The sequence below is a fragment of the Anas platyrhynchos genome, chromosome 1 (genome assembly GCF_047663525.1).
Source record: "Anas platyrhynchos isolate ZD024472 breed Pekin duck chromosome 1, IASCAAS_PekinDuck_T2T, whole genome shotgun sequence".
In the NCBI taxonomy this organism is placed as follows: Eukaryota; Metazoa; Chordata; class Aves; order Anseriformes; family Anatidae; genus Anas; species Anas platyrhynchos.
In genome coordinates this window covers 57,155,738-57,695,994 of record NC_092587.1, presented here as the reverse complement: position 1 = coordinate 57,695,994, position 540,257 = coordinate 57,155,738, and the positions used below count along the sequence as shown (strand labels likewise).

The 540,257-nt window shown below is 40.8% G+C and overlaps 9 protein-coding genes and 5 long non-coding RNA genes across 33 annotated transcripts; 7 read left to right on the top strand and 7 right to left on the bottom strand.

The window, feature by feature from the left end:
• Positions 1-8,855: 8,855 nt before the first annotated feature.
• On the bottom strand, positions 8,856-68,425 carry SLC41A2 (solute carrier family 41 member 2). The gene is made up of 11 exons (XM_038180267.2): positions 67,588-68,425; positions 58,373-59,117; positions 55,353-55,460; positions 49,480-49,551; positions 48,438-48,582; positions 46,330-46,476; positions 36,348-36,495; positions 35,687-35,766; positions 23,582-23,713; positions 22,460-22,608; positions 8,856-10,896 (listed from the first exon to the last, which is right to left on the bottom strand). The coding sequence occupies exons 2-11, from the start codon at positions 58,925-58,927 to the stop codon at positions 10,711-10,713; spliced, it is 1,722 nt and encodes a 573-aa protein (XP_038036195.1). The 5' UTR covers positions 58,928-59,117; positions 67,588-68,425; the 3' UTR covers positions 8,856-10,710.
• LOC140002599 (uncharacterized) lies at positions 42,044-64,932 on the top strand. The gene is made up of 3 exons (XR_011809597.1): positions 42,044-42,183; positions 60,947-61,387; positions 63,158-64,932. It is a non-coding gene; the product is annotated as an uncharacterized lncRNA (long non-coding RNA).
• A 1,054-nt stretch (positions 68,426-69,479) lies between the features above and the next one.
• NOPCHAP1 (NOP protein chaperone 1) lies at positions 69,480-73,057 on the top strand. Its single transcript, XM_027449563.3, has 4 exons — positions 69,480-69,637; positions 70,249-70,335; positions 71,245-71,381; positions 72,407-73,057. The coding sequence occupies exons 1-4, from the start codon at positions 69,583-69,585 to the stop codon at positions 72,587-72,589; spliced, it is 462 nt and encodes a 153-aa protein (XP_027305364.1). The 5' UTR covers positions 69,480-69,582; the 3' UTR covers positions 72,590-73,057.
• ALDH1L2 (aldehyde dehydrogenase 1 family member L2) lies at positions 72,578-106,979 on the bottom strand. Of its 3 annotated transcripts, XM_027449553.3 has the most exons (24): positions 106,823-106,979; positions 100,817-100,958; positions 98,437-98,496; positions 98,262-98,359; positions 96,046-96,211; positions 95,046-95,147; positions 93,106-93,195; positions 91,341-91,475; positions 90,855-90,980; positions 89,370-89,461; positions 89,085-89,232; positions 88,244-88,363; positions 86,983-87,110; positions 83,753-83,903; positions 82,954-83,024; positions 82,743-82,848; positions 82,278-82,365; positions 81,428-81,521; positions 81,061-81,157; positions 79,543-79,641; positions 78,663-78,828; positions 77,289-77,394; positions 75,938-76,137; positions 72,578-74,896 (listed from the first exon to the last, which is right to left on the bottom strand). In XM_027449553.3, the coding sequence occupies exons 2-24, from the start codon at positions 100,835-100,837 to the stop codon at positions 74,841-74,843; spliced, it is 2,520 nt and encodes an 839-aa protein (XP_027305354.1). In that variant the 5' UTR covers positions 100,838-100,958; positions 106,823-106,979; the 3' UTR covers positions 72,578-74,840. The 3 variants fall into 3 exon arrangements, with proteins under 3 accessions (XP_027305354.1, XP_027305347.1, XP_071894531.1); XM_027449546.3 differs by having other exon boundaries at positions 98,262-98,496; XM_072038430.1 differs by lacking the exon at positions 98,437-98,496.
• Positions 106,980-113,318: 6,339 nt separating this feature from the next.
• Positions 113,319-156,605, top strand: WASHC4 (WASH complex subunit 4). Of its 2 annotated transcripts, none has more exons than XM_027449578.3 (34): positions 113,319-113,468; positions 116,525-116,664; positions 117,534-117,587; positions 117,723-117,788; positions 117,951-117,996; positions 120,575-120,642; positions 123,569-123,651; positions 124,966-125,008; positions 125,546-125,649; positions 126,232-126,352; positions 127,899-128,022; positions 128,137-128,264; positions 128,999-129,159; positions 130,967-131,093; positions 132,371-132,496; positions 133,056-133,163; positions 135,024-135,170; positions 135,305-135,384; positions 136,385-136,490; positions 137,268-137,384; positions 137,990-138,158; positions 138,298-138,452; positions 141,280-141,354; positions 142,090-142,194; positions 145,370-145,504; positions 146,303-146,411; positions 147,084-147,150; positions 147,805-147,891; positions 148,428-148,575; positions 150,154-150,250; positions 150,715-150,911; positions 151,888-151,987; positions 153,412-153,487; positions 154,210-156,605. In XM_027449578.3, the coding sequence occupies exons 1-33, from the start codon at positions 113,408-113,410 to the stop codon at positions 153,477-153,479; spliced, it is 3,522 nt and encodes a 1,173-aa protein (XP_027305379.1). In that variant the 5' UTR covers positions 113,319-113,407; the 3' UTR covers positions 153,480-153,487; positions 154,210-156,605. The 2 variants fall into 2 exon arrangements, with proteins under 2 accessions (XP_027305379.1, XP_027305387.1); XM_027449586.3 differs by having other exon boundaries at positions 154,153-154,276.
• Positions 156,606-156,685: 80 nt separating this feature from the next.
• APPL2 (adaptor protein, phosphotyrosine interacting with PH domain and leucine zipper 2) lies at positions 156,686-194,298 on the bottom strand. Its single transcript, XM_027449593.3, has 21 exons — positions 194,115-194,298; positions 189,227-189,325; positions 179,612-179,671; positions 179,028-179,099; positions 175,635-175,722; positions 173,420-173,461; positions 173,242-173,300; positions 172,114-172,260; positions 169,640-169,722; positions 165,488-165,646; positions 164,163-164,351; positions 163,785-163,827; positions 163,650-163,706; positions 163,445-163,533; positions 161,634-161,786; positions 161,477-161,529; positions 160,464-160,638; positions 159,775-159,811; positions 159,512-159,652; positions 158,754-158,801; positions 156,686-158,210 (listed from the first exon to the last, which is right to left on the bottom strand). The coding sequence occupies exons 1-21, from the start codon at positions 194,166-194,168 to the stop codon at positions 158,082-158,084; spliced, it is 1,977 nt and encodes a 658-aa protein (XP_027305394.1). The 5' UTR covers positions 194,169-194,298; the 3' UTR covers positions 156,686-158,081.
• Positions 194,299-202,409: 8,111 nt separating this feature from the next.
• LOC113842397 (uncharacterized) lies at positions 202,410-209,858 on the top strand. The gene is made up of 4 exons (XR_003494889.3): positions 202,410-202,959; positions 204,690-204,753; positions 208,944-209,048; positions 209,466-209,858. It is a non-coding gene; the product is annotated as an uncharacterized lncRNA (long non-coding RNA).
• A 750-nt stretch (positions 209,859-210,608) lies between these two features.
• C1H12orf75 (chromosome 1 C12orf75 homolog) lies at positions 210,609-429,827 on the top strand. 10 transcript variants are annotated; one of them, XM_038165902.2, is made up of 8 exons: positions 210,609-210,766; positions 218,057-218,081; positions 224,011-224,046; positions 225,100-225,179; positions 225,985-226,020; positions 287,556-287,658; positions 426,148-426,262; positions 428,971-429,827. In XM_038165902.2, exons 1-8 carry the CDS (start codon positions 210,724-210,726, stop codon positions 429,157-429,159), a joined length of 627 nt encoding a protein of 208 aa, XP_038021830.2. In that variant the 5' UTR covers positions 210,609-210,723; the 3' UTR covers positions 429,160-429,827. The 10 variants fall into 10 exon arrangements, with proteins under 10 accessions (XP_038021830.2, XP_038021837.2, XP_071894504.1 ...); XM_038165909.2 differs by lacking the exons at positions 426,148-426,262; positions 428,971-429,827 and adding an exon at positions 323,128-331,629 and having other exon boundaries at positions 210,611-210,766; XM_072038403.1 differs by lacking the exon at positions 287,556-287,658 and having other exon boundaries at positions 210,612-210,766; positions 428,971-429,109.
• On the bottom strand, positions 240,248-243,857 carry LOC119713296 (uncharacterized). Its single transcript, XR_005260393.2, has 2 exons — positions 241,374-243,857; positions 240,248-240,764 (listed from the first exon to the last, which is right to left on the bottom strand). It is a non-coding gene; the product is annotated as an uncharacterized lncRNA (long non-coding RNA).
• LOC119713295 (uncharacterized) lies at positions 255,838-269,090 on the bottom strand. Of its 2 annotated transcripts, XR_005260389.2 has the most exons (4): positions 268,899-269,090; positions 261,998-262,137; positions 261,166-261,339; positions 255,838-256,375 (listed from the first exon to the last, which is right to left on the bottom strand). It is a non-coding gene; the product is annotated as an uncharacterized lncRNA (long non-coding RNA). The 2 variants fall into 2 exon arrangements; XR_011809539.1 differs by lacking the exon at positions 255,838-256,375 and having other exon boundaries at positions 256,399-261,339; positions 268,899-269,089.
• Positions 429,498-477,867, bottom strand: NUAK1 (NUAK family kinase 1). 2 transcript variants are annotated; one of them, XM_072038382.1, is made up of 8 exons: positions 477,485-477,617; positions 475,436-475,630; positions 454,003-454,123; positions 443,197-443,348; positions 441,881-441,946; positions 435,212-435,331; positions 434,808-434,940; positions 429,498-433,538 (listed from the first exon to the last, which is right to left on the bottom strand). In XM_072038382.1, exons 3-8 carry the CDS (start codon positions 454,073-454,075, stop codon positions 432,385-432,387), a joined length of 1,698 nt encoding a protein of 565 aa, XP_071894483.1. In that variant the 5' UTR covers positions 454,076-454,123; positions 475,436-475,630; positions 477,485-477,617; the 3' UTR covers positions 429,498-432,384. The 2 variants fall into 2 exon arrangements, with proteins under 2 accessions (XP_071894483.1, XP_027305457.3); XM_027449656.3 differs by lacking the exon at positions 475,436-475,630 and having other exon boundaries at positions 477,485-477,867.
• Positions 477,868-497,527: 19,660 nt separating this feature from the next.
• CKAP4 (cytoskeleton associated protein 4) lies at positions 497,528-504,539 on the bottom strand. The gene is made up of 2 exons (XM_027449684.3): positions 504,077-504,539; positions 497,528-500,616 (listed from the first exon to the last, which is right to left on the bottom strand). Exons 1-2 carry the CDS (start codon positions 504,461-504,463, stop codon positions 499,285-499,287), a joined length of 1,719 nt encoding a protein of 572 aa, XP_027305485.2. The 5' UTR covers positions 504,464-504,539; the 3' UTR covers positions 497,528-499,284.
• A 5,032-nt stretch (positions 504,540-509,571) lies between these two features.
• Positions 509,572-525,367, top strand: TCP11L2 (t-complex 11 like 2). Of its 6 annotated transcripts, none has more exons than XM_027449708.3 (12): positions 509,637-509,778; positions 511,119-511,249; positions 511,935-511,974; positions 513,090-513,259; positions 514,593-514,725; positions 515,655-515,775; positions 516,469-516,689; positions 517,245-517,381; positions 518,406-518,593; positions 519,978-520,159; positions 522,067-522,239; positions 522,797-525,367. In XM_027449708.3, exons 4-12 carry the CDS (start codon positions 513,124-513,126, stop codon positions 523,039-523,041), a joined length of 1,536 nt encoding a protein of 511 aa, XP_027305509.1. In that variant the 5' UTR covers positions 509,637-509,778; positions 511,119-511,249; positions 511,935-511,974; positions 513,090-513,123; the 3' UTR covers positions 523,042-525,367. The 6 variants fall into 6 exon arrangements, with proteins under 6 accessions (XP_027305494.1, XP_027305509.1, XP_027305511.1 ...); XM_072038368.1 differs by lacking the exon at positions 509,637-509,778 and adding an exon at positions 510,180-510,379; XM_027449693.3 differs by lacking the exon at positions 511,935-511,974 and having other exon boundaries at positions 509,572-509,778.
• A 1,359-nt stretch (positions 525,368-526,726) lies between these two features.
• On the top strand, positions 526,727-529,903 carry LOC113842417 (uncharacterized). Its single transcript, XR_003494921.3, has 2 exons — positions 526,727-527,626; positions 528,638-529,903. It is a non-coding gene; the product is annotated as an uncharacterized lncRNA (long non-coding RNA).
• Positions 529,904-540,257: the final 10,354 nt, after the last annotated feature.

The following is a 540,257-nucleotide window of genomic DNA, read 5'->3' as shown; positions in this document are numbered from 1 at the left end:
ATGGGGGAGATGAGTGTGGATCCTACCCATGCCCACGCAGGCGAAAAACCTGTGCAGTAAACTCAGGGGAGGTGACATGGGGATTGAGAGAGCCTGCCCCTGTGGTCATATATCATGCTCAGTGTGGGCATGACCTTTCATCCGGATGAAAATACATTTCATGTATTTCTATCATAATTAAAAAAAATAAAATCTGGGAAGCTGGGAAGAAAGGAGTAAAAGAATAATAAAATAAACAAATGCAGCCACCAGCAGAGTAGAAACTAGAGCATATGCTTCCTAAATTGCCGTGCAGGGCTTTTCTCGCCAGCTACGTTACACATAATTACATACAAAACTCCTGATGCCACAGAAAAATAGCTTGCCTTCTCAGTTGCACTTACAGCTCTGCCATAGCTTGAAAATTTTGAAAAACTAGAGACCAGATCTATTCTGCAGTGCTCGAAAGGACAACATATCCTAGAGCAACCTCCCCAAACTGCTTTCAAATCAGTTCTTAAAAATCTGTTTGAAGAGAAGAAACAACTTTATTTTTCCTATTTACGTGCCACACAGCCTCTCCTTTTACCCTATATGCCCCATGCCGGTCTGTGGGAGCACTCAGGCTTCTGAACAGGGCACTGCCCATGGCCACTAACCCGCCTCTGCTGGGTAAGTCCGAGGTGCTTAGGACTGAAAATGGCACCTTATTCACGGAGGATAAGTTTAGAAAATATTCTCATTCAACTATACATCGTTAGAAATATCTTTTTCCCACTGTTTAAAAAATTTTACTGACTTTAATATTGAAATTAGGTTCTCTGTCATTTTTTTTTGAGTGAACACAGACTTGATAACATTTTTTTTAGGTGTTCAGCAGCACACCGCCTATCAATTCGCAACAAATGCCCAGAATATTTGGAAAACAAGGCTTTGCATTTCAGGTAAAATGATGTGTTTTTAAAAACTGTATTTCAGTCAGAGATTTCACTTAAGAAACAAGCAACCAGCAAAGCTGCTTCCCTCAGCAGGGGAAAAATCAAAAGTTTATGACATTGTTTCTATTTTTCGACTAATATATAAAGCTGTCAGGGTAACGCACAGCTGAATAACGACAATTAATCCATTAGGCTTCAGTTTATTCCAAAACATGGAATTATACTGTGGCAATCCATGACTTTTCAGCTAGCGAGAGGTCTCCATGGTGTCAGCAGCTATTTGCAGTGCCACATCCCTCAGAAGCCCATTGCAGCCCCCATCTTCCTGGAAAGGCTTCTACAGAGCCAGCAGTTAGGCATCACCTCGGCCTTTCTTAGGCTTAATTTAGTCAGACCTATCTTAGCAGAAAACCATTGTATCCAGATAAAACTGGTTGTTTTACTTCTAAAATAGGTGTTGTCTGTTTGTTTGTTTTAATAATGGTTCACTCAATTAATGCAATCAATCAATGCATTTTTTTTTTGGCCATTTTGTAAACTCACAAGAGACAGTTGTATTAAAAAAAGTCAAATCAGACCATGCAGCATAGCTATGGAAAGGTGAGAGCTGTTTGCAGAGCCATCCATGTAAAAGCTGACACCCATACACTCAAGAAAAAACAAAATATTTTCCTTCCTCGGATTGTAGGTATATGTGATTTATTGAGAGTTTTTCCTACAGTACTGTGGAAAGAGATAACAATTCAGCTATTGTGTATTAATGTACTTTGCTATTTTATCATAAAAATATTACTGCTGTATATGCAATAAGATTTTATGTGCAATATGTATCGTTCCTACAGCAGATGCTTTTAAGACTCCCTTTTTCACTTAGGAAATTTTCAAAAATTATATCTGCAATTATTTTTTATGAAAAAAAAAAAAAACTTAGAGTCAATGGTGCAAGAATTAGAAGGAGGAACAGCTGAGTGAAATTCAGATGAGGTATTAAGTCTGTGTAATTATGGAAAAGGAATGGGAGGAAAGTTAAGATGCAAAGCCTCTGCAGAACATTTTGGGAGTCTCATTGTGAGATACTTAGAATGAAATCAGAGGACAGTGTTGAAGACCACAACAAAGTGAATTATCTTGCCTTGCTTATGGTGGCATGTTTCACGTTATCTGGCCACTCTTTCTTTGCCAGGGCTACTGGAAGTGTCCATAAACCTATGAATGACTCACGTCTAACATTAATGAGTATTGCCATGCTGGGAAGTGCAGCTGGATGATAGCACACAGGCTCCGTCCCAGTTTCTCAGCAAGGAGTTACACGCTTTGTTTGCAGTGTCTAATTCCAGTCTAATTTTTCATCAGTGTAAAGACGTCAGATGGAAAGCACTCAGGTCAGCACTTCTAAAATAATTACCTGGTGTCAGGTTTAAGACATTCTGTGCTTGGTTTTGAATGGCAGAGGCTCCACCTGAAGCCATTAGGAACAGTGTTTCCTTCATACCTTAATCCAGGCTGAGGCTGCAATCAGCCTCTTGCTTGCAGGTGCTGTCACAGTCCCTGTGATGGGTGTTACTGCTAACTCCTCTTTTATTATCAAATTGTCATGCAAAGTGAGCTTTTCAGGTGAGCAGAGATTTGCATCTGGAGACAGAGATGCTCGTTTTCCCTCTAGCAGAACATTTCAGTAGATGTACTCAGCCAGGTGTGCTTCTGCTTAGAAGTAAAATAGCACACTCACATCTTCCTTTGATCAAATAAAAAGCCTGGGGATAATTAGCTGAAGAGATGCTGGTGATGGCTAATGGTTTCCTTCTGCGCCAGAGATCTGACTGATGTGAGCTCAGGACAGACGTGAACTGCATGCTGCTGCCTGCTGCATTGCCGGGCCCTTCCCTTTTCAGAGGCTATCAGACCGTGGAGAAGCATCCTAAAATGGGGCATCCTAACCCTCTGCCACTCACAGGGGTTCATTTTTAACAAGTGCCCATGAGGGTTTGCTATGCAGAGCCAATGTGGCTAGCAGTTTTCTGACCGTTTTGTATGAAGGCAATTGAGTTTATTGTGGGTTGTTGACTGAGGCTTCCAGGCCATGTCACCTGCTTCAGAAGAACTGAATTGGTGTCAGTGCTACGACAAAGCTGGCTTTTCTCTTTGGCTGCTGGCACCCGATGTAGCACAAGAGAGAAGCAGCCTGACCTCTTCCTAACACTGCAGGGAAACCGGGCAAGTTGCTGAGCACACAGCTGTACACAACACCACAGCCTTCCTCATCCTCATCCTGAGGACTTGCATTCGAAAAGAACCTGGAATACCTAAAGGGCTTTCAGAGGTCCTTGTCTAGCAGGCGACATGACTGAACAGAGGTGAGGGATAAACGTAGCCATGACACAACCTGGAAGCAGGGCATCTGCGGGTGTGCTCTGGCTCCAAATAATCAGGTAACTAACAGCAAGCTTTGTGCTGAATGCCTCAGTTCAGTAATCTGCCACAGAACTGAGTGTGATGTTGGAATTGAGTGGGAATTACCAGTCAGAAAGGTGAACAGTTATTACGTGTGACAAATGAATCCATGTCGTGAGAAGATTCTTACATTTTCTTACAATAGGACATTTTTTTGTTTATGGCAGGGAGTGCTAAAAATGTTCAGGTTTGTTTCTGTTAGCACAATTCTGAAAGCTATACCTATTCCAGAGGTATGTATGCATTAATCAGAGCTTTAAGTGTAGATTCTGTACATATTAAATATTTATGTAATGCAATAATCTCATTCGAAATACTTTAAAATATTTACATGCCTTAATAAATGTTTAAAAAGCTTTTTTTTTTTTTTTTTTTTGGTACCAAACACCGGTATTGGACTTCCTTTGAGCTAATGGACATTTCTGCATCCCCCTGTACCTCTAGTAAGAACATGGTGAACCCCAAGTGTAGCAGTACCTGCGTGCTGCCCTCCCATACAAAGTCAACAAGGTAAAGGAGAGAGAAAGCAGATGGTTGAGACACCTTGCATGGGACAAAGGCCCATTGAGCAGAGGGTGGATCACGCGCTAAACACCTTCAGATGGGTTGGAGGAACTGTTGCATGGACAGGGCTTTTTCCCAATTTTCAGCAACGTCTTACGCTGTAACCAGCACGGACTGTGCCAGCAACATAGCGGCTGTCCTGGTGATTGCTCCTCCAGCAATGGAGCTGCTGGAGGTGAAGAACCTCACGCAGCCAGAACTGTGTGTTGAGTACATTGCCAGTCCTAGACAGTGTCTGTTCGATGTCAAGATGATATGGTCAGTAAGGTCAAGATGATATGGTCAAAGTAAGGGATTTAGTTCTCTCTAAGGGTCTAACATGGTCACAGATATGTCAGTCTAATGCCCAGAGCCCACAACCAGATATGGTATCTCCTGGAGCAGGGTTTCATAGCTTTGTCATGGTGGTCTTACAGTGCTCTATAAAAATCTTAACAAAATGAATCAGCTTTCAGCTGTGGGAATAGAGCAAAGGCCGGCTAGAAATTAAACCTAGGAATGAGGCTGTCTCAGTACCTAAATTCACAGCATTTTAAACCTTTCATTTTGCAGAAATGGCATGCAGGTTTTGTGAGGACTTTAGTTAGTTTACTCATTTTCAAAAGCCTTAATGTCATCTATTATAGAGGGGGGACCATAATTTCCATATATATGTTATAGACTTACACTACCATAGCACTTAGTGGCCGTGATGGATGGGCTCTGTAGAAGCCACAATGGCAATCTCGAAGCATTAACAGGCTGAGCAAGTGAAATCTCAAACGGGAGACAGCCAGAAGAGTGATCAGCCAATCTTCATGTATTAGATAAGTAGTTTATTCACATCTCTGAATTTTGTACATGAATTCAGATGATCTCAGTACCTCAGCTGATCTCAGTTATCTAACATGGTTAAGCTTAAAGAGCTAACTTCTATTTTGGAAAATCTCCAAATTCCAGACACATTCTTCTAGTTTAAGTGAAAGCTACCATCCATCTCCCCAGAACTAGAATTAATCAACCACCACATCTAAAATTGCATTGAGTAAAAATTGATTCAGTATTCAGAACATCTGAGATGAAGCATTTAATGTTTCTCCAGAACCCTGGATACTGTAAGAGGGAAAAAAATAAAAAAAAAAGGATGTGTCAGCAGTGTGAAAAACACCTGCTTCAAAGGGAGTGGAAAAAATGGTTGATCTAAAACTAACAAAATTAAGAGGATTCATAGGAAAGTAACCTGGTGGATGATTGCTTCCAAATATAAGTTGAATTTGTACAAGTATTATTGGTCCTGATTTTTGGAAAATCCTTTAGAATGTCAATGTTATTAGAATGGTGTTCTGCTTTAGCCAGGACATGGCAACAACTTCTTAATCAAAACCAGGAGACAAGAGCAAGTATGAGTAAACAGATAAAATCCTTCTTAGATCTTGTTTGTAGTAGAACTTGTAATGTGAATCTGAGAACTTACAGATATTAAATCTCATGGCACTATTAAGAAGTCAATTATTCCCAAAGATGTCTATGAAATAATGCATTCAGGACCCTATTTCACTTGTAAAAAGCAGATTTCAAATTGTTCGGGGAAGACGCTTCTTTGACTTCTCAAGACTTTCATCAACTCTTGCAGAGAAAACTCCCAAATGAGCAATTTGAAGAATGTTAAATCACGTAAACAAGCTAGTTAAATAAAAGAAACAAATTTCAAGAATAGTTCGAACTGAGAAATAAACACATAAATAGAGCATATGAGGAACTGTCCTGCACATTAAGTAAACAACTAGTAGGACTGAAACCAAACTAGATTTTTAGCTGCAGAGAAAGCAAAGCCCATCCAGCACAGGGAGTTTACAGCTTACTTCCATTTGAGAAGCCCTTTGTTCTCCAAGCCTGACAATGCTGAATGGCTAAGGGCTACATTACTGCTCTTGGGTACCCCCACAAAATATGGCAGTTCCGCATATTTACTAAACATGTCGGTTCATAGCTTAAGTCATGAATTATGCATGTTCTGTTAATATTAGGTTCTCTAGAGTATCCTGCATGACACGATCAAATTTTCATTGAATTTAATACAAAGACTTCATGAATATGAGAAGGAAACTTTCACGACAAACCATGCCTCTACTAGTTCTTTCCTCCCCCAACGTTATGTACTGAAAACCGATTTATAACACGGAGTGTATGTGGAAAAATGATGATCTAAAAGATAACTGAACAGACTGACTCCATTAGGAGTGGATTAGAAATCACAGTTAATAGAGCATATGACAGAACAACCTGGCCAAAAAGAAAAGAAAAATCACACTGGAGACCTCACGTTGCCTCTGGTACCTTCAGTACCGTTATTGAGCATCATCTTGCTCCTTTTTAAGCAGTTGGTAATTTAATTAGCATATTATATTGCTATTTTCTGCTCTTCTAAAGAGACTCTCTTCTTTGCAATAGCAATTTTACCATAATAACAACAATGAATTTCAAACACTTCATTTCACAGGGTGCTTATACTAGCGCTTCCCAATGTGTGCATTATGCCTTATTCTTGGACTTAAGAGAGCTTGCATGGTGCTCAGAACTGAAGTGAAATAGCAAATCCATTAAAAAGAAGATAGTCTTATTTGGAGCCCTGATTCTGCAAACTATTCTGCATTTATAAAGCCTTAATCCTCATGCCATTTTAATCTTTGTATGAGAAAAGTCTAATTTAGTTGGTAAATTGCAAAAATAATTGAAATTAATTTGCTACTCACCATTTTTTTCATCAGCATTCTAAAAGCCCCAAAGAAATTAATGTATTATAAACTGTATTATAAACTGAGTGGTAGAGGATATCACAAATTTAAATATCACAGATCAGTGTAAGATATATAGTGATGCTAAAAACCTCAAAATATTGATCCGAGTAGTTAAAAGAAGCACTCTTCCCTGTGTCAAATAGCATAATAAGGCTGTGGAACTGTCTTAGCTATGTAATTACTCTAAAAATAAGCTGGAATAATTCAGTAACTCACTAGATTGCAAAAATCATTTCAAAGCATTGCACGGAAGAAGAAAAGACCCATGGTATAAAATGCTTCTGACTCCAAATTTAAAGCCGCATTTAGTTGTAGTTTAGCAAATGAAATTGTTCCCTTTCAAGCATGCTGATAGAACAATTGAGAAGGTCACAAAATCCTTCAAAATCCCAAACAATGCGCATTTCAAATAAATCACCCTTACTTCTATTAACCCTCTGGATATTTCTTAAGTAGAGGAAAGAAAAGTAGACAGTAGGAATGGCCAAACAGGACGGCTCTGACTGTTACTTGGCATCAGGTAGCAGATAACACCTCAAAAAGGCAAAGCCACTGGAGTTCCTGGCTGGTCTAGCTTGTCAGAAGAATGCAAATGGTACAAGAAGCTGTAGAAGGAGTTTTAAGGTGAATTGCAGATTAAATAAGTTAAATGAGGTAATATGAACAAGAGTTAAAAAAAGTGCTACATGCTGACACAAAAGCAAATAGATGTCAATCATCCATAGCCCTAATTACTCTAGAAATTATAAAGGGAGGTACAAATGAATCTTCTCCAGTTAGAGGGGAGGAAAATATTTAATTCATTTTAATAAGAATTTGTCATTTTATCTGCAAGCTTATAAAATATATCTGCTTTGTTAACAAGAGACAGTACTATCTCCGGCTGTCCCTTTCGATTGTATGCTCTGAATGGTACAAAAAAAGACTTGATACCTATCTTTAATAGAATTTTTGGTAACATTTCTTACTCATACACACATCAAAATAACTGACTTGTACTAGGATAAGCTTAAAAATCAAGTTGGTGGAATGTTGTAGTAAGGCTGACTTGACCAGAGTTAAAATTGGTCTAGCTAGTAAAGTTTCTGAGCAGATGATAGATTCTCTGGTATCCAGTAACTCTTTTGTGCCTTCTCCCATGTTATCCTCGTGCAACAGAATAATATGCCCTCCAAAACTTGGGCATAAGAGCTTTTTTCCTTCATACTACTGTGCAGAAGAGCTAGCAAACCTGCATGTTTTTTAAATGCCCCTTCCACATATGAATCAAAAACCTTTCCACATCATAGATTATTTACTCCTTCCCCCTCCAGATGTCTAGGTTTTCTCTGCTTCATCAATGTCACGCTTCTTTCCCCACTCAGGCTCCTCTTCAATCATACTTTACTGAGTACGTTCATTTTTTTTCCAGCATCCACCATTCCTCAAAGTACCTCTTTTTCCACTTCTTCTCCAGCTCCTTCCAACACCAGCTACATTTTTTTTCCCTTCCTGAAAAACAAGCTTGGCTGTGTCTTTTTTTTTTTTTCTTTTCTCCAAATAACTACCTTCTGTTTGCTCCTGCCTCTCATAACGAATGCTGTGTGAAAGTTTGCACCTCTTTCTTTCCCACGATACGGATTTTGCTCTCAGTCATGCAATGACTTTCCTCTTCTCCAAGTACCATGTTTCCCATTATGCTTTCCCATCATTTATTGTTACTGTGCCCAGATTGTTCCAGCCTGACCATACATTTCTGCTTGTCAAATTTCACTGGATTTGGCCCATTTGACATTTCCTCCCCAGTTCTGCAATCTAATCACTCACCTTTTTGCAACAGGCTGTACCAACAGTTGTTGCTTATTTACTGTGAAAATATTTAACACAATAAGGATACTGCTATGGCTAGATACCACAGTTCCCTCACGTGTCGTATAAGCAAAGATCACAAGTATCTCAAGAAATTTTAATTATTAAGAATTCTGGAAGTCATTTAAAAAGGACTTTAGAATCCAGGAAGTCTAATGAGAAAAGTGTTTGAAATGGCAATTTAGTTGAAATGGCAATTCAGATGGCAGTTCTATTAGAATAAAAAATCTTGCATCTAAGTCTGTACCAAAAATAAATAGCCATTATTGAAAAAAAATAAAACTAGAGTTACATCTAGTCCATTTTAAACAATTTAATGGGAATATTTCCTGCAATGCTACATACAACTATTTTAAATAACATTAATACAAACTAAGAAAAGTCAGAGAACCTGAAGTTAGAAAGATTTCATCTTTCACATAATAAAAGACATAATACATATGATTCATTCAAACAACTATGCCATATAACCGTAAGAAAAAGCTTAAATAAAAACGTTTATATGAGGGTGCTAAAAGTCAGGCATCTAAATCCATGTGTAGGCACTGGATAGCTGGTTTAATTTTCAGGATTGCAAACACTTTCAATTTCCACAGAGTTTAAGGTGACAAACACCTATAAAAGTCCCATTAACACTTATGCACATAATTAACTTAATTCATCTGAGTAGGTCCATCAAATTAAAAGGGACGATTTATATGTATACTTCGCATGACTAATGTTTACTGGTTTACAACATATGCTGATATATGGATTTAGTTGTCTAATTTAAGTCTCAAAATTTAAAACATCTGATCACAACATTTAAAGTCTGACATGTTTATATAATTATGCATTTAGGATGTACGCTGTAGTCTTTAAAAACATACACCATGAGGAACTTCCACTAGATTTTAAAACAGAGCATTTAGTACATTTTTTTTCCAAAGTGACAACCAGAGTCCTCATGATCAATGCATTATTTGAAATACTGAGATTTAGAAATAAGTTAAATCATTCAGCAGCAGTCATTCCTTACTAACTGTAATACTTCTAGAACTTGAAAACAGAAATCCTGTTAGCAAGAATGGAGATTTTTGCTTTGAAATGGGTGACATGGGTAACTCTGGAATTTCAGAAGTTCACGTAACTTCCTAGGTGCCTGAAATGCAACATAATCTTATATACCCTAAGTTTTAATCAGGGGTAAGTATTTATGTTTGATTCAACACCTCTAAATACTTCATTAAAGTCAGGATACTGGCCATCACAACACCATTAATATCAGTTAGTTAAACATTTTTTTCAGTTGCGAAATGTAAAGACACTTTTCAGCACAAGGAGTTCTAAGAATTCATCCATTATTATGGATCAGGTCAGTCTCACATTCTATGACTGTACTATATTCTCGTTATAATAAATTACAACAGCAAAAATGATTAGGTTGCTCTTTTTGGCAGAAAGAAAAAGGGCTCAGTCCTGCAGACACTTTTCAAGTGTCTGATTTCAGAAATGATGATGGTCATATTAGTATACAATAAAGCTTGAGACAAAACATTTAGACTATCAGGGTTCAAATCGCTGTAACAGTTATTATTGATACCAAGCCTGCAATGGTCAGAGAGTTACAGCACTGAAATTGCAAGTTAAGAACGTATCAACTAATCAGGTAACGTCTATGAAAGAGAACTCATCTGAGGTCTCCTAACCACCTCTGTGGGAATATGAAAACATGTACCCACTTTCCTCTAGGGCTAAAAAGACAAGGCAAGCCACTGATTGTTTTTTACCTTCTTCTTTGTCACCACTGAATGAGCGATTGAAGATTGTTCTGGTTTGTACTACACGTAAGAAATTGTTCATTTAAAAGACCAGATCTTTAAAAAATTTAAAATCTGATAAAGGGTTGTCATGTCCTTGGTTGTGTCTACTCAGATATTTTCAATTAGCAGCCATCCACCTTGTTTTCAGTCTGAAGTTCTCAAATATCCTCCTTGATCAATCCTTTTTCACAAACAAAAACAGAACAACAACAAAAAAATGATTAAGGCTGTTTCATATCTGTGTCAACTTGATTTACTCAGACCAAATGGAACAATCATTTTGAGGACCTTCAAATGGAATGATTGATCTTCTCAATATTCCGGGAAAAGTCATTGCATCCACTGAAATAATTAATCGCCGACATCACCATCTCTGTCACCTATGAGCCACAGAAAATGAAAACCTACGGCTAGTAAGGCAGTTCCAAGTAGATCTCCCAGTGCAGTGAGATAAGGGATAGAAAAACTGTCAGGATCTTTCCCTTTTTTCCAGAAGTGGTGCACCATCCAGTCGGCAATCCATAGCAGAGTAAACACCTACAGAACAGCAAATGACCAAAATCTGTATTAGTATCATTGGAATTCCACTGAAAGGGAGTCAACAGCCAACATTGTTATCACCTTAGTACTTAACAATATTGTATACTACTGCTTTTGAAAAATTTAAATAATGAAGGTGTATTAATTTTGGATTAAAACTCCCCACAACTAGAGACAGGGACACTTAGTCCATTTCTCCCAGGAAATAATGCACACGGGTAGGAAGAACATAACGAATCATTGATAGCATTCTTCAACAGGGCCATTCTTGAGGATTGCTGACAATGGCAAAACAAACAAACAAAAAAACACCAACCAAATGTGTGATTGCATTTTCTACAAAAGACATCACTCTGAGTAGTGAGAGCATAACCGGGGTTTCAAGATCACTCAGAATTGACTGATGTTACCCAGATGAAAGCACTCAACACAGGCATAGCTCTTGTATCCAGACACCTAGATCAGTCCTGAAATCAGACACCATATAAAGAATATGGGGTCAGATTAGGAACATTTTCACCTGGACTGTATGAACCACTGAAAACAGCCTAGCAGCTACTCTGAGGCGTGAAATACCATCTTCAGCCCTTCTGTATAAGGCACACCTGCAATATATATTACGAAATTGTCACTCCAGGCTGAATTCATCCCAAAGTAAAAGATTTCATTCCCAACTGTGAATGCCTGAACATTCAGGAAGTTTGATCTTAATACCAAAGGTATGCATAATTATTAATCCAGTTTTAGAAAAGAATTCTTTTAATGTTGTGCAGCTGTATAATACGAGATTCTGGTTCAGTAGAATCATGTGGTGTGGCACAGCACAAGATGAATGGAGAAAAGACTACTAATTTCCTGTCTCTTCTACAAATCTGCTTAAGCGGAGATAAACTTTTATATTTTATGCATTTTAGTTAATCAGATCTTTAGAAAGCATAAACTTAAGAGTTATTACCATATTGCTTTTCAAGAAGTCTTATTATGTACATTTAGAAGAACAGCAACGAAAGTAGTAAAATGTACAAAATTCATTTTATTTCCTAAGTGAGCAATTATTGAAATAAAAACCATCTTTATACATGTATGCACTCCTTTGCTGAAATACTGATATGATCATTGCAAGACTCTTCCCAGCAATACAAAATACAGTAAAACAAATGTCATATAAAAATTTGTGTTGAAAAAGTTATACCCGATTAATCTTTGCCTTGCAAAAGTACATTTTAAAACACAAACCTGGGGGGTTTGTATTTGCTTCATGAAAAATGCATGGTTTATTTATATAAACATATCTGCTGAAAAAGGAACTCTGTAGTCTAAGCTAATTATGCAAGTCCTAGGTGTGCTTACTGGAATCCAAACAAATATATTTAAAACAGATGTTTTCTTTGGAAGACTATCAGATTCTTTGAGTCGGCTCTTTCTTCTACCACAGACAAAAAGAGGTCTGTTTATAAAAGATACTGTACATTACCATTCCCTACAGGATGTACACAGAAGGCTCTGTAGTGCCCCACAGCAACAATAGTTACGCGTGTTCTATTAGAAGATGAGAGCATTCGCTCCAAGAATAACTTATAATGTATTTATATTTCACAACCAATTAGATATAACATACACCATCCATCTTAAATGACAGTATACATTTTTGTCTTTTAAAAATCATTACATGAAAACTTTAGATTTTTCCATATATTTTCCATCCTACAGCAACTGACTTAGACTTTTGTGAAAATTAGGTAGTTTGGAAATTAAGTTCTGTGAATCTTCACAAATACTTATTTTTGATATATTAACTTATGGGTCCATAACATACAATGCAAAATACAACAAACCTGGCTTCTGTAAGTAATAGGAAAAAAGTTATAATGCATTTTATTAACTGATGGTTATAATAGTGTATGATGGCTATTGGGACATAGTCCTTACAGGATAAATTATAGGACTATAGTTTACCAGTCTTCATTTTGGGGAAGGAATAATGCTATCATCATGCATTTGCATGGCTCACTAGCATTTGAGAATTATACAGATCAGTTTTTAGAAATAGTTACTTAGTTGGTAAGAAAGGTATAGCTACAGTAGTTGGTGTTGCAAGACAGAAGTCAATCAATGTGACTCAAATCTTTGATGAGATTTTTCTTTTTATGAATGTTAAGGGTGGGGAAGGAAGAATCAAGGTCATAAATCAACTGTTATTTTTCACAAAAATAAACAAAAGCTCTACTATGAGTTTGCTGACTTTTCTGAAAGTAAGACAGTTCTTGAATAAGAAAGTGATCAGAAAAGTCACTTGCAAAGATCTGACAGGTGAGAAAAAAAAAAAAAAACAAAACAGGGCAAACAGAGAAGTCTAAAGGTGAGCAAAGATTAATAAAAAGGAAAGGTTACTAAGGCGTAGGTGGAAGACTACACAGGACATTATGAGACAGTTTTGTGGCAGAGTCCTTTTTGCTGGGCTTCATCTGTGACCTCTAATGATTTCAGCAAAATCATGCAGATGGCACAGCAGTACAAATTCAGTTTACTTCTCTGCTCGCGTTCTATGAATAAGAAAGCCTTCATAGCTTAAACTGAAAGCCAACTGTTCTTGAGAGAAAAAATAAAGGTATCAACATCACAGAAAAGTCTAATGAGAAACAAAAAAAAATGAGAAACAAAAAATGGGAAAAAAAAAAAGAGAGAAACAAAAATCACCTGTTTAACATGAAATGCTGTAGGGAAGTGATAAGAGAAGTTTGAAAATGTATGCAGAACTGTTGTACAATATGTGAGCTAATATTTTAAAATGATTTAATATACAGAGGAAGAGGAGAACAATGAAGTGCCTTTTACAAGAACACGAGAGATGAGTAGTAGTAGAATTATGAAACTCAACCATAGGAATTCTTCAAGACTGAAGAAAGAGATAACCCTGAGGGTTAAGGTAAAAAAATAACTAGTAGCTATACACATTAAGATCTGACTAAAAAAAGGGAGAAATTATAGTCACTGATAAGGAAAAGAAAGCCCAGAACAAAGATTGCAAAAATACAGGCAAAATTCCAGATGTTTTAATATTTTTAAAGGAAGGCAACACTAAGTTATTACTCTTTAGGAAAGACAATCAAAATTGAGGAGAATGAAACTAAAGACATCACCAGACTAATGGAATATAACACGAGTATCCCAATAATGACTAATGTTTTCTATTTATAAATGTGCATTTGTAAAAATGTGCATCGGACACATTATCAAAAATAGGTCCTCAGAAGATAGAAGACGAGAGACACTGCTTAATGAATATAGCAATAAGAATGAGAAGGAGGGAGGGAAGAAAAGAGCAGGAGATAAGTCTTTATTAACCCCTAATGATGAAGAATCTGAAAATAAGGTGTGTAAGCATGCATATTATTATGGACAGAAAGGACAGAAATGAAAATTAATTCTAGATATTGAGTTTTATGATATTCATTTCAAATCAGAAATATCATATTGAGACTGAAATTGAACACTGATGCTTAAATAAAAGCGAGTCTCACTACTTAAAGCTCTAATCTAATGGTTACAAAACTAGAAATGGGAACATTATACACTCTAAAACATTTTTTTCCTTTGTTCTTGCCAAAACTTGCTTTCATTCCATGCAGATCTTTAGATACAAATAACAAGTTTAGCTAAACAAAAGTTTATTTTGTTTTGTTTTGTTTTTCTGCATGCAGTAAGCTCCTCTAAAAGTTATCTGCATGTTCTCATGTAATCAGTTCCTCATGACTTCAAAAAATCTATTATTTCAAATAAAAAATATAAACCTGCCTCCAAACATTCATAATGCTGTCTAAACTCTCAGTAGCCTAGCTGATACATTGCAGGATGCCATAATAATTTTCTTTTTTCATATGGGATGACCGTGTTTAATCAGGGAATGTGTGTCAAATTCAGAGTAGGGCAAGTGATAAAAAATATAAAAAGTGTAACAATCAACTGCATAATCTCTGTAAGAAAATGATTTGAATCTTTCATGTTAATAATGGCTTTCACATTGATTGCTCTGATTTGCTTTTTCATATGATTTGCTTTTTCATATGGGCATTATTAAAATTCAGCTACTAGTTTAGTATGCAGAACCAAGACCTTTTAGCAGTTTCTTTTGCATGGCTTAGATGGACAGTATCTCCTGAATCTTATTAGCACCGCTGATTCACCTTAAATTGTTTCCACCTGAAGGTGCATTGCAAAATAGTTTTGTTCCTTTACTTTAGATTGAAAACATAGATGCAAATTAACTGTGGTAACCTCTTTTCAAGTGAATTTTAATTCTGCTTTACTCTCAACCTCACACTGACTTGAAATTCACCTATAATGGAACCATTAAAAGATCTGGTAATTCGTGATAATTCATATACATCCATAAAATTCAACAGTAAGTTTATATATATATATACACACACATACACGTACATTTATATTCTATATAATACATATATATATATATGGATAGAATCATTACTGAAAAGCCCCAAAAAGACAAAGACTACTGTGTCCTGACTCCAACATCATTCTCATCAAATTTATGATTTAGGTCTTTTAGTGGTTTTGACCCTTCATCAAGTAAATTTTGAAATTATACATTACATTTCTCAGATTTTAAATGGCTTTTGATGACTTAATGTGAAACTAAGTAGTAACTCAAAAGCATTCCTAACAGATTTATGCTGAACTTGCTGAATTTCCATTGCCTACAGCCAAAATTCTGTAGTCTGTGCAGGCTCTACACACGTATCATGTCCAGGGGAAAATAGTCACCGTCTATCTTCTCCAAGCATGCATTTGTGGCTGGCAGTAAAAAAAAAATAAATAATGCTGTTCCCTCTTGCTATCATCATCTGTGTTTTAGCTATCTTGTGGTTTGGAACCACTGATTCATTCTCTTTGGTAGTGAACATGGATACCTTGCAAAAGATCCAGCCCACTCATTATACAACAGCTTGCTTCTCAAACAACACTCATCAATAATGAATACACTTCGCTAGTCTTTTGTCCTCCTGGACTCAATCCAAGTACATAAATGGATACAGCAAGCAGTTGCGGCATGTCTATACACAAAAGTCTCACCAGTTTAACTTAAATCAGTTTCCAAGCTAATTTAGGACTTTGGGTAATGAGCTTTGGAAACTCCTGATGCAGCAAATTAAGACATTACAAACCCCATGCATTTCTCCACACTCTTTTAGAAACTACTGCCACTATATCGAGGTCAAGAAAAGGCAACACATATGTCTGTCTGACGCTCCTTTCTTAGCCTAACACAATAAACCGGCGTTACAGTGCCAGTGTCAGTGGAGTTGTGCTTGTAGGCCAGACTGTGGCCAGGCATGGACACTGCTTCTGCTATCAGTCAATCCTGAGACAGAAGAACAGTAAACACAAGTTACAAACCCTGCATAGCAATTGTGTTGGGAGCAAGGACAGGAGCCTATCTGCAGACTGAAGACATTCTTGGTAATGCCAGTTCAATTCTTTATATAAAACCTTTGTGTTGCATGTGTACAGGCAGTATGTATAATTACTTGCTTTCTGTCTGAAGTGCACAGCACTCTGATATCCAACCACCCAGACAACAAAACATAAATTCATCTAAGACTAACACCGCATTTAAGTCAAAAAGATTGTACCATTTTAGCTGAAGGTGTTTCTAAATCAGTTGGATTGTATCCATGTAATTTTGTGTGAATGAACTTTTCTTTATTCCACAGCTTAAATCCAAATTCCTGACTGTCTTCTTGCTTTCTTTGTAGCTTTGCCAGACACCCTGGTCTGACCAAGGCAGTCCTAACTTCAGGCTGTTTGCCAGATGTCTGGATTAGGAGTGCAACACAGACCATTAAGTCTTCAGGTATGTTCAACCTGCACCAGCTGAAGCGCAGCTCAGTGTGTCGTGCTACCTACACAGCCTTCTGGAGGTAAAAATGGTAATTTCCCTGCTAATGACTTTTTGGAGCCAGGCTCCTACCACTGGCTGCAACATGCCTGGAAGTGAAAGAGCTAGTGATGGCCACATTCAGATCCCAATGAATCTGGCAAGTCTGTTTCTCATGCTGCAATGCAAAAGCATTGAACAGGCAGAACTGTTCAGGTTTGGACCTTAATTTCCATATTTCCTTGAATCATGAAGTCTCCCCAATAGTTACATCCTCTACGCTTTGGAAGTAATCCTTCCTATTAGATAAAAAAGCAGCATTTCAAATGCAATGATAGTTCCTGTACAAACACAATATTCCTTATTTCTATATAATGAATAGTAGTTACTTTTTAGTAGTTACTTTTTAGTAGTTTAGTAGTTTAGTAATAGTAGTTACATGAGTTACTCTTCCACACTGAAGTAGACAATACTGTAGCTAAAATCCTCAGATTACTGCAAAGTCCAAGATGTTTTTAATGTGTGCAGTAAGTCATTATGAATATTGCTGAATTCTTGGTTTTCTGTTGCCTCAAACAGCTCTGAGGCACTGCAGAGGTTACTTCTCAGGGGTAGACACCTGATCTTCCTTGCATAAGAACAACCACACTTCAAAATTACTAATTTGGTTGGTAATAGCTCTGGGAACCTCCTATTGTTTGTTTATTCCCTGGGTATTTAATGTAACTGTGTGTTCAGATTTGCTTAGTAGGTGTGAAAATTCCTTAGAGGGCATTTTATTGGCTCAGTGAGAATATTAAGAACAGAGGCTGCCTTTGAGCGCTCGGAGCAGTGTGCCAGGACTGATGGCTTGGCAGTTCCAGTGTTGCGCTCATTCTGCTTCAGGTTGACATGACAGAAGGTGAAACTTTGCTCAGTGCGTAGCTTCATAAACTTAAAAAATACTTGTGCCCTTGCGAGGTAGAGGTGGGGAGCAGTTTGATTAATTAATGTGTTCTTTATTGGCCCAAAGCCAGACTGTGTCTTCTTGCAGAATACTGGTGTGTGTTTGTGTGACTTGTTTTTGTAAAATTTTCAAGAAAATAAAATTCCTCATAAATAGATGCCACTCATCAAATCCAAAACCTCATTTACGATCAATATAGTTGTTTTCACTAGTGCATAATGGTTTGCTCAGCTACTGTATGCTGCATTATGTGAAGTATCCTACGTACTTGCAGGTGCCTTTGTACATAGATGACATTCCTCATAATATTTCTGATTTAGATATTTTCCTCTGACGCCAACATTCATAAACACAGATCAGACCCAAGTCTGAAAATTTCAATCTGAATGCAGAATAATATAAATGTGTACAGTTCTCCCTATCTTTATTAAAACATATTTGTGAAATCCTAGTCTCACTGAAGGGAAGGGGATTTCTGCCTTGGATTTCAGTAGAACTTATTTATAAATGTATTTCAAGAACATTTCAACAGTTTGTATGTCTTTCAAGAACAGGACCAACTGTGCTGTTAAATTAGGAAAATGAAATAAAAGCAAAATAAAATAAAACAGTTTCTGTGGTTTCTTATGTCTAGAAAACCTGAACTGTTTTGTTCATAGAGAATCAGAGAGGAGAAATTGAAGACCACAATACTGTTTACTCATATGACTTAAAATCTCTTAATGTTTTTAGAACAAATGCATGTTCAGAGAAACTACATTTTGTTTTACTACATAGTGTATAATAACTAAATCATATTGTTAATTGCATGCCATTTTAATTTTTTATTTTCCATAAATATTTCAGTTATTTAACATTCAGGAGACAGAATATCTAAGAACAGGTAGGAATAGAGTGAAGAAACTGGTAGGCATTAGTGGTGAAAAAAAAAATAAATCAAGCAATGATAATATCAGAATTGAATGAAAATGAAATTAACTACCTGACAGGAATTTCAGTAATACTGTGTAGAGGTTTCAATGCAAATAAATCATGTTTTATCACTTTGGGAAGTACACTGAAGTTTACAGGCAACCTGAAAAAGTCTTGTTAAAATGCCAAATAGAGGAATTCACATTTATGTTACAAATTTACTGTAGAGATAACGTACAATAGCATAAACTGAGAGCAACAGATAAATAAATATAAGTTGTGATTAGAGCTTTCATGTAAAATCTTCCTTGATTTTTTTTCTAACATTCCAGTTCTAATCTTGTCATTTCCCTAACCCCTTCGTCTCCACTTTAAAGAAACACAGGGCTGGATAATCAAAAAAAATACATAGATTTTTAAGGTAATTAAAAATCTCTTTCAGTCCACTCTAAAACATATCATGAAATAATCATGTAATCTTACAAAAGTCACTTGATTTTTAAAGATATAATTTTCACATTGCTGTTGTTATTTTTTTTTTAATTTGGCAGATGTATTTTTTAATAGTGGAAAAATGTAGATAGATAGTATATTGCCATAATAATTATTCAGCTGCTCATTTACCCTCTCCAGCTAAATATAGGAAATGACTTAGAAAGGGCAAAGTACTGGCATCAAACCTCCTCGAACGCTGGACTAACCGTAATTAACTCTCACCTTTGGGAATCCCTATGCTCTATTAAATGATAATCTCAAACATGGAAGAGAAGATATTAAAGCTTTCTTATATGCAGGATTGTAATTCTTGACATCTATTTTCAGATGCCTCCCATGCAAACTGAAAATAAATGCAAAGTCCAATACATTAGAAAAAAAGAGCTAGAACGCACATCTTTCATTGCTCAAGAGACTGTCATTCGATTTGTTTTGTTGATAGTTGAAATGACAGTAATCAGCTATGTGTTTTTTCAGTTTTACAGCAGAGCTGAAAAGCTGTCATTGGAAGGACAAAAATATAAAAACTTCTGGAACAATGAGATCAGTAGATGTTGGTTTGTAAAAACACAAAATAAATGACAGTTTCAAAACTGTTCTTTAGTATATCCAGGTGTGTAGATGACTTCAGTGAAAAGGGGAAGAGGTATGAGTACTAATATTGAAGTGTTTTCCTTGAGAAATGAAAAATGTACAATCTGCAGCAGGGAAGCTCATCAGAAGGACAGGTAAGTAAAATGCATTCAAGATTTATGGGTTAATGCAAGAATTTTTCTCTGTAAAATTAAAAGCTGCTGTAATTATTGGTATGTAATACCATGATAATCACTACTAGAAAAATGCCAGAATAATGAAAACGAGGAAAAGAATCTCATTAAATATTTTCAGAAGGTGTCAAAAACCACGGGGTTCCAAACTGTAAATCTGTCAAGACCCATGAGAATTTACAGTGTGTGTGCAATACTGTTACTTGGTTTCAAAATAAATACATCTCAAGCTGCCTGGTACAGCTAAAGACAGAAGGTGAAGAGGGAAAAAATCATCTACAAAAAGGAGAGGGAAAAAAAAAAAAAAAAAAAAATGCTCTCTGCTTTTCCAGGTGAAAAATCAAGAAAATCAGATGTGCCTTTATGGATTGTAATGGAGATTTATTCTGTAATGGAGACTGCAAAACTGAATGCTCTGATTTACAAAAATCAGCTGTGTGTGTGTATTTGTGCCAGCACCAGCCCTGAACTACTGTGTGATCTTAAAATCCTGCCCTAGAGCTTCAGACAATTTTTAGCTAACCTCTACATTTCTCACACCTTACCCCGTCCTTTTGCTGCAGAAGAAGATTTGTAGCCCTGAACATATTATGATTGTAGTTCTGTGAACGGGAGAATCATATGGATTTCATATGGATTTATGCCTTGAGCTTGACTCCCATGTGAAATTGTTGAAATATAATAATGGCTGAAACCACACACACTTCATTCTTACCTTCAGTAGAGACATTAACAGGGACTCTTTTTCCCCACCTGTTTTTATTAAGCTAATAGAGACTTCATGTCACTGAGAGACCTGAATCTTAGAAATACTTGACTGAAATGGGCCAAAGGATTCAAAAGTTATTAGAAAGAAGAAACAGATAGAATAGACAGAATGAATGACAAGGACATCGAGGTGCTTGAGCGGGTCCAAAGAAGGGCGACGAAGCTGGTGAGGGGCCTGGAGAGCAAGTCCTATGAGGAGCGGCTGAAGGAGCTGGGCTTGTTCAGCCTAGAGAAGAGGAGGCTCAGGGGTGACCTTATTGCTCTGTATAAGTACATTAAAGGAGGCTGTAGCGAGGTGGGGGTTGGCCTGTTCTCCCATGTGCCTGGTGACAGGACGAGGGGGAATGGGCTAAAGTTACGCCAGGGGAGTTTTAGGTTAGATGTTAGGAAGAATTTCTTTACTGAAAGGGTTGTGAGGCACTGGAACGGGCTGCCCAGGGAGGTGGTGGAGTCACCATCCCTGGAAGTCTTCAAAAGACGTTTAGATGTAGAGCTTAGGGATATGGTTTAGTGGGTACTGTTAGTGTTAGGTTAGAGGTTGGACTCGATGATCTTGAGGTCTCTTCCAACCTAGAGATTCTGTGATTCTGTGATTCTGTGATTCTGTAATTTCCTCAGGAAAACACAGTATAAAACAAGTCTTAAGGCTGGAATCTAGGAATAGCATGAAAGAGGAAAATTAAAAGAAATGGCTTTGTAATTTTTACTACGACGTTCCCACTTGCAAAGGTTGGAACCTTTCCAATTATATTCTACGAAAAGAGTATAGAATTCACATATAAAATTAAAATAGCAGCGGTCTTCAAAACCTATCCTTATTGAAATAGCAGTGTGATAAACACAGACAATTCAGGACATTAAAATTATGATTTTTTAAAGGATTGATTGGTGATGATATTGTTTGCATTTTAAAAATAAGTTGGCTAATTTTAGAAACAATGCATATATACATTTAACATATGGATAATTCAACTGTATTTTTATTGTATAACATTAAATTTCTATTTTCGTTTCGAAAGAACAACGAAGCACTACAGTTAATTCAGCCAAGTTTTAGCTAAAAATTGGCTGTGGATTTAGCAAAAATATTTCATTTTATATTAGTGATTTTTCTTAGAGAAATCAGTTCACATTAAGACATTGGTTTTTCAAAAGGCATCTTTCATGAAATGCCACTGCTGGGTGTGGACAGACCAACTACATAGGAACACACCAAATAATGAACACTGTTTGACAATTAATGCAATTACGATTTCTTGTACAGTGACCACTGATCACTGTTACACTAATTTAAACTTTAATAAATGTTAAAAATGTACCAAGCAATAACATTCTCATCTGCTACATTTTTGACTGTGTTAACTAAAACAGTACCATGAACCATTTTAAGAAACCACTGTGGGAGATTACTTTGAGAATTTTCTTGATGTATTCATTATTCATAAGTGTTACTTTTCCATCTCTCCATCTCCCCTCTAGTTGATTAAAATGATTGGGGTTTTAGATGCAATGGTGCCAAGAAGCATGTGAAAGTGCAAGATGGATGACTGTGAAATAATGTAGTCATGAATCTTCTGAAAATCACTCACAATACTGATACACCTTTGTAAGCAATATGCATGTGGAGATAATTAGTTACTTCATAACTGTGCTGAAAGTCTGTAATAACCATACCCTCTTTTACTTATTCATGAAATTTCAGAAATAAGATAACACATGATTTTCTTCAGGAACTTAACTCTATGAGCATTTTCAAGTTGTACTTTTTCTTACCTGTAGCAGAGCTGCAAACAAATATACTGCTATAAAGATAGGAGTTAAGGAAGTGTGGCCGCTTTTCATTAAATGGATGGTGTACAAGAAAATTAGGTGTCCAGGAATCACCAAAAGAAGCAGAACTTGGGCTGATTTGTTATTTACTCCTATAACAACAACAACAACAACAAAATTCAGTTAGTCTCTTTAATTACTACATCATATTTTTATTTTAATATAAAAAGACATTTTGAAATTTCACAGCATTGGCTATTGTGGAACAGCAGGAATTATTTTTAACCAAAAAAAAAAAAAAAAAATCTTGAGATTTTCCACAGGGGTAAAAAAGTCATCCCTAATGCCTGCCAGTAAAGTTAAGCAAGGCCGTTCCAGAAGACTGTGCAAACTGTGTGCTGTCAATCAGTGCATTTCCTACATCTGTTTTGGTTCTGTACTTATGTAATAGCATCAAGTTTTTTAGAGCTGCACTGACTTCATAGAGCCTTTGTAGGAAAGACACTATACTCAAATAATCCTCAAAAGTATCTTATGTTTCTAAAAGGTAATCCTACATTTACTATTTTCACATCTCAATGCATTTCCTAAATATTAATGTGTAATACATTCTATTGTAACATCAAATTTCAGTACAGATACTATGTTGTTAGGAAGGGGGAACTACAGGGAAGAAATAAACTGTGAGGAAAGAATCTAGAAAGAAATGGCAAATGGGGAATGGAAAACAGGGACTAGGCTTAGCAATAATATTAAAGTTTGGTCCAAACAGGATAGTAGATTGAACTCTGGAGTTAAATGACAAAGATTAAGAGCGGGGAAACAAGGTATGTTAAAGGTTGAAATCCTTCTGAGTTGATATCATCAGTGCCCTGCCTGATCAGTCCCTATGTCTGAGTCTTGCCAAAGTTATGCCTTTCTCCCTCTAACTCTCTATGCACCAGCTCCTGCAGGGAGTTGCTTGTGTTTGTCACATGTGAACAGCTGCAGGCAAAGGAAACTGCCAGACCTCTGCTGCCTCTGAATTGCATACAAATTGAGTCTCTCACTGGGGGCACAGTCATATAGGGGGAAAAAGAGGAGACATGAGACAACATTTTTAACAACTAAGTGACTAATACATACCTGTACCAAAATAGGTTCTGCATGGATAATAGCAACCCTTGGCTTCTTCTGGCAGTTCTCCAGGAATGCTATGTAAATGGAGGTAGGTAGAAATTCTGCTAGCTTGAATAGCTACTAGATTACCACCAATACCTGAAATACAAAAGGGAACAAGTGGGAAATTTTCAACTTTTTTTTTTTTTTTTTTTTTTTTTTTTTTAATCTAGTAAGCAATATTTTTACAAATTTCCCCTAAGTACAGAAGTCAAAAAGAATAACATTCTGCGAGTGTGTTTGTTATAGAAAGGCTACCACCAATCTCTAAGGTAGTCAAACTTGGGCTACAATTTGGCATATCACTGAATATTTAGATATTTGGTATATCCATGCTATATATTGGAAATTTTGGGGTGAGCTTTAATTTGTAATAAGTGCAGAAAATTCCTTCAAAATGTTCAATCTGATACTTTCTCATAGGTGAAGCTGCCTTTTAAGGCTCCTTGTTATTTGGAAATCCTTCCTGGAACAACAGAAGTAATACATATCTGTACCACTGCTGAATTAGCTCCCTTGCTCGGTATAGCTGCTAAGTATAAATAACACAGAGCAAATGCAGTCACTAACACAAATATAAATGCAGATTTCTCACACATAGGGCTGGAAAGGACTTGAAGAAATAATCTATCCAGTCCCTTTCACCACAGAGCTGGATTGAACCATAATCCTTTGCCATTCACAATTCAGGTTGAAAGGACAACCATCTGAATAACTAATTTTTAAAAGAATGGCAGTGATGAAGATTCTACCTTCTCCATGACAGCTGTTGATATGCTTCACATTAAGAAAAAAAATACTTCTGTGAAATAATTTTTATTTCAATGAATTGAAAAGTAAACCAACTTGTTATATCAGAATGGAGTAACTCTCAGAATGGAGTAACATATAACTCTTCTATTGTATTGCTGTTATACCTTAGAGTTGTCTACTTGCACATCAGACACGTGCCCTTTTTTCCCAGATTCCTTACATAGCTCTGAGAAGATATGAGTAGGTGGAAGCAATGTGGATATTTTCCCTACTTAGGTAGCAGAAAGACCTTGGTTACTGTAGTTGAACTAATTTGCTTATCTGATGTTCAGGGCTTTGGTCACAGAACAAGTGTCTGTCATCACCAGAAGAAACTATTTGCCAAATCCCTTTGGGGACTGTGGACTGGTTAGGACAAATGTTTAATACTGAGAACTCTATGAAAATGTTCTGCTGCACTGCAGCTTAAAGACAATTCTTGGCAGACCCTAACAAGGGGGTCCAACTTTTAAACAAAAGGCTTCAAATACATATCAGGAAATAAAGTATTAGAAAAAGTCATGGAATTGGCAGAAAAGACTGATTATCAAACCTACCTGCATCTTCAGGAGATAGAGGGACAAAATGTGAACTATCAAAATGTCGAGTTAGTCTTTGCAAAGAATATTAAAATAACAGAATAACAGTAGTTTTTTTTTTTTTTTTGTTTGTTTGTTTGTTTTAACAAACTAGAGAAAGAGAAGTAAAATAAAGGATTTATATAAACTATAAGAGGGGCTTAAACAACATCAAAAACAATCTAGTGGGGTCCAAAATCTATTTTCTGAATGTGAACAATAATGTTGATACTTCTGACTAATGAGAATAAGGTAAGAAAAGAGAGACAGAAGTAAAATGAAGGATCAATGCACTACATTTGGATGGAGATCAGAAAATTTCTGTGACTGAATTACAAAAAAGCTGTTATGTAAAACTGCATTTTAATAAAGCTACAAAGCTGGGGATGGTGCCATACGACTAGAAAATATGAAACAGTTTCTGCTTTAAAAAAAGAGGATAAAAGCAATCTGGATAATTACAAGCAGGCTAGAAACTGCAATAACTGATCTATTCAAAACAATATTAAAAGATAAAATTAGTTAACTCTTCTCTCACTATCCTATCTTTTATAGCATTAAAAGAAGAAATGAAAGATAAAAGTAAATAGGACTAAATTTCCAGGCATGTTTTGAGGTTTGTGGCAATGCAACCATAAACCACTTTGGCACAAAAAAGCAAGATTTCACATACTTCCTAGGATGTGTGCAATTTCCTCTTGTGGCTGATAATTATCTGTTGCAACAAATTCAGATAAACAGAAATATGAGAGATGATCTGGACATCTTTCCCTCATTAACAACAAGGGAAACCAAGAGAAAAGAATTAAGGAAAATGGAAATTTTCCCTTTTGAAATGGCAATGAAACTGGCTAGACAACAGAGACATAGATTTGATGCAGGTGCGCTGAAATTTACAAAGCTTCTAGAGCCCATACATCCTGCTGAGTCTCAACCAGCTAACGGCGTATGGTGATGGGCAGCAGCAGTCATCCGGTCCCTTAGTTCTGTGCACTCATGTGCCAATTCTTCCTACTAACTATTTTTGAACCTCTGGGCCAATTTCAACCATGTCTGGCACAAGAATTACTTAGTACTAAGGAGTTAATATTAACTACCTCCAAGTACGGTGCCTGACAAAAAGGAAAAAATGGCTAATCCTAGGTAAATAAAGATTCAAACCCACACCTCAGTGAGCCAAAGGCAGTAACAAAAGCTGTATAGTTCTCAACATAAGCACGCCAGGTGCCCAGTCAGCACATGGCTTGGAGCTAGGCGTGATGCCTCTTACTCAGCCCATGGTTAAGTGATGATGAAGAGAAAGGATAGTGGCCAAAGCAGAGGGAGAACAGAGAGAATATTGTAAGCAACAGGTATTGCAGGGACACGAGGACACAAAACGCTGTGGATTGAATGGTGCTCTAAAAAACAAACAAAAACAAACAAACAAACAAACAAAAACAAGATAGAAATCAGCACAGAATCAAATTCCATTTTTTTGCTGGTCTTAGAATGACTTGAGTAAAGCTGTGCTTGCATTAAATGAATCACTATGTACAGAGATATTCAGTTTGTTTTCCTCTAACAGCAGTTACTGTGCTTGTGAAGTTAACTCAGCAATATCAGATTTATCAGATCCCCACAAGAAGCAGAACACAGATAAAACTGTGTAGGTTGACTAGATGTCAATACAGAAAATTGATCATTTCTGAGCATCTTCTGAATGCATAAAATGATCACGTGCTCAGTAGCTGCTCATATGATGAAAATCGCTGCAGACATATATATGGACTGTTTCCATGATTTTAAGTGAGAAAATGTGTTTCCTGAAATTGTATTGTAGTCATTGTAGCACATACTTCATAGCAAAGACTAACTGTTCATTCTCATGAGTACTAGATCACAGAGGAAAATAATTGCTTTCAAAAGTAAAATCCTGCACCTGCTCCTCTCAGGACAGCAGATGTGTTTAGCTTCAATGTGAGTGCTACTTTGTCAAGAAGAAGAAGAGACATTGCTAAAGTGTGAAGGACATCATGCTGACTTACAACATTAAAAGAAAATTGAAAATCTCATCATTTGATTGAGTCAGTCAAGGGATAAGCAAGAATTAATAGCACTTCTGATTTTTTATTTTTATTTATTTATTTATTTTTTATTACGGTTCTTTTGTTTTGTAAAACAAGCACGCAAAACCATATTTAACATAGAGCCAAAAACACATAATGTATTTGTGAGTATGCCTACAGGCATGATTCTACTAAGCATTATTTGGGAAAGGATTTTTTTCTAGTAAGACCATGCTAGTCTGAAAACCACATGAAAAGTACTTTGTATCAATGCATCTTAAAGAATATTTCAAAGGAGACCTGTGTCTCATTACTCTTATTAACATTTTACAGGTTAAAAAAACAAACAAACATAGAAGTTAAAGGAAGCAGGATGGGTGTTGCTGATGCAGACTCATCTCAGATCACCTAATGCTCTGGGTAGTACACCAGGGCGGTGTTGTGTTTTGTTTTGTTTTGTTTTGTTTTGTTTTTTTTTAAATTATTTTTTTGTTGTTTGTTTGTTTGTTTGTTTGTTTGTTTTGTTTTGTTTTGTTTTTGGTTGGTTGGTTGGTTTTGCTGTTGTTTTGCACATATCTTATAGTGCAGACTTTGGGTACCATTTCCAAGGGAAAACTGGAGGAATATCTGACGTACCAGAGGGTTGTGCTGCCATTCAGAGGGACCTGGAGAGTCTGAAGAGCTGAGCTGAAAGGAAGATCAATGAAGGGAAAAGCAAAGTCCTGCATCTGGGGAAGAACAAGCCTGTGCACCTATGCAGGCTGGGAGTTGACTACCTGGAAAGCAGCTCTGCAGAGAAGGCCACCAGGGGTCCTGGAGGACAAGACATTGGCCATGATCCAGCAACGTACTTTCATGGCAAAGGCAGCCAACGGTATCCTCAGCTACATTAGGAAGAGCATCAACAGCAGGTGGAGGGAAATGAGGCTTCCTCTGTACTCAGCACCGGTGAGGTCACATCTAAGTAGTGAGCCCAATTCTGAACTCTCCAGTACGGGATATGGACCTACTGGAGCAAGTTTAGCACAGGATCACAGGAACTGGAGCATCTTTCATATGAGGAGAGGCTGACAGAGCTGGGACTGCTCAGCTTGTAGAACAGAAAAGGCTCAGGGGGATCTTATTGATGTGTTTAAATACCTGAGGGGAGGGATGAAGACAAGGGAGCCAGGCCCTTCTCAGTAGTGCCTGCTGACAGGGCAAGAGGCAATGACAAAAAAATGGAACACAAGACATTCCATCTGAACACGCAAAAAATCAAATATTTACAACAAGGGTGATCAAACATTGGAGCAGGTTTCCCAGAGAGGTTGTGGAGTCTCCATCTGTGGATATGTTCAAAATCCAACTGGACACAATCCTGGACAATGTGCTCTAGGACAGTGCTTGAGCAAGGGGCTTGGCCTAGATCTCAAAATGTCCCTTCCAACCTAACTGGTTCTGTGATTTTATAAAAAAAGTAAATAAAGCCAGCTCTTCCTCTCAACATTATTTCAGCTATGGTTCCAATGAACAGAAGACACACTGCTTACTTACTGCTTTTGAAGAACAGAAGCTTCCATCTAACCTTAGAAAAGGAATCTAACTTTGAATCTTCAGCACACAGGTGTACTTGTTTCCCTGTACTCTTCCAAAGTAGATCACCATCCTCCACACACTACTGGGAACCCCTTGCTCTAGGTTTAGTTTCTCTGCAGGCAGCCAGACACCCAGAATCAAGATGCTCCAAAGCCCAAGTTCATGGTAGATACAGCCCTCTACATCTTACAGAAACCTATCTGTAAATGCTCCATAGGTAAATTGGTATAAGTTATGTTGCAGTAAAATAATACAATTACTAGTCTTCCTCTCAGACTTCTAATTCAATGTCATGATGCATTGCCTGACTAAATATCACTTTGATACTTTAATTTATCCTTAGCATATCATGAATGATTCACAGTCTTATTTAATATCCACTTTTCAAAATCTGGACTGAATACTGACTTACTAGTTTCTCTTCTGCTTTTCATTGGTGCTTGTCACTATAAATCTGAGTGCTTTGCAAACATGAATGCATTTAATTTTAAAATATACCTCTGAAGTGATATTTTTATACTGTCTGCAAAGAACATTTTGCAGTTTTTGGTAATGAATGTGAAATATTTAAGTCATTTTGTTCTGAATAAGTATTTAAACCAGACTTTTCATTGATTTCATTTGCACCAATGAATGTTTTCATTTGTATCAATCAATGTTTAATATTTTTGTAGGTCAGATTCAGAATCTACAATCAGATATTCCAGAAAATAAGAATAATTATGTTACTACTGATTGGTAAAAAATTTGTTTTAAGGTACTTCTTTAACACTGGGGAGATCTGCATGGTAAGCAAGAGGAATTTTGCAAAGCAGTATTCAACTACCTTATATATAAAGTTACATCCTCTCCTGTAGCTTTCCATCTCATTCTTTTTTTTTCTTTTTTTTTTTTTTTTCTTCCCTTAAGTATATATAAATGAAGATGGGTTCCTGCAGAAAACTACCTTCCTGAAAGCACTGAGAGCACAAGATAACAAGATAAAGCCTCAGCTTTAAAAACCAACACCATAACCATTCACAAGACTATTAAGAACGGTTGCATGATGGGGTACACAAGTAACTTTGTAAGAATGGCAAACTGTATGCACATCAATTCACTGAGATTGAAGGTCTTTATAAATTCACTTCTATGGAGAGAGATTATCAGTCACAGAATACTGTGCTGTTCCCAAGCTTCTACACTACAGCTTGTGCAATACGACAAAAATCTATTAATACCTATATAAGGGTAGAATTAGGCCAACAAAATTCCCTAAGAAGAATATTCTTACCTTTGCACCCTCCCAACCACAATGTACAGCAATACAGTCAGTTGTGCCAATTAAGTTTTTTGTTTGTTTGTTTGTTTGTTTGTTTGTTTTTTGAGTTTTTAAGACAACATTACATATGCAACCCATTGCATTTTAAAATTGAGTGGTTTAGGTGTGATTTGGCTCATAAATAATTTTTATCCTATGCCTAATTGACAAGTATTCCTTGACTGTCAAAAAATGAAAATATGCTGGATATACTTGTGATGTGAAAACTAATGATTACTGAAATCTTGTAAAAAAATAAAATACTTGAAAAAACTCACAGCTGAAAGAACAGCACAGACTATGCAGATTTACATGTACAACTAATAACTAAAAAGTAGTAGAACTATAACCCAATAATGAGTCAGAATTAAATATTCAGAATTAAATATTCAGAATGAAAATCCTCCTCCATTTTCATTCCAAAATAAAGACTGAATTATAAATCTCGTGTATAGGTGCTTTCTAATTCTATTATATTCTGTGCAATTCAGGATGCAGAAAAGTTAATTTCCTACCCAGACATATTGCTCCAGTACCACAGAAGTACACTAATGTCTTCCCTTGTAACTTACAGAGGAAAATTTCAGAAACTCAGCCATCTGAGACAATGATTGACTTCTAATCAAAGCACTTCTCTGTTGTATGAAAGCTGAGAGTACAACTATCCTATAGCAGATTAAAATACATAAAATTATTAAAAACACGTTTTATTTTTTGAGGGGGAATGATTTCTAGCATTTTCTTTCCATATTCTCTAAAGGAAACAATTTACAGCAAGACATGTCTGAAAAGCCTGAAAGTCTGTCCTTCAATTTATCCTATTAATAGATTAAAAAAAAAAAGAAAAAAGATATGGTTTGGGGAATATATTACATAAGCTTAACTTTCATCTCCCAGACAACAGAAACTCATTAAGTTTTGTGTTAAATTTTCTCATACAGGTTCTTCATATTCCTTGATCTACGTTTATTTCCTCCACATACCAAGGACTATGTGCAGCCAAAGAGTAGGGAATATTACAACAGATTTATGTTACCCGTAACGACTCTTGTTTCAAATGATCTGTAAATGCAAGTTTCTCTATACGAAGCCTTCAAACCATTTCTGGTTTTCAGTTGTTTTCAGAATTAATTTGCAGAACCTCCATTCTACAAAATGCATAAAAATGGGGTGAAATCTAATCACATGTTATTTACTATGCAGTAACTCTTGAAATAAAAATACTTACAAGACATCTCACAATATTTTTTAAGCATGCAAGGAAAATGGAAAGTGGCTCTGTCTAGTAATCTCAGTTAATTTCAGCTGATTATTCTGAAGCATATAATTGTATAAAGCATTATCTTTTTTTTTTTTCTTCTGCACAAAAGGAACTCAGTTACTTGCAAATTGCAGTTCCTGAGCCAAATTCAACAAACTGTGATGCTGTAAGTGGATTTGCAAATTTTATCCAGCTCTTCCATTAGAAAACATAACAATTGACTTTGAGTATCTAAGCTGAAGCACAGCCATGCTGGGATTTTAGCTAGTTTCTTCAGAACTTCAGTATATCAAACACAAACATCTAAATTTCAACTAGATTTAAAGTACCACAATGGCTAAAACCATGAAATGATTTATGTACTTTTAGAAAGCACAGTTACAATTTAACCCAACCAACCATAGAATTAAAAATAATTCTTCATCTCAAGAAATGTGTTTAACAGGGGAAAATTGGAAAACTGGTTGTAAAATACTGCTGGCCACCAGCAGTAAAGTTGACTATAAATGCCTGCCTGCTTCAGAACTATTTTAATATTCTTGGCAAAAAATTTGTAGTTATTGTTAATAGGGGTAGGAATCTTTGAGGTTGTTCAAATTCCAGACCAGTATTTCTCAAACCAAAAGATGTATGGCTCCAAACTGTAACATATATATGATGAAAGTGACTTGTCCCACATCTAAGAATATGAAAACCACTTAGACAGGACCAGATTGAATGCTACTTATGAGCACACAAAGGAAGCCTAACACCTGATGACTTTGCAGTGTATGATGTCCAGGATTTCACAATATACAACAATTGGCACTGAAAAAAATCAGCAACAATTTGAAATCTTGGACAAACACACACTGTCCTGAGATTTTGGCTGGACACAATCCCAAAAGGTTACAACATTTATTTTAGGTTTCCTTGTTTCACAGGAACAACAAACTTCAAAGTAGGAGAAAGGAAAAGGCATCTGAAAACCATTGTGAGTGGGAAAACCTGCAGCTACTTTCACTGCTTATGTTTACAATAATTCCAAGGACTAGGAGAGAAAGCTTTCTGCAACAGTCATATTTAAAAAGCCTTCTGTGAAGTGGCCTAGCACACCTTTGGTTAGTAAATGAGCGTCAACAGATGTATTTTTTTAACTGAAAGATTTCCTAAGCTCCAGTTTTCTGCACTGTACTGACCAGCAAAATCAAAAGGAGCCAATAGAATTATGAAAACCAGGAAAGCCTAATCTAACTGCAACTGAAAAAATCGCTTATCTACAATTTCCTTTTTCAGGATGTGTACCATAAAGCAGGCACGCTGCATCCTCTACACAGAATGTATTTTCTTCTATATTTTCCAATAGAAATGCCTCTATATTTCAAATTCTGAGGTCTGAGGAGTTTAGCACACACATATGACACACTTACTCCCTTCTGCTCGTTTGTGGATGAGGGAAGACCAGAATTCATTGGTGCTTACGTTGTTGTCCAGTGGCACTGCAAAAGCAGCATTGCTACTGCTGATCATAGCTTGCAGGCCTTGCACTAGCTTCCCCTTACGCTAGCAGCACAAGGCTCTAGTCTTGGCCTATTATTGTGCTTGTTGTCAGCTTGTTAAGAGTTCCAAAATGGAGCTTGGTGTGAAGCTACTCTCATTACAACATGGAGTTTAAGACTGGGATAGTAGCTGAAATGTACAGACAGGAGACTATAAACAACGTGATGATGGTCCATCACAAGTCACTAAAAAGTTTAAACCTTGTGAGCTGGGAAAAGATTGCTTTACGCATAACAAGAAAAGAAGCAGCTAAGCATGAAAAATCCAAATAAGCAATGGGGTAAGGTATCTGGTGTAGCATGGAAAAAAACATTCCCAGGCATTGCACAGTAGTTTGGGGGGCAGATGCCAAAGGCTGAGAACAGCCTAGTAATATAAAACTTCTTAAAATGAAGGCAGCTTTTATAACTGGGGTGGTGCAATTATCACAGCAATCATCATCAGAGAAGCACAGTGGGACTGTCACAGCTACAAGCCGACTTTTAGCCCCAGCTTTTCCTCTCTCAGCCTACCTAGTTCTTCAGGGATCTTTTGACCCGCCAGCTAATCATCCATGGCTATGTATAGCATTTGGCTAGTTCTTTTTCTCTAAAGATAGATCAAAAGAATGTATGCACATTGCCTTAATTCTGTTCATAAACTTATGAAAGAAAATTAGAAACAAAGTGGTACATTTAACTTTTTCTCTAGAGGCATGTTTATAGTAAGCTGTCATTCCTAGCAATTAAAATGATTTACTTAAGTCCAATCATTAACTACAAATTTTTAAAAAAGGTAAAATGTAAACACACATGCAATTCAGCTTTTACAACCAATTTCTGTGAAAGAAACCAACCTTGAACAGGATGCACAGTTCCACTTACAAGGGCAGTTCATAACTACTACAGGGTAGAAGACCATCATCACTGCAACATCTGGTAAGAGTGTGGGGTCTTGAGAAAGGCCTGTATCCATCAGACCTGTATCCCATGTAGGTGGCAAGACTAGAGCACGAGAGTCTATAGAGGAAATCCAGACCTATTCTACTACTGTACTGAAGCAGAGAGAGACGCCTACTGTAGAACAGTATAAAGCAGTCATCAGACAGTTATTTGCTTTTGTAATCAAGGGATGTCGTCTAGGAAAGCAGTACCCCTGGTAAGAGTTTTGGGTGCACCTGCCCCAAAAGAAAATACAATCCTCTTAGGAAGCAATCTACCACGGAGGACTATTACAAGAAAGCTTTCAAATGTAAAGCAGGAAAGGTCAAAGATCAACATGGTTGCCCTGCTCTTTAGGTATCTGGAAGTCGAAATGGGAACGCACAAAAAGTAGATGCAAGTACATGCAATTTTGAATGAATATAAAGGAAAGGCTCAGGCAAGGAAGCATAAAGGCTGAAAAGTAAAAATGAATTTATAGTCAGCAAGGAACATAAGTGGCAACACTGAAATGCCTTATATTTAAAGGAAATAAAAAAGAAATACAGGAGCTTAATGGGAAAGAAGAATAAGCAGCGTGCCGTGTGGAAGACTGAAATACTCAGTTCCTTTTTTATCCTGACTTTGTAAAAAATGGTGATGCCTGATCGTAAACTTGTACATTTAAGTCTGTACAGCCTGAGGATAAATGAAATGTAGAGCATCCTTAGAGAGCTAGATGAACAGTCCATGAGTTATCAGTGATCATTTTTGCAAACCGATTATCTTGGACATTAGTAAATACCAGAGGGCTGTAATAGGGAAATGTATCTCTAAAAAGGACTAAAAAGAATGATTTGGGGAATCTGTATGTTTGTAAAATTTATATTCCTGACAAGTATTAGAACAAATTATTAAATAGACAATTTGTAAGCACCTAGAAGATATGAGAGCAGTAAAACAAAAGCTAACATGAATTTACCAAGAACATCCCTCTGTCAAAGTCACACAATTATCTCCTCTAACAGAACGGCTTGCCTAATGGGCACAGCCATAGATATACCAACTTTTAACTGTTGCAAATTGTTTTGATGCTATCCCATATTGTATTTCCAGTAGCAACCTTAAATCTAATTAACAATTAGATCTGGGGCAAAATGTTTCAAAACCCAGCATCAATAATAACATTTTTATTATCAAAGCAGATGAGCAAACCAAGTGGTTTTAACTTATTTAATTGATAGCTTAGAAAACAAATAGAATATACCCCAATGGCATTTGCAAAGGCCAAGTTAAGATAAGCCAAAGCACTTGATAAGCAAAAATCAGAAGTTGGAATCATCTTGATAGTTAGAGAAATTGATCAAAAATCAATGCATAAAAGTGCAAAATAATGTACAGAATCAAACATAGAAACACAAAAGGGGAAAAGAGCAGCTAATGAGCATTATTGTGGGAACAGATCCAGTGATTATAATTATTGCAAGCTAAACATGTATCAGTCACATGAAACTGTAGCAAAAAAAGAAGCTAAAAATTTGCATTTTGCAAATGACTACATCAGACTAATAAGATATTATCTGTTCATGTAAAATTTGCCTTGTTATTTTTCTTAGATGACAAAACTATTTATGGATGAAATTGTCATGAATAGATTCTTGTGCATCTGGAAAGCACATAACAAACATGGGAACCAATATACATCTTTCTTAAGAAATCAATTTGCCTGTAGCACCCCTGTTGGCTCTTAAACCTAAACGCAAGTAAATATTGAATTGCTGTTTTGAAAATTTGCCCTTGGCCATTCAAAATAAAATCATTTGAAATAAATTATCATCTAAATTTTCCTCAGCCATAACAATTTCAATATATTTGATCACATCATTTTTGAATATACGTCTTCACTTTCACAGTTTCTTAAGGCATGCTTCAGGCTCGTACTTCTCACTTTCTCCAACATGCTTTAATGATTGCAATAAATAGGACCAAAAAACTCTCTTTAGGTGTTAATAGGCTTTTATCAAACCCAAGCTTATCAATCAATACATAGCAGCATATAATCCTGTCTTAGTCTTACCATTAATTACTGGGGTATAAACAACAATTCCAACCAAGTTTGGATCAGATACAGTAGTGTCCAGAATAAGGCCACCAATACTGAAAAACAAAGTACAATATTTAGAATACGGCAAACAGGTACATTAATTAGTATTTCAAAACTTTTTTTTTTTAGTAATTTCAGTCTTGTAATATCTTCAAGCCATGATTTTCTGCTCAGTTCGTCTTTTTTCCCCCATTACTTTGTCCTCTGCTACAGACTAACATTGCTACAGTTGCAGATTTAGATATTAAAATTGACTTCTTGTATAACAAAGACCATAGAATTTCAGACAATCACTTGACTTTTAAGATTCATAGCTTTCATTTGATTAAATCACCTCTTAGATCAGTGTGCAGTTTTGATAGGAAGCTGCAGGAGATGAATACTTCACTGTTTCTTTTATTTGATACAGTACATCTCTGTTCAGTCATTTCCACAGGCTACTGCTGGCTTCCCCACTCATTCCCATCTATGATTTAACTATGTAACTTCATAATTTTTGGAAGGCTGAAGTTTATTCCCACTCCACATTCTAGGGGCTCCTTGAAAGTTTCTTTCAAGCACAGTCAGGTGTTATATAAGATATACAGAGACACAGACGAGAGACATCAAGACAAACAAAGACAAATAGACTTACCTGCTTATAACCATGGCAGTTATAACCGGCTCCCATCCTGAATGGAGAACAGTTCTGGTAGCTGGGTGTTTGGCAGCTATGACAATCCCCATAGGAGTCAGAGCCAAAAAAAAGGCACCAACTAGAGGAGATACGTAGTAATATGACTCTAAAAAAAAACAACCACAGAAAAACAAAATAACTGTTTTGCTTTCCAGACATTCATAAAAGTTATTCGTAATGTAGAAGTCTAAAATAAATTATATTCTACATCATTCAATTGAGGAATTTTAATAGTCTTTAGCAGTACTGTACCTAACTTTTCAACTACTGCACCAAACAATATGGTGTAACATCTGCCACCTGTGATCACTTTCCCCCATCCCATCAAGGACAGAACTATCTGTGTAAAGTATAAAGTTTTTAAAAACGTTTTTATATGATGCTTGATGATAAAAATACAATAGAGATGTGCAATATAAAACATTGTTACGTCTGCTAAAAAAAAAAAAAAAGAAACAACATATTGAAAATGCATTTTGGTTATATATAAATTTGTAGCATATGTAAACCTCCCTCTTTCCAAAGCACAGATAATATGCTAATCTCCCCAGAAACAGCATATCTAAAATGATGCAGGCACAATATGTAATACTGAAACATTTATATCAGTAGTTCAGTTGCTTTATAACCTGTCTGAAAGTCTGGAAATTCACAGCCACAATTCTGCTGCCTGCACCTATCCATCAGACTGGCATCATATTTCATAGGAACACAATTGCAAATATCAGTAAGGGAGTACCATCATAAAACAAAACTAATAATGCAAAGGGCTGCCTCCAGAAAGAATAATATTTTTCAGATTAGTTCAGTCAGAGAGTCACATCCACTCAGAAGCTATCCCAGTGATCCAATTCAACTGTGGCAAATATATGTATAACTTACACAAACACCTCACATTTACATACATTTAATTTTATGAGCAGTGTGGCAGTGTATTTAATATTAAACACTTTTTGTTTAAACTTTCAGAACTTGGACAACTCAATGCAAAATATATTTTAAATAAACAGGTTGAAGTAGTTCACATAGAACACGTAAACACTTGAACAAAGAAGAATATCCAGTATATATAAAAATATCCTACCCAAGCATTATGGCTTATTACAAAGTCTGCAAGTTCCAGCAATTACTACTTTGATGTTATCTTGGTGAAGGGATGGAGAACAGCTAAAATTACTCCTGAAAGAATTGCTGTAGTGTTCTTGGAAGTCACTATCCTTCTGCATTGACTGGTAACAGCCTCTGCAGCAGAGCCAGCAGAAAAGAGACTAAGATTCCTATCACTTTGCAAGCTAAAAGTAGAAAGCTATCAGAATGAGAATGAGACAAAACCCAAAAGAGAAGTAATTTTTCCTTTCCTTTTCTAACTACTCTATAGTATATTATCTGCTTCCTTTGTGGTGCCTTTTTTTTTTTTTTGTCCTTTTTTCCTTCTTCTATGAACTAAGAGGTGTTTAATGTGAAAAGATCTGACTCAAAAGAGTACACATAATACATTACTCCTTTATTTGATAATTACAGTTTTTTTAAAATCAAGCTTATAAGAGAGAAATGTATTGATGTAAAGTTCTTGAACTTTTTGTCATGCGGACCACTATTTACTGCCCAAGTAAATGCATTCTTCCCTCCACTTGCAAAGTAGAAAGATCTCTGTGCGTACTGCAGTGGGTCCTGTGGAATGGATTTCCTGTGGAAATCTGTTTACGTAAAACTTTGAGACTTCCTTCTCTTCCTCTTTTTTTTTTCTTTTGGAGATGTTAATCACATTATGTTCCTGCTGCTTGGTCTCACTCCCTCTATGTCTGTTCTGTCTGAGAACTGGCTGAATGGCAGGTCTCAGAGGGTTGAGATCAGTGGCAGGGGCAGTAGCTAGCAGTGTCCCCTGAGGTCAATACTGGGTGCAGTACTGTTTAACTTACTCATCAGGGACTTGGATGAAGGGATAGACTGCCTTCTCAGCAAGTGTGCTGATAATACAAAACTGGGAGGAGTGGCTGATACACCAGAGTGCTGCAGTGCCACTCAGGAGGATCTCAACAGGCTGGAGAAATGGGCAAAGAGGAAACTCTTGGAATTCAACAAAGGCAAGTGCAGGGTCCTGCACCTGGGGATGAATAACCCCATGCACCAGTACAGGCTGGGAGCTGATCTGCTGGAAAGGAGCTCTGAGGAGAAGGGCTTGGGGGGTCCCAGTGGACGACAAGTTGACCATGAGCATTGTTCTCTTGAACAATGTTCTCTTGTGGTCAGTGGTATCCTGGGCTGCAGCAGGAAGAGCATTGCCAGCAGGTCAAGGGAGGTGATCCTCACCCTCTGGACACAAACTTGGGTTTGTTTTCTACGACCCTGCTTGAGCAGGGACGTTGGACTAGATAATCTCCAGGGGTCCCTTCCAACCTCAACCATTCTATGATTCTGTGATTATGACATTTTCACCAACACAAGAAAGGAAATTAAAGTTCAAAAAGGTATGGCATTTTACAACAATTTCTTTTTTAATCCCAATCACAACTTAAATAACTTCTTAGAACATGTTGAGCAGAAAAGAGAGGATTTAACTATCAGCAGCAGTCTCCAAGCATGGAAAACTTGTCCAAAAATATAGTCCAGGAATTACAAAGAACACTAAGAATAAGCATTCTTCTACTCAAAGTAAAATACATTGTATAATTCCTTTCTTCTGGGAAAAAAAAAAAAAAAGTAAGTACAAAGATATAACAGAAACCAGTCCAGCAAATGAGCAATAAATACTAACCAAGAGATATTTAATAAGCAGCTTACAAATAAATAAGTGAAATATGAAATATATGTATGCATATATCATCCTGCCACATAAATGTTTTCTAAGATGTTTTAAAAAATGAAAAAAGAAAAAAAAAAAAAAAGAAGAGAAGACAGTCTTGCTAGTGTATAATGATTCATGAACTATAACCAAAATAAATACAATTTATATGTGCAGTGCAACAGGACTGTACTATTTCAGAACTCAGCAAGCAGCCAGAAGCAAGGGCAGCTTTACAAGTCTTAGAAAACACAATTAACCCATGAATGATTTTCAGTCCTTTCACTAGTTGAAGTCAACGTATTTTAAGTTAGTGAACAGTAGCTACTGGGAAAAAAAAAAAAAAAAGTGTATCTATGTAATATAACACAAGCTGTCATTTTTACAGCAAACAAAGCAAAAGTTAGATGAACCTTCAAGAAAGTGAATTGATGTTTTATAGCAGGAAAAGAAAAAAAGTGTGTAGTGATATAGAAGACAATATGAAAGAAAAGCAACTGGTGTTTTTTTTGCATACCAAGGCATGACTCAACAATACTCAGCAATGGCTTAAGTTTGTTCCTCTGAGTCAACAACAAGTAAGAGGAGATATTTTTTGGCCTTATTTTTCAATGTTTTAACCTAAAATAACTTTTATACCTGAGGCTTTTAAATGGAGTTGGACATACACCAGATTATAAAAGCTACCCTTTGCTACAAGACTGTGTCACAGCTTTTCCTGAAAAGAACAAAAGTCAGGAGTGGTTCTCAGGAGTGGGGGATCTTCAAGGGCAAGATGAGGCCAGAGCTTAGATTATTCAAAAAGTTGCTAGTACTTTATTGGAATTCCCTGTTTAATTAAAAAAAAAAAAAAAAAAAGAGAGAGAGAGAGAAAAAGAGAGCTAGAGGGAATGACAAACAAATAAATAGGGCATCAGTCATCCCCATGCTGCTAAACAAGGAGGAAATCAGGTATGCTTACTAATAAATTTACAAGTTTTAGCCTACACAACTGAAATTCACCCTACCCAGGTTTGAAGGCAAAGACGATGTAAAATTTAAGCTTAAGGCAGCTGTTCCCTAATAGAACTTTATATTCAACTTCCCATCTATTAAGTTTAATTAAAACCAGAACTGTAGAAGCCATTAATAGTTTCGAAACATATCACAGAAACTGTCACAAGTGAGCTATGATAGATTCCAGTGCCCTGCAGACTCCGTGGAATGGCTCAGCTCCCGTCTGACTCTCGGAAAGGACTTTCCTTTAGCTAGGGGAGACTCTGCTGGCAGAACAAATTACTTGAATCTTAAAAGACTCTAACCTCAAGATGCATCTTTTGAGGAAGGTTGGGCCATCATCCTATTCATAGTTGATCCACAGAAAAAGAAAATTTATTCTATGATAGTTGGAGAAGGGGGCAAAGGGAATAAATGACTCCCCTTTTGGGACTCATTTCATGCCACTTTAGAAAGCTTTGTGCAGTTTAGCTTACATAGCAGGAGGAAACTTGGTCAGCCCGTTCTGGTGGCTCTGCTATAGAGTTTGTAACATCCAAGATGGTAAAATCAACTCCTAAAAACACTCAGTATCTCTTCAGTGAACTCCTGACTGTGACCTGACATCAAAAAGGAAGGAGGGAAGAGACAAGTCCTTGCTGATCTTCAGTTATTTTAACCCCTCATCCCTGTGGTAAAAACACTGACAGCAACCACACAAGCAATCGGGGAACTCAGATGCTTAACATTTTGCTGCTTATGCAGGGTGTATACTGTGGTGTACTGTTCGGTGCGGTGCCTCTGAAAACACAGCCTGTAGGTGTGAACGGGAAATGCTCTATTTCAGAGGCAAAATTAGGAGCCCGACAGTAACGATGGGGGATCCCGCCGTCTGGCTTCTCAAACTAGATCCGAGGATGCTTGAGAGCCGCCGGCATGTATTTAATCCCCGCTCCGTGAGGAGAAGAGGGCAGCTTGAAGCCCTCACAGCGTTACAGGGGGCAAGCAGAGGGGTTTTTCTGTCAGGGAGCCCCGCTGCCGTCGGCGGGCCTGGGGAGCCCTCTAGCGCCCGGCGGGCCGCCGCACTGACAGGGAGCCGGGGAAAAAGGGTTTTCCTCTAAAATAAACTCCTCGTCCCCCTTCACTGGTCAATGAGGTGTTTAACAGAGCACTACAAGGCGTCGTGATGTTATGCGGTGTGTTTAAATGGCTCTAAGTGCAACGCGCAAAAACGTGGAAGTTTTTCTTCCTTTTTTTTTTTTTTTTTTTTATGCACGCTGAAGGTCTGGCTATCAGAGACTCGCTGTGAATTAGCTAACAGACTCAATTGGTTTCAGCGTTTAACGGACAAGTTAGTTTACGATAATTGTCTCAGGAAGGAAAATGATTAGATTATCTCTGAGGATGCGATTCACGGAGTAATTTAGAAGTGCAGATACAGTCCTTTCCAGGGCATTAAGGCAGAGCTGTTAACCTGGTGCCATTCAAATCCCCGGCTCTGATGGGTTTGTCATTATTTTTGAAACAGCCAAATGACTTTTTTAAGAGATTGTATATATGATGGGGGACAAGTGAGATGTTTAATATGCCCCTAACCTGGGTAAGTATGCTACCGTCCTTTTTCCTTGCCTCTTCTAGGCATGCCATGAAGCACCTGCTGTACACCTCTGTTACAAACGAGCAGAAAACTTTTAAATAAATAATTTCACTCTTTCAGGCCTATTATTTGAAAACTTTGCATAGAGCTAGAACCTTCCCTCTTTGCCAGCACACTTGAGTAATCAGGCTAGTAAATTGTAGGGGAAACTCTTTCATTCCGAGGACAGTTTAGAGGTCAACTCAACCCGCGTCACTACTAGATCATAAACCGTGTACTTCCTTATAACATTCCCTCTACGCTTGTTGCTCTACTTCAGAGAAAGCAGAGAAGTGGCAGAAAGAACATAAGGACATCTGTGCTGAGTGAAGCCAAGAGTCTCCTCTAGTCCAGCATCCTGTTTCTGACCATGGCCAACAGTTAAGGCTTGTGGAAAAATGGTAAGAAAATGGCAGGTTTACAGCGATGCTTCTTTCAGTGTGCTCTGCCAGTGCTGCTCTTTGCCTCAGGGGTGGGATTTCAGCACCCTACTTTCTATCTGCATCTTTCTCTTCAATACTCCTCCATAGATTCTTCTCTGATTAATTTATACAACAAGGTGGTTTTTTTTAAATCACTTTGGTCCTCCTAATATATGCTGGCAGTAATTTCCACATCCCAGTCATATACTGTGTGAAAAAGTTCCTGTAACATTTAAAAAATAAAACAAAACATTGTTGCCTGATCATTTTCTGAATGCCTCTTCCCTGCCTTTTACTGCTTTATATACTTCTCCTAAGCTGAAGCTACTACAAACTTATATTCCTTGTTACTATTTCATAGTTCAGCTAAATCTTGGAAACCACGCATTTGCAAGGGCTTTGTGGGTCGTTCTTACTTTAGAAAGTCTCTCTGTTTCCTAAGAGAAGAAAATATAAAGACATTGAACAAATATAAAGAGCAGAAGCAGACATTTTAGTGATAATTAGATAATTACTGATATCACCAAAGGAGAAACATTTCTAGAAGACCATATAGAAAGAAAAGTGGGAGTAACTCTTAGAAGCATACTTGAGAGCACTACTCCTTCCTCCTGCCTGTGTGTGTGATCTGCTTTTCAGCCACAGTGGCTTGATACAATGTGAGTGTCCAGCTGTAAAAATAACAAAGGACCAATTCAAGCTGGCCACACTTCTGTTATTCCTCTAAGAGACATTAGGTCACCTGTAACTAGAAATGTAAATTTCTAAATAGACGTGAAAAGAAGAAAGACGAAAGTCCAAGTTTCTTTCCCTATCTTCTCTTTGAGTTTGAGTTTTTGTTGTTGTTTTTGGTGGTGGTAGTGTGTTTTAAGAAGAAATAATGTTTTAGGAGAAACTGAAATATTAGTAGTAATTATTAAATTTTTTAAAATAAGAAACATACTGTGCTAAATTTATGTAAAGCACAGGATGCAATACTAGAAGTATTCACAAAATGACATACATTGTTTACATGCAAATGACAAATGTAGCTGCTATTAAAATCCAATTGTGTGCCATAAGGGTGCACCCAACTAGGTTTTTCCTGTAACCAGAACTGAAAAAAATTGAAAGGAGTAGAAGAAAAAAAAGAAAGAAGTAGAAGAATTCTTAAAAACAGTAAGAATCACTATTACTTATTCACTGTATTTGAGTCTCTGTGGATTCAACTTAATCAATGTTATAGAGAACATTACAATGCTCCAAAACTAATATTTGGAAGGAAAAGCTCTAGGAAACAAATTAAACATCACTGGTATATTCATTATAAAGTCGTTTGCAGAGTGAAATTTTAAAAGACAAAATAAAGTGTGACCTATGTAGCACAAGTGTCTAAGAAACCTCACTTGGAATACTTACTAGCTGAAATTTAAAGTGTAAGTCCAGCATTAATGACTCTAAATCAGGCACAGACCTGGCAAGAAGAAATTTAACCATAACCCTAGCCCCAATCTAATCTTAGCGTTAACCCAAGTTTGGCATCTTCTGCCAACTCCACAACTCCCCAGATAGGTACTACATGACTCCCAGTAGTCCTGGTCAGCTCTCTGCTGCCTTCCATCCAGCCGCTATAGCAGCTTCCCTGGCACTTCACTGACCAGCACATGTTCTAATTTTGAATTGAAGTCAAATCAACCATATCAACTGCAGGGACCTGAAATCTCTTTTATGTGGAATAACCCTAAGCTACAGTCTACTAGAATTTGGGGCATAGCAATAAGCCTAGATAAAAAAAAATTAAATTAATTATTATCCCAGCCCTAGCATTAGCAACGGACACTACATTTTATACAAATAAGGTGTTTCTCTGCTGTTTTCCTCACCGGAAAAAAAAAAAAAAAAGTTAAAAGTCTTTTACTTTTCACTATAAGTCTATAAACTTCTTTATAAGCAGTATTTAGAGGAAGTATTTGAGAATTAAGTTACTTTATTAGAATATAGATTTTAAAATACATTAAAATATAGTTATTAAATACACAGTGCAATTTAAGTTTTAACAAAAATTAACAAAAATATTAAAAATGGATGTATTGCACACCGATGCATTTAAGATGACATGTCAACACATTTAAAATATGATAAATCAAATACCAAAAATATAGAATTATAGTCTGAAAGTGAAGAAAAATGCTAAGTTACTCCAAGGCAGCTTGAGATTTATTTACGTACCTTTTCTGATTGATGTAATATTTACATAAAACAACTCATTTTTTTAAAAAATGAAAACGACTTTAAAAATGAGCACAGATGTAAAGAATATATGCAGGGATGCCAACATATCTGGTAAAACTATCATGAACAGTACAAAATTTGGCCTGTGCTATATTGTACTATAATTGCCTACAGTTAAATATTTTAAAATACAATATACTTTAAATAGCTTCTCTGGAAGGAGTGAGCTGCAGTAATAATTTAATTTTGAATATGTTTCTGAACAGTCTTTTTCTCCTGCAAGAAGATGTTCTCATACTTTTTGTTTCTTCATGGGGAATAGAGGAGGATATGAAGAAACAGGAAGAAAAAGATTGATTTTCAAGTTCCAATTTCTCATTTTCCAAGCTCATCTCTCTTTCTCTGACAATCAAGAATTTCGCTACATCTGCCAAAATACAAGCATGTTTTTAATGATAATAATTATTGGCATATTCATTTTTAGAATTCATCTTGTGGCAATGAACCTTGTTCAGTAATCTGCTCCTTTATGAGAGTAGGATTTAGACACTTTGGGGCCTAGAAATTAGAAAGCCAGTTTTCTAAGGGACTATAGAAACATGCAAATAGCTAGTAGAAGAGAAGAAAAGCAGACAGTAAAAAAAAAAAAAAAAATAATAATAATTTGGACCTGTTTATGTGTAATTCCCCTGCTCATAGCTATAAGTGGGAAAATAAGCAAATAGTGAAGAACTTCACCAAGAAGCCAGAGAGAATTCATGCATCAGGCAGGATTAAATCATTGTTTTCTGTAGTCGGTAGCCAAGGAAGGCCTTTCCTTTACTGCTCAGCTTTTCACAGCAGTTATTCATTTTTTCACCTTTCATGGAAGAGCTGCTGTTCTGAAGAAAGCTAAAGCTAAATTTTCAGATTTACGTTTGAAATATATTCACCAAGTTTATTAGACAAAACAAAACAAAGAAAACCAAAGACAGTCAGATCATTATTTGGAGAACCTGGAAGTGGTTACTTTATTCACTGAAAAGCAGAAGGAAATGGTGGGAAAGCTTGTAAAATCACGCTTGGGACCAGGGAACAAGAGGGAGACATGGAAGTGTCAATGAAACAGATAGGAAAGAGTGGGGAATATATATAGGAAGCAGGAGTAGGGAAGCTGCGGAAACAAGGAGGTATTGCAATACTTGATAGGAGTCAGAAGGAAACTTGTTTTGCGTAATTCACTTAAAAGTCATAGCAATCACAAAGCACAAATTGATCTAAAATTATGCTTCACTTCTTTGAATACATACTTGTAGTCTTGCTATCATTACTTATGTTACTTAAATTAGTGCCATTTTGATTTCCAAGCACATGTATAGTTGCAGCTCAAGATATTTTTGAATGGTGTCTAAAACCACACCCTACCAAAAAAATAAAAAAATTCTCAAAGCAGAGCTCATCTCCTGTAAAGTAGCTGATTGAGGTAGCCAATTTAACACCTTCCCCTCAGTGCAAAAGGACAATTCAATAGGGCTCTGGGAAGCAAATAATTGATTCAGAGATGGGCATCCAAGAAAATCTGGGTGAAGACAGCTTCCCCTCTCCTCCCACCCCAAAAGAAAGAGGACTAAATTCAGCAGCTACAATTTCTAATTCACGTGGAGATTGGCTGTGATACTGTGAGAGTCTTTTGCCTATAACAAGGTTGTGCCAAGACAGTGGTTAGTGATTAGATAATAATATAGTGATTAGATAAAAAGAAAGAGCATGATATAATGTTGAAACCAAAGATCATTCAATCATTCAACAATATAAAGGTTGTCAAAAAAAATGTCAGTTTAACATATTTTCTAAGCTTCGCCTTCCCTGCCTTCTCCCCACCACCCTCACCCAAAAAAGGCTTCTAGGGAGATATATACTTAGAAATATACTTACCAAGGCAAGTATAAAGACCCTGACTTATCCATGCTAGAATAGCAAGAGTGATAAGATCTCCAAAACTTGCTGCTATCGGAGTGGCAACGTTGTCAGGATTAATACCAGTTTTCTTTGATCCGACAATAACTCCAACCATTATTATTCCTAGAGTCAATGAAGAAGAAAGTACAGTAATCATATCTACTGTTGTAATCCCATAGGAAATTTCAAAATAATGGCAATTTCAAACCTAATAAATAAGAAGTCTGTGCTTTTGTCCCGTGATGATCATTCTTCTCACCTAACTGATTTCTGCATTTTTAAATTTTAGCCATTCTTAAAAACAAAGTTAGATATTTGAAAAAAATCCAATAAGTATGCAAAAAATTGAGCCATCTGTACAATCAACTATTTTGCTTATGGTTAGAATTAGCACAACTGAAATCATAAATCAACCACTTCCTGAAGAAAAAAATATTCAGTGTATTATTTCTACACTCCATTAACTTTAGCTGACTGAAATTTAAATGGCTCCACAGTGAAAACAACATAAAATTAAATACTTGGACGTCAGATATTGTGCAAGGTTTCCAGCTAAGTACTCAACACCAAAAGTCAAGAAGCTACACAATAATTTAAACTGAAACTAGGCAACACATGAAAATGTAACTTGCTACGCACTTAAAGCATTACAAATTGAAGCTGTTGGTTTCTATTTTTTTCCTACATACACCAACACTAACTTTTAAACAGACATTTCCCTACTGAATAGTTACTAAAAATAACTCACATTGCTATTAACATCCTTCTTTGGCATAACTTGAGTTAATTTACCCCTCATCATACAATACACAAAAGCACTTCAACTGTGTATACTATTCCTCATGTTATTTTAAAGAAATTTTGAAGAATTGGTATTACAATTTTCATGTATTTTAGCAAGTAATAGTATGTATTGTAGCGTAAATGAGTTCATTTTCAGAGAAGCTGCCTGAAGAGTTACACTCCAAGAAACTTGCAAAAGAACTGAAATGATCTGGTTTGATCACAATATCTGAAAAGCACCTGTTTCATGCATAGGAGGCAGAAACTTAGAAAGTAATTTCCTGTGCTGGCCTATCACCAGATAACATTAAAAATTTCTCTTCATGTCTAGCTTATACATAAGTGGAAAAAACATGCTCATGTTCCCCTGTTCTCTGGCTGCTCTTCATTTTGTTACATGATCAAATTTAATGGCTTTGGAGTCACTAAAGTGTATGCTCTTAATTTCATGCCAAATATTAACAATTTTGCACTTTTCACTTAATTAAGCATATCAAATTAGTAAAAAGGAAGCTAAACGTTTTACTTGATTTGCTATTACTAAGACTACTGATAGCATATTTTCATTAAGAATATGTCAAAAATAGAGGAACCTTTTTTTCCCCCTTCATGTCCATTAAATACCATATTTGACAGTTAAATATGTCCTGACAATTGGCAAGAGAAGCTTAATTTCATCACGACATGTGGCTCCAGGCAGATACATTGGCACTGTTTGTAGAAGGGGACTTGAACTTAATCCAGAACTTTCAGATAGCAAGCCAATTTGTTAATTTCAGAAACAAAGCAAAACACAAAATAATATATAAGCAGCATGGATAGATAACCAGGGAGTTTGGATTCAGCTAAGTTAACATCTGAATTCACTTGAGCTTATTTACAAATAAGTTCCATGTATTAAGTGTTAAGAACATACTTTGTACGTCAGTTAATATAGAAAGTAGGGGAAAAATTCTCCATCCTATTAGATGAAATCTAAAACCATATTTTATTTTATTTTATTTTATTTTATTTTATTTTATTTTATTTTATTTTATTTTATTTTATTTTATTTTATTTTATTTTATTTTTTTAGACATGCTGAGGACGTCAAGCAAATCAAACCTTTTCGAAAGAATATGACAGATAATGTAATATTCAGGCCTCTATGGAAACTGCAGAAGGGTTTTCTACCCTCAGCTGTGTTTCACATGTATTACAGCTTGCTGGACTTGAATTGTTAACGAACAGAAACATAATACACACTCAGTATCCGCAGAGAACTGAATAACTGTAAAAAGTAACATATACACTTCTTTTACCTTGTAAAAGAGAAGCTATGAATGCAGTTGCTACACTGCTAGAACACAGGAGGATTGAATGATCAAAGCGGTATTTGCCCTCTGGAATCCAGCCCAATATAACTGCTGCCACTGCTGCCAGAAAACCAACTACTGTTGCCTGAACCTGGGAAAGAAAAGAAGGTGAACATTTGTTTTTTAGTGATCAGCGTTTCTTAAAAATAATTGAGACTTAGGAATATTGCAGAATCATTCTCTGTTATTCTTTCCTCCTATCTACATTTTTTTGCAATTTGTAAAGGGAGCATGCTCACACACTCTGTATAGACAATGATAACCCTATATGATCGAGAAGAAAAATCTTATGCTAGCAGAAAAGGCTTTACTGATAATTCAGAGACCCAGGAATAACAGAAGTCAAATTAGGGAAAAGAGCTGAGGAATTACCAGAAGCCAAAAATGAAATGCCCAAAGAGGTTCCTAAGCCACTTAAAACAATGAAGTCACAGCATAAACATTTCAAGTATTTTTGAATATTTTTTTATAACATACGAGTATGAAATAGTTCTAAAAATTAAGAAATAGTTGCTCTGGAGAACAAACACTCCTTTGTTCAAATGACCCAGCTATTTAAAATATTATTTATTATCAAAAAGCTCCATCACATACTTTTTCTTTAAATATCAAGTCCAATGAAAATACAGCATTGAAAGTATTTGAGAGGTTATGTTCAAGAGGTTTTACTAAACCTGAATTTTTTCTCCAATCTTCCTTAGAAATGCTCTCTCAGAAAAATTAAAAGGAAGTACCCTTGGTGCAGTCACGAAGAATACTTTACCTCTTCTTGTGATACATGTAAGCTCATATTGTTTTAGAGAAGAACTACACTGTACCAAAAAGAGAAAGAAAGAAAAAAACAAACATACACAGCCCCTGTATGTTAAGTATGAACCAGTGTAATAGAGGTAGTTTCCTGTTAACATTGTCTGTCTCTATACTTGATTGACTTCTAAAATAACTTCATTCATCTAGAAAAGTGAATCAGACAAGTCAATTTATTTACCTGTTTTAAGGCTAAATTGCCAATTATTAGGTTCCATTTCTCAATGGGAGAATCCATTTTTCCAATATTTACCTGTCAAAATTACAGGAGAAATTTAGATGTTTGGGTTTAATCTTACATTTCTTAGAAAATGCACTAACAAGGCAGAAACCTACAAATTATTCAACTCTCACCGAAAGATAGACATTTTGAAAGCAAGTGAAAACTGTGCTGCACTTTTTCAGGTTAAGCATTGCTGTTGATTTAAAATTGTATTCACACTAGCTATCCAAGAGCAGCTAAGCTTGATGCAGTTTTACACAGTAACTTGTTTAACATTAGCTTATTGTGCAAGACATACTAGCTGCCTTGTGTTCCAGGAATGGCCAGGCAACACCAGTGATTAGATCAGTGGCTGGAAGGGAAAATGCTCAGTGTTCAGTCACTTTAAACTAAGCTTGTTTTTGTGGTCCTTTAATTCTATGAGCCAATAAAAAAATGCACAACTATGCAGTGTATGGACACAAACACTCTCATGCAAGTGTTTTAATTGACTGCAGTGGAACTACTTGCATAGAATAACTGCAAGTGGTTACAGACTTATGATGCTTTAAATGATATAGGTCCAGTCTTAAAGCAGTAGCTGAAAAGACAGCAAATGAATTATTCTAACAAATGAACAAATACAATCTTTTATAATGTATTTCAAACCTGTATTTTTTGAGTTAGAGGACAAAATCTGAAGATGGTACGTACCACTGCAGTATAATGATATTTAAAATAACGACATTCTTGCAAAAATGGAGTAAGTTTTAGCATAAGTTTCAGTGGTGTTTCCCATACAATCCTAACCTACAAGATACTTTATATTTCTCAAAATGTAGAAAGTCTTAATGCATATTTTCCCTCTTTTTATAGTTTCTTTATGATCAGTTTTATACTTCAATTTCTTTTCCACTTTGTTCCACTTTGTGATATTAATGAGTTGTGAGGAACTAAGTATTAAAAGAAATACCAGCTTAAGAATAGGAAATGTAATAAGACACTTTATCCCAATCCACACTATAAATACTTTACAGTGTTTGAAGTACAGTCAAAGTTCCACAAATATATGCATTAATTTTAAGTACTACATCAATATTTAAGGACATTTGGATAAGAATTTCCCTTGCGTCATTCTGAAATATATATACTAAATGAATTAAATGACAGGTTATAGACAGCTTCGCTTTTTTTGTCCTTCAAAAAAGTTTTTGGAAGAAAAGCACCCTATCAAACCAGTAATCTTGCAAAGAACTTAATCCAGGCTTAGAGAGAGCTGCTACCAGAAGGCATAGTTCTTTTTCCCCACTATCATCCACACATTCACCTTGTCTTTCTTGAACCAGGTCCACCAATTGCATGAGTGAGTTCACAGGAACTTACAAGTCAAGCAGACTTGCTTGATGGTTTGATGAAAAACACTCATTCTTGTGGAGTAAAAAGATTTGTTTATTTTTTCTACAAAATGATCTGATCCATCCGTGGTTCCACAAATGGGGTTTGGAAGGAAGAAGGAGAGCAGGAGCACTCCTTTCAGTTGAGACCAGATTTATTGTAAGACTGTGGAATACACACACCTAAACAAAAGGCTTACAAAGTCTATAAATTATAGTCAAATTGCTAATGCCTAACACCAGTAACACGTAGTCAAAACAAGAGAGTCTGCATAAAGTTTACAGGGATGTCTGGATGAGTGGTTCTTGTTTCTTTTTGTTTTCATTTATTTATTTATCTGTTGTTGCTATTGTTTTCACTTCCTCTTAAAAAAAAAGAAAAAGTAGTAGGGAGAAAAGGCAGCAGTGCGAACTGAGACAATGAGAATGACTCAAACAACAAAACTACGCTGAAGAATACAAAACACACAATATAAATAGTATGCTTGAATGAGCAGTTGGCCTAAGCACGTCTCATACACTTCTGCCAGCACAGCAGTGGGATAAGAGAGAATTTCACATCCATACCAACACCGAAGAGAAGTACGAGCTACACCCTGAAGTTGATTGAAACCACAAAGATGATTAGTTTACAGCCCCAAGAGCACAGACATACACAAATTCAGCTGCAATTATAAGCTAGCTGAGCAAGAAGGGTATGAATTAGTTCCAATGCTGACGTCATGCTGGAAATGTCTTCCTCAAAGGCAAAGCTATTCACAGAGGCACAGTCTTGTATTTAGTGTGTACTTGGTCGGAAGCTGGTGTCAGCAAATTTAAATCAGAGGAGAGAAGATTAATCACACAACTCCCTCCAAACTCATACTTCCTCCTACTGCTTAAATATGCCCTGAATTAATATACTCCTCCAGTTTTCACTTAGGATGAGGATGACAGGAGCAAAGGTGAGATGGCTGAAGAGCGTGCAGGTCAATGAAGTTAATGTGAGGAGTGCAAAGGTCAGAATAACCTATTTCATGGAGATCCAGGAGACCTGGCATGTAAAATGCAGGTCCAGTATCAAGGTTTTTGATGGAAGTGTTCAGTAGGAATGATACGAGATGATATTGCACCTGTTTTAAAACCTGGGGGACGCAGAGCAAACAGGGTGACTGTTCTAAATTCTCATGTGGCAACAAAGCCCAAACTAAGTTCAAGTTGTCACCTGTACAAAGTTACAAGTAACACGTAACATGTCCAATAGTATTTTTTGTGTGTTTGTATGTGGTTTTTTTTTTTTTTTGGTGCATTGTTAGTTGGTTGGTGGTTGGTTTAGAAGCATTACAGAGTTCTTTTCTGTTGGTTTGCCTTTGCAGTAGCTCTCAGAGAGGATATGGCAGGCTCACAGAGCTGTGCTCATTGCAACTGATGTTAAGATGTTAAGTACAGGTGAAAACACGTAAAAGAAAGTTGCAAGGTTCTCTGCAAGATGAAATGCTTTTTTTTCCCCTGTTTTCTGACATGTAAAAACTGTCTTTTTTTTTTTTTTTTACATTAACCTGATAATGAATGATCTATATTGTTCTTATTTTGTACAATGTGGTTCTTGTAGCTCTCCACTATGTTGTGCACGTGTGCATGCACAGTCACCACAACATTTTCTGATGAGCTCTTCAGCAGCTAAAACAAATTAGAGCCACCATTGGCAAAAAGGAGAATGGTCACTGAACTGTGGCAAAGCCCCTGCTTCCTTCCCATGAAGGATGTGCAACGAACTTACAATATGACTAAGGTAATCCTGGAAAGTATTTCAGTCATCTGTGTAACTTACTCCAGGAAGCTGGGTCAGACAAGGAAGTTGGAGGCATCAGAAAACAAGCAAACGAGAAAAAGAAACCAACACAAGTCTGTTCATACAAAGCTGAGAAACAGTTTGGTGTTGGTGGTGCTATGACCATGACATCAGGAAACGCCAAAGAAACCAAAGCTCCTACATGCTACAAAACATTGTCTGAAGAAACGTACACTTCACTGACCTCTTCTTAGCCACCTAATTTACCTTCATAATAGCAAGCTGCAAACAGAGGTGGCTAACCTGGTTTTGCCAAGCCAGACATGGCAATTTCTTGTATTGAGGTGAGGGGAAGCTTTTCATGGCATGCTTGAATAAAACCTACTGAATCATCGGCTGACTTATGTCTTGATGAGATTTAATGACAGTGGTAAGTGGCCCTGGCAATACTCCTCAAACTAACCCTTTTCATATTGGGCTGTCATTAGGAGGGTTGGGCTTCAGATGGCCAAACTAGCTATGAAAAATCACATTCAAGACATTTGCAGATCACGTTATCACACAGTTACTGGGATACTTTTAAGAATGCCATTCTGGGCTGAGCAGAAGTGTCCTGAACCTCATGATGTCAACTTCAATCACTCGTAATGTCAACTTAGCCACTGAACATGCAGCCAGTGTTGTGGGAACTCTAGTATCAACTTTCTGTGTGTGAGGGGGATCAACTCCTGCATTTTTGGTAACATTCGATGGATGATACAAACTGGGGCTAATGTTCCCAGTGCAGACAAAGGGTCTATGTGATCCTTTTCCTAATGTCCCCTGAGAGCTATGCGTTTCACAAATGACATTGCATTGGTGATGATGGGGAAACCAACCACTGACGGGCCCAGAGAATATGTGCTGGAGGCATGATCTGACAAAGGTCAAGGATGTAATTTGGACAAAGAATTAAAGATCCCATTAACAGAAACAGAAGAGGTCAAGATGATTCTTAACATCTTTTTAATCTTTCAGTTAGGCACTAGTAGATATTGGGCACAATATCTACTAGTGCCTAACTATATCTACTAGTGCCTAACTAATATCTACTAGTGCCTAACTAATATCTACTATTCCCTGAATGTGCTTTTCGCTGTGCAGTACAATCACTTTCAACCCTCAGACCATGAGCTGTAACAGTAAGGAGCAAATTAAGCAACATGTCAACCCAAAAAAAAGTAAGGTAGAATATAAATTAATGTGTGACAGTTAAAGTAGTAAGGTTAAAACAGAAATTATTTTTAAGAAACGGGCAGAATACACAGAAAAGTAACAGCACTAAAATCAGACAAAACAAAACTGAATAGCTAAGGCTGCTACTGACAAAGATGCAGTACATGTCAATTTTTATGCATGAAAGAAAGGCTATGGGGCAAAACTCACTAGTTTCTGTAACAGGCATGACACCAGCAAACCTTCACAGGGCTGCTAAGGTTATGTCCATCACAGTGTGCATTTGGACAATAACTCAATATAATGTGATAATGAAATGTATTAATGACAGAAACCTGGGAGGCATTGTCAATACGAAGCATTGAAATATACAAAAACTGAGTGACCTTGAGGATTACAGCAATGGAAACAAATGAAATCCAACAGTAGAAGTGCAAGGTTATGCACTTACTGACTAACAATATTTATGCCAAAAGATGGGAGAAACAACTGGAAATAGCACAAAAGGAGAAATACTAGGACACAGTAATTGATTACGAAGTAACTATGAGGTCTAAACCCGACACTGCTCAGAAAATAAATCCATATAAATGAGAAAGTTTCAAGAGCAATTTTCAAGGGAAATAGGGAAGTGCTATTCTACAATGCCATAGCAAGGTCTCATTTGGAGTTATATACACCTGTGACCAAACATTTTATAGTAAGATTCATTCAAGCAACAACAGGCAGAGAAAAGAAGCCTTGCTGGAAAATGGAAAGTTTATCTTAGAAAGGTAGTAGTACCCAGTTCAGGTACCACAAATAGTTTAGTCGCCTAATTAGTTTATAATAGTTATTCACACACATAGAAATATTTACGCTAAAGTAATCCGGATTGCTTGGGCTAGAAAAATGAAGGTACAGAACATCTCTGGAGATGTAGAAAGGAACTATGACAAATACATACAAAAGGAGACCGAAAATAAAACAGTTATGCTATGTTACAGTGCTGACCCACACACAACAACAACAACAAAAAAAAGATCAAAAAAGAAATAAAATTATTTAGCAGGAAAGTAAAAAAAAAAAAAATAATCTTACAGTTTGATCAATAAAGTAGCAATTTGAGAAATGTTTTATTTTGGTGTCAAGAGGTCTTTGGAATAATATATTCAAAATATTCATGTTAGCATATTCAAGCCCCATCAAGGCCAAAGACATCTGCCAACCTGACAGAATACAAATGTAAATCTCAGTAATCTACTTTATCTTTTTTGAATGATGACTCAGAAGACACCAAACAAGTAAAATTTTGATATGTAAAGATTGGAAGACGGTTGTCTTTTTAACTTTGCCAATTTAATAACAGATTTAAAGAGCTCCCGTAAAAGCCAGATTAAGCCATAAACATAAAACACTAGAGTTCCCAAGATTTGTTTTCAAAAATTTACAACACCTATCTGAAGGGGGAAGGAGAAGAGAAAGTTACTTACAGCAGTTGACAGCCGGGATGCCAAGGTCATTTCCAAATTTCCTTTGAGACCAAGAAGTGCAGGAACCAAGATAAAAACTTCAGTAACATTCTTGAACACATCCCAGTGCTATTTAAAGGATACAGTGGGAAAAAAAATCAATTGAAAAATTCTCTAATTCTCTTTAGGCCTTCTTAATGTAATGCCAAAAATTCTGTAACTCATAGTTAAAGTCTCTATAAAAATTGATCTTTGAATACTAGACCTAAAAGTCTTTAAAGCAAGAACTGTTACCTATCTAGATAATATAGAATTATGACTGCCTACTACTGTTTCAAAGACCAGAATACCAAAAGCAAGAGATACAAAACTTCCTAAATTATTGCATCTCCACTACTGTACTTTCTTTGTATCTTTTAAATAAAGACTAAGCAAAGGTCATTGGAAATTTTTACTCTTCCTGTTGTATAAGTATTTATTTCTTACTCTCTCTGAAAAGAGTTCAAGTAGTTTTTCTATTTGATTGATGGGAATCAAATCAAATTTGATGCATGTAATTTCTGTTTGTATAGTGCATGTTAATTTCTGCCACTTAAATTACACTACTACTTCAAAGCCATCATCAGAAAAAATATATGAAATTTAATAACATTTATTTTATAGCAGAAAGCTAGAGCTAAATGACAAAGCTAGTTAAAGAGAGATAATTAATTTGAAGCTTTTTTAATGATTTTAAAATAATGCCACGTGCTATGGCTGCTTTTGAAAACTGCTCTTAATTTACAGTATTTTCATCTTTTCTACTGCAGCTGTTTAGAAACCTCACGTAAAAAAGTGCAAGGAATAAGCTGTCAAATGGACAGAGCTTGTAAGTGAAAAAATGGCTCCTAACTCTTACTTTTAAGTATGAAATTTTGAAGAATACAGATTTCCAAAACCCTGATTTTTTAAAGCAAATGAAGACAAACTCTAATATTTTGTGTGTGTGTTGTACACATTCTTGGTGTAGAAATACTCTACTCCTTCCTATGTCTGTCAATTGATGTATTTAATATGTAATCATGTATCAACTTAAACTGAACTAACAAAACCACAATGTAAATCATCTGTGCATTCAGGAATTTGCAGCAATTTGAAATATGATAGTAAATAGGATCAATTCTCAAACGTAAACAAGATCTCAGAATTTCCTGTATATGAATTCATGTATGTACTTACAACACAGAAAGAATAGCCATGAAAAGGTTTGTAAACAAACAAACAAACACAGAAGCTTAGAATACTTTGTCTTCCTTATGTTTTCATTTTCAGAAGATTTTCTATCACATTTCAATACCCTGCTCTACTGACATCATAGTTTTTTGCTTAGCTTAAGGTGGAAAAAGCTAACATTGGTTATTTATTTTTGTCACATTTCTCAGGGAAGGGAAGGGAAGGGAAGGGAAGGGAAGGGAAGGGAAGGGAAGGGAAGGGAAGGGAAGGGAAGGGAAGGGAAGGGAAGGGAAGGGAAGGGAAGGGAAGGGAAGGGAAGGGAAGGGAAGGGAAGGGAAGGGAAGGGAAGGGAAGGGAAGGGAAGGGAAGGGAAGGGAAGGGAAGGGAAGGGAAGGGAAGGGAAGGGAAGGGAAGGGAAGGGAAGGGAAGGGAAGGGAAGGGAAGGGAAGGGAAGGGAAGGGAAGGGAAGGGAAGGGAAGGGAAGGGAAGGGAAGGGACCCTAAGAGATCATCTAGTGCAACTGCCTTACCAATTATGGACTAACCAAAAGTTAAAAAATGGTCACCTCTTCCTTCAAGTGAACTTTAAGTATAGCTAAAGAAATTTATAGAGACAGAATGAAACAAAGCAAAACCAGATTGATTTCTCTACTGTCTTTTCAGTTTGAATAGTGTGGTTATTTCATCTGTTTGAATGATTTTTTTGTGCATCTACTCATACAGGAAGAGAGATTGTATTAGATTAGTGTTTACGACAAAATTCTGGTTTTGAAAAAAAAAAAAAAGGTAGGAAATAAAAGCAAATATAGCCTTCAAAAAGCAAAGAGTAGGCAAGAAAGTAATTTAGTCCATTAAGCCTTCCTTAGCTATTACTTTCTTCAGAATTTTCTTCAAGTATCACTGCACAAAAAATACTTCTAAGGCAACTTTTATTTTTAACTCTACCGAAATGCTGCAAACACCTACAACTGTGTTAAGCTAGAAAGCACTCTTAAAATGTTCTCTATGATATAATGTTCCTATAAAAATGTTCCTTAACTCCAAAACAGGTTTTAAAAATATTATTAATGTAACTCTTAAAATTCAGAGAAAGTTGTATTTTATTTTAATCCTGAATAACTATCATCAGTTAAATCTGCTAGCACATATCTACCACAACTATATTTCAAGGTGGAAGTGACTTTGTAGCCCTGTTCACACCAATAAGGTTTTTAACTTCAAGTGTTCTGTATACCTCACACTATATAAAAAAGTCACTTCCACTTGAATATTCAAAAAGCTCTAATACACTGCTTATGAATTTCATTCATTATATGAATTTAATGCACACTTTCACATACGCATTATCATAGACCAGATCTGCACATTATATCAAAAATTGCATAGACTTGAAGCACACATGGAAATGGGGTGATAAAATAAATTCTCCTATCTTTTTAAACACCTATGCATTGTGGCGTCACAATTAATTATAATTTCCACTTAAAGCTGAATACATTTATTACTGTCAAACAAATTTTGAGCCAATTCATGTTTGTGATTATATTTCTATCTTCAGTTAAAGCAGATGGTAACAATTTTTTTTTGTGTTGTTTTGTTTTGCCAGCTCACTGTGGCTAACCAACAACTCTTACCAAGTCTTGAATGACTCCAAATGAAATATTTGAACTGTTTAAGACAATTTTTGGGGGAAAGGAGTTCATAAGACCAGAATCTTACACAGACCTAATTACCCCTAAATATGATGAACATTTACATTATCATGCCTTAGAACTATAACACCCACAGATTACCTGTTAAAAAAAAATATCTTCCAAAGCAAATACCAACCTGCACAATATCCAAAACCATGCCGGCAGAAACAGTTCCAAATCCTGCTAGCAAGAAAGGTACAAGTATCTGCAATGCCATAATACTACTAGATTCTTTGGGTTGTTTTCTACTCCCTTCCACAATAATATCTTCATTACTGTCACTAGACAGGTTGTCTTCCTGCAGCATGGCATCTGTTTCTGAAGTGTCCATTCCATCACAGTAATTATAACTGGTAAAATCATCATATTTAGGGCTACAGCTAGTTGGGCTGTGTCCATTACTTCCATGGAAAGTTGGTTCTGCAAAGTGATGGTACTCTGTGTGCTGGTCAGATCTAACATTATAACTGTGTCCTGCTGGCTGTAATCCATCTTGCCAGATACCATTCACTTTTTTGTGTCTTTCATCCTGGTTTATTTGGTAAACCACAGGAACCATACTCAAAAGCAAATTCAAGAATTTATCAGACTGAATTGTACTAAAATTTATGGTCCAGTTTACAAAACCTTCTCTGTCATGAACTTTGCTGTTTGTTTTGGCAATGGTAGACCTGCCTTTACAGTTAGTCATAGTGCTACAGAAGTACAGGTTGGAAAAGCACTTTGTTCTTCAGACGTCAGCGAAGAAATCTTGTAGATGAGTCATCAAGTGCCACACTTGATAATTTTAAAACAGATAAACCAAAATGTTCCATTTTTGCATGCAAAAAGTTTTTTTCAGAGATCTTAGATCTTCAACAATTCCATATGCATGTCTGGATCTGGAAAAAAAAAAAAAAGGACATATAAAAACTTGAAAATATTTTAAATCTCTAGAGAAGGCACAAGATATTAGTTTAAATTTTTAAATCACCCTCTACCTCTTCAAAACAAGTGTTTGTAGACAAGCCATTCTCCTCCAACCCTCAACTACCTAAGTTGAAAGAAATTAGAAGGAAAAAAGAGAAAATTGGTTGGTGAGGAGGTTTCGCAGATCAGTGTGCTTTCCAGTGAGAGAAAGATAAAGCAACGTGGACTGTAAGTGAATTGGTGAGGGCCCAACTTTTGCCTTCTTAAAGTCCAGAAGTCAAGCCATTAGGCAAGTGCTGTGTTTAGTCCTAGACTTCCAGTGGCCTTGAAAGAAGTAAGTCCCCAGAGGAAACTGTTTGTGGAAGGTGCATAGGTGTGGTAAAACAGAGCCTACATGATGCACTGTGGTGCTGCCATTGTTCCTCATACCCTGTGCTACTGACAGGAAGCACAGAAAAAAAGGGAAAAAACACCTTTCAAAAGAGATGTGGTAAGCCTGAAGTGATATTCTGGGTGGCACAATCTTCATGTATTGACAGCCTCTGCTCCTCAGCTCTGTGAAATGATCACAAGCCAATATGGGCAAGTACAATTCAAAAGCATGCTGATTAAAGATCTTACTTACTGAATTTGTTCTGAAGCAAGCATATAAATTGCATTAAATATAAAGAGATACTATATATATAATAAAGCTGGATGTTTTTAAATAAAATAATACAATAACAAGGAAAGAAGGCAGTAGTGAAATTCAGACCAACTCCCTGACTACAACTGCTTATATTTGTGTATAAACTAAGTTTATATTAGTATATGTAGTATACCAGGGATTTAAAAATACACCTGCAGCACTATACTCATAAATATGGTATACTAAATTTTAATTAAGATTAGAAACAAAAATTGTTAGGAATTAGGATAAATAAGAAAAAATATATATATAATTTTGCACTAGGTTGCATGTATTTCCTGAAAGATACTTTATTCTGAAGTCTAGTGACCACTAAAATATTATAACTTGATCAATACTAACACCAGATGTGGTCAGTTTGTTTTGTTTTCTGCAAGTCATCCAAAGACAATGTATCTTTTATGTTTAGTGTGATTTAATGTGCATTTATTTCTGATCTCAACTTGCTGTTAGGGTAGAATATTAAACAATAACATATAGGCAGTCTCAAGTCATTTGACATCAGAAGCCACTTTGCCTTCCTCTTCTTTAGTTTTCATGTTGCAATGATAGTTGCAGTAATTGACTAGAAGTACAACAGTATTCATTTGTCTCCAAGTTTTGTTGACCTGTATTTATTACTAGACTCTGTGAACACAAGTAAATCATTGGTACAAATAAAGAACAAAGGTTGGGCAGACTGAACTAATACAATGTTGGATAACACATTTCTACAAGCTCAAGAGAAAAAAATCTATGGAAAGTTGGAAAAAGTTACATTTTTACGAACTGTGGGACATAGAAATAGTTTAGGGTTGGAGGATTTTTTATCTATTTTCCTATGAAAATAGGGCTCCTAAGATCATGTATATGTTATGATGTCTATACTTCCCATCTCTCCATTTCAATGTTTTTAAATCATCCAATATTTTTGAAGCAATTTCAATTACATTTGACAGAAAATAGAGATGTCAAAGCTTTTAGTTACTAGCAGCCTTATAGGAGAACCCGATTGGTGCCCTTGCTGTAAGGCATCTTCAAATGTGAGTTAGGATAATTCGCCTACATACAGCCACAGCAAATCAGCTTCAAATCTCCTGCTGCTTACAGAATTACTTGTTTGTTTTTTGTCAGTGAGGAGACGACTCAGACTCAACATGAAGACTTTCCCTCTACCGATTGCATTATCCAAGAAAAATTCTGACCAAGAAAATAATATTTTAATAACAACAGTGGAGCTTATTGCTTGATTTAGAAAGAAGTCGAATTTTGCAAGAGAAACAAAACCAAAACCAATATTTTTTTCTACATGTCAAAAAGAGGAACCAAGATTCCTGAAATATCTTTTTTGCCGCTCTGTAGTAGTTTGTGCTATGTTGAACCTTTTGTTATATATAAAAACTCATAGGCCTCAATTCTAGTTTCCACACACATCATTATGAGGAACAAAACAACAAAATGACCTTTGTTGCTATCCCAGAGGAGCTCTAACCACAGTCAAAAATGGTGCTTGGTTATGTGCTACAGAAAGAGAACAAGAAGGAGCCATTTGTTTTCTGCCTGGCCCAAACAAGGGTAAGTAATGAAAGTAAAAGAAAATATAAGGTGTATAAAAAAAAAGACAAGCAGATGTGACATTAAACTAGCAGCTTAACTATTATCAGCATCTGTGACAGCAGAGCTTTGTAGAAGGATTAAGAGGAATTAGAGGGAAGTTCATGGAAATGGTGGAAAATCAAGGTTTCAGGAAGGCTGTAACACAGGGTGCTGAAGGTTCCCAGCTGATTTATGAAGATGCAAAGCAGCACATGAGTTCTGCAGAGGGAAAATTTAAGATTGCTTAAGCCAGTGATTACAGTCAATCACAAGAAGCATCCAGGTTAGAGATGAAAGAATTCAAGAATGGGACATGGAACGAAAATAATGGGAAGTGTCCAAGACAAAAGCCACGTAGCCCCACTCAGCCCCACTCTAAGGTTTTTTAGGGGTGGTGGGTTTATTTTTTTTGTCTGAGGCAGAGCGGAGGAGTAAGAAATTAAAGATTTAATTTCATTCCCAGGGAAATACATTGAGAAAATTTCCCAATAGCTTTCACAAGGCAGAGTCTGGCTGTCATTGTGGTTACTCCAATGTCCTCCGGTCACATCACCAGAGTGCTAGATCGCTGACTCATGGAAATTATTCATTTCTCTGGAACTCCGGCCAAAAATATTTGGGTTAATTGCCCATATCTTTATACCATATGGGGTTTTCTCTTTGTAAGTCTAAAGTCTATACTTTCTATTTTTTTAAGATATAGATCTTTTGGGGGTATTGTGGTTTAATTTAATATGAGAGAGTATTAACAAATAGAAATCACACCTAAAAGAAAAAAGAAGGGGGACAGAAAAATGATCCAGTCAACTGTAAAAGTTATAAACAGGGAAAGAGGCTGGCCTGGGTGGCTAACAGTTGAAATGAGAAAGTACAAAGCAGTCTGGATGACAGTCATTTTTATTTTTCCTACCAAAAAGACCTGAAGTGCCAAAAGGAGGTAATGGTAAATGCTAAAAAATGAGAACTTTAGAAGACAAACTGAAAACTTACAAAATATAAATATACAATGAAGAGTAATTGCATCTTTAGAGCATACACAGAGGAAATAACTTTGAAGCCTTCTGAATGTAAGCATTTGTTTCTAAAAACCTGCTCCAGCAAAGATAATCTTCCAAATGTCATCTGATACAGTAATTTTATTCTGAGTTACAGGATGCTAATATTGCTGCAGTTTTAGTTTTTTGCTTGTACCTACAAAATGCTTGTACCTACTACATCTAAGGAACAACATGAGCTCAGGGATTAGAAGTCCCTAAGAAGCTTTATCATTGACAAGAACAATTGCGATTTTATTGTGTTGTCTAGAAAAGATATAGCCAGGTAAAGGAGCGAGCACTACTAGAATAACTCATGTGAAATAAAGAAGGTAAAAATATCAAAAATTGCATCCAAAAATGTGAGGAGATAAGTGAATCTGGTTTCTTGCCATATAATCAGGAGGTTACAGAGAAAGGTGAAGTAATAAAGAAGAAGAAAAAAAAAAAGAGATAAAGACAAAGATCCTTTGAGAAGTCAGAAAGCAGCCTCAAATTTATTATACTCAGCATGTTATATGTGAAATGAAAGGACACCTTGTCTTTCTGCCTACAAGCAAAATAACGAGCTCTGCCCAGAGGATGAATATAATCATTTCCAACTCGTTATTGTTTCCTAAATAGTTACATTTAATAGTTCCTTCTTTTCCTTCATTCACTTTATACCACATAACAATTACTGTGTGTTATTCACCTCTCTTTCTCATTCTTGCAGACACACACAAATAGGAAACAGAGTCATACCCTGCTGTGTGCTGAGGACGTGTTCCTGAAAATGAGACACTTAGCAATCTGGCACACAACAAGGCAATTTTCTCCACGAGAATTAATACAACTAATGCACACAGCAATTTTTAAAATACACACACAGAGACAGCATGTCTGATGCTGAAACTGGACAGGCAGAAGGAGATGGTGTGGAAAATACAGAGGACCACCAGCTGGAAGAGATGCTGATTTTTGGAAACGGATAGCTGCCTCAGGAAAATCTCTCATACTTCAGCCATGGGACTGAACACCTGACTGTTATCAGATTTTTCCATCCTTCACCTTTGATTGACTTGATTGGTCTTGTCGCATCTGAGGAAGGTGAAGATCACAAGGGAAATGGCACTGTTCAGGAAGAGGCAGCAAGAATGGTCTCCATTATTACCCAAACATTGCTTCAGTCAGGATTAAGTTCTCAGGAGCATATCAAGGAGGCTCTTACACGCCTTCCCAGCACCTAAACCGACTGGGTTCTGCGGCTAAAAATTTGATCGTACAGCAATTAGACTGCTGACGGCTGATTCAAAGCATGAAAACAATCCCCATACTTTTTAAAGTACCTTCAGAAAAAGCGGAAGAGGGAAGAATGTTGAAGCACAGAATACAAAACTTTTCTAAAGTCAACATTGTGTCAGGCTAAAACAAATATTTATTGAAGTCTAAGGCTGGGAAAATTAATTTTCAGATTTCTTTCAGGGTCTGGCTAACAAAATGAAAAGATAACACCAAACTAAATAATACTGAGAGCTTTCACAGGATCCATATCTAATCATACCATAGTACCCATTTTTCCTATAAGCTGCAAACAATTTTTGCAGGTAATTTTTAAAGGCAATAATAATCTCTATGCTGCACTTCTACGTGGCTTACAATAAAACAGCATAGCTTAAATGTGTCTGAGAAACACCTCTCAGTACAAGAACAAGCCTTGGAAAGGGATATTCAGGCATGTTATATGAAACATTAATGAAATACTGAGCTTTAATATGTTGACATAATAAACTGGTAGGTACTACCTTAGAAAGGGCCTTTCTTTGGACAACAGACTATGTATGTGATAATTTCTTCCAGAGAAAATTCAAGACTCTAGCTTTGCTCATTTTCACACTTGTTTGTAATACACTCCTCTTCAAAACAGTCAGCATCCCATGCACATGTACAGCAACGGGAATTTTGCCACTGATTTAACTGAGGTTAGGATTTCATCATTTGAGACATGCCTGCAAACACCATTTATTAATTAAGGAGAGATCCTGGTATTTCTGGATTTTAAATTTAAATCACCATATGTAAGTTACATGGAGGAGATGTTGATAAGTGTTTTTAAATAGTTTTCTATACCAGCTTGTGTAGCTATTGAATATCTAGTGTTTGATTCTTTTCCCTTCATGGTCTGCTTCCACCTATTCAACACTGGGATAATTATAATGGAATGGTCAGTGCCATGTCTATAGACAGATATAATGAAGAAGATTACATGAGATGGCTGTGCTACCATTCAGAGGGACCTTGGCAGGCTGGAGGAACGGGACAAGAGGAATCTCATGAAGGTTAGCAACAGGAAATGCAAAGTCCTGATAGTGAGAAGAAATAAGGTCACACTCCAGCGCAGGCTGGGAACCCAGCAGCTGGAAACCACCTGTACAGAGAAGACCCTGTTGGAGGACAAGCCGACCTTCAGCCAGCAGCATGCCCCTGCTGCAGAAAGGTCAAGAGCATCCCAGGCTGAGCACTGCCAGCAGTTGGAAGGAGACAATATTTCAGTGATCAGCCGTGGTGAGACACATCCAGAGTGCTGTGTCCAGTTCTGGGCTTCCCAGTACAAGTGAGACATGGGCACGGTGAAGCCAGTCCAGCAAAAGGTTATGAAGATGATTTGGGTATTGGGAGCATCTGATAGGCGAGGAGAGGCTGCGAGAGCTAGAACTGTTCAGCACCAAGAAAAAAATGCTCAGAGGGATCTTGCCAAGTGTACAAATAACTGGTGAGAGAGGTTAAAAAGATGAAGCCAGACTCTTCAGTGGTACTGAGTGAAAGGATGAGAGGCAATGTACACAAATTTAAACACTTAAAATTATATTTATACATATACATATACATATAAAAGTGTTTTTTTTTTCTTCCTCTTTTTGTTTTTCCCCACTGTGAGGGTGGCTGAACACTGTTCCAAGCAGGTTACAGTCTCCATCCTCAGTGACACAATACAACCAGACAAGGCCCAGAGCACCCTGCCCTAGTTGACCCTACACTGAGCAGCGGTGGCTGATGGGGCAGTGTCCAGAGTTCCCTTCCAACCCCAACAGTTCTGAGGTTCTGAAGTCTGGAATGTGACATTTTAGGGGATTTTTTGCAGGTTCAGAATAAGATTTACAAAGGTGTTATAGGATCTGCACGGCCTCTTTTCCACTGCTACGTCTTGTGTACGTACAAATTCCTGATATCACCCTGACATCCTTATATCAGCTATGGCTAATCATTTACACTGCCATGTCCTGGTGAACGTATCAGCAGAAAGTGAAAGCTACATCAGTTCACCTCAGCATATAGACAGAGTAAACAGACTGTATTATTATTAACCAGTTTGTAGCATCCAAATCCTAAGATGATGTGTGTGCTAAGATTATTTATACCAGATACTTAGTGTTTGGGATGAAAAAATGGAAAACATGCTGAAAAATAATAAGCGTTGTGTGCACAGCAGATGAATAGGCATCACGTACCATTTTTTAAAATATTATGTGATATACTAGTTAATATGGTGTTTATTTTTTGGCAGCTGTAGGTTAAATCAACTGCAAAAGAGACGAAAAAAAAAATAGATGAAACAACCTCCAAATGCCTTCTTGAAAATAATGAAGACACTGGAAGAGCAGCCAGCCTCAGGCTCAATTTTCAGACAAGTTTCAGACTGCTGCATTTCACTTCCTGAACATGGCAGCTTTCGATTTCTGCCCCGAGGAAGGGAAAAGCAGCTGTCAGAAAAAGATTTGGTTTGCCTCTGCACTTTTAAGGCAACTCAATTAAAAGAGACCAAAACAGAGCCAGAAACGAAGCGGCAGGCTGTGAAATGCGGTCAGGTTGCAAAATCACCCAAACGGAATGCCAGCACGAAAACTGTCTGGCAAATCACATCCAGACCATCAAAAGCAGGTGGGGAAGTTTGAAACAGAAGAGGTAGCGCACTGCTTTAGATAAGTAACCATTAGGTGCTTACCTGGATGAGTCCTAGCTGCACTATTTGGGATCCTGATTACAGGTTTCTACTGTCATCGTGAGGGAGGGATGAATTGCTTATTAACTCAGGCACTAGGATACAGACCTCCCATTGTTTTGGGGAGATAATGTCCTTAAGTATTTGAAAAGAAAATGATACGTGTTATTTTTCCTTCTGAAACGTCTACCAGTCGTACCGTGTCATTATGCTTCCAGGTTAATAATCTCTTTAAGGCAATATAAGTGGGGAATACTGCCAAGACAGGTCTTCCCATCTAATCTCATCTTTTCACCTGCATTACTGAGCTGGTAAAGCGAAGATAACTTAGGATATCTACTAACAGCTGCTGGAACTCTTCATGTGAGAAGACTTTTTTTTCCCCCCCTGTATCTTTATGATTTATTACTGATACTAAGACTAAACAATAATTTAATTTTATATGCTGCACTTATCAGAGCCTGGCTAATAATATTGTGGTCTATAATCTAGGATCAAATGTTAGTGAAGAGTACAGGACTGCATCCTGGGCAGCACAGGAGGCACGAAAATATTTACGGAAATTAGGGAAAGTGCTTGCAGCTCCCACTTGAAGGTAATTGAGAATTAATGATGGAGCGGAGGAAATGACAGAAAGCTCTTATGTTTTGGCAGGAGAGGATGGAAAGAGCGCGAGCGTTGTGTCACCACACGTTAATCACAAAGCTCGTAGACTAATAAAAAATATATATATAGGGAAAGAAGGAAGAAGGTGATGGTGGCAGGCTGGTCGGGCACAAGCTCCTTGCTTTTCCAGCGACCCCAACCAGACCCCGGCGCAGCTGGAGGACGCCAGGTGGGACCAGCACCAAGAGGGCGATGCGGGCAGTGCCTCCACCGACCCGGCACCGTGCCGAGCAGCCTCGGGGCAGGCCACAGCACCGGGGCCGAGCTCGGGGGCAGGCTGCGGGGCCGCTGCACCCCACAGCACCCTGCTGGGGCCCCGCGGCTCCGCCCGGCGGGGAAACTTTCCCGGACATTCCCCCCCCTCTGCCTCTCCCCGGTAGGGCGGCAGCTGGGTGGGTGGGTGGGTGGCCGGCCGCCCCTTACCCCTTTACCCCCGTCCCCGTCCCCATCACCCCCATCACCCCCATCACCCCTGTCCCCTTCCCCTCGCCGCCCCTCACCTGGGCTCCATCGCGGCGCTGACAGCTGCGGGCGAGGTGAGCGGCGCCGCAGCGAGCAGGCGCGGAAGCGGCGGGCGGCCCCCGCGATGATGTGGCCCCGTGATGCGCCGCCGCCGCCGCCACCGGCAGCCCGCAGCCGGCGGAGGGGAAGGGGAAGAGAAGGGAAGAGGCCGGGCGGCCGCCAGCCACCCCCCCGCTGACCCCCGCCGCCGAGAGGGGCGCCCCGCAGCCCCCCGGGGAGCCCTAAGGGGCGGCGGAGGCAGCCCTGGCCTCGGTGGGTGGGTGCGAAAGGTTTTCTGGCAGAGCTTTCCGAGTCAGCAGTTTTGGCTTTACTTCGGGATTTTTATTTATTTATTTATATACATGTATATTTTTTTGTTACTGTTTTCGTTCCGTCCCGCAGCGCGGTTAAAAATAGCTTCCGAAGAAAACGGGGTTTTCTGGGTATTTGGGTCAGCTGAGATGTTCTGGCTCTTGTCAGGCCGCCCACCAAGCGCTTGAGTGCAAGTCCGTGCGTACCACGCCTGCGATCAGCTGCCCCCGCAGTCAACTGCCCGTCCCAAATGAAGCGCCCCTCACTGACTCGTTGCGTGGCCAAGGACTTGCTGGGCCCTGTTAATCAACCCTCAAAACCCTCATCTGGAAACACACTTGTTTTTTTAGCTTAGCACATTAAAATGGTGGAGCCGGCTGAATCTGTGCAGATGTTACCGCTGTTGGTGTTGTTCCCTGACGGCTGCTCCGTGCTTCAAAGCACTGGGGATGCCTGAAGTGGAAAATGAAAGAGAAGAAAGAGGAAGGAAGGGCAACCTGGGTTTAATGATGGTGGCAGCAGCCAAGCCTGCAGCATCTTTTTTCCTTTCTGTCGACAGACCAGAAGAGAGCACGGGCAAGGCACCAAGTATCTGCCATCAGCTGGAGCTAGCTGACTCAAGGTGCATGGAAAAGCAGCAGCTCGAGCACAGGACGATGTATTCGCAGGACAGCAGCCAAAATGCTCTGCACTGCGGCAGCGGCACACAAAGTATCACCATGAGCTCCGAGTTGAGACTGCGTTGAAGGAATGAAGCAGCCCAAATCTTTGGGCTATCAGTTCTTAAGCCATGTGGACTACAGGAGCTGTTGTCCCCCGGCCTCATGACAGCCACATGCACCTGCACCTTGTGCTATGCAGCCTGGGAACCAGCTGGGTGCTAGGCAAACCAAGTAAAGCGTGCTTCTGCTGCTGGTATTGCTGACTGCAGCTTGGAATATATGAGAACAGCACCCGAGGGTGCTGTTCCTGGCTTGTCTCACTGCTTGCTTGGGCGTCTTGCACAACTCACCTCATCACACCCTGCTGGAGGTTCCTTGGCACCACAGTGTCCCTGCCTCCACTTTTTGTGCCCGTGGATGAAATGTGTTATTTTGGGCTCATGTGTGGTTTTTCTGGGCTGGGAGCAAATTTAGAGCCTCGGTGTTTTGTGGCCCACCACTAAATAACTCAGTCCTCAGCATCTGTCAGTCTTCAAGAGCGGGCAGAGGGATCCTTCTTGGAGGCTGGAATTCCAGAGCACGGCTGGGCAGAATGGTGGGAACAAGGCAGCAAATTCATAAAGTTTCACATCTCCTACTAGAGCAATAGTTACCTGAGTACTCCTTGTCCTCACGTTGGGCCTGGACATCCCATCTCCTCCCTTAGGAAGCACTCGGTTCTCTTTTTAGGGCTTTCCAGCTTACAGACAGGGCCGGGAGCTGCGGAACAGCCCCGAGCTGAACCTGGCAGCTGCAGCACTCGCTTTCCCAAACGACACCTACAATCCCCTCGGGCTCCCACATTCAGCTCCCCAGATTCTGATCATGAAAACTGGAAAGTTACAAAAAAAGGCGTTCCAACAAGATTCCAAAGCCCTTTTTTTGAGTTATTTTTCGTTTTGAGGCACCCCCCCCCCCCGGAGCCCGCCAGGGGTCGCTGCGGGGCTTTCCCCGGCCGCCATTTTCCGGCCGGGTGCGCGCATGGCGGCGGCACCGGGCGCCTCCCGGGAGCTGCTGGCCGCGGGGCGCCGCCCAGGTGAGGGGCAGAAACGGGGCCGGGGAGGGGGCAGCGGGACCCCCGTGCTCAGGGAGGGGGCAGCTTCGCCACCCCTCTTCATCTGGGCCTCCGGGCATCGGGGCCTGCAGCCGGGGTGCCCCCCTGCTTCGGCTGGCTTTCTCCCAGCAGCTGCGGCAGCATGTGGTGCGGAGGGCTTCTTGAGCACTGTCTGCCGCCTGTTCTTGTAGCTGCTGTGGCTGTAGTTGTGGGGTAGGGCTGCTGGAGGGCACCTTCCTGCTCAGTCCCATGGGATCTGGTTGTGAGTGCTGCCCTGAGTTCGTCTAACTCCGTTTTGTACCTGTCCGCTGTCACGCTTTTTGTGGTAGCAAGTGCTAGATGCTCACTGCCTGCTGTCTGCAGGGGTACTGGCATGTCCCAACCCAAACAAACGTGAAAAAACAGCAGGAAACGTGAAACTTGCAGGGAAGAAAACTGGGATTTCTGGAGGCAGAGACAGCTGAATTAATCCTCATCTGTTTGGGTTTGGTACAGAGAAAGGGGAGAAGGAGCAGCAAGAGAAAAGCTTCACCCTTAAAATGTGAGATTTGTGGTTGGTGCAAATAAACATTTAAACACCTGTTTGTTTCCAGGGCTAGAAGAGACATTACTGATTAGTTCAAAACATAGCAGCAAGAAGGCCACAACTTTACAGACGGTTAGGATGCCGAGGAGTAATGGTAAGTATTCTGCTTCTGGGGCAGTGGCAACTACTAGCTATTTTATTTAACAGAAGTTAATGTTTAACAGTTCAACACGCTTATTCATCTGTGAATCTGTAAATATTTCCTTGTGTTGGTGAAGGGAGAAACTTTCATGTTCTGTTTTGTTGGTGTTAGATTCTTTGTTGCAGTTACGCCTCCTACAGGTTTACTATGTAACTGCTGTTTCTGCAAAACCAGATTTGTTGTGCTAGGTGTTGCAGTTTTACCTTTTAGAGACATGCTCAGAGAAAAATCCCAGCGTCTGCATACAGTGAATTATCTAGGCTGTACCTTTGGTCTTCATTTAGTCATCTACTTTCAAATTCATGCATGTTATGTGGATAATTTTAATAACTTATTTTTTAATGAATGTTCTGCCAGAATGATTTAGCTGGACCATATAATATTTCATTAATAATAAATTAATTTTAATGCATGTCTTTATGAAAATGACAGCATTTCAGATGTGCGTTATGCCTGTTAGAGTCCTTTGAGTCCTTCAGTCTATACTTTGTAAGGGAACAAAAGAGGACATAATTTTGTTTCCACTGGAGGTAATGCTGATGTGGAAATTTCTCAAGATGACATTCAATGCATGATTTTAAACCATGGCATTTACTAGCCGCATTTTGTTTTAAGAATCCAAATGGAATTGTAGGTGTGATTTCTTCACCTGTACCACATGCTGACCAATCCTGTGTCTTTTAGCAATTTATGTCTTGGGAAATTGAATACTATAAAGAATCCTCCTATTAAAACATAAGTTGACAATTGGAAATTACAATTGAAATGGAATCTGTTTAGAAGCTCAGGTTTCTGAGGTATAAATGTATAAGTGATTATGTCTTTTTATAGATATGCAGGTGGTAATTATTTCTGTTTCAGTTTTGGACAGAGTACAGAGCTTTTTACCACAGATGGCACATGCAAATGATGAGCTAAGAAGAAAAATGGTAACAGCACCAGCTCATCAATTTGATATTGAAAATCTAGACGGCGCCACAGAAAAAGTTATAGAAATGGTAAACACTATATATTTGGTTCTATACAATAAATTTAGATACAAGTAAAATAATCCTCTGATATTAGAAGGAACTAGGCCGAAGAATAGTGAAAAAACAAAGTAGATTATGAGAATTGTTGTAACATGCTGATATGGCATGGGAAACGGGCAGGATTTTAAAAAGATTTTTGATATGGCAACATCTGACAAAAGTCTTGGTTTTATAATAAACGAGCTAGGAAACCTAGTCATTAATAGCATAGTGCTATTTACAGATAATGTAAGAAATGTATTTGCATAATAAATATGTATCCTGTATTTTGTATACTTTGTATTTATACATGTGTTTATATACACATATATATTTATATGTGCATTTAGTATATTTAACATATTTTGTATAAATATGTATTCCTGTATTTTGCCTTGCAGCATACAGGAAGTTTTTGAGGTGAGAATTGTCAGTTTAAGACAGATGCTTTCAGAGAAAAAAATAAATAGACCTCAAATCATAGCTCTGCATATGGAAATATACAATCATTTTTGCTTCAGAAAATATCCTGGTGATTTAAACTGCTTGCTACTTTGTGTTGATGGTTGCAGTACAATCAATAATACTAAATTATATGATTTATATTCATAAATATATAAACCCTTTATATGCATATATCATGACCCCTTTTATGCATTAAGTGGTTTGATTTAAATTCTTTATTGAATATTAGTTTTGATGCTTACTGCTTACCAGTTTAAACTTCTAATTTAGACTGAATTCAGGTATGTATTCAGTTCTCTCTTTTATAATGATACAAAAATACCTTACGTTTGTTATTGGGCAATAGAATTACAACTTTAATATTTAGGAATCTGTTTATGATACCTGTCATAATCATAGAAGAAGCCAAAATTCTAACTGTGGTTGTGGTTTTCTTATGCTAGTAGGGCTGATTGATTTGTTTTCTTTATATTTTACTCAAATTATAAAAGTGATACAGAAATGTATAATATGTTAACTCAGTTTTGTTTTTTTTTTTTTTTTTCCAGAATGTGGCTGTAGTTGAACTGAGTGGTTCCGATACAGATGAAGAGATACTAACTTCAGAAGATGACTCAGAATCTGAAGATGACTGTACAACTGATGAAGTGACAATACACAATATTAAGTTTCCTAAACAAAAGGAAGAAAAGGGCAAAATAGAAATTTTGGACAGCAAAGAGAATGAGTAAATCCATTTTTATTTTTTTTTAAAGAAAAACAAACAAACCAACTATGTTTTCTTTGACAATTTGGCCCTTAAAACTACCTTGTTTCCCAGTGTGACACTTCCCAGGATCACATAAAATGCTTTAGTTTGCACAGAGGAGAATTCAGGATCTACTCATGGCTCTGAGGCAAGCTGCATCTCTGAAGATTAAGTACTGTCTTATTCATCAAACAAAATGGAAATTCCAAGCTTCATCATGAGGTTAGACAAAGTGGCTAGAATCTGGGGCACTTGAACAGGAAGGCATGCTGCAGAGCTAGTTAAGAACTGTTGCTTTGTTGAATAAAGATTCTTGTACTGTACTTAAAATAAATATTTGCTTCCAGGGGAGGAAAGAGGTAACTAGGAGAAAAATATATTTTTTTTATATGGTGTCCTGTGAAATGTTATGTACCATGTCTTCAATATTAAACATTACCTTGAAGTACAACAGAGGTTGTCTACATTGCATTCATGAACACCAAAGCAGTGGTTGGAGCCATTTCAAGATGAGGTAGCATGGTAAAGGACAGATTTGTAACAAGCCATGACTTGAGAGAGTTTGACAAAGGATTACACACACTTCTTGGCTTGTACGGAGTTACGGGTGGGTTGCTGCTAGTACCTAACTAGCTTGTATCTGCAATGTTTGTGGCTATATATCCTTGGTACTTGGTTAAGTCTGCCTCTGTGGTGTTAAAACTGCTCCAAGCCACACTTCTCATCTCTCACTTTCTCTATCATGTTTTTGTCCTCTCCATTTGGTTAACAACTGCCATTGCCAGAAGAATAAGGTTAATTTTCAGTATGTGCGTACTGAGGCTGAACTAGCTTGAAACAGCTGTGGAACTGTAATCGGTGAAGTTATGTCTTATTCGTACTTTCCTCAGATTGATCAAATACAATGATTTGGGCTGTCGAATTTACTTCACAGATGGCTTTGCATTTCAGAAGAATCTATGATGCCTCTGGATATCACAGTTTGTTTCTTAAAGGAATTTTTTACTTTCTACACCATTAAAGTAAAATTTTCTATATTGTATTTACTCAAATATTAAATTTAAAACATCATGACTTGAAACCTGCCATTATTTACACCATTTGTTTTAAATCCAGCACTTAATTCTAGAGCTTTCTTTTATGATCTGTTTGGTAGTGTTTCTGATAAGAAATTACAAGGATTCTGGTCTTTCACAGTGTGGCTCCTTAAAAATGGAAGGGGGGGGGGGGCACGATTCACTGAGATTAGCTGATTAAGTCACTGAGTATTTTAGGGAATGGAAAGGATGGGAATCAACGAATGGGGCTGCTACTTTTAATGGTAGCTCACAGATCATATTAAACTCTAGGTGGAGTTGCAGACTAAGAAAAGCAAGCAGTCCTTGTAGGTTTAGTTTGTTAGATAAGGTCTTGACCTGTTCAGAAGGCTTCAAACTGAAGAAAGTTTGATAGCCAATGTCTTAACTCAGTCATTTTAAAAGCAATTTTCCAGTAGGTTAATATAAAACGGTGATAACAGTCCATCTGCACAGACACAGAGTGATTTTAATCTGTTAATGTAAACACCTTTCAAACTGCAGGCAGATCACATGTTCCATATCAACAAAAAGATAGAAAATATTTTCAGTAACTTTAGCTTGATATGCATAGTTTTAACACTGATGTTGAACTCTGTATGTGTTATACAAAGATCATAGTAAGTGCACTTCCTTGCATTGATTTACTTATGGCACGAAGGTTTTCTGTACTGCTGAAGAATCACCAGAGCAGAATGTTTAATTGCTACTGTAAAACTTGAACTCGTTTATAGCAAAAATGACCTAATAATATGCATATTTTAGTTCAACTTTAAGTCAAGCTTTATGACTAAAGATTAAAAATGATCATGTAGATACTATGTTCACACAAATAAGTAGTAGGCATGTGAGAACTGATCTTTCAGTTGTGGTTTGGCTTATTTTTTTAATACTTTTTTTTTTTTTTTTTTTGCTTGTGCTTACAACTGCTACTGTTGCTGGATAATTTAAATAACTTCAGGATAATTCCCAAATACTTTTGTCTTTCAGTGAGACTAAAATTTGGACCTGATTTACGGAAATTTATCTATGGAATGAGTGTATTCTTTTTTTCTAGTTGTAGCACTGCAGACAGCATATCCTGGGCATGGTATTTAGTGCTTTGTGGAGTCCTTAAGATTAAAACTTTGCCAAAAGTTTACTTTCCAAGTGAGGCTGTTAATATTCCACAGTGATGGCCTTTGTTCTGAGATATTCATGAAGAGCTTCTTCACCTGTACAAGCACAATATTAATCAGTTAGAATGGCAGCTAAATGAGAGAAAGTTGTCAGAGAATCTAACTACATCATTGAAGAAAAAAATCAAAATGCTTTAGCCAACATTTGAGCACTTAACAAATGATGAGAAACTAATCAGTTTACCCTCCCCCTTAGATTTACAGAACTGGTTTAACAAAAAGAGACCACAACCAACAAGTGTGGAAAGAAAACAGCTGGAATTTAACAAGCAGTCACTTGGGTGGGATTGAAGTGGCAGCAATCTCTAGATGGCAACGGGGAAGACTCATAGTTGTATTTAAGAAGTTTGGTTTGCCTTTAAGTTTCCAGATAAAAATTCTGTGTAGAAGTTTTTAATCTCTCTCTCCCTCCCTCCTCCCCCCCTTTTTTTTCTGGTAATATTAATCATTTTGGTTTCTACAAATGTCTGATAGTTGCTAGAAATTCAAAAGGCAAAAATCTGTTGCATTACTGTGATAAAAAATTCTTTACTTTTTCATTGCCATGAGGCTTGATCTGTCCAGACTTGTAAAGATTCTTTGCTAGACTAAAACTGACTTTTTTTTTGAAACATTTTTTTTTTAAAGAGAATATCTTCATGCAATCTTTCCAGTGCTCACTGGCAGATTTTGATAACATTTTGAAACATAATGAAATTTCTAAAGCTCTTACAAGTTTAGAGGAGAGACCTAAATTAACAGTCTTTTGGAGGGAAAGTAAAGAAGATTTTGGCCAATACCTTTGCTGCTTGACAGCATTTTGTAGCCTGCAGGCAGCTCTGGATAAGCTGTCGTTTGACTGCTTGAGAGGAATATTCTGTATGCTGTAGCATTACTTAACATTTGTACAGGAGGGACTGAATTGGAGGTACTGAGGTGGGAATATTGTGAGGATGAGAGAGGAATTAGATCGCTACCTGGAGGAATGTGGGAGATGCAGGAAACACATCCATAGCTCATTTTAGCAGTTCGTGGCTAAAGTTTTTTTTTTCATTGATTTGGACTATCGGATAAGAAATGAGGTAGAGAACAACTTACCTAAATCTTTTCCAAAGCCAGACTGTTTAAATCCACCAAATGGTGCTGCCACATCAGTTTTGTTATATGTATTTATAAAAACTGTCCCAGCTTCTAGCTTTTCACTGATATAGAGCGCTTTGCTTATGTCTTTTGTGAAAATGCCTGAAGCTAACCCGTATTCTGTGCTGTTTGCCCGTCGTAGCACTCCATCGACATCCCTGTGGGAGAAAGAATTGATTTACTTGCTAGGAGGTAAAATAAACAAGTATTAGCAAGCTTTCACCTTCATTTTCATTGAAACACCTTTTCCCATGCACTCTCTTCTCCAGTTAGCTTTGTTAAAGACACCATTTATTAAGAACTACTCTCTGTGTCAATCTGTCAGATTTAAGGAAATTCATACACTTGCTTCAAATTTATAAAGCTTGCGTTTACATTTCTGTGTAAGACTACACTGAGAAATGTCAGAAGAAAAGTTGCGTTGTGCATACTAACTTTGCTCAGCTACAGCACAACTTGGGGATTACAGCAATACAAAAACATTTGTAAAGCAGAGCTTGACAGCAGGTTTATGCATCAGTTTGCAAAAATTTGTAAGTTAAAAGAGAATAAATTTGAATCTCAGCCTTCTATTGTGACATGTCTTTTCAGGACATGTTCAGAGTGCTATTTTTGTATTTCTTCTCCATATACCTTCCAAGTTAAAACTTCAAAATCTTGTCATAGCCCCTTATTGCTATACATAATTTGTAGATATAAAGGGGTATCTATGTGACCAGGTCTTCAACGCACTTTGGTAGTGCAGAAAGATTAAAGCAGGTGGAAATAGTCACACGATGTTTTTATATAAGGTTATCTCATCTGTTTGTAAAATAATTCCTATGATATAAAATGATTTTATGGACTGCCAGTTTTCATAGCTTTTAGTTACAAAAATAGTGTTCCAGTTGTGCACAATGCACAGCAACGCTATGCAGTCCTTTGTGACAAAGAGAAGAATAAGCAATTACACTGGGAAAAAAAAATACACGTTTTGTAATTTGATCAAGCTGTTGCAATTATATAAGCTCCAGTAAAAATATTACATTAAATACCAGGTCTTATTTAAGAAGTGGCACTTGAGGTTGCCTTCTACTCCCTTGCATGCTTCTAATAGCATTAGTTCTATACTGACATGGAGAAGGATACCCCATACTAAAAATTTTCTGAGTTTAGGTGGAAGAAGACCTAGGGATTCAGACAGATTTACAAGATTAAACAAAACCATACTACATATTTTATCATTTCTATACTATGTATTTTATCATTTCTATGCATAGGGTGAAAATGAAGAAGTAAATTTTCAAACAGTCACCAGAGGAGAACGTACCCATTTTTAAATTTGGAAATCACCATCACAGGACCGAAGGACTCTTCCTTGGCAATATACATATGATCTTCAACATCTGTGAATACAGTGGGTTCCATGAAAAAACCTAAACAGAGGATAAAGCATCATTTATTTGAGCATGGACAAAATGCTTTGTGGTTTTATATCATCCAGGCCATCGGTTTTGCATACTTTGACATTGTAGATACACTGAGACTTGAAACAGAAAATAGTAAGAGTGATATGACTGAAGTATGAATAGAAATGCATGTGTGTAAACACCAATAAAACTGCAGCACAAGGGTTAAAAGAATGGCCTCGATCAGAACAAAAATATGCTGCTCAAGCCCAGACCAGAAGGCCTGCATACCACAAGCCCAGGTGACTCCTCAGGGGAAGACCCTGCACTGTGGCATCAGGAAGACAAGGTTACGGCATGTCACAGAGGTCACTGCTTTTCTTGTTACCCAGCAGGAAGACAGACCTAGCCATAAATATCTGTATATTCCAAACAAGGAAAAACATCTGATGGGCAGCAACTTTGTGTAAGATTTATGGAGACTGAAGTAAAGAAAATTTTAAGACAAATGCTCACCTAATAACAACTGTTCATTTCTAAAGGATGTAATAAATAAATAAATAAATAAATAAATTAGTTCATTGTTGCCAATCAATAATTGTCCTGTTCTTCGACATAAATGATCCTGGCCACCTGGATCTTGGTGAATGAGCATATTTCACTGTAGTGGGTAAAATCAACTTCCAAGAACCTGTATAATCACCTCCTCCTTCCCGCTTAATTTTGTTACACTGATTTCTTGTAGCTACAAAGTCTCCACATTCTTTTTCTTTGGGGATGCATTAATTATGTTGTAAAATTCAGACACAAATGTCTATTATTCATTTCTGATTAATGACAGATGTCCATGAGAAAATGCTGCTTTCCCATTAAACTTAATACACATATTCTTTATATAACAAAACAGGCTTTTGATAAAAGTACCTAATGCAGACTCTGCCAGCAGTTTCCTCAGTCAGCTTTAGTGTTTTGTTCGTCTAAATGGATGTAATTATACTTCCAGCTCTTGACAGTTCAGTGATGTTCCAAAAAAGGTTTCAGTGCTCCACAAACAATAGGAGTAAATGATCATAAGATTCTAATACAGACTAGATTCTGACTCAGTTTTGTATGTTACATTTCAGTTGCACAGGATCTCTTAATATGAGACTTGAACACCCTGTTCTCAAGTGCTATCTTGGACTAACCTTGTACTGTTTCTATGATATTGCTGCTTTATATAAAGCAGCAGAGACAAAAACATTGGCTTTTATTTAAAGTGTAAAAATTCCAAACATCTTTGAACAGTATCTTACCTGGTCTACATACTTGCTTTCCTCCATACACTAGGGTGGCTCCTTCTTTTACTCCAGTTTCACAATATTGCAGCAGCTTTTCCAAATGCGCCTTGTGATTTTGTGGACCATGATCTGTAGATCTATCCAGTGGGTCACCGATTTTCATTTTTTTAATTTCTTCCACCTATGGGTAACCCAATTAAAATAAAGTTACATAACGTGAAATGGTTGTTAAAGGGACCAGTGACTGAGCATGCTTTCCTGATAGTGTTTTGAAGCTCGGCTCAAAGAAAGGGCTGCACTCTTAGAAAGTGAATGCTCCTCCCCTTTTAAAATGAGACTGTTTATATAGTCTTGTGTTTGGTAAGCTCTGGTTACTTCTCTAAGTTTTTGATGTTGCTTTCATGTACTCATTCTCTTCTGTTATTAAGAAAGCATCTAAACTGTTAGCTTTTACCAGTGGTAAATAAGTTATCACGATAATTTCCTGGTCTTGAACTATAGAAATGAATTCTCCAACGGTATGGTATGGTAACTATTGGATTTTTAAGAATGACTAGCTACGAATCCAATAGGCCTTTTTCAAAACTTCATAGCAATCTTCAATCACATGGACTGAACCTCAATTGTGGTTTTCGTCTTACTTTCTTAATGAAATATGAAATATCACTGAAGGCACAATATTTATTTCAATGTCACTTTTCTGTGCTTTACTGGTAAAAATATCTCCCTTTAGTGTCTTCCTTTTAACCCTGCAAGAAGGTCACTAGAAGTAGTATTGTCTACCCTAAGCAATAATGAGAAGTTAAAAAAATTAAAATAACATGAAATGCACATTTCTATAAAACTAGTGGATCGTTGTGCCATAGTAACACATCTGCTTTAACTTTATTCTTACCACTTTTCTAACAAATTCATCGTGGATTGACTCTTCCACAAACAGCCTGCCAGCAGCAATGCAGTTTTCTCCTTTGTTGAAATATACTGCTCCCATACCCTGATCAAAGGGAAAAAAAACAAACATTCATCTTTATATACTTATAGGCACCCTCTTGTTCATTCACTGTTTCGTTCTGTTCCCTTTGGATGCATGCTATGCTTGTAACACTCAAAGTGTGATGCTTCATATAAAGGGACATCATCAATGCAACAAGCAGGCTAATCTTATACCTGGCAAACACACTGCTTGGATGAACCCATTAGCACTGCTCTTTTCATTTCCATCAGTGTTCCACAGAAACACCTGCTACAGCATCACAGCTAAGAGAGCTACCAGCATGACCAGAAAACATAAAACTGTGTTAATCCACTGAGCAAAACTGCTTGAGTATATAGTCACTTGTAATGGGGTGAACATTACCTCACTGTAATCTGCAGTATACCTTCTATTTCAAGAGTGTGGATTCAGAATCAATGCAGTATGTTCCCTTTTATTTACCAAAAATTGATGCCTACTATTGTTTTTCCTGGGGGAGTAAGGAGGTGGGGGAAAGAAAGGCAGGAAAAATAAAATTCCCTCAAAGTTGTTTTTTGGCTGCTTCAAAGACCTAGAGTTTTGGCATAGTATGTATGATGAGGATCATGTGCTAATGCCAAGTGTGTGGCAAAAAGTCACTGTTTTGAAAAAAGCTGTCAATGTTATGTATATCTTAGGCCAACCTCTGCATCTCTACATGTGAAAACAGTGGTGTGACCAAGCAGTGCACTGACTACAAAATTTTAACTTTTATTTACACGCATACTTCACGGTACAGGCACTCAGACTCTTGTCCTGCCAACACAAGCTCAACAAATGTGGAAAGTATGTAAGTTTCTTCCTGCCTTCTGAGGCCTTCATTTACTTCTTAATGAGCAAACTGTATCTGTTGTCATTTTGTCGAGTCAAATCACTTGAGCAGGAAATAATCTTAAATCTACCCAATGTATTGTTTGCACTTTTTACTTTGAAACTTTAAATGCGTTACAGCTGGTTGGGAAGGTGAATTATGTGATTGATGGGGAATTAAGAAGCATTGTATGGCAAAAGGAAGCTCACTGTATATTTTAGCTCACTCTCAGACTTTTATATTTGAACCTTTTTTTTTTTCCCTTTTTTTTTAAGCATCAGATTTTGACAGAAATAATTTTTAACATGTTAACTTGGCTGATGAAAATACTTTCTACTTATATTTCATGTACTGTCTAATGTATACTTGTAGTACAAATCTCTGTCTTTTTGGCACAGCATGTACAATTCAATTGTGCTGGCATAAAAAACATCCTACGGAAAGGGAGTCTGTTTTCTAACAGGTTACACAAATCTTCATGCACGGGTTCCCTGCTGCAGTTTTTGACAAAAAAAAAAAATAATAGTATTGATATACTCTGAGGTTGTATCACCAAGGCTTTGGGTATATTTTATTTCAAAGTCCATTACCATTTTTACAGCTCTGTCAAGATCGCAGTCGTTGAATATGATCAGTGGTGATTTACCACCAAGTTCAAGTGAAACTTTCTTCAGATTAGTGGCTGCACTGAAAAAAAAAAGATTATGTAAAAACAAGCAAACAACAACAACAATACCACAAACTTTTAAATAGCTGTTTTCATTATTTCCTTTCAATCATAATTAGTGAAAATATAAAGCTCTACTTTCTAACAATGACTTAGTAAAATTCTACATACATGTAAACAACCATGTGTAGTTGTGCTTGGGTATTACTGCTACATGCAATATATGGCCAATAAAGTATTTAAGAACTAGGTAAAGTAGCATTTATTTATGAATCTTATGCTGCGAGTACCTCTTCATGATCTCTTTACCAGTTGGTGTAGAACCGGTGAATCCAATTTTGCGAACATCTGGATGTTTGGACAGGTGCTGTCCCACTAGGCCACCTGGGATGGGAAAAACAGCTTAGCTAGACAGTACATAAGCAATTTTTACTACTCCAGCAGTAGCACTGTACATAGAAGAGTTAAGAAAGAGTCAAGTAAAATATCACATCCTTATTTATATTTACAGATTTATTCATATGACTATGAAAATATCCTGTTAGTTAACTTAAATCACATTAACATGTCCAAATTCCCTCATTTCTCTGTTCTAAATAATATCTTCTCTAATATTCCATTGTAGGTGGAATGATCAGATTCATAACAAAGCCTGCCCCGTACAGTTACTCTGTCACTTTACTTCTTCAGGGGAAAGACGAAAATGGTGTCACTAGGTAACAGGGTGTGGACCACATTATTTATAGTGACCAATAAGCATCTTACCTGCTTGCTTTTGGTCTCACAGTCATGTTTAAATACCTCCAAGTGATGATAAGATTAGGAGAAAAAATCAAGTCTTATAATCAAGTGCAACATGTTTCTCTCTAATACATTCCTTTTCAGAGTATTCATACTATTTGTGTGAGCTTGGAAAGAGTGTAGGCTGACAGCTCTTACCACTAGTTAGAGCCGGGTGACATACAGAAATTTCCAATTCAGTTCTGGAAAGTCATGAAATCGCTGTATGACACAGGTGCAAGCCTACTACCTACAAAAATAAACGAACTCATGTACCAGGTCTTCAAAGGTACAATGCTAGTTCACCAGCTTTGGCATAACCTACTCTTCCCAGAAAAAAATGGTTAGTTGAAGTTTTACCTGAACCAGGCAGAATATTTATAACACCTTTAGGAAATCCAGCTTTAGCTGAGAGTTCTGCAAACTTCAAGGAAGTCAGAGGTGTGACCTAAGTAGAAACAATTAGATTAGGTCTCCTATTTTAATTAAATTAACATTAATAACTATTACACTCAGTACTTATTAGCTTCAAATTATTTTCTGCAAGAAACAACAACTTTTAATTTGCTGATACCGTGAGAAAGAAGATGGATTCAAATCATTTATCAAATTGTCATATATCATTCTTCAAAATGAGATTACCATCAGAGTAGAATTTAAGACAATCAGTACCTTGTACCATCATGGTTATTTATATTAATATACATGCACTTTAAAACATAGAACAGGTTAGCCTATGGATGAAATCCACTGGGGTGCATAAATCATTTTGCCTGAACAAAAACTAGAGGACCAGAGCCATTTGTACATTTCTTTTAGTTTTACCTGAGCTGGCTTGAGAACCAATGTGTTGCCTGCAGCCAAGCATGCTGCACTCTTCCATGCAAGCATCATCAGTGGGTAATTCCATGGGATAACAATTGCACAGACACTTAAAGTAGGGAAAAATGGAGTTAGATTACAGTTTTGAAGGCAACATTTGGATGATTTTTCTGTATAACAAGGCTGTCACTAAGAAGAAAAAAGTGATACTTACCCTATTGGCTCTTTCTTGGTGAATGTTAGATTGTGGTTTGGCCGGGCCTGGTTAATTGGAATTGTAGCACCCTGAAAAAACAAAAACAAAAAACAAAACAAAACAAAACACCACAGATTAATACTGGTACCATTTAATCATTTTGGTTTCAAATAGAATTTAAGTAGCTATATAAGTATGTTTTGGAAAGCTGGAGAATGGTCTTCAAAACCAGAAGCACTTATGCATCAGAGAAAGGAGTGGGGATGTTTCTACCGTAAAATTTCCTACTAAGACTACTGTAACCAAATCCTGATTTTCAGTTGGGTGACATAAAGGCATAGATAACAAAAATCTGGAAGAACAAAAAGCGGAAATATAATGGAAGAAAGAAAGCTGAATGACATTCCTGGTTGTGGATCTTAAAGGTTGATCTTTGGCTGTTGAACCTATGCTGTTTGCTGTGGTACCAAGCAAATTTAGCAGCGTTGGCCAGGACGTAACAGAGCACGAGGCATGACTGGACCACAACAATATTCTGTTCCATGGATAATAAGAACTGACTAAGCATGCATATCCTCTGACATCTCAAGTAATTTCTTAGATATTTGGAGTCAGACTTTAAATCCATGTTCTCCAATTGGAAGCAGACACTGCTTTTTTATTGTCAGGAACATCCACTGTAGGTAAAATTCTAATTTTGTTTGATTTTTCTATTCTTTGATTACTTTGCTAACACTGCTTTTTGGCACTGTGCCAGCAGAAAAAAAATGCATAGAGAAGTACTGTTATTGGTCATTTCCTTTACACATTCACTTGCCTGAATTTTGTCACACCATCCAGCAAAGTATCTGAATGTTTGCACAGACATTCCAATATGGGTCTTCAAAGCTAAAGTGTAGACTGCTCCTGAATCAATAGACTCTATGGTTGCTAACTCTTCTTGATGTTCTTCCATCAGGTCTGCAAGTCTGTAATCAAAACATTACAAATGCACGTCAAAGAGAAGTGACTTCTAATTATTGAGAGCATAAAATGGTATTTTGTGTGGCAAAGAACTGTAACTAAAATAGCATTACCACTGAATCTGGAAGTGCAGCATTGCAGCCACTGCTCATTAATGTCAGCAAGAGCTTGAGCAATTGTTTGTTCAAGTCTGCAAACGTCTTAACGTGGACTGCAGTATACACTGGATTAAGACTAGATCTGTGAAAACTTCACCTGGTCATTCAATTATGGTTTTGCAATTGACATTAGAAAAATTGCTCTCTCTCTGTTGTACTACAAGGAGCCAATTATAAAAAATCAGACCTGTAAGTCAGAAAACAAATGCACAGTAATGTAAGAAATGTCAAGTAATCAAAAGTACTGAGAAGGGCTAGTTAGTTAAGACTTGGGAAACCTAGCATCATAACACTGCTTCATATTGTCTGAACTTGGACCAATTGCTTAAGTGTTAGATGCTTCAAAGGCACATGGGTGTCCAAAGATACAGATCCTAAGCTGTAACACAAATTGAATTTTATATGCATTGGTACATTTGAAAAATCCGTCTCAGGGTCTCCTTAGACCTCAAGTTCTCCATCTGTTAGATTTGTGAAGCAAGACGGTGGGGTGTAAGTAAGACTGTGAGTAGTCTGTAATCTGTGAGTATCTGTGGTAAATGCTGTTGAATTAACAGTAGCAGCAGAAGTATCTCTTCTGTGGTCCCCTGCTCACGCAGAAAGGTACATTTGCATGAAGGAATTTTTGCATCCAGGTCTTACGTCTCATATAAAAGTAAAATAGGTGTGGCAAGGTTTTTCTTAAGCTTCTGTCTGTTTTGGTACTCAGGTGTATAAACAATGCTCTCACGTGATTTTAAGAGGTTAACTAGGTGCATTTTAGATCCTGTAAAGAGCATTTGAAACTGGGTGTGGAAACTATTTTTTCCATTATGTCATTTCTGCACACTTAAAACATTTTCAGAGATGTAGAAAAATGCCCTTCAATACCTTTTTAAATTGTATTTTCAAGAGTCAGCTACAGGTCAGGGCATAAGCAGCACTGTGCAAAAGAACAGGTATGGCATGTCAGGCACAAAGGAGGAAGTTCCATTTACTGCATGCCTCATATCTTCTATTAATGATTCCCTAGGACAAAGTAGCAGAGCTAGAGGCTTTAAAGGTATAAACCTCTCCAGTCTGGCACTCAAAAGCTCAAGAGGAAGAAAGGGCCTTGTTTGAATTAAGGTGGACTGGAGAGAGACTTCATTCATACTGGGAATGATTTGCAACATAAATATTCTGGTATACCTATCCTGGAGAGCCAGTCACCTAAGCAGAGAACAGTTTAATCCAGGAATAACCAGTGAAGGGGAGTTACCTTTTCAATATGCCTAACCAACATAGCTCTGCTTGCAGGTCTTTCAGGTGTAGAACGCAGAACAGTAGTCCTAAGATATTCGAGGTTTATCTCCAGGGCAGAGTTACCCTGGGTTTTCAAGCACTCTACATTCCTAGCACAATTTAAATCCAAGTTTGTGCATGTTTTGAACTTTGTACACTTTTGAAAGTTTTAATTGTTAGTTGTGGTGTTTAATTTTAATCTGAGTTTTTAATATTAGTTTTGATTTTATTTTTCTGTTGTGATTTTTTTTTTTCAGTTTTGCAGGCCTTTTTTTTTTTTTTTTACTTTATGAGACAAACAGCATTTTCAACATTGCTTTCATTCTGTATTGCTAAGATGCCTGCAATGTATTGTAAAGCATATTAAATACTTTTTTATTTCTCAGTTACACCTATTTGGCACATAACCTCCTGGCACAAGGTAATACAGGCTTAATAAATACAGCAGTGCATATGGGCATACTATGCAATATTACATTTTTTGAAAGGAAAAAAAAATCCCTCTCTTCGCTACAGATGAACATGCAGTTTTTTCAGCCCAGTTGACTTGGCCAGGACATCCAGTACTAATGTTGACAGGCCTGCAGGCTACAGCCTGCAGAAGAAAGATGTTCAATAGATGTTCAACACAGAACCTACTTCTTCATGAGTTCTTTGGTGTAGGAAGTTTCAACTCTGTTCAAGATCCTACCTTCCTTAAAGCCTACTGCTATGTCAAGTACAATAACTAAGCTATCTGCCCCATGAATAAGAACAGAATATGCCAAATACATTTATTTCTCTGTGCTGAGAATTTATTTTTCATCATCACATTAGCTAACTGTGGACCTGTGGCAATCTGCTTGTTCACTCATCTGTACTCTACTTACTCATCCATTCATGTGTACTGAAATTGAAAAAAGGACACCGAAAGCAGTAAAAACACTTCATATAGCTCCACAAAAGAGGCTGTCTTTATAGGGAAGCTCTGAAGCTTCTAGTTAGGTCAAGTTTGCAAGACAGTCCCCTACCAGTGCTTGCTCTCTGGCATCAGAAGTGTCATGCTGCATATGGAGAATCTTCAGTAACTGGGTTTTAATTAGCTGCCTCTAGTGTTGCCCTTGGAGTATCTAGCTAGTATGATTGTCCCGTCCTTCCAAGATCACCTCTTGCCCTTCAAGGATCAGAAACCATCACTAAAATACCATTCATGCAGCATAATCTCTGTCTTCTGAAATAACAACACAGACAAAAGGAGAACCAGACATTCTCTAGGGCTGACACAGTGAAGCAAATTCAAATGAGAACTGAGCTGGAAGCCTCTCAGCTAAAAGTGGGATTCAGCTTACAGTGTTTCTGCACTGTGCAATTCTTCCAAAACAGACCATAAAACATCTGCTAGGGTGGGTCTGTAGCAGGTTAAGAAGTATGCTGGTTTATGTACATGGAAAATCTAACATCAGTTACAGTCAGTTGCAAAATTAGTGGCAGTGTGGCTGTGTGGTTACTGTAGTTGGTGCAAACACAGGTACTGAAGTAAACTAGGCGACAAAAAGATAACTAGTCTGGTAATTACGGGATTAAGAATATCCATCAAGTTCAGAAAATCTGTAACAATTCTTCAGAGGAATAAAACAACATGATTTTAAAAAACGAAACAAACACAAAACTGCTCTTTACATACCTGTACATGAGTCGCCCTCTCTCCCTTGCATTCATTCTTCCCCATTCACCATTTTCAAATGCCTCTTTTGCTGCTGCCACTGCTTTGTCAACATCAGCGAATGAAGCAGAAGATACACTGGCTATTATCTGTCAAAAAGTAGCGATGTGTTAGCTCAGACTGAAAGGCTACTACGCTGTGTGCAAGTTTTTCTTCCTAAACTTCTTGATAGGGTATAAGCAAATAATCAATATTGTCAAGCCTACCATTTGTCATGGGTGAATCATGCTGCAAGAAGTTCAGACACAGCTGACACTGGCTGAATTTCACAGAATTGTCTAGGTTGGAAGAGACCTCAAGATCATCGAGTCAGATGGAGTCAATAAAACAGAATCAATAAGATGGAGTCAAAGTGACCTCAAGATCATCGAGTCAATTTGGAGGACAATGCAGGGACTCTGATTCCTACATCTTTCTTCACATCAAGACACATTGTCTCACTGATATATGCACAGTATTTTATGACAATGGTATCAAGTATACATTGCAAATCCTAACACAGAATTGCTATTATTTTTAGTCCTTTCCATTATGGAATTAAAAGAAAAGTACCAGAATCTGGCTTCTGATGACAGTGACATTTGTGGTATTGATTTCAGCAGAATTCAGTTACTCCAGAATTAAGTGGCATACAAGGGCATCAGCAGCGCTTATTTATAATTCTGAGTCACTCAACCAATATTCAGTGTTTTTGAGAGGACGAAGTGGAACTGTATTTTCCTCTTGAGAAGTCATCTTTCTAACTGGGAATTTAGTGGGATATTTTAAAGTCACATTTGCCCTAAGACATCAGCCTTGTAAATAAAAGTAAAACAAAAACTGCTGATGACTGACAAAAACTATATACAGTATCCTAAATAAAATACTTCTTTAGCAAGTAAACTTCAGCAATTTTTGTTTGCAAAGTTAAACAAGAATGTAAACGAGGTAAACCATAGAGCTGGGCAGGGAGGCTGACATACTAGTTGAAGTGGAATTGGGTTATTTTTAATGTGCAACTTGATTGAAATGCAAAAACTGTAGAATATACAAATTGAGAAGTAAACTGAAATTTAAAATGATTTCTAGAGGTTCTTTAATGTATTTATGGTTTTGAACTTGGCAATGTTTGGTATTTCAGATTTTTTGTAGGCAAAGAAATTGAAATAAACTGGTATTGATGTTATAATTGATATTATTGATATTGATAGTATAATTGATATTATACTTAAAAATTACTTACTGATCCATCTGTTGGATTTATGGTGTCATATGTTTTTCCATCATCAGCATTTATAAATTGACCATTTATAAAACACTGGTATGGCATATTCACAGTCATGTTGTTTACATTTTTTGAAACCTAAGAGCAAAATGAATAAGATATTAATTTGACTTTTTAATAATTAAGATTTTAATGTAGCTTAACAAGCTTTTGGTTTGTACAGCCAACATCCACCCACATTTTAGGATGTATATATGGCTGTTAGGAATGACCAAAAAAGTAAAATAAAATTGAAATCATATTCTCCATTAACACAAACGCCCATACTCAGAGACAGTGAAGCAGATTTCCATAATTTTTATCACTGGATCTCTATGGCTAAACCCTGGTTAAGGCTGGTCCCGGTGGACTTGAAATGAACATGTAATTCCCAAATTCAAGTATTTCTGCCTTGTTTAATGATGTCATGAAACACACTAACCTCTCTTCACACAAAGTTTTCAATCAACACTTAGGAAAAAAACCTAGCACAGTTTGCCTCAGGACTGCAGAAGGTCTAGAACCATTCTGACTGAGGCATACTGGCAGGACAGAGCAGGGGAGGCAGGAATATCTGCACATGTGAGAGCTACTGTAATGTGCGTTCTTGATCTCAGTTTGTATAATATTGTAAATGATGTTACATACATACTTCCACTCCAAAATGTAAATACATAAAACTTGGGGGGGAAAAAAGTTACAAATAATTTGCATGACCAAATACTTGTATTTCCACCAGCAACAAACAGTCTAGGAAAATGCATTGTCTATCTTTCCAAAAAACGAGAGTAAGCAATGACAGCAAAATAAAAGGTCTTACATAATCAATGACCAACTCTTCTTCTTTGTCCTCTCCTCTGAGTTTTCTGACAGCCATCTGAACAAAGTCTGCAAACTTAGTGGCCATATACACGTCTTCATTCTGTAGCTGAAGCCCACTATATTTCTGTTTGATTTCTTCTAGCATTCTGAAGATTTAAAAAAAAAATAATAAGTAGAATTACAAACGGAAGAATTATTGAGATAAACAAACCATTGTAAGTTAACACTGTTTCCATTAACTTTTGCTTCAAAATGTTGTAGTTTTGAGTAGGTTTTTTTTTACCTGACAACATGCATAGAGGATGCTCCAGATTTGAAGAAGTCTGTGGAATCCTCAATTACAGCAATATTGCTCAGAATTCCTTTCCAAATGGCCTAATAATATACAAAAAATGTGGAGATAATGATGAACAATCCTCTGATTGCAAGAAGTATTTATCAAGCAGTATTTTATAAGGTATCCATGCATACAAAGTATATTATTTCATAGGATTATAAAACAGAAAAAACATTTTAAGAGGATTTGGAACTTTCTATAGATCTCATGTTAGCCAATAACATAATTATCACATACAAAAAAATTGTTTCTTCCACAATAATTTCACCTAATCAAGCACACAACCTGAATGGTACAATGTTAATAATTTTCAGGCCAATTTTTAAGGCCTTTATTCTCCAAATATATTCCTGCTGCATTATGGAATGTGCTGTCAACAGAGGTTGGGATAGCCTGGAGAACTTTGTGACTGGATGGTGGCAGCTGAGCAGAGCTGAGAAGTAGTTTAAGCTGAATGCATCAGATAGACATTTCTGCTAATGTGAAAGGTGAAATAACTGGTAGAATGAAATTTCAATAAATTATAATCAGGCTTCAGAGTCAGCAGCTCATGTCATGAACTGAAGAGTTCATCTTTCTTTTAGCTGTTTTCTCAGTCAATAGCTCCAGGCAGCATTTTAGTTGCTGGCAAGCACGTTCAAGGTAATCTTGGAGAAGCAGTTTAAAACATCAGTGCATCAAGCTGCTTGACTTGTGCCAAAAGTTACTGGCTCTGTAGCTGAGCTAGCGGAAGGGGAGACATCTGTGATTCAGTTGCTCTGGCACGAAACCCAAACTAATCACCAACATGGCTTCAATCTAAGCACATGACACTCATTACAGAGGGGAAGACTATGGAAGACGACAGCAAGGTGCCTCTTGCCTTGAGAGATTTCTGTCCCAGCTGCCCCATTGCCACATCCCTCTGCAAGGTAGCCTCTTGTGTGTGGTTGTGGCAGAAGACAACACAAAGGCAGAGATAGAAAACTGCTGCTTTTCTCTCTCAGACTGCTGTTCCAAGACTCTCTGGAGCTTGTCCACAAGAACCATTCAGACTGCATCCAAGTGAGTGCTACCACAGTGAAGAAAGAATCTCAGAACTATGAAGGTCTAGAAAATCTCACTGTTGTGAGACAAATGTCCTTTTGTTTCTCCTCACTCTACACTCACTCCCACCTTCATCATTCACAAACATTTACTATCACTGACCCTGTGATCACTGTCTTTGTACCACTTGTATCTGAAAGAAAATTTGATAGGGTTATGTTTAAATTTTTGTATATTCTAGTGAATTCTCACATCTATCAGAATTAATTTCAATAACTAAAAATTTGACCCCATACTCTTCAAAAAACAATTTTCGTGGTGAAATAAAAGCCATGCCTTCCTTATAATGAGTACACAATGCTTTTGTCTGAAGTAATATACTACTAAAACAGTTTATTGAATTACCCTAATATCTTCTGCCATCTTTTTTTCCTCTTCTGTAAGTTCCAGGGCAGTTGTTTCATCAGCAGAGAAATATTTAGATGCAGGGATCATTTTTCCATCCTCAAACTGTAGATTTCGCACTAGTACCTGAAAAATGAGGGGATATGACTTTAAATTATCTGGGAGGTAATACATCATTGTGTGGAGAGTTTTTAGTTACTGATATGGTCATGGAAATAGTAAAATAAATGGCTTGTATGAAAGCTGCAATGATACAGGTAATTTGACAGGTCATTCCTACTTGTCTTCAGATTCTTCCCTAGCATTAATACATTTTAATCCATTGAAAATGAACATGGATTTAGTTTGAAGCAAAACATGAATGTCTTTTCTATAAAGATGTCTTTTCTATGCAGCTCAATTTGTATAGCACAACAATTCCACACTACCTGCACTTCTTGCTAATTTATTCCATCCATACTCATGTTTGCCAGGGTGAGCACTTACCATCTTCCCATCATTACCAAAAATGACCAGGCCATTCTTGGTTACAAGTCCAGGTCTTGAAGCACCTTTTATTGTCAACTCTTGCCCAGCAGGCACCGAAGCATCAAGTAATGATGATCCATAAAAAGTAACCACCTAAAAAGAAATTGATTTAAAAGTACATAGAAATATTGACATAAAAGAAATTGATATAGAAGATACAGAAAAGAAAATTGATACAGAAAAGAAATTGACATAAAAGTACATACATTTTAAACATGCTTTAAAATCCTAATGAAGAAGTGATACTTTTTGGAAGCTTTAATATAATGTAAAGTAATAAAATATAAGTAACTACACATGGAAAGCATGATATAATATTATTTCTGTTATTCCTGCAGCCCAGGACATGTAAAACTTTGCAAGCTGTCTAAACCTGCAAAGCTACTTAGCTTTAACGTTGTGCAAGACTAAATCAATGCAGAAAGTGAAGCAATTTTTGTCAGCACATGTCCAAAGTGAGAGACCAGCAGAAGCCTGGCTGTGAGTGGTGGAGTCCTGATCTGCCTCCAGGCTGGAAATGCTGAATGCTGCCTCTCATTTAGCCTCTTCTGCTCTTTCTGGGCTCTCAGATCAGTCCCTCAATATTAGGGCAGAGCCAGGCTTTTGGAGCAGACTAGCAGCATCTGGCTAACAAATTTTGGACATCATACACAGGAAATGTGACTTTAAAATATTTTATGCAAGTAAAATGCGGATCAAATGTGTAATGGTTTTAAAATACAGAATAGAATCATAGAATTACATAATGTCTTGGGTTGGAAGGGACCTTAAAGATCATCCATTTCCAACCCCCCTGCCATGGGCAGGGATGCTACCCAATAAATCGAGTTGCCCAGGGCCTCATCCAACCTGGCCTTGAATACCTCCAGGGATGGGGCATCCATAGCTTATCTGGGCAGCCAGTTCCAGTGCCTCACCACCCTCTGAGTGAAGAATTTCCTCATAACCTCTAATCTAAATCTCATCTCTTTTAGCTTAAAACCCTTCCACCCTCTCCTGTCATTATCTAACTGAGCAAAAAGTTGTTCTCCATCTTTTCTATAAGCCCCCTTTAAGTGCTGCAAATCTGCAACATGAAAAAGAAGTAGTTGTTTTGGGATTACAGAATCACAGAATCACAGAATTTCTAGGTTGGAAGAGACCTCAAGATCATCGAGTCCAACCTCTAACCTAACACTAACAGTCCCCACTAAACCATATCCCTAAGCTCTACATCTAAACGTCTTTTGAAGACTTCCAGGGATGGTGATTAAATTAGATAAATTTATTTCTGCAATAATTCTAGTATTCTTAGGACCAAATCTGTTTAAAAAATACTTCTTTTTGTTGTTGTTTTTATTTCAGTTGCTCAGTGTTTCATTCTGCTGTTATACTGTGATGTTGCCTACTGTACAGCATGGGTTTCTTTACACTGTAATGCATACCTACTTCCATGAATGACTGGCACTGTTTGATTCTGCCCTTGCTTTTCACTGCTTTGTACCATTCATACTGTTTTTCAGATACTGCTCTTATCCTTCTTTTAAAAACACCTATCACAAAAATGTTACCTACTGTGATCTGTATATTTGTTTATGTGCTTGTTCTAGATATATACAAAATATACAATCACCAAATGAGAGCTACTCTAACATAACTCAAATTTGTATTCACCTGTATGCAGACACTTTTAGCTTTTGTAATAAATAAGTCACAAATAGAGTACTGAATTTACAGAGCTTACCTGGCCATCTACTGTTGCCCATGCTCCAGGTACTTTATCATGCCCTCGGATCCAGTTGTGCAAAGCTGCTGCAGGTTGATCCCAGGAGATCTAGGAAGTCAAGACATGTCAGTTAATTCTTCTTTGTTTAGTTATAAATCAAGTTACTAAGGCTTTCCAAGCTACAAATGCCCCCCACCCTCACCTCTTTCTTTCAACTGTTAAGAACACAGAAAGGGTGTGGGCTAATACAGGAAGATCAAAGAACTCCACATGGCTTATCATCAAAGACCTATCAAGTAAGATGCTCTTTCTAACACTTCTCTGCTCTGTGCAGCCTTTATCTTTCCACAGATTCTCCTTCTCACGCTAGTGTAATGAAAACATAACTCTTGCTACTAGGTATTCATTCATAAATAATTAAAATTATGATTAACAAATTTACTAAACACAGTATAAATATAAATAGCATATGTCAGGGTAACACCTTTTGCTGAACATGATCTATTTATTGCTTGGTTCTTAAGTTCTTTAAAAACTTTTATTAAAATACTGACTAATCATTTACTGACCCTTTATAAATTGTTTCATAAATGGAATCTCTACTAAAAGTTGCCGTTTGTAAAGAATGTCATATATACTTTAAATGTAACACTAGTGAAAATGTATTGCTTTATCTTTGCAAGTACTATTGGTATATGCATGAAATTAATTAAATAAAGTAATAGAATATCTATTAAATAACAAATCTCAAGTGTCCTTCCTAGTTAAAACACAAGGAGTATTCAGAAGCAAGCTAAAAGCCAATGAGAATAGTTTTCCAAACAGAACGTTAAGCTAGTTCAATCCAGGGGAGTTTCTTATATACTATATTTAAGGGATGAATGCAGCAATTGAATAATAGATACAATTTAAATAGATACATTAAAAAGTACAAGGCACTATAAATCTTTGAATTCACTGAAGTTTTGCATATACTGTTCACATTTGTTAGGTCCTCGTTCTCATTATTTCCTGTAATTTAAATAATGACATGAACGTTCCCCTTGGTCAGCTCCTTTTCATTGACATTTTAGAATAGCTGGGAGTCAAAAGCAGTAACCTCATCAGGTGTTCTGCTAGTTCCTATGTACAGGGTCAGTATGTGTATGGACACCCCAAAATTTTGGTCCATAACTGTTACATAAGGTCAGAACACTTAAAAATATCCATGTGGAAAGCTATTTGTGTCTAAGCTAAGTCAGGAATTGTGATATGATAAAAAAGCATTAAAATTTCAGGTGAAAAGGAGTATATTCACCATGGACAAGACTGAAATTGTTGGTAACATTTTTTTTTCTTTTTTTTTCTTTTAAACTTCTTCAATGGTCTAGAAAAGGAAAAGAGGGTATTACAGGCAGCATTCCCTATCATTTTATGGTGGCCTTCCCAACCACAAAGACTCAGCTAATGCAGTAGGGATAATTATATAGTATATGTTGTTGCCCATGCTCCAGGACATGGGCATTATTATTATTATTATCATTATTATTAGTGTTGTTTGTTTATAAGACCTCCTTGCTTATTTGTTTTTCTGGTAGGTGCCAACACTTATTTTTCCTTACATCAAACCTATTTCTGGCAGAGAATATAGCATGGATTGTTGGTAAACAAACTATCTCCATTCATTGCTGTATTTAGAAGTATGGCAATGTTTTAAGAAGTCACTGAAGGTGCAGCTGCTATCTAGCTATTTGTAGATGATCTGAAGTAGGTCACCAAGTTTCTATATATATGTAACTGCTGGCAGGCAATATGAGCTTAACCTGGGGCTTCATCTCAGAAATATGAGATGAGGAAACAACTGAGTTAAAGCCTATATTAATTTCATGTCACTAGTATTGAAATATAAATTAGAAACAACTTTTCTAGAGATAGGCAGTAGATAGGCAGTAGATAACCACAGCATTATTTAACACTACCTCTGCATTTTCCTTTTTCTGGATCCCTTCATATGTCGCCCCTTCTTCAGGCTGAGGTATACGAGGTGCCTTACCATCAGCAATTAGATCTACAGCTTCCACCTAAGTAAAAAAGTAACAAACTTAAAGTTAGCTTGGTTTCCCGTTTTGAACTCAGTCATACTTGAGACTGACTGCAGAAGACTGTCTTCCACAAGAACAGGTTTCTTTACAAAACTTGGATTTTCCAAAATCCAGGGAACCTATACTGCACTGATTAACATACATACATGTACATACTTCAACTTCTTTGACCAAAAAAAATAGCTTTAGAAATTTGATTGGAGTGCCTAGTTACCATGTGAATTGCAGCTGCCTAAATTCTGCAGGACCAGAACTTAGCTAAGGACAGAATGAGGTTCTGTATGTTTGCATTCATCTCTTTCCTTTTTCTTTCTGCAGAAAGATATTTCACTACATTAAAGTAGAGAGAGAGGAAAACAAAACAAAACAAAACACCTCTAATGATCCATGCTGAGTATTTTTATGCATTTTCTTTTCTTCATTTTAAAGCAAAGCAAAACAAAACAAACCAGAAAAAAGGACAGGTATACAAAGCCCAAAGCAAGTCCACCAAGAATGTGAAGTTTAAACACCATCCTTCTTTTTTCTTCAGCCTCACCCCTAACTTTCTGTTCTCTCTAAGCCTGTAAAAATTTTGACCTTGTAAAAACATTCAAGTCTGTGGGAGAGCTACACTCGAGACAAATCTGACCTATTGCCTTCTGCAGAAACAGGATATGCTCTGCCCACTGCCAGCAACAAATATTCTTAGGCCACCTCCTCAGCTGTTGTGAAGCAGCAGAACTCCTCTGAGCTCTAAAATTCATCTGAACACCACAACCTGTCTTACCAAATTTATGCATTTTGTACTTCCTCTTCCTTTCTTTTTCTTTTCAAACTCCAGCAGATGCTACTCTTTTCATTTTAAAGTGTTGATATTTAATACAGGTAATCATACCATAGCCTTTACGCCCTCTGGGAAGAGAAACCGGTTATACAGATCATCCACAGTATCGTTTTGGCCAACATCACATTCTCGCTGCAGAAGTATTGGTCCAGTGTCCAAACCATCATCAGCCCAGAAAATTGTAAATCCTGCTTTCTTATCTCCTTGAATTAAAGTCCTGGAGGTAAAAGAAACCTTACAGTAAATACAGGTAGTATGAAAGCAGTCAGGGATATCCATCCTTTTGTTACATTTTCACTTGTTTTATGCAGAAAATAAAATTCCAACAGTATTTACCCCCATTGTCATTGCTCATTTCACAGCCAAGTACCCAAAGTTTTGATACTGTTGATGTGTATTTCCCCAAAGTGACATAAGAAAGGCTACAACTGAATCCAGAGCATTTATCACACAGCTCATTGTGCTATTTATTTTAAGTGGATTATCAGTGATAAGACACGTAGAGCAACAGGTATGCAATGGTCGTGACACAGTTTGAAAGATGGAACGATCTAGACAATGTATTTTCTAAATAATTCCTAATTGTTTACAGTAACTAGCTAAGCTTCAAAGCTTATCTGTAGGTCAGCAAGGGAAGCACAGCTGTCCCACAGCTGAAAAAGAGCTAAAGTGAGAGTGGAAAATGATGGATGCTTAAGAAAGCAGGAATGTTTAAGAACTGTTTAAGGAAAAGTCAATGGGGGAATTTATGTCCAGACAGATTCTCAGCTGGTGTGCATGAACATAGCACTGCTCATACCGCAGACCTATGCTGATTTTCATCAGCTCAGGATCTCTCTGAACTTGAAGGGAATTTCAGCTACATAGAATTTTGAGTTTTCTGTTGGAGCTGCAGGTGCCTCAGAATGATGGAATATCGAATCAAAGTGCTTAAGCAAGCAACCAGAAGTGAAGAGCTACAACTTTTCTGCATGCTTTTAATGATATGTATGCATGCAAACACCAATGCCATACTCTGTAAGACATATATAATATAAATATTCCCTTGGCAGTCCATGTTGTGACAGGATCATTCAAGATCTGGCTTATACACATGAAAATTCACAACATAAACACTGAAAACTACGTCATTAAAAGGAAAAAAAACATGCATTTGAGTAAAAGAATAAAAAAACCTCTGAATACAGTTGGAGAACTTAGCAGTTACATCAAAAACGAAAATTTGCAAAAACTTGGGTAGTCTGTGTGAGATCTTTCACACATTTAAGCAGCATCTCATCTGTTTTATATTATCTAAGAACACAGAAAGAGTACCCTGGTGAGAAGTACATGTCCTCAGCATTGCACTGAGGAAGAAGAAAGTACTGTGGGCAAATGCTGCTGGTGCTGAGTAGACAACAGGATGAAAATTACGGTGAGCTCCTTCCTCTGTGCACCATGTCCCTCTGAAAATAGTTGCTCATAACAAAGTGGCAGGAGGTGGAAAAGGCTGTAACTGATGGAGTGAAGAACCCTCAGTGGCTTAGGACCTTTGTTTGTGGCTGGTGTCCCTTAGTCATGCCTAATTCCCACTGTTCCCCAATACATCTTTAAATAATCACCATGCCACCTGCACAGTTATTTTTAATTTGTTTCTTCATACTTAGACAATATCTTATTGAATTTAAACATTATGATAGGGACATTTCTGTTGTCACAGGAGTGCTAGACCTGAATCCACCGTGTTCATTATTGCAGGGTAGTTCTTTCATAATAACGTTTCGAATCCAGCTTTGTGCATTGCTCAGGATGATAGCAGGATAAGCTTTTCTTCTTGTTGATTCTTTTCTCTCTCTCTCTCTTTTTTTTTTTTTTTTTTTGTGTGTGTGTGTGTGTGTGTGCATGTGTGTGTGTGTGAAATCTGAAGCTCTGTATCATGCCCTGTAGACAGTTATCTAGTGTTTGTCTGAAGGGGACAAACTGTAAGGGTACTGTCCTGCCTATGGAAACTACATGCTGATGATTTACCTATGCGAGTAAAATATATGAACGGACAGATCACATCACCGATCTTCCCAGAATAACAGCTGCACTTGCAGTGGAAATCATGCTGAATCTCAGGTATGAAGAGCAATTCATGATCCAAATACTCAGCTGCTTCAGAGAACTTGCTTCAGAGCAGTTGCAAGTCAACAGAAATGTGTCAGCAATTACATGAGTAATGGGTCTGGCCCAACATCCCACCAGGACATACACATAGTTTTGATGAACAGCATGCAAAAACTTACCAGTTGATTGCAGAAGCTCCTCGATGCCGTGGTAGGATGGATGGATGGTAAATAATTGAGCCATGTTTTGGGCAGTCGATAACATCCATAGGGATGAACTGTGTACAGAATGGAAGGACATTTAGCTCTGCTCCAACGGATTTGTAGGCTGCAACTACTTCCTGGATAGGCTTGCCTTTAGCTCTCCATCTGGGAAACTTAAAAACAGGAGTGCCATCCTTCTCTGCTGCCAATGCTGAGGGACAAGAATATTTTTTTGTTAATTCACATTTTTTTGTTAAAAGCTCAAATTCAAATGAGATATGACAAGACAACTCAGATCATGAAATGTAATACGTAGAGCCCTTTGTACTGTTCTGTATGGTGTTTAAAGAAAACTTTGTCCTTGAATGTTAATTATATTATTAGTTCTATTATTAGTTCTATATGTTAGTTCTATTATTAACATTCAAGCATTAATTCAAGTATTAATTCTGTCACTGATTCTCATTCCTACAGCTTGTGTTCTTCTCAACTTTTAAGTTCATTCTTATGGCCTGGCTCATAAGTACCAAGGAAAACAGAAAAGAATGATGAATGCTATTGACTATTAAGCAATGACACTTCATTTCTTGTCCTATAATTACATTTACCAGTAACTGGTTTAGTTTAGCAGAGCTCAAGTTTACATTTAAGCAATTTGTATGTGAATATTACTCCATGCTCATCTCAGTAGCATCTTGCCATGTGACTCAGATATTAACAGATGCTAGTGGCCTTCACTTATTTCTTCAAAATTCTGTTTACCGGTGATTTCTGGATCTGTTTCCATTTATCTGTGTGACACACAGCTACACTCAAAATTTGGCTGAAGGCTGAGAAAAAGCAACTGCATTAATTGCAGAGAGAATTTTTAGGTGTTTTATAAATTCCATTGTGCATTTGCTTCACAACCTATCTACTGGACGACAGTAGAGTCCAACTCTACTGCTGTTGAGTTGGATGTGTAATTGAAAGAAAAGGGAAGACAAGAAGAGGTGTGGACAATTTACCTAATTTAATTTATATTTCTAAACACATTTTTGTACTTCCTTCCTCTTTTTTGTATCTGAAATTGAATCTTGAGTTTGACCTGAAGCATCTTTAGCCAACCAACTTAGGTCTTAAGTAAATACTTAAGTATCATTCCATACTGTGCATTGGAAGTTAGCATGCACTGCAATTACTTTTAGAAATAAAAATCATAGCTGACTGAGGATATAGAATCATTAGCCAATTTCACGTGAGTCTTCAGCTGTTTGGATCATCAGGAAGTAAAAAGCAACAAAACATTAGGAGAGCAATAAACATTCCACAGCTTAGTTAAAATGGCCATGACTGAAATCAGTGGAAGAGTTGCTGTGTTCCATCTGCTAGTTTAACTATATAGTAATAGTTCGTGTAACACAACCAAGTATTACAGTATGCCTCCAGAGCTGGATGGTTAAATTGTCTTTTTCTAAATTAATACCTCCTGTAATTCTTCCAGTGTGTGATTAACTCTTTTAAAGAGGCGGGGTTACAGAATGTAATAAACTTGAGAACTATGTGCTAGTTTGGGAGTGCCATAGCCCAAGTAAGCAAAATTTATGTTTAATTCTTCCCTTATAAGAGTTGTGTAAAAACATGTCAGGACCCGACCAAAATAAAAAAAAAAAAAGCAGAAGAAATGCTTGAGACAGCTCATGGAATGTAATTTTAATTTCTGATTATCCAGAAAGGTAAATTCTTTTCTGGCACTTACATTTGCTAATCCTATTAACTCACCATTTTCATGGCACTGAAAAATAAGAGAAAGTTACAATTCAGATAGTGGCTCCAAAGAAGCTTCTTCATCACACTACGTTCTGTTGCACAAGTATGGTTCTGAATACCTGCCTGGCAACTGTTTGTTTAGGAGGTCCAGAAAATCATTATTCATCTTAGCATTGTAAAAAGGGAGAGCAAAGCCTCTTCTACTCTTTCAGTGGTTTTCCATAGTCCAGGTGGAAGAGAAATAGGCTCTGCAGGTACACTGCCGCACACAAGCTTGTCAGAAAGGGCAGAAAGCCAGGGATAAACAGTCTTGGCTCCATGCCTTGAGTGTCCCAGACAGCACCATGAAACGGGTGACAGACTTTTGTGCTTGAGTACAGGCTCAGCAGCTATTTGCTGCTTCTCCAGAAAAGAGAACAAGCCTGGAGCTAATACAGCCTATCGGACTGTTCCTTGAACCTGCTTTTACATATTTTGCATAGTGTTAAGATACAGATCTAGTTCAAGATGATTACCTTTAAGACACACGGATTAATTTGTTTTCTTAATATCACAACGTATGGCCCTGCATGGCTAGAAAAAAATTTTAAATAGTGATTTAATTAACAAGGTCAAACTGGTTCTGGGACTTGTGTTTTCATTTAAGCATAGTTCTTGTGCTGAATTCAGTGTAATAAAGGCAAAATATGCAAGTAATTCCCATATAGACATGACCTTCTCACGAAAAGGCAGGTTTGTTATGTATGTATGTATGTTAGCATTTAGATTAAGGTTACACTTACCCAAAGGATCAGCTTGTCCATTCTTGTCAGGCACTGTGAATACTCCCACAACTTTATGGCCTTCTTTTCTCAGCTTGTTATAAACTTCTTGTCCAAAAATGCTTTGACCTATAAGGGCTAGCTTTAGCTTATTCTGATAAGCCTGATCAAAAGAATTAAAACAAACCAATTATAGGATGCAAATTATAGATGTTGTTTCTTATATTTCTCTCTTGCTCTTTTTTGATCAACATTCATTTTGATTTAAATGCAACAATCTTTTTACCTCAAATGCCTTTGGAGGAAAAAAAATCAACTTTTTTCCTATTGTTAACCTATCAGAAATAAATAAATGAGAACACACTGAGCATAAAAGTGTCAGTTGATATTGTCACTGATGTTTATATTGGTTTCCCATAATTTTTATTAGACAAACTCACTTCACTCTATAAGAGGCATAACAGGCTCTATGACCTTGTTCCTAGTCATAACTAACATGATATGAAATACAAAAATATTTTTGAAACAGGTACATACAACAGTTTTTCTAGGCATAATTTAGGTGTCTGGAACATGCCCTCTAAATCTATATAATTAGATGGCGGCATATAATTTGTGGTTAATATAAATACACAAAGAAGACAAGCTTGCATTGTTCCTGCCAAGTTAAAAGCAGTGATCATCCATTTGATCCTCCTACACAGAAATACCACTAAATACGAGGTTCCCTTGCTGGACTTCCCCTGACTTCTGTGTTTGCTCATCAGTACGCTGGATACATGCTTTTACACTTCTTTAGACTGAGTAGGTGCCAATAACTGCCCCATGTTCTGATTTTTAGGATAGTTAGAATCACAACGCTACTATAATACCAGATAATCACCTACTGCTATTTTATCTAAGCTCTTCACACTCTGAGAAAAGTGCTAATTCCCTTAGACTCCCCAAAATCTAAAGAATTGTCTTTTGCAGGACTCCAGCTTTGAGGAAACTCTAATTTTAATCCTTCCTTTTCAAGGAAACACCAGATGAAGCACAGCGTACATTTTCTGGGCTCAATGTAGCCCCTGTGTGAACAGGGAAGGTGGGGAGAACCCAGCTTCAGTGAATGCACCTCAACTTTGAAACTGTTCCAAGACCAATTGAGTTTTATTGTGAACACTACAAATACATTGATGCTCTTCAACATACTCCAACATCTCACAGAATCATCTAGGTCGGAAAAGGCCTTCAAGGTCATCAAGTCCTATCATCAACCTGACCTATTAAGTTCCATCACTGAACCATGTCCCTCAGTGCCTTTGTGTTCCTCTTTTGTCCTACCTCTAGCCCCTTGCCCCTAACACCTCTATCCCAGAAGTATTATTCCTGTGGCTTCAAGGTGAACTGTATTAGGGTATGGAGACAGATGGTCAGTGGCCTGACAAACTGTGGCTAATTCATAACTGGATATATTCACAGATCTGGTTCATTGCAACACCACAAGCCCTGATGGATGTCCAGGAGGGGCGCAGGAATGAACATGGTGTGGAACTGCCCTTGCAAGCACTGCCTTTGCATTTTTCATCAGCCATGACTGAAACCTTTGAAAACAAATGTAATGGCAGACCTGGTCATGAAGGAAAGCTCTGCACACAACAAACAAAAAATCTGCCTTCCATCAGCTGCATCAGATGGAAACTATTCCTAGATTTGGACCACTAAAAGGCCTCCTCTCAGGAAGCCTGAATGAAGGACAGAGTATAAATCCACATCCCCACCTTCATCCTTAATTTCGTCTTTCCCAACTGAACTTTATCCTGAATGACCCATTACGTGCCATGAGCACAGAGCGATACATAGGAATCGAGGCGCTGTCTGAGTGTCTTGACCACCGGTATTTGTTCTATGTGTCAGCACTTGCAGGTTTTTCTCCTGCCTCCTCTCTTCCCTTTCTTACAGAGGCTGGGACATAAGGATGGCTTGGGGAAGTGGGTTATTAATCGGACACCAGGTGATCTGCACTGCCCATCAGATCAAATGACAAATTCTGTGACAAACAGAAATGTCCTGAAAAACAGGTTACTCAAAACCACAATCCATTTCAATGCAATTCATTTCACAGTTGAAACATTATGGATGAATTCTGCCATTTTCACGTTACAGTTCAGTTGTGCAGATGGCCTCAGGGAAAGGACATAACAAAATGGTAGGCTCCACAACAGGAATATTGAAGCTTGCTTGTTATTTTATGCATACCATTTTTATATAAACCAGTAGGAAATAACTATTTGTCTCCAGAGGCAGTGTTTTTCCTCAGAATGAAGCTGCATAGTAAAACCATCCCTGTGTTACAGCATTAGTCAGCATGCCTGCAACTGCAGCAGTAATAAATAGTTGCAAAGGTGGACATAACTTGGGCTGTCGGAAAATCAGATTTTTACAGCTGGCTGGTAAACGTCCTCTGTGAGACTGGTAATGACAATATTCCCAACCAACACTGCACTGTTGGCAGTAATGCCTAAAATACATCCAGTAGTTTGTGGACAATAGCAAAGACAAGTCCTGGATCTGAATTACAGTGAGCACAAGTTATCTTTGCAGTGTTTATCTAGTGAGGCCCAGTGGATGCAGATAGACTGTATTCCCAATGCTCTGTGACCAGTATATTTACTTTTACAGCAGAAACTCTGCTGCATTAAAAAAATTAGTCATCAGATTTTCTTAATTGTTTAATTATTTTAAGTATAGCAGGCAAGCTGGGGAAAGATTAACCTGCCAGCTCACTGAACATGTTTGGCACAGTAGGAAATCCTCTGATCTCTGTGCAGTGTTATTTTACAGCAGTAGTCCAACCAATGTACACTGAAGAAACATTAAAGATAGGACAGATATGAGTTACTTATTCTACTTTCATCCTTTTGCTAGCATCTCTCAGTAAGAACACAAGACTGGAAGTGACCTTAGCTAAAACCCACTGCTCTGCCATCATGAGCAATGTTGTATGATTGCTTTTACAGATTTATCCAACCTCCAGTTTAAATTACTTTAGAAGTACTCACTGCTGTACTGTCTTGCTTTTCTGATACTTGGCGATCTTGTAATTTACAGTCCAAATGTATCACCACTTTAAGTGCCACTTTCTCTTCACTTATCCACAAAGTGTTAATGACACATGTAACCTAAACTTAACTCTTAGTTCATGTTTCCCTGTGAATAAGTCTGATCCTCATATTACATGGAACTGCATACCAGTTCCCCTCCCAAATCCTGAGTTGCTGTAAATACTGTTTCGGTAAAGCTACACTTGCTTAATTCACGCTAGTAATGGAGCTGAGTCAACAAATGGTGAGAAGAGAGAACACAATCTCCAAAGGGACAAAAAATAAAACTGGCCAAACTGAAGATTGCAGATGGGCTAACTCAGAAAGTCCCATATCCTAACTGCAGTGCACAAAAAGATTGTTTGGCAAGAAATCAGCTCTGCTGTCTCACCCAGCAGAAAGTTACTCAGTTGGAGACTGCCTTCAATTGCAAGATGGATCTTGTAATTGGGCTACAACCAGCAATTCTCACATTACTTCTCCAATGAATGGTACACGTGCATTGTGTGATTTTTATTAACATCTGGCTTAGACGTGGCGGTTTGCTTGTCTCGCCTTAACACATGCACTGTCATCAGCAGAAAGCAGGTGCCAAACCCACAAGTCAGCCATGCACAGGATATCTGTGGGGTTCAGTGGGAGAAATCCCATATGTGGAAAGGCTTACGTGATCAGACCACAGATTCAGTCCTTTGTCTTTTGTCTTGTTTGAAAACTGACAACTGCCTCACTGCAGAAGATCTAATAGCCACTCTCTATATCATTTTGGAAATTCTCCTCAAATGTTTTTACCCAAGGTGAGTTAGACGTGTGACAGTGAGAAATCCTTTCAGAAGAATTCCATATGGACATGACACCCAATTAAAAGTGAAAGTTCAATAAAATTACAGGGAAATGAAAACTAGATTGGTGTTTTCTGTCTTAATGAAATGGCAAGTTTTGGCAGGATATGGTCACTAGTATTCATCATAAAGTCATAGACAGGAGCTCTTTAGAGAACACCAAAACAATCTAGTTGAATAATGTGCTTTGTGGGTACCGGATCATCACCACTAGCACTTAAAACAGTCAAGCTTGTTACTGTTTCTGTCAGGAGGTTCTGTTAGGAGGTTATGGTAGGTTTCTTATCCAGCTGCTTGGCTGACTGTGAACATATAATACTCATTAATAGATGCCTTTCTGTTCTTGGGAAGGTTAATGGGCATGTATTATTACCGCAGATTTCTTGCTTTATTTTTGTTAGGATGCCCAGTTCCTACTTGTAGGAAACAACAGAGCACAGGTAGTTTAGAGAGGTCTGACCTTTTTTTTTTATTAGTTCACCAATCATAGAATAATGTAGTGAATTTGACAGTGCTACCAGATAAGTTGATGCTCACTTCACTGTAATTCTGTTGGTTTCCTTGTCTGAACTTTTTCTTCTGCTTTAACCTTCTATTTTGCTTACATTGTAACACAGATTGATATGCATTGGGACTAGTTCGAAATAAAATCTCTTTTCCTGACTCAAGTGCTTCCTATTGGGAAGGAGAAAATAAGATAAAGGTAAAGGTCACAAAACCTTAAGACTACTTGTAAAGCAGTCTTGTCTTGAATGCTCAGATTGTCTGAAAGTCCACTTTTATTTCATGGCTTGGGTTGGAAGGGACCTCATAGATCATCTAGTTCAAACCCCACTGCCATAGGCAGGGACACCCCCCACTAGATCAGGTTGCTGTGATATGAAAGCGTAGCTTTTTTTTCATTGCCCTAATATGAACGCATAGCTTTAAGTTAAATTTTCCAATCTGAAAATTCTGGCCGTGCCATCTGTTGATACAGAGCTGGAACTGATTCCACAATAGCTCATTAAAATATACGCATCATTTTGTTTGCTTCCATTCTGGTTCTTTTTATTTTTTTATTTTTTTATTTTTTTATTTTTTTTCCTTCAAAACACCCAGTCCAAAAGAAAATTAATCAGTAGAATTAAGCACTGTATAGAGAAGCAGCCTGACAAATGCTGGCAACTATCTGGTCAAGTTCTACTGCCTAAAATTGGAAGACAAGTCCAAGAGTTGCATTTTCTTCTTTCATAAGAGTCTAATGCAATAGGACATTTGCAGAGAAGAGTATTTATTTCATAGCTAAAACCCATTTTCTGTTACTGTCTCTTTTGTACATGGGTATATATGCATATCTAACAGTTAATGGGGCAATCAGACTTCATGAAGGCTAATGTTTGGCTATTTGACAGGCTATTCTGCTGTCAAATAGACGACATTTTATTTCTTCTCTGTAAGAATTTAGCGAGGATTTTAATATCGCTACATCTTCTCAAGGATGAATTTTAAATCCTGCTGGCTTTGAAAGCTTCCTTTCTGTTGAGCATCCCCCTGCGTGTGCTAAATCCCGCTGCCCCAAGCTGAAGCCTCCCGTAGAGCCTCCTTCCCATCGCTCCCCCAGCAGCCAGCCACTCGGTCATTCATTCCCCCTGCGGGCACCGCTGCCTGCAGTCCCCGAAGCCCCTCGTTAAACCCCTCCGTTCCCAGCCTTCCCGGGGGCTGCTGTCCTTGTGCCAGACAAAGAGCACTCCTCGGGGCAGCGCAGATCCTCTCCCAGCCTCAGCCGGCCGGGGCGGGCAGCCGGACAGCCCGCAGCGGGCGCTGCGCTCTCCGTGCCTTTAGCGGGACGGGGAGCGGGGCTGGGGGCAAACCGGGCACCCCGCAAAACCGCTGCGGGGGGAATTTAGGCCGGCAGCTTGGCAAGGCCCCCTCTGGCAGCCCCGGGCCCGGCGGAGACAGGAGCCAAGGGCAGGGGGCCTGCAGCCCCGGGCAGGGCTCGGGGGGTCCCTCGGCGCCGCACCCCCACCAAACCCCCCGGCCACCCCCGGCCTCCCCCTGCCCCTCGTCCCCCAAACCCTGCATCTCCCCTCTCCCCGCGTCCCCTTCCCCCGGCTTCTCACCGCGCCCGTGGTGCAGATCGTCCTCAGCAGCCGCGGGGCCGCCCGCAGCATCTTGCGGATGCTCCGCCGGGGGGGCTGCCTCCCCCTCGCCGCCCGCCCGCTTCCCTCCTCCCCCCACCCACCCCCCTAACCCCTTCCACGGCCCCGCCGAGCCGAAGGACGAGCCCCGGCACCGGCGGCACCGGCGGCGGCAGCGCCTCGTCTGATGCAACCCGCGCCGATGCCGCTGGCTCCGCGCCAGCCCGGGCGGCCTCGGCCGTGGCGCCGCGCCCCCGCCCGGGGCCCGGGCTCGGTGGGTGCATGGCGGAGGTCCCACACCTGCAGCGAGGCGCCCGTAATCCCCCCCTCTGTACCCCCACGCTGCCCCTGGTATCCCCACGCTGCCCCCGGTACCCTCACAGCCGCCCCCGGTATCCCCGCGCACCCCCTGAGGGGCAGCCCCCTGGCGGGGCCCGAGGGGTGGTGAGGGGAGCCCGGGTCCCCCCGGGGACTGGAGGAGGCTCTGGGTGAGGTTTGTCACCCACTCCCATTCCACGGTGGCCTTGGGACCAGCGGTGACAGGGGAAGGACTAGGCAGGTGATCGGCTGTCACTGCAAAAATGCCAGTGCTGGGCTTTCTGGAGCCCCGTGTTACTGCCAGCATCGCTGGATATGCCAAGCACCTCATTTATTTAATAATTAAAAAAAACCAAAACCTCCCTGACCTCCTCTGAGGTCCTCTCGTAACATAAAGTTTTCGACCTTCACACATTTCTAAAGTTGTGACAAAAGCTTCTTGTTGCAGGTATGGAGAAGATTGGGAAAACACGCATTCAAAGTGCCAAAAATATCCTAAGGCAAATGGAAATGACCCCAGAAGGACCATGAAGAGCAAAACAGCACAAACTGTGGCAGTAGTATAAGCACAACTGTTAACTGGGTCACGTTTAAACCTCAGCAACATTTAATATTTGTAAATAGAGGTGGGTGCAAGGCTGAAACACACCCTGTTTCTGTCAAGAAAACAAGGAGGAAAGAAGCGGAGAAGTTGGTCATCATATGGCTGCCTTGTGAACCACATCAGAGAAGTAAGTGCAATGCTTATGCCAAATTCATAACATGCAGAGATCTTGTCACAGTAGAAAACAGCAGAAAAGGTCTTGCCCAGTACTCGCAGCCATTTCTCACGGTGCTTCTGCAGAAGATCTGTGATAGCAATGCCCAGGGTTTAACTACAAGGCCCCCATCCTCTTCTTCGGGGCACTGCAATTGTCTGGCCAGACCTAAAACAAGAATGTGGCCACAGAGCTGCCGCTGCTTCTCTGTGCTCAGGGATGTGGGAAGCGGGGTCACCGCATTGCACTGGTACCACAAGGAGAGGTGATGCTTTCCCCATGGAGTACAGCGACACGAGGGTTTGTTTTACAACCCACACCATTCCTCGGTTTACTTCTGTGTAGACGAAATATACCCTGCCCCTTACTCAAGGCAGTCCTATAAGAATAGGTGACATGGAATGGAACCTGCAGAAATTATAATTAAAACAAACTTTGTTTTTGCAATGAAGATTCAACACAGAGAACCACTAGTCAGTTCCTGTAATTTCCTCTCTTCCTAGGTTTAAAACCTAGCCAACTGCTTTCTCCAGTTGATTTAAGTTTATTCTCATGATGCCTTCATGTGGGGTATGTGGGGACTTACTAGGCTATGGAACAGTCTACTGAGGGCATCAGAGCAAGTTCCTTTGCTCTGAGACACTGAAAAGTGAATTGGTTAAACTTGTAGAATTCATCAAAAAGTCCCATTAATGAGGAAGAAGAACACGTTTATAGAAGTGGTTCCTTCCCTATTATCCATGGTATTATGAGTTTAAAAAGAAGGGTGTGCAGTAATTCCAGATTTTCAATAAGAAAGCTTCAAAATTTTCCTTCCTGGCTTATTTTTAAAGCCCAATGTGTTCTATTGTTACTGACTACTTCTATTGGATGTGGCCTCATATCTTCTAATTATCTCACATAAAATCTACTAAACTTCACCACTACAAGTGTTTCCTTCAAACAAACCCTTTTAAAATTGCATAATGAAACCATAACTAAATAAAACAGAAAATAAAAGAAAATGGCCTGCCCAAACCCTTAATCTTGTTGGACTAATGCATCATTTAATTACTACAGGCAGCATTCATCTGAAATGCTTGTTGTTATTTATTTATTTATTAAAATTATTATTATTATTTTTAAAGAAAGATTAAAAATTGCACAGTTTGATAGTTCATGTTGTATCTCTCCAGGGACTATACACATGCATGCACATGACAGTCCTTTTGGCAGCTGACTGAAACTATGATGTACACAAATAAAAGGTACAGGCACCTGGTCCCTTACTAAAGGAACTGCTTCACTCCCTCAGACAGCAGGAGGAAGCAGCATAGGGCAGCCTTCATATGATGATCCAGTTGCACAAATTCCATACAACAGAGTGCAAACAACTTCTGCTGTTGGCTGGCATCAGAAATGCTCCTGTACTACAAAGCGTGGAGCTGGATTCAAACATTGCCAAAGTTCACGAAGCTCCAGGTCCTGGTTTGTGATCCCAAATCCTTTCCAACTACAGTACCACATACTTGGCATTTAGCAGTTGACATGCAGGCTTACGGCAAAATACCCGCTGTTCCTAGATAAGCAATTTGTAATGACTCATGGCTCTATTCCTTCTACACCCACAACACAGTACATACAACACTTCACGTGCCAAGCATCAGCTTTTTAATTAGTTGGCATACCTTGGTCTCCAAAACACAACTCCAAACCCACTGAGAAACTAATACATCTCCATTTATCGTGTCTAGATGGCTTTACTTCACAAACTATTAAAATGGTGGGTGACACAAAGGAAAAATCAGTGGAGCAGGTGTCCATTGTCAGCAGAATCCCAGTATAAAGGAGGGGGGTTAGGGTGCAAGCTTTATTTTAGATTTTGTAGTAATGAAGAGGGGTAAGGAAATGAACAGGGATAAGGACATGCTAAATCACATGCCAGCAGGGTATTTGCATGCTATCAGCTTTTTTTTTGTGATCAGTGATGAACTCATCATATGCAAGGGTGTGCAACTCATATGCAACTCATCATAATGCAAACTCATCATAATGCAAAACTCATCATAATGCAAAAAAAAAACAAACAAACAAACATACAAACAAACAAACAAACAAACAAACCAAAAAACACTTAAATTGAGTATGTAGAATTTCAGGGATCAGCGTAAATATTCACAATCGATTCAAATTGGAGGTTTCTTTGTCATGCAGAGAATGACTGCATTGATGTGTCTGAGAATGAGCAGTAGTACCTTGCAAATTATAAACATTTCTCATTCATTTGGGGAGAAATCCTAGCTCTGGTGATTATCAGTGTAGATTTTTGCAATTGATTTGCTGCACATTCTATACATTGTTTTCTCTCTGGATTTCTTTCTGGTCTCTGTTTCTTAAATCCAGAAGTTAACTTGAAGGAAATTGCAATTATCCATAGTAAGCTTTCCAGCACTGCCTTCTCCCTAACCCAGCCAGCTTCTGTTCCCTACATTCTCGGTGATGTATGTCTGCAAGTTGCACAGTTATAGGGTGCTACGTATACGGATGTGAAATGCAAATACCATTCAGCAGTTAAACATGCTTGTAAAACAGCATGCTTGCAAAGCAAAATGTGTTTGTATGTGCAGAAATGTACAGAACAAACGTGAGACCGAACCCAGCTGAACTTTATAAATCGTCACTGGTTTCTGTAAAGCAAAAGTTTTTCAGTGTCTTTAAAGATATCATCAAGAGTTGGCACGACCGCTGCGGAAGGCTGTGTTCCATGGGATGCCGAGTACGTGCACATACTGAAGTACTTGGGAAACTGCTCGATCTTCCAGGATTTGTTTTCTTTTGAAAACCATACCCTGGGATTTAGCAAATGACTGAACTAGATCTGTATAGGCTTTTTGTCGTTGGAAATCAGCCTCGATGGGGATTTTCATGATGAAGAAAGATTTGGTCATAGTTCAGACCTTAATTCCTCAGGAGTACTTTACAGTTCATCCAGTTTTAAAGACTGAGTAATTAAAAAATATAAAGTAAGGCTTTGTACTGGTTATTCCCTAACTATGCTAATTGCATGACAAGTTTCAACTCAGATTTTGTACAAGAGCAACTTTTCTTGTTTTGTCATGTGCTAATGCAAGATTTCATGGGAAACTTTAATTTCTTGTTTTTCTCTGCAATGTTTATATATAAAACTGTGGGGTTTAGTTTGTTTGTTTTTCCTCCATTTGGGTCTTATATCCACTTCAGGCTAGAAACACACACGATAGCAAAGTTTTCACAGCCTACTCATACAGATTTTCTGCCAGCTATACAACCACCTAAAGCTGTATGTTTGGCATTTAATTTTTTCCAGAGTAATCAAAAGGGGGTATATATTTGATGAGGAAAGGGAATTACTTTACTAATTTAAGCAGTAGAAAAAATTATCATGTTCAGGTGCCTTACTCAAATGCATAAATGGACTTTTCTCATATTCCATAAAATAGACAAGAAACTACTTTTGTAAAATTTGATATTATCTTTGTGGATCGGAGTTGCAAAGAGCAAGTCTCAGACAGTAAAACTTTTCTGGGAATCCTGCCATAAAAATTGAGGAAGAACTTTATTTAAAATATTCAGAGAGCTCAGCATTGAATGTTCCACAGACAACGAATGTATAGCAGAGCTGGTTTCCTGCAGATTCAGCAAGCCAAATGCTTTCTCCTATAAGTAACTACAAGTCTGTCAAGCTTGGTGGAACTCTGCCTGTATACACTAAAAGCAATTTTTGCTCTGGATGCTTTCACCATTTTTAAAAAATAAAATGGTTCCTGCTCAGATGCAGTGTTAAAGTTTTCACTGAGCTGTCAACTATCATGAAAATTCTGTTAAAAATACCAGGTAACTGTGTTGTCTGATCTTTAGTGATGGTTCTGACTGGGATAACTTCAAAGGAAAATAAAAGGTTAATACCTCACACAGTCGAGCTCATGTTGATTTACAAAGTCATAGATAACTAGCCACTTCATAAATAAAAGAGTCATAGTACCAAGTTAATTATACTGTATTTTGGACTTTATTCTCTCAACTACCCTTTCTAGTACTCAGGTATAACAAATAATTTCAACCAGTACGTATTTATGTAAGACTCAGTTAATGTGAAAGTTCAATATGAAATCTTACTTTCATGGTCATTTTGGTCTAGTCAAAAGAAACGATTGCTTTATCAAGTGTGCCTCTTCAGTAATATTTAAATTACCAAAAATGACTGTGTTAAATGAAGCCTAAAGATTTTTCTGACTACTGTATTTTCTGAAGACAGTAACAGATATTGGAACAATCTTCTTATAAGCTTGTACCAAATAAAAACATCCTGATACACGTGAAAGCCCTAAGTTGTCACCTGAATTTCAGAAAAGATGCTCATGAAATGTGTCAATAATTTTGCATGTGCAAACAGCATATGGCCGCTCACTGATCAGTCAGCACAGTAAATTTATCAGCCAGAGCCGAGCTAGACTTGCTGTCACTGAAACAACAGGCTTCAGGATGAAGTCCAAGTAAGATTTCCAGAAGAAACAGAAATTCCACCAGTATCTAGAATTGACCTAAATTTCAGTGTCAGCAACAAACACTGCCACCTAGTGTTTCACAATTAGGCTTTGAAATTACTGCATCGTGAATGCCAGGGTAAAATGTCACTGGTGTATTTGAGTCTAATTGCGATGTTATGAGTTATGCAGCCTCCTGCTCCTTTATAAAAAATGCATTATATTAATAAAATGTTTCCGAAAATAATCTCATTTCACTGTATTCAAAATAAGGCTTGCCTCTGATTACGCTACGGTTGTCCTGGTGTATTTAGTGTGGTCCCTGTGTAACCCAGCTATAGCTGGGTTACCTGGCCTGCAGCTGTGCTGGTCCCAGCCCTGCAATAAGCAGCCCCACAGCGTTTTACCCTTTACACTTTCAGCTCAGACCCGGGAGAGTGGTGGAGTCGCCATCCCTGGAGGTCTTTAAAAGACGTTTAGATGTAGAGCTTAGGGATATGGTTTAGTGGGGACTGTTAGTGTTAGGTCAGAGGTTGGACTCGATGATCTTGAGGTCTCTTCCAACCTAGAAATTCTGTGACTCTGCAGGCAGGGCCCTGCTGAGTACCAGCTCTACGCGTTTCAGCCTCGTGCTGAAGCCATCCAGCAGAGCTCAAGGACCCATTTTTCTGAGGCGGATCAACAAGATGTGCTTGGTGACTACTTTTTAAGCTGCCTGGCAGCCCGCGCTTACGGGCGGTTTTCCACAGCCGAAAGAAAAAATATTGTAAAAAAAATAAAAAATAAAAATCCAAAGATTGTTGCAAAAGGCTTTGCTTCAGCTCTGGCTGGCGCCTGTCTCTTCCCTGCCCTCAGCACCCACCCCCATGCCCGCTGAGGGGCCGGGCCGGCGGGGCCCCGCTCTCCGCCTCCATTTCCCAGCGGCAGCGGGGCCGGAAGCGCCGTGCGCCTGACTCGGGCGGCGGGGGGCGGTGGCGGCGGCGGTGGCGATGGCGCTGGAGACGCTGTCCCCGGACTGGGAGTTCGGCCGCCGCGACGACGGCTCGCAGAGTGAGTGGCGGGAACGGCCTGAGGGGACGGGGCGGGGCGGCGGTTGGCGGGCTGAAGGCTGAGGGGAGCCGGCGGCCATCGCCGCCCTCTGCCCCAGCCGCCCCTTGTCCCCTCGTGTCCCCTCACTGCCTGGGTCCTTCCCCATTTCATCTCCTCGCTCATCATTGTTTTTTTTTTTTTTGAAGTGTTTCTCCCTATTTAGCCGGAGAAGGCAGCTCGGGATAAGTTAGCTTCTGCTGATGCAGGGTTTTTGGGGAGGTCGCTTGCTGTTTCCCCTGTAGAAAATCCCTATGTGAGCCCTCGTGATGCTTGGCGCTCTGGCAGCATCTGTCAAAAACCCACATTTCTCCCTGACCTACTTAATCAGGGGGTGTACGCGGTTGTCAGGCTGGAAGCTGTGCCAAATTAACGGTGCCAGGTGTTGCCGTGAAAATGTGTCACTCGTGGGCCCAGTGGTTGACGTACAGAGCTATCCCCAAGGATGTGGCTGCTGGTACCGCACGCGTTTCATCTGCCTCTCAGTGGAAAGTGAAGCTGCCCTGAGATGAGCTTCTTAGCAGCTCTCCGGCTGTGGAATGCCAAGTGTGGCTTTTGCACAAATTGTCAGGTGTCCCTCTTGGTCTTTATTGACGTTGAGTGCAGCCAGGAGGACCTCACGTGCCCTCATGCGCTCCATTACCACCATCTTGCCAGGGAACAGAATGCAACTCTCAAAGAAAAGCCAAAACAAAAACCACCGAAGAACTCTAATGACTTGAAAATTACTTGTTTTTCTGTCTATCTTCTCTTTATATCGCTAATCTTTAGAAATTACAGTCTTCTCAATGGAGGAAACAGGACACCGAGCAAGTCCAGTTTATTGCATCTTTGTCCTAGGTATTTATGGACACAGCACTTGCAAATCCTGCCGGGGCAATAAATGGCCTGAGTATTGACATTGCTGACTGTATGGAAGAAGATTAAATGAAGCTGGGGGAATCTGTACTGCTGAGTGAATCCTTGCATTGTTCCAGCTGTAAAGCTTTCATTTTATCACCAGACAAGAAGCTAAATCAAACTTTATTGTAACCGGATAATCCTTATGAAATAGGTCTTTTGCTTGGAAGAAAAGGAGGATCTCTCTGATTTCGTTTTCTTTCTCCATGCAATCTAGTTTGTTTAGGATTTTTTTTTGCATCTTAAAAAGTTTCCCCTGTCTCCAAGTCATGTTTTATCAGTTCAACTCTACTTACATCTGGCTAGCTAATAGTTTTCACTCTCATGTCTACTGTAGAAATATGGTGATAAACTATTCAAACCTGTGTCTTTTTTTTTTTTTTTAATGATCTGTACAAGGCAGCAAATCAATAACCATCTATTTGGCAATACTTAATATCCTGTAAGTTGAACTATAGCATTGTTTAAATGCATCATTTGGCTGTTGGAAAGGTGACAGCTTGTGGGTTTCTAGCAGAATGCTGCTGTGAGATTTTGTCTGAGGTGTGCTGCCTGTTTAGTTTCAGGGAATTGATTTGAACAGCAGTGTCCATTTCTTATTCTTACATGATTTTTAATTGTTTTTCTTTTCAGTTCTTCTTATAAAGCTACAATACCCCTTTCAATTTCTCTGCTCTTAGCTTTGCCTTTTGTTTTTGTGTGAAGGGAGAAGGTGGAACTGGGGGAATAGCACAGCAAGCTTCTATAAGAATTTAAGTTTCCATGCTCTGCAAAATTGTCTCAGAGTAAAGTACTGCAGCTGTCATGATGGCTAGTTAAACTCCATCCTGCAGGGCTCTGCATCCATCAGTTTTACTGTTTTATCGCAGCAGAGCTTCCAGAAGATGCACTGGGAGGAACCTGGAAGATGGGCCAAACTGATGGAATAGAACAATAGGACGATACGACACAAGGGATACACATCTGTGTCTGGACTGTGTGCTGCTAACAGCCTTTAGTTCTCTTGCTTCTTACCTGTTTACGTCAAATTCAGTTTACTTATTTTGATGGTGCCTGTACATCAGCAGGTCCACAGGTACAGGTGGAGCCCCATGGGTTGGTTTGCCACGCATCTTGGTTAGACTTTTTAGTCCTTTAAGGTTCACATTGCTGCTGGTTTCAAATTAGTAGTTCAGAAATAGTTCAGGAAAGTTTGCTCTTTACAGCAATCATTTTTCCCTCTCAGTTTCAACTTTCCTGTGCAGAGAACTTCTCATCTCTCTTCATCTGTCTTTATTCATTCTTCCCCGTTACGCCTGGTGAAGTATCCCCACCTTGGACTTTCTCTGCTTCCAAGAAATGTCCAAAGGATCCTTGGTTTAGCAGCACTCTTCCACTGAAGTAGCCAACTACCATTTATCTCAGTTATTGTCAACTTATATGAGTAGAGGTTAAACACACCCCGAAAAAGTGTATTTTATACATCTTTACAAAAGATGTATAAAAAATTTATAGAGCAACCTACTTGCTAAAATGTGAAAAGGGCCTTAAATCACTACTTAAGCAAAAAAGAGTACTCTCTGCAGAGTTGTCTTCCTGTTTAGGCAAAGTTCCTTTTTTTAGCTGACTTGCATTCTTTTATTGATTTAGTCACTTTTATAATCCTATTTTCAGTGAGTAGCAGAAGATCATAAGCTATTAGATGTGTAGTCTAATAGGGGGAAGACTCTTCAGTCTTCACACGAGAAAGGATTGTAGTTCCTTTCTGAGGATAAGCCTTGAGCTGTGATCATTCAGTAGCTCAGATAATGCAACTATGTCAGTAGTTGTCTTTGCTTAAATATATATATATACATTTTGAAAATAACTCTGTATATATACATTTAAAAAATAACTTTCTTAAATGTTTGATGCTCTTTAATATCTGGGTTTCTTTGAAACCGACACTGAGCTGTATGTTTATTGTTAAAACAAGAGCTTTGTAGTGAAAAGATGCAGTAGTATTAAGGAGATAATGCCGCAGCAAAATGAGGAATGCAGTGCTACAATGCTAAATAGCAACAGATTAAAACCTGTGTAAGCTTTTGGGTATTGTAGTTTGCTGAATATTCTGTAAAACTATAAATGTTATGAATTCTCAGAAATCCATGCTGAAGTGGAGTTGAAGAATTATGGAAAATTTCTTGAGGAGTATGCATCTCAGCTGAAGAGGATTGAAGATGCTTTGGATGACTCTGTTGGAGATGTCTGGGACTTCAGTCTTGATCCCATTGCGTTAAAGGTCTTCATACACTTTTTATTATTCATTAAAACTGTAATGTGCCTTCTAAACCAATACTGTTTTAATCATCAAACAATTATTTGGCTCATATCACAAGAAAAGATGTTTTCATATTATTGCTTTCCAGTCCTTTGGGTATTAGTGGAAGCTAAATGAATGTCCTAATGCTCCCTAATATATGTGTAAATGCAGAGTGAGCTGTGTGTTTGTGCTTATAGCTGTGCTTTTGAATGGCCTTAAATATAAATGTATATGTATTTAGAAAATCAGAATGCACAGTATTTTCCTTCTTCCAGAAGTGTTTTTTTCCCTGCCTTTAAGTTTTCTGTGGAGCATGATTTTTTTTCTTCACCAAACTTGCGCATATCATTTAAAAGCACTTTGGCTTTTGTTACCACATAGAACTTGTCTGTGCAGAAGATGTAGTCTCAAACAATCCTCTGTCTGTTCACATGATGTGGGCTCCTACAGCACTGGATGTATATGAACTAGTCAGTCTCATGGCTGACTTCAGTAGAAAATGTCAGTGCCTGCATGCAAATTTTTTTTATTTGTTTGTTTTTTACACGCACCATAATGACCATGTTGTTGCTTTCCAAGTTCTGTGAGTAAATTGTTATAAATGCCATATAGTGTAGCCGATTATTTCCCTTTCTGCATAAATGTGAAGAGTGAAGGCTTCCTGCAGCACAGGTTTGCAGTAATGTACTATTAGTAGTCCTTTTATTACTGACTTTACTTGAGATTAAACTGTAAAAAAAAATATAAAAATTATATATATATATATACACATACTAACTACCCAGTTGGATAAATGTGGTTTTGACAAGTGTTTTATAAAGTTTGTTTTTGTTTTTTAATAATTTTAGCTTCTGCCTTATGAACAGTCTTCTCTACTGGAGCTCATAAAGACAGAAAACAAAGTAAGTGCTTACAAGAGGAGGAATAAGTTATTCTAGCTAAAACCAAGCCCTTTTAAACATGAAAAATACTCTATAAAGATTTTCACCTGCTGTAGTTATTTATTTGTAATCTATTTATTTTTCTTTTGAATCTAGGTTCTAAACAAAGTAATAACCGTGTATGCTGCCCTTTGCTGTGAAATAAAGAAGTTAAAATATGAGGTAAATTCAGCTGTTACTATGTGCATGAAAATGTTTTCAGATTGGCAAGATGACATATAGATTATTATTTTGCAATAAAGAAACAAGTTATAATGTCTAAATTTTTGTAGCATGATTACATATATACTATTTAATAAAACAAATTTCTGTTTTTGTTGTTAGGCAGAAACTAAATTTTATAACGGCCTCTTGTTTTATGGAGAAGGAGGTAAGTAGCTCCCTTTCCAGTAAAAGTTTGTAGTTTTACTTAATTACTTCAGGTTATGTTAAATGCTAGAGTAAGTGTAATTTTATATTACGGATACGTGCTTTCACTATGTCTTTGAGTGATGAATGTTAAGAAATGGACTTGATGAGTATAGAGATAGCATTAAAACTTTATCTATGAAGCCCTGTTACCTGCATCAAGTATTGTCACATTAATAGGAAGTTTCGTTGCACCTTTACATGAGAAGTAGGGAGCATGTTTACATTTTTCTGACAAATGGCTTTTAAGTACAGATACTGAGAGAATGCATGAGATGTATAAAAGCAGTACATCTGAAATACATCATGATTCTTTTTTTTTTCACGATAAACATTTAGGCTTCTTTTTTTTTTTTTTTAATGAGATTATATTTATGCTGTACAGAAACCTGTAGCAGCTATTTTTCAAAGTATGGCATTGAATACCCGTGTTTCATATGTGAATATTTTATCCTAAAACAGCATATTTCATATTAGGACTGTTTTTTGTATTGATTGTAGTAAAACCGTAAATTTGCAATTTGATTGCAATAAGACAGTGCAACTGTTAATAAATACTTAGACCAAGTCTTATTATATGTTGACTTTATTCATAAGATCAGTTTTTTTAGGAAAAACTACAGCATGTTAATGTCATCTTCTGCACTTCAAATGAAAGCAGTATTACTCATTACTGCTGCTTAGACCATGATATAATACAGGGACAAAAGTGGCTGAAACTCAGTTGAGTTAACAAACCCTGAAAACCTGCTTTTTGCCACAGAATTTAACTGGTAACTCACCCAAGGGGTCAGCCTTAAGCTTCTACATTAAAGGATGCTAGTCTCAAAGTAAGCAAAGATCTCAGTCCTAAGGACTCAAATGTATTAATGATTTAGGGACATGCTACCTAGCTTTGTTTTCTGATTCAGAAATGTGAGATGGAGGAAAGCATGCTCCTTTCCGAGTAGTTTTCCAGAAAGGCTTTTTTTTTAATTAAAAAAAAATATAAATAAAATCAAGAGCCTTGACTACAACAGAAGTATGGGGGAATGTTTAGCATTCTTTTAAGTTCTCTATAAGATGTCTGTTGTGGTTCAGTTGAGAAATGTCAAAAAAAAAAGTGTGGGTCTTGTGTATTTTTTTTTTTTATTATTTTGTAGATTCTCACTTATTCTCAGACATGGTTTTTAATATCTGAAAAGAAAGTGCAAATATAATTGCACTTAATTAGTTGCACAAAATAATAGTAGGGGTCTCTCAAAAGCTTTTCATGTCTCTAGCATGAAAAAAGGCAGACTGTTGTAGATTAGTATGTTAACACAGCAGTTTCCGTGGTCCATAAGGAATGCTTCTGAATGGCAGAAATTGAGAGGCCAACCTTCTGTGGTTTGGGATGTAAAAATGATATTCTCTGCTCCCAGATCCCTCCTCATAGCATATGCTTTGATAACAAGTAGCTTGCTTACTTAGAACAGATAGCAAAACCACTGCCTCGAGGGTGGATAAATTAAACAGAGAAACACTGTGCAACCTTTTGCCTTCGGTATATAGAAACATTTTTTTTCATCTTGTCCTTTAAGTAACTAGGGCTAGTGTGGGAATTTCAGGACATTGGATTGCTTTTTGGGTCATTTGCTAATCTCTGTAGAGTAAAGGTTATGTAACAAAGGTGCAAAGGGGAAGGATGCAGTGTTTAATTGGAACTCTGGGACAAAAATTGTAATGGTTATAGAGGCTCATTTAGACTCTGGTGATTGCTCTTAAAGAGCATTTTTATGAAGCAAAAGACCAGAAATCTAAAACTAAATGCTGTTTAGGAGTTTCCCTCTACAGGTTGAAAGGTCATCTCTGTAACAGGAGACTGCTTTCCTCTAACGTGGTGTCATTTCTTTTGTGGGTAAACTTGCAGTTATAAGCTGTTTTCACTCAGAGTGGCCCAACAGAAAAATCTTAAGTCTAGAGCATTAATCTGCCAGGACATTACCTGACAATAGTCTTTTTAGTATTAAAACTGTTTCAGCAGTCCAAAAGAATTTGACATTGGTGATATAATTATTGTATCTCGCAGTACCATGTTACTTGACTTTGACATACAAGTAATGCTTTGGAGCTGTGGTGAGAACCAGTTCTATTACACTGCATGATGTATAGGAGAAGGAAAACAAATTTCTTTAGGAACTTTTATTCTATACAGCTTTTCATCTTTGTTTTATGATGCAATATATTTGTTCAGTTAATAGCTATACCAGTAGGCATTCCTTGCAATATATAAATGCCTTGCTTTTTACAGACTTTTTAATGGAAACTTTATATCAAAGTTATATCCTTTAAAGAACTATGTTTTATAGATTTTATTTTCTTTCATGTTCTGGAGTTTTTTCTTTCCTGCTGTATGTGTAGCTTAAACTAATTTTTAATGTGAAAACTAAATTAAAAGCTTTTAAAGTTCTGTCAGTTAGCTTTTATTTATGTATTCTGCTTGTATGACATACAAATGGTTTGGAGGGCAAGCTTCAGAATTTGATGAATAAAGTAGTGACAAATCTTTGTTTTTCAAGGCACAGATTCCAGCATGGTAGAAGGAGATTGCCAAATACAGATGGGAAGATTTATTTCTTTCTTGCAGGTAGAGTATCTCTTGATTCTGACAGCAATTATAATCTTAATTTTATTTGCAACGTGGATTTAGCAACCTCCAGTATCCTGCCTGCATGTTGCTGAAAGGTACTGCAGTCATCTGATAGACAACGTTTTGCCTGTAGGTCCGTTGCAACCAGCTCACTTACAAGACAGCTGTGTAAGTTGGGTTGGTAATCTGTCGGTCTTTACTTTAGCTTTTATTTTTTTTGTTTGTTTATATGCATCTAAAATTCAGGTAGTCTAATGAGAGAATAAATTATGGTTTGTGTAATTACTGTACAGAGAATTTAGCATTAAGCAAATTTAAATAAGACAGTAAACTGAGGTTGTTTCATTTGATAGTAATGTTAAAGATATCTAATCTTATGGCTTCAATTTTTTCAAGTTTTAGTTTTCATTGAAAACTGGGCTTCAATTATTTATACATTGTTGTGTAGCTATTAGGGGGAAAATTAGAATGTATCTGGAAAAAAATTGCTTGCACCTCTCTCAAGCTTTCAGGGAAGAATATTCATTATTTTGGATGAAAAAAGAATCAGTTCCTTCTCAGGATTTCCTGTGCTTTTGGATTTCAGTCTACTATGGAATTTTTTTCCTTCCTTATAGCTTGACTGTCCTGTTCCAAAGATGTTTCTATTTTTATGCAGTATTGCTTGTAATGAAGCATACATGTTGAAGTGGAGAAGATACAGGAAACTTTCATTATGCTTAAACAAATTCTTATTTAATAAATATTAAAATTTCTGTTCTTGCTGTATGCTAGCATGGCAGTACTCATTTAGTGGCCATTAATAGTTGAGTGCCAGAGGCTGTTGTTTCTTAACCTCTTTTCCCTTGCCTATGTGCAGTTAGTTTTTGTGATTTTTTTTTCTTGCTATTTTATTCAGGCTTTTTGTCCTATCAACATTGTAAATTTTTTCTTTAATACTCTATTTCTTATTGAGCAGATGTTTGAGAGCTGGTGGTGGTTCTGAGAAGGGGCTACTGTACACTTGTGTTCTATTTTTTTGAGATGGCAGTTGAGAGCAGGGTGACTGGTTGTCTGGATAGCTTCAGCATATGTGCATTATAAAACCCACCATGTAGTACGAACTTATGTACATTTAGGTGGTATATCCTGTTAAGCGTATTTATGGTAGAAATGATACATAAATACAGCCTTGCTTGTGAACCAGCTCTGTATATCTGCTACTATGGTTTGCTGAATGTTGAGCAACTTGGAAAGAAGGCAGACAGAGGACATTGCTCTAGAGGGAGGGTTACTGTGCTAACAGGCTTGTGTTAATTTGGTAAAGCTGTGTGGGGAACTTTTTCATTTTTGAGTCTTTTTCAACTGTTGTGTTCCTTTGAAGTTGCTCAGTTGTAGCAAATTGACTGGGGGATGCTGCTGTGGTCAGTTACAAGCAGTTCTTTGAGGGCAGTGTAAAAATATGAATGAAGACTCTAGGAGAGGTGAAATGTGGTTTCTATGTAGCTAACGTGTATCTACTGATTTATGGGCTCTTCTGAGTTAAATCTCTTGGTATGCAGACATTGAGAACTTAATTAACTAGATGCTGTAGACTATTGGTTTGCTATGTAAAAACATTTAAAAAAAATCAAATTAATGCCATGAAACACTAGTAGGTTGTCTTCTTGCAGAAGACAGTTCATTTGAAGAACTCTGGAAAAATGGCAATTATCTATATTAGGTAGCTGATAATACACATGTGCTGTTAAATTGGATCATTGACTGGAAGTGTTAAGAAGGCAGCTGAAAGAAATTTTAAAAAGGCAATGGAAACATGATCTCAGTTGTCTATTAATCTGTTCTTCTGGAACCTGTGGGCTGGTTGCAGCTCAATTTGATAGAGTAATACAAATATAAGAAGTAATGACACTTTCATGTTTTGTACAAACTGGTGACTAATAGAAGGCAGAAGCCCAAATAAGATCTATTTTTGATGGAGAAGAGAGAATTCAGCTGTTAGCCAGTCTTCTGGCAAGAACAGCAGGCTGTCTGGTTAGCCTGCGTGGGTTGTCTGCTATGGAGCCATCTGTGTACTGACTGGCCACTCATCTCATGCAGACTTCTGCCTGGTAGGATTGTAAGATGCAATAATAAATAAACACTGTTGTGGTTAAGGGAAACCCAGATTCATTTACCCTATTGCTTAAGGAACACCTTGTTAAAATCCATTATAGAAATTACGATCATTTTTTTTTTTTCTATGATCAAAGTTGACCTCTTCTTACTCATTTTGTACTATGTAATTGAGCACAAGTTCTGCTTTACTTAAGCATTTATCTCAAAGACTCTTTTTTTATTTTTTAAGACAGTATTCTGTGGCTAATCATTTTTATAGAAGGCACAGGCTTCTGTATTAATTTCTCATTTGAATTTGTCTATCGCTGGCTTCCAGAGTGTGACGCTTGAATCTAGTATTAAGGTATTAAGTATTAAGTCATGAACTGGTATTAAGTCACTTTTTACTGTCTAATAAATAGAACTCTTGCAGACTTTTACAGCAAGATGTTTAAAGCATGTTGAGCTCCTGGAGGTGACTCTTTTCTGTACCTTTTCCAAAAACCCTGTATCCTTTTTTAAAATGTGGTATTTCACTATCTACCTTGTCAAAACTACATGCAACTCTGAAATAATTTGTTTTCTTTATTATGATTTTATATGTCTAAAGTGCTTATTGGTACTTTTAATATTTCAAGTGATACTAGGAGCTGTGTGCAGTAGCTTCTTGACCTAAACACAGATCTGCTTTCCATCCTGCTGTAGATTTGTCCACTGACTTGAATTAGGAATGTAGCTGGAACTTGTGCTGCAAGTTCAGTTGTTTATGTTCTGTATTTTGGAAGCAGCAACGCTGTTCACAAGGAGGGATTATACATACATATGCATTTATTTTCTTGTATTTCAGGAGCTGTCTTGCTTTGTTACCCGATGCTATGAAGTGGTGGTGAATGTAGTGCATCAGTTGGCTGTTCTTTACACCAGCAACAAGTAATTATTCCCTGAAATGCTTTATCACATTTATGTAGTTAAAAATGTATAGAATATAAACACTCTACCAAAGGCATGGTCATTTTTGGAATATGACTATCAAGAGATGGTGCTTTGCTGTATAAGTTTCGGCTTCATGAGCCATTTTGAAAGTGTATTTTATTTTTGGAAAAGTCAGAGCTTTTATTTGATTAGATACGAGTGGTTTTTTTTAGTGTTTTTTTTTTTTCTTTTTTTTTCTCCCCATTTTTGATAGATTTGGTATGTCAGAGGCACTTAGTCTTGATGTTCAAGAGATCCTCCTATTTTTCTTTCAGCTTTGTTCTGTTTGAGAGAGATTTCTTCTGTTGACTGGTACAGTAGATACCAGTAGCTTCCAAAGATTAAAAATCTGATCGCTTTTACAGTCTAATGTTTAAATGTGTGGTCTTTGTCAATATTAAATCGTCCACTGAGTTTAAAAACAAATTACTGTCACTTGCCATGTGAACCCATACTTTTGTGTATACAGTGATAATTGGTATATCTGAGGGAGAGGCAAGTATCCTACAGAATGGAGTCTGTGGTGTCTGAGATCACTGGTTTATTCTTTAATATTTAACATTAATTATAATCTTTAGATAAAAGACACTATGGACAATACTGCTGTTTGTTTTGATTTTGTAAGTCATGTTACAGATTAATCACAGAGCAACTGTGGTTTTAACGCATGATATTGATGGTTGTTGAGCTTTGTTCCTCTTAGAATGCAGAGAGAAGGAGAGATCAGCCCTGAACAGAGTTGTTGGGTTTAGCTCTGAATATAACTGCAGGGCTCTAGATTGTTTTTCCCCAACATAGGGTAGTATTGTTCTTCTCAGTTTTACCTGTTTTCATTCTTGTCTTACGCTGTAGCACAAGGTAGACTTTATGTATAGCCCTGAGTGAGCAGGGCTGGTTATGTAGCTTGGTTATGGCTTGGTTAAATGTGTGATTTTTGTTTTTGTACTTTTGGGGCACAAGGCTGTGTCAAGGCTACTTGTTTACATAACTGAATTGGGAATTGCTGATAGACGTGCACTGAATGAAATCAGTGGTTTAAACCAGTTGCAAGCTGTACATTCAAAACTGCAGTATAAATTTTGATTATATAGCACGCATTTCACATAGTGTATGCTTTAATCAGATTTTGATAGTAATTTTGCTTTCTGACATTACTGTGTTAATGAAGAAGAACTTATGCCAAGAAACAAAGAATGCACCTTGATACAGAAACAGTAAATATGTTCTATTCTAAGGATTAAAAAGATGTTAAAGGACTTGTTTTATTTACAGGAATGCACCTAAAATTATAGAGACGTCAGGAGTTCATTTTCAGGTGGGAATGATTTTGTACCCTTTCGCTTTTGTTAATTTCATGCTAATATATTTGTCTTCATTCTGAGGAAAGTAGCAAGAAAGTGAATTGCAAGTACAGCTTTCAATCTGGAGTCTCCTTTAAAGACTTTACTTTGTTAATCAGCTTTTTCTGGCCTTTATGTGGAAAGGGCTGGTACCTCTGTCTGTCAAATTCTAGCTTTCGTAGCTAAAAAGTTCTGACATGCTTTGTTACTGTATGCAATATGTGCTTGGGCTTTTAGCTAATTTTGAATATCCTACCTTCAATATTAAATTAGATCAGTGAACTTTAGGTGGTGCCTACATGCAAACTAATGTTCCTTGTGTCCCACCACAGGACATACCAAATCTTTAAACAACCAAAAGACTGACTTAAATGATGTCTTAGATAATGACTTAGCTCATGTCTTGCTGGCTTTAAAACAACTGACATTGTATATGCAATGCATCACTGCAGTGAACATTACAATAACTACAATCTCTTCTACTTTTTTTTTTTTTTTTTTTTTTAAAACAGGCAATGTATGACCATCTGGGAGAATTACTGACTGTCTTAATCACTCTAGATGAAATAATTGACAATCATGCCACTTTGAGAGATCACTGGACCATGTACAAGAGGTGTGTCTCTGAAGGTGTGAAAAATACTCTCATGACATAAAAGCATGTGCATGTGTCTTGTTTGAAGAAAGTCAGTTCAGGAAAGTGAATTTTTATTAGCCCTGAGTGCTTATGAGAAAACTCAGTGAGGAGCAGGGGGAAGCTCCCACTTTGTCCTTCTAACAGTATCAGTAAGTTTTTTACAGTGCTGAATGTTTTGTATGCCATTCCTGAAACTGTACACGGTAAGTATATTGAGAAAGTTTAATGTTTAAATGTATTCAATAAGAAATCTAATTTTCCATTTCCCTATTGATCACGGGGATGGACATACAGATTTGAGTAAGAACGCTATCTAAAGGAAGAGCTGGAGTCAGCAATTACATAGGTAGTGGAAAAATAACTTTAATTGAAAGCCTCAGTAGATGGTAGTTGTTCAAATACAAGTGGCTTACACAGACTTTTTATTTGTTGCAATTTTGGAGTTGTTGCTAGGCACGTTCCACAGAACACTGATATTATCAAAATAGTACAGGATGTGATAAAACTGTTAGTATGTTTTAATTGTTTTGCATCTCTCTGTTCTATGCTTACCTGTTACAGGCTGCTAAAATCTGTCCATCACAACCCTTCCAAATTTGGAATTCAGGAAGATAAACTGAAGCCATTTGAAAAGTTGCTGTTAAAACTGGAATGCCAATTACTTGATGGAATGATATTTCAGGTAATAACATTAATGTTCACCAATATGATAGGGGAAACTGGTGCCAAAGTGAGACTTTTCCTAGAATGTCTTTCAATAGGATGTCACACTTGTGTATTTTTCAGTGTCTGTGTGTTGGATTCGTTGTTGTTTGGTCTGGCTTGTTTCAGATAGTGATGTGTGAATTTGGCTGTTTTGCATTTGTACATTTTTTTGAAAAAAAGCTTGATTGTAAGATCCTTCCCTGCTATTCTCTTGTGCTAGAACTGTGCCAGGCTTTGAATGGTAGCAGTTAACACTCACTGTTTTGCACAACAAAAGAAATGCAGAGAATTTTGCGTTAGGACTGTGTATTCTCAGGGAGTCTGATTTTCATCCAGAAATTTTAATTGGGTCAGGCTTACATAGCATAGGTCCACTTCATTCTAGCTGCAAATTAAAATCTCTTCACGATCTTTGAAATACATTGTGTGACCTCTTGTTACATATTTTGTCTCATTCCTAGCATATGAGACAAGTACTTGTCATTAGGAATCACTTTAGTAGTGCATACCCCTGAAATGTGCAAGTGTACAGCTGGAGGAGAAGAATTGCTCCTTTTTCAGTATGTTTAGTTTAAATGTGTTCATACAAAAAGCCATTTTACATTAAAGGGTTAGTATTTGAGACACTCGTACTGGATGTTGCTGAATTTGGTCACAGCAGAGCCAACTGAACAGGGTGAGCAAGAACTTAGTTCTTGCTGTTACATCGTAAATGGCATAGGGAAGAAAGTTCTGCTCTGGAAAAGACTTCAAAAGTGAAATTGTAGCTAAATCGTTAAATATAATTAGGCTTTTCCTTTCAAAACTGATACTGATATCCAACTATCATTTTTTTATCTTAACTTTCTATAACGTTGCGTTAGTACAAAAGCTTAATTATGTTTAATTTGAGACATCAATAGCATTTGTCTGCTATTCATTCAAGATGTTTCCCCTCCTGTCCTGCCAGTACTCCTTTCTAACAAAAACAATAATACATGAAAAAATTCTCACATACAATCCCATTAAAGACTATTCTAATATGGTTAGAAAAACAGCCACCAGTGCTGTGGGCTTTTTATGCTACGAGACTGTGAACGACATCCTACATGTTACCTGGATGATGATCTTGTTTGGTTAATGGTATTGCATATTTGTAGCAAGATATTATTTAATATGTTAGCACCTAGTTTCTCATCACTAGCACTAGCATCATGTGGTTTCTTTGAAAGTGCCTTATGGAAGAAATACTAAATCAGTAAATACATTGAATGGTGGTGGATTTTTATTGTTCTTTGGCTGTTTTTACTGTTAGACATAAGAGACATAAGAGGTTTTTAATGTTTTCTGTTTGCTTTAGTACACTAAGTAACTTAAATAGATAATAAATCTATCCGAAGTAAACTTTAAGATCGGTTTATGTCATACAGCACTAGCCTGAAGTTACAATGTAGTCTTGCATTTTTCTTTTGCAAAATCAGTATTCTTTTGAGGCCTGAAATTTATGGCATTTTACCATTTTTTAAAATTTTTTTTTCCTTCAGGCCTGCATAGAACAACAGTTTGATTCCACAAATGGTGGAGTGTCTGTGTCAAAGAATAGCACGTTTGCTGAAGAATTTGCTCATACTCTTCGCACAACTTTTGCAAATGTTGAAGCCAAACTTGGTAATGCAAGCTGATGTTTATCCTGCCAGGTTCCATGTTTCTAAGTGGCTATCGTGTGTCTGAGAGTACTGCAAAAAGCAATTATTAATTAATTGATTTTTTTTATCTCTGCAGGTGAACCTTCAGAAATTGACCAGAGAGATAGATATGTAGGCATCTGTGGCCTCTTTGTACTGCATTTTCAGATTTTTCGGACTGTAGACAAGAAATTTTACAAGTCATTGCTGGATGTTTGTAAAAAGGTAAGTGCTTTACTTCTTTTGTTAATTAAGAGGAAAAAAAATCCTTAATGAGCAGATAATTTTCTTGGCTGTGTAGCATGGTTAAGACTTGGGAACAGGAAGAACGTGCAAGTTACCAAAACAGGTCAGAGAGCAGACTTTAATTTTTTGTTCCTTTTTATAATTACCTCTCACTTATTTTAAAGATGGTCTAATGCCCGTGCACTCACTTTGTGTTTTACACTTGGTACACAGAAAGATCAAATAACTTGAAATTACCATTAAAATGTTTCTTCTCAAGATTAATATGGCAGTGAGGACAAAGAGTTGTTTGTTGAGGTTTGAGTATTGCAAGGCTGGTCAAATGCTTTGGGTTTTGATGTTGGGTAGAAGCATACATTTTTTTTGAATGACCTTTAAGTCTAAAGGTGATCAGGGATTTTTCATTTTGTGTGGTATTAAGAAGTTCTCAAACACTATTAAGAAGCACTGAGAATGGTAATAATTCTGCGTCCAGTGTCCTTTATGGGCTTCTAAGGGAAGAACATTTTTTAATGTGAACAGTAATGTTGTGTAGAAAATAATTATACAAAAATAAACTGAATTGTTATGGTTTAAAAGAGGCATAAAACAGATGTTTCATAAGTAAAAGGACAGACACAGTGCATAGTGGCATAGTATTTTTTTTCTTGTCATCACTTATGTTTTTTGCTACTTCTTAATATTCTGTCCCTTTTCTCCCCTTTTTCTTCAAGGTACCAGCCATCACGCTAACAGCAAATATTATCTGGTTTGCTGACAACTTTCTGATTCAGAAGATACCAGCTGCTGCCAAACTTCTGGACAAGAAAAGTATTCATACAGTTAAAATACAAAGGGATAACTTTCTACAGCAGAAGGCACAGTCACTTACCAAGTATGCTTCCTAAATATTGCTTCACTGCGCTGATTGTCAAATAACGAAGAAATTTGTGTATTTATAAACTCAGCGTACTAATGTGTTTTACAGTGTTGCTAAGTGGTGTGGGGAAAAAGGTTGATACCACTGCAGTAATGTGTGCTAAAAGGAAGTATTGGTCAAACTTAAACTTTCAGAAAAATGTGTATTACGTTATGTGACCAAAATCACAAAGTTCCTGGCAGTTCTAAACGTTTGATTTTTTTTTTTTTTCTTCTCAGTTGTTCTTTGTTATTTCCATACTTTAAACTGCCAGTAACCTGAGCCGCTTTCTTTTCTGTTAGCACTCACTGGTTTCTATGTGTTTGTGGAGATAAGGCCCATGTAGACTGACTGACTGATTTATGAAGGGATTTTTCTCTCCTCAGTGATACTTCCCTTGCAAGCATTTTTTTTTCTTCAGGCGTTTAACTGCTTGTTTAGTGGTCTATGAAACTGTCTACCTTGGAAAAGGTTTCTCTTTTGTGCTCTGCTTGTCATTTGCAGATCATTTCCTGCTCTAAGTTCTTTCAAAAATCTCTGTAAAGATGAGTTGGAAATTTAAATTTTGTCCTATGAACAATGTGCTACACTGTGTAGAAATGTAACACAGCTACATCTTTTGTTTGTGTTGCAAACTGATACAAGGTGGAAAATGGTCTGAGGAACAGAAATAAACACTTAAAGTTTGCAGGTTGACTTCCAACCCTGTGTGCAAAAGTGGGTTGGAGAGGAGGGGCAAGAGGGAAACAAAGGACAGTGATTTCATGCCTACGTGATCTTCCAGCAGATTATTTTCACTTCTGCCTATTTCTGTTTCACTTTGTGGTTTGCATCCTGTGTCCATTGGAATAATCAAGTGCTCTGACCAAATTTTTTCCTGGGCTTTAATTCATGGGTGGAGCATAATTACACTGCTGCTTTGCTTCTGGTTTTGGGCAGTGGTACAAATCTTCTCTTGCAGCTCTTAAGATTCAGAAAAGGTTTAAAAAAAGATCTGGGTATTCACAGTCATTTTGAGGACATTATAATAAATCAATTTTTTTCCATCTGCTCATTTGAATTCTGCTGGTAACTACTACTAGTGGAAGAACTTGTTTAAAAAAAAAAAAACAAAAAAAAACACAAACCACAGCCTTTGATAACTGTTCCCTTAAATATGAGCACTTACTAATGAATAATTTTTGACACTTATCAATGACCTAAGTACATTTCTGTTGTAACTGCTACTGTGTATTGTATTGCAGTGTCAACGTTCTGTACTGTGGAATAAATAGCAGTTTTAAAAGTGATCTCAATTTAAATATTATAACTGGTGTAATCAAAGCAGATTATCTTCTGGAGAAGTATGTTATTCAAGAGCAGTCCAGTCTGGCATTGATGTAATGACAAGCTTTGTATATTTCAAATTCAAACTTTGAGGAAAAACTTGCAACTTGTGGAGGACTGTTTTGTCTGGTGTTTGAAAGCATTTTCTAGCAGTTTTATTTACTGTGCTAATTTAAAGTAGTATGGTATATACTACTCAGGGGGCCATTTGTCTCTTGAAAGAATGGATTATAAAAGATTTTGACTCCTGGGGTATGCTTGTACAGATGTAATGGCTAGACTAATCCTTATCGATTGAGAATTAAAGCATAAGTGAATATGATGTTCAGATATTTTTGAGAATGGAGAAAGTTACTACTGTAATATATTTCCTATAGAAGAATTCAGGCTTTGGAAAGAGAAAATTCTCATACTCTTTTTATTTGAAGTGAAAAACATTCTTTGTTTCCTTCTCCAGAGATATGCAGTCATATTATGTCTTCGTGAGCTCATGGATGACAAAAATGGAATCCATCTTGTCGAAGGAGCAACGCATGGATAAGTTTGCTGAAGATCTTTCTAACCGCTGTAATGTCTTCATTCAGGTGTGCGGTCTTTTAATGTTTTGATACAAAAAACAATACCAAAAAAGATGTTTTCTTGCAAGCTGTTGAACTTTAAAATAAATTACAGAAATGCTGTGGTTATCTGTGTGTTAGTGCACAATCTGGGAATTCTTCTAAAACTTGAAATGTCTGGTTGATACTCTTTTGAGTAAATCTGTAAAAGGTGTTTTCCACAAGGCACATGGGGGAAAACAAATTGACTAAATATTCAATGCTTAAAATTTTGAAATTTTCTCTTAGGAAATCTAGAAGGCTTCATTTTCTTTGTAGTAAAGGTGTTATTTTTCCTTTTGAGTCAGTCAGGAGGTGTATAAATTGGACTGAAACAGTGTGTACTTGGCTTTATTTAACACAATACGTTCCTCCAGTAAGAGGTTTTTTGTTGTTTCGTTGTGCTTTGCCTATTGATGGTACTTTGCAAGAATCTTACTATGTACTGAGGTAGCTGGTTTTCTTTTGGGCCTACTAACAGCATGTAGTCTTGATGTAAGATGCATCTTACTTATTTTTTGCAAGTTTTTTTATGCATCTGTCTGCCTGACAGAAATCTGATGTGAATAGGCACATGATAGAAGCATGATCCTGGATCTTCCGTATCTAAAGACACATATGTACTAGGATGTGTCTCTCTTATATTTGAATTACTTGCAAGGAACTTGTAAGTTTGTCTCTGTAGCAAATTGAGTTTCCTGGACCACTTGCCTTTTCCTCATCTTTTTTTTTGTTGTTACAACTTCTCCTTTGAAGTAAGTTGAATATCATTTTTGTCTTCCTGTACATGGTCAACAGTGATTTTTAAGCTTGGCAAACTGAAAAAGGTTGTTGTGGGAATGGTGTTTTTCTTTATTTTTTATTGTGGGATGGACAGTTCTATTTAGAAAGTGTATAGAACTGTGTAAATACTGCTGGTGGATTTATTCTATGAAAGTTTTAGTTTTTGTGATAGTAAGACCTTTCAGGTGATTAATTAATTCACTGACCTATGTTTAATTTGAATGACTGTAGGAGAGGTTAATGACCAGGTGATTTACTGACTCCTGGGAAGGTTTGTAATGTCTACCTGATTAAAAAAAGGTCTTACTCAGGTTTGAGATCCCAGGCTTGTTGCTTAGATGGAGTGATTCTCTTTCTATTAGAGGCAAAAGTTAATTATCTGGCATGTATGAAGGAAAACAGAGAGGACTTACTTGGTATATTGTAAAAATATTTGTTTCTTTTTCCCCTCTTACTTTATTTTTATACCCTTTTATTTTTAGGGTTTTCTTTATGCATACAGTCTTAGCACCATCATTAAAACTACAATGAATCTCTACATGTCAATGCAAAAGCCTATGACCAAAACCTCAGTGAAAGCTCTGTGCAGGCTTGTGGAACTTCTAAAGGTAGGTCACAGAGTGAAAACTTGATTTCATGTAGGTTGTCACAGGGAACTTTGATCTAACATCACAATGTACTTTAAAAATGGAAAAAAAAAAAAGGTGGGGATGTTTGTGAAAGTGGTGGAGTGGGGAACCTAAAAGGGGAAGTGCTTTTGTGTGGCTTCTTGTTCAAGACTGGTTTTGAATAGAGAACAGAAGGTTTGGGAAACAGAACTGATTTATGTAACTTCTAACTAGTTTCCTTAGTTGGTGTATTGTGCTGCTTCTTTTTCTAAAAAGGAAATACTCTGTTTTGGGATTCCTTTATAAAATTACGTTGAACAGAATTGGATTATTTATAATAATAAAAAAGAAGGCACTAAACAAAACCACAAAACTTCTTCGCGCTCTTGAATAGTTTGATTTTCTCAATTTCTGTGACAGTTAATGGCTACTGACAGTATACTGCAAGCATAAAGAGTCTGTATTTGCAGTGTGGATGAGTTAGCTGGGATAAATGCAAATTCTAGAGGCAACAGTTTTGGTAACTACATCAACTATTGTGTTTTGGCATTGACTTAAGGCAATAGAACACATGTTTTACCGAAGAAGTATGGTTGTGGCAGATTCCGTGACACACATCGCTCAGCATCTGCAGTATCAGGCTCTTCACTCTATTTCTGTAGCCAAGGTATGTAACTCAAATTCTAATAGTTGTTATAAGCCAAGTGTTTTTTATTGAAATCTTAATTTCAAATTAAAGTATTTTTCTTGGTTTGGCAAAACTGATAGATATCTAAACTTTCCAGTAAGTCATAGGTTTGCCTTAAACCTTACAACATAGACGATAGCTATCTATTTTTTGATCGAGTAGGGGTTCTCTCTAATTCTCAGCTGCTGCATCTCTTGTTGTATCCCTGTCGTGTTCTTTTCCATGTTTATTTCTAGTGATTTTCAGCCTGACCTCTTGTAACCTCCTTTCTGAATCATATTCTAAAAGCAATCTGTTTTAAATCCAAGCAAGCAGGCTGTTACTTATTGAAATCTTTGTCCACATGGCAAAATACAAGTGGGTAATATATGGTGGCCTACAGGGCTCTAATGTGGGCATAAATTCAATATTTCTCTCAGTGAGGTGAAACAGCTTATGGTTGTGCCATACCATAATTAGTACATATTTTGTTTACAGGAAGATATAATTAGTTTCACACATATTTTGTTTATCAGCTCGTGTATTTCTGAATTTAGGGTAAAAGGGAAAACGAGTTTTTATTTTATACCTCTTGTGATGTATTGCTGATTTTGTTCTTTTATTGTGTTCAGTAGCCAAATTACAAAGGAGGTATGGCACTGATATCAGTGCAGCTGTAAAACTTTGTTTTTGTTTTGATTTCGTTCACACAGAGATTGCAATTTTAACAGTATATTTCTTTAGTTGGGAAACTTGTTTGATATGTTTGAAATTTGGCTATAATCTCCATTTGTCTGGCAGTTCCACATTTTCTGGTGTAAGCCAAAAAATGAAATTTTACTTCAAAAAAGCTGATATGCATATCAGGAATAATATCAACTAAAGAAGTTCAAAACTTCAGAGCTGCTAAAAAAACAAAACCTGCATGTCTTCAAAGAAACAGTTTGTGTGTACAGATAACTTCATAACCTTTGCAAATTATATATGTAATTGCATTACAAATTATTTTTAAATGCATAGAAATATGTTGATACTTGTGAGTGGATATCAAAGGGAACAGATTTGTGAACAGATCTTGATATTTTGACTACTTTCCTTCTCAGAAAATACGTAACAGGCAAATGCTGGCAAATAGAAGAGATCATAAGTACTAATCTTTTTTTATCTGCTGTACTTAGAAATGTGTTTAGCAGATGACAGAGTTGAGTAAAGGTCTAAGGCATATACTTTGCATAGCTTTAGCATTGAGGGGTAGGAGTTTCACGTTGAGCACACTTGATTAAAGTTGGAATAGTATTTAACTCTCGTGAAACTGTGCCTCTTCTGAATAATGCTGCTACTCTTGAATAAATCTGAGAGATCAACTTAGCCAGAAGACTTGGCTCCCTGCATTTTTAACATGATTTTTTTTGCATGTTGTCTCTCTGATAAACTAGAACTTGTAGAAAATCAGAAGTTATCATTATTACCACATTTATACATCTTTTGGCTCTTTTCCATAAATTGTATTTTTTTATTTTTACTAACAATAGGAAGCTACTACTTTTAAGTAAATGAATTAAACCTTAAGTGTATGTTAGAACAAAAATTGGCATGCAGTTTATGCAGTGTTTCTATAGTAATATGACCAGACCCATGTTCATGCTGAACTGTGCATATTCCAAGCTTGTAGATAGATAATACCACTGAATTGACAGAAGGAGTTAATCTGGATTCAGTTAGCTTTGTTCACAAAATCTAATTTGTTTTCAGAAATACTCAATTTATGACAAATCTATAAACTTTGAGAATAATAGGTAAGATATTGCTTTTGGGCTTAGCTAACTTTTTTCTGAACTTCTGTGTCTTTCTGTCATCAAGAAAAGAGTCATTTCTGATAAAAAGTACAGTGAGCAGCGCCTGGATGTCCTTTCTGCTTTGGTGTTGGCTGAGAATACCCTCAATGGGCCGAGTACAAAACAGAGGCGACTAATTGTTTCCCTTGCACTGAGTGTGGGAACACAGATGGTAAGTGCCACAATTGTTCCAGACCTTCACTTATTTAGAATCATAGAAACATTTAGGTTGGAAAAGACCTTCAACTCTAGTATCTTATTAAAAAATATATATGTATAAGACTGTCATCTTTTTCTTTTAAACAGAAAACTTTTAAAGATGAAGAACTCCTTCCCCTTCAGTTAGTTCTGAAAAAATTAGACTTGATCAGTGAACTTACAGAGCGGTAAGTGGCGTATATATCAGTGTATATAAATGTAAGTGGTATATATATCAGGTAAGTGGTATATATCAGTGGCACATGATATATATTGGAGGCGATGTATTGTCATGGGGGGAGCTGGGTCTTCTTTGTGCAAATTGCAAACTCTGGTAGCTGCATGCTGGTCATGATTTTTATATGTATTGTAAACCAGGGATGAAAAAAAGAATTCCATAGCTAAACCTGAAACTTGGTAATCTTTGGGTAGGAAGTGCAAGTCGAGTTAGGTAATAATACTTTGGCCGCTTTGAAATTCTGTCACTTCCTGAGACAGGTAGAGAGCTAGGCTTTATGTTAAGCTAAAGTCCTTCTCTTAACCAGAGCTCTGATTAACTGATCATCAGAGTTGTTCGTAAATGTTAGTGTAAGTGCACATACATGTAGAGTAGCTTTTGAAACTAACTAGGCCTTTTTATCCACCGTGAGTGTAGTTTTAGGGAACGCTCAAGTAAAATAATGTTAGGCATCTGAAAGCCAGGTGAATATCTGTTACGTGCATATTTTATGGAGAACAACAAACATCACCAGTGGATGACTTGTGGGAAAAGTTACTGAGATAAGTATTGCACACAAGTTCTGTAAAGAAGGGCTTGCTTCTAATTTTTTGGCTGCAGAAGAAGCTTAGAATATGTGTTTGACTTCTAGGCTATTCATAGCATGCAATAAGAAAATAATTAGTTGGGATTTTGCTGTAGAGTAACTATTTATTTTTTTATAGCCTGACTAAACCTTGTTTCTAAACCAGGGGTGCTTTGTTTCTAAATAGGCTAATGGAAAACTGAAGTGCTGAATACCTTTATTCAAGAACTTTGCTTTGAAGTACGTTGCATCTGGAACATTAAAATAAACATGTAAAACTTAGGCTTGAAGAGCAGTTGTCTTTAAACACACTAAAATACATTTAACTGTGTTAGAAGAATGGCTTCTTCCAGTTCTTTGTCTAATTAGTAATCTTGTATTCTAGAGTTCGAGCACAATGTGACTGTTGTTTCTTGTACTGGCATCGAGCAGTCTTTCCAATCTATTTAGACGATGTGTATGAGAACGCAGTTGATTCTGCTAGACTGCATGTAAGTAATAATGTTAGTAGTGGGAGGGATTCACGGGAGGAAAGGGAAAAGCTTAGTCTGAAAATCTTAGGGGAAAAAAATAGAGCCCCCAAAAAATCCCAGATGAGTAACTTCTGATGCAGAAATTTCTTCCTCAGTCTGGAGGATATAAAAACAATTTTTGCCCTATGTCTAAAGGAAGTATTTCTGTTAGACTGCTGTAAAAATCTCTCTTACTGTCTGCCTCCTTGTTCATCTGTTCTTTGTTCATTTTAATCTGAAATTAACACTTTTTTTTGCGAGACTTGAACATTTTAAGTCCTTGTTTGCAGTTGTGGTTAAGTATTTCTAAAGCATTTAACACCATGTTCAGTGATGTTGGATGGGATAGTTGTCCTGTAGCTTCTTTCACCCAACATCTCTCCTTCCCTATTTGCAAGGGAACTAAATTTCTGTAGCAGTGAATCATGCTTTATCATACTAATCCTGATAAAATCAATTATCTGATCCAGTATGGTGCATGCTGTGGTCAATTACACTATGATTATAGTACAGATCATTTAAGATGAAATGGCTAATAATTATGGCCTTCCAGTGAACGGATCGGCAGCAGCTAAGTACTTCAGAGAAGCATGTTAAGTCCAGGGAGCTTTAGTAGTACGTGAAGTCTGGTTTTGATGAAAGTGAAAGACTAATGATTTTAAATTGTCTGTTAGCTTTGAACACAAACTATCTGAGATGTTGATATGTCTGTCAATCTGTTGGTTAAGCATAAAAGCTTTTTAATTTTTATTTCAGTATATGTTTAGTGCACTGAGGGACTGTGTACCTGCTATGATGCATGCAAGGCACTTGGAATCTTATGAGGTGCTTCTGGAATGCTATGATAAAGAAATCATGGAAGTGCTCAATGAGGTAATTTATTTCAAATGGAAAAGAAGGGCAATGCTATGGAGAATGTTTTAGGCCAGTGTCTACTGTAGCAGACATGACGTGATGTATAAAAATAGCTTAGCAATAGCTTAGGTGGTGTGAACTATTGAAATTATTAAGAAAATTATCACTTACTGTCTTGAATATTTAGGACGTTATTAATGGTGTCTGTGTTGGTTAGGAACATAATACTGCAGACAGACTTGCATTTTGTCAAATCAGCTTTTGGTATGTATGCATGGTTTTTAGTAGCAGAGGCTCTGTAAATGTAGGTGTCTTCTATGGTGACTTACTAACTAGAATTATAAATAATGTTTGGCAGAGAGAAAAATGTGAATTCAGATTTCCCAAGTCTTTGGTTTTAACGTTTGAACAACAATTTGTTTGACTAGTTCAGAAACAAATATTGCATATTCTGTGGCAAGTTGCTGAATGAGGTCTTATTATCTAGGCAGATAGCCCTAAATCATTCTTCTTGAGATGAGAAGAAAGCTCTGAGAACGTATTTGAAAAGAGATGTTAATTCTATTAACAGAGCTCTGCAGTTAGGCACTGAATATGATTTTATTTTTAATCTCTCTAAATAGCACTTGCTGGACAAATTATGTAAAGAGATAGAAAAGGACCTGCGCTTGTCGGTTCATACGCACCTAAAACTGGATGACAGAAATCCCTTCAGAGTTGGTATGAAGGATCTAGCTCACTTCTTCTTTCTCAACCCGATACGTTTTTTCAATCGATTCATTGACATAAAAGGTGAGTAGTTATACGCTTTCTTTATCCCATTACTTTCATCTCTTTTATACTTCGGAAAGAAGTAAAATGATATAGTAAAGCACACTTCCCTAACTAAACTGGAATGATTATTTTAGTTCATCCTTTTATGTGCTTACAGCTTATGTAACTCACTATTTGGACAAGACCTTCTACAACTTAACAACTGTGGCTTTACATGATTGGGCTACCTATAGTGAGATGAGAAACCTAGCAACTCAGCGCTATGGTTTAAGTATGACTGAAGCACATCTTCCCAGTCAGACTCTGGAACAGGTACAGTATCCACTGGATGAGTATTGCTTGTTCCATTACACTATCGGATTTGCTAACTGTTCAAAGAATTGAGACAATGGAAATGAAGCCCCTGAGAACAGAAAAAAGTTTGGGGAAAAAATGGCCTTTAATTTCTGGATAGCTTCTGAAACAGGATCTGTCTTTGGAGTTGCTTAACAATGCTGCCAGTTAAATTCATGTTGGTTAGTTAAATTCAAAGCTAAAGGTTATCATTTATTTTTAACATCATACTTAACTAAAATTAAGTCAGATGTACAAAGTCAGAACACTTTCTTAAAATTCCAATATCAACATTTTTGACAAATAATACATCTGCAATATGGCAATCGTTAAGCGTAGAAAGGTCTCTTCCCAGTTTTTATTGCTTGCTTCTCAGCAGGTTCTTGTTAGTGAAATGGTTTCACAAGGTGGCTATCAAGGACTTCAGGAGATCCCTGCTTAGCTTAATAGTAGCATGACTCAGAGAAACTTTAACTAAGGTTACGTACACAGTAAAGTTAGTTTCATCAAGTTAATGGTAAAGGTATTCACTGTTTATAGCATGAGTGTAAAAGAAATACAAATCATGTTTCTGAAGACTTTCCTTTGAGAACTTTAGTATCTTGGATGTTTTAGACTGTTAGCTTCATTATTTGGGTTAGCACACTGGTGAAAGCTCTTAGAGATACAGTCTCTTTTTCTAATGTTCATGATGGCTGTTCCTTCCAAAGTTGAAAGACAGCCTTGAACTAAGAACTCCAGCTACTTCTTGGTACAAAAGCACTGTGGATTATGGTTTCTGCTTCTGGGTTTGGCTTTCTAGCACTGTTGCGTTAAAGGGGTGTAGCTGATTAACCGTTACGGGCCCGGTTGGATTCAGAGTACTGAACCAGTCGGACATTCACCAAAACTGGGGGTCCGTTCGGACATTCACCAAAAACGTAATAACCGCCTGGGGGTCCGCTCAGACATTCACCAAAAACGTATTAACCACCTGGGGGTCCGTTCAGACATTCACCAACAATGCATTAACCGTCTGGGGGTCTGGTTAGATTCAGAACACTGAACTATCACGGATAACCACCCTCACCCTAGTTGCATTAATGAGAGCTATCACAATGCAATCAAGTATGGTTTATTACAGCAACAGATAATCAGGTTCTTTTGGATTGCCGGTGATAGTGACTATCTGCAAAAGCAAGCTAGTATGCATGAAATACACAGGTGTTACAGGTGTTCTAGGTGTGGGTTCTAGGTGTGGGTTCTAGGTGTGGGTTCTAGGTGTGGGTTCTAGGTGTGGGTTCTAGGTGTGGGTTCTAGGTGTGGGTTCTAGGTGTGGGTTCTAGGTGTTACGGGTGTTACGGGTGTTACAGGTGTTATAGGTGCGCAGCCTAGAAATAAACGCGTTAAAAGGATCAAAGACTCTATAGAGATTTATAAGCAAATATTCAGATCTCACCCAAAGGCGTCCCAATGGGGGGGGAAGAGAGGCTCAGCCCGTCGACTGATCCCAGGAGTCAGGAGGTCCTAAGGATGTTGTATGTCCTTGGGATGGTATCTCCCCTGACGATGGTATCTTCCCTAACATCCCCTCTCTCTTGGGCCAATTTATATTATTTTCTATCTTTTAGGTGGAGCTTGAGTGGCTCTAGTCAAGCATATCTTAGTTATGATTGGTGTAAAGTTTTCCCGTTTCCGTTTAAAGTAATAGGCTCCGAGAAATTCAGAGCGCATGCTCAGTGAGGGGTGGTCGCACCTTGGAGGCGGGTAGCTTTTGGGATGGAGGTGTGTTTTGGTATTATAATGATATTATAATGAGCAAAAAGTACACTAGGGTACAGCATTTGTCAAAACATGACAGGTCTTTGGCTTAGGGTGGCAAAAAGTGCAGCTTTGTGCACAAGAACAATCGAGGCCCCACCTGATTACAGAGCCTAGCCGTGGTGTCTCCACTCCACTCTACGCTCCGTGGTGTTCCTTAGAGCTAGCACACCAAGTTTCCCCAGCGCGATAGCATCTAAGGTTGGGAGCCTAGGGAATGCTCAGATAATGCAGTTATGCCCTACCCTGAAAGCCTCTTCAATGCTGTACCTTTTCCTTAAAAGTGTGAATGTTAGTTTTATTTTCCTAGTTACTTCAGGCATTTACACCACAAGCACCAATCATGTTTGGCCATTACATTGTTGTAAAGACTTACATCATTTGACAACACTGGTTTCCTAGCATTTGTTCTGGTATAAGCTTCAAAACAAAAATGCACATGCATGCACATGTGCACCCTACCTCCCACAAAGTCCTGGTACAATTCTTGGAAATTAAACAGGATCCTCTCTATGCACAGTGATACTAAAGGGACTTATTCAAGGGATTATCAAGCAAAACAAATTTCAGACTGCCATTGTAAATAAAAAATTGTCTTCTAGACATATTGGGCAAAATGACATCAAAAAGTAGCTAGCTGCTTAAGTCTCGATAGAAATCTGTGTGTCTGCAGAAGCCTCAACAGTTGTCTTCTCAAATCTGAGGTTGGCTCAATTTCTCTTTTTTAAAATTGGGTTTGTGGAATAGACCTGTGGATTCCTTGCTTTCAAGGGAATTTGGAAGCAAAAACAGGCAGAAGCGCAAATTTAAAATGTGAGCTGAACTCACATTTAAATAAAAATTGTGGAGAGATACTTCATTTTGAAAAGGGAAAATGTTTGTTTCCTAAAATGTTTTGAAGTAACAGAAATACATAAATAGTATTTTCATGTCTTAGTGGTTAGACATGTCAGTGGTTCCTGAGAATTATTATGATAAAAATTCTCAATATAAAATGTTGTTTCAGGGTCTGGATGTTTTGGAAATCATGAGAAATATTCATGTGTTTGTGTCTCGCTACCTTTACAATCTGAATAATCAGGTAAGATATATTCTATACTTCTGTGGATTGGTTCTGGTCTGAAGGGAACTGCAGATTATACTTGTAAGATAGTAACCCAAGCTGAATATACACAGTGGCAAGCTGTTGAGTAGCTGCTGCTGCTCTAGAAGATTTTTGGGGATACTGTAGATATATCTTGGAAAATGTTCTGTGAGTATGTTTTGAGTACTGTGTACCAGAAGGATCAGTCAAACTCAAAAATTACAGTGAAGCTAGAAGAAGGCAGCAGGGATGTTTGGTTGCTATATAAGGATGTGTTAAGTAAATGATTTTTCAGTTTGAAAAAAGGATATCTTAGGATGGGTTATTGGAGTTGGGAAACAGTGAATGATATGGAGAATATGTACAGGGAATAACTGGTTTCTCTTGATGCAAGAATGAGGGCAACTTTGAAGCTCATTGCCGTGATATACAGTAGGGCCAAAAGTACAAACAGTGCTAGAAGAAATTAGACTAATCATTGGAGGATAGCCTCAATAAATATGAGGGTTCAGGTGAAGCATCTGCCTTGGAATTGTTGAACCATAGCATTCCAGAAACCGATGGAGCATACCAGATGAAGTTCATTGTATGCATGCTTTCCTTTCTTTTTTTCTTTCCCTTATCACCACCTGTTAGCTTGTTCTCAGAAACGGGGTGTGGGCTACCTAGACAGGTAATTTATCACAGGGTTAATTTAGGGTAAATAATGTTTTTCCCCTCCACCTATTCCAGATCTTCATTGAAAGAACTAGTAATAACAAACACTTGAACACTATTAATATCCGACACATTGCTAATTCAATTAGAACTCATGGAACAGGAATCATGAACACAACAGTGAGTATATTTTGCATATTTGTTGGATTATTTTTTTCCTCAATTCCTCTTCTCAATAGCGCACAAAAGTGTACTGCTTAAGTGCACGAGTGATGATCCAAGCTCCTGTATTTCCCAGTGGCTTATTTGATTGTGCAGTTCTAGTAATGTGAAAATAATGGTTTTTGAGTATTAAAAAAGCAAATCAGTTCTTGGACAATACAAATTCCTATTGTAAAATCTCTTGGGAGTTCTGTCACTTCTGGTTGCTACATAGAAGTTGATGAAGGGATCTGTAAACACATCTAATAAGATACAGATGTTCTGGTAGGACTGTGACCTTCAATAAACATGAAAATAAACTAATAAACTAACAGAGTATTCTGATTCCTAAGTTGCTGCTTATTGATACTTAATAGGCAGATACTCTTACTGTACTTAAAGCAAATCTAGCAGACGTGAAATGTTAATTTTAAGTTGATCTTATAATCATTAAGCTTAAACATCAGCTTTTGAGTGTTTGAAGTAAAGCTGCATATCTATGACAATTTGCTGAATATCTGTAGTGAAGATGGTCACTTTAACTGGTAGAAGGCATTCACCTCTTTGCACGTTAAATGAGGGCACTTCCCACAGCTTGCTCACTACAGCAGGAGTTTATCATTGTGGTCCTCAGATTTGGATACAGTGCCAACATTCAGTTTAGTTTCTTTTCAGGTTGGTAATTTCAAGTCTTCTGCTCAACTTCTTTCTACCTCTTTGCTGCTTTGTTTTTCTCTCTTCTGGCTCCATTTAAAAATAAAAGGGGCGGAGGACTTGCTGAATATTTAACTCACTCACAAGTAATTTTAAGTGGAAGTAATAGAATCATAAAATAGTTTGTGTTAGAAGGTACCATCAAAAATAATTTAATCCAGTGCCCTTGTCATGGATGTGGACATCTTTCACTAGATCAGGCTGCTCAAAGCCCCATCCAGCCTGGCCTAGAACAGTTCCAGAGATGGGATATCCACAATTTCTCTGGATTACCTGTTTCAGTGTCTCACCACCCTCACAGTTTTAAAAATAAATAAATAATTTCTGATATCTAAACTAAATCTACCCTCTTTCAATTTAAAACCACTCTGATTAAAAAAAAAAAGTCTTTCTCCATCTTTCTTAAAAGCTCTCTTTATATGTTGAAAGGTCACAATAATGTCTTCGCAGAGCCTTTTCCTTTCAGGCTGAGGGAGCTGTGCACTTCCTTCTTATGTTTTAGTTTGACCTTACTCAGCTATGCTGGTCTCTGGCGTATCTTGCCTGACGGGAATTACACACGGGAATCAAGAGCTCTTGTGCTCTAAGAAAAATGTCTTTAAACATCTGCCAGCTCTATTCTGCTCCTCTGTCCCTGAGGGCAGTTTCCCAGTGGATCCCATCCGCTAATTCCTTGAACTGAAAGTTTGTATTCCTAAAATTCAGGGTCTTGACTTTACTCTTTGCCTGGCCTGTATCCCTCTGGATCCTAAATTCCACCAGGGCATGATCACTGCATGCCCAGGCTGTGCCAGATCTTGACCTTTCTAATTAGCTCATTTGTGTTGATAAGCAGTGGGTCAAGAGATGCTTTTCTTCTGGTTGGGCTATCTTATCACCTGGATTAAGAAACTATCCTGGACGTGTTCCAGGAGTCTCAGGGACTGCTTATAGCTTGCTGTGCTGCTTTTTCAGCAGTTGTCAAGATGATTTTAGTCCTCTAAAAGGATCAGAGCCTGCGAGTATGGTGCTTGCTGTAGTCAAAGAAAGAAAGCTTCATCAGCATCATCCCCTTGACTGGGTGGCCTGTAATGAATGCCGCCCGTGAGGTTTCCTTGGACTTGGCCTCTAATTCTCACCTACAAGTTCTATACCTTTTCATCACTGTTTCTCAGACAGCTCTCTGCAATCTTTTTTTTTTTTTTGTTCGTTTGATTTTTGTTACATAGAAGACAATCCCCCTGCCTCTCCTCCCTTGCCTGTCCCTTCTGAACAGTTTATAGCCATGGACTGCAGTGCTTCAATTGTATGATTTGTCCTGCAAAGTTTCAGTGATAACAATTAGATCACAGCTTTTTAACTGCTCTGACTTCCAACTCCCCTCATTTGTTACCCACGCAGTGTACATTGATACAGATGCACTTCAGTCAGGCTGTTTACCACATTGCCTTTTTAGAGGAACAAGCCTTAATTCCTCTTCCATTTCACATGTGTTTCCCTGTTTGTTCCTAATACATCAGCAGCCTCTGGATCTTCTCTGTTACACAAAACTCCACCTCCTTCTCCTCCTAAGCTTAGTTTAAAGTTCTCTTAGAAGTTGGGCCAGCTTGTTGGCAAGAGAGCTCTTGCTCCTTGTGGACAGGTGAATCCCATCAGCTCCCAGCAGACATGGTTTCTCAAAGGTAGATCCACGGTCATTGAAGCCAAATCCTTTAGCATGGCACCAGCTACACAAGTGATGAGGAGCATAAGGTTTTCATGCTTCCTTGCACTTTGAGGAATAACTTTCCTTGCACTGTTCTTCTGGGAATGATTTTGTTAGTGGAATAGTTAATCATGGGGGTTTTGGTTACTCAGAAAGTTGTCTTATTACTTGCTTTATTTCCAAGTGGTGTGGATTTTGCTGCTTTATTTACGTATGATCATCATTAAAGCTTTTTATGCAAAGAGGAGAAATAAATGAGATACATAGGGTGGAAGTGTACTTGCATCTTATGGGAGAGGATTTCAGAAAATTTTGAGAAAGTGAAAAGGTATGTTGGGACAGTATGCAGATTCCATTACTTGAAGAATGAGGAAGTTGAGCATGTCTGATGCCCTTTTCAACTTAAAATACTTGTATTGTTTCAAAAAGATGGTTACAGGATATTCCAGACAGAAAATAATGGCCGTTTGGGGCAGGTCATAGAATTGAAATAGCTAATCTGTTCCTTGATCCCTGTGCCCTTCCTGGAAGACAGTAGGTCTTCCTGGAGAAGGTTTTTTCTTTATTCTTTAAAGCAGTGAAATAGATAAGTTCAGAATAACAAAATGAGATAAACTGAGAAATAGATTCCTTTTTTCAAAGTTACATTGCTATAAATACAAGTTGTTTTGGAAGCTACAGAGCAGGGGTCGCTAGAGGTGTGTGTTACTCTGCCAACTTTCTTGATTTGACTTTTTTTTTTTTTTTTTTCCCTAGGTCAACTTCACTTACCAGTTTTTGAGGAAAAAATTTTATATTTTTAGCCAGTTCATGTATGATGAACATATCAAATCCAGACTTATCAAGGACATCAGATTCTTCAGGGAAGTCAAGGATCAAAATGATCACAAGGTATAGTAATTTTTGAAGGATTGAGAGTAACCTGGCTGAAAGAAGCACTTCTTTCACATGACTAAAGATGGACTAAACTCTGCATAACACGTAACAACTTTTCTATTATTTAAACATATAATTCCAGGCAAAATGAAAGCTTTTGTCCTAGCACAATAGAATGCTTTGAATTTCCATACCCAGGGTGGTTTGGCTTCATTCTGTTTCCTCCATGAATATTTTCTTTGATGTTATGGAGTTGATTAAAATTATTCTGTAAGCGACCTGAAAACATTAATTTGCTGCACTTGTGGTTGATTAGAGGCTCTAAGCTTTATGTTCTAATCATGCTAAACAGTTGCTATCAGTTTTGAATAATAAAATTATTCAGGTAGAATCCAAAATGATATGGACATATGACATTTATTCAAGTAAGTCAAATTTTGAGGACTAGGGTCTGACTTCCTATGCTGGAAAACTGATTTCTCAAAAATGTGACATGCAATGTATTTCAGTAAAATATGCTGTCAGCTTCTTCACATGTCAAGTGTTTTTGTTTTTTTTTCTTATAGGAATACATTCTTGTTCACAGTAGCATTTCTATTTCATTTTTCATCTCGCAGAAGTGACTTGTCAAATGATTTTTACAAACTAATAGAAACAGGCAGATGTATAATTAAAAAAAAAAAAAGCTGAAGCTGTCACTGTGAGGTAGGGATGCACTGCAAATAGAATAGTATTGACATGATATAAAAATAGAATTTGTTAAGGTTTGGCAGGGTTTTTTTTACAAATTACTATAATTTTTTTTTTTTGTAGTATCCATTTGAAAGAGCAGATAAATTCAACAGAGGCATCAGAAAACTTGGAATAACCCCAGATGGCCAGAGCTACCTTGACCAGTTCAGACAACTCATAAGTCAAATCGGTATGAAACACTATCTAAGTCAATCTTATAAATGTTAGTCAATGGAAGAAGTCTTCATAGTATTGTAACCGAACTCTTAGCACAGGCTAAAACTAGTCAGATGGAAAGTGCTTCACTTGTACCCAGGGAAAATAAATACTGTTATCTAATGGCACAGAAATGGGCCTTGCATGTCATAATCTAAAATGTATCCACATCTTGCATAGAACCCAGTTTCCTTTTAGGTTCTCCTTTTCTTTATGGAAGTGACTTTTATCCAGATTGCGTATATTTCCTGGTAAAAGACTCTTGACATTTTTCAGAAAAAGGCAATTGATACTGCAGATGTGTAGGACTGATCTGAACTTATATGTACTTAACGTGCCTGGAGGAAAGATTTGGTACTATTTGGCCCTTAGGCTATCATGCAAGTGAGCTCAATGTTGCTAGATGATGATTCTGTATTTTACTCATCTAGACAGATGAGTAATCATCTTTTGACATCAGTTTTCAATGTAATGTCTTATCTTTTTTTGTTTTAACTCTGCAAAGAAACTGCTTTAAAAGCTGAAATACCATTTGGAAACTTTAATTCACATTTCAGAGCTTGTAGGAATGCTGAAGTGTGTGTATACATGTGTATATATATTTAAATATTTATAAATTCCTTCTGTTTTTTTCTTGTTTTTAAAGGCAATGCTATGGGTTATGTCCGAATGATAAGATCTGGTGGACTTCACTGCTGTAGTAGTGCGATTAGGTACTTCCACAAATACCTGATTTTTCTGTTTTTTCTTGTTCATTCCTTTGCTCTCTATTTGTGGTGATGTTCCCTTGAAAAGGTTCTCACCCACCTGCCGTAAATTTATTATTTGATTAAATATATAAGAAATCCATTTTCATTCCTTCCTTCAAGTAGAATTATCAAAAATACTGCCTGGATTCAGGCAGTATTTTTGATAATTCTAATTAAGAAATTCCTGATGTTAGTCACTTCAAGAAAGTGCATTAAAAGAAAAATGGGACTGATCCTGAAGAACTTAAAATTGAAATTAACACTTCCTTGATACAATCATCAATCTATGTGTAAAGAAGTATATAAGGTCATTAAAATCTAGTGATTTTATGTATCAACAAATAGTTGTTTTTCTTGCAAATGTTAATAAATTTATAGTTATCAAGGACAAGTGTTAGAGAAAGGAGATGGTAGGCTGGTAAAAGAAGTATAAATAATTTTGTGTGTATTTAGAAGTGGATTTAACAGGACTCAGATGAGAATAGAATGGCAGATAAGATAAAACTTAAACAAGTAGTTTGAGCCCAGAAGGCTAAATTAAATATACTATAAATTATGTTAGCTACTTCAGTGAACGTAACCAGGTGAAGATAATCCTAACAAACAGTAAGTTTTCAGGTTTGTTCCTGATCTGGAAGACATTGTTAATTTTGAAGAGCTGGTGAAAGAAGAAGGACTCTCAGAAGAAACACAGAAAGCAGCAAGGTACCCTAATATCCTGCTTTGAGGTCTGGGGCAGGGTTGGGATGAGAGAGTTAGAATTCTAAAGCTGTAAATGCAACTGTTGGCTGCTTGTGTGTGTGCACGTGTTAAGTTAAACTAATTTTATGCAAAAATGTGTTAAAAGCAGAGAAAATACAAGCAGTTTTAAAAATGAATATAAAGTGTCATTTGTACTAAGAGACGTGTTACAGAATCTGGCTTCTTGATGATGTATTTGTGATTTAAAGGCTAACAAGTGTTTCTCACCACATGTCTGACATCTTTGTTTTTTTAATATTCAGGGCTTTGGGGGGGGTGGGAAGCAAAAACAAGTATTCTATAGAACACTTTTGAGGAAAATAAATCAGACTATATCATTGAAAGTAGTTGTAGAGGCCAAGTGTCATCTTGGACTGTCTGGTCAGAATACTGGGTTGTAGGTGTAGCCAAAGGGTGAAGAGAGCATTTTTACTTGGAGAGACGAGTAAGTAAACAAACTTGTAGCAGAAAACAGGTAACTCATTGCTCATCCTTTGCAGGCAGTTGGACTCTGTCCTCAGTGACCTCACACGTAACTTTGCAGAAGGAACGGAATACTTTAAAATGCTTGTGGATGTCTTTGCTCCTGAATTCCGCAGCCCAAAGAATATGCACTTGCGGAACTTCTATATAATTGTTCCCCCACTGGTTAGTATTTTCATTGTTTGTACCAATACTTAACAAAAAGAAGTCTAAGTCTCTGTTTCCATATTTTGTTTATGACTACTGATTAACATGTCTTGCTTTTTTCCCTGATTATGAGTAGAACTGTTTTGCTGGTAGTTGTCCAAAGCCTTGTTTTTCTTTTCAGTTCCATCTGAAGGCCTAAATGGTCTAAACAGATTAATTGCATGGTAGGTATAACATCCCATTTGCTGTGGTTTAACCCTGGCAGACAGCTCAGCACCACACAGCTGCTCCTTCACTTCCCCCACAGTGGGAGTGGGGAGAGAATTGCAAAGGTAAAATTGCGAGAACTCTTGGGTAGAGCATAAGACAGTTCAATAGGTAAAGCAAAAGCTGTGCACACAAGCAAAACCAAACAAGGAATCCACTTGCTACTTCCCATCAGCAGGCAGGTGTGTCCTTACAGGAAAGCAGGGCTCATCATGTGTAACAGTTTCTTGGGAAGACAAACACCGTCACTCCAAATGTGTCCCTCTCCTCCTCCTTTCCCCTCAGCTTCTGTTGCTGAGCATGATGCCATGTGTTATGGACCATAACATTCCATGTGTTTGGGCATTTGGGGTCAGCTGTTTTGGCTCTGGCACTTCCCAGCTTCTCGTGCACACCCAGGGCAGCATCAGAAGTTGAAAAGTCATTCACTCTGTGCGGGCACTGCTCTGCGACAGTGAAAACAGCAGTGTGTTATCAACATGATTTCCATTCTAAATTGAAACCACCACCCTATATCAGCTACTATGAAGAAAATTAACTGTCCTAGCCAAAACCAAAACACCATTTTAGAAACTAATTTTAGAATGTCAGATAAATATTTGCCACGAATTTGTTAAAACTGAGAAGATGAGTATGTCATAGTGGTAGAAGTGAAGGACAGTAAAAGGCTAAGGCAAACACTTTGTTCTTTTTGATTCCAATTTGTGTTTTTTTTTCTGAGGAACAGTTTCAAGAAAATGCCATCATTTGATGAAAATGAAACACATTTCAGTGTAGTTAAATTGAAAGTGTTTCGTAGGATTTTAAGAAATTGTTAATGTACTCAGGTTTACATGTCTCAGAGTAGCTACTGCATACAGACACATACCCATTGCTTAATACTACTGCCTGGATCTGTTGTTCAGCATCATTGCAAGTGTAAGACTGTCTTTTTATAAATTTCTAAATAAAGTGATATCCTACTGTTTTAAAGCAACAGTGTGTTATCTTTAAGCTTTCCAGGAATGCTGGTTATTCTAATTATCCTTTATTTATGTACATGTTTATCTTTAATCAACAATAGACTGCTAAGTAATAGTCTGACAAGAACAGCAGATGTACCTTATGTTTTCACTTATGCAAATGTTTTCCAAAACTTAACTTTCTTCCCCAAAATTCTAGAAAAAGGAACAAATTTTTCTAAAAAAAAAAAATTCTTCATGATTGGAGACACAATTAGCATAGATAGTGGCATAGAACTATATTTCTATCTAACAGCATGTCAGTATGTGAATCTTTTTCTTTTTTTTTTATGCTGATGACTCCAAGACATTTTTTTCACTCTTTCAGACCCTCAATTTTGTAGAGCATTCAATCAGTTGTAAGGAGAAGTTGAATAAGAAGAATAAAAGTGGAGCAGCTTTCACTGATGATGGCTTTGCCATGGGTAAGTTTCAGCTTGCTGACTAGCATTTAGGTAAGCCAACATAATGGATATTTGGAAGAACAGTTTGTCTTCTATGTGTGTTCCCATAATATAAATTTGGATTGTCTTGGCTCTAGTACAGTGGACTTGGGGGCAATTTTGTTCAGAATCTCTTAAGCATGGAGTAATTGGTTATGGCAGCAGCCAGTTTTGTCATATGTCAGTACTCCCTGGTTTCTTTCAAAGCCTGCAGGTCTCAGCAGATCAGAATTCATGCAAGTCTTTGGATAAGCTGTGAGGCTTGTAAAAATTGAAGCTTGTTCTTTATTATGATTCTTTTTCCTGTTGGATTTAATTGTAAATAAATTGCAATTTAAATTCTAATTGCATGGAAATTATCAGTTTAAACTGATCCATTAATAACATTCACAAAATGTTTTATAAATTGCATGTTGACTTGGCACATGGTTTGTTAATTACTATAGGTGTGGCTTACATTCTGAAGCTTTTGGATCAGTACCAGGAGTTTGATTCCCTGCACTGGTTCCAGTCTGTTAGAGAGAAGTATGTGAAGGAAATAAGAGCAGTAGCTAAGCAACAGAATGTGCAGTCCAGTAATCAAGATGAAAAACTACTACAAACTATGAACCTTACTCACAAGCGACTGGAAGTTTGCTTACAGGTATAGCATGGGTCTAGTTCTGTTATGTGTTGAGTTCAGCACAGTTCAGGGAGCTTGTTTCTAAAGGAGCTCATCAAGAACAAACAACATAAAGCATTGCCTAGAGCAACAGTGTTAAAAAACAAAACAATAAAGACTTGAGGTGTACTATCTGAAGGGATGTCATAAGCATTTGTGATATTTGTGTGAGTCAGGAATTTGAGTTGTTTGATTAGAAGGCTTTGTCCACTGGACAAAAATTGAATGCAACTGAAACCTAAATGTTTAAATCAGAGCGAATAACTTTTTTGTAAAATCTTAGTTATAGGAAATTTAACATAATGCTGTGAACCCTCAGTTGCTTGGGTGTTAATTCTCTGAATTACTGAGTTGAATGATGCATACCAGCTGTCAAACAGAAGAAAGATACACTTGAATTTTCAAGTGTAGTAGTTCAGGTTCTATCTGAGATATAAAAACCTGTCTCTCTCATTTTGCTTTTCATTTGAAGGGGTTATGGGACAAATCTGCAGATGTTTGTTTATAAATAGTTGGTGATTACATTCTGTAAAAGCACAGCTGTTGCTAGAATAGAGAAGCCCTGCATGACTGACACAAGCATGTATATCACTGAACCTTGTTTAGAAACTGATCTACCTTGCAGTCATCTAAATTATTGGTTGCATAGTTTTCCATGTGCAAGTTGTTTCAAATTCTCACTGTGGCTACAAACCTCACATCCAGCCCCAGTGGATTAGTCACAGATTTATTGCATCGATGCTGCTTTGCTTAAATTACTCTTTAAGGATTCTGGCTGACTTATGCTTTTTGTAAAATGCATGTGGAAAGGGTATGAATGGAGGAAGATTGTCAACAGAACATAAGTGATGTTGATAGTGAAATCTAGTTGCCTTTGGTGCTTCTGAAGAATATTAATCTGTCTACAAAGTTTTTCTTGTGATGCACTGACACTTTTCTTCTGTATCTTTTTACTTAGGAATTTGAACTCCTTTATTTTTCATTAAGTAGTGCAAGAATTTTTTTCAGAGCAGATAAAACTGCAGCAGAAGAAAACCAGGAAAAGAAAGAAAAAGAAGGTGAGTGAATACTACGTGTAGACCACTTAGGTTCCCAAGAGTTTGTCTTAGTAGGGAAAATGTTCTTTTCTTTTTTTTCCATAATTGTTTTCTTGCTATTGAGTTGAATCAGTATTCCTGAGATAATTTTGAGGTTCAGGATGATTAAGTAGTCAAAAACAGCTCAAGAGGCCTTCTTTGGAAAAGTTAAATTTCAAGCTGGGCTTCTGGAAACAAACAAGCAAAACCTGGGACAGGGAGAATGCATACTTGCAGTAATATTAAATTCAGTAACTTTAGCATCATATTTACCCTCTCCATTGCTAATGTTGTTAGCAGTTTTTTTGCACAACCTTTGATGTGAAATTGGTGTTTTTCAACTGCCGTTTAGTAGCTGCTTTTCAACTTGCATAGGCAGATACTGTAGATACTATATGTGACTTTCACACGTGTAATATTTATGATATGTTTTGGTCTACCATCGAATTACATTCAAAGGGCAGGATGTCAATTTGTGATATATACTCTCTTGACTTAGGTAACATGGGAATTTTGCATTTTACATTCATGCTTATATAGTCTCCCTCATTATTTATGGGAAATTCTCTTGGGTTTGGAAAAATTCTTAAAGAAATGTGAAAGCTCCCAAGGATTACAATGTAGAAGTAGATATTCAGATGTAGATGTTCAGTCACAAGTTGCTTAGAAACTCAGTTCTCTCAGGGCTGAATGTAGTCGTGTTTTAAACAATGGAAACTAATTTACCAATTCCATTTAGTTCTGACAAAAGATACAAATAATCATTGAGGTTACTGTTACTGATACAAAGATCACTTTTCTTCTGTACTAGGAAAACAGTTCATAAAGAAAAATCTTTTAGTATGAATTTATATTTGATGTTCAGTGGTGTTTCTCAAATAAATGTGCTATTCAAAAGCCAGCTATGAGCATTGTGGTGAGTAGGACTAGATATACTGTCCTGGCTTCTTTAGAAGAGCATTCTGTAGGATAGCAGTTACTTATAGTTCAAGTAAAATATTCACTGTCATGGTACATGTTCAGTTTTCTGAAAAATGAATTTTGTGGTGAGGAAAGCTATAAAGGCATACCAGGCTGGAAGATTTGAACATGGCTGTATCATTGCTTCCTACCACAATATTTAGACTTGCACTCTGCAAAATGTGTAAGCATGTATACGTAATCTTTACACAAGTAATCCTACTGATGAGAAGAAACCTTTCACCCCAAATAGAAATTTCTTCATAAGGCCAGGATCCTTTGTTCCACAAGGTCAGTTGATCCACAAGGTCAGTTAGCGTATGCTGACCGTGGAATAGTGTATCAATTGCTTTATGAGATCAACGTGATACATGTGCTAAGGCTGTTTTTACTGCCTTGAGTAAAATGTTAAACATAATCCATGTCTCCAATTGTTATTTTTATAGAAGAAGCTGTTAAAACAAGCAATGGAGATCTTTCCAACTCTACGCCTGCAGATCCTGTTGTGAAATGATATGGCTGGTATGGGTGATAGTTACTTACTCAGATAATTCATTTTCTTGTCAAAATTAGTAACACTCTATAGGGGTAAAAGCTCTGCATTTGACTTACTTGGTCTGTAAAACCCAATAGAAAATGTGTAATGGTATTACTAACATCCAATGAGGCTAGGTCTGTTTTTGTTCAGCTTTCCTTTTAAAAACTCATATTTTTCAGGAGCTACTTATCTACAGCACTTTCTCTAGATTGAAAATAACTACATAAAATATAGCTTGGAGGTAGTTATTTTGAATTACAATTGTATATACCAAAAAAAACCTTTACTAATTTTTAGATGCTTTCTTGCATCTCTAACATACTATTAAAAAAAAAAAAAAAGACTCATAGGCCATTGATCGAAGACTTGAACTTGTACATCTATCTGTTCAACAAGAAATAGAAAATTGAAGATACGGTGCAATATCTGTTGTCCAGATGCAGTCCTGTTGTATTTGCTTAATGCAGCCACAAATTACACTGTAGATGTAACAGTGTACGTTGTGAAGGTATGTTAAAGCTGTTGCACAATGTGGAAGTCCTTATTGTTTTATTCCACAAAACCTTATTATTAGTATGGGATTTGCACTCTGGGAGCTTAAGATCCTGCCAAGCACTTATTTTCCCCTAATCTTCCCCCCCTGTATCAGAGAAAGGGAAAACCAGAAGAGTTAAGATAACAAACTACTTTTCATTTCATGCTGAAGGTCTGATTTGCATCCACAGAAGTAAGGAAATCAAGAGCCAAGACAGAACCACAATCAGCTCTTCCTTTTATGACCAGACACTGTGTGATGAGTGTCTGTACCTATTAAGTGATCTTATACTTCATGAATATGTTGTGCCTAACTGCAAGTTTCAGCCTCAAATCTGTGTTTCTTAGCCTTTGTAGGTCTGTTGTATTGTCTGTGTTGTTAATACAGTCTTACATGCCTGGTTATTAACAATAATTGCACTGCAGGCTTCAGAAGCTGCTGAACACTGTGAGAACTCTGTATAAATTTTAACATCTGTTAATGCCTGCAAGTAGAGGTTTCTAGGTTGTGCAAGAGTTAACTCAGATACCTGACTTAAGTAAATAGCTAGACTTAGCTTAAAAGTAAACACCAGTTCCATTAAAAGATTCTCTTGTGTTTTAATCTCCCAGAACATAACAGACTTCTAGGTTTTACTAGCTAGAAGAAACTACTCTAGTCAGCCTGAGAATTACCTTTTGGTTTTTGGCATTCTTAACTGTATTTGAAGACTGTACTTGAAAGCTTCTTTCATCTCTTCTGATTCCACCCCACCCTCTCCCCTCAAAAAAGTAATGCTTTAATATAAATGGTTCAGATTGCTCCCCTCACCATTGTGTCACTAACTAAGACAATTCCTGGCAGACTTTTTGATTCATTCTTTCCTGCCAGTCAGTTCAGCATTTGGAAAACTAGGACAAATTTTTTGTTGCAACTGGAGAGAGACCAGACTGATGGAAGTCCTTTAATTCTTTCATTGGTTCTGAAAATATGACCCAGAAGCTTTGTGGACTGTTCAAATCAGCTGGGCTCATTAAAGATTTTGTTTGTTTCTTTTAACTGCAGAGACTGCCCTAAAAAATGCTGCATTACTTGATTTATTTTTGATAGTTTTTGTCATAATTTATGTATGCTTTCTTTTCTGACCAAATTGTGCCCGCACTGAACGCTCTCAGTAGTGTTGCTGAGAACAGCAGCAGCGGACTGGCTGTTCCTGCTGATTTCCATCCTGTTGCAATTGCAGTGTACCTACTGCCATACTCCTATCTCATCTGGGGGCATGGAAGTTCCTCACTTGGAGTGGTCAGGCACTATCTTGATTCTGCAACAGCAGCAGACTCACGCATAGTGTTTGTTTCCCCCCCAGGATGGATCTGCTAGGTAGATACATCCAGTCAGGGCATTACGTGTGCTCTAATGAAGTCTGCATTTGTATCTTTCCTTCTCCCACGTTTTTTGGAAAGACCATCTCAGCTAGGTGATACTCCACAGTTATTAATGTGCGTATGATGGTGAACAAATTCATGTGGTTCTGGTAATGGAAATTCTACAGAGAAGACATGAGCTTATTTTTATAGAGTCCTGTTTGAGGTTGGGACCTGAATGTATACTATATGTGGCAAAAATATATACAAACAAATATGTACAGTGATAATAGAGCTATTCTTGCTAACACAGGATTGTAGTTTGTTATATTTACACTTTTTGTCATGTAGCAGCACATGGATACTGAAAGCTTTTCTCATCTGAAATACAAAGTTGGGTCCTGGTTTTGGATGGCACTCCTCTGTCCCAAGTATCTGGCAGGGGTGCAGAACTCTTGATGTGGTGCTACTCTTTTCATTGCTTTTGCCCTCCTGCTCTGATTTTAGGAACAAAACGGGCTCCAACAGGTTGGCTGGAGATGATGATGGATCTAAAATATATATTTAAAAAAATAATCCTCCAAACTAAACTGAGCGTGTTGCTCACTCAAAATTCCCAGAGGTGATAAAGGGAAGTGAGGACGATGAGTTTTGCTGCAGGGACATAAAATGGATCTCTAGTTTTCTTTCTCCTTCAAGTCAGGGGCAGAACAGGCTGAAGGCCAGTCTACCTCCCTGAGAAGGCAGCTGCCACTGCTGCCCTCCTGTGCTTTGTCTTGTGATGAGGCTGTTCTAGGTGGAGGTGGTGGCAGCTGCTCCTCCAGAGGTCTTGAAACCTGCTTCTGATACGGTGCTGTGTCCTTTTATGCCAGAAGCCAGGGGGCTGCCTTTCCTTTCCTCCTTGTGATAGGAGAAGGGTAGGGGAAGCAGAGCGCAGCTGATGCCCTTGTTGCCTTTCAGTGCCTCCCTGGGAAGTGAAGTGCTGGTGTGTGTTCAGCTTTGCTTGAAGGGTAGGTTCCAGAGGTCCTAATTAGAAGTAAATTTGAGTTTCCACCTGATGTCCATCAACAACAGCTGTCTTCAGCTTCTCAGGTACAAAGGACCAAATGTAACAGTGTTTCCTAACTCATTGTACAAAAGGGTATTTTGTTACCTCAGTCTGGTTTGTGAGTAGAGTACCTTATGTACATACAACTGTTAATAAATGTAATTTTCAGAACCTCATTCTCAGTGTCTTCAGTAACAGCACTTCAGGAGGTTTTTTTTTTTTTTTTTTAATATGACAGCTTCAACTTTTATTTAAGAAGAAGTGTTTGTGTCAGTTACTAACAGTTGTCTTCCATGGTTCTTACAAACATTTAACAACCAACTAAATGAATTTATTCCACATCAAACACTTGCAAACTGTAACTTTTCAGATGCTGTAGCACATACTGTTTACAGAAAACCTAGTTTCCTATTAAGTGCTTCAGAAGAGTTAAAGTCAGTTGAAGAACATCAGCTATTTGTTCCAGTTACCTTATCTTGATTAATATAAACAATGCCACATATGGATGGCCTCCTGCCTCCCCCCCGTACTCCTATTTATTTTTGTTTGTTCTTGCAAAATGCAGCTTCTCATGTTTTCAGGTTAAACCAGAGGGGACAAAAAATCTAAACTTATTAGCCAAGATATACAGCATTTAATTTCAGGAATGTACTGTGAAACTAGTCAATGTCCTATAGACTGATAATCTAGCATTTTATTGCTTAGCTTCTTAAAATCGAAGATTGCTGGTAGATTCTCCACTGTTGTACATCACCACAATGTTAAAAATACAAAGACCTCTATAAAAAGTACTTACTTGTCTTACAAGTTGTCTCTGGCAACTTAACAAACCTAACCGTAGAAAAACTGCACGCCGCTAACATGCCCCGCTTGTTGACTACTTCTGATGTTTGCATGTCAGTGGTTTTTAGAAGAATAAATCGAGGAGGTACAGTATGTCCATTACTTAATTACAGAATGTGAGTGCGGTCCCCATAAAGGTAAGAGTAGGCACTTAAATTTGTTTTGTAAGCTTATTCCAGATGCAATATAAAAATAGATTATATTAATAGGAAAAATTTAGTGTTTAACAAATTGTTTTGTAAATAGACTAGCACAAAAGATAAATCTTGTTACACTTAAACTAGACTAAAATAACTTCATCTGAAAATAAAGTAAATAGTGCATTTTTAACCTTCATTCAGATGCACAGAATCATGCAAACTATAAAAACTGACTATGGTAGGAAGTTTGAGGCCTGATGTTTTCTTTAAAGGAGCTGACAATTTACAACTTGTACTAATTTCAGCAGAAATGAAGGCTTCTCACTGTTAACCTGCAGAAGTAACATTAACCCTTTGTGGCTGACAGTTCTGCTGTCCGAACTGCCAGCAGCAAAGGACTAATGCTGAAACATCTCCTAAGATTGTCAGCTTCCCTGCCCCCCCTCTACACTACACATTCACAAATGCAAAAATTCCCAAAGGCCAAGGTTCTGCTGTTGTTTCGCTGTAAAGCCAGAGGAGACTCCACTGCAAAGACACCACATTCTCTCTAGCACGATGACGGAAGCTGGCCTTGAGCGTGCACAGATGATTTAAAAACTGAGCTTCTTGCGAAGACTCCCTGCTTTTCCTGCTCCCAGATAGGAGGTAGGAAAGGTCCAAGAGTTTTTATGCTTCTGATTCTTCCCCTTCTTCGTGTGTGGTTCCATCCTCTTCTGCCTGATCATTCAGAAGCATGAACTTTCCATCATTTGTTAATGGCACAGACTTCATCAGCTGAGCTAATGCTTCTGGGTCCTGAAGAAAAATAAAAAAAAGAGGTAAACAGTATGTAAAAATTGGTCTTTTATTTTGAACTTTATATTGCTAAGAAAGACAAGGAGAAAACCTTTACTGTCTTGGTAAGTTGTCGTATTTATGCTTATCGACTATGACTAAAACCTCATTCCTACAATCTCATTCCTACAATTTGTTCTGAAATCATAGCATCAAAAATATATATAAAGATGTAATGCCAATGCATGTAAGTACTCCTACACAACACTGAAGTGGAAAGTCTTCATGAGATTCTTTTTTTCTCCTAGGGGAGCAATGAATGTGAATTTCTAGAAATGAAACAGTAATGGCTGCAATTTGTACTTCATCCAAACACGTTTTTTTTTTCACACTTTGTCAAACTAAGTTTGCAGTTATGAGCTACCCTAGAGCCTGTTTTTACATGCCTGCACAACTTTGTCATTATGAGTAGGGATGCTTTTTTCTTATGTACACGAGAGCTACATGGACAGTGTCACCAAAAGCAGAAAAGACAGACATTTATGGGGAGTCAAACAAACTTACCTTCTGTGCCTCAGTGATTTCTTTTCCCAAGCTGATGGCGTAACAAATCTAGAAAGAGAAATGTATGTAAAGATCAGGTTTTTTTTGTTTTGTTACAGGTTTTGCTGCTTAATCAGGACTAAAACACAGAAGCATCGATGCAAACTTAGTTTTAAATACAGGTGTAAAAGGAGAGGTAGAAAACCAATTCACTGTAATAACTACATAAAAATAAAGCAGTCTTATTTCAAAGCTCTCTTAGAGATGAACTAAAGTTTATCTTTGTACTCATTTTTTTTCAGTGTGTGAATTTTTATTCACTAAACTATTTCCAAACCTGGGAATTTCCCCCAGTACGCCTCAGAATGTTGTTTAAGAGAAAAATACTTCAACATCTTCCTTATTTAGAAGTCTCTTATTACGAGACACACAGCAAGTGCCACAGTGCTATTAACACAGTATGGCTGCCTTTTTGGTGAGAGCTTTCCAGCTGTATTTGTCTCAATATCACTGATAAATTCATTTTTTTTCAGTGTCACCTAGACGCAGACATGCTTTTCCATATCTCTTAATGTTTGTATTAGCAATCTCCCCCTTCTTATAGCCAATGCAGCAGCACATACAACCGATAGGGGCCTTTTTAGACATAGGCCAATTCATGTTTACCTACTAAGAAATCTGGTTACTCTCCCTTCTGTAGTACTGTTTCCCAGATGTTTAAGCCAAGAAGCTTAGGACTTGTTTTCTAAATAAAGTATGTTGATAAACGTTACACAAACCTTTTCTCCTTCTGTGTTGCTCTCAAAAACATACGCGCTCATGGAATCTTCTCCCGGAGTCTCACTGAGATGGACCACAAAGCCAATCAGTCTCCTGTTATCCTGATGAGCAGCAAACTGTGTCACAGTGGCAAGTTCAAACTGGAAAATAATAATAAAATTATTTTTTTAATCAGTATGTAGTTAGCTTGGTCCAGAGCTAAGATTCATGTGACTATGCAATGCTGTGGTAAAAAAAACAGATTCAAAACAAAGTTACTTACACTTATTCGTGTAACTTGAGTTTGAGGATCTATTAACCTGCAATTGTGTGTAGGGAGAAAAAGAAAGTAAATGCTTTTTAGAATGACTCGAGCAGTAATTTCAAGGTGCTTTATAATAGTAAGGCAACCACTGAATCAGTTTTACAGATAAGGAAACACATACACATAATCAAATGCTTTAGCCATGACTTCAAGTCAGTCAATGGCAAAATTCAACTCTAGACCCTGATTTTCTGCTGCTTTACCTCTTGGTCTCATCTTTCTGAATCACTAATTTGGTAAATATTCTGCCTGCATGAGCTAACACTGTATGTGTCTGTACTAAAATGCAACCCAGCTGAAGTGGACATCTTGTATAGCCATATTCTACAGCAACAATACTGACACCAGGACAGCGCAACGCCTCTCTCACTGTTATTGCATAGGAGGTAAGAGAATCTCTCAATGCATTTTTCTTTTTGCATCTTTTCCTGCATGGTTGTAGGGTCTTAGAGCCCCACCGCACCCTATTTAAATTTTAGTAGGATGTTCTTACAACAAGTCAGGAGGGTATTGCACTAAGTAAAGTGAATCTCAGGATCTTGGTCCCTGAAGGGCGCCTTCCTTGGAAAAGGAAAAATTACTAATCACAAGTTGCACAAAGAAAACATAATACTGATAAGAGAGAAGCCACAAAGATTTTACAGTACCTCAAGCTCTTGCTGGTGACCATGAGATGGGATTCAGTCATTCGGAAGATGTTATGAATGGCACGAGCAGCTAACACTTGTCTCATAGCTTCATAAATCACCTCACTCGTGTCATCTGACTGGACAGCCATAGATCCTAAAAACCGAACTACGAACATCTGCTGCAAGAGTGAATCTGGAAGATAAAAGGCATGACAATTTTCACTGTGCCACTCTGATTTGCCAGTAGCTGGAAAATACCCATGGAATTATTTTTTCCTTTAGGAAATTCAACAGTAAACTCGTGGGTGGTGACTGTGTGGGTGTTGGCTTCCTTCTATGAGCCAGGCGTTGCTCTGACCCAGTTTTAAACTGCCTGAACTGGCAGCAAGCAGAAAAAAACAATCACAGCTGCTCAAAAACTTTAAAAACTGTAACTGGTCCTTTATGAATTGTTTGATTAGCCAGTGAAATTCACTTTGCTTGTCTTACTATCAGGTGGAGGGACCACAACACACAAACTGATAAATTGATGGTTTTGCATGAGCCTTAGCTGCTGACAAACTGATTATTTAAACTTGTATCCTCCTTGCTTTGATTTTCTGACCTTCTGACCCTACTGCAGGTGGTTCCAATGAGGTGTTCATTAAAGCCTTCCCTGCTTATTGACTATCACAGTAATTCTCTTATTTAGAATTACGTAGCCTATTTACAATTTTGTAGTCATTATGTGAAAAAGCTGTCATTTGATCTATCTCCCTTTATGGTTAGTGGTGAGCAAGGTAAAGCAGGATAAGCTCTGCTGAAATGTGACTGCTCAAGAGCTACAAGAGCTGTGTCTATGTTGATGTTTGTCTTCATAGGCAGTGTTATTTAAAAGACAGGCTTCTGAACGTAACTAGCTTCAACTGTGCTACAGGTTGTTTCTGCTGCTCTCTGATGTCAGGTCTTTCCCTAAGAGACACTGGATAGGCTGACAGCTCAATTATGCCTAACATCATGACTAATTTTATCTGGAAAAATGCAGCACTGACCTTCTTCCTCATTTTTGCTACTGTCTTCGGATTCCCCAAATGGGTTTGCACGCCTGTGAAATAAGAATAAAAACTGGTCACCACATACAAGTGCTGTAATACCTAATATTCTCCTCTGAAATCACTCAAAGTGAACAACTCCTGTCTCTGACCATACCTGCCACCTCTGTTCTGGTCCAGGAATTCTGTGGCAGGCAGTACAATGTCAAACTGAATCGGTGTTCCAAGAGCAATGAGTTGTGTGGAGTCTTGAGCACCAGCTGATTCATTGGGCGTTGTTTTATCATTTTCTGTATTCCTTACATTCTGGCTAAAGTGAAAATGGAAAAAAAAAATCAATCATTGGCACCATATCTTTGCTTTGGAATGGAGGCAAGATTTCCAAAGATCCAAAAGAATCCAAAGTAGATTGAACCAGCATTCATTAACATAAATAAGAGTATTTTTTATTTACCCATTCCTGAGGTCTCTAATAAAATTCTCATTCTATTTTTTATACCTAAAATTATTGGGGAAAAAAGTAAATAGTGGTATATGAAACCTGAACACAGCCCAACTCTGTGTGGACTGACTGGAAATAGGTTGCTATTGGCCTCCCTGCCCTCTGGTGGCTGTATTTAGGGTCACATTACCAGTGCAAACAGCAGAGACCTGGATTTGTTTCTGAACTCTTCCTTAAATGGTGATCCTGACATATTTTTGAGATCTCATTTGGCCACAAGCTTGTTTCAAGGTGGTAGTTAACAAACAAGTGTCCTGAACCTTTTTCAAAGAGGATGAAATCGTAAGTTTCCTACAGCTACAGAAGTCGTAACTATACATGTCGCGACATACACACTGGTTTTACTAGCAACGTCTTCTATTCTACAAAGTTGGTTGTATACCGTACATAATATATATATACTATGACGTAAAAGTGACTTGTGATTAGTTGTCAATGAAATTGTTTGTTCCTTTGCACAGTAAAATGTCTGGTTATTGTTTTCTATGTATAAAATTCCAATCAAAGTGGAACAGCTATAACTCATAAAATGGGAAAGAAAGTCACTTGACTGGCATTCCCCATACCCACTGAGGAACTTTGGAATCTAAAAGCAATCACAATAAAGGGAATAATAAATCATAATAAGGGCATTGGTCTGAGAGACAGAAGATCTAGAAAAGGTTTGAATTTCTAGAAGAAAATACCTGAGCACGAATATACAATTTTTGACAAATCTTACAGAGAACGTTCTTTGTTTAGAAGTCAGCATGAAACAAACCTGCCCTATTTTTATTTATCACATTGCTGCTGAAAGCAGGAATTTAGTCAGGAATTTAGTCCAACACAAGGCTTGAAAGCCAACTCTGATCATGGAGCCTGAAGGATTCCTACTGGGCAAGATGCTGGGATTATTAACAAAACAGATACAGAGAAACCATACATAAAATACTTATTTTGAATACAAGCATATCCTAGGGCACGATTAACAATTTTTGAAGGGGGTGTGTGTGGCAGGGAGATTTATTGATTGACCGGAACGAGCACAAGAGAACAATAGCAACTATTTTATCAGCCCTCACAAGGCATACTCCTGTGTCAGACTGACAGGAATTGGTTGCAGTGATGTGTAAGAATAAACTTATTTAAATGTATAGCAGGGGCTCTGCTGTATTATCCACATTACAAGTCATTCCCTCGCTGAAAAATGGTTACAAGTAAATCACTGTTTGTTTCAGAAGAAACAGCAAAAACAGAATGGCACCTACAAGGACCTTCAAAGCTGCAATGTGGAGCAATAAGCATTACCCTCAACACTTTGCATCTCTTCTGGCTTTCAGTAGAGAACACCAGAAATAAGGAAATTTTCTGGAAATAAAAAAGGTTTGTAAAGCCAGAGCCCAGAGAGGCCTGGGTGACGGCTGCCCTGTCAAAGGAACACGGCTGAGCACACAGCAGGCTCTAGTCCATGAAAGTGAGCATTTTACCTGGAATGGTGAGCTTCATGTTTTTTTCCAAAGGTGGTAATGGGAGTCACTGCTTGTAGGGCTGTCTGGTTTAACTTGATTGCAGCTGCCTAGGAAAACAAAACAGCAACTTTTTTACATTTGTACATTGGGTGTATTGTCTTGTAAAGAACAACAGCAATGCAAGTTAGAAGGAATGGACTGAAATACGGAAACGAGCTCCCACCTCTGGATTGTCGGTGAGATAGATCTGTCTGGAGATGTTGTTGATGGCACATATCCACTAGAAGGCAAAAACGAAACTCAATTCTTCAAGCTCACTTGTATACAAAAATGACAAACATTAAGATAATATTTTTACCTCTTCATATTCCTTCTTGCTTTCTGCTTGAAGAGTTATACCCCTAAAATGCAAACACAGTGTATCAGTGCTAGCAGTGGACAGAAGGAATGGAAGGAATGTCTGGCTTCCAGTCTTATAATAAAGCCACCAAACTTTGTCTCTATTAACCATCAAAGGAACAAAAATCATAAATAAGCTGCAGCTAAAGCAGCTTTAAATACTGCCTTTGCTTTTCAGGCAGTTGTGGGGGAGGATGGGAATGAACACGGTTTTAATTTGGAAACAGCTTTCTGGAAACCCAGAAAGGCTTACTATTACAGCAAGCATGTTTTACAGGAAACAGCATCTGAAAGGGTAGGCATGACTGGCTGTCCTCAAAGAAAACCTGTCTCATACGCTTTGCCCGTAGGAGTAGTAATCTGGAAGCAGTATCTTCTGTCTTCGCAGTCTACAGCCATAACAGAGCAGTTGTCCAGGTCCTGAATCAGTCCTCCAGCTACCGCTCCCCTCGGCTGACACATCAAGTTGCCACCTTGAGTGAAGAAATAGAGTCTTTCCCAAGTTGTAGTCACCAGACCTGTTTTACTACAGAGAAGATGCAATGATAAAGACTCGTTGGTATTTAGAAATGACTCCAAATGACCTTACAAAACTTCAAACAAACCCTGGTGCTAAAGCTGAACTTTATGCTTAAGCTGAATGTTCAACCCTGGACATTCTTTAATGAGTCTCTTTAGAAGTAAAAACCACCTATTCCTAGCAGAGACTAATCCTTAATAAAAGCTGGAGAAATAAATCAATTCTAAACATCCCAAGTCACTGCAGAGAATCTTTTTCTCTCCTAGTTAAGGAATAAACAAATTGTTAGTACTGAGTAACTGACATGAAATACAAGTAAGATTGATTTAAAAAAAAAAAGTATTTTCAGCTGATGAGCAGCATGAGCAGTTTCAAAACAGAGCCATCATAAGAAAAAGTGTCTTCTGCAAGTATTACCTCATAACCCATCTCTTCCCTAGCTAAGAAGTCCTTTCTATTATATTGTAATCCAGCTCTTAGAATGCTGCTATAAATAAATAAATATCCCATACAAAGAAAAAAAGAACAGAAAAGAAGATTACTAGTCAAACAGAAATGACCTGAAGCTTAATTAATTACAAAGGCTGGGTTACTATACGCCACCAAATTCTGCTGCTGTATATACATAGCTCCTGCGGAAGGTGATGGAAGATTTTATTTGGAAAATCTGCAGAAGCAACTCTACGTATGGTATACATTCCAAGTTATGCACTTGCATTGTCCACAAAATTTCTAGTTATGCAAACAAGGTGGTTTATGAAAACCCATATTAAATACAGAATATAGCTCTTCTTTGTAAACACCATGTTTTCACTAGCCCTAAGAATTAGGAACAATCTGAGCCCTGCCCCACAAGCTTCTAATTTTTAGCCAGCTGAACACAGGAACTATCCCTGAAGGTGAATTCATCCAGAAGTAAATTTCTGTGTTCAGGGAAACTGCCTCAAATGCCTCTAATTGGTTTAAACTTCTAAAACATACTGTCAAAGTTGACAAAAATACTTTGAGCTGAGGGGTAAAGCTACTGCAGTGAACAAGGAATCTAAAACTTCGTTACCTGAGGAGTCTTCAAGATCTAAAAAGAAAATATGTAGCAACAAGTTGGTGATTAAAGAAATGAGCAAGTAGAACAGCCTTCTTACTTTCTAAGATTCAGGTAGCCCGCCTTCTGGATGAGGTTTCTGTTGATAACAGGTGAAGTTACATCAGAGTCTGGGGTGTAAACAGACTCATTAACTGAAATCAAGTCCTGCTGGGATACCCTCATTTTTTCAGCTTCAGCATCCAACTCTCCCTGTATGCTGGAAAACAAAACAAAACAAATCCAAAGCCCTCATTAGTCAATTTATACCAGGTTATAGCTAACATCGGTAACGCAACATGAACAAAAACGCCAGCTGAGATCAAATATGAATCCGACTGAATGTATAAACATTTGAGTAAAATCTCTTACTGGTTTGGAGAGTAATGAATGCAAAGATAAAATTTATTTTAAGAGCAGATTTTATAGGAAATGTAACATAAGACTACATGCCCTAGGCTTTCTCTAAGGACTGGATAAATCCGTTCAGTTAGGAAAGAATTGAAGCAGCAGCATACTATAGGGAATTGCTCCCAGAAAACACCATCTGAAGCTGACAGACAAGATGCATACACTCTGAAGATATTAACACTGATTTAAGGAAAATATGGCTGTCTTTGGAGGTTGGTAGCAAAAGCACAGCCGGGATTTCCCCTTGCTCTTTATTTTGAAAGCCCAGCTGGAAAGTGTGTGAACTTGCTCTCAGTATTTCTCAAACAGTAGTTATGCTTTTTTTCCCCTCCAATTTGTGTTGAACGTCTTCTTTCCCCAAACAGTATACAGAGATCAGAATTATTCTGTAAGCCTGAAATGAGTACACGAGGCATGCTGAGAATGAAGAGGTAAGTTCTTTTTTTGAAACAGAGAGAAATCTTCTAAAATCAATGCATGTATGAGTTTACATGACTTAACATATGCAAGTGGTGCTCTAATATAACAGCACAGATCAAAGTAGGCCTTGCTATAGTACTTCTTGACTTTCATAGAACAACTTCTTATTCCTGCCATGGTGTAACACACTGGAATTCCTGTAAATTCTCCTAGAAGCTACTTCCAAGCATATGAAGAAGGCAACTGGGAACTGCAAGCACAGATTTACAAAGGACAAATCATGCCTGCCAACCCTGATTGCCTGCCGTGATGCGATGGCTAGCTTGGTGGATGTGAGGAGAGGAGCGGATGATGTTTGACTTGACATTAGCAAGACTTTTCACATGGTCTCCCATAGCACCCTTTTAGCCAAATTACAGAATCACAGAATCATCTCGGTTGGAAGAGACCTCCAAGATCACTGAATCCAACCTCAGACCTAACACTAACAAGTCCTCCACTAAATCATATCCCTAAGCTCTACATCTAAACGTCTTTTAAAGACACCCAGGGACGGTGACTCAACCACTTCCCTGAGCAGCCCATTCCAATGCCTAACAAGCCTTTCGGTAACAAAGTTCTTCCTAACATCCAACCTAAACCTCCCCTGGCACAACTTTAGCCCATTCCCCCTCCTCCTGTCACCAGGCACCTGGGAGAATAGATCAATTAATGAAATACAAACTGGAGAAATGGACTACAAGATGGGTAGAAAACATGGCTGTTTCTGTAGAAAACATTAGGGTAGAAAACATTAAAGGGTTGTAATTGGTGATACACAAAGCCCAATGAGAACTGCTTTTCAGCCTCGTGAGATGAAGGCTAAGAGGAGCTCTTACTGCTAGCTGAAATACCTAATGGCAGAGCATACACCAGATGGAGCTAGACTCTCCTTGGAGGGGTGCAGCAACAGACACCAGAGAGCAGACACAAATTGTAGCAAGATGCTGTGTATGTGTGTGATAGAAATACCTAAAATTGGACTGGATACAGCACAGAGCACTCTGCTCCAGCTGATCCTACTCTCAGCTGGTGACTGGATGAGATGACCTCTTGAGGTCCATATTGCAGAAGCTGTCCTTTGACTTCCAGAGAAACAATGTCAGTATGTATTTGATTTCTTTATTCACTTTTCCATACTTTAGGAGTTATTAACTGCATCCAGACTATTAGGAAAACTCATGAGGTGAGAACATAACAGTATTTGTCACTGCTTATCTTAGAAGGCCATTAACCCCTGGCACCTATGCTTTAAGCATCTTTAACCCTCTACTTGCATCCCCAGTGGTTAAAGCTTTTGGAGTACATGCGTAGATGATACTGCCTGCAAAGAGCTTGTATTTCTTAAAAATAAAACTATTCTGGCATCTTCATGATTCGTGAGACTGGAATCTCCTTCCTAAGGCTCATTTCTCTTCTTTCCAAGACAGAAAAGCAAGAAAAACTGAGAATTCTGGAATTACTTCTCCATGCATTTGTGGCAGCTAGACAAATCAGTTACTGAGAATATGTCAATGATTTCTCCTTTCTAATGTGTTTTGACACTGTTAGCAGTATTTACTATGTAAACGAAAATACTTTTAAATATGAAGAGTCAGTTTCGCAATCAGCTTAAATAGATGCAAGACCACATCGCTGCTGACATTTCTAGCTGCACAATGGCTCTCATCAGCGTGTTGTTCCAAATGAAAACAAATGTGACAAATAAAAAGCTTTTAGTCTGTTTAGCAAGCAGATCTGACTCACTGAAGCCTTGTGATCCCTAGCACTAAAGGGGGAAAGGATTGGGCAGCACGTTTTTTCAGTGGCTGTGTAACCTTAAATAATGAAACCAAGTTCTGTCGGTAACTGCTGAGCTGCAGAGTCAATCGAGATTTTGCAAGCTTCTCTTTCGGGTTTTCCAAAGACATCACACAACACCACACAACTGCACTATTTACATTTGAGTTGTACTTTCCAGCTTTGCTGCATGATGGAAAACATGAAAATCAGACTGAGCAAACCAATTGAGCAGCCTATTTTTGCTTCCATTCAGTATTGTGTACTGTCCAGAGTGCAAACCCACCCAAGTTTTCAACAAGGGCTTATTCTACAGTGACAATCCTGTGATAAGATCCTAACTCTGCCTCTAAGATATTGGCAGCATGCTCTACCTTTAATAACGTGCACTATTTAAAGGGAGTTTAAAATCTGTCCTCCAATCGATATAAGTGGTATGTAGACTGTAGAGGAATTTATTTGAAAATGGAGCATAAGAAGATACATAAATAAGCATAAAATTATAGGAAATAAAGAAACATTTAGCAAAAGAATCTCCTACACAGGGAGATTACTGGTAACACTGTTCTCAAATTAACAAGCATGCATTATTTAAAATGCCACCAGAGTCAGCATAAGTAATGACTTGGAGATACTCCAATATGAAAGGTATGAAGCAATAAAGCGAAGGGTTCAGCCTAGCATTCCAGCTGATTTAAAATAAACGATGAGTGTTCCCTCTAATATGATTACATTTTAAATGTAAAGTTTATAACATTTACAAGGACTTAATTATAAAGAGAAATGTCAATCTCCATTACAAAAATAGGAGGACAAAGAGAGGGAACAAAGAAAAAGTACTCTCAAAAGCAGGAAAGCACTGAAATAGCAAAAGCATTAAAATAGGGACTTAAACAATTCATGTTGAACTCAGTGGACTGATACAGGCTATACCAGATGCAACGAGTATTGCCCAAGGCAAGGAGTTTTAGTTTCCTTGTGTATCTACAACATCAAACACTACAAGTCCTAAATCCTTATCTGGGAGGTTACTTTAACAATAATCCATTATTATTACAGAATCACAGAATTGTCTAGGTTGGAGGAGACCTCAAGATCATCGAGTCCAACCTCTGACCTAACACTAACAAGTCCTCCACTAAACCATATCACTAAGTTTAACATCTAAACGTCTTTTAGATGTTGACCCCAGCAAGTATAAACACCTCTAATTCAGAACCAGCAATTATAAACACCTCTAATTCAGAATGCATTTTAGCTTTGTTATATTAATTCTATTAACCCGTTGCAAAAAAAGAAAGCATTTGAGCACTTTACAGGATACAGTTCCTGGCTATACTGTAAAAACACTGTGCAGTGCACTGGCAGCACTTTCCTTTACATGCACAAACACACCCTCTTTCCACCTGCTACTTTAACAAAATATGCCCAACAGTGCAATGCAAGCATGGAAGTACCCTCCTGAGCCAGAAACATGGGTGCTGCCTATTATGTGCTGAAGGTTTCAGTACTATTGCTCAGAATTCAAAAGAGCAAACAAAAAGAAGCAAAAGTATTGTGCTACCTTTGAACCATGTCCGAAACAGATGACAAAAAGCTGTCCATTCTTTTGGAAAACATCTCTGCTCCTTTCTTGAAAAAGTTGATCTGAAAAATACAAATAAGAGACACTGGAAGTCATCCTGGTTTTGGTAGACAAATAACAGATTGCTTGAACTGGGTTAACAGCGATCCCGTTACGATTGATGCTTTGGGCTGGCAAACAAATACGTGATTAAAACAACTGTGTTGACTTCTTGTATTTTTCTTTTTTGCTCCTTCCCACCCGTTCATGTACCCCTTTACACACACAAGCTATTGGCTGCTGACAGGTACGTTTCCAATGAATTGCTGAATGACCACTATAAGAGGGAATGGGTAGCCTCCTCCCATACTAGCCCCATACAGAATTGGTTCTGTGCTGTCACAAGCCATTGTATGCAGTAACACCTTACCAAAAGGACTGGAACATAAATTGTCCATTAGATTTAGTAGGCCAACCTGGAAATTTATAAACTGCTACAGCAAAGGCAGACAAGAAAACGATGAAGTGTAGCTGCACTAGCAGAAATCTCTAGGGCAATCAATTACATCAACTACAGTTTTACCATGGATTTTGTTCTGCTAAGGCCAAGTGCACTTTTTATTACAGATGAAGAGTCCCCTTTGCTGTTATGGCTCAGCAGGCATGCAGTAGCAGCAAAGCACTCAGTGTAGACTATCTTAGATTTCATTTCTGGCTGTGGGGCACACAGACATAGTTAGGAACTACTGACAGCTCTGTGAATCATGGACATAGGTAGCGGTGTGTGTGCAATTAATTATTTTTTCAAAAAAAAAAAGTGAGTTACTCTGGAAATAAATGCAAAAACATCAAAACAATTCTCTGCTGTTAAGCAATTTATTAGGTATTTATTAGTATTTAATATAAATATATTTAATATTATTACTTTATATAAATACAATATAACATAAATATATTTATTATTATTATTTATTAATATCAATTAGATATTTAATCCAATTTTACTTGTGATTCCACTCCTTTCCCCTATTCCTGGAACACAGAATTCCTCTTGCCTGTAACTTACATTTCTGCAGCTATGTTCTTGACCACAGATTCCCCTTACAGACAAAGGAGAGAAAGCAGACTCTTTTCAAGAATGATTCACCTATTTACTTCAGAAATCTCATGCAGAAGAGAAGAGCCCTACATTCCACTGAATAATGAGAGACTGCCATGCCTGTCTTAGATGTTGATGCCAGTTTTCAGTCAAATAGAATCACCGGTTGGAAAAGACCTCCAAGATCATCCAGTCCAACTTGAATAAACCCTCTATACTAGCCATGACTTCTAAAAAATACTTATGTTCATTCTTTGGAAACATGAAATATTAGACATGTTTTGAGCAACTAATAAAGAAAATACATACTTTAAAAGCTAATGGGGGGAGGTAGGGGGTTCACAGTATTTAAGGATCAGTATCAGCTGGCTTCTGGCTATTCAGTCATTCCCATGACAACCTGAGACTTTCCTGTATAAAGCAATGGGAGACTTTTTTTGCTAGATCAAGGAAGTTGTTTGGCTTCCAGAAAAGGGAAACAGGTGCAGTTTTTTGCTCAGGATAAGTAATTATACACTAGAAAAGTAGTATGAATTTCCATGTAAAGCAACTGAATTCTCTTTAAGTACCTACTTTATGTAGGACACATAATCTGCAGCAGACACAGGACACTTGACATGGTGATCCAGGCTACCATCTCAAACGGACCACTGCATTCATTTTTCCATGACCCAACTCTCATTTTCCCTTATGCTTTCTTTCATCAGTGTTGAAGCACAATAGACCCTTAAAATGGGCAAGTCATGAGAATCAAGTGTTGTGAAAGTGCTCGTTTATTAATCTTCCTGACATCCCAGAGGGTCAGGTTAATGGTATCACTGCTGTAATTTACAGATTTGAGAAATGTGTGTTCAGCCACTATATCAAAGTGCTGGCAGAATAAAGATTAGAAACAGGATTTCCCAGATTTATGCTCAATCCACCCTACTGTTCTGTCCTTCTAGTTCTCCAGTGGATGCTCTGTTCCCTGTCGTGTACACTCCTCATCAGTATGCTGAACATTATGTGCCAGGAGGGGAACTGCTACATAGGAGAGTTTGTGCAGACACAGAGTAAAGAGTAGAAGTAAATGCTATTGTACAGATAGCTTAGCTGTGAAAAGAATTAACCCCAGGGTCATTTTGCATACATGTGTATGTAAATGTATGGATAATAGTACATATTTTTCCCATTGCTATCTTTCCTAGATAGCTAAACATTCAACCATCTGCCACAAACAAAACCATTTGTTAGAACATAGGCGTGCTGAATAAAGTTGTTTAGTTTTCTTTTATTTTCATTTGTAAGTTCTCAAAAATAAATAAATATCCAGAGCTACAATGATTCACTTTCCCTGGTAAAGGTATAACTGGTAGAGTTGTTTTACTGTCCATACCTGTCCTCGTGTATATCCTAGCATAGGTTCCATCATTGCCACTCTCTTCCTGTACTGCAGAGCATTCAGGGCACAGTAATACTGCAGAGATGAAAGATGCTGCTTTCTCCTTGCATTTGCCACTTCTTTGGCCACTTCTGCCTTAAGCTAAATAAAAATTGATAAGAGGTTGACAAAGTGTTATGGTGCATATGGGTATATTTACTGATTATTTTCAAATTATCTTTAAACAGTCATACCAGAACTTCTCCACTTTAAAATGAAGGATGAGAAACTAATAAAGCAAATCCAAAACCCAAATCAACTTCGAGCCCTGCTCTGTCAAGATACTTAAGCATTTGGACAATCCCTGTGACTATAAACTAACTCAACTACCACAACTAACATTCTAGATCTGATCTCAATGCAAGAGATTTATTTGCAGCTGAGATCACAACACAAGCCTCTAAGTGCAGAAAGCAGAGATGAATAATTCAGAAGATGCTGTATCACATTCTGTTCTGCAATGCACTTCCTTTGAAAGACCATCCTGTAGGACTGAAGCACTCTTAAAGGATAGGGCCAATCATACATTTCCAGCATACAGAGGTATATTTTGGAATAGTGCTCCAGTGGGCAATGAAGAAGAAACGTAAAACAATCCCACCAACACGGTTTGGTGTACTGTAAATGAAATGACAATCCATACAGAGAAATCTAGCAGAAAGGCAGATGTGAAACAATGGTATGCTTTATAAATAGCAGACACAAGGCTTCATGACATGGTTTACAATGAATTGCACCAGTGATACAGCATCATCACATTAGCTGTACAACAGTAGGTCCATACAAATCTACTTATGGCCGTTTGGATCGCATCTGTCTGAAGAGCTCCTCTGGACCTGAGGGGCTCTAGTTCAGCAAGATACTTGGTCATTTGCTTAACTTGGGGAAAACAGGTATAACTTTGCTGAATGGTTGTCTAAAAGCTTTGTGTCTGCTTAGAAACTAAATCACGAGTAGTCTTGAGCTACCATGACTTTAACTGATGAACTCTCCAAAATTCTTAAGTGTATGTAGGGACTAGCTACAATGATGAAGACAGAACGGCTGATGAAAACTTTTCCTTTTCCCTCTTACGTTCTTTACCTTTTCATTTTCTTTCCTTTTCGGTAACCTGCTATACTTTGCCATGGACACGTCATGTTCTGTAGACAAGGAATATTATTTTTTTTAGAAATGTGATGTGTGTGTGCATAGATTAAAAATGTCTTCTGTGATATAACAGGTGCACGCCATTAGAAACAAACAAAACCAGGAAACATACCATTGCTAGCAAGGCCAAAAAGATCCTTCAACGTGCTTACTTCTGGAAAAGAGAAATTGAATATTCAAAGTAAAAGCTGCTGTAAACGCTTTGTTCAACTGAGATGACTTATGGCACTGTTAAAACCTAAGTCATTCCAGTCCTTTCAAAGCAGAGATGCACACACAAGTCATGCCTATCTTGAAAATGATAATAAACCAGATCAGTTGCTAGAGAAATTAACAGACAGATAGGAAAGCAAGAGTGAAGTTAGTTTATTTGACTGAGAAAAGTTATCACTATGAAAAAGATTCCTTGTCTGTCAGTGCCATTTACACAAAGCATCGTTTCACTATGCCTGCTATTACAAAAGGCCCTCCACTGCTTTAAAAGACCAGCAGTTCTGAACATCCTAACAATGCCTATATGATATCAAGAAATCTAATGAAGTCCTAGAGACACATGAACTAAGGCCCTTCCCTGTACATAATCTTCATCAAACTGGAACATTTTTTTTGACTAAGCTTCTCTGTGAAAATAAGTATTTGCCTTATCCATCCAATTGCTGGCTGTGACGTTGACATAACAAACATTGGCCACCAGTTTCTGATGCAGGTAGGAGGAAGAGAAACTAAGCAGGCGACTCAACTTTCAGTAGTGTTGGTACAAATCACTTTCAGTTCCCCTATCAATGCATGTTTAACTGGCAAAACCCTTCTCAGAAACCAACAAACTAAGCACATTCACATGACCATAAGACCAGACATTACGCAACTCTGAAAAGAAAATGAGTAAACTGTAGGATGTCATCACAGTCTCTGATTATTTCTAATAACCTATTCAGAAATCAGTTTCATGCCACTTTTTTCTTCCCAGAACACTTCCACGTGATTCCAATGCAGAATGACAGAAATTCTTCCCAGGTGTGACTAACTTGCACCTAAAGGTTTCTATAGTACTCAATACATAACAAAATCGGAAGTAAAACAAGAACACAGTTTATCTTCTCTGCTTCCTTGTTTAATCCTATGATGAAATTTCAGTATAGCCAATCCTCTGCTAAAAACACTGCTCTACAGATTGCGTCAGAGCAAAACGGTGGTGGGGATGGATGGAGAGAACAAAAAAAGATTTTGACATCCAGGTAAACTGAATAAACTTCCATTTTTTTGTCATGAACCAGCTGAGGCTTTGGTTGCATCTTCTTTTTCCATCTCCTTTTATGAACTAGGGACATAATCCATACAGATGGGACCAGATTCACTGCATCAGTGAGACCACATTAAAGAGGTGTAAGACCATTTATAGAATCAACATCTGAGCATCCAAATACAAATATTTGGTACTAGATTACAAAATTACAAAAACTAGATTACAAAATACCCATTTTTATAAGTACTTTGATGTATCCCACGGTTTCAAATGAGATGCTACGATACCAGAAACTTCTAACAGTCACTATTTTGCTATTTATTTATTTCGTCTCCCATCAAAATGATGTTTTCCAAAAATATATAAACAGGAGAGTAAACTTCGCATGAGAAACATTGGTTGTTTTTTTTTTTTTTTTGCTAAGCCCTGGAAATGCTGCAGTAAGAACTCATGTTTCTGATGCCTATGTAGGTTACAGTGTCCTTGACCTCGACTATCAACTTGTCTCTTTTGAAATCAGAACAAATGTTTGCACTCCTGCTTTACTGTTTAAGGAATTTCCAAGTTTGCGCAATCAGGTTACTTGGAACTACCCCTGGATGGAAGGGGCTTAAAGAGAACTTATAAAGGAGGGGATATATCATACTATGAAGTTGAAAGAGCATTCCTGCTTGTGATTTTTTAAACAACCCCAAACTCTGGAAGTGGGATGAATGTTGTTTGCAAGCCAGATACATTGCTACATTTCCCTGCTTTAGGCAACTGTAACATCACTGGCTGCAGTGAATTTACACTCATGTAAAAGTGGAGTGACCCAACAAAGACCAAGTTGTGTATTTTCGAACTTGCACCACAAGGGGCATAACCCATACACGGCAAAACTGCACTATTTATGTCTGAGTAAAAGCACACGGCCTGTAAAGGAAATTCTGTAGCAGGGAAAAAAACAAACAAATTAAAAAAAAACAAAAACTTTTCTGTGAGTTACCATAAGAACAAATTATATGACATTATGCCTCAGCTTATTACAAAACAAGCATGAAGGAACACCAAGAGGAAAATTAAAATTTAAAATAAAACTTACCTGTGAGATCCTTTTCCCGAAATTGTATTATTGGGAGAACCATTGTATCTGCAAGCTGTTTTGCCAATTCAGAATGAAGAATATTGAGCTAAAACAGAGAATAGAGAAATGCTCTAAGACAGAATGTAAATAAAAAGAATAACATGCACTGTCTGCTGCTGAACGATCTGTAACCAGTGTTTAAACAGGCTAATAAAACACACATTGGTAACCTTAATCATGAGCAATACAAAATTCTTAGCAAAGCTCTCACCAAAAAAAAAAAAAGGAAGGTCCAGTGGTTTTATATTTCTACCATTTGGGATCAGAAATACTATATCAACACCACCAAGTGTCATTATTGTTCACAGAACCACAGAACCATTTAAGCTGGGAAGGACCTCTTGAGATCACCTAGTCCACCCACCTTGCTCAAGTAGGGTCAGCTAGGGCAGGCTACCCAGGACCATGTGCAGCCAGGTTATGAGAAACTTCACAGACAGAGACTCCATAACCTCTCCAGGCAACCTGTTCCAGTGCTTGACCACCCCTACACTATTAATCGTTCTGGCCTTATCCATGCCTTCTTCAAGAAAACATCAGTTTATACAAATTCTGGTATTTGGGCCTTTATATTAATTACTTTGGAAACTCATGTAAAACACTCCTTGATGCCATCTAAAAAAACAGGTCCTGATCAAGACACTGATGGCTACAGACCAGCAGCCATCAACATATATCTTGAAGTGTGACATATTATCCTATTAGTTAATAACCAGGAACATGAGGCAGATTTGTCAGAAGATAAAACTGGAACAAAAACCTATACCTTCATGCTGCACGTTGCTCACACTGTTTGACACAGGGAACCATTCCTGTCTCTTACTTTGGTACATTTATAAACACACATTTTGTCCAAACAAAAGACTCCAGTCAATGTAATTTGAAGTTTTCAAAATAAAACGTAAGGCAATCTTAATTTGTATATAATTTAATGTGCCAATTTAAATTAAAACCTTCAATTCATCCACTCTTCTATTTCTTTCACTTTGTGCCCCTCATATAAAGTCAGAAAAAGTTACGAGTATAACCAAAATTTTCAAAATTACAAGTTCAATGTCTGGCAACCACAGTCACCTCACAGATTTTGTCCCTCTCTTCATAATACTTGAGCTCAAATGTTTCCTGCTAAATTAAATGACTCCTATGGTCTTTCTGCATGCAACTGTCAACATCAACATGCCCTTTTCCCAGTAAGAATTAGATGACCACAGTGACCTTTTTCCACCAGAAAGATTAGCACCACATTCTACGTAATGCATCTTACTCCCACTTCCACATAGGTTGAGGCAGACCAACAAGCCTCAGTGGTTAAACTATGACCACAATAATCACAGTACTATAATCGCTCCATTTTCCAACCTAGTATCTACCACAGCTTTCTGGTGAACACTAAAGCACCCACTGCAGGCTTTCATTGTAACCTCTGCTTCCTCAATACACGTGGATGCCTACAGATGCAAGGCAAGTTTTTAAAAAAATCTTTTAAATATATATATACACATAAGTATTTGTGAAAGATCTATATATCTAACCTCCCATGGAAGTAAAAGTACACAAAGTCTTTCAAAAAAAAGAAAAAAGACTCATGTTTATACATCACCTTACACAACTGAGTTCAGCCCTCAGCTAGAGTTGTTAAGCCCTATAATAATAAAGTCAGCTTTGGAGGAACAAACTGCAGAGTGATGATCCACAGGAGAACCATCTAAATTAGAGCACGAGCCCCAGCACTCTACGGGTTTTGAAGAGCCACACCTGCCATCTGTGCCCAGCAGACGAGGATGTAGGATACTTCCATCTACTTCAGTGCTTAAAACATATTTCTGTGAGACAAATGGGGATTTATTCCTGCCTACTGTTTTATAAGGATACAAGAACTTTTCATTTCCCACATGCTGCATTAGAGCAGTTCACTTGATGATTAATTCTAGTGAGTAACCCAGCGGGATTTCATCTGTAATTTGCTTCTATTAACCAGATTTTGTTAGTCTCTATACCACAGAGTTACAGTTCCACTTCCATGACTAGAATCTCCTTCCATTCAGGAAGGTTACCCAGGACACAATCACAACAGGGGGCACTATTTTACCTTCACATTTTCTGTGATTAGGCTTAGGAAGGTAAGGATGAAGTCAGTATTTCCCACTTGACAACACAATACTACACTGGGGCAACTCAACTCCTGTAGAAAGGACAACTGGAAAAGAGATACAGGGGCTAGCTAACAGATGTGAAAGATGGTTGAGGAATGGAGCAGGTTCTTGTGAGGGAAAATGTGACTGACAGAACTGAGCAGCAGGGTTCTCCACCTTCAGCCCACAAAAGGGATGGTTCTCTTGTACCTGGGGAGAAGAATGTACTAGTTTTCACCTACTAACACATCACCAAGACAAGTACAAGACTTGTGACAGTAAATGCTCCTTTCAAGTATATCCTGAGAGCAGGCATACAGCGGGATAAGGATAAGGGCAAAGTTAATCCTAGGAATTCTTCCCATTATATCATTAGAGTTACCCATGGAATGAGCACAGCTCTAAAATTTGTAACTTATTTTTGCCCTGCAATCAACTCTCTTTACTCTCCTCTCCCCAAAAGTAAACCTTGTTATAGACCTTTGTCTTCTAAGTGAAGGCTAGAAGTAGACTAAAGAAGAACAGCACTTTTCTGATGACACAGAGTCCTGCTCACACCAGAAAATGATGTATCAAATGATACTGAAGCAGTAAGAACCCAGATATTGACATTAGAATTAAATGTTATGTGGGCAGGTCTAACAAGAGCACATTTAAGAAAACACCTGCTACTTAGCCGCAACCCATGGGGAGTAGAAGTGTTCAGCACATACAGCAGTAGTAGCTAACCTGCCTTCAGCAGACCTTTCTGCAGCCTCCCCAGACATGTTTGGATTCTCTGTGATCCTACAGTAAAATAAGCTGCAACTGTACCACTGCACAGCTGTTCTGTGCCTATCCCTGGATGGTTTGGGCTCAAACTGCAGTATTTAAAGCTTGAAAATAGAATTTTTTAATCAAATTAAATTAAAAATGGCCCCAGTCTACCTGAAACATATCTGACTTCAGTCTCTTTTCTAATTCCCCTATTTAGTAAGTTCAGCTTTGCTCTGTGAATAGCGCTTGCGAGGAAGCCACAGACCCAGCTCTAGTGCTGAAGAGACCATTACTAAAGGGTGGTATTAAACTTCTTTCCACCCCTGCATAAATGATTCTATAAAACTCTGACACGATCTGTCCTTCAGTGGGAAGGCTCAGAACCAAAAGGGCAAAGATCAAAAGGAAGAGCTCCAACATTCCATTAACATTGTAATAACAGAATAATGGCAACTCAAATTACCTCATCCACAACTTTTGAAAAGTAATGAAGGGTGGATATCACTTCTTCATCTCCTTTCCCTAAGGCAAAATGCTGAAAATAGAAAAAAGTATTTGGTTAGTAAATCAACAAAGCTGAGTATAAAACACAAGAAGTGTTTTACTACAAAGGTAATAAATACTTTTACAAAATGCAGTAAAATGAAATGGAAAAACAATAACTCAATATATATATATATATATATATATATTCTTTATGCACTGCTACTCTTGTTTTAAATTAATGGATTTGGACAGCATGCAATTAATGCTTATCAGATTCATTTTAACATTATACAGTAGGAACAAGCTGGCTTCTATCTTCATAAGCTTATTAACTCACATTTTGCACTTTTTTGGTCTTGTTTTTGTTTTGTTTTGTTTCTTTTAATTTTAAGGATGCTGAGAAGTGACTCAATTCCCTTGAACATCCTGGGGAATTTTACAACAGTCTTTGCATGAAATCAAATAGATCCAATGCCCTGAGCACTTCTGGAAACCACACTCTTTGAACAGGCTTCTTTTCAAGGGCTGAAGAGTAAATCAGAGGCACAGTGTTGAGCATACCTGCTTTTCATAGGCGAGGAGCTGCTTCGAAAGCTGTTGCGTGGCAAGACACATTTCATTCTACAAACAAAAGTTACATATTAATAGAAATAATGACAAATCTTTAGCTCTGCTGTTACTACTATTTCATAACCAGCCTCTTGAATGAATCTGCAACTACTCAGACAAACATTCAGTTGCGTGTAAACAAACAGTCCCAAAATACCTGCACAGAGAAGCAGTAATAACAGGTACATTTCACACATAATCAACATGCAGTTTATTTCAGCTTAACCTCTTTGCACAAAGGTGAAATTTGTCATTTTGTTTTCTTCCAAGACAGAATCAGAACAATCTCAAACAAGTAAGCTGTCATACTAGCATAGGAATGTTTCATGTTCATTAATTTGTTAATCATCTTTCTTCAAAATCCACAAGAATAAAGAGAACCCACAGATGTGCCTCTTTAAAACGTGATCACATTTGTTAGCAAGTTTGTTAGCCCCATTTGTTAGCAATGACTTAAAACTGGGGGGAAAAAAAAGAAAAAGGGAACAGGGGAACTCAGATCTGTCTCATACTTTGTCACATCCCTCTCTTGGTAACATCCAAAACTAATCGCCTGTAATTTCATTTTAAACATTACACATTTGGAGGGGGGGATAAAATATGCTAAGGCCATGGAGAGTTCGTAAAACTCAGGGCAATCTTTGAACTGCTTTTATAGCTGGTATACAAAACCATTAAAACTGGGACAGAGTTTGTGTTCCCTCCCTCACCGTCCTGAGCAAGCAGAGCATGGCGAAGTTAACCATCTGGGCCAGAAACAGCTTTAATTTGGCCTCCTGCCACTTCTGACATACTGCATTACAGCCTGCTGCTTCTGCACCACTTTGGCACGTCAGGAAGGAGCGTTAATCTGGACAGCAGGGCTTGTCCCAAATGTTCAGCCAGAGTCTTAGGTGTGCCCAAGAGCACAGAAAGAAGAAAAAAAAAGAGGCATAGCCACAGCAGCCTACGTAACAGCAGCTGTACATGAATAACTGCACTGTGAACGCACAGCAGGAGGAGGATGAGCTAATTCTGACAATCTTAAAACACCTGGGCACTGGGCAGTAACACTCACAGGAGGCTGGAGGTGTGAGGGCAGAGGCCCTCCAAGTCACAAACAAGGGCTCAGAACTGGAGTTGATCTGGGCCCAAGTTCAGGTCATGTGCACCCCATGACTATTCTCACCGCACTCACAACAGGGGATTACAGTCTTGTTTCTTGCCTCAGACCAATTAGTAACAAGCATTACACTTTCATAAAGTAGCAATATCCAGGATTCACGTAAGATTTGCAGGTTATACGGATTGTGAAGTTTTCAATGTGAAAAGGCTCTACACAAACACTTGGCATTTAAGTATTTCCCAAGCCACTGGATGAAAAAGGAGGCTGTGCCTTCTAAGTTAGCAAACCTTGTAAAGGGCTCAGGGAAGGATGGAATAAGCCTTAATTATCAGCAGGGACACTTGAGGGAGCGAAACCTTCAAAGAGGGAGCTGGCAAGCAGTGAGTGGATGGCAGGAAGGATGAGACTTGCTCCATGTGGACTGATGACAGTAGAAGGGTGTGTTTGTTCGTGTGCTTGTGGCTGGAGTCCAGAGGTGGATTTAAGACTACAGAGAGCAGCAGAGGTTCTCAGGCATGGGATCTTCTCCATCAATGTCAAAGATAAAGCTGAGTAAAAGCTTTAAGAGTAAGTCCTCACACAGAAGCTGTGGTGCTATCTGTTAGTTTTATAGCTGGATCAATGAGAGAGGAATCTTCTGAAATAATCTGCATTTAAAAATAAGCCTTTTTCCGCTCTTTGTATTATTTCACTTATTCCTGCCGTACTATTTTCGAAATACATGTTGGTGGCTCAAACTTGCCAACATTAAAAACACCTTTGGAATATTAGGCTGACACCAGAGGTATTATATTCCTCTGTGCTAGCCATCCTCAAAGCTTCAACCAGTTTGATTTTTAAGATTACCAGATCCTCACCCTCCTTCCCCATCCCAGTGATATCCAAAGAGCAACAAGGAGCATCTTTAATCGTTGACGTGAGGCAGCCTGAGAGTGGGCATTGCACAGAGGTGTGGCAGAAGCATCTTCCAGCAATCACCACTCCCCAGGAGAGGTCTTTAGTATGTGACAGGACAAGAGGGAGAATACACACACACACAAAGTGTCTCATGGGGATGTAAATTACCATCTTGTCAAGCATACTATCAGGTGACAACAGCCACATAAAGACCCCAGGCAGACATCCATGGCACACTACCCCAGGTCCAAGGTGATGGAAGGACCTGATATAAAATTTCCTTCAAAATTTTGGGTTGACTTTAAGCCAGCAGCTCCACATTCCACTTATGTGCCATTGATGCCAGCAGGATGCATTGCTCATGCCTCTTACTGGATTGGTTCTTTGTGTCAAAACACCATGAACAAGCTTGTTACTCAATCCCTGCCCACCTGGAGGAGTTAATCCTGGGCCCTTCCCTGCTCCCTCCCAGCCTCTTTGTAACTCTCTCTGCCACTAGATTCATATCACAGCACACACACCACACAAGCACTTGTAAATGATTCAAATTAAACTGGTGAATTTAAGCACCATCACATTGCATGAGGCACAGGAAGCAGGCAAAGTGCTCTGCTGACCCAGTGGTAATACATTGCTAAACGCACTGATCTCGGAAAGTTTGGTTAATCCTCCTCCCATTTGTTCCTAACCAGCCTTAATTTTCTAACCCCTACTGCCATGAATTACCAGTCTCAAGAGTTAGAAATTACTTGGATTGCTTCAGCTGATAGATCCACTGAATCCAGGCAAATCATTTTATCGGGTTTCAATCTATTTCCAAAATATTTTCCGATACAATACAGCAACATTCACTTCCTTTATCCTGAAGGGACTGAAGTTCAGTAGACCATAGCAAAAGAAAAGCTATTACACAGTCCCAACTGCCTACTCAGCATCTCTTCCACATTACCTCAAAACTTCAGAATTCATCAAGCATTTCTGGAGTGGGAAAGCTATTGATGAAATGATAGTTTCAGGCAGAAAACCAAGAGAAACCTGAACAGAAATCCAGACATTCTAGATGGAGACAAAATTAACCAGTTCTGGGCCTCACAAATTCATTAATTTTCATTAGATGATTTTTTACAGCAGGGAAAACATCATTGCAGCATTAATACAGACCAAAAGACTAGACACAAACATGTATCGAGCAGACAGTTACAATCACAGATGAAATCCTGTGCTCTTTAATTTAAAAGAAAAACCACGGCTGGTAAACTAGGACAATCCCTAGGAATAGATTTTTGTAAAGTTCACTAACACCAGTTCATATAATAAGGTAATGGGAGTGGTGTCTTGAATCCAGCATTAATCCACCACAAATAAAAACCCAACGGATTAAAAATACATTCTGTTAAATTCTTGGGTTACTTCAGTACCTCATCCTGCCTTCAAACAAGTCAGCAACGAAACATCCAACTGTTGTTTTCTGATCTAGCACCAGAGCAAAGGCACATGATTTTCTGGGCTGATTCCACTTTCACAGTTATCACCTGTATTCACCAAGCTGTTCATATCAGGAGAGACTGATTTTTCTGTAATCTGTTCATAATAAAATCTCCACTGTATTGACCATTTACCAGTGAGGCAGTCCATCACTTTTTAGAATCTCTTCTATTTTCCAAAATAAAATCAGAGAGCCAACACATTAAGGTCAGACAACTGTCTGTAGAAATACCTTCTAACAGACTTCAGATTTGAGGTCATGTAAAGGATTAGGTTGAGCTATAAATTAACTTCTAAAGACAGAGAGAGCTATTCCATCACATCTACTCCCAATCCCAATATAATGAAGCTTTCTGCAAAGCTACTTTCCTACTCCAGCTAAAGCTGGCATTTTTAAAACTCTGCAAGTAACCAGCACACAGAACTGCCAAATGCTTCTTCACGTAAACAAGCAAGAGACTGGAAAATGCATTTATTCGGGCAGTCTGTATGTGCAGAATGACACATAGTAAAGTCCGACTTACATTTGGGAAAGCTTAATGCCTGATAAATGAGGAAAAATCAGGCAGGTGGTTGAGAGAGGAGGTCCACAAGGCAGTTGCAGCCTTCTCATCCTTTCAGAGCTAGGGAACACACTGACCTTCAAAACCAGACACAGCACAGAAAGAACAGGGTCTTGATATGGCTGTTTTATGCATCTCTGTCTGCATGTGCATGTTATCGTGCTACAAAATATAATTTTCCAGCAGTCTGGTAAATGTGACAGTCCTACACATTTAGGTTTCCATATTAAATTGCTTGGAATCTTGAACCCCACGTTGAGAGAAGCTAAGCCTCACCAGGGTGCCCAGGCTGCCCAGCACTTCACAAGATCAGGCTAAAATACAGTTTGCTTTGCTGCTGATTCACAGCATGGCATTCAGTCCTCACAAATGCGGAAAGTTCAGCAAAGGATCAGCTAACAGCTTGAAAAAAAAAGAAAAGGCACCGGTCAAAACTCTGCTGTAAAACAGCAAAAGCAGCCACCATAGGATTTCTAGAGAAGTAGGGAAAGAATCTTCAGTTTCCTGCGAAACAGCTCCTGTCAGCAGGGCATCTATAAATTTATGCTTCCTCGCAGTACTCAGGTCTCCAGATCCTGCTTAGCGCAACGCTGGCTTGCTTCCAAGCACGGTGGCTCCCTCTTCATCAGCAGTATTAACATCACCTCCCAAGGCTTTGTAAACACAGCAGTTCCCAGGGGATAATGCCCTTTACCTGTTGGCAGCATATGGTGAATAAACCTCAAGAACTGCATAGGTACATGCTGCAAGCCTCCACTGAATACAAAACAATAATACATACAGTGTTTCGCAGAAGTCAGTAGATGGTAAGATCAAACAAGAAGCACTGTTGAAAAATGCAAACCTGAGGTGCAACAAATTCGGGGAGGAAAATAACACTCTTATAAAGCACTACTTAACAGTCCTGGTCAGATACAAGCCGTCCTGATACCTAGTAGTGCGGCGCATATAAACCAAGGCTGTTTCATAATTGTTGAGAGTTTCCTTAAGAGCCTGGCCATAAAGCTGCCTTACCCATGTGACTCTGGAGTCACAAGACAACTGCTCACAGAGACACTGAAGCCGAACAGAATTACTCTTCACAATTCCCGTGCTGTTCTCTCTCTGGATAGATTGCCAAAGGCAACATGGGTTTATTTTGATTCCCTTTCTGCCATCGCTGTTTTCAATATCTAGGCAGATTTATCAGAAATAACGAGATGAAACTTCTCTCCAAAGACATAATACATCTTGTTTTCCTCTAATTTGCTTAGCTGTTTATCCCTTCTAATAGTCCGCAGAGACACAACAGCCTCCTGAGTTCTTAAATGGCATTCCTTTTCATTATGTGAAGATCCCACGTAAGCTGTTTCTGTAGTGTGATGGAGAACTAGAGATGATGGCAAAGCTCTGCAAATAATTTACTGTGGCAGTGGGAAGCCAGGAATGTGAACTGGGCACAGCTTGGTCAAACACTGTGGCAAGAGCTTCAGCATGCGACCCAGTAAATTGAGTCCCTGCTTGCTGCATTACACACTGCTCAGGTAATAAAATGTCCAGAACAATTAACACAACATTCACAGAAATCAGGCAGCAGCAATGCCAGATGCAGCACGAGGGTTTGCTTGCAAGGAGGAAGAACTACAAGAACAAAATCTGTAAGAAATATTTATTCTGTAAGACTATCCACGCGATGAACTACTTCAGGGTGCTACAGCACAGATGGGAGAGCAGAACTAGAGCAGGAAGCACAACACGTACTCACACGGATGTGGTTTATTTGAAGAAGAAATATAAAAATGTTTCTCTGTATTTACACACACAGGCTTGTCAGAGCTACCGAGTCTTGCTCCTTGAGCACAGCTCATAAGTTTGGCTCCTGTGACCTTCTCCCTAACCACAGCATCACATGCTCACCTGCCTTGCAGCACCACAGCTAGAGGGTCTTGCACCTAAAGGAGAGCTGCTAAACCCATCGCCCAGCTGCAGCTTAAGGTTATGGGCTCTCACACATCACCTGGCCCCACGTGCCTCGGCAGCACGTCCAGCACCAGACACCTCCACCCCACAACTGGGTGCTGCTGCCCCTGGGACAAAAGCAGCTCTAAGGCACTTCAAAAGTCTCTCTGCTGCCTTTACTGAAGCCCATCCCACTAAAAGTGCCCATCCCAGCAATCACCCTGCTGTCACTGGAAGAGCAGCTGGCTCTAAAGGCATGTTAAACGAAGTTCTGCTTGAATACCTAACTTTCTGAAATGTAAGAGCCCCAGCACCTAGCCAAATTCCTCTAATTTCAAGAAAAAAAAAAAAGGGAGGGGAGGGTGAGAAGGAGGAGTTGTTAATAGTTTACAAAAAAAGGAGTTTTCAAATAAAAAATCCTACTTTCCAAGTGCTTAAAAAAAATTTCTGGGCAAATACTTCTATCTTTCTCGCATTCCTTTCCAAGGCACTGATCCAAGCATTTAGAGCAGCTTGAGCTGTCAATTTACAAACTTACTGCTGCTCTGCACACCAGGCAGTGTTCTGGGACAAATATAAGCATATATCCAGATGGATAATTAACAGCTTTCAGTTGGTACTAATTGCAAGTCCCCCGAGACTCTGCACTGCTCCATTAAGAACCATCAACTATTGTTATTTGATCACAAGTTATAGTGGTTTGAATTACAGGAAAAACCAAGTTTTCATCACAAAGAAACACCAAAATTCTAGTAAACTTCTCCAGGACATCTTGAAAATATCGAGACAAACCTGGGAGACCTTAAAGCTCAGAACAGTTAGAAAGAAAAAAAAAAAAAAAATTACATTTTCAAGACTGTAGGAACTGTTCTCAGGGGGCATAAACCCCAATTTTTCAGTACTGTAGACCAGTACAGCCCATTTCTGTCCCGTCTAACTGCCATGACTGATTCCAGCCATTTTTATGGCTGTGCAATCAGAACTTTTATCACTGCTTCAAAGTAGGTCAGTCACTGTAATTCCTATTGTACAGATAAGAAAATAAGTGCAGGGGATGACAGTGACTTTGCAAATACAAAGCAGTTGGGAAGATGAAAAAGGAAATTCAGGATCTGCCTTCTCACTACTCTCAACTTTTACATTCCCACTACTTAATCTCATTTCCTTTCAAAATGAAAAGGTGCTGGGAACACTTCCTAGTGTGCAGATAACAAGGCCCAGACAGTGGGTCTCCTAACGCAAGCATCACCAAAAGTTTGTTTTCTCTTGTGAAGAAGCAGCAAAGAAATATTGCACCCTGACTTTTCTCAACCCTCCACTCAAGTTTCAGTGGTGCAAATTCAATATTGCAATTCTCTTTCTAGAGCAAGTGCAATCAAAAGTTTTGTAGCAAGTAGTGTGCATCTCAAAAACTGAAGGTGAATTTAATCTGAAACAGTGTATTCCTTCAAGATATTCAGAAGCAGCTCCTTAAAAGGATACATTGACATTCACAAAGCTCAGTAAAGTCAGTCAGAAATCACTGTTATCCTACACAGCACTGACAATGTAGAATTAGCCACCACAGTATATGGCTGAATTCATTATTCCCATTAATTTTTATTTAAAAATGAGAATTTTGCCCCAATTTTACTGTATTCTTTTAAATCTCATGCAAGAATATCAAGACTTTTTAAAGAACATATAGGGAAAAAAGGTTTCACCTTCCTTTTCCACTTCCATAATTCAGATGATCTATTGCTGCTTGTTAACGCAGTGTCATTTTTTGCTACTACAGTTCTGGATCCCAGGAGCACAAACCCAAAACAAAGTCACAACACACGATTCCCAAGAAATTAAATGGCAAAAGTAGGAACAGTACTGAAACTAAACATTAAGCCAACATCCTTGGTAAAGTCTCCAACCCTGGCCACTAAACCTGGATTTTCCTAAGTCATTGTTAAGCGCATCCTTAGAAAGACTTAAAAAACTGCTACGGGCTCCCCATCTCAAAATGGCAACAAATGTCTGATATTTCAAGGCATGCATCTAATATTCACAAGTGATTGAATATTTATATCAAACTAAAGAAGGAACTGAGCAGGAAGAAAGTGGCCACGAAGTGCTACAAAAATGCAAAAGACACAGTAATATTGAAAAGTACAGATGGGTAAATGCGCTGATATAGTGAGAAGAAAGAGGAAATGTCATAACAGTGGCGCAACAGAAATAGAGATGGCTAAAAACTGAGATGGAAAGGAAGAGGCAAACAAAAGCAGACAAAGCATTTTTTCATGAATCATAGTAACGGCACTGCTTCCCAAAACTGCATCTGAAAAAGGCATCAGCAGGGGAAAGGGACACACAGTCCACAAGCTGAACTCTTAATAACCAAACCATATTGACCCTCTGATTTCCTTCTTCCACCTGTTTCAATCCTACCTGCTCTTTGGCCTCACATTTCCACCCATCACTCTCTTAAAGCTCAATGACCCTAACAAAACACCCATCACAAACTTTGAGAGCTGATTTCATGCCACCTCTTCAGCCCCTCTACTGTTTTCGGAGTATCTGAGCTGTGCAGCCAGTCTCTGATTGCTCTGCATTTGCACAGGATCCAGGACATTAAGACCAGATCTTCAAAGCTGGATCTTCCAGGTGTAAGTATTTAGACCCTCAGCAGACTGCTTTTTCTTCCCAGTCACACAGCACCAGTCAGCCCAAAGAGCAATCCCACCAAATGGGCCTATACTTGCACTAGCTATACAGCTGATTACTGATAACGTCAGATGAGATCAGGCACTCAGTCTCCAAGTAAGTTCCAAGCACTCTTGTTCCTCTCATCTTTCCATTTTCTCTGATGTACTGATTTAAGAATAGGAAAACAGTTGCTGCTTAGGAAGTCACACACCTAATTTACATAAATGCCTGCACAAGTGCCACAAGATACCGTGTATGCCTTTAAAGACCTAGATACGGTACTTTAAAATATCTGGCCTTACACATGGGAATCCCTAGCTCCACCGAAAATCACCCAGATTTATAATATTTTTGAAAGCACTGGATATGACTTAAAAGTTTTACTTTCAAAGGGATTTAGTCATCTAGGTCATGTAGGTGCTTTAGGAAAGCGTTGTCTTTTTCTGTTCCTACTCCCATCTTTTTCACACTGATTACTTAGGTACTTAGGTTTAGCATGACTCAAAGTGTACGTTCCCTCTGTAATCAATGGGCATGGACAGTTTCTTCAAGATGGTGAGTCACAGCATCAAAGTTAGGTGGCTAAAGTGATGCCTGACTTTACATTGTACCTGTGCGCAAGCAAGCAATTTTATAAAGGTTGGCCTTCCAATATAAAGTAAGGACATATTTCTTTTGCCAATAGTTTGGAGACAGACAAAGCAGGTAAGATTTTTTTTTTGTATGTATGACTTTTCAGAACATTAAGGTGGGAAGGGACATCAGACAGAAAACACCCACAACTCTTCTCAAGCCGCAAGAGCTGCAGGTACTTGGCACCCTTCCCGTAAGTAACAGCATCATAATAGCAACTTATCTTCTACTGCACATGGAACAAAAGAAACACAAATGAAAAATTACCTGAGCACCATAGACTCGCTGCATTGCCTGTAGCAACTGGTTTGTATATTCAGTAAGGGTTCCCGCATCTTCTTCAAATACACTGAGCAAAGACCGAGTCTTCGACAAAAGAAAAAGCAAACAGCTTTAGTTACAAGTGAAAATATTAAAAAACAAAACAAAACAACAAAACAAAACATAAAAGACTCTGCAAATAATTGGTAGCAAAAATACAAATCAATCAGAAACAATAAATGTTCCACTTTGTATAGTTTTCTTTATTCACAATCTCAACACACACAGAAATTAGCCCTCCAAGCAGGGATAGGTAAACTGAGGCATTAGGAAACAAAGTGAGAAAAGTGCTATGGCCAACTCCTAACTCCCAGCCTCTTCCTCTAACTAATAAACATTCCTTCCAACACAATCAGGAATGTAAAAAATCCTGAATATCTGCCTGCTGACTACAGTAATCCTAACCACGTTAAGGACTCTGGTTCAAACACCCGTGCATGCTCACTTTACTTCTCTAATGTCAGGCTGCACTAAAGGCACCCCTTTCCATTAGGTAATTTACAGAGTATTATTCACTCTCAACTGTCTTGAGCAACTCTTGAAGGGCTGCTGCCAAGCCCTGCTGACGTAGCCGCGCCAAACAACCCAGTGTTCATCTACAACAGCAGGCACACAAGCACACACCCGCTCAGAGATACCCCGTACTTTCTCCATTCTGCTCGCTCATCCTTGTCAGCAAACGGGAGAAAAGAAGAGCATAATGACTGGCTTTATCCTACAGACATGAATTCCCTTGGTTTGTTTTGGTGGAATCACCAGTAACAAGGAATTGTGTTGCTGACACAGCTTCTGAGAAGGGAAAGAAAAGTATCTGAGGATAATGCGGGCTCCAGATTTTGTTAGATCAACACAGTATCGAAAGAGGAAAGGCTGTCACTAAATTTGTCAGTGTCCCTTTAACAAAGTCATGATCCATCCTTAGTCTTAACTTTGGTAAATCCAATCCGTTTGATGCTAAGTGGCAGTGTCTTTCCGTCTGGTACAGCTAATTTATATGACATTAATTAGTTTCATCTGCTTATCTGAGGGGCACCCATAATAAACTGCAGTACTCTAATAATCATGTAACAGAGCAAGTGCTTTATCTGCCCTCCTATTACAGGAACCTCTACTACAGCTGAAATACCCAGGTTCATATCTGGAAAATTTACTTTAGAGTCTTAAGAAAGTTTTAAGTAACTCCAGTATTTTAACATGTACTTCCCCAAGGCATTTGTTCTTCTTTGCAAATCTCTGCCAAGATTTTGTTTGTCCTGAAAAACTTGAAATCAGCATCCTTCAAGAACCCTGGACTAAGCTACACTATCATTTCATCTCTGCTGAGGAGTATCTAAGCCAGAAATTACTGTTGCCCAGAGGTTAAAGTACATGACATGGGAGACAGTCCTGGGGCTCTGCTCTAGACATTGCACGGGAGTACTTCATACTTCAAGCAACAAAAAAGCTCTCAGCATTTCAGTCGGCTGACACGCTAAGCTGCTACAACACCTCCTACCTTAGAGACACTGGCAGTTAGCACTTTTGGGAAACTAGTTGGAGATCTTCGCATCGAAGGAGATACAGAATACAAAATACTGTTTTGAAATAAAGAAAACAAAAACCAAAGCATGGAGAAAGAGACTAATCAATGAAATTGATGCCAAGAACACAAATGTATAAAGGACCTTTGTGCAGAACCTCTCTACAGGGACCGTGGCATGATTTTGAGAACTTTCAGTACTAAACTATTATTTCAGTAATTGAAAACATACTGTTTTTCAAAAATATCTGGTTGAAAATATTCAATCTTCAATGATGAATTAATTAAAAAAAGAAAAACTAAAGTCATCAAACTATCTCCTATCTATACACTGCTATGTGTTGTAAAAGCAGACGAACTCCACAGGGCGTGAAGATGGTTAAAAAAAGTAAATCTAGGGAAGGTAAAAATGATAAAGCTTGACACAGCACTGATCAATATCAATCTCAAGCTAAAACTGAAAAATTAAAAAGTAGTTGCCTGAATGAAGGTACACACCATGTTTCTGCCTCCTAGTTTTCAGCTTTTCAAATCTGAATTCATTCAGATTCCTAAATCTTACTGAATTTTTGCACATTCAGTTTTACAGAATGTTGAAATATGTGTTGTGATACAGCAGTTCTGGGAAAGCATTTCTGAAGGTCTTGGCCTCAGTTACTAGCACTTTGTTCAAAAATAAGAAAAACAATAAATGATTAAGTGTTTTTGAAGTTATGCTTGGAAACTTTCACATTTAAGAACACTATTTTAAACTACTGCAACAAAATAGCAATGTATGCAACTTTTGTTGTTTCTGTTTTGACAACTTCTTCAATAGCAGATATTGCTGATGAAATAAACCAGGAATCCAAGTATTAAGCTAAGTTTTTGAAGGCTTTGTTAATAGCACCATCATCTTAGCTGCTGGCAACACAGGAAAAAAATAAAAATCTTACTTCATGTAAGCATTTCCCTTGGTTTTAGCATGACTGCTTACGTCAATTTCTCTCCTATGCCCTGGCCAAGCACTTACTTCAAAGTTAAGCCATTTCTTAAGGCCTTTTTTGGTCAGTGCTTGGAGATGAATCAAGACAAAATACTGTATTGTCAGGGAGAGATAAATCAAGTTTCAGAAAACTAGTGAAAAAATAGCAATGGCCTAATCCTCTTCTGTTCTGCACATGATTTAAATACTCCATATACTTTCTACAAAGTGAGGTTATGTCCTCATTTTACTGTCCCTCTGCATTGCTGCCAGAGACTGCACAGGGCAGAAGAGAATCAGGTCACTTTACGCAAAAGGAAGTAGTGATCACATAAGCTGCTACCCTGCAAGCTCTGTGGGACACAAACTGTCTTTTTGCTTTGATTTTGCAGTACCCAGATCGCAGAGGCAACCCATAGGGCTGTGAATGTAAAGGCCTCCTCAAGAAAAAATAGTAATAAAAATGCAAAAGACCAGGGACAAAAAAAATAGATCTATTTCCCTGCATGTAAAAAATAGATTTTAGCAACACTGGGTCATTCTATAAAATTAAACAATGCCCATCCCTCCAAAGTTGCATAACTTGAACAGAAAGCAATGACCAAATCAAGCCAAAACATCCTGAAAACACCCAGGTTTACGTTCAGCCCACTGTTTCCAGTAATTGGAAAGGAGATGTTAACAGCCTTCAGGTCAGAAAAAAAAAAGATGAGGACCTCCAAATACAATTCAGCGCTTTGTTCAGCTGCTTTCAGTCAGCATTACTTTTTTAATCATTGAAGGAAGTGTTGATTGAAGAGGAAAACGAGTTCACGTATCCTGCATATCAAGTTCTCTAGCTCCAGAATGCTCTGGGGACGTACCTACTAAAAACGTTAATAACTGCTCGTAATAAATCTAGCGGACTTCGTTAAACTGTGGAACATAGTACAATTCAGGTCAGAAAGAAACTCTGGAGGTCATCTGGTCCAAACCCCAGCCCAAAGGAGGTCTCAGTCTGACATTGCATCAGAGACTTTTTCGTGTTGAGTTTTAAAGATCTCCAAGCCTTGAGATTCCACGGGTCTCATCAAACATTAGATGAAAATCGTTCTTACTGGGATGGGATTTCATGGAATCACAGAAGAACAAGCTAAGAAGAGGTGATCCCAAGATTCCCAAGAGGTGAGCCCCAAGATTCATGAATTCATGACAGGTGCATGTCCAACCTTTCCTTCAAAATGTCTCATGACAGACTCCACAACACCTTTTAGCAATCTGGTCCTACAGATTCGTCCTCCTGATCTACCAGCAGATGAGTCTGCGTTACAACACAGGGCACCAGGAACAGGATCCACGCAGATCCACCCCACCCTTCTTTCCTCCTTCCCTGCTTCACCAACTCCTTGATCTCTGCCTGCACTGCGTTTTGACCCCAAGTGCACTTTCCCCACCCCTCTGTGGGATTTCCACTCTCCCTTTCCCCTCGCGTCTCTCTTCCACACAAACTTCCCCTCCTCCTTCCCTCCACCCTCCCTTCCCAGCTCTGAAGACCACATGCCCCTCCGAAATAGCTATAACCATCTCTACACGGCATATTCTCTGCTGTAGGGTTCCCATATTGCTCAGGGGTCCCTTCTGCAGCTGAGAGGCGCTCCCAGCACAGGTGCTACACTGGGTTTGACAGAGCATGGGGGTGAGAGGAGAAATGTCCTTCCTCCCTTGCCTGCAAGTGCTGGGGTGGAAAAGGCAATAACCGCTGTCCTCCTTTCCGAGACTCCTTCAGAACGAGGTCACCTTCCGTGAGATTCACCTCACCAAACCCCACCTGTCCCACGGGGAGCTCCTGTATCTGAGCTACACCCCTTGGGACACCTCGCAAGGAGCACGTTGGCAACGAGATCCATCCAGCCTACTTCTGCTGCTCGTGCTGGGGCCAGGTGACGCACAGCGCCGCAGTTTGCTTTTCTCTCATGAAGGGAGCCAAGGTGACAAGCCATGCCACCTCTCCTCCCCAAACACAGCTCAACACTACAGGGCACACCCTAAAGCCAAAGCACCCCGGGATGGGACAACACGAGGAAAAAGCCACAGGAGGGCTTAACCTGCGGGGGGCGAGGAGAAAAGGCGCTGTGCACTGACCTCCTCACACCCTGCCCCTTCCCCAGATTCCCCAGTCACAACCATAATCTATATTCCCCTGACAGGCGATCATCAGGACCCCAAAGCCTTCACCCGACGCCACCGGGATGCCACCAACCCGCTCCCCCACCTCCCGCCGAGCATCCCCCCGACCCGCTCCGCTCCCCAGCGGTGTCACCTCCCCGGGACACCATCTCGGGGGCAGGCATTCCCCCGGCGGGCCGCGCTACCTGCGGGCTGTCCTGCAAAGCCTCCTCCAGGAGGAGCTTGTCGACGGCAGGCATGGCGGCGGCTGGCCGCGGGCAGCTAGGGCTCGGTGGCGGCGGTGCTGTCCCTCCCCGCCAGGGCGGCCGCGGCTGTCGGCGGGCAGCGGGGTGGGGGCGGCAGCCCGGGGCCGCTCACTCCTCCCAGTTCCCGGCTGTGGGAGGAAGCGAGTCACGGCGTAGGGCGGGCAGGAGGCGGCTCCCGGCCGCCATTAACTCCTCGGGGCTCGGTGGAGGATCCCCACCGTGGGGGCTGGCGGCCCCAAATGGAGGGTGGCCCTTCTCCTCTTCCTCCTCCTCCTCCTCCTCCTCCTCCCGAAGTGCCCACCCGCTGCCCCCCGCTCGTGGCTTTGTCCCCTTGCACGGTGGGGCTGAGGGCTCTCCCTTCAGCTGCTGGGGATGCTCCCTGTCAGGGGGGGAGTGTGATGGAAATGAGGGGAAAAGCGCATCCTTCAGCCTAGGTCTGTGGGGTCCGAGGGTCTCCAGCCCCGAGGGTTGTCCCCGCTCCGCATGGCCCGCCCAGGGGGCTCGGAGAAGCGCCCCAGGTGCTGTGTGACCTTCTGGGTAGGGTGTAGCCCCTGGCTACGCCGGGCTTGTTTGTTTTCCTCCTGTCTACAGGCTGCTCTGCAAGCAAAATTAGGGAAATACAGAGCGCTACAGGCAGGCTCATCCCAGCTCTGCCATATCATAGAAGCATAGAATTATTAGAAGTGAAAAAAACCTTCGAGATCATCTGGTCCAACCATCCCCCTACCACCAATCTCACCCACTACACCATGTCCCCAATGACCACGTCCAACCTTTCCTTGAACACCCCCAGGGACAGTGACTCCACCACCTCCGTTGGCAACCCGTTCCAGTGCCTGACTGCTCTTTCTGAGAAGAAATGTCTCCTCATTTCCAACCTGAACCTCCCCTGGTGCAACTTGAGGCCATTCCCTCTAGTCTTATCGCTCCTTATCTGTGAGAAGAGGCCAACCCTCGGCTCCCCACACCTTCCTTTCACATAGTTGTAGAGAGCAATAAGGTCTCCCCTGGGCCACCTATTCCCCAAATTAAACACCCCCAGTTCCCTCAGCCGCTCCTCACAGGACTTGTGCTCCAGGCCCTTCACCAGCTTCGTAGCCCTTCTCTGGACATGCTCCAGGGCCTCAGTGTCCTTCTTGTACTGAGGGTCACAAAGCTGAACACAGTACTCATCAGAGCAGAGTACAGGGGACAATCACCTCCCTGGTCCTGCTGGCTACACTATACTTGATACAAGCTGGGATGCAGGATGTTGGAAAGGGACATGTGCTAATGTAGTGGTCATTTATGTAAAAAAACATGTTTTTATTGCCATCTTACTACAGTCTAAATTGCATTGGATAACTTCAGTATTTTAAGATTAATTCAGATTTATAGGTGATACCAAGGCTAATGTATTCAAAGTTAACTGTCTCACCATTACTATTTCATTATGTTCACTTTGTTTGAAGGCTTGCCACTGATTTTGGATGCCTCAGTTTCTACACAAGTCTTCAGTTTCTTACCTAAAGATCAATTGCTCCATGCTTATCATCTGTAGCTTTCATTACTCCAGTATGTCTCAAGGTAAAAGTGGAAATAATCAAAAACAATTCCATTTAAGAAAAAAAGCATTTCTGAAGAGTTTAGGAAGAATCCCACCTATTAAACAGAATATGGAAACAAAAATTTTGTTTTTAAAATGATGGGAAGTTATCTTCTAAGAAAAAATGCCAGTCTTTGGCTAACTGTTCTTGCTGCTCTCCTTTAAAAGAAGAAAAATACTAGAACAAAAATGATGGTGTCTGAGTTATAAAAGAATTACAAACATTAGCATTGACCTGTGTTTGCCGTTATGCTAAGTGCCTGCCCTTTGCACTTAAATCCTGTTGGATTTTTCCACTTCTGTTATTCTTAAACAATAGCGACCATGCTATATGGCAAGAAAGGTGACTGCTAATACAGCTTTTCTTGTTGATTAGAAGAGTGTATGCAAGTAGATGGCCTTAGAAAAGTTTTACAGATCAGCTGGATGACTGTTTGCTTTAATTATGTATGAGAAATGATCATTGAACCCTGCGATTTTGGCCAAGGTATTTCTGTGGGTCTGACATTGATTGGTATTGCTTCTGAAGCTTGTGATAGGACCTTTAACCCAATGTGCCAAGCCTGCCTCAGCGTGACTCCACTCCATCAGTCCTGAAGCTGGACTCCCTGTTCCAGTCCCTTGAGTAAAAACAGGGTTCTCACGTTCAGTCTACTTTTCCTGCCTGAATAAAGACACTGAGCACTAATAGAAATCACTAGCTAAGACCAAAAATATCAAGTATGACAAACAGTCAATTATATTTATATAATGAGAAAACAAAAATAGATATGGCTTTGTAATAATAATGTTGTTTTGGAGAGTTTCAGAATGGTGGGAAGAGGTCAGAGTTTTTTTGTGTGCATGTACAGAATCTGAAGCCAGGCATTAGCCTTAAGAATCCATGACCTCTTCTGAGCCAATTTTGTCAGCCTGTGTTAAAGTCTTATTTTTCAAAGAGTTCGAAAACATTACTCGAAATTCACTGAGGAAGAGAAGTCCATGCTTTATCAGATTTTTTTGTATCTGTTAAAGTAGCTTCAGGGCATTTGTGAATATTTCCCTAATACTTCTGTTATGCTTCTGCCTTTTTCTCCCTGTTCTGTCCCTCCCACACCCCCTTCCAACTTCTAACAACAAATAGTTCAGCAAAAGGTCTTCCCCACTGGGTTGAAGTATTTCCTTCGACAAGAAGATGTAAGTATGGTTTGGATTTTTATTATTTCAGTGTGAAATAAAAGGAAGCTTCGCAAGAGCTATAACCTTTAAGGTCTTATCTTGTTCTTCTTGATGGCTTTGTTTAGGCTAAGGTTCAAGTGTGGAAGCCTGTTGTCATCTTTTTAAAATTAGGGTTAGCTATTTCCAGAACAGGTTCTACTAGTTTTATTTAAACAAAGCAAAAAGCACTTCAGTAACCATTGGAAGGTAAACAGTGAGTATCTCTCATTCTTTTTTATGTCAGCTATAAACCTTGTTGATTTCTTATGTATAGTATCAGAACATTTTTATTAAAGTACCCCCAACATAGTCCAGGTGTTTCTGAAATATATATTTATATATATATTCTGCCTGTTAAGAATAAGAATTACTAGTCTCAAAAATTATTTTTCAGTCTTGGCAACTCTTATGTTTTTAAAATAAATAAGCCATATGGCACTACCACTGAAGATGCCAACTACTTTCACAGCTGTATTGATATTATTCAGAAATTAGGTATGTTTGTGTATAGGCAGAGCCTTGGCGTAGCAGGTGCCTATACCTTTGAAATGAGAAGACGCTGTCTCTGGGTTTTATGGATTTCCACACACTGCACCAGCACCACTAGGCTGGGTTGCCCAGCCTGGCCACGGCGCAGGAAGCAGCTTGGCCAGCTCAGCTCTAGCTGGCGTGCTTTGGGGCACGCTGCAGTGCCTGTACTGCACCTGGTACCCAGGCTGACTTCTTCAGAGCTCGGTAGCTTCCTGTCACAGAGTATTTTATTCCTCTCCAGAAGAGGGGCTGCATGACGTTTATGTTGCTGTATGATCCAAGAGCTGCTCACTGCGCTGGGCAGTGGTAGTGGGGAGCTCACCCCACTCTGGCTCCTGTCTGTTAAGTCCAGGTGTTGAATGCAACACTCACGTTACAACAGAAATCCTGCTACTGAAAAGCAGTTTCTTAGTTATTCCCTGAAGACATATTTAAAAGGACATAGAGAAAAGGGAAGCAGCAGACACAGCACCTAGAATCATTCACCTGAACATACCTTCTAGATCAAAAAAATCTATCCTAGAAGTATGAGCTGAGCTGGAGAAAGCTCCAGTAAATAGTCCAGCTAATTTTTATATGTGTGTTCTGTAAGCTACAGCTGACTTCATTAGGTTAAGATAAATGCTTCTTAGAATAGGAAAACATAAGGTAAAATCCTTGCATTGGCCAGAATACTTGATATATACTGCTTACGACACTAATAAGACTTAATAACATCAAATAAAATCAATAAATAATTCATTTGTGAGAACGAAGCAATTCTTCAAATGAATTAGTTGTGCTGTTTCTAAATAGAGATGGTGCTTCCTTCCAGCAAAAGCCTGAATGTAGCCCAAAGTTTTCGTAGCTGAGAGAATTAACAATTTTAGAGGAAAGAAGAAAGTTGGGATTGATCTGTGAGCTTGAGATTTGTCTGCTATATGCACTTTGTAAACTGCTGTAAAAACTCACAATACTACTGCAGATTTGCAGAAATTAGTGCATCTTCAAACTCGGATTTGGGGTTTTACATGTGGTAGCCTTGTTCTTGCTTGAGGGTGGCCAGGAACGTCCCTTGGTAGCAAGCCAGCCAAGTATGTTCCTCCCCAGACTGTTTTTTCTCATGTGGCAGAAGGAACCACAGTGTGAGATAGCAGCTGGGGGCTGTGCCTCCTAGGCAGGACTCAAGTCCCTTGGAGTCATGCTTCCAGGTTTGCCTTCCACAGGAGGGCTTATTTGCCCAAGTACATTGCTATCTAACTACCTAGCACCTGCTCAGGGCTGGGAGCTGTAATGCTGAAAATGGACGGTGCTGCCTGTGAGTTAATAAGCCCTGCCAGCCTTAATTGGCTGGTTTGGAAACAAGGCAGCTGTTCTGCATCCTTAGCATAATTTATTTCCAAATTTGATAATCCACCCAGAGTTAATGGAGAGCTGACTATAATTACTTTTTCCGGTTAGACTAGTTACAGGAGTAAGTCATGTTGCGTTGTGTTTTCTTTTTCATATGCTCCATTATAACTTTAAAGAACTTATTGCATTATACTTCCTTTTTGGCTTAATACCTTATACTACAAGAAATTTCTGAGCAGTAATGTGCTAGTCACATGTCTGCTAAGTCAGCTGAATCTACTTATGCATTTAAAACAATGACAAAGAAATCTTTGAACTACAGATGACTTTTAGAGGTGTAATAACATGTAATAACTGTCTTGAATAAATATTGAACGTATATTAAATGACAGTTGTAATAAATCACTTCAAATTTTATTTCTTTCTTGATTTACAAATGAAGGATCTGAAAAAGAGTCTTGTTACTCTCACTGCCAGAAGCATCCCCAAACAATTTTTAATAGTATCGGAATACCTTACTGGTTAGATTAATAATAGGGCATCTAATGTACATGAGAACTCAGGCATAGAGAGAAAGAATATCTTGTGATTTTGTGTGTGACCCACAAGATAATAGCATGCTGAAATAAAATTCCATTGAAATTATTGTCATGTAACCAAGACCTCATGCTTTTTGTTTTAATGTAAAACACATGGCTTTGTTTATTTCCATTAAACACATTAGTAATATGCCAGAGTGGGTATGTACAGATGTACTTGATAGTGGGATGGATTGAATTAAAACCTCTTTGAAGGTGAAGGGTGTAACTGCCATCTTTAATTTCACGTAATTTAAGTACAATTAAGTTCCATTATGTAACCATAAGGGTACTTGAAACAGCAGCAGCCTCCTGAATAAGAACATGGCTTAAAAAGCCCAAGCCTCTGATAACCACATCAGCTAGAGATATTGCCAGGACTAAGCCCATGCCTGCTCTGCGCTGCATGGCTCCTCCTGGTGTCCACACAGCCCTTTGTCTGGAGCCTGCATGGCGAAGGGGATCTTGTTTATCATTTTGCATTTACTTTGTAAGGAGCAGGGTCAAACAGGGAACAGGTAGCTCATCGGTGGGGAGAAGTATTGAAATATTATAATCTAGTATTACCTTTTGTGTACACCTTTTGCAGTGCTTGGGCAGATGCTAGGGTACAGGAGCTTTTCGCCTGTTAGGTGCACTGCTCACTAACCTCCTAGCCTAGCAGGGGCTCCCCTTTTTCAGACGATAATCCTAGAGTTTGTGGGTATCTGAGGAAAAATATTACTGTGAAAGACAAGTACCATAAAAAAAATAAATAATAAAGTGTTTCATCAAAGAAATATGCATGTGGTATGAGTTTGTAGATTAAAGCAAGAGAAATCTGATGCCTGGCATATGATTGTTTTATGAAATGCTAATGATTAATCTGTTAGCTATAAAGGTTACTAAAGGCCAAAATACCATGTTGCAAATGCAGGTTGGCTCCGCAGGTAGGGCTGTCACCTGGGTGTCAGAGGAATCACTGACCTAGAGCCCTTCTTTTATCATCTTTAAAATACATTAATATAAATAGCACATACAAATGTGCCTAATGCCACGGTGTCTAAAACCAGCTTTCAGCCTTTTTTTTTGTTTTTAATCTCGAGACCACCTGAACCATCCAGGCCCTGCACTCAGTGTTCTGTTTTGAACAAAAGAACTGAAACTTTCATATTGTCTTAACTTTCATTGCTCTCTTTAATTTACCTTTCCTTGGCACCTCTCACTTTCTGCTTAAGCTAAAAAAAAACAACCCTGTGTGCAGATCCCTGAGGGGAGGGCACAGAGAGGCTGGGGCCAGGCTCTTCTTGTCAGCGCCCAGTGCCAGGACAAGAGGCAGTGGGTACAGACAAGCACAGGAGGTTGTGTCTGAGCATCAGGAAGCACTGTGGTGGTGACAAAGTACCTGCACAGGCTGCCCAGAGAGGCTGTTGAGTCTCCCTGCTAGGAGATCTTCAAAAGCCACCTGGACATGGTCCTGGGCAGCCTGCTCTGGGTGGCCCTGCTGGAGCAGGGGGTTGGACCAGATGGCCCCCAGAGGTCCCTTCTGACCACAACCATCCTGTGATTCAGTGGCATGGTGGTGCAACAGGGTGTCATTTTGTGTTTGCAGAAAAACAGAAGATGAGACGGAAAGCAACAAGGAAGCTCTAGGCAACGCCTGAATGGGCAGTGTTACCACAATCTGTTTATTTCCTGAAGGGGAGTGACTCTTTCAGGCAGGCTGCCAAGGCAGTGTCATGAACACGTGTACACAAGCAAGTGCAGAGAGAGCAGGAAAAGGCATTGCTGCCTTGCTGCCCAGGCAGAGGGTTTGGACACCCCCAGTCTAGCATGACAGGAATCGTCTCACTGAGCTCTGTATTCTTCCAAAGTGCTTGGGTGCTGCCAGCTTTGCTAGGTCAGACTTTCCAATTTTTATTCCTGTGACAGCCCTTTAGAAGCTCTTCTGCTGCCTGGAGAAAGCCAAATACTGGAAACCCTTTCCCCTCGTATGAGTGGACCTCCAGTTGTAAATGGAGTGCTTGCCAGAAAGAGAGTATTGTGCAGAGTGTGCTGAGGTTCTCCAGCATTGCCACTGGTTGCAGGAGTGTCATGCGGGCATGCTGGTGGCCTTCTTTCTTGGAGGCCAGTACAAGGGGAGCAGAGAGTTGCAAGCCATGTATTGTGGCTACCTTTCCTAGCGTTGTAGCTCTTAGGTGCTCTTGTTGGAGATTCAAGGGTCTTATACCATGGGTAAAAGTGTGGCCTCTAGGAAGGGTGGCAGCAGGGCCAGGCTGCTGCTATGAGCAAAGTAATTCTGTTGGCAGACCATGCTCAGTGCACTAACAGAGTTTTTCTGAGATAAAGGCCACTGTGAGCAAGCTCCAAGCAAGATGATAACCCACCAGGCCACGTGGAGCTTGCTGGCTGTGAACTGTCCACTGTGCACTGCTGCTTGAGCACCTCACAGCAACTCCAGGATTTGCCTTGCAGCAGAGAAGCTGCCCTTCCTTTTTCTTTCTATTGTATGATATGTGCATGCTAGGTTTTTTGCAACACCTATAGTAATGCTTTATATTACCTGTGTACTTGGCTACATAGATCCAATTCTTCAAATGCAGAAACTTGTGTTTGGCCTGTCAAATTCCTAGAGATTAACTGGGCATATTAATGTTGGCCAGATCAGTGAATAGTTTTCCAGCTCTTTCAAATTCGTTTATGGTAATACATTCCTTATCCTTGTTTTTCTTTCCTTTTTCTTTTTTTTTCCTTTTTTTTCTTTTTTTTTTTTTTTGTCTTTTTAGAAAAAAAAAAAAACACAACAGAACATTTAGTACAACAGCCACATAAGTCATTAAATACTGAAGTCTTTAAATACTCTGTAAACACAAGTGCTGACAAGATCCTAGGTCATCAAGCATCTTTCTTTGTGAAAACCATGAAGCATGTGGACAACATGTACAGCAGACAGAGTCAATGGGACCTAATTATATACATGAGGTTTTCTTAGAAGGGACTCATGGTTCCTAATTAGTTTTTCACCCTCCGAAATCAAACCTGTATGAAATAGCAAAACCAAAAAAGCCCCAAGCAGAACAGCAATGCAAAACTAGGACTGGGAGAACAGGAATAATAATGTCATGGAAAATGTTCTTATCAGCATTTAAACAAACTTAATGGCTTTGAAAGAAATCTATGACAAAGTCTGCAGAGTTTTTCAGCCCTCGCTTGATGGAACTGCTTGTGCATACAGCTCCCGAGGTCATGTTATGTTTGATTTACACTGTGTCACAGCGCTGCCAAAAGGAGCAATGTTCAGTACCTTAAAACTAAGTCAAGACTGAGTGGCTTAGTTTCAAAGAAGCTGTCTGTTTATCGTTAGGTTGGAACCCAGATCTCGTGACACTGCTGTGTGTTTGGTTTGGTGCTGCCGGCACGCGTGGTTTCACTCTTGCAGCATTCTGGGCAGGCTTGCTGAGTGGGGCTACCAGGCCTGTAATTCCCCAAGCAGCGAGAGCTGCTTCTTATGAGGCGAGCAAGATTTCATTTTTGCTCAAAAAGCATTTTTTTGCACCTCCTTATCGTGGAGGAAAGAGCAAAGGTAAGGCCACAAAACCTAAATGCTCACAGAAATCAAAGAAGTAAATCTCCACAGCAATTACTTGAAGCTCAGTTTGTAACGTTTATGCAGTCTCATGCATTTTCAGAGCCCTAAGTCATGATTTTTTAAACAGATTTAAACATACAAGTAGCAGTAAGCAAAATACTAGTGTTTTTGATATTTATTGATATACAGTGTTATGTGATATTTATTGGTATATAGTGTTTTAATATTTTGAGGAACAGCTAGTCTTGGGTTTTGGTGTGTTGCCTCCTTATGCTGTTAAACCTGAAATTAATGAAACTAGATAAAACGTTTAATGGAGAGATTCCCTATCTCTGTTTTTTTCTGTGTCTCTCTCTACTCTTCACCTCAGCTTGTGGGTCCAGAAGCTGACACCATCTCAGAAGAAGAGTGAATTTCTTCATCTTTATTATTATAAATGAGAGGACATTGTCCCCTTTATGTAGGTGCTAAAAGGATCTCTTCTGTGAGAACATCATGTATCTGCACAGTGATTGCCTACAGTTTATTTTATTTTGTGTGCACAAATACCTTGCTCTTATAAATATTTCAAATTATATATTCAAAAACCTCTAAGCGCTTAAAATTTATTCAGATTTTGTCTGTCAAAAATCACATTCTGATTAAAATTCAGTGTTAAAAACATACGTTTGCTCTTTGTCAGTCAATGCAAAATAATATAATTGCCCTACGTGGGTGTCTTTTTTGAATAAGCTAACACGCTGCTTCCATGTTGCTAATTGTATGAATAACTTCTGTTTCCCATATGCCTAATATGACAGCAACTTCAATTAATCAAAATAATTAGCATCCTTTAGTACTAAATGCATACTTATAGAAAGAGATGCAGTTTTGATAGAAATATAGTTCTCTCTTTTTTAAGGTGGCAACTATTTGCTGAAGCAAAGTTCATTTTTTTTCAATAAAATGGCACAGACAATTTACAAAAGTCCTGCTCAGTGTGAATTATATATAGACACTATGAATTATATATATTAATTGTAAAAATACTAGCAAATTTTAGCCTAAGTCTTCAAAATGTAATATGTTAAATAATCAGAGGGACATAAATATGTGAATTTGATAATGACGTTTTTCATCCTGAGGATGTATCTCCCATTTCTACAATCTCCAGGTACACTGCACACAAAAAAAGAGGTAACAACTGTGCTATTTGGCTTCATTAGCAATACATGGCAAAACCAATTACTGCAGGTGGAAATCTGTAATGGAAATCTATATCAACAGTTCTTCAGAGGAAGAATTTACATCTGAAAAAATGCCTGAAAATGAAAATAAAATAAAAGCAGGGATACCATTTTCCCGTAATACTGAGGAAATAAGAGCCTTGTGTGCAAAGGGATCTTTCCTGAAAATAAAGTTTGGGACTCTATAAGACAGGCCATTATATTGTGCAGGGGAGCATCTCCTGAGAAGCTTGCCTTTGTCATATACATTTTTGAGACAGGGAATTTAGAAGGGATGCTCGGCTGCACTGGCATCTCAATGACATGTCAGTATAATGTTCTTTTCTCCAGCCTTTTTCCATTTTTTAATCTTTTCATTTTTCTGATCCCTTCTTTGTTTGTAAAAGCTGATTTAGATGCATCTTGCAAATTAATTTATGTAGTGAGAGACAGAAGAAAGAGATCACTCTGTCTGCATATCATATTAAAAGAACTGAGTAAGATGCTTTTCTCCTCCAGAACAGAGCTTTGGGAGTCTGGTTGTTATCGGAGACAGTAAAATGAAAGTTGAGTGACCTCGGAGGTAAGAAGCACTGTTATGCATCTCCTGTTTTTTTTTTTTTTTTTTTTTTTTTAATAAGACTTTTAATAGAAGGATCTAATATAGCACGTATATGAACCTTTTGGGCACAGAAAGGATGCCAAACTGTTTCTGAATACACAATGTAAGCATTTGTCCATCTGTTATATTCAAGGGCACCTACCTTGGATTGCAGCAACAACTGCACCAGCACTAAACCAAGCATCTTTTTCAAATGTGAAGGAAGGGAATTAAGGAAAATTTTTCCATGAATTTAGAAATGTATTAATTGAAGGTCACTGGGGCCCTCTATTTGTTTCTGCAAAGGGAAAAGGTGGGGTTGTTACCAAACCGTGACTCTGAAGAAATGAAACATGGGCAGTCAGAATTGCATTCCCGTAAAGATCTCTGTGGTGGACATTTTCTTATTTTCCTCTGTCTGTTGCAGAGAGGACTCTGATGGCTGAAATGTGACTGTGTTTTGAAATCTGCTAATTCCCTTTCCTAGGCCTGAACGTGCTGCAGATGTTAGAACTGCATTTCACTGCCACTAATATGAATGCAGCTGTTTATGGAGACTGATGAAACATACCTTCTAAATCACCTTTGTGCTGGATACAGTGATCCTGACTCCTACAAAGTTCCCATGAACTTGGAGAAAATGTGGGCATAGGGCCCAAAACTGAATGATCCCTATGACTCTAAAAGAGAAATCTTGCAGGGAGTGGGTAATAACTGAGCTTGGGAGCAATTTCTTCAAAGGCTCTGTGCAAGTCTGTGTGCTAAAATCAAGACATTTTTAGGAAAAGATGTGGCACTCATGTGAAGATACTGGTGTTGAATTACGGCTTACTTCTTCATGAAGTTGCCTTTGAAAATTTGACTCTTGGACTCCATTTCTACCTTGTGAATCAGCTAAGAGTCATATGCTCTGGACTGTTAGCTTTAAAAAACAAGCAGATTTTCATGACTATTCACAATAATCACATTCAAGAAGTATTATTACGAAATGAATTACTTTGATTCTGTCAGTTCAAGTTTGTTGTTGTTTCTTTTTTATTCTTTTTTTCTTTTATTTTTCTTTTAAGCCACTATATTAGCTAATGGAGTATTCACATTTCTTCCACGCTTACTGTTCACTTAGTGATATGTTTGTGCTTCTCCATGGCTGACCAGTGGATTTCTGTTCAATTCTGCCAGGTTTTGGAGAACACTACACTTTCATTGATTTTGTTGATTCTGTCCCAATCCGTGTCTGATTTGGCCCAATAATGAGAATTTTATTTGTCACTTCCAGGAAAGATGGGACAGATAGATGAATGAATATCTTGCCTTATGAAGAAAAAAAAAAATCCTTGTTCTTGACACATGCTCTTTTTTGTTTAAAGTGAAGAGCTTAAATGATTTTTTCCTGAAGTCAGCTTCCCCAGGCTGAGTGTGTGGCTCCTGGGCAGGCAGAAAAAGCAAGGTGTGGTGAGTTGAGAGGGAGCTCTTTGTCCACATTTTCTTCTTCCTAACACAGAGTGCAAGGAAGGACTCACTGAACAGATTGAGTAAGTCTATGGTGGGCACAGCAATTTGGCTGCTGCCTCCAAGCAGAGTCCCCTGTATACATGTAAGCTTGATGTTACTGGCACAATTTAATCACTAGACTGCCTTTTGAAAACCCTTTCACAGATAAGCTCTTTCAAAGTATTTTCACTACCTATTGACACAGCTGCCAGGAAATGACAGCTTACCATCACTGCTGCTAACTACAGTTTAGTATAGGGGATGTGACAAGTTATGAGTGGCATCGGTGAATGGCAGATTGTTTCCTTGCTGCTTATTCTGCTGCGAAGAACAAAAATCCTGAATGGCTCAGGCAGGAGGATTGTTTCATCAGTGTTTATTCTGATACAAGGAACAATCAGCAGTTGAAGTGGACAAGAGTTGTGCTTGAGGCAAACAGAAGGAGGTTCTTCAGACCAGATGTGGCTGAGAAGTGGAAAGTGGGATGCTTTTGGCTGCCAAGGGCTTAAGGGCAGGTGGGACAGGTTCACAGAAGAAAAATTTGTTAAGGGTTGCTAAATATATAGAAACCACATTTGCCTCAGGAAGGATCTGAACCGCAAATGCTGTTAAATGGGGGAGTTTTTTGAGGGGGGATGTATCATACGAGTTTCCTCTGTTCTTTCAGCCACTATCAGAGGGGGGGTCCTAAGCAAGGTTGATCTTTGGGGAACTGAGAATTTTCCTTTTGGTAACTTACGGATTTTGTTATGTCATTTGGCTTCTGTTCTCCGGAACAAAGTTGTTAACACTTGTTAAGAAGAGAAGAGAAGAAAGGGGAGGAGAGGGAAGAAGAGGAGAGGGAAGAAGAGGGGAGGGAAGAAAAGGGGAGGGAAGGGGAGAAGAGAAGAGGTTTTCTGAAAATGTTCACAGCAATGTAGAGATCTCTGTATACATTCTTAACCATTAACCAATTCTTAACCTCTGCCATTTAAATAGACACTCTGAATGGTTGTGGAATCATGATAGCTTTTACTAATAAGGTTGTGATTTTTTTTTTTTTAATTATTAGTTCTTTTTTACTTATATCAGTGATGATAATTGATTTTTTTTTTTTCATTTGAAAGTATTGACGCACTGATGTTTGTCCACTGACATGTAAAAGCAAACCCCAAGCTGACCCAAGAAAGCTTTTGTTCATGGTAGGCTTGGGCTAATGATTTTTTAAAACGGAATCATCCCTGTAGGTTTACTGGGAAAATGGGCTGTAACTGGCTGACCTTCCGTGACTAAATGATCACAGTCGCCATCTATGCAGCATCACGATATTTGAACAAGGCAGTGAAAACTATTAACCAAGGTTGCTAGCTATAAAACAGCAGCACTGTAGGAAGACTATAAAACTGTCCAGGAAGAAACATAATACTCAGTAACATGAAAGCACTGGAATTTCATTCAACCTGAAAACACTGGAAGTGAGAATCCACCAGAACTTTTCCATTATTTAACTCTGATAAATGTTTTGTAGTGCAGTGCTTGAAGTGGGAAAGTTTTGTCTAAATTAAACTCCTGTTGTAAATTTGTTTTGAAAAAAAAATACTATGGTGAAAATACTAATGGTGATTATTTATTTATTTATTTATTCAGGACACTTGTGGTTTTTAGAGCTTCTATATCTAAAAGATATTATTCAGAAGAGAATACCTAGAAGATGGTATTAGCACTATTATTTTTCTCTACTTGTGTGAGCTGAGATACAAACCTTTGGAAGCATGTATTTTGTTAGAAAAAAAAAAAACATGGATGAATAAGGTTTTTATATGGATTATTAGATAAAAATAATTCAGCAAAATATACATTCTCGTATAAATAAGGGGTGTTTGCTAACACCCAAAAGTAACTAAAGCTTGACAGACAGAAATAGATTGTTTGGATGTCAACACTCAGGCTAACAAAAGTGTTCAAAAAGAGAAAATCACCAGAAGTTCAGATTTGGATAATCCCTGATAACTAACCTGCTCTTCCAACTGCATAAATTTTAGGTTGATTTAGGGAAAAAATAACACAGTGCTTTCTCACAGAAGTTCCTATCCATACTCCTCCCAGTCTTCCTCAGAGGTGATGGAGTACACAGGGTGAGTGATGGCAGGTGCCAGGAGCTCACTGATGGAGGGAAAGCACTGGTCTTTAACGCAAAGCATTCACTTGATAAACTTGCTTATGTGACTGCATTTTGCTTTTCAGAAAGCATTCTGATTTTCAGAAATAATGTGAAATAACTTGTGCAAAGCACGGGTGAAGTTGAAACGAAAGTGTGTCTTCTCAATTGAAAGAGGAGACGCCTACAATGCAGCTGCCAAGAGACAAAGTTTGCCTGAGGGCCCTTCTTTTAAGAGGTTCAGGAAGGGCTGGCTCCTAGCAGTTCCGGACAGTACATACAGAAACGTATCACACTGCCTTTCTCCTAAGTCTCCTGGTAATGCTGTTAGCTCTGGCTTTGGGTGGGTATGCTGGAAGTGCCTTGCCCTATTGGACTCAATGTGCACCCCTTAATTTGTGCACATAGGTCCCTCATGTTCTGTTTGGTAGACTGAACTTGTAAGACAAGTGGAAGTGCTTAGAAGGATGATGCAGTGTCCTTCTGTTCTCTTTGAACCATGGGTTTCTTATTCAGACTCATATCTTCTCCTTGTGGCCAACAGCTCAGTGTGAAGGCATCTTCAGGGGATTTCTGCCTCCAAGCCACCTCTTCTCATATGTGAGGAGATGGCTTGGCTGCTGTGCTCACCACAACTGCTTCCCCTCAGGTAAAATTAAGTATTAAAACCATGCTCATAGCTTATTCCACAGTGGCAAGTTTATGGTCAATGTGGGTTGACGAGATCTTTTGTTTTCATATTAGAAAACCACACAGGATCTGAAGTAGCATGTCTTTCAGCCCTGCTTTTCATAGGACCCTTTCTTCCTTCTTAACTTTGCCATAAAAATGCACTTTGGGCTGATGCTTGGCACTTGAAAGCTCAGCCTGAGAATTTGTATTTCTATGTGATTTTCAGAAAATTGGCCATCAAATGCATGTGCCTTTGGGAGATTCTTGCTGAAGCAAAATCTATGCCTGTGTGCCTGGGGCTCCTGGTGGTGAAGGAGTGGTATGGCTGTGCACATGTGCCCATCAGCTCTGCCTTATTAAATTTTGAACCGATTGTTCAATTTCATTTTATCAGGAGGGACAGGCAAAGACCTTGAAGATGCTGAGTTTCTGCAGATGTGATGGAAGTAGGTGGCCAGCCAGGGGAGGGAGAACTTAAAATGCCCACCCTGCTCCAAGGTGTGCTCAATGCTGGGTAGACACGAGGGAGCTCATGAAGAGACCCCAGGGCATAAATCTGCAGGAGACTCGACATTATTGACTCTGTTGTGTATGGAGCTGCTTGTTCTTAATGTGCTTGTTGGGAAATACAAAAGAAAATTGTGATGTCTTTCTTTCTCTGCTCTGAACAGGCTAAAAGATAAAACAACAATGTTTGCTATCTGATTCTCTTGTAATAAAGACAGTTATTGTTCATAAGAAATTTGTGATGCTTGTGGCATTGATATGGCACTCCTAAGAGTTTTTTTTTTTTTTTTTTTCTATGTCCTTAAACACATTTATCAGAGCAGTCATGTTTGTCTAGCATGAGTATTTGTGGTTGTAACCATTGGGTTTTGGCTGTCCAGTCATTTGGAAATTGTGAGCAAGAGTACCTGAGCAAGGCTTGGAAATGTTTTAGTGCTTTGTGTGGAAGAAAGGTCTGGGTTAGGAGGAACTTCGAACTCTTTGGGAGGAACAATGTACATTATAAATAAAAAAGCTTCTTTGTGGACATTGCAAACTCATCTTCTCTGTGCTCTTGGCATGAATCGGGAAAGGCGAATCCGTAGCTCTACCAACCCTGTGTGTCTCCGGGGTCAGTGGGGCGTTTCTGTAGGAAGACCAGATGATCTTGAAGGTCTCTTCCAACCTCAATGATTCTCTGATTCCAAGAGGAGCTCCGAGAGGAACCGGCGGACACCTGCGTGAAGTTGCCCCCCGAGGGCAGTGGGGTCTCGGCCCACCCGGGGGTCCCAGGGGCGGTCGTCGCTGAGCCCCGCGCTCGGGGCACTCGTGGTGGGGGGGGGGGGGGGGATCCCTCGGGGTCCCCGCACCCTTGTGGGGAACCGAAACCGAGGTTTGGGAGCCTCGGGGGGACGCGGGGCCGGCCGGTGGGTGCGGGAGGGGGGGGTTTCCTCGGGGATGCGCGGTGCAGGGGCCGGCGGTTTCCCGGGCGATGGGTGGGGAGAGGAGGAGGAGGAGAGGAGGAGGAGGAGAAGAGGAGGAGGAGGAGGAGGAGAAGGAGGGGTCCCCGCGGCTTTATCTCCCCCCCGGCTCCGCCCGCCGCCGGCTGCCTCCCGTCGCCGCTCAGCTCCGCACCGCTCCGCTCCGCACCGCTCCGGGCGGCGCCCATGGGCTGCGGCAACTCCACGGCCGGCGGCACGGGCGGGCGAGGTAGGGGGGCGGCACGGGGGTCGGGGGGGCCGGGGACGGGCGGGGAAGGCTCCCCTCAAGCCGGCTGTGGGGTGGGGGCTGCCCCGGCCGGGAGCATCCTGCCCTGCCGGCAGCCATCCGCCTCCCCCCGGGGATGGGGGCGGTGTGCCCCGCCGGGGGCATCGCGGGTTTTAGGGTCAGCGCCGCGACCGGGAGGATCCGGGGGTGCCAGCCTCGTCCCCCCTTTGGTTCCCTGTGAGGCCACTTGTGCCCCTTGGGAAGTGGCTTCGTGCCCCCTCTGCCCGCCCGAGGGGTCGGGGACGTGGCGAGCCCCAGGTTTTGTGCACGTCGGGGTGGGGGTGCCCCTCCGGCCGGCCCCGCTCCTTCCCCCCCGCCTGAAAGGGAGGGGAGAGCTGGGCCGGCGGCGCGGCTCTTCGTCCTGCCCCCGCAGAAGGGGAAATGTATGGAAATAATAGCGGCCATACGCCGTCTAATTACAACTACGAGCATTTATAACTCGTTTTTCATCCTGACTGCACCTGGCGAACAGGGCTGCCTAATTACATTCCTTGTCTTAAGTCTTTCAGCTGTATTTATTAAATCCGTAACCTCCTGACAATGCACAGCCAAATAGCGGCCAGGCCAGGGAGACCTGCTGGGGCTCAGCCTCCTGCTGCGGTGACTTGCTTTGAGGTGTGCCTTGGGTGATGCTAGGGCTGATGTGCGGCACCGGCACGTCTCTGAGCGTGAACAGCAGTGACTCCTGCAAGTTGCAGGCTTGTGCAGTGTGCTGCTGGTCTCCCTGAACCCTGCGCTTTGTGCTCGCAGCGGGAGGCTTTTCTGCTCTTTTTATTTACTTGGCTGCTGTTAAATGCTTATAAATGAGGTATCACGTATGTATCGGGAGCCTCTCTTGAGGCTTGACCTTCCAGCACTCTTGTCAGGGCTGTCACATCTGCAAATGCATGACTTCTCTCCTGCTAATTGGTTCCTGCATTGCCACGACCTGAAGTTGTTTCCCTGCTTGTCCACTGTAGCTTCATAGCTGGGACGATGCTCGTTCACATCCCGGGTTTGTCTGCTGGGTAAAAGCACCAGAGCAACTGTCAGAGCAGCTCAAAGGAAAATACTCATTTTGGGCTGGTTATTAGTCACTTTGTGGTAGCGTCTCCAGCACCGTTGGCCTGGCCACCGCATAACGCTCCTAACAGGGCACCAACAGGTGAATGCTGAATAAGCCAACTCTGACCGTGGTGGTGTTTCGTGAGTTACTTTGAGCTAAAAGTTTGTTGGTTTAAATAAACGTGTCTGCAGTTGCTTTAAAGGCAGCTATTTTCAACAGGTGTTGACTTCTTAAAAGATTTTCAGTGATAGCACAGCCCCTTCAGTAGTTTAGCTTGCCTGTGCTGTTACTCACGAAATACTTCAGCTTGCATTTCATGGCAAGCTCTTGCATACTCTGTAGAAATAGCCCACAGATCTCCAGTAGCTTAGAATAGGCTAAAATAACAATGCCGTGTAAAATCCACAATCAGTATAATGTAATTATTACTGTTACACTGACAGACCTTTCCAAAGCAAATATAGCTCTGGGAGGTCCAGGTCTGTTCCCAGTTTCACCAGGGTAAGTCAGGAATGGCTGCGCAGCCTGTGCCGTGCAGTCACCAACATCTGGTAGTAGAATTAAGTTCACCATCTACTAGTTAATTTTTTTCTTCAGTTTAGCACTCCTTACATAGCGTGTCTGTAAAACTAAAGTAATTTTATGTAGGGGAAGGAGAAGATGTACCATTTTTAGTCCGAGTTCTGGAGCTTTTAAGAAAAGTCTAGCTCTCAACATCTTACCAAAAGACATGAGTACAGCATGAATACAAATTAGTTTTGCGGCTTGCACAGCATGACTACGTCTTCAATGGTGAAGTTATGACTATTCTACAGTCAGTAATGTCAAAGCTGGAGGTGCATAACATATAATTAACCTGTAACACTCTCTGTCATATTATATGACTAAGGATAATATTATAGCATACCTCACAGAACAGAGTAGACATGGTTAGGCTACTCCCCAGTTCCTTCCTCTGGTAAAATTTCTGTTTTAGCCTGACGAGATTTTTCCTAAACAGACACGTATATAATGATAGTTCAGCTAATGATATTATCTTCTGTTGCATGGCTGGACTGACATCAGAGGAGCTATCAGCCCTATGGTCTGCAAGACCTAAACTAATAGACATGATCTAGAATAGCATTTCTGTCTGTGGTGCAGCACTCCAGAATACCAATCTAATTTTCCAGCTTTTCCTTCCAGAGCATCAGACAAAAGGATTTGAGGCCTAAAGGCTCCTCAGCTGAGAAACAGTGACTTGTGAACAAACCGATGCAAATGCATCCTTCTTATATCCACTGTTTTAAATGTTAACTATGGATTACATTTATTTGAAAAAATCCCATTAAAGTTTTTATTAGCACATAACAATTTTGTTAGCAAATTGCTATTTTCCTGGTGTTTTGTTGCCTCACATATCCTTCTTTCATGTCATTTCCTGATGTTTCAGAAGCTCCAAAGGAGCTCTTCTTTTCTGGTCTTTAAAAAAGCACGCCCTTACACATTAATTTCCTTCTTTTCTGGGCTAAGGCATTTCCCTCCATTCTAGTGTTGCTTCACTAACAATTTTTTAACTGCCTCTTTCTTTCTATATCAATTGTAGTAGCAATGACAGCGCCTTAAATTATGGTACTCAGTGGAGGCTGGCAGTCTAGCCTTGATTTAAATATACAGACAAGCTGTTACTCTGTGGGAAGCTTAAAATACTGCCAAATTACAATGAAGGAGAACTTTCACACCAAGTTTATACAGACTTATTAACTTCAGATTGGTGGAATACCCAGGAAACCACTCTGCCATTCTATTTAAAGCAATTTTTGAAATTAATGTCTGATCAGGTCATGTCTGTGTATCAAACTGCCACCTGATGAGTTGAAGTAATCGATTTCAGGTACATTGATTTAATTCTACCCTCAGTTACATCAAGCTAGATCTAGCATAACTCCATGGAAGTTAGGATTTGATTCTATGTTGCTGTTTTTTGGAGCCAATGAGAAGGGAAAAAAACAATAGGAAACTCATTTGTAATCTTGTGTTGTGTACGTATACATGTAATTTTTTTTTTATTTTTTTTAAATTTGATTTTTTTTACCATTTAGAGTATTTGCAATAAAATATTGTTTTAAAATAATTGTTAGAAATTAATAAGAAAATCATTCATAGTCTGCTCTCAAGCCAGATGCTGGCAGTTTTTTCATCCACGTTTTTATTCATGTAAATGGTTGCCTCTCATCCTTCATCTGTTTTTCTGATTATTTTTTTTTGGTCTTCCACATTTGCTCATGATGCATGCCTCAGTGTAGAACAATATACTTTGTGGCAGTCAGTTCCTCTCAAACATTTTTGCATTTGTCCTGCAATTACTGAAATTCTGCAGGGCTACAAGTAATAAGCTGCTTTTGTTTTGAAAGTGCGGACCCCCTCTCACCGAATGGAAGATGCGTTGGGATGATATGTATTTGTCCTTCTTTTGTGACTGTTTCAACGTTATGTTTTGTGAGGGATCCCAGCTCCACCATTCTAGGCAGAATGTTTTTCTCCTGTAATCACTCGTGTTCAGAGTGATGAATGTCTGAATGTGCCTCGTTTATTCTGCAGGCTGTATTCCTCCTCCTTTTCCTGCAGCTGTGAAGTGCTAAAATGCATCCATGGTCTTACTGGTAGATGTATAAGCAGAAGGGTCATTCAGGAGAACTCAGTACTTCTTTATTAGTTATTATTCTGGCTACCCCCAGTCTATTTCTGTGATTAGATAGGCTTGGGAAGTTGCTAGAGAAGTGGGTGGAATAAGGCTAGGCAGTCTACAGAGTTCAGCTCTATCATTTAGAGTTCTGCCAGGGAAGAAATGTGGTGCCTGTTGCAATTCCTCAGGTTCCCAGTGTTCCCAGCAGGACACCAGAGAGGGTTCAGCTCTCTTCACTGCTATTGCCTCTACTCAGAGCTTACCCATTAGCTGTGTTGCAGGAACAGCCTTGGGGGGCCCAAACCAGCAGGAATCTATTAGACAAGGTTTGTGGGGTCAAGTGCTACTTTTTTTTTTTTTTAGACCAAACTGATGTAGTTGGAAAAATGAATAGCCTTTCAAAAATATTTTTTGAAATATATTTCAAATATTTTTCAAGTCATATTTTTATAACATCATGACTACAAGAGCACTATGTCTTGCAGCTGTGAAATAGCTATGCACTGTTTGGGAACTAATAGTAAGTAAGGTACTTTTGCTGAACTTCTGGCAGGAGGAACTTGAGAAGCTATAAAATAATGTGTTGGTTACTAAACATGGAAGAGTTAGAGAAACATATCAGTGAAGTAACGGGAGTGAGGGTGAGTGGGCTGGACTTTAAAAACAAACACAAGTCTGTATGAACTGTGATGTTATTGGATCTGTTACAAAATAAAAAGTTGAATATAAGGGGTATTCTCCCTAATGAAGAAATCTTATTAGTTTTTATGTAGAGATAGTTACAAGCTGAGGTAATGTTCATTCCCAAGCTCATAGCACTTCCAGCAAAAAAAAACTGCTTTGTGAACTGGAACCACTTTCAGGTCTATATCAGATACTTCAGTGGAACCCAACTGAATTTGGACTAAGTTCTTGTTTCACTGTTGCTAGTGAAAGTGAGAAATAACACTATTGGAATCCCATCAATGGAAGTGAGGATAACCTAATTCTTTGTGCTTATAAAAACAATAGGAAACAAGCCAATAAAAACAATCTTTTAAAAAGTGATTTTGTTTTCATCGTGGTTAGTTCATTCTGTTTCTGTGTGAGGTGCATTTCAAAAAGTTGCAATGAATTTCTGCTGTGGTACACCCCCCTAACGTCAAAGGAAACAAGTGCTGCAAGGTGAGAGTGCTAGAGGCACACCTCTGTTCTCAAACACATTCACAGCCTCGTGGCTCTACATGAAGACCAAGCTGATTGGTCTGAGAGACAGCTCCTGTCCCAGCGTGCTCGTAAGGTTTGCCTAGCAGGTAGATGTCTTAGGATAAGTGCAGCCCTGTGTCCAGAGCTGGCTCCCATGCAGAGTACTGCAGTTTGCTGTGGGCAGCACACCTAGCACATGGGTACCGCACTGAACGTGGGCATGGCGTTGAACAAGGGCATAGCATTGAAGTGTGTTTGGCAATTGACTGAAACATGACTATCTCTATACAGAATTGCAGCTGTCCTCTAGACATTCAGTTCTTCCTGCCCAGTTAAGGTTTCCGTTTGCATATCAAACACTTTTGCTATACTTCCTGCACAGAAGGTGCTATAAAATTTTTAAACCAAGACCCAAGTACTGAGAGCCCTGGCTCAGACTCAATAAAGGCTCAGCAGAGGCCTCACAAAGGACTGCGAACCTCTTTGTAGAAATCGAGTTTGTTTGCAGTGAGCTTAGGTTGAAGCGAGAAAATGAAAAAACTGTGGTTCTGATGCAGAACACAAGCATGATTTCTTGTGGAAAAAAAAAAAAAAAAAAAAAATTAAATCCTGCTAGCTACAACAACAGGACTAGGCTTTTCAATATGTGTGCTGTCTGAGCTGTTGCTGATGGTTGGATTCTGTCTGGAAGTACAGGGTGGTGCCCTGAAGATACATAGCTGAGCTAACTCTGAATGAACTAGCCTGGGTAGCAGAAGACATCTTCCCACGTCAGCTGAGATTGAGGTTTGCAATGCAAACCATCCATCTGGTCACAATTAATTTGGAGGGTTTATAGATAGTACCATGTAGATGTGCCTCTAGAGCCAAAAAGTCTCAGAAGGCTGCCTGGCAGAATGAAGTGTGAGAGCTCAGACCTGAGCTTATCATGCGCAGTGCTTCCAGCTTAATGAAGAGTACTTTTGATACATATAGCTCTACTGAGATTTTGAAGACTCTGGATTCAATGCTAACAAAAGAAATGTTTATGGTCGTGCAAGACGAGTCTATGTTGTTGATGGGAAAAGGAGGGATGGTCAAGCAGAAGGAATTTGGAATTAAATTACGCTCTAGAGTTAGTTATAAAGAGAAGTTTCCTGCCATTCAAGCTGTCCGTTCAGGTAGGTACTGCTGGAAGGTCTTGCAGGATTGTCTCTTCCTCCCTGGGTTTAAAATCAGGTCAGGGACCTCTGATTCTCATACATCAGAGTGCGATGAAAGATGTTTGCTCTTCATGGATATTTTTCAGCAGTGAAAATAAAGTTTTCCAAGAAATGAAATGCCATGACTGGAAGAAAAAAATCTCTAAACCCGTAAAAATCTTTTAGATTGGCAACTGTAGTTTCTTCAGAGTGAGCTCAGATAGTCTCTTCCAGCTAAATACTGAGAGGAAAGGGAAGAAGAGAAGTGAAAGGTTCTCTAGTGTCTACCCTAGCCTGTGTAATTAATAGAAGGGATAATTTGCTGGTTACTCAGCTGAACAACATACCAGCAATAGCAACGCGTCATTAATAACTTGGGAGGAACAGGAAGGAGTTCGTACTTGAGTGCATGTTCCTCTCCCAGCAAGAAGCATCTGAGTCACCAAAAAATCAATCACTGAAATCAGGCAGCCTAATTGTAGCTTTTGTCTTTTTGCTTTTTTTTTTTTTTTTTTTTTTTTTTGTTAAATAGTAAGATGAATTAAGGGGTGGTTGATCTATTTAGATGTCTGGGGCTTTGGATGGATGGTGGCCCAATGTTTATATTATTTCTGTCTAGTTGTTTTATAAAACATTGTTTGTCTGGCAGGAAGAATGGAGCAGCGTTTACACACATAGTGCCAAATCTACAACTGGATCAAATGGCATGTGGACAAAATTAACAGGCATTTGGGAGTAACTGCTTGGTTAGCTGCGGCCAGTTTGTAACAGACAAAACCACCAGAGGACTGGGCAAAGTGAAGCATAAAAAAATTCAGGAAGATGAAAGTTATCTTATGTTGCTCTCATCCTGAGTGACTGCAGCTGGACACTGGTCCACAGCACCATCATTTCACCCTCTGAGAATCTGGCCCAGGTCTAAGTATGACAGACTTAAGGGCTAATACAGATAATCATTAAGGATAAACTAGATAATCATGAGAAATCTGTTCTCTGACAATAGAAGATGCCTGTTGCTATGTCTGCCTCTTTTTTACAGTGCATGTAAGGAAGTTTTTTAGGACAGAAAGGCAGAAAAACATTTACTGTACTATCAGTTTGTTTCAGGATTATGCCATTATCTTGTAAACATACGCTTTTTTTTTTTTCCATTCTAGGTGCCACAGGGACTACTAAAGATGTGTAAGTACTTGCGTTACCTTTTCAAACATGTAACCATGGACTTATCTTCAGTCCTACTAGCCCTATACTGGATTTAGTCATTGTAATGATTCATCTGGCTCCTGATATGTAATTAACAGCACCAGATGCTTATTGTCTTTAGTGACAGCTTCCATCTCCTCAAAACAACCTCACGTCTTGTTTACTATTCTGCAAATTCCTTCCCCTTTTATTTCTCTAGCAGAAATGTCTTTTCTTAGCCTCTGTTGAGAGTTGTCTTCCAGAGGTGGTCATGTTTACTTCAAATTATTCTTCCCTGTCATATACTAGCACAGCTTTCTCCAAAGGGCATGCTATTGTATGAAGTGACCACATAAATTTCCACCAAGCCCTGTGAAAGATTTAATGAGCCACTCAAGCAAAATTCCCCTCTTTGCCAGAGACCTGGTAACCCATCCAGACTTCCTTTAGAAAACACCAACGTTCTCTATTTAGCTGCAGACGAGATCTTTAGCTAGTGAAGGTTATGACCCTTACCTTTTCCACGTTGAAGATATTATCTGTCAGCTCCTTTTTCTGTCCCTTATCTTTGATGCTGAGGAGCAGCGGGCAGCCCTACCCATCCTGTTTTTCTCCAAATGTGGAAGGCCTGAACCTCTGTTGTCCTGCTGCCTCTCACCAACTTGTGGTTTACAGAAAAACAGCAACAAAAGATCAGCCTTTGTCAACCCATTTTTCATTTGCTGGTGCAAAAATTTGCAGGAACAGCTTTATTCAGCCATAAATCTATTTCCCTATCAAAGGAAACATTAAAGAAGTCATCCCGAGGTCTTACCTTCTTTTCATATAATTGCTATTTGCCAATAGAGTTTGAGCCTGAGAGACTGGGTAAATATTTTCATATTATGCAATAGGGACGTTCTTCAGTTTTATTTACTTCATTTAAAGTAACTACTCTTAATTAGTCGGAAGAATCCTGGAGCAGAAAGAAGGGCTGTCAAGTCAGATAAACGTGGGGAGAGAAGAGCATAACAACAGGTTTGTCCTTGCTATTACAGAGCACGGCTGAGAACTAAAGACAGGTCTTGCTTGGCGGATGAGTCGTGTTGTCACAGATACTCTTGAGATCTATTACCCATGTAATCTGTTTTCTGGATTTGCAGTCTCAGACAATAAATAAATTACAGAAGGCAAGCTTATGAGGAACCTCCTCTTGATAGCCTGCAGCACCCATGCCCTCAGTACCCTTAGATAAACAAAACCACTCTTTTCAATTTATATTAGGTTCTTATGTTTTCCGGGCAATAGAGATAATTTAAGTGACTGACTTAGAACTGCATCTGTTTCTTTGCTTTTTGGTAGTTTTAAACTTCAAAATCACAAGCACTGTTCAATTAAGAATGTGGTAGGTATGTTTCTGTGCCTGAATGTGTCAGCACATGAAGAACTGTGTTACTGTGTGCATAAGTGTTTGTAGGGCTGGCACTTCAAGACTTAAGCTGGGAAAATACTACTTATTAGCGATAGATCCTCTGTCATGTTTCAGAAAAGTATCAAGATAGCTTAGAAAAAACTAATTACTAGTGCAGACTTCAACAAGGGAAGGGGTCAGTCCTGGAACCATTACTCATTCTGATAAGTACAGTGGAGCCAGCCGAACAACCCGGGTGAGTAATAGCATGATTGAGCCTTCTAGTCAGACACTAACAGATCTGTGTTTCTAATGAGGGAGAAACAGCAGTGATGACCAGAAAATCCCTAGATCAATCATCCTAATATTTAGCAGCAGATTTTTAAAAAGGAAGTAAAATACCAGAAAAAAGCTATTTTAGTCATATTGGCTGTGGTTGAGAAAAGCGATCGTGTGTTCACTTGCATCATACTCTTCAGTACAGGATCCAGTTATTCTAATTCAAAAGATTTCTTGTTTCCTGATGGCGACTCATTGCAACTCCAGGAGCCAGGTGGATTGAAGGAGGGCTGGATCCTGCTCAGAGCCCTCCCAGGTAACCACAGAGAAGCTTTTTTTGGCCTCTGAGTCTTTAGTTGCTCCACTAGTAAACTGGCAATGGTGGTACAGTCTCCCTATGCAAAGTGCTCTGAAGTTGAGGTCTGCGCAATGACGAAAAGGACGTATGATCTGGGAATGTGATCTCTTCCCGCATATTCCAGCCTTCAAATAACTGGTGAACCTGTCACCCAGCTTCAGCCAACTGATGTACTAAAACAAGTACATTGTGGTAACTGGGAAAGTTTGGCTATAAGAGGGATAAAGTATATACTACAGACTAACGCAATGCCTATAGTATTCAGACTGTGCCTGGGTTTGGAAGATTAATAGCAGTAGGAAGGAAAGGACACAATTCAAAACTGTTTCAAAATATTGGGAAGAAATCCATCAAATATAAACGACAGTCCCTTGGTCCCAAGAAAGACTGTGAAACTAAGGTGACGAAATCTGTTGCTTGTGCAAAGTTTAATGAAATATTTCTGGCAGGACTACGGAGCACTGCTAGAAGGAGCCTGTAAAATGCCAGAGTTCAACACGAATGAAGTCATAAAAACTGAGATAAGAAAAATGTGGATGGAGTAAATTAATGTGAATGCCTGTCATTTGATACTTAAAAGATTATGTGAAAAATGGCAGCTTTTTTGCCATCAAATGGGCATAGGACCGATGGATGCAAAAACTGACAGCTGGAGGACTAAGAATATTTTCCAAACTTAAGAGGGTGACAGGAGCCCTCCTGGGACAGACAAATCCTTACCAAAAGAAACATTTCTTCTAGCTGAAAATAGATGCTGTTATAGGGATTTGCTGTTAAATCTGCCTACCAGCTACAGGACTCCACCTACGCCACCTGCTGAAAAATGTGATCTCAGTTCCTTTGCAGTAGATGTCAACAGCATCTGAGAGCAGATGCAGTGACACTGCAGCAGATTAGTGCAAAGCACATCAGGCTGTCTGGTCCAGCCTGTTCAGTTCCTTTTGCCATCCATTCCTGGGGCAGAAAGGCTTATCATAGCTCGCTGTTCCTGGAGAACACTGTAAGTGGAGGCTCTTTGATGCAAAGTGAGATATTTAAAATTTATATTTTGTCCTTTCTTCCCTAAGATAAGAGGAAACTAGAGACTCATTAGAGGGACAGGTCATGGGAGAGAGAAAGAGAGCTTGTGCTGAAATCCTGCATCCTCTGTGAGTCTGGGAGACGTGGCGATCAGAACACTGCCCAAACCAAAGGAGCTTCCTTCCATTCTCATTTCCACACAGCCAAGTGTCACCATTGTGGTGCAGCTCCCTGGGGCCACCTCTGTTCATTCAGCGTGAGCATGGAAGCAGCAGTGGTTTGTCTGCCCCAGGTGGCACCTTGAAATTTGAACATGTAAAATCAGTGGGCACTTCTCAAAATGGTGCCTTTAACTACAGACCACAGTGTCTGAAGGCAAGAGATGTGTAAAAATGCATAATGTATATGTTGGAGCAGCTCTCTTTCCCCTGCTGCTTAGAAATGAGTCCTCAGAAAGGTGGAAAATGGCTTCTTCCTCCAGTGTCACCACCAGAATTTTTTGTTCTTTTCCTCTGAAGCTTCCACATTCCTCCTCTCTGTTCACCCTTTCTTTCCCAGCAGCAGTATGACCGATTGCACCCAGTCATAACTCAGCCCAAGAGCTGTGGCCTGCTCAATCCCAGACTATTTGCTACTGAGCATTTAAGGGAAAAGGGATCGTAAAATTAGACTTTGATTTGTAGCTATTAAGGAGGAAAGCAAAATGTTTTAAAAAAAACCTAGCCTACTTAATCATAGACCTGGATAATTTGTTTTGGTGAGAGAATGACAGTAATGGTCCAGTGATGCCCCATTATAGAACATTGCTAGAACAGAACAAAATAGTCCTGTTGCCTAGTAGAGGCTTTTTTAAACATTGACATTAATTTCCTGTTGGACAATATTGATTATTATTCTTACAACTCCATTTTAGTGGCTTCGAGCTGTTCATGAAGTTGTCAGTGCTTTTAAAGGATTCTTTTCTCTGGATAATGGTTAATCTGGATTATAGAAAATGTTTCCAGTTGTATGAGAAAATCAATCCTGTGACACGTTTGGTTGGTTCAACAGAAATGATTGTTTGTGATCTTCTGTCACCCAGGGTCCCTTTCTTAAAGTGCTGTCATTTTTTTATTATTTTTTTTACTAAAAATATACATCTCATTCCTACCCATTGATATACACATTCTTTCCTCTTTCTTCTGCTGAAACTGGCCCATACTAGGATAAAGCATCTTTGCAACCCTCAAGGAAAGGGGACTCTGCACTTTTTTCTCTCCTGCTTCGTACAAGAGGGCTGAGTGACTGAGGCCACGTGGTGGCAGAGGGGATGGGCAATGCCTTCTGAGATAGCACTTGTTCCTCCAAACCGAGATTTCTGACTGAGGTCTAAGGGCCATCTCCCTGCATTTAAGGCTGTGTCTTTCTACCAGTTCTCGACACTTTGGCCAAATGCCCCCTTGACTTCAGGGGTCAGTACTGGCATACAGCCCCGATTATTAAACAGTAGGCACACATACCTTTCAGAACAAATAAATTACAATAAGAAATGTCATGTGTTATTGTTCAATGTCATAGTTCAGCGAAACCTTTCACAGCTACAATATAGATTTAGCCCTAAGGCTGGGTAGAGGCCAGCTCTCAGTTTTATTGCATGGGGAGCAAACTAGAAATTCATGGCTCAGCTGATGATGGGGAGCATCTTTTCATTGCCCACATAGTTCATGGTCCCTAGCTGGGGATATCCAGGTGGCAGAATCCAGGTGAACAACCTGTGCATGAGCATTTGCACAGCAGAGCCCTCCTTGTGTCATGGTGCTCCCTTCCCTGTTTGCAGCCTTCCCCTGCTGCAGCCACAGCTGCGGTAAGGTTGGGCAGGTGTCACCATTACCCCCGCTGTAAGGAAGGAGTGCAGGATGTCCGTGGATTTGTCAGCACTCAAGTTACTTTGCCTCTATTTTTATTGCTAGGATGGTAGGTTGCAAGTCAAGCTAAAGTGCAGCAGCTGCCCGGATCCATACCCAGCCATGCATGCAGCAGAGCTCAAAGTCCAAATATTTAATCAAAGGCGGGTGAGTGGTTTGGATGAAGGCTGATGCTGGGGCACAGACTGAGAGCACAGCACAGGCACTATACCCACGGACAGTAACAATACCATTTTTATCTTTTTACCACATGTGCCTTCATATCAGTGCTGATTACTTTAACCCCTGTCCTGGTTCAGCTACACTGGACAGTATTTCAAGCAGGGGGAGTCAAACCTTAGTGACTGCCTATTCATTTTAATCTAAGGGTAGAAGAGAAGTAATTGTCCGTTATAAAGGATTAGTAACAGTTTGGTTTGCAAACAGCTCTGACTTCACTAGTAGCAGTACCTCACTTAACATAGAGGTTCTGTAGCACATTTTGGCACAGCTGCTGTGAAAGTTTCTCTTTCTTCATCCTCATTCCCATGCCAGCATGGATGGCCAGTCCCTTTCAGTCCTCTGTTGGTGGAAGAACAGCCCAGGCTTGTTTCTGTTACACATGGAGCCTTTATGTTGCTGTTATACATGGAACAATGTTGGGAACAACATCCTTTCACTCAGGAAAGATGTAATCTACCAGCTTTCAGCTCCCAAGCCTACTTTCAGGCATCACTGGAGGGAGCTGTGGAAAGTAAGCTTCATCTGTTCTCAATCCTTTTCTTTCTCACATACAACAGATTGGAAAATTGTCACTCTTTTTTTTTTTTTTTTTTTTTTCCTCTCCTTTGTGAATACTTTATTGAACTGTGGATGATCTGAATTAAGCTGGGACACTATTAATCCCCTTCTTCCTTTGCCCCTGAATCTACCCAGATGGTGACAGAGTATCTGAAAGAAACTGTTTGCTAATGTGCTCTATATCTTTTGGTGTTACAGAGCAGAAGAATCTGTATCAGATGATGACAAAAGGAGGTAGGTCCTGTACTGGCTTAATTTGGAATTGGCTGCACTGAGTTTTGCTGCTGGCTGTACATCCTTCCTTTCCTTCTAAGCCCCACCGATGTCAACAGAGCAAAGAAAAGAGTAGGAAATCTCATGTAGAACCCCAAATTGATGATCATGCTTCACCCTGTTGTGTTGGGGGAGGGAGCTTTGCAATAAGATGAGCACATTATCTCACAGTTGTAGATTATCTGGTTCATAATGTCCAGTGACCTCTGCCTTCCCACCAGCCCTGCCACAGATGGCATTAGCACCTGTGGGAGATCTCCGCTCGGCTAGAAATTGAAGGGAGTGTGACTCCATCATCAAACAAATCAGAAATCAACTCAGATCCCCGGGGATGTGTTTCATTTAGTACCTAATAGGTCAGAGCAGTTACTCTGTAGGTAGCTCTAGGCACAGCAGAAATTCTTAAGTACCCCATTTTCCACCCCCTCATGTCAGTCCATTCTTTTTGAAGGTCTCAGAGCCAGAAAGTACACTCTGTAAGGTTGTGAGAGGGAGAGGATTGGGCTATTAAAATACCACATACTATTACATTTGTTTCTACTAACAGTCTCCTCCAGGTGTGGCCCCAAGGAGGGAGATGCAGATCCTATTTATTTATGAGGAGAGGTGAAAGTGTTGTTTAATTAGTGTGTGTTGGCTGAAGCGACGTGCTTCAGCGGTCTCAGTATTGGGGCAGTGCTATCAGACTGTCTGCTGGAAATTGGTGTCTAGGAGAAGCTGTGCAGGTGGGGCTTATTGTCACAAGATAGGTGTGATTTAATGAAAAATATTAGGAACTTGAATGAAATACTCATTTCACAGCCCTAGGTCCCACTTGTGAGTAACAGCCAGCCTCAGGAGTTTTTTTCCCCATAGCAGTGTGAAAGGAGGGCTCTTCCAAGGATGCTAGTGCAGAGGTGAATCCACTCTGACCGTGCATGGTTTTTGTAATGCCGTTGCATGACATTGATGTTATAGGAAGAAGTGTTCCAATTAAGCTCTGTTGTCTTTTAATTTTTTTTTCCCTCAAATCAGGAACTACGGTGGTGTGTATGTTGGTCTGCCATCAGATGCGGCTGCCATGGTTTCCAGTCAGACAAAAGCTGCACCGAAAGGTATCGGGAGGTTATGTATTGTATTTCTCCTGTTTTCTCAGTTTAATTTTATCTAGCAAGATGTATTTATCCTTTAAAAATCAATGATTACTTCAGACAGACTGACCAGCCTTGGTCCCTCTTGAGGCTGTGAGGCTATTTATAATCGTCAAATGATTGCTCCCATTTATTTAAGTTCTAACACACCTACTTTTGTGGAAGGATCATAGAGCAGATGCTGCCAGGGTAGTACATTGTCTTCTGAACAGCTTCTTCATGCTCTGAGTGGTGTGAGAATTCAAGGAAAACAAAACCCTTTTAGGATGAAGAGGCTATGATATATGCACTTGCAGAGCCTTGGCAGTATTTTTAGATTTGGAGGTGTTTACTTGCATTGTGGTGAATTCCAGTAATAACAGTTAGTAAGTGCTTGCTTTCAGGTTTATTTCTGTTCTTATATGAAACCCAGTGCAAACTGTTTCTTTTCCATGTTATGTTTTTTAACAGTGGGAAAAACATTCAGTTTATAGGTACTTAAGGACTAGTCATAAACATATTTATGAAATCATGTAATATTTTTCAGATTTAATACAACAAAATGCTGCTGTCACTTACGTACACCACAGAGCTAAGTCACTGACTGGAGCTTCCAAACTGTGCTGCAAAACAAACAAATGAAGAAAAATAACACTATTTACCATAATAATAGTATTTGTCTTTGGAACAGTAGTACCTCTGTTGCATGCTTTGTTAAACCATGTTCTAAACTGGCTATATGTTACAATGTTTTAACCATCTTTACCTTTTGTTTTCTGATTAAGATTAGAAGGAAATAAACACAGCAAGATCCAAACAGCTGGAGGTACGGTATGGCTTAATTAACATTATGTGTTTGCGATGTATTAGTTGGAAAGAAACCAGGTGGGGATACTCCCTGAGATATGGGGTGGCCTGGGAATCACCTGGTGGCGTTCTCAGCGGTCGTGTAACTCTTCTGAAGGCCAAACCAGGGTGTCAGTGCTGCAGACATAAATCAGACAGTAGGTAAAGTCACCTTCTCCATGAGAAGTGTGAAGCAAGGGAGCCCTGTATAACCTCATTTGGGAATGAATAAAAATCAGATGTCCTTGTGCTCACCTTCAACCACCCCACAGCTGGTCCTGCAGCAGTACTGAGACAAGCATCCCTGGAGACAAAGCTTTTCCCAGGAACAAAGTGTTTGCAGTCAGAATACTCCGTTTTAGGGCCACTCTGAGGACCAAAGTGAGATACCCACAAAGGGACACATTGCAGATTTCCTCTAGTTACGAGAGAATCTGTGGTGCTTCATTCTCTGCTGGCTACGACAGGACAGGGAAAATTGATAGGCTCAATTTCTGAATAAAAGTTTCAACTAACTAATTAATTTTTTTTTATTTTATTTTCTTTGTGCCTGAAGAAAACCGAAACAATCTAATCTTCCATTCAGAATGTGAACTGAATAAACATTGGCAAGTGTTTAGCTGGCAGGGAGGGGGAATTATAAAGCTGCCAACATTTTCCATAGAAAGAAAAAATGTTTCCTAATTTAGATGAAGAACCAGAAGCAGTTCTGGCTGGTCTCGGTGCTGGATGCAGGGCCAGTAGAGCAGAACATGGCTATACTTGTTTTAGTCATGCGAATGGTGAAAGCTCTCTGGGCTCTGCTAGGAGCACTCATATACAGGGAGACCTGGTTGTCACACCTAATTTCTGTACCCCAGCTGAGATGTCTGAGCTGGGAACACTGACACCCTTGATCTGAGCAAGGCTGAGGCACTTTCTTGGGGTTGAAGTTTTCCATTCATGGTTGATGATTGGAGCCTGAATTAATTACATCCTTATTTAGGTGCTTTAACTGAATGCCTGAGGTTGGATGGAATTGATCTCTTGACTTTTTTTTTTTTTTTTTTTTTTTTTTTTTTCAAAACAGTTGAAAGTGCATTTTGGCTTCATTGCTGTAAGACCAGGGAGTGGCTGCTGATTCAGGCTGCAAAAGCTTTGCATAGATGAGCACCTTTAAACCTGCAAAGGGGCTTGTGAACTCCAAGCGTTTATGTGCTTGCATGTCTGGAGGGCTTATATCACAAGTATCAGCTTCTGCCACAAACCTATTTCACTGTTTTATGTATAGAGGTACTGTATGGCATTACCAGTTCAGCTAAATCTGTTCATCCCTATCTTTTTTTTTTAGCAGTCTTCTGCAGAGACCACTTGCCAGTGCTTTAGCGAGAGTTGTCTTTCTGCTGAAGATTTTTATATTTACATAGCCTTCCAGAGAGCAAAACAGATCAGAGCACCAAAAAAAATCTAAACTGTTGCAAGTTCCAACTACGGGTAAAGCTTAAAGTACAACATTGAATCAGTTTGCTGTGATGGTTGCATTATGGAAACCTCCTGCTGTTCTCCAGTGAAAATGAAATTAAGGAACTCATGGTGGATGTTTCTGCACAAGAGCTAACTTTGATGATCTGCAACTTATTTCTCTGTGGCCATATTGCAGATTTCATCAGCTATCAGCTACGCTTCGTATATTTTCTCCAACAATTTTTGATAGATTTTATATAGAAAATCATTACTACTGTCCACTTAATAGTTCCTATGGTAGGTTCCTATAAATTTATTGTTAATTTACTTCAGAGTAATATATTTGACAGGTTTGCATCTTTTTGGTAATATTGCAAATTTTACTATTTTTGCTGTGAAAACTTTAGAATGAAATAGGCATAAGACCATTGGGCTCTTTATAATTGCTGCCATCACTTTTATACAGTGAAATTAATATTAGTGTTTAATTTTCACCTTTTAAAAAGATACTGCTCAAGGAAATTTATTTAAATAAGGACAGTGTATTTCATCATAATATGTATGTCTGTTTTTATTTTCTTCAGCTTTATCTCTTTTATAAAGCATTACATGGAAAAAATACTAATGAGCCAAACTATTATGTTGTCTTCCGTTCTATGTGATATTACAGTAACATTTCCTTGCATAAGGATGAAGTGATGGTATTGACAGAGATAACTGAACTAAACTCCAGTGTGGTGTCCTCTTGAAATGCAGGGGAGTTTTGATCCCTATTTGAATTTTGTGTCCCTGACTTGTCTTTTGGCATCTCAAATATGGAAAATTGTAACAGAATGAGTGTTGTTATTACTTTAGCAAATTGTTGTATTAAGTAATGGATGGGACACTTGTAAATTCATTACATTTATAACAACTGCAGGTTCCTCACTAAACATAAAACATATTGTACATTTCCGTATAGCTGAACGAATATTTAAATTATTAAAGCCTTTTACATAATTCTTTAGTCAAACTTTTTAATAGGCCATGATGTTATGCACTTAAAAAAAAAATCCATATGACATTCATGTTTTACAGTAGATCAGTGACCATTCTTATAATTAAAAGAAAAAGCAAAATTTAGACATGAAGAAGCTAAACACTGAGAACCCTAAAATTCCTGCCCATTTCACCAAGACATTCTATTAAGACATTCTATTAAGATGAACAAACAACTGCTGGCTATGACTTCCAGGAGCTTGCAGATCTGGCTTTAAAATATGTGGTAGTTTATATGGTGTGAGGTCTGTAAAAAGAAGTACTTAAAGGTACTCCTTGCTTGCCCTCTTTTTAAGTGTTTGTGGCAATATTTGCTGCTGTTCTCCAGAAGTCTGCTTCTTGCCTATCAACACTTTCAAGTCTCCAGCTCCCAAAGACAAATACACAGCTCATACTTGACCCATTCAACCTAGAACCAAGATGAAATAAACTTGAAGATTAAATATCTCAGTATGAATGAATGTCTGTAAATTACACTTGAAGACTCTTGTTCTTACAAGCCAAATTGATGAGAACTCAAATAGCAATGGGTGACAAACACGTAGGTTTGCTTCCCACCTGCTTATGATAGCATAAGGATATAGTTTCCACATTACATGTTCCACAAATGGTTTGAACATCACAAATTTATTTAGCAGAAATCAGTAAGGCCCATATCTGATTTAACCATGTTTGCCTTTCCCAAAAGGAAAAATGAAACTCGAAAAAGCAGTTGTCCTAGGATAGATACATCATAGTTCAGCTAGTGCTCAAAGAGACAACGATAGACACTACTAATCTCCCCAGTTATGTCCACTTCTATCCTTCGCTTGCTGGGAAGAATCATCAAAAAGAGGGACTGGGCTAAGTTCAAATAGCACTTGTTCTACTGCTGACATCTGAACCACATGTGTGGGCTGAGGAAAGTAAGTGGTGATCTTGAATGAATAGCTCCTAGGAGTTGGTGTTGGGACAGTTGCAAAGTACTTTTTCTTGTTTTACATCATCACCTAATTTTTCCTGTGCAGAGTTGCAGAGAAATGAGGAGCAAATTACAGAATTGGCTTCTTAATGATTCATCCCCTGAATGTGTGGGAGGTATGGTGGTTTCTTTCTTAATATTTTTGTTCCTCTGCATCTTTTCATCTCAAAAACTTACTGATCAACTGTCAAATGTTTCAGTATCATGGGCTGGAGCCTCTGAAATAGATCTGCATTCATTTATGCCACACAGGGCTGTACTCATCAAACTTTAGAGCTAGGGCCATGGCCTTGTCTTAAATTTTCAGGCTCTTGTCTTTTGTTTTCTCAAGGACCTGGAGTTGTAGAAACTGTATGACAGGACAATGTATTCTGTCTTGGCCAAACTCCACTTAGGGAACTGATTTTTTGTTCATCAAAATTCCTCTGTGGTGAGCCTCTAGCATTTCTTAAGCCTTTGTTAATAAGAGCACATGACATTTCATGGAGAAATGAGTAAACTCTTTCAAAACGTACGATCTATGGATATTTCCATTACGAGGAAGAACATAAAAGAAACCTTATATGCCAGCTGACAGCTGTGTACTTGATGGCATCCTTGGAAGATATTTAGGCACTCAGTGATGGTTCAATGTGCGAATGCAAACAGAACACAAGAAGCCATTGAATGGAAAAGCTATTATTGAGCAATATACTTTGTTTTTTGTCAAAGTGTCTTGAATTGCCATTTGTTAAGAAGGGACATTTAAATGTTGGGGCTGTGATACTATTTCCTTTGCAGTTGTCACTCTTTCTCCAGCCAAAGCTGAGGAAGTATCTTCTCACTATGGAAATACTTTAGCAAAGACAGTGGATTCAGGCTTTATAATCTCATATGCTCCAATCTGGGATTATTTGACAGTTTGGAAATATTATGCTTGAAGTCACATAGCTCAGCTCAGACAATTGAATCTTGAAAAATTCTATGCCACCAAAGCATAGGATTGAAACTAGTTTGTGATTAGCTTAAAAACAGTTCAGATTCTTACTGGATGGAAATTTTGGTCTTGTGCAAACTATTCCACCTAGAAGACATCCGTTCCTTTGAATTACACTGATGAGACAGTTTATTTATTTTGTTTTGTTCTTAATGCAGAACCTGGGGTTTAGCTGTAAGGACTCAGCTTCTCAGTATCTGGGTGGTCCAGGTGGAGATTCTGTCCATCTTGTGTATGCCATCCATGTTGCAGTTTAGTTCAGAGGATGTGACATAGCTTTAAACTTCTGTGTTGCTCAAGCATTAGATCCATCACTAAGAGGGTTGCAGACAACCTGGTAAAGCCCAGTGCAAAACATTACATAGAGCTCAGTTAGGATTTACTCACTAGGAGTGAAATCCTCTCATAACAGAGTCAACACAAGGCGGAAGCTGCAGAAGAACGTAAAGTTGAAGTTTGTCTCTAATTAATGCAAACATGAAGTACTAATTTACTTGATTTCATCCTACATCTCTAGCAAAGGAGTCTGTGCTGTATTGGATTATGGTTGAAATGGCATTAGTTTTTTTTAGTAACTCACTAGCATATTGTACTCTCACCCACACAAGTCTAGTGATTCTCAATAATCATGCTTCCTAAGCAGTTGGTGAGTCACTACAGATCTGTTTTCTGCAAAGTAGCCCTCTGTTTTGTTCCCATGGTGATCAGAAGTGACAATTATTACAGACTGCTACTACAGTTCCTCTATTGCCTGTACCATCTAAAGAAGCTCTTATCTGCTTATAGTTCCTTGGAGTTTTGCAGTACATCATCGTCACTTCCTATTGACAGCAATTTGAGCACTTCAGGTGAATTGGCTTTATGGAGAACATGCCGGAGGAGGGTGATTTGTGGAGTATTTTTGTTTTGCAATGCATTTAGAAACAGACCAAGAAAATAATGGCTCTGTAAACTTTCACAAAGCAATGGTGTGCCAATATTGCAGGAAATCTTTTGAGGCTGGGCTAAATGATTCAAGTTTTGTTTTAACACCAAACATGAAGAGAACTTAGATTAATCATAATAAGAGCAATTTCATTTTACACGATCTGGCAATTTTTGCTGTAATGTTAGAGTTTTCAAACATAGGAATATTTACCAGATAGCAGAAACCTGACGGTGAGTGTTTAGAATGGCTGTCACCCACGCTGTAGGAACTCATGTATACATGAGCACTTAACCTGATCATGAGCAAGTGCCTATAGGTGAAGATAGGACCCTGCTTGTGAAAGGGATCGTTCCATGAAGCACAGTGAAACTTCTTAAAAACCAAGTCTCATTAGCTTAACTGTACTGAGAAAAGAACGAGAAAGATACCATGGGATGGAGCATGCATGAAATGGATTTAGTGTGCCAGAAAGGAAGAAGTCCATGGGAGGAAGAGGATTATATTATTATGCAGTAAAGATAGATGCAGAAGGAGGTTAGGAACTGAAAATGACGTAAAAAAGGAAATAGTTTAATTAAGTATCTGCTCCATTTCTCTGTGATTCTCATCTGTTGAAAATATAGCAAGAAGTAGACTACTGCCAAGTCATTTTAAGCTGAAGATAAATGTGGATTGGCCTACTGGTTCATTCCCATTCCAACTCCCAGAAGTCTGAGATTGTGAACCTTTTGGGAAACAAATCTCTCTCTCTCTCTTTTTTTTTTTTTTTAAAATGCCCAACGTAATGAGTCCATGAACCTTATATGTCCTTTTACGTGGTACTAGGATATATAAATATCCTACCTTCTCTTTCAAACTGTGTTCCCTTTGCTTACATCTCTCTATGCAGACCTGAGCTTCTAGTTACTTTGGAAGTTTACACCATGTTTGAAAAACAACTTAGGAGGCTGAGAAAATCCACAAGATGTAAAAATTATTAAAAGGCACAGTACAATAATAGATTATAGAACATGCAGAAAAGAAACAAGAGCTTAATCTGAAAAATTTGAAAAAGCAGAGTTAGAAACAAAGCTTTGGCTTAGCTATGACATGTATTTTACTTGTCTCATAACCAATGGATCACTGTGCAAGTGATTAGTTTGGATCACAGCACCCTTATCGGTGTTCTGGAAATTAGCAGCCCACTTACAGAGTTCTGTTTCTGGTCTTTGATTCCAGTGTTAAGGGAAAGGGCAGTAATGTGAAAAACTATATTCCACCCTTAGCCATCATTGCCCATGTTTTATTTGCCAAATCTCAGTGTTGTCTGCAGGACAGCTTCAGCTCTATAAAAGCTGAGCTCATTGGGTTCTTAATGTGAGACTATGATTCAAAGCAACACGTTAATTGGAGACAGGTCATTTTCAATAACTGTTTTGTGGGGGATACCAGACTGGAGGAAAATATAAGACTTTATTGGAGCTAAAGAGGTATTCAGGTTTTGGAGAGAGTCCACGTTGTGTCACTACCAAACTCTACTTGACGGAACACAAACATAGCACCACATTCATAAATAAATAAAATCCAAGAGGTAATAATGTTCACCTTTCAGCTTCAATCTATTATATTTATGATTATGTATTACTGGACACTGACCACGACTTTGAGCTGTGAATACCTTCTGCCAGCTAGGTTTGTGTTCCCAAAATGTTATTGCTCTAAGGAAAAAAATTGGAAGGATTCCCACTACCTTGTTTTCCATAGAAGCCTTACATGCTTTTGGGAAATCAGCCAGAAATTTTCTATAAAATTAGAAGATTTAATTAGATCTTAATGTTTAAATGGTATTGACTTGAGCAAACTCCAAGTATCTGGTTATTATAACAATGCACTTCATCTTCGAGCACTTGCAAGAAACCAGTTGCTTACTTCTTCTTCCTCTTCCAAATTGTGGGTTAGTTTAATAAATAAATGATTAAATTCTTTTACCGTTCTATCAAAGGAACTGCTTTGGATCATCAGATAAAAGGAAACCATTTTTGGCAGGAAATTAATTTGTAGTAAGGAAACTGTGCCAGCCAGGGGAGATGGATCTTGTATAAATTCTAAATTCTGTTTAATAGAATGAATAGGAGTTGGAGTACTTGCCCAGCATTGTTAAAGAGTCTTTGTTCAAAACATCATTGTTTGCATAACAATTACTTATTGAGAAACCCAAGATTTCCAGTGAAAAGAACCTTGAAAAACTCTTAATTGGAAAATAATTTTTGATTTATGACGATAACTTGCCAAGAGCAGCATTATATTTTTTCCTTCAAATTTCAAGTGGAAGACAATTTCTCATCTGAACCAGTAAGGTAAACAAGCAACTCATCCTTCACACTTGCAGACAATCCTCATTCAGAGATACAGCAAAAAAAGGTAAATGGTATTGACTAATTTTATCATAGAGACATACATGTTTTTACACTTCAAATGAATATTACCCCCCCCAATGAATTAGACTAGATTAGACTTCATATCATATCTCATATCTCCTCCTTTCAGGTATTTTATCAAAACATGATCTTATTCCTTCATTTTTATTTTTTATTATTTTTTTCACTTTGGCTGAAATAATCCATAGCAAAAATATATTTATGATATCTTTATTATAAGAATTTGTAATCTGTAGTACTTTTCCAAGCCTCTTGCACTATCCCCCTCACCCCCCCCCCCCCCCCTTTTTTTTTTTTTTAATCTTGAACACAGCCTCTGGCATAAAACTCTGCCACAGACCAGGTTTTACCTGAACAGCTGGGTTTGCATCTTTACTCGGATGAGCACTTCAAGTAGGTGCCACTGGAGAACATTTTACCATGAACACTTCACTACTCAGCTATTTTTTTCAACTTTAGGTAAAAGATGGATAATGTTTGTTTGTTCTCTAAGTGCAGCTTTTACTGCACATATATCATTTTGGGATTTGGACTGGCATGGTTTTAGGAGTCTTGTTCCTCAGTATAGGGTCTTGAAACTTCATCTTACTCCCAGCATGTCTTCTAAAACTGTGTCTTTGGACAAGCAGTTTTGTGCTGCAAAGTTGGAATGCACAAAATGATGGGAAAGTATTTCCATCACATTCCAGTTTGAGCAGTGATGTGCAAAACAAGAGTAAACATTAGTAGGAAATTAGGTGAGAAGATAACAGCAACATTGCACAATCTCTTTGGAGAGGCTTGAAATGATGACAAAAAGTGCAAGATGATAAGAATCAGGTGCTGTGATTCACTGTCATAAAGGCCTGTATTAGACATTGCAAATTATAGTGGTCTCCCTTGTACTGTCATTGCAGTTGCCTCCAAGTAGTTGCAGTCTTGTAATAATTTCACCTGCAGACCTCTATAGCTTGTAAGGGAAATTACTTCCAGTTGACTGTGGCTGACCATTTGACCTACAGAGATTTATTTTTTTGGGCCTAGATCACAGGGTATGTCTGATGTGCACAGATTATAGCCCATCATAGTCTGAAAACTCCCACTTTTCATCATGCTGGTTTGGTCACGTGGCTCTGCAGTGCACCTTTGTGGTGTCTACCAGTATAAATAGTCGAAGTAGTTTGAAATAGCCAGCTGTTAGGTTGGTGGGGCAGAAGGACACCTCCATGACATACTCCTGGTGATCCTACTATCTTTGCACTAGGGATAAGATACGGTGGTGTCCCACTGAAGGACCAACTGTATACTATCCCCAGGTGGGTTGTACCAGGCCATATCCCGCCAGTGACAGAAGACCGATGCAAAGAGCCCTGCTGTGCTGGAGGGGCTGGCCTTGTCGTCAGCTGGCTCAAGTCTTAAATAGCGTTGGGATTTGTTTGTCTGCTTTCCTTGCTCTCTTAGCAGCAAAGCCCAAGTGACTGCACTGAGTTTCCTTTTATGTGCCTCCTGAGCAAGCCTTACGTTCAGAGCCGTGCTGGTGACAATCAAATTAATCACAGCCCCATCGGCAGCTGAGCTTCAAGCTCTCCTGGCAGCGTCAGAGGAGGCAGGCTGTAGCCTGGGATGTCAGAATAAATCCTTGTCCAAAGTAGGTCAGCAAACTGTGCCTGGCCTCGAGAAACAGCTTAGTTCAAAGACAGCAAGTTAGTTGGTCTTGCTGGAGATCAGTTTCTTCAAATGTCTTTCGTGGGAAAGAATCCTACAGACCTGTATGGAAACGCTGATTCCCTGGAGTCTGAACCCTCTGGTAGAACTGTACAGAAAAAGTGTCCTGAACAAAGAGAATCCCAAAGGCTCATTCAAAAGTCCTAAAAATGCATGAGGGAGGAATCCTTTCGAAGGAGTCTTGCTACACCTCTATTGTCCTCATTTCTGTATCATTCAATTGTTTTTTTTTTTTTTTTTTTTTTTCCTTAAAAGATGTAAATGTCTGAAATTTCAATTTTAGTGTCCATACATATAATTTTAGCAGCTAAAGTTTACCTGTTCCAAAATACTTATTTAAAATTTTGAAAAGAGTTACTCTATGTATATTATTCTGATTTCTGGGAAATTGCTGTAATTAATTAATCACTTCCACAGCTTGTGGTTGTTTATTTTTCACTATAAGGTTTAGTTTTAATATATGGACGCAGATGCTGGTATTAAAATGGCAAGTTGTCTCATTCTGCAAAATATTTAGCAATGACAGTGTAAACAGTACTGCTTGTCACTTTGCCACTGCTTGTAGCAAAGTTATAGTTCATGGACCTTGTTTAAAAATCAAATTATTTTAAAGAACTTTGCTTCTTATGGAGCTTTTAGGTCAAGTCTGAAAGATACTAGAGTCTATAAAAATACTGGCTCTGGGCTACTTCAGATTCTCACGAAAGCCATAAAATATGTCTCGTGGTTTTTCTTTTTGTTTAGTTTTTGCCTTTTTTTTTTTTTCCTATGATGAAATCTGTGCTATTGTCCAGTTTCAAGGTGACTCATTATAGCCCTGTTCTAGCCTCTCTACAGATGCTACTGTGATTCTGCAATAAAAGAGGCAATCAGCCATTTCTGGGTGCTCTGTAAAGTCTTTAAAGCAAGAGAGTTTAAAATAAATGTTTGCATCCTGGTGTGTTTTTATGACCTTCAGTGCACTCTGGGCACTTCTAAACTATAAATAAGATCAAAAGATTCACTCAATCTTGTTCATCCTCTCCCTCAACAAACATTCAAAAAATTAAAAAATACCAAAATTAAGCTTCCTGATACATCCTGATGCATCATGATATGTTAAAAAAAAAAAAAAAAAATCACTTTTTTTTTTTTCCCCACAGGATACATGCTAAAATAGACTAACCTAAGTGGATATGTATCAATATTTTCCATCAAAATTTGGCAAATCTTTGTTTATTCATTGTATCATTGCTTTGGACTAGCTTGTTTTCCAGGAATAAACTTTTTCTTGTAATGCCTACATAAATTAGACAATAAAAATGCCATTTTTTAATCTCTTCCGAGGTAAACATTTATCTTTGAACTACTAAAAGCTGGTTCTTGGTCACCCAAAAGTGGTCTTATAACTGAGGGCATTGGGATTATCAATTGCTCTCTAAAGTTCAGAATAAAAAAGGTCAAACATCCAGCTTGATAAATCTCAAGTTGTTCTGCTTAGTCTTTACTGTAATTTCGTAGAAACTAAAAAGTTTTCATCATGCTGTTATGGGTTAAAATAGTGTATATGGAGGCTGATACCCTTACTGCTTCTCAAAAACAAGCATGGGTACATCAAGAGAGATGAGGTATCTGAAAAGAAACATGGTACCTGCCTTTGTATAGACAGGAACCGCTTGGGAGCATGATGTAAAAATGTAAAGTTTTCCTAACTAGCAAAATAAGGAGCCTGTAAAAACAGCTAATTTAGAGAGTTATTTTCTCTGTCTTTTTTGTTATTGTTTTTGTTATTGTTACTTAAAGCCTAGCTACTTGTGGAAGAGAGCCAAAAGTACACAACTGCTATTTTTCAGCAGGTTCTCTGTTTGACTGGTTGCTTTTGATTTTTATTGTTTATCTGATTTCAGAACTAAAAATAGACATGAGGGACTGGGAATCAGAAACTCCAGTCTTGACTATGCCACAGGCTTGTTAGTCTTGGCGAAATCACTCAGGCCGAAACCTTCAAAAACAGTTTTCAAATTTGAGTGCCCAAGCAGAGAGCCTTTGTTCTGATAACATCTCAGCACTCCTTCCCCAATAAAAGCCATGAGCTTGTAGTGGTGAGCATGTTCCTGAGGCTCTTGCTACCACAAGTTAGGTGGGGTTGCCTGCACACAGCCTGAAGGGGTTCTAGCAAGGGCCTGAGTTCTGTCTCAGCCCTCTCCTTCCTTACTGCCTCCTCTTTTTGTCTGTGACCATGCCCAAGAAATGCAGCCCCAAGGCGTTGTGCATCAGCTGGAGAACAGGAATGTAGTGATGAAAGAAGGTGAAGGAGAGGGATTTTGGAGGTGAGCAGAAAAGCAAGAGCATGCTCCAGTGACGTTGATTAATTGCTGTTTGTTGAAATGCTGTTCCCTGCACTTCTTCAGAGAAAATTACTCTTTTCTAGATGGAGAAAGAATCAGTAGCTTGGCTTCATTATGAATGCTGAGAAACACTGAAAAACATTACTCATGTTAGCAAAACAGATATTTTTTTCCCTCGTTAAAAGCCTCAGAACCTGTGACTGTTTCCAGTAATAGTTTGGAAATATTTTTTTTTTCTTTGAGGAAGAATAAATAATCCCTGATTTCATTCCCTGCCCAAATGCAACTGTAGGAATCCTTTCAAGAATTCCCCCACCAAGTTCATAGCCCAGCTGAGAACAGAGCAGCAGGCCCAGAGAACCATGCAAGCTGACCCACAGCTCTGCATGTTGCAGGCAATGTTTTTTTTTGACTCAGAGTTCATCTCTTAATTTGCCAGAGTTAATACCAACCATGCCCACTTTCTGGGTTGAACAGCTGCCAGTGCACCTGTGCAGAAAGCCCTGGCACCAGCACACTTGCATGTTTTGATGTTTTTTAGCAAAATTCCAAGCTTTGCAAGGACCTGGAGTGAGTTTTTCACACGGTGAGATATGACTGAATAAAAAGCTATTTTGATCTCATTTGAGACTGTCTCTTTTCCCCATAGTGGATGCACTTCCTGGTGACATATGTGTCTGAGCAGATCAATCTCTTCTGACTCTATGGGCAAGTGAGTCAAGTCACTCTACTTGTCACTGCTCCCAAACTGTTCAGACCAGGCTGTGTGGAGGCCCAGCCTGAGAAAACAAACAAACAAACAAACAAAAACAAACAAGCCCAAAACCTCCAGTGTCACAAAAATCCAGATTTAACCTTGTTTTGCCCAAGAAAATGTGTGAATGTTGTGATCAAGCTTTGCTGAGAAAGTAAGGTTTAATCTGGGCAAAAGGCTTGTTCATTCCCCTTTGTGACTGCAAAAAGGATCAATGACAGAGGTAAGTAAGAGGTATTTTGGTGTCCCGTATGTCTGACCATGGATCTGCTAGGTCCTTGTTTTAGCATCAGATGATTTTATTCTTGCATTCACACCCTCTAGCTGATAAACTTGTACTGCTACAAGGGAGCAACCAGCTCTTGCTGGGCTGGGGACTTGAACACAGGGATGTGGCTGGGCTTCCCCAGGGCACAGCAGCAGTTTTCTCTCCAGGGCCTTAACTTCACTATTGCAGGCAGCTGCAGCCTTGGACAGGAAAAGCCGTTCACAGAGATGGCAAAAGTAGAAGAGATCCCAGCATGCTTCCATGCTCTGTGCTTGTTATCAGACTCATCAGACTCCAGCATGTGACCATGGCGTATTAAATGCCAGCTGAGCAGTAGGAATCAAAGCCTTTTCATGAAGTCACCCATGGTGACCAGCCTTGGCAAGGCCATTACTTTCTGGAAAGGTTTCTTTTTTTCCTTTCCTGAGGTACGTTGAAGGGAATGATCTTGTGGTGTTCTCTGAAGACCGAAGACTTGGGGCCAGCAGGTGGCACAAAGTGAACGTCGGAGAGACAAAGGTTGTTATCTCCTCTCCAGAGAAGCCCCAGTAGGAAAGGTATTGTGGTGTGAGGGAAAAGCATCATGTGAGGATGCAGAGAGCACATGGACAGAGAAACACAGCAAAGAAACACGGGAGAGCATCAGGAGGTTCAAAATACATGGCTGAGTTCATGGTCTGTGAGTGAAAATGGGAAAATCATGGGCATACCGTGGCCATCTGAGTTTGTAAAAGGGGACTATAGATTTGCAGTAGGATTTTAGGTACAGGTGCCAGGGAAGGGATGTGGGACAGACATTATGGAAAAAATGAATTCAGCAACAGTCACCTCAGGATATTTGAAACTTCTTCCTTTGACATCTACTATTGCCAGGAAAATCCTGGACTGTTTCTACAGTGGACACATTTCAGGTATATGGAGCAGAGGATTTACAGGCTGATGGCTTGACTGATTAAAGTGGTAGAGCAGCTTTCTGGATGGGCAAAGGGAACCAGACATGGGCAAGTGAAGCTTCATGCTGCAAAAAACCCTCACTTAGAAAGGCATCAGCATGCACCTATGTAGGATTCCCCAGCAGAGAGCAGACTTGCTCCAGCAGTGGTGGGTTCGCTTTCCTGCTGCTGGACACAGCTCCTGCAGATCTCTGGTTCTGCTTGGACAGGGGGCAATGGGGTTGCTCACAGAGGAAAAGTGATCATATAGAGCCTCGATCTTCTCCTTGCAGCTAAGGAATGGTAAAATTCAGGAGAAAAAAAAAAATAAAAAAAAAAAAAAAAAATGAGAGAGAGTATTTAATGTGATAAAAAATCTGTAGTTAAAATGGAAAACTTTGAGTCTGTGTGCAAGGGAGGTGAAATGTAAAATTAACAAAGTTAACTGATTTGTGAAGGTCATATATATATATATGTATATTTATTCAAGGCTCACCCATAACATGAGAAAATTAGAATTCATTACAACATACACTTTTCATCATAAGATTTAAAACTACTAGTTCTGCAAGCAGTGCAGTGTACTAATTTCAACGTCTAATATGAGGCACTTAGGCCTGACCATCAGAGGTGCAGGTCACCTGCAAGTGTAATTGAGCTCAGCTGAGGTCTGGGCCATTGAAATCAACACGATCTGTTGCTTCTAATTAAGGCCCTGAACGGAGGTATCTTAACAAAAAGGAGTGTTACTTAAAAGTCTGGCTAACAAAAGTATTTGAGACCATGTGGTTAGTTGGGGATGAGTCTGAGCTGGACCTGATTGTAGCCAGCTGCTGATCCCACATGCTGTGAACTGGCAAAGTTACTATTCCCAAGGGGACGGTGAAGTATGTTCAGTGTACAGTCAATGTTTCCTTTACAGTCCACGTTTCCCTCTCCTCCAGGGGTTGAAATGTCAGGGAGAGATGCCATTTTTCTGCAGAGAGAAAAGCAAGAGCTGTCTCCTAGTGCAGGATGGGTCCCTTTGAAGCAGCCCCTCTACTTCAGAGGGTGGTCAGCCTGGAGGGCTGTGAAACTGCATTACTGTTGCATAGCCCATTGCTCAGACCTGTACCAGGGCCCAGTTATACACCACAGTCACTAGCAATAACAAAAAAAGAAGCAAAAAAGACATGAGGGATACCCTGAAGGCCCTAGTGGGCCTTAACAGCCCTGACTGGTTTAATCTGAAACCTCACCCACTCCATGGGCCTATTTCAGCATGCCCCAGGTTTGTGGCTTGTCCTTGAGCTGGGTTGTTGGTGGGTTTGCCTCTAGCCCTGTCTCTAGGCTACAGGATGGACCTTCTCAGTGCTGTACTGTGGCCCTGGCATGTCTGGTCCGGGTTGGCTCCTGGTACTGGCTTGTCCCTTGCTGTGCTATCAAAGCAGCCCATTACCTGCCTTGGTCTCCATACCCAGCCCTGTGAGGCTGCAACCCTTGATGAGTGCCCACCTGTGTAGGGCAGTCCTTGACACCTGGCTTGTGCCCTGTCCTGTGTAGCAGCCCTGCATATCTCACTGGTGGGGTGCTGTTTTTTTCCTACCTTTGTCCAGTTGATGTTTGCATGGTGTCTCCCCTTTAGCTTGTGGGGCCTTCTGTGCTGACATTTCCCTGGCTTTTTCAGCTCTGAAATCTCTGCACTAATTATACTTGCTGAAATATGAGCCTTCTGACGATGGGAAAGGGATAAAAATAAGGCCGTTGTCCTTCTGTTGTGCGTGGATCCAAGCACTATTTAGAAATGAGTCCTATTCCAAAGTGCTGCCTTCCTTTTTTGGGGGGCTTTGCAGTCATAGGATACAACAAGTGATGAGTCGGGCTATAGTGTTTTGGATGGGAACTACCATTTTCATTGTTCTGTCTCACCTTATAGTAACACTTTATTAGGAAACATACTGGCATGTCAGAACAAGCGGGTTCAATTAGCAGGACAGCAGCAAGGTAGCAGAGCACCCAGAAAACTTGTGACCATTGTGTCTGTGCTGCAGACCCATTTTTGCCTGCTGGAAGATTAAAAGGTTACAAACTCATTGTAAAGCATCATGTGCTTTGTGCTATTTACATGTCTCCATAATTAACTAACACATGTTGCTGGTTCATTTCTCGTGGGCAGGTACTTAAGGCTCATTCTTCATTTGGGCTAGATTTGAAGTGGCATCTTGAAGCAGGAAAATGACAGCCATGATTCCTTGACCCACTCAGCTCTCCTTGGTATCTGAAGGGTTGTTCCTCCTTCAAATGCTTCCCATCACCTCTGACATCTAATCTCTTAAAGAAGCCAGGCTATTTCAGTCAGTTTTCAGTATGTATTTAGTGGTATTAGGAAAAATAAATATGCCAGCAGGAGAATTCCACACTCTGAAACAGAAAAAGAATGAACATAAATACTTGGGGTGATACTTCCACAGCAATAGCAAAGAATTCCAGAAAATGATTCTTTCTGCATCAGCACAGATTAAACCTTTCATTTGTCTTGGTCTATTTTAAAACTATCAAAGGGAATGGATGACCAGGCTTATGGAGCTTCAGCGCATGCATTTCAGTGCATGAAGAGCTGTGTCACTGCAAAGCCTTCCCGACCACTTCAGTTACATTTCAGAATCCTGCACTGCCAGTCACAGGTTTTATTCTGGTTGCTCTTAGGAGTGACTTATGCATGCAAAGTGCTACACATCCTAGGGCACTTTAAAGAACTGCAGTTATTCACATCATTCCATCACTTTTCATGCTGTGCAGGACTTGGCCTAAAGTGCATTTTCAATGCATCAAGAAACCCAGAAGCACAACAAAACAAACCTGGAAGAGGAATATACAGATTCATTTATCATTTACTGTGCTGGCCCGAGAAAGAGAGAATAACAGATGGTAGCTGTGTTGCCCAGAGATGTGTTGGAGGATGTTTAAATACCTTTGAGTGCACATACCTGTGCAGGATGACAATATTACCCAGCAGATGAATAAACAAGACCTTTTTCTGAAGAAGAGTAGGTGGAATGTGGTAACCTTTATTAAAGGCCAAGACCAGCAGAAAAAAATGATTTATTGTTTGCTGAAAAGTAGACACCCTAAGACCTGTTTCACATGCAAGCAGTCTCATTGGAACGGCTGGGATGATGACAGAGGCACCTGAGTACAGCAGGAGATGACCTGGGGCTGTGTTTGCCATACACAAAAGTGGTCAGGTTTATCTTGTGGAGGATGATATAGAGTGCAGGAGATACTCAGTCTCATTTGAGTATGTGCCTCCATACCTCCATAGGTGTTTATTTTATTTTTTTTTTTTTTGGGGGGGGGGGGGGGGGGGGGGACAGGAGGAGGAGGGAAGGAGGGAATGGAACGGACACAGGAGTTGTTCCAATAAGCTGAAAAACTTGCTTTGAGCTTTTCTTGTGCCTGGCACATGAGTAGTGGCTGTCTCCCATGTCTCTCCCTAATGAAGGAAAGTCTTCTACTTCAGAGGGACAATGGGGAAGAAGGATTAAGAAGGTCTTTCCCTTCTGCTAGCCTATGATATCACCAAAGACTCAATTCCTAGACTTAAAACGTTATGTTTTTTTTTGTTTGTTTGTTTGTTTTTTTCCTCCAGTAAAGAAGTATGGAAATTAAATGCATTTGTTCCTCAACAGTCTTGAGGAACAAGACTGTTGTAGTAAAGTTGTAGTTGTAGTTGTTGTAGTAAAGGCTCTGTGCCTAGTGACTGAGCCCATCCCATGTAAGCTACTCCACTCTGTCTTTAAAATCTCTCCGAGATAATAGGTCTAGTGTCATGACAGTGATAATTCCTCTGCTGACAGGCTGTACACTGCAGCAGTAGCTCAGCTTTAACTACTGGAGTTAGGGATTCCTGCTGAGATCTACTGGTCATACCCTGCTTTTTAGGTCCCTATTATCTTCCTGCCATTTGGCCAATGTGCTGTCCTGCTTCTGCCAATGCTGTGGTTGCAGGAACGGAGTGCTTCTACTCTTGAAATGTTTGAGACCTGTTGCAAAGCCCATTAAAATTGATGCAGCTTTCTTTTATGGATTTCACTAGGTTTGGCTCAAGTCCTCGGCAACATTGCTCTTGCTTAATGTGAAAATTGGAAGCAACCTTGGGTAAACAAGCCAGGCTAATATTCTACAGGCTGACAATAACTACTTGAAGGACAAGATAAGGTGCGAGAGGGTGAGGAAAAAAATTAAACTTTATTTTAAAAAGTTTTATCCAAACAACCTCAGGCTTGGTTTGAAATTGGTGAAATATATATCTAAGTTTATATGAGTATGTCAGCTTTACACTAAAGTTCATGAATGAATGCCAAATTTCAGCTCTGAAAGAGGGAGGCTTTCAGCTTGTGGCAAAACCCAGCTCAACTTTATGCATAGGCAAGGGAGTTGCCAAGAGCAGAAGATACCCCATGGCGTCGCTTGTTAATTCCAGACTTGTAGAGAGCCAGGCCTGATGCTAAGGGAGAGATCGAAATAACTAAAGCAGTGCTGCTTGGCAGAGAGATGGGTGATGTTCACAGCAGGAGATCTTGCCTTCATGCCCTCCAGTCCCTCTGATTTTCCATAACACTGCTCCTTTGCCCTTCCCTGGTTGTGTTCAGTGCTGCCATGGAAAAAAAGTGTCCTGTCCCCATCCTTACAGTGAAGAAGCTGGATGCTGCGTGTGCTTCTGAGAGGTCTGAAGCTCCTACAGAAGGAAATGGACTGCCTTCTGCCTCAGCCATGGCAGCTTTAGTAGTTGTGCTTTGGTGTGCTCTTCTCAGGAGTCACTAACAAGTACACTTCTAAATTACTTTGAAACTTGTGCTAAATGGTCTTTGAATAAAGTAAAGTCGTTAGAAGCTATATATTATTTTTTTCTGAAAGCAGCTGTTACCCGTCTCCTTCACAGATGGGATCCTGAAGCAGCAGTGTGACTTTGTATAGCTGTTTCTGTGTTTGTGTTGATCTGCAGAATATTATGAGCACGATGAAATGCCAGAAATTTGGTAAAGAGGGACCACCCTGAATTTTAGTAACAACTTTGAATAAAATATTGGCTTTTTAAAAGCTCCTTGGCTGCTGTTTGGCTTTGTGCTATTCTTTCAGTAAAGAAAATGCTCCCACTCTCTTTCAATTGTAAAATATATGTTGTATTTTTACAAAGAGGTCTTTAAAAATCTGCAGTATACCAAACAGGAGAGGCTCAGGGTCATGAAAAAGCATTTAGCATAAAACCTTGGGAGATGAATTCATTAACATGCTAGCGAGTTATGTAATTTTGCTGATATTAAGGTTTGATTAAATTAAGGCTTGATTAATAGTCCCAGCCTTTTTCTGTATCATTGAGCTTCTTTTTTGGGGGGTGGGTGGGGAGAAGGAGGTGGGAGAAAAATTTGCCTGTGTTTGTGGAGGTGCAATCATGCTTTTTGCATTTGCTGCCTATATTTCAAGTTGGACTGGTCTTTGCCATGATTTTTGCAAATTAAGCTACTGCAGTATTTTACAATCTGCAGACCAGATTCAATCCTCATGAAATGAACAGCCACTTTGCAGAAGACAGCAAAGTTGTGTGAAGTGTGACATTGGCTCTGTCTGTAGAGCCATTTTTTTTGATTCTGCTGTGATACTGAGCCAAAGGAACATATGAGAAATCTTCCTTTTCCTCCTTATGTAAGAGTGTGTTGCCACCACGATCTCTTAGTATGGAAATCTTGCGATATTTATCCTTCGGAGAGTAAAACTTTTTTTAAAGGTAATTAAAAAAAATCAGAGTCGCAGTCCCTCCCCTCATTCCTGTAGGAACCTGCAAGGAAACAAACACAAGCAAGCAGTTTTAAAAGATGTAGAAGAAAGAGAGATGTAGGTGATAATGGAATATGAAATATTGGCATTAATGTGGTCTAACTGGCTCTTACTAGAATTTACTTCTTCCCTACTCCTGGGCTGTTATTTAGACACTGCTGACTTTGGTATGTATGAAGGAGCACTTGCTTGTGAGAACCATTCCAATTAATGGGACCAAGCTGTTTCATGCAAGAAAGGGCTGGAGAATTGCTTTCTATTTATGCTAAATTAGAGTGGACGTGAAATAGCTAGGCAAGCTCTCAAAGAGGCTGAAACTTCAGTAAAAGTTTGTTCGTAAGAAGCCTGATCCCAAGCCCATGGAAGACAACTGTAGTTGTTCCACTGACTTTAGTGACCTTTGGATTGCACTCTGAGGTCTGTGCTAAAGCTGGTGTATGTTTTATTTTATTTGCTTGTGTTTGTACTACTGTTTCTATCCAAAAGCAACTGTTAGATTTCTGCAAAAGACAACTTGAGCAATTAGAATGAGTGAAACTTCGCTGTGAAAAAATTTCCAATAGAAATGTGCTAATGGCACCCAGGGATTGTGTATTAATAGAGACTAATTAATGGGCCTAATCTGATGCCACAGGGGGAACCCTGACACTATTTGTGCTCTGACACAAGTTAAATGTTAACAAGTCCTCAGAGGTGTTTGAATTTGGGTCCCAATTAATGTAACCACATGTATGACTTAGCCATTTGCATATACCTAAGCGATATTTAAGGCTTGTGAATCTTGCTTTTTTGTCTGTGATGAGTAGGACAAAATGTGACAAGATATTGGTGCTCTGAAATGTTACTCCTAATATTTCAGTATGTAACCCCTATATAGTACAGGAGAATGGAGTCTCATCATACCTTAGAAAATATCCTATGACATATCCGTATGGTGACAGAGGCATCCTGAGGATTTGTACACTACATTGCGAGAGCAGAACCGTTTTACCTGGTTATCAGAACCAGCGATTGCACTGCCAAGTTCTCTGGGAAAGGTCTTCACAGTTTTATTGCAGATCAGCCATGCTGGGAGACATGCTACAGAGATTTCTGCTCCTGGAAAGCAGCACTGTAGGCCCAGTTTGGCATGCCTAGATAGCACTGTGTTGCATGGCATAGAATTTACACAGTCTATGCAATTAGAGGCATTTACCTCCATCATGTGAGTCCCTGCAGGTGATAGATGTCTTCAAGTCAAAGACTTCAATTCTGTGTTAAACTTTGCACAGGTACAGGTATTACTAAAAAGCTTTTACTGTCATGGCTTTTTAGTTTGAGTCTAGATGTAGCTAAACATTGTTGTTGTGTTAGGCCAGGTCTTTGCACAACATTCTTAGTCATAACTAGTCCAGAAAGAATTAAGGATTCTGTGGAAGAAATTCCTATGTCTACTGGCACTTCTTCAGCCTGCACAGTGTTGGCATGGACCTATTCCAAACATGCTGTGGGTTGCTCCCTGAAGGTCTCTCCATTCAGGGCTGGCTGTGTTTACAAAGCCAGCTCTATGCAGTGTTAGATGAGAGCATCTAAAATGTCAATTCTCTATTCCTAGTACAAAGCTGGTGTGGTAACAGGTCTTTGTGCAGACCTCTCTCAAGAAGATATTCTTTGGTGGTAATGCGGAATTGCACAGGACACTTCATTTTCTTTCTGCATTAAGTTCTGGATCCAAAGGGATCCACTTGGCATCACTGATTTGTTTTTGTTTCCCTGGCATCTGTGGTTGTGGTACTGCTTAAATATGTAAGTTATCAGATCTGCTAAGAATGCTTGTAAGGGTGAAGGAAGGCAGCAAGTGATCTGCTCTGTGAGAGCTCCTCAAGACCACTTGTTCTGTTTGGGCCTACTCATGGCTACAGCTCTGCGTTGCCCTAAAAAGCTGGATTTCAGACAAGTCCAAGGTGAGGCCAGAGCAGCAGTGTAAGAACATTGCATTACAGAGAATTTCTGCCAATGGACTTGACTTGCTTGTCACTGCTCTTCCTCTCCCCCACATGTGTGTGTTGAGAGAGGGATCGGTTCATGTGCATGTCTCCAGCCCCATGCATGCACCCGATGAGTTCAGCAGTGGTTATAGCACCTGTGTTCCCCAAACTGGTGAGACAGAGTGACTCTCAGAAGGTGGTCCAGAACCTGCACAGATGTGTGCTGAAAATAAAGCACCTAAAGTTGGCCTAGGTCTGTTCAAGCTATTAGAAATGGACGCTCCTCAGTTCCACTGTGGTCGTCAGGTATGCGAGAGCCCAGGGAAGAATTCGGGGTGCTAGGGTTGGCATTGCAGGCAGTCAAGTAGAAGCCATAAGTTTTATTCTGTAGCCTGATGCTTCCAGCTTTGGAAAGAAGGGGGAGGAAGGGAGGGCTAGAATAAAAATAAACCCAAATAGCTCCCCAGAACTCTCATCTGCAGCCAAATAAGTCACCAGCCACCTCTTTCATCCCTACTGATTCTCCTATTTACCTTGATTTTCTAGCTAGCTAATTTGCTAGTTATTGCTGGCAGTTTTCTTAATGCTCCCTGGTTCCCAGAGGCACACATCTGGGCTGTGCGTCACCCTGCAAAGGTGCAAAAGAGCACTGGTGAGGCTGTTTTTCTTTTGTGGTGTTCTACTGTCACAGATTTGGGAAGAGGCATAGACTCCTGACTTGAGGCACAGATAGGGCAGATTTATATGTTGATGGGTCCTCATGATGTGGCTCAGCTAATCAGCCACGGTATCCCCATTTGAATATTTCCCTGTCTAGATATTAGAAACACCAAAGCCACAATAAAGGTGTACTTTTTCTTTCAAATTCTCTTCATGTTTTTCAAGCAAGAACACAAGGATCTTCAAGCAATAGCTTTTCAGCTGTACCTGGAATGTGATTGTAGGATTTTTTATTTATCTCGTGTTTGGATTGATCTTTCCTGAAGTTGTTGTATTTGTGTAACTGCAAGGCGTGTGCTGTGTCTTCAGGCTTCCAGTACCCAAGGTACAAACATATATGTATGTTCCATTGCTGGCAAAAGTTTAGAGGTGAAATAGCTCACAAATCCTGTGACCCATTGGTTGTTGCATGGGTTTTATTTCAAAGCCTTTAATTCACAGCTACATCTTCCCTTTGTTGTTTGTTTTGAAATGGATCCTCTCAAGCTGTCAGACTGGAAGGCTGCCCAAAAGGCTGTGACATACAGAGAATTGATCTTCTAACAGTTGGTCCACATAGCTGTGGTGACGTGCTCATGACGACTTTGGCCTTCATGAAGCTGGGAATTGTGCAAGTAGATATGTGTCAGAGTACATTTAACTTATTCAGATCTCTGGACTTTTTTTTTTTTTTTTTTTTTTTTAAGAAACTGCAAGTAGGGATTATTGTGATGTTGGTCATTTGCAACCACAAACGTTACAAAAGCAAAGCTGACAAATTGGGAGAGAATGCAGAGGAGAGCAGTAAAAATAAAATCTTTTAGAATTAAAACCAGTAGGTTTGAGGTGAAGAGATTTGGGAATATTCCCCTATTGATAAGAAGCCCAAAGCAAGAAATACATGTCTGAAATATATAAATATAGGTATGTTATAAAAAGTATAAAGATTGCCTCAGTATAATCCTAACTCTACAGTCCTTTGACTGTGTATCTTGGGGTTATAAAGAGAAAAAACACACATTGTCTTCAGGTATCAAGTGAGCAAGCTAATCCCTCTGCATTCTTAAAATATTAGGGACAAAGTGGTCTCTAGCAGGGGAGAGCTGAAGCACCTGAATGATTCCTGTATTGCAGCACTCTCTCAGAGGAACTTGCCTTATTTAAAGATGGCAACAAGCCTGTTAAGCACCTAACTGAGTACTGAAAGTTAGTTGATGCACACTGCTTTCTCCTTTTTTAAAATGCTTCATTATGCAGTCAGCTCCTGCATGCTTCACTGCCAAAGCTCAGAGCTTCACCAGGTTTGGGAAACAATAGAGAAGGAGCAGCTTGGCTGGCCAGTGCTTAAAGTTACTCTCTGTGGGTACTTAGAATTCTTTTGAAGGATTCACCTTCACAAAGGTTAGGTTAGGTTTGCTTTTTGAAATCATAGATACCCTAAAAAGTGCGTAGGAGCATAAATGTCAGCTGAACCACCGCCAGCTTTCTTCTGTTTTGCCTGGTGTAGACACTGAGTTTAGTTGTGCTTTTCAAGCAAAGTTTTCTTACTCCATTGGATTCAGCTTCTAGGGTTGAGCAACCTGGAAGTTGTCTAGAGATGTCTGAACTGCCCAGTGCCCTTTCCAACACACCATTAACATAGGAAGTATTTGGTCTTCATACACACACACACACACACACACACACACACATGTGAATATTATGTTGAATTATGTTTTCATATATATACATCTCCACCATCAAAAATAAGGCTATCTACTATCTTACAGAATTTTGAAAATGCTGTTTTTCAGGACCTTGAATTTATGAAATTGCCTGCATTCATTCTTACATTTCAGGAACATGTAGTGGAAGCTGTGCCCTTGCTCAAGCAAGAGAGAGATGACTTGTGCACGTGTATTTATGCATGCATGTTTCTGTGGTTGCATAACTTTTTTTTTTAAAAAAAAAAAAAAAAGCCAAACCAACCACAACATTGGCCAAGGGGACAGTCTGTTGAGTAAGACTGGGACATTGTTACCACTGGAGATACTCCTCTCTAAGGTTTGGGGCTGGGTTTAATATGGGTAAACGTGCTGCTCTGTAAGGGTGTGGAGTAAAACTGCAGAGAAGTTTCCTTCCAGCTCTAATGCTTCTGTGGAAGGCTTTCTGGAAAGTAGATTAAATAGCAAACAACCCCATGTACTTATGGTGTCGCTGAAAATAGCGGATGGTTTTTGGTTTCACTGAAAAGCTATGTGGAAAGCTGTGTGCACTGGAATTGAGGGGTTATGGATGACAGCAATCACTCATCCTGATGAGTCTTGAAACATCTTTATGTTGAAAAAAAGATCCTTCTACCAATACTCTGTATGACGTTTACTGGCTAGCTGGATATGCCGTGAGAAGACAGGGCTGTCTGTCCATAAACATTTTCTAACAAAGGAAGGAGAAAGCCTGGATTGTCTGACTCACATTTAGACTCCTCAGATGGCAAATAAAGTGTGGAGCAAATCCTGTGAACTGATGAAACTTAGGTTAATGATGTGTGCAGAAATGGACTTCAACATCTAGCTGTTCTAAATTCTTAACCATAAAAATAAATTGAGTCTTGAATTATTTAAATTGAATTATTAATACATTTTAGAAGAAGAGAAAGATGTGTTGTGACTTCTTTTTGGAACAACCCCATTTCATTTGAAAGGGTATCCACTGTGGAAAGGAGAAAGGAAATTCCCTTCAGTTTCATGTGTCCTGCTTGGCAGAGCTGTCTGGTGTAGTATCACTGGTTTAAAAAGATTTGTGGCAAGCAAATAATTTCTCCAAGGGGACCAGGCAGAGCAAGTAGTATCTTAAATGTTGTCCTTTGTAGGACAGACTCTAGTCTTGGCGGTGTAGCCTTAGCAGCAGATCAAACACAGGCTAAACTGTGCCCCAGAAAAGGAGCCTGAGTTGATACAGGAGGACAGAGATGAGTTCAAGTATGCCTTTTAGAGGCTTTTGGAATCACTGTCACTTTTTCTTCTTGGTAAGGCTGGCCTTTGCATGTTGGTACCCTTCCTTCCCCTCCCTCAATTTTCAATGTACAGAATATGTAAATGTAGAGAATATGCAAAATATTGCAAAATGTGTGGCCAAATACCATGTATTTACAACCTCCCTGCAGCAACTGCAGCTGCTCCTTATGTGGAAAAGTGATATATCCTGTTAGCTATGCTAAATCTGATGTAACTAGGGGAAATTCTTCTCAGACTGCCAGCAGCATATAAATGTCCTGGTCCAAGGAATGAAAGAAAATACAAAAAAAAAAAAAAAAAAAAAAAAAAAAAAAGATGGGAAATAAAACAACAACAACAACAAACACAGGACAATCAACAACAACAACAGCAACAACAAAAACAACAACAACAAAAAACAACAATCAACCAACCAACCAACCAAACAAAAACAAACAAAAAAACAACCCTCCTAAACATCCATGCCTTTCATGCATGGTTTCCCCTTTCATCAATGGTATGATTCAAAACTCAACTAGAATAGATAGAAAGGTTGTTATTGATCTCAGTAGGTTTTGCTCAGTATCCATATGATCTGTACAAGCTGTTTCCCAGCTAATTTCTCTAGAAGTGCCTGAAGATCGTTATTGATTAACAAAGCAGCATCACTTCTCTCATAGAATCTGTGAACTCACACGATTCTTACTCTCAGTTTCTGTGCTGGTACATCAACCTTTTCACAGTTTCTCTACCCAGATCCCCTGATACATTGTTAGATATTTGACACAGACAAAAGGCAGGTGTTAGGGTAGGCAGATATTGACACTATGAACAAAAATGCTCTTGAGATAGATCCCCAAGTCTACTGTAGACCTGTAGGCCCATCAACAGTTTGAACCTACAGGGGTAGTGAGTTTGTTCATCAGGTGTTGGGCACTTGAACTTCTGAGTTTTAGTGATATTGGCTGTGATAGTTGAATGGCAATCAAGAATACAGGAACCTGGCAATATAATTTTTAAAAGGCATTGGAGAATTTCAGCAACTGGATCTTTGTTGATTGTTTTTGGAAACTTCTTGAAACCTATAAAAAGATGGAATTTTGGCTTTGATCTCAAAGAAATAAATGTGTTTAGAAAAGTTGCTTTAGTTAAATACTGAAATCCCATAAAATACAGAAATGGCTGGTTAATTGGTGAAATCACAGTGGGGCCAACTTGCAGGATTAATGGAATACTCTTCTGTTTTGGTTGATCGAAGTAGACAGTGAGCTATTGGTCTGTCTTTTAGCCTGGGGATATAAGTTTGAGTTGCTTTGTCTTGCTGGAATGTACTGTGCATCCTTAGGGATAAAATAGAATTGAAGAGAGAAAAGGGAATTGTACTGAATAAATAATATAATACAGTGTGTTGCATGGTGCACATAGTCAAAGGTTTATATATAATGTACAAACGTGGGCTATTAAAAAGTGTTGTTGGAGTGGCATGCTTGCTCGACTCACACTGATGGCATGTTTATCTTTAATGTGTTTCAATGATTCTGTAATTTTAATGCTAATAGACCATTCCTGTGGTTTGCTTTATTATATGGAACCTGAACAGTGTTTTCTAAGTCATTTTGGCATCTATTCCAGTTGGATGAGAGAAACTATTCCAGTTGGATGAGAGAATTGATTGAAAGCTGAAAACCAAAACATATCAGAGAAAATGCCAGCCAGAGAACACAATATGGATAATATTAAAGCCAATATGCTATTGCTACAGGGTTAATACTATTACTAGGGGTAATGAATTCTGAATGCTGTGCATTTTTAATCCCTGTCTTCTCTGAGCAATGAAGTGCTTGGATCAAAGTCATAAAGCGTAGGCATAAAATAGAAGTTTGAAACAGAATATCCTGAACTGACCCATGCATGTATATGTAGAAGAATGAGATAATATATATATAGTTTGTGGAACTATTTGCATACTTGTATGAAGGACTTTGTTTAACATTACCAGGAGAGATTTGTTTGATACTGGCCTTAAGAGCTGGCAAGGGATGGAGCACTTTGGCTCTGGTTCAGGAAAGCGTAACATTAAGCATTCAGGAGGATTTACTTGTATCCTTAAAGTCGAGCACATGTTTAAGTGTCCTGTTGGCCTGGGGCCCATTTGTTTAGTATCTTGCAGAACCAACTTTAAAATGGTTGAGTGGGCAGAGAAGTATTAGCTAATGCTATCGCAGCCAATGCCTGCAAATAAATGTGGTGCCTGCAAATAAATGTGATGCACTTGCCTTAAGTCCCCTTCTCTTCCTCCCCGCCCGTAAAGGCCATTCTGGGAGCTTTCCAAATTGATTTGGGAAGTGTCCCCTGTAGGACTACACCCTGCATCATCATCTTCCAGGCTCATGAAAAAAGCTCTTGTTGACTTCATTGGGGCAGGGCTTATTGGTTGGTCTTTAAAGCCTATTCAAAAAGGACTATCTATTCTTCAAAAAGGGAAATCTTTTGGTGGCTGTAACTGTTGGCAGCTCAGTGAATGCGTCTTCTTTCCAGTGACAGATGATCAACTGCTTTGTGGGCTCACTTTTCCCATCTTCCCCATGCCTTCCCAGTGTACTGCCACTGCAGCCCTGCCACAGGTGGATGTGACAGGGCTTGGACTTGGGTTTTGCTGTGGCAGATCTGCTACTAAAAACTAAAAAAAAAAAAAAAAACATGAAAAACTTTCCCAGTGACAGGAAAAGGGGACCTGTGATCTCGTGAACCTGAAGCGAAAAACTCACCATTTCTGTTATGGCTAAACAATTATGAGCTGCAGTGGGATTTTTGTTCTTGTTCTTTGAGTCTAGTAGGAGATTGCTTTCTTTGGTATAACACAATTGCAGTGTTCTCTGCGGTATGTTATATCTGGCAAGAGTGCGAATGATAGAAGTGAGGCTTGGAGCACCTTCTATCTTCACAGCGGGGAGGCTGAATTACTGCTAAAAGGAAAGCCTTTATTCATTTATTAATGTATTTTTGTCAGCTCTAGCCAACCACAACTTGTTTTCTTAGACATGTACATGTGGAAATACTCTGTGTTTTGAATATGCTTTCACATAACGTGTATGTAACACCGCACAAGTGCTAATAATCCAACTAAAACCGGCTTTAACTTGCAGAAGTTCTCTTCAGAAGGCCATTTACTGTTTTATGTTTTAACGTAATTTTCCCATTTACCAAGGGTGTTAAATACAAATCTAATGTGTTCGAGCACTGAAAAGCCCAAGCTTTGATTTAATGGTCCAGCGGGTAGAGCATGGATTTGAGAGAGGAAATTGGCTTCAGCCAATGTCTTCTTCGACTTCAGACAGCTCCCTTTGGCTCTCAGTCTCTGCGTGTTTAAATTGCAGATAATGAGCTTGTGAAGTTTTTGATACCAGAGCATTTTATACGAATTCTTAATTTACAGTTTGTTTACTTATGAAAGAAAATCATACTCAAGCTAAGGAGACAAGTCCTAAGTAAACTGTCTTTCATGGTGCTGTATAATTATGTGTTCTGACTTTATAAATCCAGTGACGTGCCCAGAGGACCGCATGTAAACACCAGTGCGGTCTTAAGGTAGCTCAAGGGTGGTCAGCCTTCCAAAGATGTGAGCAGCAAAAGGATCACAGATGGAGATCATGGCTTCATGTGTCCTGGGACTGTTAATCCTCTCCACCAGTTAAGACATCCCATTACCTCAGCCTGCTGCTCTTTACTTGGCCACCTGTTATTTAATGCAACCCTGGAGTAATCGCTACCTTCATTCATTTGCAAGCCTGTTTGCTGCTATAACTTTATAAATTCACATTACAAGGTATTTCTCGTTTTCAATACTTCTTTGTATGTGCTCTTGATCAACCCAGGCTTGAGAAGGAAAGCTCAGCTTTATTCCATGATAATAAGGAGTATAAGAATGTGAATGGGTGAGAAAATACACTGTACTTGCAGGCTAGAGAACCTGTGAGATCGGTCTGAGCAGTGTACACCATAATACTGAAATGTCCAGGAATGGGAGTTTTTTTCAGCTTTACTTTTGTCTGGTCACTTCTGTGATTGTGGGCATGTGGTGTCATTTCTTTACAGGTTCAGCTGTAATTTCTGCAGTAAAGCATTGTGTGTTTTCTCATTAGACTGTTTTCCTCAGCCTCTCTACGGTTTCTTTTCCTCACTTCATGACCTTTACAAACTTTACATGACTTTACAAAACTTTATGCCATTGGAGAATATTTTGTCAGTGGTATTGACAGGGGAGCACAAGAGTATTTCAGCTATGTCTTTTGATCAGAATTAAGTAGGACAAGAGATGTTTTGAGCATCCTGTTGAGGGTGGCCTCTCCCCTTGATGGGACATGAGGCCTTCCGTGGTAGGGTCCTTTGCAGCCATCTAGGCTATAAAAGGTCAAAAAACATCAGTGATTCATTCTCCCACAATGCAGAATGGAGACTTGCAAAATATTCTAACTGCAGTAGGAGGCTTAAGTGGAGTTGTGGGGTAAATCCTATATCTTTTTCAGAAAAAAAAAAGAAGGGGGGGTGGGATAAAAAAAGTCAGATAAAAAATCTTACCTTGGCCCAAGAGAAGAGTTTTGTTTCATTTTTGGTACTTCAGCCTTTATTTTCCAAATCCAAATTAATTTAGCAATGACACTTTTTTTCAAAGTAGGAGTACAGTATGTTGTTTTTAAAAGAAGTAGAATGTTTTCCCACTGTTTTTCTCCAGTCAAAACAAACTAATGAAGTTGCCATGGATTTAGAAAATTACTTGACCAACTCAAATCAGCATTTCAGATTGTGTTTAGATTTTTGACTGTGTTTGCTCTGATCTCTGTTTTTAAGATTTAATTACTGAACATTTCTGTAAAGATAAAGAGAGTCTAGCGAAGCTAATAGGGTCCCAGTTGTGCCTTTTAAAATCCACACAAATAGTATGCTGTTCATAATTATTTTTCTCTGTAAGAATAAGTCCCAAGTCTGCTACAATGTTTTTACAGTGTATTGAATGCAGAAAACAGATCTGTCAATCAGGCATGCTAGGAGAGGCCATATCCTTGGAGTTCTTGTCATTTCCTCTGTCTCCTGAAGCAGCAGGCATGGCCCCTTGGCCTTTTTCTCAAAACAACCTAAATGGATTTAAAACAGATTTCAGCATGATCAGTGTGGGGTGTTCCTAGCAGGTCAAAAAACAGAGTGATTATGGCATGGTGCTTATCCTGTCTTTGCTTTCAGGCTGTAGGGCCTTTGCTTTCAGGCTGTAGGGTCTTTTCCCTGTTCCTTTTGTGGGATAAACTGTATGGCAGCAAGAGACAACCTATCGGTTAGTCTTCAACTAGAGGGACTAGAAGAGAAAAATATCCAAACAACTGATCAGCAAGCAGCTGGAGAAGGTTGTGAAATAGAAACATTTAAGCTCAATTGTCTGGAAAAGTAGGAGCTGAGATTATTAGAATTTAAGTCTACTAATAATGCATTGATGCAGGGATTAGGAGTACCTTGCCATTTGCTGAAGGAAAAAAAAAAAAGTTATAATAAAGTGTTTGCATAAATATCACCTTTATTTGAATCTGTTGGATCAACTAAAAGGAAGCACAATTAGTTCTCTGAGGCAGATTCTTACCCTCAAAATAAAAAGGCATTCGTATGATACTTATAGTCAGCCCTTCTGGACTGCTACATCTCTATAGCCTTCAGTAATTTACAGTGAAGGGAAGATTTCTCAGATGGATTTAGAGAAGTTAAGTTCAATCCATTGGTTAAATTCTGGTCTTTCTGCTTGTTTGGTGAATGTGATAAAATATGCATTTAAGGAGAAGACCAAATTTCACCACAGAGTGGAGGTACAGTTCTATTAACTGGAAGGAGCATTTTTTCTTGTACCATAGGCCAAACTGGCAACAGTTTGGCTTTTCAGTCTGTGTATCATGTAGTTTTGGAGAAACAATTCTTGTTTTTCAAAGGACTGAATTTTAAAACATTAAATCTCCATTGGTGTCATAGGAATGAATTTTTGTCTGTGCAGTTGGTTCATTCCGTATGTGTTGGTATGGTTGGCCACTGGTTGAAAGTACTGTAGGTATTGGTTATTGAGTTATAGCTCAATACCATGTTACAAAAAAAAGATCACATGAAAGTAGTCGTAGATGATCTATCATATGACATTGAATTGAGTTATAACTACAATACTTTTAGAGTAACTGTTGTCTTCAGTGTATATCTGTATATTCAGCAATAAAATAACTTAAGGAAACCATGCATGAACAGTTAAGGTAGGTGCAACAGTATGGGAAAAAAGGCATTTTCATTGTGTTAGCATATGTGATACTACTTCTGTCTTCTTGATAAATGACAGGAGTGTGTTCTATTCTGGAGGCTGAGATGAAAAGCAGCAGGGGGATTTATGCCTTTGGGGAAGAGTTTGAACACACATTTTGATGTTTTTTTTTTTTGCTTGCCAAAAGAGTGATCATTTTGTACAAAATGTAGGCAATCATAGTAAGACACTTTCTACTTTGATCAAGATTAGAAGATTAGATTCTCAAATGCTGTAAGCCAGCAAGGCTTTGCTGATATCAGCAAAAACTGATTTACTCCAGATGAGAATCTAGAACACTTTGGGGCTTTAAAGTTGGGTTGGAAGAATTTATTTGATGATGAGACATCCATTTTATTAGCTATCAGTTTGATTAAACAATCCAAAGACAGTGCATCAGCCAGGATTCTGGCAGGAAGAGATGGATGAATGAAAAATCAACCAGAGATGGAAAGTGAGAAGATTTTTGTTCATTGGGATTTACAAAGGAAGATTTGAGAAGAAACGTGGATTGGGAAACTTCTCAGTAGAATGCTAAATACCTAATGAAATACATCTGAGAGACAACTGTCACAGAGATCTGAAATGATGTAAACAGAAAGCAACTGAAAGAGATTATGCCTAGAGATTCATTCCAATTTCCATTTAAGTCAATTGAAAGACTTGTATTGGCTTTGCTGAGAGATGGCAAGTGTCCAAACTGTTTAAGCATGATCAAGGGCTCTCAACGAATAACCTTGGCTTTGGGGCTGACTTCTCTAGCACATTGCTAACATCTGCCCTTTGGGATATCCATGTTGTGGTGCAGAGATCTCTTCTGTCACACAGTGTGGGAGATCTCCTTATTCCTTTGTCCCTCAAGTACACATGACCTTGTACTTGCTAAGTGTGAGAACTTTAGGGGCTCTGTTGTCACTTTACTGAAATTTGTCCCTTGACTGTTCCTTTCTTACCCTCTTGACCTCTAACAGAGGGACTCCCAGCTCTCTCCTGCCTCTTCACAGTGAGACACCGCAGCATTACAGGCTGATGATGGGAACACTTTGGTGGTCACTGTCTTAGGAGGCCAAATTCACTGCCTATTTGTAAAGTGCTGCTGTAGCCAGATTTAGAAATATATATATATATTTTTATCATCCATATTCTCTCCATTCCCCAGTGATTAATCAAGCGATTCAGTCTTTCTCTTTGCCTGTGTCATAGTTCCAGACAATAGACTTGGAAATTTCCATCCATCTGCACTTGGAAATGGTGGAAATTACCATTTTTGAAAGGGGTTAATAAAATCTCAAACGGAGAGTCCAGCAGAACATTTGAAACACTTGCCAAATCCTTGCAGGATGGCTGAAACACTAGCTCTCCCAGGGAAGCATTTTTACTGAATCTCTTCATGTCAAATAAAACACACCTCTGGGTAAGCTTGTGTTTCAGTATTTTTAATAAGAGAAGATATTATACCCCTGCTGAGGAAATAAGGATTTAGCATTTTAGAACAGACTGCCAAAAAAAAAAAGGAAAAAAAAAAAAAAAAAGAGGAGGGGGAGGTATTAATAGAACCCTCTAACCCTCTTCAGGACAAAAATGGAGAAAACTTAATCAGAGTGAGAATTTTGGCAAATCTGAATAAAGGAACATCAGTCAGTAATGCTCATGGTTAGCTTGGGTGGTAGGAATAGTAATCTCATCCCAGCAAATTCCTATAAGACTTGATTGGAATGAAAAACTAGACAAACATATTTAATTGGGCCTGAGAGATGATTTCTTTTTTTTCTTGCTCATGCATTTCTTAGAACGATTCTTGTCACCTCCTCCAAACGTGGAGGAAAAGGTAATGCTGGGAAAGCAGAGGCCGTCCCTTGGAATCTTTCCTTCTATACAGAAAACCTTGAAAGCCTCAAATCTGTCATCTTTTATTTGTCCTCCTGAGATCTTTTAGGGATTTGAAGTAGACTAAGTGAACTGCACATATTCCCAAACCAAAATGGAGTTTCTGAAAAGATTACATATAAATGTGGGTACATTAATTCTCCTATATTTCTTCCAGCCAGGTCTCCTTTACCTCTTGCATTAAAAACAAAACAAAACAAAACAAACAACAACAACAAAAAAAAGAAACCAACCCACCAATTTTTTTTTTCATTTCCCAGGTTGTGAGATTAGAAAGTAGAAACTGTTGGGTTTCAGCTAAATTAAGGAGACTAAAGATCTAATAGATCCAGACACACTTCTGATTCTGTCTATCTGTGATGAATAGAAAGTAGAAGGTTGTGTGCATTTAGGAGGGTGGAAGATTTAGGAGGGTGGGTGATGTTGGTTGCTATGCCCAGATCAGGGAGACAAGTGCCATTCTGTACAAAGGGCTGGATTTGAAGAGAGGACCATCATCCCAGTCTGGGATGCAAATATATTGCACGTAGAGCTAATGGCATATGTTTGAAGGTTAGACTTAGACAGTGAATCTGGATGCAATTCCACAGTTCGTTTTTCATCCTAAAAGGCCTACCTGAAGAGCTTCATTTGATCACCATTTTTGCCTCCTCCCCAAGCTATGGATCCATTGGATTCAAGACACAAATAAGCAACAGTTTCTCAAGCTGAAATGCTGCCTTATATGATGTACAAATACATTTTGCAATGAGGAGATGATTTGCTCAACTGCTTCTGAAAGTGACCCTATGCAGGCCAGAACTCTGGGTCTGAATCAGGCTGCACTTGAACAGTAGGGGCAAAATGATGGCTCCTCCAAGAAAAAAGTGCCGTAGGACCAGCAAGGCTCTCAGAGCATTTAAGAGAGGTGTTAGGGATGCTTGAGATTGTGCCTAAGAGCTTGTGGTATCGCAAAGCCATTGTAGGAGTCAGATATCACCAGAACATGGAAGTGAGCTGGCTGTGGTCATGTTCCTCCAGGAATTCCTCTTGCTCAGCCATTCTGGTATAGTCTCAGTGTCAGTGGACTCTTGTGAAGTTGATCCAGCTTTGCTATGCAAAGAGCCCGTAGAATAAGGTGAAAACATTCCCAGTGATGGCAGTTCCTTACCAACAAATTTCAAGTGTTTTCCAATTCTTTCTACAGTTTTTCATAGACTTGGAAACATTACAACCCACCAACCCCCCCTTTCAAATGTGTTTTTCATGACAGTGTGAAAAAAAATCCAGTTAATGTGGTTTACATTTTTTATAGTAATGAGCATACTATTAAAATATGCATGTCTCAGAACAGCATAATGATCATCAGAGTTATTATTCAGAGACAGACAATAGCAATATTAATGAGGCTCAGACATCTGTCAAATTAATCTGTAGTTTAAAGTTCAGGAAACAAAGGCAGGATTTAGTTTTTCTAACTGTGATTTCCCACTTCTGTCAAATTCTGAGTGGCTGTGAGTTGCCGAAAAGAGATTAATTTATATTTTTCAAGAGTTTATATAACCATAATAATGAGGAACTTAGGAGAGTTGATATAGTGGGTCTTTAGAGAAAACTCTCCCTGATCTTGCCACTTTGGCATGGGAAATCCGGAGCAGTTCAAACAGCATAAACGTATAGCAGAAACTGGGGGAAATAGCCTCCATGGGAATGCACTGATGTGTAGAAAAAACTCACAAGCATTCAAATTCAAGGGATGTCTTCTATTACTTTCCCAGAAACAGGGATTCACTCTTGTTTTTATATAAGGGCTGTCAGTCTCCCCTCTTGGCAGAGTTCAGGCGGTTGCGAGGGGAGAGGAACAGTCTGGTGACACTTATTTCGTAGAGTGGAGTTTAAGGCAAAATCTGGCTGTTGAAGATGAAGCAGAACATTAGCATACTGGGGTATTTTCTTTTTCACTTCACACATTTTCCTAGTCTTTTTTTCTCCTCATCAGTTTTATGTAACTCCAAATCCAATGTGAGAGGGGATAAAGTCAGTATGGCTGTAGAGTTTAGGATGAGCTCTGGGAGCTGCAGATTAAGGTTTCACTTGCTCTAGCTGGGGCTAGGAAACTGCTGCAATGCACATCGCAACACTTCCCAGAGCAGCCTGGGGCTGCTGGAGCCAAGGGAATTTGTGCTTCTTTGATGCACAAGCAATCTCACAGCCTCCTGGTGAGAAACCTGCCTGGGTAGTAAGCATATGTATCAGTCCTGTTCCACTTTAGAGCTCAGGAACAGTGGGTTTGAAATATATTGCATACATAGAGCCAGTCCCATGCCTTGCATGGAAGATTTGGGGCTGTCACTTGTTTGCAGTTCCTTAGGCAGAGTCTGCTGCCTGGGGAGGGAAACACGGCTCAAGCATCCCTCCCGAGAGGTGAAAGTTAACGGTGGGTGGGCTACAGGCAGTGTGCCTACTATGAGCAGTGTCCTGCTTCACCCCAGAAAACACTGAGCTAAAAACTGAGATAATACTTGCTGGGTTTGGAAAGCTATACTTTGGGAGAAAATAACTGGTTTACCTTAACCTCCAGACATTTAGAAAAGGTGATGCCATGAACGGGTTAATGGGATCATGAAAGATAAAGAAATGAATAGCTAGCTTTTCTTGGTACAAAAGGTGCCTTCTTTTCCACCTCTCCTCTTGTCCAGTGCTGCGTACCTGAAACAGCAGAGAGCATTAGATTAATGAGCCTTGGAAAACCCTCCCTTTGAGAGAAAAGTTTCCATCAAAGAACTTCCATTGCCACCCGTGAAATGCTGCCAGATTGAGCCTTGCATCCTTTCAGTATATTATAAGGATTTATAGAACGTCTGTTCTTTGATGGCCCTTTACATTGTCTACTTTCACTGCATGATATAATTAGCTAGCTTTTTGATTTGTCTCCAGTAAAAATAAGTGAAATAACAAGGATGTTCAAATCTAGCAAGTCAAAAAATCCTTGACAGCTCTATTCAATGTATGCGTGTTTCACACAGTTTAGAGTATTCCACATTGAATTCTGTGGAGAAGTCTATGTAGGTAACCAGCTCACAGATATCACAGGTCTGGCATGCCTTTGAGATCAATTTAATCTCGTAGGGCACCTCTGCAGCCTGGCTGGGCTTTGGATTGTGGTCATAAAAACACAGAATTGGTTCCTCCAGCGCTGTGTGTAGTGCTCTGCCTCTAGAATAGGCTGTGGGCTGAGAAGTCAGGCTTGTTGGAAAAAGGCAATAACATTGGTTAGGTGGGTTCCACACACATTTTGTAGATTTTTCCTTTGGCAGAAGGCATAAAAATGACTCCCTGTCTTGAGGAATGCAGTTCTTGCTTATACAGCCCTGGTTTTGCAAGTTGACAGGGAGTCATGCACTTGTACACGTGTGTGGAGTCAGCTTCTGAATTTAATGCATTCTGTTTTCTGGCTGGATATATTGCCATGAGCATCCATCAGACTGCCTGGGGCACTCAGGGAGAACAGAGATCATTCACTGGGTCCAGTCAGGCTTTAGCCCTGCTGTATGTGTACCTTTCACAGTGCTTTACAAAGCAAGTTGTTGAGTTGTTGTCTCTAGCCTGTATACTTGTGTCAGAAAATACAGGTCTATTGGAAAACAAACAAACAAACAAACAAACAAAAAAAAAAACACAGGGAAAACTTTCAAAGGCAAAGTTCTACTGGGGTTCTGGATTGGATTTTTATTCAAAAACCATTAACATATCTTTGAATGGATTATTGTTACCCTATTTGAGAAGTCAGTTTAACCAGCTCCTCAGCAAAAACAAACAAACAAACAAAACAAAACCAAAACCAACCAACCAAACAAAAAAACTTTTATCAAAGTTGTCATCCACCTGAAAGAGTCTCAAGTGATTAATTCTTCTGTACTTTCATTGATCTCTGGTAGTCATGCTCTTTACATTGGCTGTTTGGTTTCTGGTTATGTTTGTGTGTGTGTGTTGCTTTTAATGACATTCAGACCTTTGCTAGGATTATTTGAATAGATACTAGAAGTTGCGATCATATTTTTAAGGAATATTTAATTCTCACAACTAATTCTTCTGTTGCTTACATTTAGATTATCATCTTTAAATTGACTTTGAAGCAGCTTCCATTCAGCCTGCTTACAGACGTGGCATTATCTATAAAGAATTTCTGTGAAATCAGGTTTGAAGTACTACTTCTAGTTTTCTTCTAGAGTTGAAATTTCTGAAAGTAAAGACAGCTCTATTACTTCAACTGGCATGGGAGAACCACCATGATCAATGAGTTTGGATGGAAATATTCTGAGAAGTTCAGTTCCTGTGTCCAATAAGAGAGTGAAGTTATTTGATTATCCTGGTAATTAGTATATTACCTATTGCATTACTTTAATGATGCAAGCTCAAAATACCCTGAAATCACCTACTGAACTTTGTTGAATAGCAATAAGACAGTTGTTAGAAAGGGATCCCTTCTAGCTGTCATCATCAGCTCAGAGATAGTCAACTAGAAGAGATATCTGCTCCACTATTCATCAGCTCACCTTATTGTCCTTTCCTGTGTGTTTTTTTTTTTTTTTTTTTTCTTTCTTTCTTTCTTTCTTTTTTTTTTTTTTTCTTTTCTTTTCCAAGTTTGGTTGTGCAAGTGAGTGATTAATAAGTTTTGTCTAGCAGTCTCAACACAGGAGTTGGCAGCCAGGACCTCTTGGCCTCTAGTCACTCATCTGACACCGGGAGCATTTCAGTTTGAGCAGTTCACTCAGTTTCTTTGTGTTATGGTTTGCCCTTCCCCTGTACAGCTCTGTGCTCACACCAACTGGTTTATTAGTCATCTCATGTGTATGCCGGGAGGGTTAGACCCACTAAGAGAATAAATAGCTGAGAAGGGAAAATACTTTCCTAATGCTGAACTTGATTAAAGCCTTATTATTCTATAAATTTTGTACAATTAGGAATATTCAGAAATAAATATTTTGTCTTCTATTTTTCTAAATTTGATAGGGAAGAGTCCAATAGTAGCTATTTTTCTTGCTGCACTGAACAAGCGAGTTTTTGAACATTTCTAAACGTTTTTAATGTTTAGAAATTCTCTGTGCTGCTTCTCATTGCATATCACGATAGCATGATGGAAAAGACCAAGTTCATTGTTTATAACAACTACAGTGTCATAAAAGGTGCTAATTGTAGCCTACAAATATTTCTGCAGGCAGGATAACAATCATAAAAACATGGTTATATGTGAAAGAAATGATGAAACACAAGAGATAACTGAATTAAATAGTGTCTAAACACAAGAAATTATAGGAGTGGGGAAGAGGTTGGAAGAAAATTAATGTGTAATTGCTAATGCTTGGCAGAAAATAATTTGCAGTCATTTAAAGAGTTTATTGGGGTTAGTAATTTGTAGGCTATAGTTAATTTTTTTAGATGCTTTTTTTTAGAAGTCTGCAATTTGCATGGACAACATAGTGACTAAGAGGCTTTAACTAAACTAAATTTCTTACTTAATTATGGCTATCCTCTCTGTTAGAATGTATAACACCTTGTAAAAGGCCATAAATATCAACACACACTTGTTCATATGTGTTCATAAGCACACACACTATTGATGACTGGGTCAGATATTAAAATTTGAGTGCCTAAGTTGCTGACAATGTCCTTAATGCAGGACAAATATCTACACTGACCAGACCACTAACATACATTAGAAGTAGCTAGGTAGGCATCAATCTAAAGCTGGTGAGACCAGTGTTGCCCTGATATCTCATGGTAAGCATGTCCACACTGGAACTTCGATCCTACAACCCCTGTTCAGCACTGGCAGAGTCCACCTGTGAGAGCTACTGTTTCCAGCTTGAAGAACATCCTCTGCAATAGTTAAAGAATGATTTAACCTAAGTCCAGCTGTGATGACTGTCAGTGGGACGGCTGCATCTGTTTCAGTCCTGCTCCTCATCTGGCTCATGTAGTGCAGTCTATGGATAAACAGTTAGTAACTCCAGGTCATTAGAGCGTTTTGTGTATATAAGGAATTCTCAAAAAAAAAAAGTCAAGTTGATTCCAAACAAATTGAAGACAACATAAAAACAATGTAGTATTTATAGGAGCCAGAGGATTCTGAAATCTTCACAATCAGATACAATATCACCAATTAAATATAAATAAATATAATTTCTTTGCTTTTAGGTGTTCTTTCATACTTATCATCTGTCCTATTTCATCATGATTTATGGAAGACAGACACTTCCTTTACACCCTTCCCAGCTCTCAAAACAGTTAAAGCTTAATCCTTCTGTCAAGCCAAAAGAGATAAAGATAACTTCTAGCTTGCTGAATTGTTGCCAGTAATCGGTAGCTTGGCTGTACTTGGCAGTTGGTGCAACTGTTGCATTAACCTCCATTTTAGTACATCTGTAGTTCCAGCTTTACCCTAGTAATGACGTGGAAATGTTGCATGTTTACTGCATTTTATTTTGCAGCAATTATTTTTCAAAATACACTTTTAAGGAAACTTCACAATCAGAACTGGCACATCCAACCTTGCTGTTGATCCTGTGTTTCAATTACAAAACCAGTTAAATAAAGATTTGATAAATTGGTAGTATGAAGAAGGCATCTTAGAACACCTATATTTCTGCTTTAGAACTAAAATCATAGGAGTTTCTGAACATTTTACCGTGGAAGAGAAGTCTCACCTTGGATTCAGAACTTCAGAAAGTAGGATGTAGGTTCCTGTAGTTTTTCTCTATTGAGTGTACCTTTAAAAAAGATGAACTAGCTAAGCCTATTTGTCAGCAGAGGAATTTTGAGGAAAATTCAAACCAGGACAGCCGTGACAGGACAGCCTGCTCAGGTCAGTCTTTCATGGCTGAAGTATTATGAGATGTCTCTGTAATAATAAGGTGTTTTTTCTCAGAATAGTCACTGCAGGCCTTAAGGTTATTGTGGTTGGCATTTACAAAGACTTTATTTTTAAAACAGTGCCACAAGTTATTATATGCTCCCCCAGGGCTGTGGGCCGGAATGTGCTAAAAAAAGGACCCATGTTAGTGATAAAGCAGTGACTGCATGTGCCAGTGGCTTAACCTTGTCATTGCAAATGATACAGTCTTTTGTAAACTATTTAAAAGCAGCTGTGGGTTGAATATTTCCCTGAATTACACTGCTGCGTTAGTCTGAAACACACACAAAAATGAGAACTAACCTCTGTCCCTAATGTGAGTTTGGAATTGCTGTCAGTAAGATTTACTAGTTACCTTTGGATTGTACAGATGCAAGTTAAAAATATGTTTGTTTGTTTTTTTTTTCTGAAATTTTTATGATTTTTTTTTTTTTTTTTTAAATTTAAGCTTCCACAGAGACTTTGTGCTTTGTCCCAATAGCACCTGGGGGCATTGCTGTACAGTGTGTAAACATGCAGCTACAGTAGGATCCATGGACTGGGGGATGAGTATAGGTAGCTACCTGCCTATGGTGTCCAGGCCAGCCTCACTCCAGTTGGTATTTTGTATTGGAGCTTTCAACACAAGCTCCTTAGTTAGTTACCAGATAATTTCATTTTTCTTCTATGAAAAATGCAATTGTGAAACATGGCAGAAGAAGGAGAACTTCAAGATAGCTCAGCTGCTCCTGTGGAGGAGGTTGTAGACATCATGAATATTCCTGCAGAGAGGCAACTGGACACAAACTCATTAGGTGTCCTTGGCACACAGAGGAAACTACTAGACTTTGACAGTTTGCTATTAGATTAATTCACAGCATTAGTAGCCAGGAAAAAGTTAGTAGAAGGCAGTCGTCCTACAACAGCATAAAAACAAAGTGAGAGGAAAAAATGGAAAAGAGTGAATATAACTACAAGATGGGATGTTTAATGAAGTTCATTCTCACCCTGCTAGATTAAATCATCCAAACAGTAAGGAACAGGAAATAACCAGCAAATATCTACAATATCTGTTTTCAAAGTACTGGCTCTGTACCAAGGACTGGCAGTGGCCATTTCAAAGAGGTATTGGTCTGAGGTAAGGGTAGATCACAGGAGGAAAAATGCCTACCTGCCTACCTCTTATAACTGTATGTTTTTTTTATGAAACTAGATCAGAGAGGTCTGAAGTGGATGCTTAATGAATCAGTCAGTGATAAATCTGGCAGATATATGCAAAGTCATCTGAAAACCTGGTTAGGAAAAACATGCCTGCTGGAGAACTTCCTATTCACTGGTACTCATGAAAATGCTCAGAATACGTCAAGAAATAATTTGTATGCTCCTTTTGGACAAAGAAGGTTAAAACCACTTCCTTCTGTCAGGTTCCCTGAAATCCATGTGAGAATCTTCCCTCAGATCCAGCAGATGCATTAATTTGGGACACCATTTTGCCAGTGTGTTACTTTATTTGAAGTACAGAGATCGTTTCTATATCTTGAAATATTTAAATATTTTGATACAATAGTAATGATGTTGGAGCCATGATGATCTAAGTATATAAATAAGGAAAAGTTTGTAGAAAGGGACATTATGAACTGGTATAAGCAAAGCTATCACCTTTCTCTGTGAATCTTTACTGTGCTGAAAGGCTTTCACTTTTCACTTTCCATATAGACATCTCAAACATAATCTGTCCTCAAAAACAAGCCTTTAGAGCTATCGAGTGACACAGCCAGAAGACTGCACTAATTTCCCTTCTGACCTAAACCATATCATCTTCCACACCACCCTACAAAGGATCATCTGTGACTGGCTTTTTTTCTGCTATCAGCCTGTACCAAAAGGTTAAGAAAGTTGCACTGAAGTGCCCACAGCCCTAAGGAAAACACTCCCAATGAAAGCAGCTCTGCAGATCTGTCACGTCACACGCATATGTGACTTACATTTCAAGTACAACATAATTTGTTTCCCTCTGCCATGGACATGTGACTTATTGCTCGTCAGCAACTATGTGCTACATACCTGTGTGGTACAATGCAAGAGGGTCTTTTGGGTCTTTTTTTTTTTTTTTTTTTTTTTTTTAAAGACCACAGTCATAATTAATTTTAGGAAGTTATCAGAAGATTCAAGAAGTTCTCAGCCAAACATGCTGGAGAAATAGGACACATGGCTGTGCTGTATGGGGAATCACTTGTCACCTTCACTGTCAAAGCAGATTCAAAGGATTTCATCAATTGGTCACTTGACAATTTGAGGATGTAAGGGGAAGATGGAGTTTTCCAAATGCATTTTTTTGTTCTCCTATAAAATAGCCAGGGATCACAGTTCTCATGTATTTCAAATAAGGTTTGTGCCCTTGTGCCACCAAGGGGCAGACCCACTCAGAAAATACTTTTGAGTCTTGTTCCCAGTGAGTTTTGATATGTCTCCCTCAGTCTGTGCCCTTCAGTAATCCTTGGACACTTAAAAACTTAACTGGATCATAAGCTCTTTGGTATCACCTGTCTTGCTAATAGATGTGATGAGGTGTACTCACCCCTACTCCCTGCTGTGTCTCCACGATTGCTTATTTTCCATCTGTCCTTCTTAGATGTGCCCCAGAATCCTCTGGGCTGATTCCCATGGTGCTTCAAAGCATGCATGCAGGAATGGGTGCAGTGATTTATAGAGTGCTGCTGGTATCGGAGGAGGACTATTTGCAAGTGACTAAGTCTGTTTCAGTGGGAGTCTGGGGATGGTGAAAGGGAATAGGTTTATGAACCTCAGGCAATGTGTCATGACCTGTACTTTAAGACCTTCTGGTTTAAAATATCGCTGGAATGTACAGGGTCTCAGTAGGCATGTTAAGAGATAGAAGATAGCAACATGTTTGCAACAAAAAAAAAGCAGACATTATCTCACTTCAGAAAATACACAAAAAAAGAGATAATAAAATGCCTACATGCATTGTAACTACTTTTGCTTCTTGAGCCTGTCTTCAAAGTTGCCCTCAGTGTGCTCTGGATCAGTATCTTAGATAAGGAAGCAAACCACCAGAGCTCAAGGAGAAAGAAAAGGGGATATTTGTGCATGTTACGTCTTTAAAAGTTGAAATGCTGAAATAAATATAAAATGCTACAATTCTATTGATAGTGACTGTACTGATAACAAACTATAGATGAGAGCCATATCTAGAACAGCAACCATAATTCCTCATTTTGTATGTGCCTTCCTGAACTTTGGTATTGTCTGTGGCAAGCTTTGAGCCATGCAGCCCAGATTAATTCCATATTTCAGAAACTCAGTGATTACAGTAAGAACATCAGTGCTGAAAGGGGGGAGTAAACTGTATCTTCATTGAGTTGGTATGGAGGATAGGAATCTGCATGGTACCAGGTAAATATATATCCACATAGCATTTAGCATAAGCACAATTGAAACAATATTGTGAGGTCAAGTTTTGGTACTAATGGAATATGGTAGATTTTTTCCTACTGTACCTTCTACTTTTCTGGGTATTTACTTTGCATTCAAATGGGATACCCAAGGAGAAAAGGGTTAGGCACCCATAGATGATTATAGTTTCTTTGTACTGATTAAAGGAGACTGGCTCTTGCAACCAGATGCAGTGGTCTCAAACTTGGTGATGTGCACTATGTAAGATGGTAGCTTGGATTAATAATATGGTTGTTTTTTTGTTTGTTTGTTTGTTTGTTTTTTTTCCTTGCCCTGCTTTGTCTCTCTGGTAATTGATACAGGGATACTACAGGAGTGATGTTCTTCAGAGATGCCTGTTTTTGTTCCCCAACTAGAGTCAGTGACATAGTAGTTTGAAGACTCAGTGATGGCAACCTTGTTCCTACTGTCTTCTGCTTTGAAGACAATGAGATCCCAGTGACTTCAGAAGTGTAAAAAAATAATATTGTATTCAGTAACTGTATTAATACAGTATGAAATGATAGTGACTGTAAGCATGCTTTCCAGAGAAGCCTTAAATCTGAACTATTTACAAGACCTCTTTCATTTTCATAAATGTCAATGACAGCAACATAGGGAGGTAGTGTTTGCTTCTGGAGGGGAAATTTTAATGAGCAAGAAGTTTACAGAATTTGGAAAATGGCTCAATATCCTTGTTGACTGGAATCATCCTGACTAGAACTGCAGAATGGAAAATTAAAGGAGACCACTGCTTCTCACGTGTAACATTTAAGAGTGGTGATTGGGCTAATAGAATGACCATTTCCAAACTGTGTGGCGCTGGTATTGTGCATGACCAAGAGCATGACTGAAGTGAACGTCACTGCCATCTTGTACTAGCAGTGGCACGGTTTAGTGGGCATTACTCGCGGTAGAAGGATGGTTGGACCAGATGATCTTAGAGGTCTTTTCCAACCTTAATGATTCTATGACTCTATGTTGTTCCTTGGAGTCAAACCAACCTCTAGCAAGGCCCTCTATCCTCTATCATGGGTAGAACAAGATGCACATACTGCAGAGATTCTTAGTGCAGAAGCCTATCTGATTGGTACCATGGTACTGTACTACAAATGCAGTAATATTGAGTGAAAACAGCACAGTGCAAAGCACAGCAATGAAGAATGGGAGATATTTGCACCATTTAACCCTTGCTCAGATCCGCTTACTTGCATGCAATTAAGTGGGCTAATTTACTATGTGATTTGGGGCTAAGTGGGCTAATTTTACTATGTGTTGCCAAGCCTGGGACTCACTGAGGAGAAAAGGGAAAGGTAAAACCGGAGTGCTCTTTTAACTGTAATACTTGGGTAGTAGTTAAAGACTCTCCATGTTAAAAAGAAGTCTAGAATACCTCAGTCAAAGGAAAGATACTGTTTCTCATGGCAACTTTTTTGTTTTGAAATGTATTTTTTTCTCTTTGAAGTGAAAGCAGCTGTACTGTATTTCTGCAAACAAACAACAACAAAGTGTATCTTCTGTTGAAGTTTTGTAGCTGCTGGTGCTAGCATAGAATGTAGGATGTGCAGACTGCTATCACTGTTGGGTGTAATGCAGACCAAAGCTCAGCAGTGACAAGGACTAGAAGTGGACACTGCTTTATAGGAAAGTACCCAAACCTAGTACCAGTCAGCAAGGCATGTTTTGTTTCTTTACCTGACCAAAAGAATCTCTCTATCAAAACACAACAGCATTTTAATGGCAAAGTTTTTGGTAAAAATATTTTGACAGTTTTGTAAATGTTCTTTTTAACTTCCAAAGACTATGGGTTCTGTATTTTCATATTCCATCAGAGTAATTTGCTAAAAATGGGACTAAAGTACCTTGCACTGTGAAAGACTAGCCTTGCAATTTACCTCTTGTCAGACTGCAACATCCATATTCGATTGTGAAGTGTTAAAATGCTTTTGTAATTTGTTTGTAATTTAATTTCATTTTTGTAACTAACTCCTTTGTTTTAAATTATCTTCTGGCTCACAGAATGTGCACATCTGCCCATAGCTCTCCATGCATGGCTAATAAGCAATCTCCAAAGAGTCACGAGAAATCTGTGGAAATAAACATGAGAAATGTTCTTCAAATAACAAATTAGCAATAATTATACAAACTATATGATTTCTTTATAAGTCGTCTTTGCATAGCTTAGTGAGGATGTCTCTGGCAGGTTTTAGTGTTTTTTGTACTTTCCACAGCACATAAATTTTCACCCTCCTACAAACGTAATGAAAACTGAATGTGTACATGTATGAATGTATAGAAATTGGACTGAAGTAAAAATGCAAAAATTAATATTTACTAAGGTTTATCCAGCCATGACGAAACGATGTGGTTACAGTCTGTTCACTGAGATGCACTGACAGTCATTCTTTCTTGAAATACTGCATCGTAGGGAGTATGACCTAATTTGAATCTCACAGAGATTGAGGAATGATTCCATTCACTAACATGGAGTTGGAAGCAGCAGTCTCTACAGCCTCTGCTTTCCTGTTTGTTACTTATCTGATGCTGGATTTTCACTTTGTAAATTCTCCATCTCTTCTGTCTCCAAAACCATGTTATCGCCTTTCAGCTTGGTCTGTTGCACTCCAGCATTAGTTATTAGGCCTAGGACAGAAGAAACATTGTAGTCTGTACTAAACAGGAGCTCAGATGACAGAGTGGGGATAGTTTCTTTGAATTTTGCTCTTCCCAATATTTGCTTTACAGTATTCATTCATCAGAGAATTCACAGAAACTTTTTTTTTTTTTTTTTTTTTTTTTTTTAATATTTACAACTCTGTACATCTAATATCCTATTAATTAATCCTACAGAGATATAATTCTGATTGCTTACCTTAGATTTCTGGACCTAGCAACACTCAAGCTGCATTTTTATCAGAAATGTCATTACTCAGAACATTGGAAAACACGTTTTCACGATCCATTTGATATCCGTGGTTAGCAAGAGGAATCTATCTCATTCGCTGTACATTTTTAGAAGACAGTTTTGGACCGTGATGTGTAGTGAGGCAAACTGATTATATTAAACATGTAAGAAAATAACATTAAGTTGTATTTTTCAGCAACATGACAGCAAGAAATACCTTCAAAGAACCCTTCCTGGAGTTTCTGGTTTTATCAGGGTATTTGGTCTCCTTGGTTCAGTGCCTAGTAAAAATAGTCCAGCTTTAATAAAGCACAGATGTTGACATATTCACTCACCTTCATCATTGCATGGATGCATTTCATACTGAATTTCACCTAAGGAATTTTAGACTTTACAGATAATAATCAAAAACACTTCTGGCTTCCCTTTGGGATCATTGCTGTTTATTTAGATCAAAGATGCCCCATCAACATAATGACTTGAGATGGAAAGTTGTGATTTTTTTTATGTACTAATGAAAAGATTAATGTGGCTTAAGTATGGTAAGTTTAGCACTTCTGTTCCTTAACCTTGTTTAGCCCTTATGCCATTAGACCATATTTTTGCAATTCTTTCCCAAAATCATTCTTTGTCCTTTGCTATCAGCAAGGGTAGTCATCTATAATAAAGTTAGGATTCTGTTTCAATATAATTAAATATATTTCCTTGCTGAATACATTCCAAGCATTCCTTGGAAATACTTCCTTTTTCATGTATAGAAAGCCCAGTATGTTTAAATTTCAAACAGTACCATTAGTGCACAATCCAGTACTTTATTTCTAATGATACATCAGATCTGGAAATTCCTCACCCAGTTCAAGACAGGCAAAGGGGCAAATTTTCAAAGTAGCAAGCTGGAGGTACACCCGCAAAATCCTTATAATGGTTAACAGATTTTTATACTTCACTTTGAAGATTTATCCCTTTCATACTGAGCATGCTCTGTAGACCATAATAGATTGTTAGCACTGATTAAAAATAAATCCCTTTCCAAAAGCATACTGCCTTTAGAAGGAAGAATGGTTTAGTGTGGTTACTTTAATGGACAAGTCAGTGAGGAATAGCTGAAAAGATAAAGAGAAATTATCCTCTTCTGGAATCATGAAAGATTTGGATATTTTACTTTCTATTAATCTCTTGCAATTCCCAAATACTGAATTGGAGGGAATCTCCATGAGACAATGGAACAAAGGAATAAGTATGTTAATGACTTAAGTCTGTGGGCATGGGAGCTGGACCAAAAGAATAAGCAGATAGTGAGACAAAGTTAAACATAAAAAAGAGGGGTGTGCTGCTGTGGGGCCCGTGCACTGATACCAATGAATTTGAATTGTGAGAAATCTGGCGGTTGTCTTTTATTGTGGCAAGATTTTCCATGAAATTTAGATGGCACATCTGAGAGCACTGAATTTAGGAAACAATCTATTTTAATTTTAATCAAAGTGGATTAACAGTACAAGAATTAGTACAAGTGGTTTTTCCTGTTTTCAGGAAGGTAATTCTTGACTCACATAACACTGTAACACCAGAGAGGCTATGTGGGCTTCTCTATCTACAACAAAGCAGGTAGACTGTGGTGCTAAATACAAGACTCAGCTGTACCATCAGGAAGAGTGCTTCATCAATGCACAACCCTTGAAATAAGAACAGAGATATCCTCATTCTTATATATTGGTTTCTGCCTTGTGCTTCCTTTAATGTTTCCTTTGTTGGCTGAGTATATATTAAAACAAAATAAAGGACTTAGCCTTCAACCACTGACATGCAAGGGACTGGCACAACTTTTTGTGATTGGAATTCTTTGTGGTCTGTCTGTAGGTGCGGTATTCTGTTTGTTTTATGTATTGCTATACATTATTTTCTGCATGTCAGTGAAGTCTGCTGTGTCATTGCTTCAGCAGAACTAAGAAAAGCAGTTGGAAGGTGTCTTTTAAGTTACATACAGTATGATTCTGGTTAATGATTCCAAATATGTTCAAATAGCAATAGTAATAACAAATAGTAAAGGCTGTTACCCAGTCTGTTAAATCCAAATAAACAAGGAGAGTACTAGAAAAGCCTACAGTTCAAGGGATCTTACTAGATAGAGTTGAGAGAGCCCTTACAGGGTCACCATGCCCATCTCTCCACCTGTGGTAGGATCAAACTCTTAAAAACCTGCAGGGATGCATACTCCCCACTTCTTCTGGCAAACAGTTCTATTGCCTTGATACCCTTCCATGAAAAAGCCTTTCCCAAGAGTCGGACGTGATTTTTCTTGTTGCAGTTTAAGCCTGCTACATCTTGTTTTACTATCCTTGGAAATGGAGAATGGGCTAATCCCTCCTGTCATACTACAGCCTTTCACATAGTTGAAGACGGTTAGCATGTACTATTCCTTCTGCCATCACCTTCCTGCAGTTCTTGTTTCTTCACATGCCATATATTTAAACTTACTACTCTTTTGCTTTCCTGTGGACTCTGAAATTTGTCTGCATCATTCTTTAAGTGTAGTGCCTAAATTGGACAGAGGACCCTGCATGGGACCCTCCCAAAGCTGAGTAGAGTAGAAGGATTAGTTCCTGCACCTTGATTCAGAATCCTGTGTTCAGTTTTCTTTGCTATTCCTTGTAAATGATTTCTTTCATTATTATTTTGACAACTGAACAAAACAAAACCCACATCCATTTGTTTTCTCCTGAAGGAATAGCAAATTTCTAATGAACTGGCAGAAGTTCACATGCAAATAAGTTTAACGGACATACTCTGACCCCAGTAAAATCTTTGGAAATTTCATTATTGTCTATGATAGACTCAAGATTTGGCCCTGAGTAGACAGAAGTTCTTAGTATAATTAATGAATTCTGAAGACGTATTAATTGAAGTACACAGCTGTTTGCAGGTCCACGCCTAACCTTTTCCCTGATTACCCAACAAGAAATTGAAGTGGGATGTGATTATGTAGCTGACAATAGTGTGCAAGTCTTGGAAGAAATGCCTTCCTTCTAGGAAAATTAGAATAGATCTGTTTGAGAGTCAGTCTTTTCTGCTATGCAAGGAAAATCCTAGCCTTGAATCTATAGGCTGTCCCTTGCAAAGAAGCTTAAATTTCCCTAACTGTGTAGTCCTTTACTTTGATCACGTTCCATGTGTACAAGACAATCCAACCAATCTGTCACTTGTGACTTAAACCTTGAGTGTTATAAATAAATGCTGTGCAACTGCTGGCTAAAGGACAAATCAGAACATTAAGACGATTAAGAGAAAGCAGAGCGTCAGTCCAACTACAATAAAGCTAATATCATTCAGTCCACTGTAATTTAAAACAGCTGTCAGCTAGTCCTGGCTTGTGATATAACAGGCCAAATTCTTGGACACTGAGTTATTCTTAGAAATATGCATACAGGCATTGGCAAGTAATGCTGCAAATTGCCTGTTGCCAGTACCCTGTCAGTTCTATGGGCCAACAGATATAAAAGCTATTGTTCTAGCTCATGAAAAATAACTTTAAATTTTTAATTTCAAATTACTCAAAAGCTGTGGGGATATGGGAGCCAATGCATTTTAAACTAAACCTCACACAAATGAGAAATAATTTGACAAATGTTGTTCAATTCACCCAAAAGATAATAGAGGCTCTTCTCATTCATTGTAATGAGCAGCATGTAACCCAGCCTGGTCACCTTGAATGAGGGATGAGAAGAAAGGGAGAAGGACTGTGTGCTCCAGAGCAACAACAAAAAAATATTGATGCAAAATAAGTAGTCACCATACCTTCCATAAAATTTTAAGCCTTCCATAATATTTTAAGTCTGGTTTGTTGAAATGTACACATTCACCTATTTCATCTACCCTTTCTTCCAAAGATCCATGCAGCTACCGGCATTTCCTGTGTAGTATCACTTAGGAAAGTGAAAACATAAGTGGAATTTTCAATAAAAATATTGTTTGATATGAAGCTGAGTTATTTCCACGTAGACCATGCTTTCAGCTTCAAGAGCAGCATCATTGCCCTAGTGAAAATCTGTATTAGGGGTTGGAATTTATTGAATACACTTTTTCTTTCTTTTGTTCATGGAAATACCTGACTCACAGCATTTTCTTTTCTCCTTACTTTTGTCCTTCTCTCCTGCTCCTTCAGTGGATACCCATACTTTCACAGTTCTGTGAATAGCATTACTCATTTGGGAAAGAAGGATGGCAGGAACGTGCATCACTGTAATGTTCACAGGACATATTGATGAAGTAATGCTGTACTTAGGAACATTACAATTTTAATTAAATTTTGCATGTATGTTGGAATGGAAAACTGTGGTGGCTATTAAAAAAAAAATTGCTATTGCACTTTGTGAGGTGTTCAGACTCTTTCCTATGTAATGTGTGTTACAAAACTGCCCAACTTTATCCCTTCAATAGATGGAAGAACCTAACTGGATTTTTAGCTGTGAAGTAGAGGGAATGAAGCTCAGTCCTGTCAAGGATTGTGACACCCAAGTGCACGTATAGAGCATGTATAGACTTTTGGGAAAATCTGAGGTCAGAAACTGTGGAGCTGTTGAAGCTTAGGCACCTCCATGGGTAGACAGTGACTGATTCATGGTTTTATGGATGCAGTTTATGTGCCTAAGTCCTCCTTTTTCGTTAGGTCTAAATTCTATTGAGTTGTAAGAGCATTCTGATGCCAAAATAAATAAGAAGTGGCTTGCAAACAGGCCTCAGTGTATACAAAAGATTTTTTTTTTTTTTTTTTTTTTTTTTTTCACACTGGTTTGTAATTATTTTATGCTCTGATGGTTTTGTTGGTTTCTTTTCTCGGGGTTGATGAAAACCTTATCTTTTGTTGTAATCTGTTTCCATCTATGTTTCAGCTTGAGGACTGGGCTTGAACAAAAAAATCCTCACTTGTTAAGTTTTTCAAACTTCAGGTTCGAAGCGTTTCAAACAGCAGTCATTGTAGCTGCAAAAGTCATAAGCGAACTTACAAGTTGTGGTACTGTCAGGTTTAGAAAAAGAGCCATCTTGTGGCTAGCTCAGAAGACAGGCACAAATCAACTGCACAGCGTTTGTTTATGGGGAGCCATTAAAGGCCTTCAGTTCCTTACTGATTGGAGTATGATGTACCATGGGTAAAAGAAGGAGTTTAATAATTCTTTGCATTGAAAATAAAGCTAGTTCTGGACATATAGCTCATGACTGAATGAGATCTCTTTGGAGCTGGAACAAATGGTGGAAATAGTTGAATTATTTCTGTTTTATAATAGGACTGATAATTAGTAAATGGCCATTGCACTGCTGCACTAGGGAGTCTTTCTGCTTTGGAAGTGTGTGAAGTAAGTCTCACAGCATGAGGTATTGCTCCCATGTTGCAGATGGAAGAAGCTGGGTGTAGAGAAGTGAAGTGCTCCCACAGGAAGCCATCGGCAGAACCAAATAAAAGGAATCCTGATTCATGGTCTGTGCTATGGTTGCTTGATTGCATTTTCTTTTTTTTTTTTCTTGTCTTCTTGTCTTGTTTGCTGGTGAAACATGATTGTGTGTGACCCCAGTTTATACTGCAGATGGTAACATTTAAATCTCATGAAAATCTTCATCTAATGAACCTTTTTTTCTCAGCCTTTTTTTTTTTTTTTTTTTTTTTTTTTTTTTTTTCAGAGATATAGCTGAAAAATCTGGAAGCTCTTTTTCCTGCATTTGCTTTCTCTCTACATCTTTCATAATGAAAACAGAACTATGGTTATGTTGTGCTCTGTCCAGGTAATGTTTTGTGAATTTCCTGACTCCTCTCAAAGCCATTATTAACTAATTAATGATCACATTAAAGGATTTGTCTTCTTTTTCTTAGCTATCGCTGTACTGGCAGTGAGCTGACCTGTATTTTAACTTCCACTGTGGTAGGTTTAGTACTATTGTACTAATGACAATTACTCTGATTTATGACTATTAGGTGAGAATGGAATTTTCCACAGCAAGTTTCTTATAACCTGTGAGTACTGCAGTAGTATCAGGGTTGATTCAGACTGAATCTAAAGCATAAAGCAATGCTCATTGCCAAGCTGGAAGTGCATGGGCATGAACTCACATTGTGGATGCTTTCTATGCACTGTGAACACTGCAGGCTACTTCATGTTCCTGCTATTGAAATCCTGTGGTTTTCTTTCATAGAAAAGGGATCTGTCTGTATGCTTTATAAAACTTATGAACTCATTGCAAAGAGAAAACAAATGGACAGTGTAGAACATTTCTCAATAGCTTAGCTGAAAACAGTTTTTCCTCCAGAAATGTTTTTCTAAGGGAAAACCATAAGCCTGATTGCAACACAACCACAGCATGGAGCGAGCCTACAGGGATGGTGACTACTGGAACCATTCAAACAAGGTGCTATTTTGTTCTCTCTGTCTTTTGGTGGAATTAATAAGCATAAATTCTAGTTTGCTGGGCTCCTGAAAAGCAAAATGGGCTGCTTGAACACCTTAACAAGAGCTGTGTGGCAAAGAAGAGTGACAAAGAAGATGGACCACTCTGAAATTACTGTTAGGCAGGTAATGGCTTTAAAAATAGTGACCATTCATTTACCCTCTTATTTTCATTTTTGAATTTATAACCTGATGAACAGAACAGGGGACATCTACCCTAATGGTGCCAAAATGCTCCTTATGAATGCAGATATGAGATATACTCTAGGGAAAGAGGTTTTGTAGGACCTGTGGGCTGGGGGCAGAGTTTGTGCAAAAGAGCATTTCTGTGCATGCATCCAGAGGGCAATGGAAAGAAAAGGGAATTCAAGAAAATCATCCCTCTACCATACCCATACAGAACAGTGTTTTAATCGCAACAGGCATGACTCAGATTAGACATCACAAAAAACTGTCTAAAGGCCAAGAGACCACGACGTAAGAATAGGTCACCCAGGGATGTTGTGGATTTGTGTCTGGAGGATTTTTGAGCAGTTAGACAAGCGTCTGTCAGAAGTGATGGTAAGCATAGCTGATTCTGCCCTGGGGCAGAGGGATGGGCTAGCTGACCTCTCAAGGTCCTTTCAAGCCCACGTGGCTGTGATTGAGGGAAAGGTCCAATTACTTATGATGGGAGCAACGGAGTGAGTTGACAGCAGAGGAAATCCATGATGAATCGCACCTTATCTAGTTCACTTATTGTTTTCTGTGCTTTTAGGCTTTTCAGTATAGTGTGATTATACATTTGATTATAGTTCTTTTTTTTCAGCTATTCTATTTCTCTTTGTTTTACATCATTAAAGAGGAAAAAGTTGCCCTTTTATTTTTATTTTTTTTTGTATTTTTTTAATTATGTTTCACTTTCTATGCTAAATGTCTTCTCTTGTAGCTGATGCATCATTAATTTTGCAACTATGTTCTTTAAGTCTGTTACTGGGGGGCCTACAGAGATGTATAAATTTGTAGCAGCTGATCAGCAATCCTAAAAACTTTAATAGCTTTTCAAATCCAAATAATAACCAGTACAATTGATTTAAAAGCATTTGGTTTATTTCTCTGATGTTATTAGTAAACTAGAAAACGACATGCAAAAAACAGGCTTTGCTCTACAATGCTTCTTGAAACATCTCTGAAATTTAGTGAGCTTGAGAAAGAGAAATCTCTTTCTTAAAAGAAATATTTTTCCAGTGTTTGCAAGATGTCATAAACTGTTTTACACAGAGAGAAAAATGGAACATCTGTGCCATTCATATTTATTTTCCCAACATAACTTACCAGAAAATAAAAGAGAAGGGGGAGGGTTTATTTTGCAATTTCTCTGCAGCTGTTTGTGTGAATGTCCAGGGCTGCCAAAAAAGAAACTAAAAGAAACAATCAAATAACTTCCAAGATTTAAACAAAATGGAGAAAAATAATTTAGAAAGGAGAAGCCAGCATTTATTTTCTAACTTTTTGTGTCATTTATCAGAGCGACTACACATGCCAGCTTAACTGTCTATAGTGCTTTCGGATGCAGTACAGAAAGCAATTCTGAGGAAGGTCTCCAAAGGGTGGGTTAGATGACCCCAGACCTGCAGATTCATTTCTAATGTTCCCACATAAAAGGCTATTGTCATCTTAGTCCTCCACATGCTCCCCTCGCCCTCACACCTGTGATAACTCTATTATAAGGTTGCAGCAAGCCAGTGCCCCCCTAGAAGATTGCTCATCCCTTTTGATGTTAACTGAAAGGAATCACTGAATTATTCAGCAATGAGATCACCAAGGCAGATCTCAAGTTGCGCTTGGCAATTACTACATGCTGTCCCTGGGAAAGTCCTGCTTGCGCAATGACCTAATTCCAACCTGATGGCTCTCACATCCACTTTTGAGCTGTCTTGCTAGGGTCCCAAAGGAGCAAAGCTCTTACTATTAGCTCTAAAGCAAAGCATGGCCTCCTGAGTCTCAGTCTGGAGCTGGATAGTGGACCTCCATATGAAGGGAGATGCTCTGACTTCTCACTAGGCATGGGCAGGTGAGAAGCTGGCTGGTGTGAATGACACCCCCAAGCCTCTGCTAGCTGGAAGCAAAGTAGTCTCCAGCACCAGCTCTCTGTCTGGTTGATAGTGCCCTCATACCCTGGAGTCATGAACACACATTGAATGGCTTTAGTAGACAGAGAACAGATGTTGGAGCTGTGTAACAAACCACGCCTGAATAGGCATGTATCTAACACACCTGTAACTTTATACCTATTTTCTTTCAAGATGAGGGTAACAGCTGCATTTGCATGGCTAGTAGCTCTGCTTCAAACCTTACAGAATTAATCTTGTCCATGCTTCAGGAGCTAATTTACATCCAATAGCATGACAACTTTCTTGAAGTCTAGAATGAGTAACTTTTATAGAATGAATTGCACTGTACTCTTGTATTAAGAAAAAGAAAAAAAAAAGAAAAAAGAACATGCCTTGAGAAAAAAGTGCTTCCTCACAGGCAGAACAACAAGGACAGTGTAAAGAGTCCATTTAAAAAATAAAAGAAACAATAACACAAAAAAAAAAAAAAAAAAAAAAAGAAGGTGCCAGCAGAAGAAACTCACTCAGCCCTAGTTTGTAGCTTTCAGGAATAGAAAAAGAATGAGGTGATGAGACTGGAAACTGAGAAGCCAAAGTGGGAGTGAGAAACTAGTTCTGCTGTGACTGAAGAAAAGAGCTGAGGTGACATCAGTGATTAAAAAAAATGTAATGGGCAGAAGGGGAGAAAGTGAGGTAACAGGAGTTATTTTAAATTACTCAGAAATGGCAGGAATTAGTGGAAATGTGGAGACCAGATGCAGCTGTACTGCAAAGTAACACTCATAAAAATGACTTCTTGGTATGCTAAGGCACCATTCAGTACTCTAGCTGGCAAGGAGATCATGGATTCAGGCCTCTTCCCCAGGTAGGTCTCTGCCTGAACTAGCCTGGTTGGCTGTACTTTATTATAAAATACTACATTTCTAAGACTGACATCCTGAGGGTGAGACTTTATATACTGAGCTTCTTAACAGCCGTTCTCCGGGGCTGTCATAAGAGAGGCTTAAAGCTGAAAGCAAAATTAAGACTGGGGATTGCATTGTGTTGGTTCCAGTGAAGATTTACAAGGTTTGTGAGAAATTCCTAGAGCCTTAGTTTATTTTAAGGTGTAATGGTAGTTCAGGGACAGGCAGCGAGTGGGCTATGTGAGCCAGCAGGCAGAGATCATACGTGTGACGTGCTATTGCTGCCTGCAAGGACTGCTCTTGTCATGAGGCTGCCCAGGAAGCAGGCAGCATCATCTGTGGGGTGGCCAAGTGTCCACATCTGGAGGTAGAGGAGGGTTGTGGAGGAGATGAGCAGTACCCCTTTTCTCTCCTGTTGTCATGCAGACCTGTACAAGTGTTAGAGCACATCCAGAGACAGGGCATTTACACACGAAAGAGTAAGTCTGGTACCTTTGGTCCAAACCAAGAGCTAAACCAGGTGGCAGGCTCTGAGCTGCTGCTTGCCTTTCTGCCTATCCTTGGAAGCTGCAGTGCTAAGGGTTTTGGGCAAAGCCATGGTGTAGCCTCAGCTGTGCCAACCTCTTTGCTCTTTGTTATCATGCAGTCTTTAAACAAGTTATGAGATACATTAGCTGGTGTCCTTAAAGGGCCACTGGTACTTTGTCATTTTGCATGGCAGCCTGCATGTTTGAACATAAAGTCTTAAGGAAAAAAGTGGAATTTTCTTATAAAAAAATTCAAGTAATAGGCCCCAGGCATTTGAGTGCTTAAGAGGCTCTGTGCTGTATTGTGAGGACAGAAATAGCATGCAGTATTTTACGGTGCAAAGCAAAAACAAGGTCCCAGCCTTGTAGCTGGGGTTGCAACGTGTGTGTGGCCATGTAGGCTTGTGAAGAGACCTGCTGGATCCACCCTTGCTCTCAGCAGATACCTGCCTCCAGACACTGTACATCTGGGGCCCAAATATACCCAGCTCTAAGCATGGCCTCTGCCTGGCTGCCTGTCTGTGCACGCCAGAGGACATGGGGAACAAATATTGGAAGAATACAGGCTGACAGGACAGCTTGCTGAGATAGCCGCCTGCTGCTTTGTTGGTGAAGCAGGATTTAGTGTAAATGGGAGCAAACACAGTGAGATGCACCATTCCCATGCCAGATGCCATTTTCATGGGCTGCCACGAAGTTTGGGATCAGTCTGGAGCCCACAGATCCGAGTTTAGGCCCACTTCATCTGCCTGCAGCCAAATTGCAGCGACAGCAGATGTGTTTCTCATAGCAGGACAACATTTGGTTCCACATGCCTGCCCGAAGAATAAGACTGAGAGGAATACCAAGCTGATGTTGACATAAATGAAGCTGAACCCACAAGCTATGTTGACTGAAGTCCTGGGACTGATAGAGCAGGAAGCGTCTGATGGGAGTGGGAAGACCAGCAATGCAAAGAATAAACAGTCCTGATCACAGAGAGCCTTGGGCCTGCAAGTGTTACAGCAAACCACACCCATGTGCCACAGCAGTGTTAGCACTGCATCACAGAAAAGGGTAATTTGCCTCTGTGTTTTCTGAACTTGAACCCCACTGGGGCTGGTCAGCAGAGTCCTGAGGCCTCCAGCATGGGCTGGAGAGGCTGGGTGCCTGCACAAGGCAGGGCCGCCTGCTGCAGGGCCTTGCACATCTTAGAAGTCCACTTAATTTCTCTGAGGGCATCTTGAAAAGAAATCCAGCAGGGGGGTTTAATGCCGTCATCCAGACGGCAAGCTGTTTAGTTTTCAGAAATGATTGCCATGAGGAAGGGGGAGATTAGGTCCTGGCAGCCAGCCCTCTGGTTGCTCTGACACAAAAATGTTGTTATCAGTGCTTTTAAGCAGGCTAATTGATCACTTGTTAACAGTGGCCCTGACCATCAAGGTCTGGGAGGGGCAAACTTGTAAAATGATGGCTGCTGTTTGATTTTTTTTTTTTTTTTTTTAATTTTGGATAGATAAAGCCAATTTGCCTGTGACACAGGGTTTAACTTTGCATTGTTTTGAGAAGCACTGTGGGATTATTGGTGACCTCCAGGGGTCAGAGCCAGTGGTTTTTCCACGTCATCTGACAGGGAGAGACCTCATTAACACGGAGTCCAGGCTATGGGATGTTAAATTAATGATGGTACAGAGGCAAGAGGGCTATCTGCAAAATGCATGCTGTCATTTCCTCTGGTCTGTAGCGTTTCCTTTGCCATCTCCTTCACAATGTTCTTTGGCTTGCAGCAGAAGTGTCCTAGCGTGGGCTGTGTCCTGTATGCATAGAAAACAGGTAACGGGAACTGCAGAGGATTTTTTTTAAGGTTGGGTGTGGACCCTTGTGCTGAGTCTCTTCATGAAATTTAAGGAAGATTGACAGCTGACGAATTGTGATAGGCGGTTGTATTGTCTTTTGCTTCTCTCCCCTCGCCACTTCTAATTATCTGAATTGTCAAGTCTGTGATCCTTCAGTCTGACAGAAGTGATGCTGGGAGGGGAGAGGCCGAACAACTTGCTTACATGCAGCTCTCCCGGTATAATCAGAGATTGGTTTAGCTGTATCTTTTACATCTGATTGTTTTACCCAAAACAGTGGCCATTTAAATTGAAAGCAGTGGCTAGAAAACAAACAGAAAATAAGAGTTGTAAACTGACCTAAATTCCTCCTCTTGACTCCTGGGTCATCCCACCAGCCTCCAGGTGCCATGGGCTGTTTACATTAGGCTTACAAAAATGAAGGCAGGAGCTTGCAGGTCCCTACCTTTGCATCTCCACCAGTGTCTGGCCCTGTCTGTAAACTCTTCAGGGCATAGAAAGGAGAATGCTTAACAACACTGGAAGCCAGCTGACATTATTGTGCATGTGTGAAAAAGCATCTGAAAAACAAACAAACAAACAAACAAAAAACATTAAAAGCTTGACAGAATTATACTTCGTCCCTTCAATCAGAAGAGTTATCTAGTATTTTCCCTGCAGCAGCTACTGTGAGCTGCACATAGTTTGATTTTTATACTTGAAGGGGGAGGGTGAGAGTCATGGGACAGGGCTGAATATGTGAAGGTCTGCCCTGTGGTTTTGGTGGAGGGTGAGCTGTACACAATTTGGGTCAGTGGTGCTTCTCAGCTGCTGCTCGCTATTGATGTGTGATAGAGCAGAAATGTCTCCCCCTATCAACCTTTGCACAGTCTAAATCAAGGACAGTAACTCACACAAATAAAGGACAATGACTTCAACTGTGGGGAAGGAAGGAAAGGTAAAGGAAAATCAGTTGTGATACAGGTAAGGGGAAAGAAGGGAGAGTGTGACTGGTGTTGGGGACTGGGAGATGCACAGGGATGAGAAAGGTGGAGGTGAGATGGAGAGAGGAGCTGGAGACAGAGCCGGAGATGGAGACAGGAGGTAAGATGAAGAAGGAGCAGAATAAAGAAGAAAACAGGCTTGGGAGGACCAAAAGCAGAAAAATCAGCATTTGTGGGTCTTGTTCTGCGCTGTAAGCTTGTCCACCAGAGAAGAGCCTATGAGGCTATCTTCTGCTTGGTGGTGAAGGACACTGTAATCTGTCTGCCTACCCCCCTGCTGAAGACTCACTTAGAGGTCAAAGTGATTCCACCTCAAAGTGTAAAGGGGCTGAGAGGTTATCTGGACCATCCCTCTCTTGCCCTGGCTGGAATTCATTGGTATGGTTGCCTTTTCAGATAGCTGTTTTAAAAGCTCAGTTATACACATAGCAAAAGTACATTAGAAGAATGCCATGGTTGTAAAGCCATTCTCTCATAAATTTGGAAATACCAACACTACCCATCTGCAGCCTGAATACATATTGTGGGAGGCATTCTGATGCCAGTCTGCACCTACAAGCTGATAGATACATTGAGGATCCTTTTTGTATTGTTAAAAAAAGTCTCGATTGCAAATTCAAGGCTAGGGCCTGGGAAACAAACTGCCTCCCAAAATACGACTGCTTTAAAACTAATTCGATTTGCGTGGTGCTGGAGGGCACACAAGCAATATTAATCTGCAGAGTAAATAAATGCACTTCTATCTGCCAGGCTGATCATGTATATCATGTCTGACACTGCTGCACAAACAGTCCTGCATGGAAACACAGGCTTCCTTTCCAATAGGGGATTTCCCACCAGAGCTCTGCAAGAAGGTGTCCTACTATCACTTTTTCTGGACAGGGACAGGCAAGAACAGTTGCTAGCAAGCTTGGACAGTTCTCTTAAGGGCAGATATTTACATGTATGCCTTTCCTCTTAAAAATAAATAATAATAAAAAAAAGTTACAGCAATCTGTGGAAAAATCATCTGTCAAACTTGTGCACACAATATAGAGTATAACAGTGAGCTAAGAACCAGATTATATTTGTGTACCGTGTCCCAGTTTGATCTATTCTGTGTGCCTGGTCCCAATAAAAACTGTGTGCCTCTGTCAGATATAATAACAGACTCTGCCTGCCAGCCTTTCTGGGTAATCATTATTGCAGCAGTGAGATTGAACCTCTTGCAAACCCACAGTAAAGCTTTGCAGTGTCCCCTTTTTCCCTCCTCTCTAAAAGGTCAACTGCAGATTGCTAAAATGTGGAGAGAGCTCAGGGGGAAGTGCTGTCACCCTTCTGAGATCTTGAAATGGCCTGCAATGAGCTAAAGTGTGGGTTGAGAATGCATCGCCCCAGGAGAGGTGAGCTTTAGGCAGCGATCAAACACAAAGGCAGACTTTTGAGCAAATCTGTCCCTAAGTGTTAAATATCTGGTACATGAGAAATATCAGCCGTTAAAAAAGACAACCAAACTGCGAGTGTTAAATAAGATAAACGTGCTGGGAAAGACAGGTATGGTAAAAGAGATGATGTAACTTTTTGTTGAAACCTCAGGGTGTTTCAAGCCTTAATGACTGACTGTCTCTTTGCTGCTTAAAGACTTGATGGAAATGATCTTTTTAGTTCATCATCTTAAACACTGACATTAAATGGACTGAAGACAGAGACACACAGCTGGCTGTAGTGACCAGGGGACATCATTTTCATTAATATTCCATTAAGAAACGCATATGTTAACTACAGTACTTGTTTTGGTGAATTAAGTGATTTCTGTGTCTGGCTGGGCTTCATGAAAAGTGCAGCTATTTGAACTCTTTTTGAGAAGCTCTTAATAACTAAGTGCTGTATCGTACTTGCCTTGATTCAAGTCTTAATGCGCTCCCTACAGGCCTGTCCTCATGCTTTCAGAAAGACAGGTTCTCCCTTCCAAAGTCATGTACTTAACCTTTTGTTTAGCATGTCCAAACACTTCAGCCTCATGGCACTTAAACGTTTTGGGAAGGGTTATTTATAGCTCACCAAACAGGACAAATCCCTCTGTCTGAAAGCTAATATTTGTGTTCATTTATTTTCTTTAAGGAAACATGCTCCCAATCAGCAGAATGATGAACGAACAGCAAAGCACCTTTTCTTCATCGCATATAGAGGTTAACTGTCTGCTTCATCCTCATGGGAGATTCAGGTAAATCTTTCATGAGTGAAAGGTCTGATTTTGACCCATTTTCTGATGTTTCTTCTTCCTTCCTTATAGCAAGGAAAGTGAGCCTTGCAATTGGCATGGTGAGCACTTCCAACACCCTTTCATATGGGGCCTCAGTCTCAGTTACTGCAACTCTGCTGGCTGGGGGCGGCTCCCGGGGTAGGTGAGGTGCAGAAGTGGCCCACAGAGTTTCATAAGTTTTACAGTAGAGGTGAGCTGACAGGTTTTCAGTACATCGTTTATGCCCCCTATTTGACTGAAAGCTCTTTGTTGTCAGAGTAGCTAAAGGGAGAAATAGGGAGCGAGAATGGTAACATTGAGTTGCCTCCGGTGAAGTGACACATGAAGAGCATTAATGAGGGTTTTTGAGCACCTTCCCACTCCACCGTTCAGCTTCAGAGGAGGTTACAACTGCAGCTGCTCAGGTGAAAAACAATTGGGCGGCAGAGCAGAATTTCCCTGACTTACTGAGACCTCAGCAAAGATAATTGTCTTCCTGATTTTTGGTGCCTTAGGCAGAATTTCACTGCTCTTGTCCATCTGGGCATGGCTGGATGCTTTCTACAGCAGAACAGCTTCCATACAATGGCCTGTCCTCTAACCCTATAAGGTTCTCACAGGCCCTCTAACAGGGAAGAGGACTTGTGACTACTTATGCTTTACAAAGCTGCAAAAACAAGCATCCTCCCCTACCCAGGGGACAGTGCCTGAACTCAGTGACATTTGTGGGGGGCAGATAATTCCGTGGAGTCCAGCTGAGTTACTCCAGACTTCTAGTGACTGTCACCAAGATCAGCATCTCCCTCTTAGCTGATAATCTGTTGTGCTTTGCCTTACTTGTCAATTTATGTTATCTGTGAGCACAACTGATGAGAGCACTCAAAGAGACTGTTTTGCAAACTGATAGCATATCTCAGAGGAAGCATTTGCAAAATGTCAGCATCCCAGCAGAGATCCTGGGATAAACAGTCCCAGTAAAGCAAATATACCCCCCTTGACAGAAAGCAATGGATATATGGCTCGTCCAGGTTTAGACCATTAGCTTCAATAAGCACCACACATGAATTCAGGTTGAATTCTGAATTCTGGGACTGTTCTTCTTGTTCTTCTTCAGGTGCTTGAGCCAAAGACCTGGGAGCATGGCAAGGGCACAGTACTGGTTTTGAAAAGCTGTGAGACAGGCATCATTGCTCAGTGATTGTCCTACCAAAGAGGGTCTGGATGTACTTGACGGGTGTTTGATCTCACCTGGCTGCTCTGGAGAAGTAGGTTGTAGCTTAGGCATCTTGGGGAGGGGAAATGGAAAAGCCTTCCACTGATAAAGCAGACAGACAGCAGTCCTGTGCATACCTTTTCCTAGGTAAGACTGAAGGGGCCAGTCTATTGCTCATTCAAAGCCTGCAGAGCTAATGCGTTTTGCTCGCACGGGAGAAACTGTCCTAAAACAACTATCTTTATGTAAACAAAACAAAATAACAAACAAGCCAACAACCTACCTCATTTAGCTGTCAAAAGCTTTTACAGTCATCCTTGGATGCGGCCCACAAGAGCCCTTCATGTCTATCGGTTGGTTAGTCACAGGAAACTGGGTGCATTTTAGAGATTCCATTGTCCTTTCATTCCCGTGTTTATTTGTCTTCCTCTGCAGTGCCCTGAAAGTGATGGATAGTTTGTTGACTTCTGAACCTGAAGTTAACTTTTTGAGTTGTGTCTCATGTCGGAGAAAAAGCATGTAAAGGGGAGCGGGAAGGATTTCAAAGATTTTGTGCAGCAGAGGATGGCAGCAAGCCATTAATTATGTGCAAAGGAATAATAGCAGATAGGCTTTTTATTTTATTTTTTGCAAGGTGAGCTATTGAGTGAAATGAATAGCTGCCACAGAATGGTTGCAACCCACGTAACCAACTAGGATTTTACAGTCTTTGTATGAAGATATTTAAAAAGATTAGCACAGCTTTGGTAGAATACATTGGTATGCTGGGATAACAAGGCTCTTTGGAAAGCTTAGGAAACTTATTCCCCACCCCCCATCAAATTACCTCCAAGTTCTTATTTATTATTACTTAGAGAGCATATTAAGTGCACACTGTGCATTGTAATAAAGTCATGGCCCCTGCCCTGAAGATTTTACAAGTCTGAGGTCTTGATCTAATACCCATTTAAATCTGTGGGAGTCTTTGCCCTGACTTCAGCGTGGGTTGGATCAGATCCTTGTACAGCATTTCATGAGACTTAGCAACGGTTCTTGTTACACTCTAGCACACCCATCTTGTTCATGGCAAATTCATGGCTGAGCAGTTCCCTGCAATAGCCTCACTAAATGCAATGGGAACATTTGCTCTTTTGAGCATGTAGTAACCTGGGCAAATGCAGGCCCAGTTGCCTGGGAGAAGAGAAGATGGAAGGATGGAGGTGTGCTGTTTTTCTAGTGGATTTTTATTGCCAGGAGTAGCATGTATGTGTGATGGCACATAGGTGAAAATTCCCAACCCCTACTCTCTGCCTGAGCATGAGCTGTGCTGTCAGCCCACGTGTGGAAATCTCGGAGGGCACAATTCCCCCCACCTTCTGCCCCAGCCACCTTCCAAAAGAGAGCTGTGTGTACAGTCTTCACGCCAGCTTTACTCATTAACTACTTTGACTCACTCCTGCTTACCAGGGGGGAATTTACAACCTCCTTTCTGCTACCACCACGCCAGCTCTGCAAAGATTCAGCCTGTAGCAGACATTTGTGCATGCTTGTTTGGAAAGGCTGCTTTTGTATGGTTTTGCTTCAATGCAAATGCTTTAGGCTTCAGTGCAGCAAAGTAATTAAGTATATGCTTGACTTTAAGTCCATGAATGATCTCTGAATCTGCCTCTTTGTACTCAGAACAAAACCCCTTAAAAAAGGAATAGCTTGAATGCCAGCAGCCCAGCTGTTCTTGAACAGCCCTCCAATAACAAATCTGAGAGCATTTGCATTGGTAGAAACAAAAGTTGGATAAGGAGGCTGATTCACTGTCTGGCTTCTGGAGACATTTTATAAATAGCTGCGAGAAAAACACAGGAGGGTTTTTTTTTTTTGTATTATTATTATTAGTTGATAAAACATGTTGACAAGAGTCCTTTTCAGGATTGTAACTCGGGGGCAGCATGTCTTTTTGGACAGCAGACACATGGCAAACAGTTTATTTGCTGAAGAAAGCCAGATGCTCTGTGTCCTTGGCAGGCGATTTGTAAGATTAAGGAAAACCAAGCTAGTGACTAGAGTGTGGTAAATAAGAAAAATAAATAAATAAAAGCAGTTGCGCTGCCCGCGAGAAGCTCTTCTGTCCTTTTTGGCAGGACAGCTGGTTTTTCAGCTACTTTGCTCCGCAGAGTGCGGCTGGCGAGGGAGAAGCAGGCCACCTGAGGGGAAGAGTGTTTCTTGTTTGTCAGCCACTGCCTTCCCAGCCCTCTGCTGCTGCGTGAACAAGCTCCAGTGCCTCCGTGGAAGCATCACGTCCCATGGAAGACTTATGGGCATGGCACTGAGTGGCTGATCAGGTGGAAGATGTACGTGAAGGAGAAGGTGAGGACTGGCAATATACGTGTTAGGCATCTTCCATCAAGTAGTAACCCAGCCTGACTTTGAAGATGTTACGTGGGAAACAGGCCACCTCTGGCAAACCTCTGACAAATAATAACAGCGAGATCAAGGGCCAGAAAACAGGAAATACAGGATGTGTCCTCCATGTGGGGCTTGATCCATCGCTGGCGCAGATCAGCATCATGCCATTGGAAGAAGAGAGTTTGTATAGACTGAGACCAGCTGAACACCAGTTACCAATGAAATAAAGTAGTTCTGTGAATAAACAGAATATTAGTAGAGGAAAAAACAGAGATGATAAAGTTTGTGTTGTTTATCCTGTACGCAGCTGGTCTTTTCTTAATTTTTCTTTAACAGATGTTTGCATTGACACAGCTTTGAGATCAAGCTACTACATAGCTCTCAAGCTGTATCAGGGAAGGGACAGAAGTGTTGTAAAATATTCCCTGTGCCACTGGGGTTCATGAACCAATGAGTTAGAGAGCCTGCATGATACAGTGTTGAATGCCTGTCTGATGCCTCTGAATTGCACATGCTCTTACCCTTACCGTGCCTCCAAGTAAATCATTACCTTTTCTTTGATCCGGTTTCCTCCTCAAGTGAAATACTGACACTACTTCAAGTACCATTAGGGTAATTCCTCTGTTACCCGTGGAAAGACAAATGTGGAGAGAGAAATCCCTTGCTTTCTGTTCTCTCCAGTAGAGGCTCTAGAGATTATAGCATCTGAATATCTCCCCAGCGGCACTTGGCCATGGCACTATCCATTCCTTACTGTCATTCCCCTACCTTCACTCCTGTAAGAGTCTTATGGGTACAATGCAAGTGCTATGAAGTGAGAGGACTCAAGGAAAAAAGGCAAACTGTCCTGAATCATGGGAACTGCCCTTGCATTCATAGAAGGCTTCTTTCCCTCTTACGTTAGTGCAAGGGGACATCAAAGAAAAATGAATTACTTAAGTGTCATTACACACAGATAAAAGAGAAATTGATTTGTGATTTGTTTGAGTAACATGAAGGAGACCCTAGAGACTGTAAAAGTTTTTAACAAAGAAGTCCTCTTCCTGACAGACATGCTGGGACAAAGGGGACAGAGCAAAGTGTAGACAATGTATTTACATGGTGAGCCACAGAGTTGGTTGGTGCTGCCTAAATCCCCCCAGATGAGAGGAATTTGGAAAAAAAAAAAAAAAAAAGGAAAAAAAAAAAAGGTTAGGGGCCCAATGTGATTTATGTGACTTGAGCCTCTTTCTCAGGAAGCTCAGAACCCAGATAAGAGATCAGATTTACAAAACTTCCTGTGTATGAGCAGGCACTACTTATCAATACGTCTTCTGTTCTGGGAGGGTTGAGGTGTGTTCTTGTGACTGAGGACCAACAGCAGTTGGTAAAGGCAAAGAACGTGGACTAGGAATGCTCAGGAGAGAGGAGCTGGTGGCTGAAGTCCTTGGAAATGTCTTGATTGTTTTTTTTGAAAAGGCCTATTTTTAACAACTGTAACATTCTAGTAATATTCAAGGGAGATATAATTAGGACCTTAATTCTATTTTGAGATTGTTTTTGTCTGAGTGTTGGTTTGGACTGCACACCAGCACTTTGGCAAACTTGTGCTTTGTGCTTTATGGGAGAACAGTCCTTGGCTGGACCTAGTGGGATCTGAGTTAGCCTCGACTGGCCATGTTCCCCTGTTCAGCTCTGACTGGGCGCTGGGTGGGATTTTGGTGGAGCTGTAACCATTCGGTGCAAGACTTAAGTGCCTTCAGTTGCTGGAATCTAAGGCTAGGGGTTACATAGCATCGCATGAAAGAATACAAATAGTCAGATGTTGGGATTTTGGAAAGTGTTTAATGCAACTTTGAAAAATGCATGTGCTATTTCATAGTTTCCTCTGAATTGCCCAAGCCTAATCTGGTGCGGGTCATGTTTTCTTTGAACTGCCTCCCTACAAAACCATCCTCCACAATCGCGTACCAGACTATTTATTCCTGAGGACGGCTTGCATCACCCATGAAAGAATTTAATAATAGCACTTGGATGGAGTACCGTTATTTATGGAGAAGGCTGTGCTCTGTGCCTGCCTTGGTGGTGTGTGGCTGCAGCCTCTGGTAGCGCCGCGTTGGATCCCTGCGCTGTTTGCAGATAGAGGAGTGTGCCTGACAGCCCGCCGGGTTGCTGTTGTCACTGCTGCAGAGCTGGGCATCACACTCCTCCTTTCAGGCTTTGTTATTTATATCACTCTGTAAATAAAACTTCTGCCTTTTCCCTCTGATAAATGGTGAGGAAACCACTGCGAGTGAGCATGAATGGGGGAGTGAGTGGGAGTATCACACTCTCGATATTTACTGGTATCCTCATGTATCCTGCTATGCAAGGGAAAAATTGGTGGCTGGGTTTTGTTTTTATTTCTGGAAAGTGATCATTTTTAATCCCCAGTACTTCTCCATTTCCATCCAGCTCTCATATTGCCTGCCAAGTTTTGGCTTTCAGACCTCTTGGAAACGCCCTTACGGCAGCAGGGAAAGGCAGCGCTGCCAGCCGTGCCTCAGCCCGGCTGCAAACTCCTCTCCCCCGATCCTGCTCAGCTGGGTGCTCCCCGGCTCTGCGAAGCCAAACAGGGTCTTCACTTGTCCCCCACTCTCAACATCCCTCCCATTTGCTTATTTTGGGAAATGTAAGTAACAAACACCATGACTTCATTTCCTGGTGGCACGGGCCTTTAAGCAGAACTTTTGCCTTTTTATGTGAGTATTCCATGCATGTAAATTTATAATATAGTATTTCTTACACAAATTACCTTACAGAAATGCATCACCTCTTTCCTCCTGGTTATTTACTATTTATTTATTTAAGGAAATAAGCAAACAAAGGAGATATTATGTAGACTCATCTTTAGAAAAGTTCAAGCAGGAAGAGGAAAGCAGAGCTTACTCTTAATCAAGAAAACAAAAAATACATACCCTTCTAGAAGTGCTAAAAATGCCTTGTTTTGTGCTGTGGAGAGGATAGCAGGTCTTCTGGGAAAAAACAAAAACAAACAAACAAACAAACAAAAAAACCAACTAAAACTAACAACTGTAGTGTAAAGTTCTGTGTTGACTGGGCATTGCTAAGCTCAGAAGCTCAGATTAAACGTGGTAAATGGAGGAGGCTAAAGGATTTCTGCTCTATTCCCTATAGTTACAGCTGTCAGCCATGCTAGTGGAGCATCACCACTGGCAGTTAAGAGTCTGCTGGTCCCTTACTGTTCTTGGTTGCAATCTCCTTTTCTTTGCACTCTGGAATTGACTCTCGTGACTCCAGTGGCTGAAGCAAACTACACATACTGTCGCTGGAGTAAACATGGTAGGTAGTGAACACTCACAGCAAGCAAGTTTTTCACAAAGTCACTTTTCTGAATAGATATGAACTTCTAGGGGGAGAGTTGATCCTCTCCGTTATCATGTGTGGGGTTGAAAAAAACCACACTGTGTCTTCATCTTTGAACTGTTTCACGTATTTGTGTGTGTGTGGTCTAGACTCCTGTGCAATTTAGTCATAGCCTAGCCCTGATTTTCCCATTGTTTTACATTTAAGTCATGCTCAGAGCTTTCCAGTCTTCTTGCCTTTCCCCAGAAATGTTTATAATTTACCACCTAAAACGATAAAGGTTTTAGAGTAAGTTTTCATCTCTCCCTTGCTGCTACGCGTCCTGATGGAGTGCAGTCTTGCCATCACTTTATAAATCAGCTGGTCCAGAGGGGAAAAGGGACTGTGGAGATAATTACTCTGAAAAACTTGAAATGATCTATGCCTGAAACAGCTGGGAAGACTGCTAATATGTAATAGAAAGCTTTGCATAAGAGAAGCACTGGTGGGTTATGCATATATTTCCTTCCTCCTCTACTCAAACACTCTCACATGCTTGTCAGTACAAAATGACATCTCTGAGTTGTCATGCATCTGCACGTGGCCACTGACCACTGATAAACCCTCTGGAGTGCAATGGCCCTTCAGAAACTTGGAGCAGAGGCAGGGTTCCCCTTGGGTTCCTGCTGTTACAGCTTTGTAAGGTGCAAGACCAGACGGCAGGGGGACTGAGTCTGCCAGCCACGCCATCCCTGTGCCCAGTGCCATCCTCTGCCCCACCGCTTTGCTTTGAACTTTGATCCTACCTTCTCTTTATTTTCTCAGTGATTGAGTTAAGGTCCAGGATTTAAGCTAGTTGGTTTAAATTCAAGCCATATGAGACAGGAGTGATTTTCTTGGACAGGAAAAATAATCTTGCGGAGTTTATAGGACTTACAATTGCTCTGTATTTTCATGGAGTATGAACACAATTTGTCTCTCTGCTTCTCAATCTTAATGTCTTATTGGATCTTATTGGATTAACTTGTTGTTCTTGGAATTTCCATACACTGGCAGAAGCTCAGCAAGCCTTTTTCACATTTGGTTAGCCTGGAGATTGCAGCCTTTCTTGCTTGCCTAGATGATCACTGCTCATCATTTTCTTCTCTTTGAATTTAATTCAGTTCCATTTCTCTCCACCCATATTTCAGTCCTCCTTAGACTGGGGCTGACCTAAGCAGAAACCCTGGACAACCCAAGCACAGCCAGCCAGAAGGAGATAATATTAATGCTCCTGCTGCATGTCTACAAGTAGTAGCTCCACAAAGATCTGGGCAACATTTTGGCAGGTGAGGAACTTGCCAAAATGAAAAATGGCATGGTTATGCATGGCTTTGGGCAGTTTGTGCACTTTTTTCTTGTGGGCACCCACAAGAAGCCTCTGAGAACCCCTTTTGTTCTCCAAGTATCATGGGGGAGATGTATATGAGCAACTCACTTCACAAAACGCCTTCCCCTTGTATTGCTGCACCATGAGTGAAACACCAGGCCGATGCAGCACAGCTGCAGTGCAGTCCTTCCCTCGTGCCTGTGAAGCAGTGTCTGTAATTCTCTGCACAGAAGTCAGACCTTGCTAAGACCCAGACATTCATATTCCTATCAAAATCTGAACAGTGGTTTTTTTCCATCAACAGTTTTAGGCTATCAGCCTCTGCTGTGAATGAAAAATTCATCAGGCAGAAGGCTAAAGAAGTCACACCTGTCAGCCTGACACACTGTTTATCTCAAAGATTTTACTTCTGAAAGTATAAACAGTAGAATATTTATTTTCCTTCCTGCAATCTATGAGGCCATTCAGCAATTTGAGTGTGCTCATGCACAGCTTTCATGGGCCAACCTTAATTGCACAGCAATGTGCCATAAAAACAGAGATTAGGCACTATTATCTAGGAACCAATTTTACATTTTTCTCCTCTGACTTGAACTGTTTAAAATATAGGGCACTATCTCATTTTGGCTGTACATAAATATCTCAGTTGTCAAACTGCCCTTACTCAACCAGCCAACTTTTCTTGGTGGTTGAAAATCATAGTGTTTAATTGTGTCAACTGAGGTGAAAAATGTTATTGGTTCACCACCTGGCTGTACCATATAGTTAAAAAAATTAAGCAACACAGAATGTGGGATTTCAGGGACGGCAAAAATATTTTAACCGTTAACAAATGAATATGATGCAAGGACAGAAGGAAGAAAAATATACAGCTTATGTGTTTCTTTATCCAGGTGCATTCTTGCTTTCTCCTTGCAAGCTGGCTTTGAATCTTCCAAACAGCATGTAATTAAATAGGGTGTGATAGGGGCCCAAGGCATCAGTAAGAAGCTTCTGACAGATTTCAATAAGCTTTTGATTAGTCTGTGTCTGCAGAGTCTTGAAGTTATTCAATAGCTACTGTAACCTACATGAGCAGAATTTAACAAATAAAAAACAAGATTGACCAACAGAAATGCAGTTTTTCTGGGCTCAGTATTTACTGGCAAATTTTGGCGAACTCATCTATCTTACATCAAAGAGGAAAGCAGTTCAGTGAAGAACTTCATAGCAAAATCTTTCATGCAGGATAAAAAAACAAACAACAAAGAAACAAACAAAACAAATCAGTAAACAAACAAAACCACCTACTAGATATTAAGTTTTAGCACCCACTGAACGCTCTCCATGCTGGACAAAAGTGTTGGCAAGCAGCATAAGCTGCCTGCTCCAAGGAATAGGTTCCAAGGAGGTGGTTTATGGTATTTGAAATCCCTTTTGTACACTTCATCAATGAAGAGTAAACCTGTGGCAACAGCTATCAGCTAGGAATCTCCCAGGAGAGAAAGCTTGAGGGTCTGGACAAAAGGGGAGCACATTATCATGTATGAACTATCATTTACAGAGAGTTTGCCTTTTGCAATACACAGGTATAATGCTAGACTGTTTTTAGTAGGTGAAATGTTAATGTGGATTTTTTTTTTTTTTTTTTCAAAACTGAGCTGCCTGGAATCTCTCTCCATAGCTCCTTCTTTGTCCCATATAGATGTAATCAGAGGTGAAGGGTCCAGCAAATTTAAGGTGAAAAAGAACAGTTAGATCTAATAGCCTCCTGCATAGTGTAGGCTATTACATTTCACCCAGTGACCCCACACCAAGAACCAAAATACTTAACTTGAAGAAAAGCATTTTCATCTTCAGTCAGTATGGCTCTTTTATACCAGAGGCAAATGACAGGAAAGACAGAGATAAATACACAACTTGCATTGTACTGAATATGACAGGATGAAGTGCACACTCCACTCTTCTTCACATCTTCTGGTAAGCTGGGTCCAGGAATGGAATCCAATTTGCTGCAGGACAAGTTTGCTCAGTGAGGATTTTACTGGAGCCTATCATCATTTTCTCCCGCAATGGAGTTTCAAGCATTAGATACAATTAAAAAATCAGCCACCATGCTCTAATCTTCCTGACATCTTATAATACTTTCAGGACTGATGCGTATATCCTATTTAAGCCTTTTGCTCCAGAAACACTATTAAATATTATGTTTCCTCTAAAAGTGATCTTCCATAGTGGAGATTTTCTTGGTAATGCCCTGTATCAGGCTGGTCTGCCTCCTGTGTGCTTCAGGAGTTACTGCTTTCATTTTTGGGAACATGACAGTTCAGCAACAAGTTCTCTAATAAATAGTTTGTTGGGCAGTTACTCAGTAGGTGTAACCCCTGTTCCTCCTGGCCTCTGTTGAAAAGTTGTAGTGAGCTGCAGAGCTGGGAAGAGATTGGGATACCAGGCACAAGAGAAATGCTTGTGGCAAGGTTGCTTGGATGCACAGAGCTCACTTTGCCAAGTAGCCTCTGGTCTGCTCACAGACATTCTTTCACTAGGGTTCAGTGAGGCAACATAATGTGGAGAGCATGAAGGGTCCCGGCGGACACCAGACACTTCTCTTGTGCTCACCGTTGCCCTCCCCTATGTACCCAAGGAGTTTGTCCATGGGAGGGGGCTGCCATGGTGGTCTGGCCAGCCAGGAGGGCTGGTCCTGGCTCGAGTGTTCCAGCAGACAAGCTAGTGATGTGCAGGGGCAGAGCTATTGTCCTAACTCTCTTCTTTTGTAAAGGAACGAGGCTTTACTCTATATTCCCCTGACATCTCATTAGTAATTTCTTCTTCATTTCCTGCCTTAAGTTCTCTAATGCTGTTGTGCCAGCCCAGTGGAACAGAAATCTTGTTTTCCAGTCCTAAGGCTAGGTTTGCTGTGAAATGAAAAGACATGGTCCAGCTTTAGTTTTAGCATATTGTGCTAGTAACAATTCACTGAGCTCTGGCATTCTGCTTGGTCAAAGGGCATTTCCTCCCCTCCCTTCTTCCTCCTTCCCTCCCTCCCTACTAGCTTCTTATGAAATTAATAAAAATAGAGTGTTTTGTTGACTGGGTGGAGAAATTGCATTCAGATCACATAATGTCTGAGGCCTGGCAAGACTTTGTGAATCTGTTCTGGTCTTTGCTAAATGGAGCAGGGTGCCCTCCAGTCTAGTAGCAAATATCTTAGGGGAAAAAAAAAAAAGAAAGCAAAAAAAAAAAAGCAAAAAAAAAAAGCTTTATGCTTGTAGTTCAATTAATTAAAGAAATTGGTTTGATGGGTCAGTATGATTTGCAGGCCCTTGACCCTTCTCCTTTTTTTTTTTTTTTTTTTTAGTTTTAATTTTTATTTATTTTGTTTAAGAGAGATTCTGGTCCTCATCACGGTGGAAAAATAAAGTCTCTGTGGTTGGAACCACATTACATAGTACTCACCAAAACTGGCACTTCTACAGGTCTTTTATAATGTGATAAATGTGTCTGGGCCAGGATCTTTGCAGGGTCTTGTGAGTATGCACATATCACCCAATTCCCTCTCAAAGGGAGATTAATATATCTGAACACAGATGGGATCCCAGGCCAAAAGATAGGGGCTGTAAAGGCTCCAGATATGCGTCTCTCTCAGCCAACAGGACACTGACAGCTTGCAACCTCTTCTGTCACTGAGAGGTCTCGAGCTGTTTGACCTGTCTGGGTCTCTCCCAGGGCCTTGTCCCCTGCATTTGTTACAGTCAGCTCTGGGCTGCTGTGCTGGACCTGTGACAGAGCAGATCTGAGACTTGTCTGTCAAAGCAATCTGCTTCTTCACAGTCCTGATGGTGGTGTCCAAGTGGATGCCTTGTTTGCTGCTTCTACCGGGTTACACCGTTTCCCTTGGGCCGCTATCAAAGTCTACGGCAACGCATGCCTTCCTGTTTTTTATTTGTATGTGTATGTGTGTTGTTCTTCTAAACACGGACAGGAATTTCCTTTCCTGAGCCCAGACATCAGCCACTCACTATTTCTGTAGCTTGCAAACAGACTGTCTGCTGCCCCGGACCCTTTAATTTTTCCCATGAGAGTGGCAAATTCACAATGGGCTGATAGAGGAGGCCTCATGTGATACCCTTGGTATGCAGTCTGATTTGTGCTCGTGGTGTTTTGGCTGCACTAATTACCCTGACAGAGCACACCTGACACCTAATGGGCATTGTTTCTCTGCCTCTTGCTGCAGTCAGCCCTTGTTATCCTGGTGCTGGCAGACCACCCCTGCCCTGGCCAGAAGGGAGAGACAGGGATCCTGGGCATAACTGCAGCCCTGACTGGTGGAGGTGGCTGTTCCTGGCACCCTGAGGCCTTTATACACTGATTTTGGCATTGGCATGCTGCCATGTCTCCAGGGCTGTGCTTGGCATAGCGTGCATGGTCCAGAACAAGGCCCCTTGAATGCTTCCTGGTCTTGCAGGCTCACAGGGCGTGGGCTGCTTCAGCTGATTCTCCCTGATTTCAGTGGCCTCTCAGAGCAAATTAAGCCTGTCAGTACTTTCCTGGGACTTGCTGGGAGTAACAGATGGAGCCTGAGTACGTTAGGTAGCCATTTTTCACAGCTTTTCTCAGTGGTTACTGTAATATGAATTTACCAGGAATAGGGGTAAGACAGAAATCTTAGACAAATGACTGCCAAGAGGCTACAAATGCTGGTAAAATTAGTGTCAATGTAAATCAAGGATGAACAGCCAGTGGCTGTGCAGCAGATACTGTAAAGTAGAGGAGCAAAAGATCACTGAGGTCACTGAGTGTAAACTCCCACAACACAAATGATTTCTCTTCCCTCTTTCTAGCCTGTGACTGTCCATCTGCCTAAGTGTCTGTCTGTCTGCCTGCCTGCGAGTCATTCCTCCTCCCCTCCAGAACTTTTGAAGTGGTTGGCTAATTTCAGCCAAATTAGCTGAGGGATAAAGACCTCGGCATTGTTAAGGTCTGGGGAGTTTCTGGAAAGCAGGCATCTGGCTTGGAGCAAGAGACTCTGCCAGCACCTCGGCTGGAAGAGGGACTGCAGGATGGGCTGAATCCCTGCGACATTTCACAGGATTACCACGGGTCCTCAGGCAGGACATGCCACACTGCAGGACAAAAGAAAACCAAGTATCTAGATAGGAATACAAACAGTTGTGCTGAACTCTTTAATTCCTATATTTTTCACATATCCATTCCTGTGTCTCTCCTGTGAAGCACACCCATAATAGTCACATCCCCATGGCTGTGGCAGCCCTTAGAGCTGATTAGTACAGGCTTCTCAAGATGTCTCTCTTTGGACAGCATTTGCTGATGGAGTCTCTCAAGGACGTAAGGAAGTTGACAGTAGTAAAGAATTCGTTACCATAAGCTTTATTTTGGAAGAGGGAAAATGCGAAGTTTCCAGGTGATGTGGCATTTCCTGAAGAAATAAATAGCCGAAGGCATACTCAGGGTGACACAGCCTGCATTGTTCAGGAAGCCCGGCAGTGCGAGAAACATGCTTGTTAAGAGGAGGAACAAGAGATTAGGCAGACAAGGAATAAACATTGCAAACTGTGTGTACTGGGTGAGGAAGTAGTGTGTCCTGGGAAGTGGTGACAAAGTGCTGTTAATCGGGTGAGCAAGCAGCTGTGGTGTGAGGTCTCAGCCGGGCTAGGACAGGGAGTTGAGGCTGGGCTGTGTCTGCTCGGGAGCAGATGTGTCCCACCCTGCCCAGTCCTGCTGCCTCCTGCACTGGTCTCTGCCCTCAGAACAAAGGCTGAGAACTTGCAGAGACATCAGAGAGGAATTAACGGAGTGAATTTGGTGTTAAATCCACTACTGACAGCTGGAGACATGAGGAACTCCAGGTGGTGACTTTATCTGAGCAGGAGACTGAGAGGGCCCCTGGGTCTCAGGATGAAGTCTCTGCATGCGGTGAAGGATAGGATACCAAAGGGCTCTTGTGCCTTGAGCACAGCAGGACATAAGTCTTGGAAAGTGAAAAATCCAGAAAAATCCAAATTGGAAATGAAACTTGAATGTCTTAACCGCAAAGACAACAAATGTCTGGAATCCTCGGCTAACCGAGGATGTGGTAAAATCTCCAGCATGTGGAGACAAAATCAAGATAGCCTGGATCTCCCACAAGGTACAAGGCTTGATTCAGAGATCAGAGGGTGAAATGCTGTGGTGTGTGTTATGCAAGAGGACAGACCAGATGATCAGTCTGGTCTGCTCTGGCCTTCAGAAATATGAATCAATGTTGTAGCAAGGATATAGGAGAATTACCAGGAGACAAGAAACAGAATAATTAAATAACCGCAGTATTTCAAGGGCTCACTTCAAAGGGTGGACCATTTTTTTAAGCAGCAGTGGAGATTTGGAGGAAGATCTTGGAGATGGAGGAGGTTGCATTGTTTTCCTACTTGGAAACTTGCCTGCTGTATGACTTTGACCCTAGAGATAAAGTTGGTCTTTGTACTGGAGGTTCATGAGCTCATTCATGGACAACATTTATTGGAAAATTACTGGAGTTCCAAGGTGGGCTTATCCTAAAGCATTACTGGCTCCTAAAACGCATTTGTCAGTCTTCAGTGGTGCAGTAAGCCATGGTCTTTCACAGAACAGATTTGCCCAAATGGGTTATTAACAAAATCAGGATTAAGGCCAAGCAGATGTCAGTATGACTGATTAGCTCAAAATAAACACAGTTGTGAGATAAGAAATAGCTCTGGTTTTGCTTCTTCTTTGTGTGGTTGCGCGTACTCAATATATGATGGGAAATGACATGTTAGGTATGAGGTAAAATGACTCATGCACTGCTGCAACTCGTAGAAGGCAAAGCTGAAGAATTCAGGAATTTTCAGTCGATGGGTATAATATAAGCAATGGCCCTGATCCAGGAAACTCTGCCATGGAGAAGGATCCCCTCAAGGTGTGGAGCCTCACTGTCTTAGGATTGTGCAGGTGTAGGGTTTTATTTTGGCAGCTGAAACTCTCTAAGCACTGACATTGCTCTCATTTTCAGTATGCCACACACATTAAAGTTCTGATAGCCAACAATATTAGAAAAGAAGTAACTGTTGTTCTTCCGTGGGAATATTGGTTGGTCTGGTTGAATAAGTAATACAAACCACTTTGAGGTATTTTCAGTGAGAGAAGTCTGCATTACCTTGTTCGGTGTATGTCATAAGCATGCAAAATGTTAGAAAATGTACAGACCAAACGTAGTGCTAGATATCATGGACTTGCATAAACATGAACCAGGCCACATCCATCCACGTACACTGAAAACTGTTAATCAAGTCCATTTGCCACAGTTTTACAGAGCATGTGCAAGTCAGACTGAAGTCACGGAGATGAAAATGGCAGCAAGAACTATTTACTGACATTCCCTTTTGTACAAAGCATATATATATATTTAAATTATTTAAAAATAATTCCCATTTTTTAATGTTCTTAGTGAAAAAATCACTTTTGCTTTACAAGGTACTGTTCTGGTAAGTGTATAGATCCATGAAATCAATTTCTAGTTATTCAAAGAGCTGTATTCATATCATTCTGTAAATGAAACATTTGTCTTTTTTGATTTAATTTTCAGTGCTTATTTTTCATTTCAATAATTTAAGAAACAAGCTATCCAAACCATTGCTGAATTAACCATGTTAGTCAGTGTAGTAAAGGCATTCATCTCCTTAATGATTTCATTGTGAAAACAATTGGGGAGATGGAAGAGCTGTTCTAGATTAATTGGAAATTAATCAATTTTTTGCTGAATACTTCTTTTTCCAGTAGGCAAACATACCAGCACAGTAAAAGCTATACACACAAGCTTCCTTGAAAAACTGATGATTTTTAGTATGGATTGCATTCTGAAGGATTTAGTCGGCCTTTAAAAACACTGCCTGGATCACTTTGGATCTTACTGTACTCATTTTGAGACTGAAGATGACACTATTTATTTGCACAACAGGAGTATTATAAGAATAACTTTCTAAAAATTGGAAAAATTCCCCTTTTTGATAGCAGCCCTGCTCTAACTCTTGTGTCTAGTGGTGCTATTCTTCATGTTCAAAGAAACGTGCAGAGTCATGATTCCTCCTCCTGTCTCTTCCTCCCTTGGTCTTCCCATCTTTCTTGTCCATTTGTGTGCTCTGGCTGAATTAGTGGTTGATCTCTAAAATCAAGGGAAAGATTTTCTGCATTTATTCCTTCTTTCTGTTCTTTTCTTTGCCCTTTTACCACAGTACTGCTTCTGCTTTCCCTCTCCGCTTTTAGTCAATAGCGAGTGTTAAGATAAAAGTTCACAAATTAGCATACTCCCACTTCTTGTTCTCTCAGGGTCCTCTAAATATTTTCATATCATATTACTCTGAGGCATAAGGGATATTACTGAGAAACAGTAGGAATCCAATCTAGGCTCCCAGAAATGCATAGACTTATTTTTACACTTTTTTTTTTTTTTTTAAAATTGTGCTCCCTAAGAGTCTGATCTTTGGGTTGGGGAAGCTCTGCTTTCTTAGCAAGAATATAAGTAGTGTTGAGGAGATGGGAAACAAGGATTTGGTATGATTAGGTTTGAAATTCATTTCATCCCCTCTTTAGATACCAAACTGAAGTGTTTAATTTGGGAGATTTTCTGCTCTAAAGTCGTATCTAATCACATTAGATGAATACTGCATATTCAGCAGATAATTCCGTTCTTAGCTGGACCCATAACCATCATTTAAAAAGGTAGAAGTGGCTTGTAATATTCATCCTAAGCCAGGTCTTCAGCTGGTGCAAGCTGTTAGCATCTCCTTCATGGTGAGTAGAACTGTATCAGCTTATTCCAACTCAGACTTTGTCTTTCCCAACTTTCCTGTGGAAAAGATTGATGCTCCTTCTTTTTAGCCTCCCCAGTCAGAGTGGTTTTGTTCCATTGATACAACTGTCCATATAAAATATGGTATTCCAGAGCAGACAAATTCTGAAGTATCTCTGAACCTGACTACTATGGTCTACCAAGGTCTCCAATGACTTCCGTCCTTTGTCTGCCACAATCAGCGTTCATACACTTGCTGGAAAGGACTTAGAGAAACAGAAGTTTGTGGCCAGCATGTTCTTGTTTTGCCTGTTGAGGTAGACAGTGTTTTGGGTGCAGTCAAGGTTCTGACTCAGCCTTATGGTTTTTCTGCATGTGGAGGTATCAGAGAAGAGGTAAAGGACCCAATGTGCAGGGCAGACAAAACAGAATGCCTCTGAAGAGAATTTGCTGCAACTTTGCAAGCTGCAGTGGTAATGGTTTTTGGTCAGGGATTGCCTTGATAGTTCTGTGAGTGAAGGACAATTTTCCTTTCAAGGCACTGTATATTTAGTTATTTAATCAAGCTAAATTATTCCTTCTCTCCTCACCCACAGTTAGATCATGGCACAAAATTAAGCACAGTCTTTCATTCTACCTCCTCTTGCCTCTCTGTTTGACCTAGACTTCGGGGAGCCATTAAGTTGTCTGATATATTGATTTAATAAGGGTAGGAGAATTAAAAAGGACAAAGAGACACCTGACTAATTGGCATTTCCAAGAGATTTTTGTAATCAGCCAATGGGGATTTTATAAGGTATGAAGTATTTGCTTTCACATAAATTTCTTCCACATTCTTTCTCTCATGTTTGCTCGGTAAACCTTCTGGAATAGAGATCACATCTGCCCCTTTGTAAGCTTTATACTTGGGAGGTAATTGAGTTGGCTCTTTGTTATGAGAGCATGTACTCGTTTAATTGCACATATGTGTCTGTGAGCACACTATCCCTGCTTCTCTCCTAAATTTGATTTGGAATGAATCCCATGAAGGGCTGTTTTCCAGTGTTAATGGATAAAAGGTCTTTACCAAAGGGAAAAGTATTCAAACACTAAATTTAATAAAGTTTAGTTTGAAAGTTGTTTCTTTGCAGGAACTGTCTTTGAAAATACACAGTTCTGAGACTAATTCCTTTCTCCCCACAGTGATTTAATAGCAAGCATCTTCTGTTGGTTTTGTGATTTGTAACCAATCAAGTTTTATTTTGGAAATATGGCATAAAAACACGACAATTTAATGGCATGACAGTAACACATTTACACTGCTGCAAGAGTTACTTGTTACATCCTGCCTTGCCATGCTGAGCAGTAATGCAAAACTTTGGGAAGATACGATCCTTACAGTGAGATGAAAATAAACACATTGGTAATCTTTATTCCATTTCTGTGCCTAAGATTCTGACTGAAAGGTAGTGATGCAAGCAAGTATTTGTCTTCAACATATTGCTGTCAGGAATAGAAGTGCTAGGAGGGAGGTGATACGAGGGCCTAGAGACCCGTCCCTCAGGCTGAGAAGTCTCATTATTCAAGCTGCATTAGGCAGTATAGATTAGGTTAACTATACTTAAAGTGGTGGTGTTTGTCAGTTTGATAGATGACTATCCTGTAGACTTTTTACCATTTTCCATTAATTTGAATTTTATTATATGCCAAAGTGCAGCAACTTATTGTTATGAGTTGACAACCTAATATTTTTATTCCATTTCTATTTAGCATATGTTTAACACTAACTCAGATAAAACTGCCAAGAACCGAGTTCTTCTTGAATGAGGACATCAAGATTACGGTCAGCTGAATGATGCACATTCGTGCCAAAGGATGTCACTCAAATAGCTCCCTTTGAACTGAGGAGAGAAGGGACAGGGGCAGAAGAGACTGTCCTTAAGTGTGGCTGATAGTTCTGCCCCAAGATATGATTTTGTACATCAGCAACTTAGTCGTGTTGTCTTGTGCCAAGTGATGCTTCTGCAGCATATGGAGGGAAAAAGTCCTCTTCATTTACTGGTTCCTTGGTCATCCTCTGGCTGTTAAAAACTATGTTGTTCCCTTTTCTGTTTTCTTCTCGAGAATCTGGAGATGTTTAGGTCTTGGTTTTTTGGTCTATCCCAGTAGCAAGGCTATAAAAGCAGCACATGTTTCCAAATATCAGTATTTTCAAACCTAACTGCTTACGCTGGATTCATAGGGTGTTTGTAACAGAACACTCGATGCTCAGCTGGGTGGTTAGGACCAAGTAGGGGATATGAAAACAAGGCTCTCAGTTGCGTGCTGTAACCACTGTTTCATTAGGTATGATGAGGAGCCAGAATCTGGTTTCAAAGAGCAAAGAGACATTTATAAAATACTCTCAGCAAAATTATAGTTTTGATTTCAAAATTTATTCAAGCTGCAGTTGCCTGTATTTCCAGATTTTACTTGGGTACCAGTTTATTCTGCATGCTGGAGCAAATACTCAAGAACTGGTAGACGGGGTGTTTTACATTCTGCTATTTTTGGTGTTAAGAAATCAAGATTAGTCTCTTCAAGAGCAGCACATTTCCATGTCTTCTATGTCCTGAGTCACCGACCAACTGGCTGCTAATGGGAATCTTTTGCTTAGAGAGTTAGAAATTGGTATTTTCTGAAGAGGATGAGAAACATCTTTTCTTGTCATCTGCTCTAAACAAAGCCAGGGTTGTAACTAGAGGTTAGGCCAGAAGGAGAAAAATGTTCTGCAAAATTTAGTAGACTTCTCTTTCAAGATGTTGGGATTTGCAGCAATGTTCAGAGCTAGACTAGATTAATACTTTCATGCCTTGAATCCTGGCTTACATCCTAGTTCTATATCCATGCTCATAAAATGGCTACTGCTTAGGTATGTGTAAGAAAGCAGTGGCACAGAAAATTTCTTTTTCTAGGTTTATCCAGGTGGAGACAATCAACATTGTGCTTCATAACTTTCAACTTTGACAGAGAATTGGACTTTCTGTAATATTTCAGTACCTCTGAAGTGTCTACCATATTCAAGTGTCTTAATATATATTTTTTCTCCACAGAAATAAAATGAAAACTGATATTTTTAGTCAAAGAGGATATCCTGAAGTCTTCAGGTGCTCTGAAATTTTCTGCTGAAGTATTTGTTATGAGCACATTTTTGTTTTAATTTGCTGCTAACTTTTCAATATGCATAAAAACGCAATACGGGTCAGCTGACCTACACATAGGCCTGGCACTATGTTCACCTTGTATCAATTGAGAAATCCATTTGGGAACCATTACCTTGCCTAGACAGAGAAAAAAATAGGATTGTGATTTTTAACTGGGCAGCCCTGGGATGGCATAGCTACAGGAGAGCTGCAGAAGAAATAGAGCCTCCAGAACTTGTCTTAAGGTTCCTGGGATAGGTTTTTAATTTTATCTCGACTTAATTTCATAAACACAGTTATGCTCTTAATACTCATCCTGTGTCAAGCGGCCACAATTCTAATTCATTAGAGGATGCGTCAAAAGATCAAAGTTTGTTCTCCCCATCTACAGGCATTGCAGAAACATAGTGAGGGCTAAGACAAACCCCACTAAGGCTTTCAGCTTAATTATGAGGACTATCAGGCCTACAAGTTCTTGACACCGAACAGTTTTCATCCAGAGAGTTTTGAAACTGGGCCAGATGCTCAGTGAGCATTGCATCACTGACTTTGACAGGGCGATGTTAATTTACGCCAGTGAAGAGTCTCGTCTTATTCTGTGCTTTCAGAACCAACACAGGAACCCAGTTAGGAATGACAATTTCAGTACAGCAAGGCATAACGGAGGGTCTGCTTATCTGCAGATCAGCGCACACGTTGTAATTTATGCCGTGCAAAGCCCAGTAACAGTGCTGGGGAGTCAAGTACTTCCTGATAACCGCACCTCCTGGAATTGTGCAGGGCTGCGGTTAATAAATCTTCACGATGGCACACAGCGAAGCTGGGAAAAAATGCAATCAGCCACTCAGGCAGCTGAACAGCCGTCTCAGCCGTGCTGATTCACCCAGAATGATGCACTCCAAGGGGTTTTCACCGCCTCAACAGATGTTCCCCGAGCACAGGATGCTTTCCATTTTTATATTGTTCATACAGGATTTGTGTGTCGCGGATCAGATCTTCAGCTGCTGTAACCAGACCTGTCTAGTCAGATGCTGTCAGGGCAGGACTCGTGCTCTCAAGCCCCGTCTCCCGCTTCCGTCTGCGGCCCAGGCCCCGCTCCCGCTGCAGGCGACGCCAGCTGCGTGGCGGCCCCGAGCTGGAGGGAAGCCACGGCGCTGTGCTGCATGTGGCACTGCGTCTCCAGACAGGCTTTGCTGCAAGGAGTGTTTCCCAGCCGGAGGAAACATCGCTCTCACGAGCCCTGGCTGCCTGTCCTCATCTCTTGGGAGGGTGGGACCGTGTATCTGCCAGCATTCAGGTGGCCTGGAGGCGCTGCATCGCGCTGCTGGGCTCGGTGGTGCCAGGCCTCCTTGTTCCACTGCACGGGTGGCATGGGCAGAGATCCTGCCTTTACGTAACATCTGTATGGATATTGCTGTCAAACCATGTGCTTGTTTCATTATTTTGGCTCTGCAATGTTCAAGCTGATCATGCAGACAATTGTTCATCCTCCATTGAGTCCTGCAAAGAATATATATTTGTTTTTCCCTTTTTTCTTTAAGAGCAACTACAGGACCATGACATGGCGATGTGCTGATATAGAAGAGAACAATAATGCAGAAAGGCAGCCTCCTAACAGATATATGTCTCCAGTAATAATAAATGCTACAAAAACATTGTTCAGGTTACATTGCTATGGTACATTGAAATTTTCAGTCTTGAACATTCACGTTGTCACATCTCACAATAAAAAGATTTTCTATTTCAAAGTTTCACAGAACAGTCTGAAATTTGCCCTTCACAGGTGCTAAGCTGGGTCATTACTGAGAGGTGGACGGGGCAGAGGAGGATCACATAATGTAATTAATAAGGAAAGTATTTGACTGTACAGTGCCAAGTGTGCTGAAGTGCTAATCCCTTTGTGAGGCTTTGCAGTGCAATACAATAAATAGTAATAATAAAGACACAGAAGCAATTCCAGATTTCTGTCAGTTTAAGAGCAATGACTTTTTACTCTATGGCCTAGCAGTCTCTTTGTACCTTGTGCTGCTGCTTGGATGTTGTGGAGATCTAGTCCATAGGACTAAGGGTTTGCTTTACAGCCCCAGGTCTGCTTTGGATCTACCTATGCAGAGCTGCACAAAATGCACAGGAAGCTTTTTATACATGTGAAATCAAAGGGAAAATATTCTTAAACTCATAGGTGAGCTGAAAGACAAGGTGAAGACTTGCCCCTGAGATTCAGTGTCACATGAAGACAGGTATCCTGTCTGTAACATATAAAAGAAAGGCAGAAGTTTACGTATAAGTGGGGCTATTGTACAGTGTGATTTTCCCTAATCTATATATGAGGGTCTGATGGACTCTAAGAAAGGAATGAGTGGTACCTTTGCTGTCAGACTGCTGTTTCAAGTGTTTCAAGCTTTTCGTGTCCTAACTGCCAGTCCATACTGGATGTGTTGGCATGGCATCTGTTGTGGGGTCAGGGCTTTGACTAATGAGATCAAGGGCTTTTGTTATTGTAGAACATGGATTAGACCATTGACACCTTTGTTTCTGCTTTGGCTACTAGCTCACCGATAGGGAAATCATGGGAGAAAATTTCTTGCAGACAGTATTGGTCAGCTGGCTCCTGAAGAGCTTGCTGTAAGAGCCGCTGTGGGACTTCTCTCTGCTTTCTGTACAGAAGACCAATTTTAGTCCATCACACATAGTATCTTGTCTAAACTGATATCACTGTTTTAAGATTATAAACCATGATACCTAAGGTACATATTAGTATTTATTTATATAAATACAGTGCAATTCTGAGGACACCAGTACTGTGTTATGTTATTCTCCATGCAGTAATGTCAGATTAATTCCAGTGCTCCATGCTTTCCCATAAGCTTTCTGCAGCAAAGTTTTGGGTAGAATTGCCCCAAATCTCAAAGCTTTTACTCTGGAACAGTTCCATGAGAGTTTTCCCTCATACTGCATTATATATGTTCCAAAAGCTAGAGCAATATTCCTCTTTTAAAAATACTTTTTTTTTTTTTTCTTTTTCTCTTTCTTTCTTCTTTTTTTTTTTTTTTTTTTTTCTTCCCTGTGCTATTTCTTTTAGCCTTCTTAAACTCACAATCAGTATAGTTCACTCTAGACTTAATATTCTGAAGTCCCAACATCTCCATGTTATTACATGAAGATAAGTGATGCCTTTTTGCAGAATGTAGCAGGAACCCTTATTTAGATTACAGTAATAAAGCTAAAAGTCCTTCAAAGTTATTTTTAACAGTGGATATTTAACGGTGTTCTCTGTACATAATTATGTCCCCAGACTGTCCAGTACTGATGTAGGAATTTTTGTAGTAAAGTTGGTTACCATCCTGCACTAGGAAGAGAAAAATGAGACAATTATATCCTCACATTCAGAGATTTTTGAAACCAGAATAGGTTATAGCTATTAGTCTGACCTCCTGTGTGAAACATCTGCAAACTTCACTGCAGCACCTCATGATTTTTTCTGTCCATGGTAATGGACGGCTTTTTAGCCTTTTCTTGAGACTGCATGGTATAGAGAATTCAGTTCTTCATATTCAATTATTGCACCCTTCACATTTTAAAGAAAATTCATGCCCTGTTGCTACTTGGAGTTTGTCCAGCTTTGGATTCTACCTAGTGTATTTCATTATGCCTTTTACACTATATATGACACCTACAGTTAAAAATCCCTCTCACGGTTATGCTAGTTACTCTACCATCCAGGTATCTATGAGCTGTGATCATATTACCTCTTAGACTTCTCTGGGATAAATCAGATTAAACTTCCTTAGTCTCAGTCTGATTTTCCAGACCACAGGTCATTCCTGTAGCTCTTTTCTGAATGCTTTCCAAATTTTGAATACACTCTGTAAAGTTTGGATGCCAGAACTGCATGCGTTATTTCAGCAATATTCTCGCTAGAGCTATATACTGACTCTTTCAAACTCCCCTGCTTATTTATCTAACGTTTGGAATTGCTCTGGAGGGCCACGTTCAACTGATTATCTAATGTGCACATGAAGTTGTTTCAAAGTTAATTATATCTGAGTTGCTGGTTCAGAGCTAAAAGGGTGACATAAAGCCTTTGTTGTAAGATGTATGAGCTTGCATTTGGTTCTGAAAATGCGAGTATTGCAATTGTCAAGGAATTAATCCTTATAACAGACTTGTTCCCCACATCATTTTTATCACCCTATATCCCCTTTATGCTGTCTAAAACTCCTACCACAGTGGTTTTGGTTTTGTTTCTACCGCATTTGTTTTTGTTTTTGTCTGCACTGTTGGTATAGATGTCATTGATAGCAGTAGTTGGCACCAAGAATAGAGCCCTCCTACATTCCAGCCTCCCTGAATGATAGCTGTTCTGCTAAAATTACTTTCAGAAATCCATTCATTAACCAGCTTTTAAGCCATTTAACATTAATGGATGGTTATGTGGGAGTGAGTTATACACCTTAAAAGGTCTAAATATTTTTCCTTTTTGCAGCTACTTCTGTCAGCCAAGCTGGCAATCTTCACCAGGACTGTAATCAAGTCCTGCAGGTTTACAAATGTTATTAATGACTGCTGTTTAACATCATCCCTAATTGCCAGTGGAACAGTAAGTATTAAGTTAGGCTCTGAATATATCATTCTGCTTCCTTCTGAATCTGAAACAGAAACATTTGTCAAGTATTTCTCCATTTCCCACGTTATGATTGATAATTTTACTGTTCTTTACTAGTGTTGGATCTATCCCATATAGTCCAGGATATACCAAGATCAACTTTTCCACCTGGAAATGATGCTTCTCTGGAACTTGTTGAGAGAATATATGTTTCAACTGTAATATCAGCAGAAAGCCTTCTTAAGTTGGTAGGGGAATTGTGGGAAAGCAGAGAACGAGTCCTACTCTGGAGATGCCTGATGTCAACCTCTCAGCTTCCTCATATCCTGGTGGGAGAGAGTCTGTGTGGGGGCCTGCATGATGGGGCTGAGGGGAAGGGGCATGCTTGTACATCAGTTTGCATGATGACTCTAGCATACTGTCTGGACTCCTGCCCTCCGATGGGTTTCCTTTCAGAGCAAAGGCCCACAAAGAGGCAACTCCCCCAGACCTGGCTGAGTGCTTCAGCCTTCCTCCCACTAGTACGTCACGTGTGAGAGCCAATTGATCTGCCAGGGGTTAGGAGGCTTCCCGGGGAAGTACGTCCCCAGGTTCACGTCCTTGCTCTGATTTGGAGCGGTTCCCTGACCGCCGAGCTATACGGGCCGTTTCTCTTTTGTCCAATGAATACTTAATTGAAATCAGCTTCAAATCAGACGGAGCAAGAACTTGAATCTGCAGCTTCCTTTTATCTCCAGGGAACTTCCTAACCACCGGACTGCATACTCTCATTCTCTCTAGCTCAGTTCATATGTAATTATTTATATGGAGTGGAGAGGCTCCAAGGAGATGGGGGCAGAGGGTGAGAGAGAGTTAACTAGAGCAGTTTGTGTGGGGAGAAAACCTGGCTGTCCGTGACCTTCTAGCTGGGGTGTCCAAATTGCTGTCCCTCTTCTGTCCAACAGCATTTGGGAGCTGGGAGCCAGGACTTCCCTTCCAAGGGGAATAACCCAGGCGTTGACTTCTTTGCTGCCTGGCCTCCTCTTGCCTCTAAGTGTGAAGGTTTTGGAAGCACGGTGGCTTTGTTCTGGTGCTTAATGAAAACAGATTTGAAAAACTTCCCCCTATTTTTTTTTTTCCTTTTTTCTTTCTTTTTATTTTTTTTCCTTCTGAATTGTGAAATAAAATTCTTGTTTTGTGGCCAGCCCTGCATATCACATCTGAGAGGCAGAACCTGCAGCAGAAAGATTGATGGAGTCGAACCTGACAAAACCTGATTGTGCATTCCTTTTCCATTAGTCAGCAGGCCCCTCTCCATAACAGATCAAGACTTTTTGGACTAGTTGCTCATTCTTAGGTTGAGGTATACCCTTTCATTCGTCCCCTTCAGGCATGCTGTGGAAGCATGGGCTCCGATTAGTTCAGCACTGTCCACTTCCCCCACCACACCTCCATTTTCCCTGCCTAGTGCTTGCTCACTTGCTGAAGGACTGATCAGGATGTGCCAGGGATTATTGTTTCACATTACACAGAGAAAATCTGGTCCCTCTGTATCACCATTTGTTCACCACACATCTGGTTCAGATGTGGGGAACCTTTCTACGTCAAGGTTCTAGTTTAATGAGTTTTTCTGTAGCAGGAGGGGGTGTGTGGGATGCTGCAAGAGGAGACATAAAAAGAAACAGTTTGGGGGGATCATAGGCTTTCCACTGGTGGTTGGGTGTTTGGAGTACACATGCCAGGCCAGGGGATTCACAGCTTTGTCCACATACTGCGTGGAAAGGGAGAACTAACATCACAGCATTTTTTTACATCAGGATTGCAGCTCTCTGTGCATTAGTGCCTAGTGCCAGAAACTTGAAATAGCATCTTCAGTGGCGCTCTCAAAGCAACCCAAATCTGCCGGCACAATATTTTCACTGACATTTGGGACTTTTCACCATAGGTCATGCTTTCAGGTTTTACACTGCTACCATAAAGGCTGCAGGCCTATTCCTTTTACTCTGTATTTTGAAGAATAACAGCAAAGGCTTTCTCTACAGAGAGTGCTGCTGTACCTTGTCTGTAGCAAAGAATGAAAGCGATGTGCTGGAAAGTTTGTCATTATAGAGCTGTACTCATCAGCAAATATCTGCATCAGATCTTTTTATTTTGATCTTTTCTTTGCTTTTTTCCTTTATTCTTTCCCAAGGGTCGCCATACTATCCCCAAACATACATTATTTTTGCTTACTCCGGTTCTACTAAGTTAACTTGTACCAGTCTATTTATTCTGAATTGTTATCATCACACATATCTTTTGAACACTTTTTAGCAAATCTATGTCAAGAAGATATTGTTCTTGCAGGAACTTTTCTTTTTTCTTTTTTCTTTTCTTTTTTTTTTTTTTTTTCTCTTGTGGCTGATAAGGGGTATAGTGACAAAATTGCTGAGTCAAACTTGGCAGGTTTAGTTAAATGAACTTTATGAGGCTCCAGTGAAGATGTATTCATGAAGAAAAACTGTAAGCTAGGATTTCTTAACCACCGGGCCAGTTTTACTCATCGGAAGGACCAAGTAGAGTTTTCATTTTGGCCTGGATAAAAATTTCCAGTCACCAAAATGAGCTCTCTGTAACAGAGGGCTATGGAGTAGGGACATCACTGCAGATGACCTGCATGGTTAATATTGAGGGACCGTTTTCTCTTTGCAGCTCTTATAGGGGAAGAAGTAAAGCTGACTTTGCTTTCAAACAAATACTGGCTTAATGCTCTGGGCATGGTAGGTGGTGTGCATGATCCCTTGTGACAGAGGTGATGTTACCATGAAATCTGCCTTGTCTGGTTCTATCTCATATCTCAAAACATAAAGGACGGGTAGCAGGCATTGCTTGGAGTAGTTGTGTCAGCAGTGACCTGGAAGATTTGCTTTGTGAAAGCTGCCCTTAGTCTAAATGTCTTCAGAACAGTAAGTGAATTATGCTACATTTGTGACAGAATGACTGGAAATAAACCCAAACTGAACAGCTCAGACCAAGAAGTTGAGGATTTGGTTCCAGGGATTTAACTTGTTGTATTACAGAGCAAGGAGCAAATGAGAAATTCAGTTTTGCGCAGAAGGTATTCCATAGCCTGGTTAGTAGAAACCTTCAGTGCATAAATCAAGGCTTAGCTCAAGCCTCAGGTTAGATTTGCTATTGAGCTTTAATGCTTATAAATGCTTTTTACAGTTTAAATGATGTCAGCCTTCGATGTTTATGAAACCGTGGAAGTGCTGAGTCGAAAACATTCACATTAATAAGGAAACGCTGGGAACCACTGGGATAGTGCCAGTGTCAACCAGTGTTATTAAGCTAAAAAGTTCTTTGGCATGGCTGAGCTAGGGAAGATCATACCCAATTTATCTCTTGTGGTTAGTCATTTGATTCATGGCTTCTGAGTCATGGTTTTGTCTTGGACTGAAAATACCAATTTTCTGATCAACTGGCTAAGAAAAATGGATTTTTTTTTAGACAGGTTTGACCATATTTTCACGCTAACTGGAGATGGGACACTCATTTACCAGGAGCATACCTTAGTAGCAGCAAGTTCCTTGCTATATTGATCTCTCTGTCTACAGTGCCTCTGACTCTGATATGAGTTTAAACAGTGAGATTTATTTCTTTGATGCCCTGCGCAGATTAGTGCAGCAATACAGTTGCTGTCTTGTGCCAGTGGGGACCTGGCTGAGACCGAGTGCTCACAAACCTGACTTTTCCATACAGTGAAAAGGATTTGGGATTCTGGGCAAATATAAAGGTTCCTTTGCTTTGGTGTTGTCCTCAGGTGCTGCACTAAGGGAAAGGTAAATTTTCCACGTGTCTTTGGAGTTTCCTCTTCAGACAATGCTGAGACATGCAATATGATAGAAATAAGTGGCTTTGTTAGTGCTCTAGTCACTGCTCAGTAGCTTCATTAAGGTAAAGATACTAAATGAGTGAAATCACTGTTTTTCATCTAATTGCTGATGGTTATTAATAGGATTCCATTTGATTTGTTTAAAAAAATCAAATAAAATCTTTTCCTTGGAATGGAAGAAGTCTATTCATTAGGGTTGCTAAAAAGCAGCTGCAGTTTCTGGGTGACACCCAGCTCAATGCCCTTTGTCTCTGCTCTGTTTTGGATACACCTCCATCATTTCCCACATGTGTTTTTCAGCGGTCACAAAGCTTTGTGGTAAGATACAGTAGGAAGATATTATTATTGCTATTTCATAATGCAGCTATGGTCACGCAAGACTCTGGGCAGATGGAAGCTCTCTGAGGTTTTTCTGTTGTGTGTTTTGAAGGTGGTGCACTCCCTAACATAACATACCCCGCATGCCTGAGCCAAAAACACCCAAATGAGAAGTGGGGACTATCAGTTTTATCTACCAAAGCTGAGTGAAAAGCCATACAAACAAGTCTCATTGGTTGCCACTTGGACATGTCTAGAAAGCCACTTTCACAAAGAGGCCCATAAAGGCTCACTAAAACCACAGGGTTTCTTTTTTGTTGTTGTTGCTGTTGCTTTGTTTATTTGTTTCGTCAGTGGTACTCTTTTGTCTGAAGGAGTTTGAAAACACTGTGGTTTTGGGCCTTCTTTGTGCTTAATCCGTCCTCACGTCCCTCCACCCTGCCTTGTAGGAAGCCCAGGTTAAGGAGCCTGGTTCACAGTTGTGCTGTCCAGTTTAATGCTGAAAGTAACAGCAGGACAAAATCAGGGAAAGCAATCACTCAGTCCTGGGACAAATGTAGCCTTCAGCAGGATGCAAGTATGAGTAGGAGACTCCTCAGTGTAGCTGGAAGTTGCATCTCTGCTGATCTTTCCCTCCTAGGAAGTCCACAGGCGAATAAACCATGTGGCAGAAGAGAGAGGGAAGGGTATAATTTTCATCGTTGCGACTTTTAAGCAGAGATCAGTTAGGAAAGTCAGGAAGCCCAGTGTTTGGGGGAGAACAAAAGAGTGGTTTGGGTGAGGCAGTACTTGCCACAATTACAGAGGGAGACGTTTGGGGTCGGGTGCAGCTGTTGTGTGCATGGGGGCAAGCACGGGCTAACGCCGTGATTGCAGCAGAGTCGTGCCAGATGTGCATCAGCCTATGCGAGTGCGCCTTTCCACGTACAGCCTTTTTATTCCTGCTCATGGCAAGCTGCTTTTTCTCCTCTTTTAGCTTTCTCTCTCTAACATTTATGATGAACAATTGTCTGCTCCTTGTAATTGGGAGGGCGTTACAAGCCATGAATGCCTTTGTTGCGGTAAACCACTTCCTCATCATGTCTCTTATGTCCTCGCTTTGTAAGAACAGAATAAGCTCTCTTTGGCATCCAAAAATAGGATAACATCAAGTTTTCTGCATCTGTCCAACTGAGCATCTGCAGGGTCTATTATGCCGGATGCATTTAACCTGGCCTGGCACCAGAAACATTATTTCCATTCCCAGAATGCCCCAGGATGTAATTGGATGTCAAATCCACATACATTACACAGGTTCGAGCAGACTACTGCAGCTTGCCACAAGCTTGCATTGTCCATTTGCTTTACAAATAAAACCCAGCGTTTCACTTGCTGAAACTTGTTGTACAGCTTGTAAACACAAATGGACAATATCTTTGTCCTAGGACTTTTTAATGCAAAAATGTACACTGCTTTTTTCTTAAAGCATTTGTAAATTGGCTTATATATAGCTTATATATAGAATCAGAGAAACACAGAAAGGCCCAGGCTGGAAGGGACCTTAAAGACCATCTAGTTCCAACCTCCTTGCCATGGGCAGGAATACCACCCACTAGACCAGTTTTGAACTGTCGATGTGGTCCAAGGATCCCAGCCCCAAGCAGTTGTGTTAAGTTAGTATCTTGGCTCCCACAAGAACAAGTGATGGGGGTGAGATTCATCTTTCTGCTGAAGGCTGGTCAAGATTTGCAGACCATTATATATAGCATTATATATAGCATTAAATTATACGAAGCTTTATTTTGGTTCTTGGTAGGACTGTTTATTCCATTTCCCTGATTTGTGGAAGGGTTGCCTGAATGAGAAAATACAGATGACATAGGTGGAAGATCTCTCCCTGGGTCCCTGACACCATTAACTGCATTGCCCACCCTTGAGTTTCTCCTCTCCATCTCATCCATCCTGATTGCCACCTTAGGCCAAGCCATGAGGTGTCCCCTCCTCTTCAGAGCATGGTCCCTGGTACCCTCTCTGTCTAAAGCCTGGAAAAGCTGAATCTTGCCATTGATTCTTGCCTAAAACAGTGTAGGAGAGCATATCTACTTTTGCTGGGCTCACAGGAAGAGCTGTTGGAAGGCACGAAGGGTCCTGGAATGAGTGGCACCCTGGCCCAGATGACCACTGCTAGAACACCTCAGATTTGATGTAGAGGTGGCACTTAATTTAATGACATGTGCTAACTGTTAACCTTGTTAATTTTGCAGTGAAGACAAGATTTCAGTGATGCTCTAAAAAATGAAGGGTAAACAAAAGCTGAATGTAAAGCCCAATGTAGCAAGATTTCCTCTGCAGAATGGATGCTTGCTTTTTCATTGCACCAGTTGAATTCTCTAAAGTAAACAGAATAACCAATTTAAAGCAGATGCATGGAACAACAATCAGGTTTCATTTCTGGTTTTAATCTTTTTGAACCACAGCATTTGGCACTCAGAGCTCAAAGGAACTGCAGGCTGTATCAGGAGTTTGCCGTAACTTAGCAGCTTGGAGGAAGCAGATTTGTGACTACATAACAGGGAGAGATGAAACAGCTCTGGTCAGATAACCGGATCACAATAAAATATGCAAGTTGGAACCTAGAGACAAATGAACATCCAGAGCTGCTGCCCATGAAATGTTACCAGATGCAGCTTGGGAACAACAGAGCTGAGCAGTCAGTGGCCAGCTCCAGCACTGCCTCTGAAGTGATGAAACAGTGAACTCAGGAGTTTTATTGGTAGTTACTATGCTGTGTGCCACCAAAAACAAAACAAAACAAAACAAAACAGACAAAAAAAAAAAAAAAAAAAAGGAGAAGTGTCACGTGAATCAATGTTATGTGAAATCTGGGCTCATGAATGAAGAGTAGTACGATACCATTTCAGTTCCCTTTGTGATTTTTGGGAGCGCCTTCTTTTTCTTTACAAAGCGGCAAAACCAAAAAACCTTATGAAAGCCACATGGGCCTGATTTCCCATTTCCCTGCTCACTGTGCCATCGTTTACCTCAGAGGCTTTGCATCGCATTGTGTGACTACCCACAGCTTCTGATCCCGTGAGGCTGAAGTCATTCTTCAAACAGCAATCATCTTTAAAGGACTTGATGGAGGGGGAGATGATGCCAAGCAAGACAGAGAAGCCCACACAAAGAAATGTCTTTCAGACAAGCTGGAAATTCCCTGGAGACCAGTCTTGTGACATGGTTACACCATCACAGACACTTTTCCAAAACAGTGGCTATGATGGGTGCCTCTTGACAATTTGCCTGAGAAAAAAAGTGAAAAGCAGGGTGTTACTTACCTGTGTGTTCACACTGGGTTGCTGGGACATTTGCTGAGAGCAGAGATACCCCAAAACAGTATTGGAGGAAAGCTTCACAAATTTGTTGGGACCTCTTTGGGTGCCCAGGTGAATGGCAGGCTGGGCCCACCACTGCTGTGTCCACCCATCTTTGGAGAGGCAGGTTATTTCAACTATCTCTCCTTTGTTCATGTCAAGAGGGAGAGAGGGCTGTGGCTGCAGTAGTAGGGGAGGAATGCAAATCAGAGGCATGCTCTGAATGAAGTGTTAAGGAGCAGGCTGGTATGCATGAGGGTAAAGCCCAATCCATTGCTTAGCAAATGAGTTTTCTCTCATTTGCCCTTTGTTTCTGATTCCTTCTTCACTTTTTTTTTTTTTTTTTCCTTTTTGAGTGATTTATCTTTAAGTGATTTATCTTTATGTTCCCCTGTAAGTAGACATTAAGTAGCAGTAAAAATTCAAAGGCATCTCTGTCATGGTGTCTAATGAACACCACTAGCCTGTAGTGAAGATATCTACCTTGTCATGTTCACTGAAGGCTCATATCCTGATTCAAACTATGGTCTACTGATGTTTTTTTCTTCCTGGATTTACAGCTCTGGACGGTGAGATCACAGCACAGCCTGATGTTTCTTATCCTTTCCAAATGTGGAGAATGACTCCCTTTTGCAGATCACATACATGTAATTCATTTGTGTTCACAGCCTCCCATTTGGATCTCCAGGCTTTTTTAAAAACAACTCCACTCCTCCCCCTTCTCCACTGCTTACGTGTAGGTTCAGCATGCATTAGTCTATTTCTGTATAATAACACTCACAAAACAGCACCAGAAATTATGAAACCACTTAAGCTTTCAGGCAAAAAAAAAAAATAAAAAAAATCTGAAACTGTTTATATTCACAAATGGTACCTATTTAAACAGTTCTGGCAACTATTGCTTCCTCTGGTAGCAAGTTTAATTGAAAAAAAAAAAAGGAAAAAAAAAAGAAAAAGAATTTAATTCTGAAAGGATAAATATGACAGCAGATATTTACAGAAGAATTGGACTGTTTTTATGAAACGAGCATTTTCTCCACAGCTTTCCAAATGGTATCTAAACAACTGGACTTGCAAAAGATGAAAACACAATCTATTAGTCCAGCACAGAAAAGATATAACCCCAAGCGTTCTTGTAGTAACAGCACATTACCGATAGAGTGGAGACTGCAGTGCCATTCTTCTACCCCATAATTCTCTTTTATTTTAATAAACTCCTTCTGCAACACAAGGAGATTGTTATGTCAAGTAGGTGAATAATTTCTGCATAATATTTTCCAAAAATGCATGAAGTAAGAAGAGAAAATACATAGGCTTTGCTTGTAGAAAAGGCACTTAGCCCTTGAGAAGCGTCAAAGAAACTTAGAAGTGTGGAACAATGAGCAAGGTTTCCAACCCAGAGCTTGTGCAGTGCAGCCCTTCCTCTGTAGTCTCACTTTGAAAAAGGAGAAAATAGGTACCCCAGGACAAAGCAGAAGACAAAAAAGCAGGTGGATGTTTGCATATTGTGATGGGCATGATGACAACCTTACCAACTGATAGGAGCTTTATCCTGAGTTCTGCTGAGAAATAACAGTAAAGCTGTATTTGGATGCTACATGAACTCAATTATCCCCTTCTTTAGAAACAATGCAACAAGAGATGGCTCTGTCTTGCTGGTTAGGTAAGGTATGAAGGAGAGATTAAGCCACCACAACTTCCAAACCAATGAGCAAGAGCAGTTTGCTCCTTTCCGTAGCAGGCTGCTGGTTTTCTTGTAGCATCCTAAGGGACATCTGGGTGGTGTGGCAGGTGCCTCCTACAGCCTTGGACAAACAAGTGGACACCTAGACCCAACTGTGTAATGAGTGCATGCTGCCAGCCACCTGAATTACAGTCATGGAGAGCAATGACTCCAGTGACACCTTCCTTATGTCCTGAGACTGGGGGGATCAGTCTGGGACTGATGCACCTTCAAGGTGTTGATGCTGCACTCCTCGGACAGGCCCTCCAGTGCTGCCCACGATGGATGGTTTTGCTGCACTCTCATTTGCACTTAGTGATTTCTAACACACCTAGCCTAAGTTTATGATGTAGGGAAAAACCTGGTAAGGAATGATATGCAAATAAAAGAGGCCTGAATGAAGGTTGCTTATTTTTGCTTGTTTGTTTTCCTAATGTTGTAGTTTATGAGCTGTTAATGTAATAATGCATCGTTATTTATTTCCCCTAGACATGCATTTCTACGCTTTTTGAATACTTGAACTCATTTGAAATTTCCTGATAAATATGCTGCAACTTCTACAGAGACTAACAATTAACATAAACATTTTTAAAAGATAAATCTTATTTTTCAAGCCTTTGAGCAACTCAATTAATTTTCATGCTAATTGAACTCTATTCCAATTCTTGGGTTTCAAACCGATCTAATTATAATCTGTGGGTGGATGCTCCCCCTACCACAACCTTCCCCCATATTTCAGAGTTAAACTCAGTTCGCTACTTGTTTTCTTTTTCTAGGATCTGAAGTATCAGACTGGTAAGAATAATGCAAAAATACAGAAGTGATTTTTTTGTTTGTGTTTTTTTTTTTTTTTTTATTGTTGTTGTTTAGGCAACTTTTCTATCAGGAGAGAAATAAAAGACATAAAGCTGCGGAGAAAAAAAAAAAAAAAGACAATTTATCATTATGCAACATGATGATAAAGGAGAGTTATTCACCAGAAATTAAGATGCCCTTTTATCCCTGGTGACTTTGACCACTTGCAAAGCCTTTAGGCACCCGTAAAGTGTGGGCCTGTCATTCCTCTGATATGCCTTTGACAGAGAGGAGTGTCTTCACCCTAAAGGCATCTGACCATCCTGTACTCGGGGCTGATCCTCGCTGTACCACATGACATCATTCCGCATGTTTTAGTGGTTACCGATTGCTTTGCTGGACAGTAAAAGAAGCTGATCAAAGCTGAGTTCAAGAGATACGTTGATGATATATTTTTTGAAGCTCTTCCCCTAACCAAGCCCTGCAATCTCCTCCAGAATTAACAAAAGGCGTATGCTTTGTAGGCTTGCAAAGGGAAACTGCTTAAGTTTGTTTTCTAATTTTTATTTTATTTCCAGGGTACTGGCTTGCTCTGAATATATCTTTGTCCCGAGCACTAGAAGAACAAAGTGCTAAATATTGCATCATGATACCAAGCTGCTGCTGGGAGAGGCTCTGCAGATGGAGCGGAGGGCCATGGCATGCTGTGCATTCCTTGCTTGCAGTCAACTCAGCTTAAAAAGATAAAATGCAATCTGCTGCTTGCTATCTGTCATGAGAAATGAAGCCTGATAATTTTGGAGTAATGTTTAGCTTGCCATTCTTGGGCCATTACACTGAGTTAGCAGTGCTAGGAGAAGGGATTTATTTCTTTCTCTCTCTCTTACTGTAGTAAGTCTCAGATTAATAATGCTGCAGCCTTCGAAGTCTGTTTTGTTCATAGCTGCTGGCTGGAGAACAGGCAAAAACAAAACAATGATCAGATTTGCAATGAACTGGGCATTAAATCCCTTCGAAAAGTGTCTCTTGGCACCACAGTGAGGAGCTATTAACAACATTCCTGGATGACTGTAGAAAAATAACACATTTTTTATAAATGACTATAATGTCTTGGGTTAGCTACCTGACAAATAGGTGTTTTCAGTTTTTTTAACAGCCAGTTCTTCCTGCAGAGGCCCTGTTCCATTGCTGCTTTATAGGACCATAAAAAGGAATCAGACCATACTTTAAATGGGAATCAGGCCTTCGGGAGGCAGCCACCAGGACAATCTCAGCATGCCAGGGCAGCGTGCATCAGCCGTGCCCAGAAGTGAATGGGAACGAACAGCTGTGGCATTTGATTGCATCCTCAACTACAGTGTATTAAGAAATACCCAGAAAGTGAAAAACTCTAAAGAAAAAATAGCAGCTAATGGTGGGGACTCCGGCAATAAGGCTGACTTGGCTTAGAATAACTAATGACTTTTAGTTGTGACTATCCAGAGCGTCTGAGTTGACTGCTGTGTTAAGTTCACCACTTGCTTATGGCTGATCTTCTTGGGCGAGGATCTCTGCTTTTCCAAGATAGTGCAAGCAAAACTTCAAAAATCATCCTAAAGGTTTCACTTTCAAAATTACATTAGTTCTTGTAACTTTTGAGCCATTGTTCCTTGTATCTAAATATAGGGATGTGAATTGCAAAGTCAAAAATTGTATGCTGAAAATTTTTCTGACTTGTACAGGATGCTTTTTAGGCTACTACGTTCATTGTGAGTGCCTGCTACATACAGGAATGGGAGTGAGAGTTGCTTAAACCAGTTCAGAGCTTACTTTACAGAACATCAGCTACTGCCTCGCTGGTGTTAGGTGTTAACTATTAGACGGAGGCATCACTCCCTGTTGATAGGGCAGTGAACACAGGGTAGTGATAGGGCAGCGATAGAGACGCTGGTAGTAGTTGTCTGACTGGACAGGTATTGTAAGCAATGAAGAGAAATATGGAGGGAACAGGCTGTCTCATAAATCAGAGCTTTCCTTCTACATTTTGAAGCACTCAGTGAATTTAAAGTCTCCAGGAAGAAGCAATGAAGAAGAGGGAACAACATCATGTCTCTTTGTTGTTGTTGTTGGAGGGTGCTATCCGGGTAGAGTTGCCACCAAACCACCTTTTGTTTAGAGGAAGAGTTTCATTTTTCCATGTGTTATATTTCTATGCAGTGAAACATTTATTCCAGGAAGCAAGCTTATGCACGTGTGGTTCAAGGAGCTGAATTGTTTTAGAAGAGAACGCATAGCAAACCAAGATATGTCAAGGGAATTAGGACAGAGTTCACAAGGGAAATTTTGGCATTGCCATAGCTGACTGACAACACAGCAAGTGGGAAGAGCACAGGAAGGTCACGGAGTGGTCAGTTTTCTAAAGATGGAGATGCCAGAAGCACAGACACAGGCAGGACATACTGACTGCACCCTTAAAAGGTCTTTGCTACAAGAATGCTTAGTGGGGGGTAAAAAATTTCTTGCCTCGTCTTACTGGAAGAGGTGGGAAATGAGGAAGTTTGTGGGAGTAAAATGCATTGCCTTGATCTGACCATTCCCTAACGTCACTCGAGGGTCCTGTCTAATCCCTCTCTCTGGCGATGTTGTTGTCCATCTGTGTTTATCTCTACTCTGAGTGTCCCATCGGCTTTTAAATTTGTGGATGTGCTCCAGATTCAGTGATGAATTTGTACTTTATGATATTTATATCTCCACCCTTCCTTGATTGTTGCACAATAATTCATGCTGGAATTTCTAACCCCAGGTTTTTAAAGAGGTCTCACTGATTTGGGGGGTGGGGAAGGGAGAAAGCAATTTCTTCCTAAAAATGTACGCATCTCCAGCACTAGAGAAGAATACAACTACAAATGAGGCAGTTAACTTTGAAGTGTGTCATAGAGAGGCTGAACCTCAGCAGATTGTGAGATTTGTGAATTATAGTGGCATGAAAAAATGTGCCCTAGAAAACAAGTAGTTGCAGTTTGCAAAAAAAAATAGGAAACAAAATCCAGAGGAGCATGATCCAACATGGGGGAAAGCAAAGCTTTGGCACATGTCTAGCAAACAGTAGTGAGGCAGTCAATATATTGATTGTGCAGCAGGTAGCAGAACAGAAGAGAAAATGAACGGAGTATTTATTTTCTAGATAAGTCATGTCATATGCACCCCAGCAGCTCTGGAAATGGACAAGTGGTCTCAGAGTAATTTGTGTTACTTCCAGCTGTGAGTCTGCCTGGTGGCCATCAACTTCCCCAGAGGTACAGCTTTGGTGGGGCTGTGCAGAGGTCTGTATCTTCCTTCTGCTTTGGTGGTGTCCTGCATGCCTGTGGTATCATCTGTACATGTTTTACCCCATCCACCCTGGTACATCCTTCCCTGCTCCTCTCCCTGGGGAAATGAGCTTTCCCTCCAGTAGGACCAGAAGCATTGTGGTGGGACATTGAACCGTAGAGTTTGCCCCGGTGTTCTTACTGAGCATACCCAGTCTGGCATGATTAGTAGGGACTTCTTAGATAAAGTGCCAAGAAATACAAATATACTAAGAACAGGGTGAAGAAAGATTGAATACATCTGTGCTAGGAGGTTGTATGGCCCAGGAGCAGCAGATCTGCAGCATGAGACACTTGGAACCAGGAACACTGGTGATGGGCTTTCCTAGTAGCTCTAGTGTGGCCCTGAGAAGGTTGATGGTTGGAGTAGAGTCAGATACCTTTCTGGATCGTATCTTGGAGTTTGATATCAACTGAGGGGGCACTATTCATGCATTCTGAGGCTGTTTCTCCATGTAAACCAAAGTTTAGGGAATGGGGATACTAGAAAATCTGTTTCAAAAGTACACACATGGTCTGTGTTAAAATGCTGAAGTAGACACACTATCTTGGGCTGGAGTCAGCACCAGCTGCCAAAAAGTGAGCATCTGACAGAAGAAGACAGAGGGACCTGTGTAATGAAAAAAGAATTGTGAGCAGCTCTGTGGTAAGAAAATCTGCAAACAGGCTACATTGTCTGAAAAAAAAAAAATATATATATATATATGTGTGTGTGTGTGTCTCTCTCTCTATATATATATTCTATACTAGGGACATGCTCGCAGCCCCAAGGCATAATGTCATTGTGATCCTTCCTCCTTGCTGTCACCACTTCTAATGTTCCCCCTCTGTAAAGGCCAAAAAGGTCAGCGATGCCTTCACCTCCCTTTCTCAGGAAATTCCTTCTGCATCCATCATGAACGTGGTGCTCTGACAATTGAGAAGCATAGAAGCTCCTTAATAGGTCTGCTACAAGGATAACAGCTGGGTCTTGCGTACAGCCTAAGCAGTCCTGGACAGCCATGTCACTGAGATGTTGCTCACAAGGTCCTTTGATTTGTGCTTGCAAGAAAATTGTATACAGCACCTACAAACTCTTCCCCAGTCAGCTATGGTAACAGGCCCAAATCATTCATACAAAAGAAGACAAATTTTATACTATTGCAATAAGGTCTAAAATGACTCAGGAAGAGAGCCCAAGTGTTAACCTCCAGTGACCGGGTCTGGGTCTAACTCCCTAAAAAGGAGGGAACAGATAAATGTGCAAGTGGCACTTGATCTAGGTGATGTTTTTCTGAATCCTTTGGATATCTTTATACAGAAACCCTACAGTCTGAGAGCTAAAACAGCATGTAGGCCCAGATTTTCCCTTAAAATCTTCCCTGACGCTCCTAAATATTTGGTGTTCAGGAAAGTGAAGGAGGATGGAGAGCATTTTAAGATCCATATCTGAAACCAGCACAGAGCCTCTTTCCCACAAAGAATCATGAGTAGCCAAGTGCACTCCAGAGATGCTCCGCATCCTACTGAACTCCCCAGAAGCTGGTCTTTATCACAGATAAACAACAACTTCTGTTCCTGTATGTGGCTGTAGGAATCCAGATTTTGAAGTTATCTCAAAAATATGTAGAAGTGAATCAGTGAATACAGTAATCACTAATAGAAGGAAAAGACGATGCTGGGAGGGTAAACGAGAGTTATATTTTCCCTCCACAAGTACAGAAAACTTCCTTCTCTGGTATGGCATATATAGGTCAAAAGTACATGCAATATAATGAGTAATGGACTACATGTCTGCAAAAATGCAATTACTGTGTTAGGTATTTAGTGTAATAAATTTACCAAAGCAGAAATAGACACCTACAGAAGCTGTCTATAATATATCCTCATAGCTCTCCTAAAGTTTATTTTTGGGTTTGCTTTTATACTATTCATTTATTGCACAGAGGCTAGATTTAAGGGATCAAAGTATGACTAACAGTTACAAACTTCTGACTGAATATTTTTATTCTTAGCCTGTCACAGGCCGCTATTTTTAGTCAGCTGGAACAATGACAGGGTTATTAGCATCAGTAATTTCTGGTGTTTGTGATACATTTTTAGAATCTTACCCAACAGGAAGTATTCCCAAATATTTTATTTAATATGTTCAAAAAATCTGGGGAGGTTGATTTTTTAATGTTGACTTTATTGCATGTTATAGTTTCAAGACCAAGAAGGCCACTATAAATTTGCTATTTATGTTGTAGTAGAATATTGCAGAAACCAGACCAATAAACAGAAATGGTTAGGATTTTTATAGCAGAATTGAGCAAGTTGCACAGTTGCTGGCATCCTTAAAGGGACTGAGCACACTCATATACCACGCTTTTATTAATTATAATTATATAATATTAGGAATATTAATTTCATTATATGAAATAATATTTAGAGTTAGTTATCAGTACTTTTGAGAATCAAACCATGTATCTGTTTGCTTTAGTTTCCTTGAAGTACTTGGGGTTTAATGCAGTTATTTACAACATGATAACGATATAGGAAATAATCTGGGAATCAAAATACCTGAATGCTTTTCCAGGAGGAGTGGGTGACCATGAGCAAAACAAGACATCACCTTTCTTATACAACAGTGTCCAGAAATTACTCACCTTTGTGCAGTATGTTGTGATTCACAGATGGTAAATGGTCTACAAGAAATATGTTTTGTTGTCTCTATAAAGATGTAATGACGGAAATGGTTACTTCTGTGAGAATTAAATACAGTCAAACAATACATTCAGAGTTAACAAGAATTTATGTCTTCATCTTAAACACATGATTTAGTCGGATCCAATTCTTAGATCTAGCTGGATCAGACTGTTGTTCCTGCAGAAAGCTTCACATTAGTTTAAACTTCAGTATAATCATACCATTTTGTTTGAATATCTGACCCAGTGAATAATGAAGTCAGTTGAAAACTCACATTGAATCCAAAGAAATCTTGAACAGATGGTATGATTTGCAATGGGAAAAGGATGAGTAATTGACATACATGTCAGGTAATCTGCTACTTACTAGAAAAATAACATAATTAAAGGAGGAAAAAGCGTGGGAGAGCATGAGTGTGAGCATGTGGACATGAGCCTGCACTTGATATCAGAGTGTTTGCAGCTTGCCTGTCATTTTTCATATGATTTCTTAAGTGGTATAATTATACTTAGTGAACTGGGTATAATGAGAACATGATGCAAAATGCAACATGCAAACATTTTAGCTTAAATTAAAACCTACTTTTGCTTGATCTCTGGTTTTGCTTTCAGTATAGTAAGGTGTTTGAGGAGATAGCTGTCAATAAAAAAATATTTTCTGATAAAATGAGGTCTTTTTTCCTCTGACCACTGTGTATTTCAAGGCTGCCAAAATCTCTTCTCACTCGGTTTTTGGCTGTAAGAATTCAATAGTTATTTAATTTTATCCTTGTAGATATTGTGTGGTTCTAGAACCTCTGCAATTCACTCATTTCAGCACAATATGATTGTCCTCTACACTTTTCTGTCACCTGTTGCAAGTATGTAGTATTTCTGCAGTAATTTGTAAGTCAGGTCATATTTATTACAAAGCAAGATTAAGTTACTCAAGGAACTCAAGAAAGATGTTAGTGGCCAGGCAAAATCATTCGAAAAGATGTATGAATATGAGTAGGTGCCTTTTCTGCAAGATTTCAAGAATGATTTTGATATAACTGGTGACATATAGCAACATATACTGCAGGCAGAAGGTTGTAGAGGCATCCTATTATTTCAGGGAACAGCTTCCTTGAAGATAAACTCAGCAAACCTTTATTTCCCCTTCCCAAAATTCCCCTTTCCCCCCTACTAAGTTGGTGGGTTAATTATGATTAAGCACCTTGCACTGAGTGCCCACACTGTTGCTGTCATTTAAACGTGCAGCCAGCTCTTTGCATCACCTCCATTTCTGCAAAGTGCAACGCTGGGAATGGCAGAAGTAAAAGCCCAGCAAAACTTGAGGAGGAGACAGGCTGATGGAGATTGGGGCTCAAACAATATTAAAAACCCCAACTGTGCCTGCTATTCCTTCATACTTTAATGCAAATATGAAATAATAGCAGTAAAATGGGAAGAATCAGCAGTAGCACATAGGTGCATGCCAGCAACATGGGTAATTGTCATCTACACATCAGATGCCTAAAATACCACACGAGACAATGAAGAAAACAATGCAGAGGGCTCACTGCTAATCCGGCCTGTGGCTTCTTCACAGTTCACTGCCACTGAAAAGAGCACTCCAAATGCTGAGGAAAATGTTGTCCGTTGGAATCACAGCTTCTGTTTTACTGCCCAGGGATTCTGGGTTGCAAAACAGGCACAAAAATCCTACCAGCAATTCAAATAATTTAGAGGTCAGTACAACATCCGTACCAAAAATAATATGGGCTGGTCTGCCTGGAATTTAGTGAATTGTAGTTTTGCTTCCAAAAGCACAGATATGAGCTGAAGTCTTATTTTTAAAAGTTATTACACGGTGGATCATCAGGCAGCAGCCCATGGGCATGGCCACCCCACAGAGCTGGGCACAGACCCCTGGCAGCCTCTCAAGGGAATGGTGTGCCTCCACAGCACAACGTGGGGACGCAAGAAGGTGCTGGCTCATGTCCCAGCTGCAACATAGATGGCTTTATGCGGGGCTGCACCCAAGCTAATAATCCCTTTTTTGAAGCCAGGCCAATTAGCAATTATATTGCATCCGGCTCTGGAAATAGGTAGCTCAGGGCGCTTTGCCTCAATACTCCGTTGCTGGGTGTAGACATGCCTTAAACCACAGCACAGTGCTGAAGAGACACCGAGTCCTACGTTGTTTTTTAAAGTCACCTCTGAAAATCATGATGGGTGTGGGGGGATCCTTCATCTTACTTAAGTTTCTGTTGAAATACACTGCTTGAGGTTCTTCAGCTCATCACATGTCAACCTTGGCCAACACAAGTCATTAAGGCTTCCTGTCTAGGAAGCAGGCCGAGCCCTTCTGATTTAAGAGTCCCAGCAGGGCAGGGAGGCACGTAAGTAGGTAAGACATCGCAATGGTGACTCCAGGAAGGAGCAAGGCCACCCGGGCAGGAGAGAAAGAACAAGGCATCATGCTCTGAGTTTCCTCTTCTATGAGATTAGAGAAGGCCTCAGTTCATTTCATTACAACCTCCTCCCCCCCCAGCTCATGTAGCATGACCCAGTCTCGAGTTCTGCTCTGGGCCTCTGCACTCTCTCCCTCTCTGTCTCTGTCTTCTCGTTTCTACTTTGTTTCTGATTCCCCTGCGCCAGCTGCATGCCCACCATGACATTCAGCAGGAACTTGGGCAGCATCCTCACCCCCAGTGCTGTGATGTGGACTCGGGGGACCTGCCTCAGCCCCCCACGACAAGGGGGGCCAAGGTGCCCGATTATTACAGGTATACATAGTTCCTGCGTTGTCTTTTGTTCTGCGAACTTCTGGTTCAAGAGAATATTATGTGTGAAATTACACTCGTCTTTTTACCAGCAGACCCCAAATATTCATAGTATAATTTACTCAGAGATGCTTTATTTTCAGCCATTGTATGTTGCTTTCATTGGTAAAATAGTAAAATGATCTTGATTGTAATATCACAGTTACTGCTGACGCAACACTGGCTTTGCTCCACTGATTTTGATGAGTTACTCCCATGATGATTTTTTCGGGATTATTTCAGTCAACAGATTTTTGACTTGGAATTTCTGGTTATTTCTGGACAGCTTACTACTGAAGTTTCTCCTCTAGATGCTTTTGAAAGGCTTGTTCCTGCTGCTGAAGCTGTTTGGACTGGAGCTTTCTCCTTCCCCGCCAGGATTCTCCCTTAGCTCAGCGATGCCAGCAGCTCCTAATCCCATGTTTCTGACATCACGGCCAGTTTCCATGGGAACATCTGAGCGCCGCACACACCATGACCTGATTTTTCTGCAGAAACCATATAGGAGAAGGGATGAAATCAGAGGGAGTGCTTTCATTGACATTACATACACAAATACAAATGTATGTTGAAAAACAGCTGGGGAAGAGTGCAAAAACTGGAAACCCAGAAATTATTTTTGTTTTTAAGGCGTAGGATGGAAGCAGACAGAAAGTCTTGTGTGTTTCCTAAATTCCTAGCTCTTGGTCTTGTGCTGGACTTGGGTAGTGTGACTTCACCCAGGCAGCTCACTGCCAGGGTCTTCTCCACATGGATATTAAGGTGCTGGGTTCAAGGTTGCTGTTCATGAAGTTTCCATACTTTTTCCAAATTTGGATAGTTGAAAGAGGACTCAGATTTATTCCTTTTCTTTTACCCCTAGATGTTCTGTGTTGTTAATTTGCTAGCAAACAGAAGGAATTCCTATCCCTTGGAATGATTCATTCAAATTACACAGCACTTTACCTTTCTTTCAGCAACACTTAGGTTTTCCCACTGAACTGAAAATATGCGATAATGTGCTCTGATTTTTTAGATAATTTCTTTCTTCCTGTGCTTAGTTGTCCAACTCTGAAGATCTCTACTCTTCATCTAAGGAGAAATGCTTGTGCTGAAACTGGTGCTGTTAGGATGTAATTTCCTTTATTAAGCTGCACTGACTTCATTGAGCATGCATAAATGAAGCCTATTGCAATGTAGTCACATCTTATCCAGTTATTTTATGTTAAAAAATAAAAACAAAAATATTTTAGTCATATGTTAGTTGTATGTACCTGATGGTGGGAGGGCAGATTACATATTACACTTTCATGAGTCAAAATACAAGCAAATGTGCAAGCATTGGAGAAATTTCACATTATTATCCTGCTTTTCATGGATGCTGTCTGGGGAAGCTATGGAAAAGGGCAGGTATGCTCACTCCTTTTTAACTCTTTTATTGTGACCAATAGGTTCTTATTTGGCATTGGCATATGAGCTGAAACTCCTGAAAAGGAGGAGTTGGCTTCCTGCTGATTACAGCCACCAGTATTCAAATGCTGGAATACATGGCCTGATGTAATCCAGTTTCATAAAATATGTCCAGAACTGGTAAAAAATAATTACTTCTTTAGTGAGAAGCTAACCTGCAAAATCTCGTTTGGTAGGCCAGATTACTCTGCTGTATGGATTGAATGTGCAACTTCTTTGATGACAGCATTTTGTTTAAACTGGTGAATGACTCTCTGCCTTGCCAATTTATGACACTATTTCCCTCTGGGCATCCCTTTTGGCTTATCCATTACTGCCAAGATAAGTGAATTGAATCATCTGGTAGTACTTGAGTTGCACATCTCACCCCAATAAATGGCTGATGGTCAAGCTGACTCAGCTGCTGCTGTATGTTATTCCCCTAAATTTGTTACATTTACTTAATTAATTCATTCCTGCTTTCAGACATTGGAAGCTGATAAGGAAAGGTTGCCCTTAACTCAGTTCCTATTTCTTAACTTAAACATTTGATTAAATGTAGTAATAAAATTACATTAGTCCTTTGAACTCATATCTATCCATGATTCAAAGGATTAAAAGAAGTTAATCCAATCTTCTAAAGAGGTTTTTGAAGTTTTGAGACTATCTTTTTTCTCGGGGGCACACTGTGTTGTGTTAGCCCTCCTTTTCCTTTTTTTTTTTTTTTTTTTGAAATATCCATCACCTATAGATTTGCAAGCCTTGGAAGGGACTGCTGCAACTACTTTATCTACCTGCTGCCTGCCCTGGGCCCTTGTGCTCTCCCATGGGTTCCCACACTACCCTTCATAATGAGCTCTCTGCCAAAGCCCCCACAAAACAGATGATGTACTGTGGAAGACAAATATAACATATACTTTTCCCTTATGTCTTCTTTCACTTCAGTGGACTGACAACCAGCAATAAGACCTGTTTCTCCATCCAGTTCACGAATGCTATGAAGGTTGTATTTTGTTGGCTAAGCACAAAAGGTTGAATATCCCTAAATTCCTCAGATGCCTGATGAATTACCACAGACAATTAACAAAAGAGAGACCTTTCTCTCCTCCCACCAAAAGTCACTACAAAACCTGCACCTGGCCCTAATCTTTTCTACTTGAACTAATTGGTATTCACAGTGGCATATGGAACAAGGCTCCTTTGGCTAATAAAGTATTTCAAACTACAAAGAGATTTCATAATATTGCTCGTTCTTTTTGTCTATACTTTACAATGATTCACCTTCGCAGGAACTGTCGTTCTCAAAAATTTTGAAAACAAGCAAGCAAAGAGCAAGTGAGTCTGGGAAAGCAGGGGAATTTTCATAATTAAAGCTTCCTGAGAAAGGGATCAGAGAACATTAGATTTTGTTCATCTTCTTGAATAATTCATATATACTTACACAAAAATCTGAAGGAGTTTCTAGTCTATGTTGGTACTGTGTAGAAGTGGAAGCTTTATTTATTTTTAAGTAGACATGTCAGGTTGAATTTCATATTGTTACACAAGGCACATAATGTTATTAATATTTTACCAACAAGCTTTTGGAAGACAGTTAATAGCCATTAAGGCCACAAGGCGTCATCAATGCAATTACCTGCTCAGGAACTTGGTGTAGCATAATCAATGAGTCCAGAAAATTCTGCAATAGAAGAAATTATTCTTTCCCAGTGCATTAGTACAACAGCTTCTGGGTCTTATCTTTTAGGAAAGCATTCACTTTTAACATGAAGACAATAGACAACAATGTATTAACCAATATAATACTCTACAAAGTGTAATTTGTGGCTATTGCAAAATAGAAATTCTTATGCTTTCCTTATCCTAGTATCCACTTACTTTTTCAGAGAAGGAGATTTCTCTCCTTTTTCATCAAGAACCAACAGATATCAGGTCTTAACCAAGCAGGTCCAAATCCCTCCAGAGGATGTTTGGCCCTGCATATCTCATCTCCTGGACAGATGCTCCTACCTGCCTTTGAGCTGGGGCTGTCACATCTTTTGTGGACACATGCAAGCGTGGAACACAAACGTTCCACTTTGTATAAAATAATTCAGTTTTTAATGGAGTTAGAGGTAATATTTTCTCTTTTCTTATGTAGTTTCAGTGTTATTTTAAGGACTGGCTTATGTGTGGAAGTAAAACCCCCACTTCTCCCCATTCATTTGAGCTGTAAAACCATGGGGATATGGAGCCACTCTGTATTGCTGTGCCCAGTGTTGAAATAGTTAAGTAAATTAAGACAGCTCCAAGAAGAAGGGTTGGCAGAGCCTCACATAAAGTCATTGCACGATGGGAGTGTTCACCCAGGGAGGCGGGTAACATGCACACAAATGTCCCCAGGCAGATGCTGGAACTTTACCTGTTCTCTAGATGAACAGAGATTAATTAACTGCTGGGCTCTTGGCTAAAAAGCAAGCAGGCCTTTCACTTATATTTTGAAAGACATAAAACCAGCTTTAGTTTGTGAAATAAATAAATAAATAGGAGTCTGGCTCCAGGGGAAGAGTCAAGATTACGAATTGCTGGCGAAGACAGGCACTTCCCTGCAGTTCAATGAGGGATTTGGCAAACACAAGTGGTGAGACTTGCTTGTTGGGTCTCTCCTCCTCACAGGCAGGTGAGGCTAGTACCACCGTGCTGCAGTTCTGTACGTCCTACCATAGGAGTGTAATCGTGGGACCATTTGTTGGAGTTGGTGATGATGATGTCTTCAGGACAAAGCTGTTGCCTACTTTCAGTGTGTACACTAGCTATCCCACATAGGGATATGGCTGGCATTACTTGCAGACAGTAAGTATCTTGATGCTTCCTATCAAATAACGTGCCTTGTTCACGTAAGAGAGATTGGTCTGATTTCATTTCCCACCTTCCCCACAAAGGCTGTCCAGCTAGGGCTATGGCACTCCTGTATGGCATCTAAAATCCTTGCTGCAGTAGTTGCATGCAGCAGTGACTGGATTGGATGTGCTATTGTATTGCTGTGATTCACTTGTAATGATGAGCTTTACCAGCATTTTTTTTTTAGTAAGTAGATTGTTTGAAGCATTACCTAGTACATTTAACCCATAAACAAAGAATCCTTGTCATCATTAAGTTAATATCAAAAGGAGAGGACTCTTGGTATAAAGATTACATATATATCTTTGTGGATTAGGACTTAATAGAAAAAAAGCTCACAGAATTCCTCATTTGTTCCATCCCCAGTCATGCAAGGCACTAAGCAAAACTGTATCTTGTAACAATTGCTCAGCACATGCGAAGAGGAAAGATAATTCAGAAGGCCTTGGCACACAGTTCAGTTCAGCGTCATTCACTGAAAGGGAAGAGAATAGATTTAGCAGAGCTAAAGAAGAAGCTGCAGAAGAGTTCTGACGATCTTACAGTCCACCAAGAGGCGGGGAATTAACATTTTAGGTGTCTTGTAGTTCTGATGTTTTTTTTTGTTTTTGTTTTTGTTTTTTTTAATACACTTTCCAAATCCCAGTTGAATATTTCCCCTTGGATCCTGTTCTCATTCAATGCCCAGTGAGTCAAAGGAAAGTTTATTAGTGACTTCACTGGGCTTTTAATGAAGCATGTAACCTCTGGATATCTCTGAGGGCTTCCTTCCCTGCCTACAAACAATAGTTATTAATGCAGCTTTTTTTGCTTTCTGCAATGTCCATGGCTTGTAAATATAAATATGGAAATTGAAATAAGTTTGTTTAGAATGGTATGCTCAGAGGCCCAAAAGCTGACAAAATGGAGTAGTCATCATAATCTACCAAACCTGCCTTCTATGTGATTTATGCATCATGTGGCAACTGTGGAAAGTCAAAGCTAGAAACTCTGGTTTGATAAAGCGTTTGTATGAAGAAAAGTTCTTACAGTGTTCGTAGAAGACTGTCATGGCTTAAAAATGTTGTGGCAGCCCAAGAAGTGGCTTCAGTTTCAAGGATGAGAATCCCCCTGGTTAAGAACACCAACAGTTTGGCATGGGAAACAAAGCCAAAATAGCATTTGAAATAGCCTTTTGAATAGCAGCAGGTTAGGAATAAGACCATATTAGAGTTAAGGAGAAAATAAACACAGGGCAAAGAAAGAAAGTGGGGAAATTCACAGGAGGGACCCAGTGAAGGAAATTTCATTTTAGGGTGATGTTTCTTCTTGGTCTGGGGGTTATCTGATGTGACTACAACCGTTATGCACTGTGGTTGCAGGCACATAACTTTCTGCAAACTATGAAAATAACTGTTTTTGCATTTCATTCCTAACCTTTTTCACTGGGGGAAAAAAAAAAAAAAAAAAAAAAAAAAAGTATTGTTTCCTCTTTAAAAAATGTATTGTTGAGGACAGCAGTTTTGTGTTGGAAGTTTAGTCTTGTGTCACTCAGTAGTTACATACATCCTGTCCATGGGTCTTGGCTGCATCAGACTGAAGTAAGTAACAAAACAAAAGTACAGAGCAGATACTGTGCAGGCAGACACCCAAAACTCCTTGGTCTCTGTAACATCCACAGATGTGCTGCTCTTGTCTTTCCTTCCAGCTCATCAGCATTTCAAAATCACATGTTAGTGTCTGGTCAGATCCCTCTGAGATACCAGTTTGGAATTCCTTTCAAATATCTCATTTAACATTAAGTTCCATAAAAAGACAAAAGGTGTTACTTCTTGAAGGAAGCAGTTTTTCCCCAGGGAATTATATGTCTGTTGTTATTGCCTTTCCTCCTACGCCTCTTTCCCTACATCATATTTCTTACAATGCTTTAAGGGGCCTGAAATGCTTTCCACTTTGACATATTCTGGGGGGAAAAAAATGCTATAAATCTTTGTTCATGAATAATGAGATCATGAGAACTAGAGGGACATTCATATGAAAATGTCAGAGAAGATCAACGAGGTCTGGGGGAGCTGATTTTGGAACATTTTTCTGCCTCTTCTGTACAAAGTTAAAGATAACAGAAAAAAATTGACACAAACTCTGAGGACATAGTGTAACGCATCAATTGGTAGTGGAAAAACTGCTTGCTCCCTCTGGAAAAGATCTGATGTATGTAAATCAGGTGAAATCAACAGACAGTTTAATCAAAGCATGTGTTGCACATAGTTTCCACTGGGTTTTTATGGCTGAACTAACATCGCAGTTCAGAAGTGAAAAAGGTTGGAAAACTGTTAATATCTACCCCCACAGGTTGTTTTTAAAAGACATCATGTCAGCCTCACAATCTTCTATAGCATCTTTATGAAAGAATTATTGTTAGGGTTTGGAAAGAATTACTTGGCAAAATATTACTGCAAAATAATACTATTACCTTCTCTAAGAAGAAAAAAAGAAAAAAGGAATTAATGTTCCACTAGAAAGTTCATGGTCTCTGCTGCACATGTTTAGCAGGATCCTTTTTATTTTCACTGTGCTCATGGTGCCTACAAAGCACCAGACATACTCAAAGACCTCCTGCAGGCAGTTTCAGTGTTACCTGAACATAAAAATCCACATTTCAACATGTTTTTCAACATGATGCTTTCCTTACGTGAGGTGAGCATTGCATACCTGTGAATGGCTGGGGAGAGATGGGCTGGTCTTTGCAGGCAGAACAGGGCTCTTGTCTCAAAAGGAGAGGTAGTTCTGTAAAGTGGTTGGCTTTTCGGTGTCCTTTTACCATATTTAATGTAAATTGAACATCACACCTGTTTTGTCAGAAAGACAAATGCATCAACAGCTCTGGGATACCATCACAGCTATTGCACAGGGGTATGGACTGCTACCTTCCTCTCCTTCTCCTTCTCAATGAGGAGTTTCATGGTGTTTCAAACACAGGTGACACTGTCTGTGTGTCCATTTGGTGCCAGCAGTCATCATTTTGTGTAAATAAAAAATATTTTGTGTAATTATAGAGTTTGGTTTTCAACCTCATAATAGTTTTTTTCCTGAAAAAGCTGTTACTAACTAAAATAAGGCTTGTCTTTTTCAAATGGTAGAAGCTGAGAACTGCCATAGATCAAATGCACCAGCTTTTATCTGAAAATGCCTCTACTCTGAAAAGCCTTGATACTTTGTTCTGAATGTAGGCTTGTCACCATAGAGATAAGATGAATTCAAGGATTTAAGACTTACCAGAAAATATTATGTACCAGGTTTAAGATAAAGCTTTGCTTGCTTAAAACTGCAATAGAAGCTGAAATTGTAAACCAGTGTCTAACAAAGAAAAACTGTCAGAAACAAAGAAAGGATTCACATTCTTTAAATAAAAGCTATCTGTTTTTAACTAAGAAGAGTGTAAGTACTGAAGCTGTTTGTCCTCAGACTTCTTTTACAGCTATAGTTACTGTGTATTTTAGTGACTAAGCCACATAAGTATTCTATTTTCTGGGCATTCTCCCTTTCTTTCTTCCCCTTCAAAAAAAAATAATAATGTTCTGTTTTGTTTTATTGTAATTTATCCCTTAACATTTTTAAATCTGTCTGGTCTTTTTTTTTTTTTTCATGTCCAAAAGAAACTTTATCAGTTCTTTTTGGTGATATATAAGGTGCCCTTTGATACGCTTTTTTTTTGGGGGGGTGTAACAGTCCCTCTGTTCCTAGAAATTATTTTATTGCCCTCAGATTTGGGCTAAGTACTCCAAAACACAGCTATACAGCACGTCCTTTAAATATGCATCTGAACAATTTGCTTTCTCTTATTACCCATGAAAGAACAGCCAGAGTTTTCAGTTGTGCCTTGGGAAATGAGGCACCGCTGTAACTGTGACTCAGGTTATTGAAGCCTATTGATGGCTAAGACATTTTTGAAAATGATCTTTCTTTTGAAATGATGTTCCCAAGGCATTTCATTGCTCTGGAAAACGTTATGCCATACTGTCACCAAGCACACTGCCCCTCAAGGCTGAGAAAGTGCATTGATGTAAAGTTCTCACTGAGGATCCAGGAGAGGTGGAGACAGCAGCATCTGTGCACCACAGAGGACATCTGGTGCTCCCAAAGAACCGCTGTGTTCAGCCTTTCCCCATTCTCCCCATAGCAATGAGTGGGAGCTATGAGGTGAGCTGAGCGGAGCTGAGCTGCCTTTACAGGCACCAGCCATGGCCTAGCTCCTGCTGAGAGCCATGGTTACCTCAGAGGTGCCTACAGCAGGAGAGTGCTAGGGCAGCCTGACCACAGTCCCTGCTGACCTGGGCTCTAGTTTGGGTCTTGCCACACAGGTAGGGGTTTCCCATTATCCAACTGCTTGGCCCAGGTTACAGAGCAAGGCCCCACAGAAGTGGGCACGTGAGGAGGTGAGTGTAACAAAAGCTTTGGGGCTTCTGGGCTCATAGAGCTTGCAGGGCTCAGCCCTTTTGGTGTGTGTGTGTATCCAGTGGTGCTGTGGGAGCAATGCATTTCTTAGGAAGTACTTTTACTGCTACTATAGTACCAAAACTAATAGCAACAATAAAACCAGCATTGATTTATTTTATTTTTAGTAGTTATCGATGCAAATATAGATACTAGAGTACACAACAGAAGACATCATGAAGTCCCCACATCAAAACTAGGACTGCCTCTAAACTACAGTGAAGCCTTTCTGGCAATCTTTGGCAAGCTCAGCAGCAATGCAAATATTCCAAGTGCTGCAATATGTGTTTAAGAGAGGGGAGGAAGGTCTTAAAACTCATTTAAATTGAAAAACAGCAGTCATGCATTTCTCTTAACGGTTGTTTTCAGTACCATAAGCCACATCCTTTCAAATTTCCTCTGCTTGGCCACATCATTGGAATGAAGTGTCATAGCTGGTTAAGTCACTTTGACATCATCCTGATGATGTGTCAAGCACAGGAAATTTGAAAGGACAGGGCTCAGTAAGGTCTTACCCTAACTTGCCTTCTTTTGACAATTCCTCCCTCCTGCCCCACACCCTCCCTCCTCTTTTTGTTTTTCATCTACAGTATTTCTGAGCTTGATTAACTCTTAAAATCCCTACAATAACACTAATCCTGCCAAAAGTGTGGAGACAACACCTTTCTTTTTAAGGCCAGGATTTTCAAAGCATCCAAATACATGTATTTGTGATAACGGGTCATAAGTGGAATCAGTTATACTGAAACTGTCAGAGAAAAATATATGTGAACCTTAACTGGCAGAGATGCATGTGGTTGCAGCATTAGTGTAGGACTGGAAGAGATGCTGCAGGCTGTGAGTCCTCTGCTCAGCTTCATCACACAACTGATGGACGTACAGTCCATTGCATAGAATGATTAACAGAGAGCTAGTGAGGTTTTTTCCTTCAAATACTGCTACCAGGACACTGTTCAAAAAATGTGCAGCTCTGATTAAGAAGCAGTGTATATGGCTCTTGTGCCAGAGCTGTCTTTCAGCTCTATCCCCGACGTACTTTGAGAAAACAATCCTATGTCTTCTCTAACTTCACCTTCTAATACATTTTCTTAGGTATTAGTCTCTCCAGTCTTTGGAGAAGTCCTGCTCTGCACTATTTTCAGTTTCAGTACTTCTTTCGTGGTAATAAATAACCAAGGAAAGGTTGTGAACAGGAAAAGAGCCTTTTCCAGTAAAGAAAACAACATACTCTCTGTGGACTTCCCACAGCTTCACACTCAACACTATTATTTTCCCTTTGCTGTTGGAAGTGCCTCCCCTACATACTTCCAACCGTTTCTTCAGAGTTTCTTCGTGGATGCAGCCTGCTGATGCTTCAGACCCATCCCCTGATCCATTCATATACACACCCATTTCTTTCCAATAGGAATCCTTGATATTAGTGTTCATGGTCAGGAGGCAGATGGCCTAAATTCGAGCTCTGCCTGTGTACTCAGTACTAGTTAGCTATCTCTGAAGGCTCAGAGTAGCTGGTAGCAGACAGGCAGAAGCAGACCTGTGTATTTGCTCTCTACATGCAAAGGCATTGCTCTTGGTCCTGTTACACATAGTCTCACTTCTAGCGCACAGGCCCCAAGGTTATCCATTCCTTTCTTTCCCATTCTTTTCATGCTTTCCAGTTTTATGTCATCGGTAAATATCTCTCATTTGCTACTATGTTCTGTGCCAAGGTCACTAATGAAACTATTAAGTAAATAGGTCCTAAGGTCAGTCTGTCAAACAATAGATTTCCTCCCACCTGATAATTTCCCTTCAGCAGAGCCTGTTGTGAGCTGCCCTTTAGGCAGTTCCCAGCTGACCTTACAGTTATTATACTAATTCTTGGCTTCTGCATGTAATGCAACCTTTTTCCCTATGGCTTTGTATCAAATGTTTACCTGAAATCCAAATAAACATGTTCTTTTTCTAGGAAAGCATTTTTATCACCATAGAAATACACCTGCTTATTCTTGCATGATTCATTTTGTGAAGCTGTACTCCATTTTATTTCATTTTTTATTTCTCTCTACATATTATTTCTTTCAAAATTCATTCTGAGATTTTGTATACTATTAAAGTCAGGTTAGTCCCTAGTTTTCAGGGGGCTGTTTCCACCTTTTCATAAGCAGCAGCATTGCATTAGCTATGAGCAACCATAATGCACCATGCCAATTTAACATAATCAGAACAAATTTTATGTATTTATTTCTTTATTTTTGGTGAGAAACTGATGCTCAGTTTCTTGTGCCAGCTCTTTCACGGTTCCAGGAAGGAGATTGTCTGCTTCAGTGATTTCTGCTTCCACTTCTACTATGTGTATTTCCATTTCAAGGTTCTCATTTTCATTACCCACCCTACACTATTTTGTTGCCTTTATAAACAAGACACAGTTTTGAATCTGTACCTAAATTATTTTTGAGTTCTACACCATCTTCACTCCAGTAGGATTTTACTCCCTACTGCCTCCTTCTACATGTGGTTAAACAGCTTTCTGTTCATTTTCTCAACTTCTTTTTCAATGTGCAGTTCAGCTTGAATTGTATTGATTTTCACTTTACCCGTATGCTTCTGACATCTAATGTGGCTCATTTTGCTGATGCTTCCACTTTTTTCCTCCTGAGAGGGCTCTTTTTAAAATCTTAATACATTTTTTTAAGGCAGATATTTACTTCTGTCTGGAGTCCTACCCCATGAGTTTACAAAGATTTCTCCTTTGCTTATGATACAGAATCCGGGTAGGTTTTTATCCTTCTGACTTTGAGTAATTCTGTGTTTCCTCTGCACTTAGGTCCTTGATTTCTTTTGGATAGCTGACTAATGAGATACCTTCATTTTTCTGTCTTTATCCATTTGAAATCTAAAACCTTAATTACAAAACTGCCTTTGTTTATCCTTAAATTGTATTTTAGTAGAATCAACCCATGATCTACTTGAAACAAGTTTTTATTTCTTATCAGTTATAAAAACAAGGTCTAATTAAGGGCCCCCTCTTGTTCAGTGAACTTTATCTTAGTTGATAAAGAAAATTGTCTGCTATCATACTCAGGAAAACCTGGACCTTACCCTTAATATTAATATTTATTTTTCACTGTATATTTTAGCATACCATAGCATAATGTACTTACGTACTTTGAATAGTATTATGCATACTACCTCATTGCTTACTTCTTTATGGTCTTTCACAATACAGCATATAATGTTACTCCAACTCATTTTCCTTTAAAAATACATCTTTGCATCAAAAGCCTTTCAATATCCCTGTTGCCTCATCCTTGACAATGCATCTTATGCTTTTTGGTGAAACAAAATTTCATGTTATTGGCTACTAGTTCTAATTTCCCTTTTTGTTTTAGGAACAACCTGGACACTTCAGGTTTCCCTTAATAATTGCTAGTTTAGCAAGTAGAGTAGATGCAGTTCTTTCTCCAAGGGTGCCATCACTTGGGTGATTGCTTCTAGTATTAACAATCCATTTTTCCTCCCTTCCGTTGTTTCTTTGTGGAAGCTGGGGAAGGCTGGTGAGTATAATACTACTCTATAACCTTTGTCTTTTTGTTTGGTGCTTAGAAATGGAAGGCCAGCAGTGTACACAGCATTTCAGCCCTCTTCTCAGCGTTCCTCAGCTTGACTCCCCAGCAAGCTCAGGGTTTCAAACCAAGCAACTTCTTCTGTGCTTGCTGCTCATCCTGCACTGTTACACTGCTTCTGTGTTTTGCTCCAGAGTGATAGCAACTGAGCATGCATCATCCTATCCTTCTGGTTTTATATCTTTGAACCAGATGTTTTTTCTCCAATGGCTGCTAGACTCTGCCATTGGCTCAGCACAGTACCCAAACTAGCCCTGGGCTGAGGACCTCTCCAGGAGAAGACTGAATGGAAGACACCACCTCTGTTGCAAGAGATGGAAGGATAGCCAAATTATCCCTTTATTTTGATATTATTTTGAATTGACATCACTAGTTATTTGTAATTTCCACCAGTGGGAGAAGTAAGTGGAAGTCAGTATTTTCAGACCTGAATACAGATACTCATTTTCCTAAAACATAACATATCTAGCTGTAGATTCTGGTTATAGGTAGAGATACCATTGTAGCTTCCCTCTCTCTAATCATTACTAATTACATTATTAAATCACTTTGATGAGCAGTACATATCCAGCCCCTATATTCAAAGTGCCCTGTGCCTGAACTCTTCAAACCTGGCACAGAAATTTCTGGTAAAGTTTACAATACAAATGGTTTATGGAAATAAAGTGGCACTAGAAATGTTTTCACTAACTGTGCCAGTTCAAACCCACATAAGTCATGCAATGAATTGTTATGGTTTGAAAAGTGCTGTTTGTGTTTTAGTTTTTTAAAGCATTAATTAAATGACTTATAAAGCTACTAACATGTTAGGTCAGGGAGAGTGCCAAAATGGACATTATAAAAATGTTCACTTTGGTATTAATTCTGTGTTTATGGGGCGTCTCGTGTCTCTAAAACCTCCCTAGACCACCATTAATCATAACCTATCAAATACATTCATCACATATTTTTCCTGTCCTGTGCTAAAGAATGTCTTATTAATTAAAGGGGTGAAAAATTGGAAAGGTTCCTTTTCTCTCCCATTGTTTTGTGGAAAAGGAAATGATAAAGTTCAAAGAGTGAAACTACTCCTTTCCAGAAAAATTTCTTATTGGGAAACAGACTTCAGTCACATTAAAAGCAAAACTGTTTTGCAAAGTTTGGCCCAAAGCTGGCTTGGGCTGCTTGCTCATCTAGTTCTTCTGAACTCAACTCACTGCAAAAGCAGGACTTGGCTTTTTAGCACTTTGCTGCAAAATCCATGACTGTTATTAAAGGCATTTTAATTAAACCCAGCATTAAAACTACATTTTTCTTTCAAACCATCTATAAGCAATAATTAGCAGCAAGGGGTTTTTCAAACCTCAAAAGAAATTGTTTGGGTGATACGCTATATGTGGTTTATAGATTTAAAATCCCTGGGGTTTTGTTTTCTGGGAAAGAGAAGACAAATCTCCATTTTAAAATAAAATGGGTTGAGTTTTCTGTTCATTCCCTACTGGACAGCAGTCCACATCTCAAAAGCTAAATGTAGCCTTAATTTATGACAGCTGTTTTCTTTACAATTGACTTGAATTTTATATAGCTCCATTCATATTTGAGGTGTCCTGAAGTGCTTAACAATAAGGAGTCGGTGCCAGCTCTCATAGAACCACAGCAGCCCATCTGAGTTTTGCTTGATGAAGGTCCTGGGATTTGGCCTTTGGGCTGGTGGTGATGGGCTGGCCATGGGGACCACCAGAGCAGCTGTTCTGCACCCACCAGCCCTAGTCCCAGCCTGGGGAGGAGTTACTGCTGGGACCCTGCTGTAACCTCATGTCGCTTTAGAAAGCAGAGCGAAATGCCCTTTCCTTTAATATCTCTTGGCTCGCTCAGTCAGTTCTACAAGCATCTCTCTGCTATATTTCTATATTTTTTGTGCTTTCTGTCCAACATGTAAATTGCCAATCAAAGTCCAACCTTTGATCTGCTGGAAAGGCCAATATAAAAGCGGACCTTTGCATTTACTCTTTGACATGTAGCAGTCTGGGCAGTGTTGTGTAAGTAGGATCTTTCCACCCTCATCAAGGATGATGCTGACATGTCACAGAGAAATCCTGGGTTAGTCACTGCCTGCTAATCAGTCAGTCCATGCATATCTACTGAGCATATCTGGGTCTCTGAGATCAAATATCCATCCTTGTCAATAGATAACAACTTGGAAGTTGCTATTCTACATTGTACATGCATATTTTTTAAAACATAGCCTTAAATGGCATCAATAAGTATATATATGTCTTAAGGTCTGAAGGCATAGTAACTCAGACCAGTGTAGGAGAAGATGTCTTGTAGGTGCATATTTACTAGTAACTGGGACTTCAGTGTAATACAAGAGTTCTGTGGTCACATCAAGGAACATTTCACAACAGAAATACCTGAAAGCATAGGTAATAAGACACTTCAAAGCTCACCGTCAGGCCCTTACTATTGCAGGCAGCTACTTTGTAAATCAGCTGTACAAGTAAGGGAGAGCAGTTGACAGTGGATACCTTTAGAAAGAGTAGACCAAACTTTCTGTCAACTACTAACACAGACGATTGCCCAGAAATAAATTTGGTTGCCTTTAGCTGAATAACGTATTCAAATTGGATTGATAAAATTGAATTACTCTAGAAAAACTTTTTTCCCCATGAAAGTGGCACAAAATTAGTAGTTTTGCCTTTGAAACAGAGAGCTTTTCTAGACAGTCACAGTGGAGTAGGACAGTCTTTTGGGATGAATACATAAATTACAGGTTCATAAATTACATCTGAGGTTTGAAACCAATAAAATAATTACGCCAACCCATGGTCTTGAATAGCATAAAGCCAATGGATCTAAATTCCTCCATGTTGTCATTTTGTGAAATTGAGGAAGCTTCACTAGGGTTTTGAAATGCCAGTTTTATTGCATAGGAGGAGGCCACAGATGGATTCCAGCTATCATGAAACAAATAGTTTTCAAGAATAGATATCCAAAGGGGATTTTCTACAAAACAGCTAAAGAGAAGCTTGCATCACCATTATGTATTTAAAATACATCAACATGATAAGAAGTGCAATTAAGGATGGGCAGGGATCTCATGGTACCAAACAAACTTTGAAGAAAGAAATCACATGTGAGCATGAAATCATGAGGAGGAAAGAAAAGAAAAGGAAGGCAAAATGAACAAACATCAAGCAGTTTCATGATTGGAAGAGTCGTGATGTTCTAGCCTCATCTCCTGTATAACACATTGTAAGAAAGCAGCAGGGAAAAGCAAGTTAGAGGGGCTAGGATAAAAAGAAGAATGAAGTATTAAGCTACTCCGAGCAAATAACACAAGAAGAAAGCAAGGCCTCAGAAAAGGCATGTATACTACAAAGCCTTCCAAAACTACGCATTGCCCAAGGCTGATGCTGTTTTCCAGAAAGCTTCTTCCCATTTCCCGTGTTAATCTGAAGGGTGCAGAATGCACCATTAATCTTAAAAGAAGCCTATGCTACTTCCAGGAACAGAGTTGTCCAGGCTTGGCTCAAAGACTGTGAATTCTTTTAACTCGTCCTGTTGTAGGTGGGTTTTAGTGGGTGATGACATTCATCTGTTGTAGCAAAGGATAAGTAAGATTTTTCGCTCCTATTTTTCTCTCAGGACAAAATCCAGATGTGTATTCTTAGTATTATCTCTATCCTTATTCCAAAAATTTCCCATTCACCTCAAAGGTTTGCTTAGCTGTCACAGGCTGTATCTCAGAGCATAGCAGTTAAATGCTGAAGAAAAAAAAAAAAAAAAAGAATGGGAAGATAGAGGTAAAGGAGCTCTAACTCCCAGAGCAGGCTCTGCTCTCCATCTCTGTTTCCCCCTCACTTTAATCACTGACTGGTTCTATGGCTTTCTTTTGGAAAAATCTGTGTGTTTTTGGTCTATATGGGTGGAGTTCATCCCCATGGTTTCTAACTAATAAAAATCTGGTCATCCTGGTTTAAGCTAGTCCTTTAAAATTTCTCTATAGAAAAAAAAAACAGCCATCTTCAGAGGGTGAGTCACCCCTCTCCAGCATGGCCACTGCGGACAGCTGGGATACATTGCCCTCTGGGGGTGCCTGTTTCTCTCTATTGCTATTAAGGGAAACTTGGCCAATTCTTAGATATATGAAGTTGGATGAGACACATCCCACACTTTGTAACCAGATATGTTAATATGATCAAGTGAAATGTCCAAATTATTTTGCAGATGCGCTACGTGTGTTTCTCTCCTTTCCTGCCCTTTTCTCAGGTTCTCCTCTCTCTGATACTCAAACAGTGGATCTCAGAAGCTTCTGTGGTAGAATGGGAAAATGCTGATTGCTTCTTAGAAAATGATCAATTGCAAGCATTCAACAATCTGTATCACTCAAAGCCAACTTCCCTTCCTTGACATTTAGGCCCCTCTATAAATAACCATGTGCCTGATTTTATTCATGTGGATTAAGCCCCAGTGACACAGGCTGGTAAGGCTGTCCCCAGGCATCTGCTCAGAGGCAAAACAGGACTGCATGGGCTTTTGGTCTGACTCAGCACAGATGTTCTTTCTCTGTGATGCAATGAATTTTGTTGATTCAAGGCTTAAGGATGCATATCATGATTTACACCTACAGCCAGTGAGAGTCTTGTTCTCCTTTCACAGTATATAATTGAAGTAATTCTTCCAGTGTAAGGATATGGTTCTGGATTAAGTCCAAGAGGGAGCTAGTGGCATGTGATATAACTTAATTATCTTACTGTCAGTTATACTTTGCTGAGCATCTGGCCTTTGGTCTTTCAGGTTGAAGCTTCCAGTTAATTACAGTTACCATCAGAACTGTGATGTAGCCTAATTGCACTTACCTCCTCAACTTTGTTTAATCAATTTTGAAATCCCAATCTACACATTATAAAGTTTTTTGGTCATGTTAATTGGCTAAATCTGTCACTGCAAAGATGGAGGAAATTGGCTAATTTAACCAGACAATAGAATTTAAAACTCCAATGTCCAGATAATCCTGTTGTTGCTGTCTCTAAATTTCTACTCTATCCTTTCGCTTTTAAAAACATTTTCACAATTAAGATTGATTATATAAGGCTGATTATTCTAAGACTGATTACTTTCAGAGTTGCAGAGAGAGCTTTTCCTTTCTTCTTCCACTGAAGTGTGGCAGAGACAGCATTAAATGCAATTGTGGATTCAGATATGTTTATGGTAGGCAGAGCCTTCAGATTAACATGACACATGGCATTTGTGAGATGTTAGATTCAATTTCAAAGCATTAGGCTAGGATTTCACATTTTGTTTTTATAAAATGCAAATACACTTCAGTTGCTTTGTTTTAAAACGGATTTGAAATGCTAGTCGGGGGACAGATATGGAACCCATACTTGTTACAAAAATCTCACTTCCTGGAATGGAAATATATATATTTTTTTCCTTTTAGGATTTCTCCCAGATGCTAAGTGAACTGCTACTGTGAGATTGGCCAACCAAAAGCCATTCCCCCACTTATAAGGGAAAAAGTGGTAAGAAATGAAAGAAATTATCTTTGAACAGGGAGACACATGGGTTTTTCTGAGAACATGCAAGAAAGGAAGAAAAATCCAATACACAATTGCCACAGAATGGTAATCAGTCTAGCATGCAGGAACCCTCACAGAAGTTGGGGTGGTTTAGCACTTCAGGCAAACAAGCTACCTTCTCTAGCAGGAGACATCTTATGCACTTCTGGTGATCACACTGTGTCTTCTGGGGCTAAATGCAGATGTCACTGTTGGTACGGGTGAAGATCCAGGTTCTCACTGTCTGTGGCACAGGTAAGCTGGGGAGCCCCAAAGCACAGTGCCAGTGTTATTATGGCTGTCCTGAATGGTGTGGTAGACCTTTGGCTACGAGGAGAGGACCCCCTGGTGTGCGTACATGGCACCTGAAGGTCTCCACTAGGCCAGGTTAGCTCTAGGTCTTGACAGCAGGCCTTCCCATGGGGCCCATGCACTGGGTGAACTCACTCTTCAGAGGAGGTTGTGGCATGCATGTGAGCAAACCCAGCAGCTCTCTGTCCTGCCACATGGATCCAGAGTACCAGAAGTCCACCTGCAAGCTGCCAAGAGATTGTTGAGCAGCTGCAATGCCAAGAGGTGGGGAACTCCCAGGTACTCCTACACTGTGCCAGTACAAGACCTATATAACCTATATGGTTATTTTAGGCTGTCATCAGATTTCTGGCCTCAAACTGCAGATAAGAACCCAGATGTCATTTAAGATTTCAACTGCAGTCTGTGAGGCAAAATCCCAATCTGAATAATGACAAAATAACCCAGATTTCTAACAACAAAAAACACCACCTGCCATAAAAAGTAATCTTTGCGGTTGTGACTTTTAGTCCTGGTTTTAGTCAGATATTAGGGGAAAGTGTATGGATTTCCAGGAACTTGTAGACAGCTGTCAGCATCCCAGGTTTCCATTGTAACGCATGATAAACAGGAAAGGTAGAACTATTACTCTAATTTCTTGTGCCTGTAAATAAGAGAACAAACACTTTTTTTTTTTTTTTTTTCAATCCCCTCAGCTGTAATTGGTCACTGTGTATTTTGGACAAACATTGCTCTAGGTAAAAAGACCAAACCAGCCATCAAGGCTTGCTGGTCCATGCTGACATGTTTGCAGTGATGTGTACATGGGTTAGGAAGGAAGCATGACTGAGTGTTTCTATGGAGATTAGAAAGAACAGGTTCTGTTTCCTAGGCATAGCTGTAATTAGCAAATGCTTGAAGTTAGGAAGATCTGTTGTTTTTACAAGGACATTTTGTTCCAGCAGTGGTTGTGTTTTCCTCTCTTTGCTCGAGCTGCGAGAGGCTGGGAGACAGAGAAGTCCAGGGCAAACAAGAGCTGTCTGTCTTTCACACCCACACCCCTTGTCTGAGAGATGCCACAGTACAAAGAGACCTGGAGTCAGAGGCTCCTGCTTTTTCACAGCATATTCAGTATGATCTGGAGAGATTTCCCCAGAACAAAACACATTCTCTTTACCTCAAAAGAATAGAAATTATCATTTCAGGTTGTATTGCCTTGGCCCTCCCCTAAGAGAGGGACAAAAAGAGAAGGGTGGGATAATTTAAATGAGGTCTATGTAGTCGTAGATACCCTTAGAAAGATGCAAAGGTATATACATGTATGTACAGATATATCCCATAATGGTAGGAACTGCACCCTATAAATTATTTTGTGTAAAGCATCAATCAACTGTGTGTTATCTACTAGTAACTATTGGTCTCATTAGCCTGGATTGCTATAGGCTGGAACAGGCCACCAAGGGAAGGAGTTTCCCTTGAAACCCTGATGCAAATTCCCTGAGCCTTGTAAAACAGAGATGACATGCCCTTAAACGTGAACAGTTCTGCTTTCCGCTTCAGCTGTGGTTCATTAAACCACTTTCTGATGCTGGGTCTGGATGGAGTTGGTTATGTTGGAATCAGACACATTTTCAGACAGAACTTTTATTTTCTCCTTTTCTCCTTTTTCCCATTTGCTGCAAATTTATATCCTCAGTTTTTAGCTTGATAAAATCACTTCTGCATCTTTGGTTTTGCTTATAAGTAGGTGCTTTCTCAAAACCTCAGTCCTGGCTGTTCTTTATAGCTCCAAAAAGTGATACAGATTCTGCTTCTGAGCACTGAAGTAATATTTTAGCAGACCATGTCTGAACTCCAGTACTCAAGACAAGGATGTGTAGATCCAAGCCATTTTCATGCTCTCTTTGAAGTATGCTGAGACAAAACCAGTCTCTTCTAGCTGTCCTGTCATTTTTCTTAGGCATTATACAGAGGCTGATGTATTAAAAATAGTGGTATTTGAAGTCTATGATGGTTCTCATTGTTACTTCAAAAGTCTTGCCTCTCCAATGCCTTCATGTTCAACTAACCTTGACAGATACAGACGTCTTAAAGAAAAAAATAATATTGTCATTCTTTTTCTTTTGCTTCTTGGCTGCATTTTCCAGCTTCTTTCTAAAGCACTATAGTATTTCAAATATCTCATAGCAAAAATATGACTCCTCCCTGACTCCTGAAGCTGCTCTCACAGGTTGCCTGTGGATGCTACTGAGCTATGCAGTAGGACCTTGCCAGATGACCCAGCAAAGAGAAGGGTCTTGTACCTGAATGGCTCAGACTCATGCATCTCTATGGGGTAATTCCAGGCTTTGTAGCAGAGCACCCAAAAATCTGAGCAAGTAGTTTTGTCTAGACATGTCCTTTGACACTAAGTGACAAGATTTTTTGCCTCAATCTTTCAGCCTGTGTTGTATTCCTATAGTGCTTTTTCTCTCCTCTAATGGATAAAAGTCCCCATCTGTGGTGATCTGTACAGTTGGGATCCTGATCTCTGCGAACATCTCTCTTTCCCATTCCTGATATCCTTTAGCCAGGGCATCAGTGCTCTGTTGCACTTCAACAGTTACTGGCCCTGGAATGTAAGTAACTTCCCGGCCTCTTTTATGGGGCTCTGAGGAGAAATCCTGCTGCAGGATGATAACATTTAGCGGGATTCCCCAGAGGCATTGCAGTCGCAGACGCCAAGTAAATGACCCACGCTACCACTTGTATGATAAGAAATTTTACCCAGTGCACTTTGCAGGGTGCTTTAATATTACCTCTTTCATCTCCTCCTGTGTTTTTCAAAGCTATGTGGCTTGCCTTTGCAGGACATCTGTGGTGGTGGGTGGCCTGTACGGCACAGGAGAAAATGCAAAAGAATAACAGGGCTCAATTCCACTGCCACCACAGATCTCATCAGCTGTGGAGCCAAACAGCAAAGGCTTAAACTATAAAAACTTAGTCCCTTACCAGTGTTCAGGCATATGTGGCAGCTACTGTCGCTTCATGAGATTTGTGTTTACCTTTCAGATGTGCGTAAGAAAACTTCCTTGTGGTCCTGTGCCCAACAGAAACAAAACCCAACAGTAGAAGGTGGAGTTTTATAGTCTTTTCTGTTCTGAGGTGGAGGTGCAGAGGCCTTTGCCCAAGCTGTGTGCTGGGCCATTTTGTAAGCCAGGAAGCTGTGGCGAAGAGGAAGTAGTTTGCCGTGTTGCAGAGGATGTACACAGAGCTGGTTGACAGACATTTTCCATTTGGTCTTTCTCATTCAGGGTTTCAGCTTTTTACTTTGGTTATCAGAGGTTCAGGACCCTAACTGTTTCTGCAAATACCACTGTTGTCTGTGTTGGGTGTCAAAGTCCAAGAACCAAGAGAGCAGCCTTCAGTAGGCTTCAGTGGTATTGATTCGATAATGTGATAAGGACACTTAGCTCTAATATTGCTTAAACCTAAGATAGCCTGTGCTTAATAAGAGAGCTTAGGGCAAAGGTCTGAACACAGTATCTCTGCACACTGGTATACTGTAATCTGCATTATGTCCTGCAGAAGTCTGTCCTCCATTTAAGATGCTACAATGGGCTGTTAAGCACATGTTTCCACCCAAAACAAAGGCAGCTCAGGAATTCGAATACTGTGGGAAGCCAGGCTTTGTCTGGGTATTATTTTGGGAAAGGAATATGTGTGGGTGGATGGGAGATGGTTCAGGTGGGGAAGGAGGAGACAGCATGTGGGAAACAGACTGTGGAGGGAACTGCAGCCCAGGCAGATCTGCACCAGCACGTGTCCTGGGAGTAGCCTGAGAGGCCGGATGGTGGCTGGGAAAGATCTGGTGCCTGAGAAGAGAAGCTGCCTCCGGTTGTTTGTGTCCTACTGTGCAAACAATGTCTCTGTGTCTCTATATTCTTTTAAATGAAAAGAACTGCATCAAAAATGCTGCTCTCTGCTATTAATATCTTCACTTGGAAAAAAACTTCAGGGCCTGAATTTTGTACAGCTGGAATGGTGTGGAATTGCCTTTCTTTTAATGTGACACAATTTCACATAAAGCTTTTGTTCTCTCTTTTTTCCTCTCAGTTCTTCATTGTTGTTTCCTTTGCCTCTACATCTTGGGAGAGTGCGTGCCCCATTGCCTTGTCGGTGTAGCTCAAAAAATGAGGTCCTGAACAAGGGAAGGGCTTGATCCCACCATGGGGTTCACTTCTTTTTTGTTAAGAGCTGATGTTGGTGCCTATAGGAGAGGCTCAGTTTCAGGTACTTAATACTCCCCCATCCAAATAAAAGTAAAACTAACTGTTTGGCTGGCCACTCATTTTGTGCTTCTGGTGGATTCCTTTGACCCAGGCAAATGTATTCCCAGAAGGGAGATATCAGAGCAAAGAGATATCATATCACAGAGTTTATGAGAGAACAGCAATACTTTCTGGGTGGAAAAATAATATTAATAATTTAAAAATCTTCACAAGTGAGAATGTGAGGCACTGTGCATGTGTTGCTGCCAGTGATCTGGATGAAGTCCACATAGGCAATGTGTTTGTAGAACTCCCCTTCCTGATCATCACAGTTGAGTAGGCTTCTGCAGTTGTTTATAACATGATACTGTGTCTAGAAAACTCTTCTGTACAAAACTGACTGTCCTGAATGCTCTCCCAGGAGGAAAGTGGCTGTCCACAGTCACCAGATAGCCAGAGGTTCAGAGGTTCTCTTGAAGTGATTCTGGATTTTTCTATAGTAGGTCAGGCAAAGCAGTAATACGGCATATTCTGAGATTAAGGATCATACTGCAGCCCATAATCACAACCACTTAGATGAAGCATGAAAAGACTTGAAAAGTATCATAGAATCATAGAATGGCTAGAGTTGGAAAGGAACCTTAAAGGTCATCCAGTTCCAACCCCCCTGCCATAGGATGCCACCCATGAGATCAGGTTACTCAGGGACTCATCCAGCCTAGTCTTGAACACCTCTGGGGATGGGACATTCACAACCTCTTGGGGAAACATGTTCCAGTGCCTCATTGCCCTCTGAGTAAAGAATTTCCTCCTAATCTCTAATCTAAATCTCCCCTCTTTTAGTTTAAAACCATTCCCCCTTGTCCTGTCATTATCTGATGGAGCAAAGGGACAACTCTCCATCTTTTTTATGAGTCCTACTTAAGTACTAAAAGGCCGCAATGAGGTCAACCCAGAGCCTTCTCTTCTGTAAGCTGAACAACCCCAGCCCTCTCAGCCTTTCTTCATAGTAGAGGTGCTCCAGCCCCTTGATCAACTTTGTGGCCCTCCTCTGGATCCGTTCTAACAGCTCCACATCCTTCCTGTGCTGGGGGCCCCAGACCTGGATGCAGTACGCCAAGTGGGACCTCACAAGGGCATAGCAGAGGGGGACAATCCCCTCCCTCGGCCTGCTGGCCATTTCTCTGTTGATGCAGCCCAGGATGCAGCTGGCCTTCTGGGCTGCAAGCTCACATCGCCAGCTCATCCACCAGAGCCCCACAAGCTTTTCATCCAGCAGAACCCTCAAGTCCTACTCTGCAGGGCTGCTCCCAATGTTCTTCTCCCAGTCTGTACTCATGTCTGGGATTATCCCAGCCCAGGTGTAGCACCTTACACTTTGACTTGCTGAACTTCATTACATTCATGTGGGCCCAAATCTCAACCTTGTCCAGGTCCCTTTGGATGTCATCCCCTCCTTCTATTGTATCAACCGCACCACTTAGCTTGGTGTCTTCTGCAACCTTGCTGAGGGTGCACTTGATCCCACTGTCTATGTCATTGATAAAGATATTAAACAGTACCAGCCTCAGGACAGACCCCTGAGGTACACCACTGGTCACTGGCCTCCACTTGGATGTAGAACCATTGACAACCATTCTCTGGGTGCAGCCATAGATTTAACTCCTTATTCACTGGGTGGTCCACCCTTCAAATCCATATCTCTCAAAATTGGAGACCAGGAAGTCATGTGGGACCATGTCAAAGGCCTTACAGAAGTCCAGGTAGATGACATTAGTCAATTTTTCCTTGCCAACTGATGCAGTCACTCCATCAAAGAAAGCTACCAGAGTGGTCAGGCACTATTTACCCTTGGTGAAGCCATGCTGTCTGTCTCAAATCACCTCTTTGTCTTGCATGTGCCTTGACATTGCTTCCAGAAGGATCTTTTCCATGATCTTGTCAGGCACCGAGGTGAGGCTCACTGGTCTGTAGTTCCCCGGGGTCCTCCTTTCTGCCTTTTTTAAGAATGGGAGTGATGTTTCCTTTATTCCAGTCACCAGGGACTTCGTCTGACTGCCAGGACTTTTCAGATGTGATGAAGAGACACTTGGCAACTACATCAGCCAATTCCTTCAGGACCCTGGGATGCATGTCATCAGGCCCCATAGACTTATACTTGTTTAGTTTCATCAGGTGTAATACAAATAAAGTAATATAAAGAAAAATCCCTTTGGGTTCCTTCTTTCTACTCCTTCAAGTTCTGGGGATGATAATGTTCTGGGAGGTGGCACACTTTCTACCGAGAGTTTTAAAGCAAACATAATAGCTAGGGAGGTCACCTACTAATGGGGATGCCATCTTGCAGGGCTTCTCTAATTTTAACCAGCAGACAATTCCTTGACATCTTTCTGAGCCTCTGACTGCAACTGGCAGGGAAAATAAAACAGCAGCCACTGAGATTCAAAGACCTGTGCGCAATCTGGATTGTGCATTTAGACAGTGTTTATTTTAAAAAGCTATTATCTACCATCTGCTCGTAAACTCTTATGCCCTGCAAGAATCTATGTACTATGTAATTGTCCTGCCTCTCTTTAAATGCATATTCCGCTGGTTTGAATTAGCTGTTGGTTCGTAGTGATTAAGGTCATCGTTCATCTAGAACAATTCAAATCAGATTTAGGAATGGTGACATCACCACCCATATACAAGTAGTGTCTGTACAGTGGGGGCATACTGTCCTCAACCTAGCCCAAACCTGTCTTATATTTTCCTCTGGTGTCTAAAGAAGCATAGAGTTTAGGCAGGAAAGGCTTTCTCTCTTACATTGGAAATAACTTGTATTGCAGTTAGTGTTATACGGGACATTAATTTCCATTCTAAAACCTGTGTCCCTGTGCACACACTAAAGTAGATTTTCTGCTCAACCAAGTGCATTTACAGAGGGTGTTCTTTATATATGTTATGTCTGTGGACATCTCCTTTTTAACACCTGTGACATATTAGGTAATGTTTCTTCTGGCTCTCCAGTTAAAAGAAACCATATGAAGGTCCAGTACTGGTACTCCCTTGGACCTGCCTAGTGCTGGCCCTGATGTTAAGGTTGGAGAACTACTGATGAACAGTGAAATAACTTATTGATGTAACTTGTGTGTAGAAGATTTCTAAGTTCTTTTAAACAGTGACAGGCATAGTTGATTTTTTTTTTTTTGAAAGATGCTATATATGGATATGACAATAGGAATCCATAAGAATTGTTGGCAAACCTGAAAATAGTTTTGACCTAAACTTTCTCAGCACAGAGGTGGGAAAGAAAAGTAGAGAATTTTAAAAGTTTCAGAATGTCTTACAAAGTTTTTATTATTGAATTTATTATTTTATTGGCTGTAGGTTTTGATGTGAAACAACTCTGCAAAATCAGGAAAAAATCTTTATCATTATGCATCAATGCTAGACAGCGTTGCTGCCTTTCCAGTGTCCACTATTACAGAATGATTTATTTGTAGAATATCTCACTGTTTTCAGAAATGCTACCTGTATTGAAAAGCTGTTTGTTGGAAGGCATGCATGGTAAGGAAAACTTCTGGGTTGCATGTTCATTTGCACCAGTCTCAGTATCAAGAGCATCTGTCATTAGGTGTAGATTCAAGGTTTTGTACTGAGATAACATGACTCGCAATTACCACTTAAATCTTCATATGAAGTAGGCAAGGAAGTCCCATAACCAGAGTACTCTTAGCAGGTGAGTCCACCAGTTCTCTGAGAGGTAAGTCTAGCCTGTGTACACCTAAAGACTTCCATCTGTCTCAGTGTACTCCCTGCAATAACTGTAGGAATAGCGTTAACCACTTGCAGTGAAAAACTTGCAAAGATATGAAGACCGATCATGCTAAAAAGATTATTTTAATAGTCTGTGCATAGTAATAGGTGAGGAGCTCAGTATGAAGTGAATCCAGTCATAAGCACAGTAGGTACTGAGAAAACAGAGTAAGAGTGATACTAATATGACAGTATAAGTGATGGATGAGTGTGTGTGGAGAGCTGTAGGGCACAAAACTTAGATTTAAAGGTTTTAGAAATATATTTTTTTTAATGTGCACCAGCATTCAGAGCCACTAGCTTTTCTAAAAATAAAACAAGCAAACAAAAAATGACCTTCTTTTAAAGGTGCATTTAAACAATTTTAACACATTTCCACAAGTGAAATGGAAATAGAATATTTATAAGTATCTGAAGAATAGAACCTTTACATGCATATATAATAGTAATGTTGAAGGTCCTACTGAACAAAACAATGTTAGCAGTGTCTGTAAAGTAAAATTTAATGTAAAGACCAAGTTTCTAATTTAGTTAATATGACTGAGTCAGTTCCAGCTTGAGTATATGGAGAAAAGTTTCCCAGTCTCAAAGAAAATGCCTGATGCCCAGTTTATTTATTTATTTATTTGGCTTGCTATGATTTACTCACATAATCATAAGGACTGGTTTCTCATTTGTGCAATGAATTTGTACAGAGCAAAACAACAACAGCAGATGTTTAAAGTTCCAACTGTGAATTTTCTCTTTTCTGTTAGCTTATATCAGAGCCAGAAATATATATTCTGCATCTTTCTGTGACATGCCAGAGTGATTTTCACCTTCTGCAGAAGGCCTATGCTTCACATGTTTCTTTTTATAAGGCTAGGTTTATTCAGGTAATTCAAACAAGTCTGGTTTGCTATCTAAAGTCATTCTCCCAGGAAGCAAAGTAATCCCAACCAACCACACTAAGTCAGCACTCATGAGTGCTCTTATCAGCAAAATGTTGTCATACAGCATCAGTGAGGGAACAGGCAACCATACAACACTGTAATAAAAAATGTATTTAGTGCTTCCCGAACTATTTACAGTTTTATTGAATACTACATGCTTATGAATGATGACTGCAAATTCCAGGGGACAATCCAACTCAGTCTCCCTTCAAGACTGGAATTTTAATGGCTCCGATAAGAGACGGCCATCTTTCATCAGATATTGTCGTGTTTATTTTAGCTTTTTGCCTCTTTTGTGGCAATCGTGTCTGCACACAGGCCTGCAGTATCAACTGATGACAGTCATTCCTTTCAGAAGCCTCACCAAGGCAATTGAACCATCCATTACGCAGGGCAGCATGAGATAAATTTATCAGAAACTTTTGCACAGGACTTCAGCAGAGGCTGTGGTGTGTCCTCTCTATTTTCTGCATGCTTGGAAGCAGAAACTGGACCAGATTCTCAAAAGATTCTGTCTGCAAGAAGAGACCATTCCCTCATTCGTGTTTGTTATCAAGTTTGATCTGTGCCAAGAGAGTCCACTGTGAACCCGGTGCTTCTATGTGGACATGGATGTGCGGGTGAAATGTGTGAAAGAAAGACTCAGTTATGTTTAGCTTTGTTTTAACCTTCTTGCCCTCGGGACAGAATGAACAATGTGTGCAGATCCTTATGTTTTCAAGCAGTGATTGTTTGGTTGTAGGCCATATTATTTGTCACTTCTAACGTTTCCAGCCCAAGAGCTAAACTGTCGCATATCAGTGGTGTTTTCTTTTTTTATAAATAATGCTCATTATAATCAACAAATTATGGCAAATCAATTTTCCCTTCATCGTTAAAAAAGACAGAGAAATATTCCAATGGGAACTCCAGGAAGTCTTGATGGATTTGTCACAAATTTCCTTCAGTGTATTTCCTCCAACACATCTCTTGGTGCTTCCCAAAACTTCTTACTATATCTTCAACAGTCTGACCTCATTCTCATTTAGACAACCAATGCTTTGAAGAAGCACCTACATTTGATCAAAAGTATGTATCTACTCATGCATATAATTGCATTTGTGGTACAGTTTCATTTGTGTGTCTGAATCAAGAAGAAAAGTGGGCCGCATGGCCACTGCAGTAAGTTGTTTGTTGGGAAACACCTTCTGTTGTTGAAGTGATGTGTTGCTTGTTGGATAGTTTTTTATTACACTGGTGTTGTTTTTACTGTATTGCACATAGATCAAAATGTGCTTACAATAGTAAATTAGCACTTAAAAAAAAAATCCCACTGAACTGAAACAAATGCTAAGCTTCCCATTGTCCCAGTGGGATTTTCTTGAAGTCTATGAGCAGGCTCGTGGGCAGGATGTAGGCTGCAAAGCTGGGCCTCAGCTGCGGTCTGACTAAATACCCTCAGAGTTCAGATGCTTTACCTCAGGGAGCCTCCATACAGCCTGCATTTAGATCTTTTAAAGGTTGTAGTGGTTACAGACTCTCCACCAGGGCCCAAGTGCTAGGGCCTCAGCTGAAAGCAGATCCCTAGGGCAGGGGCCAGCCCAGGCCACGGCCTCCTCTCAACCCTGCCAGGAGCCCTCCCCGCTGTGGGACAGGGCAGCCCTCCATTCACCCCAAGCCCTGGCAGGCAGGCCCCAAGGAGGGTGCACTCAGGACCCTCACAGCCAGAGATCAGGGCCACATTGAAATTAATAACAGTAGTGTGGCTAAATCCTCAGGAAAATTCTTGACAGCAGACCTTGAGGTTTCACACCCCCTTTCCATTGGCTTTTGATTGCAATTAATGTCCTAGCTGCAACTTGTGCCGCTGGAAAGTTCAGCCCATAAAGGCTTGAATTTCCCAGTGACCCTAAATAAATGCCTAACTTGTGCAAACACCTACATTTCTGTGGTTCCCTGGAAATCCACTGTTTGTTTTGCTAACAATTTTTGTGATAATTTATGTTTTCCGAACACTGGCATAGAATTCTTAAGAAAAACATAATCTGGTCAATTTTCCAGGTGGATTTAAGCATTCGGTATGTGAGCCATGAACTCTGGAGAACACTCCCCTAAGGTCAGCAGTGCTGGGTCAGGCTCTGCAGAGCACACTGTGGGATGTGGGATGCACCTCAGGTTAATGACTTGCAATTGCATGTAATATTTCCTAGAGCTGCACGTATAGTTAATGCATATCAGAAGTCAGAGAGACTATTCAAATTACCTCAATTTCCCAATGATTTATGATGTATGCTTCTGACATCATTGGTTATTTATCTGTCCTCCTAGTGTTGCTAGCCAAAGCAAAGAGGGGAGAAACAGACGCAGTGATATTAGGCTTCAGCAAAAGGTCACGTTTTTTCAGGGACAATACAACTTAGATAGAAAGGTACTAAAGGACTTGAAAGTCAGAAAACTAGCAGAGAGATTAGTTTAGTCCAGAGTCAAAGCAGCTGGAACACTCTTTCCTCATGCACTTTCTATAGTGAATCATTTCCTGACTCTAGAAGATGGATTCTGTTCATTTAAGTAGTTTTCCAGGGTGTATTTTATATTGTAGACTGGAAGTTTTTTACGATATGCCACTTATGACTTTTCATAACCCTAAAAAGTTGGTTTTCTTTAGTAGGAGAAAACCCACTTCAGACACGGCACTTACAATAAATGGGCCAAATTCTGTTCTCAGTTACAGCTATACAACCCTCATCCTTAATGCATGTAATAACTGAGCTTAGTAGAGGTAGTGGATTAAAGACCCGGGGTTCTAAAATCCACCCTCAGATGCATGTGTGTGGCTAGGACTGAAATCAATGGGAGTCCCATGTGTACATCCAGCGTAGACTTTGGCTTGTGATTTTTATTGTTTGCGCTATTGGATAAAATTGATTCCAGCGTTACGTTTCTCAGTCAGAGTTATTTCTACATCATGCATCAAAATGTTGGCTTCAATCTCTTCTTCTTGATGGTAGCTTTGAGGAGTATTTGTTTTCTGGTTAGTTTGGGCCCAGCATTAATCATTCTCAGGCTTCCTCTAACCTTTTTTATATTATTTTACTGATGGCAGATTTAACTGTTGGCTCACCTTTATTTCCAAAACAGATGAATTTGATTAGTCTCTAATATTAACCAGATCCAACTAGTTGATAGAGTTAAACCAACGTGGGTCAGATGCTCAGCTGGTGACCTGCAGCCCCATTGATTTGGGTACCTGACATGAGGAGAATCTAACTGGGTGCACTGGCCATGGAGACCCCCAACACAAAAGCACAACCATGTAAAGCTACATGTTGGCTAGCTGGACTTCTTCAGGTGCTCTGAATTAAAACAATGAGGCCTACTAAATCTGCTGCTTTATAACCAGAAGGGAAAGTGATCTTTCAGAGATAAGTTTTTCTTTCAGTAGTTGGAACCTAGGGTTTTGGAGGAAATGTGTTTCTTTATCTCGGTAGTAGAACAACTCTGAATGAGACAGTAAAAGCTTTGGTGAGGAGCTGGTGACTGTTTTAGAGTGAGTAACTCATGTCTCAGGATGTTTTCTGGCTTTGAAATCTGGATGGGTGTCTAATCTAAAACTAGGCAGACTCAAAAATAAGAACAATCTCATGAATATCGGGGCAGTTCTTTGTTTTCTCTTTCTTTTCTTGTTCTGCTTTCCTTTTTTTCTTAAGGAGCAGGAATTGCAGCTTGAGTGTGGTTCTAGGTCTGCAGGAACATGCCGTGCTCTGCAGGCGGTGTGATTTATAAGGCCTATGTAAGGGCTCATGAAAGAAGAGGTAAAGTGGTGAGGGGAGGGTTCCCAGTACCACCAGGAAGGCATGTGGCACTTGTTCAGAAGCTGCTGACAGACGTGGGCGTTCAGGGTTGTCTTCTCAAGCAACCTCAAATGCAGCAAGAGAAACAATGGAACTCTTTTGTTCCTTTATTTCACAGTTGTTAGTGGTGCAGCATACTTCTGAGCACTTGTGCACTTTGAAGCAGGACAGACTGCTTGATAGTAGATGCATTTTAGCTGGACATCTGGCTTTCTCAAACTCTTTAAGATGGATTTAAGAACTTTTCTCAAATAACTCTTAATTATAGGATCATAGGAAAATTCCATCTGGAAGGGACTTCGGGAAGTCTCTGAGCAGGAACCTCCCTTCTCAAATCAGGGTCAGTAATTATCTGAATATTTGGAAAAAATAAAGCTAAGTGCACTCAAATACTATCTATTAGATATATTTTTTTTTAATGCAAGCATGGCTTTTATTAGAGCTGAATACCCTTCTAAAGGAAGAGTTTAATACTCAGTCATGTGGTTTTATTCATATTTTCGTCTCTAGCAGTTGTTTCTAGAACAACTTGCAGCAGAGGTATGCCTCTGTTACCAGCTGCAGTTTGGGCATCCGTGCACTTGACCTATGTACCATGGCTGGCAGCTGGTTGTGCAGATAGCGTGGATGATGGGCTCTGAACTGAACAGCAGCCTGGCATTGGTTTTCATACCTTTTCTGTGCTTCTCACCTGCACGTAGGAAGCCTGAAGAAAGATACAAAGACTCTGCCCTGGAGCCCAGGGTCTGTGAGTTGAGCCAGTGACAGCTTCTGCAGCTGTGAATCGCTGTTCTTTTCTGTCTGTAGCTGTCTTTCCACTTCTCCCTAGTGTTTTCTGGTAGCAGAAACATTTGTGATGTGAATATTAATTCCTGCAGAATAAATCACAAGCAATTCTATGTAGAGTGGTTTCTCTGAGTGGCCCTGGCTGTCACGGCACATGACAATTGCCATGTTTCTTGAGGAAGAAAATATGCTCTTCTCACTTTCCCCATTTATTATGGGTTCTCGCACTTTCCCCGTTTATTATGGGTTCTTTGTCCTGTGCCTTGATCTATTTATGTAAATTCTTGTTGACCTTTGTCCACAGCTTGTGAATTGAGCTGTGAGGTTGCATTGTGGTCTTCTGGGGAGAAAAGACTTTCTATATGGAGAAGTAGTGCACTGGGTTGTTTCTGCCTTCTGAACATGCTAGCAATACGCTTTGTAACTGAGCTCAGCACCTGTGTGCCAAAATGCTGTTGGCTGCAGGGATATCTGTTATAATATGAACAATAGTCCTAGAGATAAAAGATCAAGTTTTTGGAAAGGTTTGGTCTGATTAGGGCCATTGACTCGGGAATGTACTTAGCCAGACAATTGCCAAAAACTATCAACGTCATACTCTCAATGTGTTTTATTAAGTTCTGTTTTAAACGGACCTGCTTGCCTGCCACATCCCTTGTTGTTAGTGAAATACGATAGCAGGATCTGTAAGAAATGTCAGGTGCAGCAGCTATCAGCATATCCGTGCTGTGCTAGCCAAAGGCCCGGGGTAGCACCATGTCCACTTCAGAGTGCAAACCAGAGCCGCCCTTACACTCTCTTCTGTTATCGCTTATGAGCTACCTGCTCACTTTGTACAGACTGCTTACAATACTTCTAAGGGTTTTATCTGTAAATATAGATCCTGGAGTGTTGCTTTTTTCAGATTTTATCAGGGAAATGCTGTGAACCCGAGCTGCTTCTGAACTCAGAAGGTATTTTGTTGAGACCAGCATTCCAGGTATTGTAGCTGTCTCTCTACTTAAATGGCTGACTTTGGCATTTTGGACTTTCTTAGAGCTGATCAATGGAAGATCACTTTACACATCCTTATACTTACATTTATCTCAGAAGACTTTTACTCAAGCATTTACAATTAAAATGCTAATGTTCATTTGCTTTAAATCCACTTAAATTTAGAAAAAAAGGGGGAGAAGAAGCAATTAACATGCAAGAACCATGCATGAAGTTATTCTTAAAGAAAAAAAAATAGTTAAGCAAATATGTCATTGTCCTTCTGTTAAAGCTTAGTTTTGTGCCAGCAGTACTCAAGTCAAAGACAGACCAGATTAGCCTTGATTGTATTTTAGAGAATTAGGTTGCCCAAAGCTTTCTCCTTATCCTCCATCAATACAGAATGAGAGTTCAAGGCTGTAAATATAATGTCTAAGTATATATTTATATATATTTACACTGTAAGTACACACATTTGTGTATATATTTACACTGTCAGTATGAGAAAGTGTAAATATGTATAGTTTTATTTTTTTCTTTTTACCTTGGAAATATGTTGTGCATACATTGAAAATCTGGCCTTTCTGAAGCCTAATGGATGAGAGTTGCTGTTCTTGCAGCACATCTACTGGAGTGTTGCTGATAGGGATGCAGAGAGGAATGAGCAACCAGTAGCACATACCATGAGTATGAGTGGATTTCCCTACTGTGGTGTAATTCTGTCACTGTCAGGCTTCTTTCAGTTCTCTTTAGAAGAATTCCAGGAAATCAGATGGATTTTAAGCCAGTAGACTGATTATACAGCCGCCAAGTCATAAGGGTAAAGTGCTCCATAACAATCCTCAAGAATCCATTAAAGCCCTGCTGAAACATGATCTACCCCTGATTAAAGGGGATTAAAAGGAAAAAGGAAAAAAAAAGGTTTTTTTTTAGTTGTAATGCACTGAATGAAAGGGATCAATAAATGAAGCAGGGAGTTCTGAGAATCAGGTTGTCCTTGCAAATGTTTTATTTCAGCTTCGCTGGGAGAGACTGCACCTGGACTCTTCACATCAGCTCCATGGGAATCAGATCAATTTTATGGGTTTGCAGGGAGAATGGGGAGGTTAGTGCTGTTAATGGAAAAATACTGACAACTGTATCAAATACTGCTGTTAATTCGAAACACTAGCACCATCTTTCAAAGTAATGTTTCACCTTAATTGCCTTAGGGAATAATTTAGCTGTAATTGGAGAATAGCTTAAAGTTATGTGCGTTTCTGAAACGCAAGAAGGAAAAGGAACGTGGCAAGGAAAAAATGCCCATCTACTGAGGCTACAGCAGAGCCATTAACCTGGCAAAACCAGAGGGGAAAGTTCAGCGATCAAGCAAGCTGGCATCACAGATCCGGAGAGCAGAAGGGAGAAGAGGGCAGCAAATCAGCCTCATCTTCAGAGACAGGATCTCCACTGAAATCCCTGTGGTACACAAAGGAGACTGGTGAAGTACAGCTGAAGCGTTTGTCAGAGAAGACACAAAAGAGAGATGAATAGGAGTAACAAAGAAGCCCCTAGGAAAGTTCAGTGAATTGTGAGAGTTCACAAAAGACACGCAGGGTTGAATGAGGATACTAAAGGAAAGTGATCCTAAGTCATGTGAGCTGTGCCTGCAAGGTACAGCCAGCTCAACAGGACTTTGGCTTTTGCCATCTGGGAGCTAGTTTCTGTTGCCATAGTTTTCATTTTGTTTTGTGCCCAAGCTGGGAATCCTGAAGGGACCCTGCTTGTCCAAGTGTTTGGGGGGTTTCTGACTTTGAGTACCCAAAATCATTGGATCCTTCTGAAAAACTATCTTCATTAGTAAGGACTGAGGAGAAAGAAAAAAAAAAGAGGAGGAGAGGAAAAAAAAAAAAAAAGAAAAAGAAAAGAAAAAATGAAAGAATAGTTTAAAATCATTAGTTAGGCTTTATCTGGTTGATGGTAGTTGTGGTACTGTATTCAAGGAGGATTGAGTAGAGCAAGAATGTATTTGTTTATTTTGAAAATGTGAAGGAAGGTAAAAATGACAGAATTTAAGTTCTGATGGTGCACTGAGCTTTCTGAGTGCTTCTTCTACTGTTTTGTTCCTAACTACTGATGCTGGTCACCCTTAATAAGCAAACACTAATAAAGTGAAATAGCACTGAAAAGAAAACCACGCTGGGCTTTGCAATCACACAAGCAACCTTCAACCTAGAGATGTTAATGTTAAAGTCCACGTTTTAATGCCAGATACATTTTTTTTATTTACACAAGGTTTTTTAAAAGTGGTGGTTTCCATGAGCTCAGAAAGAGAATCAAAAGCAATTTTACATGGAATAGCTATTAGTACTATTTACTTAGAAATCATTCCAGATGACAAAGTGGTGAGATGGCATATATTTCCCAATCTCTTGGAAAAACAGAAAGTTGGTGTACAGGAATGACCTGCTGGGGTTTTTCTTCATTCAGCCTTCTACAGTAAAGCAAGATTCCTTGTGAGAACTTCTCATCAAAGAAATGCATACAAAAATCTTTGCCATGTCTTTCTGCTCTTTTGTGTTTTTGTTTTTATTCAGTGATAAGAGCAACACTGTGAAAACTACTACTTTTAAATGAAAACTTTACATGATAAATTCTTTATATATATACATATATATATATATATACACACACTCCAATGCATTCTTTCTTCCCAATGAGTCTTCCTTTTGCTTAAAAGAAAGAGTTTTCCAGGAAGGTAGACATTCTTAGAGTCCCAAGGGTGGTGCTCAGCAGTCAGTGCATGGACCCACACCTCCTGCAAAGGACATGTCATAAAATGAATTTGGACAACACGTGCTAAGAGCATGCAGACTCCAGATTGCTCTTCAAAGAGTAGGACCTGTTGCTCTGCAGGGTGGTGGATATTTGGCTTGGACTTGGTAAGACTATGAGGGAGTTCAGAGAGCTGCAGACAGCTGGTGGAAATGGGAAAAGGGGAGTTTGGTTTGCAAATGTGCACTTGCTGTAGGGAAACTGGGCTGTGGAGCCTCTTAGGTGCTGAGCTTACTGACCCCTGTCAAGAAAAGGGCACAGGCATTGCTGTTGACAGCTTTGTGAAGGTGCCAGCTCGAGGTTTGTTGGAATGCACATTCACACAAACCCGTGTCAGCTGATCCAGGGATGAATCAGAGCTGTCCCTCTCATGAGGCGCTACACAGATGTGTCATGTGAACGAGTTACACAGCACACAATATGGCACTACACTTACCATCCTGGCCAAGTGAGCTTGTGGGCCAGCATCTGTCTCAACCAGCTGAAGGTGGATAATCCCAGAAAGTTGCTAAGACCAGGAATTTCAAAAGATGTGGGAAAGGTTCAGATAAATTGGTTAGAAAAGACCTGACTCCTCACCATTCATGTTTTATGAAGGACACTTTAGGGCATTGCTTCTCAAAAGTCTATTCTTTTTATCACATTCAACAGCCAATGCAATGTAATTTCATGATCCAGTAAAGAGTTTTCAATCAAAACTGTCAAAAGTTAAGGTGGCTCCATGAACTGAATGAAAAAAAAATGATCCAGGATCTGCTTCTTTATAGCTTGTATCAGACAAATTATCTTGAAATAGGACAAAATTTTGGTGCAGAGAGCATGTTACTACACAGCTACCTTTCAGGAGAGGTTTGTGCCTTCCTCATCAGCATCTGATGCAGATCCTGGCTGGAGGTAAAAGGCAGGACTAGAGCAAATGTAAATCTATAGCAGTTGTAAATCATAGCAGTTGCTATGTTCACATGCACATCTGGGGAATCCTGTCTGCTTTGGTTCTCAAGCAGTTGGTTTAATTTAGATGACTGAGGGAGCCGAGGAAACCAACCAGTACTACAGATCATAACAACCTACCAAGATTGTCAAAATAGCACTAGAAATTTAAGCCCCCAAACCATATATTGTAGCTAATCTGTATATGTGACCAAAGGTGCTTAAGTTACAGCCAGAGACTGCTTGCTGTTGTGATCATCTAAAAGGACAGCTAGGATATATTGCTGTCTATAGCTACCTGAAAGGAAGGTGTGCAGAGTGGGTCAGCCTCTTCTCGCAGACAGCCAGTGATAGGACTAGAGATAATGGCCTCAAGTTGTGCCAGTGGAGATTCAGGCTGGAAATGAGGAGACATTTCTGCTCAGAAAGAGTAGTCAGGCACTGGTACGGGTTGCCCAGTTAAGTGGTGGAGTCACCGTCCTTGGGGGTATTCAAGGAAAGGTTGGACATGGTGCTTGGGGACATCGTCAGTGGGTGACAGTGGTGGAAGGGGGACGGCTGGACCAGATGATCTTGGAGGGCTTTTCCAACCTTAACGATTCTGTGTACATGCAGCTGAGATGCCTTGGGCAGCTATAGGTCTAAAAACCATTTCCATGTTGGAGGTGGTGTTAGGCTTTGCTGGTTATAGCAATGGGGGGCATAAGCCCAGTACTGGGGGAACAGACCCAATGTCACACGCTGAAATCTCTTCAGGTACTTCTCTTAGGGCTCTAAAAGGCTCTGAAATGCAGAGATGAAGAAGTCAGCAGATTTTTCTAATTCAAAGATCAAATTGAGAGAATTAACCAGCACATTAACTACGACATTCTTTCTTCTCCCTTCTCAAATGGCAACTAGAGGATTAGGGTGAACTTGTACTGAAAGCACTTGAATTCATATGAAAATAAAAGATGAAATGCCGGGTAAGATTCCCTTTCTCTGTTGCCCTGCCAGCTTCCATAAACTATCTCATTTTTTCTTCCAACCCAGACCCCACAGAAAGTGAAATAAGCCTGGATTAAACAAACTTGTTCCCACAAGCTGGGAAAGCATGCAGTAAGATACATCTAATTTCAGGTTTAGTTTTAAATTTCTAAATCTCCTGACAACATTGTACAATGTGAAGTAATTCCCGTGCTGGAAAAGGATGTCCTTTGTCAGATCCAAGCAAGGAATTCTGCACGTTTGGCAGCTGTACAGAGACCAGCAGAGTGTGTCAGAAAGAGAAAGCAGACTGAGGTATTGACATTGTTGACTTCTTCCAACAGTCCCAGGGACTGGTTTAACTTAAGAAAGTGCCAACTTGTTTCACATAGTTGTCAAGGAAGTGAGAATTTGGCGGTTTTGTCCCATTGTGTGCTACTTTTTTGCCTCCTTTGGCAGTCTGGAAGAAACCCCAGAACAATGAGAGATTAAGGTGGCACCTAATTGGCTTAGAAATTATCTTATTAATAAGGCCAACCCAGGAACCACTCACCAGCTTAATTGCAAAAATGAAGTACAGAGTATTCTTTCCTTTCTAAGCCTTTTCAGCAGATCTCTCATTTATTAAAATACCATTAAACTTTTGTAGCGTTGGACTACAACTCACTATGAACCACCCCAGGGTCGTCCAGAAGTAGAAAGTGACTTATGGTTGCCCTGTCAGGATTCCCAGCAGCATGTGAGCACCTGCCCCATGTTCCAACAGCACAGGCCTCGTTCAATGTGAAGGACCTTCCAAGGAGCAGGGTTGCATGAACTGATTACCTAAAGCCATGCTCTGTAATTGGCTTTGTTTTTTCAAGGTTTTTGTTGCTGTTTTTCAGAAAAAGTCCTGACCTCAGACTTGGCTGGGGAGCTCCTGACAGTTGTCAGAATTGCTGTGGTAATTCTGTGTTTTCAGTGCATGGACCCACACGATCTGTGACAGTGCATTGGCTTATCTAAAATACTGGCAGATGACAGAAATCTGAATCACGGTGAGATGCATACTGCATTGGTCAGCAGCACTAGACAAACTTGCACATTGTCTAGGACAGAGCTTCCCAAAATCTCCCTGGTTTGGAAATCAGCAACAGCACCAGTAGCAGGAGTTTCAGGCCTCTGGTCCTTGCTGTTTGTTATAGTTGTAATAGTTGCATTATTACCCTGAGATCACTGCAAGATGAGCCATTTGTACCCAGGTACCAAGGAGGAAAGACTACAGCTGCAGAAAGGAGACCATATTTCAGAGATATTTAGGGACTTTTATTTGTAGAGGAGTACTTCTGGGTTTCTCAGTGTTGTCATCAGTAATTTTGATACCAAAATGGCAATACCAAAACTTTTTTGAGTAAAACTTCTAGGTTTCTTCTACTGAGGACAGAAACTATCTTCTGAACCATGTCAGAGAAATGCATGGAAGTGGGACCTCCAAACGGGTGACCGCTGTCCTCCCTGTGTAGATTTGATGCTGTTATGAACAACTAGAGTGAGGGAAATGGATGCCAAATAATGTCGTGAAACAGCATCCGTGGCATGCTGAGCAGAGGTTGGCATTGCCTGGACAGTGTTTCAGTGAACCAAGAAGCAGCTGAACTGGTGTCAAAGGACAGTTCATAGGGGAATTGTATATTCTGCCTGTTGGGTAAACCCATGAAACGCAAACACGACCAAGAAATAGCAGTTTGCAGACAACATAGATTGGAAAGGAAATCATGACTGCTCGGTATTTGAGCCATTTAAATAAATGAGAATAACATTTCTAAGCAACAGCTAGATAAAGGAATGAAAAGCATGAGGAAATGGCATACTGTGATTTAAAAATAGCCTCGCACAAGCCAAGGCAGCCATGCGGAGTGGTGGGAGCTGTGCAGCTGTACGATCACTGCTGCCTTACATGACCTGGAGCATGCACTGACTCCCTCAATTTCTTCCTCTGTCCTGTATCTGTGCCTGGCTAAGGATTCCTGGGAACTTTAATGTAACATTGCCAATGGGGATTGAGGGCCAAGCTGTGTAGTTATAGGAGAGCCAAGACACATGTAACTTTAGGCTCTCTGGACTGGAAGGGGAAGAGGGTGCAATTTCAAAGGAATCGCTAGTGTGGAAAGAATATGTGGAAATTCCTCGTTCACAACTGGAGCTATGTAAAACTTGGCCCTTGTGCTTTTCAGAGATTTGCAGTTTTCTCTTTTATGTCGGTTCATGCAGGCTTGCACCCCCTGGCTTTTCTTTTGTGTTCTGAGTATTGAATAAACCCTGGAGTAGTGAGAATCATCTGGTCTCACAGCCTAACCATGCAAAATCCCCTGGCTGGCGTGGTTTTGATGTGAAATCATAAATCAGCCCAGGTTCACACAAAGGGTTTCTGAGATGCAACAAACCTTTAGACAAATGTGAACTTGGGTTTGGATTATTTTTATTTAAGCTTTCCTCTTAATTTCATCCCTTCTATGTTTTTTTCATTAACAGACATCTGGAAATTACATAAGCTGTAGTAATATGGATGATTATCTTCTCTCTCTCTCTCCCTCCTTTGCTGTATCATTAGCTTTTCCTTTTGTTCTTTCCCTTTCTGTTCCACACACAAATGCACTTGAAAAAAAGCTGGGGGGAAAAAAAAAAAAAAAAAAGAAAAGAAAAAATTTGTGTTTGAAGCACTACAGTAGCATTAGGATTTGGAAAAGAATGTATTCACAGGTCACACCAAGTCAGGAGTTTGAGTACCCTTCTCTGTGAGGTCTAATTTTGGTATGTTTGAACAGTCAACTGATCTTATCACACACAAAAAAAAAAATTGCTTATATTTCGGTTTAACATTAATATCATAAGGAATAAATATATTCCTTTAGGTAGAGCATTGCTCGGTCATTAATTTTACTTGTGTTTTTCTTTCTGCCATAATTCCATCTAGCTGAGTTTGGATGCTTATATTGAGCAGCCAGAGAGCTAACAGGAATAAAGTGGTAGATTTAATCTAGCCATACTTTCAAAAAGCTTTTAACACAGCCCTTCACAGAGCACTAGAGATGCTTAGAGCATTTGAGGTCTGTGAGCAAACGCAGCATCAGCAATCCAGTTCAAAGAGCTTTAGAAGTGATGTGGTAAAAAACTGTGCTGGGTGAGAGTGCAGGGGGTGAAAATGGGTGAGAAAAAGGCAGCCACTGGGTTGCCACAAAAGTCAGTACTAGGCCTGATTTTTCTATTGAATTCTCAAATGCTGAGTCATTTAAGTAAGGTGTGTTTGTTGATTATGTATTCTTAAGCACCTGTTATATATTAAAAAATAAAAATAAAAAAAAAATAGAGCCATCAGGGTGCAGAGGAGCAAAAGACAGAGCCAGCATGAATACAAAATATATGTATATGTTTTCATTGCACCTAGCACAATATATGGAGGGTTTACACTTCAAACAGGAACCCAGCCAAATAGTCAAATGGTAAAGCTGAGGGAATTAGGTGATGTGAAAAGTCTTAGTCAGCCACCCAACATCCTGAGCCTCCCCAGCCCAGTGATGCAGCTGCAGCCTCAGGGCCCTGAAGGTCTGGCTGCCAGGGGAAGGGGAGGAGGCTGTCTGGGAAAGGTGCCCGTGTAGGATGGAGTCAGCTTCGTGCCCCCGTGCAGCTGTTTCAGCATCTGAATTTGGCGTGGTGCCTACCTAGGTCAGCTCATACCTCCAGACCACTTGTGTTTTAATCCATCCATCACTAGAGTAGATATGGTGGTTCCAGGAAGCCAACTGTAAAGGTTGAAACCATTTCCATTAAATCATGTTTTCTGTGCATTATAAGTAAGAAGCCGACAAACTCTTTAATCTCTCAAATCAAAATGCAGTGGCAAACTGTCCTCTTCTCTCCAACAGGATATGGCAAGGAAACACTAGGCCCTTGTTCACAAATACCCACAAATTTTTATCTTTTTATTTTACACTATAAAATGAATCTACTTTGAGTCCTAGAAGATGAGATCTTTCACAGGTAATGACTTTTAGTACATTGACAAGTGTCAGTCATTAGGTAGAAGCACTACAAACTTCCTTTCTGAGAACCCCTTTCCACTTCTTTACCTGTAATTGTTATAGATTTTTTGTAATGAATTTATTTCATCATGTTTGAGCAGTCCTCTCCACTTCTTTTTCCATTTGGAAGGACAGTAGCAAGAATGTGTCTGGCAGAAAAGGATGATGCTTTAATAGAAGCACCAGATGATGCTTTGGAGCTTTGTGGCTTAGCACAGATTTTTCATCTCATAAGAAGATGCTATTTTTGTATTACTGGTCAGGCTTATATTCCTGGTTGTTGGGCAGGGCAGTTCAAACTCCCTTTTATTCTATATTTCTTGACCTTTAACTACCAGTTTTGAAATATTATTGGGCCCTAGCATTTTTCTCTTTCTTTTTTTGGCATTCACTACTACTTCTTAGCCATCTTATATTAAAACTATGATGTATGATCCCTCCTCCACGTGTCCTCCCATACTTCAACAATACAAGGATTAGGCTGACAATATCTTTCTTCTTGCAGGTAGACTATCTTAAAGCTCAGGTATGTCTCTAACTTTTTTGAGTCTGTCTTGGCAAACAGGCACAAATGGGATCAGACAAGCTATACAACAAACCTAATCTCTTTACATGCAGGAGTGGGACCAAATCAGGATGAAATGACTTGTAAATGCTAGCGCAGAGAAACCCTTCCTTGTTTACTTATTTCTGCTTCTCCAGCAGCTTTGAGCTCATGTGTGTTACAGTTTATTCTAACTCCTCCATGCTTTCTTGTTGCCTGCTTTAAAAGAGGTAAGCCACTGCCAGCCAGAGCTCTGCTACACTAAGTGCAACTGCAACAGAAGTATTTTGGACACTGTGGCCAAATGTTTTTTTGTGCTTTTTATTTTTTGGGGGGCTGGGAGAGGCAGTGAGGAAGTTTGCTCAGGATCTTGGAGTTAAACTGAGCTCTTTGTGTTGCTAGAGCATTTTGAACCCATTGGTCTTCTGATTCCCTGGAGGAAGACCCAAGGCTATGCCTACAAGAGAGGAATTTGTAACACATGTCAGGCTACCTGGGGAGAGTCCTTCATTTTCCTCTTTGTAATTCAAAACAGCGTTTGCATCCTTGCTGAAAGTGGAGCCCTCTTTAACTTTCCCTCACTCTAGGGAAAAGAAGTGCTGAAGGATGGAGCAGTTAAGCATACATGAACCCAGCATCTCCTGTGCGTGGGAATTTCACAGGAGAAAGGCATCTGTTGTGCTAGAGTAGCTGCCCTCCAGAGCTGATATTTAAAGCTGCAGGCTGTCACTCACTTGTACCTGAGATCTTGTTTTCATTCTGGAGGAGCAAACACCATCCTATAACACAGACAGAAAAGATCTGTGTGGGACTCACCATATATTAAGTGCTATGTAAAACTGTTTTCAAATTTCTTCAAATGCATATTAATTTTATTACAAGAACAAAATAATTTTACAACAGATCAGATTTGTTCCCATTGTTTGCTAGTGCATTGGTCCTCCTGATGCCTTAATATATGCAGGGAAGGAGAGATTAGTTTTATTTATTTTGGACTCAGACCTGGTTGAGACCTCAAGCTTTAATGATAATATTGCTTCACTAGCTCAAATATACCAGCATTATGGGCATGTGACATCAAAGAAAAACATCACCTGCAAGTTGGTGTGAAAATGAGGAGCTCTCTGAACATGTCCTACTTGTGCTCACATGTTGGCAGTTCAGTCTACCACCAATAGCACATTAGCTAAGCATTTCCCTCAGAGCAGGGCGATGAGAGCCACTGACTATTAATTACTAAGGAGTCATCAAATCACCTCCATTTCCCCTATTATTGAAAAAAATTTAGGATAAGATTAGTGCAGCTTATCATGAATTAGGAAAATATATTCCCTCTGCCAAGCAAACTGACAGAGAAGGTATGAAGGACTGCTATAGTTTCCTGGTGACGAGAGTTATCAGCCTGTATCCTCCTCTATCCTGCATCATTAAATTTGACTAGTCTTGTTGTCAGCACCAAAAATTATTATAGTTGAAATGAAATTATGCATTTAGTCTTTTAATTCAGATGCAACATTTGATTCAATGACTGATTCAATTTGCCACTCAATTTCTCAGAAGGGCTTAATAATAAACTGCATGAAGAAATGATTCGTTTTCATTGGTGTTCATTTATACTGATCTAATTAAAATGTTCTCCCAGTCTTAAGAGAAAAAGTCATGAAAAGGGATTCGTGCTTCTCATTTTCAACATTTTAGATTTTATAATAAGCCATTTGTGGAGCCAATCACTTATGTTTTGCATCCTACTACGAAGGTTTGAAACTTGCTCTTACTTCTGTCTTTATTGCAATTTCCATTGCCGTTTCTTGGTCATATCTCCACTCTTTTATATTTTTTTTCAACATACATAATCAAGACCCAGTTTACATACCTTTTAAACTCATCAGTTATACAAACAAAAGGTAATATTTTCCGTGACTCATAGAATCATAGAATATCTGAGTTGGAAGGGACCCATGTGGATCATCAAGTCCAACTCCTGGGTCCCTGAAGGACCTCTTCCCACCAAAAAAAAAAAAAAATCAGACTATGTGAAGAGAGTAATGCCCATGGAAAGGCCTTTGGATGAGAGGCAAGAAATCTAGGCTTGGTTTATCATCTGCTGCTGACTCCTCTGAGCAAGCCACCAGTCTCTTTGTGCTTGTTTCTTATCCCACTCTGAAGATGAACGGAGGCACAGTTGGCACTTGTTTCATTTTCTTTACACTGCCAAGTGTCAGGGAGACCTAATCTTATTTGTGTCTTTGTAATACAAGTCAGCAAAACATAACAGTCCAGAGTCAGAACAGTCACTTTATTGAGGAAAACATCGGAGAACCTGTTATGTTGTACTTAGCGGCGTAAGAATGTGATTGCCAGGAGCAGTGCAAGCATTCCTGGAAAAGCGTTTTCCACATCAGTAGTTCACAAGCCTCTGAAACTTGAAATCAGATAGACACTCACAAACTTCCTCACAGTACTATATTTGGTCTTGCTTGCCCTGAGCTTCACTTTGAATCTCAGAAAAGCAGTAGCATGAGCAATGGGCCCGAGAAACAGACAGAATCATAGAATCATTAAGGTTGGAAAAGCCCTCCAAGATCATCTGGTCCAACCACGCTCTTACCACCAATGTCACACACTAACCCATGTCCCCAAGCATCACGTCCAACCTTCTCTTGAACACCCCCAGGGACAGTGACTCCACCACCTCCCTGGGCAACCCGTCCCAATGCCTGACTGCTCTTTCTGAGAAGAAATGTCTCCTTATTTCCAACCTGAACCTCCCCTGGTGCAACTTGAGGCCATTCCCTCTAGTCCTATCACTACTTATGTGCGAAAAGAGGCCACCCCTCAGCTCCCCACACCTTCCTTTCAGGTAGTTGTAGAGAGCAATAACATCTCCCCTGAGCCTCCTCTTCTCCAGACTAAACAAGTATGATGCTTCATGCAAACATGATGAGTCAGGGTGAGGCGGGGGGCCTGCCACCCCATATCCACTCCTGTGCCTGCTGACCTGCAGGTCCCTGATCCTGCAGGCTTTGGGAGGCCTCGCTATGCTGAGCGGGGTTGCTCTTGGGCAGGACTCTTGCCCAAATCCTGGCTAGTGACCTGCAAGTGAGAGGTGCCTCGGGGAGGAGGTGGGCAGCTGTCACTGTGGAAATGGGATCCCCTCCCACCGGAGTAATCTCTGCAATCTGGGAAAACATGGTTTCGTTTTTCTCTTTGGTAACAGCAACCCACATTGTCAGTTTAGATTATAGAGCCTAACAATCAGATTATGCCGCCGAATGTTTGCTTCTTGGGGGTGGTGGTGAACAGGTCACATATCGTGCCTCCTCTTATTCTTTCCATGGCTCTTCTGGTTGATATTTTACATCCTGCTGGAAGCAACAGAAACAGCACCTCTAAGCTTTTTCATGATTTGGCCGGTGAACTTGAATACCTTGAACTTCAGATGAATTTGAGTTTGGATTTCAGGCATCCCAGGATCTGAAGCACCCCAGACTCTTGGGAGGGCTCTGTGGTGAGAGCAGGACAGGGAGGTGCAGCCACTACAGGATGCAGAACCTGGATCGATGATTTCCGCCGGGCCTGCCTCCAACCTTTTATATTAAAGTCTAATGAATTCAGGTGCAGACAATACCTGCTCTGTCCTGCACAATTTCATAGAGCATTGCACTGCTCCAAGGCTCATTTGAGCCCACAGTAAATTACCATTTTACCTGTTGGAATGTTTTTTTGCTCCAGCTAGTTTAAAGACAAGTTGTGGCAACGAGTGGGTGGGGCGTATTTTATTTAGCTGTGGTGAAAATATTGCTCTTCTTGGTCTGTGCAGCTGAAGAGATAGAAACCATGGAAAGGGAGAACCACCAAGAGGAGTGGAGGGTGGGGGAAGAAGAACTGAATTCTTGATGGAGGCATAAGGAATTTGCAATTCTGAGTGAAGCACTTGTGAAAAAAGCAACAATACACGGATGAAGGAGCATGGGCAGCTAAGCAGGGTGACCCTGTACAGCTGCCACATGGCTTGGCAAGTAGCTGTGCCAGACGGCTAGTTACCAGGAGGTTTGCCAGGAGGACTGGGCAATGGCTGCTGCCCAGGGCTTCACATGCTGGGTCCCAGGGCTGTGCGTATGGGGTTTGATAAATTAAAAAGCTCTGGGACCCTCTGGTCAAAATTGGCTTTTGCTTATTGCCAGGTAACACAGCCAGAAGATTTCAGATCCCTGGATGGCCTTCTCTACATTTTCCAAATAAAGTTGATGGGTTGCTGGGCTCAAAGCTTTTCTTACAGCCTGTGGTATTTAGTAGGGAGCACATCAGATTCCCTGTGAATAAACTGTTTCAGAGGTCTACTGTCCGCTATATAATTTTAAATCTTTTACCTTTCATCTCACAGCCGGAAAATGTTTCCAGTAAATGCCAAGAGCCAAGGACCCAGTGAAAGGGGGGCACAGCTGGTTCCACTGCAAAACATGTGAAGCAGAGCGATGCACTGAGAAAGGAAAAAGCAAAGCCAGGGGGTTAAACATTAACCAGTTCCTGCTGATGAAATAGCTTTCACTTCTAAGGTTGCCCCAGTGCCTTGGTGATGCATATCGATATCAAATGCCTGGATTGAAAGAGATGTGCAGGAGACAGGCTGGCATCTGAGATGACCCTCTTGCCAAATGCTAATCGTGACAAGTCCCACTTCCAGCTAGCAGCATGTCATCAGGCACTTGTAAGTGCTGTGGCTCCATGCAACAGCGAGGATGGGGCATGCAAGCAAGACACGTGGTCGTGCATCTGCTTCACAAGGAGGTTTGTTTGCCTTGGACTTGGGAAGCTTGGCACTGCTGCATCTCTTGTGTAACAGATGCTTCACTCTGAGCAAGCAGCAAGTCCTCCTACTCCCCCATATGTTTCGTTGCTAATTGCAAACATGAAGGACTGACATTTTGATGCCTGCTCTTTCGACTTCCTCTAGTTCTTACTTTCAAGCAGTTTGTTTCCAAGGTGCATCACCTTTTATTCGTGGGTATTTTGGTGCAGCAGTTTAGATTATCCCAGTAGCCGCTTTGCTATTTGTAGATGTTATGGACAGCCATGGTGCATTTCTTTGCCATTTTATTATAGCAGTTAATGTCTGCAGTCATTTTGGGAATGAGCAAGAAGCAAAGAACCTACAATGTGTTAGATACTTAGCTGTCCTTGCCAGGTATCATGCTATCAAACCTCATCCTTACTGAGGGCCAAGAGCACACAAATTTACAGTAGATTAATTAAAGCGCTGCAAAGTGACAGGACAGCTTTTTCCCCAGGTAGCTTGCTCATGTGCCATGCCCTACTCATACAGCATACAGCATTGTCACTCAGCCCAAATAGGACATTAGTTCTGCTTGCTGCTCTCTGCAAGATATTGATTCTTTGCCTTTAAAATGATGTAGTTTGTCCACCTCTTTTCCCTCCCTATATTACCAATAAGCACAGAATAAGAGAGCTATGGCAAAACATTGCCTCAGCACCAAGAAAAATGTGTTTCCTTTTGTGGCAGCTGGGAGAGAGAGCCCCAGACAAGAAGGTTTTGTTCTTGATTCTTCCAGCCTTCCTGCCTATCTAAAGCCAGGTCACATCTAGTTTCTGACCTGTTTGTCGCTCCCTCCACCCCACAAGCTGTTGTGAACATCTCCTGTCCCAGTCATTTAGGGTTCTCTAATTAGTGACATAACAGTTGGGCAATTAACGAACCAAACCTGCATCATAATGAAGGATAAACATTGTTAGTGAGTCACTCTGGAGCAGGCATCCAGCGCTGCTGGAGTGTTTTCCTCAGCAAGCTGCAGCTGGTTGTAACAGGGGTGTATCTTTTATATGTTTTGCCTCGGGGGCAAATTACTTCAAACAGGACTTTGCAGCGTGGCTGGAGAAAACAACCGTTTGTTTGCAGTTTTCCTTTCAAAGGGATGAGCCTAAATCATGCTTGGTTGATTGAGACCGAGTAGTGTCTTCGAGGCCAATTCCTTTTCTATTTCCAAAGGAAGGTCTCCTCTGGATTTGTCCACGCAGGGGACTAGTTGAAGGGGCTGTGTCCTTGCCCCTGCCTGCAGACAGCAATGTACCCACTGAGCAAGCAGGGAGCAGCTCCAGGAGGTCCCATGTCACCCACTGCTGCCTGTTTTTTGGGACCGGTTGAAGGGACAGGGTGCATAAGCACGGCTCTGATTGCTGGATGAAGCTTTTCTAGGGTGAGGCTCAAACCAGTAACACTGCACACAATCGCCTTGGGTTAGTGGTTTACCTCAAAAAATGGAGGAAATCACTTAGCTCTTTAAGCAGAAAGCTACCACAGCCATAGTGGTTTTGAAGCAGCATGACGAGCTGGTGGATATTGCTTGGAGGTGGAGAAAAGGGAAAGGGCTGCGGCGGAGCTCAGCGATTTTCCAGGATGGCCTCGCGTGGGCAGCGATGGTCACTGGGCTGTGGGGATCCCAGCGTTTACATCAGGAGCAACTACAGGACTGGCCAGCATCTTACTCACCCACAAGCTTTTTTCAGCAAATGTGCTTATAGCCTGAAGCAGACTGACATCCAGACTGGAAACTTAGCCCATTGAATCAGACCTGTCAGATCTGATGCTTTTTAGATCATATTGGGATGCCTGACAGAGGGTGGAGAGGCTGCATCTCACCCAGGCCCAGCAGGTAACAGCAAACCAGGACCATTTCCCACTGAAGGAGCATCACATGAGCATCAAGTAGATGTCTACCACTCCTGGCAGACTAACCCCAGGCTGTGGATTTTGAGGGTGTGAGAGGATGCAGGTCAGGCAGAAGTGGGATCGTGCCCAGGTATCTTCATCTCAGTGAGTCTGATCACCCTAGCTTCCTCCTCTGGATAGCAGAGACAGTTTTTTTTCCATGGAAAGACTCAAAGCAGCTAAGTTAGGTATTTGCTGGTGCTTCAGAGAGGCTGGAGGAGAGAGGCCTGTCCTGTTAGGAGTCCATATAATTGTCTTATCCATGGCTGGCCCCACAAATGGGACAGAGGGTGGGCAGAAGAGCCTCACACAAGTGGGAGTACACAGAAAGAGATGCTAATCAGGCTATAGACTTCTTGGGTGCCTTTCTATCATTAAGCCACACCGTTAAGCCTGGTTACACAGTGCTAGGAAATAGGAAATAGTAAGAGAAATAGGCAAGATTAAAGCTGTAAAGAGGAAGGAAATGACTGCAGTAGTCCTGGCACAGACAAGAGGTGGAAAGGCACCTCCAGAAGTTACAGCTTTGACTGGTTGTAGAAATAAGGTTCGCCTTGTATGTTAGAGGATAGCACTGCTGAAAGAGACTGGTCTGGCAGGGTAAAGAAAGATGAAGGCTGCCATATGGGGAGGCCAGCAGAAGCTCACTGGGGCTTCAGAGACTCTCAGTGACTGAGGCAGGAGGAAACTGTAAGCCAGCATACTCCGACCTCCCACACCCACCAGCTGCAGATTTCCAGGTAGCTCTGCAACAAGCCAGAAAGCCAGTGTGTGGCTGCAGCTTTTCTTCAAGAACAGCTTCTGTTTGGCTTTGAAGAGTGAAAGAGACAGAGCATTTCCCTGAACAGGCCATGTTCATGGGTCTCTGCACATTTTACCTCTCAGACAGGCGGCTGGGATTCACTGTGCTGAAGGCACAGCAGCTCTCCTTGGGGATGCCCATGGAGAAGTGGGACCTCTTGCCCTGGTGCTGCAGTCCCCATCTGCACATCTCTGTGCTGTATGCAGCCTCTGACAGGAGGAAACAGGCTACAGAGCAGTTCATCTGAGAAGCTGAAAGCAGATCTCATGACTGTACATGGCTTAAACATTGCTGAGATTTTTCCTCTAGCTGTCACTGAAAATCCCCCCAGAAGGAAAAGCTGTGACATTTAGTCCAGGAAAATTGGGGAGCATTTCCAGCTGTCCAAAAGATAGCCAGGACACAGAAGGTGCATTCCCCACAGACCCAGCTCCTGTCTCAGTTTGGTTTTCATCCAAACTAAAAGTGCTGTAGGATTTTACAGGAGGAGAAAAAGGAATTTCCAGGGAAGTGAGAAGATCCTTTAAGAGTCCCTCTGGAACGTGAATTAGCTGGCTCAGCCACATGTGGTGAAAAGGATCCCACCTTGTCCACCTCCACTGTATCATCTACCCCACTCTAAAAATAGCCTCCCACTGCTGAAAGCATTTCACTTCTATTCTTGGTCCATGTGTTTCCCTTGTCTTGACTTCATGCAGTGCTGTCAGCCCTTTTAGATGTGCAGACACAGCAAAATGGCCATCCGTGCCGACCAGCAGAAGGAATAAACTCTTAAACAAAATACACTGCCTTGCAAGACACCTTGCTCTTCTCAGATTTCCATTTTAGTATTCAGTTAAGCTGGGTGACTTTTATGCTTACCGTAGTTAATCGGTGCTTTGCAGGTACAAAAATATTTGCTTTGTCAGGGCAGAGAGCAGCCATTGTTTGCCACGACCTAAATTCCTTGCAAATGTTTTCTTCTATCTTCTTATTCTCATCTCCTTTGGCTAAACCACTGCACAATAACCCTTTGTAACGCAAACACCTTGGTATGGCATGTTAGGATCTGTTCCACTGAGCCAGTTTAGAAGGAAAGCATGCTTGTAACTGTGTAATTGAACTGCGCTGATATGCATGTGCCAGGGAACATTAACTTCTAAACTCTCAGTAGTTTCACATTCATGGTATTTTTCCAGATGGATTGGAGCTGAAACTGTATCTTTAATGTCCTTAAGATACAGCACAGCAACCCATAAACTCCTTGAGTTCCACAGAGCATTGGGTGGAAAAGTATTTGGTGTGCCAGATTTCTCTGCTAAGTATTTCTCCTGACAGTGGCATGTTGAAAAACCGTGTAACTCTGAGATCTGATGGTTACAGTGCTTTTGGAAAGGAAAAATAGTGTTGCGAGCAAAGGTTAACCTACAGTGATTGATTTACTTAAGCTTTAAGCAGTCATGCTGAACCTTTGGATAAATGTTTATTTAACATTGAAAATGTGTTGTTCATTTTCATGACACAACAAACAGAGTGTCTGTGCTGGCTGGGACATGGCAAGGTTAGCTAAGTTTTTTGCCTTCCAAACAGAGAACCCTAAATTTAGGGAAGGATATGAAAAAACACTTTGCCACTGATTGGGATATTGTTTTGGGTTGGCCTCCCACTGATGGTTTTTTGTTTTTTTTTTTGGAGGTCATGAACCCAGGTTGCAGTGGTACCAGCTGGTCAGTGGGGTTGGAGAGTGTCCTGTGCTTTGAAGACATAAGAAGAGAATTCAGCAGCATCTCAACATTGACTTGCTGTCAACAGGAGGGTAGGCCTGTGGCACTGCCGAACAGGAGAGGTGAATTTATTACTACATGAAAGAAATGCAGCTGTCAGTTAGTCCTTCTGGTATAACAGTTTTTTGGTGTTTGTCATAAAGCAAAGTCATATCAAGGCAGAGTGACACTGCTGTCAGGGGACAGGCGGGACAGTGGTACTGGTATCTGTTAGAAGACCACTGGTGTAGATAACATTCCTGTCTACCAGCCCAGATTGATTTTAGGAACCTGACATAGGGAACTGAAAGACCATTTCCAAGGATCAGTGAGGCCAGAGTCCCTCATGAAATCGAGCCCCCTGAACATGATCTAATGTGGGCACATGTCATGGGCCACAGTGAAAAGCACTCTTTTGGGTTTACACTTTCTCCACCTCCTTCAGAATGGCTGGAAAATGCTTCTATAAATAAATAAATAAATATTAAAATTAAATAAATAAATAGAAGCCCCCTCTGGCTTCTAGCAAATTGTACGATTATTCCTAGTGCTGAAGGGGAAAGTAGGGCAGATCTCATTCCCAGCAGCATGGGGTTTTCCTTCTGCTGTCCATGTTGTTGTTCATCTGGGGAACGATCAGGCAGGAAGGAAGGGTGTCAGGGCTGGATCCTGGTTCCCATCCAGCAGGACAATTCCTACCTCACTGTGGATCAAGAATGATGCACAGCAGGTGCTGAACACCCTGGAGCTGGGCCAGTGATTACTCTGGATCCAAAAGGTCCACGCTCAACTCTACTTCTGCGCCTATGGGGACCAACCCAAGCAGCAGCAGTTGTTCCTTCTGGTAAAAGCCAACCTCTTAGTGCATTGATTTTAAATCAAGGGTCTGTGGGTGGGCTACTTTCAAAAGGGCCACAAAAAATAGCAAGGAAGATTCTTTCTACTGGCAAGCTGCCTAAATTCCTTAGGAGGAGGTCTGCACTTCCACTGAAAATTTTCTGGGGGTCTCCACATCAAAACAAAACAAAACAAAACAAAACAAAACAAAACAAAACAAAACAAAACAAAAAAAAAAGCGTTAAAAACCACAGTCTTTGAGAGATTTGAGAGATTTGCTGTCATAATGGCTATCTTAACCAAATTTCAGATGTTTTTATTCTTCTATGGAGAGAATGCTTCTGAACAAAAAGATGATGTAAAAAGCCTAAATGAAGGTGTCTGCAGTAAATCCAGTAAATCCTTCTTCACTTCATGCAACAGTCATCTTTCCATTTATACCATTTTGCATTCATTAGAAGCTACACAGGATTTACTTAATGAATAAGTAGAGAAGAGCACAGCTAATCCCTCAGGGCCTTATTCTGAAGTTTGTATTCAGGCAAAACTCCAGTGACGTCAGTGAGTCATTTCACCATGTGCAGATTTCAGTAGTGGACTATATTGGATATTAAATGCTATTTTCCCCAAGATTTTACTCTACAAAATTATAGTAATCTCATGCCTTCGATCTTTTGATTACAACTAGGATGCAGAACACTGCCAGTTTAATAGTATAGTCATACCAAATACCTTCGGACCTTCATGCCATATGCTTGTCTTATTGTGGTACCAAACTTGCTGCCCAAATGCTCGTGCCTTTAACCACATGTCATCTTTAGTAAGAGGATGGCAATTATGGTAAGATTTGGACCAATTCTCCATTATTTATGGATAATTCATACTGCCCTTATATAACAACTGTTATGGATCTTTTATTTTTCTCATTTAGTCATTTCTCAGCTCTATAGGTAACCTGGAGAGTTCTAAGCTAAGCATTTATTTTTTTCTTCCTACCTATATAATGCATGGGCTTGGATTTTCAAGGAGAAAGTGAATAGATAAATTTCCCTAATGTGCTCTCTTTGATACCAGAGAACTGCATTCTCCACACTGCAGCATGATTTAACAGAAAGCCTATCCAAACTAGGACAGGGACATTTGAATCTTGGGAGAAGGATGAGGGAATGGACAGAGATGAGCCTGCTTTTATAAGCATGCAATCTGCTTAGTGGAGGGAACATTGTCAGCAATTCATAAGCTATTCATCAGGTCAAAAGCAATAAGGATGAAGAATGATATGGTTCAGTGGTCACTCAGGCTAATCATCAATCTTTCCATCGTCCAAGCTATACAGAGGAATTTGGCAGAAAGGCCAGACCTAGAGAGCCTCTATTCATGCCCCCTTTCTGATTTTTAATAGATATTCATTTATACACACTTATTTCATCTTGTTTCGACATCCCCACCCCTGTTCCAAAGACCCATGGGTTGGAGGGGAACAACATCTAGTTTTTATCAATGTGCAAAAACTTAAATTATGATGGAATAGAAAAACAAACCATAAAGCCCAGAAGCCCTAGAAGTGAGTATTTAAAGAAAACTTCCCTGGGCACAAGATTCAGTGATTGAGTGTATTCTGCAGAAACCATATTTTTCAGCACTCTGGTCTCACTGGCATATAGCTCCAAAATTGTGTCATCTGAGGTATTTTCTAGATGAAAAATTAAATGTTTGATTTTTATTTTTTTTTTTCCTATGGAGTTTAAACTACTTAAATGAAGCCCTATCACCTCAGATTCTGGAAATTTGTAGTTGAGACAACAAAACACAGACCTTGCAAATCAAATAGGAAAAGTAATTCCTCCTAAATCCCAGCTAAGCTTCAGTGTTTACTGGGCAAAATACTTGGAAACATTCCTTTAAAGAAGATAAATCTCTGGGGTTTGGGGCTTGTCTTGAACTATAATGTAACATGATGAGAGCATTGTAAGGTAATAAGAACAGGTATGCTAATACAGTAGTTAAATAATGCCTGAAATTCCCAAGGACACCTGCGCAGGAGACCTTCTTCCATTGAAAGGACAGCTTGGGCTGACAGATGGGAGTGTTGCTGTGTCTCCCACAGCCCTATTTATTACAAAGCCATAGAGAATCAGGGAATCTTTCAGGTCTGAGCAACCCTCAGGAAGTTGCTTGATCTGACCCCCTACTCAAAGCAGGGCAAATCTTGAGATAAGATGGAAGTCAGGTCAGCCCCATCAGGGCCGGGAGTTTCCATCAAAGTAGGATACCGGGGCCTTGATCTGAAATCTGACCTGGCTGCCAAGAGGGTCTGCTGAAAAGCATTTTAATCAGTGCGAAGGCTCACATTGACTTCCGTGGGAGCTGGATCAGGCATCAGTTCAGTGAGACTGGCTGCCACAGTCAAATCATAATACAACCAGGCTTTTGTTGGCAGCATTCAAGGCGCCAGATTGTGTTCTCTCCTGTATTGGTGTCTATCCAAAATAACTCCATTCACGTCACTGCAGCAATTCCCTACTTGTTCCTGTGTAATTAAGAGAAGAATCTTTCCTACTGGGTTGGTGAAATCACTCAGCATTCAGGTTATGGATAATCTGTACATATTTGTCACTGTCAGCATGGAGAGATTTAGGATCCTCTACAGAACTGCAAATTTGTCTGTCAGCTTTCAGGTTGTAGTTATAAAATCATAAAGATTGCTAATAAAGACTAATCAAGAATAAACCCCACTTGTGTTGCAAGAATCACGGGTATCTCTGCATTTCTGCCTAGTTTGTGAATACCAAAGTTTTTATGGCCCACCTACAAAAATATATGAGACATATGGACAACATGGCTCCTCTCACCCTCCTGGAAGCTGTTCTGCAGCGAAGATATATGCCTGTGTCCATCTCTGACTGATGCAGTAACTACTGGAAACAGAGCAGAAGAGGTTTGTGCATCCCCTGCCTCCCATTATGGGGTTTATTCCATTAATATCATGCAGTGAGCCACAAGGCACATTTTTAAAACCTCTATAATCAGAAACACTTACATGCACATACACAAGCAGAGCTAACAGTACCCTGGCTAAGGAAAGCAGTCAGACACAATCCCCTGAGGAAATGTCTCAGAAGAACAGGGAAGAGACGAGAGCTGGGAAAATCTGAAGAACGACCAAAGGGGCAAAAAAAAAACCCTTTAGAACTTAATATCAGAAATCTCAAATGCTACTGTACCTGCTCTAAGCAAAATAAAACATCAGTGCTGCTGTGAATGAGGAAGGTGGTGAGCATGTTTTGCAGCACAGAGTTTGAAAGCAATGCTTCTTAAAAAAGAAATCCACCACCCAAGATAAAATACATGGATATAAGTCTTCATTTGCAATACTCTTGAGAACACAAGAGAGACTTCTGTTATAATCCACAAGCTAGATATTGCTGCTAGTGATTTTGTTTCAGAAAGGAAAAGGTAAAGTAAGCAAGAGTGGATACGTCCTCCCTGACAGCAACCCACCTTGCTCTGGTCTCATCTGGCCTGTCAGGGTTGGGCAAACTGGACGTCAGTGGGTCTCAAGAAGGGCAGTGTTAATCTGTGAGAACAAATACCACAAAACAGCAAGCAAAGGCCTATTCGGATGACAGGGTAGCACTCAGAAGCATGCACCTCCTAGGTTATACTTCCAGTCCTGCAGGACCCTGGACTGCAGGCTCAAGGCTCCTGTCAAAGAGATCCGCTGCATCTTTTAGCTGCTACAGAAAATTTAAACAGCTCAAGCTTTGAGTGTTTTACCCAGGAACAGTCCACAGGGCTCCCCCTGGTCACTTTTATCAGCCACTTGCAGACCACTCATTTTATGGAGATTTCCTTGCAGGAGACCAGCTGTATACGTGCTGTTGGGAAATGCCTCTGTACCTCAGAGGACAAGGGCAGGTTGTCCTCCCCATCATCTGCAGAAGCTTCCCTTTCTCCATTGGTGTAATAAAGCTTTATGAGGCTGCTCCTGCACCCTATATTTAACGTTTTGAATAACCCTTTCTTTCTAATCTATTTTCCTGTACAGAGATGCTCCTAAACACCAGCGTGCTAGGCATCCTGTGAGCAAGCTGCACAGAAAGGTCACATTCCTTAAAACTTCATGGGTGGTGGGCGAGAATCAGCTATAAGCTGATGCTAGAAGCAAACCCTTGGTAAAGCTCTTCTTTTTAAGAGATATGCACCAGGTGATTACATTTCATCTAAAGCATAAGACAGTAAATACCCTAAGTTTATCCAGGTTTATACTAGCTGGAGAAAGTCATGGTCATGCCTCAAGTTTTGAAGTGATGTTTTGTCTTGATATTTGCTTTGCATCAAAGCCAAGTTCTGTTGTAAATCTCACTGCACTTCTTAAAACATTCTTAGGACATCATGTGTTGGTATAATCCTATAATTGTTTGGACTACTCCTTAAAGCATCAAAATGGCTAATACTCCATAATTTCACATGTCTTTATGTACAAGGGGAAAAAAAAAAGAAAAAGGGCACCGGCAGAAGAACAAACGTGCCATTCATCCTGTGAAATATCTTCCACCCCAAGGTTTAAAGCATGTAATTGGTTAAGCCTCGCGGTAGATGTGGGATGTGCATAAGTGAGTAATAAACATCTTCTAATTTGGAAGGATCAACCCAAGCTACTTTGGTCCTGATTTTCAAAGGTTCTGCACAGCTGAAAAATTCTTCCTTTTCATCTGTATTTATAGGGGATCAGAAAAAAAAAAAAAAAAAGTCTTAGGGTTTTCACAGGTGGATGCAAAATGATGACCACTTATTCAAACACAGTTATACCTGATTGACTTGAGATGACAGGAGAGGTCAGTGGCAGAATATGGAGCTGACTCCAGATGATAAGATTTCCTGGTCCATGTGCCACCTTACAATGCAATACCTCTCTGACCTAATGCCTCTTCTTTCTTATTGAGATTTTAGGGCTATATCATAGCCTTGCTGAGCACCAATTAGTCATCAACATGATATCATAGTCCACGCTTTAATCAGTGTCTTGGACTGATGAAACTTTATCTGCCCCCTTCCAACTAGTGTAATCAAGTAAAGGAGCAGGCTCACACACTTTCCACTTCTCCTTGACTTCCTCCACTTACTCTGCCTTCAACAAAAAGCTCTTCTGGAAGCTCACCAGGTTTCAGGCACATGTCTGAGGTTGTCCTCGCTTTGTTGTTTTTGATGTTATAATGACACTGTAACCCGGAATTTATTTCCCATTTCAGTAGAAGGATGCTTAAAAAAAAAACACTGGGAGGAGAGACACTTTTTATTTAACTCCCTACAGATGTCATATTAGTTATAATAGGTAAAGAATGTATCTCCTGGCTTTATTCTGAGCTGTAGCAAATGGCTTTGACCCACATCCTCATAAATTAGAATGTAAGCAGAAACTTACCCAGCTACGCCTTACAAATGTAATCAAAATCAGACTCCTGCCATGTAACAACTCTATTTATCCCCTGTGATATCCTTTTGTGCCTTTCAATTATAGCCATGGACATAATGATCAAATTACACAGAAATTTTCAGCGAGGCCTGGGTTTATCCAGTTATTCGTAAATAAGAGGATTTGCTTTTCACACATTGGTACAATTTTATTTGTGTCTGAATTGTATACTCTGCTAACACAGCAGAAATGGCCAAATGATTTCCCTTAGAAGTATCGTGCTGCCAGATGACTCTTTGATCCCACCATTGAGGGCTTGACCCCATTTTCTTAAAAATGAAGTTAAAAATATGTTATTCCCTTATTACTGTACCAGAAAATGTTCACACCTCATGTCTTGGAAGCTCCTTGCTTTTCTACATCAAAGAACAGATACAATGGACATGATTCTCTAGCAGTGGATCTTTTTTCCAGTTCCTGAGTTTCTTCTAAGCAACTAGTGCATCCTCAAAAGCCCAAATTACAAAAGCTGGTGAGTAAAGAATGTTGTCTGCACGTAGGAAGTGGCCAAGTTAACTAAGCATAAAAGACAGTGTCTACCTGGTTAAACCAGTAAAGAAGTTCTAGCTCAAGTGCCAGAGAACTGTGAGGAGCATGGATCAAGGGGCTAGATTGTTCAAATTTTACCTCCCTGACAAGACCCATTAATGCATATGTATGAGATGATCTGTCTAATAAATGGGCACTGCAGTGGAGCTACAGTCATGGGGATTTTCCCAGCACTGGGGAAATATTCAGTATTTTCTGCTGACCCCAGTTCAGTGCCCTGGAGTAGCGAGCAGAAGGCTGTGGGAGCTCCTCAGCCCTGCCAGGTGTTGCCTCCTACTGGGTGTGTGGCCTCATGCCCAGCGGGCACGTCGTACTGCTTGCTCTGCAGCCTGGTGTCTGCCTCAGATTTGGTATCTGCCAAATTTGGTAGTGACACCCAAAACCCGCCTGGCTTTATCTCAGGTTATAAGCAAAAAGTTAGCTGAGGCTCTTCTGAATGGTAGCAAAACCCAAGCAGGTTTTAAGTTGACAGATTTCTTTGAATGGAAGGAGGAACCCGCTTGGAACTTCTTGTCAGCAAGCTTTATGGTAGGCTGAATTTCAATAGACATGTTAGCCTTGTCCCCAAGCCAAATGCAAAGGGACTTACAGTGTAAAGTCCACAAAGAAGTTAGTTTGTGTGAGAACAGAGCATAACTTGACTGATCCCTTTTTTTGAAGGACTTTTACGTGGTAGCACTTTTTCAGCTCTAAATCACATGTGAGGAGGAGACTGCCTGTGAAACAGCATTGTCTAGATGGCAAACATTTCCCAAGCCTGGCTTATGAATAATGCTCTGAGACCCTACATGTGTGTAAACTCATCCTTTACGAAGACCTTTACATTGTCCAAGGAATGAGTAGCCTCAGAATAGGATGCTGAACCATCTGCTCTGCAGCGTGGATGAAGATAAAGCTAAATCAGCAGCACTACTCATGTCTTTAGTGCCATGACAAATTGCCAGGAGTCTACCGTCTACTGGGTAGATGCCTAGAGGGGACTGGCTTTGCTTTTAGTAAGGCTGTGTCTACCTACTCTGTAGAGTATGATGACGAGGTAGACATTGCAGTGCAAGAGGTTAGGAAGGACAGGCAAGTTGTCCTTCCTGGCATTCCCTTGTTAACTAGTCAGTACTGAAAAACTATCATTTGCTCTATTTGCAGTACAGCTCTAAGTATTTCCTGACAGGGTTTGAATAAGTCCAGCCAATATCTAATCTGTAAAGTGACAAGGCTTGTGTGCTGTGCTGTCAAAGGATCCATTTACCAAATTGATTGTCATGTCTGTCTGGGAGAGAATTACTAGCGCTTTTAATAATGGGTTTCTCTTCCTGATTAGTGTCCAATAACACTTGGAGCATAAAATTTCCTCTGTAGCAATTTCACTACCTACATATACTCCAATACTGCACTTACAGCTTAATTGATACATGTGCACTTTTTTCTGTGCAGGAGTTTGGTTCTGGTTTAAGGGGAAGGCACCAAACATTAACTCGGATGAGGCCCATTGTACCCAGGAAGCAGACACCAGTCTTGAATTTGGCCTACAGCCCATGGTATTAAGGAAAAAGGCCACGAGACGAATTGATATATGTGCTTGCTAAATGATATTTTCACCTCAAAGCATACTTGAATCTTAGAAGAATGCGACTTTTCCAGCTTTCTTGGATGATGTGCCAATGGTACAGCCCTAGGTTAATATGGATCGTATAGTTCTTTTAGCTATTCCAGCACTTTTTTTATTGACTCAATGTGTTCAATGTCTCTACTATCATCCTTGTTAAGAAGAAATATCACAGATTCTAGGTAATAGTTTTCTGAACCAAATCCTTAGTAGAAGAAAACTAGGATGAACAGCCTGAATGAACAGTCCCTAGCTATGTACTGTAGATCTTGTTATGTACCTACAATGTCTTGCTGTCTGTTTGGAGTAACATTTCCATAGTTTGAGAGCAGTCAACATGAAAAGAAAATTCACATTGCTGTTTGTTCAACCGTACGCAACAAAACTCACCCTATTACATTTTAGGTGATCAAAAAAAATGGAGGAGTCTAGCCAGGCGTTTGCTGTCTACAGCAAAAAGAGTGAGAAATAAAATTATATTGCCTAATAGCTACAGGGGTGTGTATGCATACATTATACATAATATGTACACTGTATAAACACACACATGCAAAGTGATAAATTAATTGCAGATGGAGTACAGTAAGCTCTGTCTCCGGAGAGTTAGGGAGAGTTAGACAGTAATATACAACAACAACAACACAATCTCCAAGCCATGAATCCACCACCCACATCCAACACTACTCATGGCTTCTTAAATCATTATGCCAAATTGTAATGCAAACAGTGTACAGAAGGATGAATAAAGAAAATAATTGACGTGTCTACCCTGAGGCTCTTCCAAAGATTAGAGAGAGAGGCCCTGGGGCTGATTTGTTATTTTCTTTGTTCTTTATCCTTTTGCCAGTTGTTTGCATTAATTTTGGCATTGGATGATTTAGAGCACCCTTAGTTTTGATGGATGCAGGTGGTGGAGTGTGCATGGTTCCTTAGTAAATAATGTTACCAGTCTGGATTGCTTTAAGTGGCTTTGCTATCAAAGAGCTCTGTCTTAATTTGAAAACGCATTTAGGTGATTAAACAATGTCTTAGAGCTGGATTATTTTCTCTTCTCTGATTTTAGTGGCATTCTAATTAAAGTTTCAAATGTGTAATTATATAAAGCAGAACAGTGAGCAACTTACTTTCCCTCATTATAAATTAGCACATGGTGGAGAGAAATAACCTGCAATGCACAGAGAGACAGGCAGGGAGGAAATAACTTCACAAGCAGAACACTGGGAGAAATTGTGGGTTTACAGATAGTAGGTAATTGGATACCAGAGGGCTTGAAACCGCCAGCCATCCCATTCAGGTGTACCTGCACCAAAGGGTTCAGGTCATGGAGGAGGAATGCCACCTCAACAACAGCTGCTCCCTTTGGAAAAAAAAAAGGACAGAGACAGGACAAGTCTATAAGGAGGACTCTGTGGTTTAAAGAGAAATATGTATAGTGGCCAATAATGGGGGCTGTTATCAGAAGGGTAGTGAGTGACCGTGGAAAAGAGGAGTAAGAGCAGCTACAAGAGATGTGGTGGGTTTCAGAGGGAAGTTTGAAGGGACTGGCTGAATGATGGTATGAGGAGAGGTGTACATAAATATTTGCAAAGGATTAACACCCAATGAAGAGTGAAATTACTTATCTAGGAATGATGGGATAAGCACGATAAAGTAGGAGGAAAAAAAAGTCCAGTAAATGTGATACAGAGCAGTGTTGCAAGGGAAGTGATAAAGCCATACTGTTTGGTGAGAAAGGGCATCAGAAACAAGACCTATACCTAGAAGATGATGGTTGGCTTGATTAGGAAAAGTTTTCCACACCCTAGTGAGTCCTGTGGGTTGCAAGAGAAGGAGATGGTTGCAGCCTCCAAATTATCTGGTCTCCCTATTCTCGTCAGAATGACCACCCAGGAAAACCGCTGTACAGAAAACCTCAGAGACTGTTTTCATTCCCTCTTCTAGGATTTTTCCCCATATAAAGTGTGGTATCTTGTCCTATATACAGATATTGACCTGAAATGCACTCATCTTTAAGTTGAATCACAGCAGTAGAAAAAAGCTAAGCAAATGCTGGTTTTGGGGAGCAGGGGAAAGGGTAACATGAAGGCACATAGGAAATGCCTTTGAGTCTTATTTCCTGCTGAGCGTGTAGGGTTTTATGGTCTTTCCTGCTGGAGATGGCAGAGGAGACTGAGAAGACAGCAGGAGCAAGGGAGAGATGCCCATACATCCCAAACCACATGAGACTAGTTTGTTTCTCTTAATGGTGAAGGACTAAGGCAATCCATCCTTATTCTGCACATGCCTTCTTCCTATAAGATAAGGATATGTCAAACTTTGGTGTATTTGGTGTAATTTTCAATTACTCTCCAGAGAGAATAATTAAAAAAAAAAAAAAAAAAAAAGCATTTTAAGGTAGAGATTATATGAATTTAATCCCAGAAGATTTATATTCTTTCAGCCTATTAATTCAAAGCTCTTATAAATCTCTGGGTGTTGATGGAGATACGTTTATCACTTACACCCTATATAAATCACAGGAGAGCTGGAACCAAAAAAGTTAGCAGAGAAACAAATATTTCCTGTTATCACCACCTGATAAAGACTGGAAACAAGAAGTGTGGGACAATGGGGCGCAGTGCCTTCCGGGGACTGCTTTGTACTTTCCACAAGCATCAGCAACAGTGTCTTAAGGCATTGTGCAAACGCAGCCGTTGTGATGACACGCACAGTCCTTACCGTGATCCAGAGGCAGAAGATTGACATGAACATTGTTGCTTACTCAATATGGTGATGAAAGCTCCCGCCTACAACAGTGATCAACTGATTTCTTAAGGAATTTTCTAAGGATGAGAAAAATGCAAAAGACATTTATAAATTATTCAAAATCTCAATCTCATGAAAGGTTTCTGGGGTTTGTTTCTCTTATTTTTTATTTTTTTTCTTTGAAATATGGAGTTTGTTTTTAAAACCACTCTTTCATGGGAAACTGCTGAATACCTCATCCTCCTCGTTCAGGTCTGTAAAATGAGTCATCTTCAGCTCTTAGTTTCCCTTCCTTCCTTGTTCCTGAGCCATTCAGAAACACTGTTGTTTCTGCCTACTCTATATTTTCTCATCCAGGGAGACTCATTGTAAATAAGAGCCTTTCAACTATTAAGAATAGGCTTTGGTTCTCCTCTCTTTCTCCCTATCTATCTTCATTTTAAGGCTACCAGTTTGTGCTTTTCTTCATTTTGGCTACAACATTTGAAAAGACAGCATTTAACATAGGGCCAAACTGCTTTGCTGAGATCCTTGCTCTGCTGAGCTCCATGTCATGCTGCCACTCAAGCTTTATCCTGGTAATGGGTGCATCATTCCTCTTTTTGTTTCCAGAAAGAGTGTTACCACCTCCAGTCCCTGGCTCTGGGTTGAGCAGGCATTTGTGATGCAAGGTTGGGATATCTTGGAGATGGTGCTGGTGCAATTTACTTATAGCCAAATATCTTGGAAGCAATGTTGCTAACAGAAAGCCTGGCAATAAAAAACATCAGCCTGGCACCACTCTTCTGTCAAATGCATTGGAAACGTTGCTGCTAGGTCCAGGGTCCTTGCACATGCAAAAGTTAGCCCTGCTCCTACCCGTTTCTCTCCAGCTTCTGCTCCTCACACTACCCCAATGCAGCCAGAGTGACAACCCACTCTTGTCCAGCAAGTCCTGCTCCAGCCCTCAGCAAATTTTAACTCTTTTCAATCAGGCATGTTTTACTGGAAGGAGGGACGGGAGGAGGGTGGGTGGACGAGGGTGCTGGGATGCCTCCCACTTCCATCAGCACCATTTATTGCAGCACACTCCAATTTTGACTTTATTTCAGTCCTTTTCATAGCGAAAAAAAAAAAAAAAAATAGAGAGAGAGAGATCACATTTATTTTGCATGAATGGCTGGCCTGAGAGGTGGACTTTGCTGCTAGCAATCTCAGCGCTTGGCTTCCTCTTACTTTTATCTCACCACCACTGACTACATCTAGTGGGGAAGTTGGTAAGAAAAATAAATTCAGGCTCAATTCCTCTGCTGGTATAAACTGATATAATTCAGAGTAGTTACGATCAGTAAAGGTCAACCTATTTTGCTAAAACCTTCCTGCTTGCAACTTCTTTTTTTCTTTTTTTTTTGTTCTTTTTTTTTTTTTTTTTTTTTTTTTTTTTCCCCTGGAGGCCACTATTCAAAAAGCAGTTGCTAAGATCATATTCTTTACCCATCCACCCCCCAGTGTCAGCTCCTCCTACCCTCTTTGAGTCACTCCTCAGCCTCCCTTTTCTTCCACACATGAAGGTCAGGGTTTTTGTATCCACTTTGAATGCCTTCCACAGCCTGATCCTTCTGCCTACCTGCCCTTGCAGAGCCTGCGCTGTCAGAAGGTGCCCGAGTTCCCACCCTTCATGAATAGGAGTAAGCAGGAGACCCGAGTGCCTGCTGCTCCCCGGGAAGCTCCCCAAGAACAATGAACTAAATCAAAGCAACCAACCAAACCAAATCACAAACCCAACAGATCACCTCCCATCCTCAGCGTGATTTCCGGAAGGGTTTGTTCTGGTCCATGAGCATGAAACAATTTTTGGCATGAAAAACACTTTAAAAGCAAACCTCTGGTAAAATTGGCATAGGAGAGTCCAATGCAGTGGAGAGCAATCTTGATAATTTCTGGTGGAAATGGCAGCAAGCTACCCATTTTTATCAGATTTTCCTTTTTTTCTCTGTGAAAATCAAAGTAAAACTCATAAGATATGAGCTCATGCAAACCAAAACCAGGAAACAAACAGGTACTGTGGCTGCAGAAACCATGCCAGAAGGAGATGCAGATCGCCCAGAGCAAATTCCCTGTGCTTCCCTCCACCATGGGAAGGACAAGAGCTTGTGAGCAGAGGCAGAGCTGGGTAATACCCCGTCAAGGCACCAGAGAGCAGAGGCCCAGAGCACCCATAGGATGCCGTGGAAGTTCACCTGCACAAAGCTTCATCCACCTTTGCTCTCTGGGCCTAACCCTGAGGCCCTAGTGCTGTTGGCTGTGTCTGCTGTGGCTTTGGGCCCAGCCAGAGGCCAGCTTTTGCCTTGCCTGGAAATTAGGAAAAGGAGATGGAGTATGGGAGAGAAGGAGGGTTGATGCCCCTTGCGTTCAAGAGGCATTTGGATAATATGCTTTAATTTTTGGTTAGCCCCAAAACAGTCAGGCAATTGGATTAGATGATCTCTGAAGGTCCCTTCCCTCTGAACTATTCTGTTCTATTCTAACGTGGTTCAAGCTGGCTCTTGTCCCAGTGTGGGTCCCAGGCTAATGTCCACACCACCGGACTTCCTTTCCTCCTAGAAGGACATGCATAGCTTTACAGCACTGCAAGATTTGTTAAAAACCCTTCTGAACGAGGCAGATCTGTTCTCTTTTCTGTTCTCTCTGCTTCTTACAAAGGTTCTGGCCATGTTAATTGCCAGTGCTCTTTTTCCCCTGTTACTACATCATTTAACAAGCATGGAAAAAAAAATGTCATTTGGTTGCCCTTTAGACACTAGCCAGAAGTGACAATAAATTTAATGCAGAGTTTTGGGATAAAGCAAAAACTATTTCTGAAGAATGACAGAATGTGCAAAGCACAAAGCTTGAAGCTTAGCAGCTAAATTCTGAACCCATGTGATAGTATGCTGCCCTGTGTCATTAACAAGCTGCCAAAATGACAGCAAACTGGATTATCTCCTTCGTAATGTAGTCTGTTCAGCACAAAATAAATGACTGCTGACTTATAACAATGTGCAGCACCATTATAGTGAAACTGTGTTGTGACCAGAGGCAATCCTACATGGAATTACCTTGGGAAATGAAGCTGCAATTAATCTTTTCTAGCTACACGTTTACCCCAGGTTCTTCTTATCCAAATAATCTGATTAAACACTGCATTATTTCCAGTTTCATACCTGCCTAACTCCCTTGGTGTTATTGGAATAATACCACTATTGACGTGGAGTAACAAAGGAGGGAAGCAAGGTATATTCCCCAATACAACCACATCACCACATTTTTTCCCACTGATGTCTCTAATATACATTCTGGTCATGATCTTTCAGGAGAAATCTGAAATTTAATTCTGGTACTATCAGACTACAATCCCAGCAGCTTTCAGTATCAAACAGAAATATTTGTATTATAAAGGGATGATAATAGTGCTTTAAACAACCACTGTCAGTTGTTTCACAGAGCCTCTGTATTACTCGGGATCATAAAGCAACCGTGTAGAGATGTGGTGGTCTTCTGGTTGATCATGAAACTGAACACAGAAGTACAGGGCTTAGCAGAATAGGATCCCTTCTCACACCATTCAAACTGGAAGACACATGGATTTAAGGAACTGTTTGTTCAAGTCTAAGTATAGCATCTTGCACTTGGAATTTCATCCCACTTTCTCAAGTCTGTTTTTTGAAGCTGCCAAGATCATTTTAAATTCCAGTCCTCATCCTGATGCATTGCAGTTCGCCCAGCTTTGTGTCTCCTACAGATCAACTAAATGCTGTCTCTGTCCACCCTTGACATTGCTACTGAAGACACTAAGCTGCAGCAGAGTCAGGGCAGCCTCTGCTGTCCCCTGCTCAGGATGACCCTCCAGCTTGGCGATGAGCTGCAGATGACTGAGTCATTGAACTGTCCCTTTGAAGCCACATTTGCCCAGATGGAAAAGCACCATATGAGGTGGCACCAGAAACAGTGCCAACCATCAGCAACCCTGAAGGAGGATCCCAGCTGTGGGTGCTGGAAGGACCTTGCGGAGCACCTCAGTGGGCACCTACTGGGCTCCATTTCCTGTGCTGGAACAACCAAATGGTGTGGGCAGAGGAATGGATGGCATTTGTACCTCTCTAGTGTCTCTACCTTGTGTTGGACCCAACCCTGCTCTCTGAGAAGTCCTCAAAAGACTGAGAACCACTCTTCCTGCCACAGGGACAGGCACATAAACAGCTTCTCCAAAGCCAGCAACCAACCATGGTTGTTTTACCTTTACAGGAGAACGAAGGCAGTGTTTTGTGCATGAGCTGGGTGCGTTACACCAGGCAGGCCCAGGCAAGCAGCCCATATTGTACGCTTGCCTGCCTTTTTGTCCTTCCAGGGAGACCGAGCCCACAGGCACGTGGGCCCATCACCACGTCAGCCAGGCCATGGCTGCCTCCAAACGTGGGAGGTGCCCGCCGAGCACGCTGGTGCTGGTTTCTGGTTTTGCCGAAGATTCCTGTGGGATGAGGAGGCAAATTGTTTGGCCTGTCTTCACCTTGGCTCCCTGTTTGTAAAATAAAGCTTATAGCGTTTCTCACATCCCATTCATCCCTCAGTTGTTGTTCATATGGCCAAGTGAGTGAGCCGAGACCCAGCCTTCCTGCTGCCACAGCCCCTCCCCTGGGTCTCATCGAGGGGACAAATGACTCTGATGGAAACCAGATATCATGACTAGTCACCTCTGCTGTTTGCCTTGTGGATATGAAACTCCATTTGTATCTCTTGGCTCTCACGGGAAGAGCAGAGAGAGTTCATGAGGAACAAGGAAGGAATAGCAGGTTGAAATTTGGGTTCTCAGCAAGAACATGCTAAGCTGCCTCCAGCCTGGCCTATCCCTGTAATTTGCTGTTGCGAAGGCATCATGCAGCAGAACTGATGTGGTCTCAGAGGGGATACAGAAACCCAGGGTCAGGCAGAGGTGTTTTCCCTGCCTTTGTTCTTATCGTAGAAGAAACACCTGACTACAGAAGAAAATACTTCAGATCCCAGTCCTTTACATTTTTTATTGGGATCTGGAATAAACCCCCCAAATAAACTTTTGGATGATCCAGATTAAGGTCTCTGACATGCTTATTTAAAAATCCTGGAGGATTACAGTGTGTGTGTGTGTGTATGGGGTCTGGATCAACAGTGGTTTGTCTTTGATAGGGGCACTGATAAAACAGAGAGGCACAGATTTTGAGTAGCAGTTAGGTGTTTTACTGAGAATCAGTATTAGGAATCCTAGATCTCTGTGAGTAGCAGGATCTGTGGCATAATTTTGGGTGGCAATAACAAATGTTTTCTCAAAGGGACTCTGTGCTCTGCCCATATCAAAGGTATTTCTGTTCTGATAAAATGTCACCAAGACATCATCAGAAATGTTACAGTTCAATGCACTGAGTGTAAAGGTGAACATTCAGCATTCATCTGCACCATACATTGTTGATATCTGAGTTCTTGCTGCATCTCTTCATGCTTGGGATGGGTCTTCCATGTTGCTGCACTCAGTGGAAAATTGCTGCTAAAATGAGGGTGATTTGGCTGAAAAATATCCTGTGGCTTCCCTAGTTTTCCATGAATACAATACTGTTCATAAGCATGTGCCTGAGTTTTAAGCAGAGGAACAGTGCTGTTACAGACCAAGGCTGCTGAGACAGCACCTGAATTCATGAAAATTCCTTTGCCCCTTTTCAGTTCTTTAGCAGAGCTAACTTCACACCACTGACTAAGAAGATATTTTTATTTTTGCACATCTGTCCTTGATCTATTGGGTATTTTTCTTACAACAAGAAGTCACCAAAAGGGCATGTGTCTGTATGTGTGCATGCAGGACAGTTTTGTCTGAATATTTGCCATGCTGCCTTGATGTTAGCAAAGAAAGATGTAGTGATGCAGCTCAGAAGTCAAAAGAACTTAATGACAGAAGTAAAACCCAGAAATACTCAGCTGTGGGATCCCAATTTAGTTCTGGGCAAATAAAAATGTGCTTCATGCATATTTCACATCCAAGCAATTGTACTTCTCTTTCTCCTTCTTACCTCCCAGGAGTAACCAGAGAAATGCATGTTATTCACTGTACAGGACCTACATCTTTTCATTGTCAGGTGCTACTTTGAGGACAGATGGTTGAGATAATTCCTGGAGACTGCAATACACCTGAAAAGCTGAAAGACAGATCTGCTGGACTCTGACCTACGATTTGAGGTGTTCTAGATGAAATGCCAGAGACTTATTTCTTCTGTAAACTGAGTAGCAATGAGAGATCTGGATCACATGGACATGCGCACACACAAAAAGAATGGTTGGTGATAGCAGATCATGCTCTGGTCAGCACAGGGCTATGAATTACTGCACTGCTTTAAAGTGACTATGACTGAAGGAGCAGTGCTGGGAAAAGCATCCCCTAGAAGCTTGCTGCTGAAGAACGGAATGGATATTAATTCACTCTTGATACCAGGACATGGAGAACTGCATAATGGAGCAGACTGAAGAGTTTCTGAAGAGGAAGTGAGTCAAAGTAAGTTATTTCCAGTGCAGCCAGGATTGTGTTTTCTGCAGCTGAGGGGGTGTGATTTACCCAGCATACTCGTGCTACAGGAATCACAGCCAGGAGCTGGAGCAAATGTCTCGGTTGTGACATCCTGGCAAGAAGCTTGTTCTAACAAGTAACTATTTTGAGAAGAGGAAGTGAAAAAGAACAAAAGTTGGCAAGAAATGCTGCAAGGGCTGCACTTCAGGCAGATGCTCATCTCTGCTCCCTGGGCCCTGCAGACCTGGCTGTGCCATCCCGGCTCCTGCTCCCTCTGCTCTGCCATGCCACTTCCCCATCCATCTCAAGACACTCCTGCACACCCACAGTCTTTCTTAACTCTGCTCCTTTGCCTATCCAAACCCTAGGAGCCTTGGTCCCTCCCAACCACCCTTGTCCAGCACCCTTCACCTCCTAATGCTCCCAGATTTGTTGAGGGGCATGGCACCATTTCCTTTAGGGAACAGCCTCCTGGTGCTACCCCCAGTATCTCAAAATATTCATTTTGGGCTTAACTTGCCAGTGCCCAGCCTGTCCTTTGGTTATTATCATCTGGGCAAAGGAAACGCAGAGTGGTGGCAACGTGTGACCAAATGTGAGCAGCTGTAAATTGACAAGGCCCATTTGTCACCATTATTAATCCCCCGAGCCACACTGCCTCCGGGTATTTCCTGTATCACTGCTGTTTTTATTTCTTCACAAATAAAAACTGTAGAATTGTGTTTGCTCCTGCTCACATCAGGCTTGAGACAGGCCTCTGACAAGCAGCATTACCACAGACCTGCCCGGGCACAGGGTGGAAACCACATCCTAGATTAGCAGTGTTTCGCAATTTTGAATGCATGTTGGTGTTGGAGTACTAAACAGCATCAGGAACTAGCCTGGTATTAATAGGCTGTTATAGACTGGCCGTGAAAACAGACCATCTATTATCCTGAATTTTTCAGAGAGATTGGACTCTAGGTTCAGTGCTGCCTTTTCTTTCCTTTTTTTTTTTTTTTTTTTTCTTATTTTTTCCTTTTTTCTTTTTTTACTCACTGGATGTCATCTAACATCAAAAAAAATACTTGCTGGCATTATCCTGAATAAAATCCCTGCAGCTGGGGCAAAACTGACAGTGGTCGGTGCAAAGTGCAGTAGCCTGTAAGTGTGGGAGCCATCAGGACCTTTGACATTAGCCTGAGGTTTGTTAAATCACCTACTTACAGGCACGGCAAAATGCTTCACACTAAAACAGCTCTCCATTGCTTTCCACTGGCAATTGGCGGCGAAATAATTAATGTTTGTGGTATGGGGAGGTTTTTAAAACATGAACTGGTGGGACTTGGTAAGCGCAGGTGAGAGTCTACCAGCCAAAGTTGACCTTTCTTCAAAAATCTTATGGTATGGCTTAAATTGAGATCCGTCCTAATTAGCATTTGCTTGAAGATCCCTAGACTGCAAAGCACAAATGTGAAGACAGAGAAAATCAAGGTAATTGTTCCCTCATACAATGGGCCTCAGATTAAGCAAGGCAGGCACACATTGAATTGCAGTGACCCGGAGCCCTTATCTAGCGCTCACAAAACAGCCCAGCACAGCGCTGACTAAGAAAGGTTTCTGAAGCTCAGGCATGGAGTGCTTGGTGAGACAATGCTGGAGAGGGTGCCAGGACACGCCTCAGATGTACCAGCGGTGCTGAATCACAGAAAGGGAGAGCAGAGCATTAGCAGCTTGGTTTTATAGGCCTCTGGTTACATTTGTCTGCTTAAGTGATATTTTTCCTCAGACACGAGTGACCATTTGCCAGCTACTATAGGGAGAAAAACGTGTCAGAGAGGGAATCCAAAAGGAAAAAAAGAAAAAAGATGGTGTTTTTTTTTTTTTTTTTTTCTTTCTCTGCTGCATATCCTTTTTTGATGAGAGGTTTTGGGAACACAGTTTAAAGAAAATACACCATTCACTCCCAAGGCTCAAAGTTATCAAATGGAAACCAACTGTTTCTCATAGCTAAAAGCATTCTCCTTCCTCACCCAAAAGATTTAACAAGCCTTTAGATGTTTGCAGTGAATAGAAAAGAACTTTATAGAACCAGTTAACTCTTATGTGCATTTGCTGGAAATTCAGTAGGAAGCAGGTACCCTGTCTGGTTCCAGCTCTGTTTTTCTCTCTGCCCTGCACTGTGTTCAGCACTGACCCTGACCATCACATCCACAGCACCAGGCAGCATTCCCTGCTGATTCTCCCAGGCATTCACACCAGAAATTGCCCCACACTTCTATGCTTTATGCATTATATTTCATTGTGGGGCCTTTCCCAAGAGGTTTCCTCATTTTCTCCTCTTTTCTTGCCCTTCTCCAAGCCCTCTGTGTTGTGCTCTGCAGGCAGCAGCCATCCTTCTGCTTCTTAGGGGTGCAGAGGTTGCTCCTGCCCAGCACCCATCCCAGCACACCCTAAACACTCACCCAAGGAGCCATCACATCCTTGGCTCTACTCCCATCTTCACCCCACACAGCCCCACGCAGCACCACCAACGCTCGTGGGGGGCACTCTCCAGAGGATGGGTTTGGCATCAAGTCTCTTGCATGTGCTTAACCTAAGATTTTTGTGATTGTCTGAACTTTTCTAATTCCTCAATTCTCCCATCAGTCAGACTGGCACCAAGGTGTTTCACACTGGCACTGGTGTGACCTCCTATGTATCAAAGGCCATAGACTGGTGCCCAGTTTCTCCTGAGCCCCATAACTTTTACTTGTCTTTGTTCCAGAAAGACATCCAGTGTTTGATAAGGGAACCTTCAAAGGTGAAGACTTCACAGCTTCCAGGGCAGTTTGCTTCAGTGCTTAATTACCTTGACTGTTAAAGCTGCTACCTTTAATTTATTAGTTGAACTTGCCTGACATTAATGTCCAGGCATACATTTTATTGTGACTTTTGTTGACTTTATACCTAGGGTTTTCTCCACTCAGCTTCTTCAACTTTCTGTTGATGGACTGAAGTTGAATGCCTTAAGTGTCTGCCTGTCAGGCAGGTTTTCCAGCCACTCTATCATTCTTTTTCCTGCACCCATTTTGAAATTTTCAAGCTTCTTTTGAAGGTGATCACACAACAGCACAGTGCAGCAATGTAATGGTAAGAGGAAGACACAAGAAGATGAAGCATCTTTGTCTTTGTGACAAAGCTAAAGTAGCTAAGACAATTCTTAGTTCCTTTGTGAGATTTGATTTAGGTCTTGGACTCACCCAAAGCTTTCTCGAGGATGCCAGAAGAGGGGAAGATGATGACTTGGCTATTTATGTGAAAGCCCCTGAAATTCTGGTCACTAAGGATCCTATATTTGGGCTCACACTTGGCCCTTCAGACAGGGCAATGATAGCATCCAAGGGAAGAATTTGGACCTGAGGGAGTAATTGTATACTCCTAGAGCAAGGAGGATACACAGTAATTATGTGCTCCTGAAGTGTACGATGCTTGGTAATTACATACAGCAGACCCAAAAATATCATTTAACACGTGTGTTGGTTTTTAAGGCAAAAATAATCATGAATTTACTTTGTGATTACATGGTCCTTACCACATACATTTTCTGCCAGTATTTGATACTTACTATGTGATTAAATGTTCAGCAATTCCTTTGGAGGCAAAGGCTGCTTGGAAAATCGTTCCCTGCAAAATGGAGCATTATTTAAAAATCATTAGCATTTTGCACCACAGTGCTTTACCTAATGGAAAATATAGAAGTCTTGCAGTTTGACTTCAGTCTACATCATTCTGGAGATGTGCTGTGTTCTTGTTTTTCTGAGAAAGCATAATGATGCTACTTTCAAACTCTTCCTCTTGGATTTAATTGTCATTTCAAACCATCCATTTTCTTCTCTAAGCCCTTCCCTCCCAAGCCAGAAATAATAATTGAAAGCTGATTGTAATTTTAAGCCAACAATATCCCTGCTCTTCATGAAGCTGATGGATGTGGCAAAGTTCCCATTGACTTCAATAGTCGAAGTTCTGTTTTAAGGATCCTTGCTATGCAGATGCTCTAATTCCACCGACATCAACAAGGTTGCACAGGAAATGCCTGGGTACGACAGCAGCAGAATCCATCCCAGTGGGAGGAGGATTTCTTCCAAATTCTTCTGACCAAGGCATGGCTACACAGACATGCACACACACACCAGAGCAAATCTTGCAGTCTACCAACTCTCTTTAGTTTGCCCAGCATGTTATATTATTTTGTTTGATTGCTGGGCTGCAGCACAGAAACACAAATCAGCCCAATCTGGCAAATTAAAGAAAAGGTGGCCTGAAAGAAACAGAGGCAGCTTTATTTAGCATGCTCTACATCAAGGCGCATAGGGTTTTAACTAGAATAATGTTATGGCTCCTCATGCAAGTACTAAACTCCTACTTAGCTCTTCTGCTTTTGCTTGAGTTTTCTATTTATTCCAAAGAGCACTAAAAATATTTTGGTGGTGATTCATACTAATGTGACACCAGTTAAGTTATAAGACTGGAATTCACTCATTTTCAGAAGACCAACAGAATGGCTGTGCATTACTGCATTGTCAAAGTGCGGCTCATAAGGACACCATGGTAAAGCACAGACTCTGTGCCTGCTGCCTACACGGGAGAATTTCATCCTGTTCTTTTGCAGATCTTTGCCAGCATGGCAATCTTCAAACTAACTATACCCAACTGCAATGCTTGCATTGCAATGTGTGACTCTCCTTCGACCCCTGTGGGCATGGTGTCCATCCGTAGGTCTGCAAACAGAATCTGCCTATTCATAATGGCTCCTACCACAGCTTGCTTTCAAGCCTGGTGAAAACAATGTACGGTTTCTGAAGGCAAAGACCAAGCAGCTTGAGTGGTAAAGGAAGGTATGAACACAGCACCTTAACCACAGAACTACTTGGTGACTGGTAGGTGCGAACAAGTGATTTTAATAGTGACAATGCTGGACCACATGTGATAGTTCAAATGCTGAATGTCAGGGTAAAAACATTTTCTGGACTAGATTCTTTAATAACAAAAACTATTCCTCCTCTGAAAGCCACATGCTTTCTTTACCCATTTTCCTTTTGAGGAAAACAACCCTTCTTCAGATGTTTCTCGCTTGATGAATTGCTACATCATCCGTCTTAAGCAATGGGTGCATCCTGCCTGTCTTAGTGGCTCATATGTGCATGTGTCAGAGAATTGAGTTTTAAAATAGCTCTCTCTATTAAAAATAGCTCCTGATTAGATGGCAATGCAAAGATACTTAGAGAGTTCAAAGTAACCATTCACCTCAGGGATTTTTGTCCAGGTCTGTATAATACCATAAGCCATTTTCTTAGGGACCCTGTTTTTTGATCCCTTCGGACAAGCACTTTTCTTGGGAACCCAGAGCAGCCACAGACTGGCTTCTCTCAAATGTCTGTTACCAGCTGAGACAAGACCTAGGCTTTGGGGCACCTGTATGCTTTAATATTGCTAAAAATACCATGTGAGCATTGGGTTTCGGCCTTTCCCTGATCATAACATCCTGACTCACTCTGCTCTCCCACTGAGATCAAAGTCTACCCCTCTTTAACTAGTAAGAAACTCCAAAAAGCATCTCTGCAAGCTCAGCCGGCAGCAAAGCCAGCAGTTCTGCACTGAAAATAGAAGCTGCAAAAAAGAGACAGGCGATGACTCACGGCTTAGCTCTGCTCTTGTTTATAGTGGCACAAAACAAGAGTAACTCCCTTGAAATTGGTGAAGTTAACACCCTTTTAAGTAGCCACGCTTCTTGAGCAATTTTACATCAGCCAGCACTGGTTTGACACGATTCTGCTTTGATATTGGATTGAATCAACTGGCTCACAACTCCGTGTTTGCCTCCGATGCATCCAGATCAATTAGGAGTAATGAGTGCAACCAAGCTGAAGTGCGATGGTGACAAATAGTGCCATGGCTAGGGTGACACAGACCGCACAATTCAGTCCAAGGCCTCCCTGCGGTCAGTGAAAGGGTATCAGTTTAAATCAGGTGGTTCAGGGTGGGAAGATGGATTGATCAAGGGATGAGTGAGAGTGATTTGTTATGTTTCTTATATTTCTGTGGCATTACCCAACTCATTTTCTGCAGCCTGTCTATGGTAAGAGCTGGGGAGACTTGCTGAACACAGGGTGGGTTAAGGGTTTTGCTCGATCTCTTTTTTTTTTTTTTTTTTTTTTCCCTATGAAAACTGGGAGGTTTCTCATTAAGAGTTTATGGGAAATTTAATTATAATAAAGATGTTTCCATTTTAGTGGAAAAAATTCACTAGGGGAAAAAATGTTTCTCGGCCATCTGCATTGTGTGTTTTCAGTTCCTCAAGAAGAGAAAAGAAAGGTGCCTGAGGTCCTGTGGGAAGTCCCAGAAGAGGACTATATAGCATATGCAAAACAACTCCAAAAAGTTAGGCAAACAGACCCAGGGCAATCAGAAGCACATAAAAAGCTCTAAACAATGTCCAAATTACTGAGCTATCCACTGTCATTAAGCAGTGTAAAGGCTGACGAGGTATTCTGCTGATTCAGGAGTGTACAGTGCTCTGGCCAGACCCCCCACTTAGATTTCTGGGCCACCTCATAGCAAGCAAGAGAAGTTATCAGACGTTGTTGATTGTCCACTGAGGAGTAGAAATGAAAACAACTAAACATCTGCTATTCTTCACAGCGGCATTACAGCTCAGCTATGCAATTCACCTAGCTAACTTCTATGCAAACAAAATAGTATGCCAGCGTGCCTAATATTATAAATCAGGGTTACAACCTGAAATGCTGTTAGAGATGCTATAAATAAAGATAAGTATATGTGGGGTGGGGGGCAAGCTAATAAAAAGATCCTACATCTGTGGGGATTTGTGCTGTTGCTCAAACAAAGGGATGGGATTCAACAAGCACAGCTGTTCCTTGCCTGTTGTTGCCTCCGCCCATGCATTTTAAACAGTATTCATATTTAATTGAGCACTCTCAATGATATTTTCCCAAGTGCTTTTGAAAGGTCTGTTTGCTTCATTTTTCCCTGGCATCTTTATCTTCCAGCTGCTAATTTCCTCGTTACTGAGGTCTCTATCACTCACAGGAGGTCTAGATCCCAATTGCTCCTGCTTTCAGTAGATTTTAGAGCTGATGTGGCAGGATACTATGCATTGAGATACAATGGGGGAGGGAGGGTATTTTTAAAAAAGTAATTAGGGTCATCAAACATGTTTCTGGGAAAGCCCTTGGAACATCTTTGGCTTGGAGGGGTGAACTTCACCCTGAGGCTGGGCTATATCGTATGGAGATGCCCTGATGCCTTCACAGAGCTGCAGCAGGGAGGGAGAGACCTCAGGGAATTAAATCCCCATGTGTTTTAGTAACTTCTACTGTCCTTATTGCATGTACCTTTCAGCTGGACTTTAAGCTCTGTTGCTAAGCCCCTTAGAAGTAAAATATATCAGGTGTATGGAAGGCAAAGGAGACCGACGATGTCTTGGCAAATGGAGTTGCTTTCACAAATGTAGAGCTGTGTTCATTTTTGCTAAAGCAGCATTCAGCTAACTCTGGCCTGCGCCTGCACTGTGTGACCCCAGCTGCAGGCATCAGGGCACATCAGGATGTCTGTCCCAGGTCAGGCCCTGCTCTGCAGGAAGCTCTCACCCCAGTGCTCATGGGGTGGAGGAAATGGGGGAGTATACTGGTAAAAGATCTCTGAAAAGGGGAAAAAAGCTACCCAAGGAGTCCAGCACAGAGACACCCCAATGTGTCTGCAAGGAGTCAGCCTGGGCTGGAAACACCCAGCTTTGGCTCCTGGCAGACCACCCACACGTGGGGCTATCTGAGCCCAAATACCAAGGGATGGCAAGTGACTGACATCGGCCCAGAAGCCGAACAGTTGCACAACACCAGTAAATAGCATGTGTCAAGCACAACATCAGTGTAGATAAGCATAGGAGAGAGTCTAGTTCTTCTGAGAGGTGTAATGTCTTTTAAAATAAACAAAATTTATGAAATTTTGCTCAGCAAACTACAGCTTCAGGACCTATGCTAGCATGACTGAATAAATTCAAACTTTAAACTCAAAGGAACAGTTCAAAGGAACCAGGTATCAGACACAAATTCACCAAGAAGGTAACAGGTATTTCTTATGTCTTTAGTCTTCTTTATGGCTCTTTCCATCAGTTTCAAAGTGCTAATCCCCTCCCTGAAATTCAGCAGTGCTAGAGGGCATGATTAGGCCAAGGCCAAATGATAGGACATAATTTTAAGGGGGATGGAGACATGAAGCAGTGGGAAGGAGCTATTCGATCTGCTCTGCTTCATGCATTTCTGCAGGCAATGGATGTGGCTAACGCTGACCAGAAGTAGGGGAAACATATTTTAAATATGTAAAATGTATGTTAAATATGCACATATGCCATAAGGCATATAATCAAGAAGAATTGTTTGCTGAAATGTATATTTAGCACAGCTTAGATGTAATTGTCGTGGCTCGTGTTATACAGTGCTTTCAATACCATTACAATTCATGTATTTGCCCAAGGGAAACTTGAGAAGGAATTTAATGCTATCTGGATGAAGATAGGGGACAAATTTGCCCTCCTGAGATGGATAGTTTTGTTACTGAGTATTGAACTGCAGTGTCACTGACATGTATTTAATTTTGAAATGCCACACACTGGGAAAGTGCAAGTAGAAGGAAAGCTACCTGGCGGATGTTGTATATGTCTGCAAACGAGGGCTCTTTACTTTAATGAAGTAAAAAAAAAATAAATCAGTTCATAATCCCCAAATGGGATTGCATTTTTAATCTAATTATGAACTGGACTCCAGAAAATCCTAAGAGTTTTCTGTTATGCTGTTTGGCTTTCTCCCTCATCAAGGCCAAAGTCTCCAAGCTCACTTTAAGGCTCTGTGATACCATGGATCTGATTCAGCAAAACACTTAAGCATACACTCAGCCCAAGCACTTTGATGACTTGCCTTCTTGTTTTTGGCAACACTTTCAAGCACTTACAGAATTTTAAGCAAGTACTTAAGTGCCTTCAACTTCAGTGAAGTATAAGTTCTATTTAAATGCTTTGTTTAATGAAAGTATAGAGAATTAAAATATAAATGCAAACCGAGTTTTCTCTGGTTTACATTGCTAGTTCCTTTTTTAAGTAGCCCAGCTTGTCAGATCTATTTGTTTATATTAATTTTAAATGCAGAGCTGTGTGTGGGAACTCTACAATCAAATTCTCCATTTTGTTTGTTTGGTTTTCTCCGCAGATGTGGGGGTTCCAGGCTCCTTTCGGGAAGTGGTGTGCTGAAAATGATTTAGCACAACACTGTAGCCAGAGTAGGGCTACAAGTCAGGTTCTCTGCATGTGACAGAAGCAGATAATCAAGCCAAGCTCTGTTTCAGTGCTCTTGGGCAAGACTCATGCATCTCGTTATTTATCTTTGGCACTAATCTTGCAAGGCACATATCAGCAAATAATCTTCATCTACACAAATATATTCTTGAAGCAACTGATTGCAGAAAGTTTGCAGGGACAGATCATTATATAAGCAATGAGAAGAGAAGGCAGTGGAAACCTAATCAAAAAGAGACCATGTCCATCTGCCACTGAAGTCAGTGGCAATTTACATGCGGCTTCAGCAAGAAACAAACTCAGCACAAGAGGAGGGGCTCTGCTCTTTGTGCCATATATATAAGCAAGCAGAAAGACCGCATTTCTCAGACTATTGTGACATGAAATAAATGAGTTTGGGCAAGACCATCTACAAATCCTCTTCGCTGCAATCTCTTTTATATGACTGGGTAATTATATGGGAATTAATTCTCAGCCTGATTTTTCTCATATAAAAAAAGAACATAGGCAAGATAGAGAACAATAAAGTTGACTTTGAATGAACAATTATGAAGAGTTTCCGCACTCTTGTTAATCTGCAAAGTCCTTGCAGGCAGACTCCATGGGGAAAAGGAGACAGCAGAATACGGTGGAGCCATGGCGGCTTGCTGTAAATCTCAACATGTATCGTGTTCTCGCAGTCCTGGCCGGTGGCTATACAGACTGACTCAGGGCTTTGTTCTCAGTGCCAACCCAATCCTTGCATTTTCTTCTGGAAAAAAAAAAGGAGTCATAAAATTTCAATTGGCCTGAATAAAAGAGATAATAAAAGAAATGGAAACAGAGAAAGGCTGTTATTGCCAAGTTTTGAAGGAATTAATACAATGGCACCTGAAAAATACAAGGAAGAAGTTTGGCGCTGTCAGAAGACGAGTTTTTTTTTACTGCAAAACTGTTGTGTTACATCTGTGAGAAGAGACCAGGCTGCATAGCCTATATGTGAAAGTATCTTCCAGTAGTCCTTCCCTTTAGCAGAGGACTCCATCCTAGTTTCTTCCTAACAAAATGACACAGCTTGATTCCAAAAGCTGCAGGATGATGTGCCAGCTGCTTGAAAATCTGGCAACTGTGATGAAGCAGGAGGGATTTTGGCATTGGACCATGCCCCACAGGAGAGTAATTCCACCCTGCAGCTTTGCCAGAGGGAGTTTTAAAGAGGGATCGTTTCTCAGGACACACTTTAGAGAAAGGCTATCCTAGAGGATGTAAAGACAAGTGGTAAAACTCTACTGGGTTCAATAAACTATGTTGACAGAGACATTGGTCTCACTACCAAAATGAAAAGAAGATTAATCTAGCTTTGGTGATGCTAATGCACTGAGGAATCAATTAGTACAAAGGGACTGCAGAAAGCCCTACAAAATCTCAGTATACCAAATTGTCAGGAGGTTCTTTCAGGAAAGACCAAGGCACCCTGGAAACCAGCAGCTTTTATAAGGATAGATGTATACAGACAGAGGTCAGAAAGAAGGAGAGAAATACTATTTTTTCTCTTTGCTTTGAAGAGTTTTACCCTTGAACAGAGCTGATCAGGAATACCAAACAACAGGACTGGCATCAAGGTCACACCAATTCTACACCCATCCTCTTAGCTAAAATATTTTAAATCTGATTTAATCCCAGGTATTTTGAGTCATTTTTCTGAAACATCCACATAAAGTGTTTTGATGCCCTATGCTTTATCCATAGCCAAAGGAAAGTGGATGATTCAGCTCATCTCTTCATGTGCCGCCTCGGGTGATGGGTGAGGGAGTCCCGTCAGTGAAGGGACTTAAGCCCTGCAAGTCGGGTCAGGGCTGTTTCTTTGTCTTACATTCTTCACAGAGAACAATAATACCTCTTGAACCTACTCTTTCTTTGATTTTTCTACTTAATTATGGAGTCCTCTGTATGTTTGTTTACATAGTGGTAAAAGAGAGGGCCTAAAATGATGAGGGGAAACAAATACAGAATTTTATGCATGCAGAAGGTAGGGAAAACACTAGCTACTATTGGCTTGAAAATGGCGGGGCAAGGTGAGGCAAATTTCTACTAAACTGTATTTTGAGTAGATTTGGTGTATATTTCTTTTTTTTTTTTTTTCCTCAAAAATGCCACTTTTCTAGCAGTTGGCTTTTTTGGGAAACAAACAAACAGACAAACAAACCCAAAAAACTCTCCGTAGCCTCAAAGCACAATCGCATCCATGCCTGAAGTTCAAGTTCACAGAATCTAAATTTTCCCTTGGCCACATCCCCTCGCAGCCTCACCTGCCGTGGGTGTTTTTAATTCCTCCTGGTAACCTGAGCTGCAGCCCCACATGCTTTGGCCTCTAAAGCCAGAGTGAAAACGCAGTTTAAAATCAACTGCTTGAGTAGAAGAGCACTCCAGGCTGTGATTTCTATACTTCTGGGCAGTAAATTCAGACCTGCTAGATGTTTTTTTCCTCACTGAGAGTAGAGAATCAGCATTTTTCAATGCTCATGCTTCAGCTGGCAGAGTAACCTCAGAGAAGCTGTCCTTTCAGAGACAGCAGGAAGACTGTAGAGACTGAAGTTCAATTTCCCCTTCAACTGTGCTTGTCCCAGCTCTGCCACTGTCTACCTGAGACCATGAGCCACCTGAGGGACCTAATTTTCAAAAAGGCTGGTCTGGAGAGAGTTCCCTGTGCTGGTCAGGCCTGCAGATCAAATGTGTAAGGCCTGCAGCAATGGCCTGCTCTCAGACAGGGCTACCAGCTTCTTGGCCTTGTGGGGTCTGGCTGGTTGGCATTCATGAGGTGCTGAGTAAAGCCCTGAGTGCTCTTTTTGATCTTGAAAAAGGGAGGTTTTTCATGAGATACAGGTCCCAAGGCAAACCCTGTAAATGCCAGCAGAGCACCAGCTCAGCCCTGTGCAGCAGTGGGGCACCTGATAGATGCCTCATGCCGCAGCGAGCGCCTGTCAGAGGTGCCAACCATCTCCTCATTCTTGCCTCATCCTCCCCCAGTGCTGGGAAAGGCCTCTGGGGCTGTCCTTCTGCCTCCCAGACAAATGCCCACTGCATGGGACAGATGGGACACCCCCTTGGGGTGCCGGCTGTGGCCTTGTGTGGGGTGCGCAGCCCAGCGCCGAGCAGCTGGCGGCCATTGGCGCTGCGGCAGACTACCTCATTTAACCTTGGTGAGGGAAACACCAGCGCTTTCCCCCTCTCAGCGTTTGTTTTCAGTTGCTAATCCAGGAAACACACGTCCTTTCTATTTACTTAGAAAAGAATGAATAATAACCACGTTTCTGCTCGGCTCCTTCTCCCTCCCCGGCCCTCTTCTGGCTCCCCCCCCCCCCCCCAGCCTCGCTATTAAAATGGAAACCCCTGTGTTACAGACATTGCCGGGCTGCTAGAGCACTTAAGCAGCACAGTGCGAGCTGCAGCCATTTACTATGTGCGATTGTTTCTATGAGACCTAATAATTCTACCATTGTTATTATAACACTGTGCACTAATACAAATGAGCTTGTAAATAGGGGTCCAACTAAAATAAAACCATTATAATCACAGCCCAGGCTGTAAATCACAGACTGGTGTGTTCTGCTGTGGTTTGACCAAGAGCCAGGCAATAGTCAAATAATCAAACTGCAGATGTTGGGATAGCAAATCTGCTTAAATTTAAACAGTGGCAAAAGTCCAAACGACGGGGGGGGAGGGGGGGAGAGGGGGGCAGAAAAGAGTCCTTTGCGCAATGTAGGAATTCCACCCCCTTTCTTGTTAACGGGGTCTATAAAGCAACCAGACATTTTACCCGATAATCACACTGTTCCTCAGCAGCTTGTGTGCACCAGTGCCGGCTCGCAGGCATAGGAGCCATGCAAAATGTCTACAGAGCGAGTGATCATTAGCACCAGCTGCCCAGCTTGCAATGGTGTCCCCACCGCCATTCCCACAGCCACTGCCAGTGGAAAGCTCAAGCCTTCCAAGCCCTTCTAGGGGAGAAGCCCAGGGCAACCCAACAATGTCCTGTACCATGAACTTCACTGGAGTTACCCTAAAACTCAGTGATACTGGGGCAGAACTTGACCCTCTCTAATTTCTAGAACTTCTTGCTACAACTGAGCTTACCCCTGCCTCTGTTTCACTCTGGGACACAAACCTGTTTCTCCATGGTGCTACTCAGGACACAGCAGCAATTTGACTTCTGGCTCAGGTGGCTTGTTGTGGGCACTACTTCCATGTGCAAGGCTGAGGGTTCATGTGCCTGCCCTGAAGTATCTTTGGTTAAGACGCACAGAGAGACCTACTTCCCTGCAAGAGGACAAGCCACTGCTGCAGAAAAGCTGAGGAAACATTTGCTCAATGGTTAGGTTTTGCCATCAGGCTCTGCTGTCTGTTTCCGCAGCTGTGGGAGATGCAGTGCAGTTGCTTCTCCTCCTAGCCAGAAACAAGTAGCCGTGTCAGCAGCACACAAATGCAGGTGGTATATTTTCATTTGGAGAATACACGAGCCTTGGCTGTTGCCCTGTGACATTTGAAGTGATGTTAGAAGCTTCTTTAGGAAGTATACGGTCATTTGTTTCTCTGACAGCCTGAGGCAAACAAATTGAATGGGTCCTGTTGCTCACCACGTTGTCACATGTGGTCGCAGGAGGGCTGTTAAATGTGAGAACCTCCTTGATGTAACTTTAACTTGCCATGAAGAAATTTTTTTATACTAATTTTTTAAAGCAATATTTAAGTGGCTGCCAGGCAACAAGTCATAAGGACAATCAATCGCACAAACAGATGCCTTGTAAATACTTCTCTTGAGCAAGTAGCTCAAGAAATCATTGAGGGGATAAAACAGCGATCTCTCTGGGGGCAAATCAGCAAAATGAGCTTGCCAGCCTTGGACGAGGGCTGGAAAGGATACAAACCAGTCATCCTCCTGAAGCTGCTTCTTCTCTGTGGCACTGACACAGCAGCTGTGAATACTAATGTTACTCCCCTAAAACCTTGTGACTAGATTCCACTAGCAGGACAATTTGCCTTTCCTGCTCAGGAAATATTTGCTGTTAAAATGACTCGAAGGCAACACGAACTGGGCATGTTCCAGCTCAAAACTTCAGGGACCCCAGGAGAGGGAGCTGGTTATGAAAAGCTCATTCACTGATTGAAAACCTTTTCCCTTGAATTCCTTGTATACTGAACTTGGAAGAACATCCTCTGTCCTCCTTTATTCCACTCTTGGGTCTTTTTAAAGGACAGTGTAGCTCCTGGAGGCAGAAAACTTTTTCTGCCTGAGTCTCCCTGCTGGCGGGAGTACAATGTTAGAAGCAGAAAAAAATGTGCCACTCCAAGTACACATTGCAAAATTAACACCTTGGCATGCACTCCTTGTATATCCATTCTGCTGGATCCAAATTTCCACAGGTTTTCCTGCCTTTTTTTGTCAAGGGTACCAGTTTTTAAAAAATGCTATTATTTTACCCTTGGACTACTTACTTACAGTAATCCTGTTGCTCAGAGGAAGCCTGCAGAGAAAGCCTGGTTTCCTCTGGTGCATTCCTAAGTGTCTTGGTGAGAGGAATCATTCTGGTGTGTGAATCAACCCAGTTTCCTCTGCTTGTCAGAGAAACAGCGCAACCTTGCATTGCTGATACACGCCACGCTGCACGGGATGTGGTTGATCTCTGCTGCTGCTGCTGCTCTGCAGAGATCTGCTTCACAATGTGTGCAGTAACCAGATTAGAATCAGTGCAGGAGGTTGTTGTGAACATTAAGCATTAAATAAACTCCAACACTGTACTGTAATTCCTCTTGAATGATTAGATCAGCCTGCTGGGAGTGCTACCATTATACATAAGGCAAATGTCACTGGGTGCCTCATAAATTTAGCATACAAGTACTAAACATATTAGGTCTGATTCACTACTGCCTAACTTCAGTTTATCCTAGTATGAGGCAGAGGAGTTTCACTGGCAGAAATGTGCAGTGAAACACTGATTCTGTTCTCTTTTTAAGGGGATCAGCTGTTTCCACTGACTTTTGCAAGACCGACACTAAGTAGATTCACAGCCGCTCCACTCCAGCGACACTAAGTAGATTCACAGCCGCTCCACTCCAGCTACGTTAAGTGTCAGTTGTGGCAGATCATGCAGGGGAGCCAGTCCCAGCTAAAAATATAGGCTGGTATTTCTGGCTTAGAAATTGTACCCCCTCATAGTGAAGGTAGGTCTAGACTGCAAAAAAAAAAAAAGTGCTCTGGAGCCAAGTTGACAAAGTCTAATTAGCTGATATAGGAGGAAAAAAAAAAAAGAGAGAGAAGAGAAGAGAGAGAAGAGAAGAGAAGAGAAGAGAAGAGAAGAGAAGAGAAGAGAAGAGAAGAGAAGAGAAGAGAAGAGAAGAGAAGAGAAGAGAAGAGAAGAGAAGAGAAGAGAAGAGAAGAGAAGAGAAGAGAAGAGAAGAGAAGAGAAGAGAAGAGAAGAGAAGAGAAGAGAAGAGAAGAGAGAAGAGAAGAGAAGAGAAGAGAAGAGAAGAGAAGAGAAGAGAAAAGAAAAGAAAAGAAAAGAAAAGAAAAGAAAAGAAAAGAAAAGAAAAGAAAAGAAAAGAAAAGAAAAGAAAAGAAAAGAAAAGAAAAGAAAAGAAAAGAAAAGAAAAGAAAAGAAAAAAGAAAGAAAAGAAAAGAAAAGAAAAGAAAAGAAAGAAAAGAATACAGATGCAAGGCAGCTTGACTTTTGACACAGGATAGCTGCCCAAATGCAGGTCTACCACAGAGCTCATGTTGAACAGGAGTTAGGTATGTGATTCAAAACCCAGGCTGTCTCCATTGCCCTGGCACTTACACCAGAGCAACCCTGTCACTTCACACACTCTATAACTCTTCCAGGGAAAAGGAAATAACAAACAAAATGGCCTAACACCATTTTGGTGTGTTACATAGTTATAGATCCAAACATGGTGACATTCTCTTGATGTTTCAGATTTTCCATCAAAAGAGTCACTTCCCTCAAAAAGAGCTTCCCTTCACCTACTGTTTGTCAGGGTAGAATCTACATGTCAAAAAAAAGTAGTTGGGAAAACCTTTAAAATTGTATCCTACTGACAACAGCACAGATAGGAGAGCAGAATTTGGCCTCTGAAGCTCAAGGTCCTTGACTTTCTCAGTGAAGGATTATTCCCCACAATCCCCCCAGTGCACGTTGTCCGAGGTATTTTTAATGAGGTGTTGACTAATTCCCTCAGGAAACTTTTCTGCAGTCTGACAGGTCTCATTGTTAGCATTCTAACCAGGCTGAATTTCGTTTTACCAGACTTCATCTCAAACTATTTCCCTCTTTCCTTGGTGTATTTTGCATCTTTCAAATATTTGTAGGCAGTTATCATATCCCCATTTTAGCTGTCTGGCAGCCAAGTAAAACATAATTAGCTTTTCTAATCTTCCTCCATAAATCCAGTTTGCTTTCTTGAAATCCAGTCCCTTTCTCCTACTTACGTGTCTTTTTGGTATGTTGAAGCTACATATTTTGTGGTTGTTTTTCACACGCCATCACTGATACCAGTAGGAAGAGACATCAGAAAATCAGACACTAGATCAGGAATGGTTTCTATTCTAGGTTTGTTGTTTGCTCTTTATAATATAAACTTAGTTTCTCTGTCAAATAATTTAGGCTTTCCTTTGATTATTTATATCAATGAGCATCTACAAAACTCAAACCTTGTGCGGTATTTTCAAAGCGAATTGTTGTAAGAGATGGATTCAGCATTTTGTGCTCATTTTATAAGTAGAGTGGGCAAGAGAGAAAATAAATTTACCTGTCATGAAAATTTGTTTTCGATGGGGAAAAATGGTGTTATGTCAAAAAGGGCTGAGCTACCAAAGCAATTTGGAAAATGGACTGGTTTTTGTTTGGCATGAGTGAATCAAGCACCCATCTGTCCCAGCACTCACTCTGCGGGCATGGCGAGCATTGGGCACATGATACCAAATCCCCATTTTTCAGCTCTATGTAAGTGAGAAGGAAGCATTTCCAAGCATATTTCCTGCAGGAATAGATGGAAGCTTAACCAGAGAAATGTTTTGCACACCTATTGACTCTGGCTGCAGGCAACACCTATTTACTCATTCAGTCATTATTTAGTATCTAGCCAGGTCTTTGGGGGAAAAAAGGCAGGGGGTTAAGTGCACACAGTGGATATGCATTGAGTATTCATCTTCTCCACCCATTTTTAAATTTCTCCTTGAAATCAAAAGACTTCAGGGACTTAATAATGCTTTCCATTTCAGACACATTGCAGAGGAACTCTATCAACATACTAAAGAAATTCATCCATATGGAGATTTTAAAGATTAACTCAGGTCTTGGGCTGCTCCATTCTCAAGGTGACTGAAAATCTCAGTTTCATCTATTAGTAATAAATGACTGAAACAATTTCCTAAGGAATGCAATTGATTCTTCATCCATTGGAATGCTTGCACCGGGATTGCTTATTTTCTATATAAGGTGTAATTTAAACAGATGCGAGTCATGTCTGGTAAATCTCTATAACTTCTGTTTACCAAGAAGGCCGGATTAGAAGCTAATCCTTTGTTTGCCTTTAAGCCTATGCTAACATCTCCTTCCTCCATTGTATGCATACAGATTTGTAGATTTTCACTTTGTCTCCTTCAAATATCATAGCTATGGCAAAAAAAGTGTGAAAAAGAATCCAGCTACTCAAAATGCCTTCAGGGAAGGTAGAAAATGAGGCAGGAAAGTCCCCGCTACAAGAAAATCCCCTGGAGCAGGGGTAAAAGCATGCTCAAATATATGCCTCCTTCAATTTTAATATCCTTCCTGAGGGCAGAAGTCTTTGTTCTTCAGGCCTCTTAGTTACCTCAGTCTCCTCTGAGTAAGCCGCAGCATGAGTTATCAGTGTGGCTGCTTACAGTTTTCAAATCTCAGAATTTATACTAAATTCTTCAATTTTAAAGGAAGCTGATATATATATACATGTATATATCATATATATACATATAAATATATATATATTTTTTTTTTCCCTGCAGTTTATATTATTTTTGCAACTCTTCCTGTGAGAATGTTTCTTTATCCATAATCGGTTAGACAGGAATTGTGCTGTGCAGGTCTCTAAGCTTCTTTGGTTTAGCTCACCGTAAGATCATAAGGAATACAAGTGTGGAAAGACTGAGAAAAAGATCAAAGTCCAAGGAAATGAAAATGAGAAGAAAATGAACTGCTTTTATTATTACAATAGCTCAAAACAACAACCCTCTGAACAGCATATTTCACACACTGACAGAAGCAAAATTATGGATGATTTCATTCTTTTCCTGATCAAGGCACTTCTGCAAGATGTGCCCAATGCCTCTCCCCAGAGTCATCATGCAAGTGGAACAAAAGCCTGAATGCCACCACGAGACATGTGGCTTGAGCAATCATGGCATCAGTCAGAGTTGTGCTCAGCTACGGACTGTGGTAAAAATGTCCTTAAAAATTGCATAGCTGCATATGTGTTATTGTAACCCCACAAGAAGTCTGAAGCCTTTGGTGCTGTGGTGCAGTACACACAGACAGCAATGATCAAAAAATATGGGAGGGTACTCTATAGAGTTCAATTTCTTACTTTTTTTTTTTTTTTTTTTTTTTTTTTTTTTTTTTTTTAGAAAAATAATGTTAAAACATCACTCATTTATGAATAGAAAGAAAGGTGGATGAGCAGCCAGGAGCAGATGCTTGACTGAAAGAAATGCATCTGGATGCAGGCAAGCTGCCCTCACCATCTGTTTAAGCCAGCACAGCAGAGGCTGCTGGCTCGGCAGGTTATTGCAGGTCTAAGGCATCCTGGCACGACTTTCCATCCCTGCTCTGTAGCTCAGCAAACAAAATAGCCTTCGTTCAACCAAATTCCCAGTCCAGAAACCAACTGCTTTGCCCACTCCAGCCCCTCCTTCCTTCCTGTACTTGGTTATCTGTTTTTAAAGGAAATTGCCCACCCCAGCAGAAGGTATAAATTAGCCCTTTCTTAGAGGATACAGTGAGACTGAACCACAGGATGCGATGTCCAGCTAAGATTTGGACTCTGCTGTTGCCTGTGGGCCATGCCAACCCACAAATCAAATTAGCTTGGAAAAAAAAAAAAAAAAAGGAGGAAAGCATGTGGTCCTGGTGCCCCAGCCCTCAATTGGTAATGAGCAGCAGTAGGCTCCAAGAAAAAAAAAAAAAAAAAAAAAAAAAAAAAAAAAAAAACAGTGGTGGAAGTGGGGTACAAAAGCCCTAAATGTCATCCTGGAAGTCCAATGTGTATGTGGAACAGGGCAGATTCAGAAGGGACAATGTGGCAGGGATGAAGGAGGTTTACTGGATGTTATGGCACCTTTTTACGATAAAGAAGGTCTGGGGCTCACTGTGGAGGCTGCCACTAATGTGCCAGCAGGTGCCTGTGCTGGGACACACTGGACACAGGATGACAAGGAACATTAGGGTGGAAAGAGCTGAGGATAGACTCTCTGAAATATGCATTTTATTTGAGCTCTGGCTCTGCCTCCTTTCTTTCATTCAAAGACTATTTACTTTTGCACTTAAAAAGAAATCAAGTAGGTTAAAGGTCAGCTTTATTATTTTTGTTGTTATTAAAGAAGTTTAAACCATGGTTGTAGAGGGTTACTTTAGCCATTTGGAAAAGAAATATCTGCATATAAAACCATTCATTTTGGATGTAGGTGAGGATTCCCTGCCCACCACAGCAAGGAAGATTATATGGATATAAATAAAAAGAAAGCAGGGACCATGGAACAACCTCTTTATCTTTTCTTTCTATCACTGCACTTGTTGATTGAGTTGTTTCTGAATTCATACATATATATATATGTAAGAAGATCAGTGTTGCCACTATAATCTTGACAAAAGTTCATTCTGTATGCAGTAACTCCTATGTGGATCATAGAATCATAGATCCCACATGAAATGTGAAAATTTCTTCTTGGGCAAAGGCATAGGATAGGCTTTTGTAGGGGTATCCACAGGAAAAAAAATAAAAAATAAAAAATCTCTGGGTGTTTTGCCAGTAACTTGAATAAGAACAGAGCTAGGCTTATGCTGAATGTTTCTGAAAATCTCAGCTTTGATTCGTTAATGACCATTTGTATGATGGACTACTGCAAACCATTTATCCACAGAAATAAATACTCAAAATAGAAGAAAACAGGACACGGCCAGGCAAGCTGTGGTTTGTACCAAAGCTTCAGATTTGCTGAAAGACAGATATATAATATTCCTCAGCTTTTTTTCTAGAAAACCACTACTGAAGAGGTTTTGCCAGCCTCTTTGAGTTCATGTCAAAAAATAGTACTGAAAACTGACCTTTGGGAATTTTCCTGGATAGCGTTTCACCATCAGATAGAAAGCCATACCCCTGAGTCAGCAAGGAACAGGCAGGCCTACCTTTAAACATGTGAAAGTTATTTATAGGAGTAATTTTCTGGATCAGGCCTCATATGAGAGAGACAAGGGGGAAGATTTCATCAAAAGGCTAAACTACAGGAAATCCTGTCAGGGTTATGTTCGAAAAGTTGCACGTGTACCCTCCCAGTCCCCACCTTTAAAAAGAGTTTATGTTATAACAAAACTCTTCTTTGTAAAAGTGGTGGTGGTTTGCTGGAAGATGGACTTGATGAGTCTGCTGCCAACCTGGTGGTAAACTTACACGAAGGTAGAGTATGAATTCCAAGCAAAGCCACCAAATATCAATACAGGACAGGTTACTGGAAGTCTTTGCTATTCTAAGAACAAATTGACCTCGTAATTTCCTGAATGTTGGCAAGCATCACTCAAAGCAGGAACCACTAAGACTTTCATGGGAATTTGAGTGCCTACATTTGTTGTTTCCTCTTAGGAACAACTCATTCTCTAAAAATCAAACCTTGCGAAGGTATCTCAAGTGGGACACTCAGAAACTGCAGTACCTAAAACCACTAGACATTTTATAAAACCCTAGCCTGAACCTACAATGTGTTAGTCCCTCACAAGAATAGATCTCCCTAACAAAAACTTGCCTGTTCTGCTGAAAGACAATATCCGTAATCACTGGTAAGAAGACCACGTTTGGTTATTTTTTGTAATTCTTCCCCACCTCTCGAAGCAAGCTGAGATGACCTTCCAACAATAGTTTATTTCTTCTTGGCTTGAATTGAACAAAGGCTTTCTATTCACATGCATGTGAAAGGGAGTGTGGATGTTTTTGTGGTGAAAGATCAAATCTCTCTTTTGAACTTTGCAGTGGATAGAGCTAGCTGTAGCATCTCTGAGGCTTTCTCTGTCCTTTCAGAAAGCAGCCTACTAAATATTCGTTTGGAGTGTTTACCTGAAGTAAGGAGTATATAAAACATATCAAGGTTTACCTGGTGTAAGGAGTATATAAAACATACCAAGGTAATAAATTAATCTAGAGTATTTTGATGTTTCCATGAGGTCAGATGAGCAAAACACAATCCCTACCAGTGGCTAGTACGTACTCACTGTGTTTCTAGGAATTTGCTACTGGATATGCAATGCTCAGTGGACAAGCTGTGACTGGTCATAAATCATGTATTTCTTTGTTTAATTTCTCAGACTCAGCAGAGCATCTTTTCTGTAACTGGAGTACTTTGCTTCAACTTTTGACCAGGGCTTCTTCAGGACATGAAATGGTTTAAGGGGTGAAGGCATATAAACTAGGTGAGGGAATTCCTTTCTCAGCAGTATCAGCTTCGCCGAGAGAGAGAAGTTTATGGTGGAATGGGTACGGGTCAAATTAAGGTTTAGTGAGTGTGTTGACAAAAAATGGCTTTTCTGCTGTCTGAAGCAATCTGGTTTTCTCAGAAAACGTGGATTTTTAAAGTTATTTTAGGGGTGGCCTCTGTGGCAAGGGTGACTTCGCAGGTGTTGGGGGGGTGTGCTTCTGTCAGAGGGGAAAATATGCAAATCTTCCTTTCTTTGCATGGCAGAACTTTAACAAAAGCTGCCCCTGACAGCCCCATTCAAGCATGTGATGGATTCTGACCCCTCTCTCATGCGACTGTTTTCTTTGTACCAGGACTCCCTGGAGGGGCTATAGGAGCTCTCTCTCTGCCCATACCAAGCAAGATGCTATCCTCCATGCAGTGTTGCTCCAGTAAATCTGCTCTGATATTAGAATGGAACATAGGGAAATTGTTAAGTTACTTATCTCCAGTGCAAGTAAAGACTTTCCCCGCTGTCTTTTGCACCAAGTTGAAATGCAGCCTGTACTCTGTCTCATTTTCTTGTAGTTGTCAATAGTTCTGTTTCTTCCAGAGGAGCCTACATAAGGACCTGGGGAACTACAGGCCTGTTGGTCTGACCTCGGTGCCAGGGAGCAGTTTATCTTGAATGCCGTCACATGGCACATACAGGACAACCCAGTGATCAGGCCCAGTCAGCAGTGGTTTACAAAAGGAAGGTCCTTCTTGACAAACCTGATCTCCTTCTGTGACAAGGTGATCCATTCAGTGGATGAGGGAAAGGCTGTGGATGTTGTCTACCTACACTTTAGTAAAGCTTTTAACGTTTTGCCACAGCATTCTCCTAAAGTAACTGACTGCTCATGGCTTGGACAGGCATACATACGCTTTGGTGGGTAAAAAACTGCCTGGGTTGCCAGGCCCAAAGAGTTGTGGTGAATGGAGTTAAATCCAGGTGGAGGCTGGTCTGTAGTGGTGTCCCCCAGGGCTCAGTACTGGGGCCACTTCTCTTTAATATCTTTATCGATGATCTGGATGAGGGGATCAAGTGCACCCTCAGTAAGTTCACAGATGACACCAAGGTAGGTGCGTGTGTTGATCTTCTCGAGGGCAGGAAGGCTCTGCAGGAGGATTTGGGTAGGCTGGACCGATGGGCTGAGGCCAACTGAATGAAGTTCAACAAGGCCAAGTGCCGGGTCCTGCACGTGGGGCACAACAACCCCAAGCAGTGCTATGGGAAGAGCGACTGGAAAGATGCCTGGTAGAAAGGGACTTGGGAGTATTGGTTGATAGTCGGCTGAATTATGAGGCAGCAGTGTGCTTGGGTGGCCAAGAAGGCCAGCAACATCCTGGCTTGTATCAGAAGCAGTGTGGCCAGCAGGGCTGGGGAAGTGATTGTCCCTCTGTGCTCAGCCCTGGTGAGGCCGCACCTCGAGTACTGTGTTCAGCTTTGGGCCCCTCACTACAAGAAGAACATCGAGGTTGAGGGAACAGGGGGGCTGTTTTACCTAAAGAAAATGAGGTTCAGAGGAGACCTTATTGCTCTCTACAACACAAAAGAGGTTGGGGGTTGGTCTCTTCTCCCAGGCAACAAGCAACAAGACAATAAGAAATGTCCTCAAGTTGCACCAGGGTACATTTATGCTTAATATTAGGAAAATTTTAATTGCTGAAAGGATTGTGAAGGACTGGAAGAGGCAGCCTGGAGAAGTGGTTGAGTCACCATCCCTGGAGGTATTTAAAAGTAGTGTGGAGTTCAGGGACATGTTTTAGTGCTAGGTTAATGGTTGGACTTGATGATCCTCGAGGTCTTTTCCAACCTAAACAATTCTATGATTCTAGAAGTCATTGCCAGATCAGGGCCTTAATTTGGAATTTTTCAGAAAATAGCATTTGGGGTCTGGTGAAAAGGAACTCTGCTGATGGATCTGGACACCACAATCATTTTTTGTATATCAGACGACATTACTGGTATACTCTCTGGACTGTTTGTACCTTCTCTAATAATTATATAATTATTCAGGTTAGAAAAGACCCTTAAGATCACCAAGACCAACTATCCACCTAACTACCAAGTCTCCCACTAAGCAGAAGGGCAATTTCCATGTCCATGCAGACATGGAGTGATCTGCATGCTATTGCCACTGATCTGGTGGGATACTCTGGGTTAAGACCACGTTAGGAACTTGACCAAATGTACCACTTCACTTCCCTTGAAGTGAATTGTTTGAACTCTAACAATAGCTATGAGCTCTTGGAAATTTTGCCTGTGTTTCATCAGAAAGAGCCTGAGTCTATATGTCCTCCAACCAGTACTCCAAGTCATCCAATCCCAAGAAATTTTGAACACTTCCAATTTTGAACATTTTGAATTCCTAAGGAAAAAAAAAAAAAAAAAAAGCCAATAACTATAAATTCCATTTCAGCTGAAGAATTGTGTAATTTCCCCAAAATCTTGGAAGCAGGGACTTATCTACGCAACACCCTGGGTGCGTCAATAATTTGAAAGACCCCTGCCAGTTACGGCAAAGCTGAAAATTTCAGAGGAAGTTAGTCACTTGGAGTGAGTAAATGACTTTTGATGTGTACAGTCTAAGGTCCAGTACGTTTTACCTTTTAAGTACCTAGTGACCACGGCTTAGTCTGAGGTGACAAGGAGCAGAAGATGGCCATCGGTTTCAAAAATTCAGGCGTGGGCATCTCAAACCGGCTTCATGGAAACAGATGTTTCTAAAATCCTGTTTGAAAATCTGGAACTCTTCATACAGGAAAATTGAATGGTCAGCACATAGGACTTGAAGCTATTCCCACTAAATCCAACCAGAATTTCACAGTGATATAAATTTCTTTTTTAAGGCTGGATGCTCATCTGGGTTGGGCCAGCAGGAGTTTGCACTATCTGGGGATCTACTACTTGACCATTAGCCATTGCCTCTTTCCACTCTGACACAAATTTTTCCTGGAAGCACAAGGGGATTAACTACCTTGGGGTTTCTAAGGACCGGAGCTGACTGAAATTCCTCATAGCACTGAGTTGTATGGGAATTCAGCAAACCTCTCTTCTCAGGCAGCAGATCCCTCATCTCAAGAAATCTTCTGATTAATCTGTCAAGCTCTGGGACGTGCAGCAAAAGAGAACAACAGGGCTTGAAGGAACATTTAAAGAAATATTTTTTGTAATTCCCAGCACAGCCAGAATGATGACACACTCTGAGTCTAGCAAACTTGCCTGGCAGGCAGTTTGGGCTTTATATGTAAATATAAACATATATTTACATATTTCCTAACATCTGTTTTGAATTTGTTTTCCCTTTGGTTCTATTTAAAGTACGTCTTGTCCTATTATCTCTGAGGCTAAAATTTGGAGGGGTCTGCTAATAAACTCTATCACTGCAAAGCAACAAGGCACACTCTCCATCCTCCCCAGCTTTCCAGCCAGTTCCTTCACAGCTGTTTCCCACTTGTATTTCAAAGTGCGACAGCAGCATCTCCCAGCCTATGAAAGGAGCACAATTTCCTAAGTAGATTCCTGCTGGGTAGGGTATAGTATCACCACCACTTCCAAGAGTTCACCTTCAGTTGGTCTAACCCATTTGTCCCAGCAGCCCAGCACCTAAATTTCTCCTCCACATGGTGTCTTTTTCAGAAAGTGTCATGCTATTAGCTCAAGGTCCAGAGCTGGAGCCACTGCTGCAGAACAAGGTCGTGCCTTGGGCCATTCAGCCACCAGCCTGCAAAGCAGAGCCAGTGCCAGGACCAGGGTAAGTGCTGCAAAAGCACCTCACAAGTAAAATTCAACCCACTGTACTGAGAGGGTGCTATGCAGTCTGTGGAGGGAAAGTGAACAAAAAGCAAACAAGTTCTGAACAAAGTGAGAGACTGATAGGCATTATTTGTCTTAAATAAATCGGATGGGGTGAATGGGGAAAGGGCAAAAAGAATAATCAAGGCTGGCTGACACCAACATTTCCACGTGGTCTCTGACAGCTTCAGGGCTGGGTGTGCTTTGTGAGAGGTGGTGTTCACTGTCAAAAGACCCTGAGTATGAGCCAGTAGTGGAGTTGCTTTGAGGAATGAACAAGTAGTGCAATGTCCTGACCTGCCAGAGTGCCTATGGCCAACAACTACAGCTGATTTTCTTATTTTGTTGGCAGTCACCTATCTAATCCTTTGGTGGCCCTGGGCCTGGTGCGCTTCTCAGTGTGAACTGTAAGCCCAGCACATAGGTAGGGCGTGAGGAGCCTTCTGGACATACATAAAATTGCCTTGTAAAATGCTTTTCCAAGGAATGATTAAGCATTGGTGCCAATACATAAGATGTCCTTAAAAGAGCAGGGTTCTGTATCGCCAGATGATGTGCAAATCAAAGGTTTTTCTGCACTGATGAAATTCCAGGAAACACGGGGTGGGGGAGAAGGGCTGTAGAGAGATAGCCAGAAACAAGATGCTCAGATCATCTATCCAAAAAAGTTACTTCTTCAGCCAAATTACTAAGTCCTTTATGGGAAAGATGTCTTGGTTTGGCAAGGAAGAGGAGGCAGCTCCACCAGACAATAATAATAATAATAATAATAATAATAATAATAATAATAATAATAATAATAATAATAATAATAATAATAATAATAATAATAATAATAATAATAATAATAATAAAAGCCCTAGTCAAATACTAAATAGCATTATTCCAAGGGAAACATGACTTGTTCTCTGTTGAGTTAACTTTCAGCTGAAACTCTGAAACCAGCAACCCTGGAACAGGAACCGGAGCCTGGGCTGATGCTAGCAAATGCTTAAGTTTCTATTGGCTCAGTAAATGCATTTCTGCAGAATCATCTTCAGAAGCATCTCATTTTAATGAGATGTGAAACACCAAGATAAACTCCTGGCTAAACTGATAAGCTTCTCATATACACTACATTTACATGAGTACTGGCCTTCTCCCTCCATTGGACTGGTTATGACTTACCCTGTAGCTATAACCCAGGCTCTGGTGTTGCAAAGTTTATAATTACACATACTTCTGGCATCACTAGCAAATTTACCTGCTAAAATACTTGTCTGTGATAATTGACAGTGCCATCCCTTTGCCTCAGTGTCGTGTCTTATTTTCTCAGTCCCTGAAGTTTCTAAATGGAGACCAGAGCTCGGCTGTGGGCACCACCTCAAAGGCTGTGACAGCACTGGAGGGGAGATGCCCCCTCTGCACCAGTGATTTTGGGGCTGGTGAGCTCTGAGGAGCAGTGTCAGGCTGTCCCATGAATGTCTGGGCTGGCCTCTGAGGACTTCAGTAAATGTACCATGGGTGTGAGAGGGACCCCCGCACTGCCACGCTATGCACATGCATATGCTTTGCAGAATCGGAAACCAAGATTGCAAACTTTTAGGAAGGGTTATGAAGTTACTGTCTATGGCTGCTATAAAAAAAAATGACACACTACTGCTTTGTCACTCGGCTACGCAGCTGCCAAGGCTCCAGTCTTGCTTCCTTGCTCCAGTCTTGCCCAATCCACAGAACTTCAACAATTCCTGAGAAACACTGGAATCCCCACGGCACAGACCAGGTCTAGCTACAGACTCTGTAACTTCGACAAAGGTGTCTCACCGTACACTTATTTCCTTTAATAAATAGGACCATTAGACACCCACCTCCCCACCACACCCCAGAAGTGTGCAAACACATACATAATTTCTTCTCAGTACTTGCCACATGCACACACCATAACCAGCCATCCAGATTTATTTTTTTCTAAAAGTCATTATTTTTAAAAGAAAACAAATGGTTTGCCCTCAACTTCATTTTTTTTCCTAGTGTGCTAAAATAAGAAGTTTCATGATTACTATTGCAGAAGAGACTTACATTACATTTTCCACCATCCAGCACCCACACAGTTAGACCTTATTCGTCTCAGGTACAAGAACACACTTGCTGACTTTGGATATGTACCTTTCACTTTCTGACTCAATTAGCATATGGCAGCTAATCATTCTCTCTGTAAGGTATCAACAGCTTATTTGCCTTTCTGCATCATTGGGTTTTTCTGTTAATTCCCACTGGTTGTTAAGTGGTGATGATAAATAAATCTAGCACCTACAGCCACGACTTTTTGCTTTAAAAAGCTCGAGAGAAAATGAATTTGAAAAATTAAAGTCTCTTTTGCATGAGATCCAAACTCTGGTTCCTAATCCAAACCTCCCGTAATTTAAAAAGCAGAGGAATACACACCACAGGTATCTTGGCTGGCTGCATCAAGGGTGCAGTTTAATGGTGTCTTGCTCGGAGCCAACTTCAAGACAGTGCCAACCATTTCCTTTATTTTAACAAGACACCAGCACACACAGCGTACCTAACACCCAGTTTCCCTTATGACAACGACCTGCTTTCCAAGAAAAACAATCTCAAGACTTTTGGTTATCAAGGGCACTCCAAAAAAATGAAAACTGACTCCTTTTTGCCTCTTTTTGCCAGCTGACTCCTCTGACTGCTCAAAGCCACCTGACTGAAACCACTCCATATTCGACAACAGGACATGGCCACCAGCCTTTTGCCGAAACAACCCTTAAATTACACCACAGGGACATTAAAACTGGAAATAAACTGTCCTCCTCACCAGAGAGGGGAAAGGACCGTGACCATGTGTCTCTGGGCTACAAATAAGTTGTGCTGTGTCTCAAAAGCCGGCCTGCTCTGTCTCACCTGCAGCACAGACCTTCTTATCTTCCAGCAGAGAAAGCCCAGTCAGCTGTTATTCTCCACCAAACATTTACAGAGCTGAAAGCTTTGGGCATTTTGTGGTGCCAATTTGTTCATAGCAGGGGAGTCTCTGTGGCCACCCACAGTATACTGAAATGCACAAGCCAGCCAAGAAGCTCTGCATAAACAACTTGGTACAATGCGCTGTGATGCTGCTGTATTTCTGCATGACAAGTTCATTACCATTTGGCCTTGGCTGATGCTGATGTACAGTGAAAAAGAAAGAGAAAGACTCTTCACAGTTACATTAATTCCATTTTATTTAATAAAAAACAGTATCAGATTAAAAATACAAACACTTTGGGTGATTATCCAGCGTTTTCCCCTGTGTGCCTCGTAGAGCTCAAACCAACCAAGGATTGGGAGAAAAAACAAAAACAAAACAAAACAAAACACCAAACAATTTTGGCCGGAGCTGTAAAATAATGTTGCACCAATTAAATTACACCAAATATATTATTATACCTTTGAAATGGCTTTCAGACCAATAAATAAAAAAAAGACAAATTCAAATAAAAAAGTCAACTTTGTATTACAAAAAAATTAAATAAAAATCACAACACTAATAATAACAATGTGCAGTCAAGTTTTTTTTTCTTCTCCTCTAGGAATGATAACATGCCAGTAAACATGTAACATGCCAGTAACATGCCAGTAAATCCCTACGAAACATTTCCAGTTTGGCAGCAAGCAGTCACTCACTCATTCACATTTGTACACAAGGACGCAGGCCTGGGCAAAAGCCTAGGTAGATACGAGCCTTCAGGGTGCTCCTCAGTTCCCTGCCACAGCTGGTTGAGTTCCCTTCCCTTCATCGTAAAACCTCTATAAATCCACTCAAGATTTAGCACCAGATCCACAGGGAAGGTGTCAATCGGTGTAACCCCACCGAAGGGATGCTGCATCACATCAACAGGATGGTGCTGAGTTACACCAGCTGAGGATCTGGCTCTTCTGCCCCAGGGCACAAGTTAAAAGCTGCGGCTGTAAAGTTTCTGAAAGGCCGTGGAGACTACGTTGGGTTGTTTTCAAACACATCACAGTAAACCTGTTAATTAAATAAACTGCAAAATTGGGTGTTAGTTTTGGATGGGCTAAAGGAGCAAATGCAGGACCTGTGAGAAGGCAGGACATCTGAGCATCACACCAAACGTGTCATACAGGTCTGTAGAGAAATGCCCTGAAATTGCCCTTCCTGAGCAAATGAGCAGTGAGCCAAATTTCACTTGACTGCCTGAGAGCACATCTCTCATACATTTTGTGGGTATTGATGCTGTTGACTCCAGGGCCAAATTTGGTCCAGTGTTTCACGAGAAGAAAAGGTTCTCCACAGAGACAGATTAACTGGCTTAGGAAATTTGAGCTCATTCATCTTTATACAAGGCATAAAACCTTGTTGGTTTTTAGGAGGAACTGGCAGACTGAAGTACCGTGACGCACCAAATAAACAATTTGCAAGTGAAATTGCTCCCTGCCCCAGATGCCAACTGTTTGTGGGGTTACCCCTGAATTCCCAGAGGAACACTTTTCCATTTCTGCATTATTTCTAGGATTTTGGACACAGCGGGACAAAGTCTGTTTTCAGTTCCAGTTCCAGGGGAGGAGTGAGAACAGAGTTTGTGCCATGCTTCTCTCTTCTGGATATGTCTGCACACACGGATTTTGCAGCTGTGGCTCATTTGACATCATAGGCTGAAACCTACCATTTATTCACACCAGTGCACCTCTAAGATAGCCAGGGGCTATGTGCTCACACAAATGTGACTGAAACGGGCCTTAAGATTCCAGTTTGCCCAGGCCTGTCAAACACACAGTGCCTTTCTGACAGAGGCTTACATTCAGGTAATCCAGTAGACCCATGTGATACCTTTATGGGAGTTGAAGCCTTTAGTCTGGATATTCAGGTATGTCTGAGAACACACACCCATATCCTTCCCGTTTTTTCAAGCTGGCGTCGTTGCACACGCAGTACCAGCTACACTATCTACATAGAGGCCTGCATTTTTATGCTAAATGTTATCAAATCTACTATTATCATTTCATCGCTCAATTCTTTTTGCTCCATTACTACCTACTTAGAAACATTTTCATTTGGAGAAAGGCATATTCCCACCAACTTTCTGACCTCTATCCATTTCCTACATGCTACAACCTTTTCTTTACTTAACATTCTGCTCACAAACTACCTGTCACCCTCAGATACTACAAGCTAATAGCAAGGTGGCACCATTTGCTGACACTGACTGAACTCTTGGAGGGTCTGTTAGCCCTTGGAACCCTTTGTTAGATCCATCTACCTATGGGCATCCATCTGGCCGGCCTTTTTAAAAAAGTAAAACTGAGTACATGGGTTGAAATGTTTTGAAGAATCATGTAGCTGCTTACAACATCCACTTCTTCCAGTTTCTGTTCTCATTTCTCTGACTCTGCTTTTGCTGGTAGTTGGAAAAAAAAAAAATAGGGCCTTCTGCTCACTGAAGAGCAATGGCTATGGGAAGGGCCAGATCTGAATGCCTGCTCCATGCAAGGCTAACACTCTCGAATTATTTGTCCCAGAAAGGGTTCAGACACCTCCTCAGATCACCCTGGCAGAAGGAACCATGGTGACCATCCAGCCTGATCTCCTGCACAATGCAAACCGAAGATCCCCAACACGTAATGCCTGTATCCAGATGAATAATTTCAGGGGAAAGTAAAGCTTCTCTTTCTAAAAGACATCCACAATTGACTTGAAAAATTCAGCTCATCTCTTGATATAGCTAATCTAATATTAATTAGAAACCTCTCAAAATGTGTGTGCCTCACTTCCAGTTTTAATTCTGTCTAACTTTCACTTCAAGCCATTAAATCTCGATGCTTTTGTCTGCTAGATCCTGATACATTTTCATCACATATTCAAAGACCAAAGGATTTTCTGTGGTCAGGTGGGTAATATTTTGAGGACACAGAATTAGAGAAGTGTGAGATGACTTTGGGGCTACTTTAGACTTTGCTAGGAGTTCAGCTAAGTAGGTACAGTCAAGTCTTTTGAAGGAAAACCTACCATCATCAGCAAATCAGTAACCTGGCTTACTTCACCATAAAGGTACACAGAACAACTCCCTCCCCTCCCTTTCCATCTCCCGTCTGCTAGTTGAGCTTGTTGCAGATCTCTAGGGCTTTCTTGTAGACCTGAGTCACATCATCCATGTCTGTGAGAAGGGAAAAACTGCTGTCCCCCAGACGGTTACGATACCGTTTTAGGTACTGTGGCCGTGGGCAGTTCTGAAGTCCTTCGAAGTCTTGGATCTGGAGGAAATTTTCAGCAGAGACACAGCTCCGTATCCTCTGTCTGTTTGGCCTGTTCTCTTGCAAGTCCAGCAAATCAAAGGAGTCACTGGACAAAATACTGTCATCACTAATCACGCTGGAAGGGCGACTGTAACTTCGAGGTAATGCATCCCCGGGCAGGACCACTTCTTCCATGGCCTCCAATGTTGGTGTATCAGGGCTAATTAAAGCAGATTCAGTGCTGCTGGTAGAATACTTGCTGTTATGTTTCAAGATACCCTTACGCCTGCAGGAATGACTGTAAGACCCATTTCTGGATGGCTCTGTGACCCCTGGAGAAGTGTCACTGTTTACTGTTTCATCATTATTGTCCAAGAGTTCAGAAGATTCACTTCGTTCCGGAGAGGAGTAATAGCCAGATTCTCTCTGCTGAGTCTTCTTTAGGATTCCTTTTTTTGGCATTAGTGAAGACTGCTTAGTGCCATACTTGGCTACTACCTCTCCCTCCACAACACTTTTAATGGCTACGCCAGTCCTACACAACTCTTGCTCCAGCTTAAAAGCAGAGGGTAACACTGGGCTGACCACACCTTCAATGAACCCTGCGCTGTGAGATCGATGTTCACTGTTGCTCCTTTTCTTCAGGATGCCTTTGGGTCTCTTGGAGGTGGGTTTGGATGCATTTTCAGCTCCTCCTTCCTGGATGGACTGTGCAATGTCATTTTCCTTTTTTGATTTTTTCAGAGACCTTTGTCTCTCTAGTGTGACTTCAGGACCTTTGGGCTTAGAAAGGCACTTCATTTTGGTTTCAGTCTCTGGTTGGAGGCCAGTAGAACGGTGATGCCAATCAATGAACCTTGCCAGCAATGGGGACTCAGAGTCCCTCATGGCATCACAGTCACAAACACTACTCTTGTAGCCCCAGTTAACCCACCAGTGGTTGGCAATATCTTCAATGGTTGCTCGGCGTTCAGGGTTCACCATCAGCATCCATCTGATAAGACCGCGAGCATCTATGGACAAAGAATAAAATATAAAGGTTAAAATATTGGCACTCTTGGTTTCCTCAGTTTAAAACTGAAGCCTGAAGCTAATCAAAAGCACAAAAATAATGGTTCTTACAACTGGAGATGTGAAAGGGGGCAAGGCTTTGGCCATCAGTCAATGCTGGAAAATGAATTTGAGGACTACTTTCTATCAACAGAGCATGATACACCCAGGGTGAATTGGTACATTTGTTTATCAAATAAATTAAGATTTGTGTTGTATTGGTCAATGAATAGTTCCATATTACTGAAAGAAATCACCAATCTTTCATAGAATCATAGAATCTTTAAGGTTGGAAAGGACCTCCCAGATCATCTGGTCCAACCATCCCCCAACCACAAGTATCACCCACTAAACCACATCCCTAAGCACCACGTCCAACCATTCCTTGAACACCCCCAGGGATGGTGACTCCACCAACTCCCTGTTCTAATGTTGTCTACTCTAATAATTACAAAACTTGGAGGAAAACAAAGGGGAATTGGGATATTTTAAATGCTCTATATATGACTGCTTTTAGGTTTACTTTTTTTTCATAAAAAGTGTAGTATTCTGTATATTTTAAATGATTCTTTTTATAAAGAGAGTGACAAGGCAGCAGAAAATTGAATGGATGGCAAACAAATGATGAGAGATGAATATTTAGCTAAATATAATAATATATACACATATACATATTTTTAAGGCTGTAAAGAGCTATTATGTCAATGACCCAGACTTGATGCTTTTCTGTCAAGTGACAGCTTAATGTGTTATCCTCTAAGAAGAAATAAATGCAAACACAGTGGCATTTAATTCAGATTTTGGCCTAGCTTCTCAGATAATAGGCTGCTTTGCCCTGACCATTCACCCTCTCTCTGCTCATGATATACTACAGTGTAGTCAGAGGGCTGGTCTTTACCAGTATGTTGTATCAGTTTACAGCTTGTCTGAACAATTCCACTTGCAATAGCTAACAGACCTTCTTCCACTGCCATAGATCTAGTTAAAAGAGCTTGCTGAAGTTTCCCCAAGGCAATAAAATCTATCTGCTATAAAACTTTCATTTCAAAAGGGCTTTTGGTAAATGCTGTACCCAGATGGGAATTGAGAGCAGATGAAGTCAGTAGGGGAATGAGAGATTTTTTTTCTGTGTCATTCTAACATGACACCAAAATATTCCAAAAGGCACGGGGCAAATCTTCCATTCTGAACTCCTGTCAGCTCAATACATTGCCCTCACTCCTTTTTTATACCTGAGGTCTGTGTTGGCTCACGATATTCTCCACTGCTGATTTGCCTGATGAGATTTTTGTGATCAAAGCCATCAAAGGGCATCGTTCCATAAACCAGAGTGTAAAGCAATACACCAAGGGCCCAGCTGTCAACCTGCAATACAGAGACAATGAGTGTGAAGCCCAGGAAAGCTGATCCCCACCATTCTCCCTGCCGTGTCCAGATGCACCTACCAATGGGCAAACCAGAATCTAACATCTAAATAACCACAGGTAAAGCAAACAAAGGCAGCTCGAGAACTTTCAATATGGGAGAAACTGACTCACACATACATGAACAATAACTCTACTATTAAGACTAACCCACAAGGCCGGTATCATCAAGGACATCCCAGTACCACCACAGAAAAACTGACCCTTCTTACCTCTGGGCCTCTGTAAGGTCGTCCATTAACTATTTCAGGGGAAGCATACAGTGGGCTTCCACAAAAGGTCTGCAGAAACTTGTCTTTGTGATAGAGGTTGGAGAGTCCAAAGTCAGCAATCTGCAAAGACAATTGCACAAGGCTTCTGTAACATTAACAATATCTCAAAGTAACAGAAAATCCTTTTTTGAGAAGGACTACGCTATACTTGACCCTGCTGCAGGGCAGGGCTCTCAGCGTGGATAACCTCTCAAGTTCACTTGCCAACCCATTATTCTATGATTTCATGGCTTTTTTAGAAGGCTTCCTAGAGAAGGAGAAGGGTCCCCAAGTTAAATCCTCCAGACTAGGAACAAGGATGTTTTGATTCCATTCGCAGACAGGTCACTGCCAAGTACAACCATCAATTAGTGATTTTTTGCTAGATGAACTGCATGTGCTTACAAAGACAATTTCATACCGGGAGGCACTGGGCTATTGTCCACTGATTACTCTTCATCTTGTATAATCATTAATACCAAGGGAATGCAAACAGAATGTACTACTGTTCTTATATTGCACATGCAAGCCCAAAGCCAAGACCTTTCAAAACAAGAGGAGGAGTGAGGCAGGTGTGTCATAGGAAACTAAGTGTAAGATTACAAAAGCAAGTGATTCTTGAAATCATGTGGAACATAGCTCTGCTTGAAAAGAGGGGAAAGTGAGGCAGACAATAACTGTTACACATACAGGGACTCCAAGCTGAGGAATCTGAGTCGTTAAGCAAATGAGATGTCTATCATGAGATAATAAACACAAGTCTGGTTCCTAACTGGAAACAATGGGCCCAAATCTGGCTTTCCCAACACAAACAAAACTCCCCTTGAGACCGTTGGGAATCTTGCCCATGTAGGAATTGCAGGATCAGGTCCAAATAATTTGTTTACTTCAATTCCCTGTTCTTGTTCAAAACAAAAGCTGAGGATAGCAACACTAAATACTCCCACAACCTTTGCATTTCCTTTGTTTCTTTAGCAGAAGGCAACACATCTCATTTTTTATCTTGTTTGAAACCTAAATGTTTCTGTTTCCTAGAGATATTTTTATGACTGCCCACTACTGACATAGGACATACATAAAAGACATAAAGCACAGGCATAAAAAAGGTATTATCAGTTTATAGATTTAAGAGACAGGGGCTTTCTCTGGGTTTTTCTCACCTTATTCATGTCTTTTCTACCAGAAAGAAATTAAACCCCAGAAAGAAGCAGTGATTACTTGATATTATAAGAAAAAATTCAAGATAAGACAAAGTGACCAGAAAAGAAAGGGAATTTACCAGCAGCAGCAATCACTCTTGACTTTCTAAAATGTGTATCACTATTGCTACTAATACCTGTTTAACTCCAATGTCTAGCAAACTCTTGGGAGACATAAAGAATTTGTCTCTATTAACTATCAAAACTAGGCTAAAAAATGTCATAGTTGAGACTGAAGTAAGAAAGCTGGTGAAGTACAGACAGAAGTTCCCAATTTTCTTTCCTTACCATGAAAAAAAAATATTTATGGATAAAGTGAATATATAAATATCCATAAATACCTATCTATCTATATATACACAGATACACTTTCATGTTAAAAATATAAACTTCTATTTTAAAATATCATTTTCACCATTTTTTTAAAGTCACAGAGCAAATATGAAATTTCATACTTCCCCCTCTCCTGTTTTGATGTTCAGTGTGTGCAGGTATTCCGCTGACAATTTGGGTTCACAATGTCTTGCTCAAAGAGCAGCCGATTCCTGTTCATTAATATTAATTCATTCCACCACGTCCATTCATGGCTTGAATTTGCTCAGTCCCCCAAACAGCGTATCATCAACCCACAGCAGAAAATTCAACCCTTAAATAAACGTGGTTTGTAAAATCATCATTGTATGGCTGGAATGTCATTGAAAACAGCTGGTGTACAATTGCAGTCTGCAAACATATTCTCATGGCTCAGATTGCACTTAATTGCTCTGAATTCCACTTTCTTATCAAGTCACCCTGACTGGCTTGCAGGAAGTTGGTTTTAAGCCCTGTGAAGTGTGCCCTGTCAATCATGGGAAGAATGGGATCATTTCAGCACTGAAACTTCGTGCTGGTCACTGAGTTTTATTTTAGTTCAGGATGCAGCTAAGACAGGGACAGACACTGCACAGTGTGATTCCTTAAGAAAATACATTCCCTTAACACCATGGAATGTATAAAATGCATGTAGATGTGCATGAATATATATAGGGCTACACATACCATTGTTCACACTAAGAAACTCTCAGACCGGGCATTTATGTTTTCATTTTGACCATTCAGGAAAAGAGTATTTATGTTACAGTCCACTCCCATACTCACAGACTGATGTTTATCAGCTTTTCCCATTAAAACTGTCATGCCCCCCCAAAACAAGATTAATAGAAGCCAACATTACTTCATGTTCTTGGCACTTAAATGGAACTAAGGCATCAAGTCAAAAAACTTCCTAAATTGGGAGGAGCTGGGAAGTGGGCTTTATTCCCCTCACTTCAGGAGGTGAATGTTTCGTATTTACTGTTACTCTGATCAACCAGATGTAATTTATTGTTTAAGCGTCGACTATAAATTCCATGAGGTTTGCACTTGTGGAAACTGTCGGTTTTGCCCCACTTAAGAATCTGTCTTTTTGTGCTGTAGACAGAAAAATAATTAAGTCTCTTAGAGCAATTGAAACGCATGTGCACCGGGTGAGACTTCCAGCAAGGTAAATCCCAATTACATACACTTACCCTGCACATACGAAACCCTCATGGGTTCTCGGTGGTTAGTCTGATTGGTGTCCCCTTACCAGCCCAGGAGAAAGTGTAGTTAGTGGGATTATGTTACTATTATACTTGCATTTTTGTCTCCTTCTATCACTTTGGGGCCGATCATGCAGCTTGCGTCAAGCTCTGCTAGACATCTATTTTAGGTGCAATTCCCAGTCCAGGAGCCGCCGCAGCCCTGCTGTGAGCAAGGAGGCTCTCTCCGTCGCGCCAGGCAGCGTGTCAGAGGCATCCCCGGGGGTAGCTTGTGGCACAGGACAGGGACACAGCATTTGGATAGCAAGAAGCACTAATTCCCCGGCTGTCGCACTGTGCAGCAGTTTCTCTGAAGCTCACCGCGTGCAGTTTGGGGGATTTAGGCACTGGGGAAGCACTGCAGTGCTGCACGGGGTGCATGTGGTCCTCATCATGCCGTTTGCAGGAGCTACGGGCTAATGGGGGCAACTGCACCCTCACCCCACTGCTAGTTCTTCTAGCAAAGTCATCCCTAGAGTGAACCAAACACTAGGAACTCAGTGCCTTTAAGATTAACAGAGAAAAGAAAGGATTCAAGGCTTTTTTTTTCAAGACCACAAAGGGCAGATGCCTAAAGCTGGTGTGAACCTCTTCCACTCAGAGCTCTCTAATTCACCAGCTGAAGGCAGCTCTTGCAGTGCTCTGGGGCTGCCTTAGCCCTGCTACCTGTCTGACCCTGCCCACCCCAGCTGCGTTAGGACTATGAAGGAAGATATCCTCTCCAAAGTATGAAAGTGCCCCAGTTGGGTGTATATCTGGTGAGAAAGGCAAGATAGCATTTGATGAATTGGCTGGATTAAATCCTTGTACCCCACAGATCTGGGTGCATGTTCAGTCTTGTAAGTGCTTAAAACTCATTTCATTTATTTGTGTTTGCTGCATTTAGCGGTTTTAAGTAATAGTTTGCAGAAAATACTACCACATATACCAAGACACTGAAAAACATAACTACATGACACTGATCAGATCACTTTCTTCCCCTCATTGCCCTCCAGCTCTGGCCTGTAGACCTACAGGACTCTCCAAAACTTGTAATTTTTTGTCAGCTTTCAGACACCGGTGTTTCCTAGTTGCTGTACTTCAACACAATTGTTTCCAGAGACTTCTACTCACTACTTTAACTTAAGAAAAAAAGCTAATTATGTTTCCAAACACCGTTTCATGACCTTCATTTCTATAGCTAAAATTTACAAATGGTTTCCATGTTACTGTAGTATCATGTAAAATGGCTTGGGGCCCTTTTAGGCTGGATAATAACTTCTGATGGATTAATTGTCCTCTTTATTTCCTGTCCTGGAATTACTGCTTGAGTTGTGCTACACGGATCTATTTTTACCATATCTTATTAATTTTGTCCTCACGTTACTATGACATGTTTGTGTATATACCGCAGCGTCTAGATCATTGGATTCTTCAGAAACATGTTTTCAATCGCACATTGCACCCAGGAACAAAGGGATTCCTTTCATTTTGTCATTCTTAAAATCAGACTGCCAATTTTGTAAGTGCCTTGTAATCCGCTGAATGAAATGTAAATAGTGACGGAGTACAGATAAGACTATCACTCCATTTCTAGAAAATGTCTTCCACTCAGTACTTGAAGCCATCAGTCAATACCATCCCCCAAACTGCATATTTCTCTTTTTCCACCTGAATAACCAGATATAAGAATAAACTATATACATAATTTCAGAATCAGGACCTGATAGATTTGCTCCCAATAAATAATTTACAGCTCCATATGTGTTTCCTTGCCAACGGTTACTGTTTAGTGAAACAAAGAAAAAGTGGGAAGTAAAATTCTGTGCAACTAACACAGAAACCACAGTAATGCATTCAAGGCTTCAGGATCAAGGAAATAGCAGCAGTACATTTAACATCAAGTATTCAAAGCTGAGCTTAGTCGTGAGGTAGGAAAGGTGTAAAAGAAACGGAAGGGAGAAAAAGGTAAACTACAAAAAAAAAGAGTTGCCTCTTGAAGTAACCCTCATTCAAACACTATTGATAGTGATATGCATAAAATACAAACTGCTTCCCCAGCTCATTTTATTTATTAGCTTCATGAGACTTCGTGGATACTGTTAGCAGTGGACAGCTAGAGAGCCTGAAGCCACCCATCCACGCGAGGCAGCCTTGTCCACTGAGCCATGCTCTGAAGTCCTCAGAGAAGTAACTGGAGAAAGGCTGGAACTATACAAAACACCCACATAGCAGCTCAAACACCATTTAGTTCAGAGAAGGGCAGCCTTCATGGAAAAGGTGAGTCCAAACAGTTGGACCTGAATTTCTTGGCACAGCAGTGCCCATCTCTGTGGCAGCTGAAACACATCTGTGGTTCTGCAGCCCCTGGGTCCCCATCCTCCCCCTCGCCCCCGCAGGAAGATCAGGCTCTCAGAAAGAAGACAGGGGAGGCTGCTGAGCCTTCTGACAAAGCGCAGCTCCCCAGAGGCTCGGGGAAGTGATTGGTTTTGCATATGAAGACTACAGTGCCGAGATCCAGGCCACCGCAGCTAGCAAATTCCCCAAATTCCTCTTTTCTCTCAAGAATTCCCTGATTAGCTGGGAAGATAGCTTGGTGCGTAATGTGGAAAGAAAGGTCATCCTGCCTGCGGAAGCCTGTTCCGTATACAATGTCCTAGAAAGGCGACTTTTTGTTTTCAGCGCTGCTGAGACCATCTGGGGCTGCCGCAGGGAGCGGCGCTGCGGGAACAGAAGCGGAGAGGTTCGCCCTGACACGGGATGTTAACAGCAAAATGTCCAAGCGCTGCATAGGATGGGCCTTCTGTAAAAGCCTATTTTTAGAAACCGCATATTTATGTGTCTTTAATCCACCAGTTGATCCAAGTTAGCTTCTGTCATCAATGCTACACAGATGGTGGCTACCATATGCTACTTTCCATTTCCATTGCACAGCAGCTTAAAATGAAGACAATCTCTCCAGCGTAAGCAGGAGGCAGTGCGTGCAGCCTCAGGACTTTCAGCAGAGAAAAAGCGAAAATCCAGACTATTTAGCTGGCTATGCAGACAGCTCCTTGATTGTTTTCCTTTGTTAATTAAGCAAGGATGCCCAAGAGTCAGCAGAAACGCTTTGGCGTTTCCTTGCCTCTGTCTGTGTGTCTGCAGATCAGTGAACCCAGCTAGCCAGGCAGGAACAAAGCTGAAAGTGAAACAGGTTCAGCCACCTGAAATCTTCTCTAATCCCTGCATTATTTGTCTTTGTGTTGCAGCTTTTAGCAAAAATGGAAGAAGAAGGGAAAAAAGGTCATTCCCATGCTTTCACTGGGGAGCAATGACATGGAAGTGACATCACTGACATCACTATCCAAAGTATACGTTTGTGTCTGGAGTTCCAAGGCCACTTCCTAATGAAGCACATGTGCTTTACTAGGTTTATTTTGAAACTCTATTTGCTTATTTTCCAGCCATGATCAAAAGGACATTCAGAGTGTTCTGTAGGAGGCACTTGAACCCTGTAGACCAGGAGGTTGTTTTTTTCTCTAGCCCCAGCAGCAGTCAGCAATAATACCATTTGTAAAATAAACTAATTTGCACAAAACGTGCTGCTGTTTCCACCAGTAAATAGATGCTGCTTGGAGAATCGTGGTCTTTGGGTGGAAGGACAGGGCCTCCTCCCCCAAATTTTGCACAGTTTCAGTTAGCGTGTCTGACTCATCACCAATGGTGCTCTTTCCCCAACCTCCAAACCCCTGAGCCTCTTGCCAGATGCTGTTGCTTAGTAGCTGTTGCCATAACACTGGATCTTCTAATACCTTGGATAAAAATGTTACAAAACATGCAAATCCATTCTGAGAAGATGAGAGAAAGAATCCTACCTTAATATTAAAATTGTCATCAAGAAGGATGTTTTCCAGTTTTAGGTCCCTGTGGACAACTCCGTTCTGAAATAAGGAAGGAAGAAACAGAATATAAGAAAATATTGGGCAAATCAAAGGTGAGCTGGCAGGGTGGTCTTTGCATCTGCATTTCAGGGCTGATTTCACTGTCATAACACTCACGGCCCAGTGACTAGTGACAGGCGATGTATTAGTCACTTGGTGTGTGGTTAAGGGAAGAATGACTGGAATCTGTCCTCCCACAAAGCCCGTAAAACAGCAGGAGGGGGGGGGGGTCTTTTTAGAACTTAATTCCAGCCCGGATCCTGCCCCCACTGCATGAAAGCAATATATTCTTCCCAGGCACCAGAAAACAATATCTGTCAATGACGTTAGTCCTTACAAAAGCCCTCCTTCCTCCAGTGTGCAGCCGTGTGGATCAGGGGAGTTAAAATCCTAAAAGACTGTAAGTGTTAGGGATGAAAACGAACAAGCTGGGTTTAGGTCAGAGACTTCTTTGAAGAAATTTGGGAAAAATTAACTGTACCAAAAAGGCCACTGCAGCTTTTCAGTGCTTCACAGTGAGGACTTTGAAAATCTGCCTTGTTTATCAGAATTCAAATGGAGATGAAAATGTTCAAGAATTCAAATAAAAGACTGTGTTAGCTGCTCGTTGCCTTTAGCCTCATGCAAGTTTTGGCTGTATGCAGCAGGGATAAAAGTCCATGACAGCCAGTCAGTTACTTTGGGTTTAATTGCTTACATTGTTATTCTACTGGGTACCATGATGGATAAAGTCGTTAGCAAAGGGTATCTTTCTGGTGCTCCTCCTACATCTGGAAAAGTTATTTCTAACTAGTGAGTACATGCTAAAGCTGAACACTCATAGCTTTCTCCAGACTATTTTGCTTTCATATATTTTATATACTTTATAAAGTTCTTCATTTGCACATTGAAATTGTGAATTGTCATTAATTTGCACATATTAATATTAATGTACTAGAATGTCTATGTAATGCATTTTCTAGCTAATGTAGTTAATTGTTTTTTTATGTCACGAGAACTACTTCCACAGGAAAAATGGGATGTAGGGCTAATGTAAGAGTGTGGCTGGTAGTATGCCATAACACAGGAAAACACCCTTAGTCTTTAAAAACAGGCAGAGAACTACTGTAGCACTTTCACTCTTCTGGTGTACTGATATAATCACATGCTGTCATACTTAATAAGGAATGCTGTTGCCACAGACGTGCTTTGAAATATAATCACTACTCAGCCTTCAAATAGCATTTTTTAATATCAAATCCTTTGCTCACCTTGTGGCAGTAATGTACAGCAGAGACTATTTGTCGGAAGAAATGTCTTGTCTCTCTTTCGCTCAGCCGCCGCCTCTCACTGATGTAATCATACAACTCTCCTTTACTTGCATACTCCATGATGATCACAATCTTATCTTTATTTTCAAACACTGCACAGGATAAAAGAAAAAAACAAAAACACAGTTGATCCAATACCTTTTAAAAACACTTTAAAGGTTGAAGAAGACTTAGGATGACTGAACGTATCCTGTGTCATCACTGCAGCCTGCAAACAGACAATCCCAAAACCTAAATCCAAAGCTAATTTTTTCCCTAGAAAGGTGACAATGTTTCAGATGAAGAGAAGGAAGTTAAGGCTTTGAGGAGCTGCTGCCTTTCACACAGCTAGATGAAAGAAGGTCTTTGCCAATACAACACAGGGCAACAGTGGCAAAGCCAACTTTATCCTGGTGAGGTGAGGTGGACACTTGTGCCAATGACACCTGAATGACACCTGGCTCCAACAGGGACTGCCTCTTGTCTGTAGTCCTCTCGGGGCCAGGTGACAGAAGGAATCAGGAGCTATCACACCATTTGGAAAGGGTTAATAAAAGGGATAAGAGACTCTGCCTTCAATGACTGCCTGATACAGAATAGCAATTTGGCTTATAATGACTGTTGGTTCACTTGCCACCAAAACCCAACAAACGCACTGATGCAGGCATCCTCTTCTAGTCCAGCTCTGTGCAGCAGCACGCGGGGCACAGACACCTGAGCTAGCAGTGGCTGCACTGTCTCCAGAGCCGTACAGCTCTTCTCAGCGTGGCTCTGCAATCCATCTCATGCACACACCTCATCCTGGTGCTCACTTACGTCCAGCCCCTGCCGCAGGTCCCACTGCATGCTGTAGATATGTCCTTTGCCACTTGCGCAGAGCCGGCAGCGATGCGCAGCTCCCACGTAAGCGGTGCAAGGAACATTGATCTTATACACGTCACAGCGTGCCTGTTCTTTGGGGCTCAGGGTACTTCATGCCACGTGCTGTCAAGGACTTCACTGGACTTGCAGATAACTAAACACTTAATCTAGTACAGCTGGCCATGAGAAGTCTCAAATTGCCATAATGCTCTGGCTGCTAAACTGTTTTTCCCTTCTGACACCAAAAATCCTCCACAAGCCACTGCAAACATCCTGCACCTGCCATAAATAACCACTGCTCATGTTAAAACGTGGTGACTTTCCTTCTGTTTTATTCTGTGGCAGCAGCATGCTGAAGCCATGTCACACTGGCAGCAAAACATCTTCAAATTAATGAGGTTACGGAGGTTATTACAAACGGATGCTAGTTCTGACCAGCCCTACTGGAACAATCCTTCCTGTATCTCTTTAGCAAAGCCCTGCCAGTAGTCCTTAGGGTTTAAAAACAAAACAAAACAAAACGAAAAACACCTCAGGTTTTGCAGTGAATTGTAAAGCTGCCTCTCTCAATGTGTAGACATTTGCTGCTCTTCAATTTTGTCTCATGTCCTCCAACACCTTGTCATTCAACTCCGCAAGCCAAAGCCTCTGCAGCTCCCTCTAACACCCCTGAACCCCAGCCAAACAGCTCTGATAAAAGGGAGAGTGAACAGCCAGATAAAATTGGCCGCTCACTCGTCTGCTGGCCTTGCTGTACCCCGAAGCAGAGGCTTCTGCCAGTGATTACATCCTATGTGCATCCTCATTAACAATAAACTTCAGAAACTGGAAGAGCTGTCTCTGGATGGATTATGCTTACAGTATCCTCTCCAAGAATGACAGACTGATATTGTCTGGGAAAAACTGAACATACCCTGTGTCATAAACGGAAGTGCTGTGATGTGTTACCACTGATGCACAGACTCACTGCGCTGAGCTTGGAAAGGGTTCTTAAAAACAGAGCTGTGTAGGAAAGCGAAAAGTAGTCTCAGTAAGCTGAGACAAATCACTGAAAATGCTTTTATTCAAGAAATTTGATTTTAAAAAAAACAAAACAACAAAACAAAACACGATCAAACAGCTGGTTCAATGAGTTAGGAGTTATTATATGATGCATGCATACGGCGAACTAGCCACATAGCAGCATGGATCTCAGCGGACTCTTACAGGAGTGCACACTCTAACAATACCAGCTGAGGAGCATCCTGAGCTCTAGGGGCTGTTTGCCTCACCAGAGGGACACAGCCAGAGAAGGGGCTCTCGGCTCTTCAGTCTTCATGACTGTAGCTGAATGGTTAGAGAATTGCACAGTAATTTCTCTCTTCCACTGTTAATAGAGGTGAATGGAGAATCATTTTATTTTTTTTTTCAGGGAGGTGGGAGGAATTTTCTTTAAAAACTGCTTCATTTCAGTTTAGAGCACCTCCATCATATTAGCTGAATCTCACGAGAAGGTGTACAGCTACTTTCCTGCAGAAAGGGAACTGAACAGTGTACAAAAATGCCTTAACTGAGAGCTCCCACCGAAGGTTCAGGGAGTGGAAAGGCAGTAGGATTTATGTCTATACACACTCAAACACACTTATAAAGGAATTCAGTGGTCAAAACAATCAGGCACGTGACAAGGTGGTATTCTGGCAATTCTCAGCCCATCAGACATGTACACCATGATTTTCACAGCAGCAGTTAGGATGCCAGGCAGGCTTCATCCAGACACTTCTAAATTTCCCTTCTGAGCACAGTGTGCAGTTTTATAAACATACACTCCAAGAAAGCATTGTGGCCAACGTCTGGGGGAAGAGAGGAGGGCATTAATTAAAGGCTGGATTGACTTACTGCAAATAATAATGAGGTAATAAATATACTGCCCTGTTAACACCTGGGTTGTAACCTGCAGGCTGATGACGGACAGATTGCCTCCATACAGCTTCTGGGACGGCTTGGTTCGCTCTTTGTTTTCGTTGCGGATGATTTATTATCTGCCACTCTACTGCATATTCATTCCGAAACTCGCCCCCGCCTCGAAGCGTGCCTGAACCCTGCTGCAGCTACTGCTGGTGGAGGAGCATGGCTCCGGCAGGGTCCCCTGCTCCACGAAGGCCCCGCCGCTCGTGGCCGATGCGTCGGCCATGTCACGCAGGCCGGCCTTCAGCTGCTCCGCAGCCCCGACCAAGGTCAAGGGAAGGAGGGGGGTTGTGTATGAGAAAGGTGGGGTCGCTCCTGCTTCTTTCCAAGCACCGATACTCTGCAAACAGAGCTGGTTAAATAAGATAAGTGCCGGTATCAGCACCCAGACAGGTGGTAGCAGCAGAGATGGCCCGTCAATCACCTACTGAGAGACAGGAGTTGCTTGGATACCAGGCATGAGCTCCACACATCAGAGGAGAAAGCAGCGGGAAAAACACTTGCTACAAGCTGTGCGTCATTTATTTTTGAGCCACTGTGGTTCTTTCTACCACTCCACAAGCCGAGATACACAGAGAGGGCTGCAGCAAGGCTTCGGTGCGGCGGGAGGGCTGCTGCACCACCTCTGCCGTAGCTGTCAAGTGATGCTGGGTATGATACAAGGGCTGCGATATGACAGTCCCTGAGATGAGCAAGAGTGCTGCCTTCATGCACAGAGAAACAGCATTTTCCAGTGAGCTACGAGCCTGCTTGTGCTTGCTCTGTCCAGCCCTAGGAGCCTTGGCAGGGACTAAGAGCAGTGCTCCGCACAAGCAGCAAAGGGTCCTTAAGTTGCAGTGGTCAAGGAAAGATTTCTTACAGCTTTTCTTTAAATCCCTCCCATAACTCTAACGTGTTTGTTTATTTATTTAAAAAAGAAGAAAAAAAAAAAGACAAAATTTCTATACTTCTCAGCTGATAATTGAAACCAAATCTGTTGGCTTCAGAGCTCATTGAAGAACAGAAATGTGAAACTGGGAAAGAACTTCACTTCTCACTACCAAAGACATATCTGAGACAGAGTACATTTTGTAACGTCAACAATCTGTCTCTTTCACAGGCTGTTCTACTATAGTAATAATTCTTGGATATAATCTCTCCACTTATTTATATTTAGAGGCCATGAAATGATGAACTCAGCTTCTATCTACAGCTTTCCATCTTCCAAATAGCACTAGGAAGGGAGCTCTTGCTGATCAGCGCATTTTCTTTTCTTTTCTTTTCTTTTCTTTTCTTTTCTTTTCTTTTCTTTTCTTTTCTTTTCTTTTCTTTTCTTTTCTTTTCTTTTCTTTTCTTTTCTTTTCTTTTCTTTTCTTTTCTTTTCTTTTCTTTTCTTTTCTTTTCTTTTCTTTTCTTTCTTTTCTTTTCTCTTTTCTTTTCTTTTCTTTTCTTTTCTTTTCTTTTCTTTTCTTTTCTTTTCTTTTCTTTTCTTTTCTTTTCTTTTCTTTTCTTTTCTTTTCTTTTCTTTTCTTTTCTTTTCTTTTCTTTTCTTTTCTTTTCTTTTCTTTTCTTTCTCTTCTCATCTTGTCTTTTCTTTTCTTTTCTTGTCTTTTTTCTTTTCCTTTCTTTCCCTTTCCCTTTCCCTTTCCCTTTCCCTTTCCCTTTCCCTTTCCCTTTCCCTTTCCCTTTCCCTTTCCCTTTCCCTTTCCCTTTCCCTTTCCCTTTCCCTTTCCCTTTCCATCTTCTTCATCCCTACTGCTGAAAGGCAGTAGGAAAAAGCTACACAGGAAAGAGCCACACAGGCATCACCTCTGCTGAAACTGCCCAGGACAAGTTTGGCACTGGATGAACATACTCACTATCCAGCTTACATGCTCCCAGAGATGGACTTTACCGCCAAAGTGCTGAAAGCCCACACAGACATGGTTTTGCAAACATCAGTCAGAAAGATTTTGTACTACATTGGACATCTCTTCACTACAGCAGTTCACTTATTTGGACTTATTTACTACAAAATTTAAATAGCAAAACAAAGCAGAAAGCTTTTGCTCTTTCCGCAAGCTTACAGGATGCTCAAGTCAGAGCGAGTGCCGAGGGGGTTGGATTTTTTTCCCCCTTAATGGACTACCTCCTCGCGGGCTGATTCCATTTGGTTTACATGTAACCCTGGGGTAAGGATTTTAGTTTGTTAGTTTAAGAGGGGCGGCCAATCTCTTCGCACTGGAACCATTTGAATTCTCCTCATGCCTTTGCTCTCTATCAGAGCAATCTCCTAAATTAGTTCCAGTATGTTGACATTCCTTCCATCTGGTGTCTTTCCATTCAGCGGTATTTTTATTACTCTCCTAACAGCCGCAGACAGAAGTACCTTTCCACTGCTACAAAATGCTCTTTTATTAAAGGTCAGCCAAATCAAAAGAACGAGCGAGTTTGTTTTTAATTTTAGAGATGCAGACTAGAATAACCTTTTCATTCAGAAAAGTCATGTATGACCCAGTTGCCTCACTTGTGTAATAAGGCAAGAATTATTCTTCAAAAAGACACATGAATACTGAAAAGTGTTTTCTACCTTAGAATTTCAGCCCCATGTGTCCTCTGTGTTCTTGACTGTTTGAAAAGGTTTACAGCCCCTTAATGTAAAAATACTTGACAACTGTACTATTTATTTATTTATTTACTATTATTATTAGCTTATGGCTGTTTTTGAATAGCACATGTAGCAGCCGTGAAAAAAATACAAGGTCCAATTTAGTAAACCACTTGTGTGCATATGCTTAAATTTATGCATATGCTTAATTATAATTGAAGATAACAAGATAAAAGTATGGGTTTTAAAGGTAAGCATATGCTAAATTGCTTTCCTGAATTATGGCCTTACTGCATCCCTTCTTAAATTAAAGGAATGTAGTTAAGATCCTGCAATAATCATTTTAAATCAGACGGCATGCTAGAATTTACTCCCTAGTGAGGGGATTAAATCAAAATGAGAACCATTATCCTTGACGAGGCTGTTTCTCAAAGAATGAGACTGAGGATATGCACATTTTGCCTGTCTACTATTTAAAAAGGAAGGAGAGAAAAATTGAGTTGCTACTTCAGCCACAATACTACATGTTACACTAATTGTCTTTTGTTTCAGCAAAGAATATGAGCTAATTCCCCCTTTTTTGTTAATTATGATTACAAACTGCTGAGGAACCTCAGACAAGCAAACATTTACATTGCAGTGGGAGGCCTGCGTGAGGAAAGATAGAAATACATTTAATTGCTGCTTGCCATCGTTTTGAGGTCTGAATTGAACTTGCCAGTGATCTCAAGCATTTGGGTTCATGTCAAGTCAGACAAAACATTGTTTAGGAGGTCATCCTGAATGAGAGGAAATTTATAAAGGTGGGGTATGATAACTGAGGAGTTAAGTTTGTTCATATTCGTTTCATTACTATCATCAGACTCTAGAAATATTACTTTGTGTTCTTGGATGTTATCAGGTGAAAACAATGGAAATAAAGCACTCTAAGGTCAAAAGCCTACATAATTAGAGGAAACCAATTAGAAACGTGCTTAAATACTGTCACTGCTGAAGTACTTTCTCTTGGCTAAATTAAAAAAAAAAAAAAGCACATTCCAGCTTTCCAACTTTCATCAATCTTGTTAGAAGCCCAGTCAGCCACGTGATGTTTTATGGGACTTGTATTGACTTTTTCAGGTGTTTTGCACGCAGAAGGGATCAAGTAATTAGGCATCAAAATTTGTTTTGATTACGTCTGAAACACAATAGCAGAGGCTGGGCCTGCCTCCACGTTGTTAGCCTGACACACACAGCCAGGCTGCTGCAGGAACCCAGCTTTGTCAGCAAGGTTCATGCACCTTGCCAGATGCTACCTGGTTGGCTTTTTTGTGACATGGATGCTTTCAACGTGGTGCCTTGACCAACACAACTCACGCAGCACTGCATGGAAGAGAGGCCTGCAGGCATCCAAAACACCAACTGTTCCCTTCCTTTTCCTCACACAGAAGGTCTGTTACAAAGTGTGAGATTGAACATGTGCTTTGCAAGTAAAATTAGCATTGTGAAATATCATGCCACCATCAGCACACACCGTCAGATTTCCTTCCGTCGTCTTTGGCATTTGGGAGTACAGAAAAGTTGAAGTGATTTCCTGGTTAACCAAAGCATGTCGACTCACTCAAGTCATTGCCTGCTTGGAGATACTTATGGAGCACCTTGCTGCTTTTTTTTTTAATTTCTTCTTCTTAAGAATATCAGAAATATGACTTCAAAAAAGTAGGAAGTTCCTCTTACATGGGAAATTCATTTTTTTGGGCCTTGTTGCTGTAAAGGGTCCAGCACTCCTCTAAGCATCCTGGCCCCAATCCAGCGAAGCACTTAAGCACGTGCTTTCCTTTGGTTACTCACTCATGTTAATGCCACCCTGTTCCACGGGCACTGAATTGTGATCCTAATATTTATTCATTCTTCAGGGAATATCTTCGTTAAACTATTTCCACAAGCATGTTAGCAAATAACCTGTTCATTTTCAAATGTCTTTTGCAAATGGATGAACTTTTCTGGATGGTTACGCTGACCAAGGACAACTCTTCCTGCGCAGAAACACTCACGTAGGCACTGTATTTCATACTACAAAGACTCAAGAGCTCCCTCCCGAATGTCCCAAGCATAACTTCACTTGCATGATTGGTCCAACACATGTTTAAATGTTTACAGAATCAGGCCCTATGCTCTTCCCCGGTTTAACTTTTATAAAGTATTGCCAGATGGAACAGATTTTGCACTCAGGCTACTCCTGGAAAAATATGTTAGCTCTCAAAGGCTTTATTATCAAATCCCAGAGTTTTCAAGGCAAAAAAGAAATGGGGCAGAGGAAGGCGGTGCTGGGGGGAGACAGACAGATGAATGGACAGAGGCATTATTCTATAAATTAAAATTTATGTCCTGAAATCAGAACACTGCTAGCAAAGCCAGCTTCATTTATCCAGTCCCTTTCAAGGAGTTTAAAGTCACTTGAAAGAGCACTTCCCTTGCAGCCGCACTCGACAGATTGCCAATTACAGCCCTGCTGAGAGGTTGGAATTTCTTTGGACTCAGAACAGTACATCTACCCTCACAGCAATGGGTAAGATACGTTGCTTTTGATTTGATTACAAAAAATATCGTTAGACTGGAAAGCTTTGCTTCCACCCATCCAAATTTGCTTGGTATCAAAAAAAAAAAAAGATAAGCTTGTGTTTACATCAAGTTGACAAATTCAAAGGTTAATTGCTTTTAAGCAGGCAGGTCAAAAGGGTGCCTAAACAGGGATCCTACTTAAGGAAAACACAGGTTTGCAAATGCAGTACAAGGAGCTTTCAAAGATATTTACAGAGAGAGGCAGCATTGTCCGTGCTAGATAGACTCAGTGCCACCTGGCACCTACAGAAAGTGCTATCAGGCACACGGTGGTGGTCTCATTGCCTACAGTAAAAATGAGAGAGCAGAAAGATACCTGCAGGGTGACTTCAGACTAAAAGTTAAGCATCTAATTTAAGTTAGTCAGCTAAACCTCATCTGCCACCAAAAGGAACCTCCAGTATGTCATTTATCCCACCTATCGGAAAAAATATCTCCCAGCAGGGAGCAAACCACCTTGTGTAGACACTGATATCTCTTGACTGGGGAGAAGAAATAGACTTCTAGTGTGCCCCAACTGCCTGAATGTTGAATGGCTTAAATTTGGCAAGATGAAGCCCACGCCTGAGGACAGCGTAACTTCAACATTTCAAGTCAGATGATTGCAATATTATCACTTTTTATTGCCTCACTCAAGAGGAACAGACAATTGTGTTTAAAATCCCACTTCAATAGGATACAAATACTTCAACCCTAGATGTAGTCCCATAACTTTACCACAAATATACTCTCAGGCTTGAAATGAAGCACACACTTGAGAAGCACATGCTTAAGGGTCACTGAACTCACATCCTGATCTCTGGGCAGGACGTAAGTGCTCCTCGGGACTCGGCTGCACATCCCCACATCTTCCCAGTACTACAATAACCAGCGTTACAGCGCTGGCTGCAAGAGGTTGGCTACAAAATCTGACTGCCTGGAAAGGCTGGATGAGTACAGCCTCTATTCCTCTGCTCTGTGGAATACGGTCTTCCAATGGCCAAACCAAGCAGCTGACTTCTACTGCCTACCCCTTCAGGTCATGAGTTAAACACACGAAGCCATGAAAGGCTGCTCTGCTTTCTAGAAAACTAAAAGGAAACAAACCAGCAACAGAATGGAAAACCTTCCAGAAATGAGAGAAAAACCGCTTCCAGGTTTGTCTCTGCAAAGGGCTGCTGCTGGCTGACAGACCACAAGAGCAGAGCAGAAGGAAGCGATGTCACCTGCCATAGACAACTTGCCCTCCTGGAGATGGGATGAATCCTCCACTGCAAAACTGCACCGGTTGTGCTGCAGAAGCGACACTCCTCCCTCTGTGGGGCCGGAGGGGAAAGTTTTGCTCCCAGAGAATTTTACTGTCTGCTTCTTAAAAATGCTGTAATCTTTTTAACTTTTACAAATGTTTTAACTCAGTAAAAGCTATTCAAACTAAGGATGAGAAGGGCAATTGGTCAAAGCACCGCAGCATGCTTAATCTTTTTTCTTTTGGAGTTCCCGTGCACATTTGAAATAACTTTTGTTCCATTTGCAACCCACATGCTGACACAGCATCCCTCCCCTTTTCTGTTCCCAGATCCTGTTATGAGTTTATTCAATAAAAAGACAGATATTCATCTCTTTTCAAGTAAAAGAACATGCTTTTGAATAACTCAATATGTGATACTGTAACAGTACTCCAAGCCAGCCCTTGTTTTAATCAGTTGTATTGACTCTCGGAGTGGAGCTGCCATATACATATCATCACCTTGAGTGTTTACCTCATGGGTATGTAAATATGAAGGGCTAAATTCAGGCTGCCTGTTCTGCACGTGGGGGAAGAGGTGATCCTCTGGGAGGAGGCCACCCAACCTGAGTCCCTCCAGACCTTTGGAGCCCACAGCCCAGGTCCACGGTGCTGCTGCTCTTCTTATGGAGACCCAGCAGTGGACCTCTCAGCCAGTGTCTTTTAGCACGTACCCAGCCCGAGCTATTTAGCTCTGGGATGTTACAGACTTAAGGAAGGAAGGAAGGAGGGGGATATTTTCCTACAGGGTGATACTCTATAAATATATAAACAAACAAACAGGAGAACAACGGAAAAATGCCCCTGGCTTCCTGCTCCTTGCTCTAAACCAAGGAGCAGCAGCTTCCAGAGCCAGGAATTACCAGGCTTCACTGCCATGCCCCAGGAAGAAAGGAGTTATAATAGAAAGACAGGAATAAGGAATAAGAATGATATGCCAGTGACCAGACTGACAGAAAACCATGCAGGGGTAGATAGGAAGTGGATGCTTGGATTCAGGGGAAAAAAGCAGCAAACAGAACCAGCAAGGCTAATTGGCAGGTAAGGGAGGACCAAACTTAAGAAAAATACATGTTCATAAATAAAATGCAAAGAGCTTTCAGAGACTTTACAGACAGATACAGCATTGCCCATGCTAAGTAGAGCAAACAAGGCTGGTCTTGTGGAGCCCTGTGAAGAAAAGTCCATGAGGACTGGTTGAAGGGCTGGGGACATAAACTGACATGGGGCTAATGTGAGCAAGGGTGAAATTAAACTGAACTTTCAATGGGAGCAAGATGAGATGACAGATGCAATGATTTCCACCTGCCACAGACACAGCAGATAATTCACACATGAAGAAGTTGCTCCAGGCAAAGGGTTATGCATCTGTGAAACACCGATGGTTCAGAGGGAAGGCAGTACTCAAACAGTCCCTTTGGTAAGAGGTTACACTAGGAGTAAGGGTTTGGTGCATGATCTCAAGAAACATGAACATCAGGTCCGGAAGAACATAACCGAGAAGTTGGAGAGGAGTATTGCATTCACTGACCTTCATATATGGTGATGATATGAGGGTGGCTGAGGGATGACATGATCTCAATCTCCCGTCTGATGTGAACCATGTCTTGTTCATCCTTAATTTTGTCCTTACGAATGGATTTTATTGCAACCTATAAATTCAGGAAATCAAGCATTATTCTTGGAACTGAACAGATGCATATAATCCATTAAGGAGAGTTCAAAAAATAAATACAGATGTTAGATGTTGGCAGAACATGGAATGACCAAAACAAAGTTTTAACATACAAACCTCCACACCCCAGCTCCTTCTTTTTATAGGAATAAATGCACAATCATTACAGTAAAGGATGGCACGAATTTTAAGATCTTCAGGTATTAGGACTTCACCGAGGGGGAGCACAGCACTGTTTGGAAGGACCTCTGTTAGCCTAAGGACAGAGGCAAACAGTAAAACTCCCAACAGCCTTTGATGGGAACAGCATTCAGTTTGACATGACCACATCTGACAATTTCAAACAGAAACTTTGGAGACAATTTCTCACAAATGAAGTTGAGATCTCTGATGGAAAGGAGGCAGAAGACCCAGACAAAATAGATATTTGTCCATGCTAGTACACTGAGAACCGCATTAACGTGGGTTGCTCCATGGTTCTCTGAAGAAGGCAAACTGCTCGTGAGTTAAGACTTATTTCAAAATCCGAAGAAATAAATCTTAGAAATTCACATCTAATCTCGTCCTCATATAAACCCAAAGCTTCAGGCCCTCCACAGCACTTATGCAATCACTGCAAAACCATATCCTTCCTGCATCCTTCCTCAATCAGCAACCTTTTTACAAGCACATCGTGTGACTGGGTATCTTTCCAAAAGGCAGGGTGGGAACAGAGGAAGTGATAGCTGAACTTGCAATATAAATTCAAATTATAACAGCCCTTGTGAGTGTGTGTAGGTTGCCTGTGAAAAGGGGCTTATCTGAACAACGCCATAAATAATTGCCGAGGTCAGCTCATGCCCTTTGAGAAATGCCCAAGCCAACAATGGAGAGAAGGTGGTGTGAGAGGGAAGGTGAGGGCATTGTGCAGGCTGAATAGCAGCATGGCCTTTATTATACTCAATATTTACCCTGTTTTATTTTTGTAAGGCAGAGTTCAGGGAATAAATTATCAGCTCGTTTAAGATCAACAATGCGTCTTTGAAAAGCATCACTGACCTGCTGAGATGACCACCCCTTTATGGGTAAACAACGCTTTTGTCATTCTCTGCAGCCAACTACTGCGGACCTCTCCTGGGAAAACATTTGCAAATCTGTGATTTATGTGATTTCCCCGGTTCCCTCAAAAAAAAAAGTACTTTCACTGCCTGCTTCAGTAACTGCAAGTGGCATGACCAGTGCTGTTTTCATTAGGCGATGTAGCATCAAGGATATCGAAGAAAGAAGGGGAAAACTTGCAATGTTATGAAATTGAAATGTACATAAACAGGAGCTACTTTAAAGGATTGGGTTTCCTACGAGACCTTCAACTCTGAAAAGCAACATTGTTCAAAAAAGCAGTAAGCATATGCCCCATCCCCTTGAATTGCCAAAGATTTCAGCACGTGCTTAAAATGAAGCACATGCTCAAGTGCTACCCTGCGTTAGGACAGCAGAACAAAAAAGCAGAAATCAAGGGTCAAACTGATTTGCATGCAAAAATCAAAGCACCTCTTTTCTTCCTCTTTACCCCAAAATTTGGTACTGAGATTTTAAAAGTAACAACATAACTGTGGTCTTACCTACACTAGACATATTTCTAGCAAAGGTAATGCAGCAGGTCTTAACTGAATGAGCGATCCAGGCAATCTCCAAGTGCTTATAGAGATGGAGAAGGCAACTAGCAGTAAAGACAAGGTTGGGTTCCCCCCCCTCCCTTCCCATGTTTGCATTGGGACAGGCTGCAAATGCAAATACACCCTGTATACAAGAAGGACGTGGGTGGCTCTTGGAGCAGTATGTGCATTCCTGCGAGAAATAAATATAGACATGGGTAAAAACACATTTTTTATTAAAAGACAGCCTTGTACTTGGCTCCGAGGAAGAATTTAAGAAGGGTTTCATTGTCAAATATACAACGGGGTGCAAATTCTTCATCATTCATGGCTGGTAAAGTAATAACGGCACCCCAGAGGGCATGCCAATCTCCCACCAACTTGACTCTGTGCTTCACAGACGGGACTTTTGTAAGTCTACACATAATTACTGTAAATGGCCTCTCAGGAATAATTGCACATGTGAAAACATATATTTTTAGATACTGCAATGCAAATGTGATTGAAAAGAGCGGCAGCGCTCTGTAAATACGTGTTTGGATGAATCTTCAAATGCAAACAGATGTTTTGCCCGGGCAGATATTTTTCTGCAGGACCACAGAGTTTACGGTCTCGCAGCCCACGTAGAAAAGTGGTTAATGCACCTAGGAGCTTTGATTTCAAAAGACTTGGCTTTTAGAGCAGGAGCTCTGCAAAGGAGGCAGTGTCCCTTCACAGAGGGATGGGAAGTTACCAGGAAGAGCGCTCCATTTTGGAGCAAGACTTGAGACACTCACAGCTACTGATGAAGTGCTACCGCTGCGTATTTGCGTAGCACATGAAGATGCTCAAAGCACAGTGCAGCCATTTATTATTTAGGCCTTGGGCAGCAAGTGATGAAATGGTGCTATTCACTTTCTTTGAGGAACAAGATGAGGAAATCGAAAGGGAAAGCTGATGTTACTCCTAAAGGAACGAGGACTGTGGCAGCACAGGAATTGCTGCCTGCTCTCCCAAACCGCAACACATCATAGGAGCATCTCGCCCACCAAGCCACAGCATCATTAGAGGCCAACTCTGATAGCTTTCCCCATGTCCAGTTGCTATTTTCCCCCTCAAAAAGAGTCTTAGGGAAATGAACAGCTCGAACACATCTCAGCAAACACTTTCTACCTCGCACTGTGTGCCTGGTGGCCTACACAGCTCCCTTCCCAAGGGGATGGGCTCAAGGACTACCAGGAGCGCACAGCCCTGAGGGTGACCTGATCCGAAAGGCCAGCGAGCGAGTGATTGCTGTCAGCAGGCTTTCACTGTCAGAGAGGCATCCCGAAAGAGGATTAGCAGCGCAACAGGACGGCGCACAGCGGTGTTCGCGCTGGCTCCTCTGCTCCACGCGAGGGATCTCTGCCAGCCAAGTGTCGTTCACCTGTAGCAGGCTGCTCAGGCTGCGTCGGCAAAGGTCTGTGGGCTTAAGTTCACTGATGTGAAGACAGCAGCACAAACAAGAAAGCAGACAAGTGTATTTTTCAGTATTTCACAGAAGCGATGCGAGTCATGATCACGTTCGGGGTATGTCATTGCTTTCATCTCTCTGAGCAAAATAAGATCCCTCTCTGTTTTTTTGTTGTTTGGTTGTAAGACAAATAGCAATAATGGAATTTCTTCTGTGAGTTGTGTTTTACTCAGAATTAAATTCTGGAAAATATAGTGCTTTTACCACCCAACAGAGCTGGCTCCTTTTTTTCAAAAGCTCTCTGGACTGCTGCCAGACACGGTACACGACGAACCTGAACAACTTCAGCCTAATAAGAAGTAATCTCAATTGAGAAATACCTTATGAAAGAACTTGTTTGTCTATTCTTTATGTCCTTTTCTTGCTTGCTTGATTATTCTCCTTGCTTTCTCTGCAACAGCTCCAGTGTGTGCACCATCAAAACGTACCAAGGGTCGCCGCATGTGAAACAAGAGTAGGGCAAATGCAATATGCTTTTTTTACATCAGCTACATTAACTACTTAAAATATTCCAGATCTGCAGAGAAAGTGCTATTAGTCCCTTTGGTACTCTCAGAGCACTGTGCTTATACCTCTACCACACTTCTTCGATGTATTTTACTGGTTTTAGGACTTAGATAATTTAATTAGAGTATTTTTAGTAACTTTACTAGTGGAGGAATTTGTATTTTTCCTAGCTTCTTGTCTTAATGAGAATTTCAGATAACTCCAAGACCTTGCCTTCAGACAGAGTACCATATCAGGTTCTTATTAATGAAATCCAAAGCCTCTTGCCCTAGCAAAATAGGTTCAAGTTCACCCAGAGCCCCTGTAGCCCCGGTACACGTTCTGGCAAAACGCTTTAGCACATGCCTAACTTCACACGTGAGCAGTCCACTGACTTTCGTGGGATAGCTCACACGTGTAAAGTTAAATATATGCATAAGTAGCAAGGTCACAGCTCAAAACTAGACCATGCAATGGTCCCTGTGGGGACTGAGCCTGAATGACTTGATGGTCTTAATCGAGTTGTAGAGTTTACTGCTTACGTGCACGCATGCAAGTACACGCATACACATTCCCCTTTAGGAGAACCCTTGTGAGATAAATATCCTCAGCCAACAGACCAAAACAATTGTGTCACTGTCCCTTGCCAGCCCCATGCAGCAGGAGCATCCTTGGGATCTGCTCTGCAGCCCCAGTGGCAATGGAGTCCCAAGGCCACAGCAGGTAACAGGGGAGAAAGGAGCACCAGGGATGGACATAAACCACCCTCACACGTAGGTACCAGCCCCTACATGGTAAGCAAATACAGGGAATACCTTCCCCAAAATGCACGGCATGAGGGAGAGAAAGCAGGGGGCTGTGAACCTCCAGTCGAGCCAGGCACTTCCAAAGGGCTTTGCTTGATCACAGCTGCCGCTCACCCACTGCTCTGCCCTCCAGAAGCAGATAGGAAAGAGGGAGCACAGCTTTTGGCTCCCTACCCCTCCATGAGTCAGCTTGCAGAGCTTGCTGGGCAGGAAGCGTGGAGAAATAAGCTGCTCACTTCAAGGCTGCAATAAATTACCTGTCTCCATTTGCTGGAAAGAGGATTTATACTCGCTCTCTGAACTGGTGTAGAGAGATTATGAAGTATTTTCCAATACGCTTCATGCTTCTTTGCTTTTGTTTGGTACAAATAACATGAATTGAGCTATAAATACTTCAAAAACACGACGGTTGCAAAGGTTCCTGTACATTCAGTCCTATCTGTAAGAGAAACGTCTCCTCCTCTCTGAGCTTCTTGGCTGCTGGGCAAAGCAGACGCGTGGAATTTTCTTCTACAAAGGCAAATTAAGACCACAGTGAACAGCAAAACATCTCAAAGTCTGAACATTTGGCAAAGGGCAGAGCAGGCAGTAGGTGCCCACTTCCAGATCACATCTCCAGGTCTGCTGAGTCATTGCTGGCATCGTCGCTCCTAAGATAAGCAACAAGTTTTCTTCAGAGCGTTAAGCTACGTCTCTTGGTTTCAGGAAGCCGGTTCGTACGTTTGCTTTTAATTAATGAACTCATGTTTGCCTCATTTCCAGCCAAGATGCGTGAATATAAACAAAGGTGGAATTCGCCACGCTGCAGAAAGCCCCAGATTTTTAAGGCGGCTGCTGCTGTAACCCAGGCCGGCCACCTGAATGCCACCGCCTCCCCCGGCAGCCTCCGCGTGCAGTACATTCAGTCCCGTCGAAAGCTATCTTCCACTCCTATTATCTCCCAGGGCTATTTTTAGGGCTGTGGTAAGATATGAACAAACTGCTCCTCTCCACTGCGGGGGCTGTGAGTTGTAAGCTGGGTCCAGCCCCTGCGCATACCGCCCGTGCTCGGGAGCAAATGCCGATGGGTTACTGCAACAGCCTTGTGGAGAGCGGGGAAAATGACAGCAGGGAAGGGAGCTCAGTCCCTCGAGGAAGGGAAAATGTCTCGCTGTCATGGGGAGATATGTCAGAAATGTGGCTGAATGAACGGCATTGCACACAATTTTCTCCGGGTGCAGCGGGAGGGAAGGGTTGTGCAGCCATAAACCTCGGCTTTCCCCACGCTGCCAGCGGGGGCCGGCCCCACCCAGCAATGGGAAATGGGCAAACCCGGCCAGTTTCACAGCTCCGCTTCCTCTCCTTGAGACTCCTAGGTGGGAAGTGCCATGTGGCAAGTGCCAGCAAGGGTGGGGAGGTAAAGAATAGGTGGATCGAGGCGAGGGGAAGAAAGAGGCAGAGCGGAGGATGTCTGGGGGTGGGGAGAGAAAAGGCACATTGTTCTTTCTCCAGCTCCGTGGAGCTTAGCAAGAAAGAATAACGTCTGGCACCGTGTTATGTTTTTCCAGGGGAGTCTGGAAATGCCTATGGTACTTTTTCCAGGGGAGTCTGAAAATGCCTATGGCTCTTGGCCCAGACATCACCAGCAGAAGAGGAAGAGAAACAAAGCCATGAAACTGGGTGGTCCCCGAGGTGCTGCAATCAGACGATAAGGAGGGGGATGCTGATAATGCACTGAATGCACTGAAAGGGCACTTCCAGGGGCTGCACAAGGAAGAGAAAGGAAAGGCAGGGAGTGGGCTGAATAACTGCCTATCCGGCCCCTGGGCCTTCCAGGTGGAAAGAAGGAGCCATGGGATGCCAAGCATCCAACAGGTTCTGCAAAGGCATCCCCGCAGATGAGGATCCATCCAGACTTCTTTTAAGTCTCTTCTCCCATGAGTATTTCTTTGCTGTATTCCCTGACATGAAGGAAAAAAAAAAAGCTGTCCTGAGAATCCCATCCCAGGCCAAACGCAGCAGTGAACAGCATCGTGCAGGTTGTGCTTCTGCACTGCCACTGAAAACGCTCCGTGCACTGACTGAGAAGCTGGACGCGAGGCCACTGTGAGCTGATGCGAAATCGGCACCTGGCATCGCGTGTTTTGCTTTGCCATCCCTGAGAGCTCTCTTTCAGGGAAAAAGGGTAAGGTTGACACAATGCCATTGTTTTGGAGATTGCTACTTTTCACATCCTAAAAGCCAGATCATCTCCATGGCGATGCTGCTTGGGAGCCAAGCATGCAACAAAATCCTAATTAATTATTTATCGACGGCCCGACTCCTTTGTTTGATAGGTTGGCAAACCAAGCAAGAAGCGGGGAAGATGCTCAAAGGGGCAGACGGTGCCATCCACACCCAATGAGACTCTGATGACCCGAATCTCAGGTGCTCTGTCCCACTGCACATCTGTTGGTGGCCTTACATGGATGGTAGCAAAGACAAAACGTTGTCCAACAGGCAGCAGCTGCAAGCATAAAGGGTGAGGATGCACATGCCTCGATGCACCTTTCAACTTCACTTGCTTTTAAGAGGCAAAGGTATTTTTTTACAACTGTCTCATTCTGTACGGTAAAAGCAAATAGAGAACACCAGCACCTCTCTGCTTCCTTCCCCTCTTTCCAAAGTATGACATAAAAAAGATTATATTTCTGAAAGCCAAAGCTGATTTACTGCTCCTCGATCACTCACTACCTGTAGGAAAACTCTCACCTTTGCACCTGGGCACTAGAAGTCCCAAGTCTATGGGATAAATGTGAAATCACAATTCCATTTGCATAAGCTAAGGCACAAAGTACCAGTGCTTCTTCTGAGAACCGGGGTCATTTTACCATTGTTGTAATTGCTCTTTCCCAGTTCTGTAGGACACGGTTGCTGCTACTGTACGTAAATGGAGATTCAGCAAGTGGAGAGGAACCAGCTAATCACAAATGCTAGGCAAGGGGTGAGATCTTCTCTCTAGGTGGCTTTATTCACACAGAAAAATGCCCATGGAACCAAGTTTAACAAGAAGAAAGCACCAGATTAGCACATTTCTGCTGTACACATACAAAGTGGGTGCCAGGAGGAACATGTACAACACCCTTCCTCCGCTTCTTTCCTCACCCCCGCATACGGTGCCTGTTCACAGGCCTTGTGTGCACATTTCCTGAGTAACGACTGCCCTGCTGCAAAATTTATAACCCTTCATTGTTTTGTACCTGCTGCCCTCAGCTCTGCATATGAAGGCTGGCATATTTACACCACGCATCCTCTGACAAATTTGCCCGGCAGACCTTTTTTCATTGCAAGCTGAGAAGCCTGGCCTTGAGTCGTCCTCACTACCTGGCACAACTTACGGCTCTGTATTAATCGTTTCAGGACTGATATATCATTAGGAGTGAAAGAAACCATTCATCTGGGTCGGTATAGATCTGCTTTTCAAGAGCATTTAAAAACACAGGTTAACAATGTGGCTATTGATTTTTTCATTGAATCAATTCATTTTTTCAGTGGATCTTCAAACCAGAGGGAAGGGAGGGCTGCAGAATTCAGAAATTGACAGCTTACTAATGCAAGTCAGAAATCTATTGAAAAATCTATCCCTTCCCAAAATGAAAGCTTTTCATATGACATTAATGAAGTCCTGCCTGCCATGGTAGCAGCTGGGGTTGCAAGGGATTCAATGGAAAATAGAGGCTGGACCAGATGAGGTTTATTGGAGATGTTTGCAGCTAGCACTGCTAGAGCTGGAGGCCAAGACTGGCATGCTGGAAGAGTCCCTGCCTCACGCAGAGTTCATCTGCCCGGTGAGAGGAGCCACTATGCTTACTTTTGTCTTGGCATGATCCTTCTGAATATCCAAAGATGCAATACCTAACACTTTAACATATTGATAACCTGCTCTGCAAAAGAACAGACTCACAATCTAATTCTAAAGTACTACAGAAAGTTGGGAAAAATATGGCCACGAGAAAGTGCTGTGGTTGTCATGTCAGACTGATGGAAGACCACCTCTTTTCCAAAATCTAATAACTCACAAATAGCCCATCCAGCTACCTCCAAACTTTCAAGGAAAGTTAATGTTTTGGCACATAAGGTATTATATCTGGAAAGAAACGTGGGTGGGGATTTTCCTGCTGCAGTGGAGGTTCCTAATTGTAATTAAAAGGAAAAAAAAAAAAAAAGCTCTGCAACCTCAGCTATGGATCTTTCCTCCTTAATAGATGTCAACCAGCACTGTATGCCACATTCGCTGAGAAGACGAAAACTGCATTTATAGTTAACTTCTGGTGAAGTTGCCAAGCAGATGTTTATTTTTGGCTTCCACATTTACAAAAGCCAAATGCTACACTGCATTGGGATTACACAAAGTCTAACTGCTTTTCTTCCAGGTTACGATTTTGTTGGAACCAAAAAATAAAAAATAAAAAATCTGACTTCACTTATAAGTAGGAAAAAACCTGGTAGCATCCGTTTCTATCATGTCTGTTTATATCATAGTTTAAATAAGGTTAGAATTGTGCAATCGCTATTGATCAACTTCCAAATACAGTGCAGCTCCATCCAGCACATGTGCAAAAGAGGAAAAGTCACTGGAAGTGAATCATGTGTCGGTCTTTTAACTTCTGCAACTCAGTGTGCAGACTGGTTAGCACTAATTAAATTACTGGCAAGTCAGGTTAAAGAGGAGTGAAGGAATTCACAAGCCCCAAGTTTACTGTTCTCAGTGTTACATGGATATTACAGATTCCCCCTCCGAAAACTGGAAGATAGATCTCACATTCATTTGAGGCTTGATCTCACAGCTACCAAAGCTGCTGATCTCATGCAAAATGCTAACCTGGGGCAACAGAGAGGGATTTTAATTCAAAGTTGTTTTTTTAGTTGTGAATAAGCAGTGAATCACACTGAAGTAATCCTCCATAGTAGGAGCGCACACTGTTCGAGGCACTGATTTGGGAATGAAACGCAAAACCAAGATCCTGGCTACTTCTGTAGAAAAAGCCCTTTATGACTTTCTTGAGAAGAGGGGTACAAAGCCCCAGAGCCTGGATCTATTTCCAGTCTGAAATGGACAGTCTCCTGCAATTCCTCCCAATATTTTAAGTTGGAAATGGAGATATTCACACCCTCTAAGCAACTGCTGCAGACTATTGCAACGTGCTGCTAAATAATTGCTAAATAATGGTAACCTGAGCAGTTACCAGAGTCTCCAAAGTGATTTTGCATATGTTTAGGTGAAAGGTGCTATATCACTGCAAGGCTGTAATTCACATTAAACAAGGAAAGAAGTTGGACTTTGTTTAAACACTTTTTTACAACACTTTTTTTTTTTTTTTTCCAAGAAGCCACCTGACAGTGCATTTTCATTCACTTGGTAACTTCTGCTTGAGGAAGTCGTGGGTAAACAAATGTAATTCAGCTTATTCTCTCCTTTTCCCTGAAGTGTCTGTGAGTTCAGGGAAGCCTCAGAACTGCTAAGAGCTCTGCACATCTTTACAACATCCCTTCTGGCACAAATGCTATGTCACCTGGTATTGTGTGGATCCTTTAATTTTGCTCTCCCGGTTCTGCAGTCCTTCAAAGAAGGCTAAGAGTTAATTGAAAGGAGAAAGAAAGTGTTATTTCACCAACAGGATATGAAAAACTTGAAAAGATTCTTTCTTCGAGAAATGTCCTTCAGGTACTACAACGCTAATCAAAACCCAACACCCAGTGCTACACTGCTTGACCACCTCAAGTTCCTAAATAACCTTTGGTGGAATTTTGAAGCATGCAGAGACTTTAACCTTGAGCTTAGAGCTTAGGCTTTGGATTATCATTAATGAGCAAGCATTCATTGCGCAAAGATGGTGGGCCACTGAGACTGTATCACAGAAGGTACATGGAGGTGTATAAACAGCATAGTTGGAAGGGTTAACGACACGAGACCATCAGCTTAGAAGCACCTACATCTTGTATAATTTACTAAATTCTAAGAAGGACCAAAATATAAACATTTCCTGGTGGGAATCTAGTGAACCGTAGACCCACATCCTATCTGGAAAAATACTCTTGGAAAACAAAAAGATTGGCAACCGTGTGTATCAAGCCTCACCCAGGTTATTTTGCTCCAGGCCTTGCAGATCACGTTGCAGTATTAAATTTGTTTTTGTAAAAGCACTGCTCCAGTATTGCATTGGCCAGGCTGGATGTTACCTATTTAATGGTCCCTTTTTGGAAGGGACCCTCCTAGAATTTATGACAGAAGGCGGTGGAATTGCTACAGAGGGAGGAAAGGACTTTGCTAACATTTCTTCCCCATCCGTCTCTGATTTCTAAGAAATATTTATACCCCTGAAGGTAGAGAAACCTCCTGTTGTTCCCTTTTATTTATCAGAAGTAATTTACCAGGGCCACCCTAATGGCTCAGTGGAGGGAATAATACAGGAACAGGAACACTCTCACTCCCCACAGCCAGCAGGGTCTGGAATAGACGTGATGGGGAGAACTGAATTACGCTTTCCTACCAAGAAGTGGCTGGCTGTCATGCAATTTTGCAGCTTTAAAAGCATAACTCCAGCTCACTACAAGAGAAGTGCAAAACTACAGGCAGTTGTTATAAGCAGTTATGGGCAGCGTTAACCTTGGAGGGGAGAAACAGCAAACCGCTTTGCGTTTATTTTTAAAGAAAGGGATGGAAAGCTTTTGGCAAACTCCCCCAGCCTGCGCGATCTCCAGGACCGTTGCCCCCTTCTTCAACACGCACAAACACCTTTTTTGGCCTGCGCTTTGGCTGGGGTCGGTTGAACGAGGGAGAGTTAGCACTCGGCTTTCTGGGGTCCCCGTGCCAAAAGCGAAGTTGTTAGGTAGTGCAGCAGCAGCAGCGCAGGCTTCCCGCTTCACCCTGCCAGCGACCTTCACACAGACTTGGATGTACCACCTTCCTCCGAGTGAGGAGCAATTCCCTCTCACGCTGCTCAGGCCAGAAATTCATCGCGGCAAATACCACAAATCATGTCGTACCGAGCAGAACTATTAAAGCAGTGCTGCACAACGTGAATTGCTGTCCACAAGGGACTGGAGCGAAAGACTGCCTAACCCACTTTGTTTAACTTTTTACTTAAACAATCCTGAAAGGGGAAGCTGCATCGCTACTCTGGAAATTACAACTTTCATCTCATTTGAGCCGTGCATTCCTCAGCTAAACTGCAGAAATAATTTAAGAACAGACACCCAAATAAAACTCTTTTCAACATTTCCTACATTTCCTGGAAGTATAGCACCTCTGATGTCGCAAAATAAAAGCGGGCTTGTTAATATAGGTTCAAGTTAGGTTCAAGTTCTTCCAGTAGCCCCAACAAACCCTAATGTCAGGCTAATTGTGCGCATATCACCGGTTTTGCGTTTTCACATTCCTCAAAGCAACAGCACGCAACACCACTGTACTGTCGATCACTTCCAGCTCAACCCTCCACAGCACTTGCACATACTGCATTCATCACTCACTCATGCCGCGTTGTCCGTGGCAGGAATCCCTGAAAACTGAGTGAGCTGAATTCCCCCTTCACGCTGCTTTCTCCAAGCTTGCTTTAATGGGCACGCTGCTGCTCGTGAGGTGCCAACATTTACTGCATTGTTTAAACATTGTTTAGAGTTTTGCTGGGTAGATAAGAAGAATAACTTGGGTGTGCAGTAAAACAAAGATAGAGCTGTTTGTGCCAAACATTCGGTTTATGGCAATACTTCATAGGAATTATTCCCTACAACAACTGAACTGTCATATCCTACAACTACATCCCAGGCAACCTCCCAGCTGAGCTCACTAAGGCTGCTGTCTGATGTGCTCTACATACAAACACCCAGCGCTACCCAGATGTTCTCTATGTAAAACATTTGGTTTGAAACACGCAGCACTTCTTTCCAAAAAGCCATTACATTTGTTTAATGGACTCACACAGTTCAACTAAAATATCCTGGAGCAGACATTTGACTGCAACTCTACTCTACAAGCCCCATCTGCAAAAAGAAAAAAGAAAGAAAAAGTAAATGAGAATGCTTTACATGATTTATGCTGTCTTTATGATCAGCCAGTTCATAAAATACAAGCTCTGCTCTACAGACAATAACACAAATTGCTTTCAAGTGCATTGTTTAGTCCTTGCCTGTGTTAAACAACTATTTCAATTGAAACAAAGGGCCAAATTCTACTCTTCGGTTTACAACAGTGTTAATGTAACCGAGAGCAGCATTTCACCCACGACATCACAAGGGATGCGAGTTTTTGTTTTACGCTCCAAGTGAGTGAGTAATGATATCCAATAACGATAACCAGTTACATTCACGGCTGCGGAGTTTTCTTTTCATCCGAGAGAGGCTGGAAGGAGGCTGAAGTACAGAATGAAATTCCTTTCCCTGACGAATTCCTCACGAGTGACAGGCAATCCACAACGAAGCATTTCATCGGTCCCATTAGACTGTGTTGTCATAATGCGATGCCAGACAGGATGAACCGGGAGAATACACTTGCTTCACCTGGCAGAAAGCTCTCAAACTGTACGCAGAAAAAAAATCCTGTTGTTGAAAAAGAGGGCTGGTCCCTGGCCCAGATGTAAGCATGATGTGCTGCCTAGCCAAAGGCCCGTGCTGCTCCCGGGTCTAAAGGACTTGCCGTGGTACCCAGCAGGGACCAAGTACCAAGGCACAGCAGCTGGAAGGCTTTGGAAAAAGTGCCACCAACCCCTCTGCTGTGTGACCGCAGCCATGACAAGAGGACCTTGGTCAATGAGCCACCTTTCTGAGGCAGAAGAGGCTGTACACGCAGAAGAAAGAGCCAGGCCCGGCCCAGTGATGAAGCTGTAGCCCACCTCGGTTTCTTTGTGCTTCTGCCACAGGCCTGCTGGGTGACCTGAGGGAAACCACCCAACACCCTTGGTGCTTGAAGCATCAAGCTATGGCAACACACCCCTGCAGGAGACGACCCGCAGAGGCCTGCTTCTGTATTTCTCCCCGTTTCAGCACCCAAGGGCAGTAAACACTGCGAGGGAAGGAAGCCTGTGCTTGGCACTACTGCACCCACCACGGGCACTGCCTGAAGCACAGGGCTGGCCCACCCGGCCCAGCTAAGCTGGTGCAGCACCAAAATGCAGATATCACCTCATCTCCTCTTTGGGAAAAAGGACAGAGTGAGTCTACGTACTAACAGAGCCATGGTGAGGCTACGGCAGGCTGTGAGGTGCTCCGACAGCCGGGTGATGAACGACATGCAAAAGCCCAGCAAGAAACAGAGATGAGGGAAAGGCTGACTACACGAAAGGAAAAGGCAGTGTAAAGGACACTGCATGACTCATGTAGAGGCCTGGTTAAAAATGGGAGGGCAATGTGGAAGCCTTTCGGTTGTATCCCTGTAAGGTCAGCTAGGCCCAAGCCAAACTGATTGGTATCAGAACCGAGGGAATGGTAAAAGTTGCTAAGAAGTGCATCTAAGCTTCCCCCAAAATCCAGTTGACAGTTACAATCACAAGTCAAGTGTCAAGTGCGGATAGCAGCCCAGATGTCCTGCTTGTTAATGAATGCTGAATACTCTGCTCAGCAGCTTTGCCTTCTGGCAGGTTTTGCAGGCGTTTTGCCTTGTGCTGTTGCGCAGCTCTCCCATGCTCCAGGCTGCGTGGTGCTGCAGCACTCAGCACCAGAGAGGCTGCACCCTCCCGTGCTCACCCACCAAAGACTTATTTTGCCTATGCTGAAGTATTTGGGTATGAGCCACAGTCCTGCTGAGGACACCGCCACACCAGGCGTCCCCCAAGCTCTCCAGATACCTGGTGGCGGGGTGGCACTCGCACCCTGTCCCAGCCAAATGTCACACGAGCAGTGACCAGGTTTGATCCACGCAGAACACAATGGCAAAAATAAGCAAATAAATGACAACCCCAAACTCCTGCCTCCAGAGCTGTTTTTTTTTAAAACATGCTTTGCCATCTTTTCCTGTTAAATGTGTGAGTGAAAGACTTAATCTTGTATCAATGACAACAAAGCACTGTTGCCTACGCCAAATGTTCATCTCTCTTTTTTTCGTTTTCTTTTTTTTTTTTTTTAAAAAAAAAAAAAAGGAACATTTGTTCAGTATGACAAGGTTTGAGCAGGTATTTTTATCCAACCTTCATTGCTAACTCTTGTGGTCAGTACCATGAAAAATACTCATGATCACTTCCTAAATTAGATTTGTCTCTAAAATAAAGGGAGATATCATTCATCATCAGGGAGTTTGTGGAGATTAGAAATTGTAACAGAGGTGAAATGTCTTTGCATGGGAAACATGATATGTAGGCTCTGTGATTTCCATCTACGTCATGGCCCATATCTTTCTGATCCATCCATGAACGGCTAAATTTTAGTCTCCAACTTGCAACGGTATCTTTTCACAGAAACAACAGATTTTTATTTTTATTTAAGACTAATATCCCTTAACTACTGTCTCTATTCCAAGGCAGTGCTGCTTAAACCCAAACACGCTGACTCAGCTCTCTGACACAGCGAGACATTAGCATAATTGCAAGCCCCTCGAGCAGCCAGACCTCAGAACAAAGACATTTGGCTCCTCCAGCGATTCTGCTTAAGTCGTCCCATATGCCAGCAGCAGGGCCAGGGCAGCTGAAGGGCTCTGGGTTTAGCAGAGAGACGGCCAGCCCGGCGCAGGAAGCCTCCCCATCACCACCCAGTATCACAGGTGGCCTAACACCAACATGCCTTCATCCCTCTGCAGCTGCCCCGTCTGCTTGGGCCTGGCACAGACTGCATGGGGCCATGGAGGGTGGCTGGGATGAAGAGGAGGATGAGGAGAGGGTGGTGTCATCAGTGGAGTTGAGGTGAGATGGAAACGCAGCAAGGGAGATGGGAAGGCTGAGGAGATAGCCCAAGACTGATGGTGGTCGCACGTTAAATGGAGCAACATGCGCTGTCTTCTTACTGACATTTTTGGGCTAGTCTCTAGGAGCTGCTGGAGTGGATTCTGCAGCATTCGAATTACTTGTGCACCGCAAGACCTGCATTTGTTTTGAGATTTTGCATGCACCCAGAGATGGCCAAGAGTATTTTGAACATACCAGCCATGCCAACCCCTCCCTCTTCCCAAAGCTGCTGTGTTGCTGTTCTGTTGCTGTTGTTGTTGTTTTAAATTAAAGGAAACACCCATTAAAATATTTTATTATTTTCCTCTGTCTGCAAGAACAGAGCCTGAAAAAAAAGTCACACTTGAGCAAGATCCAGGACTTGCAACCAGCCGTGGGCCAGTGACAGTTTTAAGGGCTGATGTCTTGTAAAGCACCAAGGCTAGTAGCAAATCCCACCTGCCTTCGGAGAGTTAAGGCACTGCAAGTATTAATACTGTGTATGGGCTTAACAGGATGAACTGAGGGTTGGTTCACGGTGTTCAGTTTGAAACAGAAAATATATGAGAGCATTAAAACAGCGTAAGAGCAATGGATGGCTACGATCTCGCCCCCTCCCCACATCCCCCAGTGCAACATGCAGCAAAGGTTACAGGAGGGCCCCCACATCTATTGAACATCTGGCATTTTTGGTGTGGGTCCAGGATGTTTGATCAGGATGGCCAGACACCGTCGACTCATGGAATATCTCACCCAGCCCCCTAGTGTTCAAAGGTCTAGGATCCTCTAATTTATACAATGTACCATGTTGCCTGTGAAGACATGGTGATAAATACATTCTGTTTAAAAGCAGATACTTCTCAAATCATAACTTGCAGATGCTCAAAGTCTTTCATGTGGGTAAGACAAATGAGAGCCATAGAGACTGATTTTGTAGCCAGGGAGTGCAGGAAGCAACAGCAGGAGAACACTATTGAAAGCCTGGATACACTTATGGCTTTAATGAATTGGTCATCAAATATAACAGCACACATATGCAGTTTTTACCTTGCTTTGTAGTTCGCTCCCCGCCCCCCCTGGCTATTCCCCATATATCTAGCAAAGTGGAAATTATTTCGAGTTTAGTTTATTAAGTGGACACACATGGTACCCACATCTGTTGGAAGAGATTTGAGGAAAACGCTGACAAATGTAATTTGCATATTTACAAAGAGACCTTTTCATGCAAGACATTTCCTCCGACATACCAGCCATGCCAAGTACAGTGACCCATCAAGGGCTAACACCAGGAGCATTTTCTATAAAATGGCAGGTGCACATCTGGGCGATTTAGGGACAAACCTTGACTTGGGCAGGACACAAGCAAGAGATGAGACCAATGCTCTCTGTAGCATCAGCTGGCACTGGAGCAGAAAACGTACGGTTTTGGTTCCACTTTACATAGGTAGAGTGTAGAAGACAACGCTGTCCTTCTGTGAGGAACATGTTTGTTCAGATGGAGGAGATGCTCTGGTGTCGGCATCCTGGTTTGTGCAGATATAGAGGGGTCCTGAGCATGGTACAGGAGGCTGAGACCTAAATCTTAGTGGAGGACTTGTTAGTGTTAGGTCAGAGGTTGGACTCGATGATCTTGAGGTCTCTTCCAACCTAGAAATTCTGTGATTCTGTGATCAGGGCAATGCCCTCATCAAAGCCAACAGCAGCGGCCAGTTTGTGAATCCTTGGCATGTGGGCACTGGAAATGCATCCCATGTGGTCTGCACTTGGATCATCATGGCTTGACACACATTGACCTGCCCACGTTGAAGACTAATGTATCAGAGGTTGGACTAGGTGATCTTGGAGGTCTCTTCCAACCTAAGTGACTGATTCTGTGATCTTTTTTAACCCACCTGGGGCATTCCTCCTTGGCGCTGCTTGGCCACCACGTGCCCCCTCCAGATTCTTCAGCCCAGCAAAGGCTCTCTAGCTATTTATTTACCAGACAAAACACAGACTAACTACGATTACAGTTCTGCAAAGAATAAACAATTGCTCGCAAGAACTGCACATTCCACACGTTTTATTCAACATGTATGACCCCAAACTACAGTATATACAATAATTGTCTCCACATGGCAAATCCGCATTGTGGTTCTTAAAAAATAATAATAATTTTTAAAACACATGCCACCAAAAAGCACAGTATATTTTATCCATATCTAATGAAAGACTTTCTACAAGCAATTTCCATTCTGTTGCATTCTCTAGCATATGGTGCTTTGAAACCATTTGCAATAACGCTTAGGCATTTTACAGTGTTTTGAGCTGAAGGCTGTGCTATAAACATCGGCTCAAATTCTGTTGCGACTTTCACGTTTAGTGGGTTCACAATAGGTATGTATCAGGCCAAACCGTGCTCCTGCAGTTAGCCTAACTTCTCTGTATGAAGCAGCATCCTTTCCCAATGGGATGTACTGAGGCAGAGGAAATTGACCTGCCTGATAATGTCCAATCTAATTAAAAAAATTAAAAAAAATAAAAAAAAAAGGAAAAGAAAAAGAAAAGCAGCAGCATTTTCTCATGGCTCTGTTACTCATTCACCTGTAAGACAGTACAAAATCCTCAAAGGAATTTTACTTGATGCCCATTCAAAGCTCGGAAAGAACATGCTGTTCTTTCATTTGGTAAAAGATTTGACAGGCTAACGCATTCAGATGACCCCTGACTGGCTAGCCAGACATTTCAAGCTTTTATACCACTGACCTGCACTCCTCGGTACGAATCCACCTCTCCAACAAGGACTGGAGGTGCCTCTCACCTCATGGCCTGCATGCTGTAATCAGCTGTTTCTGTTTGCAGCCCTCGATGTTCAAGTCATCTTTGACATTTCAGCTACTCAAGTGTTTTTGTGAAGACTGAAGTCATTTTATATAATCAGGTGGCAACTCCTATTGTAATAAACTTACAGTATTCATGGTGAATCATGATTCACCATGATTACTTAATCACTAGATTAAATTTGGTGTTTTTTTCTTCCCTTTATAATCATTTTCACAGATAATAATTAGGGGTGGTAACAAATAAATTAACAACAAAGCCATGTGCAAGCCCAAATACTGTTTCAAACATTCCAGATCTAGAATTTCCATGACTTTTTTTTCTTTTTATTATGAAAAAAATTATGAAGGACAACCCAGGATTCACTAACATGCCTTCAGCACCATGAAAACGTGTCCAGATTTGGTCACATTACGAGTCCCTAAAAAGCATGGTTTTCTCCTTTCAAGACGTGCAACAGATGGGTTTTGGCACTAGATTTGTGCAAGGCCCCCGCTCCCACTGGGCAGCGCCTGGCCCCACGTGGCTGCAGAGGTGCACAGATCCCACTGGCAGCTCCCAGCTCCGGCACCATGAGCATGGCCGCGCTTTCGGTGCGGGTCACAGCACTGGCACGCAGAACAAAGCAAGAGGCAGGAGCACAAGCAGAGTGCAAAGGGGTCGGGAGTGGAGACTGACGCCGAATGTCATACCAGGACAAAAGCCCTGGGTAGGGAGAGCCCAGAAGGAGAGAGTGACGGAGCTCTGCAGGAGGAGGCTGTCATCTGTAGGACCCTGATGTTACGCACACTACGTGGCTGGAAAAAAATCAGGTGTTAGGTTGTGCACTCAAAACGAGCCGATACTTATGATGGTTTTGGCTTTAATCTGTAAGTTTTTCTTTCTCACGTATAAAACGGGGTAATGATACGAGCCATTGTTACTATTATTCAAGTGTATTATCATAGCTGTAGAAGCCATGTTCACGAACCAGGATCCTGCTGTGCAAAGTACTGTACGAGCACTTCACATCACAGCAGTGCTGTGTAGATACTTCCACCGGTGTCTGCAATAAAGGAAGACATCCTAATAAGAACAACAAAGAATCTCAAATAAATAAAAATAAACAGCCTCAGATTTGGACATCGTTCTGCAGAGGATGCACACTGAAGGATCAAGATAAAAATCTGTATGGAGTAGTGACCCAGGTGCCAAACGAAGCAGTTCTGAGGAAAAAAATGGAAGTATAACACGTCATTAAAGCTGGTGAGATAGTTCACATACCTAAGAGGGAAGAGAGGAATACCAACATTTTCTATTTGTGGGGAGTTTGTCTTTGCAACATGAATGTGATCTTAACATGGATTTTTATTGACTAGAAGAGTTCATGTCGTGATAGGTACTTGAAGGCAGTGGACAGCCACTGTCCTCCTCACAGCATCAGCAAAACAGGGAAGGGAATTGGGACAAGTGCTCCACCATCTCTGACGACTCACAAGCACACTTTTACCTTATCTGGAACCCTTAAGAAAACACACCCCAACAAGCAAGCAGCTGAGCAGCAGACAAAGCGTTAATTCCTGACATGACAGAGCTGTCATTGCTGGTGCTCATGTTTTGCTGTTGTAGTAACACACAGAAATAAAGGCAGCGAAGCACAGGTCCTGCTTTCATGTAATCTGCTTCTCTCACTTGGTTTCCAAGCCCTGCACAACTCTCCAAAATCACCGTGAAGCAGAGCTGTTTCAAAGCAAAGATGTTCACTGGAGTCGCAACTGAAAATATTTCTGTTTAGATCTAAAGTTTGTTTTTCTTACTGGATTTTAATTCGGAAACCAACATAATTTGGCAACATCCTTCCACCTGCACTTCTGCGCAGCAGAGAGAAACAGCATGCACCACAAACCGTAACACGCCCGCACAAATATGCGCCGCACGCCTGCTTTTCATGTCGGGCTGCAGCTTGTCATCAATTCCCAAAATAATTAACTTTCTGCAGGAGCGGCTGGAGAAGAATAGTGCTTCCTCCACCTGCTGGTGAGGAGGAAGAAAAGATGCCCTGGCTCAGAAGGGAGAGAAGAGGCCCCTGCAGCTGCTCCCCATTGCCTCCCTCGTGCAGCCTAAGGAAAGAGAGGGAGAAAAGCTCATAGATCTTGCAATGGGGAAAATCATCCTGCAAGAAGAACTTGCTCCAGCCAAACCTTTCGGCCACCGAGGAGCCCAGCAGTGTCGTCCTTCGCACACCACGCATGGGATCGGCCGGAGGTGGTCGATGCACAGCTTATCTAATGCTGACATAAGTGTAGCTGGGGATTTCTTGGCTAGCAAAGCCCGAATACACACCATGAACAAAAGCTCAGTTCTTTGCTTTAACATGTGCAAGATGACAAGTGGAGAAAACACCCACAGAAATGTCAACGTGAGTGTCACTTCACAGGCCTGAAATATCTTCTCTTCAGCCCTACACTCACCAACAGGTGCCTTAATTTAAAATATCATAAGTTACACGGTGCATACTGAGCCAGTACTAATGAAGGAAATCTTGCTGGCGAAATTAGGCACCTCGTACGTCATGCGGTGGGCATTATTTTAACGGCTTCGTGCAGCACGCAGCACTGTCTGCAGTCACTCTGGTAACTAGTACACAAATGCACCTAAGTTGTTTCCAATAACAAACGACATACATATCGTGCAAGCTACCCTGGAGCTTTATGGCAGGAAACTTTACGATCACGTTTCACTGAGCTAAGAGGAAAGACAAAGAAACTACACCAATTTGAATGAACCTGTAAGCCTGTTAATAAGTAACAAATACTACTTCCATTCTAGCCAACAGCAATCCTGCAACGGCACAAGAGGAGAGCACACACGTACCTCGGACTGCACTGTCTTCGCACCTTGGCTTTACTTCATTAACTCACATTTGCCAATTTCTATTTCCCTCATGAGCTGTTTATTGTTGCCATATGGATGACAACAAACCCAGTGTTCGTGTTTCACATTAAGAGCCCAGCTAATCATGCAAATATCTTTACGAAACACCATAGAGCAAAAGAGATGTTAACAGACGAGGAAAGTGGAAAGACCAAGCAGGAGAGGGATGGAGAGGGCTGATGACTGGGAACACCGCGCCGCTTCCACGGTCCAGCTTTGCGATCTGCTACCATACAGCTCCCAATAGCTGCTTAGAAAAGAAAAGATGGTTACCTAAACCAGTAGCAGGACAGGAAGCCAACGGGCTGGACTGCAGCGACCTTGGGACTGCAGCTACCTGGCCGCTGGTTGTCAGACAGCTTGCAGTGGAAGCGGTGCTGGGAGCGGTGTCGGCTGCAGCGCTCTCTCCTGCATCCCCTGCTGGACACACGGCCACAGCCAGGCCAACCTGCTCGCTCGTGCTGCCCACTAATAAGATCACAGGAGAGGAATGGGAAGAAAAGGAGAGAAAAAAACGAAGGGAAGCTCTGCGCCTCTCTGAGCAGTCATCCTGCCAGCGCTTCTGTCTCATCCTCCGAGAGCCACCAGTGCTCAGCGCAACAGCCAGACAGGAAAACCGTCAGAAAGCAAGAAGCGTTTTCTGCTCCCTTAGGTCTGGCTGGATTCCCAACAACTAGCTTTTATTCTGTAAACAGACAAAATGTGGATATTTTACATACACTCGCAGATGTTAAAGTTCAAACAGACACGTTGCGCCACAACTTGCCTGTAGACTAGTTAATAATTATGAAGTGCCACACGCCAAGGGTTATATTACTGTAGTATAAAACTAACACCCCTGCGAGGATTTGTTTAGCTTCTACATACCAGCTGATAGAGCAAGTGTAACGTTTTTATGGCATCTAAGATCACAGCGGTATTTTGATTTCCACTCTCTCCATTTCGAGATGGCATTAGCCATATAAATTCAGTTCAGACCATATCACTGAAGTACCTTTAGCTATAGAGCTGAAGAGCTTGAGAATAGCAAAGGACAAGAAGACCACAGGTGCGCTGTTACTTAGACACGCATCCATGCTACATCCTTTCCTCAGCAAGGACCCTTCACAAAACCAAATCCCATTTACAATACAGTCAATATTTTTTAATTGATCGAGCCTTTTAAAATGATTTTTGGATGTATTCTCTTATTTACTGTATCACGTAATGAAACTCATAAATTATCTGCTTACAGAATAATAGTAAATAATATAGCCCTGGAGCTTTTGTTAGCCTGACGCTGTAAAACAGCCAAGGCAGCAAACTTTAAAAATCATATACTTGGAGTGAGCATGTGCAGAGATGTCCATCTCTGGTTTCTCTTTAGCCAGCCTCCAAATGAGCTAATAAACTGAAAGCATACATGATATGACTCCACAGCTTGGCTGAAACCTCATTTTCACTGTCGACACAAAGATATTTGGTTGCAAAGTAAATGTCTCTTATTAAAGCCGCTGCATCTGCAATTCCTTTTGCTGTTTTACAGTTGCCTCTGCCTCTCGGTGCGTGTTGAGCTCCCAGACAAGCGAAACAGAGAGACAAATGAGACAAAACCTGTAATGTCACTAGGGAAATGCCTCGGTTTTAGATGAAGTCTAGTGAAAACTCAATTAGTCTCCTTCATATGAAAAGCCATGCGAGGACCTCTTTGGAGAAGCGTCTATTTCTCTGGGCAGCCCTTAACACGACGCCTGCCTCCCATTCGCTTGTCCTCCGAGGGCGCTTACTTACATGTTTCAGCGGAGGGAAAATGCCAATAACCCTGGCTAACGTGTGCGTTTCTTCAATCGCATTTTCGTGCTAGGAAACGCTGCAGCTGAGTTACTGCAGGACAGCTTCAAGCCTCGAGCCAGCCGGCACAACCCAGCAGTGAGACGGGTCGTAAAAACCAACGGGGCTGGGGTTGCAGTCCCCGTGGTGGTTTTTTTAGGTGTCAGCAAAGTTTGGGTCACTACAGCAGGACTGCATGAGGGCGGCTCTGGCCGATGCTTGCCATCCTGACAGGACTGTGAGCTGCTCCGGCCAGCCGGGAGCGTGACAGGTTTCGCGGATTTCCACTTGGGAAAGGAATCACCGTGCACGGGAGGGACGCGTGTAAGAGCCAAACACGAGCAGCAAGCCACCCTGATTTTTTTTTTCCAATAACAACACATCAATTTAAATGCCCTGATGCCTTACTCCAGCACCACCCCGGCACCCAAAATGCGGCAGCTTCTGCCCCGCGGGCGAAGCCCCGTCCCCACGGGGACCCCCAAAAAACACCCCCCCGTCCCCCTTCCTTACCACTCTGCCCGAAAACCGCTCGATGGCCCGCTTGACTTTGCCGTAGGTGCCTTTGCCCAAGGTCTCCTGCAGCTCGTAGCGATGCTTCAGGTTGTGCTTGTGGTGATGCCGCTTCACCCCCTGCTGCTTCCTCGGCCCCGGCGACGGAGCCGGAGCCTCCCCCACCAGCGGCTCCTCCATGGCCGCTGCAGCCCCAGCCCCAGCCCCAGCCCCAGCCGCAGCCGCAGCCTCGCCCCCTCCGGGCCCGGAGCCGCAGGAGGAGCAGCGGGGCTGTGCGGGGCTGCTGCTGCCGGGGGCGGCCGCCTCGGCACCCTCCATGCCCGGCGGCGGCGGGCGCGGCTCTGAGCGCCCCGCCGGCCCCGCAGCCTCTGCCTCAGCCCCGCGCCGGCACCATGGGGCGCGGCGGGGCGGGCCGGGAGGCGGGGGCGCCCCGAGCTCCCCTCCCCTTTCCCTGCCGGCCCCGGGGGCGGCCCCTCCGCCCCGGCTCGGCTCGGCGTAGCCCGGCTCGCTTCAGCCCCATCGCCCCCAGAGCTCCTCGGCGAGGCCTCGGCCCGCAGGGCGAAGCCCCCAGGAGGGGGGCAGCGGCCCCGCTGTGGGGCGCGGGCACCTGCGGCAGGGTGCCCGGGGGAAGCTGGACCCAATTTAGGTCTGGAAAGTGTGATTTGATGGTTCTCTTTTTCTTTTTTTTTATTTTTTTTTCCAGGACTTTTAGTTTTCCCCGGTAGCCCAACGGGCGAGGGCTTCCTGTAGGGTTTCCATTTCCATGTCATGGAGCTCGCCGACAAAACACGGGCACACCCAGCCCCTGCCTGGCTTTGGCAGGGACGGGCGCTGCCAGCCCGCTCCCAAAGCTGTTCTCCTGCAAAAAACCTGCCTGGGTCCAAGCCCCGCTCTGCTTCACGTCCAGGCAGCGCAGTGCCAAGGGTGAGAGCTGGCGGGGCCCTCACCTCTGCTTTTGGGAACCTTGAAATGCAAATAAAAGTGTCATTTTTACACTTTTTGTAAATTTGGAGTAAGCCGGTGGTTTCTTCTGCAAAGAGTCCTTGAAAACTTAAACCAACGCAGGCGTATAAAGCGGTGCCAAGGTTGGGATGAGTCAGATGTTTCCTTCAGAACAGCAGCCCTCAAGCCCGCGGCCGTGAAGGTGGATGGCCTCTGTTGGAGGAGTGGGGAATTTGTGTACAGTGTGATCATTTTGGTGTTTTCCAGTGTGTCCCGTTTGCTGGGCGGACTCAAAGGCCTTGACATGAGCCCCCTGGTCCTGTCTCCTCCCCTCTGGCTGTCCTTTAGGTGCAGGTTACATCAGGGGTTGAGCCATAAAGCTAACATGGAGACCCTATGAAATCCCAGGCTAGGCCTCGTGGTTGCACTGATGTTGAGGCATAACATTTAGGTTTGTCAGAGGAAACTAACCAAGGAGTGTCAAGGTGATGGGATGATATCCAGACACTGGCTTTGGTGAGGACTTGCTGGGCTCCTCTAGCTCACTGGGCTGGTGATGACCAGGAACGTACTTTCCTGAGGCCGCATGCAGCCTTAGCCCTTATGACTTGATAACTTGAAAACACAAGTTTCTTGGTAATTGCTGTCTCTGCACCTACATTTTATGATCAGCAGATGAGCCTGACTGGCTCAAGGCAAGTCTGCCTGCTGCAATATCCTGTTCCTGACAGGAGTCAGCACCACGCTGCACATTTTGAGGAAGGAAGAAAGAATCCTGTAGTGGCCAGAGGGAAGTAATGCCTCCCACACTAGGTTTCTTGATTGTTGAGAGCCAGATATTGGCTTAAGCCCTGGAGCTTGAAATGTAGCATCTCACAGACTGCATCACCTACTGGCTAGCGAAGCAGAAAGGGGAAGGGAAGCCTCATTCTCTGTTACTGTACAAAAAGAGAGAGCTGTGTCCTCCTGTAGTCTCTCCCTTTGCTTTAGTAGTGGAAAGGATGACACGTCTGTGGCCTTCTCTTTGTTAGAAATAAAACTACATCAGTAGCTTTCATATTTTTCATTTTATTTTAGTGCTCTGAAGTGCTACTGCATTCTTGCCAGCTGGCACAGGATAGAGCAGTGCCTGAGAGAGAAGGAGGTCTGCTCCTGCACCGGCTGCCTTCTGCACCCCCAGTCTGAAACCCACTTACATAGCACTTCTTGAACCGGGGGATTGCCCCACGAAACCTCTGCATGAAGGAACAGAGGGCAGCACTGCTGCAAGGAGGGGTTGGCAGGGGAATGGGCGAGGGATGGAGCAGCACCAAGAAGTAGGAGGGAGCTAGGAGGGCTGGCAACAGAATGGTGCCCTTGTCTGCTGGCAGAAGTGAAGAATTGTCCTGGCACGTGTTCACCTCAACCCAACTTCACTTAAACAGGTTAAATTTGACTTGATCTCACTGAGTGCTAAGGCTGCAGCAGTCTGTCCAGATGACTGTAACAAACGCCTGGTGGTTTTGCACGCCCAGTGCAAGCCCTGCTCCCAGCCTAGCTCGGAGCAGGCCACATCCTGCACCAGGACCTGAGCCAGCTGACTGCGCCCTGGCTCCATGAGCAGCTCAGGAACGGCTCCATCCACCCAGAGGCAGCAGGGGACAGTCTCCAGCTAGGTTTGTCTCTCGCTGCCTGGAAGCTCTCTTGGGCTGAACATGGTAGAGCCTGCACCCAGGTCCCTTACAGCTCTCGAACAGCTGAAAAGCAATCCCATTGACGAAAACAGGTTTCATTATGCTATGCTCACAAGCGTTGTTAATATTCCCGAGAGTATTCTCTTTTAACTGCTTGGAAGCGTACACCACCAGTTCCGTAAGGAAATATGTCATGAATCATTGCTATATATTGCGATTGGACAGATACAAGGCATAATGAAATACCAGAAGCTCCAAAATGAAAAATACCAATTTTATAATGGAATAAGCACAGGTACTATGCAGCATTAGAAATAATACTGTTCCTTTCAAATTTCCACGCTCTTAAATGTGAAGCCAGAGGGCATTAAGCAAATTAAATGTATGAATAAAAACTGGGCATAAGAAGCTTTCTGTGCTCATATGCAAGAGCAATGGGAATGGAAAATAATGACAAATAGAGAAAGCGTATCACTAATATGTGGAAATATTTCATTTTCAGCATATTGTCAGCTTTGCAATCAGCATTATACTTGTCGTTACGGGAATAAGAATCACTAGAGCAAATATTTAACCAGTGTCCTTCACAACATGTATAAGAATGCCAAGAAGTAAAAATCAGAGAAGATAAGCAAGGCAATGTCAGACTGGATGTAGAAAATCTTAAATAATGGCTTTTTTAGGTAATTTGTATCATTCTAGTTGTTCATGTCACTGTAAAAAATGCAGTGTTTCATTGTTTCTGAAATAAACATTTGGTGAGAATTTCAGCTCTCCGAGTTTGCAGACACCACTAGGGAATTCTTCATTTCTGACATTGTTATTTTATGTAAATGCTTTTCCTTATTCACAAGAAGGAATTGTCCTCCCATTGAAACCAGTAGGCTTCTGCTAACCAGCCTCAAAGGAATAGGATTAGGCTTTAATTTGCAAAACAATATTGGAGGATATGTTGTACCAAATCTAAACTATGCAGATAACCGTAATAATAACAATAAAGCCATCGATTTCGGTAGGCTTATCTCCCTTAAGTCGGTGTGAGTAGGAGAAAGATTGCAACATGTCAGCAATATAAATTTATCATAAAACTCAGTACATTTTTAGGATTATTTTTTGCCACGAACTTTCAAAACCACAATTTATTTTGTAGCTGACATAGAGACACTCGGGATAAAAGGCACCGGCTTAATGACTTTCAGTTAAATCTTGAAGTCTCCTCAAAATGTTTAACGCCTAGAATGAAATGTCAGATTCACAGAGCCTTCCATGTATTTAGCTGAAAAGAAAAAAAAATAACCATGAGATTTCAAAGATGCTTGCTACAAATACTTACTTTATGAACTGAGGTCAGGTACTTGCTGTGCAACAATGATGCCCATTGCAGCGCAGCTTGGTGAGATGGTATCATTTAAACATAAACTGACTTTCTGCTTGTAAGCACTCTTCAGTGTTTATGTGAAGCTATTTTTATAATCATCCTTACAAAGGTAGGCTTCCAAGGGGCTGCTGGAGAACTGAAATGGCTTCTTTAACTGTCCTCTGCAACCTCTCTAGAATGTGAGACACAGGAAAGGGGAGAAATGAGTATTGAAGGGATTCCTGGATATGATGGACCTGTATCTCTAAAACTAATGTTCTGCTTGCTTAGGTTTCAGCCTGTCTGTTGAGCTCTAGCCTGTGCACAGAGAAACACATCACCAACATCTTAAAGTCAATTGAGTTGCTTTGACTGATGCTCAAGCAAAGCATAGCTTGCTGGTCTAAGCTAAAGTGCTCAGTGCTGCTCAGTCTGCAAATCCAAGGATGACAGAACTGCAAATACTTGGAAGATGCTGGCAGGCAAATCCAGAGGGCACTCTCTCAACTGAACTTTCTCCTCTGTGTAAGTACACGCTGATAGGGAGCTTTTTGGTCGGATGAAGTGAAAGCATGTTAATGTGCTCCACTCAATGATAGGGATTATCCTTTAGAAAGAGAGGCGGCTGGCATCCATCTGTTTCCTGCAGCAGGTATCTGCATATTATCTGCCCTGACAGATCACATCCAATCCTTGAGATTGCACGCTTTATGGAAATTACAGGAATCGTGCAAGTTCAGGATTAAGACTGAAACACTCATTTTCTCTGTAGAAATCCCTGTAAAACTTTACCTTGATGAACAGTGGGCTTTTGAGGTGTGGCTCAATCAGACAGTCGTGTATCCATGAAACATCTTCCAAAATTCCATTTCCAAGCCTCAGCCTTTGCTTCATTGGCTTTAACTGAGAATTTAGGCAATGACCACGTTACCATTTTTTTCCTGACATTCTGGTTATTACTTCTACGGGTTGGTATGCGCTGTCGGAACATTCACAGCACAGAGGACACCAACCACCAGCTGAATTTACATCTCCAGATCTGAAATTAATTTACATATGCGTGTGTGTGCCTGCATGCTGATGACACACAGAATTTTATCCATTTAACATTTGCTTTTCTATACTCAACAGTTCTGCATGATACCTGAAGCTCCCACAGCTATTGCTGCACGGGAGCACCCAACTTCGCTGACAAGTGAGGAGAAACTACTCAAGCTGTGATGGAGAAAAAGATAAAATGTAGGGGCTGAGGTCCCAGATCTCTCCTATTGCAGAATACAGGATGTCCAGAAGGATTAAGCACATGCTTTTCCTTCATCTGTTGCTTTTTTTTTTGTTCAGCTTAGATACTCTTTCAGTAAAGCTCTGTGATGGCACAAGTGTTTATTATGATATTTATATATTATTTTTATTAAATAAATGAGCCATACAATTCAAACTACCGGCTTCCCTTCCGCCCACTGAACATTAATCCCTTCAGGATTAAAGTCCACCCACATCAGCAGGCTGCAATAAGGAAACCCAACATTGCAGCTTTCAGCACCACTAGCAGGGAGTCGTGGTGGGCTAGGGTTGCTGGATCACACATCTCACCCATGCAAACAGCAAAAAAAAAGAAGTGAAAAAAGTAATTAAGTCACTCAGCAGCACACTCCCCTCATCACTTCCTTTCTTTGCCCTCAGTTGCCTTCCTTCCGCTGGGTTTTTGTCGATATTTTGAGAGACAAGCTGGCTGCGTTACATCAACCATCAGCACATTGGGCCACATGCACACAGCTGGATCTCAGCCAGGATCATTTTGCCCACAGCCGGACGTCGCACGTGGGATGAGCACCCTCAGCATCACTTCTCACACACGGATTCTCATGACCAGTTGTCCCCCTGACACCATTTCGCAACGCCTCTTTCACCAGCTTCCCTGACGCAGCGGTGCAGGGGGCGAAGCAAGCGAACCAACTCAACCTTGGTTTTGGCACTGCAACCCCGAAGCCCTTAGACCTCAGCGGGGCCTGTGGGTTGTGGCGGAAAAGGGTGGAGATGTGCGGCCGCGGGTTGGGTTGGGGCAGAGTGGCAGCTGAAGTGGAAAAGGGGGAAGTGGTGAGCAAAACGCAGCACACGTGCTCCCTGACTTGGGGGCATCCTACTGCCGGCCCCCGGCCCGCCTCGGGGAGCTGCACACCACAGGAGCCTTCACCCAGAGATGTTTGTATGGGAACGTCATGGGGAAGCGTGAACTTTTGCTGTCGTGACCCCTTCATCCTGGATGATTCACGGATGAGATGGGGCAGATACATCCCTCCAGGGCTCTGGGATTTCCTGCCCAGTCTGATTGCATCGAGATACAACAGCCACTGGGCAGATCCTACAAGGAGCGGTGTTTTAGCTTTAGTTGTGGCTCCTGCATGGCACATTGCACTGATGCCTGTGATGAGGAAAACCAAATGCATGTTTTGCACAAGGTGTTTGTGTTGGTGTTGAGGTCTGTGGGTCTGTGCCTGGGTTGTGCAGCTCATTTCATGCAGCTGTTAGATGCATAACTGGTTTTCTTGGAAATACAAGGGTAAGGCTATTCTAATAACGTAGGGTGTAAAAAAAAGACATATAAGTATCTTTTTTTCTTAAATATATATATTTCTTAGAGTGAAGAAGCTTACACACAGGATGTCTTACTAAAACTGGTGCTGTAGGTGGCATTGATCAGGTTTTGGATGCTCATACCTTTGCATGCCTTCATCTAACCAAGCTTTTCCCAAAGATTGTCACTGACCAGCAGTATTTGGGATAATGACAGCAAATCCTGCCCAAAATTGATCTTGCCACCACCTCCACAGTAGGGATGCTGTCTGGCTCTGAGAGACCACCCCCTGCTCCCACATCCCTCAAAATTCCCCCAAAATGCTGGAATTGGTCATTGGGTGTGCATCACGGCTCCACTTCATAACCATGATTCTGTCTGCATTTTTTCTCCGCTGATCATTAGCTTGTCAAAGTCAAAACAATACAAAATTAGAAAACACACTCAGCGCAGGGGCTGCCAGCTTCCTTCAGTTTTATTTTGTTTACTTTTCATTTGTCTGCAGCCACTTCCTGGCTTTGGAAAATAGTGTCATCTATGACTTGTAAATAAAATTAGGTCAAATAATAAAAACTGTTAATGACAGCGTAATCATTTTATGACAAGCAATTACAAAGACATAAATGGAGTATTACAACTTCAGGATGTGTACCAGTGATACAGCACGAGTTCCACGGGAAAGGACAAACCCAGAAACCTGGAGCAGCAAAGTACAGAGCACAGCTAAATGGAAAATGAATCTGTTCACGTACAGAAGCCCAAGGATCTAATATAATCTTCCATTAGATCTTTTTAAACTCGCATCCTTTATGCCTATTTTCTAGCCGAGAGAGCTCTTTAAATCAATAGCAAATTGGCTAAGTGACAAACTTGATCAAAGACTCATTATGCATGAAAATTTCATTTCGCTGCCTAGGGAATTGCGAGGGGGAAGCTTTCATGGCTCCCTGCATATCCTTTGTGCTTCTAAGGCAGCAAAAAAGGAACGGTAAATGTCAAAATCCCTGTGGAGGGCATGAAGGAGCAGACGATGCCACCCCAGGGGGACAGTGGCAGCCCCTCTGGCTCCAGCACCATCCTCACTGCTGAGCCCCCAGCAGGGCAAGCGGCACGGCTGGGGTGGGAGGTTAGGGATGGGGAAGGGATGTGCTTGGTATGCTAAAGGGACAGCCCATTTTATATGGAGCTGGTGCTGGCTGGCCCACGCTGCAGCCACCTTTAAGCTTTTCCAGCCCACATTGAGGCCACCGATGGTCACAGTTAAACAAGCCCAAGAAGACAACACAGAACTGAACACAGAACAGAAGAGAAGATGCGGCAACAATCCTGCAGGGAGAAGCAAGGCAATGTATGGGTACCACCAGCTTCTCCATGTCAACACAGAGCACACAACACTTTGGCTAATGTTGTGCATAGGGAAGAGCTACCTTCCATATCAAGTCCATAGAGGCTTGGAGAGGTTCCTCACTGTCCTCCGTGAGCCGTGGTAAATCAGAAAACCTGGCCCAGTGCCTAAAAACACTTTTAAATTTGTGTCTCCTTATCTCTCCTACAGAACTGGAATACTCTTTCCTGCCTCCCAAGAATTATACAAAAATAAATCTTCTCAGATCTGCAGAAGGCTTTGCTGACACTAATTGTGTTATAAGAGAGAAACAGATTTATTTTCAATGGAACAGGACACTCATTTCTAAAGAACCTTTCTGAAGGTCTGTTACCAAGATGAAAAAGCATCCAATTTTAACAAGAGGAGCAATGTGACCTCTGCATATTTCCCATTGCTTTAACAAGGCCAAATCCTTCTCCCTTTACTTCAGCTTGCACTGATCTCTGCAAGGGCTCCGTGCACGGGAGGCTTTGACGGCACCGAAGCCTACAAAGGTGACACCCGTTTGGCTGCCCGGGATCAAGCAGATGGTGCTGGAAAACCTCCGGAAATTATGGACCTTCTCCCACCATCACCATGATACCACTCGAAGTCTGTCTGATTCTTCCTACTTAAAAAATAAAATAAATATAAAATAGCACTGGATCATTGGGGAAAGCAAGCAAATGTACCATGTAACATGCTCGTTTTCAAATGGGTGAGTTCTCATGGGGTGCCCCCTCTCCTGCAATTTTCAGCTGTGTAGATCACATACGTGATGGAGGGAAATGATTTAAACACACATTTAGTGGAGAAATACAATAGGTGGTTTCAGTCTGACCACTGAAAATGCAATACTCGCATAAGAAAAGGAAAAAAGGTGCTTCTCACCACAGCTTTATCTCATGCGATCTCTGGATAACACTCCCTGCAGAGAGGAAACCTGCTTCTTTAGAGAGCAGAGCAGAGCAGAGCCTTTCTGTAGCACCACCCAGTGGCTGACCACCTGTAGGAAATTCTGTGCAAAGCAGAAGCACGCAGCAGTGCTTCACAGCAGCACCTTTCAACTACTTTGTAGTATTTTTAGCGGTAAATATGATTTTCGGCATGCAAAGCTGGATGCCAATTGGGACTGAAGCCAGGCGGAGTGCGGGTGAAGAAAGTATTAGGCATGCTGCCCTCAAAGCTGTCAGAAGGAGACTGACAAAACCTAAATGCTTGTTTGTTGTTAGTGTAGGTGAGCAGGTGTCTTGAGCTGTGAATCGGGACCTTGCTGTTATAATACAGGAGCAAAGCCCTTGCATCTACAGGCATGGACCTAAGAAAGGCACACTGTATGTTACGCCTCTCAGCCATCTCGTCCCCCTGTAATTGTGGCACTCATAATTTGCAGGCACCCTTAGGTCTCAGGCGTGACGCCCGCTTGCTGCCCAGACAGAAGAGAGGGTACAGGGGCCTGTGCTCAGCCAGGGAGGTGAAGCTTTATAGGGACACCTTTCGAGAACAGCAGCTGCCCAGTGTACTCGTTGGACCCATCCTCCAGTGCCGCAAGATGCTGCAGAGGTCTAATGGGAATGTCTCTATCTGAAACTACGAGAAACAGCAGCAGACCAGTCCCCATCACAGGCAAGCTCCTGAGAGCTAAATGGGATTTTCGGAGGAGGAGATTATGCACGGCTGCCACAGCGCTGGATGGGAGCAGCGGGTATGCAGCACGCTGAAATGAAGGCTACGTTGACCCTGAGGGAAAGGAGATAAATTGAGTCAAAACACTCAGCAGTGTCTAATTTCCAAGGGATTATTATAATCAATAAAAACCGTGTGTGGATGTGCACGTGTGCATCTGTGGTGTAGCAAACAGCGGAAAGCACATAAATGAATATATAGATAAATAATAATACCTACATGTATGTATGCATTTACACACGCAAGACCATATTGCTAAAAAAGCCGTACAAGAAATCCTGTCAATATTAAACATCCTTTTATGTTTGCCCTGATGCTTGAGGGTCTGCAAGCAGCCTCAAAGCCAAAGAAGACAAGGAGCTGAAATATCACTCGCTGTCAGCCCCAGCCCATAATCGCGGTGGAGCACGTCACTGTGCTCAAGCCAACGTCAAGCTGCCTGGTGTGGTACAAAGCTGTGCACCCTGCCGTAGCCCTGACCATCTGCTATATTTAAAATGGAAAAAGGCCTCCAGGGAAAACGAACCAAATTCACCATGGGTACAAAGAGGCATGGCGCCTTTGAGGTCTGCAGAATGGATTTGCTTACACCAGCGACGGATTTCATGCAGCGACCTTTGTTCTCCATGAAACCTCGTTTCTCTTTGTGCTTGTGCCAGTGTGGCTCCACTCTGGTAGAAATAATACTAATTTATGCTAGAGCAAGTCACGGGAAATTTTTATTTTGCCTTTTAAGCACAGATGCTAGGTAACGACGTCCGTAGCCGGTTTCCTTTCTCACTTCACTCTGTTTTATCTCTGCAGGTGCAGTGCCTCTGATTTTTCTACACTCACTTCAGATTTACCAAGCCTCTATGAGAAGGCAGCCAGGCCTTCAGTCCCCTCATCCGACACCCACTCTGCAGGGGGGAAGTTTTTCCTCAGCACCAGCAAGGTGCTGAGGATTGTCCTGTTCCCTTCACAGGCATTTCCCTCCTGCTGCTATGAATGACCAGGATGAAGAGGACCTTCAGTCTCCTGTGATACAGATAGCAAAAAGAAGCACACACCTGCTTGGCCTCGCTGGACTTAACCTTGTGCTGAATTCCACCCGAAGCCATTTTCCATTTCCTTAAGTTTTGCTTTCCTGAAAATCAGTGCCAGAACAGGTAAACTGATTTGAACTGTCGACTTTACACAGGCTGCTATAAAGAAGCCAAGGCAGATGAGGGTCCCTAAGCATCACACCCAGCGTGCGTAGAATAGATTCAGGTCCCAGCTGCTTTCCTTGGGTGCCCGTCCCCTCACTCGCTGATGCCTTTTCCCCCAACATCTCTGTCATTGCCTTCTTTTCGATTGAAAGATGAGTCCCTAAGGAGCCTAAGCTAAAGACACCTGTACCAAAGCACAGGGCCTGACCTTGGCAGCGGTGCCAGTCTGGCACCGATTCATCACTCTGTTCCACCTGGCAGTCCAAGGGCAGAGCAAGAGGGCAGGGGGCTGCAGATGCATTTGTGGCTCCTTGATATTCTCTCATGAACACCTGGAGTCCTGCCTCCTCGTCATGCTTGGGTGCATCCCACCCCTGTTGTATAGAAAACTGACTTTTGCAGAAATCCAAGCCGCTGGGGCTGGACAAAGACCAACATTACATCCGCAGCTGCCCAGGAAGAGGCTTTCCCTGAATGGGGTCACTGCTGGGGACCTCTGATGGGGAGCTGCTCTCCCATCACCTCCAGTTACGGGTTTGGATGGATGCTTCTGCATGTGTTTCTCCCCCTGACATAAATGACTCAGGCCACTCTTTAGGTGACTTGAGCTGTTGTGACTCTGCCAACCCAGTTTAGCTCCACTTTCTATGCCCAGGTACCCAGAGAAAACCTGGAGCAGCACTGAGAGCCTCGGAGAGGTTGCTTTGGATTTACATGGGCATAAAGTGGCACCAATATAAGCGTGCAAAACAAAGAGGGATTTGCATCAAAAAGGAGCACATGTATAGGGCTACACAGTCCCAAGTTTTGAAAGGAAAAGAAACATAAAGCTAATGGAAAACCTCCGTGACTACTGAATGTGTTTTACTCCTGAATCCCCTGTGGAACCAATCAGTCCCTTGCCTTATAAAAGCAGATGCAACACATGTTAGTGTGAAGGCTTTTTGCCTCACGTTAAAGGCCCTAATGAGAAGTTTATGGGCAGTGAAGCCCAGAGGAGAAAGCAGGATTAGAGACAAAGCTCTGTCCCACTAGGTTAGGGAACCTCTGGAGCAGTGCCATTGACCAAGGGGATTTAAATCTGCACATAAAAGCCTCTCATAGCCGATCATCATTCACATTAGCACGAAATGGCCTCACGCTGATAACCTGACCCACTCAGCTGGTGGCTGCTCTCTTCACCCAACGCTGAGGATGACCTTTCTTACCTGATTTTCCCTCAGTTCCCTTCTTTACTCCAATATATTCCCTGTGTCTTGTCTTTGGGGATTTCTATTAACTGAAGCTCTCTAAGACAGCTAAAGACAAATTGCCTGCTCGGGACTGGCACTGGGAATGCTACTCAAACAGCACAATACAGAGCTGAGAGCTGGGGGTGGTGAGGACTGAATCCCACTCAGGTTGGGCTCTCATGTCTCTGCAAACGAAGCTGCAGGATTAGGGACCTCAGCATGACATCCCATCCTCAGGATACTTCTCCCTCCTTCTGCCCTCTGCTGTTGTACTACTGCACAAGAGCAGACAGGCACCGCTGCAGCTCTGCACCCAAATGTGTTGGAAAGGTCTCCCACAGAGCTGCTTATTCACATTGATGACATTTAACATCTTTAGACCATCATAATAAAGTGTTGTTTTCCTCTAGTTAACAGGTGTGCAGCAGGTACTAACCCTACTTTAATAACCCACTTGGTAAGAGTGAATTGAGTTGAGCTGCCTTGAACCATGGTGTTTGTCTGCAGCAAATGCTCCCAGTGAAACTACTGGGAGAAGGCTGGGAAAGAATGGACAGACCCTACACTTCCCTACAAATGCTTAATACAACTTAAGGCTCTCAATGTAAGATGTCAGGATTAAAATTAAAGAAAATGGTTGTTTTAAATAAACTTACTAGTTGAAGCTGCATAGAGATCTGCCAACACACCCAAACCTTTTTCCTTGATAAATGTAAAGGAGACTCAAAAATGCAGCCAGCAAGAGTTTTGTTATCAGAAATGTGCATATAACAACTGAGGTCAAAATGCATAAAAAATAATGTAAAGCCACAATAAATGCTGCTGTTATTTTTGAGAACATGTTAGCTGATGGTCTCGAGTCTCTCACTGCACTTAGGGGCTTTCCCCAGAGGGGATTTTCCTTTCCTACAAGGACTTGCGCTGCCTTACTTTACTGGAAACCATGTGGAAAAGGGATTTCTTCTGCAGTAAAAGCATTTCAGCAGGCTCATTGGTGAGGAATGCCCAGGACTGAAATATGGGGAAACACATAGCTGGCAGGCAGGAGCAAAGGGAGATGTAACAAGGCAACCTAAAAAAGAAAAAAAAAAAATATGGGGGGGGGGGGGGGAAGCTAATTACAAACATCTGTGTAAAGCGTAAGGCAAGGAAAAGAAAACAGGGAAAGAATGGTGAGGTTCTGGTGGCAGTGACCGTGGTGAGCTGTCATGCCCAAAGCCACGGGCTGTGTCCTGCAGCATTTCTTGCTCACTGGAAGCTGTTTTTCAAGTCAAGGAGCGAGGCTTCTCCAACGTAAATGAAAAATTCCAGTCAGCAGAGGGTAACTGAAGCACTCTTAAAACAAAAGTGTCGTTGGAGAGGGACCAATAAATCATCTGTTGGCGAGAATTTCTCATGTGCAGCAGGGAACTCCTCTTTCCAGTCTGGTCTGGGTGTCGAACCCGCCCTGCGGTCCTAGCAAAGCGCTGCTGCACGTGTTTGTCTTTACCCGGTACAGACATCAGAGGGGTGCCAGCCCTATAAATTGGGGCTGGGGGTTCGAGCTGTGTCAGGGCAGAGCCAGCTGCCAGCCAGAGCCCTCTCCTGGGGCTGTGCTGTGGAGACCGTCAGCACTTGGATGTGTTTCATTGCTCTTTGGGAGCGGGATAACTTTGTGTTACGGTGACATGGGAGAGCTCAAAAAGTACAATAAGCAGCACTCCAAAAATGTTTTTTAATAGATGTACTTCTTTTTATAGTTCAACTACTTTCCCAAGCGGGGATTTAGCTGTGTGCAACCATTGGAAATGGCAGCTCTGTTACTGAATTAATTCTATGGGTAAAGCAGTAAATTATACCCATTGGAATGAATACTAAATAGCAAACCTAAGGAAAAGCTTTGTGTAGGCAAGCAAAGGCAACTTAGGACCTGAATAAAGGCTAGTGCACTAGCACTCTTAGATAGATGAAGCCTTTTCTCCACCTTTTTGAGGCTTGGGGTCAGACATCCATGTCTACAAGAGCCACATTACCCAGCTGTGTTCAGCAGGGAGCCAACATGCATCCTTCAGGGCCCAGGACCCCAAGACATCTCCATGAGGCACCCACTTCTCTTCCAAGAGTATTTGCAGGATGTCCGTGACATCAGCAGGACTGTTTGCAAGTAGTGATCCCCTAAACTGGATGAACAAATGGATGAAATCTACATGCAACCCCCCAGCCAACCCTCAGAGATTTCTGTGGACTTTGGGGAAAATGCACTGATTCCTGAAAGTTCAAGCATGTGATTTCTCTCTTGCATTACACAGCTGCCAGCACTTCTGGAGCATTTCATTGCAATGCTTAAAGTCCTTGATCTTCCTACATGACCTGAACCAAAAACTATCTTTGAGGGTTATATTTAACAAGTAATGCTGGAGTTCCACTGTCTACTGCCAACTTCATTTATAAGTACTCCCTGACCAAATTGAGAGCAGACAGAAGAAACAGAAGATTCTTTGCCCTGGAAAAAAAAAATAAATTATAAACTAATAAAGTTCCCCAAATGTTGGAAAATACATAGTGGGACTGGAAGCTGGAAAGCAGGAGGTATCCAGTCTACTGGGTCCTTGCAAATTTTGCTTTGTGACTGAATTCTTCACCTTCCTCTAACCCCTTCCAACCTCAGACTGCTCCATTGATCGTGGAGATCAACAGAAGAGGATCCATCAATGTCCGCGGGCCTTGGATCATGTGCTATGAGAGGTGAGATCCCACAGAGGCAGGGAATGAAGAGTGTGATAAGATGCTCTGAAGGCTTTAAGATGTCCTACCCCTGACTTGACCAGAAGAGTCTCCCCTCAACCCAAAGGAGGCCTCGAGCAGCCATCCTGCTGTCCCTACAGCTGCAGTGGCTGTAAACACCAAATGGCTGAGGGAGAGGGAGGCTCAGGGCTTCCTCCAGCCCTGCCATCAACCTGCAGCCCCTGGGACATTCTTCTGGGGTGTTGTAATGCAGTTTGATCTCTGAGTGCATTCAAGTACAGAGGAATTTTTTCATGGGTCTAAGAGGTTATTATCACCTCAGTTAATTATCTGTAAGGATTCAGACTCCAGCGAACGTTAATTATTCTTCCATCAATCTCATGCTCACAAAAGCTTAGTAGGGCTATTTTTAGCTGTACAAATATCTCCTTCCTGAATGGAAAAGCTGTTCTTTCTCGTGCACATCTTTAAATGTTAAGCACACTAGACAGAACTGAGTTTCTTTCTTTTCTCATAAAAAACATCCCAAGAATGCACAATACTTAACAAAATTGCTAAGAACAATGCCACCTTCAGAGCTGAACATATGATGTTAGAAATCTGGTATGGGGATGAGACAAAGAAAATCGCAGAAGGGTGCTTGAAGCCCATGTTTAATCCTACAAAATATGCCACTGGGAGAGCTGTTTGGTGCCAAGAGCACTCCAGCAGGCAGGTACCTACATAAACCTTGTCACCCAGTGCCTGTGAGAAGAGGGCGATGGGGCTGTAGGTGCTGAGGTGGAGGTGCAGGACACTACCTGCAGATGGCATTGGTCCATGTCCCTTTTGTTCCTAGCCCTGAGGGTTGTGACGGGATCTCTGAGCACCTCAGCTGAAGGTACCAGTGCTCTGCCCACAGCTCCAGGCAGCTGGAAACAACAGCACAGAGAAGGCCAACCCTCAGTGATGTGCTTAAAATGATGAGCTTTGGGCTGTCTGTACTGCTAATGTTTGCAATCTTTTGTATAAAAATAGCTAGTAAATACACCCTGAGGCTCAATCTGCTTCCCTGAGACCATAAACCATTTTGTTTAAGCCATAAACCATCTGAGTCTGTGTTCTCCACTTTGATAATGTTCTTACGCTGACGTGCCCAGACCTGGAGAAGCAGACTTCAAAAAGAAAAGGCTCACTCAGTACGGGAAGATCTGATGGCTATTAGGGTTTTCTCTAAGCTGCTCTGATACACTCGAAGGAGAGGAGAGGATTTTTGTAGCTTTAGGTACTGGAAATCATTGCTGGGTATATTACACATTTTCTGTGTGGCTTTGGGCAAAGTGCTTTGGCCTTAATTTTGTACCAGTAAAGGAAATGGGAGTGCAGCTATTGACTTCAGCGGGATCTGGATCAGGACCCTTGTCCCATTTCCCATCAGTACGTAGGAATTATAAAGGAGCGGGTTGGAAATTTTTGCAGACCTCAATCTTCTCCATTTACGGACCTTGAGAAGCGTGCAGAGGTCATCCAGGCGAGGCTCCACGGGCCATGCAGCCCTGATGCAGCCTGCTGCCCTTCCTGCAGCTCTGGCTCCAGGCAGACCACCTTCACACCGGGTCCTGCTCCCCTTTGCAGAGCGTTACCTAAACCCAGTTGCTTAGATAATGTCTCCTCTAGTGCTCTCTGTAAATCTGTGGCTCTGCAGTAGCTGACATTTGAAGTGCTTAACTGGTTTGTACTTTCAAATTATTGCTGTAAAGCATATAATGTTTAAACATCATATTCTGCATCCCCTAGCACATACATATTTATGGGAAGTTCTGTCAAAAGTGAGAAAGGAAAGGAAAAAAAAAAAATCACACACAAAATTATCAGAACTTAATTTGAAAGCCAGAGTACTAAAAAAGTTTGAAAGAGTTTCAAGGTAACCCTGATTCTTTCTGTGCTTGTTATGTTTTCCATCCTTACTCATAATTGTAGGACTCCATCCCAACCCCAACCTAAGCCGTATTGACAGGAAAGGATTATCCACAGGAATCTGACATATTTACATCTGGAGTGTGCCAAGGGAAAATCTTTCGGAGTGGAACAAAGCCGGCCTTATTTGAACTAGCTTCTTCCTCTACAACTGCGGATGGACACCAGGGTGGGGTGCAGGGCTTATCTGGGTAATAAATACTTTGAGTAAATTAATTTCTTCTTAACAGGATATGCAGTAAAAAGAAATTTCTTCTCTGGCTTTTATTCCACACACAGTGAAATTGGAATCACTTGAGAAAAGATTTTCACTGCAGCTCAAAGCTGAGCATCGAGACAGCATCACCCTGGAAAAGATCTTTAGGTGCACTATTTGCAGACCCATATCAGCCAAAGGAACACCTGCTCTGTATGCTCTAATATAAACATATATATATAAAATAAAAATAAAAATAATAATTAAAAACAAAACAAAACAAAACAAACAAACAAAAAAAAAAAAACAGAGTTTGGGGATCTCTTTGTCTTAGGTCTAGCAGGCTAAAACTGTGATGTTGCATTACATCTAAATACCTCTGGGTTTTAGTACTTGCATTATAAATGCAGGAATCCTCAAATTCTGCTCTTATAAACTGATTCCTGAGTTCCCTTTCTCTGTGCAGGAGCGAGCTTTAACTGTTGAGAAAATAGATTATCTCGGGAGCTTGCAAAATGTTTCATACCAAGAAATTCTGGAGAGGTTTTGTTATGCAAGGAAACAGAAAATACACATTTTGCTTTTGGTGTGCATGGCAGAAATGCTCTTTGAGCGTCTTTGGTCACTGTGGAGGAAAGGGATTGTTTGCAAAATGAATTGATTGGCATGCTCTTAGACCATCTCACACCAAGATTTGGAACTAAACATGATAAAGTCCCGTGCGTAAATATTCTGACTCTGTATCTCTGATACCTGTGAATACCTACTCATGGCAGGCAGAGGTTGAAGATGGCTAAAATGCATGCAGGAGGGGCAGGTAGCAGCAATATAAGGGCTCTTCGAGGACTAACAGGGATTAGCAAGCATCTCACAGTGCTAAATATCATATATGGGGAATATTAAAAACAAAACGGGGCAGTGCTGGCAGCACTGCGAGGGGCTGCATCCCTGCACAGGCTCCTAGTGCAGCACCTCTCAGACCTTTGGGTAGTTTGAATTTGGCAGGCGCCTTCTTTAAATCCAGTGGGGTCAAAAATAAGGGCTGCAGGGGAAGAGAAGCACACTGTGAGACTGCCCCATGCTGTTCCTGTGTGAAAACCCTGAAAGTCATGGCCCAGAAGGGGGCACCAGCAGCGCTTTGGTCTGAACGTCCAGAAGAAGAAAGCGGGTTTTTCAAGAAGCAAATGGGTTTTCTTTTCTCAGAACAGTTTTTTAAGTATTTGAGCGTTGTTTATTATCTGTTTCCTCCCTCTTTTTCCTTCAATCCTCCCTCCACTGTTTTCAAGCCTAAATGAACCCAAATGTTCAATCTACCCTCGCAAAACATATGACCTCCGCTCATCATCATTTTCCTCTTCCAGAGCCTCCCCAGTTAAGCCGCGCTGTTCCCGAGTGCCCCAAACTGGACAAAGGATGTCCTTAACAGTGCTGAGCAGATTGGAGGGCACACACTGCACGGTTTTAGGCTATTCTGGTGTTTGTACATCCCAGTAAGCCTTTCTTCCTGTAGTCATTTAACTTTTCTGCAAACTTGGTTTATACTCCCAGCTGAGTTATGTCAAATAAAATGGTGAAAAGATTAAAGCACTAAGCCACGTTTCAACAAAACCTCTAACATACACATCTACGCCACCAGCAATCCCTTTTGCTGTTACAGGTTACTTCACTTGAGCCAGCAGCCTAATCCCTGCTGGGAGAAGTCGCTGCAACAGCACCAGATTTACCTCTGCCGGGTTTGCTAGGGCAGCGATTTGGGCAAGTCCTGGCCAGAGTAATCAAGTCCTCAGTGCCCATGTGTAGTGGCTTCTCCACTGATAAGAAGCCAAGAGCTGAAAATGAAGACAAACATTAGTGAACTGACTCGATCAATACCTCATCAAGCAACTGGACAATTTCAGCTGGAATTTGTGATTGAAGCAGTGTTTTATTCATGAACCACTGATGATGCAAAATGACACTGGCAACAGACTATGAATGGCCTGCGATCTTCTGCACTGCTTTTATTGGAGTGTAAAAACAGCGGTGAAGGGCAGCACTAGGACTCAGTGTGCTCTGTGAGCATTTATTAGTGCACTGGAAGTGTTTGTGATGCATGAGGTTGTCAAGCCAAATATAAAAGCTGGACCTCAGGCTTGCCAAGGGATCCTTGCAGCTGTGCCTGTCTCCAGTCACGTTGTTATTTATGGACAACGATTTGGAGAAATAAATAATTTCAGTAGCCTGCCATTGTATTTAGGTTACTAGAAGTGTAAATAGTCATTTTTCATTTAACCTGTGAGATGCAGTTTGGCCTTGCTGTGCTCTTGGCGTTGCAGCATCTTTATGCTCCTTCACCTTGTGGCTATCGCGCTTCAAAGCCACTGAGTGCTCGTGGCCAGCTTCTGCCAGCAGGTTGTGTTGATTCTCTTTTATACGGAAGGGCTTGTAGGCTCACCTCTTTTGTTGAACATATAGGTAGTCTAATAACGTGATTGATTATGAATTCTCTATGAGTTAGGTCTCAGGAACTACTAGGACCTGATGATGCCCAGAGCCCCTCGCCAACACTAAGCAGTACGGGGCTCCCACCATTCCAAAATGGGAGATTTGGCTCTCGCTGTCCCAAAGCTACTTACATGGCAGACTTGGGTTCATCTCTGTGGGCAATCAAAATGAAGTCAGCCTTCCCCAAACTTTTAAAAGGTAGGTGTCCTTCATGAAGGTGTCACCAGCTTATGGCCCTTGCGGCCCAATGTACAAAACTATCCAGAAGGTACAGACACATCGAAAAGCTGATGTAGGTCCTTTCTTTACATTCTTTATGTTCTACATGCCCTAGGCATTAAAAAAGTCTTATCAATGGCATTCCTGGCAGTATTTGACATCACATTCATTGCATAAATCGTGTACTTCTCACCTCACAACAACCATCTCTGGCTTCTGAGCATTATGTTCAACACCACTGCATTGATCGGGCTCAAATCCCATCTTCATGAGTTCCTCTGCAAGCACAGCAGATAAACTACCTCCGTGTTCCCCAGTGAAAGCTGAGAAATAAAGGGCTTTGCCTCACCTCAGTGTAAAGCTCTGGTGCTTCCCACGGCCCCTTCTTGCCCTGGAAGCCTCCTGGGAAACTACATTAACTAAGCAGCAATCAAAAGAAGAGGTGCAAACAATATTCCAAATGTTTATTATGTATTAAAAATACCGCAATAAGCCATACAGTTCATTTCACAGTAACCTAAACAACATTGTTCAAGAACTTGAGAAGTCAACAGAGGACAGTGCAGTTCAAACGGTGACAACAATTATCTTAATGCCATGGTCCCTCCTTCTTTGCCAGCAATTCTTTCCTATTTACCGTGGGAACAATGGGAAGTAGAGCTCACTATCTTATTTACCTAAGAGAACTCCTTTTTACCTGTGCTGTTCCCACAAACACGTCACTTTTGGGAAGTGCTATTTCTAGGAATGATTTTCCTAACGTAGTCAAAGTGCAGGCAGAGGTGGGCACGATGCACACAAGACAGCGGTGGCCCCTATATCCAACCTGTATCCACGTGCAGACACCTGTATCAACTCTTTGGATAAAGTTGAAAAGTAAACTTGAAAAGGAGGGATATTAGAAATCCTTTCCAAAAAGACAGAAGACCAAGGAAGTTGTGGAAGTGGTTTTAAAATGAACTCCAGCACCTAGAGTATTGCGACACCTTTTCCTCGCTCTCAGCCAGTTACTGGAAGGCTCCTTCAGCACCAGCGCCCCGGGCAGACAGACACCTGGGGACACACCAGCCATAAGGAACTGACCCAAAGTCCTGAGTGTGCAGCAATAGTTCAGGTCACTGACAGCTGTGTGAAAAGTACACGTTTAGAAGCAATTCTGCTGATTTCATGCTGATTTCCCCCCCCTTCTGTGTTGTGAAGTGTATCATAATTATTATTATTAGCATGCTTGATATACAGGGACATGAGAACTGTGATTTTTGTCCTCTCTCATTCAGATTTGTGATCATTTTTACAGAAAATCCTGCATCACGGAGAATTAGGACTTTACAAGAAACAGCCTCGTCATGTAAACAGCCCAAAATATGACAGAAATATTACTGTACTCTGATGAAATGTTCCCCCTCTTTCAGATCTCCTTGCTAAGCACTGATCTTCCTCACTGGCAGCTACAGATGCTGGTAAAGAAGCCTGCGATCCTACAATAAATCTCTCCCACTATGTGTTGGAGCACCGCTCTCAGGTCTCATCCCCAAGCAACACCACTTACCTCAAACCTTTCCTTACTGGGGGTCCAGCTAACGCCTGTTAACTCCACAGTACAGACTACGGGCACACAGAAATGTTCTGCAGCTCAGCTGGTACCTGGTACTGACTCCACAGCTGAGCCCCAAACTGCAGAAACAGGCGAGCTGCTTCCAACTTGGTCCACGCTTTACCAGTGTAGCAGTTTCAGACAGGGTGATAGGTTTGTTCATTTGTTTCTTGAACCAAATATCTCACTAAAATCGTCAGTGCACGTGGCACTGCTTCATACCAGAACAGTTGTGGCCCTTTGGTGTGGGTTATATAGTGTCCTAGTGTGAAACACCTTAATACCGTTAAATATGTGCCCATGCTAACGAGGCTGTCATGCCTTAGTCACACCACTGCGGTTTCAGCGGTACAACTGTACAGAGAAGAGCCCTTAGAAACTCAACCCCCAACTAAACTCATGTTTTCTTAAAACAAAATAGGAAAAATAAAATAAAATAAAAAACTACACCAAAAGAGAAATAAAAGGAAATAAGCAGAACTGTCTCTATTATTAAAGTATTCTTATTCTCTTTGGAGGTATCAAACTGCATTTAAAAAGAGTAAAAAACTGGGCATACAAAAGCTATTTTCTATAATCCAATATTTGCACAAGGAGCACAGCTGCCTAAACTTTTTCGTGTATTTTTTCTACTTTCACAAACAATCTTTCCAGATCATTCCTCAGGTCATCTATTGAGCTCTTCACAGACTCCAAGTTGTTCTCATTATTTTCAATTTTCACCGAGTAGGAGACTAAACTATCCACTGCAGTTCTGATCATTTTCAAATCTGAATCGACCTGGCTGACAGAAGATCTCAGTTCATCTACAGAGCCTTCCACGGAATTAAATTTTTCAAGATAGCCTTGAGAATGTGCTTGATCTGTCTGAAGATTGCCTTGGTCCAACAAAGTACTAATTTGCTTCTGGACATCTTGAAAAGCACCAGAGGATGGCAGGTCACTGATACTTCTTCTCAAGCTCTCCACGTCATTGTACAGTGAGGTCTGTGATTCACCAAGATTTTTGAGAACATCTGAGACTGAAGTTACGTCCATACCCGAGATTCCCTGAAGATCACTCATGCTTTGTTCTAGAGTATTGAGCTTATTCTCGTACTCTGCCTCCTTAGAGAGGAAAGATTGCAACTTTTCACCATGCTGAGCAGCAACAGAAGTTAGAGACTCCAAGCTCTCTTCTATGTGTCTCAGGCGAGACTCCAGTCCTTCACTGTTCTTTTCAAAAGTTTCTAATGCTTTTCTGAAGAGTTCATTTTCTTCCCATTTGCTGAGCTCGGCTTTAACCTGCAGTAAATCTTCATCAAGTCTTTTAATGTCACCGGGGAGATGCATAATAGAATCCTCTGCCCTCAGAACTTTCTCTTGTAAAGCTTTTAATGAGAGGTGTTCAGTGTCTGCAGCCTCTTTGAATTTCTCATGTTCCTGTTTGAGGTTGACTAACTCTTTCACTTCGGTATACACATCAGACTCCATGGAGTCTATTGTGCTCTTCAAGGTCTCTATGTCCTTTTCTTTGCTTTTCATGGATGCTTGCATCTCATCAAAAGCATCTTTTAGCACCTTTATCTCATGCTTATACACATTTGCTTCTTCTAGTGAATCAACCTTTGCTTTCATATTGTTGATTTCATCCTGGCTCCTTTGCTGGACTTCGGTGAACACAGCGATGTTATCATTTATAGACTTGGTTAGCTCTGTTAGTCTCTCTTCCACCGTGTTTTCCAGCGATGTGAAGTCTCGTTCCCTCGCATCCTTCACCATGTGGATGCCATCAGACAAGTCTTTCAAAATTTCATTTTGCAGCTTCTGAAGCACTTCACTGATCCGGTTTATTTCACTCTCCCCTTGCTTGACAGCCTTCTCAGTAACCTCCTGCTTCTGCTGAGCAATTTTCATCATGGATTCGAAATCCCCAAACGTGGTTTGAAGGGACTGCACCTGAAACAGAAATCCAGATGGTTAATATTTATGGTTTCATCCTTACCAACATCCTTATCCTTTGTTTCTAAGATCCTTACGGCCCCCACTACCATGTTAAATGATCACCTCATCACACTCCCTACCCGAGGTCACACTATGACATATAGATACAGGAGGTACAAAAAGGAGGTTAATACAGAAAGCTGTTACCACTGGGTCAAGTGTGCTATGAAGCTTACCAATCACAAACACTTTCCCACTGGTTTTGTGGCAGAAACGGGGAAAAGGGCAAGGGGCGAGCAGCTCTGGAAGTCAAAATCCAGGCACACCAACAGGGAAGCATGGATTACTTAATTTTGGGGCCAAGCAGAGTATCAGACTCAAGACTGTTGAGAAGTCTTTTTGTGCGTGTGTGGGTTGTAGTTTCCTGAGGTTTGTAAAGCAGCGTAAGCGCTCCCGCTGGCTGCAATAGGAATCCATCATGAAGAAAATACCTCAAGGCCTTGGCAGGATGGCAAGTGCTGAGTAATGCATGTTGCCTTGCCTCACGCTACTCTCTGTGTCTGAGGGGTACATTAATCAGTCATGCCACATGGACTGCCATGTTTACTGATTAGATACACAGCTGGAGGGGTGGTTTTATTTTATAAACAGAAGGAAATATACTTTATTTATTCCTAGAAAGAAAAATACAGAGACTTCTTTTCTTTTTAACTGAGAATGGCTCCAGAAGTTCCCAGGAAGCCTCTGAACCTAGAATTTCATCTCAAAACACCCAACAGATTTACTAATAAGAAATTAAGTTATTTATTTGTATTTTTGCAAGACTAACTCCCTGACCAAATCCTCCTTGGTTTTAAGGGAATTCTACACCGTGAAAGAACTACCGAGCTTGGCTGTGAGACTTGCTCTTGGTTCAAAGGATCCCCAAAGTTTGAAGAATGCCCATAAAGGTGACTTCCTTTACGCCCCCCCCCCCTTCTGTAAAAGGGTTTGCAATAACTTTACATTCCTTAAACTTGTATTCTCTAGCACTTGCATAGGAAACTAGAAATGAACCAAAGAGGGGGAACAAAGAAAGTAATTCTGCCATACGCATTGCAGCAGGGCAACAGCCTTTCCTCTGACTCATCAGCCTCACTTCCACTACATTTTAGCTGTCATGCATTCTGATTTTTTTCTGCATAGCATTTTCTGACTGACTATAAATGGACTTCATTAATCTAGGAGAGCGCATCGAAGTTCTCCTCCCCATCTCATGACAGTATTTATTTTCTTTGACGCATCTGAACCGCCAAATTGATATTTGCAATTAACCATCTTCAAATGTCAGTCTAAGAAAAGGCATCAGAAATGGGGAGGGGACACCTCTAGAGTGCCAGGAGACCTCTGCTGCCGTACAGAGGGAATCCAGCCCTCCACACTTATAAAGTATTTTACACGAACTCCTCCACCACATTTGGGCAATGCTCATGGTGTAAGCTGGAGCTGCTTTCCTATACTTCTACACGGGCCAGATGTTTGAAGATGAGAGAGCTCTGATATAATAAAATGAACCCAAATCCTCTAACTAGACCAGCTTCTAATCTCACCTGTCCAAGCCCACGCTCAACTCACCGAGAGCCACGAGGGCCCAAAGCAAACCCCTCACGAGAGGAATGTAAAACTCCCAACTTCAAAGTCATAGCTCATCCCCACTGCGCGGTTGGCTTGTGCATGCACCTACTTGTGAGTTTGCCTGCTTGCTCTTTGTGGCTGGCAATGTTTGAAACCATAGCCCTTGAAAAGTTTAACATCATAAACGGCACATAAAAATACAGCTATAGCTAACTTCTGCGTCTTCTCTAACTGGTCATACTACCTTGTATTCAAACACCGAGCAGCCTTGGCCTCTCTGAAAACTGTGCTATATTGAAGCCTAAATTTCCACATCATTTCCTTTCTCCTCCTACTGCTGATGTGTAAAACAGATGAGCTTATATAACACTTGCTCCTGACAAAAGCTCTCTGCAGCAAAAGAATAAAGGGGAAAGACAACTCCACATGGCAGCCTGCGCTGACAGCACCCTCTAAGTACAACGTGGGACCCACACTTCTTTACAATAGAGAAATAATGGTCTCTTCTTCCTCAAGTGCACTCTTCTGCAAACGCAGCTTGAAGCCACAGCAAACAAAGCTTTCAAGGGTTACATCGAAAGCCTGTTTCATCTTTCCCGTCTCTTATTCTTGTATTACCGTATGTCTCACATCTGCTATATACAGTCAATCAGTTTCAGTTCTCTTTCAGAGTAACTATTTATAAACTTACACTATACACCTCTCTCTTATAATATGCAACAGATACCTAAGATCTTGTGCAACAATGCAGAGACGCTGGCAGCAAACTGCATCCATTCCTGTGCTTGGATGGGCTTATATATTGCTCATACATCTGGCTTCTATACTCATACACTGTAATCTTACATCCCGTTCCCTGCCGTTGCAATTTCTTCCATCCTACAAAGAGTGTATAAAAATGTCATAAAAACTGGAAGGAAAAAAAAAAAGTTAGGAAAAAAGTGCTGGTTCAAATCACAGCCCAGTCATCAGCGGGGAAAATAAACGGATTTAAAAATCACCTTTGGAAACACCACTATGGCCCTGCGTTCTTGCAGCAGCCCTTCTCCCTCCCAGGACTTTTCCTTTTCCTCCCCGCGAGAGGAAGCGCCACGGCGGATCCCACAGACTCCACGTGTGCATGCTGCCGTGTTTCCGGGAACGCCACGGGGCGGCGGGGGGACCCTCGCCAGCACCAGCCCCGCTGTCCTGCCCTGTCCCATCCTCCTGATGGGGCCCAGGCCCTTCAGCCACAGGGATCGGGGTGTCCGCAGGGAGGCGGCTCGCTGAGCATGCAGCAGTCAAGCTGGGACATGAATCTTCTCATCTTTGATCTGCTTCAGCTGTAGCTTCACTTACCGCTTGCAAGCCCGTTTGCCTGCTCCCTAGGCTGACGCCGGCTATGTGCGTTCTGCTCCATTACACGCTGTCACATGCGGTGCCTTTGAAAGGTTTCAGGCCCCGTAAGACACATCCCGATGGGAAGTGCCACTTGTCAAGCTCTCACTCGAGGGCTCAGAGGGCACAAAACCAGGCGGGGAAGGAGCGCTGCCTCCACATCCCTCCAGCCACCCTGCCAGCAGCTTCACACCCCTGCCACGGCTGCAGCAGCCTCGCTCTCCATACAGGAGATGGCGGCGGGGCTTGGCAGGCGTCTCAGGCCTGCACTACGCTGCTCTGCTGGCTGATTCGGGCTGCAGGGCAGGACCACTGTGGTTCCTACCACCTCCAGCCCAAACCTTCAGCCTCACCGCATGCACCTGGCACTCGCCATGGGGCATCGTGACAGGAGACCACCGCCGGCCAGCCCTCACGCTGCGGGTCCCACCGACACCCGGGCACCCAGAAAGCGGCTTAAGGAAGCCCTCCCCAGCTCCCCTACCTTCTGCACCACGGTTTCCAGGGTGGCGGCCAGCTCCTGCCGCTGCCTGCCGGAGGCTTCCCTCTCCCGGGCGCTGCGCCCCACCTCGTCCCGCAGCTGCCTCACGTACCAGCCGGCGGGCAGCGCGGCGCCCAGCACCACGGCGGCGCCCAGCAGCAGCGCCCAGCCCCGCCGGGGACTCGAGGAGCCGGAGCCGGAGCGGTTTCCCCCGCCGCCTCCCCCCGCCGAGGCTCGGCCGCCCCGGCCGTGGGTCGCCGCCGCCGCCGCCGCCCCCGGCTTCTTGGCCGCCGCCGCCTCCTCGGCGCCGCCGGGCTGCGAGCCCCGCTCGTTGGCGGTGGCGGCGGGCGGGCTGCCCCCCTTGGGGCCCCGGTGCTTGGCGGACGACATGGCGGGGCGAGAGGGAGAGGAGGGAGGGAGGGAAGAAGGGAGGGAGGGATGGAAGCTGCCGCGGAGCGATGGGGCGGGGGTGGCGGCCGGGCAGCGCCGAGCTCCCCGCCCCGCCCCGGGGAGCCGCCACGCACACGGGGCCGGGCCCGGCCTGAGGGAGGCTGCGGGGGGGGAGCAGGGGAGAGCCGCCTGCACCCCCCTCCCGAGGACCCAAATTCCCTCCAGAGCCCTCAGCACGCTCCGCCTTCTGTCCCCTCACGGTGACAGACGGCTTTGTGACAGACTGTGGGACAGATGATACCGCAGGAAGGCTTAAATGTGTGAAAAATGCGCCCTGAATTCATCAGCATTTTACCTCATTAAAAGTTCTTGAGCCCTAACTGGACCGGCTGATGTAGCAACTCTTGTCTGATAGGCATTTAATCAGTTCACTAAAATATCTGACCATATTTTCAGAGTACTCTTTTAGTCAGTGATGGATTACAGGGAGAGTTCTTTGGTAACATTTCAGTTAAATGTGTCCTTTTCCATAACAGTGTCCATGCATCAAACACGATGAAAGGTGAAGGTGGTCACCACATCGGATTTTTGTAACTGTGGGTTGCAATTCTGGAAGTGGGTCCTAATTTTGACGAAGAGGAACTGACACATATTTTGTTTTAATCTCAGTGGACACTCTGCAGACAACAGCTATACTGACCTCTTTCTATGCTTGGCCCTCCTCAGATCTTGAGCCCTCTGTGCTGATTGCTCTTCACTGCGCCCTTTGAAACTGGAAGCAAGGCTTATTCTGTTTCAGAGCTGGTAAAGGAGCCTGGAATCAGGTGGTGTCTGCACAACGCCGGCTGCTTCCAGTCCTTGGACCCAAGATTCTGGACCCAGGAAAGTGTTGTGACAAAGTTTATAACTGGACAGTAACAGTTTATAACTGGAGAATCCTAAATATAAAAACTTGCTAAAAGAATCTTCTCCATGGGTTCATCCCAACACTTACCTATGCTTCAGACAGAAATGAGGCAACTCAACTTTTAACACCTCCTTCCTTCTCTCCAGGAGACATGCTGAGTAGCTGGGGTATCAGAATGGACTCCAAAGGATTTTATTATTATTATTTTCTAAATTTCATCACAGGAGGTTCACAACTAGTAACAAGCAAAGCAATAACGGATTTAGACTCAGGCTAAGAGCAAACAACCAGTAGACAATCAGTAGTAATGGTGTCAATTTCAAAAGGATTTTTAGGGGATTGTTTTTTTTAAGAACAATGCAAGGAAATGCTCTTGGTTGGTTACTCCCTCAGGCATGTTACTCTTCTTCCTTGCATTTTAATATGTCTTTGTACAAAAAGCTAACTTTGAAAGACTGTATTCATGTCTGTATCTGTAATATTTGCCTATACTAAAGATCTGTGTGGAATGAAAGTAAAGAGTAATTCTGTTCAAGACATAGAGTCAATCAATGAAAATAAAGCTTTAAAGCTCTACTTAGGTTTCTGGGCAGAAATCTCTTACATGTAGTTTCAGTGCTTCTAAGACGTTACAGAATGTAAGTAGCAACAAGTTCCTTCCAGTGCTGCCTGTACCTAGGCTGTTGACCTGCTAGTGCCAAATTGATTTATTTCCTTCTTGTGCTTTTTGTTATTCTGAAATGCATTTGCTTGCCAAGAATCATTCCATGACTGGAAGTTCATTACATACATATGCAAGCCATAATTCCTTGCAAGATAAAGGCTTGGGGTGCTAATTTGTCTGCTCCTCTATTTGATCAGAGAAAAAAAAATCCAAGTGAGTCTTGTCTTGGAAGACATTTTTTCTTGGTTTTTGCTTTGATTCCCAGTACTCCAGTACTTTTTTTTTTTTTTTTTTCCCAGTAAATTTTAGGTTGAATATTCTTCAGTCCCATTCAGGGACTGCAGGTTACAGGTGCCATAACAGAATTTAGCTGATTGCCCTGACCCTAGCAAGGAGCAGAGCACTCACACAGGGTCAGTAGGTTGTCCTAAATACCTGCCAGAGGTGGCTGAAGGTGATACAGGTGAGTTTGCACTGAAATGGTTGAGTTTGCAGATGGAGTAGAAATCTCAATGCAGATGGAGTAGAAATCTTCAGCAGTAAATGAAGCACCTAACACTGGAGTTTCCAAAATGAACATCTAGACACAGCCTTAGTGGTTGTACGCTTTAGGACAACTGGGATCTCAGATTTCTGTTTAGGAAGGGCCTAGAAAAGCCAGGCTTTGTAGCAGTACCTTAAGACCCAGGATTTTTGTTCTGAAGCAACTTACTTCATAGAGTTTATCATACAAATGGAGACATGGGCATACAAGAGGATTGTCAGTGTTAGGCATCAAAGGATGGAAGTCTGTTTCAGGTAGTAAGGCAGTGTAGGTAACTGCCATACTGTTTCTCCTTCTCTGGCTTGGCAGTGACAAAGACTTAACTAAGGCTTTTCTCACCAAGGAACCAACCAATGCAAACTATTTCTAAGCCAGAATATAATTTTACAGACAGCTTCTTATTGTATTTGACACAGTGGGTCAAACTCTCCTTTTCCTCTGTATAGAAAGAGAGATCACTAGTGTTGAGGGGAGAGTGCATTAGGACTTTGTTGCAGTGGTAAAGTAGCAAGGTGCTGCAGTCTGGCACTGTTGGGATGTTTACTGATGTACTGTTTTCTTTCAGAAGTTTCAATATTCCATTATTTCAATATTCCTCTGTGTGAATTTGAAGCTAAATACTTCAGTGGGAAAAAAAAGCAACAATCCTGTTTCATTCTCACAAGACTTATTTCTCCCTGGCATCCAGGAAAATCAACTGAAGAGCAGGCTGAGAAAGCATCTTTACACCTGCTTTGTAGACTTTTTGTCTCACTCTTGAGCCTATTATCAAATCTGGGCTTGATGTTCTCAGTCAACCCAGAGTCTTAACATCCATCTGTTAGCGCTAAAGCCAGTATGCCTGACTCAGTTATTAGGATTAGGACAAAATATCTTGTGACTTCAAGTTATGTTCTCAACTTAGTTGTCATGGGCCCTGGTGTAAACAACAACACGCCTTGTCCTTTCCCTCTCCTCCCACTCTAACCATCAGTTAGCCACATGATGGGACATTTCTGACCTGCGAGGCCAGATGCAGCTGCCCTTCTTACCCACTCGGTAGCAGTGCTGCTATTGGCAGGATAAAACAGTGTGTTAATTGTAGGCTTTATTGCCTCTGCTAGTTTTACTGATAACAGTCAGGAAGAGTTATGATGTAACTTGCTGCAAAGGCTGAGCATGCAAAGGCTGAGCACGCATTAGTCCTTCATTTCAATTACCAGCGGTTTTCTAATGAAAGGCCAAAAATTAAGACCAAAGAGAGACACCAGTCTAACTTTTGAACTTGTGCCTGCATGTCCTACATTAGATATGGACACTGATATTCTTAATTGACTAGAATGAATTTAAAAGCTGCAAAATTATTTTCTTGGTTCACATTTCAGAAGCTGCAGATGATAAGAAATTAGTGACATTTCTGTGGTGAAAATCTCCACAGTGGGTAATTTATTTCAAGATCTAGATAGCAGCCTATAGCTTCACTGTCTCTGGACAGTGAAGGAATTGAAACCAAAAAGGTGGCTAAGTGCTGGGTACTGCAGTGTCTAACTTATTCTTGGCTTTTGCACTGGAATCTTTAAGCAAGCCCTTAGTGCCTCTGTGATACGTACAGATGCCTCTGTCTCTCTGTAGAGCCATAAAGAAAGCTAGGTACTTTAGAGTGGTCTCCAAAACAGCTAATGTGCCGTGGCAGAAAGGCACTGCTGTGGCTAAAATAAAATGATGTTTTAAAGCCATCCCTTTTTGGTATATTTTCAGAAGTTAGTTTACTAACTATGGTGAGGCTGGGGCATCCCTTTTCCCCCATGTTCAGGCTGAGCCACTGAGCACCACAGGCTTTCGCAACTGCTGGCTCACAGAGGGAGTACACAAAATGGGCCCTGAATCACCGGCCCTGGTGTTTGCTCCAAGTGCTATTTGTACGGTTTTAGATGATACAGCTGGTTAACTAACAAAGGGCATCAGCAGTCCAAAATGGATGAAACAGGTAATAAACAATGTCTTTGGAAGTGAAAACAGCCCTGCACAATGTTGTCCAGCTGTAGGCTGTCACAGTCCATCCTCTCCAAAGCTCGTATGAGCCTGTCTGATCGTCATTGCCACGCGACATGCAAAAACTGGGGCAAAGCAGTACAAATGGTTATTTAAAATGCCGTCTTTCCTTATGGAACCAAGCGGATTAGCCTGGTGGACTTAATCCCATTTAATGTCTCTGACGGCTGGACTCGAAGCAAAGCAGCAGGGCTGACAGGTGCTGTGCATCTCTGTGAGCAAGCACCTCGCTTTTATGGCAGAGGGAAAATTAATAGGACCTACAGCGGGCTTTGGTCAGTGTGAACACAGTATCTATCCCACAGGGCTTGATTTCGTGAGTCCCTGCCTCAGAAATGACTGCCAGCCTTTCACCCTCCGTGCTTCCCGGTAGGCGAGGCGCTGTCAGCGCAGATCCCCCCCGTGACAGGGCTCGGCGGTGACCGTGACAGGGTCATCACCTGGTGCCTGAGGTCAGTGCGTTCAGCAGCCAGGCATTTATAATGACAGTGTTTTCGTGCTTGGTGCTACGTTCCTCGGCGGGCCTCGCAATGCCACAGCCGTGAGCAATGGGCGGCTGAACGCCCCGCGGTAAGATGGCGGGGGGGGGCAGTAGCAGGGGGGGACAAGATGGCGGGGGGCTCACCCCCCTTCAGTCGGGAGGGCAGGCAAAGCTCGTTAGAGCTCCCCGAGCAGCCAGGTGCACACAGAGGGGGCGGCACAGCCCTGAGGCGCTGCCCCTTCCCCTGCCGGCACCGTGCAGCCCCCTCTCTGCCCCCTGCCCTCCCTCCTCCCGCTGTGGGGGCTCAGCGGCCCCGGGAGGCGGCGCTCAGCGGGGCGAGCGCGGAGCGAGGCGGCTCTTCCGTAAACACCGCCGGCAGCGCCCATTCAGCGCCGGGGGGGGGGATCCCCAAAGGATCCCTCCCTTCTCACCCCCTGCAGCTCCTCGCCTGCCGCTCGGACCCGGGCACGGCGAGGAGAGCGGCTCCGTGTTTATTCGCGAAGGGAAGCACGGCCCTAAGCCGCTGGGGCTGGCAGCGGCGAGCGGGCAGGACGGCGTTGCACAGCCCCGCCAGAGATGGTCGCGCCCGGGGAAGGCACTCAGCGCCCGGGCCGGCTACATAAGGCCGGGGGGGGCGTTTAAAGCCCCGGCGAGCGCCGCGCCGGAGGAGGCCGAGCTGCGGGGCGCGGTGAGCGGGGGGCACTGGGACCGGGACCAGCACCGCGGGGCCAGCGCGGCTCCGAGGGAGCCGCTCTGAGGGGGTGGGGGGCGGGTTAGGGGGCGGGGGGCTCCGCTGCGGGCTGCCCTGAGCTGCCCTGCCTTGCCCTGTCCTTGCCCGGGCAGCCCCAAGGCTTCGCCGGCAGCGCGGAGCCGCGGCTCCCCTCCCCGGCTCCTTCCCCGGGGGTCCCGGCGGCCGGGCTCGCCTCAGCGGGGCAGGCAGAGCTCGCCCCCCCTTCCCCTCCTCCCTCCTTCTTCCTCCCCCCGCGGCCCAGCCTTGGAGACGCTGTTTGTTTGGCTCGGCCGCTGCCGAGGAAGAGGAGGAGGAGCCGGAGCCGGCCGGGGGAGGAGGAGGGCTCCGCGGGGCGCCCCGCCGGCAGCACGGGGAGCAGGGAAACGTGAGGCGATTTGGGGAGGTTGCGGTGTTATTCAGAGTATCTGCGCCTAAAGTTACTTGTGAGCTGGCCCTCGGTAACTTCTGAGAAGCTCTGAGCTGCCTGCCAAGGCGTAAGGCAGAGCTCTTTCAGTGCATGCTGTAAAGAAGGGACGGAGTAACTCAGTGCCCTATTGTTGTAAGTAATTAGAAAAGCCCTTTCTGATTTGTACTTCTTTGATGTTCTCAATGAATGCTCTTCCCTTTATCCTTTTTAGCTGTTGTGCAGCACAGTTAAACTGTAGATGGCGCATCCAGATGCTGCTTGTGTATTCACCTGCGTTTACTTTGTGCTTTCTACCTTCTCTCTCCTAAACTTTGAATTTAGCAATAATGTTCTGAACTTGCAGATTACACCCATTTTCTTCCTTTACCATTCCGTTTGTGGCATGCTACTAGGAAATATACTTACCATGGCAAGTATTGTGGTGTTTATTCAGATGTTGCATGGTTAGAACTGATTTAAAGCAAACTTTCTGAAGGTCCCTACTGGCACGTCTGCTGTCTGTATATGTGCAGGAGCAGGCATGGTCTCAGTACGTCAAAATAGGTAATGTCTTTGGAGATGCAAGGATTTGTTGTCAAAAGATACTTTCTAGAAGTGCCATATGAAGACTTCCTGTATACAGGATTTTAATTTCCACCTTAACTGCTTGGTCTTGAGTATGAGACTGTGATAGAAAATGGCAGTGCTGACTTGCTTCTGTGCCTGGTTTAGTACTTCTGTTAGGAGCACTCTGCAAATCTGAATATTACTAATGTGAATATTTGTTGTTGGAATTATACACTTAAGTGAAAGATCTTAAAATGATGTATGAACTATGAGAGAATTTTTCTTTAATCGCTGTTGATCTCTTCCGTGTTCTCTTAATACCTAGACCTGAACCTTAGACACATCTCGAAGCGCTCTTACTAGGCGAGGGATTCACATGACCTTTTGGGCCAGTACACGTCTAACAACGCTAATCACTTTTTCCCATGGACCACATGCAACATTAACTTTTTAAAGGTTAGTTATTTAAAGTATTCATAAAGAGGCTTTTTACATGATGAAAACCTGGAAACAGTGTGTTCTGGTGGTTGATCCAGAAGTAATAGATGGGGGTTTAATGTATGTTTTGCAGGCTCTGTAGGGTTACTGTAAGTAAGCAGTTCCGTATCAGGAACATGCAGTGTTTCTACACTTCGGTTACTCATCACAAGTAGTTTCTAGTCAGCTTTAGAGGTCTGCAACACAAATTTTACTAGAAGAAATAGCTTGATTCTTGCGTAACGTGAACATGAGTCATTCATAATTGTAACTTAGACAAATGCAATTTCCAAGTCAAATCTCAGAGCCTTTTGGTTTTCCAGGTTTTCTAGCAACTTGCTGTCTTGTCTAGACAATACTGTTTTAAATACCTGTTTGTTTTCAATTTTGTTAGAACATTGATTTTATCACTTCTAATAAAAGTTAAAAGAAGTATCACAGCTAAAGCTGTAAGTCTAGAACCTATGACCTCCTATACAGTGATTAAAAGTCTCTTACTGGCTTCCCCAGTAAGTTGATAAGCTGTCAGCTGTTCTTGCTGATATAAGTCTCTTGACAAAACCCAGCATAACATTGTAGCAAAAAGGCACTCAAATACATCTTCCTTCCTCCTGGGGAAGGAGGAGGAAACAAACACCTAACTGTTAATCATCTCAATTAACAGGGAAGTACTCATCAGTGGAATAACTCAACAAGTTCTAAAGGTATGTCCACTGTGAGCTGGTACTCAAGAAGTCAAACATGCTAAGCTGATCCTGGGAGCCAACATAAAGAAGTCTTCATCCTTACCCCTTTTGTCCACCTCTCAACCCTACAATACATTGACTCATGGAAGTGAAATATCTTAAACTTGCTGATAGAAGCGTTACTGGCTGTGTCTCTTAATGAAGTCTACTACAGAATACTTTGTGGCCGTAACCAAAGATGGACAGCTACTTTTGGAATCTGGGCCAAATTCCTTTGGGAGTAGTTATGACTTGACTTCCAGTTTCTCATTTTAATATGGTCGTTAACATACTACTTGCTTCCTGTTTTAGAACTGTTAATCATCTCCATTGAACTATGCAGCCGTCCAAATTCTATGTAGTTGTGGATTATCTGCCTGGGAGGCAGTTTCCTTATGCAGACAGAAGCACAATGAAGCATGCTAGTTCTCATGAGGTTGTCGCATATGCTGAGTGTAGTGCTAGAGGCTCAGAGTTGCTGTTTGAATTAAAACACTTCCTCCCTTGAAGGAGTACTTATTGAGTCTATGCCATCGTCAGTCTGAGAGTGAGCAAAGAGACACCTAAAGCAGCAGGTCAGGCTTCCTGAGATGCCCTGCCAGAAGCTTAATATTCTGAATTATTTGCCTGTTCTTCCCTAGCAAGCTCTTTGTTTGCTTCAGAGTTCATACTCTCAGTGCAGTCTCTTTGTGGAAAGAAGCTAATTGCTAAAAATTACTTGATGGTGAAGTCACATGGTGGGATGATGTAACACCGTGAGAAATGGAGTGCCTTTACATTTTAAGACAGACCTTCCAACGTTCTGACAGCAAGCAGCTTTGGATTTACTGTGGGTGGTCCTTTATGTTTTAAATCTAACCATTTTACAGAATGGTTATGTTAGAGTCAGTAAGGTATGAAACAGCAGAAAGTAGAGATGTCATTTATTAATAACTGCATGATTCTGCATGTGTAAAGCCAGATCCTTTTTATAACACTTTTTCAGAAAGGTGACTACTTCTTCCTTGTTCACAGTATAATGGTCAGTACCCAGCTTTGAGAATCAAAAAACATAGGAAGTGCTGCTTTTGTGAGATGTGTATTTTATCTTTCAGGTCTTGTTTACTGTATCAGCTAAAGTGAATCACGATGCCTCTCAGCGATGACCAGAACAGTGATTCAGATTCTTCGCGCCTCTCTGAAAGCACAGCTTCTTCGAGCGACTCTGAGTATTCAAGACAGAGCTTTAACAGCGATTCTTCAAGCAAACCCAGTTCTCCAGCTTGTAAGTATATTTCAACCTTACCTGGGCTATGCAGAGACACAGAAGACTAACCTATTCTATTGCTCTTTCACATAGCGGGTAGAACCACGGAGTCTGATTCTGTGTTTCAGTGTTAAGAGAAAGGCATGGCTTTCTCTTGGCAGTGGAGCAGCGCATCTCTTTGAGTGCAATACCACTAATAGCTGTACCTGTGAGGGCTTCCTGTGTGCTGCTTTCCTTAGCTTAAAGAGAGTGAGCCACCATGGGTATCCTAGTCTTAAACTAATCTTAACATTGGTAGCAGTCTCCCACCTCCCACTCAACCAACTATGTATGACTTTATATGCAAAGGGTAGATTTCTTCTGTTTGGTCCATACAGTTAAAAATTAAATCTATTATAAAACTAATTTATAGGCTACACAAAGGTACATGAAGTTAATACGATAGCTTTTATTCTTTGATTAAATACCAGGATCAAACAGAAAACATATTTACACAAGAGAAGGTATTTTGAATGAGCACTGATAAATAAAAGCCTGCATAAAATGTGCTTAATGCTCATATCTCTAAGCATTCTTAGATCATACACACAACTCATTTAGCATCTGTATAAGTGAAATCTTATATTAAAATCAGTATGTTAGTGGAGCTGCAATTGGCAGCTGGTTCTTTAAGCTTCCAAAGACTACTAATGACAGGACAATCACAAAAATTAAATGAGAGAATTTGGGAGTTTAGAAGCTTGGGTTTTAGAAACTTACTCCTGCTTTCAAGTACGCTTTAAAGTTTCTGTCACATCCTTGATACATATTTGTGAAAAGGGAGTATAACTTAATGATGCATCTGCTATGGTACATAAGTGAGGGGTTCTTAAGTCAGTATCTTCAGAACCTTCTTTACAGGCAATAAAAGACATGATGTAGCTGTTACCATGTGCTCAGGATTATAATGGAAATCTGGTATCTGTTACTGCCTGTGCTTTTGCTCTGGTGGGTTTTGTAGAACAGTCTACAGAAAATCTGTGGAGTATAAGATCTTGTTTTAAATGAAAAAAGCCACCTCAGTTAAGATGTGAAAATATGAAACTGCTTTTCAAAATGTTATGAGGTTTACGTGGTATTACCCACCCGTGTGCACACACCCCCGATAAGCTGGGAGTTTCCTGAGTTAGTGTTTTAAGAAGATATAAAGGTCTGGTAATCCTAGCTTGTTTCTTCTAAAGTACTAGAGTCCGGTTATCAAGGAACAATATTTATTGCCTTGTTACTTTCATGCAAGGCTGCTAACTTTTATTAAAGCTTTCAATTGCGTTTATCTACTATAGTGTTTTGACTTGATCATTTGTTCCTCCAGCAAGTCCTCCCAAGATGGTTACATTTGATGAACTGATGGCAGCTGCAAGAAATCTGACAGACTTGACATTAGCTCACGAAATTGCTGTAAATGCAAATTTCTGCATAAAACATGAAGACCTTCCACAGAACAGGTAGGAATATGAATTTTGCAAAAAAAAAAAAAAAAAAGCGGGTTTGAGAAGAGAGGAGAAATGCAGGAGCACCTAAAATAAAAAGAAAACCAAAATAACAGCAACCTACCCCTAAAAAACAAACAAACAAACAAAAAAAAACACATACCTGTTGCATTTCCGAATGCCTATGGATTTTTATAACAACTCTAGGAGTCAGCTGTCTTGCTCAGAACAAATTCTGTAGTCCAGCTGAGTTGATATGCTGTCTTGGAGAATATGATGCTCTGTCTTAAATATAATGTGGAAAGGCCATATCAATTCCCGTAGTGAAGATGAGGAGTGGTGGTCTGTGGAAAAGATGAAATGATGGGCTTCTATGTAACCTATAGTAGCATCCTTGTCCTATGGTGATAAGAAGGTAAAGCTCCTCATAAGCTTATCTCTAATACTACCTCAGAAGAGATGCAAAAGTTCTCCACCCTAGTATATATATATTTAAAATTTCCTTGATTGCGGACATTTTTTACTTAAAAAAACACCTCATCTTTCCTCTGGAAAACATACATGTAAAAAGACAAACAGGTTTTTAATTGTGCAAATCCCTTAAATGATAATTGGCTATACAAAGGAATAGTTTTTAAGACTTAGCACATAACACACAAGGTTAGTGAATCAGTATGTATTTGATAAGGAAAAAGGGAAGGTATGTCTAAATCTGAATTGCTAGCACCATTTCCTAAAGTAATGTTTTAGGAAAGACTTCTTGGTGTAAATCATGTTTTAGGAGCTGATGATCCACAGCACAAGAAAGATAGTGTTGCAGGTTGTGACGAGTGTCAATGAGTTGTGTTTTCCAAAAAGTCATTAGGCTAACCTAAAGCACTTTGACCAAGGATGAAAGCTATTTAGTAGTCTCTTTCTCTGTCTGTAATTGACTTATTCCACAGCTTAGTGGGCACAGTGAAACGAATTGTACATAAGGCATTTTGGGATCATTTGGAATCGGAACTGAATGAAGATCCTCCGGAATATGAACATGCTATCAAGCTCTTTGAGGAAATAAAGGAGGTAACTTCTTTTTCCCTCCCCCTCCAATACTGTTTTTGCAGCTTAGGTCTGAGAGCCTCTTATTTCACTGAAGGGTATGTTAACTTACAAAAAAGCCAACACCTTCATGTTCCTACTTCTAAGAAGAAACTTATTATTCAGAACTACAGTAGCAATAGGTGTCTAAATAGATCTGTATTGACAGTGAATATGGCTACACACATGGTGGTATGTCCAATCAGCTTTTGTTGCAGGGTGGTTAGCTGCAAGTCAGCTCTTTTCTCAAAGCTTTGCACCTCCACTAGTTTGTTTGGCTACATTCTGAGTTCATTCCGTGACCAGGAGTGTAAATGTGATTGTACCTGCCCAAATAGATTCCCTTGTGATCAGTGCAAGAAGGAACATAAAAATCTTCAATCCTCTCACAATACTAAGTCTTCCAAAAATGGGGAAGCTGCCCTGTAGAGTGAGCATTTACTAACTTAAGATTTTTGAAAGAGTCTGAACCAGAAAGCATGTCAGCAGACTTCGAGTGTTTTTGCAGAACTGTACTGTGATCCTTTTAATACGGCTTTTTCCTGCTACTTTAGATGATGTCCAGTCTTAATATATCTTGTTAGTCAGCTAAATACACTTGAAATTAATATTTTAGCATGTTAACGAAGTGCTTTGATTTTATTGATAAGCTTTTCAATTTTTTTCCCCCTACTTCAGATTCTTCTTTCTTTCCTGACTCCTGGAGCAAACAGAATTCAAAATCAAATTTGTGAAGTTCTCGATACGGATCTTATAAGACAGCAGGCAGAACACAATGCTGTTGATATTCATGGGCTAGCTAACTACATCATCAATACTATGGGGAAGTTATGTGCTCCAATTAGAGACAACGATATAAAACAGTTAAAAGCAACTGACAATATCGTAGAATTGCTGAGGTTGGTATTTAGCTGTTTTTATACAGAGGGTGGGGGGGAAATCTCTAACCTGATAGAGCATACTGGGCAGTGGAAGAAGGGGGGGGGGAAGTTCTAGTCTTCAGTGATGGCAATCTGCATAATACCAGTTTTCAAAGTAAAGCTTTACAGCAGAAGCATTACAGCTGGGGGAGCGGTGCTATGGCATGCTGCGACTGGAATATTATGTTTATCTTAATGAAATGGGTAGAATACCTAGATTAAAACTATGAAATCTGAATAGTTAAGCCAGTGAACAACAACAAAAAAGCACTCTTACAATAAAATGCATTTCTGAGACAGCTGGTTTGGTCTTCTTCATCCTTACAAAATTAAAAGGGCATATTCTTGCTGATCCTCCTTGAACTGCTTATTGCATGCTTCCCTTGGGTATCTTGGTAAATAAGTAACGTTGTCTGCTACACTGATACCAATGAAGGAGGCTTCTTCTAGAACTGGGCTTACAGTGCTAATGCATATACTGTTTAAAATCAATAGTCTATTCTAATTATCTTACTTTAAACTTCCTCTCTTCAGACAAATATTCCACGTTCTGGACCTGATGAAAATGGATATGGCCAATTACACAATTCAGTGCCTTAGACCATACCTTCAGCGTAACTTGGTGGACTATGAAAGAACAAAATTCCAGGAAATTCTCGAAGAAACACCAAGTAGGTATCATGCTGTATTTTACTTAAACCTTTACTTTTTTTTTTTTTTTTTTTGAAAAACAAACTATTTAAAGACATGCTATGAAGTCTCTCAATTACAGTTACTTAGAGGAAAATTCCAGTTTCTTCTTTGGAAAAGAAGAAAGTAATACAAAAAATTCTTTGACAAGCAAGCTACCAATGGTTAATTGCTTAGTCTGTTTTTAAGCATTTTCATCTGTTACCTGTGGCATTTTCTGACAAATTTGTATTTGTCTGATTGATTGGTATCTAAAGAAACAACAGTGGCTCTTTTCTGCCTCCAGACGGTAGCCCTGCATTTCGAGAAGTGAGACTTTCTCTTTTGTAGCCAGGAAATCTGATAGTCTGAGGTAAACAAGGAAAAACAATGTGCCTGGAAGTTGGAAGGGATGGGATCAGTATCTTTTTAATAAACAAAACACAGGCTCTGAAAAGTTTCTTTAGGTCAACTTGATCCACTACTTCAGATTTTGTATAATAGTGCTAAGTGGTCTTTAGGAGAATGTTTGGGGGGGGGGGGGGGGGAGTAAGCTTACTGACATCTGAAGCAGAGGCTTCTAAAATGGGAACCCTGAGCTACTGATAAAGTCTGCAGTGTTCATATACACAGACTGTGAAGGAACTCTTTAAAAACTTTCATTCATTGTTATACTTGCTTTCACTTCTTCTTTCCAGCCTTGTGCCCCAACAAATAAATGGCCTCCCTGAAAGAGGAAAAAGTGGTTTGGGGTCTTGGACTTAATTTTCTTTTTTCCTCCTACAAAATCTTGGTTGAAATCTAACAATTTATTGTAGGGTTTATGCAAACTAGCTAGAATATTAAGGTGATCAGTGGATGGTCAGTGGAAAGTGAAGGAGAAATTGACTTCTATGAAGGCCTAGCATCCACTATGATTAGTTTTTAGAAATACTTTAATCTTATTTATGTATATGAAACTCTTCCTCAAGCTACTGCTTGTTTTGATGGAAGCATGCAATAAATCTGCTGATTTGCAATGCACAGGTGCTCTGGATCTCACAACGGAATGGATAAAGGAATCAATAGAAGATGAATTGTCATCCATTTCTGATGAATCTTCATCATCCTCTGGTGCTGATCATAGTTCTAAATCAAATATTAGTCCTACACTGGTGCTAAACAATGGCTACTTGAAACTGTTACAATGGGATTACCACAAAACAATTCCAGAAGTAAGTGTGTTCCAGTGTCTTCAGAATTCTAGCTATAAGAAAATATTCCTGCAGTATAATAATCCTGATATTAATGACAATAAATGAATATTCTCTTGCAGTTCTTAATCTTCTGAATAGTGAAATTGGATATATGCTAGTCTCATTTTCTGGACTAAGAGATAGACAAATCATCAACTAGAAAAGTTTAGGGTGCTTTCTCTCTATTTAGTCATAGCTCACCAGCTCTGCCCTAAGAGCAGTCTGAGCCATGGCCAAAGGCTGGGCCTTGTACTGACAGCATTTGGCTTGCTTTCTTTTTGAGAGAACTGTCTGTGGTTTCTTGGTTTTCCTCAGAGCAGAAACAGGGATTGGTGGGATCAAGCTGTGAATCGTTCTTATGCTCAATCATTTAAAAATATGAAGCTCTCTCTACATTAGATACTCACCATTTCTCAATGCATATAAACTACTGCTTCAAGAATCGTTGAGTTTTCCCTCCTGCTACTGATTACTGACCTCTGCCGCTTTAAATAAAGCCAGTTTGAAATTGGCTGTCAGTCAGGGTTAAAATTATCAACTGCAGTGAACATCTTAGCTATAGTTAGTGGCTTGGCAGAGAACTTGGAAGCTATGTAGGGATGCTCTTAGCATGCCCTTTGAGTGGAAGAAAGGGATGCTACCTTTCTTTTACCTTCCTTTCAACAATTTTGAATAAGAGCTATATACAGATATCCTCTGGATCTAGGTTGTTACATTGTCACAGTATGAAATTACTACCAAACAGCTGGATGTTAATTCCCTGCTTCTCAGTGTGTGTGTGGGGGAGGATTTTATATAATGAGCTCATTCTATAACCTTAAAAAGGAAACAAAAAAACACAAAACCAGATCTTGCTGTGGGAATTGCATTATTGGAATGATCAGCTGGCTTTTTAGTTTGTAGTAGGTTATAGGTGGCTTGTGGAAATTGCTCTGGTTAAACTGGTTTGTCATGCACAGCTGTTCATCACTACCCATCAGTTGCAGATTATGGCATTTTTCAAAGGACAGCTGAATCCAGAAGACTGTTTTGTCTGTAACTCTGATCACTTCCATGTCCCCTGGATTCGCCAAGCATCTGACATTGTGGGCTGAACTGTTGGCCACAAATTATTGTCAGTGAAGAAAAATAAAAAGCAGTTTCTTCAGTGTTCTCTGAACTGGAGGCATTACTTTTCTTACCTACCACAGACTGACTTCTGGTACTCATAATGTCACTTTGTGCAGTACTTCATATTCAGAACACTTTGGCTGCTATTTCTTCTGACTTTGTATGTTTGTTAATTGAAAATGTTAATGTTTCATGACTAAATCCTGTCTCTTTCCTCCATATTCCTAAACTGGTATTCTTGTTCTGCTTCTAGACTCTAATAACAGATGAAGTCCGTCTTCAAGAGTTGAGAGAAAAGCTGAATCAGTTAAAAATAATAGCTTGTGTTTGCCTCATAACAAACAATATGGTGGGTGCAGCAATTGTAGATGTGCCGGATTTTGCTGACCAACTGAAAAGGGTCTCCGTTCCTCTTCTTGAAGGCATGAGCAAGAAGTAAGGCCTTGTTTATCACTCCTCATTTGTTAACAGGAAATAACCAAGTGGATCTGAGAACTCCTGGGAACAATTCAAATGTCATAGCCACTGCTTGTTGATAATAGATACAGATTAAAATTTAGTGCCATCTGAAGCCCTCTACAATGGAAGTCCACTGCATGTGACACATTTTCACAGTTGTTTTTTAATGAAGTCTTAGTCTTGATGGTGTAACTTTCGCAGACTTTGGAGCCTAGCCCTAAAGTTCATTTGTATAGTCTTGATAACACAAGCCACAAGTACGTGCTGGGAGCCAAGTGGCTAGTGAGCAGCCCTGCAGAAAGGGATCTGGGGTGCCGGTCAACAGCAGGCTCAATGTGAGCCAGCAGCGTGCCTTTGCAACCAAAAGGGCAACTGCATTTTAGGGTGCATTAAACACAGTACAGCCAGCCAGTCACAGGAGGTGATTCTCTTCCACAATATATTTTGCATTGGTGCAGCTTCACCTTGGATATTCTGTGCAGTTCTGGACTCTACAACATAAAAAGGATGTTAAGGTACTTGAAAGCATCCAGAGGAGGGCAACAAGGCTGGTAAAGGAGCTGGAAGGTGTGTCCTACAAGGAGAAGAAACTGAGGACGCTTGGGTTGGCTGCTAGTCTGGAGAAAAGGAGGCTGAGAGGTGATCTTACTGCTCTACCACTCCCAAGGAAGGGAAATCACAGAAATGTCTAGGTTGGAAGAGACCTCAAGATCATCGAGTCCAACCTCTGACCTAACACTAAAAAGTCCTCTACTAAACCATATCCCTAAGCTCTACATTTAAACGTCTTTTGAAGACCTCCAGGGATGGTGACTCCACCACTTCCCTGGGCAGCCTGTTCCAATGCCTCACAACCCTCTCATTAAAGAAGTTCTTCCTAATATACAACCAAAAACACCCCTGGCACAACTTTAGCCTGTTCCCCCTCATCTTGTCACCAGGCACATGGGAGAACAGACCAACCCCCACCTCACTCCAGCTTCCTTTAAGGTACCTGTAGAGAGCGATAAGGTCGCCCCTGAGCCTCCTTTTCTCCAGGCTGAACAAGCTCAGCTCCCTCAGCCGCTCCTTGTAGGACTTGTTCTCCAGGCCCCTCACCAGCTTCGTCGCCCTTCTCCGGACTCTGCTGATCTGTTCTCTCTGGTAACCAATGACGGAATAAATAAGAATGGTACAAAGCTGCATCAAGAGAGGTTCAGACTAGGTAATGAGGAAAATTTCTTTACTGTGAGGGTGGTCATACACTGTAACAGGAGTTGGTTGATTACCTATGCCTGTCAGTGTTCAAGAAATGTTTGGGTAATGCCTTTAATATACTCTAACTTTTGGTTAGTCCTGAAGTGGTCATCCAGTTAGGCTCAATGATCTTTATAGATCCATTCCAACTGGACTATTCTAATACCTGAGAGGCTGTGGCAGTACATCCGTCAAGTCATTTTTGCCGGTTTCTTCAAACTTACTCTAGGTAGTTTAAGCTATCTGTCTGCTGCTAATACTGCTGCAACTTGCACTACAAGCAAGTCTCATGGGTTTAGTTTCAGTCTTAGTGTTTCAAATGAAGTTATTTTACTTTTTTCCTCATGAAATGTTATGAATTTGGCCCTGGATAATACGTAAGCATAAGGTCAAAGTGAATTGGTGTCATCGCTGCACACTTAAAATGACTTTTCCCATTTGAATCCCAATTAGTATCCTTATCTTACAGGTAAAGATTTCTCATGTATCTGTAGAAGTACACATCTGCAAGATAAAATGACAACTTCATCTATATTCTCTCAGCCTGCTCTCTGCAGTGAAAACAAAAGGAAAAAGGAGTAGTGAATTCACCTGAAACTGCTACGGAAGCCATAAAAGTTTCTTTTTTTTTTTTTTCTTTCTTCCAGAACTTTTGATTTGAAGGAAGCTCTGAATGCTATTGGTGTCCAGATTTGCAGCAAAGTGAATGGGTCTCTCTCTGAAAGAGGTCTTCCTACTCTCAATGCAGAAACACAGAATAATTTAATGGGTCAAATTGCTAGTATTGTTGAAGAGAATAATCCTGTCTGTTCCTTGATCGGTTAGTAAGAACACATAATTATCTTACTGTATGTGTCTAAGCTGCTAAGTTTAAGACTTACCTCCAGCAATCTCAACCAGCTACTTATGCTTAAAAGCCACTTTCTTACAGCAGTAAAATACTATGTCAAAAGAGTAAAGAAATATTGTTTACTGGGGGGCTGTGCTGTTGGTATGCTGTAGAGCATGGTTAGTTGTAGCTAGAAAGTTTAAATGTCCTTGCTTAGAGATACTAGATTTCTTGAGGGGAATATAGAAATTGTGTGTGATACTCATCTCTCTTCTGTCAGTTTGGGTTTAAACCCAGTGTTTTCCTTTTTTACCTGAAAGGAAGTGGACTTGCTAACTTGTTGAACAGACTTATGCTCGGTCTGCCTTGCAGGAGTCAGCTGTTAAAAACTTTAAGTGTTTCAGTCCGTAAGATGGGCTTGGGAAAGGGAGAGTATAGTTATCTATATTGTTGGATTTCTTGTGCCGAGTTACAGGGTGCTTGTGAAGTGCGTATGGTTTCATCTTGCATTTACATTTGTTCTGAGTATGCTTTATATTATGTTTCAGATAAACGGATCCAGTTATTCATGAAAAGCTTGCTTGCTCTTCCAAGTTTCCAGAAGTGTATGCCTGCTGTGCCAGGAGGCCTTTCTGTGATTCAGACAGAGATGGAATTTGTTGGATCTCAGTATGCAAGCATTGTAAACTTTAATAAACAAGTGTATGGACCATTCTATGCAAACATACTTAGGAAACTACTTTTTCCTGAGGCACCAATAGGGAAAACAGAAACAGAAGCACCTACCAATTGAAAAATCTATTTCTGTACCCCTTTCTTTTACCTTCAGTTTTCATAATAGAGACATGGTGATCTGACTCCCCAGCTTGAAGAGACCACTCCAGTGACTGGTAATGAAACATCTTATAAAATGCGGATGGTTTCTGAAGTCCACTGGAAAGAAACTAATTTCAACTACATATATATATATTTTAGACTAAGCCTGCTTAATGGATTGTGCCACTTGTAATAGTGAAATACTACCTTTCAAGGCGAGCATTTATTACGATTTGCAGTGGGAAAGAGTTGGCAAAATACTTTTTTGCCACCATTAAACCATAATGTTTTTAAAAATATATATTTACATATAGCAATGCAATTATGAGATGACAAATTTGTAGATAAAAAGTACTATGCTTATGTTGTATTTTTTTAGAGCAAAGTCTAATAAAACTATCATTCTGAAAAGAATTTGAAGAAAAAAGGTTCATATTAGGCCAACTTCTGGTACTCCTGCAATTACTGGAGCTAGAACTTAGCCTATGTTACATTAAGGAATGCCAGTATTATAAGCTGTTTTGAGAATAGCAGTTACAGAAGAAGCATTCACTGTTTTAAATGAGAACATTCAATACTTGTCAACTGTAATGGTGAATTTAAAGATAAACACTTAAGCATAATGTTGGCCATGGGGTTAGGGTGGGGAAGCAAATGTCTGTATATAATATTTATCTAGTGGAGGTCATACAGATCTTAAGTCTAACCTCTAATTTGTGTATATACTGATCTTTGATCTTAATGGGTATTAAGAATTTTTAACTTAGGGCATTCTGACTTTTATTCTCAAAAGTATATTATCATTGGGAGTGATCTTAGAGTACAGCAGAACAATTTCTGCTTTCTGTATTCTGTTGGTTGAGGGCCTAAGTTTTTCAAAATGTATTCTGGATATTCTTGTGTCTGCAAAGCAGAAACCCAAATTACTAGTCATTCTTGAAAATATGATCATATTTATTCTCACTGGGTCTGTGTGAGAAGTACTTCTGGCTTTTGTGCCAAAATTTGTGCGGATAATACTCCAATACTTTGTTCCCGTTTAAGACAAGAATCTTGCATACAGAAATTGAGTAGGTTTAAAATGGAGAGATATGGAAGTAAGCTTCTAAGTTTACGAATTATATTTTGCATATTTCAGATTATCGGTAATAGATACTGCTGGAATACTTAGTATAGACATGTTCTTGTCTATGAAATTGAATCATAATGTACTTGAAAATGATCATTTAATATATAATGGTCCTTTTAAAACGTCATATATATAAAATCATGTGATACAAGTTAAATAGCTTGTTTTTAACATTTTATATTAGTCTATTTTTATTGATACAAAACTTGCCCATAGAAGTTTAATGTGCCACACAAATTGTGTACATACATTTAGTAATGTCTATCATAAAGGTCTAAAAAAAAAAAGGGCATTACCAGCACTGTGGTTTTGTAGTCCATTTTTACAGAATTGTGTACTTTTTTTTAGTAAGGGAAATGACTTCTAGCCAGTTGTTCCTCAGTGTCCAAGGACCTTGGCCACAGGTACATGATATGAAAACTTTCTTCAAAATGCCTTGTTAGAAAATAAATTGCTCTAGTGCACTTCTGTTCTATCCCTTGTAAAAACATCGCACAAAATGAAGCAGAGTATGTATTTTGAAGGGAACGTTTCCTGAAGCCTGAAAAACCTGAGAAAGGAACTCTTAGAACATAGTAATTATGCCACTAGGTAAAACAGGTTTGTGCAACTTTATATGAAAATTTGAAATGCAATTCAAAATCAGTAGGAGGAGAATGCTTTTTCCAAAGCAATTATGGGAGATTACGTCTTAGTGATTTGCTATGTCTTTAGAAATAACATCTTGGGAAGAAACTACTTTGAGCTTCAACCAAAACAGGGTCTTAGGAACATTGGAAGAACACGTCTAACGTGACTATGACCATTCTATCATAATACATTACTTGCATTGTTTAATTTTGGGGCATTTTATAGCATGGCCTATGTTTCAAGTGCTTGTTCAATGTATCTTAATTTTTATTTAATGTTTCAAACATGGACATTGCATCTGTTTAAAGTCATGTTTTGCATGCTGTTTATGCTACTGTGGCTGAAATGCACTTGCCTCCACTCTGAAGTTGTCCTTGTGAAACAAGATGCCATTCTGTAGCAGCTTACTTTTGTCAAAATGCAAATATATGAAGTTTTGTATGCATTGTTTGTGATACCCTTGTCCTGAAATGTCATTTATGCAAATTGTTTCTTAAATGTAATGGATTATTTCAAATGCTGAAGATAAAGGACTGCACTAATACGTCGTGGCTCATCTCTTTTTCTGTAACTCTTCAATTATATCAGTAGCTTTAATCTAATTGCACAAATAACTAACTAGTTGTTCCACTAAACGTGGCTCTTTGACAAAGTTCATCTACGTCCTCTATCTCTATTCACTCATAGCTATGCCCATGTCCCTTGGCAGCCCGTTCCTGTGCCTAACAACCCTTTCATTAAAGAAGTTGGATGTCAGGAAGAACCTAAACCTCCCCTGGCACAACTTTAGGCCATTTCCCCCTCGTCCTGTCACCAGGCACCTGTGAGAACAGGCCAACCCCCACCTCACTACAGCCTCCTTTAAGGTACCCGTAGAATGCAAAAAGGTCTCCTCTGAGCCTTCTCTTTTCCAGGCTGAACAACCCCAGCTCCCTCAGCCACTCCTTGTAGGACTTGTTCTCCAGGCCCCTCACCAGCTTCATTGCCCTTCTGGACTTGCTCGAGCACCTCCATGTCCTTCTCGTAGCGAGGGGCCCAAAACTGAACACAGTACTTGAGGTGCGGCCTCACCAGAGCCGAGTACAGGCGGACAATCGCTCCCCTAGACCCACTGGCCACGCTGTTTCTTATGCACTCCAGGATGCTGTTGGCCTTCTTGGCCACCTGAGCACACTGCTGGCTCATATTCAGCCGACTATCCACTAATGCTCCCAGGTCCTTCTTTGCTAGGCAGCTTTTCAACCACTCAGCCGTCTTCAGACTTCCAGATCTAGAGGAACACTTCGGCTGCAGTCTAAAAGCCAGGTGTACGGAAGCTCCCCCAGGCCAGCCAGTCTTCTCCCTGTGACCTGCCAGAAAACAGCTGTCCTGGTTTCAGCTAGGATGGAGTTAATTTTCCTCCTAGGAGCTGGTAGGGTGCTATGCTGTGGATTAGGATGAACACACTTTTAATTGTTGCAGAGCAGTGCTTACACCAAGCCAAGGATGTTTCAGCTTCTCGCTCTGTCCTGCCAAAAAGCAGGCTGGGGGTGCAGCAGGAGCTGGGAGGGGACAGACCCAGGACAGCTGACCCAAACTGGCCAAAGGGGCATTCCGTACCGTATGGGGTCATGCTGAGCAATATACAGGGGTACCTAGCTGGGATGGGGGGCTGGCTGCTCGGGGTTAGGCTGGGCGTTGGTCAGCGGGTGGTGAGCAATTGCACTGTGCATCACTTATTCTGTACACATTAGTAGTAGCAGTACTATTCTCATTATTATTATTATTATTATTATTATTATTATTATTATTATTATTATTATTATTATTCCTGTCTTAATAAACTGCCTCTGTCTTGACCCACAGGCTTCATTTTCCTATTTCTCTCCCCCATCCCAGAGAAGGAGGGAGGAGGGGGAGCGAACGGCTGTGTGGTGCTTAGCTGCCAGCTGGGGGAAACCACATCAACAGCAATGTAGTCATGTAACCAAATTAAAGCCAAAACTTTCAGCCCGGTCCTTGACCTGAATAGGGAGTGAGGATCCGGATCCTGGCATTTATGTGTGATACTTTATATGCAGCCAAAGTAAATACTGCAGTCAGAGGTCATGGCGCTAGATTTTGAAAAGTCCTGCATAAAGAGATCTCAGAAAAGCAAATTTAAACAACATTAATGTCAAGAAAAGTCTTTCTGATTGCTATATTCTTTATCTGTCGTGACTAGACAGATGAAAATCTATGATGGCAATTTTGCCTTTTAGGTCATTTTATTTTTTCTTTTATTTATGTGTATTTATCTTATTTTAACAGGCTCTGTACTAATTTTCCTCACAGAATGACTAACTAGCAGAAATATGACCCTTATGTGCCTTTTGTAATTAATTCATTAGGTCAACTCTAACCACTAAGCCCCTTGTCAGGTTATTTCTATTAGCCATAAGAAGCAATTGAACCTAAAACACTGAAGCCAGGTTGATGAGCCTATTCCACAAGGTCTCTTGGTTCCACACTAGAGAAATCTGCCAGGTGGGGATCATTTGACCTTTGCTATATAGGAAGCATGAGGCGTTATGGGAAGAATTGCCACTGCAGAGGAGTTTGAGGTTCAGGTTACTTAAGGTGCTTTTCTACAGTCGTGGTGGAATGAACTCCATGTTCCTGAGTAGGCTGCTTTTTTCTTCATGTTTTTTATCATCTCTGTGAAATAGTTTTGGAGACTCTATGAGCAAGTTACATTGGTGGTGACTTCTCAGAACAGGAAAATTCTGTTGGTGTTACTTTCGGTGAATTAGCTTGGCAGTGACTCAAGTTCAGAAGCTGGCAGGTAAGTGTTGCTAGGTTTTACAGTTGTTTTGTGTTGGGAACCTTGAGGACTTCCTTCATGTTCTCTGTTTTCAGTGAAGTTACTTACATGGATTCTCAGCTGGTCCCCAAAATATTCTGGGACAGATCCACTTTCCTGGTAGACTCCCAGGTTTTTCCTTGCTGCTTCTAGACTTGTGTTTAAAGCCATACAATACTGTATATTTATTATGATTTTTTGCAGAGGTAGAATATGATATAGAAGAGGATTGATGTCCCGGAATATCTCATAATCAACCAAGAACCGGCTTTATGTCAATGACTATTTTCTACTCAATATAAAGTCACTACTTTTTGTGAGCATATATAAATTCTTTTCATTTTTAAAAATAAATGCATAGATTTTAGTCTCTATTAAGAGATTTGGTGGCAATTTTACATATTCTTAATAAGTAGCAGATTGAAAGAGGGAAGATATGAGAAGTGGCAGGTATCTTTAGTATGTAGAAAGACAGCTTCAGAACTAAGAACAACAAACTCAAGGACAAAATAGAAATGTTCCAGAGTACATTATTCATTCTGAATGACAAACTAACATTGATAGATTGCAGAAGATACATTATGCCACAATGTTTGGATTTAAATAGAGGTATAATTTCAGTTCATGCCAGAAGACATTCTTCTCACTGAAGTACAACTAAGCCCCACAAAGCATCAAAACAAAAAAATGCCAAAAAGGGATGTATTTACAAGTTAGTTTTACGTGCTGGCATAATTTCCTTGTCTGGTCTTGCATTCAGGGCAAGATCTATCTGGGGGGGAGCATGTAATGCCGTGCAAGGTTGTTTGGTGTATGAGGGACAACATGACTTTAAAATTTTGAGCTGTTTGTATAGAAGCAAAGTACAGAAGAGTACGCTATCCCCGAGGGCAGTGTAGAAACTATCTGTTGCTTCTCAGGTTTAAAAGTTAAGAGGTGTAAGCAGCTGTTTGAGTACAATACTGATGTATACATGAACATTTTCCTCTCCAGTGTCCAAGTTGGAGTGCAACATTTTTCATCGTGCTCTCAGATCAGGATTCTGTTTTGAACAATGGTTCCTAATGCAAATTTCCAGAGAAGAGGGAAGCAAACCAGTCCTGACTGCTTTGAATGGGATGGAGAGAGCAAACAAACACAAATGAAGAAGATAAACCTGTAGGAATGTTTTCAGATAATTGCCACTGTCCAAAAGCTTTAAAGTGGTTGAATCCTTGAAAGTTCATTACTGAAAACTCCGGCTGCATCACTGAATTTGAAGAAGTAAGATAGACTTGCACCATCGCAGAGCCTCAGTCACAGTTTAAGTGGGCACTGCCTCTAACTTAACAAGAATAGAAGAGAAAAGGTCATCTTTCTGCCTTGTCAGCTACTGGCAGACCTAGAGAAAGAAAAAACAAGAGTTGTTAACATTACGATGTAATGTTTTTTTTTAGGACTTCTCACCAAATGTGTAATATTGAGTAGTAACCGGACAACAAATGAAAGGGAAAATGAAAGAGTAGAAGGTACTTGCATGGCCTTAATTTACGTGGCAATTGACAACAACCACAATCCGCAATGATTTCTAAGTGCCTTACACCTGGAGGCACAAAAACGGGATTCCCGTATTAGCTAAGGGGAGTACAATCCCTCTCAAAACATGAGAGTCTGGGGTACGCGACTGAGTACTGAAAATCTTAAGACTAGGATGTTCACGTACCAGAAAGGAAACTCACATTTTAGCACTAAACAACTATCTTTAGAGACAGGCTGGGAACTGGTTCTTTTTAACCCAGGGTCCATTTCAGCATCTTCAAATCTAAAGAAATGGTTGACTGCTCTGTTGAATTGTGTTCCAGGCAGAAAGACTCACGTTCCTATTAACATAAAGAGCTTAATACCTTGCTTCTGTCCTAAAGATGAGTTTTGGATTCAAACGTACCCCCTCCAAGATGAGCAACTACCTTAACTTTGTGGGGTTTATATTCTGCGTAAGAGGTTTGTAACGTCAAGCTTCACAGCTTCTCCTCTGGATGCAGGAAGGAGGTTACAGATGTATAAAAGGGCAAGACAACTGCCAAAACTACATTGCATTGCCACAAAACTACTTCAACGTATCCCTGCAAGCACAGAAACTCCTTTGCAAACCACCACAGATTAGACATTAGGGCTAAAGAGTATGGAAAGGATTGTTTAACAACTTTATGCATACTGCCAACTTTATGAGCCAGTCAAATTGAGATGAGAGCTTGAGATCCCAACTGTGGCTTGGATATGCTGTGCACCATAGAACTTCCTCTGCAGAAGATGTCTTGTTTTGAAATTACGAATACTTTTTAACCATAAAGAGGAGAATTCTGGGACAGAGTATTCTGTCCTGGTCCCCAGTCCCGGTCCTGCATGGCTTCCTAAACAAGCTCCTCCAATAATTTTCCAGGGACAGAGGTGAGACTTACTGTCCTGTAGTTTCCTGGATCCTTCTTCCTGCCCTTCTTGAAGATCCGAATGACACTGGCTTTTCTCCAGTCTTTGGGCACCTCACCCGTTCTCCAGGACCTTTCAAAGATGATAGAGAGTGGTTCAGCGATCATGTCTGTCAGCTCCCTTAGCATACGCGGATGTATCCCATCGGGACCCATGGGTTTGTGTGCGTTGAGCCCACTCAAATGTGTCCGAACCTCTCACATGTCCACCAGGGGGGAGCCCTCCATTTCTCAGACCCTTTATCCTATTGCCAGGGGCAAGGAGTCCCAGGGGAGTGTCCTTGAAGCAAAGAAAGCATTCAGTATCTCTGCCTTCTCAGCGTCTCCGTGACCAGGACACTCCCCTCATTCAGCAAGGGACCCACATTATCCCTAGTCTTCCTCTTGCTGTTTACATACTTGATAAAACCCTTCTTATTATCCTTTATCTCCTTTGCAAGCCTCATCTCTAGGTGGGCTTTAGTCTTCCTCGTCGCATCCCTGCAGGCCCTGATAACACATCTATACTCCTCCCAAGGGGACAGGCCCCTTTTCCACGTTTCATAGACCTTCCTCTTCCTTTTGATCTTATTGTTGAGCTCATTGCTCATCCACATGAGTTTCCTGCCCCCCTTCCCCAATTTCCTATTCCTCGGGATGCACTGACCCTGAGCATGGAAGAAGTGCTGCTTAAATGTAGCCCAGCTTTCACAAGCACCCTTGCCTTCTAGCAGCCTATCCCATGAGATACTCCCAAGCAGATCCCAGAAGAGGTCAAAGCTGGCTCTTCATATAAGTCCACGGTAGCAATCCTGCTTTTAGCCTTACTTCCTTTGCCTAGTTCCATCTGGAACTCCACCATCTCATGGTCTCTGCATCCCAAGCTGCGCCCAGCCTTCACATCCCTAACAAGCCCATCCCTGTTGGTAAGAACGAGGTCCAGGAGCACCCCACGCCTCATCAGCTCCTCCACCACCTGCATCAGAAAATTGTCCTCAATGCATTGTAGGAACCGTTTGGACTGCTCGTCCACCTCTTAATTCACCCTCCCCCAGCTGGAGCTGGGTACGCTCTAATTGTTCCCTCACATAGAGGTCAACCCCCCCCTCCCCCCCCCCCCGCTTCCCCAGCCTGTCTTTCCTAAAAAAGAGGACATAACCCTCCATGACAGCATTCCAGTCATGCGAGCTGTCCCACCATGTCTCAGTGATCACAACGCAATCGTGGCCCCACGACCGAACACGGATCTCAAGCTCATCCTGTTTATTTCGCATGCTCCATGCATTGGTGTACAGGCACTTTAGGGAAGCAGCAGGTGCAGTTACCCCTGCTGGGATGCAAGAAGAAGATGCTGGCCGGGGGATCGGGAACGCTAACTTCTCTGAGGAGCCCTCAATCCTATGGGAGAGTTCAGAAGTTTTTCCCTGTCTTCAACAGTTATGATAGTGACGACTTCCCCCAGCCCTTCTCTGTCACCTTTAGCTCCCCTCCTTTCCCCCATCAAACCTCGTTTAAAGCCCTGGTAATCAGACCAGAGCGCTTGCTCCCCAACACACTTGTGCCCCACTTGCCCAGTTGGCATCTGTCCGTAGCCCACATGCCCGGCGCAGAGGAGAACACTACCTGCATCCCCGATCCCCTCAACAACCTCCCCAGGGATGCAAAGTCCTTTTTAATATTCTTCATTTTTCTCATAGCAGCTTCCTGGGATCCAACCTGAATGACTACGAGAGGATAGTACTCCTCTGGTTTAATGAGTTGTATTTTGAGAGGGATTGCACTCCCCTTACATCATATGGGAATCCCGTTTTTCTGTCTCAAGGGTGAATGGTGTAAGGCACTTATAAATCATTGCAGATTGTCATTGTTGTCAATTGTCATGTAAATTAAGGCCATGCAATACCTTCTACTGTTTCTTCTTCCCTTTCATTTGTTGTCTGGTTTCTACCAAATATCACATATTTGGTGAAATGCCTTAAAACAGGTGCCACCTTCTTGGCCATCTGAGCACACTGCTGGCTCATATTCAGCTGACTGTCCACCATCACTCCCAGGTCCTTCTCTGCCTGGCAGCTCTCCAACCATTCCTCTCCCAGCCTGTAGCTCTGCTTGGGGTTATTGCGCCCCAGGTGCAGGACCTGGCACTTGGCCTTGTTGAACCTCATACAACTGGCCTCAGCCCATCAGTGCAGCCTATCCAGATCCTCCTGCAGAGCTTTCCTACCCTCGAGCAGATCGACACATGCACCTGACTTGGTGTCGTCTGCAAACTTACTGAGGGTGCACTCGATCCCCTCGTCCAGATCATTGATAAAGATATTAAAAAGAACTGGCCCCAGTACTGAGCTCCAGACACACAGGCACTCACTTTAGGAGTGTGGCATGTCAAATTTCGAATAGAAGCACAAGAAAACCGTGACTGTAAAATCCATAAACACCTCTCAGGACTTCAGACTGCTTTCAAGCATACAGGAAAACTGCCTATGAAATGCTCTACTTATTTTACTTCAAATTACTCTAATTACTCTAAATTTTCATATGCACTTTAAGAGGCAAGTAAACTGCAGACATATAATACCAGCAATTAATTTGAACCACCAAAATTAATAAAAGAACTCTTTAAAATACCTTGTTTTGAGAAGCCTTTATGATAGCTAAAGAAGTTTAGGACTGCAAGTATTAAATCTGAACTGAAAGTGTTGGAAGTTATTTAAAGGGTACCTGTTCGTAAATCTGGCCTTTCTGCAATTTGTGAATTTTGTCCCAAAACACTCCCCTTTCATTCATCTTCCAAAAAGGTCTTGAACAGAGTTACACTGCTGTAAAAAGTGACAGAATTTCTAGATGAGTATTTACTGTGAAAAATATTCACCTTTCTAAAGGAAAATGTGCCTTATAGCATCTAAATGTTTTGTGAGAGAGAAAAAGTAAAGGTCCAAAACTCCAGCTTTAGCCAAGTAAATGCAATCTATCTAGGCAGTTTACTGATCAAAACTGTAAGAAAGTTTGAGAACAACCCCTGAGAACTAAGGCAGGGAACCAGCCTCCACAGACAGAAGGCAAAGAACAGGGACAATGGTCTGCCATTTAGAAGGAGTGAACCCAAAAGGAATAAAAAATATTCAAAATCTTGCCCAATGTCTCACTTTGAACAACTGAAGGAGGCGGCACAGGACCGGGGACTGGAAGGACAGCAAAGGGTTTTTTGATATTAAATTGACCAGTGGTCAATGGTTCTATGTCTGGGTGGAGGCGGGTCACAAGTGGTGTCCCTCGGGTCGGTCTTGGGACCGGTGCTCTTCAACGTCTTTATCAACAACATAGATGATGGAATCGAGTGCAGCCTCAGTTTGCAGATGACACCAAGCTGAGCAGTGCAGTCAATATGATAGAGAGAAGGGATGCCATCCAGAGGGACCTGGACAGGCTGGAAAAGTGGGCCCATGAGAACCTAATGAGGTTCAACAAGGCCAAGTGGAAGGTGTGGCACTTGGATTAGGGCAATCCCAGGAGTGTATATAGACTGGGTGAAGAAGAACTTAAGAACAGCCCTGTGGAGAAGGACCTGTGGGGTCCTGATGGACGAGAAGCTGCACCGAGCCTGACTGAATTTAAGAAGAGATTGGACTGTGCACTTAGTCACATGGTCTGAACTTTTGGGTAGACCTGTGCGGTGTCAAGAGTTGGACTTGATGATCCTTAAGGGTCCCTTCCAACTCAGGATATTCTATGATTCTATGATTCTATGACATGAGCCAGCAGTGCGCGCTTGAGCCCAGAAGACCAACTATGTCCTGGGCTGCATTAAAAAAGGGGTGGCCAGCAAGGAGAGGGAGGTGATTGTCCTCCTCTGCTCTGCTCTTGTGAGACCCCACCTGGAATACCTCTGCTCTTGTGAGACCACCAGACCTGCATGCAGGCCTGGGGCTCCCAGCACAAGAAGGACGTGGAGCCCTTGGAACTGGTCTGGAGGAGAGCCACATAGGGCTGGAGCACCTCTCCTACGCAGAAAGGTTGAGGGAGCTGGGCTTGTTTAGTCTGGAGAATAAAAGGCTCTGGGGAGACCTCATTGCATCCTTCCAGTACTTGAAGGGAGCGTATAAACCAGAAGGGCAATGCCTCTTTACATGTGTTGATAATGATATGACAAGGGGGAATGGTTTCAAACCAAGACAGGGGAGATTTAGGTTAGAAATTAGGAGAAAGTTTTTCACTCCACACAGATTTTCACCAAAAAGAGTTTTTCAACAAGAAAGTTTATCACCGGGGTGGTGAGGCACTGGCACAGGTTGTCCAGGGAGGTTGTGGATGCCCCATCCCTGGAGGCATTCCAGGCCAGGCTGGATGCAACTCTGGGCTGCCTGCTCTAGTGGTTGGCAACCCTGCCCAGAGCAGGGGGCTTGAAACTACGTGATCTTTGAGGTCCTTTTCAACCCAGGCCACTCTATGATTCTATAAGCTGTTGAATTAGTCTTTACTGACTAAATACCCACCTTCACTTATAATATCTGATTCTGGAATTCTTTGTGAAGCATGATACCGAAATGAACCTGAATGTTTAAGGAATGTACGCTTCAAATAAAAGATGTGAGTCAATTAGACTAATTAGGGACAGCGTTCTCAATAGCATCATATTGCTAAAGGTTAGCTGGCATTATTAGTGTGAATCAGTTTGATAGTTTCCATCTTCATTTAGCTATATTTAGAAATTTCTATTACTTTTTATTTAAACTACAAGGTTGGTATAACTTTTTTTCCCTCTCCCCTGTTCCCAGAGTTAGCTCCTTCAATTATGAGTAACATGCTGAACCCGGATGCTATTTTTTCAAACAACGAAATGAGCCTGTCAGACATTGAAATCTATGGCTTTGATTACAACTACACCTTGGTCTTTTATTCTAAACATCTGCCCATGCTGATCTTCAATGCTGCTTGAGAGCTTCTTATTAATGAGCATCGGGTAAGCAGAAGTATTGGAACTACAATAAATTTATGGATATAGAATATAATGTGTCACTCCTAGCTGAGGGAGATACAACTCATCTTGTCATGTCTCAGTCCTAGCTTGGCTCTTTGGTAACACATTATGAACAACAGCTACATACGAATCCCAGAAGTCCTGGTTTATTCTCAGCTACAGTTTTGAGCAGAGGAGAATCTGGCAACAGTTAGGGATCAGGGTTTATATGTTTATTTATTTATTTAACATAGTGGTGGCAACAGGGTTCTGATTTTTACCAGATTTTCAATTCTAGTAGTCATCCTAATAATATAAGGAGCTTGAAACTTGTTTTCACTGTTTTATGCATTGCTGTAAGTTCAGTGATTAATTTTCATGTGGAATATTTTAGCCCAACTCTTACGAAGTCTGTGATTGTGCTGTGTGTCTATGAGGTGCTCTGTATGATTCCAGCCGTTCAGCTGAGTTACCTAAAGGGGCAGAGCGTGCAGTGACACTGTAATCAGAGGCTGGATCCAAGAGAGATCCAAATAAGAGTTTAGCTCAGCAGTCCCCTAAGAGGGAGCATGGATTTGCTGCCTGGCTGAGCAGCATGTTTGTATTGGTGACCAGTCAACATCCAGGCAGCTTGGAGCTGGATTGGGGACAGCAGAACTTACTGTGTGTCAGGACTCAAGGAGGGAGATAGGTGATTTTAAAGGTTGTGGGGAAAATGGAAGGTTTGCAGGGAAAAGGACTGAAGAAAGTGTGGACTGGAGAAAGTAAAGGTAATTGCAGTATAGGAAGTGCATGAAAATAAAGGACAAAATCCATGGACTAGTTTAATTGACAAAATTACTTGTATATTGTTATGTAACCTAAATGTGAATGTGTGGTGTTATTCTGCATTCATGTTTTAATCCAAAGGTTAGGAGCTATATATAAACATCTGTAAATATATCTGGAAGAACAACCAAAACTTCATGGGCACTATAAGCATACACAACTTGATCCCCCTAAAATTTTGGCATGCCTTGGTATCAATTTCTGTAGAATGCATAAATTTCCTTTATAAAAGCTACTTGGTTCTTGCAGGAACCTTTACAGTATCAGTAGGAAGACAATAATTTAAACATGGTTCAGTCTTTACCATTTGAATGAATGCAGATTGTAAGACCTTTACAGTTTCTAGTTCCAATAAGAATCTCTTGAGCTGTAGTGAATGAAGCTACAATTGCTTTCTGAGACATTTTGCTGAAACATACCATCTCTTCAAGTTTGAGGAGCATCAGGTTTTGTTAATTACCAATTTCTGAAGCTGGTTAGTAGTTTTTTTGATGTTAATGTTAGAAAAAACTTCTAGATAGCAGTGTCCCTTATGACAGTTACAGTCAGCCTGACAGATGACCAATTTTGGTCATGGCAGTGTAAGGTATTCATCAGAAATTTTAAAATACCTTGTAGGAAGCAAGGAATTTTTGAAGGGTGTCCAAGAGAAGAAACATCAATTCAATGATAATCTCAGACGTGGCAGCAGGTGTTGAATGTAAACTCTTGCTCTTGGGTTTGTGTCTTTGCTAATGTATGGGCCTTGTGCCACCTTGTCTGGATTGCTCTTTCAGTATATATCGCCCTACTAAGAGTGGTGATGGGGGGTAAGCAAACAGTGCAATTTTAATCATTATTTTGTTTGGCTTGGAAGGAAGCTTTGATTTGTGTGCCAGGATAGGTTCAATCTTCTTCTCATATGTACTGGCATGCATGCAAAAAGACAGCTTACCATCAGAATAAATTAAAATAGGAAAGTCATGTATGCAGAAATTTGAAAAAGTCAAAAATAATTTTTCCTGTTCATACCTGGTTTAGCCACCTTGAGCATGTGCAGTGCATTGTAGACTTGAATTGAACACCTTCTGGACCCTCCCCTGACCTCTTCCTATGTTCCCTGTCCAAATCTACACATCCTCCCAAACTGTCTTTAGGCTTGCAGTGCTGTTGTTCAAATCAGGAGCCTCACCCACATTCTTGGGAACCAACAGTAGGGACGGCAGTTGGCAGCAGGTCCATTTTATTTAAATACGGATGCCTGTGCTTGGTACAAGCGTGATCTGCAGCAGCTGCAGAGCAAGTCCTTTTCAGTCTAGAAACAAACTTTGTGGAAACTTTAGGATTTCTTTATTTTATGAGTAGCTAGAGCCTCTATTGTGAGGCTGCCTAATATACCTACCCTCTTCCCCCCAGGCTTGTAAGGTAGCCATGTCCCTATGGAGACTTGCAGAAAAGGGGGAGGATATGCCTGAGGCGCATCAAGTTCTAAGACTGATGCAGATAGTTAATCAAAGAAGTGGACTAGATGATCTTTCAAGGTCCCTTCCAATCCCTAATATTCTGTGATTCCGAGTCTCTGAGAATGGCAGCTTTCCCAGAGCAATTCCTTCTTCTCAGACCGTCCATTGCAGACATCCCCAAACCAAATTGCGGCACAGGCAGCGGGAGAGGGCTGCGCTCAGCCCCCCCTGCTGACCGATGCAGGAATAAGTGCAGGCAGAGGCTTTGCAGGGTGGAAAAAAGTCAATTTAAAACCGGGGTAACTGTGGCTGCCACCCCCAGCCCGTCCCCAGGTCACTTGGGGCCTGGACTGGCGGCCTGCGTGGTCGCCAGACCCCGGTTCCTCCAGCTGGACCTTTCGCAGCCAGAGCATGTCCCCGATGTTGTCAATCTCTGGGAACTGTGGCAGTCTGCATCCATCCTGCCCCAAGTGCCATGAAAAGCTTCGCTGAAGTTGTCGTTCCATGGAGGGGTTGCGCTCCCTGCGCCTGGGCGAGATGCTGCGGGACCGATAGCTGGAGGGGCTCCTCTGCCGCTGCTGCCGCCCAAGCCCCACATTGTGCCACAATCTTCTGTGGGGCTGGCGGGACGAGGCGTCGCGCTGGGCGGGCGGCACCACATGCACGATGGCCGCGATGGGCCCACGGCACATTGGGCAGCTGAGTCTTTCAGCAGCCCAGACGTGGATGCACTCCAGGCAGAAGGAGTAACTGCAGGGGTTGATGCGAGCCAGGTTGGACATCCAGCCCAGGCAGATGGGGCACATCTCATCCCTGGGGGCCTCCTCTGGCTGCTCCTGCTGGGGCTGGTTCATGCTGCATGCAGCCGCCCTGGCATGGAGATGGTCGTCCCCTGTGGTCTTCTGCCCTGGTGCCAGGCGCTTCTCAGCAGCCTGCGGTCCTCAGCACCTCCCTTGGTGGTCAGTGAGGGGACCTTGATGCCTCCTCTTGTGTCACTGGTTGGACCTCGACGCGTCGCGTGCCACCGGCAGGAGCACTACAGATAGAACCAGGAAGAACATATTCTATCAGCAAACATACATTAGCTTGCTAGGTTCAACCAAGGTGTCTACAGTACTGTAGCAGTAAATATTCTTAGTATGGATTACAAACATTGCTATTAGAATGGCAAATATGCTGGTGATAGGTTATGCTTCACAAGAATACACTTAGGACAGATGAGGTACATATACGCATATATATTTGATAACATTACCAAAGGACTTTGATGGATGTGTGCAACAAAAATGGCTTCGCGTGTGCTTCCTGCAACACCTCCGCCTCTCGCCTTCCAGCAATGGGACCTCGAGCTCTCGAGTACCAACAGCTGGACTGGACTCAGGCGCGACACTCAGGGCACTTATGGCCAGTCACCTTTTGTGAGGCCGTAGGGTGACAGTGACTCTGTGGTGGCATCGCAAGGGTCTCGGGGTGCCCCTGATGGCAGCACTGACAGAGGTCACCTGTGGTGAGGAAGTGCTGAGGTGAGATGGCTGCTCCACGCTGACAGGAGCAATGTCTGCCAGGCTGGGGTCCAGGCCAGGAGGGTTGCCTGTGGCCTGGGAGCTGCCCCTGGGAGCCAGGGATGTCCTGGCATTATCCCCCACATACCCGGCGCTGTCAATAAAGAATACCTGCTTGCTAATTCTCCAAAATGAGTCTTGGAAAGTTACTTTGCTTTTTGCGTTGTCCCATTGATAAGGACACAACAAGAAGCTGAGGAACAACTTCTCACCTGGGAAGGTGGAAATATAAATTACTTTGTTTTTGAAAAATAAATGAAGAGGTTTTATCAGTGTGGTGGTTTTACTGTGCTAGACAGCTGAACACCACCATGATCACTCCCTCACTTCCTCTTCTCTTCTGAGGAGGGGAAGAAGTAAAGGAAAGAACAACTCATGGGTTCAGATAAGGATAATTTAATTAAAGGGAAAACTAATTATTAAGGAAAGATTGTTGTACTTGAAACGTTTTTGTCAAAAAGTAGATATGAAGATGAACATACCTTGTCATTTCATGACTGCATTCAGATTTTCAGGTCTGAAAGGAGCAGAAGCTGTCTGTATCTACACATACCACAATTGTGCCAAGCACATTAACGTTGCCTTTCAAGCAATGCACAGCATAGCAGCTCTCTGCACCTTACTATCAAATGTCAATCAGACCCTACTTTGATTGTTAGAAACTACAAAACGGCAAGTCAAGAAAGATTTTATTGCTGGCAGCAGCAACGTTCAGCTACAACATACCTCCTGGTGTTTTCTGCATGGGGGAGTGGGAGAGAAGATGGCACTGCAGGAGAGCATCCATCGCCTCTGAGAACATCCCCAGGATGCCTCACATCAGAGCAAGGTATACAGGCCAACCCAGGGTTGACAATACAACTATCAAGGACAGACAAGGGAATCTAATGTGTAAATATGACCAAATGAAAGCCACAGATGGAAGTCACTTCCCTAACTCTCTTCATGCCCCAACACATTCCTTCTTGATTTTCTCTAGAGACAGTAAAACAAAATTTTAGAAGGGACAGGCACCCTTACATACACACATGTTTGGGGGAGCTTTCCCCACAGTTTTGCAACAATTCCATTCCTGTTCTTTCCTTCTCCCATGTCACCCAAAAAATTAAGGTTCATAGGGAACAGAAAACAGAGTCCAAGCATTTATTTTTGTAATAATCATTAAATATTTTTTAATCACAAAACAAACAAACAAACAAACAAACAAAAAAAAAAAAAAAACAAAAAAAAACCAAGATTCTGCTTCAGCTGCCTGCTGTCACATAGCTTTGTACAGAAGCTTGATGGGTTTGTAAGTTGAGAGGGAGGAAAAATCATCTTGAAGGCAAATTGGGGTTATTTCCATCCCCAAATTTCAGATGTCAGAACAGCCTGCATCAT

What these genes read in the sequence shown, in the direction of transcription:
- TCP11L2 (XM_027449693.3), top strand. Translation starts at nt 513,124, where the DNA reads ATGCCTCTCAGCGATGACCAGAACAGTGATTCAGATTCTTCGCGCCTC. An exon ending in AATATCGTAGAATTGCTGAG is followed by an intron (nt 516,690 to 517,244) that starts GTTGGTATTTAG and finishes TCCTCTCTTCAG; the next exon opens with ACAAATATTCCACGTTCTGG. An exon ending in TCCTGTCTGTTCCTTGATCG is followed by an intron (nt 522,240 to 522,796) that starts GTTAGTAAGAAC and finishes ATTATGTTTCAG; the next exon opens with ATAAACGGATCCAGTTATTC.
- NUAK1 (XM_027449656.3), bottom strand. Translation starts at nt 477,802, where the DNA reads ATGGAGGGTGCCGAGGCGGCCGCCCCCGGCAGCAGCAGCCCCGCACAG. An exon ending in AGCGGTTTTCGGGCAGAGTG is followed by an intron (nt 454,124 to 477,484) that starts GTAAGGAAGGGG and finishes CTGAATTTATAG; the next exon opens with GTTGCAATAAAATCCATTCG. An exon ending in GACCTTACAGAGGCCCAGAG is followed by an intron (nt 434,941 to 435,211) that starts GTAAGAAGGGTC and finishes TCTGTATTGCAG; the next exon opens with GTTGACAGCTGGGCCCTTGG.
- NOPCHAP1 (XM_027449563.3), top strand. Translation starts at nt 69,583, where the DNA reads ATGGCGGCGGCACCGGGCGCCTCCCGGGAGCTGCTGGCCGCGGGGCGC. An exon ending in GGCCGCGGGGCGCCGCCCAG is followed by an intron (nt 69,638 to 70,248) that starts GTGAGGGGCAGA and finishes GTTTGTTTCCAG; the next exon opens with GGCTAGAAGAGACATTACTG. An exon ending in TAGGATGCCGAGGAGTAATG is followed by an intron (nt 70,336 to 71,244) that starts GTAAGTATTCTG and finishes TTTCTGTTTCAG; the next exon opens with TTTTGGACAGAGTACAGAGC.
- APPL2 (XM_027449593.3), bottom strand. Translation starts at nt 194,168, where the DNA reads ATGCCTGCCGTCGACAAGCTCCTCCTGGAGGAGGCTTTGCAGGACAGC. An exon ending in TAGGATATACACGAGGACAG is followed by an intron (nt 169,723 to 172,113) that starts GTATGGACAGTA and finishes TGTATTTTTCAG; the next exon opens with ATCAACTTTTTCAAGAAAGG. An exon ending in TAGCAAAAATGAGGAAGAAG is followed by an intron (nt 160,639 to 161,476) that starts GTCAGTGCTGCA and finishes TTTATCTTCCAG; the next exon opens with ATTCACTCTTGCAGCAGATG.
- WASHC4 (XM_027449578.3), top strand. Translation starts at nt 113,408, where the DNA reads ATGGCGCTGGAGACGCTGTCCCCGGACTGGGAGTTCGGCCGCCGCGAC. An exon ending in TCATAAAGACAGAAAACAAA is followed by an intron (nt 117,588 to 117,722) that starts GTAAGTGCTTAC and finishes TTTTGAATCTAG; the next exon opens with GTTCTAAACAAAGTAATAAC. An exon ending in ACTCTATTTCTGTAGCCAAG is followed by an intron (nt 133,164 to 135,023) that starts GTATGTAACTCA and finishes TCTGTCATCAAG; the next exon opens with AAAAGAGTCATTTCTGATAA.
- ALDH1L2 (XM_027449546.3), bottom strand. Translation starts at nt 106,873, where the DNA reads ATGCTGCGGGCGGCCCCGCGGCTGCTGAGGACGATCTGCACCACGGGC. An exon ending in CAGAGGGCGTAAAGGCTATG is followed by an intron (nt 95,148 to 96,045) that starts GTATGATTACCT and finishes TTTTTTACTTAG; the next exon opens with GTGGAAGCTGTAGATCTAAT. An exon ending in AGAAAAAGGAAAATGCAGAG is followed by an intron (nt 93,196 to 95,045) that starts GTAGTGTTAAAT and finishes TTGACTTCCTAG; the next exon opens with ATCTCCTGGGATCAACCTGC.
- C1H12orf75 (XM_038165902.2), top strand. Translation starts at nt 210,724, where the DNA reads ATGGGCTGCGGCAACTCCACGGCCGGCGGCACGGGCGGGCGAG. An exon ending in TCAGATGATGACAAAAGGAG is followed by an intron (nt 224,047 to 225,099) that starts GTAGGTCCTGTA and finishes CCCTCAAATCAG; the next exon opens with GAACTACGGTGGTGTGTATG. An exon ending in GAGCCAGTGCCAGGACCAGG is followed by an intron (nt 426,263 to 428,970) that starts GTAAGTGCTGCA and finishes TCTTTTTGCCAG; the next exon opens with CTGACTCCTCTGACTGCTCA.
- CKAP4 (XM_027449684.3), bottom strand. Translation starts at nt 504,463, where the DNA reads ATGTCGTCCGCCAAGCACCGGGGCCCCAAGGGGGGCAGCCCGCCCGCC. An exon ending in TGGAAACCGTGGTGCAGAAG is followed by an intron (nt 500,617 to 504,076) that starts GTAGGGGAGCTG and finishes TTTCTGTTTCAG; the next exon opens with GTGCAGTCCCTTCAAACCAC.
- SLC41A2 (XM_038180267.2), bottom strand. Translation starts at nt 58,927, where the DNA reads ATGACTAACTGTAAAGGCAGGTCTACCATTGCCAAAACAAACAGCAAA. An exon ending in GCAATTTAGCCTTAAAACAG is followed by an intron (nt 48,583 to 49,479) that starts GTAAATAAATTG and finishes TTTCTTTCCCAG; the next exon opens with GTTCAGGCAACAGTAGTTGG. An exon ending in ACTGCCATGGTTATAAGCAG is followed by an intron (nt 35,767 to 36,347) that starts GTAAGTCTATTT and finishes TTTGTTTTTCAG; the next exon opens with TATTGGTGGCCTTATTCTGG.